Consider the following 576,716-nt stretch of genomic DNA (forward strand, 5'->3'; position numbering starts at 1 on the left):
TGCTCTTTGAAATGCTGTGAAGTAGACCGAAACTATCTTGTATTTGTATAATTCTGTCTGGAGAAAGAAAAGGGGGACTGTGTGTTCTCTGCAGTCAAGGCTGAGCAGTGAATTCTACATGGCAAACCTGTAGAATGATCCTTCAGCTTTGAATTAATACATTTCAGCTGTTTGTTGAAGTTCCTGAACTGCTTGAATTTTTCAAATAAGGAGTGAGAAGAGTGTTCAAAATTAGTTACATACTCTTAAGTCACTGCACAGGTATAACTTTCCTGGCCACCAGTGTGAACATTTGAGTGATTTCTTGATTTTGTGGCTGGAAGCTGTGAAGTATTTTGTCAGTGCTGTTTAAGGTGTAGCCTTGAGGGCTGAAGTTTGGCCTCATGTTCATGCAAAAATTGTGAAAAGTTTAGTTGTAATTTGAACTAAAAATTGTTCCATTATAGAAAAGGACTGTTAGTTCTTGGTATTTTGTGTAGCTGTTGAATTACTAAAGCCAGTTTTTAGACCTGGCCTTGAGAGCCAGTTGGCCTCTAGAAACAGGAGTTGAGGACCAGGTGAGGTTTGCTCTGCTGAAATGTAGTCACATGGGTCAGAGGATTGTCCTGTGGTGAAAACATTTTCAGTACAACATGTAGAGGGATACAGAGTCTCTAACCTCAAACTGAAGTTCTGTGTTTATCTTCACCTTACAGGGCATGATGAGATTGTCAGGAGGCTCAAAGACCTGATAGATCTGTATATGTGTCCCTAATCTTTTAATAGTTAAGAGATTGCTGTGTTTAGTGGTAGCATTTAAGTGTGAGGTAGAAGGGCAGCAGCATAGAGTTGGGGGAAGCAGATGCTTACAGGTGTAGCTGATGCTACTGAGTATTGAGCAGGTGTTCTGTTTGCACTATAGACCGAAATTGAGTCCTCCTCCTTGTGCAAGCAGCAGCTCTAGAATTTCAAACCCCTGTGTGAGGCAGTAACTTACCTTTGCAGTAGATCACAAGCCCTTAGCCCTGCAGAAGCTTGGCTAAGAACTTTGGTTATATACAGTTTTACCAAGTAACTAGACTGTGAAACTCAGAGGGCAACTTTGCCAATAATTTGATTCAAAACATTTATGTCCTATACTGTTACATGTTCAGAGTTTATTTTTTACAAGTAAGGAAAGCATCTGTGTGTGTAGGAAAAGTAGATTTTGTTAGCAGTGCACCTGTTTGATTACTTCACGTAGAATGGGGTTGCAAGCACTAGTCAGAGATTGGTTCTTACTCCTTTTTTGAAGGGTAAAACCCAATCTGACCTTTGAGGGACATGTAGTGTTATAGACAATTTGACATTATAAACATTTTAATTTAAAGGGGAAGTAGTGTGTGTGTTAAGAAGGGGAAGAGCTGAAGACCTCGTTTTAAAGCATTTTTCATAACCAATTAAACACATATTTCAGTTGTTGCTTTCTTTGCTCTTCCCTAAGCACCACTCAAAGGAATACCAAAACAAGCTCCGTTCAGGAGTACTTCCGCACCCAGTGTATTTAGTCCTTCTGGAAATAGAACTCCTATTCCTCCTTCAAGAACACCTTTGCGCAAAGAAAGAGGAGTAAAGGTAGGTGCACTCCTTGTTTTTCTGCTCAGTTCTTCTCTCACCTAAAGTGAATTTCTGCTGCTGATTTGAATCAATATATTAAAGGAAAAGAAATTGAGGATGATATTTAGAGATAAACTACATACATTTAGCAATGGTTAGTAAGTTCTATGTGGTCTTTCTTTTTAGCTTCTAGATATTTCTGAGCTGGATATGGTAGGTGCTGGCCGTGAAGCAAAGAGAAGAAGAAAGACATTAGGTTGGTACAGCATTCTACTTACAAAGGCTATCAGTACACCTGCAAATAGGATCAAGATTTGTAGTACCATTTTGTTCTTAATTTGCTAAAGCTTAGCCAGAGCTAAACTTTAAGAAATAAGGGGATGATACCAACCAACCCAAATAGGTTTTAAGGGAGGATTTTCACTTGTCTCAATGCTCCTACTCATATTGCCTTGTGCCTAGGTAATATACCTCAGTCATGTGAAAGGATTGAACTAATCAGTTGTGCTTTGGGCAGCCCACAGGTGTGACTGGCTTTGGTAGTGGAATTTTTCTGGGTTATTTTGATATGCTCACTTCTGCTGGCTGTATGGCCAAGTAAATTAATTGAAAGTAATGTTGAAAAACGTTATAGCACTCTCCAAAATTCTGACCCAGAGATCTTAGCAAGTGAATAGTATCTGATACACTGCTTCTAAGGCAAGTGACAGGGTAGTGCCCTTCTTAACCATACCAAGAAGATACACTGTGCAGCATATTTTTCCCAAAACAACTTTTTTGTATTAGTTACAAAAAAAATAACACCTCAGAACAAAACCATAATTGCAATTAAAATGTTGCTTGGGCTTTCATGCTTCCTAATACCAAATTACTCAGTTACTGTATTGTGTACATTGTGGTTCCGTTCATTATTGGGTTCATTACAAAACTGTGTTTGGAGTTTACTGTATCTATTTCAGCATGTACCTCTTCAAGCATGTTTTAGCAGACTTTGAGAAATGTGGTTTTATACCTTTGTTTAAAAAGTATATTCAGTATTTCAGAAAAAAATTTTGGACTCACTTCCATTTTCGTGCAATAGATACGGAAGTTGTGGAAAAGCAAGCCAAAGAAGAAACAGTAGTAGAAAATGCTACCCCAGATTATGCTGCTGGCCTTGTATCTACACAGGTAAAACCAAGCAAAATTGATCAAACAAAAACCAACCAGTCAAAAAAAAAATAGTCTTGACATGTGCTATTCTAAACCACTTAAACACTGCAATGGTATTTTACTCACTTGTTGAAACATGTCTCTTTATTTAAAAATTTTTACATATTTTTTTCAAATATCCATTATATTTTCTCCAACAAAAAAGCAAACCAGTTGCTGGAAGTCGTTCAGTCAGGGAGAGGGGAGGGCAAGTCGTGTGTAGGCTTTTTTCTTCCTGTTTCAGATACAGTATATTAGAAAACGTGGTGCAGCTTTGTTTTGTTAGTCAGGACGTCGCTTCTACAAGAATGTTACGTCCTGCCCTTGGTTTTGAGTAAGAAACTGTCTGTTGGGCATGTGTGACACTCCAAGGCCAACATACGGGCAGAACATGGTAGGCCAGAGTCAGGAGTGAAGGTTATTGCCTCTCTTTCTGCAGTGCTAAGAGAATCTTTCTTTTAGCGAGTTCCACATTTTACAGAATGTCCCTATTTTATATTGTAGAGCTACCTTAAATTATTTGTCTGTTAGACTTATTCCCCTCAAAACTTCTTTCCTCTCTCACCCCGTTATGTTTACAAGACTGGATCAGGCAGAGAAATCTTCAATCATGCTGCTGTCTTTATGCTGTGTACTCGGTGTCATGTATAACTAAATACAAAATCAGGCTTTTTCTGTAGCCTTATCAGCCTGGATGGCATCAGTCATGTTGGTGTTGACTGCCTGTTTCAGTGGGAACAGAGTTTTTACCTGTGCTGTTAACTGCTGCCTTCTGCTTCCCTGAGTCATAGAGGCCTTTGTGTTCTTGTGGGTGATATCCTAGTAGACCTTATGCCATGGATGAACACAGGTTCTGCTTGCTAATGGTGGAGAGCATGTTTTCTCTGCTTGTTCACTTAATCCTAGAGTGTAATTACTTCATAGAGTGCCATCTGCACAAATTTCTAATGTTTGAAGTAGAAAGTTAGTGTTGAACAGATTGTTAGGTAGGACTCCTAACAGAGGAGTCTGCAATTAAGTTCCCAAAAGGAGTATCTTAGTAAAACTAATGTTGAAGTTGTATTTAAAATGCAGAAACAGCCCATGAATGCTTGCAGTGTGGCTTTAATACTTTCTTTTCTGTTCTGTAGAAACTTGGCTCGTTGAACAATGAGCCTGCACTACCTTCTACAAGTTATTTACCTGCTACCCCCAGTGTGGTGCCGTCTTCCTCATACATCCCAAGCTCTGAAACACAGCCAGGTAACAGCCGCTTCTTTGCTCTTGGGACCTGATACCTCCAACTCTGTACAGTTTTACTGTCTGGCTGCTCTTTTATTTACAAACCTGTCCCTCAACTCGAGTGAAACTCCACCTTAGTGATGTAAAATCCATTGCAAGACTCCAGCCTTTGGGTTTGGGGTAACCAGACATGTCATTTAACCTAAGTAAAGAAAATAATTGTTGGCTCTAAATTTTAGAGTGACTTCTAGTTAAGTTAAATAAGCAAAATAATTTCCTGATTTGTTTTTTCTTACACAGTAATAGAAAATCTGGCTTTTATAATCCCCAAAGAGTAATCAGTATAAGTCTGGAGTATATATTCCATGCACACACATGCTAGCACATACAAAACAGTTGCTTTCAGAAGTCAGTTTTATTTCTAGAGGAAAATGCATATTACCTTTCACACAGTTTGGGATTAAGCCATCCATTTTTCTTTTACGTTTGTATAACAAAGATAATAGCAGGACTCCTGCATATTTTGAAAAGTGCTATGTTATTTTCAATTCTAGAAAATTGCCAGTAGTCAAAAATAGTTTTTACAAGTCCTTATTTCCTACACTTTTATTTTGACCCACTTAATTTTATTTTTCCTTCCCTGTTCTGTGTGAAGTCTTCAAAGGGATGTGTCAGTTTGTGCTAACAGATGTGTGTGACCAGATTCATGACCAGATCTGTTTGTTAACAGAGAACCGACATTTCAGTTTAATACATTATTTTTACTTTTGCTTCTGAGGTGTGGCATTTTGGGCACTATGGAAAATTACATATGCAAAACCCAGTCATTTCACTTGGCCTCAAAACAGTTCAGAATCTCTCTGAAGGTCCATGCACATCTCCCTCTGGCAGAAAATTGGCATCTCCAGAAGGAATGCAGCCAAGAACACATAAGTGTGTCAGCAGCTATAGTACTGTTTTCCAGATTGGTGGCATTGTGTTCAACAGCAGGAAAAGTCTAGTTTAAAATTCTTTATTCTCTATTCTTTCCTTTAAGAGTATGGAGTATTTAGCTTTTCTTATGGACTAGGAACATAAAACTGTTTCCTTGATATAAGATGCGCACAGAATATCCACAGATTGGGCCTCATATAATCTGAGGTTGCATAATTAAGACGTTACTTTATGAAAGTCAGTTATTCTGACAAGAGATAAAGCCAGTAATGAAACTTGTACAAAATTAAGGAATAACTAATAGTTGCAAATGTTTATCCTCTCAAATGTTCCACATCTACTGAAAAATATCAATATTGCTAAAACCATTGTCATTCCTGTGCCAAGGTGGAGAACCATAGACGTCTCATTTCTTAAAATCTGATCTGAAGGGTATCAGTGTAGTTCTCATCCATATCTGCCTTTAGTCTGCTGCTAACACAGTGTAAACAGGTCAGCTTAAATCTCATGAGGTTTGTGACCGGTGCTTAAGCAGCTGTGCCTGTGTCTAAGAGCTGCAAAAAAACATAGTGTCCACTGGGTAATTACCACTGGCGGGACAGATGGTAACTTGCATGGTCAAGCTGCTGTTACTTCATAAGTTGCCTCCAGCTGCAGCAAAGTGGGAATACTATAGCTTCCTTAGTGCAGGTGAATGGATCAACTTTGAGAAAGAACAGAGTTAAGCCCTGTCAAAGTTGTGGGGTTTTAACTTCTAGCAGCTAGTGTTTAAATAATGAGTGATTTATGAAGATTACATTTAATTCTGACATCTGTCAAGTGTATTTGTATTTTCAGTATCTGTTACTTAATTGCCACTTCCTTTGAAAGCTGCTGCTACATTAGGTAAAAACTGATGAAATCTTTTTGGACTTGCTTCTATGTGATAGTACAGCAACAATCCTGGTAGGATCAGAGTACAGTTGTTACAGCAGTATAAGCTAAAAAGTAAATAAAGCAGTTTCAATTTGATTAATCTCATGTCCATTAAACATCAAATTTCATGGTAAATATAGTGCAACCCATACTGGACAGCTAGTTACTCTGTTGTCTAATTATTTCTAAAAATAATTGAGTGGAAAGAGCATTAGCTCAACTTTTTCATATGGCTCTTAGATGGCATATTGAATTGTGCTAAAATGAATCATCAGAGATTTTAGTTTTCTTTAAAGACCACTGGTGATGCTAATCCCTTTTGTGGATTATAATGTTTTTAATTATCCTGACTGGTTTTTGCAGCTGGTTCTGCACGAGAGGCCTTGCAGACCAACAGACAGACTGAAGAGCCTGCAGCTCCAAATGCAACTACAACTCTCCCTGCACAGTTCAAACAAAGAACACCCATGTACAACAGTAACTCTAATCCCCCTGCAGCTACACCTACCTCACCCCTAACACCCACCACACCTCCTGCCATCTCTCCTGCGGCACAGGCACCACAAGTGGCCCCCCAGACTCAGCAACAGCCACCACCGAAGAAAAGCCTCTCTCTTACAGTAAGTTAAAACAGGCTCTTTTTAACTGATGATTTTGATGTGGATTGGATCTCATTTATATGTTGGCATTTCTTGGCCTTTGGATCATGGAGTGTTTGAGGCTGCTTTTTTATAACCGAAGGTTACAAAAACACTTTGTGGTTTAGTATTGCTGTTAATCACAAGATTTTTAGTTGTGCAATGTTAATGTTGCAGTAAAATGTCATTATTTAATGCCATTTGTTATGTAAAATAATGTGTTGATCTTTAGAAAGAATTTTGGGAGAAAAGTGTATTTCCAGCAGAAGTTGCCCAGCCAATTGCACATAATATAAATTGCTTAAAATTGTCCTAACATTGCTGTAGTAGGAGAAAATATATCAATAGATTATTTTAAGGTAAAAGATTTTATTTCTGATCTACCTCATCCCCCCATTACACATTTTCCAAAGCCTGAGAGTGGGGATATATGCTGAAGCTTCTTATTCCTGGTACTTTGGTATGTATTATGTGCATGCTTGAAGTTCAATTCAAGATGCAGCTGATCTGAAGACTTTGCTAAGCACATCTGTAAGCCTGGGTTGCAAGATCTGAACTTTAACAAGCTGGGTGATTTCTTTTCAGTATCTCTACTGCATTTATTAAAGGCAAAAAAATCCTCTGAAATTATTGCAAGCCTGGGTTTGTTGGACTGTAGAGAAAGCACTGGATTTTTTTCTTCTTTTCCTAATGTTATAAAGGACACAAAGTTGATAACATAAACATTAAGCTTCTCACGTGTTTCTGTACCTATTTGAAGGTGGAGGTTTTTTATTCTGACTTTTCAGAATTCAGTTGTCACTGATGTGTTAGGTGTAAGTATTACAGAGGGGAAGGCTTGAAATTAAGATGCCTTTTTTGTTAACTTTCTGTAGGTCCTACAAACTTTCACCTTATTCTTTTATGCCCATCTGTGGGTATTAATGTGGTCCCTGTTGGCAGGGTTTTTCTCCACTGGAATTGACATTTTTTGTATCTGTTACAGAGGGAGCAAATGTATGCTGCACAGGAAATGTTCAAGACTGCAAACAAAGTTACAAGGCCAGAAAAGGCTCTTATACTTGGATTCATGGCAGGATCCAGAGGCATGTATTGATACTAATTTAGCTTACTTCTGAATACACAAATCTGAAATACAGCCTAGCATTTCTAAATGTGCATGTGAGAGTGCTTTGCTTTAGCTTTGTCTGTAAGTGCTGGACTCTTTTTGTTTTACTCTGGACTCCACATAGTATGAATTATAGTTCTAACTACCTGGAAACGGGTCTTTAGGGTCCATTTCCAGTAAGTCAACTGGTCTGTCGGAACAGCTGTGGACCACAGTATAACTGACCTCATTGTAGAATCATGGCTTAGGGTTGAAGAGAAACAAGGCAGCTGGTCAGCAGTGAACAGACTGGTTGAGTACTATGGCTCTGCCTAGAGGACCAATGAATGTAAATTCTGTTGTGGCAAGTTTATGTACAAGTCGGGTAGTACAGAACCTCTTTGCTAATTCCCTGCTTTAGAAACTGGCAGCTGTTATCTCAGACTTTAGATAACTACTGGTGCTGTGAATCATGGGGAGATAAGCTGTCTCATAGCCAGATCCTGTTATGTATTGGCCTTGATAGACCAAAGCTGTTTTACCTAGAAGATTATCAGATGTAAGATGAGAAGGGGGTAAAGAGTCCTTAAGTGAACTCCCATCATCTGCACTAGCTCTGATTTCTAATTTGGTATTTGGGGCTCTTATCACCAGAGTCCTGCAGCCTAAATGTGGCTCATGCATTTGGATTAACACAATACACTAGTGAGGATGACCAGAGCAGAGTTACTGTGATGATCCCTGAGCTTTAAGTTTGGTACATCTTGCATTAATGACTGTGCTTTTAGTACTAGATGCTACTTCAAATTGCAGTAGGGGGCTGTACTTTAATATCTACATGGACAGCTTTTTCTAACACAAGGTAAAATACTATTTTGGAAGTGTGTATGTGATACAGATTCACATACACATATATAGTAAAGTATATATTAATATAAATTACTTCAGTAATAATGTCAGCACCTTCTGAAGGTTGGATGAATAACTGCCAACTGATATTCTTGAATATCAGTACCTTGAAGTGTAACATTTAATACTTCTACTGGCATGGAACTGAGTCTGGGACTAGTGGTTTCAATGAAGCTCTTTGGGCTTCTTTAACAGCTAAAAATTGTTGAGGCATTTAACTACAAAATGTATCCCAAGTAAAGGAAGTGGTAGTTCAAGTTTACTAACTCCCTTTTAAATATAAGCTTCTCTTCTGACTCTGAGGCAGAGAGAAATGACACTGGCGGCTTTACTACTTCTTTTATTGTTCTTCCAATTACTTTAGCCTTGAGCTTCATCTTTTGGGGTCTGGTTTTGTTATCTTTAAAGCATGGTCTCAGGAGTGTGGATGCAGAGAAGATCTTGGGCTATGTGCTTTACTCAGCTTTGGGTCTGAGGTTGTTACTTGTGGTTTTGGGGTTATTTTTCTAAGCATAAAAACCCCTACCTTGTTTAATACATTGTTGAAATGTATAACGTGTTTCTCTCCTTGTTTCTGCAGAGAATCCTTGCCAAGAGCAAGGTGACATCATCCAAATTAAGCTTAGTGAACATACAGAAGATTTACCAAAGGCAGATGGCACGGGCAGCACCACTATGTTGGTTGACACAGTCTTTGAAATGAACTATGCTACTGGTGAATGGACCAGATTCAAGAAGTACAAACCCATAACTAATGTTTCCTAAGAGATGCAGCAGCAGCAGACTGGACCAAATCAAGCTTAGAGTCAACCAGCTCATAGAGTATGTCAACTGTACAAAATGGCATTCATGTGTACATGTCTTATTACCCTCCAGAGTAGAAGCTGTGCTCTGCAACCAAACTGAGCTCGGTGAACACAGAAGATGATGGTGTCAAACTCACTTTTTGTTTGTTTTTTTTTTTTTTTTTATTAGTCTTGGGAGAGGGAAAGATGATCTTGAGGGGGGGAAGTTGTTGGTGTGTTTTTGTTTTCCTACAGTTCAAGATGCTGAAAAAGGAGATCACATCTGAAAGGTTACAGATGAGAGCAGTTTACTGCTAAGTACAAGAAGAGAAGACTACTGCACAGTCATTCACGGTTTGCTGTTAACTGAGGGCACAGATCTTTATTATAAAAACATTTTCTTTGGCAGCATGAGTTCTATCATAAGAATGACCACAGATCGGTGCGTCATAATTTTATATTTCAGCTGCAGTATAACTATTGCAGATGGTAGATGTCAGTGCCTAAAGGTACCCACTGTATGTTTAGCTTATTTATGCTTGGGTCATAGGATGAGATTGAGCAGCTTTGTTAACTCGCTATATTGTCAGTGTACATGCCCAGCATGAGTTAATCTATATTTGGCATTATTTGAGGTAGATGGAAACTGAGTATCATAACTTTCTGAAGAAAAAACCCATCAAAATCATAAAAGTAATGGTGGCTTGTCGCTGCTGAAATGGCAGTTTCTTGCCATAGGAGTCTTGGGGTAGAAGTTGGTCTATGGCTCTTGCATAGCAAGCCCTTTGCCCTGCATAACTTACCTGGAGGAAGGGAAACAACTACATCACAAGACCAATGGGAGCTCAATTTAAAAATGGCCCTAGAAATGGTTGGACATGTATCTGAGAAGAAGTAGTTCTGTTGTCTTGAGGCGCTGTTAATCTATGTTTGGTTGAGCAGTCATAATGTGTTTGATTGCCGAGCCCTCACCCAAAAAGTATTGAATGACTGTAGCTGTGGTTCTTAGCAGCATAGTTTTATCAGTATAATTGCTAATGTGGCCACAATTATACTGGTGTATAAATGTGCCTTGTACTTGTCCTCTGCTAGTAGAAGCACATTTTTCTTTATAACTCTGTTCATACCACTGGTGTAATCTGGCTTTAATAGTACAAACAAAGCTGGCATTTACTGAGAGGATTTATGTACATAAGTCAGGATTCCTTCTTGGGAGACTTGGCTTCATCATTTGAAGGAGTCTTGGATTCAGTGTCTGGTTTCTGCCAGTACTTGAGTGTGGAGCTGTGCTTGGTTGGGAATGCTGCTTAGAAGGAAGAAATACAAAGATGAGTAGGAGAGTGGTGATGTGTTGAGGAGGTACCTTGGCTGACTTAAAGGTTCATGTTGAAGTGCAACTTCTAGGATGAAGTGAGGCTTCCTTTTTTTTTTTTTTTTTTGTTTCTTTTTTCTGAAAAGAAAGCAGACCAAATCCCCTAGTACACTTGTATACTAATAAAGACATTTAGATGTTTGATTAGAGTCTTTTTTTATTGGGGAATTTTTATTGCATTTTAACCTTAGTTTTTCAATCAAACTACCCAACAGGACAGGGCAAATATAAATATTATTAAAAAAAAAACAACCCTGTATTCTGCAGTGTTTTAAGATGTGACCAAAAGCGTAGATTTCTTAACTTTATTTAAGCAAATATACAGAATGTTCTAGCTCTGTAATGGGCAGGTTATTTGTTGGTAACTGCTGCCATTACAGAGTGTTGTGCATGTTTTAGTGCGAAAGTTACATATTACTGTCACATTGGGGCTGTCCTCCCCAGAATTACCCATTTCAGAAACAACATAGATTGTAATTTTGGTTGCAACTTTTCTTTATAAACAGCTAGAAAACAGCTTGACAAGTGAGGATGGGTAGTGAGTTTTAGTTTTTAGGAGTTCAGTAGAATGTGTTATGGTTATAACTTATTTGATTTTAGAGCGTTACACAGTGAGGGCTAACAATAGCATATGAAAGTATTCATCTTTTAGAAGAAAGGTTTAAAGAAAAGTGACATTCCTTTTGTTGTCTGCGTTCAGATCTTAAAGTTTCCTTGTGATGACCAGTTTTCTGTAAACATGTATGATACTTCTGTCTCAATTGTTCGTGCTTGCTAGATGAGCTACAAGTATCAGATACAGTTGTTAAGGAGCATTTAGAAAATTGGCTGGCTTGAGGGGCGTGTTCTGTCATTGTAAACTGTTGATGCAAGACCTGTGCAATTCAGTCGTGGTCAGGAGCTGCTGTGTGGTGGCTCTTTTGTCTTGCTTGAGATTAATGGTGGTCCCTCACTAAACTTTCTGGGTCCACAAAAGTCTGCATTTCAGACCTGTGCTGTGGGGTGAAAATAGCTGTCCCTCTGCTCTTAAGAAGCCCTTCTAGAATCCAGTGGAGTCATTTGAGTGCAGTAGTATGTAGGAAGCTTAACCATGCTGCTATTTGTAATTGCTGCATAATGCAGTTGGTCTCCAGGCCTTTTTGTCTAAAGTCAGTCATATGCAATAAATGGAAATTTTAAATAGAGCTATAGTATATTTTTAATTCCGTTGACTCGTTAGGATGAGACAATTTAACACTGCAAAAGTAAATTATTTTTTAAAGTCACTCTATGACCCTCAATACCAGAGCATTACTTCAACTTGATCTGTGTATCTAGAAAGTGTTTCTTAAATGCCTAAAGAAAGGGAAGTTTCTGCAACATTGTTAAAATGATAAAGTAAGAAGTAAAACTACATGGAGTTCTTTGGTTCAGCAAATGAAACCATCAAATCTGTGTTCTGAAAGTAGGAATGATGCCAGACAAATCAGAAAGGGCAGTTTCAATATTGAAATTCCAATATATTGGAGTTGTTACATACAAAACAAATTCTGGCCCTGGAACTTGACATTTTTTGTCTTGAATACTCAGTCATGTGGATGTGAAGCTATTCAGTGAGGCTCAGTGTGTGCTGTAAGGTTAAACAAAAACATTTTGTTACTCTAGAGTGACTTGCAGATGTACTGATTTGACCAGAGAAGTAATTCAGGGTTTTCTTAAAGCTTTGGTTTTGTCCTTTCCTCATCCCTCTATCCAAGCATGAAGTTTTAGGAAATAGCACGCTCAAACTTTAGAACTTTGGGCTTGAACTGCACCTCATCAAGGAGGATGTCCCAGTCTCTCTTGCCCTTGCTTGTAGAGAAGCCCCTGTCTGTGCAAGCCTAGGCATGATATGAATTAGCTTCTTTGATTTGAGTATGAAATACTGGAGAAAGAAGCAATGAAAGCGGCTTGTGTTTTCCCCTTTCCTGTCCAAACTTTGTTTTCAGGGGAGAAAGAGCACATTCATCTTACCCAGGCTTCTTCAACAACTTGCCCTATAGTGAAGTGCTGGGTTTCTAAAGGCTCCATTTTCTTTTGTGTGTGCTGTGAGGACCAGAAAGAGTGCAATGAGTGTAATTAAGAAAGGGAGCCCAACAAGGATGCTGAGCAAGACTTCTGATCACAGATTCCATCTTTCTGTTCATTCTTTTGCAACTCTAATGCTTTGTAGTTATCTCCATACAAACCAGTCTAGGCTTAGTACAGTTAGCACTCTAGTACTGGGCTGGTATTTTGTGGTTAACCTGATTTTCAGTGGTGGCTTTGCCATTTAGTCTTTCAGTTCAATACCATAGGATGCTGGATGCAGTGGGGAGGAGCCTTTGGTAGTTGCTTGACATTTTTATGTGGAATTGGTCACTTCTCTCACTAAGTTGTGTCAAAGTGTAGACCACTTGTCTAGATAAAAGAATCTTGAGACTTTGACATGACATGGTTTAAGAGTGAATCACATTTTCATTGTAAGATCTGACTGGAAAAAAAAAGACTAAGAAATGTTAAGCCAGAGCCCTCTGGGAATCTGGTGCCTTTAACAAAAACTGTCATTTTGTAAAATGTCACATCTATAGCATAGCCCGTATGTTTTCTATTGGTTTTTGTTTGGTTGGGGTTTTTTGTACAGATGTAAATTCAAAATATTCTGTCTTTGGGTACGTATTTTCAGTGTAATACAGTATGTATAATAAAAAATTTAGATTTTCTAAGGAAATGGACTGATACTCTTCTTAATAATCAAGTTGTTCATTGTACTAACAGTTGAGTTGTTGTACCACCAGCCTGAGACCAAACAGCCAAATTGCCTGATAATGTGTATTTTTTTCATATTTGTGGCATTGTTTCTGTAGGTACATTTCAGAGTTGGCATTTCAAAGCTGACAAGTGCTGGTTTTGCTGGTTTAGGATATTTTTGAGTAGATTTACTGAAATACCTGCTCTTGCTCTCTGGGTGGGTTCACTGCAAGCTGGTGAGCCCTGGGTGCAGTGTGTGGGTGTGCACATGCGGAAGCACTCAAGGCACAGCCGAGATCTGATGGTATGAGGAGGATCTGCCATGCACAGGTTCTGTGGATGAGGTGTGGAAGTGTGGAATAAACCCTGTTGTTCTACAGCACTGCCTTTTTCCGAATTGGAGCAATGGTGGCTTCTCGCAGTTTGAGTGCAGCAAAAGGTGGGTGTGTTTTGGTTTGGGATTGGTGGTTTTTTGGGTGGGGTTTGTTGTGGGTGTTCAGAAATTGTTTTCATGCTCATGTACTGTTCCTAGGGTCTGGTTCTGTGATAAGCATGAAGGTTTGTCTTACAGTGTTATGTGGAGATGCGTGGCTGGCCTTATCCCAATTTCCTTATGTGCAGCTGTGTGAAATGGCTCTGTTCCACATGCCTGTGCTGGGGTGGTGCCAGACATAGTCTGAAGTTTTTCTTTTCTGTGTCAGGTTGACCTTATCAAATAGTCAGGAAGGGAATTCTGTTCCAGGTCAGCTGCTCTTGTAGAATGCGTGGGACAAAAGCTTTGGGAGAGGCTGAGATGCACGCTTCATTTGTTATTTCATAGGGTACTTGCTCTCTGAGATTTCCTGGTGCCCAGACCCTGATGCACTCCACATTAACAGGGGTGTGCCAGTTCGCCTGCGTGCTGAGACTGGCCTGGGCAGAATCAGACCTGTCTGTTTCCAGCAATCTGTGCCACTGGACACTTTGGAGAGGCTTAGCTGATACAAGGGTGTAGGGGATGTAATGTTTAAGATGTTGCCCTAGTGCTAACCCTTAAGACTAATGATGGACTAAACACTGACCTCTTCCAGACCTGGACAAACCCGTGTCAGGTGCTGCCCTATATTCTGGGTGCCTTTAGACAGAGCTTGAGCATCTCGGGCTCCACTCCTCTCCCTGCCATGCAGGTGTGTGTGTACAGGCTCTCCTGAGAGCAGGAAAGGGAAAATGAGGCAAGAAGCAAAACCCAATTGTTCTAAAGTAGATGAGGTGACTTTATTTCCAGAACCTGCTGTGTTTCAAGACACTTGCATTGTACCAAGTGTACTGGAATTGCTTGAGGCCAGGTTGGATGGGGCTTGGAGCAACTTGGTCTAGTGGAAGGTGTTCCTGCCCATGGCAGGGGAGTTGGAACTGGATGATCTTTAAGGTGCCTTCCAACTGAAAATGTTCTGGGATTCTGGGACCTTTTCCTGAGGTCACAGGAAATTGGGGAGGTTCCTTATTTGGCTCTCAGAATGTGGTTCCTGTGTGGCATTTGGTATTAAAATATACTTGTTCCTTCCTGGTAGAAATTTAATGGAAACAGAAAAGCAATTGGTTTCTCTGAATGGTTGATTGAACTCCTCACTAGCATGTAAGCTTGGCTCTAGTGCCTGCCCCATCATTTTGTGTCACTGAAGTCCATAGTCTCCTTTTTCCTTTTCATCTTTCAATAAAAATTGGGGGTTTTTTCTTGGCTGTTTCCTCACATAGGAGAGTCAGCAAGGTAAGCTGATCTTGTGCTAAAATTTTGTGATTATCTGCATTGAGCCAGAGCTGCTGGTTGGGGGTACCCAAGCTGTGCCTCAGTGGAAGGTGTTTCCTCCTTCCCTGCCCCAAATGCTGCAGGCACAGACAGCAGAGGCAATGCCCCCTGCACTTGTTCTGCCTAAAGCACCCAGCTGGGTTTGACCTCCATCCTCAGAACTGACTTACCCAAGACACACTGGTCCATTTTGGAGGGTTTTTTTACATTTTAAGACCACCTTTTTAACTGATGGGGGGAATAAATAAGAATTAAATGTTCTGTGCTGCTTGTGAGAAAATAAACTTCTAGCCTCTGTATATTATTATGGTTGGATAAACCATCAGATCCCTGCTGCAGTACAACACCTTTCCTTTGGCTAGCTGTACTTTTTTATTATTATTATTATTCCTTCTAAATCAGGCACAGAAGAAACACATTTTTAAAAAGAAGAGGTGTTAGGTTTTTGTTTCAAAGTGACTGTAATAACTCTTAACTTTTATTTTTTACTTAAATTCCTCCAGCTCCCTTTTGTGGGTTTCGTTATTCCACCTCCACAGCACCCACCGTTGCCGAAGGTTTCTGCTGGTGCGGTTTGGGTTTTGGGTGAGTGCTCCTGGTCCCCCTGCCCAGCGCTGCGGTGCCACCGCGTGGCCGTTCGCTCCCGAGCAGGTTTCGCTGTCCAGAGCACAAACCCTGCGTGTTCCTCCAGGAACGCTGGCGGTGCTTTTTTTCTTCTCACCTGTGTAGGAGCGTCTTGGCCCCCTCTTGGGCGAAAGGGCTGTTGGCTGCTTGTTAGACATGTATTTCTAAAGCCTGGACACCCGGCCTGTTGTATGAGAGTCAGTGGATATACCTTGGAATAGCCCTGCATCTGAAAGAGGGGTCTGGATTTGCTGTTGCTTCCCAACACAGCCCATGGGGTGGTGCATCACAGAGGGTTCAGGAGTGCTGCTTCTTTTTGTCCGGAGAGGAGCAAGTGATACCTGCGGGCTGGTCCCTCTTCTATACACAGCCAGGTTTGGGTATGAATCACAACCTGTATTGCTTGAAGAAAAGACTTTTCCAAGAAAAAGCCCCTGTCAGAATCCAGCTTGCAGTTTGCCTGAATATGTTGCTCTTTCCCAGCAGCAGCTCAGCCCAGCCCCCAGTTTCTAGGCCAGCAGCAGGGTGTGGGTCGGCAACACTGCCAAAGGACCACAGTCCTCTCAAATAGCTGGGTACAGCACACCAAGGACCATCGTCCCAAGAGTCATGGGAACAGGATAGCTTTGCAGTACCTTGCCTGCCTTAGAGCATGACAGTCATTTGCCACTCCAACAGGTGTCTGTTAAGCCTAGGACACCAACAGTGATGGAAAGAGCCTAAGAACACAAGGATAAAGTGATCTGAGTCCAGAGGAGGACCAGTAAGATCCTCAGAGGCCTGGAGCATCTCTGCTATGAGGACAGGCTGAGAGAATTGGGGTTGTTTAGCCTGGAGAAGAGAAGGCCCCAGGGAGACTTTACAGCACTTTCTGGTACCTCAAGTGGCTGTAAGAGAGCTGGAGAGGGACACAAGTACACAGGGTGATAGGACAAGGGGGAATGGCTTTAAACTGAAAGGGGGGCAGGGTTAGATTAGTTACTAGGGAAAACTTAACTGTGAGGGTGGTGAGGCACTGGAAGTGGTTGACCAGAGAAGCTGTGGCTGCCCCATCCCTGGAAGTGTTCAAGGTCAGGTTGGATGAGTCTTGGAGCAACATTGTCTAGTGGAAGGTGTCCCTATCAGGGACGGAACAGGGGGTGTTGAAATGAGATGATCTTTAGGGATACCTTTCAAGCCAAACCACTCTGCTCTCCTCTGCTGGTAGTTAATACCTTCCTGACCTTAGAGTCACCTGGTGACCTACCCTTTTCAGGCTGATGGATGTGTCAATCTGCTGTCAGCTCAAGCCTTCTTCTCCTTTGCATTATCCCTGCTGCAGGTGGGACCTCACCTGGGGATGTTCACACCCACAGCACTTACTGTCACATCCCAGCTGACAAAAGCTGAGGCAGTGGCAGGTCACACGGGACACTGCAAAGAGGGCTGGTGTTTGAGAGAGCCTTCCTGCTCAGTGTTTCTTATTAAGCAGGTAGCTCTCCTTGTTAAACAGACAGATCACTTGGACATCTAACACCCAGGTGACTTGCAGACAGTTAATGCAGAGCCCTGTGGTGGCCCTTGGGTTTGTAAACCTGGGAAGCTCAGAAATCTAAGTCTGCCCTCAGCAGGTGAAACCTCTAATGGCACATCCTCTGCTTGCTCAGCTTGGATAGATCTGGGCAGCCTTGGACAAGAGCTGTCCTCCCCAGGCTTGGCAAGGCCTGGGAGCTGGTGCAAACTGCTGGAGTGTTTGAACAGGATGCCACGTTCTTGGGAGAAATGCCACTGTTCCTGCCTCTGCCCTGTAAGCTCTGAGGGTGGAGGGCCACTGTCTGGTTTATTTGGGGACACGAGGTCTGCCAGCTGTGGAAGAACAACAGAACTGACAAGAAGAGGGCCCTGCCCCAGCCTAGGACATTGCTTTTAATAAAAAATGACACTGCTTTTTATTCTCTATCAAAAGCATTTCATCTCAATGGAGACAGGCCCAGGCAGGTCAGGAGTTTATGAATTTGTCTGTTTGTACTTTTCTGCCCTGAAGTGGCATTAGACTTTCCCTGTCAAAAGTGTATTTCCAGCTTGCCCAGTTGCTAAAACAGTTGAGAGGAAAAGCTGCCTGTCTCATCTCTCACCTGGGCTCTGGTAGCTCATCCAGAAAGGGGGCTCTAAGGGGACAGTTTCTCTTTCTCTTCCATGTGTTAGGCTGAAACTTGCAATGGAAGTGCTGCCCCATCCAGTTCTGAACTGCTTTTCCAGTGTGTACATGTGTGCAGTAGCTGCTCAGCAAATGTGTGACTTGGTTCTGGGACTGGGGAGTGTGGGAAAGCTCCCCACTAACCAGGGCTGCAGCTTGTGCGATGGAGGGGCCTGATCTCCTGCCAGCTCCTGTAGCAGGATAAATCTCACTGGGTAGCTGCTGGCAGTGTTTTACCAGTGCACAGAGCTGCTCCATCCTGCAAATGCTGCTTCTGCAGAAGTTGTCCCTCACTGCAGAGCCTCAGCCCACTGCAGAGTGGATGGCCCTGCACAGGTCTGGGTGGAACAGGTTCTTTACACAGACTGAGATCAAATATCCTGTGCAGAGACTTGTAAAACCTGTAAAGCCAAGCTGAGCAATGTCATGTTGAGAGCTCTCCTGCCTGCAGGGAAGGGGCAGCCCTCTACCCACCCCTGCCTTGCCCAGAGCCACTGGGCAGCGTCTCTCTGAGGGGCTGCCAGGGCCGAGTCCTTGAGCCTGATGTTGTGCTTGTAATCACTTTGGCAGTGATCAGTTCATGTTAAGGTTCTACCTGACAGTGTTGGAAGCCAGCTGGTCACTGCCTGACCTGTACCTACCCAAACTGGTGATGCCAGAGTGCAGGAGGCTGCCCTGTCTCTGCAGCTACCATGAAGCAGGGTAGTTAGGCAGACTGTCACTGCCAGAGATAGGAGGACAAGAAAGGGTCCCTAGTCCCAAACTGACCCGCCTGGGCCACTATGAGGAAAGCCTGAGGGTTGGTGTTAGAGCAGGCTAGTTTTGGCTCATCATGTTGGGTCCTGCTGAGGATCCTGGAGTGCAAAGGACACGAGCAGTGTATGACAGTGCCTGGTCTCAGTGCAGCTGTGGGGCCTGCATGTGGAGCATTCACAATCCTGTATGAGTAGCCCTCTGTGCCCAAATTTTGGGAAAAGACGTGACATGTGAGATGTGGCATTCAGCTGAATGCTAAAGGAAATCCTCTCACAGTGGGGGCTTGGCAATGCTGATTACTAAACAGTGGGGGCAGAGGGAAAGGGGGGATCTCTCAAAGCAGGGCTGCAAGGTGAAGAGAACATGGGGCCATCTGTGTCCTCAGGTGGCCAGCAAGCAGTACAGACACTGCAACACATGGAAAATGGGGTGGGGCCTCGTTAAACTCAATGCCCTCACCTCAAAATCATCAGCATTGGGATCCTTGACCTTAATCCTGATAACAACTTGATGCATCAAGTTGGACACCTTGAGGACAACAGGGGCGGGAGGGGGAGTGAAATGCTGGTTGGGAAGGCTCTGTGTTCACCAGAGGCTCCATTCTGGTTACAGCATGGTTGGCCCCAGCTAAAATGGGGACTCTTCTGGGGTTGTTTTTCTTGTTTCTCTTCTTTCAGGAAATCTTGTGTGTCTAAAAAATGAAATCCTCTCACTTGCTGAGGTCACAGGGGCTGGCCCGTAGCCAGGCCTAGTTCCCGTGCTGGCCTGCCCGTTCCTCGCCAGGACCCCATCACTTCCTCCAGAACGCGCTCTCACACGGATTTCTGCATTGCTGTGAGGAGGGGTCTGCTCATCTGGGTGCCTGGTGCATGCTCTGCTCTGAGGAGGCCGTTCCGTCTTAAGACCTGTTGCAGTCTCCGAATATAAACCCCCCTTTGTTGGGGAGAAGTTGACTTGACTGAGCCGCATGATCAGAGTCAGGTGACAAAACTGGGCACAAAAGCGGAGGAGAATGAGCAGCTGGGTGAGGGCGTTAGCTGCTGATCTTGCCATTTGACAGGCTGTGTTACTCCTCAGGGAAAAATGAGTGCCTGGCCCTGTCCTCTGCTGTGGAGCTTAACCATGGTGTGTCTAACAGGTAAGTCCTCCCGAGACAGGGTTTCTCTTCCCTGCCTGGGCACGGGGTGGGTAAAGCCATAATGGGATTGTGGGGGCCCTGGGCCTCACCGCCGGGGGGTGCGGCAGTGGGCAGGGCTGGGGGGAAGGCAGGAAGGAAATGAGTGTTGAAAGACAGGCAGTGTTGGAAGTGAGATGTGTACAGTAAATGCAAAAGTTTGCTTTTACAAGAAAAAAGAAAAGAAGAAATAGAGCTGTATTACTCTGCATATTGAGGATTTGCAGAGGCTTTAGCTTAAACCCCAAGGAACAGGATGCCTGCTGGTAGGTTGGGAAAGATCAGCTCTGTAGCCTTCCCTGACATCCTCAAGGCTCTTGTTCATACCAAGGTGTCACATGCAAAATAACACATCCTTCAAGTTTCCCTGGAGATAGTTTGGGTGATTCACAGTGCTCCTTAAAAAAAAAAAAAAAAAAGAAAAAAAAAAAAAGAGGCTCTAGAAAGCAAAATCACTGTTCCATGATATAGGCAGTGAAAGTGCAGGAGAGAAAATGGTTTGTCTGGTGAAGCTGATGTTGTTTGAGTATTGGTTTTTCACACCTGTGACTGACTGTAACTGGTAAAATACACAAACACTTTACTAGGTGGTCAAAACTATTTTTTTTCAGTTGCTGACTTCTTTTTTTTCTCCAGAAATTGCTTAAATTATTAAGAAGTACTGGCTACCAAAGGTTATTGATGGCTACTGAAGTTTTGCAAACAACTCTACTATTTTAGTAGCATGTTATGGAAAACTACTTTCCATTTTAAAAAATTCCTCTTAACAGCACCATTATTTGACATTAAAACAACCAACCAATGAAACCTGTTCAACTAAAAAAACCCCCAAAACAACAAAATGCATCCAGCTGTGGGCAGTCCAAGGTGTTGAAACCTCTGCGGTGTCTCTGGCTGGCAGAGCTGAGCTGTTGGGGACAGGAGGGAGTTGTGGGAGGTCAGACTTTGTTCTCAGAGGTCTTTCTGAGAGGTTTTCCCAGGAGAATTTTACAGTGCCCTTGACTTACTGCTGGTGTTTACCTAAAGATTACTTTGATGGATCTCAGGACTGACTCAGTTTGTTGCCAGAGGCGAGGAAAGAGCAGCAGATTGGCTTCAGTCCTTAAGGCAGGGGAGTCAGATGAGGGGAATTGTGCATCTTGGTTCTGGGTGGAGGCATGGCCACAGTAGTGGTGTCCTATGTGGGCACTGTGGAGCTGCTTTCCCTGCCTTGGACCAATGCTGGCACCTCTGTCCCTTGGATTTGAGCCTGGGGCAAACCAGCATGTTACAAAATGATCACTATTAGGTTTGGTGTCTCTGTTTTAGGGCTACAGCAAGGAATTGAGATTTAGCTCAGTTGGTCAGAACACAGTGCTAATAATGCCAAGGTTGTGGGTTTGATCCACATATGGGCCATTCACTTAAGAGCTGGAGTCTGTGATCGTCTGGGTCCCTTCAACTTGGACTATTCTGTAAATTCTGTAAAATGTGGATAGTGGCCCAGATGGCTGGGTGCTCATCTGCTTTACTCAGTAGTTACACCTAGATGGGTTTTGGCCCTTGGTGAGGCACAAAGCAGGCAGTGAACATCAGAAGAGAGCACTCCAGCAAACTGTCTCCATGTGATCACAACCTTATAAAGACTCTTATCCACTGTTCTGATCCTGGTGCAGAACTTGAACTGGAGCTGCCATCAGCTTGGTCTGCATGTTGATGTTCATCCCATGTACTGCTGGGCACTGGCACCCACAATGCCTGGCCTTGCATGGTGGGGACAAAATTGGAGAGAAATTAAAGGCTGGGGGCGAAGCAGGGCTGGGGAAAAGGGATGTGGGTCTGACACCTGACAGCTTGTGCTGTCACCCCTCTTGTCACCCTGCCCGTGTCCTTCCTCACCTGCCTCCTGCTGTCGGGCGTCAGCTGCACTCTTTGACCTCCTTGAAACCCATAAACCAGTTTCTTAGGACTCCTTTTGCTTTCCATGCCACTGGTCATGCATTACCAGGGGGGTTAGCAGGTGTGTGCTGCTTGGGAGAGCATTTACACCCCAAAGTATCAGCTCCAGTTGCCTACAGGTGCTGTATAAGGTTGGGTGTTTTCAGAAGTTGCAGTAAGTGTTGAGTAAATCCCTGGCCTGAGTTCCTGAACCCAGCTGGTGACACAGCTGATGTGGCAGGAGCTGCCTATTTTGGTTTTGCTTTTCTTCCTTTGCTTAGTACCACACTGCTAAATTAACAATAACCTGCTGCTTTCCATGCTTAGTTCCATGGGTCTCTCCTCTGTTAGAAACTGGAGGACATTCCCCATGCCTATGCCAAGGGATGACTTCCATCAGCACATGATGTTCCAGTCCACCATGTGTCACAGCAAAACAACTTGAGTTGCAGTAATACTTCCTTTCTCTATGGATTTCAGCAATCCTCACTCTGAGGAGGGATTTCAGAATTAAAGGAAGTCTTGGCCTGCAGGTTCCCTTCTGGTTACTGGATGTACCACCAGAATAGCTTAAAAAAATCCTGAGCCCCTGACTTTTCTTGGCTGATCTGTTTAAGGGAGATAGGATAAAGCAGTCAGCTACTTGACAAGCATCTTAAATCAGATTGTCATGAGATCTGAGGCCACTAATTATGTTTTTTCTTCTCCTAGGTATTGCTTTAGGTCAGACAACCAGCACTGAAGCTGCCATTTCATCAACTCTAGCACCTCCCAGTGCAACCAGCACTGGGGTTCCCATTTTATCAACCCCAGCACCTCCCAGTGCAACCAGCACTGAGGTCCCCATTGCATCCACCCCAGCACCTCCCAGTGCAACCAGCACTGAGGTCGCCATTGCATCCACCCCAGCACCTCCCAGTGCAACCACTGCTGTGGCCTCTGCTCCCCCAGCGGCTCCTGCAACACTCTCAGCTGGACTGACACCAACCACTGCAAACCCTGCTGCATCCACAGCAGCTCCATCTGCTGATCCAAGCACAGAAACCCCTGCCCAGACTCTGCCCACTACCATGGGGACTGTCCCCACCTCTGGCAGCACGGCCGCCTCTCAAGCGTCTGCAGGACTGACGGCCACATCCAGCAGTGCCCCAGTGTCCCCTCCAGGAGTGACCACATCCCCTGGGGTCCCGTCGGCAGCTCCGCTCCCCACCACCCCCCAGCCCTCCAACTGCAGCAGAGTGAATGTGACAGCCTGTGCCCGCTGCCCCCCAGGGACAGTCCCCAACCAAGGTAAGAGTCCCTGCTCCCGGCTTCTGTGTTAGAGGGAAAAGGGATTTGTCAGGGGAGGTGAAGCCAGCACTTGTTCTTGTGTTGGAAGCTTGGGCAGGCAGCAGGAGAGGGAGTTAATTCATTTCACCCTTCTGAAATCAAAGACTTGGTCTTTCCTGGCCTCGTGTTGTGCTTTGGTCTTCCTGAGGCTTCCCCCATGGGGTTACAGAGCAGTGGGATTGTGGCACAAAGTGTTAACACAAGTGAAGTTTGATTTTTTTGGCAGAAGAACATCATTTTGGGGTCCAGGGCCAAATACAAGGTCAATTTCCAGCTGTCTCGAATGTTTGAAAGAGAATCTCTGCTGTAGAGACAGCCTTTCCCCGTGGCCTTGAGAAAACACTTGATCAACCTCTGTTGTGGTCAGCAGTGCATAGTATCACCTTTCCCAGAAGTCATTTATGTTGTAACATGGTTGGATTTTGATTTCAAACACCACCACCCCATCCCACAAAAAAAATCTCAAAAAAAGAAAATAATTCTCCAAAATACAAGCCATGTACTTTTTGCTTTTTCCCTGCACTACAGGGCACTTTAAAAAAGGGGAATAAGCAGCTCTGATGCTTTAGGGTGAATCTGCAGAGAACAGGAGTTAACTCCCACCTTCCTTGTGTGCAGGATCTTCTTTTACAGGGCCTTTTCCTCTTGCCTGTGTTGGTGATGCAGCTGCCAGGACTGTCTTGGGCAAGCAGGGGGATGGCAGGTCTGATGTGTGCAGCTGCAGTAAATCCCACCCAGTTTTTCTGTGTGGCTGGGATTGGTTTTGTGGAGCAGAGAGGGGTAGAACTTTCCTGCTGGGAATGCCATGGTACCTGTGCTCAAACAAAAGCTGTTGATGCTTAAGGCAGATCCTCGACTCTGGGGCTTTACACATCAATTCTGCTTCCTACAAGCTTAAATTATCTGTAATCTAAAGAAGCATATTGGGTTTTTTGGAGGGGTTTTTTGGGGATTTTTTTTTTGGTCTCTCTTTTTTTTTTTTTTGGCGTTGGAGGGAAAACAAGGAAAATTTTCCTGGCCCCTCAAATTAAAGATGGAAAAAGCAGTCAGCTTAATTACTGGAGATTCACACTAATAGACTTGACTCCTTAGATCATCTCATGGCTGTTCTGCAGCTTGCTAACTGTGGACAGCACCATAACTAGCATGAACATTGCAGTTTCTGCCCTTTATGAGTGCCTTGCCAGAGGAACTGCATCCCAAAGCTTCTGCCTTTGTGGCAGTGACCTGTCCCAGCAGACACAGGGGTTTCAGTCAAGTCTTGCAATCCTGATCCTGACTTTTTGTTCCAATTTAGGCACCTTGAGCTGCTCGTGCTGCATGGGGGGCTTGTGCACAGACCCCAGTGCCTGCACACCCTGCCTACCAGGCCACTACCAGCCCCAAAGTGGGCAACCATCCTGCCTGCCCTGCCCACAGGGGTATTACACCAGGTGAGTGACTGAGCTCCTGGGCATGGGGACTGGATGCTATTCCACAAACACTTCCCAGCCAGAAAAATCTCTTCCTTTGGGCTGTAGGAAAAGTGCTGCAAGGGTTGTTTCCCAGAGGCTAAATTCTCCTTCTCAGGAAACCTTGGTGTGGATATCCTTGTGCTGAGGGCTGTCCCTCTGTGGGCTTCCCTTTTTTACCCCCATGTCTTTTGTCTGCACTGAGGGAACGTGTTGTTTTGTGATGGGGAGACTCTTGGGAGTAAGGTGTGTGTTCATCTCTTGAGCTTTTCTCTAGGATATGTCTGTCCAACAGGCTCCATCTCTCTGCTTTGCCCAATTACTTTCTCACTTCCTGTTTTCTTGCCCCCAAGGGATCTCATTACATTTAAGTCAGTGGCATCTAAAGCAATACCCTCAGCTGACAGAGTGTGGAAAATCTGACAAGACATCCCAGCCAGGAGCCCAGTCTTGCAATTCCACCAGGCTGTCTCATCCAGGGATGCTGTACAAGTGTCCTCTGGCTGCGGGGACATGTGGATGTGCTGCTCTCTCCATTTCCATCGGATTTTCCCTTGCTGTATCCACGTCTGCAAACAGTGGGCTGTGTCCTTTGTGTGGTGGCAAGGACAGGAGGGGTGGCAAGAGCCTCCCAGGATTGTGTCCATTGCAGAACAGCTCCATTTGGGTCAGTCCTGGGGAATGGGAACAAAATCTGGCTGTAGGAAGGATGATCTGACTGTGCAGTTTGTTTGCAGCCGCTCCTGAGTTTGAGGTGCCAGCAGGATCTTTCTCTGTGCTCCCCCCTTGAAGTTTGTGCTGTGAGGACCTGCCTTAAAAATATACCCCAAATTGCTTTAAAAAGACAATCAGGAGCAGCCTCCAGGGCACACACAGCTGCTGCTATTGGGATGTGGAAGAGGGCCAGGGACCAGAGGGGGTCAGGCAGCAGCGCTGGGTTGGTGTGTGCCAGAGCAGGGACCAGAAGTGGGGGGTCTGGAAGGGACCTGGGGGTGCAGTGTGTGCATGGCCATCTCCTGGTGGCTGCCTGGGCCTCAGGGCTTCGAAGGGACCATTTAACACTTCTGTGGTATTTGGAGAATTTGGCCTCCCTGCAGCTTAGAGCAGCTCTGGCTGGTTCAGGCCCTGTGTTGGTTTGTTTTCAGCAAAGCATTTGCTGTGTTTCCAACTGACTTTTGGATTTTTTTTTTTGTTTTTTTTTCTGCAAATCTCACTTGGCCCTGGAGTTTCTGAAAGGAATTAAGAGAGCATGTCCTTGTTTTCCTCCAAAGCATCTCTGAGTATGTTATCAAATTCTTATACCCACATACTTGTTGAGGGGGATTTGGCTCTGTTAGTGATGAATGTAAAAGCTTCCTCTTTTCCTGCCTTTCTCCCCTTTCCTCCCCCTCCTCCTGGAGGTCTGACATACTGCCTCCCTTTTCCCACTATGCTGTTTAAGGTCAGGGCTCTCACACATCACTGTCTGTGGTTTAGGTCCTTTTTTCAGCTCCTTCTTCCCAACAACGGAGCAGCTCCTTCTGAAATCGCTGATGGATGCTGAACAGCAAACACCTTCCCTATTCCATTTTCAAGAGTGGATTTAAGAGTCTGACTTTAAGCCAAGGGTTTTAAGCCTGGCCACAATGAATTTTCAAGACCTTCAGTTCAGATGGTCCCTTTCCATATAGCCCACAGGCACAGGGCATCTGTAATGTTAATACAGAAAACTTTAGCTTTTTAGTGGACCTTTTACATTCAGGTGAGTTCAAACTGATCACCTGAACTCCTTCTTTGTAATTGTTCTATTTCTAGACTTGTCAGTGTCATGCTTTGCTCTCTCTTCTCCAAGTGGATAGAGGCTTGGGTAACCTAAAACCACGTTCCACTCTGCTCCCTTCCCTCCCAGCTTCCCAAGAAGCACCGTGTGCCTTCCCTGCCTGCCTGGACATTTTGCTAATGAGCCTGGGGCTGCAGCCTGCAGAGCCTGTGAGCGAGGTAGGCTTCAGCCTGTGTTCAACCCAAATGCATTTTCATCATGTGATGCTTTTTCCCAGGGCCAGATGCAATTACCAGGTAACTTAAAAGCACTGAAGGGTAAACAGGCTAAAAATAGCCCAGCAGATCTCTTCCCTGTTCTGTTGTTATTAAAATGAAAAGAGCATATCTCAGCCATGCTTGTTTTTGCAACAAGTTAATGCTAATACTGCAGTGAAAGTCAGGAAAAAAGGTTTATGAAATTCAGTTTTAGCACAAGGGGGAAGCGTTGTCAGGAAAATAAAATATTCTCTATTTCTGATTGCAAAAATGAGTCTAAACCATCCTGGTTTTCATTTAGGCAATCTTCTGCAGTCTGAATATTAAGTGTAATACTCTCCTTAATTTCCACACATTAAAACTGGGGTTTCAGGGAGCTGCATTGCACCTGGCTAATGCCACTCAAGCCTGGTACAATGTGTTTGCAGACGGGTAACAGCATGTGCAGAACAGAACAGCTCTTACTTATGCAAAAACCTAATTAACACATGCAGTGCAGCAGCTCCTCTGCACCCAAATGGGGTCCTGCTTGAACATGCACAACTGTTCCTTTGAAAATCCGCCCACCGAGCTGCCGGGCTGAACCCAAACCGTGGCTGTCACTTGCTGAGTTTGGGAGGAACAAAATCCGGCTGGTGACAGCAATGGGGTCTGTCACTCCCTTTACTGAGCAGATTTGAACACTCTGTCAGACAACAGGGGAGTCTGTGGGGGTGGCCCCTAAATCCTGCAAGTATAAATGTACAAAGTTCCTTTTTCCTTGCAGGGAGAGGGGAGGTGGGTTTGGCTTCACCCTGCTGTGCCTGCCTGGTGCAAATCTAGGTTTGAGGCAGATCTTACCGACGCCACGTCCAGCTCCTCTCTGAACCTTACCTCCGTCCCATGTGGGCAGTGACCATGTTGTGCATCATCAGGCACCTTCCAAACCCACCTGAATTCCCAAGTGCTGCTCTCAGCTTTCCCATTGGTGTGGTGGGACTCACAGGTTGGGTCCTGCTGGCCCCTGCCCACACCCTGGGTGCTTTGGGGAACTTCACTCTTTGCTGTGCTTTGGGAAGGGTCTGTACGTGTCCTCCTGCCTGTCCTGGTCCTTGTGGTGCAGGGAGGGAGGGTTTGCTGCACCAGCAGAGCCATCCTGGCTGGTGGGTCTTGTGTTCTTCCTTTTTCAGGGAAGAAGATGCACCCCAGACTTCCTGGGGTGGGGGAAGGCCTGGAAGGGCTGAGGTGACCAGGGGGGTTTCTCCTGGCCTGAGACCTGCTCCAGCTGAGTAACTTGGAACTTGGCACGGGATCACCCATTCCAGCTTCATTCCAGCTCAGCCTGTGGTGCTGGGAAGGGTGACAGGTGTCTCCTTGGTGTGGTTTTGAGTGATGTGAGATGTGACGCCAGGGGAACCTGCCTGAGCCCTCCATGCAGGCTCAACATGGCAGAGGGCAGCACGGAACTTTCATTGCTCTTTCAGAGCTTTTGACAAATATAAACCCAAATATCCTAAATTAACCCCTGAAATGCCACCTGAAGCATGTTGTGGGGAGTTGTTTGGCTGCTTGTAAAATGGACATGAGCAAATACACAACAATGTGGGGCAGAGATGTGGAGGCAAGATCCTGAAACCTTACTCTTCTCTTTTTCAGGCTATTTTAGCTCCAAGCAAAATGCAGCTTTTTGTCTGCCTTGCCAGCCAGGATCATTTTGCAAGTAAGGAGCCTCCTGGGGTGCTGGATCTCAGGTGGATAGGGAGGGGGGTGTTTCTTTTAGCCACTGAGCTGGAACCACCAGTGTAGTGCCCAAAGACAAGTCACCTGCCATTTCAGCTGTAGGGACACTGGTGCTGTCCTTGGTGAGAGAGGGATGGTACGATGAGGGGAGGATCCTGGCTGGATGTGGAGGGACCCTGGGATGAGGTGGCAGAGCATCAGCTCACAACCCACCTCCCCCATTCCTGCATTCCAGAGGTGCTGGTGGTACCTCACAATGGCCCCTGACCTACTGTGTTAGGGATTCCTGCACAGAGGTTGGGGTGTTCATGTCCAAAGTGAACTGGCACATGGATACTCATCTTCCTTCCTCGAGCTCCTTTGTCCCATGTTATGCAGCAGATCTCTGCTGAACCCTGGTGAAATGGCCACAGGACTGGACCCTGGGCTTACCTGGCTGTATCGCCGGTCCAGCCCAGTTCTAACCAGTTCCAGCCAAGCTTGCTAAGGCACGGTGAGTTCATACAAGTTTCATACAAATAAGTGACCAAAGGCAGGACAGAAATGCCACCATGTGCCCAGCCCTAATTTGATGTGCTGGATGGGCCAGGCTGGATGGGGCTTTGAGCAACCTGGTCAAGTGTCCCTGACCATGGCATGGGGGTTGGAATGAGATGCTCTTTAAGGTCCCTTCCAACCCAAACCTTTCTGTGATTCTGTGTGAGAAACTGCACTGGAGACACACCGACAAAATGGCAAAACTTCCTGGTTGGTGTGGTTGACCTTGAAGACTCTAGCTTGCAAGAGCTGGCTTTGATGGGCTGGGCTGGTCTTGGAAGTGCTCATCCTACAGCGTGTCCTGCCTGCTCTCCCCTCGCAGCACCACCAGCTGCTCGGGCCTGCCTGCCCTGCCCCGGGGGGCAAGAGGCTCCTCGGGAGGCGTCGGAGGGGTGCGAGTCCTGCCCGCCAGGTAACTGCAGCTGGGAGGGGAGGCTGTGCCCAGCTGGGATCACACAGCTCCAGCTCCAGAGGCTCATTCCAGACTTGTCCCACTCGACCCAGAGGCTGCAGGTCCCCTGCAGAACAGAGCTGTGCCCTGGCCGTGAGGGATAGTGCTGGGGTGCTTTGACTGGGTGCTGGTGGAGGCTGTGCTTGTGCCAGACCTTCCTGCCAGGCTGGTTAATGGCCAGTTAACGGAGGTGTGCTGGTCCCTGGCATGCCAGGGAGCCCAAATCCACAGCTGGGTAACAGTTCCAGCAGAAAGCATCTTCACTGGTGGTGGTGGCTTTGCTGAGAAGCACAGCCTTGCTGTCGGAGATGGGGATGCTCTGCAGGGGCAGCCTGGGGCAAGGGGACACAGGGAGGGGATGTGAGGGACATGGCCCTGCTCCTTCCTGTGCTGTCTGGAACAACACTGGGCTGCAGCAGGTGAGCCAGCAGGAGCTGGGCAGAGCTCAGGCAGAGCACTCCAGCCACCCCCATGGCAGTGGCCAGCCTTCAGTCTGGACACAGCACCAGGGGCTTCTCGCAGCCAAGCTCCATTTTAAACACGCAGGAAAGCATTTACCACTTTGAGACTTGGAACTTCTGTGACCTGTCTCTCCCACAAAGCTTGGGAAACTGAGCTGTGCTTTGAAGTCTGCTCAGCAAGTTTCAAACAGCTGGAAAAAGTGTTTGAATCCAGAATTGGAGAGGATGAAACACCGCTGACCTCCAGCTCCCATTTTCCCTCTATATTAAAGCCAGAGCTCACTACTAAACCCCTCTCCCCTGTACTCCTACTCACACTACTGTTTGCCAAGGTCTGACCCCAAATATTCTTTAGTCCCTCTGTCCCTGTTGGTTCTGTTCTGACCCTTTGCCACCAAACCAGGACCAAAGTCCAGGCTCAGCTTTTATTATGCACATGAGCACTTAATGCTCTTTCTCCCTGTGGCTTTGAAAGTTGATTCATCCATTTGCAAATACAAAGGGCCTGGGATCTAGTCTCAGACCTTAATTTTGTGCTTATTTGCTATTTAGGTACATTCAAAGGTCTCAGTGACAACAGGTGCAAGGCCTGCAGGACAGGAGAGTACCAATTACAACGGGGCAAGGAGAGCTGTGACCTGTGCCCAGAAAACCACTACTGCCCTGTGAGTCCCCATCAGCTGGGGGCAGCCTGTGTTAACCAGAGCTGTCCCATGACAAGCTAAATACACTTCAATTAACACTCTTTTTTTTTTTTTTTTTTTTTTTTTTTTTTTTTTGGTAACCTGAGCTTCTTTTCTTTCAAACAGAGACAGGGCTCTGATGCAGGGAGATGGTTAAAGCTATGACTCCAGGAGTGTGGCTTTGTGCCTGGAGCTGCCTGCTCTGGCTGGGCCATGAGGGGATGGTGTGTGCATTAATGAGGGGGTTTGATGTATGGACTTGCTGTGTAATGACACCTTCTGCTCTTCCCCATACTCTAACACTGCAGGAGCAGACAAGGCTGAATTTAATAATGGCAGATTCATTTAAAAATTTTTTTACCCCCAATGCTTAAGTGTCACCTCCCTTTGCCCTGGTTTACCTTCTGCAGTTTATTGGTGCTGAGTTACTTCTTCTCTTGGGCAGAGCCCAGATGTGAACCCCATCAAGTGCCCTCCTGATGCCTTCTGCCCCAGGGGCAGTGTGGAGCCCACCTACTGCATGGAGCTCTTCCTGTACAAGGTGGGGGACTCCTGCCAGCTGACCCCTGCCATGATCATTGTCCTGGCCACCTTCTCAGCAGGTGAGTCTGGGTCCTCTCTGTCCTCTGGTAAAACCAGACACCCCTCCACAGTTAAACCAAGCATTCTCTGGGGGGTCTATTTTGTGTTTCTGGAAAACTGGATTTCTAATGAAAGTCCTTCTGGCTGCTTTCAATGCCAGTGATAGTCCTTTCCCTTGCTCTGAAGGAAGGTGGCACAGTGCTGAATGCTTGTTTGTCCCTGGGAAGCAGGGGTGTATATGGACCCTCAGTGTATATGGGATTCCTTGGCCACACAAAAGTAGGAAAAATTTCCTTTTGGTACGAGACTTCATTTCCTGAAAGCATTCCTGCCTTAAGTCATGCCACAGCATCCAGCAGGATGGGGAGCTGCTGGCTCATGCAGCGGTGGTTGTATTGATGCCATAATGTACCTTGTAACCCACAGAATGAAAGACAGCCTGAAGCTGCTGAGTGTGGGGAGCATCCCTCCAGATGCCACCTGCTGTAAATTAGCTCACTAGGGCAAGTTAACGAGTGGATGAGCTTTTCAACTGGGAAGCTGTGCCATGAATAATCAGTTCCAAAACAATGAATATGCATTTTTGGTCTCAGAAAAGGGATAAATAGAGTTCTCTTGTTTTTAATCCAAGTTGGGGGGAGGTTTAATCAGAGTTATGATGAAAATGAGCAAGTATTACTGCTATGGATTGCAAAAAGGGCAGATGAGGAAGCTGGGAGGAGGAAGTTGTATCCTGTGCCCAGAGAGATGAAGAGAAATCCCTAAGTGCCACTTACACTACCAGAGATGAAAATCCTGTATCAAGAGAGCCAAGTCATAGAGATGACTAAGCCATCAGAAGATAAAGAATATCCAACAAGCCTCATATTCATGGTTTCTGTGTTTCAAGTGTATTTTCTGTACCTCCTGATGACCCGTTCTCCACTTAGCTTGCTGTTGTTAAAAGGGAGAGAGGAGAGATTAAATGCATGTGGTTACACCCCACAGTGAACAAGACACACACGGAGCAAAGCTGCTTCTCCAACAAGCAAGCAGGGTTCTCATCACACTCCTCTCTTGGCAGCTGAGGAGGGGACTCCACGGGTGCACGGAGAGGCAAGGGCAGCAGGGTCTGGAGGAGCTCTAGCAGCACTGACTGCTGTCTCCATGGGGCTGCTATGCCTGGTGGGAGCAGATGAGGGTTGTTCTCACAAGCTGTGGCTTGGAGCCATGAGAAAGCTCCTCCACTGACCCCTATCCCCTCACGCCAGGCTGTTGTCCAAAAATCTGCCAAAACAGATGCCATCTGAAGCGAGTATTAATTTGAAAAAGTAGATTAAACTGAAGTATATGAAAAGACTGTCCAGAGAGGGACAATGGCCCATTAACCAGCATTTGTGATAAACAAGTCCGAGGGTCAGGGAACAGCGTTCCTGCCTCTCCCAGAGCTTGCTGCAAAGAGGGAGAAAGGAAACAGCCCACACAGGAACATGCGAGTATTTCACGGCTGGGCTCACAGATCAAGTGTTTACCATGAGACTGTCTGCTCACACAACCGAAATTTGGGCGTATTTGTCTGGCCATATTGCATCACAGCGACAGATTTGTGCTCTTCTGTTCATATCAATTTTCTCTGATGATGCTTCTGCCAGAAACAAACGAACAGAATGTCGCAGTACTTGAGATTTGCCAATTACTTCCATGTCTATGCCCAATCCAAAAGTAATTTTTCCTGACAGCCCTGATCTCAGTCTAGACTCAATCTAGGTTAGTTGCTTCTTGTGCTTCTTGTGCAGTGTGAGTGCTGCACAGACCAAACTAATTTCTCAGCAAGATCCTTTTGGTGGGGTCTGCAGTGGATAAGATGCCAAGTGGGAAATAGTTCCAGAGAGCAGAGAGTAAATGGGAGTAGGAAAACAAGTTACTGAATTACTTCATTAAAAGTTGCCATTATTCCTTGCAGCTTCCAGAGTTAAGCTGAAATGCTGAAGTTAAATGTTATTACTGTTTGTGAAACCTTTTTTTTTTTCTCCTTTTCTTTTGGGGGGAGGACAGAGTATGTAGGAGAAAATACCCTTTATTTTACCAGAAGAGGATACCTGAGTTGAGAAGCCTTGGAGCAAACATCACCTGACACTTTACCTTCCCATCTGTGAATAACTACCATTCCTTTCTTTCCAGGTGCAATCCTTGTTGTCTTTCTAATAATTCTGAGGAGGCGGCAAGAGCATGGCAAGAAATCCTTGAAGTCCCTGTTGCTGCCCCGGGGCTCGGGAGGACACACCACATACGGGGGCACGGAGGACACAGAGCCAGTCTATGCTGGCTGGTAGCACAGGCCATGATCAGCAGCCACCGGCCTCTCTTTCCCCTGGGGCAACACAGATGTGGAACTGGGCAAGATGTTTAACCACGAGCAACCTATTTCTGTATAGCTAAAATCAGTGCTGGGAAATAAAACTCAAGTTTTTAGCTGTGGCTACATGTGCAAACCAGCCCAGCTCCCTGCTCTGCTGCACTGGGCTGACGGACAAGGTCTTCCCCTTCCAATTTCTGGCTTCTTTCACAAGTAAATACTTTTCTCCTTTCTTCAGGACATTCCCACACAGGTGCTGTGTAAACCCAGCCCAGCCAGCTGTGACCCTTTGTGTCAGTGCTATGCTTCACCAGCTCTCCACTGCCAGTAAAAACAGAATCTCTGTCAAAAGATCCACGATTTTAAATGACTGCAGATAGGTGGGAGCAGGTGTTACTTCTCACTTTAGTCTTGCAGCAGCAGAGGTAGCTGAAGTGACCCAGCTGGGGGTGGGGGGGTTAGGTGATTCTTGCCCTCAGCTGCTCATTCGCTCCCCAGGGAAGGTGTTAAAAGTGCTTAAAAAAATTTATAAATGTATCAGTTCTCTGATCTCTCTCAACTGTATCAGGCAAATAACTGGGTGGAAGAGTGGCACGTCAGCCACTGTGGTCAGACAGGGTGCCCAGAGAGCCTGTGGCTGCCTCGTGCCTGGAAATGTTCAAGGTGATGTTGGACAGGGCTTGGAGCAACCTGGTCCAGAGGAAGGTGTCCCTGCCCATGGCAGCAGGTTGGAAGTGGATGGTCTTTAAGGTCCCTTCCAACCCAAACCATTCTGTGACTCTAATCTGAATCAGCAGCAACAGGGATGGTACCTACAACCCAGCACCCAGCATGGACAGAGCTCCCTGCAGTCTCTCCCTCTGTGTATTTAGGAGAGACATGAAATTTCTCAGCTGGCCCAAGGCTGTGGTTTTCCTGGGAGCAGCAGAGGGACACAATCCTGATGCACAGCCCCAGGTGACCTCAGCAGAACCATAAGCCACCAGAATCAAAGCAGGTCTCTGAAATGCTTTTTGAAAAAATGTAGCTGCTGTCACAGGTGGGAGACTTCACAAATGAAGCCAAACCAGACCCAAAAAAAACCTATCTGACAAAGCCAAACAGAGTAAAATTCAGACCTGACCAAGGAGGACCAGCACTTGTGACAGCAGAAGGACCCCGAGGGAGCGGTGCTGGCTGGGCTGGGTAGCTCCAGCTCCGTGTCACTAAAGCCTGTAAAATGATGAGCAACAGAGAGCAGCACTGGAAAAACTGGACTGCAAGAAACGTCAGCATTTCTGTGATAAGCAACAGTGTGAAAACAAGCCAAAGCACAATCATTATCACCTCCATGGAAGTGTAAAACAGTATTTCCAGGGTGTCTCTTAGGAAGGCCTGGAGTGTAAGTTTTCCCTATGAGAGAACAAAGCCCTGTTCCCTTGCTGCCAAACTATGCTTGCTTAGTATGTAACAATTTAACTTTTTTCTTTAAAGAAAAAAAATAGTGCCAAAATAAGCATATAGAGCTGTTTTACAAAAGAGACTTAGCAACTCCTTAAATAACTAGGAATAGAATTCAACATTTAATAAGACATTGACGTTTCTCAAGCAGTCAGACATGGAATAATGAGACTCAACAATGTGGAAAAATCCCATTAATACGTCTTTCAAGATATTTTGCTTTTCCAAGTAATTAATATAAAAAAACCTCCTAAAACCTGACCATGAACACAAAGCTATTGAACAAAACAGACATTTACTTTGATTATTTTCCTAGGTTGTATGAAAATACATCTAACATATTCATCTGAAAATTGTTTCCATGCTTGCTCATGTGATAAAAGAACAACAAATTCTGAAATTGGCTGTCATGTATCAGCTTTTTGCTGGAAAAGGAAAGACATTTTGCTACTTTGACGGGCAAGACACAAAGAACATCATTTAAGGCCACATAATATGCCACAGTTAGATGTTGTTTTGATTAATTTATAACAGAAAATCCTTCAAGTTGCTGAATGCTAAAAAGTATTAAGTTGCATAATGAGAAAGCTCAAGTCTTAAGGATTGTTTTACCTTGTATTTCAACAGTGGGAAAATGAAAACAATGTCACAACTTTTCTTTGTCTTCTTTTTAAAACAAAACTTTAGCCTGGTTTCCCAGGCTGCAGAGTAAGGTACAGAAGCCTTCATTACAATGCATCTAAACCCCACCTGTCCTGGTACAGAAATCAGAACTCTCCCAGATCACCACCTGAGTGCCTGAGCTGAGCTCACAGGGTTACATGGCCAGTACGTAGCAAGGGAGAATATGATCCACATTCCTTCTCAAGATCAGTCTACAGGACGTGCCCAGCAGAAGGAATGAATTTCTAGGAACTCACAAATGAAGTCCCGGTCTGCAGTCTCGGGGATGCAGAACTCCGTGGGCCCAGAGAGTGGAGCAGTAAAGAGCAGGGAGAGGTAGAAGGAAGCAGAAGGTCAAACAGCCCCTGGCTCAGATCTGTTTGTGTGGACATAAAGAGTCTCTCTGTCCCCACAGGCAGACACAAGGGGTGGCTGTCCTGCATCCTGCCGTGCTGAATGTGCTTGTGAGCCCCGCAGAGGGGGCAGGGAGCTGTGGGCTCCGTGCCCCATCCCAAACCCCCATGGGTGCTGTCACTGCAGCAGTGCCTGTCAGTAACTGAGACAGTGGCTTCTGGAAGTGGGGATCTGCCTCTTAGGAACTGGGGCATCACTGTTCCAGAGTGACAGAGCTGTTACACCTACACGTGAAGAGGAAAAAGCAACAAAACAACTAAAAATATTAACAAATTATAAAAGCAATGGAATGTAAAGGAAAAATTTTATAATAACTTATTTAAATGCATTCTTACAAAGCCTTCCTTACATGGTATAGTATTTAAAGAATGGTCCCAATGACATCAAATTCCTTCATTTTGTTTTAAAGCAATGAGGAAAGTATTTCTGCTTTACTACCTGACCTCGTTTTCCTTCCCTTGAAGCCCAATACTAGAGAAACATCCATAATATCATTTTTTGGTTTTGATTTTAGGCACAGGACTGTTCTTCAGTCCCATGGCAGAGCAAATGTTTCCCTCAAAATCAATTAAGGAATCTTGAATTTTAACTTGAGTGCAAGGCTTGGCATACCATTTTAAAAAATGCAAACATGTAACACTTGCCCTGATTTTGAACTGTGCTATTTCTTCAAAATTATTTAAAAAACAAAAATTAACCTTCCAACAGTGTTTATAAAAACTGATTCAAAAAAACAAAGCATTTTGGTCACAAAACAGAAACCAAAGTGTTCAGCATAGGGCAATGCAACATCTATAACCTCTTTCAATTAATATTTTCTAATAAAACCAAAATTTTTATGTGTTGGGAATAAATGAGGATTTTAGTAATTCCAAAAACTAAATCAAATCCTGAAGAAATACCTTGGAAAAAACCCCATACACTTCCATGATACAGCAAGGCTTCAGTCTCAAAAGGGCTACACACAGAGTTTCTGCACTATTAAGGGCAAACTAAGCTAGAACATACACAAATGGCTAAATGGACATGGAGGTGCACGTGCTCTTTAGGAGGGTGGGTCACAATGGCACAACGCAAAACGTGCTTGGAACGCTGCCGAATCACACGCCAAGGACGTGCACTGGGAACTAGACTGGCAAAGATGTTTTTCTTTACCGTTTTTTCCTAGTTCTAGGATTATTTCCATCAATGCTAAGCCTTGTATATTCATCTCACTGTTAGTGAGAGCCTAACGCTAACGGGAGTGAGGAATTCAAAACAACTTTGCTGACACAACAGTGGTGACAGGATAGTCGAGAGCAGAGCTCCTAAAAATGTAACAAAAAATTTCAGTCTGTCAAGTCAAGAAGCCTGTTTTATACAAACATTAGTTTTATACAAAAAGGAACAGTCAGGCTAAATTTCACATCAAAATTCTTATGTGCTTCTTCAAAAATCTACTTCACTTTTACTTAATTGTTTTGAATTTAGTTTTTGCACTTTAGTCAAGTTTCACTTTCTGTTTCATTCATGGGAGTGGTTTTGCTCCTTGTTGGGCATTTCTTGCATTATCATAAAGTTGAAATGCTTGGACTCCTAACATTCCAAAGAAAAGTTTGCCTCTGCATTTTACCTGACATTAAGGAAAAAAAAAAATCAAGTAATCTTTTCCAAATAATAGCTTTTGTAAGATTTATTTTTATTAAGACACAAAAATCCTATATTATTGGGCCTAGATTGCAAGACAATATCCCTTTAAGTCCAGACCTGTACAGCTCTGCAAGATCAAGTAACTTCTATTTTGCTGGGATGAAATACAGGAAAAAACAGTATAGAAAAAAATCTCTTACAAAGTAAGATTCCCCCTCTCTGGTACAGGGTGTGCCTTTCCCACCACGCACCATATTTCTTGGTGGAAGGATATTTATGATTATGATAGCTTAAGAATCATTTTTGAAGAGCACAAACCAATTGTTGTGTGTGTGGCTGTAGCGAGAGACGCACCTGGGTCGTGACTGGCATTCAAGCACTTGCTCAAAAACACACAAGGCAAGCAAATCTCATTGGGACCACAGACCAAGCCATTTCTTACTCAAAAGGACTTGAGAACTAACAACTTCTTTCAAGGATACACTATTTTAAACATCTGTTGGTTGACAAATACTATCTCAACAAGACTATGTTTAAGCCTACCTGGTTTGATTTTAACCTACCTCCAACCTGCAAGTATTTTGGAGGGAACATTTTACATTCGTAACAATTCAAGTGTAACTGTAATGCTGAGTAATAAGCTTGGTTTGTCCTGAAGTTTGCTGAACTATGCAGTTCGTTATCAGTGCAGAAGCAGCAGAAGACTGCTGTGGTTGGCTCAGTGGATTTATAAAAACAAAACAAAAAAATCCCCCCCCATTGTAACCTTTACAGAATATATGTAAAATTGTGTCCTTCCCTGGTCATATTCACAACTTATCTACAAGATAGTGTTAGCAGTAGAAACTGCAGTCCATGACTATTTGCATTCAGCTCTCATCCATCTGTTCCTCTTTCTCCTAGGCTTGAACTTGTTCAGTTTTTTGCGGGGTTTCTCAGTCTTCTGAGTTTCAACAGAATCCACCCCGAGAACATGTTCAGAGCAGCATAACTGTCCATTCAACATGGAATTTAGTACTGTCCTGTCTTGGTGCTCCTTGCAGAAAGAGTTTGGGCAGAAGTGGCAGAAAGAAACAGAAGGTTTGCCACAAACATCACAGTGGTGCCAAGGACACTCCCACTTCCCTGCAATCGAAACCAAAGAGCCATTAGCGGGGAGTAAAACACGGCATCGTCTCTTAAAGAAGTTTTGTGTTGTAGCAGCTGAACACAGGCACAACTTTCCTGACAAAGCAAATGACAGCAACTACCGGGGCTGATCTCAACACTCAAAATGCTACATCATGCTTATGAAGCTCAGCTGGCAGCTGCAAGGAGCGGACTTGACACAACCTCATTTAAACACAGCAGTCAGCTCCAGCTAGAAGAAATGACTCAGGCTTCACTCAATAGCATTTTACAGAACTTGCAGGCTGGTAGAGCATCCAAACATCCAGTCAGCTGCTGCCTACCTTACAGCAGTCCCCTGACTGTTGCCAGTTTTGCTCAGGGATGACTGGTGTGCTTCACTTACAGCTACTGTTTCACCCCAGCATACTTTACCAGTCCTTGTTTTACTTGTTTCTGGGACAACAGGCTTTGCCTGCTTCCCTTGTTCATATCCCATGTGATATGGCTGACTGGGACTTGGTAACTCCTGTGATATCTGGAACCGCAACCTGATGTCTGCTGCTCTTACATTTCCCTACTTGCCTTGTTTCAGAAGCTGCTGCTGTTCTTCTGGTTTGAACTCAAAGGGCTTCATGCATTTCTTAGATAAAATCAACTTTCCTGTGGCAGGCCCACGGTGCTCCTACCAGGCGATGTACTCAATTACCTACATTTGTAAAACAAATGCCTCATTTTGCCAGAGAGGCAGGAGGAGGCCATCATTTTGTCTTCAAATCCAAGAGGAGCTGCTCCTACACGATGCAAAAACAAAGTTCCTGCCATACAAACCCAATGTTTTCAAGATGACAATCCTGACAAGGTTTCAGTGCAATAATTGAGGTACCTGCACAAGTTAGTTATACAAGTGTAAGACATGGGCTGACTCACCAAAAGGACGTTTCACCAAACCAAGACAGGAGAGATGATAAGCTTTAGTACAAGATTTCCTGTCACACAATACCAGCTGGCCTCCATCACCACAACGGAAACAATCATCTTCAGATTCTTTCTTCCCTTCATTTTTCATTCTGCGTCTCCGTGTTCTCTTTTTGGTCTTTTTGCCTTTTTCTTCTGAGGCATTAGTGGAAGAATTCTAAAAGAGTAAGATGTAAATCTGTAAATGCCAGTTTTGCAGAGGAAAAACATTACACAACCTAGCCAAGCTGTTGGCACACCTGCCAGACCATGCGCACAACCAAAAACTTGACTTGGGGCAGACCTGCCCAGTGCCCCACTGTACTCATCTGTGTTGACAAAAAAACCTCACTGACCCTTGTGAAAAGTCATCTTCTCCCTACAGGACCTTTCTACTGCAAAACCCCCTTCATTTTCTCGTCACTGACAAAATTTCCAGTCTAATCTACCTGTGGCTAATTTACCCTCATTATGTACTTGCACCACCAATCACTTCAATATCCATTTTTCTCTTCCAGTTGTCAATAGCCATGCTGGAATTACTAAAAGCTGCCTCCATTTCTCTTTGAGGTACAGACAGCAGAACTTCAGGAACTGTAGGTAATGATGGAAAGAATATACCAACCTTATCCCTATTTCAATCTGACATTCTGCTGCTTGCACTTTAACTCTCCTTCACCAAATCATAATAAAATTTTGGATGATTTTTCCACATCCCTACCACCATTCCCTTCCTCTCACCCCAGTAATCACTATCTACTTTCTTTAAAATTAGCCCATTCTATCTACCAATGCAGACAGCCCCATTAAACTAAACTGTAACATTTAATTTCTTCATGGCTGGCTGTGTAAATGTTCACAAGCTTATGTGAAACCTCATTTAAGTCCATCTCTTAACAAAAACCAGCTGTGTGGGTTCTGAAGATTCCCAGTCCACCCTCTGAAGTGGCTGGTACTGAGCAGTGTGAAGGACCACAGGAAGGTGCAGCTTATCAACATCCACAGGTGGTACTTGTGCCTTCCCTCACACTCCTATGCCAGCCCTTCAGGAAGCTCCATCAACTTTTGCTGGATACAGGCTTCAAACTAACCTGACAGGGAATCCTACAGATTGTTTCTTGATATAGTTTGGTAGCATTTTTTCCTCATTTGAAACTCACATTTTTTATTCTTCAACTCATTTTTTTTTTAGTGAATCTTAACAAAATAATCATACTTTAAGGTTTAGATGTGGAAATATAAACTAGAATGTCAGAATAATCTCACTGACTACAGTTAGGCACATTCTCAGTCAGTTTGAAGCTTCTACAACCCTTCCCCCGACAAGACTGTCAAAATCTCTTGATGTATTACTTGCCTTTGGTCTGTCCCCAAGAAATCCACTGCAGTTTGGGGCACCACATTTGCAGACTGTTTTTTCATTGCCCAGACAGTCAAGGTTGTAATTAAAAGTCAGCTCCGTCCCTGAGCGTGAAAAGGACAAGGTAACAAATTCTATCAAAGTTATTACAAGCAAATACAGTTTTTGCTGTCTGCTGTTTTGGGATTTGCTTGCTTCCCTCTCTTTACTGCTCGTAAGCACTAACAATGATTAACTAGATGCCCATATAACACTATGTCTTATGCAATTACATTTTAAAATAAATTCGTTTGACTTCACAAAACTGCGCTTGTGTCTGACCTACACACATTATCTATCCACCCATCCAGCTAAATACAGCTATAGATAGGTATGTATGTGTGTGACCATGTGTGCACACAAACCAGAACACAGACACTTTTAAACAGCCTCCTACATCCACTCCTTAAGCTTATTATGTTCATGGAAAAGATGCATTTGAGAGCTCCAAAACAAAAACTTACTAAGGATACTTGCCCTAGAAGCAAGCAACAAAAAGCAGAAGACTCACAATTAAGAATCATTAAAGTATAAGGCAGATCACAAAGCATCTCCTCTGTGTGATGAGTTCTCTACAAAAATATTTGCACTGAATCAGTTAAACGATGACTGTCCCACTCATAACTGCACAAAAGGTTTAACTTAGGGAATGAAACCAAAGCCAAGCCGAGCTGATGTACCTGCAGGAATGTCACACACAGCAAAGAGCCCGACACGAGTGTCTCCATTCACTGTCCACTTTAGAGTTTCACAATTTGGTTGGCAGCTGTGATTCATAAACCGAGAATAGTTTCCTTTGGGGCCAGCATCAATAATACGGTCCTGGAGAACAAACCAGCAACAGGATGAATGTTTTTCCTCTCCCCTCTCACGAAACAAAAAAAAGAAAAATCATCCATAACTGATTTCAGTAGTTGCATTCGGAACTGACATGGTGCTGCTATCCAGAGCACAGAAGCCAACTGCTGGTACATGTTGTATTGGAAACTGTAGTGTCCCACATGGCCTGGAATGTGACACTCCCAAAGCAATACTCGTGCTCTAGCTCACATTTTCCTAGCACCCATCACAGCCACATGGCAGGATAAGTGCTCTTGTGAGCATTGTGGTGGGCATGTTAAGGAACCCCCTCCCCCAGGAAGCCTCAAAACTTAGACTCAGTCCCTTTACCATTTACTTTGCATTCACAAAGCTGTGAGGCATCTACAAGTACTGCGCTTTGTGGCATTTACCAAGTCACTGCATGATTACTTCCACAGATTACTAGTTTCTCACCAGATTTCTTTCCTCAAATCAGCCTAGTTTACAAAAACAAGCTCTTGGTAAGCTAAAAACATCCCATCCCTACACACAATTGCTTTTTCATTTCTATCTCCACCAAATACACCAAACATTAACAAAATAAAATGAAGTCTTGAAATTGCCAGAACTGTGTTTCTTTGCAGACCTGCTTGAGAAGGCTCTGCTTATTTATGAAGTATTATTATGGTTTCCTTCTAGCTCATTTTCATAATGCACATGTACAAGTATCATGCCTGTGTGCACATATTTCACTGCATGGGCAGCTCAGCCTCATAATGGCATTGGCGCTTTTGGCAAAATAGACCCACAATGAACGTTTATTAATTACAGTAAGAGTCAAATACATATTCAGTTCAGATATTTAACACACTGACATTGTATGTCAATCTAGTAGAGGGCTGAGAAACTTTTAAAGTGTTCAGAGAAACGTGGTTTCATCATCCTGTGGGGTAACTCCTGTGCAGGAACTCCTCAGTTACAGGACTAATGAAAACAGCAGGTGTGGAAATGCAGAGCAAGAGTCTTGGGAAAAGTAATGGTGGTTGGGACTGAAAAAGATGCAGGACTGGCAGCCAGCTCTTGTTTATCTCCTAACTAGCTGTCTGGGGACTGAAGTAATATAACATAGATATAATGTATAACTCCTGCTGTCCAGGTTCTTCACTTTCTCCCCCTCCTGAGGAAGAAAATACTCAGAGGTGTGCACAGAACCACAGGTGCTGAATTATTTTGGTGTGTTAATTAATGTGCTGCAACAATTTGCTGCAAATCAATTTGTGGAGGGCTGGCTGGCTACTAACACAGAGAGTGCTTTCAGAAAAGAGTTTCTACAAAAGCACAAGCCTAGTTTTGTTATAAACAAAGCAAGGGACAGATGGCTGCAAAAAATATTAAATGCCCTATATAGGACACAGCCTCACAATTCTATCCCACATTCTCTCAAGTGAGAATTTTATTTTCTGCTGTTGAAATTTTAGTAGAAGTATTGCTAACAGCAATTCCTTCCACTGTATCACTACTATTCCCCCAAACTTCACACTTCATTTTAAGACTAGGCAGGTAAGTACTTTGTACTTACAGGTACAGGTAAGCACTGTACTTAATCAAGCAGCCTATAGACCTTAATATGTAATTTATTACGTAACACAGAACTAAGGAGATTCACTATGTACATACAGAATGGAGAGAGCAGGCAAAGAAAATGCAACGCTGTGAATATATGAAACTGTGGTATGTCAAAAGTAGCAGAGTGCCCTACCAAGGTGATCAACAGAAAAAGAGGTCAAAGTAAGGTTGTAAGTAAATAATGGCAAAAACCATCAAATACCCTACCTTATCAATAGTAAGCATATAGAAGTGGGTGATGTCATTTTCATGTGCATATTTGATTCTTGCCATACATTCCTCTTCATCAATCAGCTCTCCCACATACTCATTGACAAACTCCCCCTGAAAGGCACCAAGCATCACTAGTGAAGTATATCCCAAACCCACAAACAGCATTGCAGGTCACCGATTCTCTGCTGGGTAAGAACAATTCCTACCTTTTTGATATCCCTCTTGGCAACCAGACCCCACCCTTTGCCGTCAGTTTTGATGATCTTTGTCTCAGGGTACTGACGCTTCGTAAAGCACTGGTTCTGGCACCGCTCTCCCGCCGGACAAACTTGTGGGTGGCACTCGTACATCAGCATCCGATTGAGGCACTCGGAATCGAAGCCACAAGGGTTTTCATCCGTGGGTTTGCAGTTGCACTTGGGAATCTCAGATATATCAGCAGTGTATATCTGCACTTTACCACAAGGTTTATTCACCTGAAAAATACATTAAAATAGTTCAAATATGACGTTAGAACCGTTATTTTTATTGTAAGAGTTACAGTTACATAGTGGTTGCTAATTTGCTTTTGCACCACTAGATGTTTCCAAAGCAAAATTTTACCATCTCATGACTGGGAAAGCACAGTTACCATCATTACAACCTGACCCCATCTCACTGCTCAGCTCAAACCTTCGAGTACCCAGTGTCATTTCCTCAAATTTTACCTTAATATGTTTGTATGGTGGAGGTTTACGTTCACTCTCCTGGGTTTCTTTGGCTTCTCGCTGTAGCTTTATTTCTCGAAATCGAGCTTCAGCTTCTTGCAAAGCTGAAAAAGATTGCAGCATTAAGAGAAATGCCAGAAAGAGGATTACTCCCCCCAAACTGACTTGCTCATTCCCATGTGTGTTAAAACAAAGCATTGTCTACTTCTTAGTCCCACCATTCAATTTTCTTGCAAACAATGCTTCTAGAGTGTTAATGCTCTTAACAGATGTATAAATTCTACTCTTTTAAAAAGTCTCCCAGTCTGAGAGAGTCTACTCTCTCAGTCTTTCTTTATAGCTTTCCAGAAAATAAAAATCATCAGATATAATTTCAGTCAGATCCCAGTCTTTTACAAGACATGAAAATAATGTTCTCATGCAAAGATAGTAATAGTGACTGCTGCCCAGGACACCACAAATTTGTTTAATTCAGTATTGTAAAACAGATGTTCAAAACCCAAGGCTATGTGTGAAGAAAGCAAAGCATACATATCCTAGGATTATTTTTGTTTACTTTTAGCTATGTACCATTTTTGAAGACTTTTCCAATTCCTTTGATCCCTTGGTATCTACTCCCTCTGTCTCCCTCCATGTAAGGGAACACCCGTGCTTGGTGCGTCCAATAGTAATCCTTAGAACCAAAGAAAAACACAGGAAATTCTCCGATTTCATGCTTCATTTTCTGGATATTTGGGGGAACGTTTTTCGGATGGCAAACTTCTGCAGGCCACCATCTAGCACAGAAGTACAAATAAAAAAATACAGCATTTTAGTCAGGCTCTTTCTGCAAGAGACAGTTTAACAACATCACTTGAAACAGCAGTAACTGATTATTATTTCCAATATCCAAGAGGATTTAAAATCCTTTTCTCCCCTCTCTCAGTAGAGAGTGAGAGAAGACTAGAAAAGGAAAGCCTGACACTCAGATCAGTGGGACTTCACCTGCCTGCAAGGTAAGCACACACACAGGACTTCCTGTGTCTGGGTGGCAAAACCGTCATCTTTACAAGGCCTGCAATTACTGTAATTGTCAAAGATCAAGAGAAGGTTGATAACACCCATTAATGTTACAAGGATAACCCCCAGTTACCTCTATCTCACTCAAATCTCATCCAAGTGTTAAACACCAACAACCTGAGTAACTGATGTCCCAGCCTGCAAGGGAGTAATTTAGCCAATTACCAGTTAGACCAATTTATTGGCAGGGATCTCTGAAACCAACAGGGGTTGATAGCTCATACACTGAAGGCAGAAGTCAGAAGACTCAAGGAGTCCTGTATGGGTAATGCCTTGGCCAAGAGCAACAGCAAAGCTGCAAGTCTTTGAACCTGAAGCTTGCAGGGAGGTGAGGTCCTTAGTTCAGAGAGCAGTGAGAAATCAGTGTGCAGCAGGACTGGCCTACAGGAGCAATCAGTTGTATGATCCTTAGTTAAACATGCCAGTACTGTAAAACAACACAAATTCCTTCATCAGACCTGTAATTTCCCAGTTTAACCCAAATAATATCCTGGAAATGGAGCTTCTTGCCCGCCCTGCAGTCGTTGCAGTACCAGCTCCCATCTGGCATTTCGATGTTTAAGCAGTCAGGGTGAAAGGCTGCCGGGCACGACTCGCAGCACAGCAAACTTCCGCCTGCAGAGAGGCAAAAAAAGGAAAAAAGAAAAGGTTGGGAAACATCAAGATCAAAATAAAAGTTGTGCATTCCAGACAGGTTTGAAATGATATACATGTGGTAGGTTCAGTTAGAAAATAAATGGTTAAAATATGCTGACCCTCAGCAACAAATACACACATCACTTAGTTGGGTACAGCAGCCAAAAGGTCCTGACTAATTTATATGCCTGGCAGACTCGGGTTAGTAACACAGGCAAAATAACAAGCAAGCTGGTGATAAAAACGCCAGAATAATGCACAAATTATAATTACTTTGCTGTACTTTAATGACTACAATATGTTCAACATAGTTTTAATATATATTAACATTTCTATGTAGGAAAAATTTAAACCACAACAGATACTTGTAGGATTTTGGGGTTTTTTTCCCCCTCAGGGGGAGAAGGAACAAGATTGTTAGTTTGTTCCACGAATTATCAAGTGGAACGTTGGCTGCAGCTTAAAAGCTGCTATGCTGCATATTAATTTGTTAACAAATCAGGTAGAGTTTCACTGCTACAAGTTTAATCAACACTACGCATTTTGTGGTTCTCAGTAAGGAACAGATTCATTGTACAGGATAAAATGAAACACCCTTAATTAGTGGCAATCCCGGCAACAACTAATACTGACTCAATTTTCTGTCTGCTGCAGAGCAACTCTTCAAATATTTACGGTGCAATATTACATATTAGCAATAAAGAAACACAAAAAGCTTTAGTACATTGAACACAGGGGAAAGAACACAGAAATACTCATTAGGTATCTCTTGTAAAGAATTAAATCAGGCTTCTGGTTGTTGGATAAAGCCCAAGTAAAACTAATTATTTCTGGAAAAAAAAGGGTATTTAAAGCCCTGAAGCAGCATAAGCCAATCTGACATCACAGCAAAACCTAACAAAGCCTAACTTCATATGCACAGTTCTAACGATTTGCTATAAACAGATTAGAAAAACAACACTTAAACTGAAGAATAAAATGATAGAAAGAAAAAGTTTTGATGCTGCATTTCTGGAGGAGTTCCCCACCCGTTTACCTTTGGAACACACAAAGCACCAGCTGACATTGACATGGGCATGGTGGCTCTTCCCCTTCATGGCAGTGAAGTGGTTGGTGCACACGATGCTGTTGGAGGCGATGACGGCGCATCCTGCGGCAATGCAAACGTCCCCGGCGTGGTACGCGACGGGGCAGCGCACGCAGCGCATCATCTTCCCTGGCAAAGCACAACACTCACGGGTTACCTTGGGACAAAACTGACTTGCAGTGAAGCACAATGCTGCCGTGTTACTTTGGGACAAAACTGACTGGTTATTTCAGCAAAAAGGATGGTAGTGCTCAGACACCCTATATGCACGCGCAAAACTCCAGCCATTATGTTTTCAACGCTTGCAACAATACTGAATTAATAAAGGTTTTTAGAGAACCCTACACCCAATTTAAAGCACTCTAAGACTTTAATTATGAACACCAGGGTAGACCAGCTCTTCCTTAGTCATGTAATTCTGCCTGCAAATGTTGCCCAAAGCTAAAAACCTGCACAGAATCAAGTGTCTCCACTTTCATTGAGCCTTGCTAAAGTGTTTGTACATTCTCAGGTCCTGCCCTCACTGCTTGGCCTCTCTCCTCATCCTCTATGCATTCTAGATCTCATTCTCTCTTGAGAAGAAAACATGGCTAACTATGGATAACTGAAAGCTAGTTAGAAAGAGAACACAAACAAGGTAAATAATAAAGCTGACTAAAAATTATTCTATTAGTACTTTTTTAAGAATTCTGAATCAATCGCTAGTCCATTTATGCCTAACAAAACTGCAGCTAGCAGCTCTCAAATGGACACATTCCTTACCTTAGCATACCATAAATAAAATTAATTCATCAGTCACAAAAACGTAAAATCAAACTACCTTTTGAAATTCGTGGATGTGAGGGGTTACTAACATGACAACTGAGGCAGCTGTGGAGTGGACACCGAAACCCCCTGTTCTCGAACACAGTGAGATGAAATTTTTTCACACAAGCTTCGTGGTAGAATTTTCCGCAGTGAGACACAACACAGCGTTTCACATCTGCCTTTCTCTCCTTACACACAAAACAGGTGTGCACACCTGGTGGCAAAAGAATAAACAGAATGTAACTCATTTTTCATCCAAACACATGACTTTAAAACACTTCTCTCGTGCCTTTATGTTATGCATGAGGGAGTTGCTTTTGTTGCGTGCAGGAGGCTTTTTCAGCAGATCAAATTGCATTACTTGATGTTGCAGATATTCCTATCATAACAACTTGGTACAGCAACTATTTACTTTAGCTCTTTAGTATTAAATACTGATCTGCTCAGATACAAATAAAGTTACAAAGCAAACCCATTTGCAGTTGAAGTATACACAACAACACCCAAAGCCGCACCAATCTGATTTTACGTTCTTATTTATAAGTCTCAGTACGCCAGGACAACTATGAATTTTTAAAATTTTTTTAAACCAATGAAATAGGATGATGGGTTGTCTGTGGTCCTGTGAAATTTCAAGCAGGACCACAAACCAAAGACAAGCATCCTCTAATCTTTTTTCTGGACTAGTTGGAACAGCTTTATTTTGAAGCAGCAGTTCCAACAAGGTTTACTGCATGTACTGAAATGAGCTTATGAGCCAGAACACAAATCTTATGTAAAGTTTTGAGATTAAGAACTTCTAAGCAGTTATTACAGGATTAAAAGCAAATGAAATTAATAGCAATAAGGTAGTCTTTTAACAGGAAAAGCAAAAGATTGATATAGACACACAAAGGACTGAAAAAGAACTTAAAACGTTTCACTCGCCGCTCTTTTTCTAGGATTTCTTAAGTCTTTGTGAGAGACTTTAAATCTCATCTGTAATTGTACTCAGAGAGCAAATAATCTGTAGTTATTAAGGCAATGGAATTCTGATTAAATTAGCCACGTTGCAAGAGAGTTCTCACTGAAAATAGGGTGAACTTTGTAAAACATGGCACACTTAGTGGTACTCTATGAACTCCCACCCTGTCAGGTCCAAAAGGACAAATAAGGTTCTCAGAGGATACATACTCTGCCCAGGAGGATGTCCTAGAGCAATGGATGGGAAAACTATAACTTTTTTTATTTTTAATTAATAGAAAGGGACAAACTTGCCTGATGTACATTCACTACAAATGAATTTTCCTGCTGGTCTTCCAGAGAGCCCAAGGCAGCTTACATGAAAAGCTCGATAGCAAAGTCCTTCACACAGTAGGAGATCACCTGTTTTTTCACACAGCTTTTACAACACAAAGGCATTGAATGTTAAAGAAAAGTTCATATGTGGAAAAAAACTGTTTTCTTTATTCCTTTTCATACACTGCTCCTCAAAATATCTTTTCCCACTGTTGAAATCAAATTTAACGAGCGAAAGATAATTTTACAAGCATCGTCACATGCCCTGGCTTCAAGTTGAAACAGGTAACAGAATCATTAAACCACTAGAAATATCCCTCCCAGACCATGGTTCAGGAGTAAATACAACCTGACAGAAAAAAAGGAATAGAAAAAAAGCTTTAAGAAATATTCCCTCAGCACGCTGATGCATCTAAGTAGGGTTAAAAAGCATCCTTCCTTTCCTTTTCCTTGGCAAAAGGAAATCAGTTCAGTTGGCACAATGATACTTCTGTGTCTGATTAGTTAGCAGTGATACATGCATAACTAAAGATGAACTGAACAACAGTGCTGGCAGAATTTAAGGACTACCCAACATTTATAGATAGATACAACCTCATCCTCACTATGTACAAAAAATGGAAATGTAACTGCTTGCCCAGTCTCATGGAAACAAATTTGATCTGTCTACTTGGATTGTGCTATCATTTCATAGCCTAAGAGCCCTTCCAGAACAGTTTGAGAAAGGCTTTGGCTTTCAGTTGCTTCCCACCCGCACATCACAGCAGAGCAGTGCTGCTATCTCTGCTGCACACAGAGCACAAACCCCACTGGGCTGGACTTCTTCCTCTGAGCTAACAGAGAAACCAGCATCTCTTCTGCATCAGCTAACCAGTCACCTGGCAACACTCATGTGCTTCTTCTGAGGTACAAATTATGCTTATCTTACAGACCTGGAAACTCAAGCAGAAAGGCTAAGTCACTTACTGGAGGTCAAGAAAAATAATAATTAGGTATTAAGAATTCCATTTACTGCCATGGCAACCTCATCACAAACAGACATCTCAGACTCCCATGATAAACCTGTTTCTGGCCTAATATTGTCATTTTCATATTTAATAAGACCTTTTCTAGGAAAGCTCGGGAAACAGCCCAGCTAACGTCTCTCACCTGACACACATATTCTTTTTTTGTTCCTGCTCCTCGCTCAGATTTTTTGGATGATATAGACACTTCAGTCTGAGTCTCATCAGCACTTTCATAGGGGGACTCTGAGCGCTCATCTCCTTGGCCATCGGAGATCTGAAGATTAAACACAGGTGTTAGAGAAAGCAGCCACAGATGGTCAGTTTTGCACAGAGTAATAACTGATGGAAGCAAACACACTGCAATTCAGACTAGCAGATTTAGGCACGCTCTTCTGGTTTTGTTTCCCCCACCTTCAGAGGAACACCTTGATTAAAACCAGAATATGCATTTGTGGAAGACTCACAAAAAGGACTATACAACAATCCCCCTCACCAGCAACTCAGTAGCAGCCAAAACAGAACACCAAAACTTTGTAACATGGCATTTTATTTATACTCAGTTCTGTAATACAGTTAGCAAGAAGTGCCTAGCCATAACACAGGGGTATCTTCAAATCCCTTGATTAAAGTTTGAGCATGTGGTTTATGAGAATGCAACAGTCAATTTTTAAAAAGAAACTTGGTAAACTCCAAGTTGCATATAAGTCTCTGACCCAAGTATTCTCCAAGGAAGTGTGAACAGCATATAGAAGAGAAGAAGAAAAGAACAAGCAGCTCTCAATATGTTTAAGGAACATTACCACCAACAATGAACTCAAAATACTAGAGAAGATAGCCCTCCCTGCTATGGATATATCTTATATAACAGACCTAGATGTAATAAATATGGGGTGTTTTTAAAAATAGTTGTAATTTACTTTAAAAAAACCCCATCCTTAGTAACATATTTAAAAGAAAATACAGGGTGGTTTTCAGTTCAGTAGAATTGAAGGAGGTAATGGACAACCAAGTCATTTGTCTCATCTCACATTACACCAGAAGATGCAGAATTTCATGCTGTTGCCCCCAGATGGTACTCAGTGAGTTGTGCCTAAGTATATTCTCCAGGAGAACATCACAATTTGGAATTGCAAAAGGATGCCATCACTTCTCTTCAAGCTCATTCTAATGGTTATTCACGCATACCATCAAAAGTGCTGCCTCCTGTCCCTTTTGGGTTGTCTAACTGCAACTCACAGGTGATGATGCTTTCTCCAGGCATTTCAGCTATATTAAAAGTCCCTTGGAAGCAGACATTTTCCTCCTATGGAAGCAGGCTGCAACTAAGCCCGTTTCAATCCTTTTTGTTCCGCCCTCTAATTTTCTCCCTAGGGGACTTTTTCCAGTATCTAGAGCATTTTAGTGGGGTTTCTCTAAACCTTTTCTGTGTTTTAAAAAGGCTGTTGAAAAATCAAGCATGAGAACTGGAGGCAATAACCCATAAAAGTCTTGTAAGTACCATATCCAAAGCAACCCAACATGATGCTATTCTTCTCCACTTCTGCTCTGCTGTGCAAGAATCCCCCCACGTCTCTTCAATACAGCACTGAAACTCACTCTAAATTGCTGTGCTATTTAAGAGATCATTTTGCCAATAGCCATTTGTCAGGATACAGACACCACTTTATATGAAGAATTTATTCTCTGTTTTCAGACACAGAATCTCATATTTATCTACAGTAAACCACCTTTTTCTAAAATTGGCCCAGCTACATGCTGGAGACAGACACATGCAAACCCCCTATCAACCAATCCATGTAATGTACAAATTTATTAGAGGTGATTTATTTTGAAATCAGAAAGAAAAATGTAAGACCAAACCAGGTCTAGACTTAGTCTTCATAAAATCTCTTTAGAAACATTGGTTTTGAGTGATTAACTCTCACTACTGCTGCCAGCTAACTTGCATTCCTCCATTTAACATTTGCTTTCCTTGATCACATCTAAAAATATTTTATAAATTGGATCAGACTGACAGCTGCTGGTTGGTTGGTGGGTTTTTTTTCCCACATTACTTGCAAGGGTATAAATTCATCTCCTCAGTGCAAATAAATACTATTAAAGCGATTCATACCTCCAGTTCACCTATGAATATTTCTACAGCTGGAGTGACTTGGGGATTCTGCCCGACCATTTCATAAGTGGTTAAAAGAAACTGCACATAAAGTCATTGCTTTGTTCAGGCACCAGGAAATCTCTGTACCCTGGAAGGAGCTGTGAAATAGTAAACTGCAAATGTGACCTGAGTGCAAGGCCAGGAGCAGCCAGTTCTTGATGGGAAGGGGCAGATAAAGGAAGGCAGCGTGGGAGCACAGCAAAAACACAAAACCAGTTTCCCTTATGGTTTAAGTAAACTTACACACATGCTCATTTCTGTTTAAACTATTCCCACAGAAACATTAATTAGTGTAAGCAGTGCACTGCTCTAACATTTTTAGTACCTCATTATATTCCTGTTTGAACTAGCCAGAATTAGTCATGGTTAGAAAAGAAAAAAGGAAAAATAAGCTGGAAGGTCTTAGATCTGTATTTCTTTCCTACTTAAAAACACAGCAGAACAAAACAAAGCAACGCAAAACAAGCAGTCTTGCTATAACCCGACACTAGGTTTCCCACCTTTTCCCCACACCACAAAACACCTAAACCCCAAGAAAACCCATTTGTGCAGCACCCCTTGAGTTAATGCAGTGTTCCCAGCAGCAAAAGCCATAGAGCCTTGCCCTTGAGGAAAGGTGCTCCTCTTCCCCCAGCACACTGCTTTTGAAGACAGAGCAGAGAAATAGAACATATTCAGTGATAAATATATTCAGTCAAGAGAGTAAGTCAAAGTCATGCTTTCCAAGATTTTCCTTGGTTTATACACTCCATTCAAACGAAGGATGCAGACCTCTGTATGGAAACAGAACCCTATTGGCAGAAGGCAGTTTTTCAGAACCCCCTAGATATGGGTGACAAAATCCCAGCCATTTGTGAACCTCAGGCTGACATCAATTTTCCTACAGAAGAGAGATTTTACCGCCCCAGAACTAATGCACAGCCCTTTATTTAAATTAAATGGTTACTGAGCCAAAAAAATGAGCAGGGCTGGCAAGAATCAAACCCGAGATCACAAATGCAACCACAAAAGCCAAATACTATCAGCCCATTCAAGATAAAACTTGGCAATTTACACCCACCTATGTATTAATGCCAGGTTTCAAGCACAAATACCAATACACAGAACATGAACAAAATACCCTCAGCTCATCAACTGAATGGCTACCAGGCTGAGAATATCTTTCAAAATCTCTCCTTTACAGCTGTCAGGAGCCTCACACATGTTACAAATCAAATGCTCTATTAACCACCAGTTTTGTAACACACAGACAAAACCAGATACCTGCTTATGGCTCTCTCAGCTCCTAAGAGTCACTACATTCACAGGCAGCTCAGCAATACACTCCTGTGGCCTGGTGCAGGCTGCAGAATGCACCTCCTTGTCCCTGCCACCATGACCAAAGGTTTAACCATCATCTCCAACAGCCATAATCCATGCACTGCTCACACACACTTCACTCCCATCCCAGATTTCACAGTTCAGGGCCCTAATAAGTGGGAAGGCTAACAGATTCCCTGTTGTACGAAAGGGAAGCATTTCTTTTGGATAATTCAATTTAATCCTTATGTTCATCTTGCAGAAGGTGAAGTCTCTACCAGACATCTCTGGGGAAAGCTCCCTCTATGAAGAGAGCTGGAATTCAACACTCAGCTCCTGAAGTTATCCCAGAATAGCCAATGGAAATATCAGGGAAGTAAAAGAGCATCTGTTCCTTAAGGCCTACGGAGAAGAGACCGAGACAACCCTTCATCCAATGCTTCTTCGAGAGGACTTAGAACCTCAGAGAGGTACAGCATGAGGTAGTTGGGAAAACTCTATTTGTACCCCAAGCAAGCTGTAGCAGCACTAACAGGTTCTGATTCATCCGGGGGACACTGAGTTTTGCAATTAAAATACGTGTAGATTGAAACAGTCACTACATAAAGATGATTTAGAAGATCGCTAGAAATCAGTTCATGCTGATGTGACACAGCCACCTCTGCAATGAGACATAACACTTCTGTGGGTGGTTAACACAACTTCCCACAGTGGAAGGTCTAACAGGTCACATACCAGAGCCCAAATCACAGCCTTCAATACAAATGTGGACAGGTTTTGGGGGGCTTGTTACTTTACTTGTTGAGTTACAAATATAAATCTTTCCCTTGTAATCATGCCAGAGCTTGTCTTGTCCTTATTTTTGTAATATAATCCTCCTAGCAAAGTAAAGTGTATATAATTAACTCTTCTGATATTCAGGCCAAGGTTCAAAGTAATCAACATTTAGATTAGTGGCAAAATGTATTAATTGGCAAATTGTAGCTATTTTATTCTGCTTTACATTTGGAGTAATTTCTTATTTCTCATAAAGGCAAAGGACTGTTTTAAAGAGTGTAAATTTAGGGGAAAAAAGCCAAGGCTGTTCACTTCAGATTTTTAGCAAGTGCCAAGTTTTTGCACTGAAATTGTACCTGAACTCTTATCATCATCTCCACCTCTCGTTAGCAATTACTGCTGCTGTGACATGGAAGACACCCTTCCCCTGCTGAACTAAGGATCACTGCAAGCACCATCAGCCTCCCCATACTGCACATCAGTCACGCTTTCCTTCCTACTTCCTTCAATTACTGAATGTCAACATTATCTTGTGAGGACTTGCCTGTAGAGGCTTTCACACTTCACTGCCTGAACGCTGAGCAAGGGTGGTATATCAGAAATCGAATGCAGTTCTTTCTACTGGAAACTATGCACCTGCATACACAAGTGAGAAAAAGGGAGGAAAACAGCCTAAAAACCAATTCATGCTCTTCATGTGGGGTGGGCCAGAACTTACTTCAGGGATTACTGAGGTTCCAAATACCATTACCACTCACAGAAGTGACCAATTTCCCATCAGGCTCCTAAGGCAATCATTCCTTTCCCACATGTCTCAGTCATTATTCACTACTTACACATGTAAGACTCAAAAGGGAACATGTAGGGACACATTACTGCATTTTCCAAGTTCCCCATAGCTTTATTATTGAAAAAATACTTCACTACCAAGTCAAACTGGGACAAAATTTTGGCATCTCTGTGAATTCTTTGTGTTTAGCATTGTATTTTTACCCTTGAAAAGACAGAAACTGTAGCAATGGGTAATTAAAGAATTGGGTTTACTCATCTCAAGATATTTTGAGCATACATTTTATACTACTACTGTATTTTTGGAACAGTTACTCAGGCCCACAACAGTACAAGGATCAGCATATAAAGACTTCAAATCCCCCAAAGTATTTTTAATTTTCTTTTGAACTATATGCTAAAATTCTCTGTTCACAATAACCAAAAGAAGTGCTTAAGGGATTCTTTTAGACAAACATCAATCTATTTTTAGAATGACTATATAACAATGCTTATAAAAGCCATCTTCAGCATTAATTCCTAACTGAATGAACATGCTTTGCATACTGCAATATTTGATGTATAAAGCCAGATTACATCAGCAAGCCCTGATGAACACTGGGTAATTGTTTCATTGCTAAATATAAGGATGAGATTTACTTTTTTTCCTGCTTCCTGGACTACTTTTACCTGTTATGTGCAAAAGGGATCTATACGAGCATACAGATGCAAGGACTGTTGGTGGAGTAACGGAGTTTCCTTGGCATGATTATATTGAGTAAATAAGTGTTTGGTTTTCACAGAGCATGCTGAGCAGGCTTAGAGGAAGAAATGTGTGCAACTCTATACAATAATTATAATAAGAAAACACACTAGAGGATTGAAAGGAATTAAACTGAGTCAGCTATGTGCATTTTTTGAGTTTATATGTTTATATTTTTAATTTTGTCTTTTGTCTGAAGCACTCTAAAATGATTAAAGGGGGGTGGGCAGGAAGTCAATTTGACAGCAGGTTCTGTACACAGATTTTGTATACAAAATCAATTCTCAATGTTTTTCCTCCTGCAAGACTTCCTGCAGCTGCAACACGAGTCCTGCAGCTGCAACACTGAGTCTGAGTTAACTGCACAGCTCAATGCACCACCAATTAAAGCGTTCTAAGGTGAAAGGATAACACTAACACAGGGGAACATTTCTCACAGTACATTTTAACACTGAATCCAAATCTACTACGATTTTTTAAGATTTTTACAACCAGGTACCTGATTCCAGTCACAGCCACACACCTTGGCAGAAATGTGAGGCAGTTCTTCAGTCCCTCTGCTGTTTTACAAAAAGAGTTAAATGCGAGCTGGTACGTACACTCAGCTTGCATATTTCTAGAACCACATGGGTGAACTTTGCAAATGGTATTGCTACTTCCACATCTGGGTGGCTGAAATGTCACTTATTTAAAAAAAAAAAAAAAAAAAAAAAAAAAAAAGGTAGTGACACGTTCTCAGTTGGCATCCGATCATACTGATACACGATGTAAGCTGTGAATCTGTGAAAAGATAGACTGGAATTTAAAAATTCAAATCATGCTGTGGTTCAAAGAAGCAGGTGAAGTCAAATACTGATGTGGACATTTGCTCCACTTACTTGAAGAAAAAAAAAATTTTTTTCCACTTATAATTGTCTCCGTGTTTCAGACAGCTCCAAAATCAGAGTAAATACCAGAGCCAGAAAAATCACTGCTCTATAATTTCAAGGAAAAAAGGTCCAGAAATTCTATCTCTGAAAATAAAGTATCTGTACTCATCCCATCTGGAGCCTGGGAATTTAAGAAGTTAGCACAGTAAGAACAAAAAAATTTAACTGTTCTGCTTGATCAGCTGGTGACCTGGCTATTAAATGTGCCTTTTGTTTTAGAGTTAGGATTAAATCTTCATTTTTAACAGCTGATCTAAGAAAGCATCCTTGCTGGCTCAGTGTTTTCCTAGGAGGTGGGGAGGGGGTCATGGTGCATCTTTTTTTCTTCCCTGTAATTACTTCCTGGCTAAAGGCTGTCCTAAACGACCAGAGCATCAGTATTTGTTAAGGCAAAAACTTCTGTCTCAAGGAGCAGAAGCAAGTCCCAAATAATATCCCAGTGTGTGCTGGCAAATGCAGACTGAACTTCGACACTTCTGTGCTCATCAGTTTCCCTGGGCTTTCCCCTCTCTAGATCCATTTCAGACAAGGTTTTCCTGCCATGTTTGAAGGCTCAAAACAAATCTGGGCATTTAGACTGAAAAAGTTGCTAACCTTTGAGCATCTATGGTGCCCACAGTTGCTACTCCACCAGCCACACACCTCTTTAGACTTTTACAGCTACCAAAGCGCAATTTTGTTCAAAAAATTTCTTCTTCAGAAAACTCACTTTATCAATTCATTCAGTCTAATAAAAGCACTTCTTGTATTACTCATATATGCTTGTGTGACAGCCTTCTTAAGCCTTAAGAATACAAGCTTTGCTCTTAGTCATTCAAGACAAGACAACAATGTTCTTCTGTCACATTCTGTTTAAGCAGTAACAAAAACAGCTAAAGGGCAACACTTGAGAGCCAAAGAAGGCAGACCTCCCCCCCCCCTCCCCCCCCTTCCCCTTGGTTTACTTGAGCATCACCTGCTTTATAATGCAGGCTGTAGAACATCAAAAGGAAACACACCCTGCTATGTACACTTATCTTGAAGCTAGGGGTATGTAAAATGAAAACAAAGCATGGCAGGAAATTATTTCCTCCTGCTTGGCAGGCAAGTCTCCTCCACTGCAGGAGCAGCAGGATCCATAAAAGAAAGGGCCCACATAGAGCGACCTGCACCTTTTACAGGGATGTCTTAAGCAGCATCCTCTCTCAGGTCACCTCCCATTATATATATCATGATCAGATGATATGAACAGATCATATAAAAAGATACGCGGCATCTTTTCACAGGCAATTTAAGAGGCACGTCTTCACGAGTTCTGAATGCTGTTGCCTACTAAGTTTCACTTTCCTTAACACTCAGGACACTGCTACAATCTCAGACTTCCTGACAAGACTTTAGAGTCGGTGATTTCTACACCACAGTCACCCAGGAGGAAGTGGGCTGGGCTGGGCAACAGCTCTCTCTAGAAAGCTTGGAGCATGCATGTTCTGATAAATAAACTCTTTAGCCTTTCTAAAAGATAAAACCCAACTGCATACTTTTTTCTTATTAACAAAATCCGAGCAGCTACAGCTTTGGGTTTTTTTTTTTTTTTTACTCTATGAACAACTCATGTAAGAGTAAGTCAATAAGCAACATACAAACAGGTCAGGCTGTATTCAAAAGACAATCTATCGTGCACCCACACAGAGACAGAAAAACTGACAGAGCCAATTGAGTTACAGTTAACATTTCCTTTATTTCATATAAGAATTCCTGAACTGAATGAAGAGTGATATTTTGGCCCATACTGCTAGACTAGATAAATTCTTTAAGTATGCGGTGCCACAAGTGTACACAGTACTATCATAGCAAAAAAAAAGACAGCCTGGGACAAGTTTCATTTTTATTATTAGCAGGAGTTAGACGTTTCAGATAAGGATATTATGCATTTCTGAATTTGCCTGGAAAGTTAATTAAAACTATGAGAACATTTTAAAACAGTATAAAATTGCCTACAGATACTCATGATACTTTGGTAGGGGATGTGGAATAAAAACCTACATCATGTAAACATTCAGTTAACAGATTCTCTGCACTCTGAAGCCTAAGTAACACACAAGAGGAGAATAATTACATAAGAAACTTAGTTTTCTACACAGAATGTGCCATCAAAGAACAAAAGTGACCTTAGAACTTTTTTCCACATGAAAATAGAACCATTGTAACAAAACTGTATGGTCTGGTGGATGATGCAGGTCATGGAAAATGTCAGAGGCTTTAGCAGAGGTTTAGCAAGGAACAAGTCCAACTACCTGGAGTGTTCCACAAAAATGTACCTCTGACTGCTTACTGGTGCTTTCAAATGGGAAAAAAATAATCCATAGGCATACAGAAACAAACACAGGAAACAACTGTCTGCTAAGTCACAGGTGGCACTATATATTAACTTATCCTTAAGCAATGTTTAGAAGAGAAAATTATATTTGAAGGAAGCTTGAATGAAATGCTAGAAGCACAGTGATCTTGTTTAACAACCTGGAAGGTTCACTGGAACTGTTCTTTCTTTAGGTCAGTAGTTTGTTTAAAACAACATGAATTCCCTTCTTCCTTCCTGTTCTTAGGATCAAAAAATCAGTTATTTTTACCTTCAGTAAGAATTTTTAGTTGTATACTCTAGGACAACTAGACTCCAGGGTTGATAAATGGAGCTGATGTACTTTTTGAGTTGCAAGCTGTGCATGTCTCATGACTGCCTTCTCAATCAAACACCTTACCTTTTAAGAGCTGTACGTGTTTTCTCCTTTGTGTATACATGCTAATACCCATTAAAAATGCAGATAAATGAAATCTGTCTCAAATCAGTAATGGGGAAAAAATACTGTTTAATATGCAGAAAAAGAGCATTAAGGCTTGCATTTTATAATTTGCATTGTTAGGCCTTGGAAACACAAGAATTTGTAGCTATAACCAGGAACTGAGCTTGTTTTGACACTGTGTTACAGAAGGAAGAAAGAATTCCTCTAAGGAAGATGTGATGAAATTAAAATAAAAGCACCTCTTCAAATCTTTCCCAGGCTTCTTTAAGCTGCCATCTGCTGGTCAGCTCAGACTTCAGGGTGTGATGAATGACAGGCTGGCTGACTTACAGAGTATTACATGTGCTTTATTTTGTCCTCTCTTAGGAAAAGATTACAGTTTCTTTGACAAAGTTTGTAAGTAGTACCTACGGTCTGCACGATACTTTGACACTTATCTGCTGCCAACAAATTCATCCAATTTAATGAAGCCAGACAATAATCACAAAAATTGATTGAAAAGCTAAAGCAGATATGTTTCATGCAAACACACCAAGTGTGCCAATAATCCAGCAGTAATGGTAACGTAAAGTCTTATTTATTTATTAAAAAAATACTGATTACACTCTTACTGGCACCTACTACATTATTAGGGGGTGGAGGGCCAAGGTAAAAAAAGAAATTAAAGTACACCACCTGTATCTCTTCTCACAAATATGTGCTTTTGGATGCTTACACCAAGTTTTACATAGCCAGTAAAAAACTAGTCTGAGCTTTTGCAGACTCCAAAGTGTTGAGTATCTTTTTCACATCTTGCCCTACCAGTTGCTCATTAAGAATTGTATTTTAACAGTATCATATTTCACATAAGTACTGGAAGAAATTACTACTTGTGTCAAGTGCCTAGAAGTAAAATTATTTTGTTTCAAAATTAAATGCAGGTATGAAATTTGTTTATTCCTGTATAAACACTTTACTGCTTCTGTCCACCCATCTTAAAACAAATTCAAAGCCCAATTTTTTGAAGGGAGTAAACGTTTAATCTCTAATATGTCACATCTAGAAATCTGTTTGTACAAGTCCACATCCCCACTCCTATCTCTCTCCCAAAGTAATTTATCAACTGAAAATTTAGCCTTGCCTGATTTTATAGTATTTCAAATAAACCCCATTTTAAAAATATCCCCCAATAACAACAAAAAGCATTCCAAATATTTTTTAAAATGTCAAATAAGATGCGTCTTTCAAACATGAAAGAAATGAGCACACCTTTCCCAAAACTTGGTTATAAAGGACAAACATTTAAGGGGTGTGCAGCTAACAACAGTTCTTGACAAATAACAGTCACAGCCAGGTTCCATTCTGGAACAAGTTGTCCATAAAGAGGATGGGAGAAAAAGAAAGGAGAGGGGAAAAAAACCTGACCAGAATCCTCGTATATACACCTTGTGGAGATGTATGTGCTTGTAGAATACAGAGAATTTTTCCTATACTTGTTAAGAGAGCACCTAAACGAACACTTAGAAGTATTATAGTGAACACAGAAATGTCAAAGTTAATCATTAAATCTATTTCATGTTGAGAAGAATTACACCCTATCCAATTATCTGTGCAAGGCTTTCATCATTACCTGACTGTGTTTATTTTTTAAACTCTTTCCCTTAATACTGGGAAAGTTTCTCTCCAGATGAATGCTCTCAGGACACACACACATCTAGCCATTTAGACAAGTGCTAAATAAAAATACAAAAGAGGAAAAAGTTTTTAGAGCCACTCACACAATCCAGAATTTCTGTCTTTCCTTGTTTTGTAGATCAGGTCAATATTAATTTCAAAAACACATGCCTGATATTTTTGTTTTATTTAAAGGCAAAACATATCTAATATAGGAAACAAACCGGGCCCAATCCTTAGTTGGTCCAAGTTCAGGTCAGTGTAGTTTTAAGCAATCCAAGGACTATTTGAGTCTACTAATCTACTGCCCCCTGCACTCAGTCCCACAAAATATGTTATTTAACAAGCTGTGCTTTCTGTTATGCTGTTCGGGACTTTCTTTTGGTATCTTAACCCTTTGAAAACAATTCACTTTCTAGTTTGTGTATCTGTGTTCTGTGAGCAGTGTATGATGTTAATTTTTCTCACATTTTTTACTAGCAGTAGCTGAGTAAATTAGTGCTAATTTTAGAATTTCCATCCCAGCCATATGTAAGATATAACCATCTCCTTTCTCACACGTGAACCATTATGTTACAACCCAAAATCCTACAAAAATGAGCCTTTTGTTAAGAAAGACTTCTGGATAATTTGTTTTACAATCACAATCTCTAGAAAGAGAAGAATCTTTCTCCTGAGGGCACAATGTTTAGAGACACATATTTTGAGCCAAAAAAGACATTTTTTTCTTTAAACTAATCTGGCTGAATAGATGGTCCCAAATAGAAACAGCCATTACACAGCAAGTCCCGTCAGTAAAGCCAATCCAGCAGAAGCTGGTAAGCCAAAAGATGGGAGCCTCTCAATTGAGAGAACAAAGTAAGTATTACTTTACTTGGCTGCTGCTAAGGACATTATTTCCTGTGGGACTTCCATTGCTTGTTTTATTGGGGTACAGGAGGGAGTATTTATTGGGGTTTTTTTAGTTAAAATGCTTTTCCAGTTATAGTTAAGATATACAGCCATTAACATGCAATCTTTTTTCCCTACCCAAAGGTAAACCGTTTACTGAATATTGCCTAGATATTTTAACTGCATTCATTACAGCACCTCATGCATTTGTTAGGGGAGATGAATGTCTCTAGGAGAGCTGGAAACCCTACGCCCTTGTCAGCAGGCAAGTATTTTCTCTACAGCTTTTGTAACACAAACTGGGTGAAGCTGTTTGTCTATGGATATTTTACTACATCCTACTAACTACAGATCCAAACCCACCTGCAAACAGCATGCATACTTCACCCTCATGCTGCCACTCTTTGGCTGATTGGTTTTAACAGTGTAGATGACTTGGGGAATGGTTTAATGGATTATATGGATACACTTCTGGTACATACATTTCATTTATTGTATGTCAGCTGAGAAGAATTACAGTTCCAAATATGCAGAGCTAAGACTATGATTAGCAAGTATCAAAAAGATACATCCTTCACTGCCTGTTTAACTCTACTGGGGATGGAGCTATTTGCATCACAGAGAAATAGCACTAAAACAGCCTGAAAACTAATTTGAGTTAAAAGGGGCTCTGCTCAGAAGACTGTCCAGTTCTAGATCAAACAGAGGATTAGGAAATTTGCTTCGATATAAAAGCTATGGCAACATGACAGTATTGAGTTACATAATGTAACTAATGTAGTACACTTACATAAAAGTCTGTAGAAGAAAATACAGAACACACTGGCATTTTACTTTGCCTCTAATAGAAGGTTACAATTCTAAAACGTTGTTGGTAAATACATTAAAAACCACAATAATATCTCGACGTCCCCAAATCAGACGTTCGTGTTACAATAAATGAATTTGCAATGCACACATTAACAGGTTTCACAGAGGCCAAAACTGTAACTTGTCTACAGCACCAACGTTAGAGAATTCGCCTTTGATTTTTGCTTTTTTTTAAAACAAGCTTCACACCTGATAATTTCTGTCATTAAATGGCTGTGTGCAAACACCACTTTTTTTTTACCTCATTCTCAGTTAAGGAAGCTGAAGGAGATGAACTCTTGCTAAAAGCAAGAGTTGAAGATTCTGCTGCTGAAGCCCGATTTCGCTTCTTCAGAGGTTTACATGCATCAGACAGATTTTTCGTTGCTGTAAAATAATTTTGGTTTACAAAGTGAAGTTTGGAACTTTAAAATGTTATCTCCCTGAAGCCATTTAAAATATTCCTTCACATACAGGAAGGAATTATTTAGGTAGGTCTTCTGGGCACCTACATAGGACTGAGTGAACATGAAGTTTCTGAAGCCATGTGTTTTGGCTTGATCTTAAAAATAAAGAGGTTTCCATTAATCAAATATGTGCTAAGATATGTTTTCCCAATTTTTTCTCATCTCATTTCTATTAAAATCAAAATACCTTGTGACTTAAGACCTCTTTAGAGCAGAGGTAACAGTTATATCAGAAGGCCTACATGATGTCGTCACAATCTGAGTACCACTAGCACTTTGATAAGAGAAAATTTATATACAGGAGCCAAGTACCACGTATTAGCGATGGCACATCACCACTTCTACACCGTGCAGAACTTGCTGAAGCTCGCTGGTCTTTGGCATATCATTGTAACACCTAAAGAGACATGCTCAGACAGAAGTTACCTTTAACTTGAGCATCATTAACAAGTCTGACTTTGGCGTTTTGATCCAAGGTTCTACAAAATTCCCTCTCATGCTCCACACTGCCTCCCATCAAGCACCATTGAGAAGGACTAAAACCCCAGAGTACCTGATGACACTGATGGTCACTGCACTTGTTTTAGTGGGCCAGTGCACCAGGCAAACGGGAGCAGCAGGGTTTTGTTCCCTGCTCGCCAAGATCTCGGGGCACCAGCTTTAATCTGGTGCCATCACACGGTGAACTTGTGAACTGCTGCTCTCAAACAGTAAAGCACAATTTTAGTCCAGGATCGAGTTGCAGAAGGGCAGTGAAGGAACAGGGCTCCCCCCCAGCTATGGCACAGTGCCTGCAACTACTCATTGAGTCAGCAGAATTTAGCCGGCTGCCTCAGACAACCTGGGCATTTTAAAATTATTTAATTGAAAAAGTTACATTAAAACTTATTCTGACCACATTACCTGACTGGTTCTTTTGTGAAGAGGAGGTTTCTGTGACCTTAGAAGAGTTTGTTTTTGCTGTTTTGTCATTGCTTGTCTCCCTCTGTCACAAAAAAAAATATGAAAAAATAAAAAAACTCCTAATTTATGAGTGGTTGGATAAAACTGGCAATTAGTTCTGGATTTATGTTATTAAAAAGAAAGTGTCTTTACAAATATCTGAATGGTACTGTAGTTAAACTAGCCCCACTTAAGTGAATTTTAAAACTCATTTACAGCACAGGGTACAAACCCATAAACAAATGAGAAATATTAAAGAACACAGTATTTCAGCATCCCACTTATCCATCCCAAATTCAGCATATCAAAAGGGGGAGTGCTAAATGAACATGGAACTTGTAAATTATCCTTACTACTCTTTGTACAAACTGGTCAAATTAAGACCTTTAATTATTAAAGGTAAACTGCACAATTATATATAAATTTGAGAGTAAACCCTGTGCAGAACTCTAAGTCTCAGAGAGGCTTGCTTTCAACTCCACAACTTATAGCAGTGCCATGTTTTAAATTACTATGGTTAAGATTGTTTCAGCATTTCCAAAATACAACCACTATTTTCAAGGGAGAATAAACAGCACCTAAATTTGCTCCAGAATGAGAATTCATGATTAAAAGTTTAGGCCAAAAACTGGGGAAGTTTTTGTCAAATCTTTGTCAAAATTAAGACATTGTTCCTTACACATGCCACTATTTTTTTCCATTTCTTATGTTAAAAATTCATTCAAGTTACTAAAACTGTAGCCTAGAATGCTTAACCCTGACACATGCTCATCTGATCAATAAGCACAACTCTATTGAACAGAAGGCTTTACACGCATTTCCAATGATTTACATGCTTTTTCACAGTCTTCATCTGACAGTTTTACCAAAGAAAGATGTGCAGGTGAACACCTCAAAGGCCAGAGAACTGATTTCCTTTGTAAAAATAAACATGAATGGCTATTGTACTACAGATGTGGCACGCTGTGCTTTTACTGAGCTCCAAGCAGACTAAGCTGCCCTACCCCCAATGCCACTGGAGGCTCCCAGCATTGGTTTTCTAAGATTACTGTTACACTTCTGGGTAAAAATGAAAGAAAAGAGGGTGTCAAGAGGATGGTGCCAGACTTTTCTGTGGTGCCCAGTGACAAGACAAGGAGTAATGGCCATAAACTAAAACACATGAAGTTCCACCTCAACATGAGAAAGATTTCTTTACTTTGAGGTGGCAGAGCATTGAACAGCTGCTCACAGAGGTCATGGAGTCTCCATCTCTGGAGACATTCCAAACCCACCTGGACACATTCCTGTGTAACCTGCTCTAGATGACCCTGTCTTGGCAGGGGGATTGGACTGGATGATTTCCAGAGGGCCCTTCCAATCCTAAGGATTCTGTGATTCTGTGAAAATGTACAGTATAGTTCATTCTTAAATTTAAAGCACACTTTACAGAACCCCCATTTTGTTAATGTGCATTTTATATACATCATCAAAGCAACAATGAACAAATTAGTTTTTTCAAAACTTCCATATGGGTACTTATAACTTGGTTACTTCATGTGAAAACGTTCTGATTTTGTAAATAAGAATTAAGGACAAAGGGAGAGTATAACCCACAACTCTTGTGCAATAAGTAAAATGTGATGAAATTAAAGCTCCTCCTATCCAAAATGATTGTAACTAAAGCCTGCAGATAAACTGGGAATAGCAGAAAGAACATGTATGGTTAGTGTTTGCTTTTTTGAATCATTACATTGATATTTTCACTGTCATTCACTGAGTGTTCTACTAAGCAGCAGCACATACAGCTGGAAGTGCCTTGGGCTTGTGAAGGCAGGAAAAAGACTAAGATAATTCCTAAAACAAACTGCAAACCATATCTGACCTTTCTGTGGAGCAGAAACCCTGCTATATGCATTTAGAGTTTCCAAACTACCCAATATTTACACACATCAGACCCCTTTGTAAGCAGTTCTGATAAACTGACCAGAGAGAGAACAACACTTTTTAAAATGCACATTACAAAGTCAGCGTCATTAGTACTATGTATCTTATGGGAATCATTCACCTTATTTATTTTCCTGCTGATACATTCACATGCCACAGCACCAAAGATACCAGAACCTCCCATGCATGAACTATACTGCAACCACCTTTCATCCTACTTCCGAGAATGTAGGCTAATTGTGGTGTACAAATGCTGGTGGGACAGGAAAGTAACTTTAGGACAGTCAAAACAAGGACTTTATAGTAGGAATTAATTATAATAGGTAAACTTCATTATTTCATAGATCTAGTGTATTATAATGTATTCAAATCAGTTAGAGAAGTTTAAAAAGGTTTGAAAAACTGATCCTAGAAAATCAGATGAATATGCAACGACTAAACCATTACGGCAAGAAGTGCAAAAACCAGTTTTGGCCCTTCTTTCTGCAAAGGTAACAACATTAAGAATTAACTCTGTCCCTTGCTAGTCAGCTCATTAAGCCTATCTGAAATTGTATTTTTTTTTTTATATTAAACTCTAAGTCAACAAGTTGTCCTAATATCTACAATATCAACTGAAGTAGCAAAATAACCAGCCTACCAAACAAACTGACACCTACAAATAAGACCTCCATAACTCATTTAAAAAATAAATCCACTACCTTTCCTTCCATTAGGTTGTTTCATTTGATCGCTGTACCACTGAAGTTCTCAGCTTAGGTCTGTGGTACTCACACTAAAGTATGATACTGCAATAACACATCTGAACATACGTGTGAGCTAAGCTTTCCACACAAGTAAAACCCGTGAACTTCACTGCTCTACATGCACAACTAAATAAACCTGTGCCTAAGTCTCCACAAGATTTGTGCTGTGCCCACATACATAGTGACCTATGTAAGGAAAATTCTCATTCTCACAAGCAAGCTAACCAGAAAAGGAGCCTGTGATTTGTGTGATAAATATACTTTCACTGCATAAATATCCATTTACTGCAGTTCCCTAACCCAAGAAATGGGTCAGCATGCCACTCTAAAATGTCCTATAGCCCTCCAGTTCGTGAAAAGTAGTTTTTCTGTTTTGCTACACTTGCTTTCCTCTCTTCTGTCTAAAGTAACTATTGACTAAAGGTATTTATTTTACATTCTGGTAAAACTAACTCCAAACCAGGAGGAAAGGAAAAGAACTACAAAGCATAACAACACAGAGAGGTCATGACTCCCTCTGCACATTCCTTTGGGAAACAGTTCAAGCAGCAAGCGCAACTTGTCATACCTCTATCCTCAAAACCAAAGGAAAAAATCCCACAGTGGTAAGCTCACATGTATCTCTGAATATTGACAACAGTTTGGTATGATATATGGACATTTCTTTTTTAATCCTGAAAATGGAAATGCTGACAAACTTAACTACAGCAATGTGACTGGTGCTGCTATAAATCAACCCCAACAAACCAACAACATAATTACCTTCCGATTATTCTGTTTATCCATCCTGAGTCTTTTCCTAGGTGCTTCCTGAACTTCAAAATCTTCTGTAGGCTCCTTTGTCCTCTTTTTTTGGTTTCTTTTATTTCCATGTAAATTACCTTGGGATGGGGGATGGGGGAAACTTACATGAAAAATAATCTAAAACCCACTTTGAAATTACTTTGAACTGATCTAGTTATTTAAGGTACTTTTCTTTCAGTCATTATTTTTAAAACATGGTTAAACATTAATACAGTTTGATGACCTCTTAATGCTTAGGGTCTGGTTTCTGGTGCTGAAGACTAACTCTAGAACACATCCAGATCAACTGCTTCATACTCAAGTTATTTTACAAAGATGAGTCTACCTATACAAGCACTAGTTTAAGGTCTGGATGTTACTGCCCAACACTTATTTCATAACGTCAGACTGCATGTGATTGATCTATACAGCTTTTAACTCTCCTGCCACTTTGTAACAGTGTCTTATAACCAAAATTAATTTCTTAGTCTCCTCCTTAAGCCTACTTTAAGTTCTCCAAACGATACAGATGAAGACACTGGTGACATCTATTAAGGGGCCTCTGAAAAAGACAAGATATCACCAACTGTACAAATTAATTCTCTTTCTGGTATGGCAATTCCAGACTCTAACAAGGGGATTGTATTTTACAGGAGACCATTATGATCCCTTCCCTTTATGAACCAGAATCCTATGAACAGAACCACGTTGGCGATTTTAGACCACCAAATTATTAATGTATTTAGATGACTGTTCACTGTAAAGTTCAAGCAGCTGCTAAATACAAAGGGTCAGTGAGTAATCTACATACCCCTGCCACAGGTTCCACTACTGTTTGCACCTCAAAAAGACAGATGAGGGTTTGGGAGGTGGTCTGTTTCATCAAGATGAAATGACAACATAATTACCTCTCCAGTACTCTCTAGTTTATGAAGCTACAGAATATTATTAGTACGAAAATTGCAAGCTCCAGGGGCACAAATACGGTAACTGAAAATTGTCCTACAGCTACAAGCATTCTATTCCATTGGGAACAAATATCTGTCAATATTAAAAATATAGCAACTTGAAAATATAGATCATTCTCAAATTAATGGACTTATCTAAACAATCTAGGACATATTCTGAATCCACAAAGCAGACTGAAATGGCTCCAGGAGAACCTGCTACTTACAAAAAGCCAGCAAAAGAAACCCCACAATAATCTTCCAAGTTTAAGATAAGAGGATTTGAGATGGGGAACAATTGAACTGACATATTTTCATCTGTAGGTAACTATAAATGTACACAATATATGTACTAGAAACACCTGGTACAGGTACAATTTCAATTACATTTCTTGCAATATGACACTGAGGAAGGTGAACAAAATTCAGCACTACAGTGTTAAGATATTTAATTTGGGATCCATTAAAGTTCTAACGTCAAGGAAGACAACATCTGAGATAAAATAAAGAGATTATGATACGTGGGCGATTACATAAAAAAATACACTCAATAGCTACTTATAATGATGAGCTATTTGCACACAACACAAATTTCAATTACTTCTGGATCTTGATCTCCTTTTAGGTGAGTCTTGAAACACTTTACGTTTGGCCTCTCCAATATTCTTCAATGATGAACCTTGAGAGATACAGAATGTGGTTTTTTTTAACTGATATCCAAATATTTAACACTTAAAATTTAAAGTTAAAAACTTTTCAATTTTCCACAAAATGATGTTATTTCACACACACACAGTTAACAAAACTGACTGCCATTTTTTATACAAGTTTTTCCAAGTCTCACAAACTTTCAAACACTCCCTCTCATTCTTGTCATTGCCCAAAGCAGCACCTGTTGGCTTCTAATACTTCCATAGTAAGTCTTCTTACAGTGCTGTAAAGCCATTTAAATTTGAAAAATGATACCTAGGTAAATTTGATAAAGTTCATGCAAATGGCAAACTATCTTCCTCCTCCTTTCTCAAGTAAGTGACTCCAAACCCCCTCAAATATTTCGTAAAACAATCAAGACTGTTCATCAAAAACAAACACCAGAAAACAGCAACAAAAAATAAAAGGAGAAAAAAAAGAAAGTATTTGCAATCTTGTACAAAGTCCTAAAAACTTTGAGTAGCACAACAAAATGCCAAATGGATGAAGGTTTCAGAATAAAGTTTGGAATAGTTCTTCCTGAGTTGATGATGATGTGAAGTAATACACTTTAGGTATATATGAAGAAAAGGTGTAGCACTGATTAAATTTTTTAAACCATTTCTAACTGTTCTATAAAAACAACGTCTCAAATTTACTAGCAGTAACACTTCATCTTCCCTTCCCACCATCCACTTTGTAACAAGCAGTGGATGCAATGGCAGCTGCTTATGGGCAGAAGAAGAATGAGACATCAGCAATGTCTAAACAGCAGAAGGTTTACATATAACAACTTTTCAGAACAATGAGCAAGAAATGTAGACTTCATGGGTTGCGTTTATTGTAACCATTGGCATTCCTTTGCTATTGGCACAAACACCAAGAATTAAAACTGGAAAACAGTGAAAGCTGTTTTCCCTACAGGGTCTCAAATATGTGCTTAGTTTAACGCCACTATGTATATCAAATTTAGTTAGAGTACACTAGCACAGTTTTACGTTTACCAGAGTCTTCTTCAGATTTGGGAGAGGTCACTATGGCAAACTTTGTATTATAGCGAGCTTTCTGTTTTTCACTAAGCATGTTCCACTGCGATTCGAGCAGTTCTTCAATCTCCTCACTTGAAGCATCTGGATGTTCAGCAACCACCTATACATGCAGAAATAGGGTTGAATTAAAAAAAAGGTGACCATTGGAAAGAATGGTGTACATGCTTCCATCACTTTGGAAAACTGGATACAAACAAGTTATCTAGTATTTCTGCTGTAGACAGAACTAGAATAAAACCTTCTGTATCCAGTTTTGTTTTGAATAACCACTTATCTGCGTTTTAAAAAAAAAATTCCACTAGCTTATTCAGAAGTATTAAGACTAATTTTGGAAGTATCTATTCGCATTTTAACATTCAAAAAATGGAGTAAGGGGAGTAAGTATAAATCCTGTCTTGTGGTCATTCAAAAAAATGTGTATTGTTTCTCAAAGAAGTTTAAATCTATATCCACAAACGACAGGTAAGCAATACTGGAATACACGTTTGCCTAGAAAGAAATCCATAAATTCATAGCAAAACTCATTAATCATAGAACCCAGTACCTCTATCTCAGCAGAGAGATTTACACAAGTTAGCATTTAATGCAACATTTTCCTGTACTGATTCATCATTTTTGTATTATGCATATGAACACTAGGAACTCACAAGCTGTGCATCTTTTTAATGTTATAAGCAGGACACATAATATCCATCAACATGGAGTTTAATAGAGTTCTAGAAGTTTAATCAACACACACAAAAAAATCCAGTATTAAAAAGAAAGAAAAAATCCTCCCAAACTCCTTCAGTATACCCCTACTTCTACTTAAGGAAGATCATAATTGATTAATCATACAAGTCAAAAAACTCTACACTTGTACAGAAATGAAACAGTACCTTTAAAAACAATGCTTCTCACCTTATTACTCAGCATTCTCCAAAATCCTATCTGAGTGATGCAACCGATACCCCAAAAACACAGAGCAAAATAAAAACTAGGTCAAGAAAGCCAATTGTTCAAAGAGTAACACCATTCAACAGAACAGAAATACAATTTTTCTGATAAGGTGAAATGATTAAACCTAATTACTTAGAATTTAGGGTCTTAAAACTGCATTTCCTGTTATCAAACAGGATGCAAGTGTGACTGGTGCTTTTCCAGGTGTTAAAATAGTTGCAGTACCTTCCTTCCATTGGAATTAGTCAGTGTCTAGTATGGAAATCCATGCTTCAATTTTTCTCCTAGTAGAGTACTAAGAATTGTCTTGCTTCTATCTGGAATAATCCATTGCATAAGGCTTGAGGAGTACAACTACCTTTGGTAGCTTCTACTCACAGTTTGATTAAAATCCAACAACTGGTTTCACATTATTTAAAGGGAGGAACATAAACCCACAAGGTACCCTCTCCCACAAATCCCACTTCTTCAGGAAATGAAATTAGCATCCATTTTGACTGTTGTCACAAATGTACAGGTCATTGTGCTCAATGAGGGCACAGAGCTATTTAATCCTCCAAGAAATAACTAGATTTACTCAGAAAAATGAGACACACATTAACACTACCTCCAGTCTCAACAAAACAAGAATAATAATAACTTTCATCTTACTAGGAGTACTGTGAAATGACAAGGAAAAGACACCCATCATTCTTAATGGTGAAGGGACCCTTTCAAATAAGGCCTCCAAGGAAAATGCTCAGTAGTCTTCTCCAAAGTCTCTATATTAGTGAATTTATTCCTTAATTTTCCTCACAACAAACTCAAGGCCCAAATCAATTAATGTGATTAGTGTAGCTGTCTGCCTCTCACTTGAATCATACCTTTATCTCCAATTAAGACACTCCCTTCCAATGCTTCCTAGGCTTCTATTTTTCACAGGGGAAGCACATAAGAATGCCAACAGTACAAATTACATCTTTACTCCTTTGGTAACAGCACAAAATACTTAATGCGTCACTACAGCCACAAAAGCGCTTCAAGCTTTCCGCACCTCCCTCAGGGATGTGGGAAGTGTGCCTCTTAAATCACTAAAAACGTTCTTCAGCAGTTAAATAATAGTAAAATCAAACTGATGTATGAATCCTACTACCACACGGAGCCAGACTCCAAGCAAGACACAGCCAAAACGGCTTTAAGTTTAAGAGAGCTCAATATTACTACAGGCCGCAAAGAGAAGTCTTCAGTGATCCCTTTCACTTCCACCCTTCCCAAGACTGGGAACAGAGACCCTCTTCTGGGTCTGTAATTTTCCTTTCTTCTAAGTTTCTACATGCAAATACTAAGACAGCCATACACTAAATTCTCCAATGCCACCAATACAAGTAGCTCAAAACGAGGTTTTTTTTTTAGCCAACATTATCACTCTTTCTAAAGCATCAGAACATCTACAACCCAACAAAACAAACTCTTGGTGAAAGCCATGCAAGTTGAACCAGATAAGCCTAACGGAAGGGGACACTCCAAATACTAGACTGGGTACAATCTCCACCTTTCACCAATGGCACAAACCTGCCATTTTAAAAGCAACATGAAAGGCAAAAAGCATAAATATCTAAATTGGTATTTCCTCACTTTGCCAGTCCAATTCCAATCAAGACAAAGGGAAGACAGGTTCTTCTGCCCTGATGATCAGTTAGAGGTATCTGCAGCTTTCACAGAAGCTCAGCAAAACATTCTAAATAAGTAAAGGAGGTTTTGAGTTGTTCAAAGATAATGGAACACCCAGAAGGAATTGAGCCATGTCTGCAGAAAGAATGTAAAAGCTATCTACAAGCAGACTGCCATAAACAGCATAATCTTTTTTATATTTGCCTGAGCATAAATGTATCCATACCTATTATACTGTACATACATTAAAGAAAAAATATGGCTAATACAAAGGACTATTAGTTTATGTGGGAAGATACTAACACAACCTGTGCTTGAAGTACAAAGGCAGCATCACCATCGTGTTTACATTGCTCACTTACATTCCCTTCTTTATTTCTGTCTAGAATAAGATTTGATGCAGGCATACCTTGTCAAACCCAGAATATTATGGATTGTGCAGTAATAACTAAGTTTTGTTTAATAAAATAAAGAAGTTTCTTCAAGTACAGAAACGAGAAGAGGCAATGAACAATAACAACAGCTAAAAGAGACTAACCTCATCTCTGTGCTTCTGACAAAAGACCAAAAACTGAGATACTGCATCGCCCTTTCTGCTTCGTGGAGTAGATGCTGGAGTTTTCTTTCTATTGAGAGGGGAGCCTATCCCTCTTTTGGATTCTGCCTGTTCAGATGACTTTTGAGGAGTAGTATTCTTATCCTCCAACTGACTGCTCTCTTGTGTATCATCAGCAGCAGACAGTTTTGATGTCCTTCTCCTCCTCTTGCTAGGAATGCCAGACTCCTTCACTGATTTCAGATTTGGAGTGGTTTCTTCATTTGAGTAGGATGACTCATCCATCTCCTCCAAGGGTTCCACAGCAATGCCAACCTCCTTTGCCACTCGAGGATTAAGATGAGGTCTGTCCCTGACATAGATGAAGGTGTACTTGGCCTTGCGTTCGTCCACTGTCATGCCCACTGCTTCACTGGCTTGCTTCACACCCATCTCCCACTGTGGCCGCAGCTTCCCTGACACAGGCTTTAGCATCTGCAAGAGGAGACACAGTGTGAGGAATCTGCTCACTTTTCATTTCAAAATGCCGACATTAACACAAAACAATTCCAAGAAAGTAAGTGTCACACAGATCTGTAATTCAGAGTTCAAAGGGAGCTGCATTTGATAGTACTGATACTGTGCATAAATCCATGACAAAGCAGAAGAGTACTAATTTTTCTGAGTAACAGTGGTAAATCATCTCATCCTTTGCATCTGTAAATGAAATGTAAGACTGCAAGCTCCAGTGAAACAAGCTGTCTTTAAGCTTTCTATAATATCTATTTGTATCTGCTATACTTGTACATACCTGTAACGCTAAAAAAAAAAAGCTACAAATCTTGCCTGGTTTGGTAAAGTCTTACCTTTATTTTCTCTGCTTTAGTGAGGGCTTGTCTTGCACTCTCTTGGCATAATTGTTCAAACTGGTCTTTTTCTTTGAAGGGCACCAGGCTCTTCTCAAATATCCAGGCTCGCTCTGGGGCATCTCCAAAAAACTGAACATGATATTGACGAAAACTCTTTTTCTGTCCTGAAAATTAAAAACACGTGTATTAAAGATACAACTCTGGTAGTTCTCTGCACTTTCAGACTTGAAGTCTGTAAGCTGCTACAGTTGCCATAACAAAAGCATAGTAAAACTGGATAACCTTTCAAAAACCCACGTAACCAGACTGAAAGTCTCTGAGATATAATATATGGTCTGACCCAAAAGCCCAACCATTTAATTCCCAGCAAGAACATGCCTGGATAAATTAACTTGAAGTTACAATCACCTGTCAGTTTTCACATCTATTAACTTACATGTAGGTCTGAGTGTTTCTGAAAATGCACTGAGTATTCATTTCTCAATGAACACTGAGAAAGTTCCAGAGGTTGGAGAGCTTGTGCACTCAGCCTTCTCCCTGAGTCTCCTAAACTTTATCTTTTAATATTCTTAAACAGAGACACATACTTCAGCTATTTTTAACCCTTGCAATCACAACTTCATGTTAATCAAGGTTTTTCAGGAATCAAAATAATCAATAAAGGATTTGGCTGGGGGAAGGGAGAGTGGAAGGATAAGAGAACAATTCTGAAATCTAAATACGAAACATTATTCTTCTAAAAATAAAAACATTCCCTTTTTTTCCCTAGAAAAACTAGAGGAATATTGTCTCACTGTGGTACAATACAGGCATATCGTACCTCCCAAAGGTCTTAGCTATTCTACAGAGAAGGGGAAGACACCACATTCAAAATTCATCAGAGTGTTTATAATTAACAATGAATTTCTAAAAGGAAGAGGTAAGAGATCAGACTTAAGATGTCCTTTAACACCTTGTTCATTACACCTTGTAGATTGCTGTCTAAGTGTTCAAATTAAGGTCTTGTTTAGAAATAGAAAAGGTTTTAGTTGTGATGACCTGCAGTTCTGTGTTTGCAAATTTAATCCTGCTTGATCAATTATGCTCCCTACAGTATCTGTGGTTCCTCCAGTGTCACCACATCAGTATATCCAACATGTAGACTGGACACCAGAGGAACTCAGGGAAGGATGGACATGCAAGAGGAACAAGTAACAGGCACAAATCTCTGTTACAAGTGTCTTCGAACTAGATCTAGATTCCTCTAGGTTATTCATACACTGCATGTCTTCAGGCATAATCAGCAAATACATCTACCCGGTTGCTTCTTGCACTATTACTGGGGTTTCTAGACCTAGAAAGAACTTTCTTTTCTTGGTGATTCAGCCAGTGGTTATTTTAATAGGGGCTTAATCTTGTTGCAAAATGTGGCATCTGGAAGGGTAATATGAAATCAACCTAATTAATAATATGGGCAAATCTTTGCTCTTTCTCTCTCTATATATGTAATGTTTTATAACAATTACAAACATACACATATATATACAAACATGTATGGGAACTACAAGAACAATAATGACCATCAGAGATCACATATGAGAATCTAGAGGAACGGCATAGGCAAAGTCTTGGGATTGTAAATATCACACATCCAATCACTTGTCTAATATATGTTCCAGTGTTGCATGGTCAGAAACAATTCTCTTGCACAGTAATTACTTTGTCCTCATCAAGAAAATGTTATTTAAGTAGGGACTACAGAGATCTGATTACTTAATCTGTCCATGATGAAATAAGGGCTAATGTTTGTATTTTACCAGGATGCCACGACTACGTTTACAACCACCTGTAAAGATCTGCTGACAGCCCACTGCCAAGCAGACAGACAGACACTATGTTCCCTTTGCAGTGTAATGCTGGACAGCTGTAACTGCCTAATTAAGGAGACTAAATAATAGTGCCTACCACTAGAGTCACTGAACCTAGTGGGGAATCTTCAGGTATCCTCTGAGAGTTCAATTTGTACCAATGTTCCTAGATAAAATAATGGCATTCATTAACAGCTGTTACATGGGGAAACAAAATTTTTGGCCCACAGAATCCTGAAATAACCAGTTGTTGGCAGTTTGGGAGAGTGTTCTGGGACCCCACCACTTCTCTGGTGCTTCTCTGTATCTGAGCATCTGTGGTTGACCACAGCAAGAGACAGCATATTCAATGAGATGGAGCTTTAGTCTGACTCAGTACACGCTTTCTTACACAAAAATGTACTTCCCGCAAGTTCAAGTTATTAATTTTCATCAAGCCTAATCAGCTGGAATGATCAAATCAAGTATCAACATCCAGAAATTCAGACTGCTTATAAACACTTGATCCTAAGCCTAGAAATGAGAAATACAGACTTAGCTCAGTATTTCTACAACGCCATGATAAAAGAACTTTTCTGTTTGCAAGAGGAGACTTTTGATAATGCCTCAAGAATAAACAGTGGGTGGAAGGTAAGACTGGAAATACCTACTGATGGAAATACACACATCAGAGTGGCATTTAGCAGTTAGGATGGCTGCCCAGACCCAGACTAAACTCTTTAAGGAAAAGGCAGGCCCAAGCCAACTCCAGAGCAAATACGAGAAATAACCATCATCCACGTTACTTCAAAGTGAGAGAAATTAACACTACAAAGTGTATGGGCTCTTCTTTCTGTTCGTGCTCCACAGGTTGCATTCAGACATTCGGTATTGGGTTTTGCTGGGTCTGTTTCTATAGTTTCTGATGAAGAACTACCACAGACATTCTTGATAATGAAACCGAAACCTTGCTTCTTTCAAGGAACAGAGTAATTGTTAGGAACAAATAAACAGCTCTACTACTCTCAAAATCCAGCTCTTTATGCCATAATAGACCTAATAATCCAAAGACTAAAAATGACAGGGACTGCCTGATCCCAACTCTGAAAGACTGCTACAAGGAAAATTTGACTGAAGAGTCAATAATAACCATTCCATCAATTTTATTATGAATGATTCACACAGTTCTCAAGAAGCTGTTTAGTTTACTACCAATGTTGAATGTAGCTATAATCCTAAAGATATTAATTTAATTTGTTCTTAAAAACCTCCTATGAATGAGATCAGACCATTTCTCTGGGCAATCCACTCCAACACTTCACTACCTTCAGCCCTTCCAACTCTTTCTTAATGTGTACTCTAAATATTTATTGCTACTAAGCCTCAAAAGTGTCAGGTATCAGAACAGAGAACAAAGGTGCAAATGAGATTAAGAAATTGTACAGGTTCATACCTAAAATTTCATTTACACTTGGTAGTTCCTGCATTTAAAATCAACCAATAGTCTGTAGATAACAGTATTGACTCTGTGAATCAGAGAAAATTTAGCTGCCTGAATTATGGATTGCTTTTAGTACACCATAATCATCAGGAATATTTAATTCTCATCGGCTCTAATAAAATTTTTAGCCTGTATCAATTCTCCAAGCATCTCCACAAAAACAATGGAAAACACCATCAGGTTTTGGTTTTTTTTTTAGCAAGACTCCACACAGTTTTACAGATCATAATTTTGGTATCTTTCAGAGAACCATGAGTTAAAAGACACACTGCTATATGCTCAAGAATAGCATTTACATGATTTTAACATTCCTGTTGACAACAAGTTGCTCATCAACTAAATAGATGAAGAACAGAATTTTTCCTAAGCAACCATTATTTATACATGAAAAAACCTGAATGTTTGTAGCATCACTGACATACCTTTTAGTTTAGTGTAGGCATGGAGAACAGGATCAGCAGAAACCATACATGGCCACCATGGAAAACCAGACACTTTTGACCAGACTAGATCTCCTATATTATACTTCAACAGATGGACTTTTTCCTCTTTGATGGTACTTTGAGTTGGATCTCTCTTAGCAGGAGCCTTAAAAGATAAAAAGAAAAGAAAAAAAAAAAAAAAAAAAAAAAAGCCAAACTGATCATCATCTTTCTTCAGACATGCACCAGGATTACAAAATAGAATGAAAAAAGCCAAACCACAGTTCATATTCTGTTAAACACTCTCACTATATGTGAAAAAATACAGTGTTACGTAACAGAAGGAGGAAAAAAAGAAATAGTTCAGAAGAATAAAGTGCTGTCATGTTTGCTAGTATACAATAATTGCATTTCATGTGTAATAAAAACTTTAAGTCATAACTTTTGTTCTCTAGCAGTGAAAAAAATCCACATTCCAGTTTAATTAGACTTAATTAGTTTAATTAGAAATATTGGCAAGTAAGCTGTGGTTTGCCTTTATCTTTTCAAGTAACTCCGGAGAGACTAACAGAAAGGCTTACTTTGATTTTAAATACATTACCTGAGCACTGGATGTAGATGTGGAAGAGTCAACCTCCCTCTGAATTGAATATTATTAATCAAGTTAAGTGCTATACACACAAATGTACTCCTAGATTTAAAAAAACCCCTCAAAAACACAAAACCAAACAAAACCCCCAGACTAGAACAGACTGAAATACTGTCTTTATGTCTGACTGGAAACTACATAAATAACCAGTTTTAAAACCCCAAACCCTCCAGCTTTCAGCTGTTTTTTCACATATGGAGAACTTGTAACATGAACCATTCCCCACATCCTTTTGTGAGATTTTTTTCTCTTCCAGTTCTAGCAGTAAAAGTTTGTGAGTGCTCCGTTCATGCTCTAAAGCTATTTTAGATACTGGAAAACAATTATGGAACTATTTCCACTTCAAGGCAAGGGAGTTTTGTGTTCTCCTATGACATTTTTACTATATCATAAAGTTCAGCAACACAGACATCTATTCACCAACTAAAACCTTTCACAGAGTTAGCTGCATTTTGTCTTTTTGGCGTCATCTGTTCTATTTGATATGAACAGAGCGTACCTTTATCTAGGTAAGCACTAACTCTGTAGAAAAGCACAGAAGGGGTCTCATCACAGACATACCACATATTTTATAAAATCACATATTTTGAATCTCCTTTTTAATTTTCTAGTACTAAATTTATATGCAGCATGTATCATTCATCTTGTGTAGTACCAGCTCATCATTCAGAAGGCAGACTGGAGCTTCAGGTTTTCCCTGGATTCAGTGTTAGGGCTGGAGCAAAATTATGCTTTAAAATTAATTAGAAGTGGCAAGAGGAAAGAAAGAAGACCGTTAAGAAAGCAGAAATCTAGAACTGAGAAACAAGTACTTGGAGCATTACGCTGAATCAGAGTAGATCACTTCACCTTGTACAGATTTTCAAACCCAGAAAATAGCACTGTAAGTAATTAAACATTATTTTCCAAACACAAACTAAAATCTTTGATGTGATGCAACTTCAGAGAGATTTATCTGCAACTTAAACACAGAGGTACATCTAGTCAAAACCCCTAAAACTTAACGTACTCAGAAATCCTTCCCTGAAAAGCTTTTAAAGCTCTGCTTGGTAAACATACATGAAGCCATGTCATCTGATTGCTAGGGACAATTACTCATCCAGTGATTCAGCTTTTCTGATGAATTCAGACTCGGTTCATATGACTCCAGCTACAGCTATGTTCCCGTGTCTCAAGGTTTTTTGGCTCACTAAGGATTCTCTGTCAGAAAATCCCTCCTGCGAGCTTGCCTCAAGTCCAGCACTCTCAACAGACCTAAAAGATTCCAAGCAGATGTGAAAAATCAAATGCTCCTTCTAGCAGTTAAACATGATGTGAAAATTTATGCTTAAAGGCTAAAAATTCAGAGGTTCGTATGTCAGGGGCAGGTCTTACACACACAGACCAACTTCAGCATTTCAACTGAAGAGGTAGGATGAATTTTTTTTCAATGAGTCAACTTTTCAGAAATGCGAAAGTTACGCAGGATTCTGAAGCTCATTTTTAATTTATGACTCCCTGTATTCTTCAGAAAGTGCAACTAAGCTACGAAGATTTATGACTCCAGTCTGAGAGGGAGCTGGCTGGAATAATGAAAAGGCTCTAGCAGTGCTTCTTACTGCAGCATAATCTAAAAGGGATGGCAGTACAGGAGTGAATATCGCACTCCAATGTGTCTACAAGTGCTTCACAAAATTTAAAAAATGCCCAGAATTCTTTTACTATACTGGATTATGATAAAAAACTTGAAAATGACAGGCTCTGACAAAACCTGCAAGGTTTATCTATGCCAGACTTGGTGCATTTATGTTTTCTTCTATTGATAAAACGTTCATACTTTAAAAGAATGGCAAAATACAGCACAGAATTCTATATCCATTACTTTTTAAGAGCTCTCATATGAGGTTCTTTAAAAACCTATTGAAAATACCACCATGAACTTGCTCACTTCCATCTTACTTTCCCACACCATTCTGGTTTAGTTTGATTTTCTCATTCTGGGAACTGCTCTGATGTATTCAATAGGTACCTTAACAGTAGACAATGAGGTGCAATTCCTGGCATGTACTTTGGACATGCAGCTGTAGGACATCAACAATTTCTTCAATACTTCCTCTCAGAAACATTTTTGCAAACCAAATGCAGTCATATGTACAGATTTTACTTCAGTATCCAGGTAGGGTTTTTTTAAATTATTAATGGCAGGGGAGAAAGAAATAATTTCAAAACAAATTTGCCACCCAGTCCCCTGATGGCATCTATCTTCTCATACAATGAGAGCTGGAGCTTCTTTATGAGACATTTGTATTCTCTGCAATTTTAAAGAATAGGAGATCACTGTCAAGTTACAAAGTGGTATAGAAAAAAAGTAATTTGGCTTGCAGATTCTTTTTCCTCCAAAAGAAAACAGAAATTCTTACTTAGGGAAGTTTGAACTCCTAACAATATGTGGTCAGACAGCACAGGGCATCTGACTGCACCCATGAAGATGGAGAGGCAGGACTGGAAGCACAGTCCTGGTGGGCTGTGTGAATGCACCAGAAGGCAGGGAACACCTCCTCTGCAAGACCTGACCAATTCTTCTGGTGATGATACTGAAGCAAACAAATTAAGATAGAAGACTCCTGGTTTAGAGCCCAACTGTAAAGCAAGGGAAGATTACACAAAATCAAACTATTTTAAAATACCTTCACCTCAAATTTTGGCTCCTTGTGTCTTTTTCATGACTTTTTATTTCTTGAAATTGTTCTCACTTGTAATTAGTAGGATCTCACTAGATCTCCTACCCATTAATGTCAACAGGCTTCCTGTGCTGCACAGGAGCACAGAACACCCTCTGGTTCTGTCACTGCTAAGTAAGTCTGGACTGCCCTGCATATGCCCCATTCCATTAACTTTTACTGCAGTTTTGCCAGAATTAAAACCATTTAATTGCAGAATTTCCTCCACCTCTCCTTCCTTAATTATAGGGAAGCTCTGCAGCCTGAGGGAACTCCCACCTCAGTCACCCTAGCCCCAAACTTTTAACCAGTTATGCTAAACGTAAGAAGAAAACAGCCTGGGATCGGATTACTTTTCTACTTTAAATAATCTGAGGGTTTTTATTCCCCTTTCAAAACACAAGACTGCAGAGAATTTACATACATGGGGCAAGGCTGAGGTGAGGAGGTGATGACTCCGACACAGACCAGTCCTAACACTGGACACGCAGGTCATTCCACAGGCTCTGCACTACTCAGTATGGCAGACACAGAAATTCCTGACTTTCTGGAATAAGTTTCTGGAGTAATGAAACAATTGTTTGAAAAGGTATCTAGATGGATTTGAAGTTTATTTTGTCCAGGAGGATGTGGAGTGTGAAAACTGAGTAATTCCTTTATAGCAACTCAGTTTTCCTTTGAGAAATTACGCCTCGAAGAGAACCAGCATCCACAAAAACTCATCTGGGCCAGCAGCTGCAATAGGCTGAGAAGGACTGAAAAATAAAACAAATTAAACATGCCTTTTCTCTTCCCTTAACATATGACAGATTTTGTCATTTCCCTCAGCACTTTCACAAGCAATGAGTGACAGGCAGATTGACAAGAATTTACAACACTGCTGTCAGCATTCTACCAGCCCGAAGAAGTGCCTTGGCCATCAAAACCACTAGTATTTAATTAACTTTGGGCTACACTTGCTCAAAAGAATCCAATCAACTTCCATTTAGTTCTGATCTGCCTAACGAATGAGACAAAAACACACCATGAATAATAGGTCATTTCAAAGCTTAAAAATATCTTAAAATGACCAAAACCAAACTTATTTAAGAAGAGCATCTTTACTGCACTGAGAGCTTTAGGTTTGTTTGTAGACTCTGCTACGAAAACACCATGATGAGTGTTTAGTAAACAAGGGACAAAGGTAATTTTTTTTGATAACACCTAGAAGGCTTATTAGGTGGTATCAGATTGAGATTACTTTATCCCTTTAAGAAGTACTCAGTGTTGTGTATTTCAGCTATTTCTTGTGAATATGCTCATGTGCAGACATATGCAAGGAATTACAACCCTTCAAAATTACTGCAAATTACCTTGAGCATCAAAGAGCTACTACTTCACTATAAAAATGTGAAAAGCTACAGGAACCATTAAAAAACCATCCTCTGTTAATTGTCACAAAGGGATCATACAAAGAACAATGTTGAGAATTGGTGAAGAATACATCACAAGAATTTAATATTTGACAAAAAAGTATGAACTATTAAGACAAGTGAAGACAGTAAATGCTCTTTTCTGTGTAACATAACTTGGAAGTACATACTGAACAGCTTAAGCTGCAGAGATCTGGTATTTCTCTTTCTGTTTTCATTTTCAACTCAGTTTCACTCTGTACCAAAGAACTTCCACTTTCACTATAACAGAAGGCCTTGCTACAAACACAGACTGCTGTAGGTCCAGCTGCAGGCCAGGATGAAAACCAAGCTACTCACACTATGAAGAAACTAAACCAAAATAATCAAGGTCCCTAAACAGAATATATGCATTTAAAATATATTTTGAATCAAAGTTAGAACATACAAACTTAGTCAAATCTGTTTCTTTCCTATGCAACAAGATTTACTATGGAAAAAGCTAAGATTGCTTGCTGACCAAACCCACGTTATTTTTCTGTTCCTGCTATCTACTAATGCTGTGCTTTGTCAACTAAAACTCCTATTATCTCTTATGGACTTGTGTAATGAAAATAAAAGTGAAAATGTTTTGTCTTGTCTTGCCTGTCTATCAGCACAGATAGATAACTAAGGAAATGGTTGTAGAAAAAACTTCATTCCTTTCAGAGGTTCAGGAGAGGTGGTTGGTTTGTCTGGAGAAGGCAGCCACAGAACAGAACAGATTATTTTTGTAATATTTTTGCACTTGAATTCCCCAATGACTAAGGACACTATAACCCAAAAAACAAAAAACCAAAGTAACAAGACAACAATCCCATGCCTTTCTTCCTCAAAAAACTGACATAACAATTATGTTCTTAGAAAAGCTCTTGTTTTGTGAAAAACTCAGGAATTTTGTATGCCAAAGATAAATCAACATTCAATCTTCAGCCAAAGGAACCCAGGGATGCAGCTACTGTCCCAAAGAGTGATGCCCCATCATTCCAGACAGAGAAATGGCTGCTTCTCAGTCTGTGTCTGACGACAAAAATCTCATTAACTCAAATCACTTCAAAACCCAAAACTACAACTACAGCTGATCAAAAGCAATGCAAACTCAATATGTACTATTGCTTCAAATAAAAAGTGCAGCACCTTAAGTCTGTTAAGAAATGGCCAGTGCTCATGCTAAGTGATTCTGTCTATAAAAATACAGTATCCTCACAACGCTGACTGCCTAAGCGGTTTTTAATTTTTTTTTAGATTATAATTCACACATTATAGTAAATCTGTTTATCCCCAAAGGGCCTGAGAGGCCCTATGTTTATCCAAATAGCTCCCACCTTCTGGGATGTGGGGGAGTATATTTAGATAGTAAATGACAAGTAACTGAATACATTAAAAATAAAACTAAAATTTTTTTCACTTGTTATATTCTGTTCACTACGTAATCGATGAATGCTGTGCAGTTACATACTTGGCAAACCACTGCCTACAGAGAGAATGTTTCAGGCACAAGAGTAAAGAGTAAACCAGAACCTCACAAGATTAAGGGAAAATGTGGGACTATTACTACAAAATGGAGAAGGATGAGAAAACATAAAGAAAGAAGCAGTGAACTGGCAAAGTTTTATAATCCATCTTCAGTAAAACAGAAGAGGACACTTCAACAGAGCATTCAAGAGACTGCAGCTCCCAAAAGACCACTGCATCCATATCTGCACAATTAAATCTGCAACAACCTCATAAAATATACAGTGAGGTAAAGACTTCTGAGAGGGAAGAGGACATGAAATGTCTACATCAAAACAGAAAAGCAAACAAACTCTATTTTAAATTGGTTTGTTAAGTTTTTCAGATTTCTATTTGTTTTATAACAAACTGGAGATTTAACTAAAATCTTCCAAATTCAATATTGAGAGCAATTACATTAAATGTATTTCCTCAGTTATCTTTCACTTTATTCTATTATTAACCACTTACTTAATTTCTTCTATCACTAAAAGGGGGTCAAATCTGGCAGGGTGAAAAATTATGTTCGCAGAATACAACATATTTTCATCTTCCTGCCACAACCAGGATTTTTTTTTCCCCTCAATGTGCTTAGATGGTAAAGCTATAAAATAAGGTCAAAAAATGCTGAAGAAAATCACTGCAGATCTGAAAACTCTTCTGTGCTGGCTGAGGCTGTTTGAAACCACACATTAAGTTGTAGGACTGTAAGTTTGTTACCACCATTTTGTCCCACAAAATCATCTGAAGTAGTTTGTGGACAGCAGGTTGAGTATCACCATGCAGGACCCTCCCCTCCAGGAGGGAAAGCAAACAAAAGACAATAAAATTCATTTAAGTTTAGACAGGGATTCATAATGTAGGTTATGGATTTTAAAACAAGACAGAAGTTCAAATTTGTCTTTCAAATCAAGCACTAAACTCCTGGTTCCATTTCAATTCTTTTTTTTCTGGCTTTGGTTCCCTCATTAGCAAGTCTCTAGCAGATGAGACAATTTCATTTAAAGGCAAATCTGTCTACTCAAATCAGCAGTCCTCTTTTACCCAAACACTACACACGCAAGTATTTCAGACATAACATGGTATTTTAGTAACTAGGACACAACTCTTCTTTCGGAGTAAAGAGTTGAAGAGAAACAGATTCAATCACTCACAGATTCAGTAAAATGTGAATTCTGGAACACTTCCCAATCCTTGTCTTTCTTAAAAATGTGGAGATTAGTTTCTTTCAGCTGTTTTACTGAATTTCTGCATTTACATTTAGATGATCTCTTAAATTTTAAGTTACTGGCTTATTAAGGAAAGGTTCCATGTTTCAGAAATTTAAGCTAGATAATGTTTGATCAGAATGAATAAGCCTACCTTTTATACTGAGTATTAGAAAAAGATTTCTGCCTACATCCTGTGTCTCTAACCTTCAACCACCCTCAAAGGCTTAAACTTTTGATGTGGTATCCGGGTATATAAGACAGTGTGGATACAAGATGCTACAGAAGTCTGTAAAAATGTAACTGTAGATCCATGAGGAACTTTGGCATGAGAAATTATTATTTCTGAACAATTTCCATATGAACTTCACACAGGATAACAGAGTGAGAGCTAAATCATCTCAGCATACCTACAGATTTTCAGAATGCCATATCCATATGTAGCTTGTTAGTTGCATGTACCATGGTCTCACATTCTTCAACACCAAAATCTGTATCAGGACCTTATCTTTAGCACTCTTTTACACCCTTACAGAATTTTCCCAAGACACTTTCTGAACAGGTATCCTCCTCCTGGCAGCTCATAAACATCCAGGACAGCATGAGTACATGTTTTGAATCCCAATATTGATAGAAAACAGAAAAACCCAAATTCAGATAGCGCTGCCAAAAGGCCACTAGATTTACAGGACACCGTTTTCTGGTGAAAGCAGAGACTTATCTCTACCTTTTTTTTTAATAACAAGAACACTTCTGAAGGCAGCTGACTACGCTTAAATAGAACAAATACTGATTTGGCATAAAGGGGCTCTGTTAGTTAACTAATATTTTGACATAGTCCAAGTACTACTTTGCTTTAGAGACGAGACCCATAAAATTAATTCCCACACTTACTGCAGGCATGAGAGGTTTCACAGGTTGTGCTGTTACATATACCTAGTAGCTCCTCCTCTCCTACAGATGAAATGCCAAATCAGTGGTTAATAAGCCTGAGACTGGTGGGGGGAAGGCAACCAACAAAATCCTGAACAGATAGATGTTATCTTGACTTGGCAATGCTGAAGCTTATTCCTGAAACATCACTTATTTTCAGCAATAAAAATGCACAGAAAACCTGGGAAACCCCAACCCCATATGAATATTAAAATAGGGAAGTCTTTACAGTACAAAATCATGATGCTCATGACCGAAGTGCCATCAATTCCACCAGAACTAAGATCCCAAATTGTTTCACTTCATCACAAGCATCCACAACATACACTCACACTGACATTTATTTACCAAACAAACAAAACAGCAAAAAAGAAAAAATCCAGCTTTTCTAGCATTAGTTGCTGCTATGAGGTCACAGATTCACTTCCCTTTCTCACACAAGCACAGCAGGGCTTGTTTTACAAATATATAAACAAGATTCAGTTTTCCCTCTTCCAGTGAGCTTCCAAAATAGTAATTTTTACAAACAGTCCTTCTGAGAAGGGAATTAATTTATTATTGACAATTTACAGTTTTAGCTAGTGCCATTCTATAATGCACAAGAGCACAACTCCTGCAGGTACTTAAGGTATTCCCAAAAAGCAAAAATATAAACATTAGCCCAGTGGGACTTATTTATTTATAATAGAAAGATAATGAAAGACAGTAACAGACAAACATAACATTAGTGTCTGTGAACAAAGACCTCTTTTGGAGGTCCTAAAGTTCATCTGCCCTACATGAAATCCACCCTAGAACATGGAAACTTGTAAAGGAGGCGGAAACCACTGCTCCAAGATTGATCAAAATATTTTGCTTTTTCTACTTTGCCGAAGGGTTACAAAAAATATCTTTCTTTCTTGACAAAAGGGGGCTATAAGGGCAAGAAATTACACGTGGTACAGATCACCAATGTTTCCCAAATATCTTCCTGTAAATCCATCCAAGTAACACAACCCTGAACTGTATATCTAACTCTTTGCTACATGCAAGACTTAGACATGCATTTAGTTACGCAGAACACTGAGCAGAGCAACAGAAAGGCTTTGCCATATCTTGGACAAAAAAGCCCAGTGAAAACAAGCAGCAAATTCCTTGCCAAACCAACTTGTAGTTGTCAACACAGGAGGAGGAAGAGGAAAAGCTGGGATTTAAATAATTTAAATCATGACATTACCTGTGCAATGACTGAAAATAAATCTGGTCAGCTTATAAAACCAGAAACTGCCATTAATCTCTCAACACCATCTGCTGCTGACATGTAAAGGCAAGTTAGCTCTTCCAAAGACGGCTTGCTCACTGCTTTACTTCATCTGTCATGTCCACCACAATGCCCAAAAGACCAAAATAAAATAGAAGAAGCTCTGGAATTCACAAATGATTGATAAATATGAAACAATGCAAGAGATGCTGACATTCTTCGAATTTGACTTAGCTACATCTGGTCAGCTCTTTTCTACAGAAACCTGGCTCAATGTTCAGAGGCAGTCAGCAATCAATCATATGCTAAGTATTAGTGTATTGGGTTGACCCTGAGTTGATGGACAGTCTTTAAGACCAATTACGCTTCTCACAATTTAGATATTTAAACCGCACAGAAAGGCAGGACTTCCCCTTTTGTCGCAGCTCGCCTGCTGGAAGGTGGGGGCACTCCGAGCCTCCCGGCCCCGCCGGGCCGGGCCGGGGCCACTGCCCCTTTCCCCCTTTCCCAATGCTGCGGCACGGACCCTGGGTCGCTGGGGGGGACTGTCCCAGAGCCGCAGGCAGCTCAAACCAGCCATGGACTGCTCACAGCTAAACCCAGCCAGCGCGGCTTCTGGGGACAGGCGGGTCCCTCTCCTCTCCATGCGGAGCCGGCAGAGCCTCCTGTCTGCAGCCAGCACACTTCGTGCTGAAGAGGACACCACGCAGCCCGCAGCACAGAGGGAGCGAGGCTTTCCCCACCGTAAAGCCTGAACAAGAACACCCTTCAACATGGCAGCTTCAGAGTCAGAGAGAAAGAGAAGTGAGTCCTGTGGGACGGAGCTGAGCATGGCGACGGGAGAAAAGAGGGCGGTGCCGCGATTCTGGCGCGCAGCTTAAAAGAAACCTTCTTGCATGCCGTGGTAAGAAACTGTAATACCACAAACTGTCTCTTTAATCCATTTGAAGAACATGGGGGGATGGAGTATCTTCGTGTGCCTGTGAAGTTTGTGAAGAGTGCCTATGCCAGGCTATATAGAAGTAGTACGAGGCTGTTAGAGACTTGTGGCGAAGAAAGGCCTTTGTGTGCAGGCCAAAAGAACTTATCCTTAAAAAGATGAATAACCCCATGTGATGGCCTATGTTTTGCAGTGTGAAGGAACTGTGAGATTTTTCATGGAAGAGATGTCCTACACACAGCAGACTGTTTGTTTCCGGGCGGATCTGCTGTTAGTGGCAGTTTGGGAACCACACGCAACTGAAGGAAAACCCTTTTTTCCTTAAGCATAAGAGAGAGACTTTTCAAAAACTGGAACACTGACTAACATCCCATGTTCTGTTATCCCTTGTGTGAGCTGGGTAAAAGGAGAGAAGTGCTGGGGGGGGAGGGGGGGGGAATTTGCTTTAATTTTGTTTTGTTATTTTCTCTTTACTTTTAATTCTATTAGTAATAAAACTCTTTCATTGTACTGCAACTGTTTAAGGTTTGTGCCTGCTTTGCTTTTCTCCTAATTCTTATCTCACAGAAGGAAAATAAGTAAGTAATGAATATTTTGAACCAAAACCACTACATTTAATTGGTGTTTCCGCCTGGTTTCGAACTCAACCCGCTACAATTAGTTATAATGAAAAATAATGAAATTGAGAACAATATAGAAATCATTAACAGGCCACTGTATGCATTCACAAGACATTTGTATTTTGAATGTCCTCTACTGTTCTGGTTCCTAATTCTCAAAAACAGCAGAACCCAAAGGGCATCGCAGTTCAGAAACAGGATGATACCATGAACTAGCATTCTGGAATGGCTTCTATAATATGTGGAACAACACTAGAACTGGCTAAGCTAAAATAAAAATCGATCAGGTTTGTGAGAAGTCTATATAACAATCAGTAACAGAAGTCCATGATCCCCATGTCTATTATTATGAGAGAATCCAGCAAAACGAGTAGGTAGCAAATTGAAAAAGAGCTGCTCTATTGCCCTGTTACTTAATGTCATGGATGCAAAAAGCTCACAATGGCTCAAAAAGAACCCGAGGTCTCCTTCCACGAATTTAGCCATCTGCAGCCATTAAATACAGAGTCACCAGCTCCAGAAACCTCTGAGTCACAAACTGCTGGAGGCTGGATATATTCAAAAAGAGCATCACTCCATGATTTGCCATGTCTGTACCCTCCATTATGCCTCCTCCACTGAACCTCACCCCAAACTGAGGTGCTGAATTAAACGGCTCCTTGATCCAACTTGGTAGTGCTATTCTTAAGCAGTATTTTTGTCAACACTTCAAGATATAATTTCATACTTGATTTGGATTCTCCCACCAATGTCTTTATGGAGAGGGCAAAAAATGTATTTAAATAATACATATTGAGACAGCAGTTTCACACAGAAAGTGTACTTAATTCAGTCACTTTTACATACAAGAACAGGAAGTCTGGTATGGAAAGCCTGAACAAATACTCCGGCAATTTCTGCAATTAATTTTGTAGCCACTCTGAAAATACTCAAAGCTTCTAATTTCCCCTCAAACCAGTATATTGCTGTATGCTTTTTGGTGCTTCTTAAAGAACAAGTAGTTCTTTAAGACACTTTTCCAATGAGGCATTAAGAAAAAACAATTTAAAGTTCTGAAGTAACAATTACTGCTGCACATCATGAACTGCTTAGCACTAACAAGTTCCCAAGGCTTAGCTAAACTTAATTCTTTAGTAAGGGCTAATGCAAAACAGTAGCTCAGAAACTCTTCCAAAAAGGGTAAGAAGTTATTTCTCTTGCTCCTGAAGGGATCAGCAAGAAGAGATTTTTAGGACTGCTCCTTCTCCTTTGGGATCCTGGTGACATCAGCCAGATAGCCTGTGTTATCACTTGCCTGAAGACAGGATCTGATTTGACAGAACAGTCCATTAAAAAGGAAAACATAATTGAGTTCATTTTACCCTACAGCTACAGATCCTGACTCCTGTGGTAGCTTAGCTGCACATTTTGTGACACGTACAGTAACTGTACTTTACCAGGAATTCCTAGCAACTGATAATAAGAAACAATCAAGTCCTTCCCCTGAAAACACATACTTATTTGTTTTTCTTTTTATTTTTGAAATTAAGACAAAACAAGCAATCTCTGGATCTGGCTGTACCATCTGCAACAGGATAATACAACATTTGATGAACTCCTTTCTCCAATCTTACAAAGCGAGCTTGTTGCTTTGTGCTGGCCTCTACTGACAGATGCAAACATCAGAGCAATATCATCACCTTCAGTGTCCCCAGCTTCCCATATTTAGTTACCACAGACACATACAAATTAGATGATCATCCTCAGATTGCTTCTGTTCTCCCCTTACTGGGTTTTTATATCTTTGTCTGTATGTAGATATTGGATATAATGGAGCTGGCCAGAAGAGTTTTGTGAAGATGAAATGGCAACATAAACACATGACAAGGACTAGTGGAATTTCTCCAGCAATTTGCAGTTGCCCCCCATGTAGCTACTGCAAGGTCATTATAGGCCATATCCTGCAGAGAGAGAGAGTAAAAACCTGCCAAGTTTCTGTTATAATACTAGAAGAGAACTGCAAGAAAAGTGGATAGGAAGCTATATGGAAGGTATGGTTTTTGGATCATGTACATATATTACACAGCTGGAAACCTTACACTAGCAAGTAGAGCAGTGCGTGGACTTCCAGGTTTGTTCTGGACACAGTGCTGCTGCTTTTGTGAGCTACTGCACCCGTGCTGGGAAGCCAGGCCAGGAAACCCAGCCAAAAGGGCGAACTGCCACTTGTAGGCCCATCCCAGCTTCTGCAGAATGAGCTCCAATGTGCCAGGATCACATACTGGGCTGCTCCCAGGGTCAGAGAGCACAGACCTACCCTGGGACCGACAGCATGAGAGCTGCACATGTGTGTACTCTCTGTTTCCTGTACAGAAACTATGGATTCTCTAGGGATCAGACTCAGATTAATATATGAAATAAACCTCTGCCTTGCTCCTCCAAACAGGATTGCTTCACTTCTAACACAAGCAATGAGGAAGAAAATTTCATTCCTCACTGGTACGGAAAACAGTGACTTGAAAAGCAGTCAGGACAAAATCCAGTCCCAGAGCACCCTGGCACGTGAGCAGCTACCAGAGCCCACGGGTCTGGCGTCGATTCAAACCCCCAACATAGGATATCCACCACCCATAACACAGACCATTCAGGAGTGCAGTGCTTTGGCAGTAAAGTTGCTAAACCAAGCCTTATCATGAGAGGCCTGGATTTTAAAGTGAACTTCTCAGGTGAAGAGATACTGGGGTGTAGGGAAGAAGGGAGAAAAGCAGGAGGGAAGGAGGAAAAGAGCCACAGGTTGTCCCATTTTATCTCCTTTACGCTGGGAAATGAAAGCATTACAGCTGTTTCCCAGAGGCCTGGAAAAGCTGGTGGTTATCAACAGAAATCTAACGTCAGAGCTGGGCAGATCACATTTATTCCCAGCTGAAAGCTAACTCACAGATAAAGTTTTAAATAGCCTTCATTTCTGTTAACAAAAAATGCCCAAACAAGAAGAACACCCAACAGCAGAGCACTGGAACATTTGTTACACGATATGCCTCTCACCTCAGTGCAATAGTAATCTGCTGTGTCCATCAGACAGATATAATTACCCTACACAAAAGGCAGTATTCAAACCATGGTGGTTTTTGCTAAATCAAAAGAGTAAGAGGTTGAACAACAAGAAATTGAGAGAGAAACCAGATGAAAAATAAAGCCAGACAAACAGGTTCTACATTAACATGTAACCTACAATAAACAGGTATCTGAGTGCAAAATTAATCAGTTTTTACTCCAAGGGTATTCACCTAATTTTCACTTTGCAGCCACAATCAGTTATATAAAACCACAGTATGATGCACTAACATTAAGGCTTTGGATGCTGGCCATGAAATAACAGCTAGAGTCTGAAACCAAAGAACAATGATAACTAAGCTATTACAGTTATTATCACAGAAAATGCATGTATGTCACAAGCCTGACAAGTACATGTGGACAAACATTTGAACAATCTCCTTCACATGTTCCCTCATATCTGGTTTTCCTTATTTTAAACCTGCACAGTTGCAAACCCTCCCTATGAGAGAAAGAAAAGCCCCAGTTTTTTACAACCAAGGAGTTATATCATAAAATAACATCTTGCGACCTTTAAATGCTTTTCCTTTTGACCTTTGAGCTTTGAAGTGCACTATGATAGGAAATAAAGAAGCCAGAAGCATGACCCTCTGTTTCAAATTCTCTGAAAAGAACAGGGCTGCAATATTGCAAGGTCTGAGATCAAGCAGGTGGTTGCCTTGATTCAGCAGTTTGGTAGCTCAGGGGTTTGGCACAGGAGCAAAAAAACCCTATCACTCACCAGCCACCAAGTCCCAACCACTCTGGGAAACAGCATTGTCAAGGTTTTCTCCTAATGATTTCTGCCCAAAAGACAACTCAAAGAAGCCAGATGAACCTTTCTTTTCATTTTAAATGAACTGCATACCAGGAAAAATTAAAGGCCACTCTTAATGGACAACCAGTGTAAAAGGCTTCAGAATAAACTGCATAGGTGGACATATTAAATATCACCTCCTCTTTCTAAAAAAAAAACAACTAACAAATCCACACAAATATGCTCCAGTTGTCAACGCTATTGAACATACCACCTTTTAGTCCAATATAGCCTCATTAACAATGAGCTGGACAAAGAATGACTCAAGCTATTGACTGCCCATACCTTTTACCTCTGAGTAATGATTCAGAAAAGTCTGAACCAGTTAGTGTTAAAACATTCTCCTTAAGAAAATTAAGGAAAACAAACTCTTTAACAACATTCTTGAAAACATCAGTATTGATAATTTTAGGATGAATTATACAGTCAAAGCATAAACAAATGATAAATATTTCTGATACCTAGAAACACATTTAACACAGTTCTGTGAACTCATTTATTATTTAGTTTTATTGAAAAGAACGGTAAATAAAATCAGCAATACAGCAGCTGTGTTTCCTCTCTGTATGTGTGACCTTGGGAGAAAGTAAGAATCAACAGTGCTGTGTTAATGGTAGGACTTAATGATCTTAGAGGTATTTTTCAACCCCCGATTCCATGATTAACTGCAGTTGACAGAAAACTGTAACATTCATTCTGTGTTTAAGGTGTGCAAACCCAGGACCTTTTAACAAGCCAAAGCATTCATTAACATTTACCATTGTTATACAACACCATTCTCAATTATTAACTGAGAAACTTAATATACATTGAAGTATCCCTGCTATGTAGGGTTTTTCCTCTGAGATAAAATTACTGCAAACCACATTCCTTTAAATGGAATCTAGCAACAAAAGTGAAATAAACGGGGAAAAGGGCTCCCAGCAGCATTCTTATTTACAACTTGGTAAGGCAAATTGAAAAAAGCAAAATATCCATTTCTGCCCATGTTTAAAAGAAGCAAAAAACAAATGAGCTTGACGACAAAATTAATGACACCAAATACAAGATCTAGATATTTTCAATAAAAACAAGCCACTAAGTTATAGCAAGCAAAACCAGCTCTTTTCAGATGACAAATATGCAGAGGGACTACATTCCAATTGCCAAAATCTGATGGCAAAGAGCCCAGCTGATCAGCCAACTGACTGCTGAGTACATTGTTCTTTAATGCAGAACCAGGAAAATTGCTACATGTCTCGAAGTTTCTGTTTCATACAACACATCCTTCCACATGCCCTGATTTGCTCTGGAGACTTATTTTACTGATACAGAAACAGAATTTATTGGGTATTCCTATCCTAGGGAAGAAACAGGGACCAGAACGAGAGTGCATTCTGTCCTTTACTGAGACAAAGAGAGTCACAGAAAATGACTCCCCATTCATGGGATGCACCTCCTAAATGCCTGAAGATGAGCATATGAACACTGAAATTCCAGTATGATTAACAAACTTAACAAAGGAGAGAATACATTAAAAAAGTACTACCTTCTTTTCAGTGGTGCTTGAAGTCTTTGATACTAACGCTGTTTCAACAAGACCCTGCTCAAGTAAGGAGTCATATTTTATGCTTCTTTTTCTGCTTCTCCTCTCCTTGTTTGCTGGCTTTTGTTCATTTTCCTCCGACTGGGACACATCAGCACCATTGTCTCCACAAATGGAGGATTCAAAAAGAGGCTTCCCATTCATGTAGGTTTTAGTGATTTTCAGCTTTATTTCTGGAGAGCCATTCTTGATAGGAGTAGTGTTAGCGGGTGTTCCAACTCCCTTTATTTCCTGGGGTTCAAAGCGCAGCTTGGCATCTTGGGCCCCGGACTCGCCATTAAACACCCGAGAGGTCAGATCTTTCAATTTATCAGCTGGAATAAATGGAAGAGTCTCATGGCCATTATATTTTTGCATGACACCTTCCTGTAGAGTGGCAGAAAGTTGTGCTTTGCCCAAGTAGACGGAACATTCACGATTCACTTCACAATTCTGAGGTTTCCCATTGGTATTTCCAAGGATCTCTGGTACCTGCTTCATTTTGATGTAGTTAATTTTTTGAGTTAACAGTTGAGAACTTCTTTTGATGCTAAAGTCCATTCAGCCCAGATGTTTCCAGTCTTACACTGCTATATTAAGACAAAAAGAAAATATTTTTAATAAGAAATGTCAAAAGTATTCCGATAGACGTCAGCACTAATATAAAACTTAATGTACTTCATTCAAGTTTTACTAAAAAAAGCTTTGTTTACAATCTTCACAACCAAAATGCCTCAGTGTCTGTTAATATGCGTTACAAAAAAGTCCAAGAAAAACATATCTATGAATCATCAATTTTATTGAATCAAAAGCAGAAAGCAAAATCACAGCTTTCATTTTAACCATCTGTTAACCATCTACAGCATGAGTCTTGCCCACAATTACACAAAGGTACTACACTATTTAAAACAAGTGAGAGTTAGACCTAGGATAATATCATTAATAACAAACCAGATGAGTTTATTTCCAAGAGGTTGTGCCAGCATAGAAACCTCAGGGGCTGTGCTCCTGTAGCACCTACACCATGGACAGCAGCATCACAAGCTTCCCTTCCTCACTCTACAGACATTCAATCTTCCATCATAAAACACCTCCTGCAGAAGCACTACAGCTCAGATAATCTCCAGACATATCCCAAAGCATTCTGGCTGTAAGAACGAATAAAGGGCAAGCCTTTTGGGCCAGGAACACCAGCCCAACTGGGAAACAGCTAATCCTTCAGGCCAGTGACCATACTGGCCAAAATTTAAATGATCAAAGCAACTGCTGTAATTTCAGATTTTTCATGATAACAGTATCATCTAACACCTACTTCTCATACAGACATCTGCAAACATGCAGCAAGCTAAAACTGCACAACTTGCTGCCCTAGATAGGTTCTCCAAGGGTTCTAAAAGCTAACCCTGCCTTTTTCTACATTATGTCATTGTAGCACACAAATCAATCTGGCAGAATGATTCCTTTGTGCTCCTAGACCAGACAAGATTATTTCAGTTTTTAAAATTCACATGCACAGATTCTTCATACTACCAGGTCCAGTATATACATGATATAGAAAAATACACCATCATAAATATTATGAAAGCTCATCACAATCATCACTATATCCATGCTCAAGGTAACCAATTTCATATATGATTAAGTCCAAGCATTGTCACATCGAATCAACATTTCATCCAATCTAGTCTCATGTGCTTCCAAAAAAGTGCAGTAAAACACATGATAAATATCTATTGAATTGTCAGTTGCTATGGAAGAAATCACTTCTGAATCGCACCACCTTGTTTATTAATGCACATGGTTATGATGCTTACAACTGGCATATTCCTCCAACTTGCATTTTTGATACCTCTACATCAGGAATAGCAATGTAAACATGTTCATAACTGAGCACTGCTGAAGCCTGGCCAAACTTCTTAAGGATGTCAAGCCTGAATTCAAAGCAACTGACAAACATGAAACCTTTTTAATTACAAAGATGCAGAAAAAAAAATTAAAAATCATAACTCCATCACTCCTTAGCAAATGTTCCCATATCCCTAACATGCTGCTCTAAAATATCTACAAGATAAAGGGTATCTATCCACACAAGCTATATAGCCTCATTTGAGAGATGAAAACCATTCTTGTTCCAGGCACAAACAGCAGGCTGAAAATCTGGCATTAAACAAGGTAAGAAGAGCAAGTGTACCTGAACTCCAAGTGAATCTGCAAGAGAAATGGTTCTAATCTTTCTTTAGTCAGATGAAATTTGAATTACCAATAAAATCTCTCATAAAATGAGTAGGAAGCAGCCAACTACGTCAACTCTTAAGAGGAATCAGAGATAAAAGGCAACGCAAAACTCTACTAGAACAGAATAAATGACTAAACCAAAAGAGAATTCATGTCCTTTCACAACATCTTCTCTGAAAACATGGACATGAGGCAAACTCTCAACCCAATTAATAATATGACAGTGTTTCAAGCTGTGATTCAGCAGATTTAACTGAAATCGTATTTTGCCTAAGGAACAAATAGTAACAAATTCTATAAATCTCTAGGCAAAAGGCAAACCCACTGGGAAACATTACACTTACAGTTACGGAGTGCAAATCTCCTTAAAAAAAAAAAACCTAAACAAAACAAAACCAAACCAAACAACCAAAACACCGAACTGTTGCTAAATCTGTACCTCCTTCCCAGGGATTCTTACCAGAGTAAAGCAGAGATTTGCTTTGGGCATGTAAATTCCGAATTCCGTCCGTCTGAGGCAGCAGAGCGGCTTCGCGCGGCCGCAGCGCCCCCCAGTGGGTGCCGGGCTCGGCGCGCCTCACCCCGGCCGAGGAACAGTTTTTAGGGTGGCTCCATTAACTGCTTATCAGGGTATGGATTTCTGCATCGGGCCACCTGCGTTTTGTCATCCAGAATTTCTTTTGTGCTGCTTAATAATAATTCTTACTCTCATCACATACTTCTTTAAGCTACAAAGCCATCAAGCTTGAGGCACACCTCCAAAAAAGCAGTAAATAATCCAGTTAGACTGTATTACTGGTGCAGTCAATCTCAGGACACTGGATGAATTAAAATAGATATCTTAGGATTTCAAAACATAAAAATCGCCACAGTCACAGAATAACTTAGGCTGGAAGGGATTTCCTCAGATCATCTATTCCAACTCCTTGCTTAAGCCAGATCAAACTGTTCAAGGCCTTGTCTGAAAAATGACCAGTAGGTAACTATGTGAAATGCTACGGCTTAAAGAAATCAAGTAATTCTCTTCCTAGCTAATAAACCTAACAGTACTCACGCCATATCACAAATGAAAAAAAAAAAAGAAGACCAATAAAGCCATGCAGTGAAAGACCCTGAACTTCTAGGAGTTACCTTGATTTGCCTAATCCATCTGAAGATACATAGATTTCAAGAACTTCAGTGAGTGAAGGTTCAGTTAATGATTCTCACTAATAGAGGTCACTAAAAACAGCCGAAAGCACTGAAAAAGGCTCCTCAAATCACTGGAGCCTAGAGACAACAAATCCAGGAGTAATACTGGTAAAAGGAAGTTAACATACCCAGGACAACAGTAAATGGGAAAATGAAGCCGAAAACAGTAATTTGAGACTGTAAGATATCACAGCCAGCAGATACAGATTATAAAACATGGAAAATGGACCACGTTTGTACAAAGATTTAATAGAACCAAGTGAGTAGAGGCTTAAAGTAAGAGGCAGAATAATGGGCTATGACAGCAGATGTGAGTACCTTTAAGAAAATATAATCCCACCGAGGAGATGAGACATGTAGACAGTAATTTACAGGTTAATCATCATCTCTAGAACAATCAGTGGGATGGAAATTATTGATATACATCTTAATCTTCCTTGCAATAAATAAGCTACATTGTGGGGTCTGGTTAAATGAAAGTTAGCAAATCTACACAGGGGAATAACAAAGGGTTTCAGGAAAGAAGATCAAAATTAAAGCCAAGTACATTTTGCACCACCTTTACTATAGAAAACTTCATGGTAACACCATAAGGAAGAAAAAGGACCAGGCCCTTTATGAGAAGAGGACAACAGAACAGAAAAGAAGGGGTGAGGAGAAAATAACCATCAACAGATAACCAAGCAGTGCTGCTGTGAGTTTGGAATTAATGCAAGGAGATCTAGAAGACAAGACATGAAAGAATGAAATAAGATAGATCACAGACAAGATCTGGTTGATTCAAGTTGTAAGAGTAAGGTCCTGAAGCAGCTGAGCATACAATTAGATTTGGTAGCTAAATTCAAGTGCTCTCATGCTGGACCACCATATCACACAGAAGCAAAAGCAATCCCTTATCTTTTTCTAGATGACTCTGTATCTATTGAAAAGGAAAATGGGGGGAGGGCAGGGAAAGGAAGGGGACAAAAGCACCACACGCTAGTAGCGGCTAATGAGCTTAAGCCAGTGTCGTCCCATATTGAATGTCTGGTGACCCAACAAGTACCATTTTGATTAACAAAGGGGAAAAAACCATTATAACCAGGAGTCTGCTGAATAAACATGGTATTTTGGCTTGTGAACAAACAGTTTTCAGTATGCAAAAGAAGATTTCTTATCAGACGAAGGTCTCTAGAATTTTTAATCATATAATGACAACTGGACAATCCTTGCAGTGGCTTTGTACACATTTTCAAACTAAAAGAACAGGTTCTATATAAGGCAAACTATCTTGCAGACATTTTAAATCACGTATTAATTACTTGAAAGTTCTTCATCTGACAGGAATCATGAGCCAAATACAGTTACTGTGCATGTCAGATTCCTCCTTCACTGTCCAGGCCACTATCATTTATGTGATATTTATTAGTCATTTCTTCCACATCTGCTGTAATTTCAGGGATGCTTTTCTGGTGTGTCAGAAATAATGGAGTACTCCATTCCTTCCAATTCTGCCAAAGGGAGTGAACTCAGTAAGTAACCATCAACAAGCATCTCTATTAAATACCACTTTTGTTTTGTCTATGGGTTTTCTTACTCTGGTGAATTACTCGCGGCAGGCACGGGGAGGTGGGGGAAAGAAGGGGAGGAAGACACACCTCAACACAAATTCACACTAAGACAACTTTATCCACAAAAGCTATTTTTATTACCTACAAATCAGGCTTTCAGCCGGCACTAAAAAGCTAATAGATGGCTGCTGCTTTTTTGTGTTAAGATTGCTTTCTGATAAGTGCTCTTTATTGCCTCATCAATTTTAAGACAAAAGGTTATTCCTATTTTCAGATCAGAATGAGAGAAAATACTTAAAGAGATTAAGAAGGTTACAACACATTTTTGCTAATACATTTGAAAACTTGAGGATGCTTACTCAGATTATCTTGTATAAAACCCCTAAAATATCAAATAGGAGTTGATATTTACAGTCGTGTAGTACACTGTAACTGTTCTTCACCATATTAAAACAGTGAAAAATTACTGCAGGATATAAACAGAATCTTATTTTAGAAGAAAACACAACTAAAAATTGCATTGCAAGTTTGCCAAAAGTTGTCACAAACCAGTTCTATCCAGAAAATTCAAAAGCATTATCTCTTTACTGTAGTAGCTGAGATAGAACTGAAAATAAATACACCAAACCTTTCTAAAAATTTACCATGAGTCTTAGGAAAGTAAAACGAAAGCATTCGTCCAAAGGAGATGATTTTTAATGTAAAAGCACCTGAAGTAAAGACTTCATTAATCTTGCAGTAAATATAACAAGATAAAGCACATTTTCAAAACTCTGTGAAAAAATTTAGTGTACTTACAGTTGCACTTACTACCCAGTATTACCTGCCACCAAATATTTTTCTTGGGGGAAGAAAAAGTATCCATCTTTTTTGGATTTGCTTTGTTTCCCTCGATGAATAAAATTTCAGAACTTTAATGTCACAGCCTATTTTCATGAACCTAAACAAGTACTTACTGCCTTCTTATCAAGACAATAGGCAATACCAACTTGTACACTTAAGAACTGTAGAATGGAAAGTCATTTCTTCCCTTTAAATGCCACTCGCTACAGCAGAAAGCAAGCTTACAAAATGGATGGACCTGACTTCTTGCTCTTCCTCAGGAAAAGCTTTTGCAACCAACCCTTTTCTGGGGACAAGGCTACAAGATTCTGTAAGAGAATTCCTCCCCATCAGTTCCTTCTCTTTAAAATCGAAGAAATATTTTTTTCCACTGCTGCAGGAATTTAATGTTGTCAGTTCCACTCCTGCTGCTGGAGGTGGGTGAAGCAATGAGATGGATTTGAGTAAAATCAAATTCTTCTAAGATGTCGTAATTCTGTCTGAAGAGAAACTGCAGATACCAGTGTGGTGGGACCACAGATGAAATAGAAAAGAATGGCTTCTCCTCTGCACATAAGCAGGGAGGAACACTGGTGCGTAAAATGGTAGGAACTAATGGATATACCAACAATATTTAATAAGTACTAAAAGGCAGCCCCCAAACCTGAGACTTTTCTGTGTCCTGGAGAGCTCCAAAGGGAATGATCCCTTCTCTAGCAAAATAGGACTCACCAATTCAGTACTTCCTCAGTTTAGGTCTTTGCTCACCAATGAAATGATGTCTCTCTCTGTCTTTCAGGTGGGCCAGAGTTGTGCAGCTGGCATCTATGTAAGCTTGGGAACAAAGAACCAAACACAATCTCAAACAGCTCAGCACTATGACGCAGAGTTCCTTATTTATACTGCTTTTTCACCTGTCTAACACTAGTTTAATTTCCCACACCTTTTTTAATCCCACCGCCTTTTTTCGTCAGCATCCTACCTCTACTCCTTGCACCACACTTTCAGGATCTGGATCCTCTCGCTTACGTAATATTCACTGCAGCAGATAAACACACTATAATCTGTTTCCTCTTCACTGTGGCCATTGATTCTGCTCTTATTCCCGTATGTAGTTGTGGCAGCACAACAACTGCCTGAAGCTTCACCATGAGAATCATGAAAATTTCTGATTGTGCAAATTCTGAGGGAATTCAAGGAAGGGAAGATCAAATCTGGGATGACACCACAAAATGTTATAAGTAACAAATCAAACTGCAGCGTTAACAAAATGCTATCTGCTACACCTCTACAGAAGTCGTTTCCCAGATCTGACTAGACAGCAACTAACTTTAATCCAGAGGCTACAATCATTTTGCCTAGACCCTGACAAGTCTGCTGTCTTTGTCTATCACAGCATTAAAACCTGTTCATCCAAGTGGGTGCATTTAAATGCCAGAAGCACACCTGGTGCACAGGAATCATTCTAAGAAGCAGCAGTGACACTGGTGATACATGAGGCTTTGCCAACACTATGAAGGCCCAGCTGTACATACACAGAGAGGACATAGTAATCCTAGAGCAGTATTTGGCCACATCTTCTGTTGCTTACAGAAGCAGCAACACATTGCACTGATAATGGACCTCTCTGATGTGGACAGGTAGTGTGTACAAACAGAAGATTTCTTTCACCCAGTACATTCAACTTCACATCCCATAGCATTAGGTAAAGATCTGGAGGGTAAAGTTTGCAGGTAATTAATTAAGACTCCACAGCACTACAGAATTTTACTTACAGATACACACCATTCACCAAAAACTGCACATATCCACATCTGAACAAGGTAACTGTCTGTAACATAATCCTGGCCATACTTTGCTAATTCTGATCTACTTCACACAGACCATAACCATTTACATGCAACTACATTAATAATTCTATCAATGTATTACCTTGAAGCAAAACACACACACAGAGGGAACTGGCAGATGTATGCCAGGAACACTCAAACAAGGCCTGAGACTTCAAACATTAGACACTCTTCAAACAAATCCAAATACTTGCTACAAAGTGGCCTTTCTCATTTGGACATTACTTGGAAGTATTTCCCTGTGCTGGAGCTTTACCATACTCCTGCCAAAATGCATTACCACCATTCTCAGGGTTCTTAATTCCTTTCGTATTTCTTTTGCTACATCTACATCAAAAATCTCTCAGAAAGTGATAAGTGTAACTGTTACAGGTGGAGGTCTGGAATTTGAGTTTTAAGTTTCTGTAGATATAGCGTACCTTACCCATTCCACTTGGAGACAGAAAGATAATACAATTCCCTGTCTAACAAACCAATTCCTTCTTGTCCACTTTCCAAAACTTCTGCGTAGAGAGGTTTGCAGTGGGTATCTCTTGCAATTTTCTGCTTTCCTTTCAGCACAGTACCAGCTTTGTGCACTACTTCACTGTCTTATCAAATTTAGTTCTTTGGACAAATTCTGTTGTACATACTTCTCATGGGAAAATCTAGTTCTGAATGTAGAAGTAAGTAGTGTTGAGCAATTTTAGTTGCTCTCCTTACTTGCAGAGTTTCTGAAGGCTCAGCTATCACTACCATTTTGAGCCAAGCTTTCACCTGATGAATAGGTAGTGCACATGCACTTTCTACTACACATTTTAAGACTGGAACTTGTTTTTAGCACAACGGCTGAATTTCAGTCACATTCCACATTTAATCCCAGCATTTGTTTCTAGTTTGTTCAGGAGTGCTACTATAAAGCAGCTTCTGATAGTCTGCATTTTACACTCACAAAAAAATCACAACATTAATTTCATTCTGAAGTATTTGATTGAAAGTTGTTGGCAACCACTCCATATAGGGAAATGATCCATATTCATATATCTTTCACCCTACACTGCTCTACAAGGTTCATACTTTGGCTTAAATCCCTCTGGCTTTACTATCAGCCTAGAATCTAGGCATTCTTTACTACAGAGATAACTCCCCAGTTTAGATGTTTCTGAGAGCCAGTGCAGTCAGGATCTTTGCTCCGATGGCATCCCACCAAGGCTGGCAAGTTCCACAGTTGATTTATCTGATACATGATCTTGGGAACCTCAGCTCCACAGACTAACCCACGCCACAGCAGGAACATTTATGCTTCTGCTTACTAGAATGAATAAGTATGTGAAATGGGTCCCAAACACCATGACAGAAGGCTGTATTACTGCATATTCTTTCTAATGCTTCTTTTATTCTTTAATCAGTAGCTTTTCAAAATATTTCAAATTACATTCAAATAATATTTCTAATGAGATCTTCCCTAACCTCAGCCTTTTCTCTTGAAAATATTTTTGTCACAGAATATCTATCTTCTGCTCCTTGGTGTATCTCTTGTTTACTATGGCAAGACTCAAGAGAACAGAACAGAACTCACTTGTGTTATGTTTTTTGACTTTGGCAAAGAAAACATGGAATTCTGATCTTAGCCCTCAAGGCCAAATATGTTTGAAGATGATTTGTATACCCTCAGCTTGGCTCAGCTGGTTGCAGCATGGTGCTACTAACCCCTACGTTGTGGATTCATTCCCTATACAGGCCATTCACTTCAGTGCTGGACTCAATGGTCCTAGGGGGGTCTCTTCCAACTCAGAGCATTCTGTGATTCTGTATAAAACACATTTTTTTATGTGTATTTTAGCATGGATGTGAGATTCTAATGTTTTAGTATTTTGTACAAGGCACAAGCCAAAGAGGTTTCACAAAGGCAGTTAAATGGTCATCTTTGTCAGCCAACAGAACAAGACATCCATGTGCTCCTCCAAAGAGACACAGAAAACCAACAGTATCCTTCACAGACAGCAGAGGAAAAATCTTAAAGCTTCTATGAAAGTCAAGTTCAATAATACATCATGCTGCAGTTTTCCAGTCATTCACCACCTATGTATCCTTACCCCAAATAGGAATGTAAAATAGCTCCAATTTGTGCTGGGAAGCTGAATACCAAAGTTCAAAAGAAGATCAAATTGCTATCTTGCACCAAGATAAAAATAGGACAAGTTTAAAAGGATGGGAACAAAACTAGAAACAGAGCCATCACCTGTTGAGGAATCCTTGCAATTTAAAACATGCTTTAAGTCTCTTATATATTTTACTGGTGTCACAGTAAGTCAAATATGAGAACCTGCATCAGTGGTGCCCCAGGGCAAAGTCATTTTGCCCAACATATGAAAACTCTGAAGTACATTAGGTTAGTACTTCACTTTTCCATACTCACTAAGTGCAATTTGACTGCTGTTAAACATTCAAAAACATTTTCAAGCCCCTACTTTCCACATGTAGCTCATCACACCATGGTACCATAAGAACAACTTCTGTGCAATGGTATTATTTCTTAACATTAGCAAGGTTAGTAGAAACCTTGCTTTTGGTTCAACCATGATTCACAGGTATTTGTTCACTGCACACAAAATACAGTTTAAAAAATTCAGTTTATGGTATAATCTACTGTATTCTTTGGACAGAAGTTGCTTAATGAATGTACCAGAGAGTCCATAAATTACCTGGTGCTAAAGTTTAGAGTTACTTGTCAGGAAGGTTAATGCATAGTCCACCATGCATTACTTACCATCACAAGGCATTAATATATATTAGTATATATTCCTGCTCATCATGAACTTTGAGTATTTTTGTAGCTTGCTATTCAACCCAAAGGGCAGCAGAATAGAGTACGGTCTACATTCTCCTTCTACACATTCCAAAAACTTCTCTTCCTGCTGATGCTAGAAAATATAAAATAACTGTTATAGATGTCACCAAATTTGATAAAAACACTAAAAATAACAGCTGATGTATCATTTTAGTAATTTCTGTCAGTGTAAAATGACAGGAAAAAGGCAAATATATTTATACAGCTACCTCCAATGACTGCAGGTCATAGAGAAGCTAATTTGAAGGCACAATGAAAGGAGAATTTAGGTAGTTTCTCTCTTTTCCTTCAAAACTGTTCTCAGAATCAAAATCTTCCAAGTAACTAGTAACTGTATAAAATAGCTGACTGGCCCATTCAAACAACTACATAAATTTACAACCAGCAGGGTGACTACTGACACATCAACAAGGCTGTCCTTACCAGCCCCCTTTCTCCCAAGTGCTCCACAATTATGCACCAAAGGAAACTTGGACTCACATGTCAAGCTCTGATGAGAAATTATTTTCTCTCTTGACTTCATCACCTGACCACCTATCCTGGGGCCATGTTCCATCTCCACTTCTCATTTACACAACCAAGATTCCAGTACATCCTTGGTGAAGACATTTCTGAAAGCTACAGCCTAACTGGAAAGCGATGTTCCCTAGAAACACAGGACTTACCGATCCACTTAGATCCACTTGAGATGGGACTTTGGGCAACCTGGTCTCGTGAAAGGTGGCGGTGGGGGGGCGCGGAGCTAGATCATCTTTAAAGTCCTTTCAAACCCAAACCATTCTCTGATTCTATCATCTCCATTCTTCCTTCATCCAAAGACTAGATTTGGGAATTACAGCAGATCTATCACATCTACTCAACCGTAAGGCCATTTTAATTCTCTTTGCAGGAAAATAATGAAAGAGCTCAAATAGTATAGCCACAAACACAGCACTAAAACATGCAGTCACCACCATCCACTGCATTATTATCCCCACCCAAGTAGTTCTTTACTGATGCCTGATTACTGACTGCTAGGGAATCTGTTGTTTCCAGCAATACCACTTAGTGGATGCTTCTCACTGTGCAGCACACTGCTCCCGAGGTTTAATTTTTTTCTCCCAAAAAGGCCAGGCCCTTTACCTTGCTCTATACAGGAATTACTTGCTATTTTCATGCATTAAACCATCTTCTGTGCTTAAAACCTAAGAAATGTCGTGTCGTTATGTAAGCAGGAATGACCAGTGGTGACCAAAATGCTTCAAGAATTCTGCCTGTATCTTCTCCTCACACACTAGATCCTTGATGCAGGAATCCCAGTGGAGCTGGTGAACATTTATGCACGCGGAGCCCCAATGCAGTCAATGGGCTTTGATCGACCACAAGGAAACACTCGCATTTATCAGCCTGGAGAAACAAGACCTCGCTTGGGAAATGTACTGACACGGGTGAAACAAAAAGCAGGCTCAGTGCAAAAGTGAGAGGTGAAAGGGCCGCAAATAATAGGACACTGAAAAACAATCTCTTCTTGCGATTCCTTTGCTATTTTATTAGTGCAATATTTTGGACACAAACTCACATGTATGCTTAAATTCACCACCCAGATACTAGAAAGCCACCCATCAGCAGTCATTTTCACTTCCAGTCTAAACCAAAGCAGAGTTGGTTTTGCTGTAATATCCAGTCTACTGCATGCAGGCAGTAATTTAAATGCAATAATCTCACCTGCAAAACTACCAGTGGCTTCAGAAAAAGAACGTAAGACTACAGACAGTAAACCACAATTTTTTTCTATTCTCACCAGCCATGTGTTGGATTAATTTTGAACTAAAAAGCAATATATTTTATTATTATTTTCCATCTTCCAGACTACTTTAAATCTATATCCTTAAAGTATAATGACTTCATTTCTTCTGACATTTTCAAATAATATTTGATGAAGTAGTAGGTTTTACTGTACTTTTAATATCTGGATTTTTCCAAGCATGTATGAGGGTGGATAGTCCTATAACCTTCACAAGAACTAGCCATACAGTCTCCAGGAATATTTAGAGTCTTTATATTCACATACTGAAAAAATCTGTCAGATTTTCTGATGGTTGCATACTAAACAAAAATCCCTGTATGATTTAATACATGGGATATAGATAGTTACAGAAGCAACCAAAAATTGCATACACTGTAAGTACTGAGCCCTGAGTAGCCCTGCAAAACAGTGGTTTAATTTAATTATTTCATCCAACAGTCAAATAATCCACAGTCAAATTTGCCACACTGTGAGACTGAGGAGTTTATTAAGGTTGGTAAGCTGCATTTCCTGAGCAAAATTCCCACAGCAAACAAGCAAATAATAGCTTCAGCAATAAGTTTACAGATATCCTACTAACATATGAACATTTTGGTAAAGAACCAATTTATTTTTGCAGCGAAGCCACACTTTTCCATGCGTAAGGAATTTTAGTAACCATATATATGTATGTCTGCTTAAGTCACCAGCAACGACTCCTGGCAAAATCTATTACAAACTTCACTGCCGCCCTAGTGTTTACCTTCCCTGGATGTATGCAAAGGCTAAAAGCCAAACATATCTTCCTTCTTTTTTCTTTTTTTTTTTTTTAGCAGACCTATTTAGCTTACTCAGTGTGGGCAGCACTAGCTCCTAAATTTAACAATCATTATAAACCAATTTTAATGCAAATGCCAATAAGAAAATATTCACACTCACAAAATACATGGGTAATGACTGATACCCGCCTCTTGCTTGCCTTGGATCTGTTAGCAAGAAGACCATTTTCTCTGAAATCTGTTTAAATATGGTGTTTACCATCTCTGTACTTGTACTAGTGTTTACTCCTCCTTTCAGCCGACATATTTAAAAAAAAGCCAAAACCAAAAAGCAAGTATAAATACGTTCAAGAAGTATGGCAAATTCCCTTCTCCACCCCCAGAGCAGTAAAGCCACAGCAGATGAGCTGTAACTATGGCCTTGGGAATACAAGTTCCCCAGGCTCTTTTACCACACAAATATCAATTCAAGTTACAAGAGCCCTATCCTCTTATACTTAATGAAGATTGAGCCAACGAACCCGCACGCCTTCGCAGGAATGTTTTCTTTCCGTTTTCCTAACAAGGCTCTCCTCCCATACCGGTCCAGGATGGACTGCAGAAGGGTGTAAGTAGAAGGATCATCACACCAGTGTTTAGTGGAGGAATAAATCAAACATGGCTTCCCCCTCCATACATTTCCAGAGTTACATTCACTCCTGCGGCCGTACAATCTCAGTCCTACCCGGCGGGAATGGGCAGGAGCAGCCTCCACCTTCCCACACCCTCACCGCCACGGAGGGGGGGCATTTGCAGCCTCACGACCCCTTAAGGGGGCGGTTTAAACCCTGGGGAAGCTTTTTTTCCCCCTTCCCATCGGTCGGGTCCCCCCCCCCTCCGGTTTTCTTTCTGATTTGCACTGATTGATCCCCCATTCCCCGGGGAGGGAGGTGGGACGGGTGGGCACCTCTCCTTTACCCCTTTATGCTGCCCCCGACCTCCCGCAGCGCCGAGGAGGAGGCGGCGGCGGTCAGGGGGGAAAGGATGAAGCTGCAACAGCCGGGACTCCGGCTCGGCATCGCTCCTTTCCGCTCCTCCGCCACCCAAGAGTCAGGCCCAGCCAGCGGCACAAATCCTGCGGCAGCCTCCGGGCGGGGGGGGCGAGGGGCAGGCGGGGGACCCGCGGCCCCGCAGCGAGGGCCAGGTAGCGGGGGGGAGGAGGGGGGAGCGAACAAAAAAACCCTTCTCTGGGGAAGAGGGAAACGGGAGCTGCGGGCTGCCCGGGCAGATGGAAACGGTAAGTTTGAGGGGAGCGGAGCCTCGGCGGAGGGGGAGTCCCCGGGGGAAGCGCCGGGGCGGCAGTGGGGCGCGGATGCCCCGCCACGGAACCCCTCGTCCCCCACGCCGCCTCCGCTGCGCTTTTGCCGGGCAGGGCCCGCGGTCCTGGCCCGGGAGGGGGCTCCCGGTGCCCGCGGCGAGGCGCGGGGCCGGGCGGCAGCATCCCCGCGGGCGGGCGAGCCTCGCCGCCGCCGCTCCCGCCTCCCGCCCGGGGCCTGCGGGAACGTGCCCCGGGTGCCTTCTCCCTTCCCGCGGGGAAGAGCCAGCCGCGCTCCCGGCCTACCGACCTGTGCCCTAGCGCATCCTTCTCCCCGGGGAGCCGGGCGAGGCGGCGGCGGTATCTCGGTGCCGGGGAGCAGCGGGAGCCGAGGCGACACAGCGGCAACAGCGGCGGCGGCGGCTCCGGCGGGTCCTGCGCGGCGGCCCCGCCCCCTCCTCCGGCCAGAACCAGCGCGAAAAATCGGCGGCGCTGATTGGCCGCCGCCGCCGCGCGGCCCCCGGAGCGGCCGTTTCAAATCCCCCCGCGCGGAGCCGCCCGCACGCGCGGCCGCCGGGAGCGCCGCCCGCCGGGAACGGGGCCGGGAGCGGGGCCGCCCGGCAGAAAGGGAACGCCGGCTGCCAAGGGAGGGAAGGCCACGGGGTGAGGTGGGGCCAGACCCGCTCGGGGGAGCCTGGTTCGCCGCCTCCAGGTGGGCGAGAGCGGGTCCAGGGCCCGCCCACCCCGGTGGGAAACGCTTTTTAAAAAATATGTTGTTGTTATTATTTACCTCCCCTGGGGTATGGGGATGCTGGCCGTGAGCCGTCCCTAGGCGCGCAAGAACGAGTTAACCTTACCCCCCCCCTCCCCCTGCCCCGCCCCATAAGGGAATATACAGAGGTTGGTAAAAAATGTTTCGTTTTAAATATCTTTTGTATTACTATTTATCTCCTCCTGGCCGGCTGAAAAGTGCTCTCCTCACCGCTGGCATCAGCCACTGTACACGTGCGCGTTCTGAAAATCCTGATTTAAGCCAAATGTTTTGACTTTCCTTACAACTGCACACAATTTGGAGGCTGTCGAATGGTTGTAAGAGCCGAAGTGTGCCTGGCTGCGAATTATCTGGGCTGTCTCTTCTGGAAGTATGGCCTCGGTTATTTTATTTTTTTTACGCTTGCATCAAAATAAGTACATGTGCTTGCAATTTGCCAATTGAAAACATAGCTTTTTTCTTTTTCTCTTTTTTTTTTTCCTTAGGTCAAATTGTTAAACAGCCGTCATGTTACAATAGGAACAAATATTCTCATGAACCGTTGCACCAGATAATGTAAAGCAGGTAATGGCTAGGTTTTTTCAAGCTTTCAATGGGTTAATAAAGGATTTGTGGAGCACTGAGAACCTGTGCTTGTGTACAAGGCAGAGAATAAAGTTCCTCGGTGCTATGGATACTGTATTAACCTGGTAACTACGGACCTGTCACAACTCCTGCCAAAGGTAAACAGATGATAATTGAGGGAGGGGAACACACCAGCATCATACTTCATGGATAATGGTGAAATTAGGCCATCTGTTGCAGAAGGGCTCTGGCTATTTTTTTTTTTAACGTAATCCTTAATTTACTTTCAGATGTTAAAGTTTGTTGATGTTTTTAGGTGAGTGTTTAATGGTGGCTGCATGGCAGTTAGAAGTGGAACAGTGTGAATTTAGTGCTAAGTACTTAGTAATGAAAATCTTAATCGTCTGATTAAACTGAAGGTGGCTGGAGGAGATCTGTCTGTAGTGATAAAGGTACTTTAACTTGTTTTACAGCCTTTCTGTAAAAAAAAAAAAATACAGTATCTTCAAGGTGTTAGACAAACAAGATTTAGCTCCCTAATGTTAGTGTTTACAGCACTAAAGAGAAAGATAAAGCGCCATTACATTTTAAAGTACCTAATTTGGATTAAGAGTCATGACAGTTTTATCCAGCTTCCTTTCTAACATTCAGTTAAATGCAGTCACAGCAAAACTAAAGATCCTTTCTAATTAAAAATAGAGATGCCAGTATGAATACAAATATATAGAAGTACAAGTACGTGAATCCTGTTGTTTACATAATGGAATACACAGGCTTGCTTTTCTTCTATAGTTGAACAATAACGCTAACATACTACAGTACAAAGCATGCCATGTATGCAGGGGTGTTTTCTATTCCCTGCCCCCCAAAACCCCAAACTTCAATGAGAAACGTAATTATGAATAGTTGGCATGATACAAACGCTTTATCTATGTTCTCTTGGGAATAAATTCTGTGTGCAGGCCCAATGATAAAAATTCATCTTTACATATGACTTACAAAAGAGAAACAGATTTTCATTTTGCACTTATCACTAATGCATAATATCCTACAGATAACACAGTTCCTATGTTTGCCTTCTGTGTCAGTTCTTTAAGGTATAAGTGGAAGGATTTTGTTATCATGGTCAAGGTGACAAATCTTCCTTAGGCCTTACAATTCCTGTAGATCACTGGCCTTGTCTATGAGACCAAAATTTGCAACTGTGTAATTACCTCCTGATAGACCCACCATGCAGATTTCCAGGAAAGCTTATGCTGGGAGTTAGCACCTTTAACTGGAATACTACTTTATATTGTAGATAGACACTGGTGCAAACTTGTCCAACATCTTGACCCTTTAAATAAAAACTGTGCTTGCAGGTTTTTTAATTTTCAAAACAATTAGCCGTTTCCTTGAGCTCTTATTGTGGTAATAAAGATACCTATTTTTTCCACAGCAGTATATAAAGAGGCTGGTCCTTTGCAAGGGTGTATAGTTATATGACAGTTCTGAAAACTGAGCTCAAAAAAGCTTTAACTTCTCAAGGTGTAAATGTACATGCAGTGCAGAACGAGCTTGTGCTGACAAATCACAGGCATGCTGCATTACACTTGAGCGATGGCTTTGAAGGAGCTGAAGGAAACATCCTCTAATCAGTTTCTAGTAGTCACAATTTCCCAGGCTGAACCTCTTGGAGATTTTGTTTTTCCATTATTATATTTCCTTGTGATTTTAAATTAGCCAATATTTTTTAACAGTTTTGGTTTCAACGGCCTATCCAAGAAATATCAAAGATGCACAACTAGAGCAGATAAAAGTACTCATTTATTAGTGATTCTTGTTTCATTTGGTATCTAAAATTTTATTGCTTCTTACTTTCAACTTTTATATTGTGTTAAACAGTATCACGATATCGCTCTGTTCAACTCAAAGGCATTTAAATAAATGTAGTGGTAGCATACTGTCCTAGAAATATATAAATATTTTGGAGATTATCAAGTAGTTACTAGGCCGAAAGATAATTTGCAATTCAAGCACTTTTCCAAGACCACTTATTCAGCAATAACTGAAGTCAGTGCCCCTGGTTTTAGGCATGTGCTAGGATGTACTGGAATTCTGAAGATGAAGGAAGTTTTGTTTTGTTGCTGCCACAGGGACAGCTAGTGCTGGACAAGCCAAGGCCTTGCACTGCTGTAGTTCCTCGGTTTGGCAGAGCTCAGGAACAAGCAGTGTGTGTGTGGCACTGCTCTGTGTAACAGTGCAGAGCTCCCTCCTTGGAGAGTTTGGTCAGTTTAATCTCATTGTAGATCTCTGTGGCAGGAGCCTCGTGTCTACATTTCTTTCCTGTATGGATGCTAAGGATTGATTGCTTTCTAAATTTCTTTCTTGTACCCTTCTTTATTTTTTTTAGGATTTTATATCATAATCTGTCTAGTATGTATTTTCCTGAATGCAGATTATCTTGGTGGCAATGTTAACTCAAAGCAGTGTTAAGCTGAAGTTACATGAGTGTAGTCCATGTATTAATCAGATATTCCCAAATTCGTAGAGCAGCACAGCATGTTTGTAGTGTTTATTGTACTAAGGTGTTTAATAAGATAAGGCCTGTACTAGCCCATGTAGAATCTATAGATGTTTTTTTGTTTCACAGACTTCTCCATGTATTGGGGGTGAACACTGAAGACATTACAGTTCAAGCTGTGAATACACTGGTAAAGTTAATGCTGCCCATTGTCCTGTTTTGGTGTAGCACTGATGCAGAAATACCTGCTCAGTGTTATCCCTACTATCACTGTGACACTTTCATGCTGTCAGCCCATCACCTGTGCACTGACTTTTGCCAGCAGTCCATGCTTTTTCTTTGGATTAACAGAGTAATCATTGTTTTCAACCTGTCTGAACCTATCCTTAGCTATGTTAGGTATAGCTAGACAGAGACACTGATCTTCAGTCCAGGTTTCATCACAACTGTTAAGAAAAACCAGCATGTATGTGTTTGTCTTTGACCATGCAGCATATTGCATACTGTTTAATATGGACATGGCAAGCTGCTGATCTAGAATTAAGAGAGAATGAAATATGAAATTTAAAATCAGTGTTTCAAACTATATCAAGTGTACCATAGTCATCATAAAACAGTAGTAGTAAATGTGTTCTAGAGAACTTAGACATACATTTGCTAATTAATTTGAATGAAAATTCATTGAAAATGGTTACTTGAAAAATTTGATGTGTATTAGAATCACTTTTAAATTATCTTGAAAATGAGAAGGTACAGGCTTTTCAGACTTCTTGTGTAATCCCATTTAAAAATGGAGTAACAGTATTTTTTAAAAGAAAGTTGATTCCTTGGGAAAAAGAAAATAATCTACTTTGAGAATTTGAAACAAAATTAGTCTCTGTCCAAATGAGGGACATCTTAACTGCAGCTACAGTTTATTGCTTAAATGCTGATCAGAGTAAAATATGATTACCTGATGAAAAAACACACTTAAATGTGAATGCTCTTCATACTATGAGTTATACACCAGCCTGTGTTACTAGGTATGTTTTCAGATAGGAAAAGAAGGGAATAAATGTCACTTTTCTTGCAAATACCTATTTGTGTTTGCATCATTTGTGCTGAGCAGAAGGAATGGAAGTGTAATTGAGGGAGCAAAAGGAAAGTTGAAGACATGAGGGAGTGGGATACATCTTCAGGGCAAGACAGAGGCCAGGAGAAAGGAAAACTGAAGAGCATGTCCCTGCTGTTTTCCAGTGTTGGGATGATAAAAACCATCTGTATACGAGTTCTCAGCAGCTAACATGCTTCAGCTTGGTATAAGTAACTTCAGTGAATCAATAAATTTATCTATAGAAGTTATATGTCTTTAATTATCTTCAACATCAGTATGACTTTATTCTGAATGTCAGCAATGTTTAAATTAAATAAATCTAATCTACGTAGAAACACACAGCTTGAGCATTCAAAACATATTAACTCTGCTATCTATTGATAGCATAGTATGTTACTGTGTTGCTAAACATAATCTCACTGAGAAGTATAAATTTCAAAATACATTTATAATCAGAAATAATGTTTAGCACAGCAGAGCAAAAATACAGTTTTTTGCAATGTGTTTGGTATGCATTTCTAGATCTTACAGAGTTAAGCTTTAGCCTTAACAAGCTAAGTCTTAGCTTTCGAGGAGCTGTAATGTAGGTTTGAATGTTAAATTCTTCTGCATTTCAAATTGCTGACTTACATTTAATCTTCATGTAATTATTGGTCAGTGATAATCACAATGTGGTAAGTTATATAGCAATGGAAGTCTTGAAGAGTGGGGTTTTTTTCATTTTGGCAGAGAAGTGACTATTGATATTTCCACTCTCTGCTGATGCCGAAGAATAAAGTTTGTTAAGGGTTGAATAGGCCAGATAGATAATGCTACTACTGTTTTCAGCAGATGCTAATGCAGTGTTTTATTTCGCACATATATTAATCTTTTCTGCCTCAGTACAGAGTGGTGAGGGTAACTATGTCGGTCCTAAAGGTTAATTTCATTCTTTTTTAAGGCATGCCATTATTCTGTTAACAGTAATTGCTCTTTTTTGAATGATTAATTTGATCATATGAACTGTTTCTAATTATGCTGGTGACTGGCAATTTCCTGTACTGAGAAATTGTAGCTGTGATCATATCCTATTTACTCAGTATATATGCCTTGAGAAAAATGCTCACTAACAGGCATTCTCAGAAATATCCACTAATTTCAAGAACTGTTTGGAGACTTTATATAAGATGCTTAGCACTTGTTTTACATTGGTGTTGAATATGTGCAAATGTACTTGACAAATGAGGGCTGAAACAACTGGATGTGAGGCACAGGATGAGCAGGTTTGCAAATGCAGGCCTATCTGCTAAATTATCACCTGTGCTGTCACTGGTGTGAAAACTGAAAGGAGTGGGATGTGTTTCTTGCGCTTTTTACAATGTTCTTACACTCGAGCTGGATATGCTCACTGCTGTAAGCTCTGTTTGCTCGCTTCAATTACTGTTAATGAGGCAGAGCGTGCGCAGTGCCAGCCTGTGCAGCACTGAGAAGCTCCTGCTTGGTAAGCCAGCCCTGGCAGGGAGCAAGGGGCTGCTGGGCTGCCTGCAGGACTCAGACTGTGCTCCACTGTCAGCAGCTCAACCCTACACACAGCCATGACCCTGCGGAGGCAGTTCTGGCTCCAGTGCCAAACCTGCATCCAGTTTACAAATAGCAGAAAAACATTGGGCTGTCTCAGCTGCATTTACAGCAGCTGAATTTAACTGTGATTCAAATGAAGAATGTACCCAGCAGAGAAGAGGTGCTGGGCTTGGCCAGGGTGTAGAACACTGCCTACATGAAGATTCACCCATTCTCTGTTGTCTCACGCTGAAGCTGGGCATGGTTGTAGTACCACTCTGCTAAGAATAGCATCATTCCCATGGACACAAGCCACTGGGAATTGAACACTCCTCCTTTTGCAATTACTACAGCAACTGGCCATGTAGTATTTTCTGAAGGGCTGATGTTATATGCATCTTCTGGGCCTGAGCTGCTTCTTCAAAGCAGGAATAAACTGTTTGCACTGGTTCCACAGAAGGTGATAGGCACTTAAATGGCATTTAGAATCAAGGAGTCTGTGAATCAATGCCCCAACTTCTGTCTCACCCCAGAAGGTGCTTCAAGAGGGCCCAAAAGAGGTACTTTTGCCTCCTATTAAAAGTACACCACTGATAACATAACCAGGAGCTGCAGTACCAGGATCCTGAAACTGAACGTTCTCTCTGGTAATCTGACATTCAAAGCCTTCAAGGGAAGGCATTCAAGGCCTTCAAAGTGCAACTAAGTGCTTTGCCACAACATACCATCTTAAATGCGCATTGTACGTGTGTTCCTTACTTCACCTACACTGGTAAAACTGTTACATTTGACTTATATTTGGAATCACTCTAGTAAATAGATGTACTTACCAATAAGTAGTCTCTGCAGCCCCAATCATGCATGTTCCACTTCAGCTGTACTGCCCAGTGCCTGTGGGGACTCTGGTGTAGCCTACTGTAGACCTCCAGGAACAAGTCCCTCACAGTAAATTAAAGAACTTCATCAGCTGTTCTCTGGCTCATTAGAGTGGCACCTGTGATCCCTACCCCTTACACACACGCTGCTGCTCCAGCTGCGTATTGCCCTTCCTGATTACCTTTGCCACCTCTAAGGCTGGGACGTTTATCTCTTTGTGAATCAGCTCAGGCACTGCTGCAGTTCTCAGCCTGGTGCAAAAAGGTAAACCAGCTCCCTTCATGAGTGGATCACGAGTTCTGCTTTAGTGTTTTGAGCCAGAGAGCTTCTGCTGGCCAGCTACAATTCATTGTCTGCCTTCAGCTGCCTGGTGCCATCCTAAAAAACAGTGAGGTGTGCTCTCAGAATTTACCACTTTGCTGACTGTACAAACAGCAAATAGAAATCTGAAGGATGCTTTGGAGATGCTTTTTACAATGCAATATAAACATAGTGAGTGGACCTCTTCAGAAGTCTGTGGATGTGCTCACACTGGTATAGTTGCTGGGCCTAGCTGATTCAGGAAAGAACATAAAGAAGTCATTGATTCAATGGGAAACATTTACCCAAGAGTTATGTTTGAACAGCTTATGTCTCAGAACGGAATTCCACTTCGATAATTGTCAATATTCATTTAAAAACTTACTTTGGCTTCTGAGAATTAATTTCTAGGTTGGTTTAAATAACCAGTTATCGTATTCTTTCATTTTCTTTTCATAGCATTATAGGCAAATTAATTGTACGTTAAGTCTTGAATAATTTTAAAGATTTAATTTATGACCCAACTATACTTGCCTTTTAAAAAGTCCAAAGAGCAGAGACTTATAAAGCCTTACATGTTCATATGGCACCAGTACAGGAGCCCTCAGCATGTAGGTGTCCTGTAAGCAATATTGAAATGTAAACGTTAAATAATGATGGCTTCTAAAGGTAAGAGCCCTGGTTTTTCCAAACCTTTTGCACACTCATGTGTATGTGCCAGGCAGATAAGCACTCTGGAGTTTGAGAGATGACTCCCTTTTGAACTATAAGCATCCCATCTCAGTATGATTCCTAGGGAAAAAGTCTTGTTCCAAGCGTTTTGGATTTATGTAGGCCCTGTGGAGTTCACTGGTGGGTTTATTTGGCAGGTGGGCCTTATTAACCTGCCAGCAAGGGACTGTTTGACCTGCTTAGGTTTGTAGAGCTTGTAAATAAAGATTCTGTCAGGGAAGAGAGATTCTCTTGTGCTTCAGACTATTTATATCTCTTCTAACTGTGGCTGTTAAAGCTTATAAAGAAACAGAAGGTCTGGGATGTGAGAAAGAAAACCCTGAGGGAGTTTTACGTGTTGTATTTGGATTGCTGTGTTAATATCCTAAGATAAACACAGCATGACAGAAAATGGGGAATATTTTTATTGTAATTATTATTAACTCAAAGACATAAATTATTGGTTATTGAATGGAGCATGGCTGAGCTTAGCTGCAGAGGACAATAAAATAACCTCTTAATTTAACACTAGCAGCTATTGGCAATCAATGGGAGCCAGACATTTAATCAGCTTCATTTCCCTCTTTTTTTGCTTTTTCTTTTTTTGCATTGTTCTCAAGTTTAATAATTACTACTATTAACATTTTTTACAGCTCAGGTTAATAATGAATACAATAACTTTACAATAAATTGTAAACATAATAAAACTATGATAGACTTTCCATCAATGGAATTCTTTTAATTGGACAGGAATATTATATTGAAAGGTGTGTTGTATTACAGATTGAAAAAAAAATCCCTTTAAGAAGTCTTTTAGTCTGTCTAGTGCAGGTCTGATTATAGGGTCCTTTCTAACTCTGCAACATGTAATTTTTAATAGGTGTATCTTATTCAGTGAAAGGACTTTATGCTTTTTTTTGTATTACTTATAATGTAAGAAAATGTTTTTCTCTTACTCAGAAGCTATCAATTTGGACTAGCTGAACAATCTTTTTGAGGAAGGTTTACTTCTGTTTCAGCAGACCTACTCAGACACCCAAGTGCTACTTTAGATCAAATGACACAGGGTTCAGCATCTGCCAGAGTTGAGATTTTGAGTCTGTATTCCTTATTCATTCATTTGAAAGTCAATTTTGCAATATTTCTGCCTTCTGTCCTGAATGGACTCAATAAATGTTTTTTGACCTTAATCACGTTGGACTGATCTGCTATTTAGGCATTCTAGGGAATGTTTTAAAATATTAAGTCACCAGTTTATAGAGAATCTGTAGAATTTACAATTACAAACATACTGTCTGCAGAAGTGTTTCACTCATGAGCTGCTGCTCTGGCCCAGGAGAACTGGCTATTGGGAAAGGACAAGTAGGGTACACTGAGTGGAGAATGGCTTCCAAATTCTTCTAGGCACCAAAACTTTACAAGTGGAAGCCACTCAGGAGAAATGTGAAGACAGGCCCTTTCTTCTTTTGTTTCACCTCCTTTCCAGTGGGCATCTCTTTTATGAGCTGGATGCCCTGGCTCCCAGCCCTGCTGTGATGTGGGACTGGCAAACTTCTGTGCACCTGTTCCAGGGGGATTAGCCACTGGTGACAGCCCATACCCAGAATTTCCTCCACAGATGGTATTACCCTTCAACAAGTGAGTCAGAACCACTTGACTTGGAGCTTTTTATAGTTGTTGAGGGTAATGATAATCATCCTAATAAAGTAGTTCTTAATCTCTCATACTGAATAGTTTGCCAGTGGTTGAGGAAGATACCAAGCTCCCATCACTCCCATCCCTATCAGCTTTACCAGCACTGGCAAAACACTGTTAAGCTTTTACAATCATCTGTCATTAGACTGGGAAGTGAGTGTTGTCTGGTGGATGAGATACCAGGCTGAGGCCAGAACTGACTCCGCTAATTAATTCACCATTGGGAAATCTAGGACTATATTACTTCCTCTGCTGTTTTGGTTTTCCTAACAATAAATACATTCATTTGAGAATTCAATAAACAGCTCATGCTGAAAATCAAGTATGCCAGGATTGGTTTGCAGAACTGGGCTTATATGTTAAGTTTTCTTGTCCAAAAAATCAAATACTATTCTGCATTGTATTTCTACATGTTGATACGCACCATATTCCACTATGATGCTAATTGATTACAGAAGTAATATTCACAGGGTTTTTTCTCTTTTGTCTGCTGCTTACAAAATTTTATGTCATTCTAGTAGTACACAGTTTTTTATATAAATACTTTATTATTTTGAAATTCTCCATATAGTTCAGGGAATAAATGTCCTAGATATGATTCCACTCAAGTCTCTAGTTTCTTTTTATCTTTTTCTCTTCTCCTTTTTATCACCTCCTTTTCCCTTTTTTCCTTTTATTTTTTTCTCCCTTTCTGCAAGTACATAAAAAGAATCAGGCACTTCCTGCTATCCCTAAGCACAAATTTAGTTCCTGGTATATCCACTCTAACATATTCAGGAAGGAAGGAATAATTTTTCTGAGGCTGTCGTGCTTTTACAGTGGCTGCAGTAGCTGTAGCTCAGGCTGTAGCTCCATACTGGAGGAACTGTGTAATGTTTGATCTTTGGAAGTAGTAAGGAACAGGCCCATTCATAGGTGAGAATAATATGCATTGTGCAGTGCAGTGAAGCAGACAAATGTTCCTGCATAGAGGAGACTACCATCTCCTAGAATTAAACAATTCATACCAGCCACAAAATTCACTGAATAACAATAATTTTTTCCTAAAATAAACCCTTCTATTTCCTGGCTAGGATAAAGTAAGACTGATTAGGTACCACTTGTAAAAGGTGGATTTTATGAAAGAAGAGGATGTTAAGTGCTCTAGAGGAGGATTTGCAGGAGAAGCATGATAAGATAAAGATTTGTCTAAAATAGGACTGGGAAATGGCTAAGTGGGAACTGTGAGCTGAGTGTGTGGGAGGGAAGGAGGCAAGAATTCATTTCACCAAACATTTAAGAACAGAAAAAAGGCATGGATGGAGGGCAGATTTCTTTTTGTTAGTCTGCTTAAAAATGACCTGTTGATTTCAGTTCCTGCAAGGCATTAAGACTGTGTTCAGTGGGCTTTTAATGTACATTTATCAATCAGTTTGTTGTGAGTAGTTTCTATCTGCTCTTTCTTCTAACTACTCTCTTTACCTCACCAAAAAAATCCAAGAGGTAACAACCAGCCTGATTCACCTTTCAATTCAAGAAGACTCTACTTGATGTAGATCCAGCTGCTTTGCTTTAAAGATATCAGCTGTTAATTTTAAGCAGCACACTGTAGAGCACTGTGTGCTCTAGCTTTCACCTGTGAGCAGTCAGGTCCACCGTGCCCTCATACCCCTGTGTAAGCCTTCTCCTGGCTCCCATGGCAGCGGATGTGAGGACAGAATAGCACAGAGTGGGTTACACTGTTGGTGTGGGAGGGAAACAGCTGCCTGGTAAAGCAGCCTTTTGTGGAGTATATCAAGTTCTGGCCCTGTTTTGCCATAAATTAGCTGGTTTAATAAACATTTCCTGCAGCCTTTAGTAAACAGACTGTTTCATGCTTGAACTTACTAACATGCTCTTATCTTTGCTATAAAATGTATATAATCATGAGAGATTTCCGAGTGACAGAGTGGATTTGTGAAAACATCCGCATAATGTTTTTCCACTTGCTTTCAGCCCCGTTCATGGATTTGCTGGCTGAGACAATGTTTGGAGTAAAGTCACATGATCAATCTGCATTTTCTTGCAGTCTTTCTGGGCTTTTGCACCACTCTTCTTCATGCCAGGTATTCTGTTGATATATAGATCCAGGCTCCTTCTTTTAAGAGTAATAAATCAAAATCACACAGTGTTTAGGATTTCAGTCAGAGAGATTATGTCAAAATTAGAACATTCCTGAGTGAAGGTCATATAAATCAATCCTTCAGTTATTCCATTTTCAGTTTCATTGTAATGAACAGTCCTCTGCTTGCAGTGAGAAAGCTTATGGTGCTGGAATACTGATAAGATGATACTGCATTCAGAGAACATTTTCGACTACTGGATGAAATCTGCAATGCGATATATGACATATATGCAAGGGTCTGAGTTGAAAAGTTTTGAAACTGTCAAATTATAGCATTCTAGGAATGAGGCTGGTTTGAAAAATCGTTGAATCCTCTTTATAGCAGAAAAAAATTTAATGAGCAAAGTAATAGCAAAGGGCTTGTAGTAGAAATGTAAAAGAAAAACATACCACTCTTCCAAGCTAACATGTTGAACAGGTTAATAGTATATTGTTGTGCATGCTTAACATGGGGGTGTGATTTTTACCTGGGTAGTAATGCATAACAACTAACATCACTTTTCCTACTTAAAATACTTGACAAGTGATGTTGCTTGTAATAACATAACGTAGCTAAGTAGCCATTTTAATTGCTTGTGAAATTGTAACACTGAGAAGGAACTTGGCGTTGGGATCAGACTGATGGGATTTGGTGTATGCTGCCAATTACTCAGGTTATTGTCTAAATTCCTTGATCAAACAGACACCGTATATGTACATCCTAATGTATATATTGAACCTGTGCTCACAGGACAGTATAAAGCAAATACTACTCTTTGAACACACTCCTACTCACTTTACCCTGGGGAAATTGCTAAAACATGCATATCTCTATTTTTTTACTATACACAGCCCTCCACTGATGTGCCAATACTCCAGGGCCTGTATGTTCCAGTCTATTTGCTCCCTTCCCTTTGACTAGCTCTGCACTTCCCACCAGCTTCCCCCCGGTCAGACATATTTGGTTACCACTCAGCCCTGATTTGCATGTGGCTTCCTCCAGTTCTTGTGCACCCCTGCCCTGCACAGAAGCACAGCTGGAGGCCACAGGGAGGAGGAGGAGCTCTCCAGGGTTCTATTCAACCTGAGGTGCAAGGATCTGGGGAGAAATTCCTCAAATCTGCCCTTCAATCCAGCAATCTTGAGTCAGCTTACAGAAATCCCCAATGGTATCACACTGGTAAAGGCTCTCCATTGCAAGGTTAAAAATGGAAAAGGGAATTCTGACAACTCCTTATCTGCCTGCCTGCATTGTGATATTCTGAGTAGTGCCCTGAGTGTGGAGCTTGCAGTCCTCCACTTGTTTCTGAAGGGATGGTAGACGAATGGATGTAGGAACGATTGTTACAGTGCAGATACTGCAACACGTGTATCAGACAACGAGGCCCGTGGAAAAGAAATATATATGGACGGATTCTTGATAGATGTTTCAGAGGTGTTTATTTCTCCAGCCACATGGCCGGGGCTCTGCCGAGGAACTGCTGCAATCACGGGACCTGAGGGTCCTTGCCCGCGCAGGGGAACACAAAACAACCAAAAGGGAACGAGGGCAGGGCCAGGGAAACCCCGTGTCTCCCCCCAGGGCCCCTCTCCCAGGACCCACGGCAGGGGGGGAGACCCCAACAAATGATGGTTGTGGAGGAGGAGGTGACAGACTTCCAGGAGCAATGATGAAACTCTGAGCTCACCAGAAGTGGGCCTGCAGCTGACAGATTCGATTTCTGAGGATCCATTCAGGAGCAATCTCATCATGCTGGGAATTGCAGTTAGCCCTGAAGCAATGTGAAACATAGCTTTTAAACAAAATTTTTAACAGGGATTTTTAAGGAGATGCCTTCAACATTATCTTTCTGGTTTTACTGGGCATCTAACAGCATCACCTTTTTATTGGCAGCTTCAGCAGGGACAATTGAAAGACTCAGCCTCTCTGTGCTACCTGATGGATTGACCTGAACTTGGGCCACACAGGGAAAATATCTGCAGAGTTTTTACACTGCACCGAGCCTGCTGTTCCCGAGTGTAGGAACTGAGGGATGACAAGCTTAAGACAAAGCACAAGAACCACAAAGGCCAGTGATGATAACCATGTGAAAAACAGAGGAGCCAGAAGAAATGGGCAAGAGATAAAGGGGCACAGTAAGAAATGCACTGGGATATTATGCAGCTCTTCAGGAAACAATCACAGCTGTTAAGCAGCTCATTAGGGAGGAAGAAATCTCTCCATAATACCAGACTTGACCAAAACCAAACTGAATGTGAGTGTGGCTACGTGAGCACGGGTTGTGTGTGCCTCTGCACTGCAGAGGCTTGAAGGCGGGTTTGCCACCAGCACACACGAGCTGGGACACAGCAACGTACAAGTAACCTTGGTGACAGAGGCAGGACTGAAACAGTGGATTCATAGCTCCCAGCTCTGTGCTCAGACCACCAGACTCCGTTCTCTGTGTGTTTATCAGCAGTGATGAAATACAAGACACTGCTGCAGGCAGCACAGGCAGCAACGCTCTCTGCTCACCCTATTTCTCATACTCTTTCCTTAAGCACTCATTTCTGGCTATGACCAGAGATTGCATAAAGGCACTCACAGGCCCCCTTGCTTTAGCCCAGTGTAGTCGTTCTAGCTTCCATAATGCCAAATGAAGCCTTCATCCAACCTAAATAAAGAACAGGATGTGGCACTGTAAGTTTCTTTGTTTACAGTGTCTTAATAAATTCTAGAACAAATGTACTCAATTTGGATGCAAAAGAACATTCTCTTACTGTCAGCTCTATAAGCTAGTCTTGAAAGCTGATAGTCACTGAATTCTTTTTGTCCTGTACATCAATGCAAGGAAAACGGTAGAAACAAAACCTGTAAATTTCTTCTGCAGTACCTCTTCCCTGCCTCCACATCCTGCCTCAGCACTGTCTGCAGTTCTTACCTTAGCAGGTTTATGAAACGTCTCAGCTGAATAAAATTATGTTGTAACTGATACAGGAGAAGGATTGGAATTCATTTCATCTTTATTACAGTGAAATGAAATTAGTTATATTGACAACTCAGTTATGAAGGGAGGAAAAGCTACAATATTTTTATACCCATGTTCGTAAAATAACTTGATGATATGCTGCATTGAAAAATTATTTTTGTATGCTGCTATTTCACAAAATAATGTAAATATATGCATTGCATAGGTGTTTCTAGGAGCAGAATTTGCTCACAATAAATAATCTGTGATCTTACTTTGCTTCAATAGAATTCCAATTTATCTTCATTTTATTCATTCTCCTTGTGATACCTATTTGCACATAATAAAGACTCTTGGGGTTCTAATTAGTGACTTCTGTGGAACACCATTTACCACAGTGATTTGAGAAAAAGGTCAGTGCCTCCAGGAACCTGGAAAATACTTGGATTGGAGCACAATGTCTTTCATGTTGTTTTATTTAGGTAATTCAAAGTTTTAAACAGAAAGGTAAGATATAATGATTAATATGATGCCTACTATCACTGGAGAAATATATTATCAAAGCCTGTCCTAAAAATTTCTTTCAACCACATCTGTCATTTTTCATTTGGACAATATTGACTTATTCATCTTTTTGTTTGAAATGTGCTTTACCACGCACATAACACAAACAAAAACCTCCCAGAGTAGTCAAAGAAAGGAAATACCTTTGAGATTAATCCCTTATATATTTCCATTAATCTAAATGGAGTAACAGCCATAGTATCCAGCCCATATACTCTGCAAGGAGAGAAATGCAGTTCCATTGACAAAAGGCATGGTCTGGTTAAATCAATTTCTATAGCATCTTGTCTCGACATATTTGAGAGCACTATCCTTCTCAATTAATGTCAGCTCTGCTCTGGGAATACTCTTTGGTAGTTAACTGTTGCTGTTAGAGAGCTAACTTCAGATTGAACACAGCTGGCTTACGTATTTTGCTGTTGATAGTCTTGGTAATGGAACAACAAATGCAAGGGGAACAAACTACAAAGCAGAATGCAGATTTTCAACCCAAATAAATCAACTTTAAGGATAAGAAAACCCAAATGTAAATTTCCTTTGACTGAGTCCTGATAAAAAAAAATTACAAACTTAAGGTAGGTCTTACAGTTTCCTTTTTCCCAGGTTTACATCAAAGTCAAACAGAATCCCCTCAAACAGCCCAACTCCTCACATAACACAAGAATAGAGAAGGAGCAGATAGGATGTTTAGGGAGGGTAGGAAGAAAACACATAATGTATGTGTGAGAAAGATCACAGATGAAAGGAGAAAGCCAACTGAAGAAAGGAGATAAAGGAAAGCAAGTGCAAGGCAGATTTTTAACACATCTCAGTATTGCTGTGGCTTTCATGGGTAATTAATTACCCACTAGAGGGAGATCGACTGTAACTTGTTGCCAGGTGGATTATGGCAGAATTGGACTTTGTAAAGTGCAAAGAGGAAACACTGTGGTAAGAAAGCAAGAGAACATGCAAGTTCTTTTCCTTGGTAGAGTTTCGTTCTGTGTAAGTTACCAAGTGGACTGAGATCTCTTCTGTTTCTGAAATGGCTTTCATTATATTTCTACACAAAAAATCCCCACCTTTATTAACCTATTTTTTCTGTTGTTGAGAGCAACACGTGGAGCTTAAGGGTGGCAGGAGAAGTGTAGTGCTTGTCTAGGACTAACCAAACTGCCATAGGCCCCCAGCATGGGGTGAGCCATGCATGACTCAGTCAAGTGCCTTGAGACCCACTGACAGGACCCTTTAGTCCATCTCAAACACCTCCTTGGTTCCAGGCTAGGACTTGCATCCCACAGCTTTTATTAGCTGCCCATGGGTAATCATTTATGGTCTCTTACTCTCACCTCTATTTGTGCAAAACAGAGGAAGCTTTTAACATTCAAAGCAGGCTTAGGCATGTCCTTTCCTCAAGGGAAACCAAGAAAGGAAGTAGTAGTGGATGCTTAGAATTGGAAACAGAGCATAGAAAAAGTAACTCCCACCTATTTGTGTCATTCCTGTTTCTGAAAATCAGTAGTTTAGGGACTTCCTAACTTCCGAAGAGGACATTGCTGCTAGACAAGCATGTGTCAGGGACTTCATGAAGCCCAGCTCCCTTGAGTGCGACTATTTTCTTGTTGAGCCTATTTATTTCTATTTTGGGGTTTTAGAACATCCTGTGGCAATGACTTTATATGAAAATATATTTCCTTCTTTTTTAAACCTTGCTCCCAGATAAACTGGTTTAATTAATATGGCACTATGAGCAGCAATAATAACCATTTTTTATTCACTTTCCTCCCACCTTGTTTTCCAGACCTCGTGTCCCTTTCCTGTTGCAGCACAGAATTCTAACCCCACTCTGGCTCCACTTATACTAGGATTTTTGAATTATATGAATGCTTTTCAGAGTCAAGCTATTAGCAGTGACAATAGTCTTAACTCTAACCTTGCCTTTCTGCATAAGAACTGTTGAATACAGAACAACATAATGCAAACTTGGAAAAGATGCATAATTATTTCCGCACAGGAAGCTTGCAGTTGATAGTTTGGTGTCACAGATAGAAATGACTAGTCTAACATGCCGCGAACTAAGTCAGAGCCAAAACAATTATCTAATGCCTGTGAACCCTCAGGGTCAAATATACTCTCTGCTACCACGTGCAATGCCAGAAAAGTCTGCTGACAAACACCAGCCATCAAAAACACTTCTTCCTCACAAACTCCATGTCAGAATTTCCAAAGTGGCCTGTGGTTACATCCTGGTTACCTTCAAATTCCCTCAAAAATACTGCAGGGGGTTCTGGGCACTACTGGTTCAACAATTCTGGTTTAACAATTATTGAAAATATGGCATGACTTCATTTGTCAGTGCGCTGATATGATCCTTAAACCAATTTAATGTAAATGTAAAGCAATGTATTTGCAAAAATCCAAATATAAGCAACACATTTACATTGCTTATCCAAAGCAGTATACAGAAAAGAAATAGGGTATACAGGACCTTTGCAGACCTAGCAGAGCAGCTGGCTGTGCTCTGTAAGAAAACTAGGCACAGGTGCTGGGATTGCGCCCAGGGCCCTGATTTCCAGCTGGCACACTGAAAGAGGCTTCCCACTCAGGGAGAGTTAGATGTCTGTTCCTTGGGAGGAGAGGCCTCGCAGAGGGGAGGAAGTTGTTCCCTTGGCACAACAGGGAAGCACTGCTGGCTGAGCCAGCTTTTTGTTGGTATCTGTTGGGCATTTTTCCTTTTTCAGCTGTTGGATTAGTGATTAAAAATGATTGATATGTGTCATATTAGAATAAGTGTGGGGCTTGCCACCCTGACTGATGAGCAGGCTGGATGGCTCACTTTTACCTGCTGCACAGATTAGTCCCAATGAGCTCCTCTCACTCTATCCAGCTGATGAACTGCTAGGTATTTACAGCTCCCAGCTAAGCCTTCAGTTTGCACACAAAATTCCCCCTTGAAGTTGCTTTCAGAGGAGAGCGCCTGCTTTGGGGGACTTTTCTTCCCCTGGATACTGATCAAATCCAATGGTAAAATTCTTTTATGTCAACTTTGTATTTTCTTACATACACGACTTGCAAACCACACTTTGTACACACATGTAAATAGGATTAAAGCATATAATGTGTTACTGAGAAAATGCCTAATTGCTTGAAGGTAGCAGGATGTTTGGGGGTGAATGCCTCCCAAGTCTGTCTCTAGGGGATACTATAATAGTAATAAAGTGAAGAGAGGCCTAAGACAGGCAGGAGAGAGGTTGCTGATTACATGGGAAAGCCCAGACAAAGCGTCTTCTGTTTCTGATGCCTGAAATTCAGCCGCACAAGAAAAAGGCAGGATACTGGCAAAGCACCACTGGGATGTACTTGTGCTGATAGCTCTTTGTTGTTTTTCTATGGCTTTACATTTTAACAGGTATTTCCCCTCAAGATTCTCATATACCTACAAATCAAGTGTTGTCAACAGAGCTGCCACTTCACTTGCCTTGGAGGTTGCCATTCTTTCTGTCTCACAAAAACAAAGAATAAGATGTTAATTTTTATCTCTGGCCAAGACTTTTATGGTATTACCTGGCAAGCACCGGGATTTGATCTTACAAATACATAACTGCACTGTTCTTTTATCACTCTGTGTGAATGTCTCTGTTAGCAAAGGGACATAGCATGCATATGCATGTGTAAGACTGGGGGCCAACAGCTTAGGTCCTGCCGAGGTCAAGGCACAGACATCCAGACAAACACTGATTTGGAAAATTTACAGTATAGAGGATGGTTGTAGAAAGGGAAAGCGCACTGACCATTCCGAAGGAACCAACTCCTTTTTAAAATCTCTTAATCTGCTTTTCATTATCTCTGTGGGGAGGCCTCTTGAGAAAAGCAGCTCTTTGACTTGAATAAAGGAGGGGCTGTGGGCTTGCATGCTGGAATGGGGAGGTCATTGTACGGCAGCACGGAAGATGGGAGTGTTAGTCGGGTCAAGGAGAACAGGATGAAAAAGTGTGAGATCTGTGGTACAGACTTGGTGTGGATTATATGAAAGGTAGAAGTCTTAAAGCTGAAAGGTAAATAAGAGAGAGTGAATTCAAAGGTTGGAAAAACACATTCTGGTAGGGTTATTCAGTCTGACTATAAGGGAAAAATATGAGCCAGGACTGATAAGATCATCAGCAAAACCAGCAAGAAAGAGGTAATGACAGCAGAGGCCCAAGAGGGCTAAATTCTACATAGGAATTTTAAGCATTAGGCTTCAGCAAATGAACATATCCATCTTCAATATTTTTCTCATTTGTTCTTCTAACAGAAATGCTTAGCTCTGCTCACCTCTTCTGAGGCAGAGAAAGCACAAATATGCCTGGGGGACAATAGGACTATGTTGCATTTTGCCTGCACCAAGTCACATACAGCTGTGTGCATGTGCTGGCTGTAACCTGCTCCCCTCCAAACCAATGCTTATCATAAGCACCCTCAGCCTTGCCAAATTGCTAAAGAAAGTGATGTTGCTGCCATTAAAATGGCCCTTGGAAGTAGCACATTTTTCTCCTTTTTAGACTACAAACGTAAAAATTCTCCTAAAATGGTGTGCTAACCTTCTGCTGTTTCTTTAATGGACACAAACTGAAAGGTATCTCTTGTTTTGCAGGGACCTCCTGTTTTTCCAGTACTCCTATAACACTGCCTGACTTCACCAGGAATTTTATGATATACAAGAAGTGCAGGAACGGGTCTACAAAATCCGGGATGGGGTGGGGGAGAGCCTTCCCAGTCGCATGCACTTCTTGTCTTGCTTCTTGATGGGTGCATAAAAGCAGAGGTGGCAGATTTAGGGCTTTTATTGACAGTAACACAACATTTGGTGTTTTCTTAAAGGCCTAACTCTGAGAGGCAAATGATGACGTAAGATTGTTGGCTTCCTGTGTTTCTAACTGCAGACAGGAACTTGCAAACCCTAAAGCCTAAAAAATCCTGGAGGCAAAGAATAACTCTAAATGCATAGTGTTAAAGCCTGTCATTTATAAAATCAAACTGATTCATTTGACGCACAACAGGTTACTTAAATACAGGATTGATGATTTTGCAGCAAAATCTCAAGTCTTTCTCTTATCACCTGGAGCTAACAGGTGTGTTTGTAAAACTAGAGACTCCTTTTTTTTCCCCTCCTTCTGTATTTCTCAAAGCCTAAATCAATTTGCTTTTTATAGCTACATTCACCCTTTTTTGTCGTGCACACTACCTGCCCTCCCTCTGCTTGATCCTGCCTTGGCCAGAATCTTGTGGCTTTCTCCCCATGTGCTCCTCCAGTGCCCCAATCTCGCTTTGTGCGGTGGTTCTGCAGCTTCTCCTCCTGTTTGTTTCACATAAGCTCCATCTGCTGGGAAAAGGGAGAACCTCGGTGGTTTTTACTCTGAATGGGAAATACTTTTCTCTCAATTTGGAAAGATTTTCAAAATTAACTGTTTCTGCTCCCCCAGCTGTGCTCTTGCCTGCTGGCATGGCAAGTTTAACTACTGACAACCTGATATGTTATTTTTATGTCATTTTGTGTGGCTAATTTGGGTCAAGCCTAAGCAATCTTTTAAAATACCACTTTTTGACTGGAATTTGAGCAGGTAGTTAATTATCTTTGGATTGGGAATGACTGTTTGCAGCACATTATTGCCATCAAGGCACTCTCTGTGTGGCTTTTCAGGGCAGTGTTTGAAGAGGCACCCAGGGCAGCCTGTTTCTGTGCTAATGCGTAGTCAGTGCTGCTTGTTTTTGGCACATTTACAGACAGGACTCAACTTATGACCTGGACCTTCATACAGCAAATCTGTAACCCAGTCACCACTTGAACTTTTACCTTTGGGTATAACACTGACAGAGCAACAGGCTTCAGTATCCCATGAATCTCTCCTAAAAATTCCCAATAATGAATGGGAGTATTTTTTTAAAAAAACTACTAATAATCTGCTGGCTTTCTCCCTGGAGTAGAAACTTAATGCAACTTGCTACACAGTAATGTCTTTTTTTTCCCCCCCTTTCTCTACATTTACGCTGAACACTGGTGAATAAAGATGAGGTTAATCCCATATTGTTAAACCTATTCAGGGAGACAACCTGAGGGTTGCCATGGAAACAGATTCTCCAGCCTAAAAGCGTAATTCTACTTCTAAGGACTGTCTGTGGACCTGCACTGATAGTAGCTTGTAGAATCAAACTCTGTACACAAACATGATGTTGCAGCAGTGAAATGGCAAAGGTGCCTCCCAACTCATCAGATGCTAATTATGCTCCCATCTCCTCCCACTTACAGCCCAGAGCATCAAGCACTGCACATCCTCCCTCTCCACACCCCGAATCCCATCTCCCGGCCCTTCCTGCCTTTGCTGCCAGCTCAGTTTGTCATCAGGGTGTCCTGAGGAACTGAGGCTGTGTCTGTGTCTCTGGCAGGACTGTCACAGATTTGATACTGTCACACAGCCACTGTCAAAAGCTATGGGGCACCTCAAGTTGGGAGTGGGGGGAGCTGCTATCAATCACCAAAAACATCAACAGGATCTAGGAGTGCTTCCTGGGACATGTCTTCAGGGAAGGGGTGACAAACTTACAGTTCTGTTCCCTGTTCATATTAACATTTGCCCCCCAATTCCTAGATAGATTTCTAAACTTCCTCAATAAGAATTATGGATTCATCTGCTCCTTTGTCATGTCTCTGCAAGTAAAGCACAGCCCTAGGCATGTTCTCTGCTTTTATAGGTGTTATGCATCGTACCTCTTTCAGACAAGTGAAACAGTCCTGCCTTTGTGATATCACTGGGCTCTGCTCATATAGCAGTAAAATACATATTTCAATATTCACATAGCCTATAACAACCATCAAAATTTCATTTTATTTGGAGGTTGTTTTGAATTGATTTAGACAACTCTTACCTTGCTTTTGCTTCTATTTAATATCCGGGGGGAAAAAAATTGATACTTAACATGAAATAGTAATCTTAGTTTTGTTCAAATGTTACATTTATTTTAATAATTCTCAGATACTTATTAAAGCCATCTAGAAAGAAGGCTTTGTATTTCTTCCTTTTAGTCTCTCATCCTATTCCTGCTGGGAAACATATTTTTCAGCAAGATGGCTGACAACTTTTCCAGACAACATGGTTGCTTTAAGAACCAGGTCTAAAATGGCTGTGTAGCAGTTGACTTTTTTTTTTTTTTTTTTTTAACAAAACCCCAAAACCTTAGTAACTATGTGGTACTGTGATTTATTCTGGGGATAAGTGCTTTCTCTGTAAGCTCAAGGGCTGTTGCTCTGGCTGGAGTAGAAGATGTTTTTCTTTAAAACAAAAATTGACTCCTGGGGGAAAAAGCCCATGTGTCACCTACAGTCACTCGGCCTTTTCATGTGGGAGCAATTTCTACAACTACTTGAAAATTATGAATGCTTAGTCTTTTCTTAAGCATTACTTCACAATGCTTGGTAAATGCACACAATCAATTAGTATTTTGAAACTGTATCTATTTGGGAAATTTTCACAGAGTGTATTATCAATCCTTTTCATATACAGTAGCAAACCCTGTAACTTCCAGGTATAAACAAATCTGGAACAAAAGACTGTACAAAAACATAACGAATTCAGCTCTGAAAAGGCCCATGCATCTACATTGTCTGCCACCCTGAATACTAATGAATTTAATGAAACTATTGAAAGGCTGGTTACTTGTCTGCATAAATGTATTGAGACCTCTGTAATCATCTGTTTGCTGTCTGAAATCTCTTGTCAATAGTTTAATGACTTCAGAGCATATTATTCTTCTTGTATAGGCTTCATATAATGTTTCTACATAATTAAGCAGCTTTGTTAGAGGAACTGCCATTAGTTGCCCCATTTCATTTGGTTTTGTTATCAGCCAACCAGAAAGAAAAAAAGAATAACAAGAGAAAGATACAAACCCAATCTAGTGAGAGATGTGTAGATTGGGAAGATGTTTGTTCGGGGTTTTTTTTTCAAGACTGCCATTAATATAAAGCACTATTATCAAGTTGCACATTTTAAATTATTTTAACCATTTAAATGCACTACATATTTAAATACTTGTAAAGCAAACACAGCTGGCTAAAAATCCTGCAGTGCATTTGGGAGCCTAACATTTTAAAAGTAGCTCTAATATTAAGGATATAAATAATAATACCCATTAATTTATTAATTATCACTAGATGTAAAGAACACTGGCATTTCTATAGCCATAGTGAGAAGAGTGTCTCGATTTTTTAAAATATTCAGTCAATTGCATCTTCAATTGCAAATCCATCTTCATGAATACTTTTGAATTAAAAATGTAAGTAATATAAATTTCATCTAGATTTTTTCGTACTTTGGAGAAACCCTGAGGATTTTCTTTAAATACATAAAAGAACTCTATAAAATTACCAATTAATTTCATGCATTCGCCTAGTCCTAAGCATGAACAGATAAACTGCAGACTCATTTGCTTTTTATTGCTACGAGATGCTGTTTTCAGTCACGTTTTGGGTCAAACCTGAGAGTTCCTGCTACCCTTTATGTGTAAGGTTAAGTAGCACCTATTTTCTTTGGGGTTGAGGTACATGTAGAGGTGACCAAATGCCTGCTGCTGTAAGTTACCTGTGAAGCAGGAGAGGTCTGATCCCACGGCTCCCTTGTCCCTCTGGAGCCCTGTCCTTGGGGCAGCCATCTTGTTGACAGGGCTGGCAGCCATCTTGTCCACAGACAGTCCCAGCAGCTTTCCCCCCATTTTTTCTGGAACAAGGAAGGCATTAACACCCAAATCTCACGTGCATAGTTTGTAAAATGTCAGTGTTCTCAGATTAAATTACGATTTTTGCAGTTTGATTCTGGTTATTCACTGCATCTGGCAAAACAGTTAAAAATAAAGTACATACTGCATAATACTGTATTAACTGACTAATAAAAGATTTGATAAGAGATCCTACTGCTGGTCAGGATTCGACTAATATCTGAAGAATAACATGCTACTTGTAGTCCAACTATTAACCGGCACTAGTGCGGCACATCTGTCAATTGACTGATTTATGAGCTATTTCCTATCAAAACCATCACAGCTCCACCAGAAAGCCATTTCTTCTGTCACATCCCGAGATCCACAAGCAACACACGTGTGTGCAGCGGAACTGCTGCTGCCAACCTTCGGCCGCAGGCGTGTGGAACAGGGCCGCACACACCGCAGCATCACAGGGTCGTAGGGCTGAAGGGACCTCTGTGCATCATCCAATCCAACCTCTGCCAAAGTGGAAAGCACCGTGCCGATCTGGAGCGCTGCACTTTGCACTGGGCTTATGCGTGCCCACAGCGGCCTGGGCGGCTCCGTGAGGCACCGGCGCCCTCCCTTCACAGCGGGCACGGCCTGTGGCCTTCCCGGCGTGGCGGGGACCGCGGGCTGCGAGCGAACCACACTCGGGTGGAGAAGCCCCGACACCGGGCCAACCCCCAGTGCCCGCCGCAGGTCCCGCCGCTCCCCTCGGGCGACCGCGAGAAAGAGCCGCGGCCGCCCCTCGGTGACGCCATCCCCGCCGCCCGGCGCCACCGCCTCCCTCACCGTGCGCTCTCGGACTACGGCTCCCGGCGTGCCCGGCGCCGCGGGGCGGTGCTGGGCGAACACGGGGGCTGGGCGCTGCTGGGCGTGTGGGAATCGCCGCGGCCCGGGCGGCGGGACAGGAGCGGGACAGCAGCGGGCCCGGAGCCGCCCGCCCGCTCGCTGAGCGCCGCCATGGCGTCGATGCTGCTGCAGAGCTGCGGGCGGCGCGCCTGCCGCCTGCCCCGAGCGCTGCGCCCGCCGCCGCAGCCCGGTGAGGCTCCCCGCGGGCCGCTCGCCGGCTCCGGCCCGCCGGGCCTGGCCGGGAGGCCACAGGGAGGGAGAGCGGGCGGCGGCATCTGGGGGCTCCCGGCGTGGGCGGAGAGGCTGCTGCGGGAGGGAAGGGCCGCGGCCGAGTCCCCGCCGCTCTGTCCGCCGGGGCTGGCGCTGCTCCCGGCCCGGCCCGGCCCACGCTCGGCGGCTGCTGCGGCCTCTTCGCATGTGCTTCCGCGGCAGCGTTGTTGGAGGGGATGATTTACCCTAAGGGCAGTGAGACACGCGTGTCTCTTAAATGCTGGCTGGTTGGGGATGGGAAAAACACGTGCTTTTTGTTAAAGTGCAGGAACGCGTTACTACGTCTCGGTCCTGCCTGCCTTGCTCTCGGCGCGGCTTGGGTGTGAAATGGGGTTGTCACTAGTTATGTGCTTCTTTTCTTTAAGTACAAGAGGTTGCTTTCTTAGTCTATTAGGGAGGAACCATGAATTACCTTTTTCCAAGTGGCTTTGAAAGCTTAGGAAAATTAAAAGGAAGCGCAACGTGTGATACGGATTAATAATGAAGATAATTTGGCAGTTTAAATATCTCTGGGTGGTGAAGCTTAGCGGCATGAAACAGCTGATAACTTGTGACGTTTGCGAGGCCTGTGGCTGCTCTTCACGTTCTGAGCTGGAATGGCAGGGGGTTAGCGAGGAATTGCCTGTCACTGACACAGAGCCCTGGGCTGGAATGGCAGGGGGTTAGTGAGGAGCTGCCTGTCACTGACACAGAGCCCCGACTTGTCAAGGGAGTGCTGTCACTGAGAGCAGTGCAGGTGCATTCTCCCATCCAGACAGACCTGATGAGCCATAGGGATGCTTGTTCATTGCAAAGAACAGCTGTCCTCTTGGTTACCAGTAGTCACTCAAGTGTGGTATCTTCTTCTAGTTGATGGTTTTTGTTAGCAACTGTTGTAAAGTCATTTATTTAGGTTGAACATGGACAGTGCCCTGAACAAAAAACTGGGGTATCCTAACCATCCAGTTTATTTAAAATGGGGAAAGGCACATCCGTGTACCTTCAAATTAGATGGGAGCTTTGATTCTTCTTGTGGCATAGCATAAAAAGTAGTGCTAATGATCGCTGCAATTTTGGTTGTTGTAAATCTTAGACAACCTAAGCTGAAGTGCTGTGATAGAATCAAATAATTAGTGTGCTGTGGTGCACTGTGGTTATGATACAACCAATGCTTTTATTTGGAGTGTTAATCTATTATTAACATATTCTTGTATGGTGTAATTTTTTTCTGTACTGTTTTGCTTTACTTAGCTCATCTTCTTTGCTTTATGTGTAAGTAGTCTAAGATTAAGTTAAAGCTAAATGCTTCTAAGAATCCTCCGCGTTATTCCTGTGAAGATCAGACTGTTAAGTACTGGAAGCTTACACTTCTCTAGGGACTTACTTCATGATAGCATTTTATTTTTAAAAATTCTAAACATAGTAACAGTACAGCTATTCTATGTTAAAAACTTTGGTTTTGATGTTTCATTAAATTTAAGTATAAAGTTTCCCATGGCTGCTTTTCCACGAGGAACATGTTAACATACAGCTTTTCTGGCACTACTGCCTTTCTTTCTTACAAAGCTAATGCAGGTTTCTTAAATGAACAGTGTTGAGCATGGTTAAGCAACGTTCACCTTGTTCAGACACTTTTGGATGTCTCTATTATCCCAGAAGCAAGGATTATGGGCTTTGCCCCTTTCTGAAGGAAGTATATATTTTATTTCAGGGCTGGTTTGCTCTTAGGTACATGGTTATAAGAGACTCTGCAAAACCTAAAGAGCTCTTGTCAGAACTGGCAGAGTTGGAATTAACATTTTCTGTGGGCCTGTTCACACACTGAACGTGCTGTACAACAAGAAGCTTAGTCAGCATGTTTTTTTATGGTAACCTTGGAATTTTGTTCTTTGACCACTTCCTTAACATTTAATGAGCCTGGTTGAAAAGAAGGTAAGTGAAGTGAAAGTGTCCTGCTGCTATGGCATTTTATCTAAGAAACTCCAAGCCAGTTTTGAGCTCCAGATCACCCCTCTTAGTTCTAGGGGCACCTGTCCATAGCAGGCAATGTCGTCTCCTAGTAGGACTCTTGCCTTAGGTACATGAGGCCTTGTGGGCTTCCTGTAACTCAGGTGAGACAGAAAACTGTGCTGTGACTTATCCCTCTAGACATTGAGTACTGCTCTGCTTTGCTCAGCTGCTCCTTGAGGTCAGGGATGTCCTTCTGGGTTGGCCTCTTTGCTTAAGTAATTCAGCTACTGTTCATTCAGTAAATATTGGAGAGTATTATAGTGCCTTCAGAGATTCTTAGGGCTTGCTTTTTGAGCCAGAAGAAACAGTTTTTCCCTGGCTCTACTTGCAGTGGCAGTGAGTACCTGTTATTGTTTGATACAACTTGAGATTGGTAAATCCTTTGACTTGATTATGCCACAGCTTTTGCTGTAATTACTTTAGAGCCCACTTAGCATGGGACATCCCTTAATTTTCTTCAGATAAGTTAACTTCTCTTCTATACCTTCTGATTGTCCCACCTGATTTTGGCAGCATCTCTTTTCCTCTAACAATAAGGGTATTTTGTTGGGGAAGGCTTTTGGTCGTCAGCATTGGGTGCTTTTCTCAGATGCAGGTGTCTAGGTTCTGTCATAGGCTGTATCTTGGCTTTGATGATGGGAAAGGGTACCAGAGACCTCTCAAATGACCTTTCTATCCTGCTGTCTCTTAGGATTGACCAGAAATGGTAGGTTCCAGATGGGAGAAACAGTATGCCTAGTCTATCCAGCCTTCCAATTTTATTTTGGTTATAGTGAATTCTGAAAAGATTGGCCAAAAAGAGTCAAGACATTTGGAGTCTTGCTTGTGTGATATTTTTATGATCTGTCCAGAAGTCTTTTTGCTCTTGGTAGTAACAACCTATTGAGTTATTGTAGCAAGGTGTTGATACAAGATTTATTTTTTTAAAGTTTCTTTAGGAAGATGAATGCCTTTCTAGTGGGCTCAGGGATGACTTTCAGTGATTGTAGATTGTGTACAGCCACTAGGTAGCATTTTATTTGTTGATGCTTCTTCCATGGTTGGAAGAATTTCAGTCATGGCCCTTTATTGAAGCATGCGACGTAGATGATTTATGATTTGATGATCTTCTCAGTTTATTTCCAGAATGGATGCTGTTTGTCTCTGTACCTGGATGGAGGCTGCCTGTATATACGTGTCAGCCCTTCTTTTGGACTTTATTAGCTCTTATTAGGACTGATTCTGAGGTAGTGTTTCAAATGTAGTTTATTTTGAGAGACACAGTGTTTTCTGGAAAGCTGACTATTCGTATGCTCTGGGTCAGGCTCTCACCCCTCTATTCAAGACAATTTCTATCCTTTCCAGAGAGATCATGGGGTAGAGCTATTTTTACCAGTTGCTAATCAAAATGGACAGCAATGTATTGAATTGGTGATGTGGTTCCACCTGTCTAGTGAAGTATCTTTAGATTCCTGCTCATGTTTTATTTGTTTTGCATAAAACATCATCTGATACTGTGTTGTCATTGAGCTGTTAAAAAATTACATTTGCTTTCAGTTCTTCTGCAATATAGTTTCTTGCCTGAGGGACCTGGAAACTTGTCTTCAGACAGTTGAACAAGAGCAAACAAGCCTCACACATGCACAGAGTTTGGCTCTGTGTGTTAAGCAACATCTTTTTTGTGCTTTCAGTAGTAGCCATTTCTATGTAAAGATCAATCTTCTAACTCATGTATTTGTGTGCAGTTCACTACACAGGTAAATGTCCTCCTGAATTTCAGAATTGGTGCTAATTATTGGTATTTTTCTAGGTAACTTGGGAGATCGGGCATGTCTTAGCTGTACATCCCTGAGGCTGACAAACAAAATGTGAGTAAATATGAACATTTTTCTGAACTATCAGTTAGTATACTGTCATAGAATGTAGGTTTAAATCTAGACAAAGTGCTAAAATACTAGCTTCAGCTTGTGTTATTCACAGATTAAAGGAAGTCTGAGTATAACTCGCTTCACCTGGTTGGTTGTGTATGGGAGAAAGAAAGTGAAATCTTCCCTTTTTTGCCCACTTCCTCCCTTTCTGTTTCACTTCTGAAATGAAAACCGTAGAATATTAATCTCTATCTTGGGTGATTCCAGGTGTGCCCTGGAATCATAACGGGATCTGATAAGCTTCTTGCATACTTTCTCCATGGAGTTCCATAGAGTAAGTATTCAGTCACAGCTAGTTGAAAATCACAGTTGACAGATAAGAATGTAGAGCATCTGAGTGGTATCTCTGTTAAACCAAAGAAAGGAGTTTATTGTATGTTGCAGCCTTGGGTGATGGTGTCCTCTTCTGAAAACACATCCAGCTGTTGTGTGCCCTTATGGAAGTGAAGGGGTTGAATGTTGGCAGAATCCATTCTCTGTTCCTGGCTTGGCTCACAAGGCATGCTTGTAGATAAGAATTTCCTAACGCCTTTCCCTGGAATGTTAAAATACATGTTCTGTAGTTTATTTATGATCTGGCTGCTCAGGATACAGGGACTATTCTTCGATTTCCTGAGTTTTCATTTTAGCATAAGGACGTGTCTCTAGACACAACCTTCTAATACAAAACAAACCAGTTTGTTTTTCGACGTGTTAGTCCTATATCACTTGCTATAGAATTAATTATGATTAATTTTTAAAAATAAATAAAACATTTAAAAATACCTATTTTTAGTGTGTTAGTATATAAGAGCTCTCTCTTGGGAAGTTGGAAAATTATGGTTTTAAGCCTGTTAGGCTGGAGCACCTCTCCTATGAAGATAGACTGAGAAAGTTGGGGTTGTTCAGCATGGAGAAGAGAAGGCTCTGGAGAAGCCTTACAGCACCTTCCAGTACCTGAAGGGGCTACAAGGGAGCTGGAGAGGGGCTTTTGTCAATGGAATGGAGTGACAGGGTGAGGGGGAATGGCTTTAAAATGAAAGAAAGTAGGTTTAGATTAGATATTAAGAAGAAATTCTTTGCTCTGTGATGATGAGGCACTGGAACAGGTTGCCCAGAGAAGCTGTGGATGCTCCATCCCTGGAAGTGTTCAAGGCCAGGTTGGATGGAGCTCTGAGCAACCAGGTCTAGTGGAAAGTGTCCCTGCCTGTGGCAGAGGGGTTGGCAGTGGATGGTTTTTAAGATCCCTTCCTACCCAAGCCATTCTGTGATTCTGTGGTGAGATCAGCAGCAGAATATTGGGACAGAAAATCTTCTTATTCTGTTGAGAAGGTTTGGGGTGGAGTTTTGTTTGTTTGTTTTGGTTTGGGGTTTCTGTGTTTGTTTTTTTCCAACCAAAGTTGCTATTAATGTAATGTTGCTGCTTAAAATAAAACAAAGTAATGCCTGCACCCCACATGACCCAGATCTGAATGCAGGGGACTCTAGTGATAAGTACTGAGGACAGATGGGATAGAAATTGTGTCTGACATCACTCAGACACACATTGTGTGTCTGCAAGTGTGTTCAGAGAGGCACATTTCTTGCAAAATTTTTATTCCCTGCAGACTCAGAACCAGTTCTGCTGTCAAAGCTCTCTTCCTCTTGGCATGCAGAAGAGTGTCAATGTATGTAGGTGGAACTTGGTTTGTAGGCCTGGAGCTCTGCTTTTGGGAAATGCCTTAGAGTCAGGGTGGATTGATTTATGCAAGTGTTTTAATCTGGTTTTGAATATATACTTCATTTTCTTAAAGTAATTAAGCTGTAATTCTTATTAGTTAATATCTGCGCAAGTGTGTAGCTTTCTAGCTAACCAAGAGACTGTTTTGTGTAACTGCATATGTTCCAGCAGTTGTCTGACCACTGAGAGATCAGATGCTAAAACTTCAGTTTAAACTAGAAAATCGTGTGTTTTTAAAAAGTAATAATTTAGTCTTTTTTTTTTTTTGTACAAAACTCTATGTAAATAACATTGAGTAGACAGAACCATTACTCATTTGAGCATGTAATAATTAAGTTTAAAAAGTGTTTCTGGCTGAAAATTGAGTGAGGTTAACACTTTTAAGTGTATGATAAACCTTTTTTTCCTTAAAATGTTACTCAAGCCTGTAGAGCCACTTGCACCTATTTTTTTTGTTCATTGACTGAAGACAAAAACACATTCTGATTTTGTTTCGATAGTACAAAGGCTCCATGAAGAAAACACCCCAGTCATTTCTGTCCTGTTGATGTCTTAATGCTGGTATCTCAGTTTGAGGGACACTAATGGAACTCATTTATATAAAACATTTTATCTACTGTTTTATTTTTGTCCTGTCTTTTAATAAAAGCATGTACAATCCTACTTGCATATTACGAGTGGTTCTTCTGTGTGTATAAGGAGTGTTAGGGGTGTTTGAGCAGTGCTTCCCTGCTAACTACAGTCTAGATTTAATTAAAGAAAAGAACAAAGTTCTCAACAAGGTAGAAGAGTGTTGGTTCTCTCTGCCCCAAATCAGTACCGTGATGGAAGTTTTTGCAAAAGTTTCTGTTGAATAAGGAAAACTGGATGCATGGTGATGGTAAGAGAGGAACTCTAATGAAATTGGATTCCTCTGATACTAATTCTCTCACTTAGCACCTCTCCCAAGTATACGACTTCTATTTTTTTTGTCTCAAGTGTTTTGCACAAAGAGGTGAAGTAATAGAAGGGACTTTATGTTACTTATGAATTTGCATGTTAGTTTTCAAATGTAGCTTTCTAAATGGAAAGCACATGTGGTAGCTGTTCTTTATTTAATTGGAGTAAAATAAACTACCTTTTCAAAGTTGTACAATGGAAAATTCCCTGCAGGTTAATTTTTTTTTTTTTTGGTCATGAAGTAAAGCCAAGTGTTCTTTTCAGGTATAGACATTGGTTTTAAGAGTCAAAAAATTTTTTTTTCCCTTAAATATGCAGTAGGTAGTTTTCAAATTACATGTTTTATAAATACATAAATATATATATCCTTGCAAATATATATATAAAAATAGCTGATGATCTGTTGCTAATTCTTGAATGCTTTTTTCTTTTTAAGGACTGTACACTTTAAATATTGCACTAGTGTCCCTCCTGTTTACGCCTACTCCAAAAAAGGTCACTATTGTTGTTGGACTAAAGGATCTGAACAAATACACTTTTCTCTTGCGAGCTCTTCTGGCTCATGGACGCCACTAGCAACCGTGGGTGTTTTAGGTCCCCAGTATCTTCCACTTAGGTGGTGGCATTCTTCACGTCCCCTTCAAGATGACTCCATAGTTGAAAAGTCACTGAAGTCCTTAAAGGACAAAAACAAGAAGCTGGAAGAAGGAGGTCCTGTATATAGTCCAACAGAAGTGGAAGTTGTGAAAAAATCTCTTGGGCAGAGGATTGTGGATGAACTGAAGCACTATTACCATGGGTTTCGATTGCTGTGGATTGACACAAAAATAGCTGCAAGGATGCTCTGGAGAATCCTGCACGGAAACACTTTGTCTCGTCGGGAACGGAGACAGGTACTGAGTCAAGACCAATTTCCTTTGGGTGTCCTCGATGGTTGCTCTGTTTTGTTAGAACTGAATTAGTTCTTTCTGTTGTCTTTTGTTCCTAGAATTAAAATTGCTAGGTGTGTTTCCTTCCTCCTCACTATGTGGAGTATTTTTGGGTATTACCCCAAAACTTTTTACTTGTGTTGCCCATTATTGAAGATAAATTCATTATTTTCTAGTTGGACCAGCAGAGGATTCTTCTCTTGTCACATGGGCAGCAATTGTGGTTTGTTCTCAAGTTCCCAGCCATATACCATACATATGATGACTTTCTCTGCTTTTTCACTCCAGCTGGAAAAATAGAGGGAAAACACTGCTAGTAAAGGTTGTATCTGTGCCAGTTCTGTTCCTGTTTGCTGCCTCATGGGGTTCTTTTGAATGGGATAAAAGCTGCAGGCTGAAATGCATGATTGATAATATACTATTTCAGTTATAAATATATCTGAAATAATTTTAGCCCAGATAAATTTCCTTTATTTATGACGTGTTGCTTACATTTATGAAACTATAAAAACGCAACTGATAATTTTAAAGAAAAGGGAGATGAAATCTGGAGTGCAAAATGTGAGTGCTTTCAACTTTGGATAATATATATGTATTTCAATAGTAATTTCAGGTTTTGGGTGAAATGAGCATATTTAATTAGAATGAAAAGTTATATAGATATTTAAAAACATTAAATGTGAGCTCGTATATGAAAGGACTGCAAAATATTAAGCTGCTGTAGTTAATTTCTTGGTTTTGGTAAAGAATGCATTGATATTCAACTTCAGTTCATTAGCAAAATATTAAACATGCTGATTTGACAATTCTCATTTTACTGCTTTTAAGGACAAGATGTTTAAGCAGTTTATATAGATTAAAAATTCAAGTCTGTCTTCCTGCCTTTATAAAAAAAGCATTTCAGCCGTTACTGGAAAGATGTTCTAGAAGAAATGCTGGAGAGCAGGTGTGTGCGCTCTGGGGCAGGAGTGCACAGTGCTGCTTGTGGCACAGTGTGGCGCTCTGCAGTTTGTACCCTGCACACACAATGTGCTGGGTTCACATCTCTGCCCTCAAAACTTCTAGTAAATGATCAAAAATACGAGTATCTGCTCATTGTTTTAATCATTTCCTGATAAAATTAGGTCACATTTGAACAATTTGTAAAGCCCATCACATATAAGTAAAGCGCATTGCATCTTAAATGCAGTATGAAAAAGTTCTTCCTAAATTCACAAGGTTAGACAAGTAGCAAAAGTTGTTACATGCACGTGTAGCAGTTTCTGTCTGTGAGTAGGTGTGGTCTCCTCCATCACTGCTTGATGGTCTCAGCATCTTTATGCTTGTTAAGTTTTGCCATCTTCCTTGTGCTGGTACAGGAGTCTGCTTGGCAGCTCACCCAGCTGAGACGTTGCTCAGCAATAAATATAACAGTCTGTGCTGACGTGAGAGGGGATTATGTAGTACCAGAAAGAGCAACTGAGGACAGGGGAAGGTGAGGACTGCAGGACTTCTTGAAGTAGCAGTTCTAGCTTGTGCCGACTTATTGAGAGCTTTGGTGAACTTGGAAAGCCAAGCAAGACAAATTAATTCATGGTTTAAAACAGAATCGGAAATTCTCCAGGGAGAAGATTGGAACCATTGATTTTCCTGCCTCTTTCATATTTACTGAGCCATACTTCTGAGAAATTATATAAACAGCAGTAATATTCCATCAATAGATGGATTTATTCATTTGATTACCTTTTGATTTTGTCATCTAGTGATGATAGGGCTGTCTTTCTCATGTTTAAGTAGTGATCTGGCATTTGGCCTTCCCGGATTTGTTTTTTTTTTTTGCAAATGTTCACTTTTTGTATTAATTCTCTTTTTAAATGAAATGGACATTTATTTGTTTGCAGATATAAATTAGTGTTTACATTGCTGTAGCCTGTCTCTTATCTGATGATGTACTGTGTGTTTATATGCATGCAAATGCAGTGTAGGAGATGTAGAGAAAATAGTTTTAATAACTACAGTAATGTTAGTTTCTCAGTCTAGGTTTTGTGTTTTCTGCATTTGGAGGAAGAGGACATCCTGTCTCTGGAATGAGGGCATGGTAGGCTCAGAACCTGGGGTCAGTGAAAAGCAAAAACCTGCAGCTGAGCAAACCCTCTACATGTTGGGTTTTTCTAAACCTTATTTCAAGTTTGTTTCAACACAGTTCATTTTTTATCAGTTCAACCTTAAATTGTAGTATATTGACTAATTTAAAGAAGTTTTAACATTTTGGTGCCGGGTTACCTCCTGAACTTTTAAAAAATGTAAAATAAAAATTGAAGTATATACTGCTTTGAAAGTATTAAGCTGCACATGAGCTGACAGTCCTAGACAAATCTTATCTTCATGCAGACTGACAAATGAGTTATTTCTGCCTGCCCTTTCCTTCCTCATTGGAGGCAATAATGGAAAGATATCCAAGTAATCTAACCACATGAACAAGCAATTCCAGCATGGCTAATGCAAAGGGACCTATTGGTTATGTAAACTAAGTCAATTCCAAAATTCTGCTTTGTACAATTGCTGGCAGGGTTTGATTCAGCAAGGTCACAATATCTACACTTAGGAGAGAAGGCAGGAAGAAGTAAAACATGGTACTGTTAAAACCTAACTGCTCTAGTGCTGACTCCTGCAGCAGGATGGTTCAGAACGTGGCAGTGAGCTGGCAAACACAATGGAGTTTGTGGCAAGTCCACCAGCTTTACAAACTCTTCCCTGCAGAGGAGGGAAGAGTGGAATACACGAGCTGTAGCAGCAGATACAGAGTAGTCACAAGGTTCTCGTGCTGTGCTGCCAAATAATGTGTGTGTAATCGTACACCATTGTATTAGGTTCCTGCGTAAAGCTGTTTTCCTTGAGTCAGCCGAGGGTGCAGTTCCATGATTTGTGAAAGTCGATCCAGGACAGTGCTGCTGTGAAAAGCTTGGTGCTTAAATCAAGTTTTCCTGCCCCACCCCTGCTTGGTTTATTCTGTTCCTTTTCCCCTTGTATGTGTATGTATTTATGGGTCAGTTTTAGCTGGATCAGTGGTGTGAATGCCAATACACCTTCACGGCTCTTTATACCTCGTCTCAGGTTAGCATTAAGTTGGCTTATCCAGTGGTAAAACTGCTTCCTTGGAGATGGATTTTGTAGAAATACTTGCACCCACTACCTGAGAATAGAGGCTGGGTAAAAATAGGAACTCTGTACTCTATAGAAATTTTCAGGTGGGTTTTTTTAGGGAAAATGTACTTCTCTTCTGAGTTTTAAAATTTTCTTCCAAACTTTGTTACATTTTTTTTTTTTTAATTCCATGGTAGTCGTTTGCCTTCTATTGTTGGAATGAATGGAAAAATCCTTGAGCCTGTAAACAAAGGACTAAAGCATGCCTTCTGGGAAACTGAATTTTTTTATATACAAAGAAAAATGCCAAACTTTGAATCTGTAGAGCGTGTGCATTCCACATACAGCAGTGCTTAAGATTTTGGCTGGTTTTATGCTAAGGAAATTCTGAATGAAGTTTTACAGGTTTTGTATTTTAGCAAACCAGTCCTGAGGACATGGGATCTGTGCTGGCTGTTGCTGGTGTTCCCCTTGATTACCATGAAGCCTGAGGAGGGGCTGGAGTGGGGAGCACAAGTTTACTTTTGTAATAGCATTTATGTTGCCAGTTTTTGCCACTCAGATCCTGATGTGGAATGACAGTGCTGTGGCACTAGAGTACTGGAGCGTACATCTGATTTAGGAACTGATGGGATTCCCAACAACCAGTTTTTTCCTTTGTAAAATGAGGTAGAGTCAAAGAAGATCTGCACTCCCCAACATAAACAGAGTTATTAAGCTTTCAACAATTACTGAAAGATTTGATAATAGACTGTACAGCCTAATATATATATTTGTGAGTGTACAGAAATCACAAGGATAGTATTTATTTCATGCAGCTCAAGATTCCGTAACTAACACCGCCTGCTTCAGAGGATTACTGCTCTGGAAAAGCAGTGTTTTTTTAAAAAAAAAAAAATCTACCAAGCTGGGCTCATTACCCTGGATTTAAATGTACATTACAATTGTTATAAGGCAGAGGGGGAGGGATCTTTCATTTTATTCTTGGTTACTTAGTCCATAGTAGCTCATGCATGTAAGAAGTGGTGGAGCACAAATAAAGATGCATAAAAGAAGTTAAGCAGCTTTAATGACAACAAATGACCACCTCCTGTTTTCAGGTGCTTTTAAGAGGTTTAAATGAGATACTTGTCCTATAATCCTATTGAGACACAGTGAGGCTTTTGAAATACTTTCTATAGTGTTGAAAACTGGTGAAACTCCAGCACTGTGTAGTATATAGCAACCTGGAAAAAACCCACTAGAAACTGACTTTATCACATCCTTTTACTGTGTTATTTTAAAATTTCTTCATAGCAAATATGTATATATGAACCCAAGTGATAATTGGATGATCAAAACAAGTATTTTTAAAATAAGTATTTAAACTTTAGCTTATCAATATATTTTTTTTCCCCTTCCAGTTTCTTCGAATATGTGCTGATCTTTTTCGTCTGGTCCCTTTCTTGGTTTTTCTTGTTGTCCCATTTATGGAGTTTTTGCTTCCAGTAGCTCTTAAGTTGTTCCCTAATATGCTTCCCTCTACATTTGAGACGAAGTCTAAAAAGGTAAGCAGGTCTGAATTGATAATCCAGTGATATTTTTTTAAAAAGTTAGAAATTTTCTTGGTGAAGTAATTAGAAGAAGTCTAAGATTTTTTTTTTCAGTGTTAGGGTGATGCTTTAATCTTCCTTATCTTATTTTGAAGATCTTGCTTTTTAATATATTATAATGAACCAGTGCCATAGTGGTTTTTATATGTGCAGGTACCAAGCTGTCAGGGCTGAAAGTCTTTTGTGCTGTCCTCATCTCCATTTTCTGGCTCCTACAAAGGAGAAATGAAAGCTATGAGATGTTATTTTTCTGGTTGTATTAAAACAGACATTGTAACATTTGTAGTCTTAAACCTTGATATAAAATTTAGTATTTAAAATAACTTCTTACGCTTTTTTTTGATTGAACTTTATTTCTTTTAGTTAGCTTTTCTCAGAATTTTTAAAAACCCACCAAAAAACCCCACAAGTTTTCACTTTCAGAGCACACAGTGAGCTCTTCAGCTCTTCAGCTTTTTCAGTGTGATTTGGAGATCTTTGGGAAGAGTGAATGCCCCCTTGGAATGTGTGTATTATAACAGCAGTCCAGAATTAGTCCACATAACTTGTCTGGGGGCAGAAGTGATACTTAGTCCATGTATTTCTGGAAGGAACTTTTAAAACAAAATATTTTTCTAACAGGAGGAAAGATTGAAGAAAGAATTGCGAGTAAAACTTGAATTGGCTAAATTCCTTCAAGACACCATTGAGGAGATGGCCTTAAAAAATAAAGCAGCCAAGGGAAATGTTACAAAAGATTTTTCAACATTCTTTCAAAAGGTAAAAACCTTGGAAAATGTATTTTCTCTTCCTACAAAAAAATAACTTTGTGACTTTTTTGGTCTATGGTAATTATCAGATACCTTTATTTTGTTGGACTTGAAGAAACAGGATGTAGTAGCTTTTTTAGGATAAATTTCTTTTCTGTAAGTAATACTTCAGTGTGATGAAGTTTTCCTCTTGCTAACTTTGGTGTTCTAGCTGGTGCTTCTACTCTCTAATTCTAGAACCAGTGTATTTCTGCTCATTTGCTTCTTGTTCTCTTATATGTTAATAAGTTAACTCTAACATGAAACATTGTATGCTCAGTGGTTACTCAGGTAGGTTTTGACGTCTTTTTTTTTTTTTAGTATTGGTTATGAAAACTGGGAGAAGACTTCTTTTCTAATTAACTGATTGAAAGTTAATGGGGGGGGAAGTAAAATTTTTTTGTCAAGTTTAATTCTGCTTATAAAACAGTTTTTAAGTGCATAGTTGCTGTACTGACTAGAACGTGGTATAATCTGAGATTTAGCTAGAATCTGGTTGCTGTGCTTGGTGTAAAATTCTTCTATTTAAGATCAGTTGCTGACAGAGAGACTCTTAAGTGTCAGGCATCTGCCTCCTACATTGATGGCCTTTAGGTTTCACAGCATTTCCTTTCACCAAACTCTAGGTGAGAGTAAGGTACTTCCTGGAGAGATGAAAAATACCCTCTTAAGTCTTCTCAGGACAGTAATTATCTCTGATTTCTCTTAATTGTGGGGCTGCTGATTAAGAGGTGGAGCCAACAACATCCCCAGGTGCTTTGTTGAAAGAAAGGCAGTAGAGAGAGTCCTTTGGAGAGCGTGTGTATTTGCACAGAAAAAGGCACATAAGCCCAGGGGTTTCAGACATGAACTTTACAAGCCTTGTCAAATAGCTTAAGATTTTCCTCCATGTCAGAGCTAAGAGTAAAGTTTTAAAGTGTGGGGTAGTAAGATGATGCTGATAGTGCCACGTAGATCACCTCAGATAATCATAGCGGCAAATTTTGCCAGTCAGTAACTGCTTGCAAAGTCCATGTTCTTTGAAGCCTCTATGCAGTCATCTGTTTCTGTTCTTTGAAATCTGCAGAACATTGTAAGCTGTTAGTTATAGCACTTAGTGGCTGAAGCACTGGGCCTGCAGGCTCTGGGAACTTGTCGCTGCCATGCTTCATGTTTGGAACATTTCATTTTCTTCTGAAAGAACTGCTACTGAGAACTTACATTTGGCCGTTAATTTCCATGGAAATAAATGATGTTTCACTCCGCATTTGCTGGAGGAAGTCCCAAGTTCCTCTGATGACTAAAAAAGAAGTTTCAAGCCCTGCATTTCTTATGTGTGGGTGTGCTTCTTACAGCTTTATATTTCTCATTTGTGCCACAGAGACAAACTTCATTGATCTCATTTCACTGTACCGGATAATAAATGTCAGAGCAAGAAGAAGCTTAAATGTTTCCCACCTTTTTGCTATTCTTTTGCAGCTGCTTCTGTGGTGAAATATTTGATGCTGCAAGAACCATTGATTACAGGCTTAACATGTCTGCTGCATAATTCCAGAACTTCTCTCTGTTGCTTTGTAGCTAGTGATGTACTAGAAAGCTTCAGTTTGTACTTTCAAGAAACACGTGCTTGGCTATGTCAAAATTCATCTTTAAACAAGGGAGAAAATACTTCCTGTATTTTTGAAGTGCCATTTTTGGCTCCTATGGTGAAGGCACTGGCAAAGTGGAACAACAAGGCCTTTTGACCTTTCTTTCTCCAAGTTGGTTTCTCTGCTACACAAGTATCCTGGAGGTTAATGGACTCAAGGCCATCTTGTCTCCCGATTTTTACCTTTTCCTGTACTCAGTAGCTGTTCACTAAAATATTTGAGTTCGCAGGTAAAACAGGTAGGCATGATAAATCAGGCAGTATAGGTAATGTTAGGTTTTCAACCTGTACTTGATGTCCCGTAGTTTTATGTTTTATTTACAGGGTTTAAAAAAACCCAGAGGTATTGGGAAAAGGTTTTTTTGGATATCTTTGTACTTCCTGTTTAGACCGAATGTGTCAAGTGACTGGGAGTACTTAATTGTGAGTTCTGTAGATTTTTGATGGAGTGATGTCTCTAATAAGCTTTTGGTGGCATACTTAAAATAGAAAAATCAACATCTGTACAGGTGATAATGCTTTACTGTGACCTGATGAGACTAGGGAATTTTTCTCCTACTTCTTTGAACTGTTATTTCAGCTTCCAGTAGTTGGATTTAATGACTGGGAAGTCATTGGCAACACATCACTGAAAACCTTAACTTTGCAATTGGACAAGCAGTTACATAGAACCTTCATCAGGATGCAGCGTCCTTTCCCAAACAGTGGTTTATACTTTGGAATAACTTCAAGTACAAAAACATTTTCACTGGGGTGCTGCAGAACATCTAGGAATTGAAAGGAAAACAGTATTGTAACAAATGTGATGGTGGAGAGAAGTGGGTAGGTAAGTGTCCTAAACTGTGTTTCAAAGGGACACCAGTGTTGCAAAATTTTTGCCATTGGATGTACTTACTTTTCTTCCCGTCTTTATCTTGCGTGTTTCTGTGTTCTGTAAGTATGGTACCAGAACAAATACTTGCCAGTGTGACTCCTGTAGCAGCTATTTATTAACTCAAACGTATATATTTTATTTTTGAGTATGTCACGGCAGTGCAGCTCAGATAGACCTGCTCCTTTGTGTACAGATACATCTAATTTTTGTTTTGTTAGTTTTATCTTAAGTACATTGTGCAGTGTTGTTGGAAACTGTTGACACCATCTTTTGCCTAAGTAAGTAAGTAAGTTGTTTTTTAAAAACTTTTATTGCTTCCTTGTGTGCTATTTCTTATCCCAGAAGTGCTGCAAAGTGCTTGACAAGCAAGGAGACTGCTTTTATTCAAAATAATGCCAAACCATAACATTTGCTTTGAAAAGCTTTGTGTGTGTTTGTTTTTTTCTCGCAGATCAGGGAAACTGGTGAAAGACCCAGTAATGAGGAGATCTTAAGGTTCTCTAAACTGTTTGAAGATGAGTTGACGCTGGACAATCTGACCAGGCCTCAGCTGGTGGCACTTTGTAAATTGTTGGAACTTCAGTCGATTGGGACAAATAACTTCCTCCGCTTCCAGCTGACCATGAGGTTGAGGAGCATAAAAGCAGATGACAAGGTGAGTCATTCTGAATAGGCACTGGGTAATAATTTTGACACATAGCAGTAGTGAGTGTGTGTGAATATATGTATGGTAGTTTTTTTTTGGGCATTTTCCTTTTTTTGTCTTAATTGTGTTGTTCTTGAGCTAACTTTGAACAAAAAGGCTTGAACAGCTTGAAATCAGAAACGTCCTTATTTCTTAAGAAAAAAACGGACCTTTTTTTAATCTACCATTACTTGCAATGAAAATAATTATATCACAAAGAAAAACGTTTCTATGAAGCTCTAATTTGTAAGGGAGCTGATAGAAATACCATCTTAAAGAGAAGTATCAGCCGTGACTGGCCGTGCTGGAGCTGTGTGAGCAGCAGGGGCTGTTCTGTGTTACCGTAGCAGCCTCTAGTGGCCGTTCCAACACGTGAGCTTCTGGCTGGGCAGTGCCGGTGATGCCTCTGTTTTGAGCTCGTACACGGTCAAATTTCCTTTCCATTGTGCAGATGATTGCTGAAGAGGGAGTTGATACCCTGACTGTTAAAGAACTGCAGGCAGCTTGTCGTGCCCGAGGGATGAGAGCTCTTGGTGTGACAGAGGAGCGTCTCAAGGAACAGCTTAAACAGGTATGGTTTTGCAAGACTGAGTACACAGACCTAATTGCAGTTGTTAGCTCTGTTGCTCTGATTTTTGTCTTGATTCTGAGAAGTCGTTTTGATTCTGTTTTCATTAAAAAAGATGGTTAAAACAGCCTTTCTTCTTAATAAGCTTTTATCACAAGTACTTTGTAAGTATGTAGTAGCTATGGGTTGCTGCCTTTTGACTGGACCATGATGTTTTTATGATGCAAATAGATACTTAGACTTAAACATACCCAAAATATATTTTCAATTCTGAAAGTTTGTCTTGTTAATTATTGTATTGCTCTGTAAAGAAGTTTTCACCAAGTAGATCAGTTCTTTTTCTCTTGGTGTTGCCTGGTTTAGGGGGAGGTCTGTTGGAACACATCCAGAGGAGGCCAATAATTTGATCACAGGGCTGGAGCACCTCTGTTATGAAAATGGGCTGAGACAGTTGGGGTTTCAGCCTGGAGAAGAGAAAGCTCCAGGGACACCTTATAGCAACTTCAGTACCTAGAGGGGGCTTACAGGAAAGCTGGAGAGGGACTTTTCACAAGGACATGTAGTGATAGGACATGGGGGGAATGGCCTAAAGCTGAAGGAGGGCAGGTTTAGATGAGATATTAGGAAGAAATTAATTTCTGTGAGGGTGGTGAGACATGGGCACAGGTTGCCCGGAGATGTGGACTGCCCATCCTTGGAAGTGTTGAAGGCCAGCTTGAATGGAGCTCTGAGTTTAGTGGGAGGTGTCCCTGCCCATGACAGGGAGTTGGAACTAGATGGATGATCTTTAACCTAACCCAAACCATTCTGTGATTTTAAGATGCATGTGAAACAAACCACTTGTTCAAATATTCATTCAATACTTCTTGAAATGCTTCTTCAAACAAAATACGCCTTCCTATATTTCATTGCAGTAGCTGTAATTCTTAGCTGGTTATTGCCTGTAGTTCCTGTGCTGGGATATTGAGTGATAAGTAGTGGTTAAAAAAAAAAAAAAAGTATTTGCTTTTTTGTGTGTGCTTGATTTTGTCTGTAAAAAAGAAAAAAACATCCTGAAGTTGAAGATTTGTTTTTTGTATTGCACTTACAGTGGTTGGATCTGCACCTGAACCAGGAAATTCCTACTTCATTGCTTATTTTATCCAGAGCCATGTATCTTCCAGATACCCTTTCTCCAGCTGACCAGCTCAAAACAACCCTTCAGACACTACCAGACAGTGCTGTAAGTATTGGTGGACATAGTGTATAACTTTCAGTGTCATGACTGAAAATCTATCCAGAGAAGTAGATGTTCTTCTCAGTCGTTGCTTTGCCTTGAAAAACTAAATCATAGATAGGTTTATTTGAGTGACCTTCAAACGCAGAAGTTGGGTTGTATGTGGAGAGGTATGAGGATAAAGTAAATACATGGCAATATTGGATTACATGACAGCAGACAGTAATAGCATCAGAACATTTAGAATACACCTTTCACTTGCAAAAAACCAGTGAATGCTTCAGGCTATATAATGACACTAATACTTGAAAATACATGACGTTATGTAGAGAGAGAAATTGTCAGAGTGGATTGTTGGTAGTCTTGAGAGAAGGAGAATGAAGAATGTGTATGATTTCAGGGTGAACAGTTCACATTTTCACTCTCAAGAAAGAGAGTCATCTTTCTCTGAGAAATGTAAAAATAAGGTAACATTTGGGGGCTTTGACTTTATTCATTAGCGTATCTGTACGATCTCAGTCAGGATATCTAAACTTACATTATGCAGACATACATATATATATATATACACGCTTTTATTAGACTGCTTTTGTTATTTTTAGGCTAAAGAGGCTCAAGTGAAAGTGGCAGAAGTTGAAGGTGAAAAAATAGATAACAAAGTGCGGCTGGAAGCAACACTTCAGGAAGAGGAAGCCATCAGAAAAGAAAATGAAGAAAAAAAATTGTCTGAAGCGGCAGAGAAAGCCAAAGAAACTCTTGAAGTTGCAGCCATGGTAGGTTCTGCTCACAACCATTGAGAAGTAAATGTCAATAATGATGTGAAAACTAGCATGTTTCGAGTTACTGCCTCTGCTCTGGGTATTGCCTGCAAGAAATTGGACTTTAAATCCACGTATGGAAGATGTGAGAGAATATTAAAACTGACTGCAACACAAGAGTTTACTCTGAAATGTTGGCTCTGTCTTACTTATCTTTGATTTCCTTCTTAATTAGAGCAGTAAGCAAAGACTTCTTTTTCTTTAGTAAAGGTACTGGTTTTGTTGGAGTTTTTTAAAAATTTTCTACACCCCATACTTTAAATGTTCTTATCTTTGGGTCTTTCTATTTGTCATTAACCTGTTAATGCTATTGTATAATATTTGATTGTAAAGCTGCTGTCCTGCTTTATTAGTGAATTAAGCCTCAGGAGCTCACAGAAGTAGTTCATTAAATACAAGTGAGTATGTTAATGCGAAACCACTCAATAAGTTGCAGTTTTTTAACCTGTTCTCATAAAAATGTGTGTGTATACTTTGGCAACTATTTCTATTTTGACAAGTCATTCTTTACTGACGCTAAAACGGATAATGTTTTGGTTTTTTTTAAATGAAACCTAATGAGGTGTTTTAAATTTAGAAGGCAATGGAACCAGCAGCAGATCTTGAAGCAACTGCTCTGCAAGCTAAAAAAAGCCAGGTGGCAATGGATACTGAACCAGAAGTGGCACGGGCAGGTGCAGCAGTGCACTCAGAGGCACTGATAGATACAGCACCAGTATTGGAAGGCATTAAGGTAATCTGGATAACCACACGTTTTCATACTTCTGAATGTAAAGAGTCAAAGTATCCATGTGAGAACTATGGTATATTGTTTGTCTGTCCTTCACTTTTAGCTCCCTCACCACATTCTGTCAGTTGAAAACAGCTACTTAGTGGATTGAAAATTCACCAATGCAGAAGCTGAAGTCAGCACAAAACAGAGCATCTCCTTTATCTATCTGCATTATTGAAATTAATATACCTGTTTTGGGGGGCATTTGCATTATCTGTAGATGGAATGGCCCTGTGCATATTTTATTTTCAGCTTTTCGAGAGACAAGTGTACTTCACAAACTATGGATGTTCATCCTCATTTTCACAAAGGTTATTGAAAATAACCTGATAACTTTACTACAGTTCAACTTTCCAAACTTTACAGGTTTTTTTGGTGTAATTTATCTTTTCTCATACATAGTGAATTGTTTCTCAGTTGTTCTAATTGCTTAACCTAGGAATGAATGAAGTAAAACATTCTTAAATGAGAAGATCATTTAAGATGAGATGATCTAATCGCCAAAACTCACATAATCAATCACATTAGCTGAACTTACTACTGGTGCACTTCAAAAAATTCTGTACTGTAGCAAACTAATTGCCTTACCATTTAAAATCTTTGCATTAGCCTCAAAATGACCTTGTGATAGTAGTGACGCCAAACATGGAAAAAGAACCTTGAGTTTCTCTTTTTTGCTAAAAGACTGCAAATCTTGGAGTAAAATCACAAATGTGCCTTTCACTAATTTATGTATATTTTCTTTTACAGGGTGAAGAAATCACCAAGGAGGAGATTGATGTGCTGAGTGATGCTTGCACCAAGCTGCAGGAACAGAAAAAAGCACTAACAAAGGAAAAGGAGGAGCTTGAGGAGTTGAAGGATGATATCCAGGAGTATAATGAGGTGAAGAATGGGGCATGGAAGTTCTTTTCTTGTTCATGTTTTAGCAGAAATGATCCACAAATTTAAAGATTATCTTTCTTGGTTGTCTGTGTGTCTGAAGTTGGAAGCGCAGTGAATGAATTTTGTTTGTGACAATGCAGAGCCTCATTTGCATAACGTGTTCAAAGCCTAATTGTTATCACTGGAGTAGTTCCCAGCAGACGAGAATCCTGCTCCTGCTCTTGTTCCCAGGGTGACTGGTGGGGTAACAGGAGCTGACTGACTGCTGCGTGCTGCAGTTCTTTCTTAGCAAGTGTAGATGTCAGTATTACAGAAACTTCCAAGATAAGTAAAATGCACCTTATCCAGTCTTATGAAAGATGTGGAAAATAACATTTAAGGGGTGCATGAAAAAGGCAGCAGTGTTAGAATTTATTGTTCTAATTCCATCTAGCTTTGTATGTCTCTACACTTGTATTTCATCTACAAATGGTTCCTGTCTTGAAATGCTGGTTGAAGTCAGTAGTGTCTGTTGTGAATCTCTTGACCATTTCTTTTAGGATTTGCAAGAGATAAAAGAGCTTTCTAAAACTGGTGAGGAAGAGGCAGTGGAAGAGTCAAAGGCAAGCAAGCGACTGACGAAGAGAGTGAACCGAATGATTGGCCAGATAGACAAAATTATTGTGGAATTAGAGACAAGTCAAAAGACAGATGATGCAAAGCTGGATGGTGAGGATACTCCTGCTGGGTAAGTGACCTGGGAGCACTGGATGTGTCTCTGGCTGTTCACCTTCACTCTTGCTTTTGTCTGATGTGTGGTTAGAAAAGAATTGGTGAATAACTCATTGTTTAGAATGTTGAAATAATTGGTTTTAAAAACAAAATTAACAAAATTTTGCTGTAGATTTTCTCTCTTCTGAGGCTAAATATGTCTGAACTGATGAAGGAAAAAAGGATGTATATTTCCCCAGGTGCTAGTCCTGAAGGTGTTCTGAAAGTCAAAGTGTTCATTAGAATCTTACCATCTTGCCCATGCCTCTGGCACTAACAGGATTACAGGTGAAACCTTCCTTTTAGTCATGCTCCTCACACAGTAATTTTTCCCTGTGTCATTGATTGAAAAGGTGCACAACAGTGTGTGAGCATGTCCATATTTATTGTTATTTAGTAATAAAGACATTAGTGAGGAAAAAAATTGCAAGGATCTATGGTGTCTGGAGAAAAGTGGGGAAATGGGTCTAATGGGAGTGAGATCATTTTACACAGTCCCTTTCCAAAAGATTTTCTTCATTTCAATTTTTTAACACGCAGATTTTCAAAGAAAGATCTTTCCTGATAGTTTCGTTACAAAATTCATTTATCAACACTTATCCAGGTCTTGATATTATTGGAGAGTCTTTCAGGCAATCCTGTGTTAAATGGTCATATACTGCTTGTTGCAGACACTGAAACACCTGAAAACTGAGACATAAATTCTCATGTGATCACGAATGCTGTTATTAATCTAGTTTGTTTGCACCATTTTGTGTGATTCATTAAGAGAGTATCCCAGCTCCCAAAGAGCATAACTAAACAGAAGTAAGGATTCTGCTTTTGTTGCTTCTGAGCTCTGTATTTTCCAGTCCCCAGGGCAAACGGTCATTTGTTGCAGATTTTGTGTAATAGCATTATGGCAGCCATATGAGTGCTGCTAGAGAGAAGCTGTTGATCAAAACCATCTGAATTTGCAAACTAACAATACAATGCAGAATCTGCTTGTACTGAATGTAATTGTACTTTTTAATGGATGGTTTTCTGGATAATATTGTAGGTGATTGTGGATGATTGAAAATTTTAAGTTTGAATATTGCTGAGTTGTCAAAGGCTTGTCTTCTAACCTTCAAGTTGGTGCAGTCATTATCAAGCCATGTCCAGGACATTTAGTGGCAGCTTGAGAAATGCTCCTTGCGTGAAAGTCTGTCTGTGCCCAGAGGAGCTTGGACTACACTGATAAAGCCTTCTGTTTAGTATTTACTGGCTTCACTGTCTCCTGCATTTCAGCTGGATCTGTGCTGGACAATGTTTCTTTAAACTAGTAAAATACATAGGCAAGCAGGGACTTTAGGTTGCAGCAGACAGACAACTTGAACTTCATGAGATGAGTGAGCAGAGAGTGTAACATCTGAAACCTGCTGGTCCTTCCTTCCACAGTGTCTGGTCCTTGACAGGAGCAAATGAAGCCGATTTTAACAAAACAGCTCATTTGCTCAAGTGATTAGTTCTCAGCTTTTGTTTTCCTGTGACTCATTGATTTTCTGTCAGCCAGCCTCTAAATGTAAATGGATGACAGAAACATGGCACTGCATCTTTGGTAAATGGGGAGTGAGGGGACAAAGGGCAGTAGATACACAGCCTGGGAAATACAGAAACCTTTATTTCAAATGCTACTGGATACTTGTATTTGTTCAATAAAACATGTGGAAACTAAAAGCATGAGATTCAATGGGAAGATAAAAATCTTGCTGATCAGTAACTCCTTTTTGTTTTTTTGCATTCTGTTCAGGATTATTAATAATCAATTAATAATTTTACAAGCATCTTGCAGTGTAGTAACTTCCAATACTGCCTTTTGTCAGCCTTACTCCTTTGGAGTAATTGCTTGTCATGTAGAGTTTGTGCTTTCTCTTCAGGAAGAATCTCATCAGTATTGCTGAGCTAATTAATGCAATGAAACAAATTCAGAAGATTCCAGAGGAGAAGCTGACAAGGATTGCAGAGGCACTGGATGAAAACAAGGATGGCCAAGTCGATATAGATAATGTTGTTAAGGTAAGTTTGTGGACTTCTTTAAGAAAATAAGGCAAAGCATTCTTCAAACATTGGACCTGTTTTGACATAAATTTGCAGTGCAGTCTTTTGCAAGAGTCTTTACTTGATGCCAGTGAGGTTTTTCGTATGTATTATAGATCTCATATAACAGCATCTTGAGAATCTGTATGGCTATTTTTGGGGGCGGGAGGGGAGGGGAATCCATGTCTGTTACCCACATTACCTTTAAAGCTGTAGGTTTTCCTGTGTCTCTCTGTCAAGTTCTGTAAAATACGGTAATTTTGTTATTACTTAAAAATGGGAGGGAGTAGAAGAACTATGACTGTTAGCAAAACTCTTGACATAACATCCATAGATATATTTCATATCAACACAAAATAGTAGCTTCTCTTGCCTACTTGTATACTTTAGATGTTTCATTGAGACCTGTATTTCCTGTACTTGAAAGACAGCAGACCACCAGTTGTCTTTTAAGTCCACTGTAAATGGCCTGTGTTTGTTGCCTGATTTGTCCTATTTTCTCATTTTGCAGAACATTCTCAGGTTTTCTCTGCCTTTCACCTTCATTTTCTTGTTTTTCACTTGGTAAATGTAGATGGGTCCTGAAACTTACTTCCTGCAAGCCATTCTGCTACTCGATACAGAAATAGTATTTAAACTATGGCCAGCTAGAAGATACAGTATCAGCCTTTTGAAACACATTTTTCCTCTGTACTGCCCTGTGATGATTATCTTCCCTATTGCTCTAAACAGCCGTTGCACATTTAGCAACACAGATAAAATGTACTTCTAAATTCTGCATATATTGCAGAATAATTCTAGGAACTTGAGGAGATATGCCAAGAGTACATTTGTACAAAAAGCTATTTAAAGGAATTTGGAATCATTTACTAGATTATTTTTTCATTTGCTTTCTGGACGGCCCACCCCCTCTACCCTTAAGTTTTTCTGAATTTGTGCTTATCTAGTACAATAGGTCTTTTTTAATAAAATCAAAATAAAATTAAGCCTATAAATTATTGTCTTAAATACTGTTACAGCAGGTACTGAATCTCAGTGTTCCATTGAAACGGGTAAAATAAATGGGTCTGTTTTACTAATGCTTTAAAATGTCTTTGTGTGCTGCACACACAAAGGTCAAGAGTTCTAAGTCGTTTGGTTTACATTTTAGCTTTTTTTTAATATTCTGGATATGTTTGAGGTACTGGTTGTGGTTTGAATTTGTCTTCCATGTAAGAAAAAAAATGCTGTTTTTCTTGAACTTGAGAACTGAATACTTTTGTCGTCTTAACAAAATTTGTTGTAGGAAAATGCCTCCATCGTGTAAAAACTAAATGCACTCTGAATTTCATTTTATGTTCATGTAGGTAGTAGAATTGATTGACAAAGAAGATATTGATATTGGCACCAGCCAGGTTGCTGAGATTATGTCACTGCTTCAAAAAGAAGAAAAACTGGAGGAAAAAGAGAAAGCAAAGGAAAAGCATGATAAAGAAGCTGCAGAAGCAAAGAATTAAGCTTCAGAATCTGAAGCTAATCACAGTTGTAACCAAAATCTTGTATATCTTTCTGTGTCTAATGGCTTACAAATTACTTGAGCTTTGTGATTATGGGAAGTGTTTTGAGCTGATTCTGGTAATAAATCGTAGATACGTTTTCTGACATATGGAATGAAATTTCCGTTAGTCAAAGAAGTGATTTAGTGTCATTCCATACTGATGAAAACAGAATATGCTTCTTTAGCAGTGCTCCTGCCCACAAAAACATGTATTTGCACTCATTGTTGTGGTACAGTGATCCATTAAACTTGGAAGTTTGCTGTATAAATTAAGTGTATGTATCATGGAAGAATGTTTCCCATTTATTTTCTTTCGTCATTACATGGGGCCCAACCTTGCTCTGCTTCTACCTTTTAGCTTTTTCAGAATTTAATACAAGCTTTTTCTGTTCCATCACAATATTACATATTTTCTAATCTGCTAGTGAAAATCCTGTGGCTTCAGTAGTAGCTCTATAGATGTAGAGTTTTTTAAGCTAAATATCACTAAGCTGTTGCCTCACTGACAGAGAATGTGGCATTCTGATCACTTTTATGAATTCATGATTATTATTATTTTCTGTTGAAGGGAAAAATCAGATTTATTTTTCCCTAGAATGGAAACTTGGCATGAAGTTTGCTACTTATGGGTGCCTTAAATTTCATAGAACTAGGGAGTAGAGTATGTTGGTTCTACTCAAAACTCCATGAATTATTAAAGCATTGGAATCACAGGAGCCTTTAAAATAGTTTCAGAACACAATCTGTCACATGGTAAAGTGAGTTAAAAGTGTTTGTCTGAATAGCAGAATGAAAATAATCAAAAGGGGAAAATGTCAGTTGTGATCTTTTTGCATATCTTTTTAAAAATGTTGCTATATTTGTGTGCTCGTTTTTCATCTGATAATTATTTACACCATAACTAGTTCTCTTACCTCTCAATTTTCATCTCAGGTATAAAGTCATTAGCCAGGTATAGTTGGAGTGCATAAATATGTTCATCTCATGGGTTTGCTTACTGTGCAGTCAATAAGTCATTTCTGGTATTGCCAGCGTGCTGATTACATTACTGGTTTTCTAATTGCCTATAGCCACTGTCTTTAAATGTGTGACTACATACTGGCAGTAGGTCAAGGTTTTCTCATTAATATTTCTTCTTAGTAGTAAATTTTAAAGTTTTAAAACTAAAATACTAACTCTGGGATGTTCCATAATTCATGGTAGCCTAAATTTTACACTTTTCTTAAAATCTGTTACAAAGTACATATAGTGTGGCTTGAACCAGCAGGGCTGTAGTTTGGGTTTTTTATTTTATTTTTATTTTGCACCCAGTATTATAAAATGTATGAACATTCTTGATTTTGTGTACACTATAGAGAGCACATCTTACAATGGCACTGTACATGGTGATATTGAGGTGGGCAGTTAGTACTTAGTGCTTTTAGTCATAGTTGCATATTTTCATAGAAAATGTCAACTCCCAAGTATATTTCAGCATAATTCCATGTGCAGTATTTATCTAGATTGGCTAAATTATTTGTACAAACTTATTTGAAGTTAGTGGAACAAAAGTTTTGACAGTCTCATGGCTTGCATGATATGGACCATTGTATTTAGTTGTTTCCAAAGCAATATGTACAGTGAGATGTACAGTTCTAGAAAAAGTCAGTGTCTAGTTCAACTATTGAGTTCATATTCTGTACAGTTTGCAAAGAAAGCTGCTTACAGCGAGATCCTTCTGGGAATGACTGTAATTGTATCTGAAGTGTAAAGTTGCTGTGATGAAGCTGAAATTTCAAATCAGTACAATCTTTATGGTTCATGGATCCCTAAACAAGGGGGCTGTTCTCTTCCTCATAAATCGAGATTACCTTGGAGATTTCAGCATGAAAGTCACTTTGTAGATTTTTGAAGGTCTGACTTCACTAGGTGCTTTTTTATTTTAGGCCAACGCTTGTATTAGATGAAATTCAAGAATAAAACTGATTTCACAAAAATACAATCTAGAAACTAATTTTACATTTTATAATTTACAGCTAGAATTTCTGGGCTTTGAAGTATGCTAAATTTTTACAGTGGCATATTTTGAATTTGAAAACAATGTATAAGAATATTACTTGACATTCCTGAAATGTGGTAAAAGATAATCTAAAATTGCCTGCTACCTTTCATGGAATATCAAAAACCTAAGAATTGTATTCACTTGAATGCATGCAGATTTAAACCAGGAAAATAGCAGAAAAAGCTATGTTTTCAAATATTTATTGATTGAAGTTTTACAGAGCTTTAACTGGCCTGAAAGTAAATTGGCTGAAGGCAGTATTTGGGAGTTTAAGACACTTTGCTGCTGTTCTGTGTTTACTGTTCACTTAAATTTTCTGTGGATTAAATAAGAAGGGAGCCAAAAATAGCTGATTTTTTTGTTTAAATGCCAGTCACAAATGCCAGCTTTCCGCTGTGACCTAAAGCGATCACAGGACTTGCACAACAACCATAGAAAGGACTTTCATGGGGAATACCTTCCTTCTGTTGAAAGCAGGCAAACCCATGGCACCTGGACTTCAACAACACGTTCTGCAAGCTTTAAAGGATTAGGAAGCCATCAGTGATCCACTTTTACCCAACTTTGAACCTCCCAAGCAGCTCTGTCTCTGTGATACAGGCAACTGCAGCCTGGAATAGCTCCAGATAATGTGCTTAGTTGCCTTTGGTGTTGACCAAAAAACCCAGAAGCTGTGGTATGTTCAGAGAAAGGATGACTTCCAAGTGTACAGTAACTGGTCAGAACTTATTCCTGAATGAATATTTAATCAGAAGATGTAAATATTTCTTTAAATAATTTAAAGGATATGCGAGATTCCGATGACTTTGTGACTTACACAGGCAAAGCCTCTGAGCTCAGACTTAGGTAATTGGTAAGACCATTGATGGGGTTGTTGCAGATTCAAATAAGACAGATTTTGACTATAAGCTATTCAGGGGGGAAATGTAAAACACACAAAAAGCTTTTTTAAAATTCCATTTAGCAACAGGAAAGAAAAGTAGAGTAGGATGCAATTTCCCCCTTCAAAACAAGTGTGTTATAGGACCTATTTTATGAAAAACTTGTTTCCATTTCATCTTAGCCCAAAAGATGGTTTTTACAGAGATTTTCATCACTGACTGCATGCTGTGAGAGTCAGTCTGCAGGTTAAGTGCCAGAAAGCTGGTTCAGTCAGAGTTTGTCAGCCGGACTGCATGCAGGTAGAGAATAGTCTCTTGCCAGGATAGTTCCTTACCCTTATGTAGGCTTTGTCTGGGGAAAACGTTACATCTTTTGTACAACTCCAAAATACTTCTTGTAACTTTATATCTGCATACCTTGCTGATAATTTTAATTTTAGCTACTTCAGCATGTATTTAAATACTTTTAAATTGTTAATATCAAATAATTGGGTATACTTAATTAGAAGAATAATCCCATATTCTGTTCTTTGTATGTATTCCAAGTTTTGCTTTTCAGTTGATGAATTTCAGCCTGTGTTATAAATTTAAGTTGAAAATCATTTGTCTGTGCACTGAGCATTCTGGTCCTGTGTTTGCCATAATGCAGTAGAAAATTTTTATATTAACTGGAGCTTGTGTCCTTTGTTTAGTTACAATAAAAGTATCATTTTGAAACTTAATCTCTCCATTTTTTTAATGTTGGTTTTGATTATTTAGTGTTAATTTCTTGCTTTTCTGATGAAATGCCAGGCACAGGGCTGGATGCTGATGAGCTGTGTCCATGAAGGTAGTGTCCTGTGTGCTTTAAAACAGGATTTGGGAACATGCAGATGTTGAATCTGCTCTCTAGTGTAAAGTGTTTCAACAGGTGGCTGAAGACAACCTTCTGCCTTGACATGTTTTTAAAATAATAATAAATAAGCCAGGTTGGGTTGTAGATTTTTCCTTCTTCTGCTTAAAGCCAAGTACCAAATAAAAAGCTTTAAAAGTGGCAGAACTTGTTCCTTTTAAGCTTTTGCTTTAAGAATTTCCTTTAATGACCCTTCAATTAGGGTGAAAAGGAGTGGTGTGCCGCAGCATGGTCAAACTGACTAACAGAGGAATTGGGGTTTGAGTTTGTGAATTAAATGTGGACATTAGCAAGTGCCCTTGATCATATTTACCTGAATTACCAAGAAAGAGACTGACTTCTGGATCCACTGTTGTCTTTGCTGAGATATATTGGTTATATCAGAGAAATTACGCTCTTTAATGAATCTTTATGACGTATTTATAACAATTGTGTGTAATTGTTAAAATCTAAGGGAAAAATGGGGACCGCTCATAGGTTGAGATAAGGCAGTTTACTAAGGCAAAAGCAAAAGTTTGTGCATGCACAAGCAAAGAGGAAAAAAATAAGATTTATTCTCTACTTCCCATCATCAAGCGATGTTCAGCCACTTCCCAGGAAGCAGGGCTGCAGCAGGTGTAGAGGTTGCTCTGGGAGCCAAACACTGTAAGTAACAAATGTCCTCCCTCCCTGCTCCTTTCCTTGGCTTTGTATCTGAGCTGATGGCACATGGAATAAGAGATACCTTTGGTAAATTGTGTCCCCTCCCAAGATCTTGCCCACTCCCAGCCCGTTGATGGGGGGAATGTTGAGACAGTGCTGATGCTGTGCCAGCCCTGCTCAGCAGCAGCCAAATCATGGGTGTGTTATCAACACCTTTCCAGCTGCCAGTGCAAAGCACAGCACTGTGAGTGAGGGCTGCTGTGGGGAAACGAACTCCAGCTCAGCCAGACCCAATGCAATTACAGATGTGGATTTGTGCATTGTCTGCAAATGCGCACAGAGGGAATGGCGACTGCCTGCTCTAATAGCAGATAATGAACGTGTTGCTGTGACTTCACTAGATGGAATCTTCTTCTGCTTCAGGCTGGTGTTGCAGGCAGGCAGAAAACTGGTTGGGAAAACCTCTGACTTCATGACACCGCGGTCTGAAAAGGATTAATATAGAAGCTTTATTGCAAACTATTTTGGTGAAATGTCATTTAGAGGGTGAACTCATCTGCATAGTGGTGGTGAGAGATTGATAGCCTTGTGGTTGTTTCATCGACCTGAGGCTTGAGATATCTGTGTTCAGTAAATGCCCAGTCTATCAATAATACATCGCTTGGCTCTCGTGCCACTGTAACATAAAACCTCCTTGACAGTGACTGGGCAGACAAGAAGTTCTCCAGACCAGAGTTTCTCTGTGCAAGGACCTAGTACAGCATTTTGTAGCAATAAGGCTTTTAAATACCAAATGCAGACAGTGACAGATCATACCAAGTAGTTTCTCTGGCTAAGGATTCTCACTTTTCTCACTGCTTATATATTTGGTATTTTCTTGAATTATTTCTCAGCGCTGATGTGAGCAGGAGGATGTTTGTAGTGTGTTTCTAATTCCCTGTACCCTCTGTTCACTTCCACTTTTGTGTATTATTGGACATAAATCTTTCTCAGTAGTTAAATATCCTTCACAGGTCAAAATTCTTTGGGGGCTCATTAGCATGTCCAACTTCACCCTTGCCAAGCCTTCTGTGGTTTGCAAGCATCAGTTTCTCTCATCTAACTGGTGTAAAGGATTTCTACTATGCTAGAGATGGATCTAATGCAGATTTGCTGCTTTCCGTCTACTCTTTCTATGTATATTGGCAGAGCAGCCCCTTCATGAATGGCCTGATTTATGTCTCAGGGAATGCTGCAGCCAGAAATTTGAGATGTCAGGTCTCCTGTGCATGTTGGGAGTGGCTGTGGATTCTCCGTCCCTCCTTTTGTGTTAGCTCCAGCCCAAGAGCCATGCAAGCTTTTTCCTAGTATTTTCTAACTGCATTTTCAGGTCCTTGATTAAGGAAGAGTTTCAGACTCTGTCATAAGGAGAACTTCTGCAAGGAGCTGAAGGGCAACTGGGAGATGAGCAACAACAAAAAAAATAATTACCAAAAAAAAAAAGAAAAAGAAAAGAGAGAGGAAAAAAAAGAAGAAAGAGAAGTCTTAATAGTCTTACTAAATTAAGATGGGAAGTAACAATTGTTTGCGCAGAAAACCTGGGGATCTCTGCAGCCTACCCTAGACTTGTATAAGTATTTTCTTCCACAGATCTAATCCCAAAGCAGTGGGCAAATCAGCAGGTTTTTCTCCTCCATCCTTCCCATCCCCCAACCTTTCCCTTTTCTCTATCCCTTACTTAATATGCAGGACCAAGTAGGAAAGATACATGGAATCCTTGTAGCACTTCAGTTCCTCAGAACCTTGCTTTGCCCTGATGAAAGTGGAGGTGAAATATAGCAACCATTTATGTTTCCAACGAGCATCTCCTCACTGGATGATGGTCAGTGCTTGATCTATGCAAACTCCAGTCACCAGCAGCCTTCATCAAGTTCTACTCTCACCTTCCTCAGTCATAACTACGCCAGCTCCTCTGCGGGCCCTGTGCAGTCTCTGCTCCTAAGAGCAGGATGCCTTTATCCTTCCCTTCGAATCCTGCGTGCTCTTATCACTGGGAGCTGTATAAACCACAACATTTTGGTGGAAACTATGTTCCTAGGATAAATCAAAATCAAGAGTGATATTGAGAGGAAGGCATGCATGTGCCTATTTTTAGACCTACCTTCTGCAACCATCAAATTATGTGATTAAACTAACACTGCCATCCCTAAGTGACTCAGTGTGATTTGAAGTTTACCTAAGCCACTTGGGGTCTTTTTCCCCAGAAAATCCTTTATACTCTGAAAATGAGAACCTGTTGGGTATCTAGGTTTTGGACTTTCAAATTCAAGAATTGACTGGTGTCAATCCCAAAAGCCCTTTTCAAATAAATGATAGGGGAGAATGCACTAGGAGAAAACGCTTATTTGTAATTTTTATGCCTTTTGGTACATAATTTGTAGCTTTGTGCTCAAGAGAAATCTGATGTGGAAAATAGCTCACCTAGCCAGGCTCAAGGAAGATTTGTAACAGTGAATGGAAATATGCAGGGAGAGCTGATAGTAGCATTTTAGTTGTTCATTATTCCATGTAATTGACCCTGGAGTGAGTGGGAGAGTATAATATTTATTTATTTTAATTTTGTGAATATAAACACATCCTCAGTCGAGACAAATATAGTAGAAATATAGGATATAGAGAAATAGAAAATTATAGATGTAGTTATAGATGTACCACCAGGCCTGGTACTCTTCCTGAAGCTGTTGCTGGAACCTGGATGCTTGAGAAAGGGGGCAAAGGCTTTGAAACTTCATTTCGGCTTTGAATAAGCGATGCCACGGTGGAAGAAGAAGCAGAAACGTCCCCTGCGTTTTTCAGGAGACCAGAGGGAGAATGAATTTGCGTGTCCGAGCCCCAGGACCATCATCCCGCGGGATCCCGCTGCACCTCGGGACCCCCGAGCCCGCCGGGCCGCGCGGCACCGCTGGGAGGCGCTCGCCGCCCGCCGGGAGCGCCCCGCCCGCATCCCGCCCGTCTGATCCATCCTGGATCCCGCCCGTCTGATCCATCCTGGATCCCGCCCGTCTGATCCATCCTGGATCCCGCCCGCATCCCGCCCGTCTGATCCATCCTGGATCCCGCCCGTCGGATCCATCCTGGATCCCGCCCGCATCCCGCCCGTCGGATCCATCCTGGATCCCGCCCGTCTGATCCCGTCTGATCCATCCCGCATCCCGCCCGCCTGATCCATCCTGAATCCCGCCCGTCTGATCCATCCTGCATCCCGCCCGTCTGTTCCCGTCTGATCCATCCTGCATCCCGCCCTTCTGATCCCGCCCCGTCTGATCCATCCTGCATCCCGCCCTTCTGATCCCCGCCCGTCTGATCCATCCTGGATCCCGCCCGTCTGATCCATCCTGCATCCCGCCCTTCTGATCCATCCTGGATCCCGCCCATCTGATCCATCCTGGATCCCGCCCGTCTGATCCCGTCTGATCCATCCCGGATCCCGCCCGTCTGATCCATCCTGGATCCCGCCCATCTGATCCCGTCTGATCCATCCTGGATCCCGCCCGTCTGATCCCGCCTGATCCATCCTGGATCCCGCCCGTCTGTTCCCGTCTGATCCATCCTGCATCCCGCCCGTCTGATCCCGCCTGATCCATCCTGGATCCCGCCCGTCTGATCCCGCCGCATTCCGCCCGTCTGATCCATCCCGGATCCCGCCCGTCTGATCCCGCCTGCATCCCGCCCGTCTGATCCATCCTGCATCCCGCCCGTCCGTTCCCGTCTGATCCATCCTGGATCCCGCCCATCTGATCCATCCTGGATCCCGCCCATCTGATCCCGTCTGATCCATCCTGCATCCCGCCCGCCTGATCCCGTCTAATCCATCCCGGATCCCGCCCATCTGATCCCGTCTGATCCATCCCGCATCCCGCCCGTCTGATCCCGCCCGTCTGATCCATCCTGCATCCCGCCCGTCTGATCCCGCCTGATCCATCCTGGATCCCGTCCGTCTGATCCCGCCCGCATCCCGCCCGTCTGATCCATCCCGCATCCCGCCCGTCTGATCCATCCTGCATCCCGCCCGTCTGTTCCCGTCTGATCCATCCTGGATCCCACCCGTCTGATCCCGCCTGATCCATCCCGGATCCCGCCCGTCTGATCCCGCCCGCATTCCGCCCGTCTGATCCATCCTGGATCCCGCCCGTCTGATCCCGCCTGCATCCCGCCCGTCTGATCCATCCTGGATCCCGCCCGTCTGATCCCGCCTGCATCCCGCCCGTCTGATCCATCCTGCATCCCGCCCGTCCGTTCCCGTCTGATCCATCCTGGATCCCGCCCGTCTGATCCCTCCCGCATCCCGCCCGTCTGTTCCCGTCTGATCCCACCCGCATCCTGCCCGTCTGATCCCTCCTGGATCCCGCCCGTCTGATCCCTCCCGCATCCTGCCCATCTGTTCCGGTCTGTTCCCGTCTGATCCCGCCCGTATCCCGCCTGTCTGTTCCCGTCTGATCCCGTCTGATGCCGCCCGCATCCCGCCCATCTGTTCTTGTCTGATCCCGCCCGGAGCCCGTCTAATCCCTCCCTCATCCCGCCCGTCTGATTCCGTCTGATCCCGCCCGTATCACGCCCGGTGCCCGTCTGATCCCGCCCCGATCCCGCCCGGAGCCCGTCTGATCCCTCCCGCATCCCTCTCGGATCCCGCCTGATTCCGCCCGTATCCCGCCCGGAGCCCGTCTGATCCTGCCCGCAGCCAGCCCGGATCATGTCCGCGTCCTCTCTGATCCCATCTGGATCCCGTCCGAATCCTGCCCGGAGCCTGCCCGCATCCCACATTGCCTTCGTCCCCAGGCTCTTGTCTGGCACTCACGGGCTCTGCTTCGCACTCCCACAGGATGGTCTGGTTGGAAGGCACCTTAAAGATCACCTCGTTCCGAGCCCCCGCCACGGGCAGGATCACCATCACTACATCAGGTTGGCCCATTCAGCCTGGCCTTGAACACTTCCAGGGATGTGGCATCCTGGATAACCTGTTCCAGTGCCTTACCACGCACCTGGTATCACAGAATATGATGTAGGAGAAGACTTACAGGATCATCAAGTCCAACCTTTAACCAATCACCACCTTGTCAATGAGACCATAGCACTAAGTGCTAAAAACCTACTTTATATCTAATCTAAATCTACTCTCTTTTAGTTGAGAATGATTACACCTTCTCTCATCACTGCAGGCCCTGCTAAAAAGTCTGTCCCAATTTTTCTTATAAGCTCCCTTTGGGTACTGGAAGGTGCTGTAAGGTCTCCCTGGAGCCTTCACTTTTCCAGGCTGAACACCCCCAGCTCTCTAGCCTGTCTCCACAGGAGAGGTTCTCCAGCTCTCGAAGCATCTCTGTGGCCTCCTGAGGACCCACTCCAACAGGTCCATGTCTTTCCTGTGCCAAGGACCCTGCAGCTGGACACAGCACTGCAGGTGGGGCTTCATGAGAGCAGAGTAGAGGGGCAGAACCACCTCCCTTGCTCTGCTGGTCACACTGCTTTTGATGCAGCCCAGCACATGATTTGCTCTCTGGGCTGTAAATGCACATTGCTGGCTCATGTCCAGCTTTTAATCCGCTGTTTCCCAGGTTCTTGTTTCTCAAATTTTTCATTCCTCCCCCTGAGGATTCTGTTTTCTCAAGGGGATATTTTGCTGTTTCTGCCTCAGTGCTTGGTGCCCTCACACTGCCTCTTCCCATGTTTCATCTCTGTGTTAACAAGATAACCTTTTCTTGTGAATCTTTGCTATCTGGTCAAATGACCTAGTATAATCAGACACTGGACTTCCCAGAATTAATCCCTCTTTAAAACACAGCATCAGTTCTAAGAAGTTCTCCAATCTCAGTTTAAAATTTGACAGTGAAAGAGAATCCGCCACGAACATTTGGTGAGCTCTTGTGCTCATTTATTGCTGTTGCTATCACTCTGTGGTTTGTGGAGGTTTTCTTGCAGAGCGAAAAGAGTCTTTAAAAATAGAAAAATAAATTAGCTCCTCACCCTTGGAAAATCAAATAACAAAAAGCCAAATTGTGTCTAGTGAATTTGCCTAATGCTGGTTTCTATTCAGTTGGCTTCAGCTGGCTTGGTGGAAAAGCCCCTGACAATGTTTTCTTTGTGGGGCTGCTATGGGCTGCATTGCCACGGGTAACTCCAGAGCTGCTCAGCTCTTCCAGAAGTTTCCTGACTGTCATCAGTGACCTGTGTCCTGCCCTCCCCAGAGCCCTTCCCTCTGCACTGGTGGTGTGTAGCATTTGCTTATTTACTCTTCAGTACTGAGAGCAAGGTGTTCAGTCGTACCTGATGGGGTTTTGTCTGCCCTGACTGCAGAGTAGTCAATGTGATGCCACATTGAGAGGTGACATCTAAACCCCCCAGGAAAATATCCATCCCACTTGTGATGGATTAAAGTGTTAATCTGGGTTTGCATGGATTAACAGAGCCCAGCACCTTCCTGTTGCTGTAAAAGCAGAGGTGCTGGTGTGCTCTCCTGTGCAAAGGCAGATTCAGCTCTTGTCTTAACAAATGACATACTCAGTGCTATAAACACTTAGTTAGCAAAAACTGAAAGTCCACTCTCATTTCTTTGCTATGAGACACTTTCAGGATCAAGTGGTAGGTCAGGTTAGAGTAGGTTACACAGATGCGATTCAGCAGCTTGGATGCGATGCTTCAGGTGATTTGGGTATGCTATAAAAAACCATAGCTTGGTGAAAAGGTGTGAATCAGAGAGTCAGAATAGTTCAGGCTGGAAGGGATCCCTGGGGTCATCTAACCTTTGCTCAGAGCAGGACCAAATTTAGATTAGGTTTCTCCTGGCCTTTTGCAGTCATGTTCTGCTTGTCTCTAGGGATGACAATCACACAAATTCCGGGGCCCTGTGTCTGACCACCTTCAAGCTGATAATTTTTTCCTAAAATCTGGTGGGTGTTGCAGCTTATGTCTGCTGCCTCTTGCCCTATTTCTGTGCAACCCAAGGAAGAGTTTGGCTCCATCTTCTCCACAACTTCTCACTGCAGATTGCAGTAGGGTGTCCCTGAATCCTTCCCCTTTCCCAGCTGGCAGGCCCACCCGGCTCAGCCTCTCTCCATACATTCTGTGCTCCAGCCCCTGGCCATCCTGGTGGTCTCTGCTGGATCCTGGTATGTTCACATCTGTCCCGTGCTGAGGAGCCCAGGAGTGGACCCAGCCCTCAAGGTGTGCCTTACCAGTGCTGAGCAGAGGGAAGGGACCATGCCTGTTGTGGGCAATGTCCTTCCTAAGGCAGCTGTTGACCTTCCTTGCTGCAAGAACTCGCTGCCAGCTCATGGCCATCTCCACCAGGACCTTTTCTGCAGAGATTCTGTCCAAGTGCTCAATGACATCATGTGCTGATGCATGGGGTTATTCCTCCCATCTGAAGGGCTTTGCATTCACCTATGTAGCACTCCATGAGTTCCCATTAGCCGGTTCTCCAGCCTGTTGAGCTCCTCTGCACACAACTCTCCCTCCCCTCCTACACAAGCACTGCTCTGATTACAGTGCTGAACACTCCACTGAACAAGAAGGGTTGAAAGGAAACAAGGAGGTCACACAGTTAATGCACAATGTGGAATAACTGAGTCTCACTTGCCAAATCCAAGAGGTTATTTGGGGTAAACCCTGTTTAATGACAGGCATGACAATTTATGAAATTATTATTAAGTGAATAAACTAGCATGTGGTGTTACAGAAGGTCTGAAAAAATATTAATAAGCTGTTGGTTCAAATGTGAAAGTGCTAAACTCATTGACTAATATGTGCTCTAAAAATAGAGACTTGAGCCTCTGCATCAAAAAAAATAATGCTTCCCTTAGGAAGACTTAACCAGGTCCAAGCAAAAAGCTTTCTGGCTGAAGTCCAACAACTATTTTTTTGGAAGTCCTGTAATTAACTTTTTTTTTCATTACTTTCTGGTGGGAAATTTCTTTTTTCCCCCCATTTCTGTTAAGCAGTAGTGTGTGTTCAGTTGCTAGGATGATAACAGCAATGACATTCCTATCACCATGAAATGTTTTAAGTTGAAAAGTTTATGTGATTTTTGTACAGACTGATCTTACAAGTTAAAAATGACCTGTTCCCTATTTATCCTACATGGATTGAAACTTTAAACAAAGAGTTGTTCTTCAATTCATTCTCTAATCGTGTTTTCAGTCCTACATGTTTTCTAGATGTGTACTATAACAATATAGATTTTTCAGTTTATTTAACAGAACTGGTAACTGCAGTTCAGAAAATGCTGTGCAGAAGAGCTGGAACCTGCCAGACCTTTGTCCAAAGTCAATGGGTTCCAGGGTTTTTGTTTGATCTATAGATACACTGCCTCAGGTTTACCTGCCCTACGGAAGAGATTTAAATGCTGCCTCAACAGTTCAGAGTTGCAGTTTGCCAAAAAGGGCTCACAGCAATAGGGACTGTTGGGTTGTTTGCTTTCCAGTGGTACCTAGAGGTTATAAAAAAATTACTAAACCCCTGAACTGTCGAAGTCCAACACAAACCTGAATGCAGGTGAGGATTTCTTTGGGTTGAGAATCACAAGGCAATTGGGTGACTGCAGATCACAGTGAGAGCAGTGGGTTAAAAAGTATTTTCAGACTGTCATAAAACAGAATATAAAACATAGTGATATCAACAAAGAATACAGTGATATCTTCCATATTGTGCTCCACACTCCCTGGCTCCCAGCCCCGGAAGACTCGGTTTATGCAATGATTTTGCCTATAGCTGCTGTCGAGCTACCAAGCCTTTACATCATGCTGTAACCTCCTGGGTATCACTGTGAGCTGAAAAGTGGTTAGCTGGAAGTTAACTATTGAAGTAACCCCCCAGGCAGTGGTGGAGTCCCCCCTTGCTGTCTTCCACCTGAGGTCTAGTTGTCATTCCTTGCATGGGATGCACATCTCCCTGGGAAGGAAATGCTACTTTTCAGGAGCTAACCACAAACCTGCCATCAGCAAGATGTGAGCAAGAAAGTATGATCCAGTACACAAATTCCTAGAGGAGGCAGCAGCTGGTGGGGCTGCAGCGTGATGGAGAAACATCTGGAAACTGTGGGAGACTCTAATCCAAGTGGGATTGCACTGACGCCATTTGTCTGCCCCAAAAGAGCTTTCTGGGCCAGCTTCCTGGGAAGGCTGGATATGAGATAAGGGAGGTGGCTACACCAGGTGTTGATGAGGTCTGAAGTATAGTATGTTTGGGTATTTCTCTTCACCCCTAATACCAGTGAACTGGAGCAGGTTCAGATTAAAGAGAATCACAAGCAGTTGGTTGCTGTGAGGAAGAGTTAACAGCACTGAATGGCTTTAATCTAGAAAATACGGGGCTGGAGGCAGGGAACACCCACGTTTGGAAATGTTTGCTGCACGGGGCCTGGTGCTCCATTCTCCTCAACAACTGCTGGGATGAGACAAGAGCAATCAGCCTAATTTTCAGTGAAATTACCAGAACAGTGGGGTTTCCGCAGACTCTCACTAGCACAACTTGAGGCATTGCAGTTTCTGGTACCGGCTGGAGGTTGCTGGGCCTGTAGCTCACAGCTGTGACAGCTGCTGCAACTCAGCAGTTGATGTGTTAATTTAAACCAACACCACTCATGCTTTAAGTTATTGTGCCAGACTACACTACAGAAGAATTTGGGATGAGGCCAGGGGACCTCTCTCATCCAGTGCCCTGCACAAAGCAGGTTCCAGCAAGACCAGGTTGCTCAAGGCTTCATCCAGTTGAATTCAAGGACTCAGCTCCAGGATAAAGATACCACAAGCCCTCTGGACAACCCATTTAACCACCTTTATAAATTTAAAAAAGTGGTTTAAAAAATTTAAAAAAAATTTATATTTAACTGTTATTTCCCACATTGCAACTTGTGTCCATTGTCTCTTTCCTATCACAGGGTAGTTAATACTGTTAGCTGTTACTTAATACATCCCTCAATTATTAACTTGTTTCCTGGTAACCAGCTACTGGATTCAGGTTCCATTTCATGCTGCAGAAGTGGAAGACATGTACCATTCCTGCTTTGGCCAGGTTTGAGCATCCAAACAGGACTTCTGTACCAGCTGAGCTGCGGAGATGCTGCTCCTCCCTAGCACTGAAGCCTCTCTCTTGCAGCATGGCATGGCTGGCTGGAGCCCTTGGAACAGCCACCTTTTCACAGGGCAATGGATTCATCCCTGTCTGTAATTGATGTGCAGTGGCTTAAAGCACTTTGGGATCCTTGGGGATGAAAAGCTCTGTAAAGACTGGAATTGTTTATTATGATGATTACTAAAATAAAACTTTAAAATGCCTTAATGTAAGGAGTTCATTGGAAGGTTTACAATTTGGGGTGTTTTATGAGGGGAGAAGTTATTTCCAAGAACCACATTAGAGTAAGTCCCCCTTAGGATGATGCAAAAGGAGAGTTCCAGTGTATTACAAAATTAGCATGGCTATAGCTTTCTAAGCTTTTAAGACCTCTTAGTATCAAGGGGAAAGGGGAAAGGAGAGTCAGGCAGCCAGAACAGGAATCTGTTTCTATTGGGAAACTATTAGAAAGATGAAATGTGATGGCTGGGAACCAGACAGAATTTAAATGTCATCCCTTTCCTATAAATAGTGAATAAGCATAATTGTATTTTTTAATGCAGAGCCCAGAGGAAAATAATCTCTCTTGATTGAACTGGGATGTAATGTTTTGGACTGGAATTTGGAGGTCCCAAGCTCAGGGGTTCCCAGTGTTATATCCCAGCTGCTGGGTGCTCTCCACTCCCACTCGAGCATCTCAGGAACAAAGGGATGAGGATCCTGTGCAGAAACAGATCAGGGGCTGCAGCCTGTCATTCTGAGGGTTGTCCCAGGTGCACTGCAACCCCTACCAGGAAAAAGGGACGTTTACTTTGAGTGATTTTTCATCTCTGGAGCCTGAGTTTTACCACCTACATCGAGAGTCACAGGGTTGTAAAGTCAGTGCTGTAAAGCTTTGCCCTGTTTCAGTCTCACAGGTGGTAGAAAATATCACAGTTCATTTCTGCTAAACACTGAAATTGGAGACAGTACCCCTTGTTTGGCATTTATGATGTGAACAGGCAAGGCATGAGCAAGGATTTGAGTCCAAAACTCAGAGGCTAAAGCAACTTGGCAAGTCAAAAGACATGCAAAGGGGTGAATGACATGTCCCACATCCCTGTCAAGTGTCCCATCTCATAAGAGGCACTGTGCTGCTCACCTCCTGCCTCAGTGCCTTTGAATTGCTCTATGTGCAATACATTTCTATAGGAACTGACTTATTTACACAGCCTGCCCTCTCTGTGTCTGAACTAGAGAAGAAAACTGATGGAAGAAAAATGAAGTGGTTACTAATTAGCAAATGGTTCATTAACAGAAGACATCTGCTTTATATTAGGCAGGGAGAGATGAAGGCTGAGTCTCACATCCCCAGTGACTGGCTGGTTATGGAATTGGCATTAAACTCGAAATCAGGCCCTTTTTAAGGTTGCTTTTTTTCCACCTTGGAGATGTCCGTGTAATGGGGGCTGAGTGCTGTGAGTACCAGTGATGAGACAGGGCATGACAGCACAGGGAGCCCGGCTGTGAAGGATCCTGTATTCTGCCGTGTGAGGGGTGACCTGCCCTGCCCTGCATCCCTGCTCTGCCTCATTCAAATTTCTTACCTTGGTATGGGTGGGAACAGGTAGGAGGCTTCTGAATTTGGAAGGAGAAAGTGGAATTACTCCTACAGTGAATTCAAACAGGCTTAAGCCTGGTCTTTGAAGTAGCGATGGGAGCAGTCTCCTGTACCAGGTGACCAAAACTCCTCCCAGGATACACAGCTCAGTCCAGGGAGGTGATGGATCTGAGAGTTTATTTGTTTCTGTGAGCTTTGGATGCAACACCAACAGCTGAATGACCAAACCATTTTTAAATCTGTTTGAACAATCAACTTCCTCAGCCACCTGGCTGCTTTGGGCAGTGCCCATCACTGCATTGGGTGAATATTTCAAACAAGGATCAGGAAAAGCTACCAGTTCCTCCAGAGCAGCAGTGGTTTTCTCCTAAAGGACAGGGAGAAGGAGGATGAAGAACTTCACATGGGATACTGCAGAACTGAAATACCCCGAAGTCCAAAGGTGAGATTGTTGTATGTGGCCTGGAAAACAGCAGGCAGGACATGCCTGGGAAGTTCTTGTAGTTTTATTTTCTGCTGGAGAATTTGGAAACTCTGTGTGAAGAACACATAAACATATAAGAACATACAAAATGCCTTTTTTCCCTTGAAAACCATGCAACTGACCATAATCAAATCCTCCCCTATCAGAGCAGCAAAATTCGCCTGGATTTCAGGAGCAGTGGGATGGGTCAGTAGATTTTGGCACCAAAAAGAACAGCAGACTTCTGACTGCATTAGCTACAAAACTCCTTTTCCTTGTCCCCACATGGATTTTCTGCCTATGTATCAAGAGTATTTGAATTTTGAGGCTTTTCTACCAAGCAAAATTGCCCAGAATATTCTATTTTGCAAGAGCTGCTCTGGAGCTGCTGCTCCTCTGAACCCTACTGAGGGAGTGTATTCCAGAGCAGTTATTTCTCTCTGGAAGGGAGCAGTAATTATTCCACCCTAAAATGACTGTTGCTGTGGAAGACAGCCTGAGCAGGGAGCTGCTCCAGGACAGTGACTGTGGAATGGGTTATTCTGCAACAACTCTTTTGGTCAAGCTCCTGGTGTCAGCAAGGTGTGAATCCCTGCTGTAGCACAGGTGGGAACACACCTGGCACACGCAGCCCTTGGCTTTAGAGGCAGCTGGGTGTCTGCAAGGATATTAACACTTCTCCCTGCTGGATTTTTCCCTCTGTTACACTTAAGAACTCTTCCATCTCAGTACAGGTATGTAACCCTCCTCCTCTTCCCTTCCCATGGAAAAGCTGACTTGTTTCACCAATGTTTCTTAACTCCCTTGACCTCTTCCCAATTGGATGCAACCCCCTTTTGTTTTAACTGCATCTGGGACTTTCTGTCAGTGCTCCTTGGATTCCCCTTTTCTCTTCCTCGATGTCTGATGAGGTTGAAGTGCAGCAGGCAGCTCTCAGCCCCTTGGTGCCACAGTGAGAGCATCTCTGCCTGTCACTACCCCGTGTTTACAGTCATCTCAGGCAGCTTTTGGTCAGCATGACACTGTTTTCCTGCCTGAGCCAACTTGAATTAATTTGGAGCATAAGATTCCAGGAGACAGTATCGAGTCCTTCAGTGAAATCCAAATAGATTGCAGCTGCTCTGCGCTCTATTAACCCCATTATTTTGTAATTCTGTCCAAAAGAACCAGGGGGAAGGGCATAGAAAGCTGGAGTCTGGAAGGATTTTGATTCCACAAAATCAAAATGCAGACTGGAGGGAGCGTAAGAAATACTTTCCTGGAGCAGGGCAGCAGGTCAATGAGATGGATTTCTTCACTTCTGCATGCTCTTTCATCCATAATTAATGGTTGTTGTATTCTCCACTGTGGAAGTATGTGTGTCCCTCACGGGTAGTTTTCTGAAGATCTCATGATTTTGGCTCTAAGGTTCTTAGCTGGTATCAGCTGCCAGGGGGATTTCTGTTCCCCAGAGATGGGTTCTTCAAAGTAGTTACAAGAAAAAACTAATAATAATTAAAAACACCCTCTCCTCCCACTCCTCATTAACAAAATCTTCCCAAGACCCAGTACTGACAAAATCATTGAAAGCTGTTGACCTCAATAGTGCTGTGGCACACAAACCAAAGTGAGAATAATCTTGCCCCAAATGCTCTATGTTTGGTTTTGTTTTGTTGTTTTTTGGTTGGTTTTTTTTTTTTTTTACATTTTACATTATGTTGGCTCCCTGTTAGCCTCTTAATGGATCCTGGCCCTGTTGTCCTCCAGGTGTTTAATGGTTTCTCTTCACTCAGTCATTGCCCTATTTCTTCTTCCCCCATTTTATGCAGCTTCTATCCTTGCAATGATCATTGGTGTTTGCTGTTCACCACAAGTAAGTGTGTCCTGGTCTTCAAGTGCTTGACAAGAAACCAAACCAGAAACAAACATCTCAGTGGTATAAAAACTAGCCAGTTAATTGCCTCACTGGGATAAGAGGAGAGGAGCTGAGCAAGCTCACTTGTGCATGTTCACTTTTTCCATTCATACATTTCTCTTCCCTAACTACCAAGCTCCCTGGCAGCTGCCCCTTCCTGCTAAAATATCCCAGCTTAGTGCTTGTGTCCTCCTTGCTGGAGAAACCTGCAGCCCAGTGTGGGTGTTTCCATTGTGGCCACGAATAAAGCCAGAGCCTGCTCCAGATGCTGCAGGAAATGAGATGCTTCTGCTGAGCGGGGATGGGACGTGGTTACAGACTTTGGCATCAGCCGAAAGGCTGCAGTACTGACCTCGGGATTTTCTCCATATAGTTCATATCACAGTATGGAGGGAAAGAGATAAAGATAAAGCCTTGTGGAGGTTATTTCTGGGAAGCAGCTACATTTGCTTCACTTTCCTTCCAACCACATCGTTGCACCAAAATGTTACATGGGTGTTCTGAGGCATCTTTGCCACCTACTGCTATGAGATAACCTCGACAGCCAAATCCCTCTCTGCTGCTCATTCTCGCTTCCTCCAAACAAAACAACTGAAGAAATCAAACCAACCAACCAACCAAAAAAAAGAAAAACCCACCAAAAAAAAGCAGATTTTCTCTTTATTCTCCCACATCCAAAGTATAGTTTTAAGGTGGAAGAGCCCTTCTCTATGTTACTTTTCAATAAAGTATTTTCTGTTAGGACGCTTCCTTATTAATATCCATAATGCATCTTAATGCAGACTTCCTTTTCTCTTCAAAAAGTACAGCAGAAGCTCAAAAATAAATTGTTCCTGTCGGAGTGATTCTGATATATTTGAATAATAAAGGGTGAAATAAATTCCCCATGCCAGTGTCAGAAGAGGAAGATCTGGGATACTTTTAAGCTATCTCTAGCCCTGGTACTAACTCTCTGTGGGAACCTTTCTTAGACAAGACCCTGTACAAGGACAGGGTGTCTCTCTCCCTCAAAGGTCTTGAAAAACTCAAGCTTACCTCTCTGCCTCATTTTTCCTGTGCTCAAAGCATGGGTTGTACCTCAAACCCAGCTCAACTCCGGATGTTCCACTGATGCCAACCAAAGCAGCTCCTTCACAGCTGGTGTTGGCCAGAACTCATGTGCTTGTACTGCTTATAGCTCTTGTCCTTCCCCACGTCACCTCTCTCCTGGTGATTTATTTGTCCCTTCATGCTGTCATATCTTGATTTATTCCACTGCTGCTGATGGCAGGGCCTCGCCTGGATTCTCTGCTCCTGGCGTGCTCTACTCTGTGGCAAAGGTAATTACCAGTAGCAGAGAGCAAGAGGTTAATTCCAGGCTCCTTTCTTCTGCCTGGACCAGGCATAAATTCTCAATAGAATCAACAGTGCAAGCAGCTTCCACTCAGTACAGAAATAAATAATTCCATTTTTAAGAAAACAAAATTTTTATGCAGTGCATAACTGGAGAGGTAATATTTAAGCCTACTACTGTGGGTTTGGAATTAAACCTTCTATGTAGAGGTTTAAATACTGATTATCTCAGTCCATTTTCATTCAAAACCCAGCATAGTCTGAATGAAGCAAATATTTCTATAAGCATCTAAACATTAAGTCTGATTTTCAGACTGATGGAGAAACATTAAATGTATGTTTTTCTCTTTCATTACGCTTGCTTTAATTACTATTATGTTTCTAGTAAGGGGAATGAATATTTCCCGCTTGGGCACTCTGTTTCATTAAGCAAATTGCTTGCTATTAAATCAAACTTAGTTGTCTCCTTGTCTGATTTAAATATTTTACCCACAGTCCCTGAAACAGGCTGGTGGTGATACCTTCAGAAGGGGGAAAAATCTGTGTGATGGAGGGAGGTTTCTCCTTATACCCGTTATAGTTTCAGTCCATCAGCAGCTGGCTGTGCACACAGGCTCCCAGATAACACACCAAATAGTTTTTGAATGCTTTCAGAGACAGTGATTCCACCACTCCCTGGACAGCCTTTTCCAATCTTTGACAAGTCTTTTAGTGAAGAGATTTTTCCTAATACCTGATCTAAGTCTCCCCTGGCGCAACCAGAGGCCATTTTCTCTCATCTGGTCACTAATTTTCTGAGGGAAGACACCAACACTCATCTCACTACAACCTCCTTTCAGGTCTGTCTTACCTGGCAGTCACCACTTGCAGTAGCTCATTAATTAGTGAGATTTTTGCATGACTTGGTGCAGCTGATTATTTCTGAGACCCCATGAAGGGAACCAGAACACAGACTGCATAGTCCATGGCTTACATCTGATGGCCCAATGCCAGGCTGAGGGTGCAAGAATAATAACCCCAGGGATCTGATTCCTGATGGGAAGCTGAAGAAAATCTCAGAGCAACAGCCACAGGTCTCAGGAGTGTCCACCAGAGCTGCAGCTCTCAGCAGCAGAGAGGCTGGGGGACTACACAGCTGAAGTATCTCATCCATCCAGTAATTGCAACTGGGTTCACCTGGAGAAAGCTCTGCTCCAAACCCCAGAGCCTCAGGCGTGTGGTTAGGACAGTTTTCTTCTGCAGAGCAGCCCTTAAAGGGAATGCTTTAAAGCAGCTGCAAATGTGCATCAAAAGCATACAGGAGATTGCTTGAGCATGAGGTACTTGGCCAGGCACAGTGTGGGCTGGCACTGCTAGATTCTTGTGAGTACAGGAGTTGTGACAGTGATGTGGGAAGTTTAATGTGAAAGTTTTTGGTGGCAGAGCTGGGGAGCAGGTCAGGAGTGGCTGCTGGGGATGCAGAGGTCAACGAGGGACTGTGACTGGCTGAAGAGGTTCTGCAAAAGGGTCTGCATTGAGGAACACACCTTTTATGGGTGGTTTCTTTAATGGTCTTGGTATGAAAAGCTGCAGTTTGTTGGTGGGAATTCCTCCTGAGTATTCCCTCCTGCCATGACTGTCTTTTGTTTGGACTGTAGTTAGCAGTGACCTGCCTCAGGTTGGGGTATCACCAGAGCTGTAGAGGGAACAGAAGGAACCTGAACGAAGTGTGGGAGATACATGCCCTCATAAGAGGACAAGGAGCTGTTTCTTGAGCCATAGGAAGCACTGTTCCAGGCAGGTCATCTCAAAGATAACATGAAGATCTCTATTTCCCAATTTTTGGGTTGATGGGTTGTGTCAGCTGAACAAGCACACCATTAATAAAACCTTAACTTCAAGTTTGTGCTTATTTGTCTTTTGGGCTGCAAGGAAACAACATTGAGATGTGAAGATAAAAATTTTAGCATCTTTGGTTGAAACTTCCAGTTTGGTACTAATGTAGAAGGTAGCAGGAGGGGCTCAGGTCAAGAAAGCAACAAGGAAAGCCTGGTGGAGGAAAGGAACTTCTTCAGAAAGGAGTTGGGGTCTGGGGGGGGCACTAGGTGAAGGGCCAACAAGAGAATCCTAGAAGTGATCTCTCTAAACAGTTTTATTCTGTGCATGTCTGCCCAGGCAGCTCACATTGACTTGATTCTGAACAATTTTTCTGATTTTAAAAACTGCAACAACTCACAAGCAATTGCACATGTGCTTCTCTTGAAACACTCATGTAGCTGCATGCCTGATTATAATTACACTCCTGTGAAAATTTCTGGTGGACCCAAGGACTTAATCCCGCAAGCCTCACTGATCACATCATTGTACGTGAGAATTTATGCTTGCAGGATTAAATGCTGCCTTTAGCGATGAAGCAATTAATTGTTATAAGCAGAAGCCACGCAGGGGTGGGGGAAGAAGGGACAGACTACAACACACCATGAGTGAAAGGAGATCTTCTGCTGCTGTGGGTGCATATCCCTGTCACTAGGGCTCATTGCTGGGCAGGTGGCTGGCTCAGGCTCTGTGCTCATCAGGCAAGTGATGATTTACTCTGCTTGACCCAGAGAGGGAAATAAAACCTGATTTTAATTCCAGCTGTGTAAGAATGTTTGGGTGTGCCAGAAGTGCTTTCCCTGGAGTTCCTACAATTCATTGCTCTGGTTTGCAAATCTCCTGATAGCCAGAGAGCTGCTGGGGCTGTGCATGGCTGCAGGCATGGGAGCAAACCTCTGCCTCAGCCAGGGAGTGACCACCCACCCGAGAATGCCCTGGCCTAGACCAGTTGGGCACATGGTGTGAGTTAGTGCGGAGAAAGAAGGGGAAGGGAGGTTTGAGTGAATTGAGGACTGAACAAAGAAAAGTTTGTCAGACACTGAGCTCTGAGCACTGCTGCATGGGAGGTCTTTTTGCTGAGGCTGCATTGGAAGACCACGGTGCTGTGTGAGTGCTTAGGGAAGGGATTGCACAGCCCAGAGAAGTTGCCCAGTTTCCTCCTGTGACCTCCACCAGCTCAGCTGCAGAGTTCAACAGGCTTTCCTCTTACTTGAGGCTGTGTTCAAAGCCTTGCTCCTGTGGAAAGGATCTTTCTTCTTGTGGGAAGGAGAACTTATTTTCTTAGTTATTCTCCTGAAAACCTTCAGGAGGATTCACCCAATCCCCTGGTACACAACCACATAAAGATGAGGTTTTGCAGAGGAGCACACCTTCTCCTGTTACTCTAGTGTAAAAGTGAGGTTCAGAAGTAAACCACCCTGAAGTCACCTGGTTATTGAGGAGGCCACCTGCTGATGGTGAATCTCATCCCTGGTGCAAATCAGGAAAAACCTGAGTTCACCTGTTGGTGGCATTATCCCCTTTTGTAAATTATCACTGTCCCATTGAAATCAGCTGAAGATCTAGCTTGAGCTCTTTATCCCTTCCCTCCTCAACAAGAGAAAAGTGAGGGGGTGAACTGAACACAGTGAAGGAGTAAACTAGGATTTCCAAGAGGCAGGAAAAGCAGTTTGGAGCAGACACTCAGCTCTTTCTGCTGAGCAGAAGGTATCCTATTCCTTCAATAGGTGTCAGAGTAGTGAAAAGGTTGGTTATTGGTATTGTAAATGGATGGAGCAGCATTAAGCAGCTGCAGCCATGATGGTCTGAGGTCACTAACCATGTAAAGTTAGATTTTTCCCCACTCACTTCATCTGAATATTTGGGGTAGGGAGGAAAAAATGAACTTTTGCACACCTGGATTTTCTTCCCATCTGTATATGCCTGTGTCTTCAGAAATGGTCTGTAGCCTCCCTAGAAATGGCAGGAGGGAGCTGGAGCAACCTCAGGTCCTGGAACATGAGGGTGGGAATCTCTGATACCCTTTTTCTCTAAGCTATTTGCTACAGAATTTGTCTCCTCTGTTTTCAGTTTCTCTGCCATAGAAGTGGGAAGCTCACCTGTAAGGGCAGCAGGAGGCAGCTGCTGTCCCTTGGTCTTGTGTGACTGCTGACCTGCAGGGGCTGTCTCCCCTGAGAAGTTTGGTGCCAACATTTGAATAAGTAGATCACAGACATTCAGGATGTTCTGCCAGAAGCCCCAGTGGTTTGGCAGATTTTCCAAGCTCATGCCCCTTCTTGCTTTCATTGATGTCCGTCTTAATTATTTTACATATGCCGTTCCTTGCTGCATGAAAGAGTGTTCTGAATGTGTGAGAAGGAGACTTTGTTGTCTCTTATTACTCATGTAATTAGGCAGTACTGGTAACTTTATGTAAAGGAATATGAAAATATTTAGGTTGCTTTTGGCCAAATGCCTTGCAAACTTCAGAATCCCCTGAATTTAGATGAATTTCATATTCTTCTGGGGTTGCTGTAATCTCTAGAGGAGTTTAGCCAGTTAGGTACAGCAGGTCTCTTCAGGGCTTTCTGTCCCTTTGTTGTTATATATCAACCTCTTAAATCATGAATTAAGCCACTGCCATTGACAATGGCTGGGAAACATTCTCATAGTTAAAACTAGACCAGCCCACAAGCTTTAAATGTCTGCAGTGAAAATGCTTGTCACCAGCTCTGAGAACAGTGGAGCGTGTAAGTCTTAAACAGGAATGGCTCTATAGGACTAAGGAAACAAATGGAAGGCTTGCTGTTTTATTAGCTCAACAAACTACATTTCAGTCCTGTCTCTGTTTCCCTTCCTGCGCAGCAATATATGCCCTGTTCCCAAAACGCTCCTGTAAACAATGGGGAGGGAAGCCTTTTGTGTGGCTTTCGCTAAGATTGCAAGTTGTGTGGGCAATGCAACTCGACAGAATTTCAATGAGATTTGCAAGCCTGTGTGCTTATGCAAAGGGAAGTATTTCATAATGCCTGTTCTCTCTTAATTGACTTATTTTTTTGCACACCGTAATTTATATGAAGGCAAAAAGGAAAAGTGCTTTAGCAAAACAGTCAAGGCTGTCTTTGAAGAACCCAAAGAAATTTTGTCTGGGTAGATTTATTCATTCTGTAATTAAAACACTTAGATGCAAACATGACATACTCCAGAATTTGTAAACTGCTCTGCTTAGTGCTCCAAAGGCCTCCTCTCTTTACATTAGTCAAAGTCCTGCTCTGAATTGTATATTATGCATTGTTTTGTGGACCACTTGAATTATTTTTAGGTGTTTTTTTAAAAATTTGAATCTAAGTCTGCACCATTTGGCTCCACATGTTACTGAAGAAGTTCGAGTTCCTGTTGTCTGTCTTGTATCCTCATTCATTCTTGATGTCTCCACAGACATCACTTAATTATGACAGTGAAGAGAGTTTTAAGTACCTCTTGCAGCATCCAAATTGGTGTTCATAATGAGAAAATCAAACTGATACCGACGTCACATTATACAGAAAATATGCTGGGCAAAGTGTGTGTGTGGGAAATAGTCTGAACTTAAGCAAAGTAGTGGGGCTACAGGAAGTTTATGCTGGCTGCCCCAGCAGACTGTGAATGCTGGTTTCCATCTCACTGGCTGCAGAGAGATACAGCCACATTCTCCCTGCACTGGGTTCTACTGTGGTGTATTTGTTTATGAATATCAATTTTGTGCTACCACTGTGGCAGCAGAACCAAGTCAGAGAAACCCCTCTGGAAGACCCATGAGTTTGGGGTGGTCCTTGGCAGTGATGGATTTAGATATGTTGGAGTAGGTGCTCATGGTCAGAGGAAGCACGTGGATTTCAGAGGGCTGAGGGTGAACTGAGATTCCCGGCGTGGTGGTGGTGGTGTATGGAAAATCCCTTGTTGCCAGTACAATGGCTATCCTGGATCTTGAGGGGCTTTGTTCTAACTTCATCTACTTTCCTGATGTTTTAGCAGTGGAGGGGCAGCTTCATGGGACCTGTTCTGGGAGTGAGGGCCGTGTTTATTTGCATCCTTTTGAAACAGGCAACAAGCATTTCTAGTTCAACAGTGAAGAACAGAGCCATGGAGCTTGAAATGTGGGATCTTTGAGGAGTTTCCTACAGAGAAACCTGTTGCAGTGGGGATACTGCAACATGCATATATCAAACCAGGAGTCCCGTGGAAAGGAAATATATATGGACAGACAGATTCTTGATAGCTGTTTCAGAGAGATGTTTATTTCTCCAGCCGCATGGCCGGAGCTCTGCCCCGGAACTGTTCCAGTCACGGGACCAAGGGTCCTTCTGCCCGCGCAGGGGACACAAACCAACCCATGGGAACGAGGCTGAGCAGGGGCAGGGAAGCCCCGTGTCTGTCCCCTCAGGGCCCCTCTCCCAGGGCTACACGGCGGGGGAGGGACCCCAACACCTCACCCGTTTTATTTTAATAAAAGGAGAATGAAAACAACTGGATAAACATAACAAGAACAGTTTCAAGACAAAACAAGCCACCCTCCTGAGTCTTTAAATGTCCAATCAGATTCTGTGGAACATCTTAGGGCTGACAGAAGGGAGACAGAACTCTCTGAGCATGCTTTCTGGGGAAACTGAGGCAGGAGAGGGTTTAACTTCTTCCCTCCCCCTTTTCATCCCCCACTCGGCATTGGAAAGGGATTTTTGGGGAAACAATTGGCAAAAGCATGGTTTTGTGAGGGAAACCATGGATGAAAAAACAGATTGGGAATACACTGGGGGTAATAGGACATAGGGTAAAAGGGAAAGGTGGGATTAGGAAAGGGAGACTGTAGGGGGGGCTTACAATGGAGATATTGTCTAACATGACTACGATTTTTTGCATATATACTGCCTTTTACAGGAACACCATCAGGCCCAGTGACCTGCGATGCTTGTAACCCTTTTCTACCTCGTATAATTTTGAATTCCACGACTTCTCCATCTCCCAAGCTTGGGATGCATTTTTCAGGGTTATTCTTTTTAATAGCAGTTCTATGCACGAATGTGTCTTGCTGGTTGTCACACCTTGTTATAAAACCATAATTTTGCTTAACATTATACCATTTTACTATCCCTAAGATCTTAGTTACTATGATCTTTTCCTTTTCCGAGTGGGTGCTGTTTTCTGTCTCGCTGCGTCTTTGCTCTCTCCTTCGGTCGCTCCCGTGTTGGAATTGTCGGGGCTGCTGGTGCCTGCGCGCTCTTCCCGGGGTCACGTTCGGGGCTGCGCGGACCGGGCCGGGCCGCACTGCTCAGTTCTCCGCGCGTCGCCTCCTCTGGTCACAGCTTCGCTGCCGCTGCCAGGCGCTGCACCCACGTCTCGGCCGGGCCCCCGAGCGACGACTCCCCCGCGCCCTGCTCCAGCGCACGTTTCGGTTCGGCGCGGCTCCGCTCCACCGCCATTGCCGCCGCCTCTCTCGGTCAGGCGTTCACGGGGCTCGCTCCACCATGCACTGCGCAGGGCCGTGCGGGCACCGCCGGGTCCTGCCGCGCCTCGCTCCGCCACCGACACTGCGGCTCGCGTGGCTCCGCCCGCACGCAGGAACTGCCTCGCTGCTGCTCACAGAGCGCTCGGTGCACGTGGCCTGGGCCGCACGGTCCCTGCGCCAGGCTTCCCTTCGCCAAGACACAGCTGACATTGCTCAACAGTCTCGGTAACTAAATAATATTCACGAAAATATTCTTCCATCGGCATATATTTTGACTCCAATATTAACTGTGTCCAAACGGTTTTCCAAAAGCCCTTGGTAAGAATTAAATCCCAAGAAACATAGAAAAAGTTCTTAAACAACCATGCCAGGAAGTGTTTCAGTTCTTTTTGAGCTTGAATCAAGCTAAAATTTACAAATCGTTGTTCAAGAATCATTTTAAGTTTAAGATAAATGTCCATATGCGGCTCTGAGAGCCAAGAGTCTTCCCACCGTTCCTCCATAGTTTAGATATGGAATAGCAAAGCAAAACCAAGAAGAGGAATCCAAAGTTTCCACGGTTTACTCACACAAATCAGTCGCTTAGGGATCGGGGATCGTTCTGCTCTCAATTCTCCACCATTATGTTGCAGTGGGGATACTGCAACATGCATATACCAAACCAGGAGTCCCGTGGAAAGGAAATATATACGGACAGACAGATTCTTGCTAGATGTTTCAGAGATGTTTATTTCTCCAGCCGCATGGCCGGAGCTCTGCCGAGGAACTGTTCCAGTCACCGGGCCAAGGGTCCTTCTGCCCGCGCAGGGAACACAAACCAACCCATGGGAACGAGGCTGAGCAGGGGCAGGGAAGCCCCGTGTCTGTCCCCTCAGGGCCCCTCTCCCAGGGCTACACGGCAGGGGAGGGACCCCAACAGGAACCCAGACACCAAGCCTGGTGTGGGAACTCATTTTTCTTGGGAAGATACTTAGGAGTGATGGGAAAATGGGCTCTGGGAATCTGGACATAGAGACTGCTCTCTGTTCCCTGGCCTGTTGCAGAACAGCTCATGGTGCTTGATCCTCACTCTGAAATCCCAGGTATGAACCTTCTCAAGGACCATTAGCCAAAATGTTTGTGGCATAGTGTGGGACCTCTTCTCCTGTTGTACACAGAAGGAGGACCCAGAGAAGCTGCAGTGGGTAGAAAGGTGAGTGGCCCAGGAAACCCCCACCAGCAATAACAGAGGCACCACTGGTGCCCTTGGCATCAGCAGGGCCTTTTGTTTTGGTCTTGGCAAATGCCAGTGGTGCCATTCAACTGGGCGCAAGGGTGGAAAGGGGAGCTCTACAAAGTGGAATATGGGGTTGGGGTCCCTTCATCCCAGGACAATTCCTTCAGGGAAGAGGCTCTATGCCCTTGTTCCCACCTACACTACTGCAGACACTGCTCTGGAGCATCGGGCAAAAATACCGCTTCCAGTCTTGTAATGTGCTGCCCAAGCAAATGTAAAATATTTAATCTGGCATTGCCAAAGGGGTGCTTTATGACTTCTGCCAAATTACATTATATAAACATAATTAAAGGGTTAGCTTTGTTTGAATCTGTCATTCTAAGCAATAAAGATGTCAGATAATTTATTGTTGCATTTTGATACTCACCCTATTAAGCTAATAACTGTTTTTGTGTGTGCACATATGTATATGAGAGCAGTGTTCATGGAGTTTGTCTTTCTGAAGGGTGACCGAGTCTGAAGACGTTGCTGATGGAGTCCAGGCATATTTCTCTGCTTTTCAACTGCCTTTCAGTTGCTTTTGAGCCTGGATGCCTGTCATTCTCAAAACTGCTTGGGAAGGCTGAGAGGGACAGGAATCAGTGCATCTGTGGCAGTGAGGATCTGGGCAGTGGTGCCAGGAGAGGCTGGCACCACTGCTGGGGCAGAGCTGGGATTGTACTGGGTGAGCTGTATTAAAGATAGGACTTGACCCCGGCAGACCAGCAATTGCCAAGCTGTGATGGGCAAGGATTCAACAGCCTGAAACATTACAAACACATGATACTTCACATGAAAAAAAGGATTTTTAATGACTTGTTTCTCCTGCACTGTGGACCCTTAATGCCCAAGAGGTTTCATTTTGCCTAGCAGCAGGTGCATCACTGAGTATTCAGCATTTTAGCCAAGTCCTGTCCTTGTTTTAGGGTGGAGGAACAGAGGTGTGGCTACCTGGTTTATTGAAGATGGGGGAGGATTTGGCTGGGCACATGCCTGTGCTGTGGGTACCAGACAGGAGCAGCCCTGGTACAGTACAGGATGGAACAAAGCAGTGGCCAAAGCCCAGGGCATGTCCATCCTTATCTGGCAGGGAGCTGGGATGGTTTTGGCTCATGATGGCAGGAGCTCTGTACAATGGGGCTGACATGCTGGGTACACACTCAGCTTCTGGTGCAAAACAACACTCTCCCTCCCCCTCTATTTTAAGACCTGTGTTACAACCACTAAATTGGTAGAAAAACAAGCCCAAATCCTGTCGAGTATTAGGACAAATATTTTTAAAGCTATTTTAAGATTTATAAAAATATTAAACTAGAGGGTAAAATACACTTTATTAAACTGTCCTAATTTACAGTCACATACATGGACTCTCTGCTGGGATACAGAAAGTAAAGACACCTCTAAGACTTGCATTATCAGATTCTGAGAGTACTTATAAATTAGTAGGTGCAATTATCCTCTTGAAATCTGCTGTTAAGATAGGCTTTCCTTAAAGTCAGCTTTTCTTATGGCTGCTGCTGAGTGCACACATGGAGCTGTAACATGCTGTTTGTTCACCTCTCCAGAACAGCAGCTTCACAGGGAGCTGAGTTTGTCAGTCATTCATCACTCCTATAGCATAAAGTGTCCTATTTAATACTGAGACATTGCTGCTGGTTGCCTGAACAGCCCAGGAATACTAGAGGATTAAAAAAAATAGTTCAATTAAAGACCAGGGCAAAAATAGTTTCATGGGTTTTCTGTTTCAAATTAAACTCTTAAAAGCCTCTATCCCAAATTTCTTCCATTCGAGTTTTGGATCCAGTCCTAAATGCTGGGTCTAAAACCCCAAATTACACTGCAGTTTGTGCCCATGTCAGTGACGGGCTGGATCCAAATAGCAGAAGTAACCACACTGAAATCCAGGGAAGCTTGGGGTCCCCTGCCCAGGTTCAGTGGAGTCCCTTTGCCTTGTGGATCCTCTCTGTCATGCCAGACCCCCATCTGTCCCCCCACAGCCAGTCCACCCCCATCTAATCCACACAGGACCAGTCTGGGTAAACATAACCTATAACATAAATATAAAAGGATCTGTGTTAGCTGTGAGGACTGGCAGGGGTTAAGACTTTTATAAGTTCAATTAGGAAATTAAACTCAGTGGGAGACCTGCAATGCTTTCCAGTTGTTCTCCAAGTATCACAACAAACCTCCTCATTTTAGGCATGGTATCTAGGGGGGTATCTGGCTTTCTAATCTGGGGTTTGGTTTGGGCTCATCTCTACCCAAAATATTATTTTAACCACTCTTTGTATTTCATTTCCATACTTTTTCTTCGGTATGCTTTGAGAAAAGATTCTGCCAAAGACAGAAATGCTTTGAGCCTGAAAAACATTTTTTTGCAGTGTATATGGAAGGCGGTGTTTTGCTTGGCTTAGCTTGTGAAATACATGGCACAACCTGCATGAAATATTTGAGGCCATGAGGAGACATGAGCAATTCTTGAAGAAAAAAAAAAGAAAAAAGTTAATTTTCATTCAAGGGTCTCATTTGCTTAGAGCCACACCCAGACAGGAGGTGCAAGGCAGAGCAAGGAAGAAGAGTTGATTTATGAACTTGTAAAATTAAAAGTATTGTAAAGTTAAAAAGAAACAAAGCAAACCCCCAAAAAGCTCAGACTCATGGGAAGGTTTCTACATATGTGAGAAGGAATGAAACCATTAGCATTTGATAAAAATTCATGAGACTTTAGAACCACCAGGGGTTGAGATGAAAGCTCTGCCCATATACCCAGGCTGTGGGGAAAGGGCTGCCAAGTGCCCCTGTCCTCACCTAGGTGGGCTTTTCCTGCCAAGGGCAGCAGTATGGGGTGGAAGACTAATGGGGAGTTAATAGAATTGTAGGATAATTTAGGGGACCTACTGGAAGGGACCTCTGGAGTTTTTCATTCTGACTTCCAGCTCCAAGCAGGGTCAACAGCAAATCTTTACCTCCATGGGTTCCTCTCTGCCCTCGGAGTGTCCAGGTACCTCCCAACAAAGGTGTGGAGGAGAGATGGCAGGAACAACTGAATCTGGCTCAACCTGCTCTTTAGCAGGGAATTCAAACTAGAGAAGCCCCTGCATTCCCCCATTTCATACTGCTGCTCCTTGGATGTCCCAGCATGAGGATGGGCTTGCAGGCAAAGCAGCACTGTGGCCACTCAGCCTGTCCTCATGCCCGTTCCTCCACGGTGTGGTGCCACAGGTTGTTTGACGACGTGTCTGAAACGTGTAAACTTGATTTCCATCCATTGTCTCTGCCTGTCATCTCTCTCTGAGATTATGGGTACAGGAAGAGTCTGTGAATAGTGAGCACTGCTCCAGGTGATGTGTTGTCATGCTGCCTGCCAGCCACACGGTGGGTCAGGACAAGGGGAACTGGTCATTGTTTGTATCTGAATATTCCCAGGGGCCCATGATACCACACCAGAGCAAACCAAGACAATAATCCTACCTCTCAGATTTCCAAATCCCAGCCATGGCCCCATGGATGTGTAAGAGGCGGGCAGAGGAAAGCAGAGGAGGAGCTGGGGTTGCTGCAACACACAGCAGATGTAGGATATTAGCTGGCTCCTCTACACTGCTTCTGCTGCAGCTGGTGGGCATTTTGCACTCTAGTTTGCTTATTGTTCATTGCTTAATGCCTTGCCTGGCAGTTTTCCTGACATGCCTCCACCTGCAAGCAAACAGCTTCTCCTGCAGCCCCTGGCAGAGCAGACTGTCCCAACTGGGGAAGTTTCTCAGTGAGATGCTGGAGGGCATGGGAGAGAGAACCAGGACTTGGGGGGAACCAGCTGGCCCTTGGGCCAACCTGCTCTCTCCATCCAGGCACCTTTCTACATGTCAGAGGAACTTTTATTTATCCAGAGCAGACAAAATGATTAGGAAGGTAATAAAATAGAAAGGCTGAGGTTCTGTGGGAACCTTGTGGGATGCTGCTCGCTTGCTTTTAACAAGAAGTGGCTTTTTTTCTTAAATTGTAAAGTGTACTTTGAAGGTGCCCTGGTGTGCTGCCCAGGGCAGTTTCTTTAGCTCAGGGGAAAGTGTGTGGATCTAATACCCTTGGGACAGATGGTGTCAGCAAACTGATAAGCTGATGGTTAAGGGAAGTTTGCAAAGCCGGTGGTGGCATGGGACATCCCATTCCAATGGCCTCCATGACCACAGCACAGCATGGGCTCCACATCAGCAGCTCAGTCATGTTCTGCGTCTCTTAAATGCCTCTTCATTTTGCTGGTTTCTTGCAAGGCTTTGATAGGCAAAAGTGATGTTTTGGAGGTGGAAGAGAAGATGTATAGACTTCTAAACTAAAAAAAACTGACACTGGTCAAAATTTCTTGACACCTCCCTTCCTACCAGTCCCCCCTGCTGTGGCAGTCCACACACAGCGTGCTGGTGTGCGGTCCTTAACATGTCCACTCGATATTTCTGAAGACTTCCAAGACTTAATTTTCCTCTTCCAGTCTCCACAACCCCAGTGCAAATCTAGTCAAAAAAACCAAAAAATGTTTGGAAACTGCACTTCTAGCAGAGAGTGCTGGAGTCCAGATGATGTCCACAGTTTTTCCTGTGTTTTCTCTCCTCAAACTCATTTTTCCTGTCACTGGAGCAAATCTTGGTAGAGCCACACATGTTGCACAGGGATGAGTGAGAGTAAAACCACCAAGAGGAGCTTGCAGGACCGCCTCATCAAGTCTGTTTGTGCTGGTTCCTCCCAGGTGAAGCAACTCCTCTATTCTGATTATCAGCCCTTGAAATTCAGCCCAATCTCTGTAGCTCATCTCCAGGTTGAGCTTTCATCATAACTAGCAGGAGAAAAAATTCCTTTTGACTGGAAGAGATATTCTCCTTGTTAGACTCTGAAAGTGAAGCACGTGCACATGGCCCTGGTGCTTTGGCTGCAGGAGTCATTAAGTCTGTTTAATTTGGCTGTATCAATGTGCCTGGTGCCTGATGCATGGCAGGCAAGCATCAACACACCAAAGCTTGGGCACCATCCTGTAAGAAGGCCTAGGCTTCAGAAAGGGGAAGAAGGGAAATAGGAAACCGAAAACCACTCTCAGGGAGGGATAGTTTTCCACTGCTTCATTTGGAGGATTTAAGTAGCCCATTAGGGAGCAGGTGGAAGAAATTTGTTGGTCTTATGAAGTAAGCAGCTGCTTTCTTTAGAGCTGTGCACAGGAGCTGCCAGGCCCAACAGTGGATGGGCCATGGGGATGTTTTTGCTAAGGAGAGGGAAAGTGCTGTGCAGCTGATCTCAATGAGCTGGGTCCTGAGGGGAGGGCACTACACCATGGCAGTACAGTGGTTAAACATCCCCAAGGATGTCCCTGTTGAAAGTGGTTCCATCTGGTGTTTGGGAGAGAAGGAGCAAGCCCTGAGGACTGGGACACTGGGATGTGGCTGTCAGGGGCACTGATAAAGCCGGCAGAGGTCAAATTTTAGCACAGGAAGAACCTGAAGAAATGAAAGAAGGGGAATGAAATAATTCCTGGTCTTGGACACAGTGGTCAGTCCCCCTGACTCCAAGTAAACATTCCATTGCCAAGCAACCATTAAGTTGCCAAGTAAACACTTGCAGAAGTTGGAGTAGCCAAAGGGGCTATTACAGAGGTTGGAGCAGCCATAGGGCCTTTCTCCAAGGCTGGAATAGCCACGGGGCTGTAGAGGCCATGGGTCAAGGAAGATCTGAGGAAAGCGGAGGCAAGAGGCTCCCAGGGCTCATCCCCTGCCTGCTGCCTCCCACACTGAGCTCTCAGGGTTGAAGGGCAGCCCCTGGGCTGAGCTGGGGAAGAAGCAGTGTTGGCAGGACCTGGGCTCCCTGTTTCCTGCTGGTGGCTGGAGCAATGGAGACTTGGAGCAATGAGAAGTCAGCCCGTTTCCTCAGGATGTACACGGTGGAACTCCCACCCTTGCTCAGGTGAGGGGGTTCCTCCACCGGCCTGCATCCTCTTCTTCAGCCTTCTCCATACCTCCTTCCCTCACCATGGCAAACTCCCATGCCTTATGTCCATCATCTCAGCCTCCCCTTCCCCAGCCCTGTTCCACCCTGTAACACTCCTTTGCTCTGTCAGAGGGATGCCTGCTGGGGAGGGGTGGGGATGCCGTGCTGCCAGATGGGATCTGAGATGGTGTTGGGATGCTTTTTCCCATCACCCGACCCAGGACACAGTCCAACATCCAGAGCAATCCAACACCCTGCCAAGGAACTCAACTCAGTGTAACCCCAAGGAAAACTCCTGCGGCAGGGAACTCACAGTGACAGAGGATGACTCCCCATATTCACTTATTCGCCTCCTGAAGAAGAAAGAAGCCCAAGAGATGGAAAAGGCCCTGGCAGGGAAATACAAGGTGGGAAAGATGTGTGGGTGCTGGGGCATGGTTGGGAGAGCTCGTGGTTTTTTGGAGGGTTTTTGGGAGGCAGGTGACAAATTTTGGGTGCAGGCAGCCAGGTCACCCTCCCTCTGGTGCTGCCAGGCCTCCAGGGAGAGGATGAAAGTCATCGCTGACCAGTGGAGGGACCTGCATGCCAGGAGGGCCCAGCTGAAAGCCTACGTGGAGAGATGTGGAAGGACTATACAGGTACACCAGATGACCTTGAGCCACACCACCAACTCCTCCCCTCCCTTGGTGAAGAGAGTCTTGGGCTTGCAGTACTGTTCAAGCCTCCTGTTGAGACTGGAGCTGTGAGGAACAGGACTGGCAGGGCACAAGGTTTTGTACCACAGATATGGAAAGCCCTGATAGGTCTTGGGTGGAAAAGAGCCTGTCCTGTACCAGTGTGATCTCCTGGGGGCCCAAAATGTCCCCCAGGGAAGGTGTTAGCCTTGCCCCCACTACTGGCACACAGCTGTCTTCAGGGGACAGATCCAAGGAGGTCTGAAATTCAGACTGCCATCCTGGGTACCTGTCTCCAGGACCTAAGGGTCAATGTAAGAAGGATGGCCCTGTGAAACATGGAAAGGAAATGTTCCTGGGGTGGTCCAGCACTGGTCTCTCCTCTCTGAAGATATGTCCTAGCACTGCTGTTAAGTGATTCAGCTCCATCTTCCCTTGCCTCCCTTTCCCTCTCTCTGTATGTGCATGTGTGCTGGTGGGGGAAACCACCAGGAACGCGAAGAGTTACGAATCCAGGCTCTGGAGATAAACAGCAAATAGAGAGAGGAGAAGATGAAAAAGGATGGTAAGCTTTTGAGAGCCAAGATGGAACTGGAAGCCCTCAGAAAAAAGCACTGGAAACTCTGCAAAAGAGTGCAGAAGTGCTCCATCTTCAAGGAATACCTGGAGTATGTGGTGAAGTTCTCACAGGTGAGTTTGGATGTAAGCAAGACAGATCATGGCCTTGGGGAGGGCATTAGATAAATGCTATAACTAGAGAAGATAAGGCAAGTCCAGAACACTGGACACTTGGTCGAACCCAGAGACCTCCGATGGGATGGAAAAAGATTCCCTGCAACCAAGGTGAGCCACAGGGAGTGGAGTTAGGGTAGGAGAACCAGAACAGGAAGTGAAAGATTGAGAAAAGCAAAGAAGAACCATGAGAAGGGGGAAAAGCTCAGGGCTGGGGGGAAAGGGGACCCCTTTGTGTCACTGTTTTGGGTCAGATGGATGGTTTGGGAGAAATGAAAACTGCCCTGAAAGTGCCCTCAGGCACTTGTCAAAAAGCTGTGCCTTCTCTCAGGGCATCACTCCATGTATTGCACATACTCCAACCACCCCAGTCATGGCCTCCCAAGTCTGGGGATGTGGCTCTGGAAGCTGCAGTTGTGCTTTGTGTTTTGTCAGAGCACTGCTCACCTGGGGAAGAGGCGATACCTCCCCTTGCTTATGGCAGTGACAGCTCTGGCTGTGGCACAGTGGGAGACCACCACATGGGGAATGTAGCAATGCTCAGGAGCCAACTGGGGCAATAGTCTCATCGAGAATGGCAGAACCCCAGAACAGTCAGGGCTGGAGAAGGCGGGAAGATCTTTCAGGTAGGGGAGGCATTGGCCCTGGTAAGGGCATGGTGCCAAATGGCATGAGACCTGCAACTGGTGTGTGGAGGGCAGAGAGGTACTAACACCAGGAACTCTGTGCTGCAGTTTGAGGACATCTCAGAAGTCACTTCATGGTACAAGTTGCTGGTGAGGACACAGAAGGACCTTATGCAGTCACAACAGGGGCACAAGCAACTGACTGAGCAAGACAAGGTGTTACTGGAACAGTACAGAGCAGAGAAAGAAGCTGAGATGCTTCAGTACAAAAATGAGCTGGTGCAGTTCAAACTACATTTTGACCAGGCTCAAAGTGACATCCCCCTCTGGGTAAGGAATTGTGGGGTGGGCAGGGGAAGATCTCCAGGCCTGGCTCTGTCAAGACTGGCTGATGTCTCATCCTTCAGCCATGGGGTCATGGCAGAGTCCAGTAACAGTGCCTGGGATTGGAGGAGATTCCTAATTTTTCCCCCTCCACGGGGTTGCAGAAGGAAGAATGGAAGACCAGTCTGGAGTATGGAAGTTTGGGTCTCCCAGCCAGGGGCTCTGGTGCTGAAGCATCACCTTTGCTGGGGCATGTCCCCATGCTGCCTGTGTCCTCTCCTTCCAGGAGGCTCACTGGGCTGACATCCAGAGCAAGACTTCTGAGAAAACCAGGAAGCTGTGGACCATCAAGCTGGCCATCCACAACCTTTTCCAGTCCACCAACATGTGGCTGCAAGCAGAGTGGAATGTGTTGAAGTATGACAGCTGCAGACAGCTGAAAATGGTAAAGCCAAGACAGAAAGAGGAGCAGTAACGAGTCTCAGCAGCCCAAAGGGAGGGGAGAGCCCACAGACCCAACAGACACCTGCCTTTTCATTTGGGCTCTCTCTCAGGCATGGGGAAGGGGCAGGGGACATCACGCAAACCTGTCTCTTCTGAGGAGGTGGAGCAGGGTCCTTGCCTGGCAGAACAAGTGGGAGCCAGGCAGGCTGAGGCAGGGGATGCAGGGGATGCAGATCAAGCCATGGCCAACACTGGCTTCATTCACCCTTGCCCGGGACTCAGACTCCCTCACAAAAGTCCATTCTGGTGGTGCAGATCCAGCAAGGCAAATGCTTTATCCTCCTGCTCAGTTTGACTGGTGACATTTGCCATCTTAAAGAGCCAACAAACCTCCATCTGACTCCTGTTCCCATCCTTCTCTGCCATCTCTCTTCTCCACCCTAGATATTGCAGTATATCCAACACTTTAAAGACATCCAGTTCTATGCAGGATGTGCAGAAGCACCAGAGTTGCTACACCTCTGAAGACAAAAGGGACATGGCAGCATGACCTGTCCTGCCAGTGAAGGTTCAGTGGGTTGGGAATGGAAAGAGGAAGACAAGAGAACCCTACAGATATCCTAGGCTAAAAGAAAAAATAAAGTTATCTCTTCATTTCCTGGGAGGATTGGACACATTAGAGCAACTCCATCCCACAGCTTCACCCAGACACCATTGGGGGGTGTTCCGGTTTGGCCAAATTTAGAAATACATCCTCTGAGAGAAGGCACAACCACCCCTCCCCCACCAGGTTCGGGAAAAATAAATTTTCCTCGAAGGAAAGTGAAGGAGATAAACCTATTTATTTACACAAACACACGGGAAAAGGAAAATAATGCTAAATAATAAAATCTCTCGCTGTGGAGAAAAAACCTGGGAAAAGTGTTAGAGTCCTCCCTTTGGTCTCCTCGGAGCTGGCTCAACCTCTGCACTCTGTGGAAAGTCCTCCTGATGTGCTTGGAGGTTGAAACAGTCCAGTAGAAAAGGGAGAAAATCCGAAATTCCAGGGAAGGAAAAAGCAAAGTTCAACTCTCAGTCTCTCTCTGGAGAAAAAAAGAAGCTGAACCACTGGCCAAAAGCTGACTGGAAAGCAGCAAGCCGGGTGCTTCCTCGCTCCCCTGCCGCAGCTGGGGAAAAAACTGCTAGCTGTGTGTGACCTTGAACAAGCTGCAAACTGCTTTGAAAACATTTTGCTCAGTTTTTCCTTCCCCCTCTCAGGCTCAGTTTAGAGGCATAGAAAGGCACAAAGTTAATTTCTGGGCATAGGGCAATGACATGGGATACACATCATAAAGCCACCCCAAGACAGGGGCCTTCCTCAGAATTCTGGTTGCATGACACAGTGTTCCTGCAAAGCAGGCAAGATCATGAGAGCAGACTGGGACAGGAATATGGTTTTAAACAGGGATCAGTAATACTGTTCACATTTGGACATCCCACTCAGCCTAAGCTCCTAGATATTTGAGAGACATGTCATGATGGGGGGGGAGACTGTGCTTCAGGAGAGCTTCAGAGTGTTTCCACCACCACACCCAGCACTTCCATGGATGTGGATTTCTCTGCACGGCCATGTGTTACGGACTAAAGCCCAGCTTCTGCTCGAGCTCCTATGGAAAATGTGGACAATGGACATAGGCGACAGATGAACCAAAAGCTGAACATTCAGCTGCTCATCATGTGTGCCACTGGGATGAACAAGAGGACTAACAGCGGCTCTGGGGACACACTGTGGTAGTCAGGTCAGGCTCCACAGTCTTTTGGGGGGACCTTTTAATGCAACAAGGACCCAATGACATAAACTTACAGATTTTGTGGCGAGAGGCCATTGATCACATGCTCTTGAGTCAGGTTTTTGCGTGCTAGCTCAAAGAGCACCCAGAGGCCCAGCTGTAACCTGACTGCACTATGGTGGCACACACACACACACACAAGAGCACAGGCAGACGGGGGTGCACCCCTCACCCAAGGGAGCCGTCCCTGAGCTGATGTGAAGGCACACAGGCAGAGGCAAAGAAGGGAGAGAGAGGGGACTCTGTGTAAGTTCCATGCAGAAGGTTTACTAAGGTGAAACAATGGGGGGAAGAGACGGAGAGCTCAGGATCTGACAGAGTCCAGGGATTTTATAGTGGGGATAGGGAAGGCGGGGATAACGGACACAGCAAATGGGATAGTGGACAAAAGGCAGGGTTGAGGGGAAGGGAACCAATGGAAATAACACAAAGGAGGGATTTAGTCAAGGAACCAATGGGGTGTCGAGTACAACAGAATTTTCTAGAATTAATACATATTGACTTAGGGGAAATGAATATTAACAAACACATAAAACAGGGAGGGGGAAACATGAACCTATCACATAAAAATATGTAAACAGAGGAACCAGGGGATTATGGGCTCTCGCCCTAACCATGTGAGGCATTAAACTTCGGTGCCTGACCACCACAGCTTGGTGTCTGTTGGATCTTCAGGGGCCAGGGTGGCGGCAGCCACTTGCACTGCTATGCTCATGCTTCCCCCCTCTCCTGTCCTGCGTTGGGGAAGAAGAGGAAATAAAACTCTCTGAGACTGGGGAAAGGTTGCACAGTGCAATGCAGAAATACTGTGTGTGATGCTCAGCTGTCCCCAGGCTTTGGGTGGGATTTGTGAGGAGCAGGGCTGGAAATGGAGCATCTGGGAATGAGCTTTGAGGGCATGTCCCGAAACACCCACCACTCATTCAGAGGGATGTTTCACCTTCCTCATGCTCTCCATGGTGCAGACCTTGCAATTTCTGGGTTTTTAGGTCATGGCCTAGACATAATTTGGAAGAATTAAAAATTGGTGGAAAAAAAGCAGTTCAGGTTCTTCAGCATAGTGAGCATGAGTCCTAAACTGGTGCTCTTTTTAGCCAGGCAGGTTCTGCCATCCACTTGGTTTGATCTTCCAAAAAAACAGGGTGTGAACTTTGATATTTCCACGTTATATGGCAAGAAATAACGTGTCTGTAACAGTTTTAATCCTGGGCATTACCTCTCCTCCAAACTTCAGAGATTTACTGATATACACACCCTGCCTTCCCGCATGTGGGTGGGTAATTAGGAAGAAAAAATCCTCTTTGTGTGTTGGTACATGTCCTTCTCAGCAATCCCAATTTCCACAGGGATCACATGTGGCTGAAATGCAGCCGTTGCTGGTATCCTGTGTGCTTTGCAGTCCATTGTGCTCATAAATAAAAAGTGGGACAAATTTTAGTACCTAATCTTTTACTCAAGAGAACTAAATGAGGGCTTCAGAGCCCTTATTGTGTGCCAACACAGAAGTGAATAATGTCTGAATATTATTACAGGAAACTTCAGAATGGTATAAGTTGAATATATTAGATTGAATGGTCATGTGGATTGTTACCTTTGATTTTTTTTTAAATATCTTTTCATGATGTGTGTTAAAACCAACAAATTAAATCCTTTAATTAAAATCCTCTTAGTTGGGAATGTGACTATTAAGGAAATGTTTCCATTTTATAGCTATGCTTTTAGAATGAGGATACAGAAATATAGAACTTACATCTCAAAAAATACTATTTCTTTCACTATCCTCACATGAGCCTGGTTCAGTTGCCTTCATCTCCCCACATCAAACTGCCATGAGTTAGGAAATAAAGCTACAATCTAAGGCTGTTATAGAGAATCATCTTTCTTGGTTGGTTTGGTTTTGCTTTTTTTTTTTTTTGGTTTTTTTTTTGTTTTGTTTTTGTTTGTTGTTGTTGTTGTTGTTGTTGTTATTTGTTTTGGTTTTTTTTTTAATGAACTCATGAATGCCTCTTTTTGAACTAAAAAAAAAATTGAAGGAAAGAAAAGCCTTACACTTTCTTTCAAGTGAATACCAACTATTAACTGAGACAAGGCAGTGCAATGCCTTTGTTTCTTCTTTAAATTCTAGTATAACTGAGTTTTTTTGACATTAGTTGGATTACTAAGAGTGCTGGACACAGGCTGAAACTGAAATCTGAGTGCATAATAGGAATCCGTGCAGTGGTTAAGGAGTATCAGGGAAAATTTATACTTGGAGTTATATTGAAATAATTCCAATGTATCTTCACTGGAATTAATGAGTTTATTTTGGATTCATTCTCTTGTAAGTAGGAGGTTGGCAGCAGCAGGGATAAGAAAGTGGCTTTCTCTGGAATAGGAGAGAGGAAGAAAAGAATGCAATCTAGGAAATGACACAGCATCAGTCTCTTAAGAAAAATCTCTTTCTATAACTTTTTTGCCTTATTGTATATTTTGCAGAAGAAAAAATTGTAAAAATTAAATGGAATGATAGACATGTGTGTGAGGGGGACAGGATGACTCCTGTTTAGAATTTGGTTTAAAATTTGAGATTATTCATGTGATTATTCCTCAGCAAGGCATATCTTTCTCATGGGGTCAGGCAGCCACTTGGGTCCACTCCCCTTCTTTGTATCACGTGGCACTGGGTTGTGTACAAATTAAAGACTGACAGACTGTGCTCTTCCCAGGCTGGCCTTGGGGTCACTCTTTCATTAAGAGCTCAAACTCTGGTGTGCAGCAAATCCTCCACTGTTATGGGGAATTGCAGCAAGTGCCAGTGCAGCCCAGTCACTTCATGTGAGTACCTCGGGACAAATTCCCAGATTACTGTGATTATGTGATGTTTATCTCATGTTACATCCTGGGCTTCAGGGTGGGATTGTCCCTATGCCCTGTTACACATGTACCTGTGCCCTGCTGGAGCCCCGGAGGTCTGGGGTTCCTGCGGGCCATGATGCATTTGGGGTGAAACATCTCTTTTTGTGCCTCCCAACACCAAGAGCCATTGGATTAAATGTGGAAGACTGTGACTGGGCTTGTCCTCTGCCCGGCTGCCACCTTCCATATTCTTATAAAATTCTGATTTTAAGTCCACAAATACAATGTATAGCCCAATTTGATTCTTCCCCTCTACTCTGCTCAGCTGAGTTCCCACCTGGATCTCAGGTGAGATCCAGCTCTGGCATCTCTCAACATGAGAAGGACATGGAGCTGTTGGAGCAAGTCCTAGAAGGGGTCACAAAGATGCTCCAAGGGCTGGAGCACCTCTGCTATGGAGACAGGTCAAGAAAGCTGGAGTTGTTCAGCCTGGAGAAGGCTCTGGGGAGATGTTACAGCACCTCCAGTACCTGGAGGGTCTCCAAGAGAGCTGGAGAGGAGTTTTTGACAAGGCCATGGCATGATAGGACAAGGGGGAATGACTTTAAACTGACAGAGTGCAAGTTTAGATTAGATTTTGGAAAGAAATTCTTTACACAGAGGGTGGTGAGGCACTGGAACAGGTTGCTCAGAGAAGCTGTGGATGCCCCATCCTTGTAAGTGTTCAAGGCCAGGTTGGATGGAGCCTTGAGCAATCTGGTCTTGTGGAAGGAGTCTCTGCCCGTGTCAGGGGGCTGGAATTAGATGATCTTTAAGGTCCCTTCCAACCCAAACTATTCTATGATTGTATGAAATTCAGTCCACTGTGGGCACAGAACATGCTCAATGGTAATGGAAATTGCAATATTCTTGGGCTTGGCTGTGAAGTATTTGCAAGACAGGAGAACAGTAGAAAGAACAGTGCTGTAATTTTTGTTCGAGTGGCTTTAAAGAAAAAAAAAGAAAGCACTCAATCAGATATCAGCTCTGAACTGGTCAGAGTTTATGTAACAGCCAATGGTTATTTTTAGGCCAGAGAGGGATGCCACAGAGCAGAGTTGATGATGAGATAGAATTAAATCTAAATATATAAAAAATCCTGGACAGGAAAGGATAATCTTTCAAGGACTGTGTACAGCTGCTCACACTTGTTCACTAACCCTTCCAAAACGTGTCCTCTGGGAATTCCCACACAACACCAAGTAAATTGCAGATTCAGGAGGAAGCCATGCTGCTGAATAACAGACGTTCAAGTCACCATTCACCCTCTGCCCCCTTGCATGGTGAGGCTACTGTGGTCTTGCTCCACACCTGCCCTTCTCTCCCCCCTCCCAATCCTCTCACTCGCGCCTTGCTTGATACAGACACTTTGGTTCATTTTTCATCAATACAGTTGTGTGCACATAAAGTGCATGGTGAGGAAAGAAGGAGATAGAAACACCTGGTGGGAGCTTCTGGGGGAGAAATGCCTTCAAGAAGGTGAACCCAAAGCATTTTTGCCTCCACCGGGTGTCAGGTGATGGGCAAAGGGGTGAGGGTGGGGCTGGGGGCTGTGCATCCCTGTTACACCCTCCACCTGGGGCAAATTGCCTTCATCTTAGAGGTGTAAAGTGCTTCTGCTGGTGCCAGGGAAGGGAGGAACAGTGAGTGGGACAGGAGCCCTCTGGGGAGCAAGGAAAGAGGAGTCCAGAAGATGTGCATGGGAAAATTCCCTCTGAGAAGGGTGATGTGGGTAGGCCTTTGGGTGCACCAGTTGGGTTGTGATAAACCAGGATTTGCTTTTCTCTGTGAATGTGGCACCTTGGGTAGATTTAACCTGCTCCCTTTCCCCCTCATTGCAGTTTATGTCACAGGATCCACCTGTTAAAATGTCAATATAAAATATGTAGTTGGTCCATAACATGCTGTACGCTTCTGACTGGTGCAGTTTACGTGTCCATATGCAGCTCCTCACACCATGGCTCAGTGGTGCCTACACAGCTATTCAAGGCTCATAAATTCAGGGAAAGACAACCTTCATGGAATGTCAGTCTGGTGGCTCTTGCTCTTCTAAACCGTGTTACAGAAAGAGGAGTTGAAGACACGGGGTTTCAAAATTGAACCAAAATTCACGGTATCACTTTTGCATGATATCTAAATATGAGGACCACAGGAACCTCTTGTCCTGGGGAAAGACTGATAAGAGACTAGAGTTTGGCATTTGGCTAGGCCTAAGGGAATAGTAGCTGTAAATTAACATAACAAAGATAAAATTGTATAATGGTTTTCATCCTAACTTGGTTAGCAATTTGTTACAATTTTCCGCTTTTGGGATGAAATTTTCTGGGCTTGTTTTCAAACTGGGAAAAAAAAGCACACAAATGTGTGTAAACTTGTTTAAATTAAATATTATTATTTAAATATGATTAAATAATCTCTGTATCTAACGAGAGATAAGAAACTTTTCTCCCATTATTACTTCCTATAATTCCTTAAATGAATGTTGACAGAGCAGACACAGCTGGTGTTACACACTGAAATGTGGGCCAAAGGTGCCTGATTCCATATGAGCTATTGCTGTTCTTTTTGGCCTTGTGGTTTTTTGCAGGTTTTATCTTATTTTGTTTTCAGGTCTGCAAAGCTAGCAAGTTCCATGAGACAAAACTCTGGTTTGAGAATTGTAACAGTTGCTCAGGATTTTTAAAAATATTGCCATTTATATTAGAAAGATTAACCCCAGGAAATTCTTGCCCAATTTCCCTGTGCCTGTACTCCTTCTCCTTTGGATGCACCTCAGACAGGAGCTGATCTGTGGTGCCCCAAAGAGGTCTGGCAGCCCTGTGGCACTGGCAAAGCTCATTTCTGTCAGTACAACCCAAAAGTTTGCTTTGTAACAACCAGTAGCATGTCAGCAAGGAAGAAGAGACACAGAACTGAATTTGATCGCTGGGGCTGGAGATGATCTTTAAAGGCCCCTTCCAAACCAGACTATTTCTATGACCTATTTTGTGGCTGGTGAATTTGGTTCACATGGTGCAAAAAGTTGTATAACAGCCTGTGTCCCTGGGTACATCAGAACTGGCATTAACTCATCTCCTGCTCTGAGGCTCAGCAAGGCACTGTGGGGTGTGTGTGCATTAAAATAAAATCAATGTCATTCTGCTGCAATAAAACAGATTTATGTCTCCACCAGGTATATTTTCTAGTATATCAAATCCAGTCAGAATTAATTTCATGGGCTTATTGTATTCTTAGTGCCATAGTTTTAAACCCAATAAAAGATGCTCAAATGGCGATGGTAAAAACAGCGAGAGCAGGCTTGAAAATCAGCCCCTTGTTGCTTACACTGCATTTATATACAGATCTTGACATTTGAGCTGGTGGAATTTTCCAGAGATACGTAAAATTAGACCTTCATATTTGTTTTTATTTTCTATCTGCCATTTATTTTGTTTGCCTTGGTTAAGTTTCCAATTTTCCTTTTATATGGTCCCTGCATACTGGTTAAACATACTTGCTGGGAACATTCTTGCTCAGTTTGTAGGAAGATGCTTTGCTAAGGGGGACCTTCTTGGATCCCAGACTGCAAATAGCTACAACTGGAAATTTGGGATGTATTTTCCCTCTTGAAATCAGGTCCACTAGCAAATATCACAGTCTAATTATCATACCAGGGAGAGCCAGGGTAGTAGCCTGACTGCTCTATTTGATGGCTAAAAATGCAGGGTTGCAAACTGTATTCTATCCTCTGCCAGTGACAGTTTCAGGCATTTCAACACCTCAGGTAACCCCTCTGTGCCCATTGGAGTGATGGTGATTTGCCTTTCTGTGCTGTCACGTACCTCATTTAGCTCAGCCTTACAAATATTAAAATCCTCAGACAACTCAAAGAGTTGCTTCTGCACAGAGCCAGCTCCTAAACCACTATTTTGATCTTCAGAGATTCTATTGCTGTCGCTGAAAGTAGGTTTTTTCATAAGCAGAAACTTTTTATCAGGTCAAAACTTTTGCTGTTTTCTCAAGAAATGGATTCTTAACCTAATTGCTGTTAGCAAAGCCACTGACACTGCAGGTGTAACCCTGCCCCTGGGCTTAGAAACTGTTGGCAGAAGGAAATGAGTTTGAGGAATAAAATGCTTGCTTTGGTTCTAATTATCTCACACTGAAAGCCCAGAATTGTTTCAGGAGTCCATTTGATTGATCTTTATAGATTATTGATCTTGGTTCCAATTCATATCTATCCTGTCGTGACTGGATATCCAGGATATTCCCAAGTGCTTGCACTATCCAGTGTCTTTCCATATAATTTGAGAGTGTTTTTCTGGCTTGTGATGTGCTCAGAAACTTGTCCTCTTTACACTCTGAAAGTTGATGTTTGTGCAGTTTAAGTTTTTATATAGGTTGTGCCATCCATACCTAAAAATAACACATAAATGTGTTAAATGGAAAGCTAATATGTAATTTTGGGAGTTTACAACTACCCTAATGCTTTAGAGGACATGAACTGTTTTCATGAACAGTTAAAAGCAAAAAAGCATTTTCCCCATTAAAGCAGGCAACCCTCTGCTCAAGGCAAATTCAGGAGGAAAGGAGGATTTGTCTCTCCAAACCAGCCCTGGAGACAGGTGATCTGCAATTTCATTCTTAGACCAAGTAATCCACTTCTCTGCTTCAAGGAGTGTCCACTACTAGGGAAGCTGGGCTGTGTGGGGCAGCAGGGCCCCTGCCTGGATTGGACACAGCACCTAATCCTGGCTTCAAGAACAATGTTTTCTGCAGAACACAGGTTTTAATTAATAAATTGACAGACTCTGGTCAGGGAGTGTGCACAGCCTGTAGAAATGAGCTCCTGGCAGTGCTAATAGGTCTGCACCCAGCTCTCAGTGTGCCACAGAGATTTGCTTTTCACAGCGGTCCCACTTTTCCCCTACCAGACATGGGAGTTATTTGGGGTGAATAAATAGCTGGAAGCAAGAATGGGAGGGAGGGGATGTGGTCAACTACGGAAAGATGCAAGTTTGCATTGTGAAAGACACAGAAGCCACTTCCTTGCAGGCAGAAGTACTGAGAAGTGCCTGACATGAGTATTCCCAAAGGATCTGTCCCAGAGAGATCGAGTTTCCAAGTTCTGTTTCAACCACTAACCCCACCTGGCACCTTGTGCCTGCAGCCTGGGCACAGCATGGAGATGTAGCAGCAAAGAAGAAGGGCAGCAGGAAGCAGATGCTTTTCCAGTCGGCTCCATGCAGTTGTTTGTAGAAGGATGGTGTTGTATTTAGGTGCATTAGAGTGCTAAGGAGGTCACCTTGCCATGACAAGGGAGTGACTGTGACATTCATGTGGTAACAGTCTATTCTTGCCCAGCACAAAGTAGATTTTAGTATTTGCTTGATGTTAGGGTGTTGCCCTTACAAACCTCAAGCCTGTGTTGAACCTGCTGAAGGGACAGGGCAGTGATGGTTATGTGTCCTCAATCCTTAGGCTTTGAATCGTGTTTAGTAGGAGCTGTCCATACAATAAAATTAATATGGGGTCATGAGATTGGTCCAGAACAGGACATTAGGCCTGTGGAAGAGAGAAACAGTTGGGACATCTCTCCATAGGATGGCCTTTCAAGCCACTGAAATAAAATTTATTGTTCAAAAAGGCCCTGTATGGCTCAAAGTTCCCAGGGGAGCTGAGAGTGAGATCCCAACAGCAGCAAGGCTGTGTGGGTCCTTCGCTATGTCACCCCAGAGAGGCAAAGTGTGGCCCAAACTGCACTACAGCATAATTATCCCCACAAAGATGGTTAGGGAATGAATGAACCAGTCAGCCAGGTCTCCATACCTGTACAGAGGTGAAGGAACTATTGAAAAATTGACTAAAGCCACAGGAATGAAAAAGCTGAATATGATGACGTGAGAAGCTCTGGTTAATGCAGGTCATGAAAAGTGTTTTCAGTGACTGCTTTAACCAGGAAAGAGTTGTAGGTGAGGAAAAGCTTTGCTCCGTGTGTCTCATCAGTTGGGAAAACAAATAGAGGTGAGGGAAGGGAATGAGGTGGAGACTAAAGACAGAAAATGTTGTGAGTGGGATGAGCAGCATGGGCTCGTATAGCCCACAGCTCCAGGTGCTGGCCACTTGCCTTGGAGAGGGGGCTGAGGGGACTCACCGTGGTAGGAAGATGGAGAAAAGGGAATATCATGATCATGAGAGAGCTTTTGGTTTTCCTTTCAGTGCAGGCAAAGATAAGTAAGCAAAAACTCAGTAAAATGAAACAGTAGGGAACTCAAAACCAATAGGAAGGTGGATGCGTGAGCAGCATGAGCCTGGTTGGTCACAAATACATCCCCCTGCCCCTCAGCCTGGCCCAGAAAGTGTAAGATAAAGCAAATCAAGAGCTGTACTGAGCACACTGTGTTTGCTCATATTTTGTAATCATTAATCCACCCATTCATTCACGAGCTGCCTTAAGGTGTTGCTAGAGTTAAATCCGGAAAAGGGTACACAAACAAACCCAGCATGCAGAACCCTTCCTCAAAGGGCTGTGCAGCAAGCAAGCCCCAGGGAAAGACAAGAGGAATGCAGCAATCAGAACATAACTCACTCTGGTAGTAATTTTTTTTACTCTATCTCATGGAGAGTTTATTTTGGCAACTGTGGGTCATGAAAAAAACCCCCGAGTATTCCAGTTGTGAGTATTGTATATCTTCCCTGATCTGGAGAGAACTGCCTGGATGGGATAGGGCCGGGTTGTTCCCCATGGATAGAGTCCATGGATGGAAGGACAAGACTTCCCTGACAAATCCATGGAAAAACTTTCTAGCTTGCCGCAGACAGAAAATAGCCAACAGGTATTTTCTAGTGGAATTAATCCTGGAGGAAGATTTGTGTAGAGCTTAACAGTGAGTGTGGAGCTATATTCAGTTCCAGAAAGGATGGAATTTCTGCAGTGTAATAACTTCAGCGTGTCAGAGATATCGCTGCGAGACCCTGGAGGGAGACAAGGCACAGATGTGATTTTCTGAGAGGCAGCAAGGAAAGGCAGCTGTGGGTTGGGTGCTGGTTGACAACAAATACCTCCTCACCTACCCATATGGTGGGAGAACCTGCAGAACCATACTTAGGTTGTCATGGGGAACAAACATCAAGCTTAAAAAGAAATACAGCACCAAAATAATCCACCTCTTGCCACTCCTTATTGATGTGCAAAGAATGAGCATCTCACAAAGGTCTTTTGAAGAACTAATTCAAACTAACAGTCATTTACAGCACGCTCTTGCAAAAGCTTGTGGGAGTGCTGTGGAAACAAGATTATCTGCTTTTCTCTTTTCACGTCCCTTTATGTGGCAAAGGAGTGCATCTGGATCAGCCCCTATTGCCTGGGTCACAGGAGCAAAGATGATGTAGCAGGAAGCATCTGACAGCTGTGTAGATATCCTCAGTGCATCTGTGTCCCTTGAGCAGGCAGGACAGGCCAGACCATCCTTTAGTGCAGGGTACAAATTATGAGCAAAGCCCAGATTGTTCCTTCACTTGCATATGCACCTCTATATGGCAGCTACAAGACCTGAATGTCTGCAAACATGTGTCCTCCTGCTCTACAACAGCAGATTATATTTTCTAGTCATCTGAGTGGCGGGTGCTATTGAGGTCCTCGAGGCTGATTAACCTTGACAGAGGAATAAAAGAGGGTAGATTGGATAGCACACTGTGGGCAGGTGGCCTGTACTGTGAGTGGTTGCACACTGGAATCTTTGCTCCCCAAAACTCATCTTGAACCTGATTGTGAGCTGTGCAATTAAGACAATTAGTGATCTTGGGCTTGTGTGGGCTTCAGCGTGCACTGGGTACCCAGCTGAAACATGGATGCAGGACCTGACTGAAGGTACAGTGAAGCTAATGAAAATACAGGTACCACAGATACCACTTAGTGTCCCCAGGAAAGACCCATGGGGCTGGTTCCTCAAAGGAAAAGTTGGTTTAAGCAAGTGTCTCTCCATTCCCTTGCCCTGAACTCCACCATTCTCTGTCCCAGGCCGAAAGCTGAAATTCATCAAACCTACTGGATGTCCCAGTTAGAGGCATTACTTTACCTTAAGCTTTGGTCAGTGTGTAGGGCAGTTTTCATGGTCATCTTGCTGGTCAAATTGTCTCAAGCCCTCTTGCTCATCTTTCCCCACAGCCTTTTGGACCCTCAGTCTTGTAAGGCACATCAACTACAAACAAGAGTCAATACACTCTGCAGGCCAAATCCTTTCAGCCAAACCTGAATAACTGTTTAGTTACAGTCCTCTCTATAACTGGGGTATTTTCCTCTACAGATGATCAGAAAATTTGTCTGCTTAGAGCAGATTTTGGCTGAGTTCATAAGTAATTTTAATTCTCATGACTGTGGAATAAACTTTTGTTTTGGCAGCTGCAGTGTCCAGCCTTGTTAATTTATTTCTTTGTGAGCTGTGAAGAGCTTGGATTAAGCTCCAAGAAGTGGACCATAGCAAACGTGAGAGAAGAGCAAATCCCATTTTCCCTGTCTCTCTGAGCCTGGGGGTTGCACCAGGGATTGGTGGTGCAGAAACACCTCCTGCCCCCACACAGGTGTTCAAGCAATTAACCTTTTGTACCTCTTGTCCCTACAGTGTCTGAAGATGAAGGGACATCTCCAATAGGGTCAGCTGTGCAGGCTTCTTACTGATTTGGAGGTCTTGGTAGGCTGAATAGTACAGGAGCACAGCAGAGAAATATGCTACAAGAGGAATATAAAACAGCCGAGTTTTGGTGGGCTTGTTCTGTTTACCATTGTATGAAACATCTGTTTCATTTCAACAGTAGTAACAGGCTGGCTGTTGCTTTGATCCACTATTGCAATTCCTATCTGTGTTAGTGTAAGGGCTGAAGGTTGATGGTGACGTCTCTCCCGATAGCTGTGCACATTGTTGCTCTCTGGCACTGACACCAGCAGCAAATCATTCCAGTTTGACTGGCAAATCTACCCAATCTCCTGCTCACGAAACAGCTCTGAAAGCTGCTGTCCCCTGGGAATGCCAGTGTGTTTGGATTTATGGGGCTGCCTTGAATAAAGGACTGCAGATGCTGCTGTTGAGAAGAAAGTCGTACTGCTACTAGGCATGGTTTTTTGGTCCTAGACTTTTTGTTTTCCAGAAGCCTCTCCTTATAATTACTCTATTTGGTGACTGTGTTATTTTGGTAGGAACATTCATTTTGCCTTGTCTTGGCAATATTATCAAGATACCAATGTCATAAGCAAAAACTTTGGTTGAGAGTCACAAGGAGCACTGACATTACTCCAGCAGCAGACAGCGAATGGTTAAATATATTTAATTTGCTTGTATGTTTCATATCAGAATAACTGCCAACTTATACTCCACAGTACTTCAATTGTACACACAAGCTATAAGAATGCCTCTGATAAGCTTTATCTTGGACAGTGTTTTTGCAAAGAACTCACTTCAAATGTATTATTGCAAGTTTCCTCCTTCCCTGAGTAAATTACTTCATTCGTTGTAAATTATGTCCCTGCAAATTTTGAATTATTTGCGTTCCTGTGAAAAGTTCCTCTGTACACTTTGTGCATTTCCTATTATTCCATGGCCAGAGGAGTCCTTCCTGGTGGCTGGGTTCATGCTGAACAAATCTGTGGCCTGTGCTGAAAACTAATCATGGTAAATGCTGAGATTGTTTCAGCTGTGTTTCATGTGTGTGTTTATCCAGAATTTGGTTGAACATTAATACAGATGAAATGGGAATGGTTTGTTTTCCTGTGACTGCAACCATTCCATGGATACTTCCATGTCTTGTAGACTTGACTCTGGTTGAGCATTTCATTGAAGTAAGTACCGATGAATGTGCTGTTTTTAGAAGAATCTGACAAAATAATAGATCATTGCATGCACCCCCATATGAAATAAAACCTGTGTTGTAAATAACACCTGCGATTATCAGAAACAAAAACATTTTACAAATGTAATTAGTTTGTTGCTGATTAATGCTGTTATAATAATACATGTTTCTGTTCCTGATTTTTGCTGATTATTGTGAACATCACAATAATTTGGCTTTGTACAGTACAAGGAAACAGTAAAATGGAAAACTGCAATTCCTAAAAGCTGTCGTGAAAATACTTCCAGTAGTGGGTGGCCAAATGAAAAGATGTTTAGTAAACTTGAAAACAGGCATACAAGGACACGTCTGTATGGATGGATGCAAACAGATGTGAACTCTCTTGCTCTCCAAGCCAACTGGGCACAAGCCAGCTTCGTCAAGAAGCCATGAAGCCATGCTCATGCAGTGCTGGGCTTAAATATTCCACCCTGCCTGTTAGGAGCCTGTTTTAGTTCCCCTGAAGCAGCCAGAGAGCTCATGCAAGCTCGGTGTGATGCCGAAGCCATCTCGAGTCAAGCTGGCTTGGAAGGCAGACAGAGGAGCCCTCATGTGTCTGCTCCCATCTGTGTAGACATGCCCTAAACCAGGCTGGGTGAAATTTGGAGCCTTAATTAAAAACTATGTTAATTAATTCAATAGGCCAAAATTTTGCCTGCTGCTGGCATGGATCTGTATTGGACAAGAAGAATGTTTTTCCACTTCCCAAGCAGACAAAATATTGGAGCTTGTATCTTTGAAGTTGGAAATGACAAAACTGACACAGATTATTTCTGCTTGAAAACACCTTTCTTTGTGTTTCCATCTCAGGTTGGGTGTTCATGTGGTTCCCATCCCCACAGTGCCTGGACACCTTGTGTTTTTTGATGTACAGCTCTAACAACCCCTGTGAGAAGGGAACATGCTGGTTTTTCCCATTGGGTAGGTGGGGAGCAGAGTCCCAGAGACAAAAGGGAGATTTCCCCAAGGCTCCAATGCTGCCTCATGCAGTGACATCCTGGACCAACTCCTCCAAGGAGTCATGAAGTGTCTCAAGACTCCTTTAGAACTTTCCTTTGGGCCTTTTTCATACAGAAGATGTGGCCTCTTTGCTTTTCTAAACTCTAACGAGTCACGCACTGACCTGGCAGCATGAGGTCAGCATGGGCAGGTCCCACAGCTCCTGGGCCACTGGCGGACGTGAGTGGCCAATACATGTCTTTGCCCTGGCCTGTGACCATTCCCACCACTTTGGTGTGAGCAAATGCTTTGGCACAGATTTGGTCTGCATTAACTCACTCTCTGCAACATGGTGTCCTGGCACCATCTGGGGAACACTGAGCACAGAGCTGTTCCCAAAACTCATCCTCTTGGGGTGGTGAGAACATTCACTCATCCAGCCTCTCCTGTGTGTGCCCAGGCCTGGGGGACAGCCCCTTGTCCTGTTTTATTTGGATTTTTAGGCATCAAATCAATTCATTTGTAAAATGCTCCCATGAACTTCCCAGGGAAATGAGGACGCTGCTTGACCTCACACTCGGGTGGGACAGGATGTGGGAAGGAACACCGCATGGTGGGAAAACATCTGAATTACGAGCCCCTTTGGGGGAGAGTGACTTCATACTGACGACCTACAAGCAGCAAAGCAGGCCAAATGACTGCAATAAACTATTAATTGAGTGGAGATTGCCATAATGTTACTAAAATATTTCTGTGCTGTTTTTCCACCACTGCTGTCAGGGAAGCTGAACGATCAAGCCATGCATCCTAGACAGGATTACACCTTTATTGAGGTAAAGCCTTTGGACTGGCACAGCTTTTGTGGCAGTACGCAGTGGGAAGAGCTGGGATGGGATGTGACATAGCAGGGACTCAGACATCTGAGGATTGTGTAGTTGGCAAACAGGGCACGGGCATTCACCTAATCTCAGGCAGCACGAACTCTCCGGGTCTCCACTGCTTTGCAGGTGCAGGGGGCAGGTGTGTTTTTAGGGCACTTCTTAATTCCCAAGGTAGGCAGATGTGCTTTGAAGCAGCTGAGGTTTCTGAGCTGTTCTCATGGCTCCTCCACTTGCCTAAGGACAGGGAATGGGGCTGGGCTTCAAACGATGAGTTGAATCCTGCCCTCTTTGAAGTCCCTGGCAGAAATTCCCAGTACCAGCTATGAGGTCTGTGTGGCTGAAGGGGCTACAGCAGAGCAAAATTCCTTGTCTGGCCAGTTTAACTGGGGAACCTGGGACTTCTTGGTCTGGGGGGACATGATGGGGCACATCAGCTGGGTTGGTCAGGTTGGGGCGCAACAAGCTTCATGGATCCATGCCCAGAGGATTCATTCAAGCACCCTGTTAGAATTTAATACAACTCATCCCTGTCTCTTTTCTCTCCTGAGAGCCCACCCTGCTGTGACCAGCACTTGAGTCCCGAGATGTAAGGAAATAGTTTAACAGGCTTCAGGCAGGGGTTGCAGTGTTGAAAATTAGGAAAATACAGTAGCTCATAGAGACAGAGCCAATTGGATCTGGAAGCCATGGAGGAGAGAGAAAAAACCTTATCTGCCTCTTGGCATGGGGATGTTTGTATGTGCGTTTGCTTGGCTGTGCTTCTGATAGATGCCTTGAGCTTCTGTATGTGGCACCTGGCACAGCTGGGCTGGGGAGATACAACAGGCAGAGGAACACATGTGACTGCTGCTGGTTGGTCTTGACATTTTGGACAGGTAAAGTGGCTCTGCATCCTCCACCCACTTCTGTAAGCTTGTCCTGTGCTTAGTTTGCATGGTCTGGCACAAAGCTCTATATAGGTGGTAATAAACCTGTGGGCTGCAGCCAGGCAAGAGAAGGGACTGTGGAGCACCACAGCCCTGGATATATTGCACTGGCCCAAATGTGTGAAAATGATTGTAAAAACTGACTTTGCTGCGTAGTCACTGGTGACACCGAGCAAGCACCCCAGATGTAGTGCTTGCCCCCTGCCCTTTAATATGAAGGACACCAACAAGAATCTGCCCAAGTTTGCCTTCATTTCTCAGGGTTGCACTGGGACAAGCTGCCCTGGGTCCCTGCTGGCCAGCATTTGCTCCAGCAGCAGCTGTGTGCAGTGCTGCTCCCAAGGAGAGTCTCTGCTTTGTCAGCTGGATGGATGGTCCCAGCTGGCTTGAAAGGCAGCACCACAGCTCCATGATGTGTCCAATTCTTTTTAATTTGTTTCTCATTATGCAAAATTTCAGGCATATGTCTAATGCCATCTTACATTTAGACCCATATAGTAGATGTTTGCAGGACTGCAAAATCCATGAGTCTGCAGATTTTGCCCCCTGCCTGTTTGACTGCTGTTGCTGTTCCTCTCTGTAGTCTATTCCTCCCCCTGCCAAGACAGATTTGCTGCTATCAAAGTCCTGCAGCTGATATATTTCTAATCATCCCTTCATTGCAGTCTATCTTCTGTAAACAATTAGTGAACCCCTTTTGGGATTTGGAGTCATTGTTCTAACTTCCTAATTATTTATATTTTTTTGGCTCTTTTATTGCTTGGCAAGAAAGATTTAGTGTCCAGGAGACATTAATACACTTGCTCTCCAAGTTCCTGCACTTTGGTTAATCACTCCAGCTGAGACCTGTTGATACTGGATGATTTCTGTAACTTTATTGTGTGAGTCTTTACAGCACATTCAACAAAGGAGCAATAAATGAGCTCGGTGGCAGGCATATTTCTTTGATGGAAATTGCTTTTCCCTTTGGGACAGGATCCAAAGACCACTGAAGTGAGTGAGACTCTTTCCAGCAACTCAGTGGGTTTGTTCTGGTTGCTGATGGAGAAGCTGTCACCCAGTCACTGATGGCTGGGACTCCTTTGCTTTCCTTGCCCCCTTGGTCACATCTTGGTCCCTGGCAAGAACTTCTGGTGAAAAGCCTGCGTTACTGAACCTGGATCTCTTGGGGGTGTAAGGGAAGCTGATCAATGTGAGGTGTGCTCAGTAATTTTGCCTAAAAAAGTTCTCCCCTGAGGAACCTCAGTATTTACATTGTTGTTCTAGACTAAGTTGTACAAAGCAAAATTAGTTTTGATGTATTTTTCCTCCCGATGCAGCTGTGATTATTAATTACCACTTGCACAAAACCAGAACACAGCCATTAGCTAGGTTTGCTGCATAAGATTACTCAAGGATTCTCCAAATCACCTTCGGTTGATCTCAGGTACATCCACCATAACAAACTGACTCAGACTGGCCTGTTTCGACTGTTCACATTGGCCTTCTCCTTTCATCTCCTCGGGTTGTACCACCCTTGTACCTATATGCTGAAAGCTTTCTTTGTTAAACTGGTGGAAACTAACCCCTCATCAGACTTGGAAAGGTTCTGCTGTCCTGTCCTGGCAAGCTGCCCCTCTCAGCTAGTCCTGGGCACCATCTTCTGAACTCTGAGGAGAAGGGATTCCTCCCACCATTTTTCAGGCATTTCAGTGTCAGCCTTACATAATTCATGTATTGTTCAAGCCATGTTAACATTGCTCTTTTTCTTGATTACTCCTTATTAAAGTGCTATGTCAGCGTATTAGTTTGTTTTCTTTCCCATTAGCTTCCAAGAGCTTGGCTCAACCCTTTACATATGTTAGTGCTCTCCTCCAACCAGTTATGGGTCAGTGTGTGAATAATCCTTATGCACGAAAGCCAAACATCCACACACTGCACAGGGAATCATACAGGGTGGTAGTAATGAATTTCATGAGGGGAAGGGCAGAGGAAACACTGAGATTTTGCACCCAGATTTCTCACTTCTGAACAAAACCATTTGATGAATCTTTGTTTCAGCACCAGAGAATGTTCCTTGCACTCTGTTCCTTGTGTTCTGGTGGCCAGGGATACCTCTTCCTTCAGTAAGAACAGACACATTCCTCTGGAGGAAAATTTGCATCTTCAGTGGTTGTACTTGCCTTCTGGAAAAGCCCTTCTCTGGCCACTGACCACAGGGGAAGCTTAATGGAGCCCTTATCACACACACCACCTCAGAGAAGCCTGACATTGCCTTTGGAAGTTACTTCTGCATGGACTAGAGGTGTCTGTTATGGCTGCAGACCCAAAGTTTGGACTTGGTCTGATGGACAAGAAGAGTTAATAATTTCTGTCCATTGAAAAACTGGAGAAAGCAGTAATGCTGTGCTTTCCTCACTCCTCCCCATGCCCAGGCCTATAAAATATCCATGTGGGATATGGGAGACTCCCATGAGTGATTTTTCTGCTGCTTGATGGGACTTGAACTTGCTTTTCCCAAAGAAATGTCCAAACAAATCTCTTGAAGCCTCTCCCAGACTCTGAAACTTTTAAAGATGTTCCCATTTGTATAAAATAATTAAATTGCCCGTGAAACAGTCCAGGTCTCTCCCCTTCCCAGCTGAAAGCCCTAATAACAGGGTGTAGTGATTCAGGAAACCTGCCCACACAATCTGTGGCTTTTGTTTGAAGGACTGAGATCTCAAAGCCTACCTGCATCAAGAACCCATTCCTGGCTGGGTTACCAACCCCCACCAGTCTCTGTCCATCAAACAGGGTCTGTTAAGCACAGTGGTCCACCCTTCCAACAAAAGCATCATGGACAGCAGCTTGGGACCTCCAGAGAAGTAGTTTACTCAAGGAGGTCACCTTGCCTGTGGGCACACCAGGCAATTCTTCATGGTGGACGACACCCATTTAAAGGGAAAGCTTGAATAAAGGGGCTGGTCTGGAGGGAAAGCTTTTCCCCAGATCAGGCTCAGAGGAAACTGCCTGCCTCTGCAGTTTCATGAGGACAAAAGGATCCCTCTAGGAGGGTGAACTCTGTGTGCTCCAGTTCAGTTTTGATTTTCAAGGTTGCATTCAGCGAGGCCATGAGTTTTCCACACCCTCTGTGCCATAGGTTTGTTGCTGAGGACAGCTTGGTGGGCCATGAAGACTTAGGCCCATTCTGTAGCAAGTATAATATTTCACTCCAAATTATATTTTCCTATTAGAAGTGATATAAATAAACAGTAAAATTTTTTTGTGCAGTCACTAAGAAGCCTGTATTTCATCGGCATTTGAACAGGGATTCATTAATGTTCTAGTTATATTTTAACACATTTTCCTAAGCATTAAAAAAATCCATTCACTTTGCAGTAAGATATTTTATTTTCTGGTTGGGGGTTTCTATTTTAAACACACACATTGTGTGTGAGTTTATATATTTTTATATACATATGTATATGCATATACATAAAATATATGTGTGTGTGTGTATTTTATATAATATAGGCCTGTGTGTGTCTATATTATATTTGGCTTGTATCCATTCTGGCCTGACTGCCCTGAGCTTAGAAACTAAACAGTTGCAGGCTTGGCTGGTGCTGGGATGGGGGACCACCTGGGAACCTGGGTGCTGCAGGGACTGGCCAAGGAGTCGTGGTTAAACACGTGGTGAATTTTAGACCACAAAAATTGCATGAGTGGAAAGACTTCATTTGGCACCATTTTTGCTGTGGAGCTGATAGATGGGAGATTAAAAAAAAAATATATATATATATTAAAAAAAAAAAAAATCCCTCCTCCTCACGGGTGGGTGTGGTGGCTTAGATGTCTGAACAGCAGAGCCTCCCTACCCTCCAGAGCTTACACTCTGAGGCCTTGAACCTGAAAAAATAAAAACAAATATGCTTAGCAGTATGCATGTGAGAACTTGTATAACTGTTCACAGGTCTGGAGCCCGGGGGGAGCTCTGAGAGCTCTGTGTAGGGAGCCAGAGCAACACCGGGCCTGGGCATCCAGGGAGGCTCTGGTGAGGAGAGCGCTGTCTTGCGAGTTTTGCCTTTCTGGCTTGAGTGTGGTGAGGATGCCACTGGTGCTGGCACTGGGGTGGAAACATGAGGACTTGGAGCTCTTCTTTTAAGGACTGGAGTTGTTTTTACTTTTTAAATATTTGTTTGTAAATATACATGTGACTGTGCCTAAAGACCAGTGTGTGCATGTTTCCTGCCGTCTCGTCCCTTTGCAGGCACCAGGGGAGGAGCACTCAGAAGAGGTGGGAACATCATCCCAGGGGGTTTGGCAGAAATTCGAGGGGAACATTTTTCTTTGGTTTATCATTCTTGGAACCTCTTTTTCATTCCCTACAGATAAGAGTGTGCCTGCACTCAAAGGAGCCCAGGGGACAACAGCACACGGCTGTGGGATAGCCTTGTCCTGACCAGCCTTTGGGATGCTGCTCATCACCCTTGGGGTCACCTCTGGGGTCAATGGGGTGTGTTTTGGGGATGCTTTCCAGAGCTGGGATGCATCTGCTGTGTCTCGGTGAAACCTTTTGCACAACCTGCTGCCAATGCTCTGACAAGGATGATTTCATAGCAGATAGCTCACAGCCAGTTATTTATAGCTATATACATAGCAGGGGCTGGCCCTGGCGCTGTGTCTGGCGGGTTTCACCCCCAGTGCTGTGCCTACAAAGGCCCCTGGACAAAAGCAGAGATATGAATGAGGGCCAAGGATCATTACCTTGGTCAACAAAAGCTGTCCTGGAGAACAAAAATAGCACAGAAAGAGCCCACAAAAGGCAGAAAATCCTTCCTTCCTGCCAGCTCCTCTCCGGGCCTTGCCTCCAGCGCAGGGGAGTGCAAGGGCAGGCGATACCCTCGGCTGAGGAGCTCCAACAAAGAGCCCTCGGCACAGCCCCGGCCCAGGGCTACCTTCGCAGCCCCGCCGTGCCCTCCCCTGAATGCCGCCCCATTGTGCGGGGACACAATGGCGGAGAACCCCACGGTGACACTGAATGAGTTACAATGCCAACATCTGTGAGACAGTTTCTTTGCCGGGTGATGGAGAAGAGGCAATAAATTCCTGATAGGCTGACTTGGGAGAGCAGTCACCCATGGCAGGGCCGGGGCACGCGGGGATGGAGCCGCCTATTTAGCGCTGCCGCATGTGTCCCCAGCTCCCTGCCCGCGCCTGGAAACGGGGGGTCAAATGCTGCAGCCCCCCTGTGACACGGCGCTGGCGAAAGTCAACAGAGAATTAGGGACAGGCAGCAGCCACCGAGCCATTTAACTCATCTTCTTGTTGCCGTCTGCTCTTTGTTCGGCTTAATGTGAATTGACCCAGCGATTGTTGGACTGTCTAATTCTTCAAGCTGGAGCCTGGATGCCTGTTTTTTGGTTTCTTGTGGGCTTTATTGTGTTTTCTTATTTTAATGAAATGACTTTCTCCAGCTGCCTCGTCTCCTCTAAAGGGGTGAAGCAGCCTGCAGGGGTGTTAGGAAGTATTGACAGCTGGAAGTTTGAGGAATGTGGGTTGAAATAAAATTGAATCAAGTTAGGTCTGGCCAGTGCAGATATCTGAGCTCCCCTCTGCTTATTCATTAGGGTAGGTAGCAACAGGGAAAGGACATTTTCTATTTAAAAACCAGCTACATGTGACGTTAAAACTGTTTCTCCTCTTAATACAGCCTATTTCTCTGTCTAATGCAGGTTGAGTGGTGTCACCCAGTGACTCCCACAGCCAGGCCATTCCACCTGGCTGAGATATATCAGGTCTTTAACAAGAATGAAGAATTTCAGCCTTGGGCTGAGATAGTATTTTCTTTTCCTGCCAGATGTCCAGCTATTCATTATCAAAGATGAGTTGCCTACTAAAAATAATTCCTGGCATTTACATTTCCCAGTTTTCTGAAGATCTTGTAAAGAACACAGAAGCAATGATTAACTATCCTGCTGCTAATTAATTATCAGGCTTCTAAGAGGCCATGGATATCCATACAGCAGCATGATCCCATGTATTTTTAAACATTCTTTCTGCTACATTATACATCATCCTCTTGGGACTGCTCCCCATCTGACTTGGGAAGCGTTACAACTTTCAACTCTAGTTTATTGCAAAGACCAATCTCTCTTTTAATGGTTGAAACTTGTACAAACTTGTGGGAGAGCTAAAGCAAGTTTCCCTTCTGAATTCGAATGTCAGTATTTAGTGATGTGCAAAATTGTTTTTGGCAAAGTTCCTCTCCAGTCAACACACTATCTCAAGTTAATTATTATAATTTGACCTAAAACTGTTACATGTTCTGGAAACTCTCTGAGATTGAAGGGAAATCCTTTGAGTTCTTAATCCCTTAGCATGCCACCTAAAACCAACTAAAAGCTGATGCATTGATTTGTCTTTTGATCTTTTCTCCCTGAGACCATGCTAGAACTGCTGATCCATGATACCCTCAAATTGTCAGCAAAAAACACTGCATATTTGTTTATTTGTTGTTATATGGATCTTTAATTCAGCTTGGTCTTCCTAAATCTCTTATCTCATAGGAAAAACGCAAAAAGAATTACAGAGGATCCAAAAATAGAAATCGCTTCTAAAAAGTTGTTCATTGATGGAGTTTCAGCCAGTAGGACCAGGAGGGCCCATTAGATCATCCAGTCTTGTCCCCTATAAAATACAGAGCTCACAGAACTTCATCCGTTTACTTTTGTATTAAGCTCAGTACTTTGTGTTTCACTGAATTGTATCTTTCAGAGAAGCAGGCAGTCATAATGTTAACATGGAAAGAGAGAGATAATCCCCCTGGGTAAAAGGCTGAGCATGCACAGAAAGTAGGGATGAAGAAAGAAACAACCCCTTCACTCCCTTCTATTAATACGAGAATTTATTTAATATATATTTTGTCATCTTTCATCCAGTGTCCATAAAACATTCTGAAATGTGAGTTCTTTAATTTCCTTTGACAAATTATTCCATTATTAAAGGAACTGTGGGAACAGCAGCTGATATTCAGAGTAAACAAGTTATATTTATTCAGTTTCCTTAAAATGGCCATACCAGTTGTTATTACTCTCATTTTATTGCATAAGTTCTTATATTTGCCAGTCAGGAAGAGTGGTCCCCTGTACTGCAGCAGAATTATGGAACTGTAGTCCCTCACAGGAGTTGCAGCCCCCCTGCACTGCAAAGGATAAAGATGATCCTCGGTTTAAACAACTCATGCTGCATAATTTTTCTCATTCAATCCCAGAACGTTTCTTTTTCCTTGTCAGCAACGAGCCCCTCAATCTGCCTGCTGTGGCTCCACCATGTAGGAGCTGGAAAGGAATGAGCCGCACAAAGGCAACAGTATTGGAAGGGCTCGTTTCAGTTTTACTCTGGGAGGTACAACTTCCTCAGTTGTGCCCTAAAAGGCTCATCCTGGGATACCTCAGTGTGGTAACAGGGTTTGCCCCTTCTCATGTCCCAAAGTGGTGGACAAGCTGCTTTGCCTTGACACAAAGCCACAGAGATGACACCGTGGCTTTGTCTTGCCCTCTCCACATATTTTAGCTGTCCCTACATGGCTCAGAAGGGGGCTGCTTGTCTCAGAGGAAGGAGCTCCTGTTATCTGCTTGAGTCACTGGACTTCTGGAGGACCAATGTGACCTCCTGGGTGGGATTGGTGTTCGGACTGACTAACTTAACCTCCCACCATGGACCTGCTGTGCATTGTGGTGTGAAGCTCACCCTTTGTATGGTGCATTTAGCTAAAAACTTGAAAACAGGGGCTTTCTTCTACTGAGAACATATTCAGTGTGTTTCGGGCTGCCTGGATACGCTGAACTAATGCAGGAGGTCAGAGTGTCTCATCATGTTTGGGAGGGAGGGGGTGTGGGTCTTTTGTTGTCATGAATGTATTGGTGGGTTGGTATCTGCTCAGACTCAGATCATCCTCTTCTGTAGGGTCCTGCCTGTTGGCCTGGATCCATGTCTGAGCTTGCACTACTGTGTTATTTCATCTGGCCTCAAGTTGATGGCACGGTCCTCCATTTTTCCAAAATCCTGAAAAATTTTCCTGTGTGTAGAACAAGCAATTTTGGTTCAGAGGTAACCACAGAATTTTTTCTCCTCTCCTTCACAGTGTCACTAATGGCCTGTCCAGAGCTCCCAGGGGATCCCAGGGCCAGCTGTGGGCTGCAGGCAGAGAAAAGCCAGCATGTCCAGCCTGGTCCTGCTCTGCTGGTCCCCATGGCCACCCTGCTGTGCCCTGCAGTGACACTGCTGCCATTGCAGCTGTTTGAGTCAGCCCTCCATAGTCCCAGGAAGAAGGGTTTTCTTTAGGAATGGCTTCATTTGCCTCTGAAAAATACTTTTTGCTCCTAAAAGCAGTGGAAATCAGACCTGCTGGAAAGGGTTAAGCACCCAGTATGCTCACTGCCTGCTCTTTGGAAACTGTTCCATGCATTACCTTTACAAAGTATTTCAGGGGATTTTGGTGTCTGAGTCATTCCATTAAAACCACTGTAGTAAAGAATTGAGGGTATCTTGTATTTCCTAAAGGGCTGATTCTTTAAACTATTTTGATTTTCTTTTTTTTCAGGGCTGAGTGCTGCAGTCAGGAGGCTGCAGGCAGTTCTTCCTTTCCTGCTCTCATTTATGATGGTCACTTGGAACTTCTTGGCTGCAGAGAGGTCTTGACTCCTGTGCTGGAGGTTTCTCCTTTAGGTTTTTCCAGGATGGTGGTTGAGGCAGGCTCATGGAAGCAATGTCTTTAAGTTCCCTCACCCTGAGGATGCAGCTGAATCCCAGTCTGTTATTTCTTGGCCGGGTGTCGTGGGTACCATGGTGTTGAGAGCTTCCCTTGGGATGTGTTCTTGGTGAAGGTGCCAGTGGCTGCTGTGCATCATGTTGGCACACCGAGTTCAATTGGCCCTGACATTTCATGCTGTTAGAATTCCCTGCTCAGGGAACTTGTGTATCCCAAGTGGATTTGTGCAGGAAATTGTTTTTTTCCTGTTTTATCCAAGGAGGAGGTAGCTCTGGGCATGCACAGTAACAGAACTTTGATCACCCTCTTAAATATGATGAAAGTGTAATTGACTTCAGCAACTATTTTTTCATCAAATAGGAAATTAAAAACAGGTTGTACCTTCAGAGTCACCCTGTTGTTAATCCAATATTGTGGCAACACAATTACAGCTGCCCCAGTGTGGGGTTGGCACAGCAGGATCCGGATACTTGTGGCCTTGGGGATGGAGAGGATGGTTAGGAAACCTGGCAGTGCTGTGCAGCAAAGCAGGGAAGGCTGCAATGCTTTTGCTTGGGAAACTGTGAGATAATGTGCAGACCTGGAAGGATAAACTGGATTGAAAGCTGCTGTGACAATAATTAGTGCTGTGCTAATAATCAGAGGACCATCAGGACTAATATTCTCATAGTTATGCTCAGTCTGTACTTGAGTTAAATATTTCTTCCTGCATCTGTGGGTTGGGATATAGCTCTAGGAATCCGTCCTGGATATTGGGGCATTGACTTATGCCATTTATTACTTGTAACTCCATTCAGACCTCAAGAATGTGTTTAATAATCTCCTGCTTGATGTGTTGCACTGGATTGTTGTGATGGGATTGGAGCCATGGGAAACAGAACAGAAATCAGAGAAATCCCAATTCACATTGTCTTTGCTACTGTTAGACGCCTCTGTGCCTTGGGTTTATACCCATCTTTTTGTGCCAAAGAGAGAGATAGCTCAAAATATACAAAATCTGGTTGCAAGCAGCAGATTGGGAGCTGGCTTGGGTATTCGGGCATGTCTGCACAGAGGGAGTGTGGATCCAAGGTAGGAGAGCTGTTGTCTTGGAACACTGTCATGAAAAGAAATATATTTGAGTTCCTCAGGGATCAGATTAACTGGTCCCTCGTTCCATATTAAATAGAATTTGTACATTTCCCCTGCCTTTTTATTGTGTCTCTTCGGGGCTGTATCAGCAGCTGCTTGGGTAAGTTCCAAGTGAGTGGGGCTGTGCAGCCACTATGCACGGAGAAAATCCAGCCAAGCAAACCCTGTGCTTCAAGTTCTGCTGTAGATATTGATGGAGGGACATGTAGATCCCTAGGCTGGGTTTTGCTGTGATTGTGTAGGACCCAAAATGCCAGCTTGGATGCCAAGGCAGCTATAGCACCAGGTTCTGGCAGAGACTAGTCTGAGCCCTTGGGGGGTGACCCCTTTCCTCTCTGTCTCTGGGTCTGGCTCGTGTAGTAGTCCTGCTGCTGCTGAACCCAGTGGGATCCACAATAGCATCAGCCTCAGGAATCCTAATGTAGAAGGAACTCCATGTGGCCTGCCTCAAACAGGATCCTCAGACTTTGCTTGAGGAAGGTGTAAAAATGTTGGCAGTTGTGAACTCCTTTCCTAAATCCCTCGGTTTTAAAAATGCTCCCATTAGAGGATAGCCATTTTCCCTCTCCTACCCAAAGTACTGCAGCACTTGGCTGCCTCCAGAGCATGTTCCACCTCCTTCTCCTTGTTAGTTCAGCCATTCTCCTCCTCCAGGGCTCGTCCAGACTTGGCACAAAGGTGCTAACACACTTGTACTGACACATTTCCAAATGAAAGATGACATATTTTCAACTGAGCAACTTTATCTTTTCCTGCTAACACCTGCTAAAAAGCAGCTCCTTCTGTCCACACTGGGATTTGCAAACCTGCTTGTTCAAATATTTTAGCTGACACGTTTCAGAAATGCTCTTTTTGCTGTCATCAGACTAGGCATTGCACAGTGGGCTGTGTTCCCTCCCCACCTGGGAATGGGGCTGACAACAAAGCCTGGCTGATTTGAACAGTGCAGCATCAGGTCAAAAAGGAGTAAAAAGCCCTGTTTGCTTTCACTTAGAATCCAGGCTAGGGCAGGAGAGGAAATCTTCACAAACCAGGCCGTTAGCTGCAAACACCGACCTTCTGCAATTTAACACCTCTTTCAGCTGAGCTTCCAAATTAAAAAAATTTCTCCTGACATACATCTTCCTCTTCTACTCCTTTCTGATGGTGTCTTCAGCTTTGACTCATTTCTCCTTGCCCATCTAAGAGTATCTAAACTTAATCAGAAAGATGATTATTTCTTTATTTTCAAAGAAACTGGCATCAGGTATGTCTGGCAAGGTGCACTGCCTCACAAGCCAGTTGGATTGAGCTCCTGCCTCCTGTTTTGTGAGTCAGGTCAGGTCAGGATTACCTGAGGTCTCTTCCCAAAAATCCTCCAACCTCATCCACATGTGGAACTGCTTGTCTAAGTAAAGGAAGAGCTGTGGGAGTGATGACTGCAGGGCTGGGCTCAGGAGTTTCAGGCCTTTTGGGTAAGGAATTGTGGTTCACTGTTTTCTTCACTACTCACACAGGAGCCAACCAGCAGAACGGCTCTGCTAACAAAAGGGATGAGTTAAGGTGCAGTAATGATGTCCTGTCTGGGCTAAATCCCCCTGAAGTGAGCTCATTGACAGCACCTCAGCCCTTGGGCAATTTTGTTCAGTGTAGCCAGTCCCCTCTTGGGAATAAGGGACAGCACAATGTGGGGGAGGTTGGCAGAGTCCTGCCATTGGTTTAGGGAGTGAATAACAAGACCTTCCACTGCTCCTCACTATGCATAAGGAATGTAAGATATAATGCTGGATCCTGGGTCCAAAAGTTTAGGCAGGGCTATGGCAAGATTTATTTCAGGGCAAAATCTGGAAGAACCTTGTGCAGTCTGCCAGACTGAGCAACACCTCCTCTTACCTTCTTCCCATCCATGCCATGTCCCAACCCACACCTGCCCAGGCCTTGCTTTGCCAGCCTGGAGCTCCACAGCTCCCACCTTGATTTGGTGGGAGCTCTGCTGAAGATGGAAGCCTGTGCTGAGAGGGGAACACAGCCAACAGGAAGTCATAGAACCACAGAATCTTAGAATGGCTTGTGCTGGAAGGGACCTTAAAGCTTGTCTTGTTCTATCTGCCTGACACAGGCAGGGACATTTTCAGTAGACCAGGTTGCTCAGAGCCCCATCCAATCTGACCTTGAGCACTTCCAGGGATCGGGGTTTCACAGGTTTCAGGGAAGGTGATAGATAGATAGATGGGTGGTGCGACCAGGTGGGGTTAGCTGTCACTGCCAAAAGACAAGAAACCTGGTGAACATTCCTTCCTTAAGGACATGCTTTTTATCCATGTGTTTGGTGGTAGGAAAAAAACCATTCACTGTGTATAATCTAGAAAGAGGACTTTGCTTCCTAATATATTTCCTTGAAGCTACTGGTGTTCAATAGTATTAATAGGGAAAGGAATGAGGGGAAAAATCCTCTCTAATTACAACTGCAGTGAGAAATGACTGACATTAGGCTGGGTTCATGGGTTTTCTAACATTGTCCCCTACAGCTACTGATGTAAGCAGATAACTCTGTTTTTGCTTTCATAGCTTCAAAGATAGTTTTCATTTTGCATAGGAGCAGGACAGAACAGTTTTAAAGTGGTGTCCTAAAATGGAATTTTTAAACATTACTGGGTTTGGGTCAAGAAGTTCATTAAAAGAAATGTACACCATACCATTACATTCCTCTTAGATGTAGATTACTCCAGCTTCTAGAAAATCTCCCCCAAATACATTGTCAAACCCAAATGTCTTCACAGGATGGCTGTGCTTTGATGTGGTGATACATTTTGAGAAACTGGAGATTTTCAGTGTTTACCTTGCTGCCTTGAAGTCCCTCTGTACACAACATCTGAAATCTCACTTCACAAGCCTCTATTTCTAACAAATTTATCCATGGCTCAGCAATCCCAGTAAAGATCCTTGGGTACATCCCCTCACTAATTCCCTCAGTAAGAAACTGAACTTCTTCTCCTAAGTATATATGTAAGGCTGCAAGTCCACTTTAGCCATGAAAAGCAGATCTATCCAGAGAACAGATGCATTTTCCAACCAGATTCATCTTAGGGGAATGATTGTGCTCAAGTCAATGGAGCTAAGCCAGTTTGCCCCCACAGGCCCCTGTTTTAAAATGAAGTGATGAAAATGGGTGACACAAATGAAAATTGCCTGATGATTTTCATTGCCCTGAGCTCGCTGGTTGTTCCGTGTGTTTTATGATCAAAGTGAGGCATGTATGGGAATGGTCTGCTGCTCCTCACATACATTCCTCTCGCGGGTCCTGTGCTTGGTTGGTTTGTTGCAGATGCATCTTTGACTATTCACATGTCATTTCAGATCTGGATGTAACTACGAGTTTCTGTTTGATGTGAGAAAGAGCAGCAATCACAGTGCTTGGAAGCAAAAGGCACTGTTTGTTTTCTGATGCTCACAGGGATTCCTGTTTTGCAGCTACGACGTGCATATTTCATAGCTGTGTAGACAGCTCCTGTCAATTAATGTGAGTTATGGCTCCAGAAGCATTCGTTCACCATAAACCTGCAGCACATTAACTCCTGAGTTTCAACCCCTGCCAGTGGAAAATTCATTGCAATGCAGATAGAAATAATTTTGAAACTTATGACTGGGAAGACTTTTCCCTTATGGGAGTGCTGTTTCTGATGCTGGGGGCACTTTCTGATGTCTCCTGGGGACACTTTGCATGTCAGATTCAGGCTACAAGCTCCTCCTGAAGCATGTGGCTTCTTGCCTCTGATTCTGTTCCCAGCTAGAGAGGGAAAATCCCTGCCCCTGGCATGGCAATAGTGGCACAGGCTGGTAAACCTGGCCTATCCATGTGTATAGAGAACAGCTGAAGGGAGAGCACAGCCCAGGATCCACTCACAGGAGAACCCAAGAGCTCATCCAAGGACAATCCAAGAGCTCACTTAGGGCAAACTGCCAGCTTACCCCCTCTCCTTCCTCCCACCTCTGCCTCAGCCTATGTGGTCTCCTGGCCCCTCCTGAGCTCTGGAGCTTGCCAGCCCTCCCTCTGAGCTGTTCACTCCTAGCCAAGTGGGCTCTTTCGGAGGCAGATAAGTCTTCTGCTGGTCAAGTGCATTGAATAGGCTCATGGAATAGTCTGTGTGGCTAGGAGGTGGGAGATGGGATAAGAGGTTGTGTGAAGTCCCACAAAGATCATGAGTTAAATTGGCTTTGTCTTCTGGCATTGCAGCCTGTGAACTCGGCTCTCTTGAGAACTCTGAAGACCTCTTGGTAATGTTCGATACCTGTCAGGGCTGAAAAGAGTTGCAGGTGTAAACGAGAATTAATCTTAGAGAGCAAAGGGAGATGATTGCCTGCAGGGGCTGTATCCATGCAGATAACTCACCAGCTCATATCTTTTAATAGCGAGGAATGCAGGGTTTGCTTATTTTTGCAAGCAGAAAGAGTGGAGAGAACTTTCTTTTTTTGGGTCCGCAGACTGGATGCTGTGTGTGTGGGTATTTAGGCAGTGTGCTCAGGCACTCCACTGTGGAAAACAGATGGGTTTCAGGTGGGGGTCCTGCAGTGGTGCTCAGCAGAGCTGCCATCTCCACTCTGCTGCAGGCCCCTTTAGAGCCTTTGGTCCTTTGCTGAGTCTCGCCTGTGTTTCAATCACCACCTTTGAAACTAAGGCAAGGGAAAGTACTGATCCAGGCATACCTTTGCAGTGCACAGATCTTCAGCTTAGGGGATCCATGAAAGCACCTGGGCTGGAAGATAAAGCAAAAGTTGAAATGCTGCTTAGAAATTTCTCCTGACTGAGGAAAGGGTAGCTTCTGCTGCATGGACTTTTCAGGCTGTTGGCCCAAGTTCTTTGCAACACAATCTCTCCGGCTTTTCTCAAGCCAGGGCAAATCTTTCTGAACCTGATGTTTTGGCTTCCATGTCTGCTCCCATTGTAGAGTTTTCCTAGGCAGCTGAGTAAGAGTCAGTCAGCCAGAGGAGCCACATCAGCTGCTCTGTTCCACTATGTCAGTGCAAAACAAACCAGAAAAACTGGCTACGCTGCTAAGGGAAAGAGCTTCCATGGGCTGAGGAATCCTCTGGTGGGGCAGAGTCAGTGCAGGACAATCCTCTCTGCTGGCACATGGACTGGATTACAGATGGTTAAAGTGCCAGTACTGCCTTTATCCTGATGTGTGAGAAGTGAGCTTGTGTAGGTGTAGTTCAGATGATGACAAGAACCTTCAGAGACCTTTGATGGTGGCCTGTGGATTGACTGACTTGGCCTTGCCATCGTCTGTACCTTACCAAGTGAAGCCCAAATGGATCTGGTGCTCACAGGTCGATTCTCCAGTGCTGCTCTGATGCTGCTATGCTGACTGACGTCTGCTGACCCCTGCCATGGCTGAAGAATAATTTATTTGCTGCAATAAAGCACTGCTGTAGCTTTTGCATCTCCCAGATGGGTTACAGAGTGGGAGTGTGTAATTTGGACCTAACAGGTGCTTTTCACTGTGTATGTGTAGGGCATAAGGATCAGCTTGAGGACATATCTTACAGGCAAGGTTTGTTATCTCCTTCTGTCCAAGAACTACTCCTCTGTGTGTAGTATATTCAACTGGAGCCTTTGCACCTCCTCTATTACCTGCTTGCACAGGCAGAGTTGCCTGTAACCATTGGAGAGGGAGCGTGTGTTTTTCAAGTGAATAATATGAGCATTTGCAACAGAAACCTTTACAGCATCAGCTTTGGGAAAGCAGTTTGATGGGGACTGGGGTGCACAGAGTTGCCTCCAGGTCTGAGGAAGTGCACAGGGAGGAGAGTTGTGCTTGTGAACATGGCTGTGGCACATGCATAGGCACAGCCTGCTCTGGTATCCAATAAGCTCTTTGTAGGGAGTGTGCATTGCTAATTCATCCAGAAAACAGCCTCCAGAAATTCCCAAGAAAAGTCTGGAGCACCAAGCATTGCCCAGTTCTGTGGAATTTTCAGTGTGCAGAGCTCCTGTAGATGCCATTGCACAGAACTGCCCCTGCTGTGAGAGGCTCCTACTGAGGTGGGTGTTGACCCAGCCCACACATTTATAACCTCAGAAAGATTTTCATTTATTCAGTGGCCACCAAAACTGGTTCTTTTGCTATGGCTTGTGTGTTGTGGGAGACCGCCTTGTGTTGGAAAGGATATTATCTGACATGCCTTTACTAGCACCGTGTTAAACGCTGCTTTGCCCAGCTGTCCTTGCTGCTGCCAAAGGCAAAGTAATATTGAATACTGTGGTGGTGTTGATCTAATCATGCTAACGAATATATTTGCTAAGATGAACTTTTCCAAGATGAACTTTTCCACTGTAGACATTACCTGTAGTTTCAGACAAGTTAAAGAGTACATAAATGATTCATCTCTAGCTGGTGTCTGTGCTCACTGTGGTTGTAACCGCCAGCTGCTTTTACAGAGATGTTTGTTAGAGAAGAGAACACTGACCCATTTACCTCAATAGCACTGTTAATGGGAAAGGTGGGGGAACTGGGAGAAAAACTTACTGCTCCCTCAATTTCTTTTCCAACATCAGGGCAGGTGGGATGGAGACATTAACAAGATGGTGAAAGTCATTGTAGGCACAAAGTAAGGAGCTGAGGAGTGTGCTCTTGGCCTCTCAATGCTTGTTGTTGCTGGCCTGACCCTGTGCAATGCATACTTTTCTAAGCAACTTGATAAATCTTCTAACTTGAGTCAGGAAAGTGGATTTTGGAAATTGTTTCACCAAACTCTGAGGCCAAGATGTGCACAAGGGCCGCTACTTTATCTGCAGTATGGGAGCAGTTATGACTTGGTCAACCCAGTTCATGGCTGAAATTTCAGCATTTCCCTGTTGTGGGTGCCCCATCTCTGGAAGTGTTTAAGGTCGGGTTGGATGAGGCCATGGGCAACCTGACCTAGTGAATGGCATCCCTCCCCATGGCAGAGGGATTTGGAACTAGGTGATCTTTAAGGTCTCTTCCAACCCAAACTATTCTGGGATTCTATGATTACCGCTCTGGTACCAGGGAAGCCAGAGAGGTCCATATGTAACTGCTCATTTAATCTCACAGAGATATTAAGCATTTTATTATGCATGACAGAGATGGAACTCAAACTGGATTTAAACAACTCAGTAACAGTTGTTCACTCTTAACCTTCTCCTGCAAGCCAAAATCAGTGCATCACTTCCTTTGGGAGCCACTTCTGAGAGTCACAGAGGAAGTGTGGCTGATAAGATGCGTGGCTCTGAGGGTGATCGCAGGGCTTCCCTGCACACAGAGCTGTTCCAGGGCAGTCCTTGTGACTGCAAAGGGCTTTTCATGGGATGGTCTGGAATTTGAGGGAGGAATACACCCATTCAGCTTCAGGCAGCAACCTGGAGCATTTTAGGAGCTGAAGATGATGAAACAATAAATAAGACAATCCGGCAAGATCTGAGGTACCGCCATCACTTACACCTGGATGCACTAATTGGGAGGAGACTGGAGGCAAATTTAAATAAAAACCCACTGCATAATTCTGAGAGATTAAATCAAGCTGGATTTACTGAAGATGCAGGAGTGAAGAAGCACATGGCTGGAGTTTGAGTAGGTATTACAGAAACTCTGTCCTCCAAACCTCCCTGACACTGAGCATCCCACCAGAGTCAACTCTCAGGTAACCAGCTGAAGGTGGCTCAGCAAACGACCCCTTTAGCTTAACTCTTGGGCCAGGTGGGTAACTCTGCAAAGGTAAAAGGGTTTGTAGAGATATAAGGTCTGGAGGTCAGAGCTGACTCCTGGAGGGCTTGTGTTTGTTCCCTGACTTTCTTTGGTGCTGTCTACAGCCTCATTTTTCATCTCAGCCTGTGCCACAGCAGCCATTTAGAGGGCAGGGGTTGGGTGCCATGTGCTTAAATGAAATAGTGCTTAAATGAAATAGTGAGACTAAAACCAAGAAGCCCAGGAAAGGCTTTTTGCCCATGTCTACTCAGCGACTGTTGCTTGCAGCCTGATGAGAAGAACACACAGAATCTGCAATCTCAAAATGAAGCTCCGAAGAACCACCACCAAATCATGGAATCATTTAGGTTGGAAAAGACATTTGAGGTCATCAAGTCCAACCATTAACGCAGCCCTGCCTAGGCCACCACTAAACCATGTCCCTAAGGGCCACATATACACATCTTTTAAATATCTGCCAGTATTTAAATACCTCCAGGAATGGTGACTCCACCACTTCACTGGTCAGCCTGTTCCCATGCAAGAGCAGTGGGCCATTCAAGAGAAGTTCTAGCTACAAATCCAGCAAAAGTAGACATAGGGTATTAAAGTATTACTCACTTGCTTTCATATGGCTGAAGATTAGGTGTGAAGCACAGAAGTGACTGAAATAGCACCTCTCACAGAGATTTTAGTGGCCAGTCACCACCACAAATCTAAAAAGCTGTTCTACTTCAAGGAACATCAGCATCAGAGAGATGGAAAGAGGCTGTAGTGCATTCAGAACTGAACCATCATCTAGTTTTGCAAAACTTACAGATATTTTCATGTCTGAAGATTGTCTTAAGAAATATTTTTACACTATCTTAAATGTGAGTGAAGAGCAGAGTTGGTAACTGTCATCTTTGCTTCCTTTCTTTGAGACCTTAGGTACTGGGGTTGTGACACTACACGATGTTTAGGTGTTGTGACGAAAAGCTGTCAACATCTCTTGGAAAGCACCCTCCAAATTAAAAAGTGAAAATTCAAATAAAAAGGTGTCCAACTGGTGACTTAGACTGAAAAGTGATCCTGCTGCTTTGGTCTGGAATTGTGAAAGTGTGGGTCTATTAGTACAGAAAACTGCTATAAAACCCATACCCTGCATTTGTCTGGCACAGCACAGTGTCTTCTGCCACGCCCACTGAAGCAGGACTTCCATGGGAATTCAGCCTTTGGTGTCAGGGATGGATCAACACAAGGGGGCTAAGGGGAGTTGTCCTAGTTGGCCAGACAGCCCATTTCACATAAGCCAAGGTGGAAGCCCAGCTAGAGATCCATCCCCCAGGCTATCCCCAAGCATGGATGCACATGGGGAAATGCAGTTCCCAGGGTGCTCTACAGCCACCTGGTCACTCAGTCTAGTACTGACCTGGGTTAATTACAGTAAACACTCTTTGAAACATATTATGGAGAGGGAATAGCAGGTATTTCACCCTAACTGACTGAGTTAAGCTTCTTTCCTTTTGCAAACTGTTGCCCAAAGTACAGCAGTGTTAGTTTGCTCCTCTTCATCCTGAAGTGAGAATAATTTATGTGGAACGCATTTTCCCTCCTGTTAAATACTTTTTCTTAGCATGTCAAGCATGTACATTGCTGCTGGCAAAAAGCAACCAGACTTGTAGAAAGAAAAATTTCTGAAGAATGTGTGGGGTGTTTGGGTGGAGCACAAAAGAGCAGATGTTCCCGCAGAACAACAGGGTTTTATGGTGAATGAGCAGAGGTAAAGCCCTGGCTCCAGGGCAGCTGGATGCGTTAGATGTGCTCCGCTGTAAGAGCCACAGATGCAGCAGGACTGCAGGAAAAATGACTGCTGGGATGTGACTGAACCCTTGAAATGCTGCGTCTGGGTGTTTCGTGCTGAGGGAGATTATTGGGATGGTTGGATGTGGGATTACTGGGATAATCTGTGCCCAGCTCACAGCCACCCTCAACTGACATTGTTTGGCTTTCTGAAGCAAACTGACTAATGTGAGGTTTAATGTCAGGCAGAAGAATGCCTGTAAAAAGTTTCAAACCTGAGCATTTGAAGATGGGCCCTCTAAATTCACATGCTATTTGGAAATAGTAAAACGCCATTTTTTTGGCTTGTAATTACTTTATTTTTGTGAGTGAGTGGTCAAAAATTATGAAATATCTCTTTCAACCCACCCAAGCAAGGGCGAAAAGCCCAGAATCGAATCCTCCATTCCATGCCAGTGTGGTCCCCATGCCACATTTCCTAGGGTGACTGCTGCAATGTGATCAGATAGTTAACAAAGCTATTGCTTAATTTGCAACATATTGAATCTCTCAGCCCTTCTGAAAAATATGTGCCTTAGCTTCAGTGTCTGTAAACTATGGTAATTAGCTGTAGAAAGTCATCTTTCAAGTTTGACATCTTTGGCACCATCCTAAAAGATTACTCAGAGAAAGGAAAAGCCCCTCCAGGGCCCCCACTTGCCACTGGACCCTGCCTACTTCTGTGTTCCTGGGAGATGTGCCACCAACGCACATCGTTCCTTGAGCTTGCATTGCCCCACTAAATACCCTATGAAATTTGCAGAAGTCTTTCTTTTTAAGCACCTGTAAGAAGTGAAAATAGAGAACTTAATGATTAACCTAAATGATTCCCTGATTCTGTAATAATAATTTATTTTCTGCTGAAATTCCCACTCTCTGCACATTAGATGCCCCACCCAAAATCTGCTCAATTGGTGCCTGAACTTCAAAGTACCTAAGATGAATGGTGTGAGCTGTGCTTCTGGAGTGTTACTGAGAGCTTGGTGATATCTGATTTCCTCTGTCTTGTTTGTATCTTGCTCATGCATGCATTCTGCACAGAAATCTGGCAAACGTTTGGCTGAACTAAATTGAGATGTTTCACCTCATCTGATATTTAATGTGAACCATTCACACCTTTCAGGCTGGAATTAAGTATTAGGTTTCAGTGACTGTAATTAGCAGTTGCTTGAAATGATAGTTTAATCCATTTTCCGAGCCAAACATATCACTCAGATGCTGAAGAAAGAAAAATAAACACAGATCCGATCAGCTTTAGATTTGATCATTTGGAACCATATGCAAAATCAACTGGAAACTTTGAAAGGCAAAGAGATGTGGAAGCTCTGTCCCTTTGTAACCAAATCCCTCATTTCTCAGAGGGATAAGAAAGCTGCGTTATAAGCCATGGGACTGTGCTTGCCCTGTCTATCTTGTGTAGCTGAATCCTGAGGCGTGATGTGGACTTTGCAAGGGAGTATCTGCAGGAACATTTTCAGGTGGTCCTGGGCTTTTAGAAAGGGGCTGTTTCTTTGATACGAGTCAGCTGTGAGGAGCATCCCAGATCAAGAACCACAAAACAGCCCATTCCTGAGTGAACAATGACAAAGCAGGTCCTGAGTGCTGACACAGCTTCCCAGGAGGACCTGAGTGGGAGAGGTTGCTCCGGCGATGTGCTGTGAGGGCCTGCACAGGCAGTGAGGGACTCTCATCTCCCTGGTGCCCATCTGCAGAAGAGGCAGGAGCTAAAGTCACTGGTGACCCTTTTAGACTCTTATTTGCATGCCAACATCCAGACTGAAACACTTTGTGCTCAGCTAAGTGACAGCCTTATTTTAGGCATAGTTCTCTCCTGCTGAGAGTGTGAAGTGGCAGCAAGGCACAGCTCACAAAGACCTGGAGATCAAGGACAAAGCATGAGGCTGTAAGAATGGTAAGGTCTCAAATTGAAGTGTTGCTTTTTATTTTTTCCTCCTTTGCAGGATAATCACAGGCTGACTTATCACTGAACAACCCCAGCTACAGCATATTTCATGGGTCTTGGTTATTGCATGGAGCCACATTGATATGCAAAACCTCCCTGGAGGTATTTAAAAGGCATGTGGCACTTGGGAACGTGGTTTAGTGGTGAATACGGTGGTACTGGGCTAACAGGTGGATCCAATGATCTTAGAGGTCTTTTCCATCCTCAGTGATTCTGTGAGTCTGTCATCACCAACACTTAAATACCAGGAGGCATTGCACCTGAGCATTCACCCCTAACACTGCATTGCTTGACTGCTTCATTTCTCAACTTTAATGTTGCATAAACAACTGTTTTTCTGCCCTGTTCTACATGCTCACACATGCACAGAGGCCTTGCTTCTCCAGTCCCTCCCACACAAGCAAACGTCTCTTGGCTTTGCTGGAGATTTCTCCTAATATCTGAAATGATGGTATTTTACAGGGTTCCTTCAGGTTGCCTGTAATAATGAGGAAGTGTCTCCCTTTTGGAGAGCTGCCCACTCTTCTTGGGCTCATACAGTTCTTACATTCTTCTCTGTTCATAAAATCCATGCGGTTCACTGATCTGGGCAAGGCAAATATGAGTTTGTATCCCTGACATGAGGATTGTGATGCATTCAGAAAAATTAACTAGCCAACCAAAATTATTTTGGATTCCGTAACCTCAGAGCAACCCCTTTTGCCAGTAATTTCTTGCCCTTTTTTTACCTTGTAAAAATTTTTTAAATTCTACTTTTGAGTGCAAGACTTGGAAAAGCCACAGCAACAGCATGCTGTAATGTTGTAATGAATGAAGCACTTACCTTTCTGTTTTCTGAATATCCAGTAACAGCCTCGCTTTTGCAAACCCAATTCCCTAAAATGTCACTAAAATTCTCAAAGAGTGAAAAACGATAGTGGGGTTTTGCATGAAATGGACTTGGTATCTGAAGGCTCTCACAGGCTCAGGTGTCTTAACTCCTGTTTATTTTTTTAAAAGAGAGAAAAAAGTGATCATCACAAATAAATGCTAATTTGGGATAAAACCAGAGTGTGCATGTATCTCCTATGTGCTGAGACCCTTTTGATGAAAAATCTCATCACAAGTAATTAACAATTAGGGGGCACAGGTGGAGGTGGAAGGAAGTGCATCCAGAATGTTTCAGCCTACCTGAGACTTCCTCCAGTTTAAGGCAGAATTACACTCTTAGTGGCAAACATCAATAAAACTGGTAAGAAATACTAAAATCCTCCATTTCTCCTGGATTTTCAATAACTGCAGAACTTTTCCTATGCTGAAACTGTAACTAGCAAGCATATAGATGTAACTATATATTAATAACAGTGTATTTGTTAACTAGCAGCAAAAAAACTCTTGCAGAGAAAAGAGGAGTGATGCCCACATGGCAGAGCTTCAGGTATACCCTCCCACCCTCTCAAAGACATTGATCTGAGCAGAAACACCGATTTTCTGCTGTTATTAGGCTGCAGGAGGTCCAGCTCCACTCATCCATCACAAACCTCTTTGCTCAGCATGCACAAGGAGGGATGGGAGCTCCTTTGCCTTCCTCCCTTGCGGCCTGGAGCCAGCAGCCCTGTCTGGATTCAGCCTCACAGGGTATGTTGCATTAAAATCTAATAGTCACTGTGCTGTCCAGGAGCCAGATATGGTGGTTTCAGACCTTGGTGGGTGCCTTGCCAGATGGAAGTCCCTGGTCACCAGGACTGTATTGCACAGGCTCTCCTCTCTCTCGAGCTATTTGAAAGATGGTAAAACTTGCAAAAGCATTACCTAATTTTCAGGTATTTTTGCCATATGAATATTTCCTTGAGTAGTTTGTGAAAGGCTTTTTGGCAGATGTTTTTTTATTATTTGGGTGTTTATACACCCCAGGCTGAGGCAATAAGGGTTGTTCTGAGTGGAATGTCTTTTTTGAAGAGGGAGACTCTGCAGGGTCTCATCGAGATGGTCCAGGTGTTCTCCGAGAGTTTGACCATAAATGCCTTTGGGAGGTGTTTGCAGAGGTTTTGCATGAGTAAACCATAAACCTGCAACAGAAGCATTCCATAGGAATGTATGTACTGACAAGTGCATTTCCACAAAAGCATTTTACAATGCCAGATCAAACAGGCCTAGAATTTACCTCTTGCATCTCTTGTGTAGGTTAGAGTTGGCTGCATGGTTTCCATCCAAGAAAGAGTATCACCAGAAATTTGAGTTACCCGTATAATAAGAGCTCTGAGATGACATTCAAACTACCATGACTTTGAAATTCCCACATGCACGCTGTAAATGAGTGGCCCTTTCTGACAGCAACACATTCCCAGTGTGTGAACTCATGAGTAACTGGAAAGGTGTTGCACTTTCTAAGGAAACCATCTGACAGCTTGGAACTTTCCCTCCTTTTGTGAAGATTACTCAGCTTTCACCACCCCTGCTCCCAGCTCTGCTCTTCTTTGGTGTCCATGCTGCCATGACCAGCTGAACATCTCAGTGCCTTTGTGCTGACACGCTCAGCACTGCCTGCTCAGCAGTTTCCTAAGGGTTTAAGGTCCACGCTCCTGTAGTTATCACCCTGCTGGGATTCCTTTGGCCGGGCCAGGAGCTGTGTGGTGGAGGCCAGACTGCTGCTAAGGCAAGACACTGCCATCAAATGGGACAAGACATCCCTAAAAGACCACATTAGGCAAAACCCTAGGACTGGTACTAGGTGTCCTGTGAAGCCACTGGCCAATCTGAATCAATTAGATACATTCAAGAGCTGATCCTGTCCCGCTGCTCAGCCCTCATGGAGGTGCACAATGGAAATATGGTGGGCATCATCCGTGTAATGTCAGCATCTAAGTGCACGTTCTTCCCGTGTGGAAGATGTGTGTGTGTCACTCCAGGACAGGAAGGCTGCTGTTTTGGAATCCTGTAATGGGCAATTAGCATCTGTAAATGCTCTTTGGGTTTGTTCCTCCAGAATGGCCTCAGGCACCATCACCTCCGGGACTGCCAGTGCCTGTGGGACAGCCATGACTGGGACAGACAAACGCTGCTGGGAGGCACAGGAGGCTGAAAACAAATCTCTGTCTCCTGCAAAGAGATTACCTGTCAGCGCTACTAAAGCAGGTTTAATACCAGGGTCTGCTTGAAAACTTCTGCAAACTGAAGCTCATTTGTTGTTTGGGAGAAAGCTGGCTTTTTCTGCCTCTGTATTACTGGTGTGAAAGTGGAAAAATTGGCTGAAACTGATAAAAGTGTTTTCTGCCTTGCTGAGCAGTCTGGACAAGTGTCTGATGGAAGGTCAGCAGAAAGACTCATTTCTTGACTAAGTTATTTGCTCGGCTGGGTAAAAAGATAACTGTGCCACCCAGGAAAGACAAGGAATGATTTGTCTTGTGTTCGGTTTGGGCATTTTTGGCAGGATCTGAGCTACCACATAGAGCAACATGCTGGCTCCTGGGAAAGTGGCAAGCTGCTGGCTGGATCCTGGTTGTTCAGGCAGCTGTTTTGGCTGTGCAGGAACATGCCAGGAGTGCATGACAGCACTCCTTCAAGGAGCTTCATGTTGTGTCTGTGCAAGCTGTGACCACTAAAAGCATATAGCTCTTTGAGGCAGCTTCACTAAGAACTTGTAAGAATTCATTTGGGTCTTTTCCCCAGTTCTGCCAGTCTGGCAGAGACCTCAGGGGATGTGCCATGTTTTATATTGCCTTTCTCAGCCTTGATTTTCCGCTGTCCGTACTTCAGGTTCTGCTCCTCTCCTATTAAGAGGTTTTGATGGTATGAGTCAAAAGTTTCACCACTCCTGCTTGCAACCTGCTCTTTAATACAGTCTGTAACATCTAGAAGTCTCTCATTACACCAACATCCATGTTGCCTTTGGCTCAGGGTCAGCTGAACCCAGACTCAGTGCCTACCTGGCATGTAACGCAGTGGTAACACCTCCCACCCCATCTCAGCGAGCACGCAGAGGGTGGCCAGGCAGCCCCAGAGGTGGGTGTGCACAGCATTTAGCTAAATGCCATCAACAAGGGCAAGAACGGGTGTGCTATCACTGGTGTACGTGGATTATCCACCTTGTTCTGCCCAGCACCAGTTTTAGTTTGTGCTGCCTGATTCTCTGGCCAAATGTGTAGGGAGTGCACCCCAGCGTCCTGGAGGTGGGGAGGTACCTGATGGTCTCCTGGTGCCAAATATCCACTTGCTTTTACTGTTTAGATTTGATGCCCAATGCCTATTTGAATGTAGCATTGGGTTGGTAGATACACTTGGCTCTGTTCCATTTTTCTGCTCTCCTCTCCCAGCTGGGGTCCTTCCTCCTTGATGGAAATGCCAGTTTTGCCTGTACTGGAGCAAACCATGGCTGGTGAGTATTGCATGCAGACTTTGGCCTTTAGCAAAATCATCCTGGGACAAGCCCATTTGCACATTTGGTGAGAAATTTTTCTTCTACTTACATACCTTCCCATCCCCGGCTCCTGCCAGACACCACCACCCAAGAAAAAAAAAAGGGTCTGGGACAGGGCTGGTCTTCGATGGGCACCATCAGGTGAAGTGGTCACCCAGTGGTGTGTGTGGGCACAAATGTCCCCACAGGGCTCTGATTGCAACACTGTACACTACAACAATGATTTCTTTCCTGGTTTTAGATAATAATCTTGTTGGGGCAGGGCACACTGCTTTTTCTGCTTGACATGTTGCTGACACCTGAGATGCTGTTTGTGAAAAACATGATGGTTATGAAACAGAGAAACTAAATGAAAGATAACATGGCTGAGAAAGAGAAGGAAAAACAGGGTGTAAGGAAGAGTGACAAATCCTTTCCCTGTCTCATGGTAAGCCCATGGTCCTGGGTCACAGAGCCCATGAAAGCACTTCAGCTCCTGGCATCTCCTCTGGCCATTCCCTCGTGTCCTCCTGTTGTTAGCAGCTCTGCTGAGTTGAGCAGAGCCATCATTCACCTTTTATTCATTTTCATATCAGCACAACACATACCTCCATATTCCCTTTTCTGGAGATTATATAGCCCCTGGGAGGGATGAACTTGCTCAGAAGAGTCACCAGCAGGAAACGCCTCCTTTGAGAGTTTGAAATGGCACCTACCACCAGGAAACTTTGCTGTTATGGTTCTAGCTGCCTTCTCCTACTGACACTTGCAGGGCTTCAGACTTTTCTTTTGCCAAATCCTTCCTGTCTCACCATGGAGCCATGACCAATGGAAATAAATCACAATTTTAGGAATTTATTTGAATGTTGCTATGAAACAGGTCACAGCGGCCAGTGAGAGGCTCTATTTGTATAGTCACCCACAGAGGAAAGAAGGCATTTGTTTTGCTTTGAAAAATAACTCTTTCATGTGTAAAGGGCATTTTGGGTTTGGGTGGGAGGCTGCAGCCACTGAAGGGGAGATGAGCTGCAGCGGGCTGTTCGTTCAGTGACACAGCTCAACCAAGTAACTTTGCAAACTTTCCTTGAGGTTGTTCTGTGCGTTGCTCAATGCACATCACACACTGCAGCCAAATATTCATTCTGGGATTAGAACTGGATGCATTGTAGGGCAATTAAAGTAAAATATTACCCTCTCCTCCCTAGGCCACAAGCAAACACGGCTGCGGGTGAAGGCCAGCAGAGAAAGAATGACATCATGAAACCCGAGAGAGAACGCAAACACCAAGCCAGCACCATGTGCAGGTCAGCCTCTGCACAAGGACACACTTTCCTCCTTGTGACTTTGACTTCTGTGCTCTCTGTTTGCCCAGAGGACTTTTTTTTGGGAAAGCTTTCAAGCACAGGTGTGCTACATGCCACAGCGCACTGCAGACAGATCTGGCCCTCTCCTGTTTTTCCAGTCCTGGTGGTAACAAATGGAGCACTACATCCTCACCACCCTGCCATGATGAAGCAAGTTCCTCATGAGCCAGCAAAAGGACATTTAGCCATGCTCTGCCTGCAGCCCTGGATGGCCAGGGCTTGTCCCCTGGCCCATGCTGCTCCTGCTGCTGCAGGGCTCAGGGCTGGTCACCAAAGTGTGTCCTTAAAGCATGGAAGCAACTCATTTCAGGTAGCCAGACTCCTCTCACAACGCAGTGGTGCTAAAAGAACAGCATTTTTTTTTACAACGGCAAGGAAATGACCTAAACCCAATGTAATTCTTTAATTTTTTTTTTTTTTAAATGCAGGATGGAACAGTGCTGGTGCCAGTCCCAGTGCCACAGATATAACCTCCTTGGATGCATGCCATTCCATGCCCAGCTACTTAAAACGTTTTTGCTTAAAAGAGTTTGCTACTGTAAGCAGGCTATACATAGGTAGGTAAACTTGCACGCCAAGATCCAGGTGTCTGGGATGAAGTTTAACAGATCACGCGTAGGAATCAATATTAAAGTGCTGGTAGGATTGGCCCCAAGTTTCCCAAGCTGCAACACCCCCCTCCGTTGTCTGCTACCAGCAAAACCAGGATTTACTGAGTTCCCTTGCTTAACCCCCACCAAAGTCAAAGTCAAAGCCAAACCTGGTTGCCCTTTTCTCCTTGGAAGCCAGGCAGGATGAGGTCCCTCATGCCTGTCCCACTGGGCTGGGAGAAACCTCCCATAGGAGGGTTTAATGAGCAATTCCTGCCTTTTTGCTACCGGCAAAGGCTTAATTCCACATGAGAGTGGGGCTGACATCTCTGTGCACACAATGGCTTGTGTGGCTATAAACATACCCAGTAACAAATACAGAATACTCCCCTTCAACCAAAATTGCTATAAATTTATTATGAATACAAAACCTGAACTGGCCAGGACTCGCAAAGCAGCACTATAAAATTAAACCTTCCTGGCACTAGAAGTGCCAGTGCCTGGAACACTTGGTTTTGCAAAGGACCCTCACAACTGGGAATAAACCCCAAAATTTATCAACTTGTTTATTTTTTTTTTTTTTTTGGTAGAAGTAAGTTTCCCATGTTAACAAAAAAGCAGAATAGTTTTATTTAGTGTTCATCTCACACCTTCGACAGCTGCAGCTGTCAGGCACAGAAATACAGTATTAAAATAAACTGAACAGAGTTGCTCATTGCAAAAATCACACTATGCAAACCTGTGGATTGTAACATCAACAGTATAAAATGTAACAAAATTGGAATTTTAAATTTTTTTTTACACTTTTAAAGATAATAGTCCAGGCTATAAAACTATATAAGCATTGAATAAGAAATGTTAAAGTCAATAAGTCTACAACAGATACATCTTGTAAAAACTCAATAAATTATATATATATAATTATAATATCTAGTAACATTTAAAACCATGCACAGTTTTGTACATTTTCTTTTTTCAGTACAGGAAAACTCTTTGCTTCGAGTACTTGGAATGTACACAATTAGCAGACATTTGTAAGAAAATACAAAAAAATTCTTTTTTTTTTTATTCCAACAAAACAAAAATCTATAGAAATCTACCTTCTCAAACTTCCACTGAAGTAACCTCAAACTATAAATTATTTATTTTAGGATAAGGATTCTGTGGCTCTAAGAAGAAAAAAAAAATCTTTAAATGAGATGCTGTCATCCTGTTATTCTGCAACATTGATATGTAATACGCACCAGAGAAAAATGAAAAGAAAGAATTCAGGATGCAATTTGCTTTGCCTCTTTCTGGTAGTACATAAAGAAGTCTTCTGGACAAAAAAAACCCCACCCACAAAAAATCCTTAGCCCAAACCTCCCCCACTGTCAGCTTGATCCATGCTAACATTCTTTAGTTCGCTCCTGTGCTTTTAAACAGCTATCTGGCATCGAGGAACAAAATAGCACAGCATTCTAAACACCAAAAATCAGGCAACACTGGCACTTTCCAATGTGTTAGATGCAAAAGAAATACGCAGCTGTAGCAGCTCTCCTGCAAACAGTGTCACTATTTTGCTCACATGGCATTTCTGAAGCCCGAAATACAACAGTACTGGCAAAGGGGAGAGAAAAAAACCTACCCCACATCATCCAAAGTCAACATTTCACTTTGCTGCATACTTGTTATTAAATCGACCACAAAGAATACCTTCATTTGAAAATAGAAAAATAAACACCCACACCCCCTTAATGCACAGTGGTTAAACTGATGGAAGAATTCTTGGCCCCGTTTTTCTGAAATATGTAAAAATCATCTCTCTGCTGCCATTTGTTTGGTTTTAACCACTGATGATGTATTGAAAAATAAACTTACCTTTGCTCACTGCAATCCAGGATAAACTAATATTTTTTTAATGAATACATATATATATTTATAACATTAAATGTAATTTGTTAAAGGACTGTACATCTATACATTCTTTCAATATTTCCCATAAACACAAAGGAAAAACTTGATTAATATATTTTTTCTCCATTTTTAATAAGTTAAAAAAAACACCCTTAAGTTTGGTGAAATTTAAAGTTTACAGTAATGCTATGCTATTTAAACCAATGAACAGATATGTTAATGTCTATAAATAACTTTACAAATATACATGTTAAGGTACAATTTTTAAAACAAAACTGTGAAGATATAAAACAAACAATCAAAAACATCTTTTCTTTTGCCCAGATCAGTATATCCTAGATTGCAATGCTCATATTTTGAGACTCTCTCTCAGTACTGCTTTATGTTGCATTAGTATTATACATTCTTTTCTTTTAATATATTTATTTATATATATACATGATATATTTATAGATATATACACAGATTCTCTGGAATAAACCTTTTTGATATAAGTTAAAGGCTCTTGCCTACAGGTACCCGTAACTTCTTTCTCCGAGTCACTGCACATAGATGGAGCCAAACCTCTGGCGTCGAGGGGTGGATGGAGGAGCTGCTCCCCCCACTCACCCTTGGCAAGCAAGAACAGGCAAACCCCAAAAGTGGGATTTATTCTCCCTCCCTCCCCCCACAATTGGCTGTTCTCAAAGGTCAGGATGTGACCTGAGATGCCATGTGGGCACCCAGGAGCCAGGTCTCAGGGCACCCTCTGCTCTCAGGTGGGTGATGCTCTGCTCCCCAGGGACCCTGTGGTCACCACAGGGTCTCTGCCCATCCCTGAGGTCTGCTCCTGCCTTGGCACGGCCCCATCGCTCCCAGCCCTGTGCGAGGGCCAAGGCACTGACACTTCAGATGACTTGACCGTCTCTTTTTACTAGTTTTACTTTCATTTCTCCATGACAATTTTCATTTTACTTAGCTTTGTTTTCTCTTCTTCCAGAAAGGATTCCTTCTATGTAGCTGGGTAGTACGATCATGAAGCTATAAAAACGACGACAACAAAAATATAGATAATTTTATAAATATATGAATCCCTGCAGGCAACGTGGCTTTTCAGCTCCACCAAAAAGGTTCATGTACAGATTGCATAAGCGAGGAATTTCCACATTCTTTACACCTTTTTTTTTTGCGTGTGTTTCTTTTTTTTTTTTTAAAGGAAGATTTCTTTTTTTTCTCTTCTTCGTATTGCAGGCACAGAACGGTTACTCTGGCACTCGGAAGGCAAGCGCGGAGGCTGGGAGGTCAGCACCCCCCAGGTTCAACATTCTGCGTAGTAAAGAAAAAACCCTAAAAACATGAAAAGTAAACAAAAAACAAACAAACAAAAAATTCATCTAGGATAGATCATCTTGGCAAGAGATTAGTTCCTTCAGGCCAAACAGTGCTTCTTGACTTTTCATACAGCAATAGGGGAAAAAAAAAATTTAAAAAAAAAAAAAAAAAATCATAAAAAAAAGTTTGTTGTTTTCTTTTTTACCCTGAACAGCTTGTCAACAACACAAATCTCCAGGCACCATCACACAGTTCCACTGGAAGATCCTTCACTACAAGGTTTCATGCTTGGTGTCCCACACTTGTGCCTCCATGGGCACACTGCCCATCCCTCCATCTGTCCATGTGCCCTGGGGGTCCTCACGTCCGAATGAGGCCGTTGCAGGGCGGGTGCTTGGGCAGGCAGGGCTCATCGGGCAGCAGGTCATGTGCAAAGACCGAGTCGTCCCCTGAGGAGCAGGTGCTGTGGGTGTCCTGGCCGGCCGGCGAGTACTGCTCGAAGGGCACCGAGAGGTCCAGGTACTCCTGCCAGGGTGACAGAGCCATCAGTGCTGGGTGTCCCCCACACCAGGGACCAAGTGGGTCCTCCCACGCCCATCCCACCACACTCACATCAGTGGATGTCACGGTGAGGACCCTGTCCAGGTCTTCCACCAGCTGCTTGAAGGTGGGTCGCTGTGAGGGGACGGCATGCCAGCACTCCCGCATGATCATGTACCTGGATGAGGGGACATGGGACAGTCAGCCGTGGTGGGGCCAAGTGACACCCACCCACCTGCCCACCCACCCCCAAATCGCCTGAAAGAACAGCTGTGGCCAACACAACTTCAGCTATGGCCAGCTGGGGCAGAAGAGGAGGGTTTTGTGGAGCCACGATCCTCATTACTGATCATCTGACGCATGACCGTGCTCCCAGAGCAGGAGGAGGACCTGTCCTGAAGGTGACACACCAGAGCTACACCCCCAACCAGCACCCGCTGTGTGTCACTCAGCAGCCATGGGCTGAGGAAAGTCTACCTGGAGATGGCCAGACAATTTGCCAGTGGGAATGTCCCAACAGCCCAGACCCAACAGCCCAGTGGGGTTGTATTTGTCCTCAGAGGGAATGGGGAGTGGAGCAAGGTCAGCGCCCACCACACACTCACAAATCATGGGTGCAGTTTGCAGGTTTGTCCATCCGATGGCCTTCCTTCAAGAGCTTGAAGAGTTCCTCAACGGGAATTCCTGGGTATGGAGACCCTCCCAAAGTGAAGATCTCCCATAGTAGCACTCCAAAAGACCAGCTGGAAACCAAAGAAAGATCTTTAAAATTCAATGAGGTTTTTTTTCCAAGCCCCCCAATATCCCTTCCCCCTTGCTTGGCTTTATTTCTGTGCAGCCATGCATAGCTAACAAAGTCATCAATAGCATGACTAATTGCCTAGGCCATTTTTACTAGTTACTTGGAGATCTCTGCTGATCCAACTCAATAGCAAAGAAATCCCAGGCACCAAGTCTGAAATTGAAATGAGCATTTAATCAGATAGGTGACAGCCCATCTATCACCGCCAGCTCTTTGTTAGGTCTTCCACCAGCTCCACTGAATGGAACAAATCAAATTATTCATGCACGGCTTCACTGAATTGCAGGCTTGGAACCACAGGCCACTAATTGTGCAAGCTGATACCAAAACTTGCTTGTTACAACACTCATTTCACTGGCCAAGCCGGGAGAAAAATACCCCAACAAAAATCAGCAGAGCACTAATGTTACACACTTCAGTCCTGCAGCTGTGCTCTGGTTAAAAGTCCTTTTTTTCAAAAATATCTTTTGCCTTCTTCATTTTTTTTCTAAAAACAGGGATTATCTGTCTCTGTTTCACCTTCATGCACACTCATTCTCCTGTTCTCTAGCTTTGATTTATTTGTCATGCCCACTGCAGCATTACCTAAGCATGGAAACTATGATTTAAGATCAATAAAAGCCAAAGAATCTGAGAAATACAGAAATAGAAAAGAATCATTTGTCCAATTGCAAGCGGTGAGCTTTGGGGAAAAGGCAGGCTGGCTATAAAAATGCCATTATTGATCAAATATTACAATAAAAAGCTAGTGCACACGTGGAGCTGCTTCAGCCCTTGCAAAATTCAGATGTGTTACTGATTTACGTGTAAGGAGTGCTCTGCTGTTTGCTTACTATGCAGAGGCATTAAAACAGATGAGATAGGATTAGGAAAAACAAAGAAAATAAAAGAAATGGCAAAATTAATCAGAGACTACATTTGCTGAATATTCTCCGATCAATTCTAACAGCAGACAGAGTATGCCAAGCTCATTCCACATCCCTGACTGAAGTGTAACTGTCTGGGGCAAAGTGCAGAGGATGCCGAGGGGATTTTTCATGGGGATTTTTAGCACAATATTTTTCAACTGCTGGATGAATCACCTCATCTATAAAGTGGACAAGAAATACCTGCCTGCTTTCCAGTAATTTTTCAGCAGCTCCCTAGAGATCTTCAGATGAAAGCAACCAGATAACAGCAAAACAAAACCATGTGTGTGAAGATGCAGGTTGGAATTGACTCCTGTACTTTTGCATCCCCAGGCACCCCAGCAGTGAACAAGCCCTGGTCACGCTTAGCAGCACTTTTGTCTGTAAGATATTATAGGTGTAGATTTCCCTGTTGTATTAATTTTTTTTAAAGTGTGGGTTTGCTTACACATCGCTCTGGTGAGTATAGACCCGGTCAAACAAGGCTTCTGGAGCCATCCATTTCACAGGCAGCCGACCCTGTAATTAGGAAGACAATGGGAACATCCCATCAGCATATTCCCCCAGCCACAATGGCACCATCTGAATCTTCTTTTCTAATCCAGTTTGAACCATTTTCATTAACAACCACATCTGCCTTCCCAGTCACTGGGCAAAGCAGCAGTGGCCACATATAAACAGATTAGAGCATTTGATCCCTGGATCTTCAGTGACAATCTTTGCAGTAAATGCTCTCTGTAGAGGACTGTATTTCACTGCCAAAGCAGGTTTAACATATCAGTGCATCTAAATCTTTGCATGGGAACAGCATCCATTACTCATAGATGCAGTAAACTCTGTGGCAGAGCATAGGAAAACACTTTCCATCTCTTTGGTTGGAAGGTATGGTTGACTCCAAGTCCAAACCCAGCTTAGGCTCAACTTGAAGGGAAACTTCCGAAGTGAAGGCAAGGGCCGGGTTCTCTAAGAAACAAATCCTGATCCTGCTGGAGGGTAAAGGAGGGGGTCTGATCCTATCTTACATCAGGGTCATAAACACAGACTGTTATGTGAGAAATACAAGATGAGAAAGACTAGATTAATCATAATTCTCTGGGGCTTCGTTTGGCCCCTGGAGGAAGACAGAAAGTACTGTTTTGTGTTTGAGCCATAATTTGGATATGGGGGAACTTTGTCCTCTTCTGACCCACTGTCTCACTGAGGGAGACAAGTAGAGATGGGACACAGGCAGGATACACAAATGGGACTATGCTCTCAGCTGTCCCACACAGCTCATTTGATCTGTGATTAAAATTCCCAATAATTGTTATTAATTTATGATTAAGAAATCGTGGCAATTAAGAAAGATTTCTGATATGCTATTGATCAGTATGGACATGGTGGGCTTTGAAGGACTGCTTGGACATTTAAACCCCCTGCAATCCCAAGACCCGCAGGTTCTGTACTGCCCTTAATCTTCCACTGCCGTCGCCTCACTCTGTCCTAGTTAGGATCTTTCCTCAGGGCTCAACATCTGTGGCAGGCTCTGTACCAAGACACGGGGCTTCTCTCAGCCCTTCACTTGCAAATTCATCTCTACAGAAAATATAAACAACTCCAGGCCTCAGCCCTTATCTGGGACCATCTTCTCACTCTTGGCAGTGGAGTCAAGGAGCTCAGATGTAAAAAAAGAGAGAAACGCGTGAAAGACAGGTAGATCCAGGTATACAAGAAGTGACACTCCTCTGTCAAGGGCTCTGGTGAGACAGAGGTTGGCTCCTTGGGACCTTTATAAACAGACATGGAGCAGACTGGAAAGGGCTCCATTCCTGTTTGGGAGAAACCTCAGTTTCTCTTAGCATCCTGGCCAGAGCTGAGACCTCACAACCAGCTGCTGGCTGAACCAGGATGTGTCAGGAAAAACCCAGATGGTGGATACACTCCTGGGACCAGCCTATCTACAGTCCCTCCCGACTAGGTGAAGTCCCTGTCAGATTTCTTCCTCCTAAGCCCCTCTAGAAAGGGAGATGTGGGACAAGGGCCACTTGCTGCAGGGATGATCAAGTTCCCTGCCAGAAGGAGAACTGCGTGTGCTTGGCAGCTCTGTACTTACATTGGTGGTTTTCTTGTAATAGTCGATGTTGTGAACGTCTCTAGCGAGGCCAAAATCAGCTATTTTCATCACATTATCTTCAGTGACTAACACGTTCCTGGCTGCCAAGTCGCGATGAATGCACTGTGAAAGGTGAGCAAGTCAATAAATAAGGGCTCGTTAGCTGCTCACGCCTGGAACCAACAGCACCATGTGGTTTATGAGCTGCCGTTTCATTGACTCCCAGGCTCATAAAGCTGTGGGCACTGCTCAGCTCCTGGCTCTCTGTGTCACCATCCCACCGTGCCTGCTCGGTGGGAAGCACCTCTTAGCAACACCTAATCGGCGCCCTCGGAGCCAACACGGCCACGCACGCGCCTTTTCTCTCCAAACAGGATGTACGGATGAGAAAGCCAACTCCCCTCTTCTGTGGGAGCTCACTGGGATGTGCAGCTGCTTTTCTGTGCTGCTTCCCCCAGGAGGAGGAGTGCAAGAGAATGTTTGAGGGGAAAAAAATCCTTAAATTAAGGTATCCCCAAAACATCCAAAATACAGAAGACCCACAGAATGGCCTGGGTTGCTTGTGCTTTTATAAGCATTTTGGGGGTGCTAATGGTCCTGCAGGTAACAGCTGTACAGCTGCATGGTTCAGGAATGCAGCCAGCATATGGGGACTTTGCATATGGATGAAACCTCCAGTAAAAAACCCCAAGATATTTCATACAGTAAAATGTGGCCTCTAAAGGGAGAAGGCTGCAATGTTTTGCCTGGGGTTGTCCCACACACAGAGCATTCCCTGCCTTTGAACATGTGGCTTTGACCGAGGCTTCTACCAAATGAGGTTTCTCAACTCACTTTCTGAGATGCCAAGTACTCCATGCCCCGTGCCACCTGGTAGGCACAGGAAACCAGATCCTTAAACGTCAGCTGCTCCTCAGGCAGCTTGCAGGTGTCAAAGGAATAGTCCATGCCAGGTGGGCGACGTGCCCTGAGGTATTCCCGCAAGTTCCCCTTTGACGCATATTCCACCAACACATAGAGTGGTCCTGCAAGGAAGAACACATCAGCATCCAGCGGAGGTAGAGCTGACCACCAAAATCTCATCTGGGCCATTCTGGGCAGCCAGTCAGTAACTACAAAGAAGGGACAGCCAAATCTGAGCCTCCCATGACCCTGTGAGCACCGGGGCTGCTCTGCTACGTACCGTCCTGCGTGCAGGCACCAAGGAGGTTAATAATGTTTTTATGCTTCCCAATCATTTTCATCATTTCCATCTCAGAGACGAGGTCGGAAAGGTCCTTGTCTGTGGCATCATCTGGAGAAAGTAAAAGAGGAAAGTAAAAAAAAGTCAGGAAGAAAGTAAGTGTTTAGGGATATAGTTTCAACTGCTGTGCAGCCATGTGGGGCTTTTGATGGGGAAACAATACTCAAGAATATGGCTGTATTTGGCTTTATTCTACTTCAGGAAGAAGAATAAAAATAAAAACAAAACCTACTACTATGGCAACAAAAAAAGATGAACAAATAAGTGGAGGTAAATGTTCATATGGAAATCAATAATGCCTTTCATCTTCTGTTTTGTCTTCACAAGTACTAAAGAAAAAAATTCACATTTTGGTACCTGGTACCTGCTTTTCTGATAGTTTCTGTCCCTCATCTCTAGGGCCCAAGAGTTAATGATGGTGGAAGGTCAGGGCTGGGAGGGAACGTGTTTTTTGGATGGAAAGTTGCAATTTCTCTGCAAAAATAGAAAAACCTATCTACAAAAGTAGAAAAATTGGGGAAAACCTGCCCAAAGGCACATTTTGGTTTGGAAAGATGGAAATGTTACTACTTCTAAAACCAGCTTCAGAAAGGACTAAAGGAAATGTAAATTAAACAAACCTGTTTCTGATAAGAAATATTACTTTTTTTTTACAATGTCTCCCCATGTAACCTCAAGCCCAGGCTGCTCACTGCCCTGCTTGCTCCAGCCGAACTCTTCAGCTGTCTGAGGTTACTGTGTCTGGCAAGATGGGAAATGGAGACTTATCTAGAGGTGCCCAGTGACTCCCCCATTTCTGGTCTCCCTTTAACCTCTCAGATGTCCGGGATCAAGTTTCTTCAAAGAAAAAGTTCCTCAAGAAGGAGTTTGTCAGCTGAAATTCTGCAAACTCCATCTGAGGTTGCTGCATAAGCTTTTGGTAGAACAGGCAGCGCTGGTTAGGAGAGGAGTAAAGAGTGGGCTGATTCACGGAGCTGGCTTGAAGTGAAGGGGGTTCCCCTTCTTGTCAGGGATGCTATTACCCCTTGGAAGAGAACTGGGTTAATTCCCAGTCCCTCTTCCCGATGGGATTTGCACTTTTGCCTGCTCTCCAAGGACAGCCCTCACCCCCAGGCAGTGTGGGTAAAGGGGAGGAGAGGCAGTTCCTGCTTTCTTCTATTGTATCTAGTTTGTATAAAAGACTTAAAAGAGAAGCAAAGAGAGGAAATCTCAGCACAGTATGCTATTCTGTCCTCTGTGGACTCCCCATACCTTTTAACATCTTGACAGCAACTGTGATGGCCTTGTTTGGCTTGTCCTTATCAATCCCAATGGCTTCTGCCATCACCACTTGGCCAAAACACCCCTCGCCAAGCGGCTTCCCCAAGGTCAGGCTGGAGGGAGGAACAAACAGGTATGTTAGGGGCTCCTGGTGTGGGACACTCCCAGCAGGCACAGAGATCCCAACCCTTTGACTGACCGAGAACGTGTCAATTCCCACTTGGGATCTGGAGGCAGCTCCAGCTCGGAAACGTTGGCCAGCATTGGCCCATCGCTGGAGGAGAGGCGTGTGATCCGGACCAGGGGCGTGTTGGAATTCATGGAAGAGTTGGACTCCAGCGACACCTGCTTGGGTAGAGCAAATGAAGTGTTATTGCCAACTGTATCTCCAGGGCAGGCAGCGCCAGAGATGGATCACTGAGGAGGTTTGAGCTCTCTTTGCCCATGGACAGATTTCTGGGAATTTCTAACTGGGAAATGCCCCCACCCTTGCAGGAATCCACTTGTTTAGACACTTGTGGTCAGGTGTTTAGCAGATGGAAAGGAAGGACAGGTCAGCCAGTGCCCTCCTGCATCAGGAGGTATAATCCACTGAGTTGCTCTGTTGCATCTCCACAGCCCATACAGGCTAAGAAGTGACTTCTCCCACCCTGGCACTGTCAATGCCCACTGTGAGCTTGCAGTCAAAGCTTGAAATCTGTACCCGTCACTATGGGGTTTCACATGGCCTTTTGCTCCTGCCCCTCTGCAATTTCAGGCAGAAGAACATCTCTAACTGCACAGAGGACCTTCTGTCACCTCCACGAGAACTTTGGGCTCACCAGTGACATCTGTGAAAGCAGGAATGAGCACAAATAGTGCTCTTTCTCCCCAAATCCCCACTCCTCCAGGGAGCCTGGACTGGACTTCCCCTGCCAGATGTGCTTTCTGTGGCACCCACAGCTGCACTGCCAGAACCTCTTGGGCAAGGGCCAACAGCAAGGGGGGCTGCTCACGAACCAGAGTCAGCTGCCACCTCTGCCAAAGCCCCACTCACATAGAAATAAATAAACTTCTAGGCTGCAGCCAAATTATGTCCCTCTTGGGCAATGTTTTTCTGGTGGAGCTTCTCACCTAGAGAGAGAATTTCAAAGAGAAGGAGGAGGAAAAAAATAAAACAAAAGAGGGATACCATAGGGGGGAATAGGAATCTTGTATCTACTTTCTGTTACCTGTCTCTTGAGTGGGAATTTGGAGACTTTCTGTACAGTGGGGGTGTTCATGGCTTTTTTGTTTGGCATTTTCATCCTCCAGACAATCACCAAGACCAGCACCAGGAGAAGGAGGAAAAAGCCAGTGCCATAACTGAGAATGCCAGTGTACACTGAGCCCGAATCATCCATCTCCATGAGCTCCTCGGCTGCAGGGTGACAAGAGATGGCAGTCAGGACACGGCGGGAAGCTGCCCACACACAGCTACACACATACAGCACAGAGAATTTGGGGAGGACCTGTTCAGCTACGCCAATTTTCTCAGTGACTTCAGTGAGGGGACTCTCCCAGGCCAGTGGTTTTCCACCTGCAGCTGTAGCTAAAACATTAGCTCAGTTTGCACTTTTTGGGGTAATTTTACTGCCCCCTTTTCATGCAACCCTTGGATTTTTAAGAGCCTTCAGCCCACAGATTGAAAACCACTGCTCCAGGCTGAAGGCATCTTCACACGTCTGTGCTGTCCCTCTGACCCAGATCTTGCTTTCTGCATGGCTGGATGCCTTGGATGTGCAGGACTGGGGTCTACTGCACTTTGCTGATTCAGATTCTCCAGCAAAGATTTCCACCAGACCAGTGCCTGCCCTGAGGGACCAAGGGGCTTGAATAGAACCCAGCAGTAAGGCATCACACAGGGAAAGAGCCTCGAGAGAAAAATCTACTTTATTATTTAATGAAAACTTAGTTCTGCTGGGAAGAGGCTGGAAGGCATGGCCCAGAGAGGTAAGAGAGCCAGGAGGGTGACAGCATGAGCCCATCAGCAGTGGCTGCCTGCTGGCAAGACTTTTTAGAGACCAGCGAAGGTCAGCTGTGTTTTCCCCCTTGTTCCTTTAAGGACAGGCATGTAGACCAGAGGAAGGAGCCATGATGGGACTGATTTTCTGTCCCCCAAAGGTGTGCTGGCACAAGAGGAACAGTCAGCAGTGGGAAGCTTTATAATGAAGTTATGCTGGTGTGGTCAGCTCACTAATGGATCATATCCATCACTGAGCAGTCCCTTCAGCAAGCAGCAGGAGCCTTTCCCTGGCAGCAGCAGGCTCTGTGTCAGGTCTTTGGTGGCTGTGCCCAGAAGGACATGGAGAATGGGCTGTCAGTGGCATCGGGGGCTGCTCCAGCCTTGTGCCAGCTGTGGAAGGCCTGATCCTACCAAACGGCCATCTCCTCCCATGAGACAGGGGTACCAGATCTCCTGGGATCAGGCACTGTGGTCGGTGCTGCAGCTCTGCTGCCTTGCCCTCTGCTCCCCGTCTCTCCCCCCGTAGCGTGGACGAGGTTCAAGCTGAGGTTCCCCAAGTGTCCTGTATCCTGCACCCTCTCTGTGGAGGCCTGCTGCTGCACAGATGGCTGTCCTTCACTGCATCTGACTTCAAAATAAAGTCCTCCTTTCTGATTTTTGGTTGGTTTTCTCCTGCTTATTTTTTGCTTTAGGAAGACATGTGAATTCATAAATTATAAAAAGCAGAGTATGAGTCAGACGAGACAATACCGTGATATTCTGAAAATAACAGAGACATTAGTCTTCTAACCAAAGAAAATGTTTTCTCATCTAGTGAATGTCAGAAGCAGAAACAGGATCAGATCAGCTATTACAGAGCTGGCAAATAAACAGGAAAGATCAGCAGATCCCACTGGCAGCAGGGTTGGGCATGGAGGAGACCTTCTTAAGCCCCAATAAGTGATTACATCCCAATCACCTGCACAGATGAAGTCGAGATTAGAAATGCCAGAGTTTCCGGTTCCTAAACACATCCTGAGATGGATGTGTTGTGAGATGGACCCAAATGTGGTCTATGACTGGGTGAATCAAAGTGGGCTCTTTAGGATTTTGGGTGCCTTTTCAGTAAGGGTGTATTGAATATACTCAAGGTTTGCTTCTGCACTGTCTGCAAGGCACAGCACAGACGAGATTCAATATGAATATTGCTGGTACTTCCCTGGACCATGGTCAAGCCTGCCCTGGAGCCAGAGGCTGATTCAGCAGGTGAAGGTGCAGCACAGCCTCATTCCCCCTTTTTGCAGAGCAGATCTCTCTGTTGCACATTCTGTGCTGGCTTCATTGTCAAAAAGAGCTTTGCACATGAAAGGACCACAAAATTGAGGTCACTCTGGCCTCGGGTTTCAAGCCCACTGCAGCTTTCATCAATCCCAGCTGGAGCAGGCAGTATGCAATGCCCCTGGGAGCCAGGACTCCTGTGCTCTGCCTACAGACGACTCTCCTTGACCTTCTGTTTGAGATCGCTATCTTGGCCTGCTCATCCGTGAAGTGGAAATAATGCTACAGGCAGGGAAGGGTGTACTCACACCAGACACTTATGCATCTAATTTTAGGTTAAGATATGAGGCCAGAGAGAAAGGATCCTTCATAAGATGATCTACAGTTCATGTCCAATTTAGGTGCCCTGGATCATCTGATGGGGAGGTTTTCTTCTTCCACTGCCAGTGTAAGAAGACAAAGCTCCTTATTTTGGTGCTTAACAGTCCTAACAAAGAGGCTGTGAGTACCTCTCTGTTATTAGATTTTTTAAAAGATTCTGTGTATTTTACATCATTACTGCAATCATTTAAATTTTGAGATGCAATGCAAAAAGAGTCAGCTGCAAGTATGCAACAGGGGTCTGCAGCAAATCCCAAAGAAGAAGCCTGCCTGGAAAACACCCCTGCTCCAAGCAAGGGGCGGTGTGCGGGAACTTGGCATTTCTAAAGCAAAACATCGAGGCATCCTGGAGAGGGAAGGAGAGGCCAGCACAGAAGGAAATACCTGGTAGCACCGTCAGCCAAGCAGAGTGATGTGAGAACCCAATAGAATTCCCTGCGAGACAAGTATATTCCCCAGCATCCTCAAAAGTAACATTTCGCAAGTACAGAATCTCTAGCTCCTTATCCGTTGTGTTAACACCTGCCGTCTACGGGGAAAAAAAACACACACATATAGAAAGAGGGAAAACAGAGAATAAGCCACATTCCCAGCAAGTGTGAGGACACCACAGGCAAATTTCAAAAGCAGATTATGGTGGTTCTTTTTTTTATTTTCCAATGGCCCATCTTCCACATTTATTTATTCATTCCCCTCTGCAACCTGTAGTCAAAAGCAAAAAAAAAGTTCCCTTCACCAGGTTCTTACTCTGTCCCACTAAAGAAGCATGCAAGCAAAAGCATCCAAATGAAAAATTGCCCCCACAATATGACTGACTTTGGGTTAGTGAGGTGAGTACAGGGGTGGGGAAAGACAGGTGGGAAATGAGGAAAGACAGAAAGAAAGGGGAAAGGAGGGGAGATGTAGTGGGGAAGGACTCAAGTGCTGATCAGAGGAATATACAAACATTATGGTTCATGAGTTCATTGAAAAACATAGAACTCTAGAATTTTTTAGAATTTCTTCAGTGGATATCTCAAAGCCATATATTGATTACACAGACCTTGACACTGCAGTAGAAATCTGGTTGATAACCAGTGCCTGTAAGGAACTTTCCTGAAGTGGCACTGAACAACACAGCAGTCAAACGCTGTAGGCTGGAGTCAAACCCCAGAGCCCAGGAGCTTCTCCTCTCCAGTTAACATGTTTGCTTGGATGAGCCAATGTTGATATTTATTTCGCCATTACTTCTCCAAGGGACAGAACTGATTAAATCAGTTTTATAGGTGAAAAACTCAAAACAGTTTGGTTTTCCAGTGCTTTGAACGTCACAGGTCATTAACACACAATTCTGTTATCAGCACTCAATTGTAAGGAAGGGAGAGGAATAAAAGTATGAAAAGTTGATAGCAAAATTTGACAGTCATTTTATTGTGGGAATTTTTCCATGGCAATTGCTGTATAGGCATTACAGTCTTGTTAAAAAAAAAAATTAGCAAGAAAATAAGATAAAGCCATTCAGCATCAGTTGACAGGGTATAATACAAAATGAATAGTAATTTTAATCACTAGATTCTTAAAAATGTTATAGCTCATTCTTGCAGTTGCCAGGGCCTTGGGACAGAGTCTGTGGTTTACCTGGTTTTGGTTTGCGAATGTGGAGCCAAAATGGCTTTTCGGCTATGCCTACGAAATTGTTGGCTCTACACAGATATTCTCCTTCATCTTGTTCTGTCACATTGAACAGATTTAGGTTAGCATCGGCTTCAGCGTTTTTACTGATCCAAGACTGCAGGAATAGACAGAAACCTGAACTTCAGTAAACCAAACAATAGCTCCATCGCACCTACATCAGCTAGGATTGACTGTGCATGGCTGTGGTGACATCCCCAGCTCACCCTGTGGTGAGACACCTAACCCAGGGCCTGAGGGCTGAAGAGAAGTTGCCTTTGGCCCCCAAACCATGTGCAGGTGAGCTCCCTTTCCTTCACACATGCGATTTCTTTTTTAAAACAGACCAGTTTGCCCCTTCTCCATCTGACAGCAGTCAAAGGCTCTATAGTTTCTCAATAACTCTGCAGACAGGAGCACCAGAGAAAGGGCTTAAGCAGAGATTTGTGTTTGCAACCCGGCTCAGCAAATAATGTTTCAATTATCAGATTCCAAAATAGAATTTGGAAACAAAATATAAGCAGCGGCGGTCTGAAACTCGTTGCTGACTTTGCCTTTCAGAAATTAGCTGTAATTTTTTCCACTGCTTATAGGAGCCTCTTCTTTACTAAATAAAGTGGTGTATATAAATCAAACAAACTTCAGACTTTTAAGCACGGCGTTTATTTCTCTTCTTCTGTGCTGCCACAACAGCACATCAGTTTTTTCCCTAAACACTAAACAGTTGCTTTTATTTTGGCTGAAAATGCATAATTGTTTTAAGTGGCCTCAGAAGAAGCTTCAGTTCTGGAAATGAAAATAAAGCAATTCTCTTTTCTGTTTCAGCCTTACACTCTCCAGCCCAGTCTTGATGCCTTCCATTTCCAAGCCTGATCCTGCCAATGTGACTTGAAGCTCATTAAAATCCTCGCGGCAGCCAGCTCTGATAGTTTATTAGGAACTGAACCCAGAGCAGGCACCAGAGAGGAGCCCCAGTGCCCATGTCTGATGACAAACACCACCAGTTTTGACCTGATCTCATCCCTAAGGCTTACGTGCAAGTCTGTCTGCCCTGACTAGTGGGGAAACGTGCCTGCCTGCTGTTGCTGCCTTGTTTATAATTAAACCGGGCATGTTTCAATGCAGAATGTACAATTTAGCCTTTGACAAAGCTTGGGCACAGTGTTGCCAGCCCCCCTCTGTAACTGGAATGCATTTTGCGCTCTTCTGCAAAGAAAAAGGGGTTTTCTTTGATCACAAATTAGCCCAGGCTTTCAGGAACTGATGCAGGTGATGGCTTGGTTTTGTCAGGCTGTTTAAAAAATGGTTTGAAAGTACAGCATTCAACTTATCCATCTGGACTTAGGTGGGGTTTGACACCTCCTTCGCCCCTTTAGATGTAGGGGGGGAGAATTTCATGTGCTGGGCACCTCTCTGTCTCCCTTGCTGCGATGGAGACTGGGATATCTCCCATACTTAAACTGCCCCATAGCAGCTCCTACACGCCACAAAAACTCCTGAAAGCAGGAGGGAAGGGCAGGCTGATAAAAAAAAGCCTTATCTCCCTGCAGGCAGCACAGCATGGGGCAGGAGAGAGCCTGTTCCAAAGGGAGGGCTGTTAACAGCACCGTGCTCCAGCCAGGATGCTGGGGCAAGGCAGCAGCACTGCATGGCTTGAGGGAAACAAGTCCATAAAGCCAATGGACTGGCACTGAGATGACAGCAAGATCATTTTATCAGATCTTTATTTATAAAAAACAAGCACATCACATTTAAAAAAAAAAAAAAAATCCCTGTAAAGCTGGGCCTGACACAGCTCTGTGGAGGCCCAGTACTGGCGCACAAAAGATGCATCCCAAAATGGAAATGCTCCGTGCCCCAGCACTGATGCCGGCATTAATACAATTCAAAGCATTCCTGATTAACCAGAAGTAGTAAATAGACGTGTGCTGGTCCTATTCAGCAAAAAACATAAAACCAAACAAAACTCGTGCTTTCAAATGCCTGCCTGTGCTCCCCTTCGAGGAATGCAAAGCCTTTGCCGTCCACAGAAGAGAAGGTATTTGGCAATTCTAATTACCTACCCACCCCGGTGCCGCTCCAACTTAATTTTAAATCACTATTTATATGGACTATTTATATGTTCTTTGCCGTGGCAAAATGGGGGCTTGTGCTTGTGACACAAGGCACTGTTCGCAGCGGCTCTGCAAACTTCCAAGAGGTAGCACTTTATCCCACGGGGACCACACATGGAGCTCGGAGACTATATGAGATGGCATGTGACACAACCAGCTATTCAGAGCTTGGTACTGGGCTGTGAAACCAGGGGGAAATTCAAATATGCATAATTCAAACACATTTGGAGAGGTGGCGAGAAATAAAGTTTTCTCAACTTGCAAGAAGCACATGTTGCCAGTCCTGAAGAACTGTCTCCAACCATTTCTTCCAACCGATCTGTTATTTCAATCTGTGTAATTATTTTCAGGGTCTCTGGCTTTTATTATAATGTATCTGGCTGCGTTACAGTTTTGTAACTGTACTGTCTGATAAGTGGTTGGTTTTTTTTTTAAACTTCATACAAGGAGAAGAAGGGTGTGTACAGCAGGATGTGCACAGGGAATGTCCACACACAGGACAGCCTCACCTTGAAGCTGCAGATACAAATTCAGCTTTCAGCACTAACTGCAGAGCCAGAAAAACTCCATTTGGCCCTATATATTTTAATAAACATCATCACATGATGTCTTTAACTTTTTTTTTTTTTTTTTTAAGGATTTTAGAAATCCAATGTGCTCTTCACTCCCTATTCCCTACTCTTATATTTATACTGGTTGAGGGGAACCAAACCCTTTAGCTTTGTTCTGGCTGTAATCCAGAAGTTCCCTTTCAAGAAAGCATTTTAGTGAAGTTAAATCTTACTATGTACCTTTTGCTCAATTAAAAAAAAGTCTTTCCTGAGCATTGATAATAGCAATGTTCACAAATTTAGTGTCTGGAACAAGATTATGTTGGCCCTCAGGTGCTGGTAGTTGAGCATTATTTGGTACGTGCATGCTACACTGTGCTTACTTGGAAAAGGAAGAATGTGTTTTAGTTGGGAGACTTTTATTTTAATAAACCCTGAAAATACCTCTATTGAAGCTGTAAAAAAAAAAAAAGGGCATTTTTACAATTTTAGGTCAAATGCAATCTGACATCTCTTTCATTATGCTGCATTTCTCAAAATTGCCCCAGCTCTTACAACTTCGCTTATCTGTGCCACCACAGTAGTAGTCTTATTTCTGGCAAACAGAAGAGTTTGGAACATCAGTTTTAGGACATTTTTGCCATATCCCCTCCAAAAAGCAGAGTATTCCACTGGGCAGGCTTACAGAAGGACTGCCCTGAGGGTGAGAAGGAGGAGCATGTACCAACCTTCAGCACTGTGACATACGGGGTCCCATCGGGTCCATATTTGCTGCCATTGACTTCCACGTGTTTCAGCCACTGGATGTGAGGCTGGGCATCGCTGTAGACCTTGCAGTGAAACTCCACATTGCTCCCTACCACCACGGTCTGGTTGGCAGGGAGCCCTGCTTGCAGGATTGGCCGGTGGGGTGACCTTTCTGAAAAAGGGAAAAGAGGAAAAATCCTAGTTTACTTGCCTTTTTTTTTCCCCAGGACATATTCTCCTCTGAAACCTTCATATTCTGGCTTTTTAGGGCAAAATGTACAAAGCAGGTTTGTCCCCCACGGGTCTCCTGATCACTGCTCTACACAGTGCTTCTCAAGCCAGACAGGGAAGAACCACCTGGGAAGGGAGGAGGCATATCAGCCCTGCCAATCCTTCTCTGGCCCCTCTGCAGACCCACTAAGTAATTTACTGATCACAGATGTGAGCCTGAATCGTTGGCCAAAAAGAAGCTTGTTGTTGGTTTTAGAAGACACATGATCCAACACTTTGGGAAAGAAACCAAGCTCCTGCTTCCCATATCCTATCATGCAGCTATTCAACATCGCCACAGACCAGCTGTTGAGGGAAAACAGCGAAATCTCACCTAATACATCAAGCTGGTACGTGTGCCTAATGTTGCCATATTTGTTCTCCACGACACAGGTGTAATTCCCTCGATCTGATGGCACAACACTCTCCATCACCAGGCTCCACTGCTGGTGTCGCAACTAGAAGAAGAAATCAAACCTGTGGTCAAGAAATCAAGCTCGTGGTCGAGCACCATCATCACCAGACCCTTCAAACCAAATGAACAATCAGTGAGCTTCCACACACTTGGACCCCAGAGCAGGCCTGAACATCACAAGGAACTGTTACAAGGGTCATCAAAGTCTTAATGAGAAAAGGCATTAAGACCAATGCAAAAATGATGCAACACAATGTAACACACTGAGATTTTAGCAGGGACTTCTCGATGTTTCCACAATAATCACAATAACGAAGACAGCTGACAACTGAATGTGGCACCTCTCACTAGAGTAACGACTTCAAAAGGCATCACACAAGATAATTCTGATCTGTATTTTAAAATGTGTGCGCCGTGGGGGCAGCAGGTTATGGCATCTGTCTGAACAGAAACAGCTTTCTCCAGCTGAGTTAGTCCCCTAAATTCCCTCTAAAAAACACGTCCAGCCTCAAATGTGGTCCCTAGGATACTTGGTCAGCCCTTCTATTTTGGCACCAAGTTTTATACTAGTTGGTTTTCTGGATGTGGCTCATGTCCAGAGCTGATGGTGGTTCAGTAGCAGAAGGGGAAGCACAGCCCATGTCTCCACCCTGACCTGTTGCCCTGTGATCTCAGCTAGAACGTTTGTTTCTAGTGATCATAAAGGAAATAACGGATATGGAAAGCAAATCTTGAATTAATACAGAAAGCAACCAACAGTAACAAAGATGACTTCAGGGTGCATAGCATATAAAAGCTCTCCAAATCTCTGGATATTAATTTGATGCCTTCTGCTGCCCAAAGCAGAACATTGAACTTTTATTAAACATTCTGAAGGTGACCCCAAGGACACAGAAGCAGGAGATTAACAACAATGCTGCACTATAGAATGTCAAGGCCTGATAGAAAAACAAGGGTGTAATTGCTCCTGGAGATTTCTTGCTGCAGCAGGTGAACTCAAATATGAAGTCATTTAACCTCTTTTGCTACACGTAAATTGCATCCACATGCTTTCCGTAAAAGGGCCAAGTTGCAATCAAAGCCAGAACTTTGCAAAAAGAAGGTTTAAAACCATAGGACTAGACAGCTTAGTTGCAAGATAAGCAAGCAAAAGTAATTTTAACAATTTGTAGACCTCTGCAGCCCTGAAAACAGCAGTGCTGAGCACCCCATTTTTCAGAGACAGTTGAATATAGCATTTCCTTTCATTTTAGAGTGTGGGTAACAGGAGGCTGTGACCAAACATTTTGTACAGACATCTTGGCTGTGGCGGATGTCTGGTCAGCTCTGACTGCACCTCTGCCTACACCTCTGTCCACCAAGGACAGCACAAATGGAGGAGCTCAATGAAGGAGCAGAATCAACATTTCACCTTTTGTAAAGCAACATCCCCCTTGCTGCATCTCTGTAACTGTGTGGCAATTACAGAGAGCCTGGACCCCGGGCCCAGAGCTGAACATACCAGACTGTCACGGAAGTTTCAATGCAAATTTGTGGCTGCTCAGTGGCTCATTTCCATACTGGCTTGTCTCATAGTTGTGTCTAAAGGCTTCTTCAAATCCACTTTTCAGCATTGCAAAACGTTTGCATCTGGAACCCCTAGGAGCTCCTCCAAGGAAATAGGGCTCCAGACACATGGATGACTCCCTAGTCTGACGTACATTCTAAAACCAGGTCCAAAATAGGTGTTTTACTAAGGATGCACTTTCAAAGACACTTTTATGACACTTTCAAAGAACTTCTCTTCATCAGGTTTGTGATGAGAACTTTGAACAGGGAAGAACCTGGGGGCACAGACTCATGGGGCAGAACTCGTTTGGAAACTTTAGAAGAAGTTTTTAGTTTTGAAAACCTTTGGAAAAAAATAATAAAAAAGGATGCTCCCAAGTTACGATAGTCACTGCACTTGATGAAACACTAGAAACATGAAGTGGCTTAGTGCAGGCATAAATCAAGTGGGTGAGATACTGGAAATCCCTCTGGTTTATTTGGTGTTGTCATTCTTGGCTCTTTGTGAAACAAACATTTGCAGACACACTTGGAACCTCGTGTTTGCCAGACTGGTATGCAAGTCGGTGCAATGGTCTTGGGAAGGGATAATCCTCCATCTCCCCTCCCCCTCAATCCTTCCTTCTAGGGTCATTTAACACACACAGGCTTACGATATTAGAGATTCCAACACGGATTTAACCATTAATGCTCTTTAGGAAATTTCATATGATAAGTCATATGAATTTCTTTTCTTTACCAGTTAAGGATGAACTGTAACAAAACCAGGTTAGCCTGCCCATCATGTTTTCAACACTCACCCTTCTCTCTTGCAGGCTTTACATCGTGCAGTCACATGGGTCTAAATGCCATGTGCAAGGGGCAGATGTGGAAGAGTGGTCAGCTTTCATTTGCTGACAACAGACTTCTCACAATCAACATTTAAACTCTTTCACACACTGAAAACAAATGAGAACATTCCCAGCTCAAGGATTTCTGGGTTAAGACCAGATCTCAAGATGAAATAAGCCAACCAAACTCTGCCAGATCTGGATCTTGCCCATTCTTTTCAAGCTGCCTAATCCTGTTATGAAGTTAAGTTGTAACAGGGAATTTAAATCTTAAATACATGAGATATCGAGCAGGTTTTCAATCTCCTTTTCTGGTTCAAATCTCAGCTGATATCTATCAGTATATTTATACTGGATGAGATTTACACTAGATTACTTACATCTAACTGTGGCTCATGACCAAAACCAAGCAAATAAAGGAAGCAAAATTACAGAGAAAGATGTCTTTATATCAAGAAGGGGACAAAGAACTATATCTAGACAGATAGAGAGCTGAAACCAATATTCCTGTAATTGTCCTGACATTGCCTTCAATAGCTCTTTTAAGCATTGACTTGTTGCTGGAAGGTGCCCCTAGAGAAACAAAGCACAGCGATGCCAAAGACTCACTACCATGTTTCAGAGGATGAAACGTGTCAATTTAAACTCAAAGATAGATTAAAACTACTGGAAAGTGGGTAGGGGAATTGCTTTCAGCTTCAGATTTTTTTTCTGCAGGCATACTTTATTGCAGCTGATGTGACACAGTTTAGTAAAAAGCTGTTGGAATGGCGCACGCGAGCCTGAAAAACACTTCATGATGATCCTTACAGCCTGCAATTAGTAAAAGATGCTTGTGCTTTGTGAATGTCATCTGCTGAAGAGCAGTTTACCCACAGGAGCTGCCTCCCCACTTCTTTTCCCTCCACAGCTTTACAGAAGATCCAAACCTGAGCGTGTTCTTAGCCTCATCCAGGCAGGAGCAGGGTCAGGACTGAGGAAGGAGCTTTAAAGGCTTCACTGAAGGAATCACAAAAGGCTCTTTCAGGAACAGGTCTGAGCTAACAGGAAAGAAACAGCCCAAAACTGTGGGGAGGGAGGACTTTTTTTGAATCCTTCTCTGGTTTCTGGAGCATGGCATGCTTTGCATGCCCAGTCCCCTTTCAAAACACTACGGATGTGGCAGGCATCAGCACACAGCTATTCTGAGAACTGATGAAGGTGCCTTCCTACAAGTCACCTTCTCTCCTTAGCAGCAGAGTCCAGGGATATGTCAGGGCTGGCAGAGTGCAGGCAAAAGTTGCTGCTCAGGAGTCCTTCCTGCTATAATGATTTTGTTATGATCAGCTGCACCAGTTTAACTGTCCCCAAATAAAAGCAGAAAAAAGAGTCTGACTGTGACCTCAAGGGGACAAAGTAAAAACAACAGCAGCAAAATCTGAGAAAAGCTGATTTTCCTTTTAAAATCCTGCCATAATTCATCAGATAAAGTAGCACAGAGACTTCTGGCTAATTAAATAATTTGACTGCAGTGGAGTTTTGTGTCCCTGAGCTCTATCTGTAAACACGAGCCAGAGCATTTTCCAGAACACCTCATGGCAGAAAGGAAGCAGGGAGGAGAAAGCAGCCAAGGAGCAGATGCTATTACTCTGGCTACAAGGGAATCCAACACTTGACCAAAGGTCAGTGATTTATACCACAAGAATGTTAATGACTACCAGCATGATGATCCAGCTCTTTGGTGAGTTCCTTCCTATACCTTCAAAGGACACTGAATAGGTTTTCTTTGACAGCTGGGAGTAGCTATGGCTTGGTCCAACACATCTCAGTGCACTGGGCTCATCTCCAGAAATTAGGACAGAAGTTTCTGCTCCTGCTTTTTCATCCCTGCTCACAATACAACCATAAACCCAGCCCTGTTTTTACCTACTCCCTGAAAGACCACGATAGACAAACTCAGAGGGAATTAGCCTTTGATCCCAAAGGACAGCAGTCCTTTTTAACACTTTGGTGCCAAGCCATTCCTCAGAGTGCAAGAACCATCTTCATTTCTACACAGTCAGGACAGGCCTCTTAGAACTACTGATGTCAACCACTGTGCAATACAATTTTCTAGTTGATAGAAATAACAAAAACTGAGATCCAAACCAAGACCTTACCTTAATGCCCCCAATCCTGTGCTCCCCTTTGAACTCCTTGCCGTTTTTCAGCCAGTAGATGGAAGGTGTTGGGTTTCCACCCGCCGGACATCGGAAGCGAACGGTGTTGGCGGCAGGAACTGCCAGCAGCTTCTTCTCCATCTTATCTGGCCGGGTCCAGAAGGGGACACCTGAGAAAGGAAAATCCAAGCTGAACAGGCCGCTTTCTGCCACAGAAGATATCAGCTGGTGAGCAGATGCATTTGAGGAGTCTTTGGCATGTGTAGATTGACAGTTAAATTGCTACCTGCTGCAGTTAAGATAAATGACACAGAAATGCTTTCCAGCTAAATGACTCTCATAGACATAGACAGGGCGTTTGCCTTTCGGTTTTGCGATGAAAGGTTCATGACCAGGTTCTTGTCTTGGTAATGCCAGTATAAATCTAAAGTGGCTGCTTTTAAATCAACAAGTAGAGTTATCCCAGATCAGGATGAGAATCTGGCCTCAGCGTGTAAAAAGATACAGACGCACCTTTGGGACATTAGTAGCCAAGAAGCATAAACAGCAGAAAGATGTTAGGACTGTAAAAGAATGTTGATGGGCCAGCAAGGGAGCAGAGAAAAAGTATGAGCTGAGTGCACTGGAAAATGTTCCTCCTCAGTGAGTATAAATGTAGTGTAGCCTCCTTAAGGGAAGGAAAGAAAAAAAACACGCCAGTGCCAAACTGGTTTATCATGTTTATGTTCTTTAAGTACGAGTGATTTTAGTTTTAAAGATTCATGTTACCTTTGAACAGGGATAAGTTTTAAAACACCAGTGTTAGCAAGAGATACTTTTTATAATCTGCCTCGAGTACAGCTACGTTCCTTGGCTGGGTTACAAACATTACATATTAACTCCAAATTAAGGCAGCAGCAGTGGCAAACTCATTATACTGGGAAGAAAGAAAAAGTTTTTAAAAAAAGCCTCCCTAGCTTTCATTTCTGCTTAAGGAAACACTGCAGAACTGCACATGCTGTGTTTCCCTCGCCACACCAGGGCCACATCCAGCCCCCCAGATCTGTGCTCCACAACAAGGACAAAGGGAGATGGGGGCAGTGTTTGGGCTGCAAAATAGCAAGAACGGAAAGGAGTCTAAATGGCATCTTCTCCAGCTGGGTAGGAAAAACTCACAGACATGGAGCACCAGTTGCAGAGATGTGTGCTTCTGGCCAAGACAAACTGAAGGCACTGGTCCTCCAATAACTGCCTTGGAGAACACGATGGCCACTGAAGCTGTCGGGAAAGCATTGCTGCTGGCCTCTCCTGCAGTGGCAACAATGCTCAGAAACACCACCCAGCATTACAGCCCCATCTCAGGGCTACTCTGAAGCCCCTGTAATGCCCTTCCCCTTAATGACAAGGGTGTACAAAGTTTTCCCTCTTGCTGTGTCCCTGTGAGATGCATGGGAGCTTTCTCCTGCACTCCTCGGTGTACTTAGCCCTGATGCATTTGGCTCCACGATACCCATCCCACTGCAATTCCAGCTAAGTCAGTGATTGCCCCCATCTTAGTGTAAGTCCCCAGTGTCCCCCATGCAGGGTCCCTGCTGCATTCCAGCTCCAAGGATATTGCAGGAAAGGTCATACAGCTCAGCCAAGGCAATTCATGTACCCACTGGTTTTTAGCATCTGCCAACACTCTCCTCATGGTCCCCTCTCCTTGCAAAGTCCACGAGGAACTGGATGTCAGGAGCTCCATCTAGGAGGCCCCTCCATGTGCTCGAGATGGCTCTGCTGGGCACATCGCTCTCATGTCTCATCTGCTTTCCCACCTCTGCAGAGGGATGGCTGGATGTAGGGTGCCTCAGTAACGCCATCCCAGCGAGGGAAATCCAGTACTGAGGGTTTGCATCTGCCCTCAGCCTGCCTTGCACAACAAGCTGTGATGCTTATCAGAGTCAGCCCCATGCATCAGAGGGATCTGTGCTCACCCATCCCGCGTATGCCTCATTTTTCAAACAACGAAACTGCTTAAGGCCCTTTTCTTGCCAGGATGGCACCAGATCCAGCAGGAGGTACAGCTGGCACAAACAACAGCAAAAAGAGGAATCCCCGCAATTCCCATGGTCCTGGAAAATCCCGGCTACAAACTTTGCTGTGAACACATAGGACACCCAGGAGGCCTGAAATATTACACGATAAAGTGAGCTAAAATGGGACATCATGCAGCCATCTACATCTACAGACATCATTCCAAATGGCAGAACTGCACAAAAGTGGGGAATATTAACGTGTTAATATTGGGAAAAAAAGTGGGGAATAATTAAAGTGTTAAAAAATGCCAGAAGAGTGGGTGCAACTGCTAAAGGAAGAACAAATCTTGATGGTAAAAGGATGTTATAGCATGAAGGAAGGGCAGAAACCAAGCCAAGGCTGGGCAAATCCCCAGGCAGCAGGGGGAGTGAATGCAGAGGACACTTGGGGTGGTGTTGAGAAGGCTGAAGATGAGAGAGCTCCAAAAACCATGCTGGGAGATGTCTGGTCCTTGGTTTCTGAAGCTTGGGCCATTTTCTGGCCAAATGCTTCCTTTTGGCAATGCACCCTGTTTTCTGGGACTTTACATGAGGTCAACAGGGCTACAGGGGAGAGGTATGGGAAAGGCCAGGCATGGATGGAAAAGTCCCCTTTTGCCACCACCACAGAGGGCGGCCAAATAACCTGCTGTTCGCTGTTTGATTAACATATCTGCCCACAATAAATACTATTTTATGGTGCTGATGACACTCATCTAGGCACTGAAGTGTAATTACATCACACGATCACCCAGTCAGGACCAGGTTCCTCCTTTTGCTTTTTGGGGCTCTTCCCTTTTCCACAACATCTGCATGTGCTGCAGGGTGACGTTCCATCACATTTTTTCACTCAAAAGATGAGTTTGAATCTCACAGGAGATCCATCAAGCCACTGGCTGCAAATGTTGTTACTGAAGCCAAGGGGGATTTTGCTATCGGACATCAGAGCAAGCAAGATGGAGCCCAGGAAAGTTTCCAGCTGGGGATATTCTCCATATGGAGCAAAGGCAGGATTCACTCCTGCCTCCTGTAATTAGACATGGCTTCTTCCCTGAGTGCTTTCCCTCATTTGGGTGCTCTTCTGTGAGATTCAGGGCTTGCCAGGGCTGGGCACCCCTGGATTACTGTGCCAAGACTCAAACAGGGTATTGCTCTCAAGTCAAACTGGAACTGGAAGAAAGCATCTACACATTGAAAACAGTGCCTTTGTTCTCACTTGCAGGAGCAGTGAACAAAACATCCCTGCTTTTGCTTTGCTCTGCCCTCCAAGTCCTTTCATTACCACTTTTTAAGGGGCCTAAAATGTTGCTAACTCTTCTTTTCAAGCAAAGCTTGCAAAGCTCCAGAGAGTTTTGGGAGCGGGAAAAGAGGAAGCATGAAAGAGAAGAAAAATTTCTAGACTCGCTCTCTCTAAATTAATTACCAGCAACGATTCTGCATGTGCAGGTGTGAAGAAAAAAAAGGGACCCGCAAACATTATCACTGGCCCTTTCCCATCATCAAACACTAAGCCTGACGGTCCGCTTCATTCGTCAAAGACACCGGCCACCCATCCAACTGGAATGACCAATTAAAAAAAATCTGAGAGCAATACTTGGAATAATTAATACAGCCAAGCGCTCATTTAGCAATTAGGAGCTGCCACCAAATTCTGTGGCAGGCAGAATCAACCCTAATTGTGTAATTTCCCCAGCTGACGCCTCCGAGGACACAGACAGATTTAATTGGAGATTATGGGGGCTCTTTGAAGGTGCTGGGGCTGCGCAGCGGGGGCCCCAAACAAACAGATACAAGAGGGGTAGGGAGCACTGGGGCAGAAGCGCAGTGTGTGAAAAGGGAGTTTTGTTTTTGTTTCAGGGCCAGGAAAAACAGCTGTAGAGAACAGAGGTATTAGAAAGCCTCTTTCTGCAAAGGCGGATCACAGTTTGTGACAAGGCTGCAACAAACGGGCTGATTTGAAGCTGCTGAAGTTCCTCCTTATTCTTTTCTGCTGCCCATCCCTAAGGGATGCCCCATTTCTGTACTGCCCTTCAGGGGGGAAGCTTAAGGAAGAGTGAGCAGAGCCAGGCACTCCACACGGTATTTCCAACCCTTAAAATTAACAAGATTGGCTTCAAACTCATGATGCTATTGGAATCAGCTTTCCAAACTCTCCACTATATGAGGATGAGAAACTCTGTTGAGTAACACAATTAAGCCGGAAAAGTAACTTATCATCACAAGGGGCCAGGACACAAGGATCTTGTTCAGTGATGTGAAGTATGGCAACACTCAGTGAGCCAGACCAGGATGGATTGCCCCCCCCTAAATATGAAACACTATCAGTTATACTGACTAGATACCTTTAAGGTCCCTTCCAATGGTACCTAACCATCCTATGATTCCATGGTATTTTTCTTTTGCATGAAAGTGTTTATTGCCGTTCCTCCTCTAAATACTGACCACAGCAATGTCTGATGCCCAAGCAGGAGCTCACACCCCCATTAGTAGGGCACATTTTTGACACAGGAGATAGAGGACCTGGGTCTTTGGGCTGTCCACAGAACATAGCACTGTGTCTGCCTGCCTGGGATGGTACTTCAGCCCCTGTTCCCAGTGGGATGTCCTGACAGTGGTGCTACCAGGGTTAACAACACAGCTCCCCAGGCTCAGAAGACCTCTGAGGGTTAAGTGGAGGACCTGACATCAAAGAAAGCAACATAATGCAGACCCATGTCACGAAATGCCATGAGGTTTCACTGCACTGACACATTAAGCTAATCAACCATTTTTAAAGCAGAAGAGAATCCAACTTTTTATAACGAGACCTTTAAGCAAAGCCAGCTATTACCTTCAGGTCTAAAAACAGAGACAGCCTCAAAGACAAGAAGACCCAGAAAACAGGCTATAAATACATGTGGCGAAACATGTGTTTTCCTTTTCAGTGAAGAAAAACGTCTTTCTGTACCATAAGCCAGCTGATGTTTTGTGATACCTGTTGCTAAGAGATTGAGTTGTCTATAAACCACATAAAAAAATGTACAGAATGATTAGTTGTGCTCATCAGAAGCTGCTCTGCAGCAGGAAAAAATCCTGACCAAAGCAGACCTTTCTTCAGACCATTCTTCAGCAGGCACCAGGAGCCCTGAGCACCTCTGCAAAGGTGCCTGTCACCTGACAGAATTTGGCCCCTAATTAGAAGCTAACAGAAAACCACTAATTGCTCCTGATGGGTCTCCTGGCACCATAATTCACCATTACTGTCCACACACTGCACACACAGTGGTATGAACTTAATACAGCAGGAGACCTGTTTGAAAGAGTCCTGCATGTTCAATGCTATGGCCAGGAGAGATTTTCCAGTCCTGCTGAACTCCTGCCAAAGTACATAGCTGATTAAGAGTTCAAATGCAAGACATTTATTTATTAAAAACACATACACACGGGCACCTCACTTTGCAGAAGTATAAAGAGCAGAATAAAACACAACACTTACACCTCTGAAGCCTGTAATGATCCTGATTAATGCTATTGCACTTAATGAAAGCAGCACTGGGATTGAAAGAGATTCACTGTAAAAGCACCAAGGGGCTCTGTCCCAGGACTCTCTTCCTCACAGGAGTGAAAGAAAAAGCCAGTAAAGCCAAAGAGGTTGCTCCCACTCATGGCATCAGTAAATGTGGCCCTTGGCTAGTGTAAATTTTATACTCTGACTCCTGTCAAGATGCAGTTAAGGACCAGAATCAGAATAGTTAAAGGTAACGCAGTCAAGGTTTGAAATAAAACTGGTGTAACATCAGTGTAGCAAAAAAAAAATATATATAGTAAGTGGGTTTGTCTGGATTTGCACACAAGGAGAACTTACGACTACCCATCAATTCAGATTCTCAGCATCAAGTCTTCAAAATACAGTACTGCTGCTGTAGGATTCCAGAGCAGCAATATCACTCTGGCAGCTGTTTCTAAATTTTTAGGTAAATTTCATCATGGTTACATCCTGAGGTCACTGATTTCAACCCAATGAAAGAGTTGCTGTGCGACTACGTGAACACCCAGATGAGCTGCACTGCTTGGGAGCCACAGCTTCTTCAAAGAAAAGGCCTCTGTATCCCAGAAAAACAAATTACCTGTATCTTCTGACTCATCATCGTCATCTTCATCATCACCCGATGAAGGGGAATCTGGAAAGAGACAGAGAAAGAAGTGAGGCAGAAAGACGATGGTATGTGGGGACACCATGCTGGATGAGGCTGTTGGTGTCATGGGCTCCAGCAAGGGAGAACATCCAAGTGATGGTTCACCCTTCCTTGCAGCTCCACCAGCCCACCCCTCTGATGCTGCTGGGCCAGGCAAAACTAGACAAGTGCATTCTGAACTGGAAGAGTGGTGTCATGAGTTTGCCAGTGCTCTGAAAACGGGGTCCCATGTCAAATGCTTCTCGCTGTGTGAAATGCTCTCTTCCTCATAAATACAAAAGAAATTCCAAACAGGAAAGTTTCTTTTGCAGAACAAGCTCTCTAACTGCTGTTTTTCCCCCCTCTAGCATTCACTCTGAAGACTTTTTATTTTACCATGTCTCAAAACTACTGGTCAGCATCTCTAATTCACTTTCCCTGCATTTTTCTTTTAACTCAATATGCCCCTGCCACATCTCCCTTCATTAACTCCTTGTTCAACCATTTAGACCAAAACTTTTGAACTTTTTGCAATCAAACCTCTCTCTCCATCAACATTTTGATGACTACTCCATGAACCAGTTCCCTTTGGTTATACTCCTCCCACAGAGGCACTTCAAGGCTGTAACTCAATACAGGTAAACAGGTGGGAATTTTCCATCTGTATCTTTCCAAAACATCCTGAACTGTTTCTTTTAATGTAGTCTAACATTTCACCTTCTCCAAGCTGTCCACAATGAAGGCTCAGTCCCTCTTCCCCCCACCTACTACTGTAGTGGTGTACTGTACTGATGACTACTGTAAATGTAAATGCCATTATCAGACAGCAGCTTAGTGTTTGATTTAGTTTACACAGTTTAGTTTAGTACAGTTCAGCGTCTGAAAGAGTTAGCATCACTGATGTTATATAATCTCCACGAATTTCTCTTTTAAAGAAAGGCAAAATGCTATCAACCCAGCAGCCTTTATGCTCTGAGACAGTGGTAAAAGAACTTGGCCTTAAACACTAGAAAATGGGAAACATTATGAGTGTTCAACACGTGGCCAGAAATGTCAAGCACTGCTTTAGATCAAGCCAGGCAGAACATCCTTCATTTCAAGATGCACTTGAGTTTTCTACTGTTCTCTGACCAGCACAGTGGAGGTAAAAAATGGAAAAAGAAAAAAGGTGGGGAGGGGATAAAAGGAGGGGAAAAGAAGGAAAGGTGACAAGGTATTTTCTCCATCCACAGAAGCAATTAACACAGGAAACATCTCCCTGCCTTAGACTGCAGGGGCTCATCATGCTTTACACCTTCTCTTTGGCAAAGCCTCAAGAACGACTTTAAGCACGTATCTAACTGCAAATCCACAGTTGAGGTCCTGCTGGCAGCAGAACTAGGGAAATGCCATGGGGCTTGCTGAAAGTAAAGTGGATGTTTAGGTGTTTTGGCTGATCCAGCAGGTTTACTCAAGTCCCAGCGAAGGCAGAAACTGAGCCAAATCCCCACCAGCATCGACAGAGAAATCAGCACCTCCTCAGTTCTGCTCTCTCAGATTTGGTTACCCATATATTAACACACGATTATAGTTTACTTCTGCTTTCCAATGAATCCATCATGACCAGAGGAGTAGAATCAATTTTTAAACTAATTCAAAAACATTTTCACAAGGTCGAGGGAAGTCTTTGACCTGGCTTGTTTTTAAGATGAGAAGTGCAGCTTAGATTTTAAAACCAAATATCCCATGTTTATAGCTACTGTCCTAGTCAGGTTACTAAAACATCACCTTTTCCAAATGGTGACTAAAAATTATAAGCTGTTTATCATTTACTAAAGCAGTAATCCTTTGCAGAAGTTGTTGAGTATTAGCATCAGCAAGAACTGCTCAAAAGGGCTTTAATTATGAATGAAAAGGGGTTTAATTTGTTCAGTTACCTGTTTAATGCTCAGCCTTGGGTATTTTGAAAGCTGTGTTTGCTGGTAGCAGCCTGCAGTCCATGCTCATACAGGGGTGCTGCTCAGCCACTAAATCCAAAGGCTGTTCTGTGCATGAAATGGTTGCAGAAATGGAGCTTCTGCCAACAGGGCTGGATATCAGTTTGGGCATGCAGCCTCTACTTGCGATCCTTTCCAAGTGCTCAGGTTTTAAGGGGACAGTATGTTTCTTTTTGTAAACTAGCAAACACTCAAGCCCTTGTCTGTCAAGTGAGGCATTTTAAAGAGATCAAACCCTGCTATTAATCAGCCTGGTTCTCAGCCCTTGAATGCCAGCTCCAGCATCTACTTGCTCTGCTTCCAACATCAAACATCCCCCTGTGCACAGTGAGAGTCGCTGCAGAACTGTCAGTTTGTTGCAGACTCAAATCTCATGGCTCTGTGTAGGAAAATCATGAAATCCTAATATCCTATCCTTCCTAGGACCTGGAAGCATCTCTCAAAATGGAACTTATGTGTGGATCAGCTATTCCAAATACATCTAGCCTAGTTTTGCTCACTTAAGAACACAGATCAGAGCAATTCCAGTTTGTTAGTACAGCTTTAAACCAGTTTAACAAAGAGAGTTAAGAGAATAACTCCAGCCCCAAACATCAGACATCCACATGAACACCTGACCAGATACCGGAGCTAATTGCTGGCATTACCTTTAAGAATTGGGGACACAAACCACAAATCTCCAAATACAATCTCATCTCTGCAGTGCCACACCAAGCAATCAATACTAATTATGAAGAAATATCTGAGTATATGAGAGGCACCACTATTGCCATGTAAAGCAGGGCTTCAAAGTTTAAAAACAAGTGCTGCTGACAGCTAAAAAGGAGTCTCCCACATTACCAGCATTTTGGTGGTAATGACAGTGGGCTAATAGAATCAAAGACTCATAATGTTGTCAGAAAGCAGGTTCAGGTTACTCGCTAGTTCTTAAGCTGTTATTAGCTATTATTAGCAAAGAGGAAAAATCCAGGGGCTTAAACTTTTTAAATGCAGAGGATTATCAGTACTTCCACTATTAAAAACAATTTCTCACTTTACAAACTTTTGAGGCTGGCAGCTGTTTCATTTGAGCATGTAACCAGCTGCCCTCTCCTGCCTCCCTGCTGCCCCTTGAACTCAAAAGCATTTTCACGTCACTTAGAAAAAAAAGAGAGAGTAACATTTCTAACAACCTGTGGTTTGCTGGATAGGTCCAATAATCGTACCTAGTTAAAGAAAGTCTTTCAAGGGCCAAACACTTCTTTAACCATTTAATTGATATGACCTTGAAGCATTCACAGCAATCTCCAGTAACATTCAATAAAAAGCAGATGTTGCTGAAGGCTTACTGAAACGAGCTTTTATTCTCATGATGGTTCTCTCTCACACAAAATCCTACTGCTGGCACAAGAAAGCTCTTTATGGAGTGGATGTGATTCACAATCACAAACATCTCTGTGTTTGGTTTTCAGACAGAGACTCTTACTTTTTGAGGGAACTCAACTTTTGGAGGAAGGACCTACTATTCAAGGATCGTTGAAAATCTCCAACAGTACAAGGGCAAATGAAAGTTTTCAAAACCTGAGATCCACAAGTGTCCAATTCTCCAGAAAATGCAGGTTTTTAATCTGTGATGAGGAGGTTTTCTATCTGCTCACAGCGACAAGTATCCATCTACCAATGCATCAGCCTGAAATCATGAAGATGACCTTTGTGTTGGTGGTTAGCTATCTGGAAACAACAGATTTCTCTGGCACTCTGTGTCTAGTCATCCAGGGTTGGACAGCTTTTAGCTGTTCTGCTCTATTGTCCTCATCACAAAAAATATGGCCAAGCAAATGACAGCAAGTACTTTGCTAACACAGCACTTGTTTGCAATGTATGAATCCCAATAAGTAACTTCAATGAAGCACATATTTTGGTTATACACAGTTTATGGATAAGCTACCTCTAAAACAAGCTAGCAATTTGGGATAACTGTGATGGAGGGCAGAGATTTATCAGCTACAACAGAGAAACAGTCTTCAGGAACCTCCAGCTTTTACATGCAATTTTGCCACTGATTTGTCACATAAAACGGAAAGCGTCATTTAACCCCCCTCACCCACAGTTCACTCACTCACAAAAGACTTCTAAGGTAGCATTGCATCTATTTGAGTGTTAAGGGTGATTCGAGGTTTAATCTGACTAGCATCCTTTCTAAGATTCTCTCAGTATTAACATCAAGCTTCAACATTTGGTATGGACATGCAAGCATTCTTCAGTTGGTTTGTTTTGCCAGTCTAATCACTGTCAGGAGTTACCAGGGAGGTACAGACCTTCCATGGACAGACAAACACCACAAACCACCAGTTGTGCTGAACATGTGAAAGGGCAAAAAGAAAAAAAAAAAAGAAAATCACTGAAACAGCTGTATTTCTGCACATACCTGTAACTCTGACTGTAAAGTTTCCCAGGACCTCATTGGAATGCCTTGGCTTGCAACTGTACAGGCCCGAGTCATCATATGACACATTGATTATCTTCAACAGTTTTTGTCCAATATGAGTTCTGTTGGTAGGTGCAATTCCAATACCATCTTTAAACCAGAAAACAGACACAGAAGAGCCTTGGGTGTTACAGGAAAGTTCAATGGTATCTCCATTTCCAAACACCAACTCTTCCAGAAAGGCGGTCTCGCTCCTCAAGTATTCTGCAAAGGGGAGAAGAAATGGAGATGAATAAATAAGAGCAGGTGTCACAGACAGAAAGGGTGCTTAAAAAAGAAACGTATCTCATATTTGCTCTACTGATGCTTCCAGGTGCCCAGACCTTTCCCTTGCCTGCCACAGGCAGGTAGCTGTGCAAAGGCAGTCAGGTCTCTGGCTGATCTACAAGGATGGCTTCGACCCTGTAGCAACCAAAACATGGGCACCCCACCAGGTGCATCACAAAAAACAGCACAGGCCTCTAGAAAGGTCATTGCAACACTCAGTGCTGTGGGTGAGGGGTGATGTGGCAGAAATAACTGTGAGCTGAGAAGTTCACAGTTCAGTTTCTGGACCTCCCTTTGTTTATTCCTGTGAGTCTGTCCACAAACCCTACAGGACCCAGCAAGGACAGGATATAAGGAGCAGAACTGGGGATAAACCAAATTTTGTAAGTGACTCTGGGTGACCCAAAGGCAACGTCTGTGGGCCGAAGGAAACAGGTAGAAGGCTGGACAGAAGATGCAGGTTGGAATAGCTAAAATAAATGAAACCACCACTAGCTTCCTGCTGAAGTTATTCTCTGTGCAACAAAAGTGCAGAATCAAAGACATATTCATAGATTATGACTACACTGTGAAACCAATGCAAGTACAGCAGCTCCAAATACCTGAGGATGTAGCATTGGCTCCAGGCTGCTCTTTTGCCTTGAGGTGAAAGAGTTGGAGCAGGCTGTAAGAGAAAAATGTATTGCTTTTCTCTTCTTGTCATGCATGTTTTTATTCTTGTATAAATGCAAAGATTTAAAATCTAAATATGTTGCTGTCAATAGCCTTGGCAGGGTAGAAAGAAAGGATTCTGGGAGCCTGAAAAGGTGGTATTTCATGGGAGGTACTGTCTCACAGGAGGCAAAGCCCACACTCATTGGGATTACAAAGAGCCTTTCCTCATACCCTGGTAGCAATTCCAACTCAAATATTTTATGGTTTGGCCAGAATGTTGTGGTGTTCGTGCAGTCAAAGGTTTAGGGTGTTGGGTTTTTCTCCCTTTTAATAAAAATTTTCCCTGAAAGCATATACTTTTAGTAAATAAAAAAAAAAAGACTGAGCTCCATCCAGCATTTCCTTGCTATCAGACCAGCACTCGTTGCAACATTTGAGTGTTCACCCATGGTCTCTTCCCAACTGGGATATATCCTTGGGGAAGATCTGGTTCAGAAATATTCTAGTTTAACTATTCAAGTGTTTTTTCTTCCTTGTTCTAAACTATGAGGATTTTTTCACTGGTACCAACTTTGGCTTCAAATTTAAAAGCCCCGTGGACAGCTTTGCACTTGCAAGACTGACTACTGGTCTAACTCTGATGGAACCTCTTGCTAATTTAATCTACTGGAAAACAAGCCCTACACAACTGTATAACCCCTCCACACCAAACACAGTTCTACCAAAGCTGTTTGCCAAATGATCAACACTTGTATATTTTGGGTTTTGTATTATAAACCTACTGAACAGGAACAAGCTCAGACTAAGCACAGGCCAAACTGTACCAGCTAGCCATTTGAAAGGAAATACCTCTTTTTTGAAAACCATAATGAACCGCAGTTAATGACAAAGCAACAAAGAATTTTTATAAAATGTATACAGGGAATGCTGGAAGGAAGAGGAAAGTAAGACTCAGCAGATGGACTGGGGTCTCAAGCTTCTTCTGTGGAATGAAGCAGCATCTCTTGTTTCTGACAACTTTATTTTGGCACCTCTACCCTCAGCCTCCCCAGTCGGTCTCCAGCAGATATTGTGATGCAAAGTTTGGTTCTAGTGACTTTTTTCCTACTGACTGGAAATAATACTGGAAAGACATAGTGGTGAATTAAAAGGGGAATGCTACTAATGGTCTTAATCTCACTTCTGTAAACTGTTTTTCAAACTTTTGTTTAAAGGCTTATGGCTTAAAAAATAAATAGGACCCAAGCTGGAGACCTCCACAAGTATTTAAATAGGCACTCAAATGCTTTTAAGCACTTTGCCCATCTGTGACCTTGGAGAACCAATTTTTGCTCTCATTCCTTATATAGACTTCAAGTACACAGATAAATCTGAAAGCAGAGACAGTCTCATTTCCATGCTTAAAACAGCAGGAGTTTAAAGCAGAGAACCAAAGCTCCCATCTCTCACAGGGTGGCCAGCATCCAGCAGCTCCTTCCTGCCTTCCAGCTGCAAGTTTCCAACACCTTTTCAACTAGAGACACCAAGACAGGAAGGAGACGTGAAGTTGCCCCCTCTGATGCCAACTATCCAGCCATAAAAAAATGGGAGGGGACACAGCCAGGACAGCTGAGCCCAGCTGACCCAAGGAATATTCCAGACCATATGACATCTGCAATAAAACTGGGAGAAGAAGGAGGAGTTGTCTGGAGTGATGGCATTTGTCTTCCCCAGTCACTGTGTGATGGAGCCCGGCTGTCCTGGGGATGCCCTTGGGAAGTGGTGAAATAAAATCCCTTGTTCTGCTTTGCTTGTGTGTACAGCCTTTGCTTCTCTTATTAAAATGTCTTTATCGCAACCTGTAAGTTTTCTCACTTTTACTCCTCTGATTCTCTCCTCCACCCTCCGAGATGGGGTGAGCAAGCTGCAGTGTGGGGCTGAGTTCCCAGCTGGGGTTAAACCATGACTGACACTCAGGTATAAATTACCAGGGAGTTAACTCATGTAGGGATTACAGGAGCCCACTCTGCTGCTTGCCAGCAGAGGAGGGATTAACACATTCGCAGCTTTAACGGGTTGCTCCAGAGAAAGAGGCTATCTGGGTTGTGGGCTCCCAAGGTATGACTAAAATTCAACCAATTGTTAGTTTAACCAAAGCACTAATGGCTTGAGAATCACCAAGAGACACATGTGATAGAGATCAGCACTTGCAGCATCATCACTGTTAATAGCAAATATACTACAGAGAAAGAGACCATTTTTAAGCTGTTCAGAGCAGCAAAAAGGCAGCAACTGGCTGGGAAACACCTTCCCCAATGAGGAGCAGTTGGCCCAGCAACGCTGAAATGCTTTTGTATGTATTCACTTATAAGGATAAGATAATTCATCTCTGTAGCTGCTTGGCTCATCCCAGCAATAAATTCACTTTCTATGTGGCTCACAGCTCCAAGTGCTTAAGTGTGTCAGTATTTCCATCAGCTGTCTGCTCCTCTTAGACATCAATACTTGTTTCTGGCTGAGCCTGGAAATATTTTATTTTGGTTTTAATGCATGCAGCTCTCAAGTTGTTTATTTTTCAGGCACGAAAGGACAAGGACGAGGTGGAGGGTGGTGGGCTATCCCTGGAGGCTGGTGGGCTATTCCTGGGCTGTTTATGGCCCCCCAAAAAATCCAAGCCAACCTAGAGCCTGCCTGGTGCCCTCCTGGGTGCCAGGGACTATTTACAGATTCTGCTGGGGACTGCTCCTGGGCAGCAAAGGCCCACAGTCAGGGGTGAGGGAGCCCCAGGGTACTATGTCACCTCACAGGGTGCTGGGTTCTGGCTCCAGGCAGTTTCTCTTCACCTGCGATTTTCCCCCCAGAATAACTTCCCACAACCCTACTTTTTCAAACATCAAAGTGTTTAGGAGTCCCCTGAGGAACTGCTCTGGTGGGGTGCACGCATCCCCCATCATCATCATCATCATCCTTTTCCTTCAGTGGGCATCCTGCAGCAGGGGAACACCCACCACACAACTCAAACCACACAAATCACATTGGCACTCCCCCCACAGAGCATTTGAGGCACACCACTTTCAGTACCACCAGCAAGAGATTCCTCACCCCACCCTGAACCCTGGCAATCCCCAAGAGGCTTTCCAGGAGTGCTTCACAGCCTGGTGCTGGAATGGACTAAGGCTCAATTCTAAGCAGATCGTATTTTTCCTTTTTCAAGCTGAACAAGCTGTATTTGGCATGTTAACAAGCACAGAGACAGCAGCGCTCCACACATTTCTCTCTCCAGGTTAATCTGAAATCGTTTCTTGTTCTATGTATTTTATTGCACCAAATCCACCGTGACAGGATACATTATAGGATCACAGAGCAACAGCCATGCCAGAGCTTTCTCCTGTTTTGTTATCCCATTCCCAGGGGGATCATGGTCCCAGCCAGTGAGCTGGTGAGTAACTGCTGGAGGTGTATGGAAACCTCCAGCATTAGTGGGATGAACATAGCCATGCTGGTAAAGAGCATGTACACTATCTCCAGGCTCAGACCAGCATTGTGTCCCGTGCATTTAGCCCTGGTTTATTCGAAATAAGTGTCCTGCCTGTGTTAACAGAGGCTGACAGTATTATTCACCCAGCGAATAATATTCAGGTGTTTTTCACAATACCTGTGAGGCTGTTCCTGGGATGGAGTCACTTCCTCACCTCACCTTGGGACTTCTGCACTTCGCAGAGCTAACTTCCCAGCAGGGAAATAAAACACTTTTCTTGCCAAAAATTGTTCATTCATCTAAATCCAAAAAGTAGCCAGGAAATGTGACAAGTGGCCCCAGTGTCACCTCCCCAAAAGAACCCACATCCCCATTCCCTCTGCCTCCTCCCAGAGAGGCAGATGGGCCCCGGGGAAATATTGAAAACCACCAGACCAGCCCCAGGCCCTGCAGCACTGCAGCCCCTGTGAGAGGTGAGCATGATAAGATCGTGGGATCACCTGTTTCCCCAGGAACCTGCCTTCTCAGGGCAGATAAGATCGAGGGAGCGGTGCAGTCCTTGCATACCCGCAACTGCTCTGCAGGGAGCTGATGGGGTATTTTTTACATATCTGTATTTTTTTGGAAGTACTTTATGCAGGGCATGGCTTCCCCTCCTTTCTGCACAGATGTGACAGTGCCAGAGGTGGAACATCCCTGTCTGGCTATGGCCCTGCCACCCCAAAAGGCACCTCACCAGCCTGGCACAGCAAAATGCAATATATCAAATACATACATGATTATTATATAAAGTGTTTTGTGTATATTATGTATTTTCTATTATATTTTCTTTATAAAATAAAAATTATTATACAAAATATTCTGTTTTCACTTCCCCCCCCCACTCCTCTCCCCTTCTAAGGTCAAGACCCCTCCTGCACCACACGTCCCAGTGTCAGGCTGCAGTCATCCTGGGAAGAAGGGGCTCACTCTGGCAATCACAGCAGCACAGGATGCTTTGCTGAAGCAGTATTGCCTCCCAAAGCAGTGTTTTTGCTGGGTTATCTCCCCTGCTCAGTGGGGCTTGCACCCAGAAATAAAATATTCCAAAAATAAAATATCTGTATCTGTAGAAGTCTAAACTGTGATATAAAAATATGTCTTTAGACAATCACATCTGGAAAGGGTTTGCCTCCATTATTTCACAGAATCAAAGAACCACAGAATGGTTTGCGTTGGAAGGGACCTTAAATATTATCTCATTCCAACACCCCTGCCATGGGCAAGGACATCTTCCCCTAGACCAGGTCACCCAAAGGTACCACTTTATCTTTCCTATACTGCAAGTGTTTGCTTGGGAGGAGGCAGTTCTGGAGCAGCTTAAAACAGCTTTTCTAATAATAATAATAATGCTAAGTAGACTGTTTATACTGTATTACCACTGCAGTGGCCTACGCAATTGTTACCAGGCAACATTTCTTCCAAAGACATTAACAAGTAACTGCACTGTATTACCACCCCGTGGGGGTTTTCTTAGATCTGTTTCAGGAGAAAAGCAAACTTTTTTCCTACGGAATTAGCAGAACAATAACCAGGTTTAATTCTGTCATATGCAGCTTTCTTTATAAACAAGAGATTATGGAAAAGAGTAAAAAAAACTCTACTGTTTAGTTTGGCTATCCCCAACAGTGACTTTGGAAGAGCTTCCAGAATGGAAAAAGCAGATGTTGCAAATCTGCCTTATCTACTAAGCAACTGTTGACTCTGTTGTGCAAATCCTAATTTACATCTGCATGAAAGGTTTCAGAGATTAAACGGCATTCAAGGAGGAATATTAGCTTTTCTCCCTCCCTCCAGCCCTCCTTTGAATGGATTTACTACTGGCAATTAGCTTTCTGTTCCATCGGCCAAGTAGAAAACAGGATTCATCAGGACTCTACAGTATCCTCCTTTTAATGGACTGTTTTCTTAGATCACCCAATTCAGGCACAGATAGTTTAAAGAAATAAATTAGCACAAAGCTAAAATAGTTACAAAAACACTTTGGCCAGGAGGATTTCCCTCTGACACTTGGAAGTCCTGAGGAGGACAAAAACACCCACCAGGGAACAAATCAAAGGGGTCTCCTGGCTACACCTAAAATGATGGGAATGTAAACCCCTCCAAGAGGCACAAAGCTTTGGTTGCTGCTGAGAGCCCAGAACTGGTCCCAAGGACAGCCTTCAGCTGGGGCTCGCTGGCTTAAAGCAACAGGCAGTGATGGGGAGTTTTCCTTAAAATCTGGCCAGATTGTACAATCAAACAGTTGGTTCCCCACTGAAAACAGGGAAGCAACCACCACTCATATGTATCTAGTTAGCTCAGAGTTCTGCATTAGATTTTTTTTTTAACAGAAATAAAAGAACTGATATTGAAATGTCTCCACTTCATCAATGGTCCCCAAAGACAGGGAGCAGCGGATGGGAGGCAGCATGGGCATGCTGAGGTCTCCAGGCTGTGAAAGCTCCTGGCTCCTGCTCAAGGATGCCCATGCAGATGGCTCCTGCTCTCCCAGGTGCCAGAGTCTTTGTGCTTTCCTCACGGAGCGCAGCAATGAACTGTGTCAGTTCTCAGCAGCCCATGCTCACGGTGGGGATGACATCAGTCTCAGCCTGGCACATCCTTGCATCTGTTTTGCCCACAGGTCACACAGACAACCTCACTCAACCGCAGTGGCCAAACGTGGTCAACCCAGACCACTCCCTGCTCAAGGCAGAGTGATGGGACACTCATGGGGCTGATCTCTGGGGGAGCACAAGAGACTGTGTTGTCATCCTCTTGGTGTCTGCTTCTTGCTGCCTCTGAAGAACGTGGCCAACTTGGCCTCAGCTTTTGCTCAGCACAGCAGGGGCATCTCAGCTTGATGCTGACAGACAGATCCCACCACAAAGCGGCTGATGTTTTACATTCCTGCCCTACATGCCTGAGGAAGTCCAAAACACTCTCATCATTTCAGCAAGCAAGCAACTACCATAAGCCCTTTCAAAGCCCGTGGCCGCAGCTATGTAAACTGAGGCACAGAATGAGGCTTCCCAGCATCCCAGCAGATTGGGCAAAACTTGCCCCAGACTCCATTGGAGCAGAACTTGCTTCTGCTGAACTGTGGAGGCCCTGAGCAAACCCGTGCTCTTCAGCATCAGTGCACCACAGCATCCCTCCTACTTCGCTGGACCGGGTTACCTGGAGGGGTTTTGTAGGTGACACACCCCAAGCAATTAGCAAAGTTTGCTACAAGGACACAGCTTACACAAATGACTGCTCCACAAAGCATAGGAAAAGGAGAGCAGCTGTATCTTTGGAAATATTTTTAAACTTTCTTATAATTACTTAAAAGACTAAGCACATGCTGCTGAATGATTCTTCTGAGTTATTTTTTTCCTGGGCTCTTTCTCTATACCTCCATTTCCTTCTGAAAAAGCCTCCAAAAATTCATTACTGCTGGAGTTTTGACCTCCAGAGTGGGATTTCAGCTACTTGGTCAGTTCTATCAAAACTTCACCACCTTTCAAGTGCTCTTGCAGATGAATTTTTAAGAAATACAGAAGTTCACCAGGCCCAAAAGTTTAGGTTTACCTCAGAGGAACTTTTTAAGGAATGCAAATGCTCCTGTTCCCTTTACAATTCCCAAGCCATCTTTGCCCTGGAAGCTACTTGTGATGCTTTTCTGGTACTTGTGATGCTTTCTGAAGTGGGCTTTAAGATCACATGGCATCAGAAAAAAATTGCCATAAAGCCCCAACCTTTCCCCTTCGATTCACAGCTATGCAGCTCCCAAATCCCAGGTCCTCTGCATTTCCCTTGCACTTTTAATGTGCACTCCTCTAATCTTCATTTAATGCAGGCAGCTGGCTGCAAATATCCCCAAACAATGACTTTAATCCTAAGTATCCTGAAGCCCCCCTTTCCTTCCCGCACCAAAACTGAAGGAAAAAAAATAAAGAGAAGAGCCTCAAGACAGCAAGATGGAGAAATCCAAGCTATCCACTAGGCCAAAGCAGCAGAAAGACACAATGAGCTAAATTTTGCTGGGTTTGCTAATTAAAAACGGAAGCTACCCCACTTCGGAGCCAAGGCGGGGAGGTGGGGGGAGTTCTCATGTTATTCAAAAAAATCGGCTTCCAACTGGGACCATATTCACTCCACATTAATTGTCATTCCAACTACGAGTGTCCTAGTTTCAAAATGAAAACTACTCTCCAGTGTAGCTAGTGAAAACTTACACCAGTTTTGAGGCATTAAACAAAATTTATTGATTGCATTTTCCCACCCACTAAAACTTTAATAAGCATTAAACCTCAAACTCCTGGCCCGTTTCCTCCCTCTACTCTCTCTCTCCATAAAAAGGGTCAGGCTCCTCTATATGGAGATTAGGACTTAATGTTTGGTATTTGTTTATGAGCCTATCAATTGCCTTTATTTCAGCGGGGAGAAAAGCACATCTTAAAAAAAAACCCCTCTTGTACAGGGATTAAGAGAGGGCAAAGGTTTAGGGTAGTTTGGGTGGGTTTTTTTCCAACTGATTGTGGGTTTTAGATATATGATGGATCATGTTTATGTGAATGAAAACAAGAAAATATTCCCCTTTTTGCAAGTTTCCCCTGAGTAACATAAAATGCTATTTTTCAAAGACCCCCATTTCTCAGTAATAAGATGCAGAACTTCAAGTCTTCTCTGATGGGCATTTTCAACTGTGTAAAAGGGAAAAATAATAATAATTTGGGGGGCCGTTCTGTCTGCATACTTAGTAAAGAAAACAAAGGTCAAACATTTGAAATGCAAAGGTTGGTGATTAAGCCCAGAAGTCCATATCTATGCATCAAAATGAATAGCCAGATTTTGAGAGCACTTAAGCGATTTAAATGCAGAGCCTGACCTGGCTCAGCATCTTTCAAAACCAAGCTTGTTATTTCAGAGTCTCAAGCGAGATTTAGGTGCCAGGTACCCCAGTTGGAGAAATTTAACAGTAATCTCCTTTCAGGAAGCCTGATCCACTTTAATGTCGCAAATGACAAACGAAGATTTTGTTATTTAAAAAACATCTCTAACTAATGGTGCAACATTTTGTCCTTGTGCTAAACTCAAGTCTTATCCTTCAGCATTATTAGAAAGAGTTGTGAGAGATGGCAAAGAAAAGTAATATCAAAAATTCCTTTATTTCTCCTCTTTAAAGAAGGCTGCTAAAGGGATTAGACAGCTTTGAGTTCACTGCTCTGTTAAATCAACCTTACAATATTTTTTCAGCTTGTTTGACTTGCTGTTTCTGTATACATTTGTGTTTTCACCTTTCTGCATTCAAATCCCACGCTTAGCATTTGTTCTGCGCTTCTCACAGGAAACTTAGTCAGTTCTTTATTTGTATTAAGTCTACGGGGTTATAGGAAACAGACTTGGAAAACAATCCCTAAATTAGCAGGACTTACCGGCTTCCATGCATACGCGCACACACACAGGGCAGCACATACCATCCAACCTGAATGCAGGGGTTTATCACTTCCAGCAGCAGCACCAGGGCATCAGGTTCACCAGGAGGGACCTTTTAATGGTCTCCTGTAACCGTATCTATTACAGCAGGGTTTGGACTCCACTTTACAAATTAAGAGAGAGTTCAAGGAAGTCATGCGTGTCTCAGCTCCCACTGCCTTCTAGCAGTGCCTCCAAATAATCATCTTCTACAACCTGCACCACGTTAGGATCTAGAAATGCCAGAAGCAGGGTAGATAACTCTATACAAAGATATTTTAGCACTGCTGTAAGGAAATGCAGACCCTCTGCAGAGGGCTATTTCCACCTTCCTACAAGAGGATGTGGCTGGTCCTACCTGCATGAACCAGGGATCTTTTACAGGCACTTTGGGATACCTTCCCCTTCCTTCAGACTCTGATTTTCCCAGCTCTTCCTTTCCCTTCCCCACCAGAAACACTTATAAATTCTCTGTGCAAATCATCTAAGAATTAGATGGATGCTGTTGTGATGGCAAGGATGATCAGTGCAGCAGGCAAACCAAGGGAGGAGAAAAACAGCCACTTCTCTCTGGCAGGTGGAACACATAGATCATAAAAACTGAGCCCAGCAGCCACCAAAGGGCTGTATTTGTCTGAAAGTCATGCACCAAAGCTAAGCTCCTGCCATGCTCTCTTGGGTCGGATGAACCACCACCCTGCACTACTGGTGAAGACATGAAGTTGGACAACCTCCCTTGATGTATAACCCATAGATGGAGCAAGAGCTGCATACAGCATTCTGCCCCCTCCACTCCCTGTCCAGGGGTGGGTGGCTAATCCAGGGTCATCTTTTCTTCTTGCCTGCCCTGAGTCACCCCTCCAACTCCTCCTTCTCATGACCAAAACAGCTGGGCTCAAGCATAGGGTGAAGTTATTCCTGCAAAGACTGCACCTCTTGTCTGCACTTCATTTGCTATGCACTGGGGGGAGAAAACCTCAGTTCAAACATTTACATGTATTTTGAAAGCACCTGAGGAGGTTTCAGGACCTTTTTTTGCCAGAACTAACACATTCCACCCACAAGACGATCTTGTTTGGAGCGCGCAGATGACTCCTCACAAGAAGGGTTTGCATTGCATGGAGTCACCAGACCCAGGCAGTGACCCACCACCGAGACCACAGTGGTGGGTACAAACCTGCCCCTTTTTGTGCCTGCACTGAGGGGGACAGGGCAAAGGAGAACCCCTCTGCCACCTCTGTGCTTCCCTCCCCTTCATGAAGACTTTTGTGACGCAGAAGCCCACTACCTCCTCAAATCCCAAGATGCCAGCATGCCTACACTTAAAATAGAGGCAGAAATCTCATCCCTTCACTAAATAATTCACAGGTTGGAGCCCCAGTACAACTACATTAACACTTTCTAGGAGTTACTTTCCTTTTTGACTGGGCAGATCGCAAAGCATTTCTGTGGTAGAAGGCTTTGTATTTGGGTTTCCTTTGCCTCCTAGTTCAAATGATGGCAATACTAATTGAACCACTAGGCAAAAGAAAACTGAGTGTGACCCTTTTGTCAAAACTCTAGGGGCTCCCATTTGCTCCTCCAGCTCTCTGCCCTAACTGGAACAAGGGCAAGAGAAGGTGCTGCTGTCAAGATGCCCCTCTCTGAGATACTCCAGGCTGAAGGAAAGTATCTGTAACACAGTACTCTGTATTTAAACTCCACAGTATTTACTGTATTTATATGATATCCCAGGTTGGCAGCTAGGGGTGCAGGAGAGTGGTTTTACCCAGTATCTTCAAGGCTAATGCCAGTAGCCGCTTACACTCTTCTTCCCCAGCTGGGTGAACCAGGAGCCTGGAAAGACTGAAACATATTTTTTATGCCTGATTACAGATTTTAAGTGCCTGACACCAGGCCCCCACTCCTTACGTTTTGACACTGATGACTTTGGGCTGAGCTGGAACAAACGCTTTGCGCTCGCTCATCACTCACTACATCCCCAGTGTTTAACTCAAAGAAGGTGGGTGATGGATTTGTAGCAACTTTGGGCAGGGATGCAGAGAGGACACCATCTGCTGTTTCTTACTTTGCCTCCACTCCCCACCCCACCTCTTCCTTTCTGTAATTAATCAATTCACAAATCAGGAGGCAAAGTTTCCTTGCAGCCTCCTCTTGCGATCACCCCTGCGAGGCAAAGGCTGAGGACACAGCAGGGCAGCTGCAAGGTCCAAATGCTGCCTGTGGAGCATGGAGCAGCATTCAGGCCACTCAGTGGGAGCACTGGGTTCCCAGCCCTGCAGCTTGTCCCACCCAGGGGCCTCCCAGGGCCCAACCCACCACAAGCTGGAAGAAAGAGGCTTTCTGAATTTTCTTTGGAAAAAAAAATAATGCATTCACAGAAAGCTGTGAATTCATGCATAACACACTGACTGTAAAAATGAAAAGTATTTTTAATTTTTCCCCCCAACTGCATTCAGCTCTTTTCTTACACAGTGAATACTGGAGGTTGGAACAAGGTGATATTTAAGGTCCCGTCCAACCCAAACCATTCCATGATTCCATGGTTCTAAATACCAGCTAATTTATGTACCTCCATTTACCAGATCCCCTCACTTCTGCATGAATCCCCAGCCTATTAACATAGCTATTTAAACTGGACATGTTTTCTTAAACATTCTTCTTTCATAAACTGCCAAGTGACAGTTGTTTACTGTCAACAAGCCTGGGTACTCCAAGACAGGGAGAAATATGCCCTTGCAAAAGGCAGACATATCGGCTACCAAAGGAAGATTAAAATCTGGTGGTTTTCTTCCTCCTCAGAAATGCTTTATTCGCACAGATACTCATGATACTGATCAGGAGAGACGGTACTATGCCTAATTCCAATCATTCTTTTAATTAAAGACAAGCTCATGGAGGATTTATCTTCACTTGAACATGCTAATTGTCAGGGCACACTCAGAACTCCTTAACCTTCTCACCACAATTGGTTTCTCCACTTTTAGCTGTGACACCTCCATCTCCCAAGGCACATCTTGGCTCATCTTACACAGATCCTGCTACCAGCTAGAAACGAAATGCTTTCCCGGGTGAATGTACAGAGAGAAGTTAAAAAAATTTTAAACAAAAATGAAATCACCAGTTCGTTCAGGCCCTACAGTCTCCGCACAAGCTGCTGAAATATTTTGCTGTGAGGCAACTGCTTGTACTTGAGTCTCGCCCATGAAAGCAGGGTTATAAAAAAACCCCCAAAAACCCCCAAATCCTACAGGAAAACTTTTTCTTGTGCTCTGTCTGCCCAGGAAGTGCCAGGAAAGCTCCTCCACGGGCTCGTGTCTGGTGCAGCGTCGCAGGGTTCAGGCTCAGCAGCAAACCCCCGCGGGGGATTATGAACACTTTGCTGGCGCATTGTGCTGCTCGCAGCTTGTGGGGCTGGGGCTGATGCCGGCGACACTGATACAATGGCAGCGAGGATGGGGCACGAGGGGACAGTGGCCAGCACGGCAGCTCAGCTCCATGCAGGACTCTCTACAGAGGCACGGGGGAGGCGGGCGGTGGCTGTCGCCGCCGCCTCTGGTGCTCACGTTTGGGTTGTGATGCTGCCGTGGGCCCCCATCAATGCTGGAGCTCCAAAAAGCAAGATGGGAAGGGAAGGTCTGTGTTACAGCCAGTTAGAGAGGAATGGGAGGTCACTGAACGCCAGTTCCAGGGATCCCCACCCTCAAACTGGGAGCCATTTTACTCACCAGAGTTTCCTCTGCTTGTTAAAATGTTTGGGTCATTAGAAAACTTCCCAAACAATCTTTGCTTATGCTAAATAGCTGCTCCCACCACGATCTGTGAAGGGCTTCAGCCTGCTCCCTTGGAAATCAATGGGGGCTTTTTTTTGCCTAGGATTCAATAGGCGCAAGATCAGGACCTCATTATTATTTTTAAAGGAGTACAAGCAGCAGAGAATGGCAAAACCCCTAAAGAAAGCAATGACCCTCCGAACTGGGAGCCAAATTTGCTATGAAGGATCTTTACAAGCTCTGTCAAGCATCAAAATAAAATTAAAAATCCAATTCTTGGGATCTTTTCAGTTTTCTGACAGGGAAAGCAGAAGGTTGAGAAAGGCTGGCCTCATCATTTGGATCCAGAGACATCTCCCGTAGCTCCTTTTTACTCCAAAGAAAAGCCTTCACAGATGTGTATTTTACCTCCCCCAGGGGGAGTGAGCAAGAGGGGATGAGCTGTCAGTTCAGGGTGATGCCAGCTACCCTTCAGTACCCCGTGGAACAGAAACACCTCCAGGGCTTCACATGACCTCTGCCACACACCACAGCGAAACCCCCAGTAAATCCCCGCTGCAGAGCCACCACCAACAACACGGGGACCAGATGGCTCCTGGGACACGGTCCTGCTACAAGGACCATGCCTGCACCCCATTTTCACAGAGCCAGGTGCCGCCTGCCTCTTGGGAGAGGAGCCTCAGAGATGCTCTTGTCCTCATCACCCTCCTTGGAGCTCTCTGACAGTCAAGTCCTCCCCTTCCTGCCTTTTACCTTACATCACTCCTCCCTCTTGGCATCAGTGAGAACCCACCCACGCACCACATCACCACCACAAGGTTTGGCCCCTAAGCAATACCCAGCTATTTTGCTGTCTTCCCTACACCCAGCTAATCCCAGGTCAACTCCAAAATGCTTAAAATCCATTACTTCTGAATACTAGTTCAATCCTTATAACCCAGCACTGGTCTCTAAAACTTTACTGATTTAACCACATCAGCTGCAATAATTTAGTGAGATTCCTTGTGAACAGCTCAAGGTAGGTCACTGCAATCAAGGCACAACTATAAAACACTTCGCTTTCCAGGGCAAAAGTTTTAAATGAAGATAAACTCGCAAACACTTTCATCAATTATGAAACAGCAGCAGTTGGGAAGCCACCTCTGGAGGTTTCTGGCTTGCCATGGTGCACTATCATTGCCTGTTACTGTCTTTCCCTAAAAGCCTCATACTCAGTTAAGGCACTTCCTGATAGCTTGGCTCCTTGGGTGAAAAGGAAATGAGGGGGAAAAAAACCAAACCAACACGCTGCCATGTGTCAGCGTGACACTGGCAGGTAGTTCAGTAGCTCAGAGTACAACCCCTGGGTGTACTGGTACGAACACCAGTGCTGGGGTCCTGGGGCTGTGATGTTCCCAGGCAAGAGCCTTCAGCACACACGGCAGCCTGTGGAGCTGTGCCTGCTCCCAGAGAGCGATCCTGGGCTGCGTCCTTTCCTCACCCGAAAACTTGGAACCCTTCTCACTTGAGTCATTAATTCTTTTAACCCCTCACAACCTGCAGAAATGGCACAGCCCCAAAATCTCACAGATGCTAAACGTGTAAGCACATGGCAATTGTTTTGCATACAGTTCTGCGTGATAAAGACATCTACTTCCAAGTTTTAATATAACCTTTTTATTTAACCAACTCATAATCTTGCCTTGCTCTCTGGATTTCAGACAGCAAAGCCAGCACATCAGAACTACCTCCACCTCTGCAATCAATACTGCCCCTTTTTTAGATGAATATATCAAACTGAAGCAGCTACTGGATAAATGTTTTCTTACTTAACTGTGCTGCTATTCTTCAAAAATAGCTTTGCTACATTGAGTAACCTGACTGTCACTGCACAAAAAAAAAAAAAAAAAAAAAAAAATTGATTTAACTACCTCCTGGTTAGTTCCTATGCACCTGAATGCAACACCCCTGATAGCCTATCAGAATAATAGGGCAGGTTTACATCTGATTACCTTTCACATTTTAACTACTAAGTTTACTAAAGGTTTTACTCAGCCCCATATCTCACAGTTCTTGTTTGCTTTTGATACTACAGAAACTTCCTGGTCATTCAAGCCAAGGAGCAGATACTTTAGGGGTAAGCACACCAGGAATACAGCATTCACTGCAGGAATAAAAGCCCTTCTTCACACATATAGAGCTTTAAATCATATCTATGGCACTTGGCAACCCGAGCTGTGAGTGTATGAGAAAGGGGACACTGGGGAAGTCAGCTTTACTTCAGAGAAAAAAGTATTTTTTTAACAAGATCACCAGATAAACAGCCAAAAGAGGGGAAACCACTAAACTGATAAGCTATGTAGGAGGTCAAGGAAAAAAACTCAGGGTGTAACAAGGTATTTTAAGGTGCTTTTGGCATTGTGTGCACCTTCAGACATGGTTTTAGCCCAGCGTTTGCATAGAGGTGCTTTCAGATTTACTCTTCCTGCAGTCTGGGCTGCCTGCTGCCACATACCATGAGTGGCTGTGCTGAACCAGAGTCCCATTTGCTGAAAAAAACCCCAATGTAAGGCAAACTTCTACCAGTCACCATCCTCTCTGGCATACAGTCTGGTACATGTAGAATCAAGTTTATCACTGATCACTGCTAAAAGAGATGAAATGACAAACACTGAAACAGCTACATCAAACCACTCTATTGAATGGCTTGGAGTCAGCAGGCAATTTCAAAGTTGGAGTGTTTTTTTAAGGGTCAGAAAAAAAGGAAGAAACAGGTATTCAGAGTCAGACAAACTCCCAGGACATATGAAAAGTTATGAGCATGCAGTACATGAGAGAGAAGACAGAAATCTATTCTAACAGGGAAACAGAATAAAAATAGCCAGATTTGTTGTTTATCTGTACATCAGGTTCGGCCAAGTTGGGAAAAACTGGGGAGGGAATTTTAACTCTATTTTCAGTAGAAACATCTGAATTTGTTATATTCCTGATGAGTCTACCTTATATATAGTAAAAATTGCCAAAATCTAAACTATGACAACACAGCCACTTGTCCATGAAGCCTGATGGCTCATACTCAAGCTCCTGCACTGTATCCCACACACTTCAATGACCAGCCAGAAAAAGCCACCAGCAGGCCATGCCCTAACCTTAGCTAAAATTAAGGTTCAGCAAATGCCTTCAGCCACAGCACTGCATGCCAGTGATAGATCGCTGTCAGAAACACCTTGATCCAACGCTTTTATAAACTGAAAATTTTATTAATTGCTCAGAAACCAGGCTGATTCCCTGTCTTTTAGGATCTCTAAGTGAATAGCAGATGTACAGAATAAGTATTCAGAAAGGACAGCTTTTTAAGCATGTAGGTGGATGTCAAAGTTCGCTGTTATTGACCATATTTTAAAAGGAAAAAATTTTGGTTTTCAGCCTTATAGAAGGGGGAGGTTGGAACCCTCCTTCAGCTTTATGAAAAATTTCAGCTTTGTCCAGGCAGCAGACTGTGTCCCACTGGATGGAAATGGTCTAGATACAGTGGGAATGCCATAATCAAGAGTTCTTTAGTGTTCACCTAATTTCAAAACCCATGTTCAGTCAGGCTTCAGGACAGGCACACTTTCCCAAACAGCACGTGAGGCTTTTTTTGGAGGGAGTTGTAAAAGTTAACGTGCCAGTCAGAGTGGCTTACTTTAATTGCATGATTTAATTAGCAGATCAACACGTTGCTACACAATTTTCAGATTTACTTTCATCACATTCCCTACTCAGCAGTTGCTAATAAAGTCTTAATTAAAAGAAAAAATCCTCAGATTTAATTGGAGTGACCCTTGTCAGTATGCGTAGAAGACTTCCTTCATGTTATACAGCTACTATTGAATACATTGAGTCCATCTCTGCCCTGGAACAGACTTTCCAGTTCACTATTTGGTAGGTAAGAAACAGATTTTTTTTTTTTAAAGAAGCCATATTTCATCATCACTTACTTGTGTCCTCTTATTCTACTGCATATAGTAAAATATGCTAGTCTCAGCATTAAAGACTTAATTAGCTCTTTAGCTGCTGCTGTTCATGAGAACAAATGGATCAATTTTTGATGTCAGAACTATCAATCACGGCTGCCCACTGTATCTAAAACATTTCTGGTGTAGCAGCACCATCAATATATCAGACTCTTTGCAGAGGGTTTGAACGCATAAACCCCAAGGCCAGCTCCAGGAACAGCCAGCGCCATTTGGCACTCGCTTCAATACCCCTATAATTTCAGGATGAACTTTGAAACGCTCAGATACACAAAGCAAAGTGACACAGATCTGCGTAGCCTACACCTTGGACCCCTTGCTGAGCTCACGCTGGAAAGCTACAAGAGCCCGGTTTCCATCAGCTGCACAAAAAACACCTCAGCCGGCACATCATCACTTCTTCCCAAGCAAAAAAGTCACAGGAATTAGTACATGCCTCCCATTAAACTTAGGCAAAATCCCAAAACGGTGCTTGTTCTGTTCTTCTGGCTAAAAAACTGCCTGTGTAGTATTAACTCTGGGTGACAATTTCATTCCTTGCACAAGGAAACTTTGGTTCTTGCTCCTGACAGACTGGGAGAGCTCTCCCCTCCCCTTCCCGCACAAACCTGATCAAACATTAGCAGCCCTCTATACAACTCTTTCAATGCACTCAGACAGCCTCAGTAGCTAACTAGTGCAACACAAATCCTAAAGAGCCCAGAAGTTGCCTTTTTCACATATACCATATGCAAACACACACACAAGCCAGCTACAGGAGACAGGACGGTTATCAGAAGTTTTTAAAAGTGAAATGCTGATGTTTCAGTTGGGCTGCTCTCTAAGAAAACAGCCAGCGTTACTTGACATTCACAAATCGTACGAAGTAATATCTTTATCTGAATACTAATGCAAATTGGACGGGCTTTTTTATATTGATGTCTATTCTGTGGCTGCTGAATAGAGTGACCGCATGCTCAAGGCTGCAAAGGAGTTCACTGACCTCCCTAATCATCTCTGTCATAGCCCCTGAATGACATACACATTCAATCCTGCCTCGCCTCTCTACTTTCATTCATAAAAAAAAAAAAAAAAAAAAAAAAAAAAAGAGGGAGGGGGGAAATTTGACATTGTTCTTCCTGCAGCAGCCCCGAGAACTGGAGAGAAGAGAAACTCAGCCCAGATGAGGCCCCTGGTGTTTTTAGTTTAGCTTCTATTCAGCAACAGCCCCGCCATCTGCCTCCTTCCTGCCAACAGCCGAACACCTCCCTGCGGAGATGTTAAAACCTGCACCCCCTCCACCTCCGCTAATAGCCAGTATTCATATTAGCAAACATACACATACCTCGAGAATGCCTCCCTTCAATGTGTGTTTTATGTAGCTGAGTATAGGCACAAAGCAGTAGCTGTTATAGCCTTCACAGCCCCGTGTGGAGAATTAGATCACTGGGGAAAAATCCTTCCAAGCCCCTTTATGGAAAATAAGGCCTTAGACTGTAAATGCAAAGCCCAGCGAACAACAACCCTCAGTAATGAGCCAATACCCCATGGCCCATTTGACTAGGAGAAAGAATTTGCTTTTTACCATTCAATTCAAAAAGACTGAAAAAGTAAAATGTGTTTTTACTTGGCTCTGAAGGTTTATATTCTTTACAGTTTCTTTTGCACAACCTTTTCCCCCCCAGGTCGGACAGGCAGCGGGTGCCCTCACGGCCACAGAGCCGCTGGCTTTGGCACAGAGCTGGGGAAGCAGCACCGGCTTCACGCTTCCCCACGCACGTGGATGATGGTGGGACGGCCACTGGCACTGAAAAGCTCTCTCCCCCCTCACAGTCCCCGTCCCCAAGAGCTTTCAACAGCTCACAGTGATGGGGCAACTCCTGGAGACATCACTAGGTGTTGGGGTTGACGGGAATCCTCCTGGTTGAGGGAGGAATCCCACTTCCAGGGAGGGCAGTGGGGGTTGACAGTGACACCTTTGCTTTGGAGAAAGCTGACCGAGAGGTAAGAGAGCCTGTCCTGAAGATTTCCACGGAACTCCCTGGAAATCCCAACCCATCTCTCACTTCACAGTCACTGGAGGGACGTTTCCCTCTGTGCGACCTCCAAGTAAGCCACTTGCTACGATTCCAACAGCGTCCCAAAGCTTTAACTTGCAAAAGTACCTTAGAGCACGGGAAGGGTTTAGCACCACTTCAACACATCATCAACCCCAGCTATGGGCTGAAGGTGAGGGTGGAAGCCCAGGGACCATTGAGGCAGCCACCGGGGTTGTTCCTCACCCTCATGAGATCAACTGCCTGAAGTGACAGCACCAATATGCACTTCAGGCTAAGCCAGAGAGAACTGGGGACACTTCGCTTCTGTCACTCTCACCCCTGTGGCCAGCACAGGCTGCCTGCTGCCTTCCGCACACCGACCTCATCTGCTCTGACCAAGTCCCTGCGATGTTGCCCCATAAATCAATTCTTTTGGCTGTGAAAAATGAGCCAAACGAGTTACACTAAGAATCTGGTGTTTTATTAGGACTTTCTTGAAAACAAACCCAACCCCTGGTGTGATTTATAGCTTTAACCAAAAGGGGTATGAAAGTAATGCCCCCACCCCCCAACCTCCACGAAGTCCATTTATTCCCCTGTCACTTTTTTGGCAAACAGGCTTCAAACCCTTTCCTGAACAATGGAAACTTTCTGCCGGGTACATGCAAACCAGAGGACAGGGGGCTGCGAGGGGGCTCCCTTCCATTAAAAAGCTTTGAAAAATAAACAGGGACTCAGGTAGCAGCTGAGGCAGATCAGAAAGACACGATGTTTCAAACCCGCCGTATATTACTTGGAAAGAAGAAAAAAAGCAAAGCCCAGCTTTTGTCCGACGTGTTAACTTTTTTTCACTTGCAACTGCAGTGCTGCCACTCCAGGGGAGATCGTCACCGGCTCTCCCGAAACGCAGTTCCCTTCTAGGCACAGCCGCTTATTCAGCTGCAACCCAGCGTGTACCTACCCGGAGCTGTCGCAACTCCACTTTTGCTCCCAAGATGCGGATATGAGCGACCTTTGCTTACTTTTCCCCACCCGAACGCACGCAGTCAGAGCATTTCCGATGTGCGCCGAAGATGCGCCGCTACACGCGCACGGAAGCATCTTTCCTTCCCAACTGCTGTTACCCACAGGGCGCTCCTTGCACTGCCGTGCTGGGAGAGAGCTCCTAGCAGACAGGGATCCTCTTAAAAGCACTTTGTCCCTCCTGGGCGCCTCTGAGACTACCCCAAGCCACGGCGAGGTGGAACCGCCGCGGCCCCGCGTTCGTAACTCCCGCTCCACAGCCGCCTCTGGCGGTCTCCATCCCCATCCGCTCGCTCAGGGACGGGGACTCGCACCGCAGGACCCGGCCGGGCCGGAGCCGTCCCCGCAGAGCACGTGTGTGCGCGGTCGCGCAGCCCTTACCTGCCGGCTGCCCGCCGCTCCTCGCCGCCGCCGGTGCCTTGCCGCCGCCTCGCCGGCCGCCGGCATCCCGCCGACGGCCGCCGCCAGGCACAGGCACCAGACGGAGCCCCAGGCCGCCCGCATGCCTCCGGAGCGGCGCCGGGGCAGCGCGGCCGCCGCCGCACCGCCCGCCTCAGACATCCCCTGGCCGCCGCATGCTGCCGCCGCTCACCGCTCCGCTCCGCCGCCGCGCTGCCGAGAGAGGGAGAGAGGCGCTCAGCGCGGGGAGGAGGACGAGAAAACCCCCCGCCCCTGGTGCCCACACGGAGGGGAACAGGAAAAATAATAGTAAAAAGGCGGAAAAAGTGGTGGGAGCAGTAAAAAAGTGCAGGGGGCCGCGCGAAGCCGTGCGCCGAGCGGCGGCGGGGCGCCTACCTGCGCAAGCCCGCGGCCGGCCGCGCACCGCGCATCGAGGGAGGGAGGGAGCGAGCGCCCGCAGGAGCCGCCGCTGCCGCCCGCCCGCCGCCGCGGCGCTCCTGCGTCTGCTCGGCGCTCAGCGGGCGCGGAGTGGGGCGGCCGCGATGTCCCCGCCCGCCGGGCCGGACCGCCCGCCCCGCCCCGCCCCGCCCCGCCGCCGCCACCGCCGCGGGGGGCCGCGCCCGCCCCGCGCCGCTCCGCGCCCGGCCCCGGGGCTTGCGCGGGGGGGGCGGCTGGTGCCGCGCGGGGCTGCGCCCGCCGAGCCCTCGGGGTGGAGCGGCACCCGCTTCCCACAGACGTGAGATTAAAGTTGGCGCGGTGCTCCCATGGTGGATCCTGAGCGGCACAGTTGCGCCGCGGCGCTCACCCCGCGTGTCCCCTTCTCCCGGCCCTGGAACAGCGTGTTTTCTGGAGAGAGGCGGCGGGAAGGGGCGGAAGGGGGATCCGTGGGTTGGGGACAGCTCTGTACGTGCAGCACTTCGGCTCAGCCTGGGACTTGAGCAGCAAATGGCCCACGCACCCGTTCCCCCTTGCGTGGCTGCCATTCTGTACCCCAAAGTGCAGCCACCCGCTTCGAGCACCCTGACTTCACTCCCCGCACTCATAATCGCTGTGGTACATTGATGGGAATAATCACAGACTCCACGAGACTCTCTGTGTTTGCTGCTGCCAACTGGACTAGCTGTTTTAATAAAGTCTGGCTAAATGGATCTAGTCGCATTTACAGTTATGATTACAGTGATCTAGTCACTATCATAGCTATGGTTTGGGCTATTGTGGTCATCTCAGAGACCCCTGACACGGCCGAGTTGCTGAAGTGACATGCATCAGTTACTGCTGACAGCGAGCTGAGCTGCCTCATACAGAGAAGTCACAGCTCTGCTTTAATCCCACTTGACATAGCAGCTCATTCGCTGAAAATAGACACAAATACTATCAGAGCTGAAAATGCTCTGCAGAAGGGGCCCAAAAATCCCAACCTGCATAAGAGTCAAGGGGAGGTTTTTTTGCGTCAGAGGAAAAGCCGGGCTGTGCGGAGGTTTGGCTTGCAGTGGGGGCAAAGAGCGGGGATCGCTCCTGGCCGCCGTGGAGGGCTCGGAGTTCGCGCTGTTGTCGCTGCAGCCGGGATCTGTCTTGACACCTTTATCAGGCACAGAGACTCTGACATCTCAATACTGTGGCATTGTGTGGGGAAGCATTGAGACAGGGCTGCGGCGAGGAAATCCTACATGTCAGCAGAGACCCTCACCAGTGACACCGTCGGTTTAAATGAAAACAATGGGGGGAAAAGCAGACATATAAATAAAATGTGCTTATTTCTCCGTCACAGAGAAAGCTTGGCAGCAAGTCAAGCTGCACGATGTTTGCTCTCGTAACTGCTGTGCTGGAGGTGCCAGAAAATCACTAAAAATTAAAACAACAACAGCATAATTATAACACTGCACAAGGAGTTGTTGGCGTCATTATTTTGAAGACAAAATTGCGAAAGCAGGGCCAAATTCTGCTCTCAAGTAAAGACACCAGGGTAAGATCGTTGCTGTAACATCATTGTTTCTACTGCTACTAAGTGTTGGTAATGTTACTATTATGACCCCCATTTTTGAAGAGGAGAACAGCAAAGGAGGACTGGAGCTTTCCTAAGCCTGCAGATAAAATAAAAACATCCATGAGAATTCTGTGTAGTTTTTCACACTGTGGCTGAGTTTTAAAAGTGCCACAGTGATTGTTCTTTTGTGTCAGGTGAAGGCAAACACTCTCATGCTGCTCCTGGAGGAACAGGGTGGAAACGGCTGATCCAAACCTGGTGAGTTTTAAGGTTGCTGGTAGATGTAAAGGTCTGCACCTTGGATCAAGTCAGCTCAGCCCTTTAATGGTTTTGAACTGGTTTTCATTTGGAAAAAAACCAAAAGCTTATAACATTTGGAAGCCCTTTACAACAGGAAATCAAATGGGTATTGAGATAGTTCTATATGAAGGACTTCAAGGTTTGCAGTTTTCCCTAGAGCAGGATATTTTTAGGTTTCCCACTTATTAACCATACAGAATACTCACATGGGGTTGAGGAGCACAGACCCGATTAAGTACAGATTTTTTGATGCTGCTTTGTCACTGTGGTGACCACCGTAAGAGAGCTCGGGATGTAGTGGTGTGCAGCAAAAACTGCAGCTCTGGACTGTGTCTCAGCCACTTTCTTACTATAAAAAAAAAAAAAAATCCATGTACAGAGACTAGTAAAGCCTGCACAACACAGTTGCATTTATTTCAGCACTGTTATGCCATAAGCCATATATCAGCCTCAAAGTTTTTCTTTCCCCTCAAGCTAGGAGCATGCACCCCCCTTCATGCAGGGTTACTCTCTCTGCCAACATGTTTGTTCTCCTTGTACCCTTTATAAGAATTCCCTTCCCAGAACTTTTTATTTGTTTATCCCCTTAATATCCAAAGCTGTCTGTGATGAAAATCAACCCCCTTTCAGCAGCTCAGGGATGGTGAGAGCCTGCCCTTTTCTGAGTGAGTGGCCTGTCACTGTCATACACCTCCATCTGCTCAGACCCCACTGGGGGCTCAGCCACTGAGGCTGGCTGTCCTAGGACGATTTTTGGGGAGCCTTGCAGGCCCTGGGGGCACTGGCATGGCTAAACCCCCTCCCTCCCTTCGTACCTTTCCAAAGCCCTGCCTTAGAGGGAGGCTGCTAATCTCTCTCTGTGAAAGTGCAACCTGTTGATAGTCTCAAATTAAGTAAAATGAAGGCTGCTGTCAAAAAAACTGGAGCAAAATTGGCTCCAGGTGTGAATGCTTTAAGCAGTCCCTTCTGCCTGTCTGTCCAGGAGATGGGGATGGGACAGGCTGTCAGATGCTTGTCCCAAAGCCCTTGAGACTGAGGCTCTGGAGAGGTATGAAGGGAGAGGGGCTTTATTCATGCCAATAAGTCACCCTTGGTGACATTGCTGTCAGAAAGTGTGTGATCACTTCCCTTCCCCTGCAATCCCTGTCATGCACTGTGCAAAGCTCTCCCCTGCACATCTGAGCTGTCAGATGTAGCATGCCAGGCAGCAGGCTCAGGCACCAGCACTGGGCTCAACAAGGATCTTGCGAAAATTGCACTAGGGACCAGTGCACCCATACATCCAACACTCGCAGGAGTTGCTTCCTTGGCCAGCAGAAAGCAATTTCTGAGTCACTACTGAGTTGGAGCAGAGCAATGAAGTAGGTGAAACCTTAATTCAAATTTTAATATGCTGGCAAGTTTGATCAGAGGCTCGGGCACATGAGCTGCTGAGTCATGTCAGGTTAGGCACACACAATAAACATTGCCAAATATTTCTTGTCAAAACTGGGTCTTGTTAGCTGACTTGTGAGCCAAACTGAGTTTTGTGGCCCCACAATGCTGTAGTGAGCTATTCCTTCAGCCCAGCTGAGTGCTACACACTCACATGAAACTGAATTGAAATATTGTTTCAGAGATCAGTATCAGTGTGCATGAGTAGAAGCCCAAGCTGTCCACCCTTAGCATTAAAAGGTTAAATAGCATCAGTGGATGCCAGCACTGGGGTACATTTTCCAGAGCTCATGTCACTACCCATTTATATCAATAAGGTGCATTGGAATGGCTAAACCGCTTTTTATTAGCTAGCCAGCCCTAAGGACTGCAGTTCCAGGCTGGTTTATTGAATTTCAAGCTCAAAAGTCATTGTTGCTAAGATTAAGGATCCAAATGATTGTCAGGGTAAACACTGCGAGCACCTTGTGAAGGATCTCTCTGTGCCTGCACCCTCTGCAAGCTGGTTGCAACACCATCTTATCCTGTTGGATTTGTTTCCCACTAAGTGCACGGAAAAGATGAAGAATAGAGGGCTCTCCAAGGGGTGAGTTGTTTTATTTGAAGTGAAATAAGAAGGAACAAGTGAACTGGAGAGGCATGCTGGATCTCTTCTGCAAGAGCTGCATGTGGGGAACTGCATATGGGGAGGTAAAATAGTTTGTCAGCCTGGAGAGCAAAGCACGTGATTGGAGAAAGTGGGAAGGAAAAAAAAAACCCAAAAACTCGGAGTAAGCCTGTGGAGGGTGTGAGAAGCAAGGATTAAAAATCAGACCTTGAAATAATGCTGACTCAGCACAGCAGCTGTGTGTTCAGCCAGGGCACTGCACCAGGGTCACAAGTGGCTCTCAGAGGTGTCACTGACTGCCCCCGCGGGCTGGGTGTTCCCTGTCCTTGGAGGAAACCAAGGCAACACTCTGGAGCCTGGAGAGGACAAGACAGAGATCACTTCTGCCTGCCAGACCTCTTCATGCCATGGCCACGTAGGGTATTTTAGGCAAATGTGTGTGCAGCAGGGTTGAACTTGTGGGTAGCAGGGCACCTCACTTTGAGGGGCATTTGAAATGAAGCCACAGCCTGTTTAATCCCCTGCCAGCCTGTGCAGACTGCTGCCTGTCAGGAGAAATCACACACTGCTAAGATGAGCTTCTGGGAGTCCAACAGCTGTCCTTGAAGTCCTGGATGTGGCCAGAGACCACCAAAGGGCACCAGCTGTCTGCTGCTGCCCATCCACCCTGGCTGCTCACCCGCAGCAGGGGTTACAGAAACTTCCCTTTTCTGCGACCCTTTGGAGCTCTCACACACTGGGCTCTTCCCCCGGTCCTGACCCCACTATATTGCCCAGTGGCCACATCCTTACTCTCTCCAAGGGCTTTTCCCCTGCTCTGCCCCACTCCAAGGCAGGGAAAGGAATTAGTAGCGAGTGTCATGGGAATTTTCAGAACAAGCAGCCACATCCTAAAATAAATACAAGTTCAGGTCTTTCATCTGTTAGGGACAGCAGAATTTTAGTCAATATTAGTCATTATTGCTATGACTTTAAGCAAGCTCTTTCTCAGTGGAACATTGTCTTATTTGGGAGGAAGCTCGAATATGGGGACAGTTCAGTCATGCTTAATTCTGCTTTAATATAGGCTGTATGCTCCCTCAAGCCAGTGCTGACACAGTGCTGTGTCTGACACCAGCCCCGCCACATCTAGAGCCTGATATGTATGGCAATCTTCTTGCAATTCCCGTGGTAGTTTTATTTTTCCAAAGAGCACAGTGTAAGCTCTGCTCTGGGTATATTCTGCTGCAGAGATAGAGTGGGTGGATCAGACATGTATCAGCATAGTAAATATACAGGATGTATTAAAGAATTGGGTGACTCTACGGCTTTTACTGGCCTTTGAAATGAGAAGCAACAGACAGATGTATTCCAGATTTGGTGTGCATGTCCAGCAGCTCTGCAGTAGAAAAGCAATTGAGGGTCTTTACAAACAGAGATAAGTCTGTAGGGGATAGTTAAGTGTTATTATCCCTGTGGCACACTCAGTCATTCCAAAGCCCGGGAAGGTGAAATGCCTTCCCAAATACCAACTCCTGGTCTGCAGCTTGGCTTGTGGGACCATGTCCAACTCTGTCACAATAAAGTGATAACTACCTCAGGGATCTTGTGCTTTCGCAGAAATGGGATTCCCCTCGTGCAGCATGCTGGATGTCCAGATCAAACATGATGAAGAATGCAACCTGTGGTCAGGGAGGTTTGGCCTCTGTCAGCCTCGAAAGGCCTCTGTGTAGTAATTGTGGCATAAATCATTTCATTCACCATTAAGGGAAAAACATTTGTGGTGTGGAAAGCAGCAGTTACATAAGAAATTGGATAGGAGGCAGGTAGGCATTGACTTTAGGACATTTCATGGAGCCAATGCCTTTAATCAACAAGGGAAATGTTTGAATGTTAATAGAACTAACAGTGAAACCAGAGTCGTGTTTTGACAAGTATTTCCAAACATTCCAGGAACACTGAGATGCTCTAGCAGCCTCTTTCATAGGGAGGGAATTGATTGCTTGGGTTGTAGTGCAGTTTGCAATGTTCAAACAGCCTTTCCGGAGGAGCTGGGATGCTGCCATGGGCAGGGGCAGGTGGTGGTCCTGGTGGCACTGGGGGAGATGGGCAAATGAATGTTTTTAATAAATGAGAGCACTTTCTTCCTAAACTGGACAAATATCCTGTAGGCTTCTTAGAAGAGAAGTGAACTCAATGCTGGGAGCTCTTCCTGTGATAGAAATTCTTTATTATCCTTTCATATGAAAAAATTGCTCATGATACATTTTTCCAGAACATGGTGATGGCTCCATCCTCTATTGCCCTTTGCCCCAATTATTTTGCATATACTTTTAACACATTGGCTCTATCTGTTCTGAAAGGAAGCCCTGAGTCATTTAAAACATGACCAGAAAATTGCTGGGGGACAAATGCACCAGCCCTGCAAGGCCTGCATGGATTTGCCAGGCTTTTCACAGCTAATTTTGCTTTAGGTCAATGGATCAGATGAATCATTAATAAGCATTTGGAAACTCTGGATGCCAGGTACTGCTGATCCTGAGCACCTTGTAAAAGATTCACCGATGGGTCAAAGGTTTTTATGTATGGAGAAGACCCAAAGTTTACCCCCAGCTTTGCCATTAACTGTATGACTCTAAAAACTTCCCTCCCTCTCTGAGCATCTCCTCTCTCTGCAACACTCTGTTGCCCATGTAGGCTGAAAAACTCACATAAATTCAAGTAAAGTTAGCAAACACCTGAATGAGGAACCTGATTGATCTGAGCTGTGGTCGACAAGAACAACATGCCTCTAAAACCTGACTTTTTGAACTTACATTTCTTCTAATGGTGCTTGTCTCTCTCTGCTGATAGTGGAGGGATCCTAGATGCTCAGCTGATGAAGGGGGGTTATTTTTCACCCATTTTTAGCAGCCTTTACTGTTGTTTTCTGATGATGGAGGGGCTTAAAGGCTTCCCTGTGGTGTAAAGAGAAACAGGACTCCACTGAGTCCATGGGCACTGGCTGGAAGTGCCAGATGTGGTCCAAGGCAGGAGTCCCATGGTCCCTTAAGGTTTCACATCTCCAAACTAGAGCCTTGCTGAAGGTCAGGATATGTGGCCTTCATTTCATACAGCACCATTTCCCATTTGTGCATCATCATTAAATCCAAAAGACCACAATTTTATTTCAAACTCCACTCAAATATGTTTTCAGTACTAGTGAAAGGTAAATAGATCCTTCTGAAAGCATTTCTACAGCATAGCACCAGTCCTCCTTAAAAAAAAAAAAACACCCAAAAACCAGCCAGAGTAGCCAGTGGTTTTCAATCTGTTTCATTTGCAGACATTCACATCTCTTACCAGCAGAGCTTCAGCCCCTCATACAGTTAAATTGAAGCCTACTGGCAATAGGCTTATTTTTCTTGTGAAGTTTTGTAGACCATTCAGGAGTCAGTGCACCCTGAAGACTCACATACTGCAGTGAAACTGATTGAAAACTGCTATCTACTTATTCTTCTGTAACTAAATAGGATGGGTTTTGCCATATATTTATGTGAACTGTCTGCTTCAGTCTCTATATAGTGTCTGAAATCTGGGGGCTTTCTAGTTAGGTGGGACAGACATTTTCTGCAAGGCTGAAGGCAAATATTATTTAGAGATTTTCAATTATTTAGTGATGTCCCTATGTGGAGTGTAACAACAGCTGTAACTGGGAACTAATATTAATGGGCAAAATCCAGTTACCCCACTTAATCACCAGTTTCTGAGCTTGTTGCAGTGAGGGGAGAAAAGATTTTAAATGAATCAGAATAACAGCAATTATTTCCAAAAGGCTTAATGTAGTTTACCCAGAAATTGTGGGCCCCCATGGTGGGCTCATGGGAGGCAGCAGCAAACAGTGCAGATCCTAGGAATCTCTGTAGCCTAGTGCTGGAGACAAATCCTCATTTTCTGTGAGGAAAAGCGCACAAAGCTGGGCACTTCGGAAACAACAGCTAGGAGGTGGCTGCAGTATCCACTCTGGCTCATGCAAGCCACTTGATTGTGACAGCAAATTTGTGTCCTTCTCCAAATTTTAGGCATAGTATTAATCATTTGCCATGGTAAGACAAAAGGGTTGTATATTGCCAGGAATATATTAACTACTCTTTCAATTGAGAACACAAGTAGGAACTTGGTTGAAAAGGGCATATTTTCTCTGCGGCTGTTGATGCCTTGAATCATAGAAGTATAAAAATATTTGTAATAGTTTGTATCTTACTACAGAGTGGAAGGGGGATAATCACTGTCAGGCTGATTTCTCTGCAGACAGCTGTGCAGCTCATAACAAGGGATATCTGCACATGTAAAAAGGATACCAAAATCAAATTATCTGAACTTTGAAAATATATTCCTTTCTGCAGCTGACAGTGCTAAAGTTAACCTGGGAGCCAGAGAGCACTCTGTCTGCAAAGAAAATTAAAACCACTATTTGCTTCCAGCCATCTGACTGGCTCACGGGGTAATAAGAAAGACAAGGACACTAGAGAAAAGTTATCATTTTTTCTTGAAGGCTGTGTGAAAAATTTTCAGTCACTTCTTTGCCAAAATAGTTTTGTAAATACTGGAGACGCTTGATTTTATCCACCCTGAATTCATAAAAATGCTGAAGCATGTTCTCACAGGTAACCACAGTTAATCTGTGTAATCTTGAAATGGCTTTCAGCTTTTAGAAGTTTACATTAAGTAAAGATTATCCAATTATAGTTTTCTTTAAAGATAAGAACGATAAGGTTGACAGAGAGACATGTTAGATGACTGAAGTATGCTGCTTGTATTTTATATGTTTTTTGCAGTATGCTGTGAGATGATTCTAAAGCACTGATTTCAACTGCGCAGGAGTGTATGACATAACACAGTAATGAAACACAAGCACAACAAAAGATGACAATCATGGTCATCACTGCTGGTATCTAAAACACATTGTGGCACTATGGATATCATCCAGAGTTATACATTAGCTTTCAAAATGCCTCACTTCATGTTTTCGTTTCAGCCAATAAATTACTTGAGGCCTGACTCAGCCACTTGAAAAATAAATGTTGACTTTTCAGGAAATTGTAAGCATTACTGGAAGGTCTGAAGTCTGATAAACAGCTGCTTATGGATCGTTTTGTAGGAGGAATAATGTGTGCAGCGAAATTAAAAGAGCATTCGGGAGTTTGGTGGCAGGAAATGGACTCATATGCTAACTTTGAGTTCTCTCACTCTCTTACAATGTGTGAAATATACTGTATTTGCTTCTACCTCACTTCAGCTTTGAAAAATATTCCTTTCGTAAGCAGGCTTGGACAGTTTTAAGAAACCAGGTGAATATTGGTCCTGAGAAGAGCAAACATTAAGTTAATATCCATTAAGTTAATATCCATTTCAATTGTATCAGTAAAGTGTTTCATGGAATGATTTGAAAAATAAATATTAGTGTAACATGTCAAACTGGTAATAAACACAATTTAAAAAAAGGTATTGGGGCTAATCAGAATTAACCTCCCAGCTGAAAGCCAAAGAAAAACCTACCTGCAAGTGGAAACACAGGATATACCTGAGGGAAAATGTGTTTCACCTGAGGGAAAAGGTGTTTCACCTGAGGATGGTCCCAGGTGGCCAGGAAGGCCAATGGCATCCTGGCTTGTATCAACAATAGTGTGTCCAGCAGGACTAGGGCAGCGAATGTCCACGTGTGCTGGGCGCTGGTGAGGCCACACCTTGAGTCCTGTGTCCAGTTCTGGGCCCCTCACAGCAAGAAGGACATTGAAGGGCTGAAGTGTGTCCAGAGAAGGACAGTGGAACTGTGGGAGGGTCTGGAGCACAAATTTTATGAGGAGCAGCTGAGGAAGCTGGGGTTGTTTAGCCTGGTGAAAAGGAGGCTCAGGGGAGACCATTGTGCTCTTTACAACCCCCTGACAGGAGGGTGCAGAGAGCTGGGGATCAGTTTCTTCTTCCAGGTAATAAGTGATAGGATGAAAGGAAACAGCCTCAGGTTGTGCTGATGGAGGTTTAGATTGGATATGAGGAAAAACTTCTTCACTGAAAGGGTTGTCAAGCATTGGAACAGGCTGCCCAAGGAAGTGGTGGAGCCACCACCCTGGAATTGTTCAAAAGGCATGTGGATGTGGCACCTGGGGACATGGTTTACTGGTGAACAAGGTGGTGCTGGGTAAACAAATGGAATTCATGATCTTAGCGGTCTATTCCAACCTTTACGATTCTCGGAATTCAAAAGCATCATTGCCATCTGGAGAGGGCTGTCCCTGCAGCTGGGTGTACCTGCTCTGCCACGTGCTGGCGGCAAACTGCCTTGGTGCTGCCCTGAGCCCACCCTGCTCTGAGAACCTGTGTGGGCACCTGCTGTAAATCCTGAGTTCACTGAGCAAACAGCATGGCCACGTTGACAGTGGCTTGTCTAGTTGTAAGCAGCATCTTAGGGCCACAGTTTCAGTCCAACGTTAGTCTAAAAGGCAACAAATACTAATTTGCCATCTGAATTCCTTGCTTTTCCCTTCCTCTTCTTCCAGCTCTCTGGCTTTGCTCTCCAACCCGCACTGAACTGAGGAGGCAGTGTCCTTTAGTAATGTCACGCTGGTGTCATGCTGTGTGTTGTGCAGGTGGTTGAAGGCTTTTTTGTGTTCTCTGAGAAAGGACTGCCTCCTTGTTTGCACCCAGGGAGCCTCGGTGGTGGCCAGTGTCTGTTGAGCAGAGCTGGGGCACTTCCACCTCTGGCTGGTCTCTAGCTGCTGGTGGATGTTGAAATGCCAACTGTATGCTCAGGGCTGAGAGTGAACAAAGAAAATTCTCCAAATCAGTCTCTTGCAGCACTTTTAATGTCACAAGTGTTTGGGGTTTTTTTTGGTGGATGATGCTGGAAAGCTTCTAAGGATCTGTGAATTTAACTGGTGTCAGCAAAGTTTTCAGGGTGAAATTCATTATGCCAAGAGACTGTGATGCTTGTTTGGGGAAAAAAAAGAGAAAGATTTGGACTTCAGCTTTTTCCTTGTCAGAGGTACTGGAGGGAGAAAGACTGAAAAATGTTGTTTTTCCTTTGGTTGTTGCGTGCAATAACCACTTGTCCTTATTCTGGCTTCTTTTATTCTGTTGCACTCAGTCTTTTTCTCTGCCTTCATTGAAAATGCCTCAGCTTCATGTGTGTGTTTGCAATGACCCCACGTGAAAAGGAATTAAAATATTGTGCCATTTTCACACCTGCAAACTAATCTTTATTTATATAAAGCTTCTGTATTTTGGGAACTGGCTGTGCTCTAACACTGCAGGTCACCACTGGCAAATTCAAGTTAGAAGTTATTTGTGGGGGAAAAAATGCTGGAGGGCATTGCCTGTTCCATGGCAGTGAGGATCTCAGGGGTGTCTTGAGAACTGTTCTGAGAGTGGATCTGGGGTAAAAGCTGTGGGAGATCCACGCTGAGTTCTGCAGATCCAGAAGTGGCAGGAGAGATCATGTCTTGCTCAAGCCACCTGGTATGACTTTTGGGGTACTTGCTTTAGTACTTGCTCTTTTCTCTGTTTCCCACCTGTATTATAATTTTTATTTCCCAAGGATGTTATAACCGTACAGGGAAGGCCTGAGGAAAGGTGCAAAGGTGATGAAAGGTAACCCTTCTCTTCCTCAAAGCTGTGAGTATGGCCTTTTCAGTGGGGCAGAAAATGCAAGAAGTGGGCTCCAGGGAATTCGGGCCAGAATTGGTGCAAAGTTAGTTTTCACGTCTCGCCTCTCCATACAGTGAGTCTAGAAATTGCCTGCAGCTCTATTTTTAATTCCAGATGAAAGGCTTTGCAGACAGAGGAGTGGAGCTGAGGGTGAGCTTCTCAGAAATGAGTGAAGGTGCCAGAAAAAGGCAAGAAGCTGAGTGGGTGGGTGGATGGAGTGAGGGTCTCTGCTTGCATGTTCTTCACAGGGAGTGTTTCCACTGACCAATGCAATGCTATACCTTGGCAGTGCGGTTGTGCCAAGGGAATACCAGAGCTTAGCAGAAAGGTGAGGATTGTGTCCAGAGTAAATGCAGATGTGAGGAGAAAACAGGGCAGGCATCAAACCTCTATGGTGCACTGCTCCATCATGGGTGTGTGATTCTTCAGGGTCTTGCAAAGCAGCCAGCAAGTCCCTCTGCAACATCAGCTGTCCTTTGCCCACAGATCTACCTCATGAAGTGGAAACAAGGGCTCAGACACTGTTGGTCTCTGACTCCCTGCTCTGACCTCCTTGGGATGCTGTGAATCTTCTAAACAGGAGAGGGTTTGGTCATGTTTGTTTGCAGTTATTTTTCTCTGAGGCCCTTCCTCAGGATTTTGTTAGCATTGCAAATTCCCGTTTCACAATCTGCATTCTTCCAAAAGGCAGACAAAGGCATTTGAAACTAACTGCTTTTATCACTGATGCTCAATCTGGATGAAAGAGGGCTGGATGGATCCTCAGGCACAGGGGTTACGCCATCCCTCCATCCACCCTGGGGGAGCTGTGCTGATTTACCACAGCTGAGGATCCCCTTGGTGGAATTTAATCTGGGGAGGGTTTGGTGATGATCTGATCAAAGGCAGCCTCTGCTGAGGCTGAATTCAAAAGGCTGAAGGATGGGAACACTATGCTCTTGGGACATGCTCTAGTCTTCCTTAGGAGATGGCCGGAGAGTCCGGCTCAGCCTGTTGCACAGCAATGCTGTTGCAGATAACAACCATCTGCATATTTGGCAGGCTCTCTCTGGTTGCATGTCCACCCCTGAGGCAATCGCTGTCCCTTGGATGGCCTGTTAGACCAGGTTTAGGCAGACTGATAAGATTAAAGAGGTGAAAGAAAGATATGGCAGCAGCAGCAGCATTTACCCTTGGAAGAGCATTTGCTCAAGGGCCAGGATGCAGAGCAGTGCTGGGGAAGACCTTTGCTCCCAGCTCTGTTCCTGGGCAGCCAGGTCCACCTCGAGAGATATGGTGAGCAAGACCAGGGAGGTTGCTCTAGCACATGAGAGCAGGATTGTGTCCATGCAGACATATCCTTGGGGGTCCAGCTGGTTTTAAACTCTCAAACTAGTTGCAAATAAGCAGCTAGTAGTGATGTTTTCAAGAAGCAGAGTGGATTTTGGGTTGGTTTGTGTTTACCCAGCTGAGCTTCAGTCACCTAGTTTTAGCACTGAGGGCACTGAAGGACAGTAGTGGAAAAAAGCTTTAAAATGAATTACTTCATTTTGTCTTCAGCTTCTGCTACCCACTTACAAGAGTGAAGAAACTGAATTTGGATGCTTCTCTCACCATTGGGTACATAAGGCAATTTCTTGGTCATCCTGTCTGACTTGAGCTGCCCGTTGCGCATCTCCTTCTTTGAGGAGTGTGTTGCAGCCATCCCCATCTGTGTTTCCTTCCAGCTGCCTGGTAGCAAGACAGCCTCTGCAGACATTCTGCTTTCATTTTCAGCACATCTCTGCTGTGTGCCTCTCCCTTACTGGGTAGTGCTGGAGTCTCAGATCTGATGAACTCTGAGAGTCCGTTCTGCCATCACTGTTGTGGCTGAAGCATTAAACAGATTAATCCAAACCATATAACTTTAGCAGAAGCCAGGTTCAAAGTAGTGGCAAAACCCAGCCAAAGAAGAGGTAAGTGTGTGGGTAGTCACTCCACTGTGCTGTTGGCTTAGACTGCTGCTGATTAAATGTTTAAAGCTGCTTTAAGGTATGTCCACAGGTTATCTCTTCTCTAGCAGAGCCTTTGATCAACTTCTGCTCTGTCTGAAATAAGCTTTAGTCAGATACTTCATTATTCCCAAGGAGTTTGCATCCAAAGTCCTTTGGCTGGCTCTCTGGACCTTCAGAGGGTTTTTTTCTGGTTTTCTACCCATTTGTTAACATGGGAATAACTTATGAACTGGAGCCTGAGTGATGGCAATTTAAGCTGTAGATTTTTGAGGCTCAAATCTTGGTTAACACTGCTGTGCTGACTGTGGATGTGATTTCCTTCCAGACATTCCTACTGCGCTGCACATTGCTGCCAAGATATGTAAATTGCCTCACTTAACTTCCTTTGCTTTCTAATATCGCATTGAGTTAGGCATTACCTGACTTCTCATTAAGTTTTCATTTTTAAATAGCTAATTATTTAACTTCCTTTTTTTGCTGATCTGGACAACATTTTGAGGTGTGTTTATATGTGAGTATGGCTCTCATCTAAAAACAGTGCTGCTAGTAAAATCTGAGCAATGTAGGGCACTGCTGCTGAGCCACATGAGGCCTGTGTTGCATCTATGTGTGCTTTTTCTCCTGACGGAGTCCTGGGCAATGCCAAGGAGTAGAAGTGAAGAAAAATAACCTTGTGTGACATCAGTTCCCTGTGTGAAGGCTTTTAATGATGCACTCTGCACCTTGATATAAAACTTTAGTAATGCTCCTTCGTTTTGCTGGCATAGAGAAACGGGGTGAATCACCACAATGGCATTAGCTGAGACAAATAAAGCGTGTTTAACAAGTCCTTCAAAGCCAGTGACCTCTGTAGACATGCCACAGTCAGGACTGCTGGTCATATTTTGCTAACATCATTCCTAGAGAGAAGTGACTCTTTTCCTTAAATAGATCAGCTGACTTTAGGGGAAGAGGCTGGAAGAGTAAAGCCCCAGTAATGGTTTGTGAGTGAAGCTCATGTGGAAACAACTGAGCCAAGCACCTCAAAGCCTCAAATGGGAGTCAATTCAATCTAAAACTGACCTTGAGAGATTGTTCTCCAAACCCTGTGTTGCAAAAGTGTTAGCTGTTCTTGACAAAAGGAAGGTAGATATTTGATTACAAAGCTTTTTCTCAGTTGTTTAATTAAGAGAATTAATGATTAATTTCATCAGCAGTTTCTGTGTTGTTTTGCTGGGGCCTGTGGCTGAAGGACAGCAAAACTGCTTGAGCCTTTGGCTGGGAACAACCACAGTTTATTGTGCATTTTGCTTTTGTCAGCATTTCCAATAATTGAACCAATTTCTGATAGGAATTACTCACCCTCCCTCTTCACCCAGCAATCAATATTTGCAGCAGTCAGTTTTCTTTGGTGAAATACTGATACTTTCCTGTTCATTTGGATCCCTCTGTGCTACATCTGGGCCACCATGGTTTGCTTCTTCAGAAGGAAATAAAAATGCAAGTCTGAGGATGCACAGATGCCTTGAAGACTTGGCTTTTGGGACTCTCCAGTCCTCAGAGGCTGTGGATCTGCTTGGAAGATATGTCCATCTGCCATTTGTTGCTTGTGGAAGTTGTGTACTTCTGGGCTTCTAGAAAGTTAATCAGTGTAAGAAACAGTGCTGAAATCTCTGGTTTACTTTGATGTCACCATCATGTCTAGTTTTGAGCACTTTGGAAACTCCTCACCTGATAAAACTGAAGGTATCAGCCCATGGCTCTGTTGAAGCTCTGTCTATAGAAGTGTCTAAAGCTGTACCCCATCACTGGCTGCAGGTTTGTTTTCATTGGGGAGCATGGGTCAGTTTGTCTCTAAGTATATAAACTACAGTCTTTTATCCAAAAATGCATTTGAAGAGTGGGATGTATCTCATGCAATTTTGAGTGGCTGCAGGCAGTCACTTTATACGGTAGGCATCCCCTCCAAAGGGATCAGGACTGGTGTCCCCCACAGGGGGAGTCACAGAGCGCCTGGGACCTGGTGGAAGGGGATTTTCAGGCTCCTCAGATTCATTCAAGGAATGTCCTTGACTGAAACATTGCTGGCTTTAGGTCAAAAAGCTGATTCAGTAGAAGTCTAAACTTATGTCCTTATGGTGTTTGGGAAACATCCTGATTTACTTAATTTAAACAAAGGCAGATATCCGGTTAAAATCCCTGGAGCTGCAGCCAATAAGTGCCTTATTTCAGCACTGTGCTTGCAATGACTGCTACCCACCATAAAAACACGGTTCAGGGGAATAAGAGTATTAAGAAAATAAATGGACGTAATACTTGAATTAGATGCAGATTTGAAATATGTGAGGAAAGATGGAGCAAGCAGAAAGAGCTGACGAAGAATAAATAGACAGGGCCTGGTGACAGCATGCTTAAGCCAGGCTGCTGCACAGGGTGTATTTTTATCTTATATTTGATTTCTTTCCTACACTAGGTAGGTGAGAAAGGGGCTTGCACTGCCAAACATCTTGAAAATAATCTGCAAAAGGGTGATCCATGGTGTGGAGAGAGCTTGAGGAGCTGCAAAAGGAGCTGCAGGAGAGGATCTCACAGTTATTAGTGGATGCACTGAAGAAGATAGGATATGGACAGGTTAGGGCCAGTGATAGGGTGTATTTGAGACACATTAATACTTTCTAAGGTTACTCCTGCTGGTGTGCATACCTGCTGGCCAGATGGATTATTCATGTCTCCAGCACCACTAGGTACCTCACTAATGTGAATGGATGTCATGGTTTAACCCCAGCCAGCAACTCAGCCCTGCAGAGCTGCTCACTCACCTCTCCGTGGGGTGAGGGAGAGAGTCAGAAGGACGATTCAAGGGTTGAGATAAAGGCAGTTTAATGGGTAAAGCAAAAGCCCCACACACAAGCAAAGCAGAACAAGGAATTAATTCACCACTTCCCAAGGAGGGTGTTCAGCCATCCCCAGGACAGCCGGGCTCCATCCCACATCACCGTGACTCGGGAAGACAAACGCCACCACTCCAAACATCCCCCCCTTCCTCCTTCTTCCCCCTGCCCCATGTACTGAGCATGGTGCCATATATATGGTATGGAATATCCTTGGGTCTTCTGGGGTCAGCTGCCCCAGCTGTGTCCCCTCCCAACTCCTTGTGCACCCCCAGCCTCCTCGTGGGTGGGGTGGGGTGGGGTGAGGAGCAGAAAAGGCCTTGGCTCTGTCTAAGTCCTGCTCAGCAATAGCAAAACATCCCTGGGTTATCAACACTGCTTCCAGCACAAATCCAAAACACAGCCCCATACCAGCTTCTATGAAGATGATTAACTCTATTCCAGCCAAAGTCAGCACTGGGGATCTGTCAATACATATTATCCTGGGTTTGGAACATCAGGAAGAGGTTAGATGTCCTCCCTGGGCTCATACCGATCTGGCATAAAGATCCAATCTCCCCGAACCTGTGTCTTAATGAAACAAGTATGTGAAACTGTGAAAAAAATAATGTTGTAGAAGACCTTGAGAGGTCAATGAGTCTTTCCCCCAGCCCCTCCACTTCTTAATGAAAATAGTTGATCTTGTCCCTCTCTTTGACACAGCTCTGGGTCTTCCCGCTTTCGGAAGTGAAACTGATTTGGTAGTGGGGTAGGGAGGAGAGTGATTTCTTGGTTTATTTTCTGCCTCTTTCTAGTGGCTGGGGGTTTCTGGGACACTTCCCTGATTAGGATATCATGTGTGAGAAGACAGTCTGACTGCAGCCTGAGTGGCACCCTTTGTCCCTGCTGTTGCTGGGACTGAGGAGATTGTCAAGAGAGTCGATGGGTCTGTGAGATGGCAGGATCAGACTCGGTGTCCCCTGCTTGAGCACTTTGTAGAGACTCTAGCACTGAGACTTGAGTCATAGTCTTTTCTTTGCCTTAGGCTAATGATACGAGCTGGAGTCATCCTGGCTCTGAGGTTAGACTCATCTGGTATAAAAAAAGGCGAGTTCAGAACAGGCCACCCTCAGACTCTAAACAAGAATGCTGTCGCTCCGTTTATGAATTCAAGATGTCAGGTTTTACATCCCCAGATCTATTTTCTGCTATGGTTTCTATTCAAGAAGGGCTGTGCCTGTGTAATGAGTAGCAGCTGATGAGGTCTTACAGCTCAGCATTACGCAACCAAAATCAATCACATGTTATGCAGGAGCCCCTGGCATGGCACAGTGAGGAGCTCAGCCTGGGGCCGGCCCTGTTTTGGGAGCCTCCACATCGTTCCTGTGTCTGACGTCTCTCAAGTGTGTGGATAGGGACAGGATTTGCTGCCTTTCTTCTCAGAGCGCAAGTTGTGAAACTTGTCCCTCCTGATTTTCTTTCCAAAGCCCCTAAAATCTACTCTGTCAGGATGTTATGGTGCCCCTTGGGTCAGAGCTGTGCTTTAGCAGTGACTGTGCCTCATCTTCCAGGCAAGGTAAGTCTTGTGAGTGTAGATAATATCTTTTATTAATCTTTATTTTGGTCTAATAAAAAAATCTCACTTCTCCCCACATTTGCTTCTTGTCCTGAGGGCACTGTGGGTACCACAGCACCTAACTACCCCTCCTGGGATCAAAAAGCCCAGACCCCACATCAACCCTCCTGGCAGCAGCTCAATATGGTCTCTCTTAATCCCCTTGATCTCCTTAATTCCCCCAAGAAAAGGGTGCCAGGGAGCTGATCAGTTGATCTAGGTAAACAATGGCGTTTCATGTTCCAAGAATGATAAATAAAGTGCTTCAGGTCAAACCAAAACAAATTATTTGCATTTTCTTGGCAAACTGAGGAAAAAAAAAGGAAAAGATTCCTGTAGGGTCAAGACCAAATATTTTCTTCTGTCCAAACCCCAAATGTTTTATTGCATTTATTAACCTTTTCATTCAACTTTGTTTTCTTTTGATTTATATTAGTTTGTAAAACAAAAAGGCTGTTTTGAGACCCAAATGGGAAAATGTTGAAATGAAACATTTTTGTATTTCAGAAAAACCCCAACCCGTTTTGTTTAGAAGATTTTGAAACAATGTGTTTTGAAATTTTTTCAGAATTCTCCTCCCACTCCTTTCTCTTTGTTTCCTTTTTTTTTTATTTCCCCCCTCTGGCTGAAACTATTAGCTCAGATCACCCTGAATTTGCAAGCAGATTAATCTTCCAAAATCTTTAATTTCTGGTTTACTTGCTGTTACTGAAAAGAAAAAAACCCAACCCAGATTAAAACAAATAAGAAATGCCCTGCAGTACCTGTCAGAATCAGCTCTGGATGCTGCTGTGGTATGGATGGGGAGGGAAGAGCCGCTGGGTACCTCTGAAATGGACTTTGCATTGGCCCGGGACAAGTGCAGTAAAACCTCCGCTGCAACCACTACGGAGAGTTTTTTTCTCACTCTGGGGGATGTGAGTGCCAAATTGGTGTTGCCTCCTCAGCCCCCTCTTCAGTAGTCCAACCTCCGGCAAACCTGGTGGAAGTGGTGACTTTTTTACTAGCTCAAAGTAAGGCACTCCCCAGAGGTGGAGGTGATGCAGTTGGTACAGTTGGTTACTCCAGAGATTGCTGGTATCCCTGAGAAATTGCTGAGGAGCAGCAGCTCCAGCTGGCTTGTGATCACAGAATCGTAGCATGGCTTGGGTTGTAAGGGACCTTAAACATCATCTTGTTCCCACCCCCTGCCACCTTCCACTAGACCAGATTGCCATCCAAACTGCCTGTGGTCATTGTGTTTAAGTCATTTCCACAACCCTCGTGGCACCCAAGGCCTGCAGTGCTGTCTGCCTGGAGCTGATCCTGGCTGCTTGGCCCCTCTGGGCAGCCAAATGCCTCTTTGGGTAAAAGGCCCTGGGATGTCACCACCTTGGAAAGTGCAGTCCAGGATGCTCTGAGCTTCACAGCGAGCTTCACCATGTGTTGTGCCCTGAGACATGCAACCCTGGGTTTTGTGTGTCTAAACAGGGCAGCCTCTACCAGCGACACCCAAAACTGACAGAAAAAAGCAGGAGGAAGAGAAGGAGCAGGAGCATGACCCTCGGTGAGGTCACTGTCCCATATCATATGGGCTACGAGAGACAAAAGCCATCTTTGAAGATTACTGCTTTCACTCCCATCCAGCTGCTGTTCAGACGTTTCTTTCTTCTCTGTGCTGGTATTGCCCCTGCTCTGTTCTTGCCCACAAGAGGAATGGCATGACATATGAGTGTGAGAATAATATAAAAAAAAAGAAGCTTTTTTTTTCTTTGAATAAAGCAACAAAGTAGCCAAAAAATTGGTTCTTTGAAACTGATGGTGTAGAAGGAGTCAACTGGAAATAATTTTTGCTATATAGCCTTAAGACTATTTCCCTTAAGACCCTGGCAAACAAGTCATATATTTTCTTTTGCATTTACAAACACTAAGTTGCCTTTTTATTTTAGGGTGTTTGGGCAAGTAAGCACAGATTAGTTTGTGAGACAAAGGGTGGTGGCAGTGTTGGGGGGTATAAGCATAGTTAGGGTTTTTTAACTCTGCTGTGAGAGAACTCAGTGAATGCAAGGAGGAGTGTGGTGGGGAGGAATGAGCTTGTGTTATGTGTGATGGTGCCCCTCACACGCATGGACATCCATGGTCCTTGCTGGCATGGAGGGAGAGCCCAGCTGCCTGCAACTTCCCCAGGGAATTTTTGGGGCTGCATCCTTGCTGCTGCCAGCCTTTTGCTTATTGTCTCTATATTCAGAGACCACAGTACTTTTTGCCACAATAACAGCAAAATTCAGCTGCAAACTCTGGTGCACCCCTGTTGTAGGGGTACTTGGGTGCCCTGATGGCTGTAGGCACATGAGGAATGGTATTTTGTCCCTGAGAGCAGAGTTAGAGTTCCACAGAAGCACTTAAGGAACATCAAGTGGGAAGATTCATGGCTCAGCCATGGCATTGGTGCTTCACGATCTTCAGTCCCCTGCATCTCCCCTTCACCAGTCATTTGTACCTCTGCCAGAGCTCTGCCATCACAACTTCTGCCAAAATTAGGGGTCTCAACCAGGATCATACAGGAACTTCGTGGCAAGGGGGTGAGTCCAGAACCTGCTGCCTTCCCTTCCCCTCCTTTCCTAACCACAGCACTAGTCCTTTCCCTTTAATCTGCTGATCCACATGCAGCACAGTGGTGCACATGTGCATTCAGAGGGTGTAGGAGAGGACTAAAGGAGGACAAAAGGAAGACATTTGGGTTTGAGTAACATTTTACATCCACTTCGCACCACTTGGAATAACTGCATGCAGTGCAGAGCAGTGGAGAAATAGGCTCCCTTACCATGGGACTATTATATTACATATCCCATAAAACAAGCCCTTCATTTTGCTCATTAAAATCAGGCATGCTTGTTTGTTGGAGTTCAGCTGTACAGTATTTCTTCTATTTGTGGGTTTAGCTATAAAACCGAAAGAAAACTTTTCTTATGGTTAATTTTCCTTTTAATTGCTTGCATTAGAGTCCTTCTGACTCCAGACCATTTTTATAATTACTGGGCTGCATTCTTGCCCCCTGTACCCCTTTTATAGGGTAGGAGCACTATTTGCCTCTCCTGGGCCCAGAATCCTTGTTGAGATGAAACTGTAGAAAAGCAACCACAAATCAAGGCTCTCAGCTCTTGTACCGTTGTGTTTGTTATTCCTGTAGCCAAACTGAAAATGGCCTTTTCCTTTTTTCTCCAGAAATAAAATAATTTTTTGAAAAATCTAGTCAAGACACCTTTCTTGCAATCTGGGTCTGCAGTTGGGTGAGAGGCTGTGCTCTGGTTGCAGCGAGAGGATGGGGGCTCAGAAGCAGTGGGTGAGAGTTCTGCTTTGGCCACCAAGATGTGTGTGGCCCATGGGTCTTCCCAGAAAGATGGGCTTCATGGCAGAGCAAAGTGAAGCTCAGCACACCAGCCCTCCCAGGCTCCTTGTCTCTGTCCTGCTCCAGGCCATAAACACTGGCTGCATTGTCAAACCATCTGGGCTGTGTTTCACAGCTCTTTGTAGTTCAGTAACACCAAGCTGGTTTTCAGGGGTAGCTGGAGATGTCTGCTCTTCGAGGCAGGCAAAGGACCTCATAGGAAGGCAATATTTTGGATGCTTTTAGTCTGCACCTCCATTGCAGAAGGAAAGCAGTGCCCCAGCTCCAACCCCTGTTAGCTGTGCCTCTGCCTCTCACCAAACTCCTCCCCCACTTTTTGGGGAATTGTTCATGTCTCAAGCAATTTTCCTGCTCCCCCATGTGCCAGAGATGGATCTCTGCTCACTACAGCTATGCACAATATAAAACCAAATTGAATTTAATCCTCTAGCTGGTGCCATGATGATTCCAAATGTGAGCTCAAGGCATGGCCTCAAGACTGGAGTAAGCCAACCCACAGGACTTGCACCTGAATTTTCATCAGTCCAAACCACACAGAGTCAAATTCCCCTTAGTTTGGCTGAAGTTCAGTTATTGCTGCCAGCAAGGTGGCAGAGGACACCCCAGGGCTGAGGAATTCCTGCCATGGATTAGGTCAGCCATGAGCAAGTATGACCAGCAGTAATTTGGGTGAAAGGAGTTGATGAGCTCATATCAGCTCCTATCTCTAGATTGATCTGTTGCTATGGTTACTGGAAAAGGGCAGGCTTACCCAAAGGCACAGCAGGTGGGACAATGGGGACAGACTCTCTCTGTCTGTCTCTCTGTCTGGACAGACTCCAGCTCTGCAGGAGCTGTGGACAGCATCTTTCCAAGAAAGCGCAGTGAGCCTCCATGGACATCTCACCACAGAGACAAAAGATGAGGTACAAACTGAACACTTCTCATGGTTTGTCCCAAGCAGAATCAGCCTCAAAGTGGCTGGCTGTGCTGCAAAGGCTGTGCTGGCCGTGCTAGTTGGCTTGAAGGTGGGGTGTCTCTGGCTGCCCTGCCATGCAGGGACACTTCCCAGGCTGGAGAGTGCTTGGGCAGCAGTGACTGCAAAACCCATCTCACACCCAGCCAGGGAGGGGATGAGACTCCTCTAGAGGTGTGACAGTGGGAGAGGACTCCAATGGTTCCCATTTTTCACCATGGTCGGCTGCACATCTGGTCCCAGCTGTGGATCTCGAGCCTCACTGCTTGTGCCTTTGCCATATGTCTCTGAGCTTGTGACAGCTTGGTTTGTGCTCCAGGGTAATGCTTATTTACTGGCAGTAAGTTCAGCAGTTGCCAGGGTAGGCAAGTTATTTGCAGAGTTTCTATTTCCTAATAGTCTTATAATGCAGCCCACTGTTGATAGTTTGTTTGAAAAGTCACTTTTCATATATAAACATATTCCAGTCAGTTATTATTTGCTTTTCTAACTCCTATTATCAATAGAATTTATTATTAACACCCCTCCCCACTTCATTAGAAAATGTTGTTCTGGAATATTTGTGTGTCTGAAAATGATAAATATTGAGATTTCTGCTTTTTATATTTGTGAAAGGGCAATTCATTTATTCAAGTACTCAACTTTTGACCCGATCTTTGGAGTAGTCACTTCTGCTGGTTGAATTATTCATTGTGAATAAATTATCCTGTGGATTTATCCCCTCTTGTTTGTGAAGCGTATGCTGAGTAATCCTGATTTCTGAGAACAGAACCATCATTTGCAAGAATTCACTGAATAGTTGCATATCTGATGCTTTCTGTGGCAGCCACAGTCTGGTCACCTCCCTCCCCGTCTGCTTTCCTGGAGACAGCAGGAGACCTGCAATGGAGGGAGCAGATTAAAGCCAAGACTTCCTGGGGGAAATAACCACCCTACCTACACATCAGCTTGAAGGGGCTGGGATTGAAACCCACAGTCAATGGAGCAGATCCTACATCCCACCTCCACCTCCTTTGCATGAAGTTTCTCCACTTCTGCATTTGGCCCAACATGTATATTTAAGTCCTAGAAACTGAGAAGAAAGAAAGAAAATCAACATCAAACCTAAATATAAAGCCATTCTGCAGACAGCCATGCTTTCAAGCAAGGTCCTAAGAAATGTTTTCATCACTCCCAGTGAAACTCTAGGACTTTCCTCTCTAAGCACTGGCAGAGCTGCAGATGAAAGGCTCCTGCCTTGGAGCTCAACTTTTGATCTCCCCATTGCCTGCATGCTTGGCTGAGGAGCGCTGCTGCAGCTCTGCATCTCTCTTCCAAAAGAAAACAAGTGTTTTCTCTCCTCTCCCCATTTAATACTATCCCAGTTTACCCAAGGGATGGACAGCCCTATTTTCTGAGGGTCAAATATTATGACAGCTTTGGATACCAGTGTTCTTACAGTACTTCTGGCAGTTGTCTTCCAAAATAACTTTACTTGTCCTTTTTAAGGAATAAATGTTCCTGGATACTTCAGCTTTGATTCTTGCTGGGTTTGGGGGAGGGTTTTTCTCCAAGGGATGGGGTTTGGAGATCTATTTATTTTTTCAGAGGAAAACTCTGTCTGTTGTGAGACGGCTCTTAAATGAAACATGGAGCATTGTCAATCTCTGTGGAAGACAAACAGCCTCAAAGATGCTGAGCTATCACTTGCTGTTGGAATTTTTGAGGACCAAGGACTGAAAAAGTGAAGTAGGAAGTGTTTCCAAGGGAAATTGTGGGTGTGTATGAGATTCACTGCCGGGAGTGGTCTGACAAGTGGGGGCTGCTCACCACCTTAGAGGTCTTGCAGGTAAAATTAGGGAGGGAGGAGCTGATTTTCTGCTGTTGCATATAGTATCCTTTGCTGCTACAGAAATGGAATGTAAACCTCTGCCTTGCCAGAAATCTCTGCTCAGGAGTTGGTATTGATTTACACCCACTTAGCACTCAATTTGTGCTGGTTTAAACGTCTGCTTAAGACAGTGGCAAATCAGGATAATTTTGTGGTAGTCCTGAGTCAAGTAGTAGCGTAATCAAGAGTAATGACCATGGAGGACTGGCTTTTTGTTTTGTACGTACACTTGCTCTTCCTCCTCAGTGGAAAGGGAGTTGTTGTGAGGAAGGACCAGCAGGTGCTCAGTGCATCTCCTGGCACAGCGGTGCTCCCACACCTCCGATGCCTGAGCAGATTCATCATCTCCTGCTCTGAGATATGTTAAAAACCTCCATAAAGCAATCTTGTGCCTCTAAAAGCTGTGACTCCAAAGTAACATGATGCAGAAAACTGGTTTTAATTAGAAGGAAAAGTGTATTTTAAGAGCATTTCAGCTAATGCATCCTAAACCCTCCTGTAGAGGAACAAGTTATATTTTCACACCTGCTGTGTTACTGAGGGGAACTCCCAGGGATTGCTCTGATCAGCTGATGCTAATGCAGTTTTAACCATCTCAATTAGGATTTTTGGCAACTTTCACTAATACATTACATGCATTTTTAAGCCCAGTTGAGTAACACCCTGTGTCTCCAGTAGTGAGAGGGAGTAAACTGGTTATAGGTTAAGTACGATGTGAGAGGAAACACTGCCAGTGCCATGGCATCTCTCTCTGGATACATTTAACAAAGCAGTTAAAGAAAAAAGGGGCAACTTGTCTTGCATTAGTAGTGCCATTTCTGGGATCATGCTGGGAGCACATCTGCTCACTCCTGCAGGACTTCTGCCTTTCCCTCACGGATGGGAAAGACACAGGTTGTCTCTGCTTCCATGAGCCTCTCCAGCTTTTCTCTTTATTCTCACTCTGGGGCTCCTTCAAGGCTTCCCCAAAATCCCTGCAAAGATATGGCATGTTCACTAATGTGCAGAACAGTCTGTGAGTGAAATACCTTAGAGTCAGCACAGATGTACCTCGAGTACCTGGTGAATGGGAAGGGCTGTGCTCATCCCATGTCTCTTGTCTCACCCTGAACCCAAATTCAGTTCCCCTCTGCTGTGGGATCCTCAGCACATGAGCAGCCCAGTTTTTCTTCCCTCTGTTTCGTTGGTACAGCAGCACTGTTCCTCCCTTAGACTCTAAGGACACCCCAGGAGCATTTGGATGCTGCTGCTATGGCACACATAACTCCTTATACCCTCTGTGCACTGAAGGCAGGGGATAATTTTTCAGAGACAAAATCCCATTCCAAAAATTAATTGCGTCAAGTGCTGTGGGATTTTGCTGAAACTCCCCTTTCAGATTTATAAGGCTGACAAATACAATTTTTTTCCCAGCTTGCTGGCCATCTGCTGATCCTCTATAAATATAGCTGATATAGTGCTTTGTCTTAAAAAGGAAGAAGACTCACATTTACACACACAACCTGTAAGGAGGTGGTGCCAATGAAAGGTATGAGGAATTAGAGTTGGCCAGGACCCATAAATCACATAGAAGAGCAGTATGGCTAAATGTGCTGTGGGATCAATTCACTCTAAGGGCTGAACAATCTTCCCAAACAGCCTGACACCCAGTAAAGGCCATGTTGGTGACATTGCTTGTTTCTCCTGGTTGTCTGTCTTCTCACAGATTTAGCATCCCTGTGAGTGGTTGTACCCAACCCAGCTTTCACCTTTCCAAGAAGGTGCCAGATGGCTTGAGGATTGTGCCCCATGGCAAAAAAAAGAGGAGAAAGGAGGAGAAGGAAGGAAGGAAGGAAGGAAGGAAGGAAGGAAGGAAGGAAGGAAGGAAGGAATTTGGAACGAATTCGGAAGGAATTCGGAAGGAAGGAAGGAAGGAATTTGGAAGGAAGGAAGGAATTTGGAAGGAAGGAATTCGGAAGGAAGGAAGGAAGGAAGGAAGGAATTTGGAAGGAAGGAAGGAAGGAAGGAAGGAAGGAAGGAAGGAAGGAAGGAAGGAAGGGAAGGAAGGAATTTGGAAGGAAGGAAGGAAGGAAGGAAGGAAGGAAGGAAGGAAGGAAGGAAGGAAGGAAGGAAGGAAGGAAGGAAGGAATTCGGAAGGAAGGAATTCGGAAGGAATTCGGAAGGAATTCGGAAGGAAGGAAGGAAGGAAGGAAGGAAGGAAGGAAGGAAGGAAGGAAGGAAGGAAGGAAGGACGGACTCAGCAGGTAAAGGGTGTGAACATTACCTAACAGAAAAAGAAGGTATTATGTATGGATTTTGCTACATGTTCTATCATATTGTGTGCACACAGGAGGTGTCTTATCTCTGCAGAGGTAAACATTCAAACATGCTGGGTTATAAATTGGCCCATCAGCTGGGAAACAGCCCAATCACCAGGCTGATACCCTCATGCCCCTGCTCCTCCTCACTCCTGAGCAGTATGTAAGTCCTTGGCATAGAGATGTGTATTCCTCTTACATAGCTCACAAGTAGGAGCTGCCATTTTTGGATATAAACATTTCTCCCTCTGTTTCTGGCCATTGGAGCTTTGAATGCATTTGCTCTTGGGTTTGGCAATAAAGGGAGTTCTTGGCATTTTATTTTCCCTCCCTGCCTTGTGAATCCAGTGTTGGTTTGTGGGGAGTCCTTGCAGGCAGACACAGGCAAACAAGGGGCACAGCATCTCCCTGGGGCATAAGGAAATGGCCCTTGCCTGATTCTGTAGCCTGAGAAACCATGGCCAGGCCTTGCCAGAGAATAGGAAGGAGAGGGGTTGGGTTTTTCTCTAGAGAACTGGGGCTGTGAACACTGTCTAATGGCACTGGGTGGGAGCATTTTGAGGCTCCCCAGGACTTGTCTAAGCAAGTGGGATGAGTGACAGATTCCTCCTCTGAGACCAGCGAGGAAGAAATCTTCCATTGCTGCAAAGCAGCCTCAGGAGAGTATCTCCCTGACTGCTCCTCCATCCTGGAACTGAGAGCCTCTGCAGCTTTTTCATGCCTCTGTGTGAAGGTCAATGCCAGTGTCCCCGGCCAGGGAGGATGCCTCGCCCGTGCCCTGCCCTGTGCCCTCGCCTGCCCGCTCTGCACAAGCCCCTGAAGAGCACGAGTGGTCGGGCAGATGTTCCGTGGCTCCTCCGGCACTCCACAGTGCTCCGAAACCCCGCAGGCTGGGCCCTGTGTGCCCGTGGAGGGGGAGGCATGGCCCATTGTGCATTGACAAGGACTGGAAGACAGTAAACAAATAAATCAAAAATAATTGAAATGACACCATGGGAAATAACTCCCTGGGGCTTGCAAGCAGACAACTTCTTCCCAAGGAAAGTTACTGGGGATGCTACCTTGGAGATGTCAATGTAATGACAACAAAAACAAAACCCACCCCAAACCAGGCAGCGTTTAACTAACGGGTCCCTTTTAAGTGTAGGATATTGACATTGTGTTTGAATGGGGCACCGTAGGAGCCCAAACTTGCCATACATGTATTTCCAAACCTACCACCTTCTGTAGAAACATCAAGGGAATACATTTGAATGGAAATAAATTCAGCTAACGCCTATTGATGCAAATGGGCAATTTCAAGTGCATTAAAGAATGCAGCCAGAGACGCTTCAGCAAACAATCCTGATCATGTTTTAATTAAGGTATTTTCTTTCTTCTTCTTTCTTTTTTCTTTCTTCCTTTTTTTGTCCCCTCCATTTGTGGGCACAATAGCAAAGAATCCTCTTGGTCCCTGAGAAGACAAAATTACACCTAAAAACCAAAGCTGTCTAAAAACATGTGCTTTGATAAACATAGATGGACATGAATTTAATTGTGCCCATGCGCTTTCACTCTGCAAAGGTGACAGCTGAGCCAATCAGCTAACTAATTAACATACACTGCAAACGAGATTCCTCTTTTCTCAGGCCCGGGACAGATGGCCTATGCCACTCAGCCAGCTTCCTGCACCTAATCCCCTGCTCCTATTTGCTCCAGTGGCTGCAGATATTTGCATTCACTCAACAATAACCTATTGAAACGAATCACTCCCTTTTTTCTTGCCACCTCCAAGAAAGCCCTACACACCACTGCAAATGTGGAAATGCTGCCACAAAAGAACCAATTATTATTTACAGGAAAATACCAGAAAAAGGAAAAATCCCAGGATTGCTGCTAAAAATAAAACCAAACCCTTAAAAAAAACGGGGGGGGGGGGGAGGAGGGGGGTGTGAAGAAATAAAATAACATTTCTGAAAGGGTCTAGTTCATAAGGGCTGTATTCAGAGTGCCTGGAGCAGGTTTTGCCCACTCCTGTTGCCATTGAATCCAATAGTGTGCTTTACTTACTAACAAGTTTTGTGCTTTATTTTGGACAATCATTTTCTGCCTTGGCCAACAATACAGATTCAGATTTGTTTTCTAACAGTCCCTTTTCCAATGGCCCACCCAACTGACAAGAATAAAAACGGTTGTAAAGCAAGACTTGTTCTCAACAATATCTTTTATCTAAGCACATCCCTAGATGCGCCATGGAGAAACCCAGGACTGGGTAGCCTGAGGCTCTGTTTTGTGTGTTGGAAGATTCGGGTGCTGCAGCATCCCCAGCTGCTTCCCACCAACTGTTGCTGTCCCCTGGGGGTCCAGGGTGGACTCTCAGGAGGGGGTTGTGAAGGATGGGCAGACCTTAGAGTGGGGTAATGTAGCTGCCTTTGGTATTGTTGGCGGTTTTGGGCACCCTACTCCAACCTATCCTGCAGCCCAGGGTTGCAGAGTTCTTCCCAGTTTCCTCAGAAGTCAGGCTGTGCTGGTTTTTTTTGGATGCCATGGAAAGAGTTGTTTTAAAAATACAGCAGAGCATGTACTGTGATGCTCTGCAATGTGTTTTCAAGGATGCAGAGGCTTTGCCATGGTTGTGAGAAGAGTCCTCATCCAAGCACTGGAAGGAGGCAGTTCTCAGAGCCCTTTGACAGTGCAGAGCAAGGAGTAGGCAGTGATGGGGAAGAAGAAAAGTAAAACCTAAGGGGCATTTGGGAGATCAAAGAGAAAATTATTTGGGAAAATCCTTCAAAATACACTGATACAGTCTAAGGATATGATGCCTCTAGAAGAGCTTCTTCAGTCAATTGTTACTGCTTGGGTACAAACCAAGACTGCTAGGTCCCAATAACACACCTGTAGCGTGTGTCAGTGTTGGTAAAAACATTACCAGCTGCTTGGATCAGGTTTGAAATTATTGCTTTGGGGTTTTTTACGTTTGTTTGTTTAGTTTTGTTTTTCTAATACAGGGGAAGTTCAAAATATCTGACATCAAAAATCCTTCCCTGTGTTAGTTTTGGTGCAGCTTTAATCAGTGGTATTTTTGGTACAACTTTAATCAGTTTAATCACATTTATGCTGTACTTTATTTCAGCTGAGATGATCCCAGCAACTGATTCAAGTGCTGACTGATACAACCAATTAACTGAGTCTTCTTTCCTGGATTATGAGATACAAAAATATCTACTCTTGGAGGGACACAGCTGGTTGCATGGCTTCATGTTTGGCTGTTGGTGCCTTGAGTGAGCCCTTCTGGGGAAAGAAATGGCTTTCTGACATCCATCTGCCCTAGCATATTGGTCCACGTAGTGGGATCTCAATTCATGATGGGTTAATGCCAGCATTAAAATAGTGAGGATTAATTGTACTCGAGAAGGAGCCTGCAGTGACAAATGGAATGCCCTTCTCTCCCTCTTGCTGTCTCAGTTCAGTAGAAACACTTGCAATGCTTCTGGAGGATTACAAACATCAGATTTTCAATGAAATTCCACAGGAGTATCCACTGAAATATTTAAGATGCAGTTCCAGACCAAGGACTGGCAGGGAAACTCCTCAGCAAATATTTCCAGATTCATCAGAAGAGTTGAATGCATGAAAGTTTGCTTCTAGTTTGAGAAGATCTTTGCCCAGGCTTTGTGTGCAGGCACTCATGTGCTTTGCTGGCGAAATGAGGATTTGGAGACGTGCACGGCCCATGTCCCTGTGGGCAGGTAGGTCAGGACACCAGGGCGAATTTGCCCCCTTGAAGGTGCACCAAGAGTATTTTTATAACACAAAACAGAGCTTCCCAGGAATCTCAAGCCCCAACTACTTTTACTTGTTTTCACAAGATTTATACTTTTTCTCTGTCTGTTGTCAGAGTCACATGGAGAGACCAAAGCAGAGTAGGAGAGGCTCTCCTCCATATATCTGCAGTTCAACCAGAGTGATGACAAGCAACCAACCAACATCTGAGCAGGCTGTGATGAAACTTCGTGCTTGTCTGTGCAGTCTTTCTCCTTTCACATCAGCAGCCACGCTACAGGGTCCTCATCTGACCTGCAATTCCTCAACCTCAATTCTCAAAGGCTGGGTGGCCTAATTAAAACCAACAGAAAAATGAGAATGCAATTTTGCCCTCTGCACCTCAGCCTACAAGCTGGTTTGATCATTCCTATCACCTTTTCCACACTTCTAATATCTATTCCACATCCATCCAGCACGGGAATGGTTACAGGAGCATAGCTAAGTAACCCATTACAGGAGCTGTGGGCCCACTTGCTATTCCCTCTTATCTTTCCAACAGATCCAGTCCCTTCACAGAGACAGGAATCCACCCCTGCTATTTTTCCCCTGGAGCAGTCTCCTGCTCTAGTCATCGAAATGAATATGCAAGGTGGAAAGATTGAAGCCTGGTGAAAAGCTGTGCTCTCCTCTGCATCCTCAATAACCACTGATCTCTCTGTAAAAATAACTTCTCAGGGGACTGCACGGATTCACTGGCTGGTTTGCACGCAATTAAAAGAAACCCAACAAGAACAAGAAAGTCCCCTCTATTTTTAAGACAGAGCTATTTTTCATAGCAGAGCTTTAAAAGTCCTTATAAATGTGAGATGCCAGTGGTTTCTCATGAAAACAAAAGATCCCGGGGCTTAGCTCTCTGCTGAGAGGGGAGGAAGCGCCAGGGTAGGAGTGAGGGAACATTCAATCGGGCTGCTCTGACAGCTTTATAGCCCAGATACAATGGGCAGAGCCTCGGTACTGATGAGCCCCATCCCGGCTCGCCCCCCGCGGCTCCGCGGGTTCGCTCCCGCGGCTCCGCCGATTCTTCTGCGCGGCCCGACCCGACACGGCCCGTCCCGGCCGCGGCCCCGCACCGGGGCCCCGCACACCTTTGTGAGACCCCCGCCAGAAAAAGCGGCTGTTTAGCAAAACAAAAGGACTCCCATAATCTACTTATTGTGCCTCATTAGGATTGCGGGCGCCCTCTTCTAATGGGAAAGTTATAGGATCAAGCCGGCGGCGCGCTGCGGGGTTACCGCGCTCGGTAATAAAGACATTTTTTTCCCCGTTCATGTCCAAGCATGACAAGACACAGAGGCTCGCTCCCGAGAAGCCACTTGACATCTTCATTGTTCTACCTTCTCCGCTAAACACTTTTTCCACCGTTTCTTGGGGTGAGCGTCACGAATCCAAGCGTGGCTTTTCCAGGGAGAGGGGGTTTGATTTGGCTTTTTGTCTGCTCCCGGCTGCAGAAGGGAGCGCGCTCGGGCAGGATTTCTGCTCATTTTCAAAGGAGAGTCCTGGGCAGATGTTATCAGGCATAGTTTATATAAATCCGAGCCTAGGTTAATTCAGAAAATATGTCGTTTCTGCAACAGCTGTGAACCACACAATGTTATCGTGCTCCTGATATGCGGGCACTTAGATAACATGACAGTCCCTAGGTGATAGGGTCATATCAACCTTTGATGCTGAAACACATGCAAATTCCCCTTAGAGTTGGAAATGCAGTGCTTCTGGGGGCTGTTTAAAGAAGACATTGTTCAGATAGTGTTTCTCACTGAAGCTGCAGTTTCTTATTTCCAAAGGAGAGGAGCCAGCTCTGTTGGATATTACAGAAGTCCCTTAGAAACATTTGAGAGAGAGCTTAAAATTAACCATTATAGCCCAATTTAAATGGATTTATGGAACATAAAATAAAACAAAAACTTGGCTTGTTTAAGAAACTGTAGAGTCAAAAATCTGACGTGCTCAAGTAAATACAGCAGCCAGAGACGTGCCGCAGAAAACATTTGTGAAACACTGAGCATTTGACTTTTTCTTCATATGTAATTTAATTCTAACGGACCATATTGTGTCATCAGTTTTGAAGTGAGAATACTTGATGAAGTCTTCAGGGGAAGGGCTTAAAAAAACAGTGACGTGGTAAGGACACAAGGATTTCGAAGCCCTTCAGCAGCCTAAAAAATCCTCAGTCCCGAGCACTTTATTTAGGCAAAACGCAGAGGTTTCCGGCGGCAGAGCTCGGACTAACCACACAGCCTGTTTCAAAAAACATTTAAAAGTAGATCTCCCTTGTAGGAAACACATGTATTATTTAATGGATCATGACAACGCTGCCTTTCAATTTGTTGAAACACATTTGAAACAGTGTTGAGGACTATCACACCCGGGGGACACTGAGGAAGGAATTTTGGATGGTGCAAGGTCATTCCCTGCTTCACCTGCGATAAACCTCCCTCTTCCAAATGCCCTAATCTTTTCTTGATATCTCAGTGCTTACAGAAAATCACTGTGGCCTCTTAAAGACAAAGAATGGTCAACTTTTGTTCTACACAAAGATAACTTCAGTTTATAATCTCATTTGAAGACCAGCTATCTGTATGGTAAAAAAAAAATAAAGTTTTAGACCATGATAATCATATTAGATCATTTTTATATTGCTAGTGTGCTAATATTGAGGTGGATTTCTCTTTTGGGTTTTTTTTTTTTCCCCCCATACATTTTCTAAGCACCCCTTGCGCACACAGTCACTGGAAGTAGGTGTGTTAGGGTTTCTGTGAGGGATTATGGTATTGAAATCTTTGCTGTGGGTGATGAAGAGCCCAGGTCTCTGAGCCCTGGCTGCCAGGTGACACGTAATCCAGCTCTTCTAACCACGTGCAAATGTTTGCTCTGCAATAAGTGCAATTTCAAACGCAGCCTGTGCTTACATGCATGAAGTGCACAGAGCCTTCAAGCAAAACGCTGCAGCCAGCAGATATGGCCTTCCCAGGAATGCAAGGAGGAATGAAGAGCAGTCACTGTTCTTTGGAAGCATTTAGTGAAACAGCCAAAGTGGGAGAGCAATAACTGGTGAAGGACTGCCAGGGAGTGTAACCTGGGAAGATGCTGCCCTTTCAGGCAAAGCAGATGCATTTTGCAGAGCTCTAGGCAATGACAAGTCTTGGAAAGCCGTGGGTAATGTTTCACCCACTAGCCTGCAAGGAGACCAGATTTCTTGGAAATAAAACATTTCTCGTGGGTGTCTCATAAACAAATTATTCTGGCTACATCCATTGAGCTGTCCCTTCCTAGAAGAGCAAATACACAACAAAGCCCAATGAAAAATGAAGTCGAGCTATGCTGGCACAAAGAGCGATGCATGGGCTGAACCTGGAGTTATGCCATTTTCCTTAATCTGTTTGTAAGGAGGTAACAAACATTCAGTTTCTCCTGTGTATCAGCAGCTTTGAGGCCTCTTTGTAAGCAGAGCTAAAGTCAAGTGCATCAGTAATGCCTGTTATTGTGGCAGACACCACAGAGAGAGCATTAGGAGCTCCCTCCTCACCCAGGGAACACAAACCAGGGTGTGTTTATGGCCCAATAATTGCTTGTTTGTGTAAAGTAATGATGTCCCTGTTTGGCTTTTAGACCAATTAGTAGAATAAAGGTGGTAAAAACACCAACATAATTAGTCTAATGACTATGTTTATAGTCATCACTGACACTAAGTGTAAAATCTCTAGCCTTTTTGACACCCCGGTTTTATAGTGCAATATAAGGAGGGCAGTAACGTTAGGATGTAGGGGAGTTCCTCTGCTTTTGTAGCTGACTTTGAATGCCCCTGCACAATCCGATGTGTTTCGATCGCCTGGGGTGGCTGGCTGTGGCCTCATATTAAAGGAAAGTTGCCCCTGCTAATTATTCCTTGTACTGCTTTTCCCCCTTGCTAATTAAGAGTGGCAGAGAGATTTGATTATCATGTTTTCCTAGTAGTTAAAAAAAGACAAGATCGAACCTCAACCCTCCCCAGATCCCCAGGCTGAAGCAGATGCTGCTCCTTGCATCCAGGGTTTCATTGCTTTATCAATAAGTTACCAGCTGAGATTGCCAGGGACTTGCTACCAGCAGTTGAAGGCATTAAAAATCAGTCTTCTAGTGCCAGCCACAATGCCAGGGCAGTGTTTGGTGGGTAAACAGGAGAGTTATCTGGATGTGCAGCTCCCTCTGAAAACATGAACATCTTCACTGTGGAACCACAGCTCCCTTCCTGGTGCAGTTCAAAAGTGACTGTTGAGATTGGGAAGGCCAAGATTCAACCTAGGATAATTATTCACCTGGAGCCTCTCTTGAAAAAAGCAATGCAAGTTCTTTTGAGGGTCTCTCCTGCTGATATGAAGACCTCTTTCAGTGCCTGTGCTGGGAAAACTGTGCTACACCGTCCCTTTGTGTTGCACTTGTGGCAGCAATACTGCTATTGCCAAATCCGTCCTTCTCCAGTGAGCTGATTTCTGCTGGAAAAATCCACTTTTCAATGCACAGGAGCAGCACAACTGGGAGACCTTGCTGCATCACCCAGTGTCACTGAGTGCTCAAGGTAATGAATGTCCCCTGTACCTGCCACAGTGGTGGAGTCTTCATCACAGTGCACATTTCAAAGCATAGCAGAGATTTTCTGATGTGTTATTCAGTGTGTTGTCTGATAACAGCCTGGGTGAAGACCTCAGATTTTCCTCATGAGTGTGGGGAATGAAGAGGTATTGCAACCCCACCCTCTGTCTCTGAAAGTCCCAGAATTTGTCCCTAAGATCCTGGACATGATTACCTTTATGACCTCTTCTTTTGCTCCATTTCCACACCTCAACACCTGCCCTGGCACAACTCCCTGAAGAAGAGGCTCTTGTATCTGTTTAAAGCCACGGGGGAAAACCAGCTGTCTCATTTTAGGAGTAAAACAATGGCTCAACTCAACCTGTTTTGTAAGTCTGTCCCCAGAGGACTCTAAGGGCACGGGGACATCTGCAAACAGCAGAGAGCCAGCCTTAATTCCCAGATGTTGGTCATTGTACCCGCTGCTGGTTCTGCTGTCCAGCAAGCCTGCCAGCAGGATTTGGTTTCCTCCTGATCCATCAGGGAAGGTGGTCAGTGTCTGCCTTTGCAGAGGAGCAGAATAACGAGACAGATCAACAGGGACCTTTCAAGTGGCAAATTATGTAGTAATGCTTTAAAGGTAGTTTTTTTCCTAAGAACTCAGCTAATAGAAAGGAATGGGGAGTGGTAGCATTTTGACCATAAGTTTGGACTTCTCAATGCTTAGGACTCCCTGAATTCAGGCTAGTTTTGCTGAGGGTTTTTAGAATTTTTTTAATGGCTTCAACAGATGTGAAAACCATAATTTGTTGAATTAAAGATGATAATAAAGAAGTTATCACTTGCTCAGGAAGCTCAGCTTTGGGGTTTTAAAGCATTTATCTTTTAGCAAGAGGTCCATCTTTCTTCCAGCCTCTGCTGAAGCTCAGCCCTCATGGCTGGACTGCTCTCTTTCCATGGCTTATCTAAAAGAGGTTCTGTCTTCCTTCACTCTTTTCAGATCAAAGGGAACATTATCAGTTTACAAAGCATCCTCATTTCTTCCTGTCTCCCAGCACCTCTGTCTCACTAACCTTCCCTCCAGGGTCAAGGGATTGGGACCCAGGCTGCTGGGAGCACTCGTTCCCCTTGAACAAGGGTGGCTATGGAGGTCTTCTGCACTGTGAATCAGAAAATCATGCCTAAATTTCCTACTCGCAGGAAAAGTTGCTTAGTCTGATGATACGGGCCACCAAACATTTCTGGTGGAAGATCACTGAACACAGGGAGTTCACGATGGAATCAATTTAACCCCCTGTCTTTGATTTGTGCTGTGGGGAAGAAAGGAATAAAAGGCATAAAAATGTAAGTTAAAGACAGTGTCACCCTTTGCTTTGAGTTTCCTGCTTTTTGTCAGGCTAAGTGCTCAATGCCATTTAAATGCAAGTTTTCCATAGGAGAATCCTCCCCCAGCCGGGCTTCCACAGAAAGTTTTGCAGTGCCCATTGCCTTCATGACTGCGAGTCGGGAAGCAGTTCATCCAAAATCGCCTGTCGTCAGAGAGTTCACTCCATCTCGGGGTTTCACTGTGGTTGGGTGATGTTTCCTTGAGGCTTGGAGCAAAGACAGGAGTGTTGGGGTCCCTCCCCTGCCATGGAGCCCTGGGAGAGGGGCCCTGAGGGCACAGACACGGGGTTTCCCTGCCCCTGCTCAGCCTCGTTCCCATGGGTTGGTTTGTGTTCCCTGCGCGGGCAGAAGGACCCTTGGTCCCGTGATTGAACAGTTCCTCGGCAGAGCTCCGGCCATGCGGCTGGAGAAATAAACATCTCTGAAACATCTAGCAAGAATCTGTCTGTCCATATATATTTCCTTTCCACGGGACTCCTGGTTTGATATATGCGTGTTGCAGGATCCCCACTGCAACAAATGGTGGAGAATTGAGAGCAGAACGATCCCCGATCCCTAAGCGACTGATTTGTGTGAGTAAACCCTGGAAACTTTGGATTCCTCTTCTTGGTTTTGCTTTGCTATTCCATATCTAAACTATGGAGGAACGGCGGGAAGACTCTTGGCTCTCAGAGCCGCATATGGACATTTATCTTAAACTTAAAATGATTCTTGAACAACGATTTGTAAATTTTAGCTTGATTCAAGCTCAAAAAGAACTGAAACACTTCCTGGCATGGTTGTTTAAGAACTTTTTCTATGTTTCTTGGGATTTAATTCTTACGAAGGGCTTTTGGAAAACCGTTTGGACACAGTTAATACTGGAGTCAAAATATATGCCGATGGAAGAATATTTTCGTGAATATTATTTAGTTACCGAGACTGTTGAGCAATGTCAGCTGTGTCCTGGCGAAGGGAAGCCTGGCGCAGGGACCGTGCGGCCCAGGCTACGTGCACCGAGCGCTCTGTGAGCAGCAGCGAGGCAGTTCCCGCGTGCGGGCGGAGCCACGTGAGCCGCAGTGTCGGTGGCGGAGCGAGGAGCGGCGGGACCCGGCGGTGCCCGCACGGCCCTGCACAGCGCGTGGTGGAGCGAGCCCCAGGAATGCCCGACCGAGACGGGCGGTGCGCGGGCGGCAGCGGGCGGTGATGGCAGTGGAGCGGAGCCGCGCCCAGCCGAGACGCGCGCTGGAGCGGAACGTGGGGGAGTCGTCGCTCGGGGGCCCGGCTGAGACGTGGGTACAGCGCCTGGCATCGGCAGCGAAGCTGCGACCAGAGGAGGCGACGCACGGAGAACTGAGCGGCGCGGCCCGGCCCGGCCCGCGCAGCCCCGAACGTGACCCCGGGAAGAGCGCGCAGGCACCAGCAGCCCCGACAATTCCAACACGGGAGCGACCGAAGGAGAGAGCAAAGACGCAGCGAGACAGAAAACAGCACCCACTCGGAAAAAGGAAAAGATCATAGTAACTAAGATCTTAGGGATAGTAAAATGGTATAATGTTAAGCAAAATTATGGTTTTATAACAAGGTGTGACAACCAGCAAGACACATTCGTGCATAGAACTGCTATTAAAAAGAATAACCCTGAAAAATGCATCCCAAGCTTGGGAGATGGAGAAGTCGTGGAATTCAAAATTATACGAGGTAGAAAAGGGTTACAAGCATCGCAGGTCACTGGGCCTGATGGTGTTCCTGTAAAAGGCAGTATATATGCAAAAAATTGTAGTCATGTTAGACAATATCTCCCTTGTAAACCCCCCCTACAGTCTCCCTTTCCTAATCCCACCTTTCCCTTTTACCTTATGTCCTATTACCCCCAGTGTATTCCTAATCCGTTTTTTCACCCATGGTTTCCCTCACAAAACCATGCTTTTGCCAATTGTTTCCCCAAAAATCCCTTTCCAATGCCGAGTGGGGGATGAAAAGGGGGAGGGAAGAAGTTAAACCCTCTCCTGCCTCAGTTTCCCCACAAAGCATGCTCAGAGAGTCCTGTCTCCCTTCTGTCAGCCCTAAGATGTTCCACAGAATCTGATTGGACATTTAAAGACTCAGGAGGGTGGCTTGTTTTGTTTTGAAACTGTTCTTGTTATGTTTATCCAGTTGTTTTCACTCTCCTTTTATTAAAATAAAACGGGTGAGGTGTTGGGGTCCCTCCCCCGCTGTGTAGCCCTGGGAGAGGGGCCCTGAGGGCACAGACACGGGGCTTCCCTGCCCCTGCTCAGCCTCGTTCCCATGGGTTGGTTTGTGTTCCCTGCGCGGGCAGAAGGACCCTTGGTCCCGTGATTGAACAGTTCCTCGGCAGAGCCCCGGCCATGCGGCTGGAGGAATAAACATCTCTGAAACATCTAGCAAGAATCTGTCTGTCCATATATATTTCCTTTCCACGGGACTCCTGGTTTGATATATGCGTGTTGCAGGATCCCCACTGCAACACAGGAGGAAGCACTTCAACCTCTGACATGGTTTGTCACACAGTACTATTACTTAACCTCTTTCTGCCTCAGTTTACCTGACAATCCAATGGTTAACAACTGGTGTTGTAGGGACATTACAAATCTGTAATATTCCCAAGTGCCTAAACATCCCTTGTTTAGGTTGGAACTTAGGTTGGAACAACTTCTTCAAAAATCTCTTTTGCTAATGCTGCATTTTTTCTCCTTGCCAAGATGGCCAGATGGATCTCAGTTAAAAAAATGAAATTAATAATTTTTTTTGCTAAATTCTCATTACAGTATGTTACTGATAGAACACTTGCTTCTTAAATATTTTCTCCCTCCTATCTATCCCACCCCTGTCTTGCCCCTAAACAGATTCTCAATTAACCACGAGAACAGATTCTCAATTAGGAATGGGCAAAACTTGCAAGCTCATTTTCACATATTTATAAGGTTGGTCAATGTTTTTCTGTCTCAGATGATATTTTGCATTGGTTTTCAATTAAATAAAAGCATCTGCTCACTGGAAAAAATGTTTCAGCACAACTGAAGCTACTAACCAGTCTTGTTCTTTGGTGAAATATGTGCTACGTCTTTTTTTCTGTTGGTGGTGACCCTAGTTTTTGACTGTAATTTTTCCCAGAGGTTATTGAACCCTGAAATTTCCCACTGATTTAGTAAGGTATGAGGTAAGGACCCTCTCTAAAAGCCAAACGTGAAAATAAGTGAGAATTCAGTTATTCAAGTGTAGACATGTCTGCTTCCCAATCCTGCATTAACTGGATATACCTGATTACCCCTGGTTTCACCTGGAGAACACATGGGTTGTCCTTCACCTTTTATGCTTTGGTGGAAATCCAGAATAACTCCATCAGACCAATGGAGCTGTACCCAGAGAGGCCACACGATTTCATGCCTGAAATTCCTGCCTGAGCAAATCACTGTGATTCATGCTGTGACTTGGAAGCACAGTGGATGTGCTGAAGGCCAGATTATCCCAGAAATCCCCCCAAATGGCCTCTGTATTGGTCACTCATTCTGTCTAGTGGTGGCTCTGAGCACAGTCCAGGGAGGACAGAGAAGGATTAATTCACCTTCACCACTGCTGAGCTCGTGCAAGCCCCAGGCAAAGCCGCTTTCTCAGGAAGCTGAGGCGAAGAAAAGTTAATTTGTCTGCCCAGGTGAGACTATCCTTCCTGTTATAATTTCATATTTGAAAACACAGCCCTGGCCTAAAGCCTATTTTCAGGATTTCAGCCAAACCCAGGTCAGCCCTGGAGCACCACGAAGGTGGGACAGGCTGTCCCTTGGTGCGGGGATCTGCGGCTGGGTTTAAGCACCGGATTAGCTGCAGAATAGCTAAGCTCCTATAAGTCTTGGGAAAACATGCTGCCCTTCCATGCTTAGTGGGTTTGCCAGTCTCTCCTGTCACTTAGAATGAATGGGGAGAGAAATCATTATTTAATTATCTGGGAAGCCCTTTAAAAGACTAATCAGCAAGGAATTTCTCTCCAGTAGTAACAGCTGGCTCTCACACTATGAGTCACAAAGAGAGATATTAAAAGGCTGTTTTTCTCAGTTAGTGAACTTATTAACTGTGCTCTCCTCTTTTATAGAAATGCTGCATTGTTCTCTTACAATGGTCCCCAGCCCTTGAGAAACATGACAGCATGCTGAAGGGGATGGGGGGGCTGTCTTACTGTAAGTTGGAGTTTACCTAGTCCAGGATCTCACACTTCAAACCCCAGTTTTGCTTTTTTGGGGGTTCAAATGAGGCTCTTCCCTGCAGCCAGGTGGCAAAGGGGTCTGTCATAAGAGTCAAATAGAGCATGCACCACAAAGGGGCACAGCAATTTGTGCAGTGAGAGCCAGCAATTCATTTCCCGGCTGCCCTTACAACCAGGGAAAATTGCATCCAAGCTGGCTTCCCCTTGGAGAAGCAGTGGTTTGGCTCAGTGCTGTGGGAATGGCAGAGAGGACCTGAGCTCAAAGCAGTGGGCTGGGCAGGATGAGCTGAAATATATCTTTCTGAATGAGATTGGGACATGGAAGATAGAAAGGGAAGAGGTGCCCTTGCCAGGACAATAGCTCTCAGTGGATGCTCCTACTCAGGGCTGTGAATTGTCACCAAATTGGGAAGACCTGACCCAGCTCTGCCCAAAAACCTCTCTGCACCAGCTCCTCTGATGTCAGTGCTCAACAGTGGATTCAGGAATGATAATAGCCACAGGGCAGCTATTAAACCTCAGTGCAAGGAAGTGGTTTTATGTTCAAGTGGCATCTTAAGTGACATTAAATGAGGGAAGCCATGTCTCAGCCAGCGTAATTCTGGCTACCTGTCCCTATCTCTGGGTTTACACTTTGGGCACCAGGTTTGCTCTCCTCTGCAATCTGCAGTTGTGTAATGAGCACTTCAAAACGCAGCAGACCCCATCAGCCCCTCCAGGTCTATCAGCCAGACCCTTGGCCTTATCAGAGCTTTGCAGAGGGAATAGCTGCCTTCCTTCCCTGGGCCTGTCAGCCCTCAGAGTGTTTAAACACGTTGCTCTCCAAACACAACCGGTCCAATTGCTGTGGGAGTGTGGGGATGGGGAGCAGATCCCTCCAGCAAACTGGGGCACAAATGACTGGAGAGGTCACTCAAGATCAAGCATTTAAATGTGAAAGATATTTACAGCATCAAATTGAATTCTTACTATTTGAGCCAGTGTCTCAGCACAACAGAGAGGAGGAATCTCTGTCCAGGTGACATTGGGCTCTCTGCTGCAGGGGAAAATGCGCAATAACACTTACCTTGCACAGACAAAACTGGTATGAACACAACCATCCTCTCCTCTTCTGAGGCCCTTGCTGAAGACAGACGGCTCAGCAGTCTGGCAGTAATGGATAAATCTCAAAGGGCAATATTTCAGCTTATATAAGGGGATGGGGCTTCCTGCCAAGTGAGCTTCTACAATTTACATCAGGGAGGATTTGGCTGGAGATAAATCAGGTAATCATTCCCCTGGAGGAGCTGCAGTACCATCAGCGCTCACCTGTCTGCTCAGCATCAGAGCCAAGCCCGTCCTCCCTCAGGCAGCTCCAGGTATGAATTGCACATTTGGGGTGCTTTGGGAGAGGGGGGCCCTGGCAATGATGAGAAGCACTGGCAAACTCAGGCGTGGATAAACACTGGAGAAATAGGTGTTTAACTGGAGTGCTTTCCCTTAGAGAGGAGACCCTGCCAGGTGGGCCAATTACCCCAAAGGATCTGTGTTCAGTTCCCTGCTTTGCCTCTTTTTCCTGTGCCATCAGTCTCTTGGTCTTTGTCTGCTGCCTCCCAGCACATCCTTCAGTGTCCTGGTCTGTAGGTCGAGAATTAAGCAGGACTTCTTCTGTTTGTCCTGTCTGTTCAAGGGATGGGATGGAAAGCAGGGCAAGAAGTGAGCAGTATTTCCATCTCCTCTGGCTCTCATCCCTGCACAGCTGCTGCTGTGGAGGAACACAATCATCGTTGTGGGGTGGTGTGGGCTCATCCTTTTCTCCTGCTCCAGGACAAATCTGGGAGAGCTGGTGAGTCAGAGCTGTCTGCACCGGAGCTTGTCCTGGAGCTGCTCTGATGGAGCTGCTGGCACCAGCCCTCCCTCGCGGCACTGCCTGCAGCTGCAGCTCCCCACTGCTTTGGGAGCAGACAGACATTTCCAGCTCCTGGCTCTCTGCATCTATTCAGGAGCGGGATATTCTCCCATGCATCCACCACCTGTAATGCTCAAGCTTGTAGGGCGTGAGCCACAGCACTCGGGTGCAAACCCTGCTTCCCCCTCTTTCCTTCCACTAACCAGAGCTTTCCCTGGAGCTGCTGGATGTAAATGAAGCCTTGCTGAGCTGAGGCTGTACCTGATGCTCAGGGGGAGTTCTTCAGCAGCCAGAGATGGAGCTTCCTTTGCCTCTGCCTTGCGTGCCTACTGCTTTGTTGTATAAATAAAAACCAAATTGTTCCTTATAGTTTGTATTTTGTTTTGATACTTGGTGGACTCAGAGCATGCAGAGGAGGTACACACACAGGGAGTTCTCCAGCATCCCAAGGGAGACCAGTAAACCTCTAATCAGTGCTCTGGGAAAGAGGTCTCCTCTAGGTTGCTTTTGGTATGTGTATGACAGAAGGATGTGATGATGCCTGCTTAAGAAAGGGCCCTGCTGTAGATCCCATCCCCAGATCTCCCAGGCTGTTTTAAAAGACAAGGAGGAAAAGTCATTTCAAGCTTTGCAAACTGCAGCTTGATGCACAGAGGACTAAGAGCTCCATCTGACCACCTTGAAATGGTTATCTGCTGCTCTGGACAAGACTGGGAGTTTGTCAAACTCCTGAAGAGGGCCAACACATCAAACAGAAGGGTTGAGGCCATTTGTGTCCTCTGGGGGCCAGAAGGACCCTGAAGACTGGACCCTGAAGACTGGATGCCTTTGCATAAACAACTGAATTGAGCTGTCTTAAATCAAACTGTCAGAGGAGAAGACTGAGACAAGATCTCCTGCAGTAAAAGACTCGTGCCTGTTTCTGCAAAGGGCACTCACATCACTGGATATTGCACAATATCAAAGCGTTTCTGGCCTAGGCTGCTATGACAGCTCCTTAACAGATAAGAAAATATGCCTTTATATTTGCCATTTGATTGTGAAAGGAGACATTTTAATCAACATTTGTCAGCCTGTCTGATGTGTAAGTTGTATTTTATTCTGTTACACCGCTCTTATTTGTGTCCTACAGCCTGTTTGCTCACAAACAACAGAGATTATCTCTTCTGTAGGGAAACTGTGGCTTTCTTTTTCTTAATTGGGAAAAATTCCTGCTGAAGTTCTGTCAAAATTGATGGGTCCCAGCTCAGGTGAGTGTCCTAGAGGTAAAAAAGGAAAAGGGGTCAGACACAAAAGTATTTTAGAGCTAAACTCAGAACCAGGGGGACAGGGGTGGCTGGTGCAAGCGGTCCAAGAGACAGCCACCGTGTAGGAGGGACTGGGCCCCAAGGATGTGAACCTAGTCAGACATTGCTGGTGAAGATGCGGGTGCAGTTGCAGCAAGGATGTTGAAGATGATGGTATTTGTGAGATGCCCAGGAAAAAACAGCCCTGGAGGGCTGCTTCAGCCTTTCTTCTCCCTCCATCTGCTTTTGACCTGCACAGTGAACCGTGCATCTCCCCATCCTGTCCCAGCACCTTTGCCCATCTCCTCTCTGTCATGGGCACCTGCAAATCCTACATCCACCAGGAGAAGTGTAAGAACAGTCCTGCTGGGATGTGGCATGGGCCAGCTGATGTTATTTCCATCCTAGGTAAATAGATGTTTTCATGCAGGAAGGCACTTTGGGGTTATGGTGACCTTGGATATGTTTTGACCTGTAATTAGCTGGAGGCAGCTGTGCCTCCTGGAGAGGTGATGTGCTCTGGGCTGTGTCCTTACCTGACTGTGTCCTAAAATAGTCCTGTCGATAGGGATTCAGCCAGGATCATGGAAGTGCTGTCTGCCCTGTGTCCTGCAGCATGGAGGAAATGTTTGTGCAATAAGTGTGTTGCTGCACATCCTTCCCCTCAGACACACAGTCTGCAATGCCTCAGCTTAAGCCCAGGTAAGCTCCAAGTGGCATTGTGGTTTGCAGCTTCCAGGTGTGACAGATAGGGATTTATGGTGTTCAGCTACATTGGTGCTGCCTACAAATTCCTGTTTGCTTTTCTTTCTGATATTTGCAGTGCCCTGGTCTGTCTCTGTGCTGCTGATGCTGAGGATGGATTTGGTTTGTGCTATGAAGTGGTGTAAGCAATGAGGACTCTCAGTGCTTCCCAAGTCTAAGAGATTTCCAAATTCCAAGTAAGTGCCTGGTGGCCCCCATTTCTGCAAAAACAAAGCCAGCACCAAAGGCACCTGTTTAGGAGCAAAACACAGAGCAAGATCTAAGGCCATGGCTTGATGCTATTCCTATGCCTTCTGTGACAGCTCAGTTAAAAGGCATTTTTGCAGAGAAAAACGTGACACTTAAAAGGTAACATATTCTTTTCACCTTCCAGTTTCCAATTCCGTTTGTAACTTTGCTCCAAGAAATGATCAGGGGCTGCTTTCTTTTCAGCTTAAAATCTCTTTTTTCATGCACTGGATGTCAGCGCTCCCGAAAAGATTAAATAAGGCAGAGGTAATGTAGATTTAAAGAATTTTCCAGATGAAGTGCCGGAGCACTTTGAACTGAAGAAGAAAGAGGTTGCTGTGAGGGGACTGGTTGGTGCTGGGGGAAGGCACCGTGGAGATTTGCTCAGCACACTCTGCGTAGGTAAATGTGCCACGACTGTGGAGTCGTGGGGCTGGCAGAGCACTCCTAACTGCACTGTGGGGCACAGAGCAGTGCTTACAGTGTGCTGACCAAAAGCCACGTAACAGGACTCTGTCCAGTAATGTCTCTGGGGAAAGGTCCTTCCTCAGAGGTGTGAGAGCTGCTGTCCACGACTGGGGTTGGAGGAACCTTGCTCAGCGGCCCTGGTGCTCTCACATGACATATGAGCAGCGCTGACGGGGCAGAGGGAACCTCCATCCCCCTGAGCCCTAGCCCAGAGATCCAACTCTGCCTAAAGAGCAAAACCCATCCAAGGGGAGGTAGCATGGGAGGAAAAGCTGGAATTGCAACAAGTGTGCTTTCTGTGTGTGTTCTGTGGCTGTCTCAGCCAGGGAAGGGGCATCGGATGTCACCAGAGTCAAATGTTGTTGCTACTGCCAGAAAAAGAGCTATCAAGGGCAATTTCTCCTTCTTGTCCTCCAAGGGAAAGATTTCACCCTGCTTCAGCACTGAGGATGTCTGGGCAAGAAGATGAGCTGCCACAAAGGATAAATTACTCCTGTTATCTCCAGATGGATCAGGTCTCTGACTGATGATACCAGCCCATGGGGAGGAAAGTTCCAGGGAGATTTGTGGAAGAACTTGCTCTGTAATGCTCTCAGAAGGTGCAAAGTTACCTTCCGGCCATGGGCAGTGGGTGGAGGGAGGACTGGGGGAGGAACAAGATTTAATAAAAATAATAATATTAAAAAAATCCCCTTTGTATTTCAGTAACAGCTCTTCCAACATTTCCAGACCAAATTAATTCATGAAAAATTTCTGGCAGGTGGGTATGAATTCCATAGATAAGTAAAAAGAGATTTGGAGGTAGAGTGAATAAACAGTTTTGAGTCATGTAAAATGGTACTGGAGTAGGTAGAAAAAGAACCCAGGACTCCAGCTCCTCTCTGGCTGTGTTCTCCTTGTGCCATCTGACCTTCAGGAATACTGTGTGCTCTGGGAGTTTTGTATCTTTTCTTGGGGAATCTTTGTTTGAGGAGCTGCAAGGCAGCATGGATAACCCTCAGGAGACTGGAGCACTTTAGGTATCCAATGCCATGGAGCAGATACTCATCTCTGCCTGTTCAGGCTTGTTTCCCCTTCGGGGTACATGGGTGTGAACTTGTGGGGCAGTGCAGGATTATTTGGGAGCAGAAGGTATCAGAAATACAAGTCTTGACAACAACTCAAGGGTTGATTTTCGGGTGCTCTGCACCTGCAATCAGCTTGCTTCTTTCAGAACCCTTCATCAGCCTCCTGGGCAAACTTTCAGGGTGGCTGCTGACCTGGTGAGCTCTGGTGAAAAACGCTTGATTGAAATCTGGCTGTGGTTTGAATGGTGAGCTCTTGGGAAGTTTGACACTTGATGCATAGCCAGATTGAACACAAAACCACAGAGTGCATTACAACAGATGTTCATATCCTGCTTCTGCAGACGTACAACACAGTTGTTGAGATACTTTGGATCCCTTTCATCAGTTTCGGGTGTCTATTTATTTTTTCTTTTATTAAGGGAGCATCCTAAGCTAGTAGCAGGTGCGAGAGTTTGCATTGTGTTTGTACAGCTCCCAGCACATCAGTCCCTGTCCTTAGTGAACAGAATGGAGGCAGAACTGACAGCAGACATGATGACACTGAGCTCAGTCTTCCTTCACCACAAGCAACTTTGCCACATGTGTCCAGTCCCAAAGTCACACTGAACAGCTCTTCCACATGTCCACCTCCATGGCATAAAAAACCATTGCCCTGCAGTAATAAATGGCAGACTTCCAGTCAGAGACTCAGAGCTGTGCTGTTGGTGGAGGATTGATCAAGAACATCTTTGATCATGACATAGGAGAGAAATTGTGAAGTAAAATCCCCCCTTGACTCTACAGAAAGGCTCACAGTCCCCTACTTCAAACAAAAGGAAAGAGCCCCACAGCTCCTGCCAGTCTGAGCTGAGAGAGGCTGACTCCTGGTCTCAAATGTGGTGCCAAATGTAGCTCTGAGTGTGTGATCCAAGACAGTGTTAAACACCTCTGTGGGGATCAGTCCCTCTGTCCTTCCCTGCTTTATCTTTTCAGCTCTTGTCAGCCCCAGGTGCCTCTGAGGGAGGTGAGGAAACTCCAGCAAAAAAAGAAGAAAGAAAAGCTCCTCATGGTTTCTGGAGGCACCCATGGATGGCCTCAGGTGATGATCAGTCCCATGTGGACAGGGACATGGACCCAACAGCCCTTCTCAGACACATCAACAAATGGGGCAGTCATGGGTTTTTCATCATTTTGAGTCATTAAGGGATTGATTTTTAGGGTGCTGAGCATCCGGGCCCATTGAACCTCAGACCCAAATCCTCTGGGAATCACTCCTGCTTCACAAGGGCAAAGCAGGCAGTCTCAGGCATGCAACACTGAGGGCAAAGGCAGGATCCTTTTCAGCTGTAGCCTTAAAATATTGCAGCACAGGTTGGATTTTACCACTGGAATGGGGCGTTGTACATGTCCTTGGGCACCCAGGACCAGGCAGTGGCATCCTGCTTTTGCTGAGCCCCCTCCTCGGACCCTTCGTAAACACAGATGTTCCTTCTCCTCTGACAAAAATCATTCATGAAAAATTCAATGGGACGTTTCTTCCCCCTCTTTCTCCCTCTCGTTTTTGTTGTATTCTTGACAAGCTTGAACTCCATAGGGGGGAAAATAAAAGAGCAGCCCAGCCCCTGGTCCTCCCCACATCCTGCTGCAGTGCCCATTTTACATGGTACAAAGGTCATTTAGCATAGCATGGAGCCCTCAGCAAGTTGCACAAGGCAATTTCATCTGATCCGTGATGGAATTCCACTCAGCCAAAGTCCTTATTATTATGCATTTTTTACACGTTAGGATTTTCCTTTTGTTGGCAGCCAGATCTCTTCATGAGGTGTTAAAAAGTGCAGAGGGGCTCTCCCCTCCACTTCGGGTAGTTAATCCTGCCTTTAAGGCTGGGATAACTGTTTCATTACGGGATGGGCTCAGCTTTAGACCCACTGATGTTTGCTGACAAGGATCTCAGAGACCAGCACAAAACCTGTGATGGAAGAAAACCCATCTCTGCTTCTTGCAGGACAGCCACAACCCAGCAAGGGCTGTGAGACTGACTGTAGTTTCTTGTCCCTTTCCTTTTTTTTTTCCCCCTAAAGTTCTAGCCCCTAATTTTCTAAATGTTTTCCAAGCTGGCAAACATGTGATGACTCATTTGCACCTGTGAAAAGCAATCCTCCCAATTTGATGGATGATATTGCAAACCTTAAAAAATAAAGGTTAACTGGTAAAGTTAAATAAATAGATTCTCCCCCAGCAGTGAATGGAGCGATGTCGCAGGCAAAGCAAGCATCTGCTTCATGCCAATCACAGCCACGTGTCTCTTGAGTAGTCAGAAAAGGAGCTTTATTAAGTAGTGTAGTCCTCAAGTAATAATTAGATAATACCTGAGCCTAAGAAAATACATAGCTATGGTTCATAGCCCTCATAAAATAATGCTGAGCTTTATTACAATGCTTCTGGCTGGAAAAATAATCAAATCTGGTCCTTCAGACAGTGGGATATTTCAGTGATTTTAAATTGGTTTGACTTTATCAGGAAAGATGAATTCAAACACGAACAGGTGCAGAGAAAAGCAACTAGGATGGAGGATAATCAGGGCCTGGAAAGCCTGTTTTATGAGACAGGACTAAAAGACATTAGCTTGTTAAGCCCAGCAAAATGAAGGGAACATGACTGCTGTCTATAAATACAGCAGGGATGTAAATACAGAGGAGGGAAAAGAGCTATTGAAGCAAAAGGCAGAGTTGGCACAAGAACAAATGGCTATAAACAGGTCACTAATAAACATAGCCAGGAAATTAGAAGATGCTTTTTAGCCACCTGAGCAGTGTTGCTCTGAAACAGACTTCCAGCAGCAGTGAGGGAGAGAGGGCTGGGCTGAGCTTGGATGGTACTTGGGCAATTTCTGGCAGGGATGGCATGTCCTGAGAGCCAGGACTGAATCCAGAGCCCTGGGAGAACCCTGCTATCCCACCTTCATCTGTCAATGCAAATACTTTGTAAAAAGTGAGGGTGGAAGGAAAAAAAAGATGGAAAATTGTAACAATGCTGGCAGTTTGCTGGGAAAATATTGCTTCTGGCGTAAATAATTTCTCATTGAATGGAAATAAACAGTGAGAAAAATTCATCCAGCAAGATAAGAACAGATAATGAAATGTGCGGTAGCAGTGAAATGTTTTTTTCTGGTTTATATAGGAAGCAGATAGGAGAACTGACAAGCTAAATAACCTGAAAACTTTTTTCTTGATGACATTATGTGTTTTCTTGCCTGAAATATAGCAAAGCCCAGAAAAATTATACAGGACAAGATCCTGTAAATCTGGAAAGAGACCACCTCAGTTGCTAGCAATGAGCTGACAGCATTTGGTAACTTATGAAAGGATAAATTTAATTTATCTCTTTCTTTCTTCTACCTTCCCCATTGAAAATACGGACAAGGACTTCCCTTTGACACACTGCCCAAGGAACATGGGGAAGGGGTAAATTAGTGCAACTATTTAATTCCCTTGCTGAAAGTGCCTTTTTTTTTCCTTTTGATTTAGACAAACGGAAAAGTTTGAGTGAATTCAGCAGTCTGGCACAGTCTCTTTGGCTGAAGCTGGTCTGCTGCATATGAAATCCTTAAACAGATTTTGGCTCAGCAAAAACACACTGTTTTTGTTTTGTGAGTAAACCCCAAGTGTTATTTGGAGTCATCCTCTCACAAACACAGGCACAGAGCAGCGTGTTTTGGTCAAGCTGATTTGGTTCCTGCCTCAGCAAAAAGATTTTAGTTAATGGGCTTTTAAGTGATCTAATGTTCATCGTGTGAATGATGAGAGGAAAAAAAAAAAAAAAAAGTCTCTGTTCTGGTTTTATTTACAGACCAGAAAAACCTCTCGTATTCCATGGAGACATGGGGATACAGAGGGAAGTAACTGGGAGGAGATCTTGATCCCATTCTCAGCAGCTCCTCTGAGCTGACCAAGTCACTGACTCTGTAAAAACAATACATTTCCCTCAAGACATTGTTCCTATCCCATTTTTCTGGTTTCTCAGGTACCTGTCCAAATCTTTCTTGCAATTACTGGTCCCCCTTCAGTAATAATAAAGGCCAAGAGAGGTAATGCAAATAGTTACTAAAGGGAAGTAAAGCGAGCGTGACGCTTCTAAATAGGCAAGCAACCCTCGATCATGTGGCTGCAGCGTATCAACACAGGCACACATCAATATCAGTCAATGCTGTGCCAGGAGCCAGCACTGTCCCACAAGCCATTGCCGCTTGTACTTCAGCCACCCAAAAGTGGCCGAGGTGTCTGACCTGGTTCTGTGATGCACAGAGCCCTTTTTCCTATGATTCAGTTGTTAACTCAGGTAATGCCATGGAGAAATCACACAGCCCCAGCATTAGTAACCAGATAATAACCTGTTCCTAATGGTCCAAATGCAAGATCAAAGGTGTTTAGAGATGCATGGGCAAGGAAACTGCTGTGTTAAAACACAGTTACAAGTAAATGACAACCCATCGCTAGGAGACATTTGCTGAGAGACATTTACTCAGAGGCATTTACTGCACATATTAGCGGGGGTAATGCAGAAGGGACAAATTCATTACCTGGGTAATGATTTTACATTAGTAATTGCATTCAGTGGATTGTCTCCAGGAACCATTTTTGCCCTGTCCATATGTGCATGTTATTATTTGTCCCTGTTTGCATTTATGAAGACCAAATCTGCAGTGAAACTTGAGAGAAAGCTAGACAGAATATATGTGACAATAGCCTTCAGCTTCTGATTTACTAAAAAGTGAGATGAAAAAGTACTCTAACATGCTTGCTGTCAGGATGTAAAGAAGCACTGGTGTTCCAGGTCTGCAAGCCAGGTAAACCTCACTGAGGTTTTGAGGGTGAGGGGTTCACTGAAGGTCGTGCAATAATCATGGCGTGACAGTTGCTTAGCCCCATCGATCTCCTGAACAATGCCTTTGAGTGAAGAAGTCATCCATGTACTGTACAGAGGAGAATAACTTCTGGTTTGTGAGTTTCCTGTTGGGGGATGCACTGATAACATGCCATATGAATAAATTAATGATTAGTCTGCTGCAGGAACAGTTATTGATTGGGTTTGTAAAGTGCCTTTTCTTTCTGTCCCAGAAATGCCCTTGCTGCTTCCACTCATCCTTTAAAATTAAATTCTTTTAGAGAACGGAAATCCTCAAACTACACTTGAACTTGAAATTGGAGTTTCTATGACAAGGCCATCATCTAGAAATGGGACAGGGTGTGCAATTTCATTTAGAAAGATTGAGAGAAGGTGGGCAGGATGGGAGAGAAGAAAAAGGAAGAAAGGAGGAAGCTGGAAGGAAGGAAAATATATAAGGATGGATCAAAAATGTCAAGCTCAGATTCAGTTCTGGAGCCTGGCTGATACCTGTGCCAGCCCATTTTCAAATAACTGATTTTCACAGAGTGAATTGATATACATTGAAATGAGGCTTTTGGGTTAGTCACACACCCGGGGCTCCATGACAAAATGCAAATCAAGGTGCAAATTTGGATTTCATGTGTCCTCAGATCTGGGTGTGTTCAGATGTGCAGTTTGGCACTGCATTTCCAACAACGAGTTGCCTGAACAATCATTAAGCCTCAGCTCTATACGTCCTGTTCTGAACCCCTGGAGAAGGGAGGGCAGTAAACACTTTGTTGTCCAGGCTGTGCTTTGCAACTGCCCCATGCTGATATGGCCCTCCCTTGCTGCTAACATCTTTTTTGCCCTGTACCCCAGGACATCCTTCTTCTTCCTCTCTCAGCCTTCATCCCATAGCTATTTCTCTGCCTTGAAGCCGGGAGGAGCCCACTGGAGAAAAGGTGCCTGGCCAGACACCCATTGGTGGATAGGTGATGATCCACATGTATCAAAGTGCACCTAAAGAGCTTTTTCGAAGTGGTGCTACACCAAGGGACTTGAGCCTGAGGATGGCAGAAATTTTGTTGGTTTCAGCCCAGTTTTTTTTGCAGATCACTCCTGGTAATTACTTGACTATTTTGCACCTTTCAGACTAAGACTCCTGGGGTGGAGGATTCTCACTGTTCTGGGCACGAGGCTGACTCCAAGCATGGAGAATCACACCTTGCAAAGGTTCAGGGTGAATACGTCAGCTCTGATGTTACCTGTGGCCAGCCTGCTGAAGTATCTGCCATGAAGGCGTTCAACACTCTGTCTCATGGGCTGGGAACCTGCACAGACTGTCCAGGCTGGAAGTCAGATGGGAGAACAGGGTGATGCTGCTCTGGGGTCTGTTCCCATGAGATGCCAGCCTCATGTGGCATAGATGTCAAGCAGCTGCTGCACTTACAGGGCTTCTTGTTTCGTGTTTCTGGGCTTCTCACTGTATCCAAACTGCACAACTAAAACATCTGTCTTCTGGCTTGGACCTGACCTGGAAGCAAAACTAGATACTATGTTCAGATCACCAGAGCTCAGAGGGCTTCATCTCCAATTCTGATCTTTTTATTATCTATTTATTCCTCATATACAGTTAATAATTTCTGCCAGATGCTAAAAACCCTTTGTGTCATCTGAAACTTAGAAAACTAACGGAGAGGAGGCTAATAAATACATACATGCATAGCACTGCACCATAGCTGCCTGCTCTTAGATGATTATTGCAGGGACCCCCAAATTTCATGCTGCCGACATATATTTAGACATGAATATCAATTTGAGACTTCAGTTCTGATCATGCTAGATGACTCTTAACAACCATGACCAACCTCTCCTCAAATCATTACCATTCGTATAGCCACAAAAGGCAAACTTGATGAGAGAATGAGAAGCTAGTAGGGTCTCAGGCTAAGCATACAACAGTGGGATAGCTATAAATGAACCTTTTCAACCATAAATTACATGTGGCCAGTAATTCCCTTTTCTCCCTCTCTCCCTCCCTCTCCATCCTCCCCCTCCACTCTGAAAACCCTAGGACAAAGGCTTGCCTCTCTGAAGGATGCCTTTCTGGAGGATTAAGCAGCTTTTGTTGACAAAATACAAATTACAACTCCTTTGCTTGGTGTCCCGCCTTCTCAGCTGGGCTCCGGTCCCTGAGGGACAAGGCTCTATTACCCCTGCGTAGATGAAGAGCTCAGAATAGGCAGATGTAATTATTAACACCATTCAATGGAGTGTCTTTCTGAATTATCAATTAAAAATCTCTACTGTTTTTTCCTCACACTACATAGAAAGCTGACAGCAGTTACTCTATTGTGCAGCAGAGCTTTATATGCATATTTAAACAGTGTGCTTCTCTGCTTTTTTATTCCAGGGGCAGTGTGGGGTGAGAGGGACTCCCATGAGGTAGCACAAAGACCCCTGTCATTTGATTGAGAGAAGAGTCTTTGGAAAAATATTGTCGCCTTCCACCCTGGCAAACAGGTCCCGTGGAGATATCCAAACAGGCCCGAGATGCCCGATATTGTGGGAGATGACAAACGAGCATTCCCTGCTCATACACCACAGTGTGTCTGAGCAGCTCTTTTGACATGCTGCTATTAAAATGCAGAGTTCATGGGCAACAGACACATGAGCATGGAGTGAAAACAGAAATTAAGCAATGTGATTAAAACCAACAGCCACGCCGAGCTGGGCTGCCAAGAGCTGTCAGATTTTGGCTGAGGGGGAAGACTGATGCACCGGGTTTTGGGGAAGGGGCTGCGAGGATGGCTCAGGAGCAGGAGATCATGGGTAGAGTTTTGTTTTGCTGCCCCGCAAGTACATCTCCAGTTCTCACCAGAATAAACTGCCTTGCAAACCTCCCCAGACAGCCTGTTCCAACTCTGTTGAGAGCTTAAAAATTTCCATTGGTGGTACCTGGATGTTGAGCTACCACTTATTTATTATCATGTACCATTAACCACAAGTTACCACTTGTCAGCTCCAAAGTCCAGTCCTAACATTCCTAAAAATAATTTTTTTTCTCAATTTTTTTTTTTTGAGCAACTTCTCTCCAGTCATAGGGTTGGACCTATTGCCTGCACAGAGCAAAACACTGATACATTGCTAAATAATATAAATTTTTAAAATCTGTATGTATTGTGTATGTCATCTTTTTTCAAAATTGTGATTCCCACCAAATCCACAAGTAGAGTGAAACAAATTTTTAAACATTGGAAAAGTGGCATTATGCATAGCAGGAATTTCCCTTCAAGGGTTTCAATTTCCCCTTGGAGAAGTGGTGTCAACTGAAAAAGCATCCAAAGAAAGACAAAACGAGCCAAATTTGGGAGTATCTCTGGGCTTGGAGAAGTAGAGTTAAAAATGCTATATCAGGCAGAAAAAATAATAACTGCTAAGGAACTGGAAAGCATTTGGGGCTGGACATGTGCCTTCAGCAGTTTAGAAGCTTATTTTATTAGCACTTAAGTCCTAGAAGTAGCACTGAACTCTTGACATGTTGGACCACTTCCACCTATTGCCTAATGCAACCCCTATTCTCTTTTTCTAACTCTTCAGAGTTACCTAAGAGCATGCAATACCTGGGCTGGCAATTTTTTTTTTCCTTTTTCTTTTTAATGATTTGGCTCCCCTTGCCCCCAAAAGCCAGACCCCAGTAATGGACCCTAATGCACATGCAAGTGTTCCCAAGCTGCACTGCTCTGCTCAAAAGCCTTTCTCCAAGATGGATAGCATTTGAACTTTGTCCAATTTTTCTTATGTGGTATGTGCCCTTTATTTACTCCGTCATGTATATCTCACTCCATTTAAAATATTCACAGTTTGTTTTCAGAGCTATCTGGCTGGCCTTCAGTCTGGATTTAACAAATGTTAGACATTATATTCACTTGCATATATCAGGTTTTGTCATGAACCAGAAGGAGAAAAAAAGAATTAAAAAAATTGCTGTCACCATGATTTAAATAACATGTTCAGATCCTTTATTTTTTTGTTTTAAATGCCTTCATCTCTTGGCCTTATAAGGTGCAGACTGTCTCACACTGAACTCTAGCTGGGTGGCCTCAGTCAGCCAACAGCCCTGCGAGCTCATCCCATTAAAGTCATTATGTTTACTTCTTATTTCAACAAACCAACCTGGATTTTGAGGCAGGAAAAATTGAGGGAAGAAATCCTAGGTCCGTTTCAGAGAGAAAGGGTGTGAAATTCAGTTGCTGATAGGCTGCAAAATGAAAGCTCTCTGCATTTGCTACTAAAAATGCCTTTAAAAAAAAAAAAAAGACAAGGGCTGTTCCTATCCTTATAAAATCTAAGGGACCAATCAGTTCATATCTGAGTACCACCAGTTAGAGCACCTCTGCACCAGACCTCTGGTCCCACTCCATGAGGAGAGTGTGTGCCTTCATAACAGCACTGATAACCTCACTGAAATGCTTTCAGGGGTTGGGAACACTGAGGCATGGGCCCTTCAACACAGAATTGCTGGACAAGTCAGGAAGTGGACTCTGTGAAGAGCAGTGGACTGGAGGGGGACTCAAGGCTCATGTGCACCAACAAGTAGCACCTTTCACACTTGGGACACAATTTTGCCTCATTGCACAGGGGATGCCTCTGGTGCCGCGTAGACACAGTGAGACTGTGATCCTTCTCCCAGGAAACTGCAGTCCAGGAGTCAGAGAGAAAGGACCAGAACCTGCAGACCTTGAGGCTAAAGATGCCAGTGCAAAGGAAGGTGATTGGATGGCTGAATAAAGGGGAATGAAATAATGAAAACAAAGAAACCTGGGTTCCTGGTAGAGTGCTCTTGTTACTGGGCTGGGCTCAATGTCCTCACTCCCATTGCTGAGTGGCTGTGCCATCATGTCACTTAATTTCCCCATATTATCTCCTACATTTTTCCTGGGGCAGGGGTGAGTTCTCAGTGAAGAAAGGAGCCCTCAGCAGAATGGTTCTCCTGGACTGCATATAAAAAGCCACAAGTGGATACTTGGGAGGTGTGAGGTAATCCCTTCAGAGCTGGACACAGCCCCAGCTACCTGTGACTTCCCCGGGGCTGCCACCATATGCCTGATTTCCCTCCTGTCCCACAGATAAATAGGACAATAAAAGGAGGATTGAGGAATTGACTGGATGCAGTGTCCACGTACATTCCAGAGATACCGGGCACTACAAGAGCTTTTCAAATTCAGCCAGAGAGCAGCACTATAACAACCAGGAAGAAGAAGCTCAGCCTGGAATTTCAGGGCAGTCAAATTCACAGAGATAAAGCATGGAAAAGCAGTTAAAACAATTAAAACAGCAAGGCCAATTAACCCAGAGCACAAAATATGGAGGGGAAGCATAAAAATATGGAGGGGAAGACATTTTTAAATCTATTTCCAAATTCTTAATTCAATCAAACTTCTTTCAGGAAGGCATGTTTTGATCATAATAAAAGCGATTTGTCTCAACAGGAGGAAACCAGGGTGAAATCCCCACGGATAGTGATTTCCAAAAGACCTCCCCAGCTGAGGAAATGGATCTTTTTGAGTTTAACAGTATCCTGAGTTCTTCATTGTTGAGATTTATTTTAATAAACTCAGTCCTGTCAGTTGTGTGCAAGAAGTGTCAGCACTAGCCTGGCAGTTTATAGGAGAACTTTGTCTCACAATGTCTCTGTACACAGCGAGCAAGAGAAGAGGGAGGAGAGAGTGCTGAAGTGACTCACTCCATGGAGCTGGAGAAGAGTCCCAGCAATGTCTCGTGGAAAGCTGCACCCTGCCACTGCTTGCAGTCGGGAAGAATTGCTTAGCAAGCACTTATGAGGTGAAATAGCAAAGCAGCAAATACAAATGGTTGAGCTGGATAAACAAAAACATCCCCGAAGCAAGCTCTGGGAAAATGGATTCAGGCTGCTCCATCCCAGGGCTGTAGACTGCATTCCTCCTCAGCAGCAGGAGCTGGCCTTGCTGCTGGCTGTGCAGGAAGATCCAGCCTGTGTTTGGAGAGGCTCTGCAGCCACTGGGAGGAATGTGCTCATGTACCAGCTCAAACACAGTACAAGACCCAGCACCTCTGCAGCTGAAATTAATGTTGATGTACTGTTTGTAGCTGTATCAAGCGCCATGGCCTCATGTCTCTGCCCTGTGGAGGAGCTGCCCATCATTCACCTGTTTGACACCTAAGTTAACTGATAGTTTCCTTGAGGTCCTTGCAGGCTGAGCTGAGCAAGGTCTGACCCTCCATAGCCAGACTCATCCACTGTGACCCACAGCTTTCAGAGAACATGAGCTGAATTTGTTGCATCAGGAGCCTGATGCTGGGCTTTTCTTTTGGTGTTGGACTGCATACCCACATAACAAGGGACAACAGCTGAAAGAGACTTGATTTAGATTAGATGTTAGGATGAAATTCTTTCCTATGAGTGTGGTGAGATTCTGGAAGAGGTTGCCTAGAGAAATTGTGGGTGCCCCATCCCTGGCAGTATTTAGGGCCAAGCTGGGGCTTTGAGCAAACTGGTCTAGTGGAAATGTCCCTGCCCATGGCAGGGGTGTTGGAACAAGATGATCTTTAAGGTCCCTTCCAACACAAACCATTCTATGATTCTATGACATACATGCTGCATAGAGACTGATGGATCTCTCTCTGTGACTGCCACAGAAGAAATAATTTCCCAGCTTTTGTTTGTAGGTGAGGTGGTGCCTGTTTCTTCTCTGCAGAGGTGCCAAGCAAAGGCATTGCTCTGACTGTCCCCAGGTCGCTCATGGATATTGGGAAGCATATCCTGAACCACAGCACTTGGTATCACTTTGCATCCTGCCAGTAGTTGTGCAATCATGTGTCTCTGAATTCTGTGAAAGCACCAGAACTTGGTTTCCTACCATAACCTTCCAAACAGCAAGGCTCAAAGGTGTAAAATGTGATGTTATAATGTGCTGCTGTTTACATGGCAGCTTTATCATTCATATTTCACTGTGGCTTGACAAGAATCCAGGCTGCATAGTCCTTGATTGCAGCTGTTGCATCCCAGGTTTGAAAACTGGACCATCATTGAATTACATCATTAGAGCATTCTCAATGCTCCCAGAACTTGCTGCTGTTAATATACAGGTTTTTTAAAACATGCACAGACTGGTCTGCATATAAAGAGCTCCTGTAACAGAGGCACATGTAAAACTAGTGTCCTTCCTCTGCAACTAACTTCAGTTTTTCCCCAGATCAGCTCAGCATTTTGGAGTACCACTAGAATTCCAATCCCATGGCCTAACACCTGAGCCAGGCCTTTAGATCCAAGGGACTCGCTCAGAAATGTTGACATCTCACTGTAAAATCAAGCCTTTAATATCTAAATCAACATCTGAGCCTCAGCCTCACACATACGATTTTACATTTCCCTGTAATGTAAAAGCCTAGCTGTCCCTTTCTTTCCTAACTGAATTTTCCTACTCATCTCTTTATGCCAGCTGATGGACCTTCAGCAAAACCACAGAACATCGTGAGACCTCCAGTAAGACCATGACATATCTGTCTGTGTATATCTGGGTAAGCATCTGACTGAACCAAAATCACTAGCCTCTGTGAATTTTTATGACTGTTTTCCTATGGGAAACTACACAAGAATTCACCTTTTAATAAAAACAAAAAATACAAAGCAACAGTTGCAAAGAGGAGGCTGAGAATATGGGCCATGATGCTTTAATGTTTAGAATTGGAAGCAGTAAAAGTTTGTTGCTCATGTCTCAAGCATCTCATGACTTTTTAAGATGATCTCAGGATTTTGTAAACAGTGTTTATCTATGATTTTTCTAATATGAAGTGGGCAACCTGTTAACCCTAAAAATACACAAGTTATGACAGCACCCAAGAAAAAGATCACTATACACGTTTTCTTCCCATTCTGTTCAATGGTTTTCTTTGCGTACTCACATTTTTTTCCCAAATCAAACTATTTGTGTTGAAGGGATTGGAGGCAGAAAACAACTTTCAGCATGGTGATGGAAAAATGAGTATGCTAGCACTGCCAGCATTTGCCACTTCTCTTTCCAAGTGACTGAGACTTTCCAGAGACAGAGCACCCTCACACTGCAGAGAAACAACTTCTTTATCCAGGCAGCTTATGCAGTAACTTGAAAAGAATAATGACATTGCCTAGAAGGCTGCAGATCAAGTGGCACAAGCCTTGATGCTGCTGCTCCTCTCTCATCTACCCTCACATCCAGGACCTGGAAAGATTTTTTCCTCACAAGCAGTATGCTATTTCACTGGCAATTATATGTGTACAACTGAACACAGGCAAGCTTGTAATCATCGATTGTCACGTTTGGAAATTCCTCTTGTACTCCTCCATCAGCTTGGCTTTTAATTTAGAGGGAAAGCTGTTTTCTGTGTTATTTATCCTAGGCAATTTCCAAACTCTTCAGTGTCCTGAACTCTTTCTAGGAGGTGCTTTGCATGACATTTACTGAAGCAGAGTGGTCGAGATCAGACAAACATTATTACTGTAGCTGTATAAGTGTATTTATCACTAGAAAACACAATATGTTTGTTTTCTTTTGCTGTCATTATGTCTCACATGATTACATGTTGGTAATCTATTGGCTGGAGGGGTGTTTGATGTGTCATTCCATGCTGGTCTTTAATATTTTGGGTGATGTGACACAGACACCTTTTGTCAAGTCCTGTAATGGCAAAGTGGGGCAAGGAAGTGTGAGGGGTTGGGTCAGCCTCGGTGACTCCTCCAATACACCTTGGCATTGCAAAAGGTGTAGGACTTTTCAAAATTCAGGGCTGACTGATGCAGTTCTTTGGAAGTGAAGCCGTGTGGTTCCAGCAGAGCTTTCATCTCTCTGTGGGTTGAATTAAGGTTACACTAGAGAAATCAAGTTGTGTGTAGAAGTGTAGAACAGCTTTGGCCATTTGGATATCCTCACGGACTCACACTGGGCATCATGCTTGGAAAGCCAACAGTCTTTAAAACCAGGTTTAAATTTCCAGCAGAATGTGCAATCAGAGGGTAAGTGGTTGGAGTAAATGGCAGTAGCAGCAAAGACCCCACAGCAAGAACTTTGGTGACAACTGTCCTGGGACCATGAACTTCACTGACAGTGCCATTGGTAAATCCAGCACCACCATTTGCCAGTGCTGCTGTGAACATTCTTCCTGGACTGAGCTACCACGGCTGCAGTCACACCTTCTGCTGAGTTGACAGCCCTAAATTCACTTCCTTTGTGGATAAGACAGAAAGGACAGTTTATAAACACACACATATCAGTGCTCCACCTAAAAGAAGAAACATCCTTTTTCCTGAAAGTAATACAGCCTCATCACTCACACAGATTTACATTTATTATAACATAGCATAAATAATGCATTTAAAAGCTCAAGAACATAGAACATTTTCCATATAAAATCATAGGAATGATTTTACAAAGACCCTGGTAGCCCACTATCCTATTTCTAAGCCTTGGCCAGTAGCTGGTGCCTAAGAAAGGGCATAGGAAAAGGGTAAGTGTAAACAAGATTCAACAATTTGTGCTTCAGGGACTTCCTCAGCCTAGTCACATCTTTGCAAATATGTAATGCTGGAAGAGTCAAAGGATAGCTGGGAGGAAATGGACTTCCAATTGTGGCAAACATCCAAAGTGATTTGACCCTAGTGAGTCATAAAGTGAAGAAATTAGGTATAAAGTCAGGGAAAACGAAGGTAGGTTGTGGGTTGTAGGATCAGCAGTGGAGTCAGGACTTCAACTGCACTGCTGGGAAAGGGAGCTGGCACCAAGGGAGGAGCTGCAGCCCAGCAGGACATCCCCTGCAGCCACTGGAGGCAGTTCTGCCACGGAGAAAGGGTTAGGGAAACCACTGGAAAAATTGTGTTGCATTTAATGTGAATTTGACAGTCCTCCTCCTTCTCAAATCACCCCACAGTACCATATATGAAGAGCTCCATTCATTTAGGCAAATGTAATGTGCCTCTTGGACTTGATCCTTCATGTTAAGATTTTCAGCTTTAAACTCAAGCGTGTTGGCCCATTTTTAAAATTCCATCTGTTGGGCCAGGCCTCCAGTCCTTGTCCCTAAACAACATACTAAGAGCTGGTGAAAAGCATTGATCCTCCCTGGTTGTCTGTAGCTCCAGCCATGTACAATCAGATGAGCCAAAATAAGCACAAACTGGGCAACTATTCCAAGAATGAAAACACCTCATTTGTTGAACCTCCAGGTCTCAAAGATGCTTTGTCCACTTCTACTTCAAACTTTCCAGAAAGAAAAACCCTTTCTTCCAAAAGATCATGGATGTAAAATTCCAGATGGATTGTTGCAGACTTTGAAAATTAGGGAAAAAAATTGTCTGAGACTGGGAAGCTACTGCAACATGAATACTGTTTTGGATTTATGTCTCTCCTCAAAATGGTCCGAAATATAGCTGCATTGGACAATATGATATATTTGGTAGCTTGAATAAACCTGCAAAGTGCTGTAAAATATACATATTGCATTTCAGTACACTAGAAACACTGGAAGCATTATGAGACATTTAAATAAAACATTTTACTGAGTATTAAATGAGAAAGCATTCAGATGGTTTTGACTGGAGAGTCATGCATTTAGAAAACCTGAGCTTTTTTACACACTGTAATATTAGTTATTTGGCAAGAGGCTCTCTAAACCCTCATTAGGAAGATTGCTGATTTGGCAGCAGTGAAATGTGCCTGTTTATGAGTAAATCCTCACATTATCTTTCTCTGCTCTTCTATTTTGCCTTTTTCCACTAAATATTTCTCTCTGGAGCCATTCCACCACTGCTTTCCTCTGATAACCCATTGGCCCTTCTAAATGCAGGACTTCCTGCAGGTGATGAATGTCTCCTTCCAAAGCCCGTGAGCTACAGCTTTGAAACCATGCTGAAGTGCCCATCTCCTTCCCCCTTTTTAGTGCTTTAGCATTTCAGGCAGCAGTCAAGCCAAGACTAGCATCTGACACTTGTGCGTGGGAGGAGGTTTTCCCCAGGCATGATGTATAAAATTCTTTTGTTTATTTATTTGGTTTTTTTAGGTCTTTAACAGTCCCCGTTCCTCATTGTGATGAATATTTCTGTCATGTTCAGGGCTATAAAATGAGCTGTTATCTGCTTTGCCAACCTATGAGAGTCCTGGATTAGGAAACTCACCCACATGTGGGATCTGGGTCTCTTTGATAGTAGCTTGCTGTGGGTTCAGTCTTTCCTCTGCTTCCCTCTACTTTGGTTCCATAAGTGGAAACCTGATAGAGGTGAGATGTATCCATAAAAAAGACTTTGAGTGGGATATTCTCCTTTCTAGATCCACTCTCCAAGATTCAAATATGTGCAATGTAGGAGCACTGTTTACTCTTCCCCTCTGTGTGAAAACAACAAGGCTGTAAGAATAATCGACCTAGATTAGGCCATGCCAGCTAATGTAAATTAACAGTCACTAATTATGAATGTGGGAGGGGAAAAAGCAAAGGTCATTTTGACCCATTCTATCCCAAAAGCTTGGAGTCTGTTCAGAAAAACTCCTGCCTACCAAGACCCACTGAAAGCAGTGCTTTGATCTCTGTACAATGCACTCAATTAGAGGGAGGGAATTCTCAAACAAAAGCTTTTTTAAATTTCCTTTAGAATGAATAATTTTGAGGGTGGTGGAGGATGGCAACAACAATTGAAGGAAATAATCGCTCACTATTTGCCCAGACATTTCACTGGAACATGAAAAGCTGTGAGGAAGCACCTTTTGGGGGTGGGTACAGGTACAGAGCTGCACACAGCACACCGAGGTCTGTGTGGGTGCAGAGGATGATAAATAGCCATACACACATGGATTTGTATGGCACTTGTCTCGAAGTATTTCACCCTATGGACCTCGCTTTCTCCAGCAAAGTTAAGGCCTGCAACACCTCATCTAGAAACCAGAGTGGTTCTTTCCCAAAATGCGTTCATCTACCAAAAGTCTCACATTAGCTGCAAAAAGTGGCAAAGCCAGATATACAGATCACCCCCCTGCCCATGGCATCATTTGCATTGGGAGAGGAGAGCAGCTCATCTGATTCTCTCCTAAGGCTGTGAGGAACTTTATCTCCCAGCCTGGACTGCAGGACACTTAGCAGACCTGGGTTATCCTCACAGCTCAGCCTCATTTTTCTTAGTTCCTACTTATATGCTGCCTCACTGACTCTTCCTCATGTCAGCTATGCCAGTTTCAGCACTCAGTTGACCACAGCCCTGTGGAAGTAAGTTTTTCCATTCTTTTCTTCCTGTCTTTTGATAGTATCCAGTAATTTTGACAGCCACAGATTAAGTTAAACATGAACCATGGGACTATTGCCTGTGCAGTGCTGTCAGTTGCTGTAGACAGAGGGACAGTAAAACACAGGTTTCCTGGTCTGGCAGCATTTCACAGTAGGATAACTGGAACAGTGCTGGTGATGGCAAAATCGGTCCATATGGGTTTAACAGTGTTTTCCACAAAAGACATTTAAATCAATGTGCTGAAATGGAGTGGGAAGCTCTTCAGAACCAGCACACAGAGTTCAGATTAAGGTTTTGGCTGAACAGCCGTGCATACAAGTGAAATGATGTTATTTGTAGCAGATTAATAGAATCAAGCTCAGGGCAGGAGTAAGCCTGTGGAGATACGCGGCATCCATGTCAAGTCTTTTCAGAGACTGAGTTACAGATAAGCCCGTGGGAAATGTTTATGAGTAATAAAAAGACTTCCAGGGAAATTTAGATCTTAGAAACCCACCTACAGCTCATGTAAGGAGTTGGATTTCTGTGAGAAAGTCTGAGTGTGAGGAGCAGAACAGTGGTGGTGTTAATGGGGAACAGCAGGACAGCTCTCCTTCCACCCTGCAGCTTGGAAAGGGAAAGACATGATCTGGCACTTGCTGAAATTCAGGACACGAGAAGGCTGTGAACACAAACCTCAGCTGCTATTACTTGTTGAGCACTTTAAAGCCAAATCTGAATGCAATCTGTAACTGGTTTACTGCATGTTTGTAAGTCCTGCCACCTTCTGAAAGATTCCTACTCTCAAAGTGTGGTTAGGCATGGTGCTTTCACTAAGTCAAGGTAAGGACCAGAAGAGGCAGGTGGATAGTAGGTAGGAGTGGTTGTAAGCAGACTCGTGATGGAGATGCCCTGATTGCCCCTGACTCAAGACATTTGGCACTGGGAATCTCAGCTTTCCCTCCAGAGGAAGAGCGGCACTTTCAGGGTCATGACCATGACATCTCAGTTGTCCTCTGGAGATATCTCCTCAGGTTGGCTTCCTGAGATGCCTGAAGTTGGCTGAGATGTGTATGAGCCTTTGCTGCTGGGAGGAATGGTCCCAAGGACACAGCTCCTCAGGCTGGAGGGGCCCAGGTAAGCAGTGGTTGTATCAAATGAGAAAGGAGATAAATACCAGAAAATGTGATAGAAATAAGTTTCTGGGAGGCATCCTAAGGTGTTTCTCCAAACTCACAATGCAAAAGCACCATGGCTTTCAGGAAAACTGGCATCTAAATGAAAGGAAACACCATCTCCTGGTAGGTGAAGGCATAAGCACTCACTGCTGCAGGGAGAGGCTGAGCCATTTTCGAAAAGGTATATTCCTAGCAATAATGAAGATACCTGGGTATAAGTTACACGTCCTAACAGCATGGCACATACATTTGGAGGTGTAGTACCCCTGCTTAAGAGATGAAGTAATTCCTTAACTATTTCAATGCAGAACGAGTATTCTGAGAGAGATTATTTAAAATTTTCCTGCAGTCATGATTTAATGCAGTTATCTCAAGTATTTGCCACTGGCTACTGTCAGAGTCAAGATACTTGATTAGATCAGCTTTGGGTCTTCTTTAAAATGTCAGCTTCTGTATTCTGAGGATGGGGGAAGACAGTCTGTAGATCTGTAGGTCAGATATGCAGAAGATAAATACAATTTTCATGTCTTTCCTTTATGCCTCACTGACTCTATTAATGTGGCATGAAGAACAAAGGCTATCCAAGCCTAGGTTCAGTGTTTCAAAGTCCAGTTGCCTTTGCTGTCTGAGAGGGGCTAAAATGAGCTGTAGCCAGTATGTGGATCTGGAGCTTTCATTGAGAAGTGATTTTAGCAAAACAATGCATTTCAGACACTGTCTCAATTTAGGTGGAATTTCATCCACCCCACAAAGGTGTGCTCTGACCTCCACAGGCTCTCCCATCCCCTGTATCACACCCGTATCACACCCATATCACCTGTGTTACCCGGAGAAGTGCAAATCTGATACCTTCTACAAAGTCCTAATAGAGACACAACATTTTCCCTAGGGTCTTTGGTCCCTTAAGGTTTGACAATCCATGAAACGGCCCCAAATCACTAACTTTTATTTATGTTCTTGAACAGTTCCCTGCCACTCCAAGAGAGAAGCACGGAGCGTCCTAGCTCCACAGAGCTTACAGTCCCTGTTTTTATGATTTATTTTTAGGCTTTGGCTGATGGGCACAGTCAGCATCAAAATAAGAAGTTAAAGAAACAAATACTAACAGGTTAAAACAACAACAATCCACAGGAACACAAACAGAACCTGACTCTGGTTTTTTTTTGAAGCGCAAGAGACTCCAATAATTTATACTGGATGGAGCTCTTTTGATCTCTGTACTATCCACTTAAACTTTTCCATACAGTTACTCAACCATGCAGGCCATAAGGTTAAAGGAAGAAGATTTCCATGGTCAGATGGAGCAACAAGTTTTTTCTTTGAGGCTTTATTCTTTTTACATGAATGTGATGACAGCAAGTTATACAAAAATGCACCAGCTCATGCGTTTCGCTCTCCAATCTTTGATAGATGACATATATTCATATAACCCAGCTGTTACTTAAATAAAGCTGCATGTATACAATATGTTAGAGACAACACAGGCCAAACTCTATGATACAACTGTACTTAGGATACATAGGCTAAAATCTGTATTTTGTCTCCAAAAATCCTAAAACAAATGAAACTGACCCAACACAAACCACACAGCAGTGTCCTTCCAAGTCACAAGAAGATCAAGGTTCAAACTGACACTTCTGATTTTGACGGGACATTTTTTCCCCCAGTACAGTGCCAGTATGTTTTCGTTCTCTAACTGGGAAGTGGGCTTTCTGACTGTCTTTGATCCCCAGGGGAGTCCTAACCCTTGCAGTAATAATGTTTGTGCTTAGCTGTGTTAGATCTGGGACCTGTTATGATTGGGCACAGGAGCAATGAACACAGAATCACCTGCAACGCAACCATGCTAGGACATGCCAAAATTGCTCTTGGAGACTGATATAGGGAGCAGCACAAAGCTTACCTGCTCACAGGGGCTGGGTTTAGGAGCCAGCAGGGAGCTTTATGGCTCAGGGGGTGTCCCTGCCTTCTGCCCAGCTAGGGATGGGACTGTTCTTCATTTCTCACCAGGACACAATGAGTAAGCCAGGGATAGACACATAGCTCACATACTTAACAAGACATATCTACCTAAAATTGCAAATTGATTTATTTGTGGCTAGGACACATGGCTGGATCCTGGCTCTTAGATGTCCCACTGCTGCCTTGTATGATCTCAGAAAAGTCACTGTGTACTTCCTGCCCTCATTTCCATCAGCTCCCACCTCCTCCCTTATTTTAAAAGGGTATTGCTATTTAGCACATAGGACTCTTAGAGTTCTATCTTTCTTTTTGCATACCAGCCTCCTGTGTGTTTACATCAGGCCTCCAGTGACCATCATTGTGGTATCTACATTAAATCAAGATGCCCCCTCTTCCACAGATACCAGCAGCTCCACTTCATTAATCAATTAACCCTGGAGACCCAGGGTTAATTCATGCTGCAAAGACAGCATGAAGATTCTGGCTTTTTACAGATGAAAGAGTTAATGAAGAGCAACAACATTTTTGAACATACCAAGCCATGATAAATGGATGTAGGCAAACACAGGTCTTGACACTCTCTGATAGCACACAAAAAGGGCCTCGCAGTATTTTCTGATTCATGGACCTGACCAATCTGCCACTCCACGCTGTCTTTGAGTACATGAAAATCCCCACTCTCCCATTTGCTGTGAGAACATGTGTGTTGAGGGTTAGATAGGTGAAACATCTCGTATCTGTCAGCAGTGCCTGCAAACTGAGCAGGGAGAACTTCACGAGTGATTTGCACAGTTTCTGACTTGAATAATGTTAAGCTTGAAATGTCTGCAAGCAAGTCTCTGCTGCTGAAAAAAAAAGCAGAAGCAGGTAAGGAGAGAGAGTGGGAACTGCACATGGAAGAGATCTTGAGTTTCATCATGTCAAAACAAGAGCTGATATAATCCAGCAATAAGCCCTGTCAACCTGATAATGAGTCACCTGTAAATGGAGCATCTCTGCTCCACATTGTGCAGCCTTCTGCAGAATGGGACTGTTCTGATGCTGGGCATAGACCAACAAAAAACAACAGAAGAGTCCTTTGCCAGCAACTTCAAATGCAGCCCCAATCAAACCCTCTCAGGGAGGAGTTTTCCACATTCATCATCTGGCTTATCGACGCTGTCTTGAGCAAAACCTAGATGCAGGCTTTGTGAGTGCCAGAGCACATGAACAATGGCTGAAGCAGGGAGGGTGATGATAAGAAGAGAGTGCAAAGCACATGTTTCAAGTTCTACCTTTTCAAGCAAGTGTTGGGGCCGGGGAAGCTGAGCCTGGGCTGATTGCCAGCATTCCCTGCAATTTAATCCTAGCCCTTGGAGGAACAAGCTGTTATCCTCACTCCATGCCAGTGTCTCCCCCTTATCTCACATTCGAAATTCTTTAACCACTTCAAAACAAAGTATCTCCAAGGAACACTTCAGAAAATGTGTTTTCTTTTGTCTCTTGAAAACACTGATGAGAAGAAAAGCTCTTTTGTGTTTTGTGTAAGAAGCCTTTAAACGTCTGGGCTCTAAGTGCTCTCTTCTGTTCATTCACTTTCCCTGAAGTCTCACCGTGTAAGAGGACTAGTCCTTTCCACATGGAGGGCTGAAAATCTGAGACAGTGAAGAGGGGGAATCTTAGGCAAGGGACAGAGCATCAGGTATATAGAAAAACATTAAAGCAACACCAAGGGGCTGAGGAAGGCCAGCAAATGTGCCTGAGTGGAGTCAAGACACACCTTGACAACCAGCAGCTTGGGTGCTGAGATGGCTGCTGGCTTTCCAGGGTGATGTTTCCTCCTTTCCAGCTGTTATGAAGGCATTCATCTCATCTAGTTCACAATGCAAAGAGATACTACCGAGCCAAAACACTGGGGAGTGATCCAGGAGGTTTGTGTGCACTCAGAAAACCTGCAGGAAAAGAGTGATGAGGGACTTGGAAAGCTGCAGAGGTTCATGGAGTGAAGTGCGGACCAGAAAAGTGGGGTGTGGCTTTAGGAGTCCTGAGAAGTGAGACTGACTCCAGCTCCAGGGGCTCAGGGCTGCTTCCCAGTTGTTTTTATAGGCTTTCTTCTTAAAAAGACAGTGGGGGATTTGCCCTGCAGCAGTCAGTGGAAGCCTTTCAATTGGCCTTCAGGGTGGGGATATATCAACATCCAAACTACTCTGCACTGGGCCTTCTGCAAGCACAGCCCTTCAAAGGATAATATGAGAGAAAAGAGGGTTAACCCACCACTGCAAACTTACATGTCATAGAGAAGACTAAGGCACAAAACTGATAAAGCAAATATTGCCAGTGATAGCTGGTAGCCATAACACAATCTGGCCAGCTCTCTTTGGACAAGGAGTCAAGTCTGCTAAGAAGACCTTGCTTTGGCTGCCTGTGCTCTCAGATAGCCATACCCAGATTGCCAGGACTTGGCTATAACCAAGGGCTGTAGGTGTAGAAGAGCATGGTTTGTGAACCTCCTAGGAGGCTTGGTGCCCTGTGGTGTGTCTGCCTCCAGTACCCTCAGGAGTGCTCTAACCCTGTCCAGTGGTGTGCGTGTTCTCATGATGTCCTACTCTGTCCCACTGGGGACAACAAGCATGACAAACAGTGAATTCTTATCTCTCCAATTTCTCCACAAGTTATTTTTTTTAACCATGCTCTCTTTTAAGATGTTTTAAAACAACAAATCAGATGAATACTGGTCCTTTGCAACCACATATTCCCTGTGGCTTCAATCAGCATCTGTGGGCTACTTAGCTTCCTGTTTCTTTCTCCTTACCTGATTTTTCCTACCTGTGGCAATAATTTGGGTTCCTACCCAGAGATGCCACTGGAGAATCTTAAAAATTCTGCTATTGTTAAGGTAATCATAGATGCTGCATTTGAACAAGTTGATATGGTTCAATCAAAAAAGCAGATTTTTTTTTTTCTGGAAATATTTAGGCAGCGGTGTTCAGCTTGTGCTTCTTGTTGAAGTTTGGAACAGATTTGCCAAATCATCCTGTTTGAGACTCACAGTGTTATGGAAGACTGCATCTGGTTCATATGATTGCAAAGTTGTATTTGATGCTGGCTCAGAGAAGAACTGTGAGAACAATCTAAGAGCTGAGGCTGCATTGATACTGCAATGACTTCACAAAAAACCCCCCAAAACCTCAAATCAAATGTAAGTGCAATATGATGTTTTTCTGCATGCAATTTTCTTCTCCTGAAACGTCCTGGCACTTAGAGGTATCTACATGATGTTTAAATTTCTTAATCTTAGAAAGAAGAAAGCATTTCACTCCTAGATGAGGAATTGTGTGCAAAGTTCTCTCCTGTGGTAAAATTTTTTGTCTGATCTAGAAAAGCCCTACAAAGCTGTGTTTATGATTCAAGTGCTCATGAAGTCATAGCTCAGAATACACAGTCTTTATCTGGGATGGCAGGTTGCTGAAGTTTAATGAGATTTTTTGAGCACAGTTCTTTTTTTGCTCTTTTTTTCCCCTCTGATGATTTTAAAGCCTTGAATTCTCATCCTGCGAGCAGCCCCTATTGTGCTCCGGCAGAGGAGGGCTTATCTCCCCGAAGTAGGCGTCACGGTGACTGTTTACGAACAAACCACACAAAACTTGGCTAAATCTTAATGGGCCCATTTACGCAGTATCAAGGCTGAAGCAGACTTGGACCCCACAGCATGTTCAAATTACATGGCTTTAAGTGAATTTAGAGCTTGTCAAAGGAGTTGGTTTGACAGCCCAGGAGACTGAAATCCTCTGTTTACCTCCTGAACAGATATTGCATGGACCATTCACAAGTCCCCCTCTGTGCTAATCCGCAGAGGATCGGAGCTGTTACGGCTCCCAGCTCCACAGCCTGGCTCTGAATCCCAGCCTGCAACAACCTGGGCTTTTAGCTCTGGAGGCACCTACTTCAATCCCAGTTTGTCAGCCAAGACAGAGGCCATAATAAACTTCCCTAACATGTTCCAGTCCTACCCCAGAGAGCTCCTTCTGAGGGCTGAACAACTCTACTCTGTACCCAGTGAGTCAGATGGTACTAGCACAGAGAGGAAGCATGAAAAAACCTCAACAGCTTAGGGATAAGATCACAATGGGCAGAAAGAAACAAAAAAGGGACTGAAAGAAAGAAAAATGAAAATTAAATAGGAGGAAATGTTGGCCTGCTTTGCACTTTCCAAAGCAAAGGTATGCAGGCAATTGCATTCAGGAGAGATTTCCATTATTAGATCAAGGAGATCTCTGCAATTTCATTTTTATTCAGAACAAAAAAAGACAAAACTTCCAAGATCCCTTCAATGATGGAATAGTCCCCACTCCTCCTCCTACAAAAGTCTACAAAGACCTTTTTATCCCAGGGTTTGGTTCTTCTGGAAGGAGACTAGCTAGTTCTGTGTTGGCCATGAAAGTAGAAAATTACTGGCCATGTCTTCTGTTCAGAGTCAGAGAGTAATTTTTGGCAATTCAGGCTAAAACCAGGACAATTGTTAGGAAAAATGTTTACTTCGGTGGTGAAAGGTGGATATAAGGCAGAGGGGTATGCAGGGAGCCTTTTGGGGTGATAGGTATCCAACTAGCAACAAAACAGACAATACCCAGGCAGAAGGCCTACATTTTACCATGTTACTGTTGATGTTCAGGTCCAGCTGAGTTGTTGTCAGATGAATGGAAGGATGCTGCAGGTTTCTGCAGGGTTTGGGTTGGATACACTGGAAAATCTTCCGGATCATATGGTTTCCAAGCTGCCATTGCTTGTGCAAATCCAGGTGTAGCTCTATTGCCTGTTGAATGGTGGGGTGAGACCTTAATGAGGTTTGTGTGCAGCTCCCTTATGTTGGATGGTTGGTGTTTCACACCCTAATGAGATGTGGCTAGAAGCTGTCTCAAATGGGGGGAAGTGTTTCTTTGTTTTGGCACTTCATTTCAGTTCACAAGCAGCCAATGGAATTTTCCTCTGGCTTTTCAAAAAATCCAAGCTCACCTTTGGTCAGAAATGAAACACAGAAAATTTCAGCAAAGGTAGTTGAAGTTTTTTTGGAAGTTCCAAGTGTACTGAGGAACAAAAATGTATGGAGATGGTTGGCAAATCAGAGCATGCAATGCAGATGGGGGAAATGTGCTTTGCCTCACTGATTTGAGGAGGAAGATTCATAGTGGTAAAAGTGCAGGGCTCTTCACTGTTAGCATAAGGGTAAGGATCACTGAGTGCAGGTCTGAGAGAGCAGATCACTCAGCAGTTCCAGTTTGTAAAACTGGAAGGAGATAACTGCTGTCCCCTCTGAGCAGCAGCCAGTTTCTCTTTGCTCACTGTAGAGGTGATTTCACAGCAGTCAGTGAAGCTTCACCAGCCTAAGGAGAAGCAAGCACAACATGCTGTGACAGAATTGTGCACTGAACCAAGCCCTATTTATTCCTATGGCAAGAATAAACATGAAGACTGGAATATTTTCACTTCCTGCTCCGGAGCCCAGTTGAGTTTGTTCTTTGGGACTTTTATTGTTTTCCCTATATTTGAACTGCAAATAGGAAGAGACAAAAATACACTTACAGGAAAGTAATGTGAAGCAAAGAAAAAGCACCTCTAACGTCTTTCATTGTGCAGGTGTGATTCTGATCTCACCGAATAAATCAGGAGTAACTCTACTCAAGTGAATAGATTCATTCTGGAAAGTCAGAAGTGAGTCCAGTCCTGTATGTTTTGTTTTGCTCGGAAGCTGTAGGGTTTTAGAGCAAGCATTACACCCATTTGTTTAATGAAAACCCTCTTTCTTACACAGTAATCATGGGCACCTCTCACTTTTAATTGCTTTTAAAATGCTGGACTGCAGCAGTAATTTTATATCTTGGCTCCGTTTGGCCTTGATTGCATCAGTAGCAGTTGAGAAGTGAGGGCTGAATAGCGTTTCACTGTTTGGTAAAATAATTACTGCTCTGGCTCAAGATTTCAATTAATCCTTTCAGTGCTGCTGGAAAATGCTTGTGCCTGTGAGCCCTAACCACATATTCAGTGGAAGGGTCCTTCCCATTCACTCTCAGATGGTTTTGCACAGAGTCCCTCATGCAGTTGAGATAGTGACTGAGTAAAGAAATGAAGAAAAAAGGGTTATAAGTGTGAAAAGGGAAAAAAAGGCCCATTTGGAGGCATGTCCTCTAAGTGGGGGGACAGATGCTACTTCACATTTTGTGGCAGAGAGGAGAGCAGGTAAAAGTGTCTTTTAAAAGACCTGAAGCTTCCTCACCTCGGCTCAGGCCTGGATATCACAGGCTTGCCATTGGTATTGAAATTCCCACAGAACTGCTTCCACTCATCCACCGTGGGGTTCCTCAGTGGTCACAGCCTGGTGGGACAGGGCATGAGGTGTGCAGACAGGCTGAGAAAGTGGAAGCTGTTCGGCCTGGAGAAGAGAAGGTTGTGTGGAGACCTCATAGGAACCTTCCAGTATCTGAACAGGGCCCAGAGGGAAGCCAGAGAGGGACTCTTCATCAGGAACTGTAGAGATAGGACAAGGAGCAATGGATACAAATTAAAAGTGAGAAATTCAGGTTAGATATTAGGAAGAAATTCTTTACTGTGAAGGTGCTGAGGCACTGGAACAGACTGCCCAGAGAAGCTGTGGATGCCCCATTGCTGGAAGTGTCCAAGGCCATGTTGGATGGGGCTCTGAGCAACCTGCTCTAGTGGAAGGTGTCCCCACCCATGGCAGAGGGGTTGGAACAAGATGATCTTTAAAGATCCCTTCAAACACAAACCCTTCTATGATCCTGTGATTCTGTGATTCAGTCTAGTGACAGGTATGATAGAAATACAACAAACCCCTAAGTCCTCAGTCCCAGACAGCTGATGGCAGCGCACAGAGGGCTTGAGCCATGCAAGGGGCACCACTCAAAGGTGTTTGTTAGTCCCAAACTGCTCTCAAATGGACTTGGATTACATGCACATTCTGCTTTCCTTGGCACTGAGGTCCCCCTCTGAGCACTGCTTTGCTTCTTTCTTGCCCAGGACAGCCCTCCCAGGTCCCCACATTGCACTGGGGCTTTTGCAGCTGCTGGGGCTTTCCCAGCATGAGCCCTGCAAGGGAACAAGGCACTGATCTTTGAGACAGCAAAAAGTTTCTCATCAATGCAGAAAGCTTGAAACTGAGGAAAAGTGTGACAAAGAAAAAGATCTAATGATGTTTTTTAAAATTTAAATCTCATAATTTGAATCCAGTGATTTTTAGGTTTGGCTCACTCTTCTTCTGTTCTCAGTGTTAGTCAAGTTACATAAATTAACTTATCCAGTAATAATTAGCTCCATTCCAGGTAATTAACACAATAGGGTATAGGAACTAAACCAGTGCAGTGAAATTAACAGCAGTAGTGCAGAACCAAGTGTCACATCTGCCTGAAGTGAGGGTAAAGTGCTGGAAATAATCTTGGGATTTTATTATGCCTGTGCTTGTGACCTCTTTGGAGAATACTTGCTTTGGAGAAGCTGGAACACATGAATGTTCACAGAGAAAAGTGACATTTGAGCAATTCTTTTTTTGAAACTGATCTGAAATTAATTTGAGGAGAAATTTTAAAAAAAGGTGGCCTGTAAAATGTGGGACTTTGATCAGAAACAGAAATTTCAGCACAATCTGACTTCAGCCTCTTTCCTCCACAGCAGCCTTGAAGGCATGTAAGAGAGTTGTTTGGCCTATTTATGCTCCACATCTAGTTTAGGGGAACAGCACCTTGTCCAAGGGAAGTCAATCCTGCCCCACATGGGACAGCTGAGACCAGGAGAGAGTGTCCATGTGGACACTCCATTTTCTTGCTCATTAGTGAAGAACCCTCTATCATGAAGTTAACAATTTTGTCAGAAAAGCTTGTGTCTCTGACATTATGATGCACCTGTGACAGAGCAAGAAAAATTTAGCTGAGAATCCCTTTGTGACTTGGCACAGAGACCTGACCTTACTAACTCTGGATAGCCTTGGGTGAGGTGGAGGAAAAGAGTCCTTCTGCTGCAAGGAGCAGATCATTGCTCCAGAGATGCAAACAGACAACAGTCACGGATGTGGGTCGCCCTATACAGACTGAGTGCCACACCTTGAAGAGTGAATATTTGTAACAGACAGACCATGAGCCACCCTTGGGCTGAAGTGTATTCTCCTGAAGCATTTGCTGATTTTAGAGAGAGAACGAAGTCAAAACAGCAGCGCTTTCACAGTTGCTTTTGTTTATTTTTTTTAATATTGGAGTACTATCCTTCTAAATTTTTGGAGTCAATTATTTGCTGCTAACTGTTCACTCGGCTAATCCCAGTACAAGGCAACTTTCATATTGCGTTCACAAGAGTGCCAGCCTTGTTCGGAGCCTGTCAGCACAAGGGATTTCTGTTTGTGAACAAAAGTCTTTACACATTCTGGCTCTGAACGTGTGCACTGTCCTTTCGAAGCCAAAAAGACTCTCTCCCTGTGCCAGTTTGTGTTTCCAAAGTTGCTCTGTGTCCTCTCGTCATCAGCCAAGCTGTGCTGTGCTACTGAACTACGTTTTTGGAATTGCAAGGAGAGCTCGTCTAGAGGGGGATTGAGGACAAACTCCACAAGCCCTGGGCCAAATGTGTCCCAGGCAGTGCATGCCCATGTCCACAAGGAAGGTGCTGCTGTGTGCGGATGCAGAGGGATCTCAGTTATACTGGGTTTGAGGTGCTGATGTGCTTCTCTGCTTCTGTCACACAGTTTCGGGTTTATTTTGGTGGAAATGAGAGCAGGAATTAGCTTGGCTGCTGCCCAGAAACCTTCCTTAACTCTCTCTGGATGCTTCACCCTGGGAAGTCACAGCTCTGTTTCCAAAGGAGCCCGGCACTCTGGCACATCATTTCTCAGAGGCACAGAGACACGAAGTCGCCTGTGGTTGGAGACACAAGCGAGGCTCCACATGTTTGATGCATCAATGAGGTGACAGCATCCACCAGCTTCTGGATGAGGCTCGGCGGGGCAGAGGAACTGCAGACCTCACACTGGCACTGGCCACACAGTGCCTGTTTGGGGGATACATCTGGTGATTGCATGAGTGTTGAACTGACTGATAATTCACTATTTCCCAGAAAGACAGATGTGCTGGTATAAAACGTCTCGCTCATAGGATGAACACTACCTGTCATTATATTTTATTGAGGGAATGCTGCGGTTTTCCAGCAGCAGTCAATCTAATTTCTGCTATTCCTGCATGATCACCTCAGAAATCTTTCTCCTGAGTATTATTTCTTATAAGGGATATAGATGCCAGTTCTGATTCAGTGCCCTTAAAGATTCTGCCATTATGGGGGGCTGAGCAAGAGGGATCTTGTGAACTATGATACATATGAGATTTAAGTAGGAAAATACCAAGAACAGTTCTAAACATACTAAACAGTTCTAAAAATACTGAACCAAGAAGACTTAGCAAAACTGCTCATACACTAAAGGGCATTGAATGTCAGGACAGTGTAACATGTATTTTTTTCACCAGCACTCTTTTATCAGATAATTAATAAAGAGCTGTACAGTGTTATTGTCCTCTCCCTCAAATATATGCCCACAATCTCTGCTGACATACAGGTGTTAATCTCAGATTGAAATTATCACTAGCAGTGATGTGAAGATAAATCAAATTACTTTTACTGTGATGTGTTTTGCATATACAGACATGAGGAAGGTCCCTAGAATCCCTCAAAGCATTTTTCTTCTCTCCTGAGCAGTGTTTTAGAATTTACCAGTGCTGTGAAGATACAGAATTAATGAATCATCTAATTTTTTTTCCTCTAATCTTCCTATTAAGTTTGAGAAACACTGGGCTTCACTGTAGAAATTGGTAGCATTTTAAAGCAAGCATAGTCTCTGCAATTTAGAATATTGCTTACACCAAAGTATTACAAGATGAAAGGAACTTCTGGATTTTCCCAGTGGAGATATTTCAGAGATGGTGAAAAGTAACTCATCATTCCATAGCCTTGAAAAGGACAGAGCAGCTCTTAGAGATTTCTAAAGAGGAAACTCTAGATTTAAAAAAAAAGGATTTATATATGTACCAGCAACTTGGTGAGGAAGAAACATATCAGATTTGCAGAAAGGCCACTTGCCTATGACTCTACCATCAGAAGTGCCAGTCTGACAATGCTACTTTTAAATCTGGAGATTTTTGATTAATGGTAAAATCACTATTTTTCCTGCCCAGCCAACATTTTCTGAGGGAAATAGTCAGCATGCACATAGGAAAGCAGGTAAATGAGAACACTAGGAAAGTGAAGTGATCTTGCAGAAAATATTGTACTGCTGCGCTGGGAAATGTGAGACCAGGTCGGGCGAAGAACCCTGTGATGTCTACTGACTGAAATCGCCTTGGTCTCTTACTGAACCAGAGAAGGAATGTGGGAAAGCTGGTTCAAGTCCCTGCTCTCCACAAAATGTCTGTATGGCCCTGGGCAAATCCCCTCTTTGCTCTGTGCTGGTTGTTCACCTACAAGTGGAATCAAAAATACATTTACAACCTCTCTGCACACGAGAGAATAGCTACACTGGATTCTGAGGTACTTAGATAAAGAAGGATAAAAAATTGATTGGTTTTAGACTTATACCAAGACCAGGAAGATATTTTTTTCAGGGCAACACAAACCTTATTTTTGAGGCTATTTAACAAATGAGCTTATCAATTTCTAACAAAGTCAGAGGATGAATTCCCTAAATCAGAAATGGCACTGATTAGAGTCACTGCCTACACAAAGGAAAAAGGCTTTGAGCAGCATGGTGTAGTCAGTCCTAGTCCAAGAGATTTCAATGCAGAAACAGTCCCAGAGACAAAAGGAGACCTTTAATAGTTCTCTAATGACAGGTTTATTCCCTTCAAAAAAAACCAAAACAAACCAAAACCAGCCCACCCCCCCAAAAAAAAACCAGCCAAAAAAACCCCCAAACTCCCCACCACCAAAAAATAAGAGCTGGGAAAAAAATCTTAGAAACCCCCACAATATGTCTAGTTGTAAGCTGAGAGAGCAGAGGTGGAAAAGTCTTTCAGAAAAGTGACGTGGAAAAGTCTTTCAGAAAAGTGAGGAAGAGAATGAAAGTTTAGAGAATGAAAAAAGGCTGTGCTGAAGTGTGATATTTCAACATTAACGCCACTGCCACAAATTAGTTTTGTCATCATTAAGAATTCAGCAAGAGGTTAGAGATGCCCACATGAATTACAACAATGCAGCTACATGAAAGGGGTTGTTTTTTATTATATATTCACCTGAATTTAATTTTCTCCTCTTCTGCAGTTGTCCAGTAGACTGTTCTCTAGGGGAGTGTTTACATTTTGCCTTTGAATGTATAGGAATTCAGTGGAGGCCTTTTTTATTATTATTTTAAAATTAATTTTTAAAAATAAAACATTTCATGATAAAACACAAGGTTTCCTATGTTCTCCAGTGGTTGTGAGGTCTGCAGCCATTCTGGAATGATAATGATCTCCAGGGACATAATAAACAATGGTGTTTTTCAGAATAACCGTGTTTTCCTTTACCAGATTCTTCTTTAAGACCAAGTTGTTAATTCAGGAGTTTATTCCTTAGAAATCACACTTGGAAAGATGTTTGTGTCTTTCTATCACTTACATAGCACAGGGTCTTAAGCTGAGGTGGGTGGCAATGAAAACCAAATTAAGTGTATGGATGAACCAACACAACAAGAGATTCTACATTTTGGGCTCTGCAGTTAATGTCCTCTTAAACATTAATTGCCAGCCCTCATCAGGTGCTTGGCATTCAGTCTTGCTTGGCAAAGATAAAACAAAGCGATAAAGGAAGGTGCCACCACGGCAGCAGCACTCAGATTCTGGAGAACTAAATTCAGTTACCTGAACCTGCCTAAAATGACCTTGGTAGGATGGTGGGGCCAAGCCTACCATAATGTTTAAGGTGTTTAAATTCTCTTTGAAATCTCTGGTGTGGTCTGAGGTCTGTGATCTCATTTGTCATCACTATAGGCTGCTTCCAGACATATGTCTTAACTCCCATTTTTCTCAGGAAAATGGAAATAGCAGGCACTCCCTTCTAGGCAATAAAAAAAAATCTATCTTGACAAGCTGAATAAATAGTGATATCCATGGTTAGTGATAACTAATCGCATTCTGTTAACCCAAAAACGCAGCCTGTGAGAAAAGATACAAGGTAATGGGAAGCAGAAATCTGACATTCTCAAATTCTTTTCTTAGCATCTACATAGAAATCAATCGCTGTAGTTATCAGACAATCAAGTGGATACCATTCCCGATGCTGCAATGCAAAGTAACATGTCAGACAACCCTCCCACTCCTCAGAGTCCACTGTTGAAAGTTTTATTCTGAGTCAGTCTCACAATATTCTGGTGAGGAAGGAAAATACAGTAGATACCTCCATTCTACAGCTGAAGAGCAAAACCACCAGAGACTCAACTCCACCAGAGGAAAGTAGATCTTATGTGCTGTCCAGGTGTCCCTGGAGGAACATTTGTCTAAAATTCAGATTCCTGCCAGTTGTCTGCTGCTTGTGCTAGAGGTGACTTTGGACACCTCAACTCCTCCTTTAGCATGCAGGAAAAAGTTTTTGCATAGATCTAACCCAAAAGTGACTTTTGACTTACTATTAATTAGATGCTTCTTATTAGACCTATTAGAGTTTCACTAATTTTCTTAGACTTGTTCATTACCTTTTCTGAGAAAATGGATTTCACTTAGGGCTTGCAGAACCATGAGTATTTGTGGAATATTTATACAAAAGACCATGAAACCAGTTAGCAAAAGAGGATTTTCTGTTTGCCTGAAATTTTGTACTCAGTGGAAATGACATATTACAAATCAAGTTATTTGGTTACAAGTGAAACAATCTTTCTAATAAATTGCTACAATTTAGCTTAAATAAAAATTAATTATTCTTTTCTTTCTGATAAGATAATAATTGGAATCCTTTCTACATTTCATAGGGCTTCTTTTATGAGCCATAAGAGGAACAATTTATTTCCCTTCATGATATCTTGCAAATACTTCACAGTTTTTGAAATAGCTCAGTGACTTCTTTATTGACATTGTACAGAATTTCTGGAATCTATTAACGTGTTGTTGGACTCTTTTCTCATTTTCACTGTTGTGTACTGAAGCTGAACTGAGAGCAAAGTGTTCATTTAGGTTGGAAATGAAGCAAGGCAAGTTTGTCCAGATATATGAATGACTACTTTTCTCCTAGAGGAAAAAATAGCAGAATAACTGAGTGCTCTGCAGTACTCTTCCTTTATTTCTGGAACTAAACCTGGACTGGAGTGATTTGTGAGGCTCCCACTTTGTCCTGGATTCCAGAAACTGTTTGATCTAGTACCATTTCTAATCTCTCTGGAAGGCAGATGAAAGCCTCAGTAGAGCAAACTCAAGACTTTGGGAAGGTTTGCACATTTATTCAGGAATTTGGTACCTGCCCTCAGCCTGAAATATGAAGGCAGTGAGTGCTTTTCTCATTGAGAGAGGTCAGTTAAACCTGAGCACAGCTCTGAAATTCCAGGGTTCAGCCATTGAGTTTCCTAATAACTTGGTTTTTGTTATTCTTTATGTCTTGCCAGAACCACAGCAGATGAAGAAAGTAAAATTTCATCATCCTAGCAGTCGAGTGAATACAATTTCTGCATTTATCAAGTACCAGATAACTGATACCAAGGCAAACAAACAGGCAAATATGAGTATGTTTCTTTATCTTTCAGCTCCCTCTTTACACATGTCCCCAGGGCAGAAAAATTATGAAAGCTAAAGTGTTCTCACAAGGTTTTCTTTTTAGCTCGATTAATAGCTCTTTAGAGGTCTCCTTCACCGCAGGCTCCTTTGGACACCAATGTTTTGTTGAACTTGCACACCCTTCCTCTGAAACGGAGGTTACTCGATAACCATCCACAACACTCTGTGCATTGATGAACAAGAATGCAGAGCACCAGTGACAGGTTTCTGGAAGTGTATCCTCAGCCACATCATGAACAAACTTCTGAGTAAATATTCATCAGCCTTTCTCTTTTACAAGCTTCACTTAAAAATCATCTGATATTGTGAAATACTGCATTAAATCTTATGGTTCTGGGCAGACCCTGATGCCATTGTGGCATTGAACTGTGTCAGGCAAGGCTCGTTTTTCACTCAACCAGTCTACCCTAGAGCAGGAATGACAGACAGCAGGACTAGACAGAGAGTGGCTGCCTTGAATTTCTACATCAGTAGAAATGCTGATGCTGTACAGAATGTATGACACGTCCTCTGGGCATCAGTTTCGATTGAGAGACAAAGTGGTTTTTATGTTCAAAGGTGCAGCTTTAAAGCCTTTCTTCTTAGGGCCTTTTTCTTACAAGTGCCTCTCTCTTGTAAATCATTTCCACTTCCCCTTGATGAAATTTGTTGTCCTACAGAAGTACCTGCTTAGTGTTTGGGGTGTGGTGTATGTGTGTGGTGTGTGCGGCTGTTTTGCTGAAATCTCCTATGTTTAAAAACAGTGTCCATAAAAAGAACAAGGGTGAAGTTACTTCTAAACTACACACTGTAGTAACAAGTGTAAAACAAGAGCCAAAAGGATGAACAGGTATGGTATGTGAGTGGGAGTGAGTATTAATGATCAATTTTTTGTCACCCTTCTTATTTTCATTACAAGAGACTCTTACAGAAATTTTTAACTTTGTTTTGCTGTGCAGAAAGTAAAGCAGCAGTCCTGAGGGGCCAAATCTTGGAAGCAGTACTGAAAATCCACTGAAGTGGATGGGAGAGGCTTTCCAGAAATAAGAAAGCTGCTGACATGGAGAGGGAGGGAATGATTTGCTGTTTCTGCACATGCCTGATAGAAAAAGGAGGGGCTTAAAGTGCAGAGATCCAGGTTAAATTGTTGTTTCCTCAGTGTTGGTGAAGTCAGTAATCCAGCAAGGCAATGGTGTTCTCATTGCTTGCGCACCAAATATTGCGGTCTCCTGTCATTACCTACCTCATAGCAACTATCTCCTTCCAGAGCAGTAAAGTGAAGTGTTTCAGTACCAGCAAAGCAGCTAAAATGTTCCTTTAGGCGGACTGTGAGAGAATACTGAGTTTAAAGAGTTATTGCCTGTTTTGCTGATGCCTGAAGGAAGGCCAGTGAATTCACAGCTACAGACTTGCACCAAACTGCACAAAACTTGTTCTGCCACTTTCAAAAAACTCCTGATTTCTCAGCACCATTCTTCCAGATTTGCCTTGCTCCACTTCAATCTCTGACAGTTCCCTTTAGTTCTTTGCTGTTCCTCCTTTTTTTCTCACTGATCTTTCTCTGACTGCCTGTAATTTTAACTCTTGAACTGACTGCTCAACCGTATCCCACAGAATTTGACTGCACAGTAGTTTGCACCTCACCCCTTAAGCAAAACTGCAAACACAACAATATGGCATTTTCTTCAGGGGAAAAAAAAAAGAAAAAAATAGTCTTTTTTAGTTTCCTTTGGAGAAAACTTAAACTGAACAGGCCCTTGCAGTTGGAGGAGATGTTCTCCAGCAAAGTCATGCACTCTTAGACCATACCAGGTCCCTGAACCAAGACCTGGGAACAGGGTCTCTGGATTAGGAACCCACAGGAGTTGGCAATGCCTGGCTTACCCTACTGCCACTGAGCTGGAGAGCCTCGAGGACCATGAGAGCATAGGAATAGGTCTCTTTTTGGCAATCACTGGTTGCATTGGCTCCTTGACACTATTGGTAGCTGAGGTATAAGGAGAGAACAGCTCGTCACATGGCAGTACCAGGGCTGAGGAAGAAAAAACACTACACAGAGTATTAAAGTCTCCTTTGACTGGTTTGTTGTTTTTTTGGTTTTTTTCCTGGAGAAAATTGCTCACAGGCATAGGAAAGCTAATGGCAGCAGACCCCGAGATGGCATCTGGGCCAATCCCTTGAACACCCCTCCGACCTTCATCAGGCTTTAATTCAGGGAAAAGAAACTTCTCCAGACATACCTACCTAACTGTGAGCCAATACAGTGGAGGTCATAAATAAAAACAAATAATGTATAGAAACATTAAAAGAGCTGCTTTAAAAGATACCAGCTACTTTCAATAATTCAATTAATAGCTACAGTGGCAATATCCCTGCATAAAGGCATTTTTTAATGTTAGTAATGGCCAGTGCAAGGAATTAATGCAGGTACTAAATATCTTTATTTAGAGAGGTGAAACAGCCAATTCTAAAATGAGCACTGCTACATAGATTGTGAAAAAAATCTGCTGTGGGAAGGAAGCACAAAATTGCATCCTGAAAATGAGAAGCACTCTGCAGGAGAAATTCATGGTAATGTAAACTGGAAATTTTCTTCAGTGAATCACTTAAAATGAAACTGCTCCCTTCTCCTTATTCTTCTCAAGCTGCTGACATGCATAAAAATGTGTGTTTGACCAGCAGCTTATTTGGAATGTTTTCTCCTTCCTTAATGAAAATGTGTTATTTCTCTAAACAATATGGCACTCAATACCAACAGAAGTCTCTGTAGCAGATAGGACAAGGATACAAGGCTTCAGCCTGTGCCAGGGTTAGGATCTAGGAAGAAACCCCTGGTAGACTCAAGTATTTACTTATTTAGTGATTCTTTCCAAGGTCATATTTTTAAGCTGTAGTGGAAACCATCCTGAAGAGTAAACTGAGTGACTGGGAAGTTGAAGCACAGAAGCTTGCTGTGACTGAGTTAGAAATGCTCTCTTTAAACAGTGGCCCCACTGAAGAATTGAACTTAAGTGCCTCAGCACAGTAAAGCCTATGTGTTGTCTTTGGGAAGCATTTTCAGCTTAATAGGGACGAAGTTTCCTTTATGCCTGATGCAGCAGCACATTTCGTTTCACGAATTTCCTTTTCCACCCATTTAAGCAATTAACTTGGAATGAATGAGATGCCAGATGAATATTACTGCCTGAAGAATCAATAGCTGGTTCTGAGGTGGCTCTGGAGAAAAGAGAGGTCTATATTAGCCAGCTGTGCACTTTGACATCTTGCCAAAGCCACAGCACCTCAGCAGTTACCTCAGGAGCACTGTACCCACATGTCTGTGTGCCCCATTTCAGCAGCAATTTGTGCCCTTTTATTTCCCTCCTGCTCTGGTTCACGGGCAAGGAACAGTGACCTTTTGGGTGAAAGAGCAGAGCAGAGGCTTTGCAGGTTGCCCCAGGGACATGCAGAGTACATCCCAGGTGTGGGCAGGCAGCATAAGGGAAGATGGTGTTAATTACTCCCAGTGCCACCACAGAGTTTACAAGTCCTAGTAACAACTTCTTACCTGGTAAAGCTGACCCATGTGGAGTAAACAAACCACTTTGCTGCTTCCCACAGCTGGTATGAAAAGGAAAGTGATGAAAATTCCATTGTGGGTAGATAGAAACAGGCTGTCCCTTCGGATAACACAGGTGCACTTACAGATGCCTTGTTCAGCTCCCTGTCCTCATGTGGATCAATTTCTGGTCCAATGAGTTGGCCCCTGAAGAGACGTGAACAGTGGTCCCCCTACCTGGTGCCTTCAAGCAATCATGGTGGGCAGAACTGAACAAGGAACGATGTTTTGGTGCTGACAGCTCACTAAGCATGTCTAAAATATGCTGATGAAAACAAGTGTAGAAAATTGTTGGACCTGATAAAGCAGTTCTTAAGCACAGAGCTGGAAACTCTTCTGAATCATCCTTCACCTGGAGGATAATATCTTAAAGGATAAATATTTTCCATTTGTAGGATATTCACTTCTGGAGATGCCTGACCTGGAAAGACAGGATCAGGTTAAACATGAGGCACACGGAACAAGGGGCTTCACTCCAAGGCACTGTTCCCAACCAGGCAGTAAGGGACAGATTGGAATGAGGAGCTTACTCACCGCCTGAATATTTGCCAGTGCATAGTTAAGGCCATGAGAGGCTGTGACAGAACAATGAACCTCCCCATGCAATCTGCTGAGGTTGTTTTCAGCACAGGTCAGCACTTTCAGGCTGAAGTTTGAAGTGTGGGTTCTTTCTTGTTTCTTGCAAGACATTTGCTCCCCTGCCTCAGGACGCAGGTACTTATCACTGTGGTTATGTGATTTGCATGAGCAAAGCCTTGTACTCACAGGAAAAGGGATCCTGTGCACTTCTGACAGTCCACCTTAGGCAATAGGAACATCCCCCTTCCAGGCTGAAGAATATCACCCTGTCCTTAAAAACCCTGGGCAAGGTGGTGGATCGGGTAAAGAAGAGGGAAACTGTGCAGTGGGCCTTGGCTGTGGTGATTGCCTGTGATGGCGCAGCTGCATGGTGCTCCAAAGCAGCCTAGGATGTACATCCCTGTGAAAATTTATGCAGATCCCTGTCCCTTTGGGGAAGAAAGTGGGGAAAATACCACTAGAAATGTTTTCTCTGCAGCCCTCTTGAATGAGGACTAAGTTGTGGTGAAATGGGTGGCTTTTTGAGCCTAGGGCTTTTGGATGTATCAACTTTCCTGCGATGGTTCTTTAAACCAGAGCACGGCAATAAAAAGGGGAATTGTGCACATTTCATTTTAAGCATAAATCTATTTTTTCACTGGCTTCCTATTTTGACCCTGTAGTTTTGGCCGTCTGTCAGAAAGCACCACATCCGATCCTACTAATTCCTTTCTTTAGGTCCTTCCTGTCAGAGAGCTGATGTGGTTTTGGTGAATTCCTGCACAAATTCACTTCATACAGTTTGACCCTCTGGTATTAACAATAAGTTTCCTCCTAACAAGGAAACCAACAGCGTTACAAACATGTGCTTTCATTTACACACAGGTATGCTGACACCTAGAAGTCTGGATTTTGGTTCCTACACAAAAGCAGTTCTGGTTCTTGGAGGTGTTGGGAGCATGGGCTCCTATGGCAAGGCTTGACTTCAGGCACAGAAGACTGAAAAAGTTGGCATAATAATGTTTCATCATAGCAAGTGACAGCCCTGAAACTCCATGGAAATAACATTAAAGTTCTTGTTTCTTAAAGTTCTTGCTTCCTTCATGTAGAGTTTTTCTTCTGGTACTGTCAGAAATACCCTTAGTCTGGACTGAATTCTTTTCCTTCCTGAGGTTCAGACTTTTTTTTTTGGTTGGTTGGTTGGGTTGGTTTTTTTGTTTGCTTCTTTATTTGGGTTTGTTGTTGTTGTTGTTGTAGTTTTTTGTTGTATTTTTGTTTTCTGCTGAAGGGAACTATTCCAGCACTAGAACTGAATAAAACACAAGTGTGCCAGATTGGCATCAGTTTTGTTTTAAGAAACACTTCAGTTATGCTTAATTTTATGGTTTTTGCTTTGTCACTGTGTTTTCTCAAATGCTACAGAGCTGTATTCATTTTAAATGAGCACTAAAGCAAAGTGATCCAACAAGGATTTACAGATGTGTTTATGACGGAAGCAATGTTGTAAAATCAGGACTGGCACAGCACGGAGCAATATCTGAGTTGTACTGAAGATTCTCCCCCACTCCCTCAGCCTATAAACTGTTGCTGCCATATCACTTCTGAATTAACTCATCTTGCCAGCTCAGGTGTTTAGAAGTTGAAACTGGTAGATCTTAGGTCAAAGTATCTTTTGGATCAAAGTATAAAATATATGCTAACCAATTTTTTCATATCCATAGGAAAAGCAGGTGGATGCATTGTTATTAAGACATGGATTTTAAGAACCAATCTGAGATGCACAAAACAGAGAAGTATTAGAAAGGGAATGAAATGTCTGGCAGTGTGAGGGCAGGTGCCATACCTTCAGCTCTCCTTTGCAGATGAGAGCCCTTCCACCTCCAGTCTGGTCCCTAACATGCAGAAGTGCTGATTTTGTTCCCAGTGATGTTTGCAAATATGTGTGCACATTTCTAATGCATGATCAGTGTTGGTTTTTAACTTTTTTCCTGCAGACCACTGCTAATTGGATCCTTTCTCTGGTAGAAATATCAGGTGACACCACTCTTTCTGCCAAGGAATCTTGTTATAAAGGAATGATTTTCAAAATTGGCTCTGACACTGAAGAGGTATCATGGAGGAGAAATATTTGAATTCATGAACAGACATGGAATTCTATTTCCCTAGCATGGAGGTAATCCATACATGCTACATGATTCAAATTGTGAGGCAATGGCATTCACAAAATATTTAAAAATTAAGAATTCATTTTTGGCACTCCCAAATACTCTGTAAGTTTTTCTAAAATCTCAGAACTAGTATTGGAAATTGGAGATCTGTAAATTAACTTCCCTCATCCCCTTTTTTTGAGAAAGGACTTCTGGACTCACCTTATTCTAAACATAAACGATACTCTGTTTCTGGTACAGATGATAGCTTTAGAAAGGTTTTATTAAATAATAAAATGTACAGTCCATTTCTACCAGTTGTGTGAAACAAAATTTGTTTTAGAAATGTGTAGGTTGATTAACATCTGTGCTAATATGGAATAAACATGAAATTTTAGCCAAGAATGTGAAAAGCAAATGTTCACATATGTATTTCCAATCTTTTCTGAAACTTATTGTCTCCTAGTGGCCATTATTTTATGTCTCATGGCTCCTATTGCCTCTTCCAATCCAATAGATCTGAATATCTTCACTCAACAGAGCCAACACCTTGTTGAAGAACCTAAATTTTCACATCAGAGCTTGTGCTCCTAAAGCACTTAATAAAACTCAGCTGAAGTATAAATCCAGATTTTGGACAGATGGCTGCTTCACATTAAAGTTTATTTTCCAGGATTTTGCTGTATACTTTCCATGGATACTCAAAAGAGTAATTTCTTGATATTAGGATGTTAGCCCATCAGTAATCTTCAGAGTTTCCATCTCACTTGCCAAACTCTATGAATCCATTTAGCCTCCTGTTGACCTATGTTTGTGAACATTGCAGGGTGAATTTCATCACATGGCTGGGATTTATTATCCCATGAGATGCCAGTAGTAGTCTTTGAATTGTCCCATTTTAAAGCTACAAGGTTCACTGACACTGAGAATAAACTGGGATGAAAAACCTTATGTCATGTCTTCACAGCTCCTGAGAAATGTGTCTGTTCCCAAGTCATTTGACATCCAGATTTCTGGCCAGGGTGCTTTTGATAGGAACTTTTTTTCTTCATTTGAAAATGCAGGTTTGTGAGATTTTAAATTTTCAGTGTAAGGTCCAGGTACACTTTTCTCCAGGTGTACTGACTGAATGGCAAGACCAGTCCCTGCCTCCTGATCACATTGCAGCACTGCCAATGACACAAAAGCAAAGACCTCACTTGAAATGACAGAGAGCCAGCCCTTCAATATGCCTAATTCAGATCAAAGTATTAAACCTAGATAATCTGTGTATCAAGTGCCCATCAGGCTGTTAATCCTTCCAGTTGAAGATACTGCTGAACATTTATTGAGTGGAGAGATACAGGTGATGGGACCCAGAAAAAACAGAAAAAAATGAAATAATTTTTTTCAGCCCCAAATACTGCTGACTCTTGCTCCACTGCTCCAACCTTGGGCCATATTGCCCTTGTCTGAACATCTCTCTACATGGCATTTAGAAAAAGAATGTATTCAGATATTCTGTTTATTTATTTATATGGTGATGTGGTCTTGTGGTACTCTCTGGAGGCACAGACAGCAGTGTGTGGGCCTGAGGAATCCTGTTCTGAGATTGACATCTCTGCATAGATTTCTATTCAAACCTGCTGAGACCTTACCTGGATTTTAGAGGACTTGTCAGAAGAAGAGATAAATGTCAACATAAGATTCATCAGCAATTCAAGTCCTTGCAGGTAGATGAGTAACTGAAGGAACTCAAGTAAAAGCAACAAAAATGTAAAGATAGATTGACAAGTTAAGAAAAGAATTAGAAAAGCTGCATTGGCTGGGAGACAACTGGTGAGGGACATGCTTGTTCCAGTTCCTTAGAGGCATGAAGCACCAGCTAGCAAAAAAGACTATTTGAAGATGAAAGAATTGTGAGGATTCTTTCTTACTGACAGCTCAGATCAAATGCATACTATCTATCAAAATACAGTATATAGAGACCAAAGAAACAAACTATGGGAGAGCTAAGCAACAGAGTAAGAGAGGCTGTTAGAAGAAAGAAGACGTATTCCTGAAAAAGGCAAAGATGTGTTCAGCTGAGAAAAAAGAGGTGAACAATTTTCAGCAGATTAAATATAGAGGGTCATGAGACACTAGAAGAAATTGCCCAGAGAAGTTGTGGATGCCCCATCCCTGGAAGTGTTCAAGGCCAGGTTGGATGGGGCTTTAAGCAACCTGCTGTAGTGGAAGATGTCCCTGCTCAAGGCAGGAGGGTGGAACTAGGTGATCTTTAAGGCCCCTTCCAAACCAAACTATTCTGTGATTCCATGATTCTATGAAATATGCAGATTCAAAAAGACAAATCTAAAAATATGTTTGGAATCACCTTAAAAAAAGGCATAAAAACGGAACAATATTAAATTACCTAACTATATTATGAATGCCTTGCAAAGATTTTGCAGATCAGTCGACAGTGAAGTTGTGAAAGTAGCAGCGAGAAAAGGCAACAACATAAAAGAGAAATGAGTTTTTATTTTCCATATTTATTCATCATGAGGCCTTAATGTAGACTTTGTCTGCCTCAACTCCAAGGACAAAGAAGAAATATCAGAAGAAACAGATTGTCAGCATCACATATTGTTCATTAAATGGGTTCTAAAGAAAAGCAAGTTGGAAATAATGGATCTTCTGTCTGTAGAGTGTGACCTCTCATTAAACCTGCCTTTTAATAAAATTCTTCAAGTAGAAACACATAAATTTGGGTTGATAGCAAGTTGGTAGAGCTTATAACAAGGAATAAGATCATGACACATGAGAAGATAACATTTATTAATTTATGTGGGAATAATCCAAACAGCTCCCGTGACAGACAGAGAAACCCACTGTGGTCTTTAAAGGATTCAGTGAGCACATAGACAAGGGAGAATCGGTTGACAAAGTCTAACTGGATTTCTTAAACATAATCAACAAAGCCCTTCAGCAAACCCTGTTAGAGAACCTGCTGTGAGATAGGTAAGACCTTAATGTACATATCTGGGTAAAAGAGAGGAAGCAATAAGTAGGAAATAATGGTCAGTTCCTGAATGCTTGCTGGGGTCTTTCCAAGTAACGTCTGTTTGTGTTTGAGCTGTGCAATATATACATGTTTGTATATATAAATGAGCCCCATGTCTTGTGCAAACACAGAACTTGCTCACCAGCCTAGAGAGGACTGCTCAGGGTAAAAATGAAAGTTCACTATGAAGCAATAAATCAGCTTCACAATACTGATGAAAAAATGCCAGATGGAATTCAGCATTGATAAATCAGAGGTGAGACACCTAAGGAAAAAAGCCCTCTCAATTAATATGCATAAGGACATGCTTTTCAGATATGCTTTTAGCCATTACCCTTTAGGAAAGAGACCTTGGAAGGATGGCAGACAGTTCTATAAAAAGCAACTTGATGTTCTGTAGTAGACAAAAAAATCTCCTCTGTTTGAATTTAAGAGTTACTTGGAGAGGAGAACAAAAAAGAAAAAGTTCTTATGCCGCTTTGTAAATCTATGGCATGAACACATCTCCAGTAGTGTGCACCAGTCAAGACTCTTCAGCTCTATGTGGTAAAACTTCTACTGTAGTTGCAAGTGGATGTAGACAAACAAGACCTGTAAATGGACATCTCTTATTAGACCAGGTAGTATAATAAAAACAAAAACAAAACATACAATCAAGCACAAAAACTCTCTCCAGATCTAAACCAAAAAAGCATCAAAGGAGTGGTCTTACCCAAAATCTAGTTTGGTATTTCTAGCTACAGAGCGAAGTCTAATAAAAATGTTAATTGCAGCTATCTAAGAACCTTGTATTGCCCAATGCAGACCTAGAAAATGCATAAAGAAGCTCTCAGTGTATGGCACCCATACAAAGGCGGAATAATCACCTCTAATATATGAAATTGAGAGAGATGTAGAGAAAGCAATTAGGAAATGACAGTTTGCTTATTTTCTAGTACAAGATTCATGAAAGTCAACCATGAAACTAAATGGTGGCTGGTTTGAAACCAAGAAGAAGAGGCATTTCCTCATACAACACTGAACTAAACTGTGGATCTCTTTACCACAGGATGTTGGGGAGGATAAAAGTCTACAAAGCATCAAAAAGTGACCAGACCAAATAGATCATAGAGGGAAAACCAACCAAGTACTAACTGCAAGAGCAGCAGCCAGTGGCTTAGGAAATCCATGATCCACTAAGCCGTAGAGCTCGAGGAATTTTGCAGGAGGACACAATGATATTTTTATTTTGTCTTTGTATGCTTCCCTAGGCAGCCATTCTTAACCATTAGTAGCATAGTGTGTAAGGAAGATCATTGCCCTGACCCAGTACTGCCTTTTGTGTCTTCTCAGACACCTGGGCTCAGCAGAAGGCATCAGGATCAGGATCAGAGAAGAGCCAACTCCAAAGGTGGAACAGAAAGATGATTTAGTTCAGGCCCTTTGGTGATTATGGAGAGAGGTGGAGAGGGGAGGGTGGCCTGGTAGGTTGTGTCCACCTTTATCCTGTTTGGAGCTTGGAAACAACAGCTGCTGTAAGCTGAGGTGAGAAGTTCATTTGGGAATGATGGTGGTCAGCTTGAAATGCTTGAAGGGGTCACAACACTTTGGTTAGAGGTCTCTGTGCCATTGCTAGGGGTCACAGTGCCACCATTAGGTAAGCCAGGTCAGACACCTGATGGCCCTCCCATGCCTGGGGCTCAGCACATGGTGCATTTTATGGATGGTCAAAGGGCTCCATGTTGATGTCCTGGCTAACAAAACCTGTGGCTTTGAAGGGCGACACACCAACTGCACTGCCAGACCTCTTCCTTGGGAGGGATTTTATTCTTACTCAAGCACTGGTATAAAGCACAAATGCTCTGGCTTTAGGAGGATTTGCTATTCTCATAATGATATATGTATTTTCAGAGAGCATTGTTCTTGAACGGAGTTCATTAAAATGAATCTACAGGTAACTGTTCTGTTCAACTTTTTGACAAATAGCTCTAACTCAGCGTTTAACTCCGAAGGGGCCAGGAAATGAAAATATAGCCCCATTCCTCAATAATTATTAATTTCCTGTCACTATTTTCCTTACTTCAAGAGTTAGAAAAGTTTTAAAAATCTTTAGAGGTTGATTAAAGAGTAATTTGTTAGTGGGATGGGGGAAGGGAGGTGAAGGAAAGGGACAGAAGATTATTTCTGAACACCAAAAATAGTTTCAAATTCCCGCCAAGAAATGACAAATTGTTGTATACACAGTCAGACAGAGAGATGTATATTTTGTTTTAAATTCCAATTTCAAAATGTACTGCATAAAGAGAAACCACAAATTGAAACTTCATGTGCTCATGCTGACAGCAATACCAAACTTATGGTTTTCTTCTAAAAATAATACCCCCAAGCCCTACCTAAACCTTCCTGAACCTCCTGTCCCCTCTTTAATAAGTAAGAACACAGGGTGTTTTTATTTCTTGGTGACTTTTTTCCTTTCCTTTGAGTCACTAGTGGAGGACCAACTACTCTCAACCTTACTGAGGTAACTTTTCCAATGGTTTCAATACTTGCCTGAGTGAGTATTTTTCCTGGTATTTACGTGAAATTAAGGAATGTGTGACAGGAATGAGGAACAGTCTTGACAGAAGAATGAGAAGCAAACACCATTTTGTAAAGGAATGGAGATCAGGGAAGAAAAATAATGATGTTAGGTCCACTATGTAAAACTTTACTCCTCTTCCATCTCTCTAATTTCTCCCTTTTAAACAGAAAGACCTTTAAATTTGAGTCAAATATCTAAAGAAGATGAATTTGGAGGACTCAGTGCTGGTCATAGGAAACAAGCCACATCAAAATCCCCCAAATAAATCACCTCTAATTTAAGCAAAACTGTACCAGAGACTAAAGACAAACCAGTCCTTTCAGCTTTCAGAAGAGAAGTCAACATCAAAGGAGGAACCTGAAGTAGAAGCCTAGAAATGTAAATCTGTTGGTCTTTTCACATTCAAATTCTCACGCTTCTTCCATTTCCTTTTACAGAAAAAGAATGTGGTCAAACTTGGGGGAATGACTTCACAGCTTTTATTAAAGGGTAGCGTAATCCTCCCCTGGATAACTGGGGAATCATTAGAACAAGAAATAAGCAGTGATGAGCTGTTCCAGTTTGAGTGCTGTGGTTTGGAAGTTTTGACCCATGAGATATTAATTTCTCAGTCTAATTACATGAAAATGTATAAATACGAGCACTGATGAAGAAGAGAAGCATTCTGCTGAAAGGTGAGTGGTACTGAGTTCCCTCCCTTTTTACAAGGAAAAAATGGTTCCTACCCTCTTAAGGGATACTGCACATAATAATAAGAGTACTATATATAGAAAAAATACATGCACTTCCATTTCACTATTGTTCCATTTTACTGCTGAGGTGGGGAACGAAGAAGTTAAATGTTGTGAAGTCCTTTTGTGACGGTGGATTTGGACTCCATTGGGTCCATCCAATGAAAGCAGTAGCGCTGTGGACCCTCAGTGCTGGGTGTTAAGTGTCAAAATTTGGGTGGTAGAACTGCCACCATGTTTGACTGTGTATAAAGAGCCATACCCATGTTCAAGTGGCCAGCCTGGATGGCTTGGGGCTCTTAGAGACTCTAATCAAAGTGGGACAGGAATTATGCTGTGTTGTACATAATTAAGAGTAATTTCTCTGAACTTCCTGTTATTGTTCTCTAAAAAGTATCAGAGAAACCTTAATTACTTGCAACAACAACACTAAGGAAAACCCCCCAAACTACTGGAACAATACCATGTAGAATAATGTGAATTAATTGTTAAATTTAGTACCTCCATGAGAAATGCTCTATTGATAGCTCAGAATTGCTCTGCCTGGAAACCACCTGAGCACTGCCTTATTTCTAGACATCTGTCAACACAGTTATTATCTAACAACAAGCATAACATGAAAATAATCGTTCTGTTTAGGGCAGGAACATTAACTGACTGACATTAAATTGCATCAATATCATTATCTCCTGTTGACTTTTTGATAATATGTTGATGAACAGTTTGTGTTTTCCAGGGTGGAAAAACCTTACTTGTTTCTTAGCAGGAACTCTGCACTAAGAAGTTTTTTTTAACAGGTACCTAATTTTGCAATTTTAAATATAATGCTTTCCAAGAGCTGATGATACTTTATTATCTTCCTTTTATGGGTGGTTTGTTGGGGTTTTTTTGTTGGTTACTGTTGTTGTGTTGTTTTTTTCAGACTTCAGTCTTCTGCAGAATGAAGATTGGTATTGCGTTTTGGTATGGTAGTAGAATAACAGCTGGATACCCACAACTCAGTTCACAGCCTGTCCAGCCTAATTTTGAAGTTCTAGGCTGTTAAAGGTATTTAAGCTCTTAAAAGGTGAAAATAGGTGCTTCTTAGGTATCTAATTTATACTAAAACTAATGGGAATTAGGCACCTTTCGTGGACTTATCAAAAATCATATAGGACTGCAGTAGCAACAGAAGCTACAAGTAACTCTAAAATTCTGGCCTTTTTTGATATAAGGCAGGCTTTCCAGAACCAGTCATTTTTATAATGTAAGTTTTTCCCAAATGTTCATTTTTCTGAGAGCCCTAGTACTCCCATCCTAGCTGAAAAACCTCCTCTTACAAAGTGTGTTAATGTCTCACACATTGCTCTTCTGTGTTTGAGGCTTTTGGTCAAATGCCACTCAAATACTTCATGGACCTTAGAAGCTTTCCTGCAGCATCAGGAGTTTCACAGAGCTTGGTGCGTAATCCCAGAGATTTTTTTGCCCTACTATCCCAATTTTCAGAAGAAGCCACGTTGCTCCTGAATATCACATCTTTTTAAGGATGTAAAAATACCATCCAAGCACTTCTGAAAAAAAATTTTTGGGAGCATGAGGGTGTGTGTGAATATTTTCAAAGTTGCAGTTTGACTAACCCAGCCGCTGCTTAGATCATCAAACAGGCATGTGTTTGGGACACAGAGGCTCTACAGTCCTGGCGTATTCAGCGCAGAATCCTCATGGTTATGTGAATAATTATCCCTTCATACCGGCCTAGAAATCTTGGACAGAAATAGCAATCACAGCAAGGGTGCTAAGAAATAATTTGTACCATACATCTGTTAATGTCCCTTAGCCCAGCTGGAACCTGCATGCTTTCCTCCCTGTCTTGGGTTTCTCGAAGTGTGTTGATGTGTATTTAAGCCACGGGAACAGTCGAGGCAATCAGGCACGGGGGAGACATGAACTTCCCTGGTATTTTGATTCCAAACTGTGATTTCTGTTATCAGGATGGGTGAGGAAGAAAAGTGTCAAGTGTCACTTGATCTCCTGTTCTCAGCTTGTCTGGCTAATTCAGGGAGGAGCCTCTGAGGCCAAAGCCACCCCAAATGCAGAAGACCTAGAAGACCATTCAGACCAACGTTCTCCAACAGGTGTCCCATGAGAGCAAGCACCTCACTGGGATTACACTGATGATACACCAACTGGATATGACTGACACTGAGTTTTTGAACAGAGTGAGCCAAAAGAAGAGTTTCATATTTTGCTTCGTCTTGGTTTTGAGAAGGACAAGAAAAGTCCCTAAGGAGTGTCATTTCAGGACATTAATTGTAAAGATGCAAGAAGGGGAGAGTAGAACAAAGCACCTCATATGTGGGCGTGGTTTTCTCAGAAGGTTGAACTAGAGATCTCCTGACATCCCTTCCAACATACAACAACCAATTATCTTGTAAGGGTGAGGAAGCCTGATCTTTCAAGCCTGTTTTGCTATTAAAGAAACAGTTTTCTTTTTTTCATGCATGGCATTTTGTTTAGCCTCTTGCTTGACGTAGGATCACCTCGTATTTATGTTTAACGTGCTTTCTCTCATTCACTCTTCCCCCGGCTCTCTTTAATGCCACAAACTCTTCCCACCCCATATATTTTTATTTTACACAAGAATTATGCAGTTCATCTGGGATTTGCTTAGGACTGCTTCCAAATACACCCACACAACTGCTCTAAGAGTGATGAGGTTTATCCAAAGATGGATTTGGCAAGTCTGTGTTTCAAAGGGTTACTGATCCAAAATGCTTCAGGAAGAGACTTTTAGACACACAAGTAACCCCACAAAGCAATAAAATACAAGATCATGAACTGTTTCTGTATTTAAATGTTTGGAGGAGTTGAAGCTGGTAGCTCAAGTATTTTGTCTGAAAATGGCTACTTCTCCACCAGTGAACCAATATCAGTCAGTTTGATGACGACTAACTGAGTGGTCAGAGCCCGTGACTATTCAGGGTTTCATGATGTTGAAGACCTGCCAGGTTTTTTTCTTCAGAATAATACAGGAGTTTGGTTCAACCAGGTTACAGATGGTCAGAGGAGTCTTTAACACACTGTTAACTAATTTTGTTCCATTTGCAGATGCATAAAACAACCTCGAGAGGCCCTGTTGTCCATTGACAAGGCTATGAATCTAGAGACCTGGTTTTGATCTTGTCTCTCCTCTTGAACTGTTCCACAGCCAAGACTGAGTTGCCTTTCTCCTCCATGCCTTAGAATAAACCCTCACAGAAAATGAGGGTCCACAGTACAGCCCTCCATTGTCGAAACAGTCAAAGAGCTACTGATGAGAACTGGAATGTAATGACTGGGATTCTGTTTCTGCCAGTGCACTAATTCCAGAACCCACACCCAAACTTATGAAATTACCTTTTAAATGATGAGACAAAATCATTTGTTTTATTCTTTTTCCCTGTATTTGTGTCCCCTGGGTGGCAACAGTGGAAAATGCTGGCAAGGAGAGCAGACAGTAGACAAGGTCCTATTGGCATAAATCTGAGGGTTTTGCCTGTGTCAGTGATGTAAGGACACCAGTCTCCTTCAAGAGATGTGGTTTATCAGTGGAGCTTTTGCAGTGCCTGGGACGTCAGGCTAATGGTCTCACATACAGATTCTGTAAGATGCCTTTCATTCATCCAGCCAAACAGGAGCTGTGCTTGTGATGCTTTCCCAAACTGAAGGGCATTGCTCCATGAATGCAAGCAATGTTAAAGCCTGAATAATGCACACAGTCTTCCATTTGCAAATTGCCTCCACCTCTCCCTTTGCCCTCCCCACCATGTGGTTTAGCTTTTGGCTCTGCAATAGATACTCTGAATCAATGTTAGCTTTCTGAGAGACTAACACTGAACACTGAAGGTCTGAGTCAAACCCAGCCGTGTTACAAGTCCATTGTTGGACTGTCGGTTGTTTTGGTTATTTTTCCCTGGAGTTTTGTTAGAGATGAACTGGACCTTTTGGCAGCACGGACAAGCACCTCTATTTTGTCATTTGGTGCCCCAAAGACATCCATGTACTAATCAATCCAAACAGGAAGCCAAAATCTTTTTAAGAGAAGAGCATATTGTTCATTGTAAATGTTTGCCTCACCATTAGTGCACAAAAGAGAAAGCTTGGAAATGGAAAGACGAAGGAATAAAAAATAGCTTGGTAATGCAGTTTACACAGGTACATGCAGTGTAACAACAGCTTGTGGGAACTGTGAAGCACTGTCCTCATCTGAGGTGTATTTCAGTTTTCAGCTCAGTAAAATGCCAGCTTTTTAAACAAGCAAAAACTTGTCCTTTTTACCAGGCTGTAATAAAATATTTGTGGTGGTTTTTATGGTGCAAGCCATCATTCACTTAATACTATCTGAAGGTCATTTCTCCTAGGACAGATCACAGCACATCTCCACACTAAGATCCCAGAGCTTGAGACTGGTGCTAGGTTGTCCACAAAGACCCCCAGAGGCCATGTTTGTTTGTTCTGAACGGCCCAATGGCATGGCATGGGCTGGAAACCACTCTACACCATGCCCTGCTCACCCAGACCAAGGAGGCACTCTGGAGTCCGAACATCGTGAAAGGAGAAATGCAGCTGTTGGAGTGGCTGTGTCATACCTGGGTCCACTGAGTCAGAGTCTGTGTGCACACATCTGTGAAAGAGCAACCTCCCAATCCCCAAATGCACTAACCCTGAGGGGTCAACCTGAATCAGTATGTCCACTGGGCAATACTGGGGAATTTCAATCGATATAATTCTCAGGAAGGGCAGGGATGTGCTCTGGCATCAGAGCTGCTGAAGGCCACAAGAAGGCCCTAGTTCAATCTTACCTGTCACTGCCATATGCATGATGTAGTTGTCTTCACCCTCAGAAAGGAGTGGACACACTTTTTCCTCTTCTGGTCTCAGAGAGAGACCAGAAAGGTTCCTCCAAGAGATCGCAGGTGAAGTCAGTTGAGCCACTTTAGGGAAAAGAAAGACTTATGGCTTGATATCTTACCATGTCCAGGATTTTATTAAATATGATAGATATGTGTGACTCAATATAATCCTGTTCACACCTCTGGTGCTTGTTAGTTTTCATAAAAACATAGGACAAGACCATGATTTCCTCAATACCGCACTTCCAGTTGAAGAAATTAATTCAAATCCACTATACTAGTCAGAAATTGCAAGGTGCCATGAAATTCACTTTGTTTTCCCTTTAAATGCTTCTTTTGATAATATGACCAGAGGCTGCATCCTTGGACATTTCAAATTTTCTTGCATTTCCTTATTGTACCATTCTAGATTTCTCTGGATCACCTTCATGACTAAGCTAACTTCAAGCACTCCCTCAAGCATCCTAATCCCTCTTCAGTACATGTATATGCCCCTGTATGTTACTTTCATATATTTCCATGGGATTTTGGAAGCTTCATTTAAACCTCTCTTCTTACACAGTCCCCTTATCCTTTGCTCTATCCCTCCATCATCCAGCATATCAACTCCAGCAGGATCAGAGCAAAACTGAGGTGGAAGGAAAAGGAAATGCTTTCAGTTGGTGTAAATGACAGTCATAAGACAGGACATTGGCCTAAGGGCAACTGGGATGTATTTATTCCATGAAGTGCCATGCAGAAATACCTGAGCTAGCTGGGAACATGCTAGTTCAGGTTACAGAAGTAAAGTGTATACACATTAGCAGAAATACTGGAATTACTTAGGTGTGGCTTTTGGGGATTATCCTGTTCCACCCAAACAGAGAAGTACTGTGAAGCTTATGTAGCCAAAAAAAGTGATAATTTCCTTAAACTTTTAAAGCCCAAAAGATTTTTTGAAATTTTTTGCTATTTTTTTCCCCATTTTTTCATTGAAGTCATTCATTTTGAATAGTACATTTTGTACAGATAAAGCTTGTAGAGCAGCTGTGAAGATGCCACTGCTATTGCTGCCCTCCCTAGAGACTCCAAATGTAGTGATGGCAGAGTTAGGGCAGAAGAAATAGCAGTGCATGGGCTGAGTCGAATATTTCTACTTGCCTGATCACCAGGAAAAGTGGCTGGAGTAATTGAGCAGTGGGGGATCAGGGAAAAGAATCTGCTGCTTCAAGCAGGCTTCAAGAATCAGGAGACCTCATTGAGGGGCCTTACCACTGTGAGTCGTGGGAGCCCACCTCTCTCTCACTCTCCTTCTGCATCAGCAGAGCTCCTCCCAACCTATATTCGTATAAAGCAGGTGAAGATCACGAACTTAAGCTCTTTGTGCACATCCATCGGAATCTCTCTGAGAGGTACTTATGTAGCACCACCATCTTAGCTTTTTTCACATTTTGCTTGCTGCTCCAGAAGGCAAATTTGATGAAATTTCCGCATTCATTTTGGAAATGGTAGAAGTGGGAGACTTTGCAGTTTGTCCAAGGAAGTCTGTGGAAGAAATTAAACCAAGGTCTCTCAAATGTCAGTTTAGCACATTATATGATCCTCCTCCTCTACTTCTGTTTCCCCTGGACAGAGGAAATTGCCTCCATAGATGATCCAATATAATCATTGCAGACTTAGCTACAATAACTTCATAAAGCAATCACTGAAATAAGTACCTGTATTCTCAGATAACACAGGTCTAGGATGCTGCTCAGGAAGCACTGAGCACAAGCTCAAAGTGTTAGTGATTTCCTCCAGCAGCTGAGACCTCCTCACTGCCTGCATGAGAGCTTGGTGTTGGCCCACTGGTGTGGAGGTGCATTTTCATCTTCAAAACAGAAAGAAAAAAGGGATACAACAGGATTGGGCTGAGATAGGGAATTAACAGGATGAGGTTAATTTGGGTGGTGAGCCAATGTCACGAAGGCTGATGGAGAACAAAACTGCCTGTCAGTGGTGTGGGCTGAGCTGGTACCCCGTGCTGGAATGCAGAGCATCCACGTGTGGGAGATCTTCACCTGCCTGCCACAGCAGTTTGCACTTCACTACCAGCACCAATATTAAAACTTCCTTTAGCCCCCAGAAAGAAGATAAACATGTCTTTCAATGCAGATTAAATACACACGTAGTTCTGAAACATTGTCGGTCATTACTAATTCATGGCTGCTGTCCAGTGAATGGAGAAAAACATTTCCCCTCATAGGTTTAACAACAAAACCAATAAAAAACCCCAACAAGTCAATGGCTTATGCTGTACACTAAAACAGCTTAAAACACAAACATTTCCAGAGTACAATATTTCAAGTAGTCTTGTAACTGGAGGAGCTATTTTTTAACCGGATTCCTACTTTTTACTACCAACAGCCTTGTCTTATTTGCAGAGGCTCTGCTAGCTGTCAGACATCCTGACTCCACTTAATAAACTCACTTAGAGCAGAACTTTCTTAAGTCACAGTGTAAGTACATAAATTAGTTGTTTTAGCCTTAGACCAACACACTTCTCTTTCTTCCCTCTCTCCTGAGCACTGAGCTATGATGAAGAAACTCAAGTCTCAAAAGCACCAACAGTTCATCAAAAAATACTGCCATAACCCAACGTGCCTAATATACTGTGGCTCCTGTTGGCTTTGGTTGGAGCTGCAGGGATGCTTACTTGTACAACTAGGGTACAACTAGGCAAAGTTTGGGTCCTTAGATCTGGGACCCTAGGTTTAAATTCCACTTTTGAAATGCTTTATGTGCAGTGATCTCAGAGAAAGAACCGCTGAGATGACACCAGGTCGTAGGCAGATTTTGTATTAAATGAAGTTTAATGCACCAGGAAGCGGAGAGACACTCCAGTGTGTCACCAGATAAGCAGGAGCATGGCATATTTCATTAGTGGGCGGATCTTAGTCTGGTTCCTTGTGAAAATGAAGCTCAAACAAACCCCATAGTCGTGTCTCCCTCTCTGTCTGACCCTCCCTCATAGCTTCCCCATCCATTGGTCAAATTTATTCACATTCAACAGAAAGAAATACATTGCAAAAGTAAACAAAACTGAGGGATATGGGCTGCCAAGTGAGAGAGGCATGCCAGAAATCCTGCTGTCTGAGAGGAAGGCCACTTAACCTTTCAGCGTGTCCAAAAGAGGATGGGGCTTTGGCAATGAGGGCACACACCTTCACAAAAAAAAAATATAAAAATGATGCAAAGCTCCAAGGCACTGGACTTTACTCATTCCTGTGCTTGTAACTGGTATCTGTTGCTGTTGGTGCATAAAAGCCACTCATGACAAGCCTGGAGGGACTCCTAGGGTTCCCTAAATCAGAGCCTAGCTTCTATAGCCCCTCTCCTGAGAGGGGATGTGCAGCATGGGATCAGTTTGCTCAACTGACCCTTTACTGGGAGGGATGAACTGACTTTCCGTCTCGCCATGACAATTCCCATCTGGAGACAGGGCTGGTCTGACCGCTTGGGGCAGAGGCACAAGGGCCACCCATTTCCAAGGCTGGCCCCTTTGATATGAGAACAGGGGGAAAAACACCTTGCCCTTGTGGGAGCTGGGGACAGCATCTATTCCTGGTCTCTGGTCCTTTGCCCTGCCTGGCTGCCCCCTGGGCAAGCACAGAGAAATGCCAGGCTGGTGACAGGCAGTAGCTGGCAAAGCTCAGTGTTGCAAATGCTGTGCTTCTCCTGCCAGCTGCTACGTGTTGTACCTGGTGGCAGCTGCTATTTTTATATTGAAACTCATTTCTTGCTAATAATCTCTGTGTTACATCTTGAGAACCAGATCTAGCCCTCTGGTAATTTGATCTTAATTAAACAATCTAGCTGCCAGTCCAGTCCCTTTCTGGTAAGCTGTGTATTGCAATGTTTGGTGTTAGTCAAAAACAACAGACATTTATCAGGCCTGGTGTTGTAAATATAGCTCAATTTCCAAGAGATGCTGATAGTAAAGTTTGCCTTGCCCTGCCCTACCTCTCCCCTAAGCTGAGTCATAATAACACACAGGGTTAACCCAACTCCATCACATGGTGTAATGCTCAGCAAGATTTGGCAGATAAGAGACCTCACTAATCCTACAAATCTCATCTTTCACACTGAAGCAGTTGGCTGGGATACCTTTTTCTTTTTTTTCTTTGTGTGTATTTAAGTTATTGTTTAATACAATCTTCCAAGTTACATAATGGTTTCTCTCTTCACTTGGTGTCATCTGAGCCCTGCACAGGAATGCACACACAGCCTCTGACATCTTTGAAGTCCTCCAGGGCCACTGCTCCCTGTCCACTGAGCAGTTTAGAAAGAGCAGGTACCACACATTCTTACACACAAGTGCTTTCCAAGAGCCAGCTACACCCGTCTTGCACCATGTACCGTAACCTTTTGGAGAGTTTATTATTATTATTTGAGCAGGCTGGGCCAAATTACAGTGAGATTGTCAGCAGAAAGAGCTATATTTTTTTCCCTCCTGAAACAACTGGACTTGCCAAGCATAACTGGTTGTGCTCTCAAAAGAAAAAGCCACATTCACTGCAGGAATAAAGCTTTCAGCCATGGGGAGCCCAGGGGTTGTGGTCCACTCCAAAATGCAGCTTTTTGAGTCAAGACAAAATCTTTGCCTTATGGAAAAAATATGCCCCATCAGACAGGAGGGAGCAGATGGGAGGTAGATACTTCCTCCATTGGGATGGTTCAGCCTGAAAGAGGACTGGGTATAGTGGTGGCTGGAAACCCTCTGATGGTTTGTTGCTCACCACAGTCTAGCCATTTCCCCCAAATCCTAGGTGGGTCATTGCTAAGCCCTCACTGGACTCCAGGCACATGGTTCCCAGGTGGCAGATGCACATCTGGCATGGCAGGGGCTGCTCGTGGGGCACAGATCACCAACACTTGCTCTGGTTTCACCAATCCACCTCTGAATGGGAGCTCCAGCCTGCCCAGCAGAGAGTTCCAGCAGCCACTCCTCAAAGACATAACAATTTCACCTCACAAATGATTTTCCAGGGACAGACCTACAAATTTTGTAGAGAGTCATGAGTGGACTCAGTTCCATCTCAACTATTTAGGTTTTCCCTTTTTTGTCTCTATTTGTTTTTCATTCTTTGCTGCAGTATTTCACTACTTTTTTTCCCACTGGATGTTTTTGCTCCTCCCTTGCCTGCTTTGTCTCTCACAGCCTCTCCTAACCCAGTGACATTTGTGTTCAAATGTTCGAACCTACCCTGCTCAAGAGGGCTCAGAAGCAGGGTAAACAAGTTTGCCTCTCTGTTTAGCATGCAGCTCAATTGTACATTTACAGTAGATATTCTGCTTTAATTTGCTTTTAAACAGCCCCTTCAAACAGCTCAGAACTCTGGTCATTGTTCTTTTAGGTGCATTACAAAACCATAATTAATTAGTTGGGCTCCCCTGTGGATTTTCTCAGATTTTACCCAATCTTCCCGCCAATTTTAATGACCTTCCCAGTTAGGGGCTTTACATCTGTAAATGCTGAGTGCCATTCAGCACTTGGTAAACAAGGGGTATCTGAGCAAAATAGCCAGAGCCTGAAATCAAAGAGTTTACTTGTTTGTAGTACAGAAGACACTGGCAGTCTGGGTGGCTCTTAGCACCTGCCGTGCTGTTTGATGACTGAATTTTGGCTTTCTGTCCCATATTAAAAGAACTCAAGACTGATCTCTTTTACCCTTCCATAAAGTTGGGATTGTGGGGAAATGTGTACTGCAGAGCCCTGCTATCCCACCCACTCTTCTTTGCCTTTTGAAAGCAAGAAACAGCACTTTGTTCATTGTCCGTGCAAAACTTGCCGAGAGCTCTCCAAAGAGAAAGTCAGCCAAGCAACTTTCAGCTGCTCCCTCTTCCTGCTGGCTCCAGGCCAACATTTCCTAGCAGGTGTTGTGTGCCAGCAGATAAGAAGGAAGAGAAAAGAAAGAAAGAAAAAATGAGCAACAGGAAAAGATTTGATGGTCTGTCACATGGGCATGGACCATCTACCACGTGATTCTCAGTGGCTCCTCAGATTTTAGCACGTGTGGTGCAAAGGCAACACGGACCTTCACACCACCTCGTGGACCCCACACCACCACCATTGCTGCAAGGCAGGGACAGCTATCCACACAAAGGAAGGCATTTCCATCTGGAAAGCAGCAGCCAGCTTGTAGCTGTGCAGGAGGGATGAAAATACTGCTTTTGTTCCAATCAAAGTTGAATTTTAGGTGGTTCTTCTTCAGTCACCCTTCGCCCTTCAGTCAGAAGGCTGGCCCAGTGGGTTGTGTACATGGCAGGAATAAAGCATGTCAGGAGCTAACTGGACTGTTTAGATGGGTGTAGTATGTGACCATAGGTCTGGCACAGTTGCTTGGATCAAAGTTTGACACGAGTTGCACAAGAAATAACTAAGCTCAAGAATCAGGTGAGTGGGGCTAGAGAGCACTGGCTTCACAGGAATACAAAGCCACATCATGGGAATGTAAACAGAAGAGGTTATTTTCTCAGTGATGTCAAAGTTATGTGCCACAACACGGCAAGCAGGTTTTCAGTGCACTCTGAAAATGTACACATTTTCAGAAAGTATGGAACTGCAGCAAGAAGTTCCCTGTCTGGGGAACAGAGGGTGCACAACCAAAATAATGCTTTCTATGACTAATTAGAGAAGTTGGAGTCTGAAATAAAATTACCTCCCTGAGGTGTACAACCTGTTCTCTCCAACATGAATTATGGCTGCTCATGGATATAGTGAACCAACATTTAGCTTTGAATGTTCCAGTTTTGAATGTTCTAGTTTCAGATGAATGTACAGTTCCTGCATGTTCAGGGTCTTGATTTTCACCTACATTAGTACAGCAAGAACCCTAGTAATGAAACCAGCCAAACCTCCTGGTCTGCTCATTCTGTGGCAGCTCGACAGCCTTCATAAACTTTCATGCCAGAGCAGCTGTTCAAAGGGCTGAATGCTGAGTAAGACATAACCAGGCACTGCCAGAGGGAAGCTCACTAATAAAAGAAAAGCGGTTAGGCAACAGTGTTCAGTCTGTGCCTTGGCTTTCCATCTGTAAAACAAGGATGATGGTGTTGCCCTTATCTTGCAGGGGAGTTGTGAAGATAGATCATATTAAAGGTGATTTAAAAGGTGCTCAGAGACTGGTGGGTAGAGGAGCAAAGCTACTGCCTCAAAGAGTGAGATTTTCTTGCTGTAGTTTTTAACTTTCAGAGCAGGGCAATAGCTTGTACAAACAGCTCCTTCAGGACTTTCCAGTGGGCACAGCTTTGGACCCCTTTGCTCCTCCTGGGGCTGATATTAAGCTCATTGTTTGGGTTTGCAGAGGCTGGAGAACCTTCTGGAAGATGTCCTGAAAATCAGGAAATTGGGCAGAACGGCAGCAGAGATTAGTGGATTATTTTTCCCACTTCTGTTCTCTGTATCCAAGATGCAATTGTTTCTTCTGAGTGATCTGAATTACTGGTTATGAATAATTAAGGTATAATCGAAGATTAATATCAGACTGGTTTTAGGCAGTTATTTTCTTAATCAGCTGATATGGCGATTAAATCTCATGGGCTGCCAGGGGATTTCTGTGATTTCTTCAGCTAATGAAGAGCTAATAATGACACTTTTAAGAGTTCTCAAGTGCCAGAGCACCAAAGGTCTCTCCCACGGGATTATCTTGCTAATGGTGACAACCTGAGTGATGGCCTCTTCACAGAAAGATGAGTGCTTGCATTTCCCTCAACGGTATTTCTTACTTTACCTTAGGACTGAGAAGGAGAAAAATCTGCAAATGTTTTAGATAACTGGTTGGGTCAGCATTTCAGGAGCAGGTAAAAGCTGTCTGGTGAGGAGCACAATCAGCTGCTGGGCCAGTCCAGTCCATGGTACTGCAGCAATGCTGATCGAGGGCCAGCACTCACCGTATTTGCTAAACCCCATGGTTTTATGATGGAAAGGACTGGGCTGAGCTGTCTGTGCACAACCATGTTAACCCTGATGATGCCAGAGAAATCAGTCCAGACCTTGGTGTAGGAATTGGTCCACACCAATAGTAACCTGATCAGAACTGAGACTAAGCAGAGCCAGAGCAGCCACATAATGTGCAGAAGGGAACCAAGAGGTTTCCAGGATGGGATTTTTAAGACAAAGACCATAGTGAGTTTTTAAAGTTTTATAAAGCCATGTGAGAGTGATAAGGGTGTTAATGAAGAGGAACCAGAGAATGGCATGAGCTCGCAGGTCAGACACAGATGGGGAGCCCTTCATGCTTGCTCTGAGTCAGCTTCTGTCTCATAAACTCAGCTCAGCCTTGATGCTTCTGTCAGATCTGTTGGGTGACCATTTCCACAGCCCTACCAGGTCTAACTGTGGCTGTGTCAGCCTGGTTGGGTGAAGATTCATTTTTCTCTTGATGTACATTCACACATGGAGGATTTGGCACATCAAATGGCACTGGTTCAGAAGCCAGCTGCCACTCATCAAAGTTTGCTATGGATGTGACTCATCCCTTTGGAGAGAGTCAAAAGCAGGCCTCTGTGCCACTTAAGTCCCCTTCAGATGTGAAATTTTGCTGTGCAATTCTATGAAATGGACACACAGAGTCTATTTTTAATTCTAAATACCCCTACTTTGGAGATGTTGCTTTTTCCTCTATTTCCTTTCATCACAGCAAGATGCTTATTAAGAACTTGCTTCTGCAGTGGAGCAGACTCATACAATTTAGATTTTATTTCTTAAAGAATAACCATCTGTCAGCTACTGAGAAGGAGGAAAAGAATCTATCCCTGAAGATTTGGAGATCTGCGAGTCTTTAACCAACTCTTGGAACATGCTGTATCTCAGAACAGGAACTGAAGTACCCTGGGAAATCAAACAGGAAAATCAAGTAATAAAATGTTCAGAGAGGCGACGCGCAAATGTGCAGCATGAGGGTGGAAGCACTTGCCCATAGAAAGAAAAGGACTCAGGTTAATAATCAAAATGACCTCACACCCATAAATTAGGCAAGGAAAGTGAAGGACGGAAAGGAAACTGCTCTTTAAATGCTCATTGTCAGAGAGCTGTTTAGGAGCTCTCCATGCAATCAGCAAGTGCTCCCTGGTGCAGGTCTCTGGGTACCTGTTATGTTTGTAATAAGCTGCTGAAGGGTGTGCTGCAGAAACTTCCAGAAAGGTCACAGTCTGTACAGACACGGTGTGGTGGGTATGTGAACTGCTCTGCATAATTACTCACCTTTTTTAATAAACTCCCCAGTCTCTGCTGAGACTTCCAGTGGCAGCACAAGAGGGACCTGCATCAATGTACACCAGGAATGGTGGCTGCTTTTACAGTCTCAGAAGGGCCCTTCACTGGTGTGTAGCGAAGCTGTGGAGCCAAACATGCTTTTGCACTTTCTGTTGGGCTCAAGCCAGTCCCACAGGCTATCACCATCCACCCCTGCTGTTCACAAAATTAGTCCTGTCCCACACAGGGCTGAGAGGTGACAAATGGTGGTAGGATACAGCTTTAAACACTGCTCTGTGGTTTCCTCAGACTGTATGGCACTGGTCTGCAGATCCTCTGTGCCTGCAGTCAGGTGGAGCTGTAGACAATTTTGGAAGTTCTTTGGTATCTGGGTGGCTCCAGTTTGCCAGCTGCCAAGGGAGGCAATGCAAACTCCCTCAGAAGCGCTCGCCTGTCCAAAGGGACTCCTGGGTCGGGGACATTTATTTGGCTTCCTATTGTAACAACAGGCACACAAAAAGAATAAAAGTCAAAATAACAAAACTTCACCGTGGAGAAATGATGATGTTCCCCTTGCCCAGACTAAAGCTTATTGCTACCAGGTGGAAGAGTTAGACATCTCTCCACTCTGGGTGTCATCCGCAGCCTTTGGCACACACTCAGGTACTGCGTGCTGCGTTACTGCCCATACTGGATCATATCCCAACTAATGCAACCCAAATGTGCCCATTTCCTTTGCCTGTGGACACCATGTGCTCACACCTGAGCCAATTCCTTGCTTGGAGGATCTCAAGCTGTTTGTAGGGAAGTTGTCAAGCGTATGCAGTTGAAGGCTCAGCATCTCTTCTGGTATCCAGTGTACCTGGTCCCTCTCCTCCATCCACTGTCCTGTATTCCTCTGGGAGGGCTCTTTCCTTCCTCATGTCCCAATGTAGCCGGGAAACCAGCTCTCCATACTGTGGGTACAGCCATCTGGAGGAGAAGGCAATGCCAGATGATTCAGGGGATTATCTACAGAGCCTTCTGCATCTCACCCAGTGTCGTTCTAGCCCTGGCCCACAGCTCCTTGCATCCTTACTCACAGCTCCTTGCAACCTCCCCCATCTTTGATCCTGCTCGGTGTGTGATTCAAAGCTCAAAAATCTGTTCCCACTATGCCTGAACCTTGAGGTAAGACCAGAGATGAACCCAGACAATGCTGTGCATGCTCATGCAGTTTCTAGGATATCTGAGACCTCTGTAGGAAACACATCTCCTCAGTGGCTGTTGAAATGTTGCTGTTCTCCTTTGCAAAATGTCAACCTCTCTCTGCCCTTGGGACTCTTACTATAAAACTGATAATGGACCTGTCTCATTTGATTCAGACACTACCAGAATAACTTTTAAGTGTTTGCAGATGATCAGAGCCGGGCAGGTTTGTCCTCTTCTCCCTACATAATACATTCCCATCACTGACTATTTGGCAAGAACAGATGGGCTCAGAGGCCATTCCCTTGTAATCTAAATGCTGTGGACAAAAAAGGGATTGTGGTTTGGGGAAACAACTAGTGCACCCAAGTCTGAGTAAGTGACAACTATGGACATGTAAGAAGCAAGAAAATATCAAGCCATCCTAAACAGAGACTAGGACCTGGGAGAGAAAGCAGACATCACTATAGGCTTATCTCTCTCCCACTTCTTTCTCTTTATGTCTGTCCCATGTGGCTGCAGGGCCACATGGACCTTTGCTGGCCCTTATGTTCTACTAACTTTGTTGGTGCCCCTCAAGTGTGAAACGTGTCCTTGGACTAAATGCCACTGATGACATTCATCTTCCTATTGAAAGCCAATGTAAGCTGCAAACCCAGGATTTCTCAGAGAGATGGAGGAGAGAGAACCTCAGGCCATGTGATTTTCAGTAGCTATATGATTTCTTTTTTAGTTTCCTCTCTTCCATCCCATCTGAATTGTGTCTCCACAATCCAAGCCTAAGGAGGCTCAGCAAAACCTGAACTTGGAAAATGAGGAAGATTAAGTGGATCAAGCAACTGGCTCATAAGTGGAAGAGAAACCTTGTGATGGGATAGAAGGAGCCACTAGGGAAAGTTTGATAAGAAACAGGATTAAATTACATCAGTTTGCATAGCTGAGCTGTGTCTGAACCTTGTCCTGTGTAACACACAGACTAATGCAAAGAACCCCTACATCATGTCTCTTTTCTTCTTCACACAGCAAGGCTCACCTGTCAATCACCATAAATTGCCAGATTAGACATTTACTATCTGTCGGGGTTAAATGTGTTACTTTCATGTGCTAGCTGGAAGCTCATAATTAGCTCACACCTTCTTATCAGAGACTGGCTTAGTTTTCCTGTTTTTCTTAATTTTATAGCTGTTTTGCCTGCTGTAAATCTGTCTCCACTGGGGATGCCTCATTTACATCCATTTATTGCAAGAAAGACTGAACTAAATTAACCTTAATTGACTCCAGTTCTGAGGAATTTTACCCACCATTTCCCGTTCAGGGCAGGAGAGTTTCTGACCATGTAGGTGCATGAACTTTAAAGATGCTGGGCTAAACTCTGTCCTCTGGTTAGGCCATCTCCACCCAGAGTTATTTTTGTACTTTAAAGTGAAGTTTCTTCAGTGTAAGTTAGGGTGGGATCTACTCCACCACTAAGCTTTTCCAACATCTCATTAGAAAGCTACATGCTGAAACAATTCCCTCCTGCTAGGAAACTTTGGATCCATTTGAAGTTTGGAAAATATCTTGCTTTTATGTCTGGACTCTCTAAGGCTGTTAACATGTCTTGGGGTTGCTGAAATTGCTTTTCAATTCCATACAATTGCACCGATGAAGTTAAATTGTAATTTTCTGCCTTATTTTCCATTTTCATATTGCTTGCTCCATTTCTCACCATCTCTGCTTCTTTATATTCTGAAAATGCTGAAGTACAGTGGAGAGCAGGGCATGGCTCATTACTTGGCTAACTCAGCTCTAGTATAGAGTTATCTGCAAAAGAGATGTTCAGGAGCTAAATTATTATTATTATTATTATTATTAAGCTTTTCAATCAAGCTATCAAGGGAGCAGATTTTAGCCAATGTGTTTGTGCCTCTTATTACATGCAAGGGTGCTGGGCAGGGGGATGCTCGAGGAGTCTCTAGCAGCAGTGTCTGACTCCTCTCTCGAGGTATAGAGCAGCACACTGCATCTTGCCAAGCACTTACTCATGTCTCTGGGCTGCATTTTCCAGTGCTCTTGCCATCCTCCCTTGCAGCCATGTGCTGTCACCAACTGCTTAACTAACCTCAGCATGGGCTTTGTTCTAGTAGATCTTGCAGAAGACATCAGGCTACTGGAAAAGTCTCTCTCCATGTTCGTTTAGCACCAACACTGCCCTGGAGCCCACGGCAGGCAAAGGTCCAATTTCTGGGGAAGCCTGCGGGATGTGGATCCTGCCATGTCCATTTCAGTGCTGTTTCCAGCTGACAGTCCCAGATGTTCTGAGCACCTGCAAGGTGAGTGGACCATGGCGCTGACTGCCCAGTTAAGGAAGAGCATGATGGACACTGACGGGTTCACAGAGAGCAGCAACGTGGCCAAATCCTTCTTGTTTTCAAGCCTGTGAATACTTTGACACAAGATTATTTTCCAGCCCACTCCAGTTTTATTTTAACCAGGGAGTTTCTTATACGGTTTCATACACCAGAGGAAATGCATTTTTACTTCACGAAAGGAAGATAAGGAATTGGCTCTCCAGTTGCAAGTATTTTGGACACTTGTTAACTATTCTCCCCAAAGGACTGGTGCCAAGAATTTAATTTTTTTCTTTTTAGGAGGAGGAGGAGAACAGCTTTTTACAGTTTTATGAACAGCTGTACAAAAATATAATTAACTGTTCCCTGAGCTGTTGACAGCTGGCAGCACCATTTCATGGTGAAATATCGAAACTATAATAATTCTCTCTTGTAAAGGGTAGGTAACCTGAAACAATTAGGAGCTTTTTAAATAGTTGTTCTCCTCCTTGGAGAGAGTGAGCATACAGTTGAATTTATCACTGCACACTTTGTCCTGTCCTCTCCTGAAATAAGAAGGAATATCAGCAACAACACTCCACTTCCTAAAATATTCACTACCTGCATCCCATTGTGGGATATCATGGGACAGTAGTGGATTTCACAACAAGAAAAAGCTGAAGGACACTTTTTATTATTAGTTAGGGAGAACATCTGTCCCAGTTCTTTGCCTCATCAGGGTAATTATTCCAATCATACAGGAAAAACAAACTCTCCCATTGAAAACAACTGGGTAAGAAACTTAGAGGTGAAACAGAATTCTTTGTCTGCCACATAGGATATTTTATATCCTGCTGCCTGAGAGGTGTCTCTCATGAAAAAGAAAAAGGAACAGGGGAAAACAGTATCTTGATTTGTTCTCCCCTCTAGACTGGGTCAGCTAGGAGATATTCTGTTGCAATCTTTCTCAGCACCTCTTTAAATTAAAAGATTTTCTGCTAGATTCTAAAAAAAGTAGGTTTTCTTTTTTTCAGACCAACCTCTGAAACAGGGAAAACCTGCATTTTCCCACATGCACGTAGAAAACACACCTAGGGATAGTCAAATCAGATGGCCAAACATACACTTGTCCAGTTTGTGCGTGCAAATTCCTGCCTGATCAATGTCTCTAGATGGCTCATCTAAGGCTGTGTGTGGAAAACGTGGTCCTTACTTCATCCATTTTACAGGTGTGGGCAATGTCCTGGCTCAGCCAGCAAGTAGCAGTGTCTGAAGGGTTAGGGTTAGTGTTAGGGCTGTGCACAACCCATCACCACCACCAGCATTCCAGGTGGGATGTTCCAGTTTGTGAACAGGGACCAGGAAAAGGAAAGGGTCATTTGAGGGAATCCCAGGAACTACCCCATGTCAGGTAAACCCAAGAAATGACCCAGGCAAGACCTTTCCATAATTTTCTCATTACTACATCTGTTCTCTGGAAAGGAGCTGGACTCTGGACAGGAAACCACTGAGGGTTTCTCTTATCCTCCACTTCCCATTTACACAACTGTGGAGCTTTTCAAGCAATAAAACCTTTTACCATCATAGGTGCAACCCATTATTTCTTTCCCAAGCATGCAAAGCTTGTGAATGACCATCTGCAACTCTGTACACATTTAGACAAGGAGGATTTTTCTGAGAAAGGAGGGGAAAAGCCAGACTGAGTTCAAACCAAGCCAAATGCTTAGGATGACTTATATTTCCTATTAGAGAGGAGATCAAGCAAGCTTTGTTAGCTAGGAAGATCCAGGTCCCTCGATGCTCTGTGCAAACGTTTCCACATCTGTGCAGAGAAATGAGAGAGAGGCCAGAAGGGTCCAGGGAGGAACCTCAGAGGATCTGGAAGACACAGGCTGTGTGTCCTCCCCTGTCATGGGCTGCCTGACATCCCTCTGAGGGACACCTGGGCTTCTCCTCTCTGCAACAGCCTCACCACGCAATTGTTGGTGTCAAACAGCTGTCCACAAATGTTTGTTCCAGTGCAACAGAACATTTTTCATCTTGGCTTGAGCCAAGCTGGAAGAAAAGGAATGATTTTTGAGAGAGAAGGGAAGTGTGCTCATAAGGGAGGTTTGTCACCCTGTGCAACTTCCCCCTGTAGAGAAGCCTCTGGATATGTGTCACCCATCTCTTTCTTAAGGTGAGGCCAGTTGGGCTGCTTTAGCACACCAAGCAGAAATAAATATAAGACTGATGTAAAAATTATATATACTGAGACATCATGGCTCTGAGATGAGAATGGGACAGAGATATCAGCTTTGCTCTGAGCCTACCAGCTCTTCAGGGCACTAATGATGGTACCAAATCCAGAGACTGGTGATTGGACTATAGAAATATCTGCAAAATATCTTCATCCTTGCCCTTCCCCTTCTTCTTCCTCCTCAGATAAATTTAATCCCAGCACCCTTTTGGAGACTCTGCTGATCTCAGGTGCATTTCAGCAGCTATAAAAGTGTTGAGCCATCATGTCTCCTGCACTCTATGACTTCCTCCTAGCAATGATGCCAATTGCTGGTGCAGTTTCCTGGTTGAGTTTTAGACCATAAAAGTAGGTATTTATTTTTTTGGAAATGCCATTAAAAATCTTTACCTTCATACCAGGCAAGAAAAGGTTGAAATCAGGTTAGACTGCATAATTTCATACTTATGTTCCTAATTGTGTTTTTGCAGTGTTTCGCATTACAGTTTTTCCTAAGCCTCCTCCACTTGATAAATATACTTGTATTATGAAACTGCCCACTTTCTACATTCTTTTTCACTTTCTTCTCTCACAACAAAGCCAATATAAATAAAGAATAAATTGTTGAGCTAACAAAACTGTTAAGAGAATACACTTTTTCCCCTGGAGCTGTAAAGATTTCCAATACTCTAGCAAAACTGTCTTAGATCAGTAATTGTTAATGGAATAAAACAGTGTCAAAAGGTAAACATGGTTGTTTGATAAGTCAGGTTGACTGTGCCTTTCTGGACCATGTCTCTTGCCTGTCTGCTTTTGTTTTGTTAAGATTAGCTGTTCTCAGTTCAAGGGAGTAGCCAGAAAATGAATTTTGTATACACAGCTCTGTTTGCAACTTCCAACCCCTGCACTTTTTCACTTTAGCACGGTGAGCACGTATCCTGCTCCAGAGCAGCTTTCACAATGCTTGCACAATCTCTCAATCAGTTGTTGTGGGTGCAACACTGAGTGAACCTCAAAAGATGAGCCAGTGAAAGCTATGCAGCCAAAACATGTGAAAGGCATCAACAGCTATCAGCTCAGCAATTCCAGCAGGTTGGATAATAGTCTGACCTTAGTCATAAGGAAAACCAGGGAGGTATCAGGCAATTTTTTATGCTATTTTCTGTAATAGTCCTTGTCATACTTTCTCCCAGCAGGAGTTTGTGACCCTGCAAAGGCTGAGGACTGTAATTCTGAGTCTGGTCCTCACAGAATTTATTTCTGAGCTCCCAATAATCTAGTTGGACTCATTTTAAACAAAGATTGGTGGCAACCAAAATTTTGTGGCAGAAGCCAGTCTCACAAAATATTAACCCAGGCTGGGAGGAACTAAGAGCACAGTTTGCCTTTTCCAGTGTTAAATGGGGTTGTTTACTCTGAAGAAAAGGAGGCTCAGGGAAGACCTTATCTCTTCCTACAATTACCTGAAAGAAGGTTGTAGCCAGGTGGGGGGCGGTGACAGGACAAGAGGAAACAGCCTCAAGCTGTGCCAGGGGAGATTCAGGCTGGACATCAGGAAGAATTTCTTCACTGAAGGTGCTGTTAAGCGTTGGAATGGGCTGCCCAAGGAAGTGGTGGAGTGGAAGCATTCAAGAAACAACTGGACATGGCACTTAGTGCTATGGTTTATTTGTCCAATGAAGCTGATGGACCAATACAATGTTTAGTGGCCAGCACCAGTCAGGCTGTCATCATCAGGCAGCACTGATGTGACCAACAGCTCTGTGACGGAAGCACAGGCACGGTACTGTATGTAAGGAGAAGTTAAGAAAAAACTCACATATTTCGTTGCCAAATTCCAGCTAAAGACACACTGGTAAGCTTTCAGTGGATTCACTCAGGATAAACAATATTCTTGATGCCCCAGGAAAACTCTGGAAGAATGGGATAAAGTTAAGCAGGGGGAATTGCAGAGGTCAGTTTGGAAAGTTTGCTGACTACAAGATCTGTACTAAAATGTGTGCAGAGCTTGCATAAATCTGATCTCCTACTGAATATCCCTGCATGAACAGTTACACAGCACTGCTTGGGTAGGAAACTCTCTAACCTTCTTCAGCCCACACGGTCAAATGTTGGTTGAGTGCGAGTACTCCAAGCTAAACACAAGATCTGAATAGGGGCTTATGTTCTTGTGCTGTAATACTCTGTGTAAAAATTCACAGTTCTGGTTCTCCATGCAGAAATATCTGTACCAGAAGCAGGATTTCTCACAAGGAAACCCCTTAAAATGTTGGAGAACATGCATTGAGGCATTATACATATGATGGTACTCTAGCTGTAAAACACTTACCATCTCAAAGAAACCCCTAAACAATGTTGGAAAACAAATAATGAGAGGATTTCCAGCCAACAATACTGGAGCTTGTCCACATGAAATATGGTGGTCTTCATGGCTAAATTAATCCACTTCATTAAGGCAGGTCTGCAAGTGAGCACGTGGCACCGTTTACAGTTTTTTTTGACTGGCAATCCCTACCTTCTGGCAGAAATTTGCTATGCTTATGAATACATGTCACTTGAGCTATGCCTGATGTAACCCTCCTATATCACATGAAATCTGCACTCATTCTGTGGTCTGTTGGCTGGATTTTGGGCACAGTTCTTCATCAGCTTTTGAAACAGCCAGAGGGAGTGGTTACATTTTAAAGTCATTTACTTCACTGTCATGTCTAAAATTTGTTCTCTACTACTTCCCTTTGATGGTGTGTCAGGTTGTTTGCAGGCTATTAATACATTTGCAAGAGCTCTAGCATCCCTGTGTGGAGCAGAGACCAGGATGTGGAGGCAGCTCTCAGCTTGTGCAACACAAAGGCGATGGCTGCCTGGGTTGGGTCTTTTTGGTTTTGCAGAAAGAAGCTGCTATTGTGCTCTGTGAAGTCATGCTCCGTTGGGTGAATGCATGCCAGCCCTCATTAGTGATGTTACTGTTACATTATGCTAATTGTATTTTTGAAGCTCTGTAGTTCTGGTTTTTCTGAACAGCTCAATAAAAAACTTAATTTAAAAAAGATGTTCTCTGAAAAGGGCAAGAGATGCTCTTCTCAGGAGCTAGGGAGAGTTACAAAGGAAAAGCTTTGTCTGTACCATCTAACTGATCTTAGACATAAAGACTACTTATTAATTAATTAATGCTGCTTCAGATGATATGAGAGCACACGACCAGGAACCAGGCTGTGGACAACATGAGGTGGGAGATATGAGAAAGGAGTTGCAGAATTTCCTTTGTGGCTTGACCTTCCTCATCAATCCCCTAATTAGGAACAATTAGGAGAATATACTTCCCCAGATTGCTTAGACAGCAGATTTCATAGGTTGCAAGGAGGTGATGACTTGAAGCTGTTGCAAGATGTAGAAGGATGTCCAAAACAGAGATGCTTTGCAAAGACAGGGAATACCAGGAGACTTCCACTTTCTTCTTGTGGATGGAGAATCTGCAGATCTCTGTGCAAGAGCAGCCAAATCTTTAAAGCCTATTTCTAGAAGGATATTTAGTCACACAAATAAGTTCTCTGATCTAGGTTTCAGTCTCTCCCGCTGCCTCAACACTCCATAAAATGAGGCTTTTCCACCCCATTTATCTCATCGCATATATTTTGGCAAGGATCTCTGGAGAGCAGGAATGGCCTTTTTGTGCATAAAACTGACTACTGAAGTAAGCAATAATAGCTCGATGGGAAAGTTAAGCAGTTACATAGAATACACTCTTTCCATTGTAAGACTTCTGAAACTTTTCCAAATTGTGCTTTTTTGGTTGTTGTTGTTTTTTTGTGTTGAGAAACGCTCTTCTTCCCACACGTTCATTTTTGTTCTTGGTCTGCGGCTCTGAGCGTGGCTACGAAGTCTGAATGGTTCTTGCTGGTCAGAGCCTATGGAGCTTCTGTCTTTCTGTCATTTCTTGTGTCATGCAGACAACCAAAACCCACAGCAATAAAAACTTCACAGTACAACAAACCCCCATGTTGCTGATGTATGCCACATGGTGTATTCTGTTTCTAACTGGTCACACTTGGAAATGATTCAATTTCATTTTGCCGCCTAACCCCATTGTATAAAGCAACTTTTTCCTGTTTGAAGTCCAGTGTGGTTTTTTGGGAAAAAATGAGGCATTTCTCTTATGTGAGATAACAAATGTTGTTGGAAAATATAACTGCAGTGTTGTAACCACTGGACTCTGCCTAGCAGGCTGCTGCTCCCTGAGAGCTCAGCGAGGGTTTCCTGGGGCCGTGTGATCAGTCACATCCCGGAGTCCATTTGGGACAGCCCTGCGACCTGGCTCCGGGAGCCAGCAGTGTTACAGCACAGTGGGTGCCAAAGGAGGTGGAGAAGGGTCTCTCATGAGGGTTTGAGATGGCTTTAATCACATCCTGTCCCCACAAGGTTCAGAGGTAGAGAGACAGCGTGGTCTGGGTGCGGGCTGGTTTTGTCAGGGGCCCAGGGGCGGTCCCTGGTGGGGTTGGGGGTGCAGGAGGAAATAGGGAGAAACCGAGGGAGTGGCCAAGGCTAGGGGTTGAACAGGCCACCACATCTCACCCTTTTCAATTTAAAATGAAAAGGGAAGGGTTTCATTTTTATACAATAGAAAAATGGTAAAATAATGCAAAATAATTAAATCAAAATGCAAAATAATTAAATCAAAATTGATGATGCAGCTGGTTGTTGTCTTTGGGGATCGGTACTGGCTGAGTTCTCACATAGCAGTTGTTTTCGTAGCTTCTTCTGCTGGAATGGCATCTTTTTGGTTACTGCTTTCTTCACTTCTCGTATCGGGGCGTGGAGAACGGGGAAGGGGGCGTTGCTGCGCTGCTCTTTTTGCGTCTGTCACAGCTACCGATCGGGTCAGACCGGGTCGCACGATCCCCGGACCGGGTCTGCTCTGCGGGTCCGATCCGGGGCTGGGGCTCTGCCCAGGCGCAGGCACCGCTCCCGCTGCCGACACTGCCCGGGCGCAGGCACCGCGCAGTCCCGGGCCAGGTTACAGCCCTGCAGAGACACTGTTCTTACCTGCATCCATGATTTTCCTCCTTTTCTTCAGGCTTTAGAACCTTAATGTTTCTGGTCACACAGACATACATAGATTTCATAGAATATGGAAGTTAGAAGGGACCCACAAAAATCATCGAGTCCAACTCTTAAATGAATGGCCCTTATGAGGATCCAACCTACAACCTGGATGTTACTAACCAACTGAGTTCACTGGGCTGATAAAGCAAGTAACACCAATCAAAAGACTTGCATCTCTTTAAGAATATTTTAAACCCTCCAGTTAAAATCCAGTGATGTGCATGATATTTCTTCATGACTTAAGGGTCCATCACATACAAAAATACTCATTGTGTCTTTTCTGCAAACTCTTCTATGCAGAATACTTTGTGCTGCTAACAAAGGAAAATGCATTTTAGAATAAAATGTATTTACCAGCTAACAGGTCTCGGGAAACAGGATAAAATATTTTGTGTTCGTTGGGTTTGATTTTTTTTGATTTGGCAAAAACAGCAGTTTCAGTCGAGTCCAAATGTATCCTCAGCTGGGGAGAAAGGACTGATTGATGGTGGTAAATATTAAACTGTTCAAGGCCCCTGCTTCACAGCATATAAAACCAGTCACATCAGCTCATGTTTCACTTTTTATGTCTTTCCGTTGAAAAAGACACAAAAAAATCTGATAAGCATAGCCCAAAGCCCCACCAAGCTGCCGGTACAACCAGCCTCCTCAGCATGCAGTTACTTACACATTTATCATGAGAAAAAGACACCCTTAGATAACAGGACTGCAAGGGGTCAGAATGCAAATTGGGTGCAAATTTTCTGTAAAGGTGTGAAGCACAGCTCCTACACGTTAAGGCAGTGGGTGCTGACATCTAATTGCATCGGCCTGCTTATGGCTTCTAGGAGACAATCTAGCCACAAAAACCACCAGGGTCTGTTTGGCTTCAAGCCTTATTGGCATGGACACACTTATGGGTGCAGACACACATAGAGGAAGACAGGTGTTTGAGGAGGTGATGAGGATTGTAACTTAATTAAGGTTTAAATAACAATACTCCACATTTTTGGCAGCCACTGCAGCTTCATATTAATCTGGCTGCTCCTAGTTTTTCCAAGAGACAGCAGGGAAAAGGCAGATCTCTGGCTCCAGTTTTAGATGGGCAAGCTGGGCTCAGGAAACAGTGTGCATTGACCCTTAAATTACGTGTGGGAAGTTTGGTCCTGAGGATGCATTCACAGAATAAAGGAATCACTAAGGTTGCGGAAGACCTCTAAGATCATTGGGTCCAACCATTAACCCAGCACCACCATGTTCACCACTAAACCATGTCCCCAAATGCCACATCCCTGTCACAGATGTTCTCTTTTGCAAACCCTGTTGAGCTAAGCTCAGAGGTACTTATTCCTTCTTCCCTGACCTCTCAGCCCAGGTGTATTTTGAATGCCAAGACAATAAAAGCTTCTCTATTTCTCTCCTATGGGAAGGAGATTTCTCCCAGGCTCAAAAAATTCACACTGTTTTCCTGGCTTGTGCCAGCAATGTTTCTGTGCATGGGCCTGGCAGCCTGAGCAGCAAGTGATGCCAAAACAATTTTGATCATTACACTTAAAAAAACCCCCACAAACGAAGGACAATACTTCTCTGAGAACAATGGTCAGAGCTTGACAGCCATTACTCACAGAGTTCCTGGGCTCTGGCATACCCAGAGCTTGCTGGCATTTTGCAATATTTCAGAGGTGTAAAGTTGCCCTCTAGTTTTTAGGGTCATGTTGAATTTAAGAAACCACAAACAAAGATGGACTCACAGAGGCCCTGCAAAAATACTCCCTGGCAACATTACAGCCAAATGTTTCATGCACCATTTTTTTACAACTTTACGTGTTTTGGAAGCTGTGGAGAGGACTCAGGCACTGCTGTGTTAAACTGCTCTTAGATGGGAACAATCCAGTGATTGGCTTCTCAGCCATGGCTCAGTAGTCCTGGAAGGCAAGTGGAGGTGTTTGCAGGAATTCTTTTGTTGAAAATTACATTTGTAACTGGAGAGATTGAGATTATGGGATGCAAACGCAGTTTTTGCAAACAGGATGAAATTCTGCAGCACATGTTGGTTGAACTGTTATGAGTTACAGGGTAGAAAGGTGTTCTCAATTGCTGCAAATTGACAGTTTGCTAGACAAAGTGATGTTGGGATGTCACATATATCTGATAAAAAGCACTCAACTCAAAGAGAAAAGAATATAAAAAAGGCTATTACCCAGGTTCACGTACTTTGTTCATGAATCATGCTGCTAAGAAATGGCAATGCCCAATTTCAGAAAACATGGGAAGGAAAGAACAGAAAACAACTGCCTTTTGTAAAGCATGGCACAGTCCATGGACATGACTCTCTGGGAACATGGGAATAGAGTGCAAGTATCTTGCAGATAGATACTGAAGGGACTCACATTTGCTTGCTCCCTGCATGAGCACAAACCTGCTTTTGTTTGTCCTGCTTAGTAAGAAAAACCAATTTTATCTGGAGCACCAGAGAGTTGTAATGGGACATAGTAATTTCTCCCTAGGCCTTTTGGGCAGATATCAGGAAAAGTTAAAATATATTTAAAATTAGAAGAAACAGACTTGTGACGTCTCCTTTTCTGGAACAGGTTGCATGTGAGAGATACAGGGAAATTTCACAGTGGTTTGTTCTTCCCTCAGTCTCCAGGATCCTGTGATTTCAGTAGTTATTGGAGTTTTGTAATGTTGACTGAACTAGGCAACTGTTTTGAAAGTTTCCAATACAAAAATCGCTTATGATTACAAAAAGACTGAGGGCTAGGAGAGAATTGCATCATCAGGGCTTGGCATGGAACCATGGCACTGAGTTCTTACCAAAGAGCCATGTGCTCCCAGCCAGCCTTAAGTGGCTTGTACTCATACCCAAATTTCAACTTGGGCCAGAGCCTGCCCTGATGCGTGGTCACAGCACCAGTGCTGAGCTGGATCCTCTGACACTGGAGTCAAAGCACCCGTGCCTCGGGCTGTACATCAAGTGCCAACCAGCAGTGTAGGAAAGAAAATTCTCCCATTTATTAACTGCTCCTAAACTGTCCAGTGTTTCTTTTCCTGTCTTTCAGGGCTGGCACAACAGGGCACCTGTGGTGTGCTTCTACCATGGTGCCCAAAGGACTCTCGGTGTGTGGAGATGATGTGGGCACACAGAAAGGGTTCAGGTCACTCACAAATCATTTTAAAAAGTATTGCAACTCACGTGTGTTCCTATAGATAACAGACACAATGTGCCAGCAAATAAGCACCCCAAAACACAGAACACAGAGAAAATAAGTTATTTTGCTCATGAGTGAGATGACACAGGCAAGGGGCAGCTGGGGCTTTGCATGGGATGATTATGGAAGTGCTGCACTTATGGTGTCCTCTGAGAGAGCTGTTTTTCTTTAACAATGTTTTCAGAGCAGCTCAAGGACCACCTGTCATGGACCAGCCTCTCCAGCACATTTCTGGTACTTGCAGACTTTGCCAGCTCTGTCTCCAGAAGGTTTTCTTCTGTAACAGACAGACCTTAAGAACAGACACCTCTGGGTCAAAGCAAAAATGCCAGTTGCTGTCCTTGATCTTGAGTTTCGTTCCTCTTTTCAATTCAAGCTACACACATTCTAAGGACAAGTTCCCTTTCCCACCTTTTCTCAGCAGACAGAACAAAACATTTTTTTCCCCCCACAGACACCACTCTCATTTTCTCTTGCTGCAGCTGCTCATGATTTTCTTTGAAAGCTTCACTTTGTTATAAACTCAGGTGCTAAGCTGGTTTCGAGCCTGTAACCTTTTGTAGGCCAGGTGGGAGCAGAAGGTCTGCTCTGCTTCATGACATAAATATATGTGGCCTGTTTTGGTTTTTTGCCCCCCAGAATATATTTTGTGTGTATTTCTTTCCTAAATAATGAAACAAACTATTCCCAGAGGTGGTGGTGACAGAAAGCCTGGTCATCACTTCAGTGTCCAGCTCCTAGGAGAGCACATCACCTCGCCTTTGTAAGGGCAAGAACTCATTGCATGTCTCAAGGCAGTGGTCCTCTTGCCTGCCTGGCATCTTCCAGTGGCAGATGTGATGTACATGGCTACAGACAGCCAACCCCCAACCTTCAGCACATGTTTGATAGAGAAGTCCTATTCTCTCATTCTTCCCTGTGTCACTGGTGAATTTGTGCTGCGTGGTCCCACAGAGATATCTGCTGTCTCAGCAAAGGTTTGATGCAGCCTCATCTCTGCCAGATGGGTGGGCAGAATGCTCAGAGAGGGCACCTGAACGCTCAAATCACCTTTGCAAAAAGTTCCTCGAAGTAGGGCTATTCCCCACATGGTTGGTGCTAATGGGTGCCTTTATACCCAGAAAAGCTTTTTACTGGTCTAGACAGGATTTGCTTTAATATTGAGCAAGTTTCCAAGTTCTGTCTGGCATGGAGGTGAGCTCCAGCTTGCTAGCTGGCTGAGAGCAGATGTATGCAATGGTGGTGCCCTACTTTTTGAATGCAGCTTTTATGTGAGCAAATAAGGAATTTTATTTGCTGTGCCTAGCCAGTGCTCCATCTATTTGTGATCTAGACTCTCACTCAGAAAGAATCCCATCAAGGCATCCAACTCCCTGGAATGGGACATAGGCAGGGTCTGCTTAACTGTTCATATAGAAAATCCCAGCTTGCACAAGTGCACATTCAGGGCTTGGTTTCCAAGTGCTCAGCACTCACAGCTTAGACTAACATTTCAGAGGAGATCTGTCCCTTTTAATACACCCGTTCAGGTTTTCAGCAGAGATCAGTCTCAAAACAGAGCTTGCTGGCTCTCTGGCCAGCTGTTTTGCTGCTTAGATAAGAATTGAGCAGATCTGAAGATCTGATCCTCAGCAACATTGAAAAATACCATGTTTCAAGGGTTGCACATTGCAGGCATTGCAGTCATCTCATGCTTGCCAGACTGTAAGTAATCATGCCAGCAGCTAGCAGGCTGTCAGTTACTAGCATAAGCTGAAAATCCATCAAGAATTGTTTATATTTCACAAGGGGATGGATAAAGAGAAGATGCATTTCTTATCCCTTTAAAAAGTGTGTGTGTGCGTATGGCAGAGGGTCAAGATAATTTTAGAGACAGATTTCTCAGCAGGATCCTTTCTGAAGGTAGTCCTGTTGGAATTAACAGCCTCTCACGTTGTTGTGGCTCCTGCTCTTGTGGCTGGGGCTGCAGGGAACGGCTCTTTCCCCAGACCAAACCTGGCAGTGGGTGCTCCCTGCTCTACTCCAGTACAAAAACTTGCATCCCAGCACCAGGGACATTGCTAAAGCCTTATCTTCATCCCTCTGACATTTATGTGGCTCTGCTGTGCTTCTGGAAAACATGATTCCTGTCCCAGAGCCCAAAGCTTAAGCTGGGGTTACAGGTTCCATAAATATTAATCCAAACAGGGAACTCCAGGGTTAGATCATATCCTTATGCAGCATTGCTTTCACTGGGCCTGATACATGGGTATTAATCTGTGTCATAAATTCAGACCCAAACTCACTTCCAAGGCGTTGTCAAGCAGAGGGAAAGGGTTCTGCAGGGTGTCTGGTGGAGACAATCTCTGCTGAATCCCTCTTATTAGGTAGTTATAGATGTGCACAGGCTAGGTCCAAACACACCCGTCAATAACACAGTGGGTGAGTATTTCAGAGACCAAGGAGTCAAAATGATGATTTTTGTCATTCCTTCTGTGGCCAAGATTATGGGCAAGGATTCAGATGACTCACCCATAGTTCTTTGCTTCTGAGTGGTGAGCTTAACAGGTGAAAAGAAATAAAAAATACCTGAACCAGATTTCCAGATCTGTAGGTGATGATGTTTGCACACTTCCTTCACCTCTCCAGGGCCAAGGGTAAAAGGTATTTTGGAAGAAAAAACACAAATCTCGTGAGAAATGGTAGAGCAGGCTGCAAGACTTATAGGACCTGTTGTAGAGTAATGACTGAGATTTTTTGTTAGAGTTGCTGTAATCACCGCATGCTGTTGCACTGAGAAAGTTAAATCCATGAAGGGGCTGCTGGGAGACTGGTCAGCAGCTTAATTTATGTACCATCTGGGAAAGTGAACTTGGTGCTTTTCACTTCTTCAGGATGTAACTGAGCAAATAAAGTGGAACCGGGAACACTTTTAAGCTTTTTAAAATCATACGGGGAAGTGCTTTTCAAATTGGGCACTGCACAATACTCAAGACATATTACTCATTTTTGAATGAATCAAGAGTTTTCATGCAAAGTGGCATTTTCAACAGAGTACAGAGATTTTTTACTGATTCCTCCTTTCATTAGGGATCTAGTTTTAAGCAGAGGAAAGAGAAGAGTGGAAGAAAATCAACACACCCATAAGCAAAGTCTTTTACTTCAACCCTGATTGCTGCAGCTGCAACCAACAATGTTTTACCCCAAACTGCTGTCAGGATGCCCCCCAGGAGTTGTGGGTCAGGTGTTTCAGATGCCCTTTCTTCACCTTGGTCCAGGCTGCCACTCCTCCTGCACACTTCAGCATCCAACCCTCCCCCTGTCCAGAGCCATCCTACTCCCGCCAACGTTTCATATCCTTTTTTCTGAGCCCCTGCCCCAGCTTTGGTTTACACTCTGGTTGCTCTCTTCCAGGCTTGCAGAGGGCAACACGAAACAGAGCAATAACTGGGAGAGGGAGCTGGCAGGCAAAATCAGGTCAATAATGAAGGCTGGAGCAACCCCCACTTGCTCAAATTGGTTGTGCTACACAAACACCAACTGCCTGCCCTCGGGGCTCCCCTGTCTAAGGGCAGGCTCATGGGAGTCCAAGGCCGGCTCCTTTGATCCCAATTTCTCAGCAGCTGTGCAAGTCATGGCCTTTACAGTGGCTTGCTGCTGACTCATGGTGAATCACGGCTCACTGGTACTATAAAGGCGCCTTGGAGGGCAGGAATTATGTTTGTGCTCACTTTAAGACCTTGTTATGCCCTGGGAGCAGTGTGAAAGAGGCTTTTGCACAACACAGAGTCGGGCTCATTGTATTTGCATCCTACCATAATATAAATCAGCATTATTTGAGCACAGTCATTATTTAGAAGAAATTACAATAAATTAAGGTACCAAATTTGTAATTAAGGGCCAGCAAGCTACTTAATTAATCTTATATCTAATTAGCCAACAATAAATTACCCAAGCAGGACTATAAATCTATTCAGTGAGCTACAAGAACCGCATGCATAAAGACCTGTCCTGTACTGTTGGGAGCTCTTGATGCTGTTCAGCTGCCCTTTGTCTCCCTGCTGCCCCAATGCCCCACCTCCAGGGCTTCTGTCTGGTTGAAAGCTCCTTTGGGCAGAGATCATGTCTTTGAAGTAGCTTGGAGCGTCCTAGCTCAGGGTTTGGGGCTTTCATGAAAACAATCAATTTTACTGAAATTTAATGCAGGTTGAATTGTGTTTAGCCCCATTGTGAGTCTCAGCAAGCAGCTTTAAAGAACTCTTTTTTACATGGTGGTTAGTAATGTTATTGCCCAGAGAGGTTGTGGACTCCTCATCCATGGAGGTGTTCAAGGCCAGGCTGGATGGGACTCTGAGTAACCTGGTCTAGTGGAAGGTGTCCCTGCCCATGGCAGGGGGGCTGGAATGAGATAATCTTGAAGGTCCCTTCCAACCTAAACCATTCTATGATTCTAATGTCATGTGCTAAAAGAGATGTGCAACTGGCAAGAATGACCAGCTACTGGTATATAGGCAGGTTGTACTCAGAAAATCATTGCAGAACTGGTTTTTAATAGGTTGATGTCTTTTTGATTTTAATTACAGCCTCCACAGAATGCTACATAATGTGAATTGCAAGTTCTGAACGGTTTGTGGGGTTGTTTTAGGCAAGGTATGTAGGGCTACTCTTAGCAGGCAGGCAAGACCAGGCAACACAGCTAAACATCACAGAGGTACAGTTTTTTCAAGTAGCTCCTAAAGCTTGTTTTCACAGGATCTGCCAGTACAAACAGGGATTTGTGACTACAGTTGAGCTAAGGAGCATAAAAAGTACATGGTGTCTCTATGAGAATTACAGTGTCTTAGCTGTGGTTGGCTTAGGGGATGGCTTTATTCAAAATGCTGTACCACAGCCAAGCTGTATCCTGAGGCTCTATGTTAAAACACACAGAGCAAACAATGAGAGGAGATAAAGCCTGTCCCAAGAGCTGCATGCGTGACCACAGATGTGTTTTATGGCAGCCCGGGGATGGGGTTTCATTAATCTGCTAAATGCTGCAGGGTACATGTGGCTCTAGAAGGAGGTCATACACCCATTTGGGTGAAGTCTTGGCTCTGAGGAAACCATTACGAGATTTGCTGTTGGCTTCCACATAGCCCATCTTGTCCATTGATGCATCCCTCTTCTACAACTGTGGGACGATGACTCAGCTGATGTAAAAGCATTCCCACATTTACTGGGCTTCAGTGATTTCATTCCAGTTGAGAATAGGGTCTGCTGGACACCATCTTCCTTGTCAAAAACGTGTGTGTGCACCAGCAAAACTCAAGGGTACTGGACTTAAAGCCTCCTCAAACAAGACTCATAGAAACCAATAAACTATATGGTTTATTAGGCAACTTTAGAAAAACACACACCAAGGGAAATTGCCTTTAGCTGGCCGCCTTCTGACCACCCAAGAGAAGACTTAGTAACTAAACCACCAATCTTTAAGTGATGTTAATGGATGCATCTCCACTAACTTCAGTTGTCATAGAGTCATAGACTCATTTAGGCTGGAAAAGACCTTTAAGTTCATCAAGTCCAATCCCTAAGTCTCTGGCAAAGAACTGGGGCCCTTACATCAAATGCATAGGAGGACATTATCCATCTCACAATTTGCAAAGGTGTTCATGACTATTTATTTACAGAGCTTCCCAATCATGGAAGCCGTGCAGAAACAGAGCTTTGCCAAAGCCCAGAAAATCCCTGCACATCCCTGCACCAAAGAAAGTTTGCACAAGAGTAGTATAATACAGAGCAAACAAAGCATGGCACGAGGCCATGGAGCTGAATGATTCCAAAAGAGGTATTTTCGTGGGGAGACATGGTATAAGACTGTTTGAAAGGAGATATAAAACTAGAGTGGAATAAGAAAGAAGAGCCAAAATTCTGTGTTGATTCAGTCCCATTATTTCAAGCAGACATTTGGACGTGATGTCGTTTGAAGGTGATGAAATTAAAAATAGCTGAGGTTCTTCGTCTTTCTCAGAAGGTATTTTCTGTTGTTTGTCTTTAGCCTGCTCTTAAGCAAAACCTGCATCTTGCACAATGACTTGACTCCAGGGCAGACCTTTGAGAACAACATGAAACATCATCATGAAACGAGCCAGGGCATGAGAATATGGAGTATTTGCATGTGGCCCAGAGAAGAGCTAGTCACAGCAGAGAGGTCAGGAAGAAACTGCAAAAGGAAGGCAAGAAAGAGCAAAAAGCCACAGAACTTCCAAACAAAGGAAAACTAAAACAAAAAAAAGAGTACCTTTTAGGCAGAAGGAAGGGTGGTGGAACCCAGCAGAGATCTGTATTGCCACTGTCCTCTTCTTGGTCCTTTTATGCTACCTCTCCTTAGCAATAGGGGTAGTCAGAAAGCTTCTGCTGTGTTCTCAGGGGTAAATTCAAAAAAAGTACTTTTTGACAATGCATTTAGTAAGCAGCTGTCCTCACCTGTTGAATTAAAATCCAATTCCACCAACAATCACCAAAAAAATGAAGGCCAAAGTTGCACGTTCTGGCATCCAACTGATAAACAAAGTCTCCTTGAGGTCATCAGCTCTTCAGAGATTGTGAGAGTATCCTTTTCCCAAAATAACCATATCACATCCTTACCCATTCACATCCTTACCCATTCTTAAAATCATGTTTGAATGAGCCATTTTGGAAATTCTTTAGATGCTTGGTTGTGCTTAGTTTACTCTCAAATTGGAATTAAAATCAGTGCAATGCAAGTGGAATTCTAGTTGAGACAAAAACACATGGAGTAGACTGCCCCATTCATGATTTTCAACCAATTTGGCAGATTCAAGGCATTCTGATAGAACTCTGGAAAAAAAATCTAAGATGCAACTAAAGCTGCAATGAAATCAGTATTTAATTTCTTCCCAACCTCATGGGCCCAGCACTACAGCTCTGAGTTTCTCTTCTTTGGGTCAACCCTAATTCTTCCCCTCTCAGAGTCAACCCATTCCCATTCTGGCTCTCCATTTAAGCACTTCAACCTTCTCTGGGAATATCACATTTTTTGTCAGGGACGTCCATTGCTTATGGAGAGATTTTTCACTGGCTGTATGACTGTAACAAATGGAAAGCTACATGTTGTTTTACCCTTTTAGGAGGCACAATTTATTTGCTCCCTTAAGAAAACAAATGCTGACATATCACTTCATTTATCCAGAGTTTGGAACACCGAAATCTGCTGTAACCATTTTTTTTTGCCCACTTTCAGAAATATTTTGCAATACATACACCTACTCATTAGATTTTTAAAAAATTCACCAAACTCACCCACTCACTAGATTAAAAAAAAAAGTTCACTTCAGTCCAAATCCACAACATGATAACAGGCTTTTAAACAAATAAGCACATTTCTTAAAAAGAATCCATATCTGCTAAATCACTTGTACAGAAGTGTGGTAAATCAGCCCACAGCCTAAGTGATACTTGATAGAATAGACTTGCTGGATATAAAAGCTTAAGTTTCCCATATACAGCCAGCACTAATGTTTGCAAAACCAAGATTTGCTGTTTAACGTTCTGAATGTGCTCTCTGGTTTGACTTTCTTGCTGCTGCAAGCACCTCATGTCAGCATTCCTCAGAGTCCTCATAATGTACATATAGGCTGATCTTTAACCTCTGTGTCATCACCCAGACCAAAATCAATAGAGGGATATGACACTGGCGGGACCATTTGCCCATAGAAGTTCAAACAGACAGATGGTCTGTTATACGAGCATGGGGCCAAAGAAACTTGGAGTTGGTCAAGGGGGGGTTTCTTTTTCTGGAGTGAGAAATAAAGCTCTCAGAAAGTGGATACAGAAGGAGCTGAGTTCAGCTTCAGTGTCAGCAAAACCACTGCAGGTACTGCAGTCTTTGCACCTTGAGGAAGGGTGAGAAGGCTGCCTGGTTTTGGGCTTTGCTGTTTTCTATCTTTTTATTGTATGAATTCCCCCAAGATACACATAAATGTCACTTTCTCTCTTGGGCTAAACCAGGCCATGAATAATAAAAGCAAACAGCAGTTACCCGCCACGATGCCTGTAAAATTCCATGTCCTTATGCTAAGGGATTGTGACTGTTTTTTTCACAGCTTCCCCCCCGTGTATGAAATGTGGTTGGACATTTGGAGCCTGTCAGCTGCTCAGTTGTCAGCCTCACAGACTGGGATGGGGCAGTGATAAGCTGGATTAACTCAGAGGGTAGGTGGGCAGAGATGACATAAAATGGGACTCCCAATGACACAGCTGCATGTGAGATCATCCTCCAGTGCTGGGCTCCAGAAGGCACCTGTTTGCCAAAATTCAGATCTTTGTGGTCCTCAGGCATCACAAGAGATACACAGGGCAAGGGTAGGACACCCAGTGTTTGGGTGAGTGGAGGTGCTGGGCAGGACTGGCAGAATCCCTACAATGCCAATGCTGGGGAAGAGTGACTCCACTTCTGCTTGTGCCTGGGCAGCGCTGCAAAATGTTGTACTTTTCTGTGGTTGTCCTGGCTCCAAGTTTCTGCTGGGTCTGAGCTCCAGGTTTGTAGCAGTGCCCTTGCCCTCATCTTACAGGGGCTGCAGAGATGCCACAAAGCAGCCTGGTGTGTTACTGCTTGGAACGTTTCACAGTCGGAGCACTGCTGCCATTTCCCTCTCTATTTCTTCTTTCATGCCCATAGCGGTCCATGACTGAAAATCAGACAGACACGTTCAACTATAAAAATAAAAATGTTTTTAGTTCACATTTTTCCAAATGCCTCTCCCCCCTCCCCCCCAAACCAGTGTATAACTCTTTATAATACAGCCTAGTTAATATTTCCCTTTCATTTTATACTAGCACGACACCTCAGAAAGATGGGTTGAAAAAGGCAGGCTGTGCTTTAGGAATAGACCACTATTCCCAGGCAAACTGATCTTAACAAAAATATTGTAATGAAATCAATATGTATTATTACACATAATGAAGCAAAATGTATATTTTTACATATTAACTCTATTTGCTTTTACTCTTTACATGTAGTCATAAAAATATTTATTTTTGTGCTTAGAATAACAAAATGAAAGCTCAGTGTTCAGGCTCTATCTGGCTGGCACTTATTATTTCCATATGTTAGGGCAACAACCAGATTGCTCTGCCAGTTAATTCTGTGACTTTTTCTCCACCTTTTCATCTGATCCAGCAAAGATTATTTTCTTTGCAGCTATTATTGCAAAGAGGTGACCGATTGCCACCGGGCAGAGAGTTAAAAATGAAAGGATCAATTAAGTTTATTCTTCTGGTGAGAAAATATGCACATTTTCTCAGAACATTAAATTCCATCTGAGGAACAGAGATCAGGAATTAAGATGCTTTCAATACTTTAAACAAGTCTCCCTGTTTTCAATAGCAATGCTGTATTTGGATTTAACTCTGGTGAGAAGAGCACTCCCAGCTCTGCTCATTGAGAGTGATAGCAAAATGTCCAGTTGACTTGAACGGAACAGGGATCAGAGACAGCAGGGCAACCCTGGAAGATGAAACTAACTGAGATGAAGATGTCCCTGCTCATGCCAGGAGAGTTGGATTGGATGACCTTTAGAAATCCCTTCCAACTTTGTGATGCTGTGAAGTTGATAAGATCATACTTTTTATCCCTGATACATCTGAGACATCCAGTATGTGTATGGGCCAGGTGGTGTTGCACTGGTTTGTCTGAACGCACTACTAATCTGTGGCAAATTTTTGGAGGTGCACCACCACCACCACCACCCTCAAGAAGTTCATTTGGAGCCAGAGAAAAGGTTCTGTGGAGCAGTTTAAGGAAGCAGGGATGTATGGTCAGTCATGCTGGGAGTTAGAGAGGCACAGCATATCACGCTGGATCTTTGTCCATGTGCCTGCAACCTGTCAGGAACATACATCTGATACACTATCCATAAAAATTAGTAAATGAGGGAATGGATCTCCATCAGTTCTTCAAGTGCAGCTGACCACAGCTAACAGAAGCTGCAGAAATATGTCTGAAGCTCAGTCACAGCCCCATTCCTGGCAGGATCAGTTTGCACTGAGCTCCATGACATTGAGCTCAGATGCTTATCATGCCTCATACTACCAGGGCAAACCTTGATCAATATTTAAGTCTGAAGCCTTTATTTCTCTTTTTGAGACCTCTGATATATTCCCACAGCAGCTCCTGGAATGTTTCTCAGCTTCCATGACCAGGAGTGCCCACACTTGCCTTACTGCCTGTTGGGATGAAGTGTGGCCATGCATCAGTGCTCACCACTGTGGGCTCTCCATGGGCTGGAAGGAGCCCTGGTGGACACTGGCCAGACCCCTGAGCCAAAATTTGAGGGTCACAGCTATGGTACACACAGCTGTGGAATTTACAGCTACAGGATCATACTTCCCCATGTCCAAGTCATCATCCTGGGAAGTTTGAGGGAGAGTTGGTGCAGAAAAATCAACAATGTCAGTGTTTTGTGTATCTGGTTATAGAGCAAGGGGAAACACCGATGTCACACTTCCCAGAACTCCATATACCCCTCCATGGAGACCCCTCTCAACACAGACAGGGATGCAGGAGCTGAGCATGGCAGCCCAGCTGAGATGGGCTAACCCAAACACCAACTGCAGTAGAAATTGCCTCTTCATTTCCAGCAGTGCCTCTACAACACAAATCCTGAGGACATATGGAGCAAGCTGGAGTCAGCAGATGAGAAAAGGATGTACTGGAGAGGAGGGAGTTCATGGGAAACACAGTAAGAAAAATGCTTCCCTTGGAAAGGTGTTGTAACAGAGATCCCTTGGAAAGGTGATGTTAGAAGATAAAATGCTTCAGATGTCAACAGGATACCACAGGATCCCAGAAAAACCACGCAGCTTCTCTGCTGCAGAACTGTTCATTCACAAAAATAGTTTTTCTTCACTATATACAGGTTGTTACAGATAGTTTCTGTACTGCCAGAGCTCCACTGACCAGCAGTGTGAGACTTTTCATAGCTGCAGCTGCTCAGGCAGAATCAAGCACCTCAACATAAAGGGACCTTCTGTACGTATTTCCTTCCCTTCCCCTGACAGAGTAACTGGAGCAGCATAAGCAACTTTATATCGACATAAGTCATCCCCAGTGGGGGTGTTATATCATGTTAGAGAGATTTAGATGGTTAATGTGATAAAACTTGTGAATAGAGAAGCTGGTAGGATCATGAATTAGTTTTTTTACTCCTTGCACTCTACATGACTCACAGTAACTCAAACTTGTAAGAATAACAGTGTGTAAATTGGCCAGATCTAAGCCCCTTTACCAAGACAGATCAGTTTTTAACTACCTGCATGGTTGAACCTTCCACAGACACAGAAATCTCGTGCAAGGGTAACAGGTTTGCTCCTAAGTAACATATTATCTAAAGAAAGCATCACATATATGCCAAACTTTCCAAAGGAAACCAATGATTCTGGATTCTTTTATACCTAAATGCCAGCCCTGAGAAAACTTACAAGGTATCTTAAATGGGAACTGCTCTTTGTAAGGAAAATAATGATAAGGATGAAATCTCTGGGAGATACAGATTGTTCTGCAGAGGGCTGTTTTCTTATCTTCAGGACATTCTTGGGGAAGAGAAAAGAGTCAAAAAAAAGTGCTGAGGAAGAAGGAAAGAGATCTAACTACCAATAGGGTATGATGAACAGAAAGGGTGAGAAAGGACAGTCTTGGAAAGGGGCTAGAAAGTAAAAGACAACAAAGGAGGGGAAAAACTGAGGGAGGCGAGGGGGAGGGGGTAGGGAGAGGAGAATGTGTGAAACAAAGGTGAAAGAAAAGGAAGAAGCAATGAAAGTGAGAAGGGAAGAAAAGCCACAATCAAGGGCTGAAATGAGTGTGTTCAGTTCCTATTTTATTTATACATTTATATTCCAGTCAGTGTTTAGTAGGTGTCTCTAAAGGCTGTGATTTATTATAATTTTTCCTTTTCAGTCCTGCGGAGGAAGGGGCAAAGGCCAGGAGGGGGCTGGATTCTTTGCCTAGGGCACGGCTGCTCCTTAGGCTGGCCCTGAATTCAGAGAAGTGCTAATGCTCCCTGGAGCTGGAATGCAATTAATTTTCTGTGGAACAATGTTCCAGAAAGAGCATATTTGGGGAGGCTCAGGTTTGTGATTATAGGCTACCCTCAGCCTATCTGTGCAAATTGGAGCTGCGAAACCAGCTCTCCACACCAGGTTATTATTTTACACCTCTGGGTTTTTGGCCTGAAAATGTTTGTTTGCATGACATTTCTGCAAGCAAAGAGGGCGAGCATCTCACTTTACCCGTGTTAGTGGTCCATTCACCAGCCTGGCTAGAAAAATTGGCAGAAAAATCTTCTCTGACTTATCTCTGGATGTCCTTTATTTATTTTTTTATTTTAAATTAAACTTTGTAAAGGTCACATTGGGGGATTTTTTTTTATTTAAGCAAACACTGAGCAGAGACACTGGATGATTTAGAATAATCAGTTTAAGACCACATGTGACATGTTGCTGTAGCAGCATACTTTTTCCGTGACAGCTTGTTGTGTGTCACAGGGACATTTGTCACTGATCACTCAATTATCCACAAATTACAGCTTAACTTCATTTACACCATTTCCGTGTAAAAGCCGGGGCAGTCCCCTGAAGCAAATAGGCACCATCTCCTGTGGTACCATTGCAATCAGTAGATTATTGAAAGCCAAGAATTTAACTCACACTAATAAATATTTTTGCTTTAAAAGGCTTTTCTCCTATCTTGTAGTAATGGCAATGCTTTTTGACTGCTATGCTGTTCAGAAAGCTTCAGAATTTTCTAATAAAAAAGCCTGTTTTTTTTAATCAGTGGCCAGAATTTTCTGAGGGGATTTTTTTTTTTAAAAAAAGACAAACATTTTTTCATGTCTCATTTAAGCTTTCTCTCTGAAGCTGGAGATCTGGTCCTTGCAAATATCTACCACCTGAGCTGCCAGAGCAGCTATTCCGCAGCTGCTGGGGGATGCATGAAGGCATGGGAGGGTGACAAGATTGTCTCAGGTAGTGCAGAGTAACTTCTTACCCAGCTTATTTGCTGTGGCACTTTTAGGAAGTCTAGAGTTAAGAGACTCACAGGTGGGTTTGGGCTTTGCTTTATGCTCTGGTTAGAGCTTGCTTTGAGGTTCCTGGAAAACTCAAGCAGACAGGCTGATATTTCCAGAGCTTTTCTGCATATTCTTTGACTACCTCATGATATAAATGAAATAAAACAGCTCAGACTTAAAACATATAAAAAACTACAGGCCTGCATCTTTTCCCCAGGGCAAGAGGGCAAGTAAAGCCTTGTATTGACTGCTTTTAGTGAGGGTAGTACCTCTGAAGAGGGAGCAATGCCCTTTTTTTGGGAGCCTGGTCCAAACCCGTTCCAAAGCAGTAACTAACAAGTTGTTGCCTCTATACACCTAAACCACCTTTTGCTGACCCAACTAGAAAAAGAAGAAAGGATTGACCACAGCAGGACTCAGTCCATTCCAACCTCCATTGTTCAATAAATAATTGAAAATGGTTGTACCAGGGAAGTATGACTTCATGGTGTTTGAATAAGATACGTTACCCTGTGGATGCTGATGGAAAGAAGATAAAATATACTGAATACTATGTATTTGGGCCATTGTTTGGTAGGTGCAATAATATTTCCTTGTGAGTCACTGACTTTGCTTGAGGATCAATTCTGCGATACAGAGGCAATAACTGCACGTAGCACAGGTTTCCCCCAGATGACTCCTCAGCAGAGGATTTGAATAATCTCTTTGCTGGCATGAATGCTCTGGCAAAAGCAGAAGCTCCCAAACTGCCCTCGCTGAGTAACTGGTGATGCAAACACTGCTTTGAGGAAGGTGCTGCAGAAGCCAGAGTTTTATTTGGGGAAGGATGGGGAAAGCATCCTTATCTGGGAAGCTGGATGGTCCCTGTCCTCTGCTAAGCAACTCCAGAGCACACCTGGTGCCCACAGGGACATCCTCTGCTCCTTCTGCCACCAGGTGTTACCAGGCACATGCAGGGCTGGAGTTCTGGATCTGGACAGTTGCTCTCTGCTGTCACTACTGGAGCTGTTTAACTGCGGGACAGAAGAAATTGTCTCTCAAATCCAAAGAGTGGGAGGCTTTGCAACTTGGAAAATCCAGCCTGAGCCCTTCCAACCACCACTGCACTGCAAGAAGGACAAGTGTTGGATGGAGATACATTCCTGTGTTCTCCCAGCAGCATGCTATGGCTCCCAAGGGTGCAAAACTCTTCAGGCAACTGCTGGACCAGCAGACCTCTTTTTTTTGTTTCTTTTCTTTTCCCCTCAGATTGAAGCCAAAAGGCAGTGAGGGCTGGTGAGCCAGCCCCAGCCCTCAACATTTTCCCTATGGAGGAAGAGCTTTTTCACACTGGCTTGTGGAGGTTATGCAGCTTCCAGCCCAGGGAAGGTGGTAGGCCTTGCCTCTGCTTTGGTTGCAGCTGGCAGCCTGGCAATGCCCATCGCTGCACCTGAGCACGGCTGGGCTGTTCCTGACCTAACATGAGCACTCTTTGGGAGACAGATGATCCAGAGTGGAGGTTTGAGGCAGGCTTTGGGGAGGGAGGGTGAATAATTGCTGACACACTGCTCTTTTCTCTTGCTCAGCTTGGGTTTTGGGCCTGAAGGTACACAGTGCATGGTATCATCTGAAGGGTGAGTGCAATAGCTTTGAAAGAAGCAAAGGAAGTCAAGCAGGGAGCCTCCATAAATCTATCAGAAAGTTAAATACTGTAAAATCTCCATGTTGTTTACCAGCTGTGCCTACAATGAAGACTGAAATAATCCTGGTAAACACGACCTTTGATCTCAAGGTGGAGAAATTAGGTCAAGCAGGTTTTTGCTTAGCTGAAATCATAAGCTGGGGATGAAGAGAAATAAAATTCTCTTCCAAAAGATGTATTAGTCTGAGAGCTCCACGAAAAACTGCTGTTCAGCAGCCTGAGGCCAATTTGCTTCTCTTGCAAACCTTCCTTGCATCGAGCACCAAGCAGAGGGCAAAGGAACATGTGCACAGCATAGGAGCAATTGCTGCTCCACGAACTGGGTTTTGATGTTTAAATTACATTACAGGGCATGCTCTGGCAGGGCTTTCTTTATGACCTTGGGGAAGCCCTTCTGTTGGTTCAGACTCAGTTATCTCCACCTGCAGAACAGGGCACAGTCCCTCCTGCACCACGACCGTGACACCAGGTGTGCCCGGGTCACAGTGTGCAGATGGGAGGGTGTTTTGCTGTTGGCACAGGCAGCTGCACACCCAGGCCAGTGCGTACTTGTCATCTCTGCATTGCACAAGGGGTCATGATATTTCCACTGGGCTCCTCCTAAACATGGTCTGTGTACCTCAAAGCCAGGGCTCTCTGTGCAGGCAGTGAGGGTGGGCACCCCATCCTGTGCTTTGGAGGAAAAAGAGGTTAGCTCTATGAAAACAGACTCTGCCTCCTTTTATTTACAGCAGCAATGTATCCTCCTGAGACTAGCATTAGCCCATGAGTTCTGTGGTGTCCCATTAGGATCCTGTGCTCAGCGTGAGGTCACAGTGAGCCTTGGTGCCTTCCAAGCCCCCTATCAGCCCTGCTAAGATTCAGGCTGCCCTGAGGGGGAATCAAGGCTGAGCATGCTCATCTATAATTAATGGAAAAGGATCCTCAGGAGAACTTGTCATATGGAAAATATGCCACCTCAGAAAATGCAAATAAATAGCTGGTCAGCAGTTTTGGATGGGGCAGGAAGTCTCTCCCTCCACCCTCATCCCTGGATCCTTATGTGGGGGCCACTGACCTCAGCAAAGGCATCCCAGTCTGAAACAGGTAAATAAAAGATCTTATCCTCCCTGGATATTATTTTACATTCGATGACAAAATTTGCCAGGCTCCAGGCTTTCCTGCAAGCAGCAGTTTAGCTGGGTCTGCAGATGTGTGAGCACTCAGGGGGTTAAACCAGCAAATGGGTGACATGATTTTGCGCCTGTGGGTGGTTTGTTCCAAAGATCAGCTGCTCTCAAAGCAAAAGCAAACTCACAGTGTTTATTATGAGTCACTTAAGCAAGCAAATTATTAGTAGAATCTCATCTGTGGTTATGCGAGTTGGGACCTGAGGTGAAGGTTAATTATTTTTCTCCGCTAAAAAAAAAGGGGAAAAAACCTGAGGTTCTTTAGCAACTGCCATGGGAAGATGCTTCCTGCACCTATCCGAGAGCGCTCAGCCTGGGCGTCTCTGGGTGCTCCTGGAGCTCACAGCGCTGCTGAGTTAAAGAGGACGTGGATCTAATTTCGCACACCGAAGGCTCAGCCCAAACCCCCTGACATCCCGGAGAGTCTTTTCATTAACTTCAAGGGGCCCATAGTCGGGCCCCGTGTGAATGGCCGGGGTCTGCAGCGGGCAGCGGTGGCCGGTGCACAAAGCCTGCCCTCCTGCTGCCCTCCTGCTGCCCCTGACCTCCCGCCGGAGCTGAGGCACCGCCGCCACGGACCTTTCAGAGTCCCCTCAGCCGGCGGGATGGATGGCTGGTAATTGTGTGAGCTTTTTCTCAGGGCAGCACCTTGTGCGTAACCAGCGCTGGGATGCTGGGATCTGCCCAGGGATCGAGAGCACAAAAGCAGATTGTGGGCTGAGAAGGGATGGTGGGGCATTTCCTTCCCTCCCCCCCCTACTAGGAGCACATTTCATCCCATGAGAGGGTCTTCTCCATTGAAAGGAAAGAAATAACACCCTGTGGACTGAGCCTTTTCCCATCTGGTGCCTGGGGTCGGGGCAGCATGAGCAGGGTGTGCTGGGCTCCCTCTTGCCCGAAGCCTTCCCTGTCTCCAGACCCAAGCCCGGCTCATTTGGGTGTGTCCAGCGTCATTGCGGACACCAGCACGGCAGCACCCTGGCTGCTTTGAGCTGCTGTGGCAGCCAGCAGCTGTTGAAGCTCGTCCTAATGCTGGTCTGGTGTGTGGGTGCTACACAGACTCTGAAGAGACAGACGCTCTTGTGGGGGGAAGGTGGCATTGAGACCGACCCCAGGGCTGCTCCAAGGTACCTGGGGCTTCTCAGTGTGACCAACATGGGCAGGAGAAGGGTGGTCTACAGGCAGAGATGGTCTACAGGGTCTAAACACCCCTCCAAGGCCTGGGGGGAAACTGAGTCTTGTCAGCTCCTTTTGGAGAGGAAGAGAGGCTGTGGGGTTGGGCTGAGCTAGGGTACCACAACAGAGGGAAGGAGGAAGAGGCCACATGAGCACATCCTATTGCAGAAGAGCTCAAGTTTGATAGAACTGTCCAGACTGTGCAAGTTCTCCCAGCACAGTGCTTACCCTCGGTGATCAGTAAATAAACAACAATAAAACAATGTAGATGTTTTCTGCATAAGGTAATAGAGTGTAGGTCTCTCGAGTCAAATCTGGAAGCAGTTTAACAAGGCTCCTTGGAGCAGTGGCTCTGTGTTGCTCTCTGTTTGCAGAGCACCATGGTGCTATTCACATGATTTTTAATGCAATAAAATTACACAATAATGCAATACAATAATAATAAATTAGAACAGAGACAGTTCTCAGACATAGCAAATGAGGAAAGGCAAGGTTTCACTCTTGCAATCCCAACTCATTCCATAACCCTAGGCAAACTGCTAGATTTTTAAAAGCAGCCTTGCTAATTTTTTTTTTCTTTCTTTCAGTGTACCTTTTTAGACCACTCTGGAATCACAGTCCTCTTTGGGAAAACAGCATTGTAGCATCCCTGTGCTTTGCTTCCCTCACTAGTGAATGCTGCAGAGGGAATTACAAGTCTACCACTGCACATGAGAGAATCAGACACTGTGCTGATACGTGTAGAATTAAACTGGGGCTTTGCAATTCATTTCCCCAAGGTCCAGCAGGGACCCGTCAGCAGGAAATAGGTGCTGTCTCTGTCCTGGGAGACAAGATAGGAAATGTGAATTCCTGAGAGCACAAACCTGGTGAAGAGTGGCAAAGTGTACTCGTACTTGTACTACAGGGCAGCCAGTAGCCCTTGGAACTCCTTGTCCCAGAGCTGCAGCTCTTTGCTCTTCCTGCTTGGTCTCTGCCAGCAGTGGGAACTCCTTGATGCCATTCCCCAGAGCAGTGGGGAACCTGTCAGCTCACAATCCGAGTACCACAGCCTTCACATCCAGAGAGATGCTCCCCCACCCTCCCTCCTTTTCCACTCCCTAAAATGTCTCTATCTCAAGGAAAAGCAATTTAGCTCATCAGCAGTCATGTTCAAATTCCAAGGCTAAGCACGGAGCCTGGGAGAGAGAGAGGGGGCAAAAAAAAAAAAAAATCAGGTGCTTCTCAAAAACAATCAACCTGATTCACATGCAGCTCAGCAGCTTTTTTGATGGCTCAATTCCAGATTTCACAGCTATTCAATAGTTCTCTTGTGTAGCTGATCCTTGTCTTAGAATTCAGCACAACTCAATCCATTTTCCCTTTTCTTTCTATAAACACCCCCCTCCTCCTCTTCCCCTCCCTTCATTTTCTTGATTTACATCTCTAGGGAGATGGGAATGTGAGGGAGAAGCTTGTAGCCTTCCTTCCTGGGGGGCCTTGAACTGGTGTCCCCTGTCTCAGGTTCCCATTGTCCGCGCTGCACAAGCCGCAGCCCCTCTGCACTCCAGCCCTACTCAATTGGAATTTAAATGCTTCATGATTGTTGTCTCACAGAATAGGAAAGTGCTGCATTAAAGAGTAAATTACAGCAGACAAGTAACTGCCTTGGGAAGGAGTGTGAAAGGAGAGATGAGACCAGCACAATGCCCGTTTGCAAAAGAGGTTTTTTCCGAAGATGAAACAATCTTCCTGGTTAGGTCTCCTAAGGATAAATATGATGTGGACAGTGTAGATATGGGGCTTTGTCTAGGAGGAGAAGTGCAGCGTGCTCAGGCCAGAACAGGCCCACAATGTGCAGCTTCAGATACAAATTGTGTCCCGGACCCAAGAGCATGGCTGGATCTGGGCTTGGCGTCTGGTTTCTTACATGGGCTTAATCTGGGCAGTTTAGCTGTGATCCAAAGCACTAAACAACTTGCAAGGAAATGAAGAGATTTACTCATTTCCTTGCTTTTGCTGCTTTCTAAGCACAGGCAGAGTTTTGATTTCACTTGTGGTATCTCCCATTAATGCTGAGCCCACCGCAGAGATCACCATCCTCTCCTTAGCCCCTCCAGTGATGACCATTTGTTGTCTAAATACTCTGGTTGTGTCACTGGGACCCTTTCTCCCTTCCCTGTGCTGAATCTGCCCCAGACCTACTTCTGCTTAGTCCAGCCTCCACTTTAGTCACCACTGGGACAGCTACATCAGATCCTGAGATACTTTTCCAGGTGAGATCTCTATGAGAGCAAGATACTGAGCAGATTCAGCATGGAGCTAGCAATACCCTTAGCAAAGAAATATTTTCTTGCCTGAAGGACAAAATGTGCCCTGGTAGCAGCAGAAAGCACCCTGTAACTTCTTAAGAGTTGCAAGGATGTTTACAGCTACATTGCTCATTTGTGTAACATGGGGTTTCTCCAGCAGGAGTGGCAGAAAAGAAAGGCTTTGATACTTGAGGAAAGCACAGGGAACTGTTAAAATTATGATTAACATTCATCCAGAGCATCTGAGGGAGAAACAAAAATGAATTAGTCTCTGTGGCTCAGCCACAGTGCCACGATCAGAACAGAGACCAGCCACAGAAAAAGGGAGCAAAATTCGAATATTTACCCTTGAGAGATATTGATGACATCTGTCTCCTTAACATTTTAGTCACCTTTGCAGAGCCTGTCATATTAATAGAGGATTCATGAATTAAACCAGCCAGGTGGTGTAAAGCATAGGTCACAGAAGCCCTAGGAAAAGCATCAAAGAATGGCATGTTCACTGAGACAAGAGAAAAAAAGATCAGGAGAGTTTCTCTCCCCTTTGCTGAACAGCATATGCCTTTCAAACTGTTCATTGAAATAAGGTGCCATGGACATGCAGGAAAATAATGCACAAATATGATTAAAAAATGAAAAAACCCCAATGTGCACACACACACACAGAGGCAAGCAGGCAGGCACAAAGTCCTTCCTACTTCCTAGTATGTGGAAAGACCAAGGCGTAGGCTTTCCCCCGAGCCAGCTCCGAGTGGCTCCTGTTTAATTGCTCCTCTGGAACTGCTGTAGCAAAGGCTGTGCCAACAATTCTCTTTTTTTCATTTGAAACTACATGTGAGAAATGCCCCTTGGCTCAATGTTGAAAATTAATGTCTCACTGCTCAAATACATTTTTGTTAGGTTGCTGTGTTTTTTTATTTAGTGATCGTTCTGAAATGAGGCTTTTCACCAGGACTCTGACACTTCTCCTTGCCTTTGCATGTTGTGAACCCCAATATTGTGAAAAAACTGGCTCAAGGAATGAACACAGCCTGTGAGAATATTCTGAATTTCACTTGGAAGTGGGTCTACTTTTAGAGCCCACAGCCAGGTGCTCTGCAAAGCACAGCAGGATTTGCTGAAGTCCCACAGAAGTGACAACATTTTGTCCTTCTAAACTCAAGTCTACGTGTAAGTTTCACAGGCAGGAAATAATTCAAGAAATGCCTATTCCTAATCAGGTGTTCTAGTTCTCCTGACTTGTCAGGCTCAACACTATGTTGATTCAGAGCCTTGTGGCCCAAAACAAATTCCACTGAAAACAATAGGAAAACTGGGCTTGGGATCAATGCATGCACAATGCAAAATACTTGTCTCTGAGGACTTTTGAGGACACCCAGCATGGTGTCATCAGAGCGCTGGCATCCTTTGGGAGGCCTGCAGCCAGCTCAGGGTGTGCCAGCACCATTCCATGGCCATGCCTGAGACCTGCTCCCATATCCCACAGCACACGGAGCTCTGGTGTGAGGCCACAGGTGAGGAACCTCCTCCAAGTATTTGGAGAGCCATGCCGAGCCATGCTTCTCCCAAGAAGACATGGATCAGGACAGGAGCCAGCCAGGAGAACATCTAGGGACGTAGTAGATAAGTTTTTCTCTCACTCTCTTCAGGCATTTTCTCTTGCCAGAGACAAGACAACAGCCTTTGTGCTGCTCATGTATTGTCAGCAACCCTGTGGCCATGTCCTTTGAGCAGGTGACACCTGGCTGTGGTCCATGAGGGGACAGCTGATGGTGCCCAGAGCCAGGACAGAGATTGCAAGCGTTGAGATCTCTCCTCCTCACATCACCCAAGGGCAAGACTCCCAATAGCAGAACCTCCAGCCCCTGTGCACCCCTTCTCTTTGCTTGCTGCGAGGTCCTTAAATTTCCCTCAGAGCCTTAAAAAATGCCATCTCCCCCCAGGTGTGCCCTGCCTACTGCACTCACCAAGTTGCCTCAGTCCTGCAGAATTTCTACCTACTGCAGGCAAGCAATTTGCACAGGTGTCCATTAAACCAACCCACTGGTGCCTCCAGATCCCCACTAGCACTGAGAGCACTGGCAAAGAGCTGCTGCATCTTCAGTGGTGTCTGCCTCTCCCTTGCAGGCAAATGCAAACATCAGGCTCCCAAGCACCAGCCCTCACTTTGAATTTCTCTGCTTTGCCTGCTTGTCTTCCAGCTCTTTAGCATGTCTTGAATGTGGCTTATTGTCCTCTAATAAAGAAAAGAGCATTGCTCTCCAGCAATGGCAAGATCCCAGCTTTCCTGCCCTGCTGCAGAGCCAATTCCAGTCAGGGAAAGCAGCTATCACTGGAAGTTTTAAATAAACCAGCTCTCCCCCCAAAAACCCTCCTGTTATATAATGCTCTCCTTCCTCTCCTTTTCATGAAAACAACCAAGTAACTGTCTATTTTTACTATGTTAGGGACGGATCCAGCAGCCCTAACTTGTACATGCCTGTCTGGAAATCAGTGGGAGCTCTGCCTGCATGGGAAAGAGCTGCAGGACCACGATCAGGAGTGACTAACATGAAATAGGGCTCCCTGCTTTGGTCTGGGAGAGGCCAGAAAAACACAGGCCACAACGTGGTGCACATTTTGCAAGTGACACTTGGTGTTAGCCAAAATATACATCAATACGAAGGAGGCGTGTGGTAAAAGGCACATTCCTTCACCACACTATTACTGCAATATCCCAGTGCCTCCACATTAATTTGTTCCCAGGAAATTCCATCATCACTATTTCAGGCTTGTGGCTGTTCAAGCCACTCAGGATGATGGGAAATTACCCTACTCAGGAAAACAGAATAATAAAAGCAGTGATTAAATTTGCCTTTATCCTTAGTCTGCACACCATTATCAATCTCTGGCAAAATATTTTTCAGTATAGAAGGATTCCAATTATGTTCTTACTAAACTTTAAAAAATCAGCCAGAAGGGAGGGTATTTGTTTTTTTTTTCCTGCAAAATCCAAAGAATAATACTGCCCCCAATAAAATGTTTAGAAAAACTTTTATTAAAAGGGATACTTTGCTCCAGAAGAGCTAAGCATATGCAGTGGGCACACTGCCAGACTGAGTCAGACATGGCTGTGCTAGCCCAGTGGTCAGGGCATCTGGCCATTGGGTCCAATGCAACCAGCTTTGACTGCTCCTAAATAAAGCAATTTTGGGCTGACCCGCTGTGGAAAAAATGTCCTTCTCAGCTTGGTAATTAGACCTTCCTGAGCCTAGAGGATCATATCTCTTCCAAAATGCATTGTGCATCCAGACCTTACTGCTCTAGCAGTTATGGATGGCAAGAGTCGTGTTCAATATATCCACAAACCTACACAAAAAAAAAAAAATTGACACTACATAGATCTGTCAGTGTTTTTATATGGCAGTAGTTTCACAGTTGAATAAATATCTCATTCTATAATACCTTTTCTGATTACAAATGAAGCTACTAAAAAAATCAAGCCACTGCTGCAGCCCTGTGCTGTCATCCTGTCCCAGCATGTGTCTTGAGCATCCATATATGCAATGGAGATTACCAAAGAGTCTGTTCTCACATTCCCCATGTCAGCATGCTTATCTTTTATTTTTTAAAACCATGGCTATTTTTGCGTGGAAAAATAGAGCTGAAAACCTGTTCTGCCTTTGCCAGCTGACAAGTGACTTATCCTTTATGGGCTCTACTACTGGTGGGTTTGGCAGGGTCCTGCCTTCACAGAGAGCATCACAGACCCAGGAGACAGCTCTGAGTGAAGGTGCCCGATGTGCTCGTACTGCTGATTACTGTGCGCAGTAAACCTTTGCACACACGCTGGGAGGCTGAGGATGAGTACAGGATTACAAGTTTTGCAAAGCAATTGCATCGTTTTCATTTCTAGGATTTGTGTGTGTATCAACATGTTAACATAAACCCTGAAAGAAGCAGTTGATGGCTGGGAAACGAGGGGCTGTTGTTAGATATTAAGAGTTTCTAAGTAAGAATGTACACATAAATCTGCTCAGTCAGTGCTCTTTGGCTTTTGCTTTGTGCCTGGAAGGGGCTGTGTGTGTTGTATTTCCAAAACTTCCACTGTTCTTCTCTGTACTGTTGTGATGCTCTATTCCACTATAGTGATGTTTGGAAAAACAGCAGAGGAGCAGGAGAAGTGGATTTACAAGATAATGTTAAATAAAATTTGAAATGCACAGCACTGGCTTCCTACTGTACTGCCAGTCAGTATGGTCCAAGAAGTTATCTGCTCATTACTGGCACTGAGATGACTGTGGTTTCATCTATAATTAAGATGTTCTGAATAGCTGCTTTTCTAGTGTGGCCACAGAACTAAAAGCTCGGAACAGAAAATATAAGTTGGAGTTGTCCTGAAACAGAACTAGCTTTGTAGTTTTCACATTGAAATGAAACACTTGAAAAAAATTTGGATGAAATTCATCCAAAGCAGAGTGAAACTGATTCAAAATCCGACCCCAAACTAAATGTTAATTTCCTGACGTTATATTTAACCTTTAAAGTAAGGCAAACACAGGTATTCAACTAAATAATACTTTTCAAATGAGACATTTTACTTTTAATATATCTGAACAACTATATTTTAATTTTCTTTTTCCCAGCCTAGCTATTCATTGACTCTTTACACACTGTGTTGACCTGAAGTTACAAATTGGGTCAGCCTGCAACACTTCTCTGCCCTCCTAACAAATTCCTTTGTTTAGCCATGTACAGCTTTCCCTCTCTCATCCAGTGGTGTGTGAAGGATGGACACCACTCCTGTCTGGGAAATGCTGTAAAACACAGAAGGAAAACGGCACTGTGAACATGACATTTTTATGACTTTAGCCAAATACTGCTGAGCACTGTGGGAGTCTTTCCACTGATTTTGGTGCACTCTACATCAGGCTGTTATTTCAATGGCTTCACTTTTACCTTGCAAATAAACATGATGGGAACAGGGTGAGCTTCTCTGGCAAACAGACCTCCATGCAAACCCTGCTCTCTATCACAGGGGTTCAGACTCTGATTTGTTTATTTTTCACATGGCTCCTCTGTACCTGCCTTTTTCCCTCTCTTAGCAGTCACTGCTTGAACAGAGGCTACGCAAACCATCAGGAACAGATCCAGCCCCTCAGACAGTGGTGTCCCATCTCCCCAGCCATGGCCACGGCTGCAACAGAAGAGGTCTCACCAGCACTGCAGGTACCTCACATATTTTATGTGGAAAAGCCTTCCTGGGCTCAGACCATGCTTTTGCCATCTCTCATGCTCATAGTTCACCTTGGTGCAGCAGTGTCCACATTATAACTTCATTATTGCCACAGGTGCACAGCTAGGAGGAAACTGGGGTGCAGAGGTTACCCAGCTTGTCTGGGCTGATGAAGGAAGTTGCAATCAGCAACATATTCATGTTGCAATCAGCAACATATTCATTGAGGTCAGCTTTCCTATCAGTTTTTTTATCACAAGCCATGAACAAAGCCCAGCCAGCCATAAGCTGGGACTGAGTTATCACCATTGTACAATGTACATTTGCTGGTGAGTGACTGCCACATTTCTGTTGCAAATCTAAACACCTGAAAAAAAAACCAATCACAGAGGAGTGAGTTTAGATGCACATTCTTACCTAATACTTCTTTCCATCAAACTGTCACCAAACCCACTCTGTTCAGCACCATCAAATGGTTATTTCAAGTCCTATATTGTCTTTCCTTTGAAATTTTTTTAGTCTTTTTTTACTGTCTTCTGATTTATTGTCTTTAACCTTTGCAGACCCTTTCTGCTTAACTTAGAATATTGTATGCCCTAAATCTAAGGATTACAAAATGATTGGAAGTGATTTAAGAATCTGACTCATTTCATGGGGTAGAAAATTGTGTCTTTTCTCTCTCCACATCAGAGGACATGCAGCTGGAGACAGACACCGAGCAGTGAGGGGAGATCCATGCTTTAGGCAGGCCAGGGTCTCTGCTCTGCACAGCAAATACATTAATAACCACACAGCAACCCTGCACTGCATAATGAACATGTGGAAGCACTTTTACTACTTCGATAGGATCTCTGAGCCAAAGAAGAAGTTGTCTGATTTGTCAGCATCTGGGAAGCAGCTCCATTGAGACATGACTGTATTAGTCCTAGCTGTATGCAGCCTTATTAAAGACTTATGCTTTAAGTCTGCCTGTAATAAAAACCTGCTCTGGTAGGAGTTGGGCTTCCTTACCTTACATGAGTCACCTATTTTTAAAGGAGGGTTAGTAACATTTGATAATGAACTGATGAAACATTTCAAGCTCTTAATTCACCTGCATATTTTTCATTGATGCATATGAGCTTAGGTGAGTTTTCTAAAACCCAAGCAGCTGTGGTCTCTGTCAGGAAGACCAAATGGAAGCCACCGCCAAATCATAGTGTGACCACAGCAGAGAGGCAGAGATGAGAGACCAGTGGCCCTCCCTGAAGTGGGCCATATGACGAAAACTCTTCTCAGGAGAAAGAAGCCTGGAAGTTAACTGGTATCTGAGACCCAGAGGGCTTTACTAACAAGAGGTTTTGGGTATCTGACTGTCAGGTGGATGCCTGCTTTCCCCAGCAGCATTTGAAATCCATGGGCCATCGTTGGTGGCAGAAGCACTACGCCATCTCTGACATCCTGGCTAGCTTTGTCTGGTACGTAGAACCCCATATTTAAGTGGAGCTGCACTGATTTATATTTACTAGAAATCCAGTTTGAGACTGTGCTGTGGAAGCCAGGTCTGATACACGTTGGTTTGGCTGAGTTACTATTCCTCTGACACACACAGCTTGCTGCCTGGATTTAGTTTTTCCCAAAACTCACGTGTTCTTGATTTGTATTTCATCGCCAACCTGGTCTCAATCACTCAAGGCCAAAACCAAGATTAGAAAGATTGACGTCTGCTAATGGCTGCCTGGTGGTTTTTCTGGGGTGTTTTATCAACTCTGTCATAAGCAATAATAGGAAAGAGAGGAATCCTAAGCGTCTTGGAGATCCTATGAACCTAATTCCCCTCGGCTGATTGCTGCAGCCATTTCCCCACGCCTCAATCACCTCTGCTGTGCCAAGGGCTGGCCTCTGAGTCCACTTTCCCCTCCTTGCTCTTGAGCAGCTCCTGCAGAGAGCCTGGAGGCTGCTGGAGCTTCGGCTCAGAGGCTGGTGATTAATGCCCGTTTCTGGCCAGCAAGCGCCCGCCATTCACATTCAAATACCACATGGCTCCTCAGCCGACAAGAGACACGGGCTGAGGGAAACACTGAGGACCCTTGTGGCAGTGTCTGCTGGAGTCTTGTTTATGCAAAGTTTGCCAACAACAGCCCTCATGAGGACTACGGAGGGGTTTTATTCCCCTGGGGATTAGTTTTGAGATTCAGCTGGGGAAACCAACCTCTCTTTTCTCCCCATGTGATGGCCCCTGAGGCTTGCAGATTTCTCAGGTATTTTGCATGGTATAAGGAGATATTCTCTCCTAGTATGCTGGATTTGTGAGAATGTGCCTGGCAGGACAGCACAGATAGTTTTCTTTGCTCAGAGAGGGATGCTCTGCATGGCAGGAGATCAGAGAGAGCAGATGGCCAGGTATGGCAGACCAATGTCAAGGCATGAGCTTGGCGGAAGAGATGTCACTAAGAGAATTTTGGCATCAATTAAAAAGAGGACAAGAGGGAATATCACTCATAAACACTCAAATACGCTTTTTTTCTAAAGGTCTTCACTTCATTCTTCCCTTTCTCAGGCTTGCTTTTAGCCTGCTCTGCCCAGTCAAAGCCTTAGGTTTTGAGAAGGGATGCCCTGACTTCTGAGTCTGGTCTGAGGACCATTGTAGCTTCCCAGATTACAGGGGTTCAAGGTTTACTTCCAGGCTAAATGCAAGCTTTGTCACGGAGGTGGATATCTGCAGAAGTTTTGGTGGCTTGGCACTCTTCCAGGGGGCATCACCGCTAGAAGGAGGTCCTAGAGCAGCCAAAGGACACATGAACTAACAACATGACCCTTGACCAAAGGGAGTAGGCACCAAAAGTGCTTAGAGATCATACAATAAAGAACCAGAAAAAGGCAGCTAGGCTGGGGGATGCTGCCCTTCTAGGAAAGGGGGACATGAAGTAGGCACCTCCACCCCAGGGTCACCATCATGCTTTGGTCCCAGGGAGGCACAGAGCAGCTCCCTGTGGGTGACTTATGCAACCTGCAACTGAACAAAGGCTGCTTTCTTCCCACCTCCTCCTGTTTGCGGCACCTAAATCAGAGAAGCAAAAATGAGCCCCTGTCTTTTATGATAAAAGGGATATCAGCTGTCTCTGGTTTTTGCCTCCTGTTGTTAGAAATCAGGTCAAGGGGCTGGGTTAAACAAGTCCTGACCAGCCTTTCTTCCAAGGTAACTGCAACTTAACTCTCTTGTTTCGCACTGAGCTGCCTTTAATCAGGTAAATTTTTGTGGTGGGGAGGAGGACACAGAAGCTTCTTGGCCACGCTGGATGACAGTTCATGCCTGCCTCATGGGCTTATTTTAACTCTGGCTTGCCATCCTGTGTCCAAGTTATTACATCTTAGGTTGGCACTGGCAGAAAATAATGTCCAGATTTTTACAAGTCATGTAAATGACTTCTAATTCACGAAAGTTCCCATTCTTGTGAAGATCACTCTGCCAGCTATCACTTTGGAGTGTTATATCCAGTTGTGAGGCTCACAGGAACAGTGAAAATTAGCTCAAAAGAAGATTTCTGTTTATCTTTCCTTCATCTCCAGAATCTGTTTAACCTGTAGGAGATGAAATCCAGATCTGATCCAAACAGTCACCCCTCTCTGTAGGCTCCAGCCAATCTCCTGAACCATTGTTATTTAGAGTGGGGGAACCTGAGTCCTGTCATTCTCATTTATTTAATTTGCAAAAAGGTAATTCTGATTGAGATTCAGAAATGCAGATGCTCATTCTGCAAGTACTCATCACTTAGGGCTCCAGGGCTGTTGGTAGCAAAAGTCTCTTGCCCAGTCACAGGTTTGATGCCACACCACTGATTCCTCTGGTGAGATATCATTGTTGTGGCAGTCATGGAGAGGACAACTCCCAGGCATCTCATTCATCCCCTCTGCTCTGGCAAGGCATCTGGCAAGCTTTGAAGCTGAGATGGAAGTCCTGGGCTCAATTACTGTTTCTGTGAGAGGTGTTAAGCAATACCAAGAGCCTGAAGGAAGCCACTAGTAGCGTGCAAACTGCAAGAAAAGCGGATTTGTTTTTGAATCATATCAGTACCTGCCCATGTGGCAAGACAGAAACTGATTCCAGATCAGGGGATTATCCTGTTCCAGTGGTTTGAAGTGTCGTTTAGAACTCAGGTCTGAGTGGAAGAAAATGAAGAAGTTGTGGACAAAGAAGTGAAATGTTGTTCTTCCCACCACAATGCCTAGCTGGTCCTGAATAAACAAAGCCCAAGACATACATATTGAGTTTGCATTTCTCTTATCTGTGATCAGGCATTGCTGGAAACAGAACTTGTGAAACAACAGTGCAAGAATAACAATTTTCACTGGTGGGAAACAAGCTGTTCTTGGAGTGTGTAGGGGGGTTTGACAGTCTCATCAACAGAGTCTGTTATAAACTCTGCCCAATTCATCCTGCATACAGCCCAGACCCACTGTGAGACCTGGCTCAAGCTCAGTGGTAGGGAAGTGCCTCCACATGCTTCACAATTCCACCAGACGCATATCTGCATCTTCAGGCACCTAAACATTAGCAATCTGGCTATGTTCCTTGCCTTGTTTTCAAGTGTGATAAATAGACCATCCTATCCCTGGGCTGTTGAAGGAAAAAATGTGTTGAAGGCCAGAAGGTAACCAGATGCTTTGGTGACAGAGACAGCACCAAGTGCCTTGGGTGCTGAGCAAGTCATCAAGGAGGGCTGGGTTTTTTGTGCTGGTCTTGTGAGATGGGACAGACCCATTTAGTCACCATGGAAGGTGGCCAGGGTGTGCAGGCTGTGTACAGGGCACAAAACTGAGCCCAATGAGATAACAGCAGCACCACAATCTCTCCCAAAATCCACCACCAATTTCTGTGCCCCACAGCTCCCTCCCATCTTACATATGCAGAGAATAGAAGCCTGGGGGCTGAGGAAGCGTGCCAGCAGGTGCTTTTCTGTGTCCCTGTGCTGTGGTGGAATTCTGGCCTGTTTGCCCAGAGCTGCAGCAGTGAGAGCTCTGGGTTCCCACCTCCCACCACTTCTGCCTTGCAATGGGGAGCACAAGCCACATTTTCCCCCAACAGTACCTGGATATGTACAAGTCCCTGCAGCATCATTTGAGTCTCTATTAACTTTATCTTTTTTGCCGCAACACTGGGACAGTTGCCTGGCTGGGTTTGATCCATGCTGTTGTTTTCCTAGATCACACCAGTAGCAGCCTTACCAAAGCACTGCATTGAAAGAGTCTGAGCTGTCAGATGTGCTTGATTTACATTCAACACAACTCTGGATGGGCAGAAGGCCATGCTGGAGCTGATCCTACTGCAAGATTGGGGTCTAGGAGTGTGGAAGTGTGTGTGTGCACAAGGGTTTGTGTATTTAGAGAAATAATGTTTCCCCTCCATCCAAGGCCAGGAGACTGAAATCCAAGCAAGCCGAAACTTCTTTACCATTGACGCCATAACAACATTTGAGGTTTCGAAAAGGAGCGGAAAAAATGTGTTGCTGTAGTAAGGGAATTGTAATAAGATCTTAGCCTTGGAATAACGTGCTCCTTAGTGAAGCGGCAGCTCTGCAGCGCTTCCGCCTCCTCGAGATTTGTGAGGAGAAATGTGCCCCAAAGAATGCTAGTTATTCTGAATGGGGAGAAAACTCAGCTGAGGGTGAATGAAAGACATCCAGGAAAAACAGAGAAGCACTGCTCTGCTGTTCTCCTCCCAGCTCCCACCTCCCTCCCTCAGCAGAGCAGAAGCATGATGCAGGAGCCTGGTGGGGCTCCTGGTTAAAGCAGCAAGTGAGTTCATAGAAGCACTTAAAAAGAGTGAGACTGCAGCACAGGGAGGGGAATAAAGGGAGTTATGGGTTATGTAGGACCTGGCTGCAGAAGAGGGGCATGAACCCCACTGGCTGAGATGACAGGCAGCTCCCTCCAGTACAGTGCTCCAACAAATCTGACCAGTGAGGGGTTGGACCTTGCACCCAGACCTCTGCTTCTCTTTCCTCCACAGCTGATGGTCTTAGCTGATGTATTAATGCAGCCTATAGGCTTTGAGAGCTTCTATCCCAGACAGCTGGTTTCCCTGAGCTACACCCTCTTGTCTCTGGCCTGTAGGGACCAGAGCTGTGTGTGGATGCAGCCAGGACTGAGGTTGCTTCCCAGGGCTCAGCAGCCACTGGATCCACTGCAGCACAACTGCAGGTGAAAGTTGTGGAGGTACAAGAGAGCAGAGGACACCCCAATAACTTTTCAGTCTCTCCTCCATGTCTGGCCAGGGGAAATATTTCTCTCAGAGCAGGTTTGCTTTGATTGCACTTCAGAGCAAAAGGCTGCAGTTGTCCTTAGTACTCATGGAGGGCAATTAAAGGCCAATTAAAGGCAATGTCACATTGCCCATTCTTAAATAACCCTGTGTATTCTAGGCTGCTATCCACAGGCTCAGCATCATATATTCAGTGATGTCAAAGCTGAGTTATGACACAGGTATGATATCTGGGGTTGTAAGAGCTAGCTCAATGAGAAATATTGGCTCAATGTTTGATTATTATGGAGGGAATAGAGAGCAGAAAGGAAAGTATTATTTTTCCTTGACCAGCACCTTCGCACAGTGTTGGTTTCCCTGCCTCAGAAAAAAAGCCACAGCCGAGCTGGAGAAGATACAGAGAGGGTAATAGATATTGTCAGAAGTCTGGATTAGTGTCTGTGCAAAGGATAATTAGAATAGGACTTTTTATCCAGAAAAAAAAAGTAGAAGACAAAACAGTCAGTGGATATTAAGTCAAAAAGTGTGACGGAGAAGATGAGGAAACTAGTTTGTCATCCATCCCCTCCCACAAGGGGACCACATGAAACCACCTGGGACATGTTTGAAGCAGGCTGAGGTGGTCCATCGTTCGTGGGTTGTGAAGTTCTGCAGTATCAGAGGACACTGGGTGTTGTTTTATTTTTGCTTCAAGACACTGATCAATATTTTGCTGGGCAGCACCATGGCAAAGAGGACTATGAAATGCCAGAGGACTTACACTGGGTTCAAGAACCACAAATGCTTCATTGCTTGGAAAGTGTTTGGAATAAAGTATCACTATATTTTTGCCTGCTTTTTGTTTACTCCTAGGCATATCTTGTCCAGTCTGTGACACTCTGTCAGATCAATCTGGTTTGACTCAGCAGTGCAGTCCTTGGGTCAGGACATGGATGTCTGTGGAATCCCTTGTAAAGGGTAGGGTTCACATCTGTTTTTCCCAGTGCAAGTGGACACTTCTGCCTTAATTTGAGCTTGGCATAGGCATTAAAAAAAATAAAACAAATGTTTCTAGTCCTGATGGATACAGAGAAAAACTCAGATACGAAGGAATAGGAAAACAGAGGCAATGCCAACTTCTTGCATTTCAGAAACACAGGTATCTGGGGAATGGAGCCAGGCTGGTGGGAAACATAGTAAAACTCCATTCTGCATGGATATCTCAACCGAAGTACACCAGTAAATATTGTCAGACAGGGTAGGGACTCCATATTTTTGCAGGGCAGTGGCCCAGCACCTAAAGAAAATGCCACAGCAGTAACTCAGTGAATTTTTCTGAGGACCATGTGATGTCCTGACTCTGTAACTCTGTAATCCTGACTGTGCTGCCTGGGAGCTGAGGGCTGGCATCAGGGTTGAGATCTGCGTGAATTTTAGAGTTTAGCTCTAAACTGAGATTCTCCTGAAGTTTTATGGAAGACTTCCTGATATTATGTTACCTGTTACAGGGATTTCAGCAGCTATTCACGCAGAAGAGAGAATTAAGAGCTGGAGTCTCCTCTAATTTATAATCAGGATGAATCCAACAATCCAGACACAACTTGACCACAACCACTGTGTTTTTGCTTGGGAATGGGCCAGCTCTGCAGCTGAGGCATTATCAAAATGCACTGTCTGGGAGCAAAATCAGCCTGAATCTTCGAGATTACAATGAAAGTTGAATATCGAACAGAGGTTAGTCTGGATTTCATCACAAAAACATACATTTTATTAGGGCTAATCAAGGAGACAGGCTGAGACCTCAGCACTCAGAATCTTGACTGTGTGGGTACAGAGGTACAACATATCTACAGCAAGATCTATATCAGCATAGCTCATCCCAGCATGCCAGGCCTTGTTATTGATGCAAATTGCATTTCTTGCTGAGAGAGCTGCCTCTGTGATCAAAAATCCAGGAAAGGCTTGAGATACTAAATGGACACTGACCAGAAGTTTGCCCTAGCTGGATGTTGGTCATCTAAAACTTAGATGCCTGGTACTATCTGTTCATTTTGGAGCTTTCTGCAGGGAAAAAGAAAAACCAACAACAAAAAAAGGCATTTCTGGGAATAATTATTTCACTTAACTTTGACAGTTGTTTTGAGATGGAATTTTTCATTTTCTGGACACTGAGGCATCTAAGACAGCAAGTTTAAACTAGATTCCTACTTTTGGATGATTAACATTAGATAAATTCCTCACAAGGGACAAGGGTTCTTGAATTTTAATTCCTTCTTCAAACCTATTGCTGACAGCTGAAATATTTCCCTGCAAACTTTCATTCTTTACTGTTTAAGGGAAAAAACCTCACTGTTCTGACTTAGTGGAGACTTGAGCAGGTAAGGATATATAAAGCAAATCCTTATTAGAGTCTCAATCAAATTTTAAATAAAATGGCTAAAACCAGACAGTGATAAAATGATAATATGCACCATTCTTTTTGCCAGTGATGGGGCATTGCACATAGTAGGACTTAGTTTTCTTAAATCCTTCCTAATTATGGTTGCTGTAATATTAAGTCTCTGTTCTTTTGGGATGCAAGTGAGAAAATTTAATGGAAATTCTGTAGCAATCACAGTTGCTAAATCTGAAGAAAAGTCACTGTAACTGTGAGGGATGTGCTAACTGCTGGCCTGATCCTGCCACCCAGTGTGCACGACATTTGCCTGCTTGAATACTCCCATTAATCTCAGGGAAGCCATTTTCATGCAGCAGAATTACAGGTTCACACCAGCCTTCAGAAACATGGCAGGCATTTGATGCATTCAGCCACTAATTCTGCCAAGGGAATTGGGGCAGATCTTCTGATGGAGAATATGGATTTTTTTCAGTACTTTGTTAATAAGTGTGTTCTCACACGCTCATCTGCTATGGGTATAAATATGTACCAAGGGCTATTTCTAATGGATATTGATATTTTTAATTAACATCTGGAAAGAATTTTGAACTATTTTTCATTGCATATATGCAATTTATGGTGGAGAGTGTAGGAGAAAAGCTGAATTTTATTGCACTTCTCCATGTTTAACGAGATAATTTTGACACTAAAGCAACGGAGTGAGGAAAAAAATCCTCAAAGAGTACATTTCTAATCAGGGCCAAAAAAATCCGCTCATCTACTGGTAGATGTACAAAGTATCTATATTGTTTATTGGCCCCTTGCAAAAACTGGTCAGGCATGTCTGGAGTAAATAATTTGTATTTTCAAACATAACAAACTAAAAAGGCAACATGCAGAATTTTTTGCAAACCGCTCTGTTGCACATGTGCAAACTTACAAACTTTGCTGCTCTTGCAGGGGTGTAGCTGAGGACAGAAAGTTGCCCTTTGAGTTTGGGTGGTTTTGTGAAATACATTTGAAAAAAACCCCACAATATGTCTCCTCAAGTCATAAGTCAGTGGTTGGGTGACTGGTTTGAATTAGGACAACGAACAAAGACAAATGAAACATAATCCTGCACGTCTGTACATTCTGGAGGCTTTCCTCTTCATTTGGTGTCAGTACTGAACCAAAAGTATTTAGAGAGGCAATATTATTGAACACAACAAATAGGAAGCAAAGCATAATTTTTGTTAGGGGTAAGTCACCCCTTAGGCAGAGCATTCCATCAGTCTTACTGCATTTCACTGCACTGAACTATGGTTAATTTGTGGTCGGAAAAAATAGAGGCACTGTGGTTTTTGAAAATTATATACTGTGTTTCCAGTTTAAAGACAAACAAAAGGCATGTGTTGTAAATATAATTTTTTTTCTTTACTTTTAAAAACAAAAGCCCATTTGAATACTCGGTTTAGGTTCTATTCGGCACCTAGAGTAACTATGTTATTTCACTGTCCATTTAGGAAAAATTTCTCCAGTGGGAAAAGGAAAATCAGTGTGATTGAAGAACTGGCAGCTACAAGATAACTGTTCTTGTGTCAAGCTCTTTACAGCAGTGACAACATTTGCTCCCTAATTGTACAACTACAGAAAGAACATTCTTGGTTTGAGCAATCACAATTATTAGCCATTAGAAGAAAATGCCAACATAAATGTTGGAATCTGCCATCATTTGGGATCTTCAGCTCAGAATCATGGCTTTTTCCAGAGGATATATGCCAAGCATTACAGGCTTGAGGCAGGAATTGCTTGTTAAGGTTTGTTTCTTAGGAGGTCAGGGTGAATGATCAAAATGATGGGTTTGACATTGAGATTTCTGGTTTAGGGATTGCCATTTGGGACATGTTTTTTACATAGCTGAGCCTTGACCATAGGAACTTCCTTAACAGAAATATGTAATGTGGATGTTGTTCTGTTTATATTTTGCTTTCAAAGACTGCATTTTTCTGCAAATCACTGAACCCTGAATATCACCTGCTGTTCGTCCAAGAGAGATAATCAAGTAGTCAGAAATGAAAGATTCTCTCTTGCTTATGCAATAATTTCAGAAGACAAACCCTTCATTTTCCAAGCGGGTGAAATTACTGTTGCCAGCTTGAGTAACACGCTGGGGATCTCTCAACCAGTGTTTCTGGGGACTGCATCAAGAAGTCTTGGTAGCTTGGTGTTAAAAAAGACACAGAGGTAGGAGGGGTGATGGAGGATTTTGTATAACTGGTTGCTGGACTGAGATGGATGCTCTGAGCAAATACAAAACTGAATCTACCTCTTCCTGCTGTACAAATCTACACACCTAATGTTTTTTTTTTTATTTTGGGGTATGTGGGGGGGGTAAAATGTCTTTGCTTCCCAAAGTGACCTTGAAGCAGAAATTTTGAACATGGCATAAGCCTGTTTTGCCCAATTTTATACAGCTTCTGGTTTCCTAGGGCTGTAGTCAGTGTGTCAGTTTGCCTGAGGGAATGTGCACATATTATATTGATAGCTCTGCAGCTGGGCATTGATAACAACTGTCACTGGTTCAGCCAGGACTAGAAACAATGGAAAAAAATCTCATGATAAACTCACAAAACTTGGCTGCAATTTTGCAAGCACAAGAAGTTTTGGAACTTCAGATAAGCTTCCAAAGGTCTGGATCCAGGTCCAAACAAAACCCAAGCTCTAAAATTATGAGGCTTGTGCATCACTAACCCTCATATATTCACTTCCACTTGGAAATACTAAACATTTTATGGATTTTTGCATGCCCCAGTTGGTTCTCTGTGCTGGCTGGGATTGTTAGAGTCCCTGTGCCTTTGCAACTATATAGACATCAATGAAGATGAATAAAGCTGGGCAGTCAGATTCTAATTTATGCTAATCATGTTGGATGGCTCAGGGCACTTCAGCACACATGCTTAGCCAGTGACCTTTCACACTCCCCTTTCTAGATCAAAGCACTTTATTCGTCCACTTCCAAGAAAATCACAAAGACAAAATTCCCATTCAGCGTGCCTTTATTAATCTACAAAGGGCCAAATCCTGACACCTTTAATCTGCTCCTACTCGTCACTGCCATGATTTAAAGAGTAGAGCATTGCCATCAGAATTCTGGCCCCAAAATCAACATGTAGAATGGCCAAATTCTCAGTAGACATAAATGAAGACAGGACTGCTGCCTTCAGACAGGATCTCTCTATCTCACAATATTTCCTTCAGTCAAAACTCTCTCTCTGTGGAATTGATAAATTCCTGATCCATCTTTCATTTTGCTGTTTTCAGCTGAACCCTCACTGTCTTCTTGCACTGATTTGTTGCACTGGCTTTTGCCCAGTTTGGGCAATTGTCACTGGGTGACCCTCAGAGAGGTGCCCAGGGCTGAGCAGGTCCTCAGTGTGAGATAGGACCTAATTAGATAACACAAATCTAGGCTTCTGATAATACAGATTGCTTCAAAACGAAGCACATTTAGAAAATTCCTACCAGTGTACATGCGAGAGGATCTATTTGCTGCAATCTGTTGGGGTCTCTGAGTCTCATTCTCAGGCTGTAACAGGCGAACTCCCACAAAACTCACTTCCAATTTGCAACTGTGTCAAGGAGAGGAGAATCAGGGCATCTGATACACACACATCAGAATAAAAAAGCATTTTCAGCAGTTGCAGATTGGTCACAATTTCAATTTTCCTCCTCCTGATTAATTTCCATACTTCTAAAAAGTCAGACTTCTGTTCACTCCTTATGGTTTATGCTTGCTTGTGTTTGATACTGTTTGAGTTCACTTTAAAATACAAAGAAAACTCAGTTTCCTTCTCATGCTGAACTTCCTCTTCCAACAATGTTTTCAGTCTGACTAAATCCCAATTAAAAATATGAACTATACAACTATTTTTTTAAAAATTTTTCATCAGTTCCAACAGCAGTTAGTAGTTGCTGCAAGGATAAAGGGGTATATTAAAAACATTGCAATGAATCTATTTCCCTTGATAGAATATCTGGTTTTCTACTAAGAACCTTTTCACAATAATCCATGGTTTTCACAGAATTGTCTTTTTTAACTAAAAACAGAAATAAAATTTAAAACTCAGTATTATAGCTAGTCCTTGGAACAGCTAACAAACCTGATGTTTGAGTCCTGCTGAAAATATCAAGATTTTCCCCAGTAAGCGTACTTTTTAGGACAGTTCAAGAAATTACTCTTTTATTAATGTTTCACCTGGTGCGCAATATGCCAGCTGAAAAGCAATTAATATATACTGATAATTATCTGAGATTGAAATTTCTGCTTATATTACTTTTTAATGGTGGTTTTGAAATATTAAAAGCAAGGAAATGGGCAGATCAGATGACTGATTCATAACCCAGATGTAATGCCACAGATGGGTTTAATAAAATGAAGATGAATACATGCTTTTAATGAGCTAGGACAGAGCTAATATGTTAATGAAACATCAGTTTTCAGACATCTGACCAGAGAGAAGTTCCTTCCTCCTGCTAGTTTGGATCAAAGTTCAATTGGAGGTGTTTATCAGACACTTTAGAGCGTTAGATAACAAAAGGAGGATCTCTTGAACCACTACTGCCATGTGCCTGTTTGGTGCAGTGACTTTTTCCTGCAGACCATTAAAGACCACTGACCTCAGCACATGCTATGGGTGCTCCAAAGGTGGTTGTTTTACATGCTCGGAGCTCTCCTAAGGGGTCTGCAATGGCTCTGAGGGGTGTGAAAAAATAACAATTTCCTAGACATAAATGCACACTGGCACAAACGGTGCCACATTAAACTGCTACAGTCACAGCAAGTCAACATATGCGCAGACATACTGAGCTGAAAGGCTGTTATTTCATCTTCAGCTCACACTCTTGTGCCTGGCTTTTGAAAACACACCCATTATGTACAAGTTTGTGCTTACATGGATTTTTGCATTATTTTGCAGCCTCTGTAGCATTCGACCTTTCATGGCCTCAGTCAGAGTCCTCCACATGGGGTCTGTAGGATGCTTGCAGGACAGAGACAGGCCCTTATCTGGTTTGTGGGAACTTGCATCACATGATTAATGACTTTTGGTGATATAAAATATCCTTGAATTAGTAGATGCTGCTGCAGTCCCATTCTATCCTCATAGCAAGAGCCTCAAAAACTTTTGTCTCAAATGTGCCAGCCAAAACAAAGGCCAATGTGATGTTTTTAAGAGTTCTGGCCACTCTGAGAGTTTTGTAGGTACAGTCCCAGGCACTGAGAGCAGAGGAATAATTTTAACCCCCAGCTAATTTCACACTTCACTATATTCCATGTTGTCTTGGGGTGTCTCTCTCTGTGTCTTTCCCCCCCAGGTATGTCAGGGTTAAGAAAGAGCTCCTCTGATGCAACCACATGTATTTGCTGTATGGCCTTGACAAACTCCTTCTTTAGCCTGGGTCTCGCTCAAATTTAGAGGGTCTTGCTGAAACTTAACTCCTATTTCTGAGCTGCTTTGAGCTCCTTGCTGCCAGATAGATTGTTTTTGACAAGTGCTAAAAGGGACCATGTAACTACCCCAACTCAGGCCAAAGCGTTTGGCAGCACAATGAAGGATTTTCAGCCCACTGGTCTGGCTTGCACAATTTGAGTGCAATTCAGTGTCTCCTGGCAGGATGCTCACACTGTTGCCTGCCTGTGGATTTGTGCCAGCTGGAGGCTCCATTCCTGTAGAAGGTGAAAGGGAGCCAGGTACCAAGCAGATATTTCACTCCTGGATGCCTCCTGCAGTGTTTGTTTTATTTAGAATGATTTTCTTGTTATGGCTTATTTGCCTGCAGGACAGCAGACAGTGGTAATCTATTGGGGAACAATGAGGATGAGCTAATTATTAGCAAACTTCTGGAAATGGATACACAACTCTTTGGTAGGAAGACAGGCATGAGAGGCCTTGCAGAGAGTCAGCAGTGGGTATCTCTTTTGAACAACTTCCTGGCCTTAGAAAAGTGATGTTAGACCTTGGAAACCCAAAGTGGGATCTCTGCAGGAATGAGGGTGGTGGTTGTATTCTGCATGCCTCCATCTAAATGAGGAAAACTTCAAATAAAACATTTGCAACAGAAAAATGTGGTTGAGCAGTTTAAGCTCATATTATACTCTGGCTGCAGCAATAGTCAAAGGAGATGTCCTACAGGAGTAAAAAAGGACTCTTATCTTCTCATGATTCAGGAAATCGGAACAGAGTAATAGAACAGATGCTGCTCTTACAGACATTTTTCCAGTTTCTGTGCTACCTTCATGTGCTCCAAAGATGCTGTGCACTCTGCAGGCAGGGCTCCATGTGTCCCTGGGCTTTATCTGACATCTAACCTTGCTTTGATGCTATCTCAGGAGGGGAAGGTCAGGGAAAATTGCTATCTTTTCCCAGCAAATTGAGTAGATAACCAAAATGCTGCAATACAAGTTGGCAAAGGAGTCTGCCTGTTTAAAGTCAGGCACTGGCGTTGGCAGTGCTGCAAGGACACAAGCTGAGGAGGAGCTCTGGGCTGAACAGCTCTGGGTGCCACAGAGCTGATAGCAGCCAAGGCTATGACCCAGGCAGCTCAGTGGCAGACACGAGGCAAAGGTCCCATTCTGCCCACTGGCATCCAGGCTGTGAGTGGTCAGTGACCTTGGGGTTCAGGCTCAGTGTGGCAGCCAAGGCAGAAGCCCACCCAAGCTGCATGTCTCACAGTAAGAGCTGTCATACCTAGAATCATAGACAGAATTGGGTTGGAAGGAACCCCAAAGATCATCTAGTTCCAATCCCCCTGCCATGGGCAGGGATGCCACTCACTGGATCAGGTTGCCCCAAATTGAAGAATTGAGTGAAATGGTGAAGGAAAGAGTCTTCATCTTCCCCTGCAAAATGAGGTGCTTCTTTCCAACTCGTCAATGCCACAACGCAGACACATCCACAGGGCTCACTGCTGCACCCCAGGACTATTTGTTTCTGGTCACTGTGGTCATATCACGCCACATACTCTCTGTCCCTCCCCTTCCTTGCATGACCTGGGACCGATGGCATTGCCACACTGCTGATGCAGCACTGCCACTGGCAGGGGACATGCTCATGTCATGCCACCAGCACACCAAGGGGCAAGCCCCACTTCTCCATGACAGAGGCTCACCCATTTTCAAAATCAATAAGGACACATAGTATAACAAGCTGTGAGGGAAGGTGCACTAACATCACTACTAAAATGCTAAATAATCAGGAGGAAGTGAAATGAAAAGTGAGGAGCTAGATTTTTTTTTTCCCCCAGGGAAACTCAAAGGAGTTATATACATATCTACATATATAAAGATTGATGTGCATATATTTATATGCATCTATGTAGAAGAAGAGGATGGCTTAAGAAAAGAATTTGCAAAATTCCTGTATTTCATCTGGTATGCTATTTCCTCAGATAATGTGAGTGACTGATGCATGGAGGTTGCTACACATCTATTTCCTATCGCAGACAGAGCTATCACTTAAGTAATCAATATTTAATCTCTATTAGGGAAAGTCATTTTTTAACCTACTTTAAAAAGTGCATGTACAGCACTTGATATAAATCACAGCCAGGCAAATCTGTGCTGGACTCAGAATCTTCTCCCATATTTCAAGGGAGGAACAAGCTTTTTCATGGAAAGAAGAGGAAGGAAAAGAACTCAAATAACTTTGATAATTCTGACTATTTCAGGCAACGGAGTGAGTCCAAAATAGCAGTGTCTTGATTCATACGCTGATTTTTGCAAGGGTGGTAGAGAACATGGGGAAAGGGTATCAGCATTTGTCCTGTGGGGAGTCAAAAACTGCAGCCAGTGCTGGCTGTAATGATCCCTCTCCTCTGCTCACAGAAAGGAGGCTTGGTCAAAGCTGAAACATCTTGCAGAAGTATGTCAGCTCATAGCTGGAAGTGCTTGAGGCAGACTGACAGATAGGAACTCAACTATTAAAGGCTGACAAGGAATGTGGAGAATCAGGATTAATCCATGCCCTGCCTAACTTGGGGTGATCCCAGAAGAAAATGCTGGTCATGGTCAAATAGTGCAGAAATTTGAATCAGCTCTCATCAGACCGTTCTCGTTTCTTATTCAAGTCACATTTTTGAAGCAGCCCCAGCAGACCAAGTCACCAGGTTTGTGCAGCACCTCCAGCACGAAGCCTAAAATCCAGGAAAGGCTTTTGATCCTTATTTGTATCCTTTAGATAAGATGTGAACTTCCCTGTTCCTGTGTCTCAGTGGTTGCTGGTGGCCAGACTGGTCCCAGTTACACTGGTGTGAGCACGGGGTGTTCCTCCCTGGTCCCCACCTTCAGCCCTGCTGCTGTGCAGCCCACCCCAGCTGCCTCAAGGCAGCACAAGGACTCCCAGCCTCTCCCTTTCAAAGACCACCCTCATCATCTAGCAATATAGATTTTTATGCTAAAACGCCCCTTTTCATCACTCAGAGCTATACAGAAGGTGAATTCAGTAGGAACTGAATGACGGAGTAACTTCCCTAGCTTTGAAGTGAAAGTTCTGCCAATTTCAACAGTATTTGAGGAAATCAAGAAAAAGGCAAAGTTGAGACACACAGGTGTGTGTCCAGCACTGAAAGATACCCAGCAGAGCAGATGTCCTACCTTTTGCAATCATACACACTTGTGGCTGCTCTCATAGAAATACACAGAGAATTGGGGCAACTGTGACAGCAAGAGATGTTTTGTTTGGATGTCACTTGGCTAAAGGTTTTGAGAACACATTTAGGTATTCAGCATGAAGAAAAGCAGGGGAGGGGGGCTGAGATTTATCAGGAATAAACAGTGAGTCAACAGAACTTCATTATTTGCTGTCACGGTTCAAGGCCAGCAGAACGCACCAGGCACACAAAGGACATGCTGGCTCAAGGCTGCTGAAAGTTAATGTTGTGCAAGATTTCTGCAGATGTGGAAAGCAAACTATTCCGAAAGCCAGTGCTCAGATCAGCAGAGAGCAAAATCAGGAGAAAGAACGAGCACAGGGAAGCATCAGAAGCCAGTATGCTAAGAAATATACTTTTATGGCCTTGGTTTCATTTGCCTCCAGGTCTTTGCTCTCAGTGTCACCAAATCCATTGTGGCTTGCTCCTGGGCTCCTGTTTGGAGAGGATCTCAGCACTTTTCGTAATAATAATTAAAAAAAAAAAAAATAAAAAGGCTTAGTGTGACTGAGGGAATAATTTATTTCAGGATCTGCTCCTTACAGACAGTGCAGATGTGCCAGGGCTGGCTCTGGTTTATAAACAGTAGGGACACTGGTTTTCATTCTCCAGGGTGAGGTAATCGTGTAAGGTAGTGACTGCTGCGGTCACTTCATCTCCCACTTGGAACGAGTCTAAGACGGTATCTTAAGTTGTTTCAAGACTGATGCTGTGTGCTCACTGGCTTGATCATCCTGAAGAGTCTGTCTATCAATGAACCCAGAAACATTCATTGTGCCTGATCATACCTCTGGAGTTCTCTCATGTCTGACAACAGCCCCTTCCAGGAGCTGCAGGGGAAAATGCAATGAACACACAGCATATGCACATGAAATAATTGATGCACAGGAAAGGTTTCAAGTCTCTTTGCTAGTGGAATTTTCTTTCTCAGATTTGTAGGAGTTTGTATCTTCTCTGAAAAGGAATATTTTTGGTCTTACCTGCTAGGGATGTTCTGAATAAGCAATGGATATGACTTTTTAAAAAAATTTGCCTGAAAAAAGGCAGTTTCACTTGTTTCCCCTGATGGGAGAGGATCTGGGAACAAAACAGCCCTGACAGAACTTAACCACTTTTTTAACATTGTCCTGGAAATCTCTGGGATACTGAGGATGAGGCAGATTTAATAAAATGATGAAACACACTTGAATAAATCTGTGATAGTGGAAACACTTGCAGGAGTCACAGAAGATGGATAGAACCCAAAATCTCCACTTGTTCTTTAGATTTCTCAGTATCAAAGACTCCTTCTGTGTTTGGCTTAAGATTGAAGGCTTGTTCATATTTAATAAAAAATGTTTGTCCTCACCTTCTTCAAGCAGTTTGTTTTAAATTCAGAGCTCTGTGTTGAGACACTTTATTTATGGTTGCAGTATCAAGATAAGTCTTGGCAACATCTCCTCCTACAAATGACAAATATTTGTAAAACGGTTCAAACTATTGTGTATACACAGAGATGCTGATTAATGGACACAAGACAGCAAAAGCTAAGCTTTTCCAGCAATGTCTATACAGCAGTTTTGTGCTGAAACTCTGTGATGCACAGCCTTGTTCCAGAATTCACTGTTCCAGGCTTCTGCTCCAAATGGGGCTGTAAATTACCATTTCAATGGCTTAGTTTTAATTAACCATTTTCCCAAGTAAGATTCCAAATAGTAAAAGTGAAGGCTATGGATATCAGTTTCCAGGTTTTGTAGTATTATGTAACTGTCTGCCTACTTCTGTAGGGTTTTATTACGTTTTCCAACTTTCCCATCTAAATGATCGATATTTTTTTTCAGCCCTAACTCCTAAGTGACTCTCTCAAAACCCTGTGTAATACCCAATATGTTTTGTTCCTATTTGAGGGTTTACATTATTTCAAACAAAAAAGCAATCTCAGTGAAGTTGAAATGTATGGTTTTGGTTTCAGGGCTACCTCTCTCTGACATAAAACTACTAAGCCTTTATTGAAATATATATGATTCTACCATAAACGCCCCTTTTATAGAATGCACCTGGAGAATATAATGGAAAATGTATTTGTTACCCTCACAAAACTGAGCAACTGTTCTGTAATAATATACAGTCCATTTGATATTTAAAAGGTCATAATTTTACACAAAGAAAAGAAAAATGCAGGCAGGGTAAAAAGTAACATTAAAAAAATGTAGCTGCACATCTCACACATCTGCTTTTGTATTAGGCTGACAACAGCACCTGAATCCATGCAGCTCACTCTAATCACAGACAGACCAAGAGGACATCTCTATACCTCACTGCCCCTCAGATCCAGCATTTCCCAGTCCGCAACAATTTCACCTCCCGGGCCCTTGGGAGGTAAGAACACAATTCCTTTTTTTTTTCAGTGGGGAGAACTGAAGTGTAGGATGGATAAACACATTTCCAAATGCCACACAGGAAGCCTGCAGGAGAGCTGGAGCAGACCCGGGTTTGCCAAGTGCAAGATCAAGTTCAAAGAGCCTCGTCTGAATGGTTGCACATAACATGAATTAGGAGCCCCAGGAGACCACGTGCTACCTGACAGTGCAGGAGAATGAGCCACTCCATAGAGGAATACAAACCTTCTGTACCTGGAAAGAGAAGTTCCACAGCTGTAACAGCTCCTGTGGCCCTGGGATCAAGTCCTGGTCATGGACGTGCAGCACCAACGAGGAGGAACTGCATTCCTGGAACAGATCTAAAGTATCACCCTTCCTTCCAGTCAAACTGTACAGGGAATCACAACAACCTCTGAGATTTTCCTCACCTAATTTACGCTTAAAGAAATGGAGACCCTATATGTACTTTAAGTACTGGGAGACTTCCCTGCCCACTGAGGCATTCCAGTACTTGAAGGAGGCTAATTAAAAAGAGGGAGAGTGACTCCTTGCATGGGCAGACAGTGATAGGACAGGGGGAAATGATTTCAAACTAAAAGAGGGGAGATTTAAATTCGCTTAAATGTGGGTGAAATGCATTCCTCAAAGGGTGGTGGGGACTGAAACTGCTGCCCAGAGAAGCTGTGGATGCCCCATCCCTGGAAGTGTTCGAGGCTAGGCTGGATGGGGCTTGGAGCAACAAGGTCTTGTGGGTGGCCCAAGGCAGGGTGGTTGAAACCAGGTGACCTGTAAGGTCCCTTCCAATCCAAGTCTTTCTATGATTCTGTGTATGACAGCTCTTACTGTATGACATGCACCCGGACGGGTTTCTCCCTTTTCAAGCCTGGTTTTATTAAGATTAATGGTGAAATTCCTGCCAATAAGGAATTTCACCAGACTCACCCTTAAGGCTTGGGACATAAACAAATTGAAGGATTCAGGAGCCACGGAACATGTTATTGGGAAGAGGGTGTTGTAAAGCTTTTGGAGAAGACTGGTGCCCTCAGTGTTCTTGTTGTATTTCTCAGTGAATTCATGCATAAAATGTTATTATTCCTTACCATCTCTTTTTTCTCTTTTTTTAACTGAACTTTGGCTGTTCTTTTGCATCACACCAAACACAATTCCTGCTCATAAGAAATTCAGTCTGGCAAGCAGTATTGTTTATTTAGACAGAGGCCTGTGTGTGCAGGTGATATAATCACCCCTCCATCACTGTTGGGGAAAGGATGGCTCTTGTTCATGAGATACAGGTTTCATATGGCATTGTCAGCTTGTTGTGGGCAAAATGTGGAGAATTTCCTCTCCCCTGCCCTATTTAGTAGTAATGACAAACTTGGCTTAACAAGGAAGAAATTTGTCCTTTTTTCTTTACGTCTTTCTTTTTTTCTTTTTTTCTTTTTTAAATTTTTTCTTTCGGTAACTTAAGCTTTAAGAAGGTTTTGGCTTCACTGCCTTTGATTCCAAAAGTGTGATGAGCAACAATTTGTAATAAGCAACAACTTGCATTAGTGCATCAAATATGCTGTGGTTCCTTACAACTTTTATGGAAAAAATGTTTTCCTTCAATGCAAACACTTCCTTTCCTTGAAGAAAACAAACAACAACTCCAGAGCTGAGGTCCCCAGCAAATGGTGTCTCCAGAAGCTGAGGGCTCCATGATGCAAATCCTGGGGGACCCCACAGCCCTTGCTCCCTGCCTGGCATGGGAGGCTGCCTGGCACTCTACATGCTGGGGGATCCCCCAGCTCAGGTCCTGGTCCAATGGGTTTGTCCCTTCAGCTGCTCTTCATTTTCCTTCCCTCTCACTGTCGGTTTATCTCCCCTGCTTCAAGTCTCTGCCCTTTCCTTTGTTTTTCCTTTCAGCTAATCCCTTCCTGCTTTTCCCCTGGCCCCTTCTGTGTTACATACACACACTTTTCTATCCAAGGAAGTTAATTTAGATTAAGGGAAGGGATAGATTTAAGAAAGAATAGTTCTCCCTTAAAAACTCCACACAGAGATGCCCTAATTCTGGAATAAAAGCATTTTCAAATGAACACAATGCTTTGTATGCAGCAAATTAAACAAGCTCCGTTTGAAATCCTTCTGCTAGGATTTACCAAATGCTCATCTGATTATGCCCAAATTTAATTGGAAACATCTCCTCATGCCAAATTTGCCATAAAGACAAGATCCTGTTCCACTCCCAGGCTTGCATGGATACCCCTCCAAACCATTCAAAGAAAGCAATACATCTGCCGCCCAGCCATCCATGAAGAAATCAGGGAGCTAACATAATATTTGCAAGCCAAACTCTGCTCACTCTTCTGCAGTATTCATCTGTTTAGACTGCAAACTCTGGGGTGAGAAAAGTTTCTCCCTCTGTTTTTTTATGTGGTGCCTGGCACAGAGAGACCCAGCCTCCATTGTGGGGCCATGGCGCAGCAAAGAAAGAATTCAGCAGAAAGTGTTGTTCTTTCACAAGTGCCTCCCTGTCCCAGGCAAACTAAACTCCCTGTCACACCTGCAGGGAAACAGTTTTCACCCCACCCAAATTTAGGAACCAAATTTAGCCAGCTGCTCTCAGAGGGCTTCTTCGCAGAAACCTGGGAGAAATGGGCTCGTCTAGAGATACGAGAGAAAATTCAGAGCAGAAACCACAAACCTTCTCCCCAGCAAGCCTGAGAGCCACAGGATTGGTCTTCCTGCAGTTAAGTGCCTCAGGTTGTATTTCCAAATACACCCATGGACACTTTCCCCTAACACAGAGGAAATTTTATTTTGAAAAAAGAGGAAGAAGGCAGCAGAAAAGCAGTGAGAAGAGAACATGCCTCAAATTTGCATGGAGCAAAATCATGAAAGTTGAACTAAGCAAAGGTTAATATCCAGTTGGACTAGCTGAGTCTTCAGGCAGTGAGTAGCTCCATGGCTGCTCATGCGCTCAGTGAGTGGCCACTCCACATTTATGGGGGTGCTGGGATGCAGCCTTTGGTCTTCCTACCCCAAAACTACAGCTTAGTGCCCCACACCAGCAGACAACCTCCATACAACACTGGGCACTCCTGCAGAGAGCTCCCAGCCCCAGCATCCTGGCTGTCTTATGAGATCTTCAGTTAACTCCTGAGTGCAGTATTTGGAGATCCCAGGATGACAGCTGATGCTTCAAAGGCCCACCTGTTTTGAATGAGGAGACAGTCCCAGAAAACAGGTAATTGACTACAAAAAGAAGCCAAGCTACCGTGAGTTCTTCCATGGCCACTCACTGTTCTGCTGCTTGCACTGAGACAAAACACGTGCATCAAGGCCAGAGCTGACACCCACAAACTGAAGGCATGGCTCACCTTGTAGTGGTGACTGTGTCCATAGGTGCCTGAACAGCTTTGAAAGATAACCCAGAGGACAAAGTCCAGCCTCTAAGGTAATGGCATTGGAATAACTCTTTGGCAGCAATCCGGGATTATGATCCCTGGCATTAAGATTTCCAGCTGACAGAGTTTTGCTGTATATCTGTTTCCCTATCTGTACGTGACATTTGCTGCTTGCTATGCAGGGAGAGCCCCACACAAACAGCAGCATGTTTTCCTACCTCTGTCAATCTCTGCTATGAACTTCTGTGGGACATGGGTCACATCCTGCTTCATAATTACTCTCCAGTGCTCGTGAGAACACTTCTAAGCCTAAAAAGCTGGCTGGAAAGCTGGCCAGAACTCTCTTTACCATTGGGAAATCCACTGAAGTTCCAGATTTAACAGGAGAGACAGGAAATGACCTGTAGCATCAACAAACATTGACACTAATTTCAGCTGAAAGGGGACACTGGCAGCCGAATACTCATGCAAGCTCATTTCCTCTCCACAGCTGTCGCAGTCTCCAGTTCAGCTGAACTGGAGTTCAGGGCTGTGGTGAGACATGTTGGTCACATCTCTGCTTGTAAAGTAAACAAGAACACAGAATGGTTTGTCTTCTTGTCCTAGCCCACTTTATATTTTGGCCCAGGCACAGCGACTGGCGCCGGGGAGACAATGTCAGCTGGGTTTCTCCAGGGTTTCTTGGGAATGATGGCTCCTCAGCTGCCCAAGCTATCATGCTCGGTGGACCCAGAGGTACCAAACAGCTACATGTCCCTCTTCTCTCTTGCACTCACCCTTCAGCTTTCTGAACCATCCCAGTGTCTTACAGCATGTTGTCAATATCACCCACAAGCTCATGGACAAATTATTATGCTGGTGGCCCCAAGTGAGATTCTAATCTCAGAGTCTCAGAACTCAATCCTAAAAGGTAATGGATTTGCCCCGAGAGAAAACAAACCAATATCTTCCTGAAAAAAATCCTACAACAACCCATGCAAGTACCACACATTTAGGGGCAGGGCTGTAGCTGCCCACGACCCAGAGGCTGTATGACATCTCCTCCAGTTAACAGTGGCCTAGGGAAAGGTGTCCCTGCCCATGACAGGGAGATGGAACAAGATGACCTTTAAGGTCCCTTGCAACCCAAGCCATTCTGTAATTCTATGATTCTATTAAGTCAGGGAAGTCTGAGAGCAGTTGAGATGCAATTCCAAATAGTGCCCTGCTTTATTGAAGGTGTCAAATGGCCAGTCCAAACTGCTATTACCAGTCCAGGATTGCTAAGGCTTAAGGCATTAAGATAGAGGCAGGCTATTGAAAATCATGCCAAGTTCATCTATCTATAAATTGACCATCCCTTTATTTTCTTCTTTAAGGAGTTTTCATACAGAAGATAAATCTGGAAGAAGTCAGAAAGCTCAGGCAGTTGTGTTCCAGCTAAGGGAGCTCCGAGGGTTTCCTCACCTCTAGCTATGAAGCTCATGACATCCAGCAATCCTTCCTCATACAATAGATACTGGGATCTCTTGTGCTTGGCCCAAAAGAAGCCCACAGATGTCCACTGCTGGCTCTTGGTCTAGGCTCTCATAAAACTTCCACAGATGTTTGCCTTGGGGTTGAAGCTTTTTCTCAAGCAGCTTAGTGCAAGCAGCATGCTGCTTTGCTGAACTGGCAGAAAGCTTCTCTGGATATTTTTATTATTTGGAGGGTGATTTTCTCATGAATTGAAATAAAAGACTCAACTTGTTTATGTTACATCATGGAGGGGGATAAAGCCATCCATGCAGTTTCTCCTGCTCTGTTACATATATATGTACCACACAGGTGCTTTGGAAAATCCCACCCTGAAACCAGAGCTATAAAGTTAGCAGTTAATCTCAGGGGACTAATCTTCAGCCAGTGTCAGTCGGCATCACCTCACCGTGTGCTGGCTCAGGATTTGGCCCCAGGATGAGGAGACTGCTGTGCAGCAGGGACCAGAAAAGGACCCAGAAAAGGAGACACTGCTCCCATGGGGACTCCCCATGGGGGGATTAGCAGGTCCCATGATAGACTGGAGCTGGGTGGAAATCAGGTGCATTTTTATTGCTGAAGATATTTGAGGAGCCAAAAAAAAAAAAAGGGGGGGGCGGAAAACAAAAAGAAAAGGAAAATCACAATGCTGCTTCAGCTTTGCACAGCATTGTCTGCTTCATCTCCCCAGAACAGCTCACTGGTCTCAGGGGTCACCTTCCCTTTCACTGTCCCCATCAGCAGCGTGTGTTTTCTGTTGGGAAAGAGAAAGAAATGAGAGAGGCTGGTTTGGGGGTGGGAGAGGTCACTCATTTAAGGCTTGTTCTTAATCCCTTTTCTGCTGCAGACTTCCTGTGTGTCTGTAAAAGCAGATCTAACCAGGGACCATAGCACCTCTGATATTATCCTTTAGCAGGTGACATCTCACTTGCCCCTCCATGAGTGAGGTGAGACCTATCAAATCTCCTGTGCCTGCAGTGGGAAAGGCAAAAGTAGAGGCATCCCACTTTTCAAAGTATTTCTGCACATGTTTTTTCCCCCCATATTTCAGGTAGAAAGACATTAAAAAAGAAGCTTTGTTTTCCATGCAGTTTCAAAATTTAAAATATTTTCTCCTACTTTTTTTCCAGTAGGTTTAAGTGAACTACAGTTTTCTCAAAGGGTTCAGAAATCTTCTTCATTCTTTTTTTAGCAGTAGAGGGAGTAGGGTGAGGGAGTAATGAGCATAAAAATGTGCATTAGAAAGGAAGGAAGGGAGGAAGGAAGGAAGGAAAGAAAATAGGGAATTAAAAATCTAACTCATTTAAAATGGCTTTTCAAAAACCTCACCTTTCTGGTAAAAATTAAAAGGTGATTAAAAATTACTTTTCTGCAAAATATTTCCTTATTGGTGAATCACATCTTAAGTATTCTTGCAGTCAAAAACATTTGGTTTCATCCTTATTTATTTCTGCATTAAATAAAAGCAAGCTGAGATGTGGGAAATCACTTTGATGGAAGGCATTTTCTGAAATCTGTGTATTGCTTAAATTCCATCCCAGATCTGTTTCAGACTTACCCAAACTGAACGAAACCTGTTTGAATTTCACCCATCACTGCTGTTAATCCTTCTTTTCTTCCCATCACAAAAGAAGAAAGGTTTCATCTGTGTCCCTGGGAGGCATCCGAAAGACGAAGCCCCTCCTTACCCCCGATTTAATTTTTCGAGAAGATTCAGCTCCCAGGATGCTCAGGTATCGCTGGCTGGACTGTGCAAAGGACTCTGAGGTGTGTACCTTCCCCTCCAGCTGCAGGCAGCATCTGTGCTGGTAATAACCTTTTGGGCTGCGATTTGAAATGCGAATTTCACGCTGTTTCAGTGGCACACAGACACTGGTCCTACACTGATCTTCCACCCAAGGCAGACCTGGCCTGTGCCCCCACAGATGCTGAGGCATGGGCAGGGCCAGTGCCCAGTGATGTCCTGCACCACACTCACCAGACCCTGTCAGTCTTAGCTCTGCCCTGAGCCAGCAGAGGCATTTCTGGCTTCAATAGCCTTTAAATGATTTTCTTTCCATGATTGTATGTGGTAGCCCTATGTCAAAGAGCTCCCCCTCTTAACTACACACTGAGGAAAATGGCTCTTCTTTTGTTTTTTTTTTCTCTGAACTTGCCACTAACTAGTTTCATCTGATGTCCCCTGGCTCTTGTATTAGAAGACACAGCAAACAGTCATCTTCTATTCATATTTTCCAGTCTTGCGATCTCTATCATATCCCCTTCGGTGGTGTCTTTCCCAGCCTGGGTAATCTGAGTCCATTTAATTGCACTCCTATCCTGTTTGAGAGCTGAATTAATTATCTGTTTAATTATCTGTTTAGTCTATTCTTAACCTATTGTTAGGGTTTCATGGCCTGGAGCCACCCTGGTGTCTGGTCTGTGCTAGACTGCTTTATAGGGCCCACCAGGAAGGAGAACCTCTGGACATGAGCTCAGCAGAGGCTGGATTTATCTCGTGGCATCTTGGACACCAAAGCCCACCCTGAACTACTGTAGAAGGATGCCAGTCCCACTCACTGACTGACAGGCAGGCTAAAATGGTTATTTTCCTCATTCAGTCTGATAACAGCAGTGCCAAAAATTACAAGTCTGGGCCCATGAACACCTCTGCCCCAATAGAAGGCAGTGCTTAGTGAGGGGATGTGCCCTTCAGCAGAGCAGGGAGCAGATCCAAGCAAGACACCCTTCTCCCCCTCTCTGCTCATTACCCTTTGGGTTTTGCCCAATCCTCATGTATCCCTCTGTGGTCAACATCCCATGACCTTAAAGGTGACTCTGGTGCTGAGGTGACTGCTCACTGGTGGGATGCTCTGAGCCTGCCCACAGTGCACTGCAGCAGCCCACAGTGCTAATTGCTTTTCCTAACTGGTTTTCTTTCCTATCTGTAACTAATTCAGTCCCGCTCATTTACGATCACATTAAGTGCCAGGCAATAATAAGCAGCAGAGGAAAGCCTTGCTGGGGCAGAGGGAGGAGGGCTCAGCATCAGGCAGAAGCTTTGCAGGATCAAGCCTCTAAGTGGTTGCAATTCAGTGACGATTTAGCTCATTTGACCTGCGAAATGTATCCCTGGAACGCGTGCTTGCAGCTGTCTCTCACGCACACCTCCTCAGCATCAAAAACTGCTTATGTCTTCCTTTCATCTGCACCAGATGGTGGCCGTGACACCAGGGGCCTGTCTTTTTTCCATGCCATCCACACAGGACTTGACAGAGTGAAGAAGAAAGGTACTTCCACCTTGAATAGACCTGGCAAACGTGCCCTGAAGACCCCACACCCTGCCTCTGATAATTGCACCAACATTGTCTTGCAGCATGAACCACTCCAGCTCTCTGTTTTCTTTCAAAGTGTATTTGTTTTACAGCTGACATGTTTATATATGTTAACTGTTTGCTATAGATATCTGTCAGCTTCAACTGGCAAAACCAAAAAAAGAGAAAGAAAAAAAAAAAGAAAAAGAGGGGCTGGCTCCAGGCCAGAGGTATGTTTCTTAAAAGCACTTTGCTTTTTGTCACATGGTTTTGCACAGAAAGAGAAACGAGGAGAGGGAGGGTGGACTGGCAGAGGATATTGTTCTTTAAATACTGTGAAAGAATTTCATATGAAAATGTACTCAACTTTTCAGATATTAGCCCAAGAGCCATAAAAAGTTATTTTATAGTCCTAGAAATTATACACAAACATTGGTATACTGTTTGTCATAAAAACTGCTCTAAGGAGGGAATCGTGCATTATGCTTTTCGAAATATGACATTTATGAGCTGCCTCTGATTGTTACCAGAATGTTTTTTAATGAAATAGAAAATGTGTGTCTGTGTGTTCATGTGTGTTTGTGTGTACATACAATAAGAGGATGTGTCACCGAGAAAGAGACAACTGAAAAATATTTTTTACTCAGCCCAGAGGTTTTCATCTTTCTCCCTTTCAAAGAACAAAGATCACAACCCCTCCTGCCAGTGAGAGGAAAGGCAGAAGTGTCCATTTCTTCAAATTTGGAGGGAAATCAGGAAAATTTCCTGAAATTTTCTTCTTCCTTGTTTTCTTTTGAAGTAATAAAGGGCTAGTGCTGTGCAAAATCCCCTTCCCTTTGAGAGAAAACTGCAATGCTTAAGGATGAAGGCGGAGGGATGTCAATCTGTCCCAAGGCCAAAGATGTTGGCTCAGGTTTCTCCTATGTGTTTAAAAAGGTCTTAAACTGGAATTACATGATGCTTACGCCTTCTGCCAGTCCTTACACCCAGTGCCTAATTGCTCCTGGTGCTGGGATTCACTGCCTCCTGAGCACTTTTTACACTGTGAGAAGAACAGGCTTGTCATGATGACACATTTTTTTCTGCTGGACTGTTTCACCACCTTTCTGCTCAAAAGCAGGGTGGGAAGTCAGACGGTGACTCATCCTATGCACTCTTGCTTTTAAGAGTGCCTGAAGTTTTTCCAAAGAGGCAGCTTTGTCTCTTTGAGAGTTATGTTGTTTTGCATCATTTTCTGGAGTTTCAAGTCTTTTTTATCGTACTGCATGGGACTGCTCCTCAAAGGGCAGAAAGCCACCAAATCTTTCCAGATAGGCTGTGTTTTCCTTCATTTATGGTTGGGGCAGGGCTGAGCCCAAGCTAATGACCCCAAATGAGACACAAATTAATGCTGCTTGGGCACAGAATCATATTCTTGCAACCTTGCAGCATCTGACCCATTAACAATGGGTGCTTGAGCTGAAATTGGACCTGTTTAGAAGAAACAATGGAAGACTTTGTGCCTGCAGTTGTGGAGCAAGGGGTCCAGATGCCTGGGATCTGTTTGTGTCTGTTATTTGCAGCTCAGTGATTTATCAGCAGGACTCTGGACACAGACTATACTGGGCAACCCCTTCTTAGATCTTGGGCTTCAGATAGAAGGGAAGGCAGACAGATTGTTTGCAAGGGAATCAAAAGCACTTTGAGTCTTAACTGCTGCCTGAGTCATCTCACAAAAGGCATACAGTGCAGCAAACTGTTGCCCTGCAGACAAATTTCATACAAAATGACTGTGTAAAGCACTGATGTTTATACACGAGGCTGATGTGGGTTGAAGGGCTGTTTGAAATGACTGTGAAGAGTTATGTAATTATTTGAGAACAGTAGAGCATAATAAGTTAATATAAACATTGAAGAAGACAGTATGAGTTCACTGGTTGCTTACGTGAATCTGTCATCCTTCTACAAATGCCTTTCTTCAAATATAAACCATGTACTTTGGGCTAAGAAATCATAGGTGCCCAGTTATGTTTGATGGGGGAAAAGGGAGATGGATGGGCAAGGGGAAAATAGCTAATCTCCATCTGGAAGGGCTGCTGGGCATTTGGTGTTTGCCAGCTCTTTGGACAATGCCTTGATGTCCAGTTGATTGGGTACTGTGTTTGAATCTGACTCTTAGTTAATTCTAGCATGTAAGATGAGCTCTACAACAATGTGTAGAAATAATTGGTATGTGAGGCAGAAAGAGATAGCAAAGGTTGTGTGGAGGTAACACCTGGGTGAACCACGTGGATTTCACAAGCCTCACAGCATCATCAAGGACGTAAAACAGGCAGTGCACACTTATGGGTAACTGGTGGCAGGTCTGCTCTAGTAATTTATGTGACAAGTAGGTTGCTTTTTCCATTTAATGTGGTATTAACCAGAATGGCAGAAATTATGATGTGAAATCTTTTGAAAAGATAATAACTAAGAATGATAATCTTGTGGTTAGTGCATCTGACTGCCTTCCCAGAGAGGCTTCCTTTTCAAACTGACATATTTCTGATAAAATATCCACTCTCTCACTGGTTTATTTCTCCACTTGAAGTATACAAGGCTATATACTAAAAATATGTTGTTTTTCTAACTGTTTTCTATTCAGATTGAAAGTTCTTCAGGGAGAAGCTTTGTGCTATCACAGCACCTGACACATGGAGTCATGTTTCACAGGAAGCCCCTGTGTTTGAAAGATCACATTTTCAAATTTTCTTTCTCCCCCTCTCTGGCTGAAATCATGTTTTTATGCAAAGAGTGAGTAATTTGTATGAAAAAAAGTGTTGTTTATTTTTTTCCCCTCAAAGGCAGGCCCCTTATTTTTGACTGCATGATATGCTACGTGTGAATGGGAGCCTGGCATCCAAGAAATCAAAAGGATTTGGTTTAAATAATGATTACAGTAGTACAGCTTCTCCTCTCTTCAAAATCAAGTACACTATAATCCAATGCTGGTGTAATTCCTCACAGGTCTGAAAGTATGTGACAGCTGACATACACCACTGAGTACAAATAAGGCATAGTCAGGGTCTCTGCCTGGAAAAATCAACTTAGAATTGGTATTTTCTGGACCAGGGCTTGCATTTTTCAGTAAGTTTATCTCTCTTAAACAACAAATGAAGCAGAGATGTTGGAAGAATATAAAAACACAAGGAAGGAAAAGAGGTGGTTTCAAGTCTGAAAAGGCTTTTTTTTGGTTCTTCTTTTTTATTTAGTTATTGCACAGTGTATCTCCCCCTGCTAAGCATGGAAAGATGAGCAGAGTGGTATCTACATCAGCAAGCTGGTGGTATGTGTAAAAGTGAAAGGTGCAGCTGGGAATTGGGATTCAGATCCACTTTGCCCATGGCTGGCTTGTTGTCACAGAAATTCAATGTCACTGTGATCTTACACCATTAGGAAGAGCTGTAGCATTCCTGAGAAAAGTCACAGCAGCCATCCCACTTAGGAGAAGCTGTCCAGAGTAGAATCACAGAATCACAGAATCACAGAATTAATCTTAAAGGTCATCTCATTCCAGCCCCTGTGCCATGGGCAGAGACACCTTCCACTGAAACAGATGGCTCAGGTCCCCATCCAACCTGGCTTTGAGCACTTTCAAGGAAGGGGCATCCACAACTTCTCTGGTCTAGGAATCAGCTAGATCTGTAGCCGTATCTGAAGGTTTCCAGGTTTTTCTATACATTGTTGAGCTGCTGTTTCCAGAGCTCTGAGCTACCACCTGACACCCAGCAGCAATGCCAAGGTTGTCTTCGCAGACTGCATCACAGAGGGAAGCTTAGAGTCTTCCCAGGCAAAAACGGTCTTGCCATGACTTCACAGCACAAAAAAGTTCAAAAGGTTTTGTTTTCACTCCAAGGCAGATCCAAAACACATTTTGAAACTTTGAACGTCATTGTAAAATGGATTCACTGTCTTCCTGCCAGCTACAGTCAGCTGGTTGGGCTGCAGAAAAAAAGAGCCGAGTTGCTGTAAAACACCCAAAACAGAGGAGAGCACAATTCTGTTTACAGTGACCCAAACTTCTAAAACTCTTCTTGAAATGAGAACCCACTAAGGACTGTTCTCAATTAATGGGACATTTGTGAGCACAACCACACGTAGACAAGTTGGGGCTGATCCTAGTCCATGCTGTAAGGGGACAGCTGCTTTGAATTCTGGTACATTAAAGTGGCTGAAGGCAGAACTGGACCTGCTGAGAATGGCAGTGCAGAGATCCTGCCACGCATAGGCACAAAGCCACACAGACTGCTGTAAATCATTTGTGAAGCTCAGGGAGTGAGGTTTGCCCCTGGAGGAGCCTTGTCCTCATCCTTCACCAGGGCATGGGAATTCATTCTGCCCTTTGTGGAATAGCCCATTGCAATAGGACAAGCACCTTTGGCCTCTTCATGCATTCCCAAGGGGATGTCCTCATACTGAGTTCTGGAACTAGTCCCTCCTCAAGGTTTGGTTTGGGTTTTCTTTTAATATTTCAGTATCTTCATCCTCTACTCACACAGAGAGTTAAGAACTGCCTGTTGCCAGTCTTATCCTGTCTATGATGTTGGTGCTTCACACTTTCTTCAAACCGGGAACTGAACATGAAATTTAGGGAAGAAATTACTCCCATCACACTTACAGTAGTTTTAATATGCTGGAATCTCAGTAGATTTCTCAAGGCTTAAACCAGTATTATTGAGAGCTACGTAAATCCCTGAGAACAGAGCTGATGATTCTGCTGGAATGGGGAGCCTTACCCTTATTTTAACACAGGTTTCTAAAACAAAGACAGCCATATGCTTAGAGTTGAATAAGGCTGTTGTTACCCAGAAAGAGACCTTCTTTCCAAGGCTTACACTGTGTTTTCTTAAATTTTCGAAGGACAAAACCCAGCTATTTTAATGAACCTAACTCAATAATTCCTAATCCTTAAGTTAAACACTAACAGTGAAGCTCAAAAACTGGCCTCCCAAGTTTCAAAACACAAATCATGACCAGAACCCATTGGTAAACATTCCTGAAAATAAGTTTTGTTTTGTTTTCCCCCTCATGCTCTGCTGAACCTTGGAAAAACTAACTCGCTCCTAATATTAATCCTAGTATAAACAGATTAGGAGCTCCCCTTCCCCCTGCTCTGCAAAAAATAATGCCTGTGAAAAACCACATTTTTTTGCATCAGTGAAACCTGAACATTTGTCTATTTTATGAACACCTTAAAAACAAATTCCCTCTTATTTTCTTGTTTTGAAGCCTGAGACAAAAGTTCAATGTGTTATAAGAAAGGTGATACTTTTTGTGCATCCATTTGATTAACAGAATTTGTGACTTTATCAGAAACAGCAGATCCAACCCTTTTCCTCCTTAAATGAGGGTGTGCCAAGCATCCAGTTGGAGATATCTCCCAGTTCCTTTCTCAGCAGTGCTGTGTGGCACAACCCATTAGTAGCTGAACGAATGCTGGGGAAGAATGTTTCCAGCCAGACATCTGAGCTATGATTTGATTCCTCACAATTCATTAACCTCAAGGTGTTATTTCAGCCCCTCCATGGGCTCTACATCTGGCATTTTTTCTCTGCTCTCCAGCCCTTGAGGCAACACTAATACCAATGGAAAGAAGCAGCTCTCATCCTTGCAGATCTTGTACCAAAATTCTAGTGAGGTACAAGGGGGTCCCTTCCCATCCAAGCGCAGTGTGATTCCTGTGGCTTAGGCTTGGTACATTTACCCAAGGTAAAAGGTGAGGTATTACCCAGGGAAATAAGCAAATGACTTTCTCACACTGAGAACACTGGCAGAGAAAGTTTCCCTGGAGAAGCCGGAGCTGTTGGCGGAAGCACTGCTCTGCCTGTGTCGATCAGACACCCCCCAAGTAAGATAATGCACCTCCCTGTATCGCACATGACTTACAAATCTCAGATAACAGCATGTACTCCAGATTTACAGCCAAAAATGGACATCTTGGGGTATGGAGAACTGCAGTTTATGAACATTTGGTTTTATGTTGGGTCAGACAGAGTTAAAGACAATCTTGGAGCATAGATTGGGCCATCTGTTATCAAGGGAATGACTGATCAGAAAGTGTTTGTACTTTAACACTTCAGGCTCAACTCCTGCAAATGCCAAATCTTGGAACTGACTCTATTTCTGCATGTGAAGATGTTGTTCACAGATATAAACTTTGTAATCTGGGTGTGTTTGAATTAGGAAGGTGGCTAGGCAAGGCAAGGTGCTGAGGCAGAAGAAAGAAGGAAACAAACAAGGAAAAAGCAAAAAGAGAAAAAGATAAAAGAAAGATAGAAAGAAAAATGGAAAGATGTCTGTTATAAGGGGAAAATCTGCCAAGATATTAAAAGTTTTGACAGATTCTGGGAGGTGCCAGACCATTCCCCCGGCCATTATTCGTGGGCTTCACCTCCTTCTCCTGTATCCATGTTCTGGGCACAATGACACCGTTTGCAGAAGAACAACTCAGTGAGCTGCAGTCTGACAGGGATTAATCATTTCCTCAGTGCATGAAAGGTAGTTTCTTCAGAGTTATGGCATCAAGTATAAAATCCTTATCTCACATAGCCTCTGAGGCTTGAAAATTGAGCAGCTTAAAATGCTTTTGGAAAGAAGCTGAGGTTTGTTATACCAGTAGGGTTGTGGGGAGGCAGGGGGGAGCAGAGAATAAATAGCTAATTTCAAGAAGTATCCCAATACAGGTGCCATTACTATTCCTGTGAGTAAATTTTCATAGCAGCCTTTCTGCTGGAGAACCAAGTACCAGCAAGCAGCCTTCAAAAAACTTCCCCTCCCTGCATGGCCTGACTCCGACTCCCCTCATGTGATTTTTCCCTTTTTCCTGCACAGGGCAGTATTGTGCTCACCAAGAATATGTGCTCAAGTTTCTTAGTGTGTTTCAGCACCCTCACCAGCAGAGATGGCTCTTAATCACACTTGTTCTCTAATGCTGACAAGAACTGCCCCACAATTTTACACAGTTTTACCCTTGCTTTTACCCTTGCTAAATATTGTGGCCCATTGAACTACCTTCTCCATGTAATGCTGCAAATTTTTAAGTGTTGCAAAACAGCAGTGACTGATGAAATTACCAGTGATCCTCAATAAATTATACTGCGACAAACAGCATTACCAACAGCATGCTAATCCCTCTGTGTTGCCTTTACAAAATATCATAAAGGAGCTCCTAGCTCTTCTCCAGTGTGCCACCAGATGCACAGAAGTCACTCTGACGTGATCCATAGCATGATCCAGAGCAGGGGGAAGCTTTTCATTGCTTGCTCTTTACTTAAAAGGAGTTAGAAACATGCTTGAATCTCTTGGGATGTGTAAAGTAGTGGTCACATGTCTGGCAGCGAGGTGGAAAAGTGCAGCAAGTAGTAGAAGCAATTTTTAAGCACAAAATTATATGACAATCTCAATTAATTCCCTTTTCTATGCACCATAAAGGGGTGGCGGGTGGGAGCTGAGCAGAGCTGAACTTACTGACCAAGAGAGGACAGAAAAGTATGGACATTTGACAAATTGAAGAGATATTTATTACTTTAATATCTTAAAAATGTATTTTAGTCTCCACTTTTTAGCTATTCCAAAAACAAAAATTAGCTTGGATTTACACTGCTGATGAACCATGAAAGTGTGAATATCCTACAGTGATTTAGTTGTGTGGCCTTGCCTCCCTGACAGCTCTTATCAAACACTGATTATTAGAGGCTTGTAGGGTTTTTATCAGCTGGGTAGGGACCTCATGGGGGCTGCTTACCTCAGTCTGGAGACTCTAATTTCTCCACTTTGGCTACAGTCCCTCTCAGCCTCCTAATTCAGCATCCTAAATGACCTCCTGAAGATTCTTGCTTCCCACCATTGGCATAAAATCCTAATTTTTGCATCCAAATTGGGCACCTCTGACCAGTGGTGCATACATCTCCTTATGCGATCCCAGATCTGGAGCAGCTCCATAATGAGAAGATATTTACACACACAAGCCTGGGTGGCTGCCTATGATTTTTATGTTCCATCAGAACATTCAGGGAATTTGTGATATCCCCATTAAATGCTCGTGCTCCACATGGCTACTGATTTGCTGCTGGCCAGGACAGGAGTCCTGCCACAGCAAATCACCCTCCCCTCCTTGTCTGCAGACTCAGCTGCCTGCTCAGATTTGGGGTGATACCAGTAAAATATACCAGGTATTTCTAAAGCAGTTTAAATTAGACTAAACTTAGATGATATGATGTCTACTAAATCTCAGTTTGGTGGGATGTGCAATTAAGAGTGCTACAGCCAAAGATTAATAACAAACTCTGTGTCAGCTGCATGGATGCCTGTAAAGAACCTCATGGGAGTCCAGGAACTCTTCCTGACCTGTAGACCTCTGTGCATCACCACGCTTTGCCTACAAAGACACATTTTAATTGAGGTCACCCTCAGCACAGCCACAGAGCATGGACTATATAACAACTGTTGTGAGTGTGTGTGTGTGTGTGTGTATACGTGAAATGAAGCTCAAACTTTTGGACAGTTAGAGCCCAAAATGCTCTAACTGTGGTGTTGTCAGACAGACAGACCACAAAGGCTCCTCTCTGTCCACTGCAGACTCTGATGATTCTCCCAGGTAATTTTTATCATGTCAAGTAGTACCAAAAATGGTTACCACTGAGGTGTCTGCTCCGGGAGCCCCATCTCACTGGGACTTGAGGATGAGGAAGGAGGTATCTGCCTTGGGAGGCAGCCCAAAGATGGGCTCAAGTGACTGTGATTGTCTTTGCACCAAGTTTAGACCAAAGATAGATGGTGACATGTGTCTCACTTTGCTTGCCGGGCTTGCCGTAAAGGCTTCCCAGGGTCTGCCAAGCTGAGCCCTAACCACGAGGCTCCACAGCACCTGGGGTAGGAGACAAGATTTGCTGGGGTGCATCTAGTGACCAGAGGGAAAGGTGGCCCAAAGGAACAGGCATGACCTCCATGCAAGGTGAGACAAGGCAGGTGGGAGCAGGGAGCTGGGGTCTAATTGCTCTGCTTATGGCACCACTAATCATTTAGGATTCATGCTGAGCAAGACACCCTGTCAGCATCTCTCTGTTTGCCATCTCTGTTGGCGGCTCTTCTTCCTCCTTTCCATTATATTTATATATGAAAGAGGTATGGCTAATATAACCTTCAGGGTGCTAAAACCTAGAATGCCCTGTTAAACCCCCTATCAGTCCTTTAAAAACTCTTTTACAGAACCAGCTTTAGAAAAGATATTTTAGATATATATTTACAAGCTGAGGCTTTTTGAAGGTGTAAATTGTCCCATAGCTCTCCTGGAAGAACAACACAGACATTAAAATATTCTATGAAGATAAGTGGCTTTGCTGGCTTTACATGCTGGATTAGTGTTTTTATGGTTTCCACACATCTTTTATCTCCTATGCAGAGGTGTGAGTCATGCTTTTTTATTGAAGGAGTGCATATTATTAAAGTGGTGTAGTTCTACACTAAAAACACTTTCACAAGAGAGTAGAGCATGGGAATGTGCAAGAAGATTTTATCCAAGTAATTTTTATTTCCTCTGCTGAATTAGCTGCATCATAGCCTCTAAGGATATGATCTGGAGGTCTAGACAATAACAGAGCTGTTTCTTTGTCCTTTAGCTCACCCTATTTTAACCAGACAGGAATTTTGCTCACATCCAACTTCATGGTTTCAGCATAGGAGCAGAGCACTCCTTGCTCAGAGGCATCACCTGAGTCATTAGCAGGACAGTTTGTCCCTCTGCTGATTTCAATGCAGTGACCCAGGGAAGGATATTCTGCTGGTTTTATGGCATATGAAACAGTGCCAGCTTTGCAGCCTGTTCCCTTTCCTCTCCTCTGCCACCATGGCAGCTGCTGCCAAGAGTGCCCTTGATTTGTAGAATCATAGAATATCCTGAGTTGGAAGAGACCCACAAGGATCATTGAGTCTAACTCCTGACCCTACCCAGGTCAAACCAAGGAATCACACCATGTGCCTGAGAGCATTATCCAAAAGTTTGTCGAACTCTGGCAGGCTTGGTGCCACTTCCCAGGAAACTTCATTGTCCACATATTCATCACAACCCTGCAAATAAACAGTCTTTGCTGTCTATGCTGTCAGGTAGCCAAGCCCAAGGTTTGGTTATCCTGCACAGTGGGGGTCAGCTTGAATTTCACTTCAGCTGTGTCCCTGAACTGTGCAAGGCCTTTCTTCAGGGGCATGGTAAAATACAGTCAGTCCACCTTGGGTTTCTTCCCCAGGAAAGTGTGAGCACTGCAGAGCTGGGGAGTATGAGTGGTGCCAGGCAAAATCCCCTGGATTGAGCAATATGCTGCTGATACTGGTGGTGACTCACAAAGGTCAGACTCCTCTGCCCCCATCTCCCACCCGGGTCATCCCAAGTACCAGACTCTGGTCATGAAGGATTTAAGATTTCCTTCTCAGCTTTGCTAATGTGCTGATGTGCCCCACAGCTTCAGTCCAAGCAGAGCTGCAAGTATCTATGCAGAGAGATAAACTGGCTTGCCAGGACTCTCGGCACTGTGAGGCAGACAGGATGACTCCAGAGTATCTGACTGAGTGCTGGAAGTTGCACTGGAGCCATCAGCGGGCTGATGTCTCTAACGAATGGGCTGCTGGGACTCTGCAGCTCACCCATCCGTGGTGCAAAACCACTGCCTGCTCTGCACCAGCTGTATCCTCTCCCAAAAAATAGCTGCTGGACACCACAGGCTGAAACACTTTCTGTTGATTGTTAAATACATTTAAATGCAAGATAAAAAGTGACAGATCAGTGGGATGCAATTTGGGCTGATGTTGCTCACAGGACCAAAAGCTGACAGACAGCGTTATGTCTGGAGAGCCCACTCTTTTGCTGATAGCTTTTTCCTGGCTACAAGGGACATGTGAAGGGAGACAAGAAGTATTTGGGTCAAGGAGGGCCTGGTGTGAGCAAAGTTCCCGTGAGAGCTGGAAGTTCAAACAAAAACAGAGACAAAGCATCCCCTTCTCAGTTGACTGTGACACCGACTGACACTACTGACTCCAGGATCATTATTCCTTATCCACATTAATACAAAAGGTTCACGACACAGGATTTCAGACCACCAAGTAGTAATATGCTTTTGTCTGTAGTAATGTGATATTTGTTTGAATATGAAAACCGGTCTTATAACATAAGAGGTCTTGTTGCCAAGATCATCTACTGTGAATGAGGAAAATTGTGTAAATGAAATGGTAACCTTTTTGCTGTCACTGCTTTCTTTGCTAAAATAGATAAACAATAGAATATTTCAGTCTCACAAACTTGTTTCTGAGCAAGACAGTTAACTCACAATGCCAGAAACATGAGGCTGGACCCAAGTAAGGGCTCAAGAGGTGAGAGGAGGCACCATCTGCAGTCACATATGGCTCTCAACTGGACAAAGTGCCAAGGGATGTGCACATGGTCTTAGGTACATGGTGGATACTTGGGGTGGCTGTAGGCAGGGCAGGAGTTAGACTTGATGATCCTTGTGAGTCCTTTCCAACTTAGGATATTTTATGACTCCATGATCCAAAAGTTGCTGATGCTGCAGCGACTGCTATTTCCCACTGATCCCAGGTGCCAGACCTGAGTTTGGTTGCTTTCTCCAAATTTTATTTTCATCTTAAATCAGTTTTAACAGGCACGAAGACATTTACAAAAAAAGTTTGCCCTCAGGCTTGCTCATCTTCCCTAAGAATCTTCCATATTCCAGCGATGTTCCCCAGGGGAGCTGAGGGAGCGTTTACATTTGTTTGGAAGAGAAACGAAGATTACAGATTTTTAAAGTAGTGTGTTCCCACCCTGACTGCAAGGGTATACAAACATATGCATCAAACACGTTGATGCTGGGATTTTCAATCCTCTAACTGCTCTTCAACAGATGTGCTTATAATTAGTGGACACCGTGAAATGCCAAGATTGGTTTAATACTGTGCAATCCTGACAGCCGCTCAGTGGGAGACCTGCAGATGTGCAAGAAGATCTGACTTGGTTGCAGCAGAACTTTAAAGAAAAACCCTGCAAAAATGAATTTGTCCTAAGTCCAAAACATCCCTTTGGGTTGCTAAGGCTCAAGCAGGTAACACGTACCTTTTCCGTGTCCATGAATATCATGCAAAAACTTATGTGCTTTTGCACAATTTTGACAGCAGCTGCAGATGAAGCTGAACAGAAGCTCACTTCAGATCAAACTCTCCACCTCAAGCTCAAACAGTTGCAAATCCACAAGAACCCATGAGATTTTATGCTCTGGAGAAGCCCCCCAGAGCCATGGATCAGCTCTGGAGAAGTTTAGGATGGTCATCACTAGAGGCATGACTACTCAACGTGGACAGTTATAAACTTCAGGAGAATGTTGATTGTATTTTCTAGTCCTGGAAGTGTCAGGTCTTAGAGGAGGTTTTGAAAAAACACCAAAACCAAATGGAACTGACACTTTTTGTGTTGCCATTCCCACTGAGTGAAGATATCCAGGTGCACTGGTGCTGTCCAGAGAGCACATGGGCACGGGACCAACAGCTCATTCCTCTTGGTCTCAATACAAGTCAGGTGCCCAAATAAGCACTGGGAGCCTAAGTACTCTATTGGGTTTGGATCTCAGCACTCAGAAGAGATCTGTTTTCTTTCAAATTAATTTCCAGCTATTTCTGATAGAGCAATAGCCAGGTTTATGCACAGCCTTGTACAAGTCTCTCTCTAGGAACCTTAACTATCATATTCCCAATACCTCAGTAACATCTTCCTTTATTGAAAGTTTGTGAAAAAGGGAGAGGCGTTTGACTTATATGCATTCTCTCATGCCATTTTAAAACTTAATTCCAGATGAAATCAATCTAGGTAAAAAAATGTAAATGACCACCACTGCAGGCCTCTTCTCCTATAAACTCTGGTTTCAGCTTCAATGGTTTTTTCTTGTGACACACAAGATGGAACTCAGTTGCTTAAATGTGGTTACCCAGTGCCTTTGAGATACCTCTTGTTGCTCACCTGGTCCCCATCAGACCCTTTGTAGGTCCTATGTGACACAGCCCCAACCCATGTGGGTGTCTTACAGCTCTGAGGCTCTCTCAGTCAGCACGGGATTATTATGTTTGGAAAATCAAATCACGGACACAGTTTTCAGGGTTGCTCTGTCATCCTTGAAGGGACAACAAACAGTGTTTGAACATGTCTGTTCCCAGACAGTGTTAGCTGGATTTATTTTTTTAGATTTATGGTGCTTTGATCAAGCAGAAGGACACACTTTGGTGACTAATGGCTTTTATCAATGGAAAATGTTAAACATGCTTTTTGGCACTTAAAGGTCCTCTTGTACACCCCAAAGCTTATCTATTTTTTCCAGTTATACCAATTATTCTCGCAGGAGGTACTACTAAAAACTTTGTTTTGCTTCTTGTGCTGAGTTGAAATTGCTGCTTTGCACACATGAAGCAGCTCAGGAAGATGAGATAGAATTTAAATATTCTCTCTAAAACTTTCAGCTCCTGCTTTGCAACAAAACATCTGAAAGAGAAGAAGGAACTCATAAAGAACATGAAATAAATAATTTTTGAGAATACATTTTTCTTAAAATAATTTTAGTATTATAAAATGCTAGCTCCAACCAAGCTGTGCTCTGGTTTGCTAACTGAGAATCTGGCAAAGCTTATTTATCCTACAAGAATGTATGGATTTTTTTTCCTGCTACCAGAATCAGACTGTGGTTTCCTCAGGTGTATACTTTTTTTAAATATCAGAGGATTTTTTTTTCTCAGTCTTTGATCCTCAACACCCAATGCATGCTGGCTAGTTTTGCATTTGCCCAAACAAATGATGGCATCCTTTGTTTTCTGTGTCCACTTGTGACTGAATGTAGATTGTACATTTGAATGTGGGAAATGACACGTCAGGTCCACCAGTTTGCACATGTGTCCATTTAGGGAAGTGAACCTAACAGAAGTATGAATACTTTGGAGTAAAAATATGTGGAACTTTGTGCAAGAGCAACTTGGCAAATTTTCTTTCCTCCGCTGACCTTCTGCTAGCCTTTCTGACCACTGTGGGCCAAGTCCCATTTTCTGGACAAAAAGATAGGGAAAGAGTTCTAAATATGCTGGCTGTGAAACCTGAAATGATGTAAAATTTGCACAGTCTTGAGTTTTGTTTTAAACAGCTCATTTTCCCTCAAGGATTTGCTCCAGTTCCCACCCTTTCTTGAAAAAACACAGTTGGGCCAATCCACAGAGAACTCGGACAATTTATGGCTCTGCATCAGTTCTGTGCAGAATTCTCTGACTTCAGATGGTTTTGACATGAAACCAGATGAAGAATTTGCTCCATCCCAAAACTTAACATGCAATTCAGAGCAGGAACCAATGTGGATTGAAACTACAGCAAATGGTTTTGTAATCCCCTTCAAAGAGAAACAACCAAGCAAAGCAGCGGTTCTGTTAATGGTTCAAGGAAGTTCTGTTGATTAATGACCTCAAACTATTTGCAAACAAAAAAAACTGGAAATCAGTTCAAAGGGATGTCACATTCCTGTCACTTAGTGAATTTTGACTAAAATATGAACACGTTGACAATTGCATAACTTGGATATGAATGTCTTTCACTGTATTTTGTATATTTCCATGCTGTCAGAAACAGGAATTCTGCCACATAGAAAAGACTTACAGTGTCCTAATGAATTTTTCAGTCATAGCAGTGGCTCTAGGGGAAGCTGTAGTACTTGAAAATACGTAGGACTAGATTGGTACTAGTATTTTTATCCAATTTTTTGCTTTTCCTTCCCAGAATTTACTTGGAAATTACCTTACCGCTTCTGGCATTAGGATTTTTAGATGTGGTTTGTGGAATAACCAATAAAGAAATGCAATTAACCAATTACAGAGTTGAACACATGGCAAATCAAGTAAGAAACCTCAACCCTCATGATAATACTAAGAAGTAATATATGAGCAATATGCTCGCTTCTGGGAATTTCTAGTTCTGAAAGCAGTAGATCTAGAACTGGTCCTTGACATTTGCATTTCTAGCCACTTTTTTTTCTTTTTGGTTGAAAGCTGATATTTTTGAAAGGCCGTCAAAGCTAAAGGATGGGTATCACTCTGTGCCAAGGTGCAGCCTGGTCAGTTTGTGGCTGATGGAAGCCCTTTTAGCACTTTAGCCTTCAGAGGCATTCCTTGCTTTGTGCAATTCAAACTGGACCTTTAGAACAGGCAGGTTTAGGTGGAAGCAGCATAAAAGAAAAGCAGACTGTAAACTGAAAAAATCACAGAGGGGTTTTGGTAAGAGTAGAGAAGAGGGGAGAGAATGACTGTGGAGCAGTCTGAAATTAAACGGGCCTTGGTTCTTAAACAAGATCTGTGTTTCTTCTGGCTCTTTATCTCTTTGAAACAATATGTTCTGTAAACATCTTTTTTTTTTTTTTTTTTGTAATCTGTTGATCTTGGCAGAGAAATCTTGTCTTTAAGTAGTTTACATGAAAGCAGAGTTATTCATTACGGACAGCTCTTGATACCTCCTGTGAAGTTTTCATGAGCCATTATGGATTTTCAGTAAGGAGGGAGGGGAACACCAACAGCTTTCATGTGCCGATGCTCAGGTTACAGACCACTGCCCTCAGAAGTAACAAGCAGAAGGGGAAAACTGTATTTTTTCTGCAGCCCTTTCCTTTTCCTGAACCATGCAGGAGCAGGGTGCTACCTGAGAACCCAGACTGTCCGTGGCGCTGGTTTGTTTGACAGCACTGACCAAAATTAAGTTTTTAAGGTTTAAGGAAATACTCAAACAAAACAAAATGAAGCAACATAAAGTACCATAAAGTAACATATACCATAACAACATAAAGCAACATAAAGTAACATAAAGTGAAATGAGTCATAGCATAACAAAACAAAAGTCTCTGCTATTACATTTACTCCACAGTTTCTGTGTGCATGGTACTTTAATTGCTGAAGCTTTAAAATGTACATATTTATGTACAAATTGAGATCCAATGTTATGCTACCTCAGCAATACAGCTCCAAATTCCCTATGGTTTGATTTTGCTCTACTTAAAGCATGCATTTCGAGGATATTTTAAATTTTTTTAGTTAGCTGGTCAGGATGAGATAAAGAGGTGTCTTGGTCATGGGCCATGGCTGCCTGTAAAGGCAATGGGTAGTGAAGGTTCAGTCCTCTTTAATTACACAGACATAAGCACGACAGGGTCTAGTGGTTGCAAGCTGAAGTCAGGAAAAAGCTGAATAGGAAATAAAAAGTAAATTTATTATCCTGAGCATAATTAGATATTGGAACAGTCCCTGAGGATGGAAGTAACCTCTCTCCTCTCATGACTGGATCTCTTTCTGTTAGTGCTGCTTCTCTTCTGTTTTGATTTCAGTTTAACGTGCAAGTCTTCTGCATGAATATTACTACAAGATGAGGAAATGCCAGAGGCAATATAAGGGAATCATATTCTCACTTGGCTGCAACTTTCTTCCTGGAGGGACTTGTTCAGGCACAGCCACAGGGTATATATGACTGTACTGGTGGCAACAGAGAGGGGTCCTGCTGCAAGAAAAATTGCCAGCAGAAAGTGTGAGACAACCTGCACTTCAGAAAGCAGAGAAACTCCTGGAAACCTCTAAAGAGCACATGAGAAATAGTCAGGGGTCCTGCCTCACATAGGGTATAAAACTAAAAGATGGGATCACTTCTCATAATGTGGCAATAATTTCATCATTTTTGTGGTTTATGAAGTCAGCAGGGCTCTGTGCGGGGTTTAGCACCTCGTAATTCACAGATGCCTGCAGGGTGTGCGTGTGCCTGCGCGCACGTGTCTCACACCGTGACTTTCCAAGCTCTCCGTGGGTCTGTCTGGGTGGCAGCATGAGCTGAGCACTCCCAAGGGGAGCCCTGGAGAGGTGGCTCTGCCATGGCCCTCAGGATTCATGGCTTGCTCAGCAACCACACTGAGGAGGAAGGGCTGACCTGCAGCAGACCGTGTGGGACAGGCCACCTCAGCACTGTTTTTTTGTAAACTCATTGCATTCTCAGCAGCATCCACTGTCCCCTCCTCAGCTGAAGTTACATGACACATATGAACACTCGACTTAAAACCACTTTTAGCTATGTTGCTTGGGGTCCTGCCTTCTCTATGGCACCAGTGACGGTGAATCTGCAATCTGCAAAGCTTTGGGGGCATGGTTGAGTATACACTGAAGGGTGAGGTGTCTGTGTGAACTAAAATGGTTCCATGAACCTCTAGAAATAAAAAAATTATTTCATGATGTTTCTGACAGGTCTTGTTCCAGACATGAAGGGTAAAATGAAAGCCCAAACACCAAGCACATTGAAATTTCAGGGTCAGATCCAGAGGCGTATTCACCACTCACTTTAGTGGCCAAAAGATAATCTCATGCTTTTGTAGATCCTGGGATTTTTCCCATAATGCTTTAATTTGTGGGCATGAAATAGAGTAGATCAAGAGGTGCTCTAACAGGCCCTGAATGCAAAAGGCCTTCAAAAGTTAACAAAGCACAATGTTTTCTAAGACAGAAGGATACCCTGGCCTTGCCCTGTAGGATGGGAAAAGGCTCAGAGACTCCTGAGCATTGAGACTTCTTCAGTGCAACGTGGATTCCCCAGGAAATTTAGGACAGCTATGAAAAACTGGGATAATATAAAGTTGCCATCACTTATATGAGTATCAGGTTTTTCTTTGGGTCAGAATTCATTTTCTAATGCTTAATAACAGAAGAATCGGCCTTTTTTTCCCCCATTCTTTTTATCATTCAAGCTGGCCAACTTTCAGTAAAAGCTTGTTAACTCATTTTGATAAGGGGAATTCCCACACCCCTGTCTCACAAACAGAACAGCAATTCTCATTGTGAAAGTGCTGTGGGATCATATTCCTGAGTGCTGGCTTTTAGCAGCTTTTGGAGTTGTCTGCACAACCAAGACAGTTCATTTTGATACCAAGTGTTACCACTGTATTTCTGAGAAGGGGGTACTGTTCTGTATTAAAACAGGAAGAGGAATGTCAGAGCCAGACTAAATGCATCCCTATCTGCCATTCTTATGAATTAATTACTTACTGATATAGTGAGGGATTCATGTTGTCCATGCCTGGTGTTTATTGAGGTCTGCAGGAAAAGGAGGCAAAGCTATAGACTGACTGGCTGGTGACATCTGATGAAGCAATTCAAATGAAAGGGCAGGTGTGTTTGGTGAGCTGCATCATTTGGGTATTTACCTGTTTTTTGGCTGACAAACTCACAATGTTTGGTGTAACCCTCCATGACCTGCATCTGTTTTACTAAAGAAACCAACAGCTTCTATCACTGAAAGTGATGACTGATAAAGTCTAGGGGTTCAATGGCATTCCCAAAAGCCACTTGAGCATGTTCCCTCTTGCTGGGATGCATGAATTAATTTGACTAAATTCAAGCCCACATGAAAACTAGGGGATGAGATGCTGGGGAGCATTTTACCTTGAAGGGATTAAAAATAAAGAGTAAAGAAAAATTACAAAAAAGGGTTGGAAGATGGAGAAGAGAGAAAAATGAGCATAAAAATAAATATTCCCATCATACAATGCAACATGTGTCAACATGAGTATGAAACCTACTACAACTTCCTTAGCTTTGGAGGAGTCTGTTTATTCCTAATTCAAAAGAAAGTCTTCCATTTAGCAAAAAGAAAATCATGCACACACTCTACCAAGGCAGAGAAAAATCTTAAAACATAGAAGGAAAGAAATGTTATAAACTTCATCTAAAAGAATGAAGTAAAGCTAAAAAATACTTTTATTCCTTGAGATTTGACCATTGCTGTACAGAAATGTATCTTAAGGCAAGTATGTACTAAATTTTATACACATCCTGAGGGTCCCTACTTAAAGGCACAGTGAGGGCAGAGGAACAATTCTGAGCCAGACCTGCACATCCAGGCCCCTGGCAGACATCCCTCTTGGCAGCAAGGCTGCAGGTGTAAAGCAAGCACTGTTTAATGTGATGTGTGAGTGTCCACACAGCTCAGGCTCATTTGTTTCTCATCACATCACAAGGCTGTGGTGAACCGACATGGATACAAATATCCAAATCCACACTCACTAAGAGAGCAGCTAGAAGCCTAATGTTTCTGCAAAAAGGGATGTTTAAATGGGTGTCCAGATATTGCAAGACACAGTCTTCTTTATTCCTTTGTTCTGAAAGTATTTGTCAGTGCTTGAATTAGTTGCCTTTTTTTTTCCCTTCAAGAGGTGCTTTGCTTGCTGCACATGCCTTACGTGGCATACAAGCTTCCACAGCTGATTCTGATGGAGCTGTTTCCCATTAGATCCAATTATTTCTTGTGACCATTTTTCATGGACTTCTCTGTTTGGAACAAAGGCCATTTTTGGTCCCGTGGATCAGAATCCTGGATTAGTAAAGCCTTTACAGAGTCATCATCTGCACTGCTGCTGGTCCTGCCTGGAATGGACAAAGTGACCTCTGGCTGCCTCTAATGTGCCTGGGAGAGGAGAGCTGTAAAGGGATGCCACCCCTAATTCCTCATTTCTTATCCTTTACTGTTACTGTTAACCCAGCTCATTAGATTAATGCCATGGGGAAATGTCCAGTGACATGACAGTGGGTCACAGCCCTGGCACATGGGCACAAGCTGTGAGTGAAGAGACCAGCTGGGTCTGATGCAGCTCCCCAGTGCCTGTGTTACTCTTCAAAATAGGATTTACTATTCCAAGTCCCATGGAAACTTTTGAAAATCCAGTGCAAAGTGGGAGAAGTGAAGAAAAAGATAAGGGTTAGGGGTCAGACCAGTCCTAAAAAGAAAAACAGAAGAAACAAATGTCATCGACATGCATGAGGAAATAAAGCTTTTTAGCCTTTAAATAAGATGGACATGGTGGTAGTTCTTTGAAAATGCTCGTGCTGTGAATAGAACATTTTGCTTGATTTCAGTTTCTTAGAAAATTAAAATATTTGTGTTTGATCTAGTTTGTCTTCTTTTTCTCCACTGTTATCCTCTCTTTTGCCTTTTCTCAATTAAGAGAATGAAAAAGGACAGTTATACAAAGGTATAAAAGAAAAAAAGAAACGTGTATTTTCTTTGCAAGAAAGGAGAAAAAAAGAAAAAAATTGAAGAAAGGAAAATGAAAGTCAGCATTTAAATTTGAGAATGCTACAGAAGAAAGCTTTGGCTTTCACATTATTTTCAGTCTTTTTATCCAAGAAATAGAAAAAAAGAGATAAATTTCCCGTGAAAAATTCTATCACAATTGTGAAGCTATTTTTCATCAAAAGCAGACATCGTTAATGACAAATGTTCCAGCAAGTTCTGCAGAAAGGCATTCTGTAGTTGGCTTACACTTACAGCACACAGCTTATCTCTATTTCAGATCACATGCAGATTGTCATCAGCCCAAAAATCAGGTTTTGCCCACAAAAAGTGATTTCTTAATCCATGGGAAGAGCAAGGGTGTTTGCTGAAAGCAGCTGGCTGTGGATTACTCTGTTTCTGCTCAGCTTCACCAAGTGATCATTTCTGAAAAACTTGCCTACTCCATATTGAGGCCAAATCTGACAATTCTGAGCACTTGGGACCTGCTGTTCCTCTTGTCCTTTTGGAGGACAAAACTGTAATAGCAAACAGGGTGATGAACTCCTCATCTTAAGGTCTTCTTTAGATATAGTCAAACACCCTTCTTTCCTACCACTTGGAGAACCAGGCAAGGTAAATGCTGTATACTCATCCAGACTTTTATTTTAACCATGTCTTTGGGTCTCCGTGAATTGCTTTCAAAAGGCGGATCACAGAATCGCAGAATCACAGAATGGTTTGGGTTGGAAGGGACCTTAAAAATCATCTCATTCTCACCCCCCTGTTATGGGCAGGGACACCTTCCACTAGACCAGGTTGCTCAGAGCTCCATCCAACCTGGCCTTGAACACTTCCAGGGATGGAGCAGCCACAGCTTCTCAGTGCAACCTGTGCCAGTGGCTCACTATCCTCACAATAGAGAACTGTTCACTAACATCTATCTAAATCTCTCCTCTTTCAGTTTAAAACCTTTCCTCCTTGTCCTATCATTATCTGCCCTGGTTAAAAGTCTCACAGAGAAATACTCTTCTTTGAAGGTCTGTTAGAACTTTGGAAAAGATGACCAGCTCTTCTCCAGAGAGTTTTAAATCATAACAGCCTCTGAGAGTTTCAGGCATAAGCATAAATTGTGGTCTTACCTGTAACCAGCCCTGCACTTCCCTGCCTCATCTTCCCCATTCATATAGCAGTCACCATGTGAAAAGTCAAGTTGAAAAATGTTCTGCTTTTCCTTAAGTAAATTTAACACACTGTCTTTGTCTTTGCCAATTTTAATGACCACAGAGAACAGTATTATTTTGTCATCTGGAGAACTGGCAACCGAATGATTGTGCATAAGAAGTTGGTTTGTTACACGATGATCCTTTTCATTAATGTAATCTTGTCACAGATTATCTGTTCTCACGGGGAATTTATCCTGAAATTTATCCTCCTTTGAAGAAGCTGGCCATTAGCAATCATTGCCAAATTGCCTCAAAGCTACTTTTAACTGCATTTACATTCTCATTCAATTGTCTTTAGCTCCCCTTAAAGCAGCAGAGTGCTAGGAGCATGTAGGCAACACCAATGAGTATGGGTGTCATGGTTTTAAAAAAAAAAAAAGCAACAGACTTTTGTAGAAGGCAAGTCCTCAATTCCCCTGCAATGGGGACGAGCTTCTGCTACCTCTGTAACCCAAAGCCACCAGCACCCGCCCACTCCCTGGGTGCCAGAACCCACCACACACTGGCCCAAGGCGACCAGCCTCGCTCTGCCTTTGCAGAGTCTTCTGAGACACAGATTTTTCATACCCTCAGCACATGATTCCTCCAGAGGGCCAGCGTGGGATGGCTCAGCCCCCTGACAGCCTGTCCTCCAGCACGTTTCAGACAGGCTGCAGCTGGGGTCTGCACAGAGCCGTCCTGGGTGGGAGGCCACCACCACCCCAGGGGAGCCTGCTTTGGGGAGCAGGGACCTCTGCTTCCACCCTCCTCTTTGTTTATCAATTCCTGGCTAATGAGCCCTTGTCCTCACAAAAAGAAAGTTATCCAGAGTGATAGTAAAGATGAGAGCTGCAGTAAACCAGGGAGAGAGCAGTGGGGAAATGTTTGAACTTGGGGTCTTCAGCCCGGCTAAGTGGAGGGGAGAGTGTTGTTGCAGTGAGAGGACTGTTAAAAATACAAAAGTACAGACTCTCTGGGGCCTCAGATGTTGTTTTACCCCATGAAACATGATTTCTTATTTTTAAATAGCTGTCATGCTTGTTAGTTTAATTTATCCCTTCTCAGCTGCAAACTACAACATTTTATGAGCCTGACTGAGGGCATTCTCACACAGGCTCTGTGGCTTTGCACACAGCCCTGCTAGAGTCAGGCTGGGCTGAGCCAGGGTCATATTTTGTGCTTGGTTATACCTCTGCAGCCCTGCTCACACCATCTCAGAGCCCAGTGCAAAGCCCATGAGGTTACTCAGCTCTTTAAAAAGGGTTTTGGAGAGGAAACACCTTGAACCCAGCCTGTAATATAGGTTCCCTTGTGGTATCAGGGGTTTGAGGACGGTGATGCTACTGGGGTTTTTTCTGATTTTGCCCAGTGGTTTTGTCTTCTGCTAGATTTTTGGAGTGGTCAAATAATCAGGTCTGCTTCAAAAAGTGCCTGCAAAGCCTGTACTGTTAGAGGGGTAAAGCTAGGGAAACACTAAGGGCTTGTGTCAGGAATTGAGTGAAGATACATGTTCTTGCTTGGTTTCAGCTGGTCTCTGGACACACCTGGGCAGTGCTGTGTCTATGTTAAAAGCAGCGAAGCCGATTGTTAGGAGTCTTATTGCTAATGCAGAGACATAATACCTGGGAGCAGAGCCAGCTGAGCTTGAAAGCTCCCCAAATGGGTGCACCTTATCTTCTCTACATGATCTGAGCTGCTTGGATTCACTCTAGTAGGTCCAGACTCATGGATTCGAGGTGTATGTATATTATTTTCTACTCTGTGGTTTGCATGTGCCCCACATATTTCATCCTGAGGACTGTGGCTGAATGTCTGAATGTAAGCTTCAACTTTGAGTCTTCCAATCCCAGCACCTTGCCTGAATCTTTCCTTCTTGTCCCATTCTTGCAGTCTGTTTTCAGAGGGAGCCAACACAACTGACAGCAGTTATTCTGCTGAACACCCTTTCCAGCTGGCAGATGGGAGCGATGGATGGGCAGGAGTGCTCCATGCCTTGAAATTCTTCTGTGCAAAATATGGGCCAGGTTTGCAAATAAGCTAAATCTGACTTGATTTGGTGCAGAATGTTGGGCAGATAAAAGCTTTCTTCCAAGGAAGACTGATAGCCTGAGCTGGAGGAATGGTACAGTATGCGACTGAGTCTAATTAAAAGGGCAAATGACATAAGATGTTCCTCCCTGTACTCTGTCTCCTTAAGGCCCATACGTCTGACCTTAGCTTTTCATCAGCTGCAAATTCATTTAACAAATCTAAGCCCACTTTCCAGGGGGGAGTGTAGGATTAGACACAGAGGAGCCAGAATTGTTGGCTGTGATCAATAATCTGATTGTCAGTTCCTAGGTTTTTGCAAAACATACATTGCGTTATGCGAAGCAAAACCAGAAGCAGATCTTTTTGTAATACATGGGAAGGCTTTACAGGGTGCTTTTCTTCAAGCAGACACAGGCAGGAGGTTTCTGGAAATCTGGAAGGCATGAGAATGAAACGATGACTGATAGAGAAAGAGAGACCACAGAAGACATCTGTAAGCCTAACCACATGAGAGACACAGAGGCAACTTCAAAACCAGTGGTACAGCCACTCTAGGACAGCTTCATTGAAGCAACATGCTATAGAAATACCACTCAGAGCTTTGTATGGATACAGGATGATGACTGCAGGATGGGGAAAACGGCCCATCTGGACTGAATGAAGTGATAAACACAGAGCGGCTTTATTTGCTTCTGGCACTGCCAAGGCTCCAGAGCCAACTGTCTGGCTTTCCATTGTTTTGATTCAATTCGACCTTGATCAAATCCCTCTCACTGTCACGCCTCTAGGAAACACACAGAGGATATAGGGAAAGGTATGAAGCTCAACAGCTCTTGGATTTTGAGTGTTGACTAATGCAAAGGTGAAAAGCCCTGAAAATGTGCAGGCTGTTAAAAGCAGTTTGAACGTAATGATAACTTGGCATAGTTCGGTGGAACGGAGATATTACCCTCCTAATGGCAATAAGGTGTTTTAATGCAGCTCTTTGGAATTGAAGAAAAGATAAAAAACTGGTATGTAACTGGCAAGAGTTAAAAAAAACCCAACAAAACAAAATGCTAAAGCTTGGAGCATCCCCAAATTACTCTGATCTTTAGCTAACCCTCATAAGATCAATGAGGTTGTTTACTTTGCCAGGTGAACAACTCGAAGACTCTGTGAGGAAGGAAAAAACCAGCACTCTCTGTAGCTCACATCAATTCCTAAGAGGTCAGTGGGAAGAGTGGGAAGTGTTTGTTAAGTATCAGTTCTCTCTGCAATGCCATTAATTCATTCATCAGCAAGAAATAGCTGGCTGGAGTGATAGGCTTTAGAAGAATTTTTCTTGTCCCCAAGGAATAGGAGAGCAACACCACAGACTGCTGCATGCCATGTTTAGCTGAGGCTGGGACATTACCTACAGGAGAGGGAGGTCCCTGACAAAACCAGTGCCTCTGGATGAAGGACAGTGCAGGGGCTGTGAACATGAAGGATTTTACAAGAACTCATACATATCCCAAAATTTCAAATAATGCCTCACTCAAAGCCGACGAAAAGCAGTAAAAATTGTGCACCGATCTTCATAGGCGTTAGGTGAAATCCCCACACAAGGTGAGGGGCGGCTGTGGGAGAGTGTTGGTGAAATATGGCCCTGTTTCAGCAGCACTGAGGGCCAGCCAGGACGTCTCCTCCAGCCCCACAGGCTCTGCACTGGGTCCCACGGCCCCGCAGCGTCTCGGCGGAGCACTAAGTGGCCGTGATACCCTTTCTATAACATCCGCTCAGCAGCCCTTCAGTATCACCCCGTTACTAAGAGGGTCTGTCCTGTAATTAAGGGATGGCTGCACGGGGCATGCAGCCGGTCAATGGTTTTCCTAAACAGCCTGTCTCTCAGAAGAAGGCTACATAATGAACGAGTGTCAGCAGGTCATGAGTTAGAAACAGATTTTGTCTTGCTGGGAAAAGTTATGTTTACCAATCATTCATTAGGTGTCCCAGATGGATGCCGCCGGGCAGAAGGATGGGGAGGGAGATCTCCACAGCACTACCCTGAGTGACCCTAAAAGAGCTGAAATATTAGCAAATGGTTATTGCTTTTTTCCCCCTGTTTGCTGCATATCTAACTGGGCATATTCTGGTGAAAAATGCCACACTGTCCCTCATAAAAATGGTAATGATTTTTGCTGTGACTTTAACATAGGCATGCTGCAGCTAGTACTTTTGGGATGATCAATGAGATAACCCCAGCTGAGCAGCGTCTGGTGACCTTTCCTGCATGGTCAGCTGGGATAAAAAACCACAACCCATCCATGAAGAAAATTTTTCATTTGCTTTCCAGCTCAACATTGGGGTTCCCTCTGGTTACTCACTTATATATAGACATATTTCAGCCCAGATCAAACATTAGAAGGAGAGACCTCTCCACAGCAATTAGAGCAGGGTTTGAGAACCATGGTGTTCATTTCCTGTGGGTTATGGGGGAGACAGTGAAAAGGAAACTTCCACAATATATGATTTACAAAAAAACCCCAGCACATTTGAATTTTTACAGAATTCAAGAACATATTTTACTAATCTGCAGAACATTACAGTGTTTTGTTCAGAAAAAAATGTGACAATTGGGGACCATTTGAAAGCAGCCCACTGTGTATGGTGCTGAGGTACGAGGTGGCAGCAAGCAGGGGATATGTGGGCCAACACAGGAGTCCACCCAACCACTTCTGGAGGAGCTGTCTTTTCTTCTCCTCACAGTTTGTGATCATAAGTAAGACCAGACGCTTTCTGTAAATCTGTTCATGCCTGTGGGTAGTCCCTTGCCCATCACAAGTGGGGAGGCTGGGCTAACATGTGGGCAGAGCTCAGAGATAAGGCAGTGACCACAGTGGGAAGCAGGCCAGGTTTGCTCTGCTGGCTTGCAGGGGGAGGATGCCAGGCTGGCAAGATGTCAGGTCCCCAACAACCTCACTAGCACAGGATGGGCTCTGCAAGGAGCGCTGGTGCCTTCCCTAAGGTACTCATCCAACAGCCACAGCAGGAGTCATTTGGCCATGGTGTAACTCCAAGATCACCTGAAGTTCTCTTAGCACTCAAAGCAGAAGAAAAAAGCAGTCCTAGGGTAAGGTGAAGTGGACATCTGAAATAGGCATAAATGCCCATTTCTCTTCATCAAGTACAGAGGCAGCCTAAAGTTCTTACATCACGTATATGCATTTATATTTTCCATGGCTAAATTTAGGTGTATTTTGCTGCTACAGTCTCCATTTTACAGATGGCAATTGGAGATTTACGACAATGGAGTATGCCACTGATTTTTGCCCAAGTAGCATGCACTATGGCACAGGGAATACCTGTGCTGGAATATAGCGCGGATTGCAGGGGTGTCACACTCATGCCAGCACTCACTGGTCTGCCAGGCTGTTGTTGGCTTTAAGAAAATCCTCAGGAAGTAGCAAATTCAGTTTGCATGTCACCATAAAACATATTGGACCCAGATGAGTGGAGCTTTGCTAAGCCAGCCGTGTGTTTGGCTCTTCGTCCTCATCCCTCCCCACTGTGAGAGCAAGTGGAGGGCAGGGAAGGAGAGTCAGCACTGAGATGGGAGGAGGAAAAGGACGCTCTGCAGGTTGTTATTGTTCTAGTAATTAGAGCTATAGCAATGCCCATTATTGCTAGGATGCTTACACAGAAGCTGTTTGTACTCCACAAACTCCCTAGGTACTCAGGGTGGATTTACCTAGTGCAAGGTAATTTGTAACCCTGTTGTCTGTGTATTTACTTTGGGCCATGCACACTGTAAATGGGAGTGAAAAATCTCAGGGATGGGGGGAGACGAAGGAGGAGGGATTCTTTGCCCTGATGAATTGAAGTGTTGTTTGAAAGAGGCAGACAGGATTCCCGATATTGCTTCGAGTTTGGAGGCTGGGAGGGGGAAGGGAAAAGGACAAGTCCTTTAATGAGAAAGGGTTGAGGGTTTTCTCCTTTTTTTTTTTTTTTTTTTTTTTTTCCCTAGCAATTTTAATTATCACTAAAACCTCCAGCCCATTCAGGCTCTTGAGAATACAGTTGGGCTCTCAGCTGAGGTCTGCATTTATTAAAGTCCCCCCGTTAGGCTGGGAATGCGGGCTGGTTTCTGTAGTGGTGTCACCGCCGGTGTTACGGGTCTCCTGGTTCTCACATTACGCACCACGGACTCCACCACTCCGCATTAGCGAGGCCCAATTAAACCAAGCAGTTGATTAAACAAGCCAATCAGGGTAATTAGTTTAATCAGATTCCCTTGGTAGCCAGCACTGAACTGCTTGTAAAAGGCAGTTAAAGAATGAAGTGCACCTACTTAAGCTCCTATTTTATTTTATTTTTTTTATGTCTGAGGTAATTAGAATTACCCATGGCGAGCCGAAAATCCAAAGGCCCAAATGGGGAGCGGGGAGGACGATTAATGAAGGCGATGATGTGTGAAGCAAACAGAAAAGAAGACAGGATGTGTGGTAAACAAATGGAGAGGAGGCAGCCCTCTGGGAAGGGGCACAATGCGCAGCCTCTCCGCCCGCTCAATGGCTCTGTCTGAAGTGGCCGGAGACGCCAGGGATTTGCGGCACGTCCATCCATCCTCTCTCCCCGCTGCCACCGAGCCTTGCACGGGGACACCTGGGGGAATAGGGCGGATTTTTGTAGCTGGGTGCTGTCCAGGCTGCCCCACCGCTGCTTCTTCTGCATCCTTTTTGGTGCACAACCTGAGCGCTGCTCTGAGACAGGAGACAGCCCCACGGAGCATGTCCACACACCCTCTCCTCCTCCCGGGAAGGTTGGGCAGAGGGATGGGACACACAGCCACTTGACACTATGGGTCCACATTTCCGAGGCTCCTTGCTGCTTTGACAAGTGCTACACCTCTCATTTTGACTGGGGAATTTTACCTGCCTGCCAGATGTTGCAATTCTGCAGGGGAAGCTGAAGCAGGACGTTTTTCAGTGACTTTTGTCCCACTAAACAAAGACCAGATTTTTGACTTTGTGCTCCTGCTTGGGATAAAACTAGATTTGGTAGGCTCAATTTGTTGCCTGCCCAGAGTCGTCAAGGAAAGGACTCAGGAGATGAGGGTTTTAGTTCTGCTACTGCCACAGACCCACTGCTTTTCCACAGCTGAAGAGAGTGCACAGAGAGGAGCAAAGCTTTAGGATAACATGCAGTGATGCCACTCCAGAACATCCTCCTCCCACTCCAGCAGTGTGGGACATGGTATTTTGGGAGCTTTTTATTTAATGGTGGTATGTTCTTTTTTAATAGTTCCCAGTGATTTTTTTTTTTCATCATATCTAAATGCTTTTTAAACTTGCTTCCTGCACCCACCATTTCTGCAGCAAAGGGTTCCTCACATGAACCACAGTGGGGCAAGGAGCTCTCTCATTTAGCTTATTCTGACCTGAGCAATTCTTTACCTCTGTCTATCTTTGTCCATACTTCTGCTATATCGTTTTGAGGCAGACAAACACAAAATGCTACCAGTATTCAAGATGTAGGTACTGTATGAATTTGTACAAATGAATGTCAAATTCAGAAAAAGCAGTGGGAACATAACAGAAAGAAGCATTAGTCATAATTATGCTTCCTGTTATGTTCCCACTGATTTTTCTGAATTGGATTATACTCTTGACCTCAGTAATCCACTGTAGAAGTAAGTTTCACAAGTGAGCTCAGCAGTGTGGAAATGCTGGCCCTCTGTTATTACTCTCAGAAACTCAGAACAAGGAGGACTCATACAGTCATTCAAGACCATGGATTATAAACAGTATGTCACCATAAAGAATCCAAACCTGTCCATCTGTTTAAGCTCAGGTCATTGTGTTGCACTGTGCTAAATTAGCCCAAGCTGCCTCAAATGAAAAATAAAAGAAAGAATATGACAATATACCCATAGCCTTGCTCCTTCCCTTGGTCTGCAGAAATCCCTGGGATCATCAATCTTGTTAACACTCTTCTAAATGAGTACTTTTTTCAAAGCCCCGTCCAATCTAATCTCATTCCTCTTGCAAAACTACATATTTATAAAGCTTTCGCATTATATTTAATGAGTGGCCAGAGCCTATCACCCCCAAAAGGTAATAGGTAAAGTTCTCTGAAATAGGCACCTTCTATTCTTCTAGCTCATTATCTTCTCACAAAACAATTTGCAGAACTATATCAAATACATTACCCAAAGATACTCTTGCAAAGCACTTACAGTAATTACTTTTACTCAGAAGCGATAATTTCCCTAGAAGCTCTTACTTATCAGGAGAGGAAAACAACCAGGTATCACCAGGCTGACTGTTTGAGTCTGAGAAAATTGAATAATTAAACGTTCTAGTCTTTTTGCTACCATGTAAATGTTCTGGCTTTGTGCACTCTTTTTTAAAACCTTTGTCACTTTTTGCCCTACTGGTTACTGCCAGGAGAGAAGTGCTTGTAAAGGCTTCATCCAAGGCTTCCTAGAAGGAAACATGAACCAGACATGACATATCCAAACAAATCTATCGCACACCTATTTGTCTCAGAGAGATAAACTGCGTCCATGCTTTTCACAAAGACAGCAGTCAGTCCTTGTTCCTGAGACCAAGCAGCGTGGGCAGTCCACCAGTGCTGTTTTTATAGCATGGGACATAAATGGCATCGGTGGTGAATACACAGCAGAGCATCAGGGAACATTTAAAGATGCAAAACCTCCTGAGGTAGGTTTGAGGTAGGTTTGTAGGACTGTGAATCACAAAGGGAGCCAAATCTGAGACATCAGATCAGTTCCTGGAGAGACCCATTCCCAGAACTATGCCTTGGTTTTATTTCAGAGAGTAGGAGCAGTCCAAACCAGCCAGAGAGCAAGCTGACAGCAAGGCAAGGCCTCACAGGCATCTGTTTATCGGTGTAGATGCACTCAGACAAGATGTTCAAAGCATGGGATAAAATGTAGCTAATGTCAGAAGACGTAAAAAGGGGTCACAGGGGAAAGACAAGTGGTTTTTTTCACTGAAATTGATTTACTCTGACCAAGTAGATCTCATCTCTGGATCTCTGGATGTATCTAAAGGTTGTTAATTTTTTTAATGAGCTGGGAAAGTAGAGGGCACCAGTAACACCATGAAAACAGATGACTTCATTAAGAGTTGGCTGAGTCAATGTTTTTTTTCCCCCCAGGAGGCCAATAGATTTCATTAGGAAGCAGGAAATGGCTTAGAGAGCAGATACGAGCTTTTCATTTCTGGTGGAGGTGGAAAGGACCCAGAATGAGTGGTGGAGTTGGGGACACAACCACGAAGACCGTAAGCCATGGCTGAGAGAGAGGATCACAGGCTGCCACAGCTGACTGAGCTCAGACAAAGACAAAGTGCCCACGGCCTCGGGCTTGCCATTTAAATTATGGAAGTGGGCAGCTCTGACAGGAGGAATATCCTGGTAAAGCAGGTCCACAAGCAGGAGCTCCTGGAGAGAGGTCTTGCAGACTCCACTTTAATAGACAGTTTGAGGTATTTTGCATGTATCTTTCAACATGTAGGTGGTATTTGTGTGAAATTTTTTGGATTGACCTTTGAAACTCCTCAGCGCTTGTGTGTGTTTGGTGCTGGGGTTTTCCCTCTGGTGGTTAAGGAAACTGTGTCCAGAAAAGCCCTGAAATTCGAATCCGAGTCCTAATTCCTTAAATTGTCTCAGTCTAGGTTTTGGTTCTGTGCTTGAAATAAATTTTAAGTCTCCCAGCTCTCTCTTTGAGAACACATGCAAAATCCTCTGTCCCTGGAACAATGACAAGGGATCGAGAACATCTGCACTGGAATGGCCGCAGCAGGCGCGCTGTACAGTACTGTGTGTCAGCCTGACAAATTCCCATTAATCCCACCACTGTGCGGGGTTTTACCCACGCACAGACAACCCGCCTGTGCGACTCCGCCAGCACGGCACTCCTGACCTCGTCCTTGTAACCCACAATGTAGACGAGATATCTGTGATGCTGAGAGAATGAAACGCTTCAGTTTTACATGAAAAAGGGGTATTCAGGCTTCTGGGCCCAGGAGTACAAATTATTAATCACTCCTCACAAGGAATCCGCAGATGGATGTTTAGTACTATTCACCACGACATAACTGCAAATCAATTAGTTCATTTTGTCCTACCCTGAGGCTGTCTGGCAGACAATAGCAATGTCTTGTGCAAACGTTTTTATAAAGAAGACACAGGGGGAAGGAACCACAAAGGCCATTGGTTCTAACGAGCAATTAGGAAAGTGTGCAAGGCTCGCTTTCTTTTTTTTCCTTCTTCCCCCTTTCTTTCTTCAATTCATTCCGAGACTCTAATTCTGAAAATGATGCTTTTCTTCCCCACTTCCTGTTTGTCAAATGAAGTGCTAATCAGCGGCTTACAGCTCTCTAGCCAGCAAGGGGAGGATGAGGTAAGAAGGAGTTGGGAAAAGTGGAGAGCCAGGGAACAATGTGGGGGAAACAATGCTCACTTATGCTCCTCTGGGCAATCAGGACTGCATGCAACTCCCAGGAAAAATAACCTGCCCTAAAACACTTGGTGGTGATGCTCAGCGGAAGGAAGCCCCTTGCTCCAGGGAGGGTGGTGAGTGCTGCCCAAGTGAGTCTGGTCCCCCACCAAATATGCCTGAAGTGCCTTCCCTTGCTCCCAGAAGGGAAAGCGAGAAACTCAAGTCCAGACTGGGGTGATCCCATCTGCCCTTTGGAGGGGATGGATACCCTTCCAGCGCTGACAGCAAGGCCAGGACTAGGACTTCCAACACAGACACCTTGTTGCATGTTTAAAATTAGGATCACTGAAGCTGGGCTTGGCCAAGCTACCTCCACCTGCAGCTTTACTTGGGAAGAACTCAGTGAGAAGGGCCCCAAAGTGTCTCCACTGAGGACAGGTCTTGCTCACACACTGCAAGCAGCCCCTGCCTCTTTATCGAAGACAAATGCAGAGCAAATAGAACACAACTCCTCGGATGTGGTTTCAAACTTTAGGATGATTGGACCCACCACAGAATTAAAGGTAGAATTTCTTCAGGAGAGATGACCCACCTGAAGTCTTTCCCAAGAGAGCAGCCTTTAGAATTCCTTTCCTTTTGCCTTTAAGGTCCCTCTCTGTCACAGTGCTTGCAAAGTGCTCCCAACAGCAGAGAGCAATCTTTGCCTCTGAGGACAAACCTCCCCAATTGCCTGTGCCCTTGTTTCTCTGCTCTCCTACATTTCATCTGCCTGTGCCCTGAATTTCAGAAATTGTGGGGGTCTGTGTAAGCTTACACCTAAACAAGGGGAGTGAACCTTGAATGGGACATTGTTGCAATATAGATCTCTGGAATAGTGGCGGGGCATTAGTGACAGACCCTGGGTGCCAGGGGCTGGCTGTGAAGGGGATGCAATCAGATATTCACAAGCACTGCATCATATAAAACTTGCATATTTACTTGTGTACTGCAATCATATTTTTCTTCTTGCTTTCCATTGCTTTCCATTCATTTGGGAGATAAGTGGGATTTTTCTGTATACAACCAGCTAAGCCCGTGCAAATAGTATTTGCATGAAGTTTGAGCAATATATGCAGCCATCTGGAAAGTCTGTTTGAGTCCAATCCCCACTGGCATCACCTTGCTCCAGAGGTGTACGTGCTCTTCATGTGGCTGTCTAGTTAGTAGGTCTGGTTATTTGAGTTGTGCTTTCTGGACAGGCTTCTTAGTACTACCTCTGCTTTTTCTCCTTCTTTTTTTGCTTGCTACTCCTTGAACTTTGATGCTTGTCAAGTGGCTGGCTGGTGGCTTGTAGCAAATTTGAAGGAAACTTCAATGTCACTCCTCTTGCAGAAATGCCTCCTCTGCAAAATCTGCTACCTCTCATCAGTGAAAAGGCAGGTACCAAACTGTGCATCGGTGAGTCCAGGGCTCAGATGGCTGAAACAGATGAACTAGGTGGAATTTGCTCTTTTCATGTGATACCCTGTCAGTCTGTAAGGCTGTTTATTATTATTATTTCCTCAGGGGACATAATTTACAGCACCTGTCTTTTTGGCTCCTACTGTGTGAGTCACATTTCTTAAAACATTTATTCTTGTAATCTCTGTGTTGAATAAGGACATTCTATTTTGCCTTTTTACTAGAAGAAGAACTGTGAGAAAAGCTTCCAATAACTGTTATGAGTGCATCTGGGCAAAATTTTCTCTGCAAATATTTTGTTTGCCAAAAAAATGCGGTTTTGATCACTGAAGATGTCTGTGCTCTTTAAATCTCTTGGAGTAGAGGTGAATAATGTTTTGAGCCAAAAAGAAAAAAACCCAAAACCAAAATAAGGAACATTTCTGAGAAGAGTTTGACCTTCATTAAAATTGGAGATAGTTTTGAAAGGGTCAGCTAACCTTATTAAAAAAAAAAAAGGGGGGGGGGGGAACAGACAGACAGTGTTAGGAGTTTTATCACCTTTGAGCTAAGTTATTAGGAGTACCTGGTGCCAGAAGGAATGGTCGTGTTTGCCTGTACTTGCTAAATCTTGTTGCTTCCCTTGCCTGATGCCAGTGTGCATTTGACCCCAGTATACACACTAACCCCCAAAAATACTAATGCTACCAAAGCCTCACCACCAGTAGATGGTTTGGGGCAGGTGGGAACAAGCAGTGAGGGTTAGACAGGAGTAAAGCCAACCCTCTTGGTGGCACCTTGTAGCTCAAGATACCGTTGCCTCCTCTGGCAAAATTTTTCATTTTTACATATCTAAAGACTGTAAAAATCTGTAAGAAAAAAACCTCACCTGAATCACTTTTGAAATGCTTCATTAGTGAACCTGTAGACCTGTAGAACCTCCAACTCTCTGTCCCCTGTCTCATGAGTACTCTGAAATATTTCAGCATTTTCTTCAAAGTAGCCAGATGACCTATGGCACAGCAAGATCTTAAACAATGAACTTCTAAATCTTGGATTGGCCCCCAAACTACTGATCATGGCTAGTTTGGCAGAGTGCTTGGGACTCTGGGCCTCACAGGTCTGGGAATTACAGAAGAACAGTGTTCCTGAGCATCCCAGGGAGCCAGCCTGACAGGGTTCAGCAGGGATGTCTGAGGCAGGGGTATCTCTGGTCACAGCTAGACTTGCTCAGCCCTTCCCCAAACTGAGAATTGTTGCGGGGTTGAGCATAGAAAAGTAATTTTGTCATGTGGGGAACTTCAGAGGTCTTGATTTTCATCCCGCATCTGGATTAAAAAAAGACTTAGGTATAAAAGTTGAATGAATCCAATTTCCCTCTCAGCTCAAATAAACAAATTACACCCAAAGAAGGAAGGGAAACACAACAAGAAAAAGGAAAAGACATAGAAAAAGAATGGGGAAATCAAATAAATGAGGCTTTCTCTGATCCCCAATAACCATGATCCAGGTCCATCCAGGAATCCTTCTCCATCCAATGATCCTTCTTGGAGAATTGTTCCAGAGACCACATCTATTTGGCAGGACCAGAACTGGGTCTCCCTGGGGGAGTGTACACGGTCTCTCCTTTCCTTTGGAAGGAGTCCATGGCATCCCTACATCCCTGAGGTTCCACATCTCTGTGGATGTCTACGAGACTTCCTGTCCTCCTGGATGTGGCCAAAGGCTGAGGCTTGTTCTCTCCCCTGTGGGAGAAGGAGGCAGGTAGATGTGAAGGAGCTCTGCTACCATCAGTGGGAATGGCCACCACCCCTTTTACCACCTCTGGCACTCCTGCACCTCCCGCTTGCCTGCAGCAACCTGCTCCCTCTCTGGCCAGGCTTGCTTCTCCGGGAGTCTCCCAGTTGGCAAATGGCTGGCATTCAGGCACAGTCAGTATTAGCTAATCAGCACGTTTAATACATTAGCATGCACAAATTTATCTGCATCCACTGAGCTTTGTAAGCTGTGACTCTTGCAGCTTGGGCTGGAAAATTAGTTTCCCAGCTGCGGAGGGTTGCTGTTCATTTATTTACAGTCCTTGGAGACCTCGCTGAATGCAATGGCACAAAACAAAATGAGGCCTCTAATCCAAAAGCCAGGAAGCTTAAGCACCTGTAGAAACAGTTTTGCATTCCAAGGGGCAAATTATCTCTAATCTTGTTAAATGACTGCACTGTGAAACAATCGCAAAATGCTTTTCTTCGATGGCCCATAACCAAACACGAGGGGTCCATTACTGCTCTGTGTGAGGGAGAGCCAGTAATCCTGCAGGAGGACACAGCTGATTGCTGAACAAGGCCTGCACTCAAAAGTAAAGAAGAAATGAAATAAAGCTAGAACTGTTTGAGAACGGATGCTTCCAATTTTCTAAATTACAATAGCAACTTGTTGCCAAGCAATTACAGTGTTTCATCTGTTTTTTCCCGCTTTGCCCCCCACCTCATTTGTTTTTCTTCAGCAGATGCTGTTTCTGAACTTTGTCGTTCATGCCCCTTTCCCCACCCCCTGTAATTTACAATTGATAATGAGTCACCATCCAGACACTGCTACCAAAAAAAAAAAAAAAAAGGAAAAGTGAGATGCCTCCTCTATGCCTGTTCCCACTGACCCTGCAGAAACACCTTTGCTGATCATTTTAAATTGCTGCTTTTTAAAGCAAGCTGCTTGGAGCTTTTTTCCTCACTGTACAGGACAGATGCTGCACGTAACTTTGACAAACCATCAGTAAGTATTCGTTGCACCAATAAAAAAGAGAACAAAAAAAATAGTAATTTTGCTCTATGAAACGCCAATGGTAATTAAAGCCTGCAAATCTACAAATTAAAGTAAGTGTTTAATTCAAGCAGGGCTTGCAGGAGCACTGGAGCGAGGCTCTCTGTGGGTATGCTGCTTTCTGTGGGGATGGATGTGGTTTTTGTGATGGGGAAGGCAGCATGGACAGCTCATTACTGCTGGAGAAAATTCAGACCTGGAGAGAGTGCAATGGCATGTACCCAGGCCTGGATGGGGAGAATGGCACTGGGAATGCCCTGCCAGGGTGCACCCAAGCCCAGCATGCCGCCAGCAGGGGCCCAGCCAGTACAAGCTCAGCTATGGCTTAGCACTGGAATCAGAAAATCTTATTTTCAGAAACCAGTTTTCCCTCAATGAAACAGACCCATTGACCACCTGGTGTGGTAAAGATAGGGGACAGGGACCCACCTGGGGTTGGCAGTGGGAAAATTATGGGCTGCAGGTCTCCCTCTTGACTTTCCTACCTAACTGGGTAGATGGCAAGCCTTGGGAATGGCACCATCTTCCACTTTCCTGGACTCATCAGCATCCTTTTAGGGGAGTGTCCACACCTTGGGAACATTCAGGAAGTCATTCTATGACTCACTGTTTCCCTGGAGAAAAGGTACCCCAGGTCAGCAGTACCTCATTTCTAGACAAGGTCACACTGCCTGGAAAAATAAAACAGTGGTGATCACTCCCCACTAAAGCTGCATTGGAAAGTTATTCCTTTTCAAACAACCCATCCTTTCTCCCCTGTCCCCACACTGAGCACCATCTCAGAACTCACATTAGTGGTACAAATGTCACCTTGGGCAGGGTGCACAGGGAGTTCTGCAAGTGCAGGTAGACGTGACTTCTACAGCTCTTCAGCTCCACCTGCTCGTACAAACTGAAGATCTGCTCCTTTTGCCAGCTGCTAAAATATCTAAACTCAAGGACAGGTTTCTCTTGCTTTTGAGTCATTGGTTTTCCAGTGCTCCTGCAGTGCTGGAACACTGGGAGTAGTTTCTGAGGAGAAATGAGGAGATAAATGGGGCCAATGGTGTTCATGTCTCTTGGAACTGGCTCTCCTCAGCTGGTGGAAATTAAATCAATGAAGCTACATCAACTGGGGGTTGAATCCAAGAGCAACCAGGCTTCACACACTGCAAACTATTTACCTCCAAATTAATGATGAGTGGGTTACATGGAGGGGACCAGGCCTTCTTGGCCAGTTGGTGAATGTCAGAGATACCAACAAGGTGAGGGCATGAAGCAGGGAAGCTGGACAGAGCAGGGTACAAGGAAAAGAAGTGATAACCTCCAGCACATCTGTTACACACATCTTTACCTCACTGTTTTTCAAACAGGCTGAATTTGCACATACCCACCCCACACAGTGACGGTGTTTTAAGCCCATCCTTGCTTTAAATGGAGTATTGAGGTAAGTTTTAAGCCTGTACAACCCCACAGCCTCCAGTTAGCTCTTGGATACCTTATCTTCAGCTCTGGGACTCTGCTTTTATGCAAGATTGAGATTTTTATGCAGAATTCAAGAATGGAATAAATCATCTTTACAGGCATATCTGGGGCAGGAAATGGTCTGCTACATCCAGACTTCTGCCCCTCCACAGCCTCCCATAGCCTTCAGACTGGCCCTATCTCTACTTCTGCTTTTTCCTCTGCTTTTCTGTCTCTTTTCATGTTATTCTCCATTTTCTTAAAGGACCTGAGAGCTAATAGATCACTTCAAAATGAATGCAATTGCTTCCCAGCAATGAGATGCTGTGTTTCCTCTAAACCGAATCTATGCACTGTTCCACTAGATAAACAGCACCAAATGTCATTTGAGAATCACATCCTGCTTTCATTCTTTCCCCTCCTCACATTCGAGGCTCTAGCTTTGTGTGAGAGTGATTCACTTTCCCACTGAATGCAGAGTGAAAGCCCATTTTCAGCACTCTCCCAACACCCATGCACAACCAGCTATTCATTTCCAATGATCATTTGTATTTCTTTTGGAAGACCTTAAACACCACAGGGAATAAAAGGAAAACCATTCAAGTGAAAATAAGATCGGCCAAGACAATACACTGCCCTGCTGTCAGTGCTTAGCTGAAGATGAATACATATTAGCACCTTTTTTGCCTGGTTTTGTAACATAGTTGGGATTTATGTGTGCAGTGTGTATTTGCTCATTTTCCTAAATAACTGTTCAGTTACATAGTCACTTTCAGCTAAGTTTTCAAGGATATCAGGGATATTAAGCACCCACAAGTTTTTGACAAACAGATGCTCAAGGAGAAGAAAGAGGCAGCACCGACAGAAGATGCAGCATGAGTAGAGCCCTTATTAAACACTGCAGAAACTCTGCACAGTAGCTCAGCCTGCAGATACCAAATCCAAACCCCAGGGTCGGGCTACCTAGAGACCAGATCTCCACTGTTCAGAGTAAACTTTTCTCATAATACCATACTGTGGCTCCAGCCTGAGGTGTGTGGAGCACATTACTTTGCTGCTCAAGAGACATAGATGAAACCAGAATTTAATTCCAAAAGCCACAGTGTGATCACTGGTTCCCTCAATGACCAGAAGGAGGAAATTACTTTGGCCAGTTAACTCCCATGTTGCCAGAAGTGTTCAGAGGAGAGTGGGAGCTACAACATGGATTTAGAAGCTAAAGCAAGTGCCCAAAGGATGTGAGGGGTAATCAAGGATAATTATGCGCACTTAGGAGAGACATACAAAGTAAGTCTTGGATGAGTCTTTCAGCCTTTGGAAAGGGTAGGTAAAGTTATTACGTGGAGGTCAGCAAGTGCCTCAAATATTCATCAAGAAGGATGATTTTGAGACAGCTGATTATGGGGAATTAGTAAGGGAAAGGATATTTGGTGGATTGCTCTCACCTCGGTAGAGAGTGGCATTGAAAGATTAAAATTAGCAGGTATGAAGACCTCATGAGAAATGAGGGAGTGAGTTTGGGAGATATCAATGAAATTCTTGCACAGAGGAAGAGGAGATTCAGTGCATAATGGAAAAATGGTATGTGCTGGGATGTGGGACAGTAAAATGGATTTTGTGGAAAGGAAAAATTATTGCTGCAAGAAATACTCAAATAGATAATTTGATAATAAAAAGATTTTTTCTGATGCAGGTGGAAAAATTATATTGGCCAGTAAAAGCATTGAAATACTTTTCTATTGATTAAAGAGGCTTTAGCAATAAAATGGAGGGATTTAACTACGAAAGCAGGATGTAACACTGGATGTTATAAGGGTAATAGCAGTATCTTGGAATGGCATTGGTTTTGGAATGCAAGTAATGAGGGATAGAAGAAGAGGAAGGAACAAAGAGAGAAGGAGAGGAGAGGAAGAAACAAAGACTAGAGAGAGAAGTAATGCTGTACAGTGATGGTAGGAGAGACTGACGGGACACAAGAACTGCAGGGACAGAGCAAAACACATTTGGGTCCAAGTGATATAGGGTAGGATGGCTAAAGACATTGAGACTGAACTCATTCCAGGAATTTCTTATAGGTTCCCAGGCTGGACTGTAAGCTAAGCTTACTTTCCTATATGAAGGGAGAGAGAGAGGGGGGAAGAGTGAGAGAGAGAGATTGAGATCAATATGTATATAAGGGAGAATTGTATCATTATGGAAGCTTGAATTCTGCACATATGCACTGGAAAATAAATGCTATCAAGAAAGGCCCATACAGCCCTGCATGTGGGCTGACTCATGCAACCACTCAGTCATGCAACAAATACAAGATGATGACATTTTAGGTTTGACTTTGTAGATGGTGAGATCTCTTGAGAACATAATGACTTTGGATCTGTGGTCATGAGATGAATCCATCTAAATATATTGAAAGTGTTAAAAGAGGGATCTGCAACTTAGGTCCAAAGGGGCAAATTTATTGAAGAGCTCTAGGACTATTGTGTGTAGGATACTCTACAAGCAAGGGTGAAAACACCTCTTTGCTCTTGTATCTTGCTCGGGAGAGGGACCAATATTGCAGAGGAAGGCTCCAGACTGAATCAAGTGCAAGATCCGCTTCAAACAGGACATTTGGACTGGGCAGAAAAAAAGGTTACAAGGGCTAAAAACCGTATCTGACCAGCAAAACAAGCCACATCTTAGAGGTCAGAAAGCATAGAGAGCTTGTGAGAATTGCCAACTGTCAAGTTGAGCTGAACCTTGCAAAGGAAATTAAAATCAAAACCAGAAGGGTTTTCAGCTGGAGGAGGAATAGGAGAGAAAGAACATGGAGATCAAAAATATGGCACCAAAACTGGATAAATGCTTTGCCTTGAGGCGCAGCTCTGTGAGATAGGGTGAGATGGCTTAAAGGATAACTCGTCTCTGCCAGCAAGCAGAGGCTTTGCTGTGCTTTCCCATCTCCCCACCACGGTGACGAATATCTTGCGCCAGCTCCTTAACCCATTAGTAAACCACCCCAGAAAAGCATGTGGCTAGAGTTTTTCTGCTCTTTTAGCAAGTTGAATCAGCTCAGAAAACTGATCCACAAGTACCCAGGTTGGTGCCAGGAATGAGCGAGGCCATGGGGAGGTGAAGAAGGAGAGAGGCAGGTCCTTCCCCTTGCAGCCTCTGTAGTGTTAGACTGGCTCAGCTGGCTGTGACAGCACCACTTTCCTTTTGGTTATGGATGTGGGTGAATTCTCAAATGAAAGGAAATGAGGATGAGGCTGTAAGAATGGGAATGACCACATAGGAGGAGGAATGGAGACTTGGGGACAGATAGACTCTATCCCCAAATTCTGGAAGGAGAAGGATGTGAATTGGCTAGCTCATTAGCAATGGTGCATTCATTCAGTCATGGGTAGTTCATGTAACTGGTAAATAGGATCTGGGCCCCATGGCTAAATAAGAAAAGCAGGAAGAGAATGAGATGTTTTGGGCAACTACAGAGCCATTAATTTGACCTCAAAGTTATACAAGATTGTATAATAGTTTTTTGAAGGAAAAAACCTGACAAAATGGAAATTAATAGAAAATGGGATAAAAGGCAACCAGTTTGTAGCAAGTGTATTGTATCCTTTTCACCTACTGTGTGAGCTGATCCTCTTTATTAAGTCCTAACACAGAAGCCAGGAATTGGCTCGTTTTCTTCCGTCAGGATTGTTTTATTCGTTGGCCTTTCACCAAAAATAAAAAAAAAAATCCTATTTCAATAGCCTTGGGAAATGGATGTTCAGCAACATTCACTGTAGCTAACTGGGTTTCTAAAGGCCTTACAAGCAGTGGGTACAACAAAGTGATATATCTTTGTGGTACGGTGCTGTTCATGGGTGCTGTCAGTACACCCTGCTCTTGCAGAGCAAAAATCCCATCCCATCTCTGCTGTGGCTTTCAAAACTTCCTTCAAAATAGAGCAGAGCCCTCCAAACAACATCTGTAATTATGTGTTCTTCCCCGGGCTCCCCTCAGTTCTTTATTACTATTTTTGAAGGATTTTGCTCAGGAAGGTCTTTATACTCTGCAGGCACTGCTGAATTGGAATGGGAAGCAGGGTTTCTTCTCATTGTAAGGTAGGCAAGGCTGCCTTCCAGTTTCCCAGCTGCAGAGATTTATCGCCACTACCAGATTCACTAGGTGGCCAAGGTTTTATAACCCAATTGAACAGAATAAAACCATTTGGACTGAAGGCAATTTGATGCAGGACTCAATGACTTTCAGGAACTTGATGTATTACTGTGATCATGCAAGTACAAATTTTATATATATATGTATATATTTGACAAATCACTTTCAAAAACAGTTTAATTATTTGGAATGATTTAATCAGGGTTGACAGGCCTGAAAAGCATCTCTGGGAATGAATCAGAAAACCTTGAAGTGTATGGAAGATTTTCAATCTGCGTTAAACCCTGTTCTAAAGAAAGGGGTTTGGTATCCTTCCCAAGGCTTCAAACTCCCTTGAATACCAATTCCCTTGGAGCATCTCCTGGGTTAGGCTCATACTGGCCTGTCTAAGGCTCTGTACAGCAAAGTGAAAGTGGCATATCAAAACAGACATCTACCTTCGACACCTTTGGCCAAACGTTAGGGAGACCAATGTCTTCAGGACTGCTGGCTATCCCAGCAGCACTCACAAGACTTGAACTTCCAGGGATTTCCCAGAATTTTTTTCTTGCTGCTGCTCCATCTCCCTGACATTTTTTGATGGACTTTTTGGAAATAATGGACTTTAGGCTCTGATCCCCCTGTATTTCAGAAGCCCAGGTGTCTCACTGTATTAAATACTTAAGGTTGGAATTCTCTCGTGAATCAGACTCCAAGGAAGGCTTGCAGAGTGCTCTCAGTGCAATCAAAAGTATGATGCATTCATGAATTAAAAATGAACTAAAGAGACTTTTCTGAGTTAAGTTTAAGCAATCTGGGCTCAAGCACATTTCTAGGGTCTGCTTTCCAGGCAGTTTTACCATGGGAATGGGTACCAGTCCTGCTGCCATAGGATCTTAGGATGGACATTTCCAGGGTGTGTTATGAGCTTCTGTGCCATCAAACTGTTCTGAGCGCTGTCTCTGCATTGGAAGGAGGAAAATACATGTCCTTTTGCTACAGGAATGGAGATATTTGGAGTGGCTGTGAATGTTCGTTTTAGTGGTATAAACTCTGAGTCCCCAACAAGTTTGCTACTGCAAAGTCATTTGGTAAGAGGGGGAAGAAATGAGTCTGGTGTCTGAGAGCAGTCAAATAGAAATGAAATTTGGGGATTAAAAGCTATGAATGACAAGGAAATATCTCAACAGGAACCTTATCTCCAAGACTGGGATGTCTTTCAGTATAAAAACTGCTACTAATGAATTCTCTCCATACAACCAAGCATCTTGGCTGCTCCCACCCAGGCTCCTGCAGCTCACGCTTCCCCGCAGTTTTCCTTTGCTTTATTGCTTTCAGATGCTGCTTGTTATGAGCTCCTCTGGTAGCTGTGTCATTGCCACCAGCACAGGGGAATGTGGCTCTGTCTGAGTGGGCTGCAAGGCGTCAGCCCAGCCTCTCCGGGGGCCGTCTGACACTGCAGCAGTGCTGCCTGGCTGCAGCCACATAATTAAAACCCATCGGTGCTGCTCAGCAAGAGCAAGCCCCGACAGCTCTGGCTGAACCAGGACACACGCAGGCATCAGGAGGGGAGGCTACTAATGAAGGAACTGGTGGGACTGACACCTACCAGGAGAGTCCTTGCTGTTGTCCACACAGCTCCTGTTGGGCCTTTTAGATCCATCCCTTTGATTTAGTGGTCCAAGTTAGCTAAAACTCTGCATATCTTTTCCTTCTGGTTTGAAACACTCCTCCACATTCATTCTGCTCTTGCCCACAATCCTCAGATATCTTTCCAGGGAAAACAATCCTGGATTTATTTACAGCACATCATTATTTATTTTAGGAACCCTTTTGGGGAGAAGGCAAAGCGAGATCTGAGCTCTCCAATGAGGACCTCAGAATGAGTTCTGTGCTTTCAAGGTAGGGGAATTTTACTTGAAGGGTTTAAAGGGGAAGAAGAATGTGAACCCAGGTCGGGAGCCTGTTTTTCTCAATGCTTTCCAGGTGATGTGTTTTTATAGTGCAAAATGCAGGAACACCCCAAAAGGAAGTGCAAGCGAGCTCCTTATTAATGTTCCTGCTTTGAAAGCAAACCCAGGCAAATACTTATTTATTTGTTTGTTTATTTTGTTCTCCAGAATTGACTTAGGTTGTTTATTTTATTTTCAAATCCCCCTACACATGCACGTGCACTCCAGCTCTTTGTCTACCTTAGCTGAAAAGTACCAATGAATTAAAATGAGGCATTTTGATGCCCCACGAGATCCCATGGGAAGAGTTTCCTACTGAGCAATTTAAGGCTTATGTAGAGTGAAATAAGGAAGGAGAGCAGAAAAAGTTTGCTACCTGTTTCTGTTTCTTCCTCCCCACTTTTTTCATTTGCAGTTATCTATAGACAAAATTCAGTGGATGACTCTCCCTGTCCCCAGATAGCTTTTAAAGTGGCAGAACCATGGAGGCAAATGCAGGCACTGGTGAAAACTAATACTTGAAAGTTCAATAGAAGCCACATCACTTGGTTTTCAGTATTTCTTCTCCTTTCCCCCTACAAAGTATTTCTATGTTCTTCATCACAGCAGTGTTTAGAAGCCTCAGCTGTGCTACAAGCTGGTGATTTCAGCCAAGGCTTTTCAATGCGAGCTGCTCTAAAAGGACCTGTGAAAATGTAAGTCTATGATCAGGAGACACAAGTCTTTGGCACTGGAGTCTGCACCTCTGTAAGAAAAAGCCTGACTACTTGAGTACCTCTGTAGCAAGGTGTGACCTCACAAGGTCATCTGCACTAAAACTAGGGAGAGACCCTGGCATTGGCATCCCCTAGCTATACTGCATTTGTGATATTTGCAATTTCTGATCTTCTCTAAGGGGCCATTCCTGTCCTGAGGAATTTTACCTTGTCAACCCAAGAGCATCAAACACAAAGTTGTTTCTGGATGCACCCTCTCAATTCCCACTGCAATAAGTTTATTGTTTGTGACAGCAGGGTTAAGGCTAAACAAGCAGCCTGATTGATTTCTGCCCAAGAGAGGGCTGAGTTTCAAGAATGCTGTTCACACAAAGGGCTGATTCTGATCTACCATCAGGGTAATTTTCATTTATACCAATGTAAGACAGATCCAAATGAGGCCTTTGGCTTGCAAAGTATTTTAGGGCTCTCTGGGGAGAGGCAGCTTTGTAAAAACACAGATTACAAAGAGAACTTTCATGGTTCTTGATGCAAAAGAAAAGCATGGGAAGATGTGCCTTTGATGTTGATCCTCTGAATTGTCTAATACTGCCAGTAAGGTACAGACTGGACCTTCCCTACCAACATTTCAGCATGCTCTGGCTAGACCTAAATTATTGACAGTCATGGGGCTCCTTTTGGGCTGGTGGATGTGCCCAAAATTTGGACCAACAGGGATGCTGGTTCAGTCTTGGTTTTGGTGGTGTAATTTCAGTCCGTATCTCCCAGTTTCGTTTTGTCTGTGAATGACTCGAGATGTAGTTTAGAGTAAGTGTTGTTTTTAGCCACTTAGCTGAGCTAACCCCTATGGTGACTGAGCTTCCCAGTGTACAAAAAACTTTATAAAGAAGATGAATAGAAGAGCAGGAGTGGGGAAAAAAAAGGTTACCTCTTTCTCCCAATCCACTGGCCACTGGACTTCATACACATGAAGGTAGTCACTGTATCCTGTGCAGCCATTCTGGAGTGAGTTTTTCTGGACTCATTTTGTTTTGTTTTGTTTTTTAACTCATTGCTAAAAAGATCTTAGTCCCTGTCCTGCCTGCTAACCAACATACTCTATCAAAGGTGAAAGGGAGCTTTGAATTTCCCTGTGGTTTTGTGGGAGAAAACCTCTAGGAGAGCAATAACAAAATTTTCAAGATTATGAATATGAGTTGAGGATGCATGATGCTTTTGGGAAAACCAGACTGAAACCTGAAAATTTATGAGAACTTTCAAGTGGACAAAAACCCAGGAAGATTTATGACTTTTAAAGGCATAATCCCACATCACTCCACTTCCACAAGGTAACTAGACTTATTAATACTTGTCTCAGAATTGTTGTGGAATATGCAACAACAGAAGCCTTTAAGAAATTATTTAATGAAAAGATATTAGGCCAATTTTACATAGGATTGATCCTTTCCTGGCGATGGACTATATGAGCTCATGAATTCCCTTACAAACACAGTTGCAGAAATTCTATCATATCCAAAGTGTTAAAGTCTATCTAAAATATGTATTTTTAAAGTAAAAAGGCAGAATCCAGAAACTGCTGAAGTTAACAGACAAATAGTTCATAGTTCATAGTAATGAACATAGGAAATCACCTTAAGAAAATTGCAATCACAGGGCCAGAACTACAGTGAACAGAAATTGATATATCTCCCTCCACTTCAATGAAGTGCATTTTTATCAGAATCTGATTTATTTTCTGTTTCTAGCCTGACTGAAGAGCCTGTTAATCAGCATCTCTGTCATGCAAAAGCCTTATTTAACACTGTTCTCTTGGAATGAGAATGGAGAACAGAAGAGTCTAAAATTAGAGAGGAAAGCTTAATTCCATATTTAATAAAGGTCCCAATCTAGCATAGTCTTCTTAATTTTAATAACAAATCTAACAACCACAGACTAAGCCTAAATTACCAGGTTCTGATACTTTCATTAAAGAGACATTACTCCACAGACTCCCTGTGGAATCTGTGGGGACGCCTGGAGAAATGCAAGGCATGACCCAGTGGAAGTACAGCATCAAGATTTTGTCTCTTTAAAAATGTCTTTAGAGTCACTTTTCTAATGCATCCCTTTAGAAATTGGCTATATTCTTCCCAGAAACATAGTACTCTCTTCCCATGGAAACTGCAGTAACCAATAATGTTGATTTTGCATTTTTCTCTCTATTCCACCCTATCAGGAGGCACTTAAAAGATTTCTGAATGCTTCAGAATTAAATTACAGATAAGAGCAACAAAATCACAGAACTGAGCAATCCAGCACTTAATGCAGTTTCTATATGGAGTCACAGGAGGCTGCAACCAGAAGTAAAAGAGCAAAGAGGATCTGCTTCTCTTCATGGGTGCAAACCAGGACCACCACTGGGCTCTGAAGAAGTATCCCTGGAAATACTGGAAACACAAGCAGGACCCTTATTTTCAAAGCTTAATCCAAAGGTAGCTGAAAATTTGTGGAGCATCATCCTTTATTCCCTCTGGGCTAACAGATAAATTGTAGCTTTAGGTTGCACATTCTTTCCGGGCAAATTCTGTGCAATTTTACACCATTATTTTCAGTCCATTATGGTCAATGGTCCTTCTGATTCCTCTCTGAGCAATGCTTCAGTTGTCACTGGGGCCTGATGCCATCAGGACAGCTTGCTGTACTGAGAGATCTTCAAGTGAAAATAAAACTGTCAAGCTCATCTGGTCTTGTCTAATGGATATAAATGAATCCAGCAATGCATGCCAAGCTTTTCATGAACTGTGTGGTGTTATAAAAAACATGCTGCTGATGAGGTTAGAAACTGCCTTGTTGTTTAGGATATATGTGCTGTACTGGAATGTTGGAAATAGCAAGATGTGTTAGTTTTAGGCACTTTAATAAGAATGTCTATGTTTATGAATTGGCTTAATTTGACTTCTTTACAAGCAATATCAGTTCTCCCTGTCTTGAATCGTCCTTTTTTTGGTGGTTTAGACACCACTACTATTACTGGCTCCTGGCTGACTGCATACTTGACAAAGTTTGTCATGAGGTCACGATTTTCTGGCATCATGAAAGAGGTGGCTATGAAGTAACTGCACAGAGACCTTGCTGCCATCTCAGAACATGTGTTCCAGCTTTCTTGTGTTTCTTCCAAATAAATACAATGTGAAACTACCTAATAAAGACACCTAAGCAAGTGGAACAATGAAGAATCCAAAATGTGGAATCATCCTACACTCAAAATGGTTCTTTGTCTGGGTCTCACCTTCAGCCTGTCTTTGCTTTGATTCCCATCTGTATAATTATGTTAGCAGTTAAGTTGTCCAGCAACAGGTTTATTTTCCTGGGTTAGGTGAAGCTGAGGTCCCCCTGCTCTGAAGAGGTAGAAGGTGGACTGAGAGATGGAAAGGCCAGGAAAGCTGCTCAGACTTGTGAAGTTTCAAAGAGCTCATGGGTGCAGAGGGGAGCAGGCTCTTGTTTGCCCAGTCAGAGGTTCTCCACCACAGACCTGCAGTCATTCTGGTTATATTCATGCCTGGACATTGATGTGGTGTACATTGCCTTGTCTCCTCCATCTCCCAGGCTTTTTGCAGTACTGTTTGTCTTGGGTTTTAGGACTGGGACAGTGCTTTCACGCTGGTTTGTGAAGTGCTAAGAGCTCTGAATCAGGTTGGATCTCTAGGACTCTTCAAACTTATCAAGCCAAATCAGGTCTTTGGTAACATCATTGTTGCCTGACATTAAAAAAACCAAAATAAACCAAAACCCCAAGTCCACCCTATGCTTTCTTTTGCATGGATACAAATTATCAGACATGAAACATCCATATTTGAGAAGTTTATGTTTGGTCCTCAAATTTCAAAACAGGTCCACTCTTGCCAGAACCTCAGGTCCTTGTAATAAGTCAGTTACAGACCTAGATCTCATTCTTTGCTTCATGTCTGTGCTGAATGGTGTGGAATTACATATTTTCTACCAGCTTAGTTCAGGAAGCTCCAGGGAGCTGGAAATGAGTAGTGCCAAATCACTTGAATTTGCTAATACCTTTCAACTCTGTTAGAGCTTGTTTCTACACCTACATGTGTTTAAGCTGTGCTGATGACATATACGTATATCTTTACATCCTGAACCACCTGCTTGTGCAATGAAAGAGGTGTGTACAGGGACAAAGGCTTGTTCTGCCTTTACAAGTGTGTAGGGTTTGGCTCCTGCCAGTCCTTCCTCTGTGGTTGAAGGGTTACAAATCCAGAGGCTGGAAAGAACTTTTGTAAAGGACAAGAGCCCAGTCACTGGTTACTTCAGTGAGCAGAGGAGTTATACAGATGGATGTTGTAGCTATGATGGTCTCAGTATACAAGAAAACCATGATTTATAGAAAGAGATAATATTTTTATTAGTCCAAATGATTAAGAGACTTGGAAAAGAGCTGGCAAGTTTTCAAGCATGTGAGACCTGAAGAGAAATGCTGAGACATAGCCTATGAATGAAATTAAAGGTTGAAGGCATTTATCTTTTATTTGTTTCTTGGTTACAGTTTCTTAGTATTTGTAACTCTGACACTAACTGGAGTTTATAAATGAGGTGAAAGTTCTCTTTTTACTGTCCTCCCCTGAATGGAGGGCATTTGTCTCTATGGAGAGGTTTTTCATTTCTCCAGTTTGTCCCTACTAAGTGTCCAGTTGTCTCCACTAGAACGTTTTTGCAGAGGCTGCCGTCTGTAACATACTGACACCATGGGAGAGGGTCAAGGCTGCCATGGAACCCAGCCACAATCTTCTTTGTGACTTTGGACACTCTCCAGGTTACCCCCTCTGGAGGATGTTCATGGTACCTGCTCTCCTCTAAATTTGGGTGGCCAAGTGAATAGACTGAGCTCCTTAGACTCCATCTATAGCCACTGGAGAGGGAAGTCTTCCAAAGAGTGTTATAGATCATCTGGTTTAGGCTACACCCCTAAAGGAAGCTCTGGAGGAGCAAATAACTCTCTACCTCTTTTGGAGAGCTTTAGGAAAACCAGCCCCAGCTGCACCCCACCAAACTTTGGTCTCCTACATGAGGTACCCATGTCCCCCTTTCCTCTAAACACTGACCCTTCTGTGTGTCTATAAGCTAGAGAAGACGACTGTGCCGCCACCATGTGCACCTTGGTTCACAGGCGTGAATTTAGAAGGATCAACTTTAAAGTTTGATCACTAAAGCAGACAAGTTGAATCCTCCCCTCTGTTTTAGAGATGCTACAGGGACACTTACAGTGTGTATTGCGCTCCTTAGGGGCAGGGAGAGGCTGTGGGTACATGCTGGCACGTTGCTGTGCAGGGTGGACATCCGCTCTGGGTGTCCCAGAGAAGACATTACCTCCATCAGCTCAGCTGGAGCTCATTTCAAAGTTATGACTGCTCAGCAAGTCACTATATTTTCTGGCTGCCCATCATCTGATGCTGGAAAATGCTATTCAATCCTTTCAGCAAGTCCAATGAATGTTCTACTTAGTGATAATTTTAGTTTCCAGCTTCCACAGAGTGGAATGGTGAAATGTTACCATAAAATAGAGATTTTAGATAACTTGCTGAGAGTTTCAAATGCCACTTTTGTGCTAAAGTAGGTAGATTTTAAGTTTGCTCAGTAAATGAGTTGTCTGCAGGTTGCCAAGGACACCCCAGTCTTATGTTTATGCAACCAAAGAGATGACAATCACCACCATGGCAGCTCCTGTGAGACAGATAACCAACAAAAAGTGATCAGCTGCATGAATAACACACTTCACCATACATCAGCAACTGGAGATAAACTGCTATGTCCATCCTCCATTCATGTTGGAGGTGCAACTCCCATTAAGTTGGACTTCTGTGCAGAAGCAGGCTCATGTGCCCCATCAAACAATAAATATATAAATTGTCAAATACTGGTCTGGTTCCTACTAGAGCTTCAAATGGATTAAAAGCATTGCCTCTGTCTGATGATGCTGTCACAGCTCCTGTAGTGTATTATGAATCACTATTAATAGTGCTATTTATATATATTTATATTATATATATATCATATAACAAGATATTTATATGTCTCATCTATTTCAGAATAAGCCTTTTAATGAAGGACATGCTTCCATTTCTAGAAAGCATGTCACACATCTCGAGCATAGCTGCAATTTAAGTCATTAACAAGAATATTAGTAAATAGTAGCATAGAACTAAATGCATCTCGAAAGACGTGGAGCTGATACAATGAGGTAACAAAATATGATTAATTAAAAAAAATTAAATATAACTAATTTAATCCTTATAATAAATGTACGCACCTAAAATCTCTTCTCTCCAAAACTCAGCACCTGGTTTAAATTACCAGCTGAAGAAAGTCCCTAGCAGTTGCTGGAGGAGAGTGTCAGCCTGTGCTTTTTCATCATTCAGTTTAAAGAGTGAAGGGACAAGCCATGGGCACCATTGTAACCCCCCCATCAAAACTCATAAGAACTGTGTCCCTGAGGGGTCCCATCTGAGTCACCACGTCCCCCTTTTTGCCACTGCAGGTGACCTTGCAATACACAGCAGGTCTATCAGGTCCATACTAATATACCCCAAAAAAATGCCAGAGCTTCAGTGTTGGGTTTCCTCCAGTCTCTGGAGCAATGACATGCCACAAGGGAACAAGAGAGATGTGTTGAGCTCTGGCAGTGTCAGGGAATTCCCTAAATAAAAACTCACAGATGAGGCTGGGAAGGGGACAATCCTCCACTCTGCAGAAGAAGGGAAGCAATTGCTCCCAGACACAGCACCTGGCAGTGAGTTTAACCAGGTGCATATGATCCTCAGGCTTGGCTTGGTACGGCTTGACACTTTCAGGCAATCTATATGTCCCATCTCCAGCTGCAACCAAGCTTTTAGTCTTCAGAGGAAGGTGAAAGAAAGACAAAAAGGGCAGCCTAAAAGCCTAGTAAGGTCTCAATGGGGGAACATTGATATTCTTCTTATTAAATTATTACATAGCTTTAATAAATGGACTTTGTTTGTAATATTTTGCTTCATTTCCTGAGGAAATGAGTATTATGCAGCTGTGCTCTGGCTGTTTGTTTGTCTGTCAGGCTTACCCCCATTCAATAATAATTGAGACTGTTGGCTGGTTCCAGTGCAGTATGAAGGAAGGGAAAAGGCATCACAGTGTTATGTTTTAAAATATTTAGGAAAATTAGCAGTGGGCTACAGGACAAAGACTAAGCTAGTGGAAAAGGTCACAATATGAGTTCAGCACAGTTATTCTACATGAGAGAATCCACATGGAAGGGAACCACAGGAAGCCCAAGAAATATTCCCTAGGTCCCAATGCTTAAGGAATAACATGTTAATGCATTTTTTTATAACCACACTAGGATTCTAATTAAACTGGCCCATTCCCCAGGATTCCTTTTAACTCCCTATTTTATATTCCAGCGACACCACTTCTAACCAGTGCATCCACTGCCCAGTCCCATGACCTCTCCATCTACCTGCTACCCCAAAACAAACACTACTTTTGACCCTACAGGTCACCTGAAAGGATAGTCCTGGATGCAACAACACATTTGCCTTTATCCTGGTGTTCAATGAGCAAGAAGAAAAGAAAGAAAAATCCTTTTATTGTACATTTTGGGAAAAAAGCTTTTTAAATTTTTTTCCAGCTTGTTGACACTGACACTTTTTTCCCTGTTGGAAAAATTGATTTTAGATGGTAATGAAAAACATGAGCAAAATTTCCCACTTCAATCTGGGTAAAACAAGGCATTTGAGTCAGTGTAGTCAAACCAGAGTCTCCTGGCACTCCTTTAGAGCTGTTCAGATTGTCCTGCTTGGCTTGTGGCACCAGGATGGTGACTCCCTGCTGTGAAATAGCTCAAATGCCTGAACAGGGGCTCTCCAAGGCACCAGAAAATGGGTTTTCCCTATGGAAAACTTTTCATTGACTTCAAAAACAGGAGGGAAAGGTCTAAGTGGGCAGATGTTCCTCAGCTTTGCTTAGTGTGGAGAAATGAAGGTCTCTACAGCTCTCTGTAGTGTTTGCACAGTCTGTGTGCACATACACACGTGCCCACACATCCACTCACCTGGACAAAAGGTTTCAGGGAAACACCTGAAGGAAGAAGAGCTGTTTCAAACAGCATTGGCACAAGAAGAAAAGAGTAGGAAATGGTTGTAAATAAGGCCGCACCTGGAAATTGAAAGAAGACTTCTAGCCATCAGAGCACTGAGGTTTCTCAGCAGCATCTCCATGGAAAGAACAGAGGGAAACAGCTTGTTGCACTGTGGGGCTGGATGATGGGATGGCAGTGAGAATGGGAGTTGTGCCCACTCTGATGGTTGGAAGAAGCTGTAAGGATGACAGAAAACAATGTATTTGCCACTTGACATAGAAAGCGTTAAGCCCTAATTTATCCTCTTGAAAGCTGAGTTTGTATTTAATGTAACTATACAGTTAATCCTGCTGACTCCATTTCTTGTAGAGATGAGCACACTCTGAAAGGCATGGCAGAGATGGCTCTGGGCTTTCCTGCTAGAGTAGAGGGCACAGCCACCACTCCTAAGATCTCTTCCTTGATACCTTGTGCTCACATTTTTGTAGGAGGCAGAAGACCTTCCTCCACTGGGGCATAAAGCACTTTAGCGCACTTTCCGTTTTCTCCCACCTTGCTCACTTTGTTGCAAACACAGTACAAAAAAAAAAAGTTCATCTTATGCCCCTGGTGGAGCAGAACAACAGAGGATCCATATAATTGACGGGGCTGGGTGAATATCAAAACCCTGCCATAATGCACAGCATGCCTCTGGCAGTCATCTCTCTGTCTCTGTCAGCAGCAGGACCTAGATCAAATCTGCAGTACCATTTTCCTATATTGGGCTGACTTGTGTCACCCCTACCTGCTGGCTGTCCCATGGAAAAGATCTTCTTTTTATGTTATTTCACCAGGAAAAGGGAGAATGGGCAGGGAAGGGCCCGAAGTACAGCATAAATTTACAATTAAAAATGTCTTCATCCTCTCTCAGCCAGGCAAGTGGGGCAGTGAGCAGGACAGCTGTCTTTCAGTGCTTTCAAGATACATTTCAAGCTGTGCACAGCTGGAGCTATTCAGTAGCACACGAAGGAACTCTGTACCCTTGCCAAGGCTCCACAGCTGCCAAATCTGCCTTTATTAGCAGCAGCATTTCTTGTTCTCCATAGCTGAATACAGAACAAGTCTGACATTATTTTTCATTCAACCTTCCCAAGCATGCTATGGATATCACAATAATCACTTAGTTTGTGTGTGCATGTTTTATAAGTGTTTTCTTCTGCCTGTATACATGCAAACACCCCCACACACGCACACACACGCACAACAGGGAGGATGCAGAGCCTCACTAAAGCATTGAGCATCTCTTTCCTATTTTGGTCAGTTATACATCTCAGCTGCATTTAAACCTCTTGTTACTCATTATCTGTGAGCTCTCCCATGAACAGGTCTTTGTCTGGGCCATGCTGCTCTTTGTAGGTGGCATTCTCATCCACACAGATGGCTGGAACAGCCCTTAAGTCCCACTTAAGTCCTATTTTAAGGATCTAAGTGGTTCTCAAGTGCTCTCCATGCCTCTTCTGGAGTGAGGTGAACTTCAGCCTGTGCAAGTGAGATGGGTAGTTATGGCTAACTCAGTCTGTCTTCACTCTCCTCTGCTGCCTATTTGGGATTCATTGCTGGTCACCTACCAATCATCAGATTTTAAAGTATCTCTTCAGTCAAGGATCAGAAATAAAATGAGCCTACTTAAGACACCGGTCATGTACTCCAAATAATGGGAATTCCCTTTTTTTTCTCAGGACCTGTTTTGGCATCATTTGGCACCTGAAAACTTTCAGACCAGGTTTCAAGCAGACTTGATGTAACGAGGCATGTGAAGGCATGAAAATCACCTCTTCTGGAGAACACAGACTTCACAGACGAGTCACAGGCAACCCAGAGCTTGTCCCAGCTCTTCAGGCAATACTTAAAAGGACGTTGTCAGGAATTACAACCAGTTGCCAATGGACATGTATGATTTCTAAAAACAAGTTCAAGTGTTGCTCTTACCATTTAATGGCTATCCATAATATGTTTAAAGGTGTGTATGATATCAGTCCTCTTGGTACCTGAAGCACTTGGCAGACAATGATGGTCTACACTACACAAATACCACTGTGATTAGACAAATACTCAAGTTTCCATTTTTCATGTAGGAAAACTAAAACTGAGAATTTCTGTGGCTTTCCTGTCTCTGTCAGAGAAGTCTGTTTAAGAACTGGGAATACAGCAAAGCTATTTTACTCCTGTGAATTAAGTAAATCTCATCACAGTCATGGAAGAAGAACAATGTATGTTGAAAGAGACTTTTGAAAATCACAGTCTGACCACTTGCTCAAAAAAGAGACAGTTTATATCAGGTTACTCAGGAATAAGTCCTGAGTTTTGAATATCCTCAGGGACAGACATTGCGTAACCTCACTGGGGAAATTGTTCAAATATCTGACTACCCTCACTGGGAAATTTTTTCCTAATACCTACCTGGAAATTCTACTCTTGTGAGTTGTCTCCATGGCCTCTTGCCCACTGTGCACCTCTAGGAAGAGTCTGGCTCAGTCTTCACTATATTGTTCTCTCATAAAAATGAATCATGACCACTTATGTCACCACCTCATAAGATTTTTTGCTTTATTGCTACATTTTTAATAGCTATGGTAAAGTCTTCATTTTGTTAAAAACTACTTCTCATGACACAGCTAAGTATGTTCCAGATACTGTAGAAGAAATTGTATTTAGTTTAGTCACTCCCTTCTCTCAGTGAAGCGGAAAATCAGTGCAATATGTGCATCTTGCTAGGGCCTACACTTGCTTGTGAAGGTTTTCCTGATAAACTCTGGCCACACTAACACTTTTCTCCAAAGGAAGTTTCTCTTTCTCCTAGGATTCATCCTCTGCAGATGCAAATTGTCATCACCCTATTAAGTCAACAAGACCATGACAACTGCACTTGTCAAGCTGAGCTGAATAAAGCCTCACCAAAAAAAAGGCATGAAACTGTATGGAAAGGATGTTATAAACACCATGGAACCTGCATAGTGCATATCACTTTTTTTTGGTACAATAAACTTACTCCTGCTGTCTGTGGTGAGGTGTTATTAATATTGTAATATTAAAAAACTACAATATTTAACTTGTACAGCTGTCAAATAACATACTAGTGCTGGCATTAAAATCTACTAATTGTCTGTTTCCTATGCTAATTCAATACTAATTGGCAATTATGTACATGTAGGCATATGCTTGCTGTAAGCATGTAGATAGGTGTCTGCATGGTATATAGAAGATATCATGTATGTTTGTGAGGGATGTTTAATTCACCTTTTGGGGGTATAAAAATACCTTTCTGGATGAAGGGATGAATAGAAAATTAAAAAGGGTTTTTCATTAGGTCATAATCTTTCTCTTGTTAAAAACAAGCAAAACCTGATATACATACTATAGTCACATAAAACAATAGTGACACCCCAGATCTGGAGGGAACCTAAAGGAATTCACATATTTTCTGCTTTATGCAACAAACTCAAATGGAAAAAAGATGGCAGGGTGTGGCTAATTTGCAGTGTCATTCCTGCAAACAGCAACTCTTTTGGGTTTGCTGGTACACAGGGCACAGGAGTACCACAGGAGGGACCACATTCAAGCATTATTGGCATTCTTCTAAAAGTCATGTGCTAACAGGGGCATTAATGCAAGCCAGGTTTGGCCCTGTGCCTTTTTAGCTCACCCTCCTAATGCAGGGAATTATTCTGACAACAAGTATTTCTGTGCCTGCTGTGGTGATGTCCTCCAACTGCCTTTATCCTGCTGTTCAAAATTAGTGACACAGAGAGAAAGAATAACTGCAACAAGCCGAACACGTTATAGGATGAGTTCCTCTGAGCAAATGCTCTAGAGTTGCTTTTATGGCAGTTTCATTCCATCCATAAAAAGCTGAGCAAGCTAGACCCCTCTCAGATGCTTGCAGCATAGTTGCCCTTTGCTATTAATTTTTTGAATAGCTTTTCTTTGGTCCAAGAAACTAATTTATTGCAACAGACATCCTTCAGAATAGGAATGAAATTCCATCAGACTTCAAATGAACTCTAATTACACCGCAAATAGATGGCAGGAGTGTTCCCAACTTTAGCACTACAGCTCTGCAACCAGCCGAAGACTGATGTGGATTTAATTTTAGGCCGTGTATGAATTGTTTGGAGTGCCTTTATTATTTTATTTTACAGCTATTTCTAAAACATTAAAAAAAAAAAAAAGGGAAAATTCATAACAGCAAACACATCTGTGCTACATATTTTCCCTGTGTGGCACTACAACAGCTTCAGTCTACAAAAATTAATGGACTGTAACAATACGGTTGGAATTTAAATGCAGAGTTGGCGCCAGAATCGGGAAACAGACATTCCCTGATTGTAGAAATGTGCAGATCACCTTTTCTCACTTATGCTGCTTAAAAAGGAAGGATATCCCTATGGGTGTCCAATTTATGTTGTCAACATTCGATCCATCCATCCAGTGTATTGTGCTGTCCTGCTCCCTCTGCTAAGATGCACCCTCCAATGATGACATAATTTTTCCTCAATTGCTAAACATAAAAATTTGTCCAAGACTGTAGCTTTCATGGAAGAGAGTTTGGCAGAGAGAGAATTTCAACAGATTTTTCTAATCCAAGTCATACATTGTGTGTAACATTCCCAGCAGCCTCATGCACGAGGTATTGATCTCCCAACCTGTGATCGTGGGTTCAGCTCCCACATGGGTAACACTTCTTTTTCCCAATAAAAAAGTGCAAGAAAAAGACTGCTTAATGTACAAAGCACAAAGATGTTCATTAAATGAGTGCTGTGTAGAGACATTTCAGACATACACACATTAGTTGAGAACTTTAGTGGTGACTACGACAAGCTATTGATTAAATGAGGTCAGTAAAGACTTCCAGACATCTTTTCAGGTAAAAATAATCTTTCTAAGGAAAAGGACAAGGATGCACTTATCTGGGTTTGAGCAGGCTGCACATATTCTGTCATCAAAAGACTTTAAGGATGGGACAGTCAAACCTGTGGGGAATTACCTGCTTTTAACAGATACTGGACAACCAGACAAAGACTAACTGGACTCTTGAAGTCTTTCCCCCCGCCCCCCTCCGTCTGTGGTTCAACAGTCAAGCACTCTCTAATCATTTGATCTTGAAAATTGTGTATAGACTTTAAAGGATTAGTTTTTGATTGCTGCACAAACTTTGCAATAAGTCACGGAGACAGAATCTCTAACATCTAGAGAGAGAGTATTGCTTGTTACAGGTACACATTTTGTCCTTATGCAACAGCTCTGTCAGTGTGACTATCCCTAGGATAACAGGGTGAGATTAGCAGAATGAAGTGCTCACTTCTGTTAGATCATACAGCACAGTTGGAAAAATTAAACAAGTGTTTGTGTACACAAGCCCTGTCCCCCATGTCTGAAATAGAAGCAGCAGTTCAAAGCTGAACAAAAGTGGGCAACACTTGCTTTACTATCATCGGCCATTTCTGATAGAAAACATATCAGGCACTTGTAGAGAAAAGATATATAGTGAAAGAGCTAGAGGGACAGAAATTGTAAGGTGGGTAACTCATAGCAGCCAGGTGGAGAGCCCACGGTTATTTGAGCTATGAGTTTTATCTGCCAGGTGTATCTTTGTCAGATATCTCTGTAGGTTCTCTTACAGCCCATGGAAAGTTTGAATGCTGACCTTGAACTTCCCCAAACTGGGCAGGAAACAGTTTCTCAACTTTGAATGACTTCTTTCATTTCCAGGAGCCAGTGTCTGTCCCTCAAGTCACGATCCAGTGGATTTTGACTAAGATACTGGTGAAATCAAGGGATCATGTCCAGTAGTACCAATCAGTGGAGCAGCTGCATCTCCTAAAGTGACAGCAGGTCATCTGAGGCACAGAGCACAGCCCTGACTACCCTGTTAAGATGCAGTGAAGGGGAAGTAAAACACATCAGCTTAAGCCTCAGCAAGAGCCCTAAAGCACTGTATTTAAGCTGTCATCTGCAGCAGCCTCAGAAAGCACACACAACACATTACCATGGCTCAGTTGGTGCCCAGGGAGAGAATTTCATATCTGAACCTTAAAAAGCATTTCAAATCCACCATATGACGAAGACATTAATCTTTGAGGTCTTCAGCATCTCCGTTCCACTGGGAAAGAGTGAGTGGAAGGCACAGTCACATCCCATAGGAAGGACTGGGCATGAATTTGCAGGCTTGCCTGTGTTAATTAAACTTCCCTTCTTTTGACCTCAGAAAAAGAAGAGCCTTGATGGTGCCAGATTCTCATAACCAAAGAACCAAGTGGGGCTCTGCCCGTGGAGACCATGAAGTAGGAGAAGCCAGAGATGTGGAGTGAGAGAAGTGAAGACTAGGGGCTCACAAGGAACAGTCTTGGGACATTTGGCTCTTTGCCTAGGACACTGTCCATTATTTTTCCAAACTGAATTACTGCAGATATTGGGAAGGATAATTTAATTCCTATATGTGTGAATAACCAATAGGAGTGGTCTGGATTTGAGGTCATTGTTCATTCTACTTATTTTACCAATTCCTTGTCTTTTTTTCTCTATTGCAGACTGGTTAACCTCAGTCACCTGTAGAGTCCTAATTTGGAGATTCCAGGGACAGGCACCCAAGAATAGAGACTTGACATTTCTCCTATATGGATTTAATTCAGTGTATTTTATAAAATAAATGCATCCTGTCTGCAGAACAGGAGCCTTGTGGGCCATCAACTTCCATTAATAAGTTGGCTTTCAGCTTTCAAAAAAATCTCCATAAAGTTTGTGGGTGGAAAAGAATCATATTTTTTCAAAATATTGCTAAAAGCTACAAGATGTTGATTGTTTTCATTATTTTTTCCAATATAAATTAATTGGTAAGCTTCCCACATGCCATTTCACAGCTTCAGCTTACACTCAGGCCTCTGGGATCCCTTGGCTGCTGGATTCATTCATTTGTGGGTATAACTGACGTCAATTTGTTGTTCCAATGGGCAAGGCAGCCTGCCAGCTCCTTCTGTGACAAACTGATTTTAACACTATAAGATTGTCATTTCTGCAGCAGTACATTAAGTACTTTTTTGCTGAAATACATGCAATGACACTAATGATGGGTTTACTGTTCCTCTGAGGTGTGTAGGTGGGGAAAGATAACCAGGCCTTGCTAGGCTGAAAAAACTCAGCATCTCCCTTATAGCTGAGTACATGAATGTTTTGTCCAGGAATGGTCCATTTCAGATTTGCACCTTTGAGTGCAAGAATGACCCAAAACACCAATTTGAGGTACTACAAGTAAGACAGGAAATGAAGAGGGGCAGGGAGCTCTGAAAATGAAGGTGTAAGACAGCAAGGCGTGTCAGCTCAGGTTAACATGTATTTTGAATCATTTATCTTCTCCTGGGCTTACACACTTCTAGCTCCTCAGCTAAGTGAGGATGCACAGCAGCAGATGATCTGTACAATTCTTCAATTTCCCTCTATGGTGCAATTGGAACATGGTGAGAATTTATCTCATTATAATGATAGAGCAGAGATCTATGGCTGTGGCAAAACCCTAAGTGTGCTTATTTTCCAGAGCACTTCACATTTATGAACATCAAAGATGACAAACAAGAAAAACATCCATTTTCCCATCTCCTACTGCCTCCTTGATATTCACAGAATCACAGAATAGGGGTTGGGAGAGATCTATTCAATATTTCAAGAAATTATTTTTTTTTGCTTTTGTTGATATGTGGCTTTGGAGTAAACCTGCAATCCCCTGACATTCAGAGGGTTTTAATTTGAAAAGCATAGATGCTCACTGAGCCCTTCACCATTAGCTCAATCAGTGGTTTGGCATCTGTCATAGCAAAACTTGGTTCTACGTGGCTGAAGCAGGAAGGCACCAATCATCTGCAAGCAGGTGGTGGACCAAGGAGAACTTCCTAAAGTGAAGAATTTTAACACGTGCTTAATTCCCAGTGAAGTGGAGCTAAGCACACTCTTAAAGGACGTCTGAGTAAGGATGGATATATGACCATTCTTAAGAGATTTCCTGAATCTTTCCGTAAGATGGCTTTTCACTGGGTTAAATAAGATTAGACTGGAAACCAGAAACCTTTTTCTAAGTTTTGGTAGATTGTATATTTGTTCAAACTTTGCCAGTGTAGGGGGGAAGAACAGCATTTAAACATGAAGAAAATGGATGAAACAAGATACCAATTGAAAACCGAGGCTCAGCCATAGAGAGAATGGTCATTTAATTTTTCCTTCATATGCTTTTGACCTCAAGAAAGCAATAAAGTAATAAACCCACCCAATTTCATTAGGTGGTTGAAATAAGTGTATATCATCAATAGAGATATTGGGTTGCACAAGTGTCATCACCAAGCTCTTTTAACAGCCTTCCACTACTAAAAGGCTGAGTGTTTTATTCTGGGTGCGTTGCCCCAGCTCCGTTTAATTTCAATGGACACATGCTCTCCATCTGTGTGTCTGGGATACTTCCTACCAATGGCTTCAAAAAGGAACATTTCCCACATGCGTTCTTCTGAGTTGTCAGAAACAGCCCCGTAATTTATTGGGCTGACCCGATCAAGTTAAATGGGTTCAGCTCCAGCCAGAGAAGGTTCAGTAAAAGCTGGGTACAGTGCAAGAGGAAATGTGTGCAGAAGATTCCTGAAATAAGGTGCAGAAGTGAAATGCTTCTGGCAATGTGTTCACACAGTTGCAAGCAAAAAGGACAGTGCAGCTCAATGAATTGCTGCAGAAAGTGATCAAATGGGCACCTTTAGCCCTCTTCAGGTAACAGAGCACTTGCAAAGACATAAATGTTTATGGGTGTTGAGATTTGGCTGGATGCAGAGTAACTGTGCTTTATGGATATATTTGTGCCATTTAGAAGAGAACTAACTTACTACTTTCTGCAGTAAAAACATCATGGCAAGAGATTCACCCTTTGGAGGAAGTTTACAGCAGGGTGTGAGTGCTCTGCAGAGCAGTCCCTTGTACATGAAACTTTAAGTTTTTTCCTGCAGCGTCTCTGTGGGACAAGGCAGTGTTGTGACAGGTGACTGAACATAGAGGGGATTTTCTAAAACTATAAGGACTTTTTTTAAATTGAGAAGTAGGTATACATTATATATTTTGTTAATGCATTTTCTATTGTAAGGGTATGCAATATTATGTTTCTGTTGACATGACATAGCAAAATCCATATCTAATTATTTAATATTTTTCTCAGAATCATTATACCCAAAGCTTCCTTCCTGCCATTTATGGAGCCTTGGGCATCAGTCTGTGATATCTCTATGTTCATTTCTGAGTGCAGTTTTGGGAATAGTGTTTTCCTGTCTTCGAAATTTAATTCAGTGTCAACCAGACGCTATTTTTATAATGGTTTGGCTGAAAAAGAAAATAAAGGAAAATTGGGGAAAATAAGGGGGGGAAGGGAAAATTATGAAATATTTGTGAAAATATTTTTTTTCTGTATTTCAAAGAGTCTGCAGAACTGAATTATACTTGATGTCTTCTCTGACTTGAGTTTGGTGAAGCTACTCTGGGATCACACAGGACTCCCTCAGCGTCATCTAGGAAATTGATATTTTATGCACTCTCTTAGTAGCAAAAAAAAAAAAAAAAAAAAAGCCTCTATCCTAGGAAAGTGGTAAAGAAACTACAACAATCTAATAAACACAGGCAGACAACTGAGCAGTGTGAGAGTGACTTGTCTTAAGTTTTATAGGACATATTTGGAAACCTTTCCTGACAATGATCCTTCTCAGGAGCCAGAAGTTGACTGGCAGCAGCCACATCCCCAAGAATATCTTACTGTTAAAGCGTTATCTTCCCATCCTTGGAGAGGTGGGATGGGTCAGGGAAATAAGGTGTCTCCAGAAAAGTAATCAAAAATCCTGTCCCATGCAGGGTGAAAGCCCCATGTCTGGGTGACAGATACTGAGGATGACAGCATTGTGTGCCTTTGGATGAAGGGGATTATCAGAACTGTCCATTGAGATCTATTGAGAGCTGTTTTCAGGTCATGTGTAGCACAAAATGATGAGGTGGTTGAATTTAAAAATTTACTGGCAGATATACTTAGGTTCTAAGGTTTAGATTTATTTTTGTTAATTAGTTCTCCCTGCAGATCTACAAGGAGAAGATTCTCTCTTTTATGGAGACACCAGTAAAAAGTTCTGCACACAAATGGTCAACATGACCAGTGTTAGCACACAATGGTTGAGAGGTGCAGTGCTGTAATTATATTAGAGATGATCTGTGCCTGGATTATTGCTATTTTTTGCTGTATGAATAGTCCACAAATATGTTACTTATATTTACTGGGTGATCTCATGAAAGAATTATTGTTCCTTCACTCTGGCAGCACTGCCAGTGTACTCTGTCCTGTACATAGATGAAGCAACATGCAGTTCTGGTTGGTGAAAGTAACTTAAATTTTAAACACAACCCACTTTTTTAAACTTCCAAGTTTGCTTTCACAAAATAGCTGAACGTTTGCTGTCAACAAACTTTCATGCTCACATAGTTCAGCTGTGGAATATTCACAGAAAGTGACTGTGGTCGAGTCCAAATTAGTTCTTTAACTTAAACGAATGTAAAAGACTATTTTTCCACTCTCCCCTGCCCTGCATATTCATGGGATGTACTTTAAGCAACACACTTCCTCATCCACCTAATTTCCACTGAGTTTCAGGTATGTGCTCATGTTGAACAGCTACTTACACATGTTTTTCTTGAACAAGGGAGCAGATCCTTGGCCCCAGAGTCAGAGAGGGTGCAGTCTGAATGGAATTCCCAAAGTTTTTCTGCCTTCAAATTCAGTGGAAAGTCAGGGCTGAGCTGCCTGTGTTGCCAGTGGAAAGAGGTGAACTCCCCAAAGACCTGAGGGTAGAGCACCTTGTGCCTCTTTCTGTGTCTACAAAGGGAGCTGAAGAAACCAGCTGGGAACTGATACCTGAGTTTAAAGGAAACCTGGGTTAGGGGGAGGAACCCTAAAATATGCTTTCTTAGCACTCAGGGCAGAATAGACTGCAAGCATTACTGCAATTCCATCCTAGTTTGTATAGCAACTATATTTTTTTCTGTACTTAGTGAATAAATACAAAAGCTGTAATGGTTATGTATTGTACTGTCATTCCTGGAAGACAATACTGCATGCTGCTGCTTCCAGAAAGGGTTTAATTTAAAAATCTTTGCTTGTTCATGAATCTTTTCATAGAAATGTACTATTTTATTTACCTGAGTTAAGTTCTGGACTGTGCCCAGGTTTTTCTCTTTGACTTCACTAACAGTGGGTTTCTGTGTGATCCTACAATCCATCTGTGTTCTGCTCAGAGAAATACCCTCCCGGAGCAAGCCCTGTGTTTGTGGAAGATCTTGCCTCTGGAATAGGGGGCCATGATTTCTCACGGTCAGTGATTAAGATGGCATCTACTTCAAATCCACCTGTGGAAACAAACAACGCTGCAGCTGTGGGTTTGCCATTGAAATGGAACACCACGCTCTCCAAATACGGCGGGGGAGACTGGGTATTCATGATAACACTTGGAGAAGGCAGTTTCTTCTGCACAGGGACTTCAAAACACTTTGCAAGTACTCATTTACTGAACAAACCCACAGGACATACACAGGGAGAAATATCCCAAGCCTCCTGTTACAGAGGTGAGGTGTAGGAAAATCAGAGGTTTTATTTAGAAGCTTAAGCTAAGATCCCTCTCATATAGGCTTAGATGTCTAAAGTTAGATACCTGATTTTGATTTAATCTACCATACTTTACATCCCTTTTTTTAGGATTAAATGAACTACCACCTGAAGCGACCCATGTGTCCCCAGTTAAATACCTTTTGCTCAGGCCTAGACTTTTATTTTTCACATATCCTTAATATTTTCTGATTGGGGATGCAGTCTTTTTTAAAGCCTACTACTTGTTACAGTCTGGGAACATTAGGTCAACCTCACACCACATCCCAGAAATTGAGAGCCATGGCTGGCTTACTTATTTCTGCTGTGATATCTCCCTAGTTTTGTCTTTATACACACGATTTCACCGTCACCACAGTGCTCACTGCAAAGGTGTTTGTGGCCTCAGTACCCCTCTACCCCTGAGACAGTATAGGCTCTCAGGAATTTTAAGATTCCTTTTTCTGTCTATAAAACCTGAAGAGAGATGGACAGGAAAAATTTGTGCGATTGCAACATGGATTGTTACAGGAGTCCCCGTTTTCTGGTTTTCCCCTGTCTGCTGTGGTCCTGTGATTTTCAGTCCATGTGTGACACAATACAGTAGCAAAGTCCAGATAATGATCTTTCTTATGAAAATCAATTATCTGTTTTTGTATTTTTTCATTTATCTAATGTGTGGTATATAAAAAAGTAGATGCACTATGGGGAGAAGAGCTACTGTCATCCAGTTGGGCTTACTGAAGGTTTTAATAATGTATTTTGCTTTTTCCTCATTGGACACCATAAGCAGATTCAAGTTACAAATAAAAGTCAAGCTCTTCCATATGTCAAGGGCCTGATGAAATATTTAATCTGAGAAAAAGATTCTTCTTGATGACTGTTGGCGATTGACAGACCAGCAGGGAATCTGAATCCTTTATTCAAAGGAGCTGGTTTTATACACTTTTCTAAGGCACAGTATTTCCTTATATGACATGACCTATCCTGTGTTGCCACATCAGCAACACACTTCCTAGGGGTCTGCCATGTGACACCTCCTTCCCCCAGGGCCTAGTGGAGACAAGCCTCTGTGTGCTGCCATGTGCTCCTTTGTGCCTCCATGTGCCTCTGCAGGCAGGTTTTACAGCTCACAACCTAATTCTCTCTTATAATTCCCCATAGATGACAACCCACTCTGGGCTATCACATACCCACGCTCACCTTCCAATTTTACATCAGGTACCCTATGGTTTGAATTAGACGATGCAGGATTAAATCAGTGAATACATGAATTTTGATTCAGGCTAGCTGGAAAAGCCCAAGACTTAATGCCAACCACAGCAAAACCCCAGAACTGCCTTTTATTAACTACTGATGATAAAAGTGGCTTCACTCTTCTGGTGTGATAGCAAGCAAGGGAAGATCAGTCTAGCCTGGGAACGCTCTTCCTATGCGGCAAACTTGAGTCAAGGAGCTAGAGGATTCCCTGTTTGACAGAGATTAATTTTATTTTCTTTGGCTGGCAAATACAAAAATATAAACCTTGTACTCCTTGGAGGAAGGGCAGAATGCAGGGATGCAAGCAAGTGCCAGGAATAGCCCTGTCCTAACCCGGGGCCTTATGTGCAAACTGGTGGAAAGTAAATAACTCACCAGCTCATGTGTCTGAGGAAAAATGATACAGGGCCAGAATTAATTAGTAGCAGGTACTGACTGTGGAAAATGGCTAAGAGTCAAACTGAAGGCCTGAGCGTGAATACTTTGTTAGTCGCTCTGAGGTGTCCTGCACTTCAGGGTCGAGTCGAAACACACGGAGACCAAAAGATGCCCACAATGTTGGAACAGCTGCATCTTAACTCTTATTCTTAGGTTTACTTGAATAAATATCACCAGGGCCAAGACCTATCATAAAAGGCTTTAGAAAGCTGACAAAGTAACAAAGACGCCTCACAAAATAGGTCTCAGTCTGAAAGCCGGGCTAATATTCTCTAATCCCAAAGGACTTTTCAAACAAACATATCCCCACAGAGGTCTATTTACTCAACAACTGGCACTTAAAATAGGTATATTACTAAGATCCAGTATTCTGTGCCTCTGTTTATATTCTGAAAATCAATATCACAAGACGAGGAAAGGGTCTTTGGCTCTTACTATCTTCGTGGCTTTACAATTCCTTCTTTCCCCATTCCCTCCTGAGATGTGAACAGCTAGGAACAAATAATGTATTAATTGCCCATGAAAAGTATACTTAACTGCTAATATAAATATATACTCAGAAGAAGAACTTCAGGCTACAGAATGACTTATTATTTAGGAACTGTAATTATTAACTGAGTAAATGACATAAGGATTTTCTTGGTTTCTCAAATTTATGGTTGTATCAGGTTATTGATAGGACTACAACAAATTTACTTTGATTTTAGTTTATTTCTGTTTATGTCTCCGCCCTGATTGTAAATATGCTTGTAAAAGGGACAAGAAAGATGATGAAAAAAATATATATATACTCTATTTCATTATATCAGTTGCCTACTGCATCTTTCAAAGTAAGTCTATAGATGAGTGTAAGAGAGAAATAACTAAGTCACCACAGTCTTCCAGGGGTTTGCTCAGGGTTCGTTCCACAAAGTTTTAGATACTTTGGTTTTGATTCTATCCTTGCCTGCCTCTTTGTCTTTTAGCATGTCTCCTGGCAGGACACAATATCTCAGTGAGCAAGGGTCTACAGGCCAGAGAGGTGTCCTGATGATGTGCCTCAGGAGATGCTCCAGAGGATTTGGCTCCTGCTAATTCCTAAATCCACTTTGCTTAACTTCATGAAGCATCCTGTGGTCAAGACAAATTTGGGTTTACTTTTTGTGTCTGACACTGCGCATGAACAAGGCATTCCCATGCATCTTCAGACCTTCTTAACACAGTCCTGTGGATATCAGCACTGCCCTGACCATGAGCCAACAGCACCGATGTTGGTGCCCCACCAGCCCATAGGCTAGCAACTACTTCTGCACTTCTTCACAGCTGCCTCTCCCTCGGAGACGATGCAGATTCCAGCTGCCTGGCAATCAGGTGGTCTGCTTGGGGGTGCCAGAACTTGGCTTTTCTCCAATGTAAGAAGTGTATTTATAGGGGATTTATCTGGTTTTATTTGTCTTACCTCAGGGGTGTGTTTGAGCAACAAAGCTCGTTGTAACCGTGCTATCCACATTATCAGCTCTTCTTGGCAGGAGAGTTCAAAGGCGTTCACAGAGCTGGAAAGTATCACTACCCTTGGATTTGGGCATATGGAAACTGAAGCATGGAGATAACAGCATTCAGTTCAGCAAACACCATCCCCAGTGCTACACCAGTTATCTTGTGTAATCCTGCAGAAACCAACAGCAGTGCAAAAGTAAAACTCTTATGAAAGGCTGCTGGGAAGTCCCCACTCAAATGATAGGAGTGTATAATGCACAAAGCATGAACGCCTCAGAGTAGTCCTATTCCAGCTGATAACCCCACAGAGGAGCAGCACTCTTTTATGCTAGAAGAACACCTGGTGTTTGCACATGTTCAGTCTTACCTGGCTGAAGGGCTGAATGAAACAGAGGGAGCATTACCAGTGTGCTGTGTGATGTCAAAGTGACTGTAGCAGTTTACATGGGCAAGCCCTGTATGTGTGACCTGAGTGCAGGGGGACAGGGGCATGCCAGAGTTAACCAAGGTAATTCAAGGATGTTCTGATGCATAAGCTGAAGGGACAGACTGCCTAATGGTTGAATCCAGAGTCAAAAGGCAGCATAGTGATGAATGGCTGCAACCACTCAGCCCTAGAGTCATAGAATCATTAAGGTTGGATAAGACCCTTAAGATCACAGAGTTCAACCATAAACATAACACTGCCAGTCCACCACTTCAAGGCTGAACTTGAGCACAAGGTTTCAGAGGCAGCAGACACATGGTGAAGATCTGCAGACCAAGACAACAGAAGTTTTTCACTTATTTACACCATTCTCTGTGGATTATGATAGCCCACAACACCACGTTGATTGAGCTGTGCACATGCTGACAGCCTCATTGCATGCAAAACTGTGTTGTTCTGGGCTTTCACTTCCAGATGTGGAAGCATTGTGTGTGCAGGAGCAATGGGACACTAACACCAAGAGCAGCCTAATGTGGGGAACTAGCAGCCATATGAGCCATCTCTTCCTTCTCCAGGGGGATTCATGATTCCATGTAACTCAAGGCTATGTACACATCTTCATATCTCCCCTTATAGTACTGAAGACTGTGGCTGCAAGTCTCATGGGGGATGAAAAAATTGCAAAAATATTGCCCCTTCATGTTATTCCAAATGATGTTCCAAAGATGATGTTCCAAAATCTAAGAGGAGAGTAAGTTCTGTTGTGACTTGTGGTTTCGAAGATTCTGCAGTGAGGTTTTGATCTCCACTACATGGATTAGAAAATTTATCTGTAAATAAATCATTATTTGAAGACAGTCATCTCAATTCAATCTGTACAGCCAATGTATACTGAAGGTGGGCCTGACTTCTCCTCTGGCTGGACTAGGCTTCATCTCAAAATTAAACGTTGGTGGGATAGTTTCTTGCAGATGCAGATTGTCCAGTGAAGCATTTAGCAAATGAAATAATGTGAAGGACCTGTCAGAAGTCCAGAAGAGAGAAACCCCTGAGTCAGGTCACCTGCCATCAACACCACTCATCATATCTGCAGCAGTGGATACATTAATGCTCATAGTTTTCCTTAAAATTTCCCTTACATTACATTGGTAAAAGTTACAAAAAGGCAAAACAAGTGAACATGTTGTCAATGCTCAAAGCTTCCTTGGTACTACAGAACTTGCAGAGCAGAAGTCTCACACAGTTTTGGCTATAGCTTTCCAATGTAGAGATCATTTCAAAAATCACTGACTAAAACAAGAAAGATTTGGGAAGGAAAAATATCACTGAATTTTAGTGTTCCTTCAGTGGTAATTAAAGGGAGAGGAATAGTACACAAATAAACAATAATTATTTAATTTAAAATAGTAATGTTCCCTAAAATGATGCCCAAAAATAATTGTTTAATTGAAAACTAATTATTTTATTGTTTTAATTTCGGATTGAAACTTTGTGTTACATGTGTTGTTAAAATAAATACGCATTTTTTTAGTAAGAAACATTTTCCAAGGAAAATATATCCTCAACATACTTCATGCAAGTAAAGATCATGAGCGTGTTATCATTTTCTTAGAAGCATCCAGTCACTGGATGTAGCTATCTTTAATGTTTGCTTGCAGCCATGGAAATGACACGCGTTTTCCCTTTTGGCGCTGTAATGACTTTATCAAGGCTCTAAAACTAGGGAACCTCAGTGTTTAAAAAAACAAAAAGGAATTCAGCTGCTCTTGTGAGTCTTTTGTGTTATCTCTGTAACAGGTCTAACACTCTTCTGCTTCAGAGAGGTGAAAGCATTGACATATTTCCAATAAACCCTGAAATGTAGTGAGCTCACAGAGGAATGGAGACATAGGTATCTCCCACATTGCAGGAGAGGCAGTGGAAAGGAAGATGGATGGCAACGAAGGCAGGGGAGTAGCGAGAGGTCACATATTTTCTTAGACTTGCTTGTACAGGTGGAAAGAAACAGAAAATTCCCCATCTAAGTTTTGAAGTGCTCAGAACCAAAAAGAAGAAAATACCAGTACTGACAAGCCTCATCTCACAGGCAGATCCTGCTTTGGTAAGTGTGGGAAATACTTGAGCATTTGCAAAGTGGCTGGAAAACCGAGCTGGCCAAAGCCAGCTTCTCTACCACTTCTTAGTGGTAGGGAAGTTTCTAAAAGGAGAGGGATGACTGGAAGAAAACTTCTCAGCTTTTGCTAAAGGAAAGGAAGGTGAAGTTTTCATGTTTCCTTCTGGGTTGTGCACCCCAAAGGGACTTTCCACGTTTTGGATGTAAATCCAGATTAGCAGGATTTAAATTGGTCACTGTTAATCTACCTCTGAGGTGATTAATCTCAATGGATGACTGTATTTTGAAATTCCTGAAAGGGGACTTGCTTTGACTGACATTGAGGGAGGGGCTGGACAACTTCTTGTTGCAATTGACAAAGGGTTAACATCAGCAAAGAAAATATCAGCATTATGGTTAAGATCCAGATTCCTTAACTGAGCCTGGACCTTTTCCAATTGTCATTTTTGTGATACCTGCGTCCATCCAGAGGCTACTACCAAGATCGGTTTGCCTCGGGCTTCCACTGCAGTCAGATCACCTGTAATTTTGTCGGTGTGAACAATCCCAATAATACAGCATGCGATCTGTTGCAGCAGGTACTGGAAAATTCCGATGTGGAAACAGAAATTCTCAATCTTTGTGCCATTGTGCCACACCAAGCTCCTGCCTTTGATGCACACAGCTGCTCCTAAGCCTGCCCAGAGGAAATAGCTTGCCTGTGTGGCAGCTTCCCAGCTGCATCCAGGCAGGTTATTCCATCCTCTCAGGACTGCCATCCAAGGGCAGTGCAAAGGTACTGGTGCTGATGCAGTGGCAGGCAGCTGAAGCAAAGCTACAAAGCCCATTTCATCCATCGGGGTTGTGCCAGCAGCTCCTGGTGTGCAGCACTCCTCCTATCACTGTGAGCAGGGAGCGATACCTCCCTGCCGCGCTTCATCCTGCTTTTTCAGGCAGAGCTGAGCAGTCAGCAATGTGACATGTCCAAGGCCACCCAGAATGAGCACAGAGCTTGGAATAGGAGCCATGTCTCCTCACTCCCAAGCTCAAGGGGGGGGGAAGTTTTGCTTTTTATTATTTTTTTTTTTTAAGAACGAGACCTTCCTTCCTGTATGTTGCTGAGCTCCCTGGCACCGGCCATTGCAAACAGCCCTGGCTTCAGCTCTGTACAAGAATGGACTGGGCACAATTTCCAAGCCATCCAAAGGCTGTCTGCTGGGACACAGGGAGAGAGGCTTCCAATCCAAACAATGCGGGGAAAGCGCTATGTAAAACCGCTTCTCCATCCCCTTCCTTCCCACTCTTTCTCTTTGCATCATGTTGACAGAGACTGTTTCTCCTGGCTGTGGCCTGGCTTCTGCTGCAGTCTCCACATAGGATTCTGCGGCCTCCCAGGGGAGAAGTGCTGTTTCATAGAGAGGTTCAGCATTTCATAAATCAGCTTAATTTCCCATGGGTGTGATACCCAGCCTTCTCTTAAATATTCCATAAAGGAAGCTTGCCCAACCCATTAAAATAGAGAAACAGAAAACTAATTGATTTTTTTTTTCTTGGGCAATTCCAAGTGGTTTGTTTCAAGGAAATGGCTTTTGTTTTTCTTTTAGATATTGAGTGCTTCTACAGGGTCTGGCTGTGGGTGATGGGGTTGGAGGGCAACACCCACCTGCTCCAGTGCTTCTTCCCAGCCATTTGGCAGGGCTGCCACAGTCAGCTTAGTAACAAAGTGTGTGGCACAGGAAGAGAAAATGTAAATCCAAAGTTACATTCAAAAGAAAAGCCAAAGAAAATTTTCAGTATGTCAAAATAGCATATTTTGACACTGTCAGAACTTTTCTTTGTTTTTTCATATGATTGAGGAAAAGTTTTCAGTTGAGGTGACATTTTAATCTCTGAGAAGAAAGGCCTCCCTCAAAGCTTTTTCGAATAGTCCCAGAGGACATGATTCATTTCCTAATGAAATCTATTTTGTAATGGATTAAATACCATTCTCTTGGTTTTTAAAACACAAGAGAAGAACTAAGGAAAAGGAGCAAGTCCAGGTGCACACAGGTCTGAATCTTGGTAACAGCTTTGCCACTTGGTTTGTTGTACTTTAAAATGTCCCTTGGCACAGCCACTTTTTAAAAACAACAGAAACACCTGTTTATGGTGCTGACAGGAAGCACCAGGTTAACCAAAAATACATGTATGGGAGCAGTGCACCTCAACCCTTCGCTGTGTCTGCAGCTGTGCTTGGCAGAGCATGGTCAAATGTTTTGCTCTACTTTTCTACCACATTTGTTTTTTCTAAATCAGAGAGCATGAATGACTAGGCATACCAGGGCCTTGAGATGCACAAAAGATATTTGACTTTTTGCAAGAGCTGTGCACCCGATCTCAAAAATCAGGCCCCCCTCCAGGGTTTGAAATTTGGCATTCTAAGAGCAGACCACTGTAAATCATTAGTCACTTCTGGAAATCTCAGCCAATTCTCCACAAAATGAGAAAACCTTCCGCTGAAAGTTAAAAGAACAATCCATAAGTGGTTTTAGCAGCCACTGTGCATCCCTGCTGTACTAAGTTATTTAACCTGAGTCTAAGTTTCTTCCCAGGCTCCTAGCCCAACATGGCATGTTTTCTCTGCTGGAGATTCAGTTCTTGTACATCATGTAGTAAATATAAAAAAGGAGGTTTACAGCCCAATGAATAGAGAAATCTCTTTCCAGGTCAATGCAAGAAATTACAGAGCATTGGAAAGCCCTAGTTTTATCTCCTGCCAAAGGAGGGATTAAGCTACAATGATTCCCAGGCCCAGGGTCTTTTTTTTTTCCTTCGCCTCTGCCTTCTTTGAGTGCAAATTGACAGAGACGAGTTTTCACTCCAAACAGCTGTCTGTTATTTGAATGGAGTCAGTTCCTAATCCCACACATGACTGCCATCAGAGGCTGCTGTAGTGGAAATGTTTCTAGTATCAAAACAAAGCCTCTGGCACAAAGATCTGTTTGAGAGGGCTCTGTGCATAACCTCTGCTTTCAAATACTATCTTTTCTCTGAAGGCACTTCTCTGCTGGCTACCAGACCAGTCATTACCCATTTAATGGGTAGACTGTGGGGCAGTTCACGCAGGAGGGAGTGCGGGAAAAGCACTGGATCCCTGCCAGCTCTGCAGGGAACCATGGAACCCCCCGGGCAGCAAGCACTGCACCAACCACCACAACTGAGGCAGCTGCCCAGGCAGAGCTCTGTGGGGACACGCTGTCACCAGGGACCTGGGCTGCAGAGAGTGCCAGCACTGGCCAGCAGCAGTGAGCACACCTGTGGGAAGAACTCCACTCAGTGAGAGAGCAAAAAGAAAGGCTGTTCATGGTCTCTAAGTAGACTTCAGTAAAGCCTTTGACACTGTTTTCCACATCATTCTCCTGCAGACAGCTGTCTGCTCACAGCTTGGACAGGTCCACTGTTCACTGGGAAAAAAACTGGCTGGATGGCTGAGCCCAGAGAGTGGTGTGGAATGGACTTACGTGCAGCTGGGGCCATCACCAGTGGTGTCACCCAGGACTCAGTGTTGGGGCCAGTCCTGTTTAATATCCTTATTTATGGTCTGGACAAGGACACTGAGTACACACTCAGTTTGTGGATGACACCAGAGGGATCTGGACAGGCTGGATCAATGGGCCAAGGCCAATAGTCTGATGTTCAACAAGGCCAAGTACTGGGTCCTGCCCCTGGGTCACAACAACCCCTGCAGTGCTACAGGCTGGGGCAGAGTGGCTGGAAAGGGCGCGGTGGAAAAGGACCTGGGGGTGCTGGTTGAGAGTGGCTGAACATGAACCAGGTGTGCCCAGGTAGCCAAGAAGGCCAAGGGCACCTGGCCCGGATCAGCAGTAGTGTGTCCAGCAGGACCAGGGCAGTGACCATCCCCCTGTACTCAGTGCTGGTGAGGCCTCACCTTGAATCCTGTGTTCAGTTCTGGGCCCCTCACTCCAAGAAAGACATTGGGGTGCTGGAGTGGATCCAGAAAAGGGCAGTGGAGCTGATGAAAGGTCTGGAGCACAAGTCTGATGAGGAGCAGCTGAGGGAGTGTTTAGCGTGGAGGAAAAGAGGCTCAGGGGAGACCTTATCACTCTCTACGACTCCCTAAGAGGAGGTTGTTCGAGAACTGCAGATGAAGCTCAGGTGGGAGTCGGCCTCTTCTCGAAAGTAACAAGTGACAGAAGAAGAGGAAGTGGCCCCAAGTCGTGCCTCCAACAGGGGAGGTTTAGATTGGATTTTAGGAAAAAATTCTTCATGGAATGGGCTGTCAAACATTGGGACAGGTTTTCCAGGGCAGAGGTGGAGTCACCAGACCTGGAGGTATTTAAAAGATGTGTAGATGTTGCACTTGGGAACATGGTCTAGTAGCGAACTTGGCAGTGCAGGGTTAATATTTGGAGTCAATGATCATAAAGGCCTTTTCCAACTGTAATGATTCTATAGCTCTATGAATTAAGAAAAGATGCACTCTGTATTGCATAATTATAAAGGAGAAAAATCAATGTAAGGGGCTCAAATGAAAATCAGTTTTTGGAATCCTTCTATTTGTTTTTTCTTTTAATGTGTGTTTTCCCTCCTTCAGTTTTCATTTGGAAATTGGAGCTTCAAGTGAAGTGGGCTGAAATAATGAATGGAATTGTTCTGAGAATTGTAATTCCCAAAGATCAGTTGCTGGAAATGCTCATACCAACCATTAATACTAAAATGTCTAGGAGTTTAGGTAAAATAAACACTCTTGGTATTTCTCTAGTTACTTGCCAATGCATACTTGTTTTTCAAAAATTCAAAAGATTGAATTGAAAATGCTGATCTACACAGCATTTGATTCCAAAATATTGTTGCCTTTGCTTGCCTCAAGTTAGGCAGGAATATCCCAGATGATGCCACTTGCTTTGAGATGTCATGGAAGAGCTAAGTTCTCTTTACTGCTCATCATGACAATTCCCTTCCTGAATTTTGGCAAAAGACTTCCTGTTTGCCTCATGCCCTATTTGTTAGACCATGACAGCAACACTTCTGTTGTTAAAAATTCTGTCCATTTGTTCCATCAGGACCTACTTCTCAGTATGTGCTCACACAGCATTGAGGACACTGCACTGTGCCTTGGTCACCCTGATAAAAAGAAGACCTTTCATTGAGTTAAAAGACACAGAAGGAAACTGACCTTCCATTGGTGCTACAGAAGACCAGCATGCCAAGTTTCTTAATAGATACTGAAAGCAGGACTGAACTAGTCAAATTTAAGTATTCAAAACTGTACGTTTTTGGTTAGGAGAGAGGATGAAAATTGTATCTCAACATCACAGAGCAGGGTTCAGGGAACTGAAGTGACTTGCTAAGAACTGCACAGGAACTTCAGATCAGAAGTTGGCACATGCCTAGGCTCCAAAAATGAGGCTGTCATTTCTGCTAGAAAGCTCATAAAGAGGAGATGCATCCCCCAATGCCAGAACAATTCTGCTGGGCTGCAGTGCCTTCACCTTCCTCAGAACATCCTTCACATCAAAGTACAGCAGCATGACTCCCACCTCTCCCACAGCCAGATTTTCTTTGGTTCAGAGTGGGTCAGGAAAATATTCACTGTAGCCTCAGCCATACTCTTTGAAAGATCAAGATCTTTCCTTGCCATTGCCAGGGGGGTTGGAGTTAAATGATCTTCAAGGTCCTTCCAATCGAAATCATTTTAGGATTCTGTGCAAGCAAGTATGCTGAAGATAGGCACTGCAAGGGAAAAGAGACCAGTGAGGAGGCAATGGTACATGAATTGGTGAAACACACACAGTGGGAAGGGCTGGAGTTTGATGGGCCTTGGCAGCGCTAGCACAGCCCCTACAAAGGCATGTCGAGCGCTTTAGATAATGAAAAGCTCAGTGCTGAAGCATGTCTCTCTAATTAATTACTGCATTTGGCAGGGTAATCCCTCTCAAATTGACTTAATGCTCAGTTCAAGAAGCTTTGGAAACTCTGGCAGGGTTAGCTCACCCTGCCAGTGGCTGCTATTGGGACCCTCTGAGGTGCCTGGCTGGCTATCCCTGCCTGCTGGGGGCACACAGTGGCTGGGGCCAGTTGTACTTCCATGATGGAAGGGAGGGTCTGCCAAAGCAAAAAGCATGGAGAGACCACTCAGAGAGGCTGGTGAGTCGACACTGGCTTGTTGCTGTAGAGCACCCTTGGTTTAAAAAGGATATTTCCTCCCCTCCTTCACTCACAGCTCTCTAACAGACTGAACTCCTATTTGTAATAACACATCCCTTGTGGGGAAACTCCAGCTAGAAACAGTTTTCAATCCAAGCTGAAAAGCTGCTGTCAGGAGCCCTACAACAGCTAATGAGGAGCAATTTGGATGAGCCCCATGGCAGGCTCCTGCAGGAGGCTGAAGCTGGATCAGAACCACAGACATCTCCTGGGAGCTGCTGTGGAGAGGTGAAGGGCAGCAGTGTGAGGGCAGATTGAGATGATGGACTCCAGAGTCTGTCCTTGGGCCGAGCCATCAATTGCACCAATCCAATAATCTGTGGTGCAAATCCAAGGAGAAAAGCCTCTCAAGGGTGGTGGGACACAGAAGTGCAGATGGAAGGATGAGGAGGGATGTCTCCTGCACAGTCAGCACAGGCTTTTCTGTGGCTTTGTGCAAAGGCAGAGAGGCAACAAAACCAGAAATGTATGTTTGCATTTTTGTTCTCATAGGGGAACAGAAATTTCCCTTTCCATTGCTGAAACAACCGACCATCTTGGAGACATGATCCATCCTGCTTTCAAAACCAGTGAGGTGACTTCAGTCCAAAACCATCAAGTCCTTTGGGAGAAAGGGAATTTTACTCAGATCTCTGTCCTACATGACCTAAAGTATCTGTCCTGACACACCAGGAGCAATGCCTAATGGTAGCACATGGGCAAGAAAAAGTGGGATTTCTGGAAAATAAGGACATCTCAGGCCAACCTCTCCACCAGACCCAGAATTTTTTAAAACTGTCCTTTAGCTGTTCTTTAGCTTAGGGAATTATCCACCTTCCTGTGTAAAGTGCAAATAAAACCCTTCTGCATTTGACAGATTCTGTCTGAAGGGAGGTATTGATGTCTACTGATCAAGTCAATTGCCTCGGCAGGTCATACTATCTGGAAAAGATTATTTACATATTCATTTTCTCACAGTTTGGGACAAGGTGATAGTAATGGGAGAACATCCTTGGAAGTCAATGGAAACTTCAGACTTTACTCACTATCACAGCTGTGGAAGTGGGACATTATCTCTAACAAATGCCTTTTTAACTGACAGGAAGTTTGTCTTTCCAAGCAAGCAGCAATGTTCACTACAATGGCTTATTTGGGAGGTAAGTTTGGGCAGTTTTAATTTTTAACATTTTTCAGAATTTTATAGAGACATTTTATTTAACATGGCAAAAAAGTTTGAAGAAAGAATTTAAATGAAGAATCCTTTTTGTACCATTCTCCCAGAGAAGACCTACCTTAATCCACTGTGTTTCCAGGTCAGAAACTGATTGGCCTTTTGTATCAGTTAAAAGAACAGAAAATAGTCAAAGTCTCTTTGCAGAGTGGGTAGGAAGAGAAAAACTGATCTATAGTGTTTGAAATCTAAATTTTACTGTTGTAAGACAGGGAAGAAACTTGTGCTATTCTTCCTAGTGGTAGACTGAAATATTGGCTTATATTTTTATTTCCTTCCCAAGCAGCTTTGCTGGTCTGTAAACCTTTACAGATCATGTTCAAAATTGCTGTAACTGATACCCAGTTTGTGAGGTATCCCACAGCCTGAATCTACACTGCAATTATTTTGGGGCTATTAGCCTTCCCTGGGCCTTGCCAGGAACAGATAAATGGAGATGGAGGGGATAGCATGACATGCTTTAAACAAATGCTTGTGTTAATGCACATCCCACAAACCACGAATGCTCCAGGGGACCTTTGCCAAGGGTTGTTTAAAAGTTTTCTGAGAAACAACCCCTTTTCGCCATCATCCTGGCCCCTCACAGCCCAACAGAAGGTTTAGGGTGACCTGGACGGCACCATGCTCTTGAGGGCATTGCACAAGAGGAAAATAAGGACTGGAGATTTCTGGCTGGTCCTTGGGTGGTGATGCATGACCATGGAGGGGTGGGGGTCTCTGGGTGTGTTGTGTGTGCACACACAGAGGGAAATGTGTGGGGTTCCAGAAGGAATGTGCAGAAAAACAGGTTGCTGTGAGTAGGAACTTTCAGATAAAGATGTCCCGGCTCTGTTTTCCTCTGTGACCATCAATCCACTTCTCATCTGTGAGCCTCTCCCTTGCATTCCCTGCTTCAAAACAAGAGGTCTGTTCAGGGAATGCCAAAGTGCAACTGGACAAAAATTTTAAAAAGTCATCATCTTTCCCTCTGTTCCTCTCAGGGTGTCTGAAAGGCCATGCTCAGCATGCAAAAAAAACCTGCTGACTTCACACTCTGCTCGAGGAGGCGATTTGAAACCAACAAAAATAATTGTCACTGTGTTTAGCCAGAGTCAATAAAAGCACTAAGGGCCTGGCAGTGTCAAACCTAGGAGAAAATAAATTGCCAGTTCATGAGCACTCCCTACAATGTATCCTGAAAAGAAGTTTTCTTTTCTTTCTCCTCAGGAAAAAAAAGAGGGAGAGGGAAAGGGAGAGAATTGAGATGGGGGAGGGCCTGGCAACGTATATTTCATGTCTAATGATATTGTTTTAGTGGTGAGCAATAAAATATGGGGTCTTGAGTGATGGCATAGGAAAGAATAACTAAAAGCCCTGCTGACACTGATTGCCTGCTGGATCACATAGTAAACCTGAGGTAAAGTGTCTTATTCCTAGGGACTGGCAAAAAAGTTGCAAAAGCAAAGGAATTACACGACCTATCTTTTCCAAAATATCTATAGTTTTGGATGCCCAGACTGAGACACAGTCAGGTCTGACTTCAGAAGGGGGAAGAGCTCAGCAAAGTCTCCAAATTGCTAACATATTTTAGCCCTGAAAAATGAAGGTGCCTTGTGCTACACCTAGAGCTGATCAGACCTGGAGGTATCAGACTCTCTGCATAATCATACCTGGTTTTACTCCAGAGCTCCACCAATCTCCCTAATAACATTGGCACCCACCTTCAGAAATCTTGCCTCACCTAAAGCCACCAGCCACTTTTAAAAACCAAAGCAGAAAACAGAGTTCAAATAGTTTCCAGAGATCATGAAAGCATGAGGAAAAGCCATGTTCAAGTGATTTTTTTATTGAATGTTTTAAAAAAATTAAACAGAGTATGGTAGAATGTAGAGATTAAAAAGTCAGGCAGAAAATACAGTGCTATTTGTGTTTCCTTTTCTGTGTTGTTTACCCTTACAATGGTAACCTCCTAATTTAGCCCTATTTGTCTTAGCACTGTCAGGTGCACAAAATGAGTGACTTCATTTTCAACTCAAAGCTGTGCCCTGGATGTTGTTAGACATCTATGCAGACCTCAGACATCTGTGGTATTTATGGGCCCACAACTGCTCAGTGTACAGAAACATCTTCTCTATGAAGAAGGACACATTGCCAATGATATTTACCCGTGTCATCTTTTAATTCTTTTAAGCAAACAAATGTTCATTCAGTGAGTTCAGAGTGATCTGATGAGCATGAAGGCAGCAGTTAACCCAGAGAGATGAGGAGGAGAATTGGCAGCACGCAGAAATGGGGATGGAATTGAAATTCCAGCCAGTGATCACTTTTTCTTTGGAAACATCCAAATGGATGGAAAGAACTGACTAGCAAGCAAGGAGGGGATTTGGGTTTATGTGTCTCTGTAGCACATCTACCGCAGTGACCTTGGTACCCCCAAGAAGGGAGGAATGTCCCCACCGAACAGACAGAAGTAGAAATGCCAACTTTTCTCATCCGGGGTAAGAGGCATGTTTTGCTTACACAAGGTGACCACCATTTTCCCCCTTGAGGCTGGATGTGTCCTGAAGGTTGAATCGAAAAGCAGGTTGTTTTTCTTCTGTTCACATCTGCCAACCCTTGGCTACAAAGCCAGCTGGATTTCACAATGGCAAAATGAGTTTTCACAGAGAAAGGCAGAGTGCTGAACACACAGCTGCCCGCCACTGGAAAATACTTGCTGCTGCATGCAAAACCTCATATCACATTTTTAATTAGATGTGACAGCTCATGGTTCAAGCATGTGAGGAATCCCAGGCTGGATGAAAAGGGACTGGGCAGAGATCAATAGGGATAAAGAGGCAGCGATAAGGAGAAGGATCTGCTTAATCTTGTTTTTATCTCTGTTTATTTATCCTCTGTCAGTGGTGCTCTCCTGATCAAACACACGGGCATGTAGAATCCAGTGCACTTACTCCTTACGACAGGACAATAACAACAGAGCTGGCGCTCCCATCCCCGTCCATCCCGTGCCTTGGCAAACAGAGTCGTCTGCTGGCTGACACGCAGCCCTCACTGCCCGTGTTTGCTCCCCGGCGCTCATCGGCTCGCCAGGGCACTCAGCTCCAGCCTGGCTCCTTTCCCTGCCCTTCCAGTGATAACGAGTGTCGGTCCTCCCGCACACCTTCCCACTTGACAACTTGTGTAGTGCCTGGGCTGGAGATAAGCAAGGCTGATCCAGGAGGTGTCAGAGAACAGAGGTGCTTGGGCCCCATCATAATTTTAATGTTATAAATCATAGTTTTCATTGCCCTTCAAAGAAGTCTCTCTGCAGCTTGAGGGAGCGAGAATCTGGGGGTCCTGGTGGAGCTCAACAGGGGAGCACTGCATTGCAAGTCAAGACAGGGCTGGGCACTTATTCATTAGACCTCATTGTCAGGGTTAAGTGGGGATTTCATCTATGATTTACGCTCTTTCTCATGGCTCTGCTCTATTTCAACTCCAAATTTGGACCCAAAATATATTTCTCTGCTCTTGGGGTTTCACCAGCCTGTTTATACAAAGCAGGCTCTTCAGTGGACAGACATGCATTAAAACATGGCTGGGATTTTCATGAGAAGTGGGGCCCAATATTGTCTGTACCAGTGCCCTTTTCACTGTCTCAGTACATAAGCAAACCAAGCCCCAGGGTGATTGCTTGATTTAGAGCAGCTGAGGGTAGAGCTGGATTTTTGGAGAGCACACATGCCGTGACTCCAGAGGAGAAATAAGTCTCTAAAGAACAGAATATATGGCAGCCCATACTTAGCCATATATCCTCTGAGCTATCCCCAACCCTCCAGGCTTGTTGAATAAACCTAAATCAAGCAAGGCTATTTTAAATATCATTGTATCTATTTCCAGAAGGATTTGTCTGCCAAAAGTGTAACATGCCTTGCCTTCCATTCAAGGGTTTTCCTACTCCAAGATTGCACAAGGTAAAATACTTCCAGCATTGTCCTAAATACCATCAATCCCTACCTGCAAATTAGCAATTCTGGATAAGGCACTCAGAAACATTAATCATCATAAACACTGCCACATCATAGTTTTAACTTTCAGTCTAGGTCAACGTAAAGTGAAAGATTCTGATGATATATTTAAGCACTTGCATTGGCAGTGACGTTACCAAAAAGTGAATACAGCACTTTCACAAACCCAGACTAATTTCTTTCCAAACCTAGATATTTCATTTAAATACCCAAGCTAAACTTACTCAGTAGTGTGCAGAGGTTGCCCGGATTGAGTCGGTCTGCCTTGGATCTTTTGGTGGTGCCTCACTCTTTCTGCTATCTAAGAAGACCTTGAGTGATTGTGTCCCTTGCTTGTATAACAGCATTTGCAACAGATAAATCAGGCCAAGGCATGTTTACAAATTACTTTTAACTTCCTTGGCACCTTTGAGATAAGCAAAGGCTTCACAGGTGTTCCATACCAAGAGAGAAATGCTGTTTGCTTTACAGTTTCCCAGTGCTCTGGGGATAGTCGGAATTTTGGTCATTTCTCCAAAATGGGTTAAAAAACCTCCTGTCAGGATCACTAGCCAACAAACAGCAGCATGTTTAAAATATATAGAACTCCTAGGATTGCTTTCCTATATGAGACTTGCAGCAGATGATGAACTTCCTGGGATCTGGATGCACTGGGAAGGAGCTGGGGGTTTTAGGCTTGGACTGTTCCTTACCAACTTACCTTTTCAATCCCTCCAAAAATTCAAATTAAGTCACTTTTAGTATTATTTAGCCCTTGTCAGATACAAGAATCAGATCTGACACTTAACCCCAGCACACAGGTTGAAATCTGGCCTGTGCTCTCCTATGGTTTGAGCATGTTGTCATTCAGAGTCCCCTGCTAGAATAACAGAAGCAAGTGGTGAAATATGGATCTGAATTCAAGTTCAGATCCAGAACTCTTGGTGCATTCAAATCCAAGAGATGCGGAAGCTAGGGGAAGAAAAAAACAGAGAGAGAGGGAAAATGAGCAAAAGAAGATGAAGAAGAAAAAGTAGGGGAAAAGTCTTTACTACATCCTGAAGAAGGCAAGGCAAAGCACTTTATTAAATGTTAATGATACATTAGTTTTTGGTTGAATGTTTCTTTTGGCTTTATCTTCTAACACCTTTGCCTGTGTTATCCCTTTGTTCAATCTAGCAATCTCTCAGTCTGCTAAAGAAATACAGCTTACCAATGGTCTTTAAGGTACAGCAAGAAATGCCTGCCAACTGTTTTTGCTCTCCCCAGGGGCTGCAGTCTGGGTTCCTGTTGGCACTTTCTCCTCTTGGGTCTTCATCCATGGCTGATGCCCGTGAATGTGCCAAATGAGAGAAAAGTGTATTTTTGCTTGCCCTCATACAGTGGCACTTCTTGTCCCAGACACTCTGTGGCCATTTCTATTTTCTGATCTGGCATCTCTTCTCATCCTTTGGCCAATTTGGAGCAGGCAACAGCTTTTCATTACAAGTGAGTGGTGGTACAACGTGTTCAGCACAGACCAGAGCTGTGCTGACAGAGCAGGCAAGGGTGTACACAATCATCTCTTCTGTGGAACCGGAGCCAGACAGGGACTAAGAAGGTCTTTTAAGAAGTATGTTTGTATTACTGATGACCTTTTAGAAGAAATGCTCCTCCTGTCCCATTTCTTCAACCAAATTTGGCCTGCCTTGATGAGTGTGCAGCTGGGGTGATTGCTTTGCATCCAGTGGCAAGAGAAGCCTGACACTCCACAGATGAATATGATATTTGGAGAACTAATTTTCTTCTTTTCCTGAGAGGTCATGTTCTTTCCAATGCTTGCCTGTGTAAATGGAGGAAGGATTTTTTTTACTTTTTTTTTTTTAAAGACTGCTCTACTCACCTGATGCCCTCAATGAACTCAAAGTTTTATGAGCTTGTTTCTGAAAATCACACCTACTGATTTCCCATCAAGACTGAATTCACCTGCAGCAAGCAAAATGCCTCTAAGCACAATTTCCATACCATAAAGGGACTGTCCATGTTCACACTTGTGTTGATGATCCACGGGTGGTCCCATATGGGAAAGGTGAGTAGCTTGTGTGTAAACCTGGTGTTTTCATTTTAACACCCACCAGAAGAAGCATCCTAAAGAAAGTATGTTTATATTAATATGTTGAAGTTTCTCCTAGATAAAGCAGAGCTGAAAGGAGGAGCGTTCATTCCTAGTCTTATGGGTACTCTGAATATTGACCCTGTCTCAGAGCACCTTAAATAAACTGGTTTGGGGTTTAGAAGACCTGGTTCTTCACTTGTCACTGCCTTCCCACCATGTACATCTGGAACTCTTCCCCTGGACAGGTCCCCCCAGGTCTAGCTCCTAGACTTGCCACTGCACTGTCTGGTGCTTCTTGCACAGGGATAGTGACCCTATGGCAGAAATCTTTCATGAGAAGGAAAAATAATACCTCTAAGAGTATGGTTCACTGGCTGTCATGTGGGCATTTTTAAAAATGCTCCAGGGGTGTTCAAGAACCATATATCAAGGCAAAGATGGGTAAGTGCTAATTAGGTGTAGGTATTTCTAATGCAAATGTCTAAGCAAAAAGTGAGATTATTCCTGCCTCCTGAGCCTATCATTGCTACTCTGATTAACAACCCGATAATAATTACCTTATTGTAATTCTGATTAACTACCTGATAATATCCAGATTTAAAATTTTCAAGGTAGGGGTGGGAGATGTGTTCTGTATCTATTTGACAACAGCTCCTGCCAGGGATCAAACGTCTGTGGGAGGATGCTAGACACAGATTACACAGTATAAAAACTAAATAAAAGTATTGTTCAGGCTGGTTGATTTCAGCTTTTTTTTTTTAATTCTTTCTTTATTTTGAGGTAGTTCTAAAATCAGCTAAGTACCTTTGCCTTTGCTTGTCCTGTCTCTGAAACTGAAGGAAGTATTTGAAAATACTGAAATTGAGGGGCCAGGCTACCCCAATATGTAAACTGGGCAGTGATGCCCCAGTGAGCAGACTGATCTTGAGAAAGTGAACTGATAAAGAATGAGCTTAAGAACGTTACAGGAGAGATAATGAGGGATCTTCACATTATTCAATAAATCTCAAACTCCTGGTGATCCAGATAGTCCCTTTGCTCTTTTACTGATGTGTGACCATTACCAGAGATGTGTAGCCCATCAGTAAATCAACCTAAATACTTTGTTATAATAGTCCTCATTACAGAACATTGATCGATTAACTGTGCTCCATTTCAGCTTATGAGCAAAGCTCTTTGCTCTCCCTGGCAGTGTGATTAATGTGAGGTTCACATACTTAACATTAGAGACCAGTATTTATGGCCTTAAAAACATCAAGAAAAAAGCAAAATGTTTGCTGTGACAGAATATATAGTACAAGTGTCAAATCTTATCAAGGATACTCTCATCCATTATAGCTTCAAGAGGTGCTATCATTTACCAAGCTGACCCGGCAGACCTTGGAGCCTCATTGTAACATTCTCTGTATGGTAATCCAGTTAAAAGCAGAATGCAGCCTAAGTGAGACGTAGCTTAACACTTTCATATGCTCAATAAAAACATTACTGGGAAAGAAATCATCAGCAAGCCAGACAAAGTCATCCTTCTCAAGGGGGGCGGATGGAGTAAAACTTAGTGAAGTAAAGTAGAAACAAATTGCAAGCAGTGGTAGTGATATGTGGGTGGTGCAAATTTGAGGGTAAGGTCGAGGGATAGTCCAGGCCAAGCCACCACAACAACCTTTGCAATGACTAGAGTTGTTTTCAGTGTTGCTATTCTTTAATCAAGGAGGTTGAAACTTAGCAGGGACTTACAAAAGAGTTATGTGTTTGCAATGCAGCTTGAAAGCTTCAGGGAGCACAATACCCATTTATGCTGAACTAATTTCTTTTATAGGACTCAGAATACAAAATCTCGAGTGAGGGGAACAGATTAATCTCAAGTTTGTACATCCTGTTTCAAAGCCAAGCTTCTCAGAAAGTCCTGGAATGCTCTCCACCTCCCACACATCAGGAATGTGCCTGTAATAAGTCAGGATCTGCTTGAGGAGCTGCACTCTCAGTGGTCGCCATCACAACACGCTTCATAGATGAGCTCAGAGACAGCTTGACCAGGTTGATTTATTATTTTTGCTGTAGTAGGACAGGTGTTACTGAATGACTAATACTGGCCCTATTCAAGACATCAGTTAAGCACTCAAAGGCACTTAAACATGCACATAATCACAGATAATGCCTCAGTATCCCTGACTTCAAGGAGACACCAACAGTGCAGGCAGAGTCAAGCACATGCTTAAGTACCTTCATGAATCAGGGCCATTATTTGACCAAACTACTTGTGGTATTTGTGAAAATACTGACAGATTGCAGAAGTTTCATTGACATAAGGCTGAGTGATTTTTTGTCCAGAAATGTGAAGGGCCATCACCCAGCTTTCTCTCTTTGTCTGAACTGGTTCAAGAGACATGTCCCTCATGTGCTGAAGGTGAGAAACTGCGAAGTTTCTCAGTGTACCTTGGTTTCAGTGTACATTTCAGTGGGTTTAAGGCATGCAGTGACAGAGAGGTTCAGGAATTGTCGTTTCTGGACATGTTTTGCCATGTCTAAGCTCAAAAAAACTTTGTGCAGTATCAGGTTGTGAACCAATAAAGTGCAAACAGCAGATAGGACTAAGTTTGGAAGGAAACCAAAATGCCTTTGAAAATTTAACCAGCTTTATCCACAGGCCTGTACACCAAAGGAACAGTCTGTTTCTCAAAGGGGAGACTTCAGCTGGCATCATACTACACTACCCAACTTCCATCCAACAGCAGATCCCATGCCAGAGCCTGCAGGCTGTGTTGTTTCACATTAGCCCCATAATTTGAGGGCTAAAATGCTATCTACCACTAGCTGGGAAAAGGGTTTGGATGCTTTCTGGTTTGGAAAAGTTTCTTTTTGATGATAAAGAGCTCTCAAATTCAGCTGTGAGTCGTAGTTTAATCACTGTCTCTAGGTGCCTGGAGTCAGCTTTCCTGAGCTGTGTGGAGATGGGAGCTTACAAAATGTCTCCATTTGATGTAAGGGGGAGGGCTTGCTGAGGAGTACACATTTACCCAGAGATTTATTGGGGGAGAGGGCAGGCTTGTGCCAGACTTGAAAGAGAACATGCTTCTGGGAGATAAATTCATTTTCATGTTTATTTATCTAGAGTAGAAAAACGGTCCTGCCTAGTAGAGCATATGCTGGGCGTAATGAAAGACAAACGTCAGCTTTTGAAGGAAAACACCCATTCATCAAAGGACATGGAAGAGCAAACAACTTGTTCATTAAAACACAATTGAAAGGTGGCTTCTCCACTCCACCTGCTTTCCCAAGTTGGGGGCTGCATGGAAAACTACTGCTCTCTTCATTTTCTACTAAGGCTTTTCCTATCTCAGAGACGGGGGAAAAAAACCCCTATACTTAAGCCCACAGTAATTCACCAGCTTTTTCTTCACTGTTTTGAAGAAAGCCACATCTGCATTCAGCTCAAGTCTGTTGTGACTGATCCTGGCTGAAGGACTGACTCCATACCTGGGCCAAGCTCTGGACAGCCCTCCCTGCTCTCCATGAGCCCTTGTGGTGGGTGCTGGAAGCTGGTAATATGATACATCCCAAGGATCCCTCTGACTAGGAGGAAGCAATCAAAACCTTCTACAATTTCCCACAGTGGGAAAGCAATTTCCTCCTCCAGCTGTAAGACTGGGGCAGATTGAAAGGTCTCAGGGAAAGTAATTATGGCCTTTGATGAGTCTATCAGGAAGCTGAGACTGGGTCATTGGTGTGAATAAACATTTTTGTCTTTGACCTAAGTGTCTGTATAAACCAACAAAAAGAAATCATCTTAGTGTGTCTAGTGTCTATATTCTTGCATGTAATGTTGATTTCTTTTAAACATCATCCATATATATGGACATAAATAAGTAATAAGGAAAAGAATAAGGACAATAGCCAACCCATGTGGTAGGTATCCTAGATAAATCCACCAATGTTTGAGCTCTGACTGGTTTAAATTGTTTGCCACTGTTCTGTTCATTTTCTGTGATTTTTTTTGGCCAGTCCTCAGTGAGGCTTTTGATTGTGTCTGTCATAATATAATTCATCTGCATTCTGAAAGCCATAGTTAATTAATGAATTAATTTCTGTAAAATCATGGTAGAGAAATACAAGCTGTCCTTCCAGACCGACTTTTATTATTGCACATGCAAGCTCAAGAACAGAAAATTACTGAATCACTGGTTGATTTTTGCACACTTTTAATTTGAAATCACAGCTCAGTTGAGTCTTTTAAAAACAAGTCAGTTGAGCCCAAAAGATCCTGTTTGCAGTTCCCACTTGTCAGCAAGGACTTGCTGCTTAAAAAAAACCGGGAGACTTTGAGCCTCCTCTTTAAGAGTAGATTAGATATAAAAAGAAATGAGTGAAAGAAAGAAATTCTGTTTTGCACTTAGAATCTGCAAATTGGACCTGCAAAGAAACAATACAGCTCCAATCCGGGAACACCTTGTAAAACCAAAGTCTAGAAAAGTGTGCGTAGGTAAAATTACTCACCATCCCGATTGCAAGACATCAGTGTTGACATTTCTTTGGATGTAACTGGAAACTTAACAACGGTGATCCATTTTAGCTGGGGATTTTCTTAACCTATAAAGTTCAAGTAGCTGTTTCTTCTCCCCAGACCACTGATCTGGCTTTTCCGACTCTGAGACTAAATAGATGCCTTGTGTGAGTGACCTTATTGACAACGCCTGGCACATAAGCTTTATTTTCAAAAAGTGAGCAAGCAGACACCCGGGTTTAGCTTGTGACCTATTAATATATCTAGATGGGACACAGCAGGGGCCACAGGCATCTCAAATGGTGCATTGGTTTGTTTGAACAGCATACTGCTCTGTACCCATGCACAGTCCAAGCCTGAGACCTGTGGGCCAGGAGGGAGCAGCAGTGTAAGATGAACTGCCTGGGAGAGAGCTGGGGCAGGAAGAGGCAGACTCCTCTTTTCTTGTGTATTTTTTAAATTTTATTTTCTTTGTGTTGAGTTCTTTTTTCTGGTTCTCAATCTGGGGGAGAATAAACTGGATGAACTGTCCAGCTGCATTGGCTCAGCTGTACTAGTCATTGTGTGTATGGGGTCACAAGCTCATCCCATTATATCTGTATGGAACGGAGTAACAGCACCTTCCATATCTCTCCTTCTGCTTCTCTTCAGCTCATCTAGTGATCACCCAGGATGCTGTTAAGGAGAGGGTAGAGATAACAACTCTTTTATAGTTGGTAGGGACTGTGTTTAAGCAAGAAAAAGCAGTTCCACTCGCCTGTTCCTTTCACGTCCCGTGGCAGTTACAGAGGATTCATACTGGAGGGTATTCCTGTCTGCTTTCATGCTGCTCACAGGTGTGCTGCCTTTCATATCTGAGCTCTTATAATGCCAATTCATGTAGTGACTGAGTGGGAGACATCTGGCCTGGCTTTAACCATGAAAAAATGTTTGATCTTTGTTCTAACAAAGTTCCTATAATCAATGGAAAGAAAAACATTTTCCAATATATAGTAATTCTCATCTATCTCAGTAGGGGATTATGGTACTCCTCTCCCTCTACTGAATAGAAAATGCCAGAAATCAATAACCTCCAAAGAGCAGAGGTTGTTTTGTTTTTGCTTTTCATTGGCAAGCACACCAGACTGAGCTATGCTGGTAGATAATGTCCTCTGTCACAGAGGCTGCCAGGGGTAACCCCCCAGCCCCATTTGCAGAGCAGTTCACATGAATGACCTGTTGAAAACCCCTAGGAAAATTAGCCGAGGTGACTGATCCAGCCTTTTCAAATATTGGGCTCAGCTAACACGGCTGAACTTGTTGAAGTGTCATAGACCAGATTTGTGTGCTCCAATTTGCTGGAAGACAAAGGGCATGGCAAAAGTGCAGAGATAGAGGAATCATCAGCTGGGGAATGGAACCTCTTTCAGAGGTACAGCTGGGACCAGAAATGTGTGTACACAGTAGCAAAACAGGCTCCAAAACTTCCAGCTTTTTCTCCAGTTGATCAGAAACTAAAAGCTATTGCAGCCATTGCAAGATTCTAGAGCTAAAGCTTGTCTGCTTTAGTAACTCTGCTCTGTTTTTCTTGTGCTGCACAAAATGAAAATGGCAATCCTAGAGATAACCAAGCAGTGAAATTATTGTGGCTTAGGGATTTATGCATATAGACACATATCTAGTTTTTAAAGAAAGCCAGGAAGTTCCACTCCTTGGAAAAAAGATAAGGGATATGTCAGGCAGAGCAGACAGAGTGCTGGAAACAGCCATTTAAAGGCAAATAAATGAATGAGAAATGTCCCAAGTAGAAGATAACACACTAAAATATAATTTAATTGCAAAGGAAAGGATATCAGAGGTGACTGTGTTTCTGCTAGTTGTCAGGAGTCCTGCTCACAGAACAAAGCAGGCAGTGCTGACATAGCTGAAGAGCCCTGGCACTGCAGTGGGGTTGGATCCAGCTCTAGCACAAACCCAGGCACCTGTTTAATTCCCTGGGATGAAGCTGCACATGCTGAGCAGAAGAACCAGTACCAGAAGTGCCTTTCCAGGCCCATCCACAGCCACCCATCCCCTCTCTCTCCTCTTACTACAAGTTGTTATCCTTTCTCTCATGACTATTTGGTTGTTATTCCAGATCTAATCTAGGTCAGTAAAAGTCAAAGGGAAAGAGGAATGGATCTCTTTCCGCAAACGCAGCATGATTTTTGGAGGAGAAATTCTGATTCATGTTTACCTCTCTGACCCTCTTCCCCTTGTTCCCTTGCTCTGTAGATGCCAACAGGAGAGGGAATATTGTGATATATTTCTCAAGCCACATGAAGCAGAGACAAAAGATGGGAAAGTTCACAAAAAATTTTGGGTCAGGTTCTGCCACTCAGCTGCTGAGATCTGGCCAGTACAGATGAAGAAGCAAATCTCCAAGGATTTTTTTGGTGATTTGGCAAGATAAGATTCCTTTGTCTTAAGAGGAGTGCTGTATGAGAGTGTTTAGATCACTTGGCAATACATGGCACATCCCCAGCTGCTTCTGCTCTATAGAAGAGATGACATGCTCCTGTTGAACCTGATGTCCTCAGAGCATGGCTTTGATGCTGTAATTCAGAGCTGTCAGCTCCCAGGACAGTTATTGACTCACTGGACAAGGATAAGCTCATTAGATTGTGGGCATGAGGTTGACTTGAACCAGGCTTGTTCCTGTGGGATGCAGATGCTCCTCCACTGGATAACACACAGGACACAGGATTGCTCCCCTATCGTCTGTGTAGAACTTTGGGTTTTCTCAACCCCAAAGATCTGTTACTATTTTGATGTAAAACTGGGTTATCACATTGGAGTTTCTTCCTCCAGATGGAAAAGCAGTGCCACAGAACAAAAATACAGCGTGAGAGCAATGAGGACGGCATTTTTTAACTATTTCACACATGGGTACCTCAAGCTACTTCACAGGTGTCCAGAGCAGCTGTCCTTGCTTATCACTAAGAGCACAGCAGTAATAAGATGTGGGGATTTATCCTATGGGAAATGGATGATGAAGCAAGGCTAGAGATGAGGCCATTGCAAGGCCCATTTTCCTTCTTAGCCTTTGGTTCACCTCCTTGTTTTGTATCACAACATCCACAAACATAGTGAGAAAGACATCCTCTCTTCAATAACTCTTTGGCCACTGATAAGCAATTTTCTCAGTGTTTCCCATCATGGCAACGTAGAGCCAACTTTCCTGGAGTAGTAAACAAACCCATTTCCTCCCACTCGCAGTGCTGGGGTTTGCTTTGTGAGCCCAAAGAAAGGTTCAACTCAGTATTTTATATAAAATTTAATATCCACAACTGGCCTGAGTTTATAACAAAAAATGTATGGAATGAAACTAGAACCATTTCAAAAACGTGAAAAATATACATTCAGTTAGAGGTGGATTAAGATGATTTATTTGTGCAGCAGTGTTGAGAGTATGTGTTGGAGAATATTGCAGTACAGTTCGTCTGACTGCTAGAGGTGAATCTGAGTCACCGTGCCTGGAACTCAGAATGAACTTTCCCAGAATTTAGGAGGCAGCCTTTAGATCTCACCAGGGAGCTTTTACTTCAGTTTGTAAAGCTGCTTTTGTTGATAGTGTGGCTTTTTAAAAAAAGTAAGTCAACTACCTGAAAATACAGACTTGTCCATGCCATCTCCTGCAGTAGTATCTAGCTGGTGTAGTAATGCTTCTCCTTGCTCTTTGTCCTGTTGTGCCAGAGAAGGATGGGAGAAGATGGAAGTGGCTGTTTGTCCAAACTAGAGAAGACTCAAGTCTCTGTCACCTCTCTCTGCATAGCCACTTACCATTAGCTCAGAGAACCTGTAAGGTCTTCTCACCATCCTGGTCTTCGCTAATGGCAGTGATCGTCCAAAGATGTGGAGCAAGAGGGAATTTATCTCTTCTGTAGTGATAGCCCAGGTATTCACAGCCTCTCACCACACTTCTCCAGCTAAACCAAACTAACTCATCCCTGTCTGCAGACACAGACTTGGCTGTTTGGTGCTTTCTCCAGCCAACCCTGTCTTCCCTAAGTGAAGCTATTTCATCATCTCCCATTTTTCCAGGCTGGACTGTGCAACCTACTAATTTCAAAGCTGCCTTCAAACAGTGTAAGGCAAGTTTCTCTTCTCATTTCCAGCTTCCGGATAAGCTATCCATCAGATAGCTACCATGAGAAATTAGACATCAATTAACATTTGTTTTGGCTTAACGTGTGTTTGTTCAAATGTTAAAATCTCAGCCTGTACTTTATTTTAACCTGTTTTGTCATTTGTCAGTAACTCCCTCTGCCATGTTTTATAGCAGGCATTTTAGAGCTCTAGGAAAAAGGCAAATTTATGCTGTTCAGGTTCTGACCCTTAGCATGACTGGGGTGTGAGCATGAGGGCCTGGACCAAGTTTCTAAAGTAAGGTTTGTGTTATGTATGTAGTGATTCAGTAGAAAATACGTGAAATCACATGGGAACACACCATTCAGTTTCTTCTCAGTCAATGTAGTGCCAAGATCAAACTGGTGTTTGAAGACAACCTTGTATGTTGAGTCAGGGGCTTGGACTCAATAATCTTTTATGGGACCTTCCAGCTCAAAATATTCTGATTCCATGGTTCTATGCCTTAGAGAGACTCATTGACCAAGGCAGATTTCTATGTCCCAGTGAGATTTTGCTGTTTAATAGAATATGCTCCACATCAGGATGAACAAGAGATCATTCAGAGCCCTTTATCTGCAGAATAATCCTTAGCCCAGCATAGGAGTGCTGTCATGGGCTGCAGGATCCCAGCACACAAATTCTGCCACTCTCCCAGTGGACAAAACGTGTGTAAACTAATCCCACATGTTTCTAGTCATCTCCACCTAAATGCCTGGTTTCTGGTAGCCTACAGTGAAGAACCTATTCTGCTTGTCACATGGGTGACCCAGTGTTCACTGACCAAGAGCAAAACCGCTTTCCACACCCAAAAAGAGAGCAGTCAACATGGGATGGAAGGTCAGGATCAAAACCCTGGTCTAAATTTAGCAAAGCAGACTTGAATGCAGGTTGCCACATCTCACATGGATGCTTAACTGTTGAGCTACTGTGTGAGGGGTAAGTACGTCTCTCAAGATGTTCCAGGATAGGCAAGTCTCACCATTTCCCCACTTACCCAAAATTCCATCTTTGTAGGTACTTTTAGAATTCCCATGAAAAGCTTCAACTATCTGATGTCTTCATATAGAAGGACACCTGAAACTTTCCAGTAAGCAGAGCTAAAATCCTTTAAATATAAGTTGATGCTTATTGTCAGTGATCACATTTTTAATATTTAATCTTTTCTGTCTGCAAATATTTTTACTTAAACTGTACTTTTGCAAGATGTGGACTATTGTTGCTGGATTATGGTTTGTTGTGTTTTCTTCCTTTTTTAAATGTAGAGTGGTATTCCAAAGCAAGCAGCTTTCTGTCTTATAAGAATGGGAGTAACAAAAATTTTAAAAGAGGGAAATTAAAATAAGACAAAGTAATTTCAATTTCCTAGCCATGTTAGCACAATAATCATTATATCAAAATGATGGCAACGTTGTAATAATCATTACTATTATTAGAAAATCCTGAGCTATTTTAAAGAGGACTATTAGCACCATTACCCATGTTTATAAGGCAGAGAAGTTGAGGCAGAGGTGGAAGATGTGTCTTGTGCCAGACTGTCCCCCAGTGACAGCTGGTAGCAGAGCCTGCATCTTTTAGGGCTCACACTAAGGATTTCCTTCCTTCCTGAGGCAACATTTGGCACTGTCTCCAGTGCAGTAGTTCCTTTTTTGCTTCTTTGTGTTTCTTGAAATCCCTGCTGATGGACTGTGGCAACTGCCACAGTAATTTGCAATTTGGAGGCAGAGGGAGCTCTGTCTGTCAACTGTGACTTGTGTTGTGGATGCTGGACAATGTCCTTCAGCTTGCCAGGCTCAGCAACACTCCCGTTCTGTGGCAAGGGAAGGCCAGCAATTTTCCTCACAAAACCCAAAGGATGCTGATCCAGCTGTGAAAAACAGCTGTTTCTGTTGGATGCTGGTAAACATTGTATAGAAAAGGGCTGCTGAATGTGGTCTGATCAATTTTTCACTGCTTTTTCAATAACTGCAGTATGTGAAGTTGCAATCTCAGCGACTTAAGCATAGGAGAAAAATGCCTACCCTGTAAATAATCGATTTAACTAAACTCAACCATGATATACACAGCAAAGACCAGTCCTTGGAGGTTTCTACATGCTGCCATAACTTCAGGCTAAACAAGTCTGAACCGAGAAGTGTTTTGTCCCAAGACTGTATATTTTATGGGAAGCTGATGCTTATTTTCCATGGGAAGCTAATTTTTCCAAAGGACAGTTTCAGCCTGGCAGCTCAGCACAGTTCTGCTGTGACAAGCTGCTCTTTTAGCAGAGCTGACAGATTTTTTTGAGAAATACTTATTTTGTCAGCTAAGTCATGAGGCTGGTGACAGGTACATCGTGGAATGAAACAGAAGGAGTGGAAACACACAAGAAAACACGGAAGTTGGAGCACAGCCTTTTTCACCAACGTAGGACACATGTTGAAGCCACATTTGTGCAGCTCAGTAGAAAGACATTAATTATGGTGTAGCCCAAGTCTGCTGACCAAAATAAAGATCCTGAATGGAAAAGTTTGTGTCAGGTGGACTCAGGTTAATTTTTGGGGAGTTTTCTTTGTTTGTAAGTAAGATGTAAACGATTTTGCTTGATCCAGACCGGCATTTTTTAGGCTAAAAATATATATACCAAGGGAAAAATATCTTCCACCTCCAATCCTGACCTTTGGGAGAGAGAAAAGTTTGATGCCAGTGAAAAAAAAGCTCCTGTTCATCATTTAACCAGGCTGACACATCTGAAGGCTAAATGCATCTCAAAATAAAGAATTAAGTTGAAAACAATTCAAAAGGCTGAAAGGCACAGTCACACAAATTAAATGTCTTCTGGAACTAGTGCCTTTCAAAATGTCTTATTTTAGCAAGTATGAAATGAGACATCTGGGCTTGAACTGTTACTCAAAATACTGTCTAATAAAATTAATTTCTCAGATGAATCAGGTCACAAGCACCTCCTAATGCATTGTCTGGTATTTTGATTTCTTCTCCCTCAGTTCCCCATGTAGCATGAGGCCTCAGCCAATGCCAGCTGCAGCGATGTTCTCTGGAAAACAATGTCTAGAAATAACCTTGTGATCACACATCCCAAAGTACTTTTTTGAAGACACTTCCCAAATAAGTGGATATCAGTCACTGAGAGATGCCCAGAACAAACAGATAAAGTGCACAAAGTGTACCCAGTCACAAGGATCAGCTTCTGAATACAAGCTCATCCCAAATCCCTTCCCATAAGCTGCCAGGGACCCCGACCATTAGTCTCTCACAAAATCCTTTGTCATGGATGGAAATGGGCATACGCTTTCTACTTCTTGTTTTTGTTGCTGAATATGGCCAATTCATCCACAAAATTCTCTGTGGGCATAATACACTAATAGCATCCAATGTTATAGTCCCCTCATGCACTGCAGATTATTTCAGCACTGTCAAAAGTTTAGGCATAACCACAAGTCCTCAGGGAATAGAATTCAAGAGATACCCAATGATCATGAATCTCTAGAAACTGATCTTTATTTTGAATGACTGGCTTGTAAGAAGACCATCTACTTAATGAAAAAAAGGAAACATTCAAAAACTTAATGTGAATGAATATTTATAAAAACTTCCCTCTTGTCCCCCAGTCGTAAATTTCTGTAAATTTATAGCAGCATTGCAAAAACAGCTACATACCAAAATAGGCCACCAGCTGAATTTAGGGCTGTATACTCTGTGAGGGCTGAAAATTGTAACACATAAAGTGTTGTTTGTAGCTGCTGAATTGGTTCATATGCCACTATATTGACTTCACACAGCTGTTACTTGGAAAATCATTCAGGCACATTGGAAAAGCAATGAAGTTAGTGGTTAAACATGATGCAGGTTTTACAGGACACAATTGATTAGGCAATTCCATTGGTTGTTCTGTCAATGAGGTACCCGAAAGTAACTGAGTTCATGTACAGGTGAATACATTCCTCACCACTCAGGAAGCCTGATGTGCCCAGCATGATCAAATTTTTATATCTGTTGGTACAGGTGTAAAAGTGATGGCAAGTAGGGTCCTGTGCCTTTCCATTTATGCCACCCTGCAGAGAGGGCCCCTCTCTCTGACCCGTGGCTATGCCCATACTGGTAGTTTAAATGAAACATAATCAGTCACCCTGTAAAGTCACCAAAATGGTCCGTTGTGAAGTTTCACTCTGTGCCAATTACAGCTTTCCCAGGTGATGCCCCAGTAAGACTGGGGAGGTAGAGCACTCCAGAAACTATTCCCAACAGGCAGCTGGTCCTGGAAAAAGGGATATTCCCAGGGTCATTGCCTTTACTGGTACAGGCACAGCTTCAGCATACAGATTTCCAAATGGTGTAGAAATGTCATGCTGGGGCCTGCAGGATCCTGGAACTGTAAAATGATATATTTTCCGCAGAATGACTTCCACTCGTTCTCCAGGCTCATCAGATTGTACCAGGAACGCGGTGGGTTGTCCCAACAGAACATAATATTACTGTTGCAGTGACCCCTTGAAAGCCCTGAAGTGGAAAACGCTTTGCAAACATATTACTAAAAGAATGTTCCCACCTCTAAAAAAATGTATAATATAAGCAGGACAAGAACCAACATGGATACAGATGGACAGGAAGCCATGAGGTTATCTTCGAAGGCACCTCAGGAGAGGCACAGCTCAGCTGTAAGCACTGCCACATTTTTTGTGGCATGACAGGGTTTTTCTCCAAAATGTGGAGAGACATTTTCACATCTGAGCAAGGGTATCATGATGCTTGTAGCTCAATCTTCACCCATTTTCTCAAATAAAGCAAAGCATGCTGAGATGCATAAAGGAAGAGCTGTTAATGCAAAACCCTTCTCTCCCCTAAATGTCAGGACACTCCTCCTGGGACTCCATGTTCTTGGTCTCTCCCTACACTGTGTAGCAAATGCTATGCATTTACACATCTTTTTCTTCTCCTGGCAGCTCTGCCAACTCCCTGTTGTGTTCTTTTCCCCTTTTGCCTCATCACCACCAGTGGTGGAGGCCAAACACTTTTATGTGCAGCCTCATGACGTCCAGATTTAGTCCTTGCTGATGTTTTTGCAGCTCCATTACTTCAGATGGGCTTAGACAAGTCCAGCAAAACAACTGCCTCTGAGGATGCAGTCATGACTCAGTGTTTGAGAAGACAGCAGAACTCAGAGCCACAGCTCCTAGAAACATGTAATGAGATCACTTTTTTAAAGTATAACCCTAGCTCTCACTTTTGCAGAGTAAGGCAAACCCTTCAGTTTCAATTCTTCTTTAATTTCTTCCAAGCCAACTTTATAACCTTGGATGCCCAATTCTGAGTTTTTCATAGTTTAAATACAAATTTATGAACCTTAAAAGTTGTAAATTGTATTGGTATATCTGTCCCATCAGATCATCTCAAAAATCCTTCTGACTTAACTACAGTATAGCTAGTCACCCTCAGCTTGTTTTATGCTCTGTGGAGAAAAATAGGAGCTTCAACAGCTTGGGTCATTAAATTCATCTGGTACTTTCTAGCAAAATGAATCTTGTCCTAGAAAAGTCTTTTTCTTTCCATGAGGAGAGCCAAGGGCAACTCACCATGTAGTCTACACCTAAAGTTAGGTGAAATTCAGTTTATTCAAGAAGTAGCATGACTGACTTTGGTTATTAAATTTCATTTTTATTCCTTTAAAGAGCATCCCATTTTTGCTGACTAGAGATGGGACTGTCCTAATCACATTTGTGAGCACAGAAGAGTGTTTTGGTGTTGGGGTCCCTCCCCCCTGCCATGGAGCCCTGGGAGAGGGGCCCTGAGGGGACAGACACGGGGTTTCCCTGCCCCTGCTCAGCCTCATTTCCCATTGATTGTTTTGTGTTCCCCGGTGTGGCCAAGGACCCTCGGGTCCCGTGACTGCGGAGTTCCTGAGGAGAGCCCCGGCCATGCGGCTGGAGAAATAAACATCTCTGAAACATCTACCACGAATCTGTCCATATATACTTCGTTTCTACGGGACTTCTGGTTTGAAATATGCTTGTTGCAGTAATCCCCGCTGCAACAGTTTGGTATCTTGTAAGCCCTCTCCCTGTCTGCAGTTGTGCTCCTCATCCCAAAGCATGCCTTTCTTGTTCCCATTCCCTTCTGCTTTTTCTACTAAAAATCAAGAGTTTGTGATATTGCTTATCTTGGTTAAGCCAGGAATAACCTCATACACAGCTTTACAAAATATTTATACTGGTTTTCTCCACTTCTCATTTGAATCCCCAGTGAGTTCAGCAAACTGCATTTCAGGAGCTAAGAGAGTGAGAGAGCTCTAGGCAAGCAGGAGCAGCGAAAGCAGGTAAAACATCCTAAAGAGGCACCTTTAATGCTCTTTATAGAAGGGGTTAGCTCCTCCTACATGCACATAGGTTCCCTCTCATTCAGGGGACAACATGGATCAAACACTGTAGATCAATCTATTATTGAACCGTGAGGGAAAAGAGAAGCAATGAAAGTCATTGCAGTGAGCAGTGACACGGTGGAAGATCTGAAGATCTGCCTTTGGGATATCTCTTGAAACCTTCTTACACTCTTCCTAAACAGCTATCAATGAGTTCATTGATAGCACCTGGGAAAAATTAAGGAAAACCAGATGAACCACAACAAACCATGGCCATCAATGCATCAGCCAGATGAGAGGGAACTGCTCTTCCTCCAAGCATGGTGGATTTCTGGCTTCTGTGGTGTCTGACCTCACACTGGACACTTGCACAATGGTGCACTGTCATTTACAGTACCTTGCTTCAGTCATGGATAGGCAGTGCTGTGCTGACCCAAATCACTGGAAAAGAAAACTTTTTTTCACTGAAACGTAATATAGGAGCACGACCATGTCATGCTGATTTAAAGGTCACCTATTCTTTACTTGAGATACCATAAAAAGTTGGCCCAGACAACTTGATAAATAACTTCAAATCACAATTGCTGTTCCATAATAAAAGTGCATGTGGGCAGCAGATGAAAAAAGAACTTTTCACCCTTAGATATGTTGTATGCTGAATTGTATACGTAAAAGTGCATTTTGTTATTAATTTTTTTCAAAGTATCCATCCTACTTTTATTCCCAAATAATTTTTCTAAGTGACATATTTAATGTGCAATAACACATACTGAGTTTCCTATGAATCCAAGCCAGGATGCAGGATGCCTTCATCTGGTTTCCTCCCCAAACTGCCTTAAAGCCCAATAAATCTGTGACTATTTCCTCTCTGAAGCCTCAGAGGATATAGAATTACTTCACAGTTCCTCAAGCCCGGAGCCTTCAGCGTGGCTGATGGAGAGCCAAGATCGGAATGGAATTGCTGTAATTGGAAAGCGAAACAAAAATAGTCCCCTGGAAAGGAGGAAAGTACAATGACAAAAGCAAGTCCCATTAGGAATTGCAGCATGATGGCTATCATGGTGAAGTGTGTGTTTGCCTCAACAAACTGTTCAAACAGTAGCAACTGTCATATGGCTCCCGTCATAACCCATCATTAACAAAAACTCTGTAACAGCACTTGATGTAGTTATGGCCCAATGCAGTTTAGTTTTCTCATTATACAGTCAGCAGTTTCTTACTTTTCCTGAAAAGGGATAAATTGTGCTTCAGCTTTAATTTTATGTAGTCACTTACCCTCCCCACACTGCTGTTTTACTGTGTGATCCATGTCATACTAAGCTCCCTGCCTGGCATAACTTTTATTGAGAATCACGTTGCTGCTGGCTTTGAAGGACAATTTCCTGTGTACTTACAGGTTCAGTTTAAGGGAAGCAAGGAACTGCTCTGGCCACTGCCCACCTTTGCAAAAATCTGTGACTGCAATACACGGTGCAGTGTGAGAAGTTTGAGTTTCCAACACCAAAAGAACAGGTTTTTGTTGCATTCCCCACACCTTTCTAAATATGGAGAAATAAAAGCAGTGTGTTTGGCTCTCATTTGTGTTCACATGAGAATCAAAGTGCATTTGCATAAATCCAGTGTCTGTGCAAAACCACCTGCTCCTGTTCTTCCTGCAGGGAATTTCCAAGGGCAGATGCTGTTACTTTTAGGTTGTTCTGTGCATAGAAACAGATGGAGCTCAGGCAAAGTGTTTAGCAGAAGTTCCCATGTATGAAACCTCATATATGTGCCTTTATGATCCAGGTTTTTTACAGCCTATTGCCCTGTATCTATTTGCAGACAGACTACTAGCAGAATTTTGAAGAAAGAAGGTTTTTGTGATATGTTAAAGAGGTTGATGTCAGAAAGAAATGAAGATTATCTTTCTTCATCAAGATTGTAACATGTGATAGCGGTGCTTAGAGAGATCTTTGGTGTTGCAGAAATGAAGGTAATGAATCCATCACTATCAGAATCTACCCCAGGATTTCACCATCCCTGAATATCCTGATCTCCTGTCAGATCTATGGCTAGGTCTGTGGCTATGCCACATTAGGGTCTTTACAGGCATTTCAAGGCCTCACTGCGCACCCAGACAATGCTGCATAGATACCCTGCAACCCACTGTCCCACTCACAACCTCTGCAGCTCTTCCTCTAAAGAGAAGGAAGGAAAATTACTCAGTCTGAGAGTGTCCTTATCAAATTGACTTTGCTTAACATCCTTATAGATTCAAAGCAAGATCTGTAGGCATATCACTGTGGTTTAACAATCCCTCTCCTTTCGGCTGTATGCTCCAAGCTTTACAGAAGCTAAACCATTAAAATATGTGTTTCTCTCACAGCATGGCCACTTGGCTCTAAGCATTACTTAAAGGACATGGGTAAACACAGGAAAAGATGTCCCAGCAGGAGGGAAGTGATTGTAGGGACAGTATGTTCTGACAGCAATTCAGGTTACAGAGGAGGTATTGGCAGATAATGAGTTGTTTTATTTAAATAGTCAGCAGGTTTCAGTCCAGAGAACAATGGAGTCTGCTCCCACAGCGTTGCTGTACACATGCAGGGAACTTCATTTGGTCAAGCCAACAGAGACAAGAAAAAGGCAGATAACATCTCTGAGAGAGGCACCGGGCTGAGAGATTGGCCCTGGTTCTCCTTTTGCCCACAGCACAGAAAGTCACTTAAGGTGACTGGCAATACTCCATGGCAAAGCTGGAAAGCAGCGAGGCAAGTTTGGGCTTTTCCAGCCTCAGGGTAGTTCTTATTTTTCATTTAAACACCTGCGAGGTTCTCAGGTCACGATCCATAGCCATGCTGGTTTGGGAGGGGGACACAGCACAGTGAAGCACCCAAACCCTAATGGGGATCCAGCCCTTAGCTGTGCAGGGGTACAAAAAAGAGTTCAGCAGCAGATGGACAAGAAGAGGCATTCTTAGGGAAGAATGGGACTGTTTTCTTTTGAATAGGCTTTTTTCTTGCTGCCTTCTTATTTCTCTGTTGATCCCACCTTTCCTTTCTTTCCATATCCGTCTCCATCTCCAGCCTCACATCTCTCTGCAAGCCCTCTGGGCAGCCTACTGTCTCTGCCCACACACTTCTCTGCCTTCTTGAAGCAGCTCCCAGCATCAGTGGCTCTGCCCAAGCCATAGGCAGGTGTGCCCTGCACACCTGGACTTGGACTCTGATTCCTGGTACACCTTTGACATGAGTACATCCCACCCACTAAAGTTCCGTGAACTTCAGGCCTCCTCTGTGAGGAATGGGGATTTGGAAGAGGATCAATTTATCCATTGACTACTCTTTTAAGAAAAGCGAGTACACTGGTGGACACAGAAGTACTTTTTCAAGTCTTCAGGAAACTTAGCAATACACTTCAAAACTAAGCAGGGGCTGGGAGCAGTTTCTATCTTCTTCCATCTAGTTTAGCTTAATTATAGGGAAAAAATTGAGATGAAAAGGTGTGGTCTTTAGCAAGTGAGGCAGAAAGTTCATAAGCCTTTGTGAGATAGACAAGATCACCCATGAATCCAAGAAAATAATCTGGAGAAGGACTGTAGGGAAAAGTGAAGTATATCAAAGAGTCTCCATTTCCATGAAATCTGTGATTTTCAGTATCCACTGGAGTATTTAATGTAGTTTACATAAATGAACTCCCATATTGATTACATTTGCTCATAGCAGTATCCCAACCCTACATGTTGTCTAGGGAGATGTTTTACATAGAGGGAGAGTATGGCAAGTCATTTCCCGTCATTTGGTTGACTTCTGACTGAGAGAACACTCCTTGAGAAAAGCAATAAGCCATTCCCCATGTCTCCCTGGGGACAAGAAGAAGAGGGTTGACCCTGCAAGTAGAAAGATTCCAGTCGGGTATTAGGAGAAAGGCCAGTGACTGAGTTTGGGCAAGTCATGCAGCGCCTATCACAGGATATTTTCAAAAAGAGATTAGAGAAATCTCTGTAAGAATTTGGTGAGGACTAACTAATCTTTCCTTGGGGCAGGGAAATATGAAATGCCTTCTGAAGCTCTCTTCCAGCCTTGTTTTCCATTTTCCCACCTACAAAATACATTCAAACAACTGTGATGTCTTTCTTTCCTGTTTTCCCTCAAGAAACAGTTGGGAAGCTGTCTGTCCACTCATCAGAAAGTTGCCATTCAAGCCCTTGAACACATGAGCTGGCTGCCATACATTTTGACTAAGGCTCTCAAAGAGAAGATGGGTAGCTTGCAGTCCAATGAGATTACCAGCCAGCCGTGGTGTTCTTGGATGTGGGGAGCATGCTTTTCTCCTTGGGAAGTGAGAAATGTTCATGGATTTCACAGACACCACCAAAAAAGCCAGCTGGGGGGAACAATTATGATGCCTATGACTGGGTGATGTTTATGATCAACAATGATTGGGATAGTGCTCAGAGAAGCAAATCCGAGATGAAAGATCCTGTATCATATTACCAACCACCCAACCCAAGTGTGCCAACGCTGACAGACACCCTTTGGAAACACACAGAATTCAATTATTTTGGCTAAATTACCATATCCATGGCAAATTACAGGCTGTTTATTGGAAAATATCTCCTCTCAATCCTGCCATTTTTTGTTCTTCAATTATGTTTATGTTCCCAGCATTTTTCCCTCCTGGCAAAGGCCCGATGTTTTTTGGGAAGGACTAAAGATAGGCTTTTGCTCCACAGAATGTTATTTAGTGGCTGGACAAGGTTGCAATCAGACAGTGTGGTCTTCGATTCCACTGCCGACCTGTGATATCAAGCTTTCAGCATGACCTACAATATTGGATCCAGATCTGAGCCTTGGCAGACCAAAGCAGTGCAGAAAATCTGACTGCTGAAGGAGAGAAGTGATAAGGGCTGTGTGGTTGCAGGCTATCAGAAGCTGCTTCTTATCAGGAGTGTCTTCAAGAGACTTGGAGAGGGATGGAGGAATTCACTGACTTTAACGGATAGGAAGCTCCATTTCTGCCCATAAACGCACAAGAAGACCAGGGCGAGAAGTCTGAAAGTGAAGTGAAGTGAAGTGAAGTGAAGTGAAGTGAAGTGAAGTGAAGTGAAGTGAAGTGTTCATACTTTGCTGAAAGCCGGGAAGCTCTGCCCAGAGGCATCAGCTTGGCTATCAAAAGCTGTGCATGTGTGTTAGCCCAGCACTCAGCAACCTCCTAAGGCAAAAATCAGGGGGGTTCAAAACTCTCCAACCTTTCCAAATAGTGCAGAGAGAGTAGAGATGGAGCCAAAAACTTTAAGCAGAGGTTTAAGTACCTGCTCCTTTTCTCACTAGTCTTGTGTATTTGAGACTTGATTTTTGTGTTTCATTATGCAACGTCTTCATTCTCGATGGCCACAGGAGAGGTCACTTAAAACCCAATCTCACCATGATACACATCCCACAGCAAACATCTCACAGCCTGGAGAGGTGAGCGGGGAGCTCACGTTCATGTTTAGAAATCACTGACCTTCTTGGGCAGAGCAGGAACATCTCAGAGTAGGTGCTATCCCACTAACTCAAGTCTCTGGTGTGTGTGCTGGGACCTATCTTGTGCCCTGTGGGGAGGGGCAAACACACCTCTCCCAGTACTATACTGTCTAATCATTTCCCATCACATCAGTTCTCTGATATGGAATTAGAGGTGAGAAATTGAGGCACAAACTCTTAGGTCAGGTTTTGAAAAGATTATGAAGGGATAGACACCTTGTCTCCATTTTAAAAATCCTGTCCCACAGAAACTACCCAACAAGGTAGAACAGGGATCATGATAGAACAGGGATTTTTGCTCCCAAAGCTCTCTCTAAAGGCACAGCACTACTCCTGCCTTTTAAAGGCTTTTTCAACATTTTAATTGAGGGAAACTGCAGTCGTAGACTTAGAAACGTCTAAAAAATCGTATAAATATTTCTGAACCCAATGACATCCACAATCAAATTAAATGAAGTTTTCTAATATTATAGCTAAAGTTTCCTTAGCACACATGTCACTGTGATGTGTGTTTCTCACTGCATATGGAAAGGTCTGGAGAGGGAAAAAGAGAATACAGTGAAAACCAGACAAATTAAACAAGAGCCACAGAGCCACAGAATTTTGGTAGTATTTAAACTATTTAAACTCAATTACATTATATAATGAGAGACTGCTCCATTTATTTATTTTTTTTCCACAAGTAACCAGGTTTTCTAAAATCTTTACTTGGATTGCCTATAAATAATCATAGCTGTCTTTAACAATACTGTCCCATGTAAAACAAGTAAGAAAAAAAAAAGAGGATTGAACAAAGTTATTAAGAAAGGTAAATTTTTTAATCCATAATCTGTGCAGGCTGTATTATTTCTTGATGGCTACAGGCTTGCCTGAAAGCATACAGAAGGGATGAATGAACTCCATAGAAAAGTTTCAGTTCAATCAGTTCAGCTTTCAAAACCAGATAAAACCTGAAAAAGTTTCATTTACTTCAGGGAATTTGTGAAGAGAGAGATTCTCACCAAAGACAGCGATTTTACATTAACCTTTAGGTCAGACCAATGTTGCATTATTAGCATTATTTAATTAACAAAATTCATGCTTTGAAACTTTAAATATTTGCAAATTCATCCCCAATAATGACTTTCATTCATTATTATTTATCTAGGGCTGGAGTCAGCCTGTGGCAGCTCTTATTTCCCGCCGCGGGAACAGCTGGGGGAGACAATCCAGCCACTTTCTTTAGGTGTTTAAATGGGAGCAGATCTCCTCCAGAAATCTGGCTCCAATTATGAGCACTACGTGCTTTGAAAATCTGACCCTCGCCTTCAGTGTTGGCAAGACATTTCCCAAACAAGCCTGATGATAATGCAGAGTCATACAGGCAAAGCTCTCCTGGCGTACACGCAGGACCCTGCGGTGGGATCACACCTCTCCATGCCACACGCCAGTGGGGGTTAGCAGGGCTCAGCAGCACAGGCACAGCAACCAGCCAAAGACCCCCAGCTAGCCATCAGATCCATGCCAATTTGCCACCAAAACTGCTTTGTCGTGAGCTGTATTGGGACAAAATGGGCATTCACATTTGTTGTTAATTTTTTTAAAAATCAAAATCTTTTACTTAACTTTTTAAGGAAATGCTGATTTTTTTTTTTTCAGATTCCTTTGCCATCTTTTGAGGTTTTCTGTTTTGTATTATATTTTGTATTTTATATTTTTTATTTGTTTTATATTATAATTTTATAATTTTGAAAAAACACACTCAAACTATGTCATTTAATTAAAGGATTTTTGTTTTGCATTTGCGAGTGCCTCCTTCACCTTTGTCCTCATTCCTTTGGATGGCCTGAAGGAAAACATTTTTGCCTCTTTCCAGCTCTGTTCTGTTGATGGTTAAAAGGGAAAGTGATGCTGACATGCTTCGCAAGTGCTTGGAGTTTAAAATGCTCACACTCCTGACAGATGGAGAGAGTCTATGGGTTTGT

The 576,716-nt window shown here is 43.3% G+C and overlaps 4 protein-coding genes, 5 long non-coding RNA genes and 1 other non-coding gene across 32 annotated transcripts in view; 5 read left to right on the forward strand and 5 right to left on the reverse strand.

The window, feature by feature from the left end:
• NELFA (negative elongation factor complex member A) overlaps positions 1-13,354 on the forward strand; it is a 24,010-nt gene extending 10,656 nt beyond the window's left edge. The window contains exons 5-11 of the mRNA XM_039551045.1: positions 1,463-1,593; positions 1,762-1,831; positions 2,657-2,745; positions 3,897-4,008; positions 6,199-6,455; positions 7,459-7,558; positions 9,050-13,354. Coding sequence (XP_039406979.1) covers positions 1,463-1,593; positions 1,762-1,831; positions 2,657-2,745; positions 3,897-4,008; positions 6,199-6,455; positions 7,459-7,558; positions 9,050-9,234 — 944 coding nt within the window. The 3' untranslated portion in view covers positions 9,235-13,354. The remainder of the gene's footprint in view (positions 1-1,462; positions 1,594-1,761; positions 1,832-2,656; positions 2,746-3,896; positions 4,009-6,198; positions 6,456-7,458; positions 7,559-9,049) is intronic.
• Positions 13,355-34,905: 21,551 nt separating this feature from the next.
• On the reverse strand, positions 34,906-134,608 carry NSD2 (nuclear receptor binding SET domain protein 2). 7 transcript variants are annotated; one of them, XM_039551048.1, is made up of 24 exons: positions 134,159-134,508; positions 133,618-133,752; positions 94,985-95,610; positions 78,355-78,520; positions 74,603-74,769; positions 73,740-74,231; positions 70,568-70,712; positions 69,475-69,552; positions 67,906-68,024; positions 64,433-64,514; positions 63,325-63,449; positions 50,344-50,475; positions 49,174-49,297; positions 47,930-48,130; positions 47,059-47,238; positions 45,845-46,001; positions 44,898-45,103; positions 44,328-44,431; positions 43,827-44,096; positions 43,615-43,731; positions 41,661-41,802; positions 40,939-41,045; positions 39,555-39,759; positions 34,906-38,642 (listed from the first exon to the last, which is right to left on the reverse strand). In XM_039551048.1, the coding sequence occupies exons 3-24, from the start codon at positions 95,579-95,581 to the stop codon at positions 38,377-38,379; spliced, it is 4,182 nt and encodes a 1,393-aa protein (XP_039406982.1). In that variant the 5' UTR covers positions 95,582-95,610; positions 133,618-133,752; positions 134,159-134,508; the 3' UTR covers positions 34,906-38,376. The 7 variants fall into 7 exon arrangements, with proteins under 7 accessions (XP_039406982.1, XP_010400342.1, XP_039406981.1 ...); XM_039551049.1 differs by lacking the exon at positions 134,159-134,508 and adding an exon at positions 134,570-134,608 and having other exon boundaries at positions 34,911-38,642; XM_010402040.4 differs by having other exon boundaries at positions 133,618-134,508.
• On the reverse strand, positions 41,954-42,084 carry LOC120409988. Its single transcript, XR_005601885.1, has one exon.
• LOC120409907 lies at positions 109,262-124,579 on the forward strand. 2 transcript variants are annotated; one of them, XR_005601768.1, is made up of 3 exons: positions 109,262-109,318; positions 110,594-110,672; positions 123,406-124,579. It is a non-coding gene; the product is annotated as an uncharacterized LOC120409907 (long non-coding RNA). The 2 variants fall into 2 exon arrangements; XR_005601769.1 differs by lacking the exon at positions 123,406-124,579 and adding an exon at positions 113,305-113,488.
• A 52-nt stretch (positions 134,609-134,660) lies between the features above and the next one.
• Positions 134,661-163,299, forward strand: LETM1 (leucine zipper and EF-hand containing transmembrane protein 1). Of its 3 annotated transcripts, none has more exons than XM_039551054.1 (14): positions 134,661-134,819; positions 138,678-138,735; positions 141,870-142,326; positions 146,889-147,032; positions 147,699-147,836; positions 150,818-151,021; positions 151,503-151,622; positions 152,710-152,841; positions 153,438-153,608; positions 154,234-154,386; positions 155,176-155,310; positions 155,850-156,037; positions 157,959-158,097; positions 159,465-163,299. In XM_039551054.1, the coding sequence occupies exons 1-14, from the start codon at positions 134,741-134,743 to the stop codon at positions 159,612-159,614; spliced, it is 2,268 nt and encodes a 755-aa protein (XP_039406988.1). In that variant the 5' UTR covers positions 134,661-134,740; the 3' UTR covers positions 159,615-163,299. The 3 variants fall into 3 exon arrangements, with proteins under 3 accessions (XP_039406988.1, XP_039406987.1, XP_039406989.1); XM_039551053.1 differs by having other exon boundaries at positions 134,662-134,819; positions 154,231-154,386; XM_039551055.1 differs by lacking the exon at positions 134,661-134,819 and adding an exon at positions 138,097-138,114 and having other exon boundaries at positions 154,231-154,386.
• Positions 163,300-166,674: 3,375 nt separating this feature from the next.
• On the reverse strand, positions 166,675-169,169 carry LOC109144922. Its single transcript, XR_002045963.1, has 2 exons — positions 168,946-169,169; positions 166,675-166,933 (listed from the first exon to the last, which is right to left on the reverse strand). It is a non-coding gene; the product is annotated as an uncharacterized LOC109144922 (long non-coding RNA).
• Positions 169,170-176,047: 6,878 nt separating this feature from the next.
• On the forward strand, positions 176,048-242,280 carry LOC120409876. 2 transcript variants are annotated; one of them, XR_005601725.1, is made up of 3 exons: positions 176,048-176,988; positions 241,036-241,134; positions 241,623-242,280. It is a non-coding gene; the product is annotated as an uncharacterized LOC120409876 (long non-coding RNA). The 2 variants fall into 2 exon arrangements; XR_005601726.1 differs by lacking the exon at positions 176,048-176,988 and adding an exon at positions 239,745-239,809.
• Positions 242,281-242,341: 61 nt separating this feature from the next.
• FGFR3 (fibroblast growth factor receptor 3) lies at positions 242,342-297,595 on the reverse strand. The gene is given in 18 exon segments (XM_039550736.1): positions 242,342-245,516; positions 245,604-245,709; positions 246,137-246,274; positions 247,690-247,760; positions 249,334-249,456; positions 250,168-250,358; positions 250,517-250,627; positions 251,828-251,949; positions 252,036-252,181; positions 253,048-253,235; positions 257,076-257,226; positions 260,502-260,692; positions 261,125-261,248; positions 265,722-265,891; positions 271,864-271,917; positions 276,295-276,558; positions 297,401-297,457; positions 297,460-297,595. Coding segments are annotated over 18 exon segments (2,493 nt in total). The 5' UTR covers positions 297,581-297,595; the 3' UTR covers positions 242,342-245,351.
• A 41,976-nt stretch (positions 297,596-339,571) lies between these two features.
• On the forward strand, positions 339,572-393,066 carry LOC109144868. Of its 13 annotated transcripts, XR_005601844.1 has the most exons (8): positions 339,572-342,164; positions 342,286-343,522; positions 343,629-343,683; positions 349,991-356,398; positions 390,296-390,532; positions 391,326-391,386; positions 391,512-391,636; positions 392,560-393,066. It is a non-coding gene; the product is annotated as an uncharacterized LOC109144868 (long non-coding RNA). The 13 variants fall into 13 exon arrangements; XR_005601843.1 differs by having other exon boundaries at positions 390,296-391,386; XR_002045886.3 differs by having other exon boundaries at positions 349,991-350,078; positions 351,252-356,398; positions 390,296-391,636.
• Positions 393,067-468,338: 75,272 nt separating this feature from the next.
• Positions 468,339-469,826, reverse strand: LOC120409975. Its single transcript, XR_005601867.1, has 2 exons — positions 469,345-469,826; positions 468,339-468,540 (listed from the first exon to the last, which is right to left on the reverse strand). It is a non-coding gene; the product is annotated as an uncharacterized LOC120409975 (long non-coding RNA).
• Between the last annotated feature and the right edge of the window lie 106,890 nt (positions 469,827-576,716).

This window comes from Corvus cornix, chromosome 4 (genome assembly GCF_000738735.6).
Source record: "Corvus cornix cornix isolate S_Up_H32 chromosome 4, ASM73873v5, whole genome shotgun sequence".
Lineage (NCBI taxonomy): Eukaryota > Metazoa > Chordata > Aves > Passeriformes > Corvidae > Corvus > Corvus cornix.

Bases quoted from the DNA above. Each gene is read 5' to 3' on its own strand.
- NSD2 (XM_039551048.1), bottom strand. From the start codon at position 95,581: ATGGACTTTAGCATCAAAAGAAGTTCTCAACTGTTAACTCAAAAAATT. The intron at 45,104-45,844 runs GTCTGATGAAGG...CTTCTGTGCTAG, and splicing joins GTTAAACTGGGAAATTACAG to ATGGTGGCCTGCAGAAGTTT. The intron at 38,643-39,554 runs GTGAGTCAGCCC...TTTCGATTGCAG, and splicing joins TTTGGTGAAACGTCCTTTTG to GGAAGTGGGAGTGTCCTTGG.
- LETM1 (XM_039551053.1), top strand. From the start codon at position 134,741: ATGGCGTCGATGCTGCTGCAGAGCTGCGGGCGGCGCGCCTGCCGCCTG. The intron at 147,837-150,817 runs GTAAAAACCTTG...TTTTTCTCGCAG, and splicing joins TTTCAACATTCTTTCAAAAG to ATCAGGGAAACTGGTGAAAG. The intron at 152,842-153,437 runs GTAAGTATTGGT...TGTTATTTTTAG, and splicing joins AGACACTACCAGACAGTGCT to GCTAAAGAGGCTCAAGTGAA.